This window comes from Geotrypetes seraphini, chromosome 9 (genome assembly GCF_902459505.1).
Source record: "Geotrypetes seraphini chromosome 9, aGeoSer1.1, whole genome shotgun sequence".
In the NCBI taxonomy this organism is placed as follows: Eukaryota; Metazoa; Chordata; class Amphibia; order Gymnophiona; family Dermophiidae; genus Geotrypetes; species Geotrypetes seraphini.
This window is the reverse complement of record NC_047092.1, coordinates 15375549-15891025: the sequence shown is the minus strand read 5'-3', so window position 1 is coordinate 15891025 and position 515477 is coordinate 15375549. Positions and strand designations below refer to the sequence as shown.

The 515477-nt window shown below is 44.9% G+C and overlaps 7 protein-coding genes across 10 annotated transcripts; 4 read left to right on the top strand and 3 right to left on the bottom strand.

The window, feature by feature from the left end:
• Nucleotides 1-57947: 57947 nt before the first annotated feature.
• On the bottom strand, nt 57948-105614 carry ZC3HC1 (zinc finger C3HC-type containing 1). Its single transcript, XM_033959588.1, has 10 exons — nt 105364-105614; nt 103209-103320; nt 101306-101456; nt 97420-97503; nt 95224-95351; nt 94801-94958; nt 94273-94504; nt 87777-87980; nt 71224-71433; nt 57948-58808 (listed from the first exon to the last, which is right to left on the bottom strand). Exons 1-10 carry the CDS (start codon nt 105486-105488, stop codon nt 58737-58739), a joined length of 1476 nt encoding a protein of 491 aa, XP_033815479.1. The 5' UTR covers nt 105489-105614; the 3' UTR covers nt 57948-58736.
• Nucleotides 105615-109854: 4240 nt separating this feature from the next.
• On the top strand, nt 109855-171350 carry KLHDC10 (kelch domain containing 10). 2 transcript variants are annotated; one of them, XM_033958597.1, is made up of 10 exons: nt 109855-110086; nt 129003-129095; nt 145193-145414; nt 153026-153180; nt 155972-156120; nt 159155-159239; nt 159380-159446; nt 160960-161007; nt 161481-161620; nt 169207-171350. In XM_033958597.1, the coding sequence occupies exons 1-10, from the start codon at nt 109966-109968 to the stop codon at nt 169414-169416; spliced, it is 1290 nt and encodes a 429-aa protein (XP_033814488.1). In that variant the 5' UTR covers nt 109855-109965; the 3' UTR covers nt 169417-171350. The 2 variants fall into 2 exon arrangements, with proteins under 2 accessions (XP_033814488.1, XP_033814489.1); XM_033958598.1 differs by lacking the exon at nt 129003-129095 and having other exon boundaries at nt 109858-110086.
• Nucleotides 171351-194955: 23605 nt separating this feature from the next.
• Nucleotides 194956-337242, bottom strand: LOC117367168 (putative cation exchanger C521.04c). Its single transcript, XM_033959498.1, has 20 exons — nt 337091-337242; nt 321613-321762; nt 315903-316033; nt 304123-304228; nt 303558-303674; nt 299491-299552; nt 292491-292649; nt 291429-291614; nt 283330-283432; nt 275469-275610; nt 268830-269013; nt 267987-268086; nt 263469-263587; nt 250317-250354; nt 231779-231891; nt 231373-231518; nt 230315-230409; nt 219389-219467; nt 199901-200009; nt 194956-195752 (listed from the first exon to the last, which is right to left on the bottom strand). Exons 1-20 carry the CDS (start codon nt 337143-337145, stop codon nt 195679-195681), a joined length of 2268 nt encoding a protein of 755 aa, XP_033815389.1. The 5' UTR covers nt 337146-337242; the 3' UTR covers nt 194956-195678.
• A 5500-nt stretch (nt 337243-342742) lies between these two features.
• TMEM209 (transmembrane protein 209) lies at nt 342743-402936 on the bottom strand. Of its 2 annotated transcripts, XM_033959089.1 has the most exons (14): nt 402252-402936; nt 391139-391197; nt 390098-390229; nt 388408-388652; nt 378716-378920; nt 371536-371711; nt 361995-362066; nt 358653-358749; nt 356000-356125; nt 352501-352598; nt 352219-352333; nt 350861-350958; nt 344874-344947; nt 342743-344041 (listed from the first exon to the last, which is right to left on the bottom strand). In XM_033959089.1, exons 1-14 carry the CDS (start codon nt 402389-402391, stop codon nt 343984-343986), a joined length of 1695 nt encoding a protein of 564 aa, XP_033814980.1. In that variant the 5' UTR covers nt 402392-402936; the 3' UTR covers nt 342743-343983. The 2 variants fall into 2 exon arrangements, with proteins under 2 accessions (XP_033814980.1, XP_033814981.1); XM_033959090.1 differs by lacking the exon at nt 391139-391197 and having other exon boundaries at nt 402252-402389.
• Nucleotides 402937-406700: 3764 nt separating this feature from the next.
• On the top strand, nt 406701-419828 carry LOC117366874. Its single transcript, XM_033958843.1, has 4 exons — nt 406701-406712; nt 407011-407151; nt 411454-411508; nt 419338-419828. Exons 1-4 carry the CDS (start codon nt 406701-406703, stop codon nt 419826-419828), a joined length of 699 nt encoding a protein of 232 aa, XP_033814734.1.
• A 1030-nt stretch (nt 419829-420858) lies between these two features.
• Nucleotides 420859-455180, top strand: LOC117366847 (carboxypeptidase A2-like). 2 transcript variants are annotated; one of them, XM_033958803.1, is made up of 11 exons: nt 420859-421685; nt 425372-425453; nt 426584-426718; nt 433104-433202; nt 435315-435416; nt 437951-438052; nt 442172-442282; nt 444392-444482; nt 447615-447814; nt 452588-452672; nt 454616-455180. In XM_033958803.1, the coding sequence occupies exons 1-11, from the start codon at nt 421486-421488 to the stop codon at nt 454801-454803; spliced, it is 1395 nt and encodes a 464-aa protein (XP_033814694.1). In that variant the 5' UTR covers nt 420859-421485; the 3' UTR covers nt 454804-455180. The 2 variants fall into 2 exon arrangements, with proteins under 2 accessions (XP_033814694.1, XP_033814696.1); XM_033958805.1 differs by lacking the exons at nt 435315-435416; nt 437951-438052.
• A 14750-nt stretch (nt 455181-469930) lies between these two features.
• LOC117366752 (carboxypeptidase A1-like) lies at nt 469931-507851 on the top strand. The gene is made up of 11 exons (XM_033958564.1): nt 469931-470022; nt 475364-475445; nt 479236-479370; nt 483265-483363; nt 486177-486278; nt 489465-489566; nt 494908-495018; nt 498109-498199; nt 501461-501660; nt 506750-506834; nt 507618-507851. The coding sequence occupies exons 1-11, from the start codon at nt 469934-469936 to the stop codon at nt 507803-507805; spliced, it is 1284 nt and encodes a 427-aa protein (XP_033814455.1). The 5' UTR covers nt 469931-469933; the 3' UTR covers nt 507806-507851.
• Nucleotides 507852-515477: the final 7626 nt, after the last annotated feature.

The following is a 515477-nucleotide window of genomic DNA, read 5'->3' as shown; positions in this document are numbered from 1 at the left end:
GAGTACCGCCAACAAGAAAGTCCATATAAAGATCAACAATGAAGAAATAGAAGTGGTTAACAGCTTTGTTTTCCTTGGATCCTTCAATGATCACAGTGGTGGTTTGATATAAGAACATAAGCAATGCCTCCGCTGGGTCAGACCTGAGGTCCATCGTGCCCAGCAGTCCACTCACGCGGCGGCCCAACAGGTCCAGAACCTGTGCAGTAATCCTCTATCTATACCCCTCAATCCCCTTTTCCAGCAGGAAATTGTCCAATCCTTTCTTGAACCCCAGTACTGTACTCTGCCCTATTACACCCTCTGGAAGCGCATTCCAGGTGTCCACCACAAGTTGGGTAAAGAAGAACTTCCTAGTATTTGTTTTGAATCTGTCCCCTTTCAACTTTTCCGAATACCCTCTTGTTCTCTTATTTTTCGAAAGTTTGAAGAATCTGTCCCTCTCTACTCTCTCTATGCCCTTCATGATCTTGTAAGTCTCTATTATATCCCCTCTAAGTCTCCTCTTCTCCAGGGAAAAGAGTCCCAGTTTCTCCAATCTCTCAGCATATGAAAGGTTTTCCATACCTTTTATCAGACATCTCGCTCTCCTCTGAACCCTCTCAAGTAACGCCATATCCAATATTGGACGCAGTACTCCAGATGCGGACGCACTATCGCCCGATACAACGACAGGATAACTTCTTTTGTTCTGGTACTAATACCCTTCTTGATTATACCTAGCATTCTATTCGCTCTCCTAGCAGCCGCTGCGCACTGTACTGTCTGTTTCATTGTCATGTCCACCATTACCCCCAAGTCCCTTTCTTGGGTACTCTCCTTCAATAACATTCCTCCCATTGTATAGCTGTACCTCGGGTTTCTGCTTCCCACATGTAGTACTTTACATTTCTCAACGTTGAACTTCATCTGCCATCTTGTCGCCCATTCCCCTAGTTTGTTCAAGTCCCTTTGCAGTTCTTCGCAGTCCTCTTTAGTCCGAGCTCCACTAAATAGTTTGGTGTCGTCCACAAATTTTATTTTATTATCAGCAGAGTTCAAGCGTTGATTAGTACTGGGGCATGCAGCCACAGTGAGCATGGATCAAATATGGAAGCACGAGGACATCTCAGTCACCATCAAAGACTAATCACTACCATGCATGCGTTCCACCTATTTTGCATTTTCTTGGCACCATTCCACCATGGATATTATTTGCATGCTATTATTTTTCAGTACTGTTCACTGCTCAGTTCTCGAGTGCTGTTCACTATGACGCTGTAAGATCGGTAGGGAGATGGGGTGGTAGAAAGTAGCAGATCTGTGAGATAAAAGTTGGAGAGTGGGTGAAAGGAACAAGTCGAGATAGTTAAGGAGATGGAAAATTAGAAAGAATAATTATAAGTAGGTCCACTGTGACATTTAAGTCAACAGTTCTATAGAATAAGGGTGGGGGGTGGGAAGAGTAGATGAGGTCCAAAAGACTTACCCAGGGTCACTACAGTTGGTAGCATATAGAAGTTGTCTCTTGAACTCACAGTTTATAGCTAAAGCCGATATCCCACCGTGTTGCTCCTTGTTAATTTTTAAATTGGGATACCCACCAAACTATATTACCATTCTTCTGCTCCATGACAATATGTAAACTCTAATTCTCAGTCATAGATTCTTTAGAAGATACTGCAGATGCATCAGTGTCAGACTACAAGCATTGATTGGGTGATGATCTTTCAGCACTGGTTTCACTGGTCTGGTATTTCATGGCAGATTCACAAAGCAATCTTAAGTCTTCCACTTCAATCATAGAAGGCTTTAGTTGCAAAAACAATAAAGATAATAACTATCCCTTCCCTCCCATCCAACAATTTGATCAAGAAATGAACCAGAAATATATCCCCCCACCCACCCACCCCGTCCTGGACATGTATAAAAATAAACAAAAGATTTGAAAACCAAGAAACTATGTTGAATTAACAAAGGATGTCAACCAAACCAAATTAAATGCTTTGCTATGCCCCAACATATCTGCATTCATCTTTTCGTATTTGTACCCTAAACATAACTGGCCCACCAAATTTTGAACTGGAAAAAAAAAACCAACACCCAGAAACACTGATTCTCTGATCAGTGAATCATGTCACCCTTCCCCCCCCCCTTTTTTAATTTGGCTTTTTTTGCAGATGAAATAGATCTGCAATAGAGTAGAAACCACAGAGGAAGTAGGCAAAATGAGAAGTGATCTACGCAGACTAGAAGACTAACCCAAATACTTGGCAGTTAACCTTTTAATTCAAAGAAGGGCAGAGTGATGCGTTTGGGATCTGTAGGCGATAAGAGGGGTGAAGCTGATATCAAGAAACGTGACACAAAGTGATGGCCAAAGCCTGAAGGATGCTAAGCTACACAGAGATAAGCATAATCAGCAGAAAGGAGATAATTCCTCTATACAGGTCACTGGGGCTAGATTCACAAAGCAAACCGATCATGTACTGATCGGTTTGTGACCCCTTTGCGACCAGATTTCCCTTGGGCCCCATTCACTAACCTCTCTTGCGATCCGATTCAAATCTGTGCTTGAAAATGAGGCGAAACACATGCAAAGTAGGCAGGGACGTGATTCACAACACAAAATTTCACATCTGACTGTGCTGGATGATCAACTGAAGAAGCGATTGCTGGGGACCAGTCGAAAATGTCTTTCCAACTCTGGAAGCCCTGCTCGCTGCCCTCTCCTTCTTGCTCGACCTGAATCACCGCCCCGATTTTCTCCTGCCCTTCTTTCCCGAGTCTCTCCTGCCTTTTCCTGATACTCCTGCCTGCCTGCTCGCTGCATCGGTTTTCTCCTGCCCTTCTTCCCCAAATCTCTCCTGCCCTTCCCCAAAACTCCTGCCTGCCTGCTCGCCACATTGCCGCCCCAGTTTTCTCCTGCCCTTCTTCCCCGAATCTCTCCTGCCCTTCCCCGCCCTGCGAGCCCGTGGTTTTAACCCGTGAATTTAAAGTGGGTTAAAACCACGGGCTCGCAAGGCTAAAAACTAATAATAAAAATTAAAGTTTTAAAAAAAAAAAGATTGCAGCTCCGATGGGCATGCACAAAACATCAGCAGATCACCCCCATCTGCATATTTTGGTTTGCTGAATTCATCGGACCTGCCCTGATCGGGCCCGATCAGGCAGGTTGGTGAATCTGGCCCACTGTGACCAAGATGATAAGAAGTTTCCATCAGAAGGAACATGAGAAGTGACTAGATGTGCTATACAGGTCTACCCTAGAGACGATGAGAGACAGAAGCGATAAGTTCATTAATATATTTCAGGTATTCAGATGAGGCATTTCCAAAGTAGAAGCACTAGAATTAGAACATATCATATGATATTATACAGAGGTAGAATAAAAAGCAACATCAGGATATATATTTTAATATTGCCCGCAGTGCAGTTTGAGGACTGAGTTGGAGATGTGTTTAGCAGATGAAAAGTCAATGTTAATGTATTACATTGAGACAAGGGTGATGACTTTTTCCATATATAGTGGTACCTTGGTTTAGGAGCATAATTCGTTCCAGAAGCATGCTTGTAATCCAAAGCACTCATATATCAAAGCAAATTTCCCCATAGGACATAATGGAAACTCAGACGATTCGTTTCACAACCCAAAAGGTTTGCTATAAGGTGCTATAAGGCAGTGGTTCCCAACCCTGTCCTGGAGGAACACCAGGCCAATCGGGTTTTCAGGCTAGCCCTAATGAATATGCATGAGAGAGATTTGCATATGATGGAAGTGATAGGCATGCAAATTTGCTTCATGCATATTCATTAGGGCTAGCCTGAAAACCCAATTGGCCTGGTGTTCCTCCAGGACAGGGTTGGGAATCACTGCTATAAGGAACTGGGAGGAAGTGGCGAGGGGTGGCCCAGGGGTTGGTACCTGCCTGGATGATGCCCGGGTGCCAAAGCCCCTTCAGCAGGGTGACTTCCTTCAGCAGTTTGTAGGTGGCCAGGCGCTGGAAACCCTCGGGGTCCCCGTACAGCTGCAGGCAGCGCCGCATGTCACTGCCCTCCCGAAGGACGCGCTTCAGGGCGATGCCTCTGCCGTTCACCAGCCCCCCCCTTTCCACACCACTTTGGAGAACTCCGAGCCCACGTAGCCGAGCACTGTCCCGCTAAACAATCACATACGTGTGCATTACCTATAAACACGTCGATGAGAGCGGCACAGAGCGCTCATCGACGTTGTGTGTGCTTATATGTAATGTGCCCCTATGCGCGCGTATATCGAGACAACGCTTGTTTTGCGAGTTAAAATTTGCTGCACTGTTTTGCTTGTCTTGCAAAACACTCACATCTTCATCTGCTGTCTATATTTTGCACTGGCAAGGAAGAAATGCATTTGTTTCTTTTTCTCTAGGGTCGTACTGCAGTGCCCGCAGAGTCTTGAATCATAGGGTTTCGTTTGTATATATTAGTACTTTTAGTTTTCGGTCCCGTATTTGCATAGGGGTTATCTGTATTCTGGAAGGGCATACAGCGTGCTTTGTGTAGCTTAATTTTGTGGTTAACCATTAAGTGTTGTTAATAAAATTATATTATGTGTATATACATGAAAAATGAATGGAAAAACTGGTGTTACAATTAGTATTATTATGGGGGCGGGGTCTGGGGCGGAGATTGGGCAGGGTCTGGCCCGCGACTTAGCCTGTGTTTTGGATTCCGGCCCCTTAGTGTGACTGAATTTGACACCCCTGGGCTAGAGTGTCCCCGAGGACTGGTTAGGAACCTCTGCTCTAGACCTCAGCCTCAGAGGAGGAAGGTCTACGGAGCCGAACCAATGCACTATACCTGTCTAGGTGCCACAGTCAAACCAGAGAGGAAAGCATTATTGCCCCCTTGTCCCCTCAGTTGCTGGTTCAAACCCTGGGTCCAAAGCAAACTAAAAACTGCCTCAGAGCAGGTTTAAGTGCTGGTGTTTCCATTTTATACAATTTGAGTGTATTTCCAAAAGGCTTATTTTGTACACTGTACTTTTAATTAGCATCAGGCTCCTTAGCGATTTCAGTTGCGATAACATTTCTGCTTTCTTGTGGTTAACTTATTGTTCTTACCCTTTAAAAATAGGCGTTTCTTTAAACCGTGCTCACACGCATCATGAAACACCACAGCAAAGTAGCAGTGTTTTTGTTCTGTCCACGTACAAGGCCCTGTACCAGGCAGCTAACAGAATTATAATGCTCTCTCCCCCAAAGAATATATAACGGCACACAAGGAGACTAAGTGACATTCTCAAGGTCACAGTGAGGGGTGCTTAAGGGTAATCCAGCCAAGACAACTGCCAGTCCAAACGTAATGACAACAGCAAAATTACCTTTTGGCCTGAAAGAACATACACGAATCAAAGTATATTGAAATGACAGCTGAGTTGATTTTGTACCTGAAACTTATCTTGGGTTCAAATCGGCAATGCTGGGAATATATGATAAAGCGAGGAAAAGGCTTTTAAAATCTGGGGAAAGCTATACACACTTTCTGTTGTGAAGCAGTATACAGTGAAACTTCAAACTACAAACTGTTATGAATAAAAGCAGACCTAAAAATAAGAACAAAGGAAGGACTTAAGAGCAGAAGCACTCCAGCTGTACAATCTAGACAGTGTGGCACCTTTTTGAGCAGGCAATGCTGTAATAAACTCAATCTGGGGCTTTGTGTGGACAAAGGTCACACAGGTAGGGCTTCTCATAAAGCGGCACGTCAAGCCAGCATCTTCAGAACATTAACCTGGCCAATTCTTAGGCCTAGATACACTAATAACCAGTAACCGAGTAACCAGCAACGGAAATTACTCCAACCCATGGAAAAACCCATCAGGGGTGCCCCAAGGCTCCCCTCTATCACCCACCTTATTCAACATCTACCTCGCATCCTTAGGTCACCTACTACAAAAATTAAACTTAAAGCACTATATATACGCAGACGATATATCCATCCTAATCCCCTTAAATGACATCACAAATGAAACTATAGATAAACTCTCACACACTATGATAGAAATCGAAAAATGGACCACCAGCTTCAAACTAAAACTAAACACAGAGAAAACAAAAGACTTTTTGGCAAGCCCCAACGACAAAATAACGAAAACATCGTTAAAAATAAACGGCCATGAATACCCAATCTCCAAAATCATAAAAATACTGGGTATCACTCTAGATACTCACTTAACTATGGCTGACCACACAAACCTACTGGTGAAGAAATGCTTTTACACGATGTGGAAGCTAAGGACTATTAAAAAATACTTTGACAAAACATCCTTTAGATTACTGGTGTAGTCGCTGATCCTATCTACCTAGGATTACTGCAACATCGCCTACCTGGGTATCCCCAAAAAAACAGTACAAAAATTAAGATTAGTGCAAAACACTGCAGTTCGCTTGATCTTCGGACTGAGAAAAAAAAGACCACATTAGCCCCTATTACAAAAAATTGCACTGGCTTCCAGTGGAGGCACGAATACTGTTCAAATTTGCATGTATCTGTTTCAAACAAGTCTGGGGCCTAGCACCTTCCTACCTGCAAACTCACTTCACTCTACACAACCCCACACGAACAACTAGAAACAAAAAGATCTTTGCACTAGTATTTTAGCCCGTTACATTATCGGGTGCTAGAATATATGTCTGTCTGTCTTTATTTCTGTCTCTCTCTCTGTCCCGCTGTCTTTCTTTCTGTCTGTCTCTCTCCCTGGCCCCCTTTGTCTGTCTGTCTTTCTGTGCCTCTCCCTGACCCTGTGTCTTTCTTCTTTTCTTTCTGTCTCCCTTCCTCCCGCTGGTGCTAGAATATATGTCTGTCTTTCTTTCTGTTTCTGTCTTTCTTTCTGCCTCTTTTCCTCCCGCTGTCTTTCTTTCTGTCTCTCTCCCTCCCTGGCCCCCTTTGCCTGTTTGTCTTTCTGTCTCTCTCCCTGCCCCTGTGTCTTTCTTCCTATCTCCTTCCTACTTTTACTGACTGGCTATCCATTAAAACTCTCCATAGGCGTCTTGTAAGTTAAAAAGAAACTTCGGCCCGGCCTGTAGATCAGGGGTTTCTCGGGCTGACTACCACCCGCTGCTGGTGGCTCCGTGCTCGCCCGCCTCGGCCTGCAGTCGCCAACAGCTGCCGCGGCCTGCAGTCGCCGGCAGCCGACAGCCGCCACGGCCTGCAGCCGCCGGCAGCCACCGCGGTCTGCAGCTACCGACAGCCGCCGCAGCCGACATCCGCCTCGGGGGAAGAGAGAAAGAGAGAGAGAGATTTGCGCGCATGCACACTCCTACCTGTGGTGCCCTACGTCGCACTGAAAACGGGAGCACGCAGGTGGGAGTGCGCATGTGCGGCTTAGGGTTTTATTATATTAGATACCCAAAGATCACAGGCTGCAAATACAAATCCTTCCTAGACAGAACCTTCATGTTCCAAGCAAACAGACAGCAATCCTGGCTGGGAAACCACGTAAATAAAGCCAGACAGACCTACAACACATTCCGAAAATCTATTAAAATCGCTCTATTTGACAAATTCCTTGCCTAATCAAATGACCTCTCCCAGGTATTCTTTCCCCATTTAACCCCAACGTATTATGTAACATCTTTCTCCTCTCATGTATTTTTTCCCCAGGTTCTCCAATTTAGTATGTAACTTCTTTCTTCATGCATTCTGTAATTCGCTGACTGTCCAGCCTTCTTTCTATGTGAACCGCCTAGAAGTCATTTTGACTATGGCGGTATAGAAAAATAAAGTTATTATTATTATAAAGTTATTATTAAACTCACCTTTGTTGGGCGATCCGTCGCTGAGTCTTCCCGGGCGACTGATTCACTGAGTCCTCATGCAAATTAATGCACTCGGAGGCACACCCCTCAGCGACCCCCCACGGATCGCTGCAGAGCAATCCTGACACATGCGCAGACCATCTTCTATGCTTGTAGATGCGGTCCGTGGATGTGCTTGCTCTCTACCCAAGCGAGGTGATATTAACAATGGGGGGTGGGGGTGGCTTTAATGGAACAGACCACGCTTTAGCTAGAGCTATATGGAACAGAATACACTGCAGCCAGGAACAGAAACACGATTTTAACCCACGGTTAAAACCACGGGCTCGTACTGCAGGGAAGGGCAGCAGAGAGCAGGAGAGTCGGCAGAGCTTGCATTCTTGTGCTTTTTGCACAAGGGAGATGTGTTTAAAATGTTTTATTTTGTTGCTTTTATTTTTGTTTTTATACTGGGATTTCAGGGCAGCAGAGAGCAGGACAGTCGGCAAGGACCTGAGTGACTGGTCCTCAGCAGTCGCTTCTTTATGGATCGGCTGGCCCAATCGGTGTTCCTTCTTCTGTTTAGTGAATCGCTGCCTTCCTACTTTGCATGCCATTTCCCCTCATTTGCATATGTGGATCAGATCGGGTGCGGATCGAAGCAGGCAGAAGGTTAGTGAATCGGGTCGGAGAAGGCTCGCAAACTGGTTGGAAAAGGCTCGCAAAGTTTAATGAATCTAAACTAAACTAAACCTTAGGTTTGTATACCGCGCCATCTCCACAAGCGTAGAGCTTGGCACGGTTTACAGGGTTAGGTTGAAAAGGAGCTACAATGAAGGGTTATAGGAAAGGAGCTAGGAAGATAGAGGGACAGGGTATCAAAGAGCGGGAGGTGTTAGATTTTTGAAAAGAGCCAAGTTTTCAGATGTTTGCGGAAGGATTGGAGGGAGCTAGAAATTATGAGCGGGAATGAGAGGTTGTTCCAGAGTTCTGTGGTTCTAAAGGGGAGGAATATTCCTAGTTTTCCTACGCGGGATATACCTTTTGCAGAGGGGAATGATAGTTTCAGTTTTTGGGAGGATCTAGTGGAATTAGGGTTAGAGGAGTTCCAGAAGAGTGGGATAACGGGAGGGAGGATGCCATGTAGGATCTTGAAAGCTAAACAGGCACATTTAAAGAGGACTCTGGAGTGAACTGGGAGCCAGTGAAGTTTGGACAGGATTGGGGAGACGTGGTCGAACTTGCCTTTAGCGAAAATAAGCTTGGCCGCGGCGTTCTGGATTAGCTGAAGTCTATGGAGTTTTTTTTTTAGTTAGGCTTAAATAGATGGAGTTGCAATAATCCAGTCTAGAGAGGATGGTGGATTGAACAAGGACGACGAAGTGAGAATGATGAAAGTACGATCTCACTTTCCTCAGCATATGAAGACTAAAGAAGCATTTTTTTACCAAGAAGTTGAGGTGGTCATTGAAGGAGAGAGAGGAGAATATGATGATGCCAAGGACTTTGCTTGAAAACTCAAGCTGAAGAGTGGAGCTGGAAGATAATGGGATGGAGATGGGTAAATGACCTAATATTGGGCCGAGCCAAAGTAATTTTGTTTTGGACTCGTTCAATTTCATTTGTACAGAATGTGCCCAGGATTGGAGGTTCATTATACATGCGGATATGTTCTCAGCGAAGTTAGTGAGGTTCGAGTCGGTCTCAAGGAGGATGAGGATATCATCAGCATAGGTGTAGAGAGTTTCCAGGGGGGATAGATGAAGGAGTTTCAGAGAGGACATGTAAATGTTGAAAAGGATAGGAGAGAGGGGTGAGCCTTGCAGGACTCCACATATCGGCTTCCAGGGAGGGGATGAGATACCATTTATGTTAATGGTGTAGGAGCATAAGCGTAGGAATTTCGAGAACCAGTCTAGGACTGTGGAACTTATGCCTATTTCAGAGAGTTGGAAGATTAGGATATCATGATGGACGACGTCGAAAGCTGCAGAGAGGTCGAATTGTCCCCAAGGATTCTCATTTTTTTATCATCACCGTAACCACAAAAGAGGAGGACTAGCTACAATCTTTCGAGAACCTCTATTAATACACACTGATGCCTCCCCAGCAAACTCCACAATCAAGTTCCTACAGTTTTCTTTATTAACCAAGCCAAAAATTGAAATACTTTTAATTTATGTACCGCCACCAATAACTTCTGATAATATTACACAACTTCAATGATTACTGTTTGATTTTGGTAGTTCCAGTTTAAATCCCTTAATTTTGGGTGATTTTAACATTCATTTCGATGATCTTAACGACAACTATTCAAAAACTATTCTCTCATATATAAACCAATTAGATTTATACCCATTAATAAATCTTCCAACACATCAGGCGGGCCATACAATTGACATGGCTTTAGCATCTATAGTTGCAAAGAAAAATCTGATATTAAATGATTGTCTACCCGTCCCCTGGTCTGATCATTTTCTAGTCTCATTAACATACACTACCTTTGATAACCCAAAACATATAAAACAGCGAGCGGTCAACTTTAGAAATTATAACAACCTTTCTTTAGATTTAATTCAGTCTTCATTTAATTTGGACTTTACCAACAGGGACAGATTTTTCAAATTATGGGGCACCACAAGTACAAGGGGGCACTCAGAGAAACTGAAAGGGGACAGGTTTAGAACAAACGCTAGGAAGTTCTTTTTCACTCAGAGGGTGGTGGATACATGGAATGCGCTTCCAGAGGCTGTTGTAGACAAGAAAACATTAAATGGTTTCAAAGAAGGTTTGGATAGATTCCTAGAAGAAAAAGGGATTGAAGGGTATAGATAGGTATAGACCACTACTCAGGCAATGGGCCTGATGGGCCGCCGCGGGAGCGGACCGCTGGGCAAGATGGACCTATGGTCTGCCTCAGCGGAGGCAACTTCTTATGTTCTTATGTTCTTATGTTATGTTCTAGATGAGTTACTTTCACTATGGAATACAGCCATAGAATCGCTATTGGATAAATTGGCACCAGTACAAACTAAGATTATCCCCGCACGTAAAATTCAGAATCCTTGGTTTACAGCTGAACTTTCCCTTATTAAAAAACAAGTAAGATCATTAGAGCGCAAGTGGAGAAAAAATAAAACACAAAATAATTTACAAATGTTCAATGAACTGTCTAAACTTTACAAAACAAAAATAAATCAAGCAAAAAAAGAAATATCACTCAGATAAAATATTTAAAGCCAAAAAAAACCCATCGGTTCTATATACCATATTAAACACAATAACAACCTCACATTCCCAACAACAACCTGAAGTGGTTAACATTATCCCCACTGCTCAGGAATTGGCAAATCATTTCATTGAAAAAATTGATAATATTAGAAAGACATTTACAATAAACCCATCTTTAGCAAATGATCATGAACAATCCGTTACTGAAACATTAACTTCTAGATGCTCTAAATTTAAATTACCAAGCCTAAAAGAAATCGAGTCTATTATCAAATGTGGTAATATTAAAGGATCTAAAGCCGATTTAATTCCTCCGTTCATATTAAAACATTACTTTGAAATTTTTGGCCAATTCATCCACACATTGGTTACTGAAAGTCTGATTCAAAATACAGTACCATTGTTATGGAAAAAATCAATTATTCGTCCCATTATTAAAGATAAAAACGTTAACCCTGATGACCTTTCAAATTATAGACCAATTGCTAATATTCCCTTTTTGGCAAAGCTGACTGAAAAGGTAGTTTTCAATCAAATTTCTGATTTTGTGGAAAAGACTAATGTATTGCATCCCAACCAAACTGGCTTTAGACATTATCACAGTACCGAACTCTCATTAATTGGAATGACCACCTCCATTCAATACTTTCTCGATCATCACCAGTCAACACTACTAATCTCTATTGACCTTTCCGTGGCTTTCGACACAATTGACCATCAACTGCTTCTTAACAGACTTAAATCTATTGGTATCTCAGGCCAAGTTCTTTCCTGGTTTGAATCGTATTTAACAGATCGTACATCTACTGTTTTCTTTAAAGATGCAATATCAAAATCTTCATTTTCTACTCACGGGGTGCCTCAAGGGTCTATTCTCTCTCCTTTACTATTTAATATTTTCCTGGCTCCCTTAATCACTTTATGTCAATCTGTGGGATTTCAGATTTATGCATATGCAGATGATATCCAGCTCCTGCACCCAATAGACACTAATAAAACATCTGATATCCAAGATATTAACGAGAAACTGGATCTAGTTTACCACTGGTTGAACATGAATAAATTGGCACTTAATATTAAAAAAACAAAGATCGTGTTATTTCCATGGAAAGACAGTTCCGTGCTTCCCGCTTCAATCTCTATTAAAAACACCCCACTACAATCAGTCAATAACATAAAAATTTTAGGGGTGATTTTCGATAACAAACTAAATTTTCACAATCACATTAGCAATATCGTTAAAACATCATTCTATAGATTATGTAAAATTCGTTCAATCTCCAAATTTTTATGTCCAACATCACTAAATATTCTAATTCATTCTTTGGTAATCTCTAAAATAGATTACTGTAACGCACTCTTTAAGGGAATAGCATTAAATGAAATTAAACGCCTTCAGATAATTCAAAATGTTTCCATCAAACTTATTACCAATTCTCGAAAGTTTGACCATGTTACACCCCTTTTAAAAGATGCACACTGGCTTCCGGTTATCCACAGGATAACATATAAACTCTGTTTGCTTACCTTCAAATCCCTTCTCAATAAAACACTAGCATTCATATATAAGTGCCTAATACCATATAATCCTGTGAGAACTTTAAGATCAAATGAACAAAACTTATTAACTATCCCTTCACTTAAGATCATAAATACAAGACGCCAATTTATTTTTTCAGTGACCGCCCCACAGACCTGGAACGCCCTTCCAATTTACTTACGAAGGGAGCAGGACCTGGGAAAATTCAAAAGTAATTTAAAAACCTTCCTCTTTAAAGATGCTGTTGATATTTAATTTTTTTAATACCCAGGTCATTGATTTTATTTTATTAATATGCTTTTATTTCTTTGTTCCCTTATGTACCTTTCCTTTTTTGTTCTACTTTCCTATATTAAATTGTATTTCATTACCCCTTTTTTACCTTATGTTATGAATTTGATGAATTAATTTTTAACCAATTGTTTTGTCTGAAGTTTGTATTGTATTGTTTTGTAATGTTCCCCTTAAATGTATTTTAATTAATTTGTTCATCGCTTAGAACTATGATTAAGCGATTAATCAAAAGAATTAATAAACTTGAAACTTGAAGAACAGCGAATTTGTTGCGAGAATGAATTTGTTGTACCTTAGAGATTAATGAGGCTAACAGGGATTCAGTGCTGAAGTTGGGTCTGAAGGCGAATTGGTGGGGTAGGAGAATAGAGAATCTTTCTAGGTAGGATGAGAGTTGAGTGGATATGATGGATTCTAACATCTTGGTTAGGAGAGGGATATTTGGGCAGGAGGAGACAAGATGGCGACGGGAGTGGACGTGCGAGTTTAAGCTCCCGCTCCAGCATTAACATTTTACCTGCTGTAACATTTTCCTCAGTTCGCTTTGATGCCTAAGAGAAGGGGACGGCAGAGGGATATCCCTCTTCCCTTAGCCGCGACTTCGACTCCGCGTCAAACTGCGATTACAGCATACGCAGTTCTGATGGCGTTGGGCGGATCCGCAGCCGAGCTCCAGGAGCAGCTCAGCTTGGACGGCGACGCGTCGCTGAGCCCTCTGGGACCTGACCCCCCTCCTCCCCCGAGCAGCACAACGGAGATGTTATTTCCTGTAGAGGGATTTCGGCAACAGCCGACTCAGGAGACAACCCTGTTGCAGGCAAACTCGGAGAGAAGAACCGGAGAAGGTGGAGGAGCACTGCAGGCAAGCGGTGGTGAGAGTGGGGGAGGTGAAACCCGGGAAGGAGAGCGGGAACCCGGGTTACCTCATCTCAAGCCGCTTGTGAAACCGGCGGTGGTTACACTGGATTCACTGTGGGGAGCAATTGAAAATCTTCAAACAGTATGTATTGGATTTATTTCCTTGATGGCTGAAGTTTCTACTAAAGTTAACAAACTGGAAACTGTTTCTAGTGAGCAAGCGAAACAAGTAGGAGATATTGAAAAATCTATAATTGAGATTAAAACTTTAAATAACCAGCATGCAAAGGATAAAGTTTTCCTTCTTCGTAAAATTGAAAACTTGGAAAATCAAAATAGGAGTTTAAATTTGAGGATCTTAAATTTTCCTATGTCTAAATTTAAAACTCCTAGGGAATTATTTAAGGATTTCCTGGTTTCCATATTAAAAATTGTGGAAATGAACATACCACCTTTGCAAAAGATTTATTATCTAAAAAGGACAATAAAAGAGCCTGATACAACTACCGAACAAGATTTAACAACTTTCCTGGAATCATCAAATCTTGAATTGTCCGGACGAGCTACACTGATAGTATCCCTGGTATTTCATCAGGATAAAGAAATGATTTTGAAATTGTATTATGGTTTAAAACAAGTTTCTTTTTTGGGAGAAAGAATATACATATATCCAGATGTTTCAAAATGGACTCAGACCAGAAGGAAAGAATTTCTTACATATCGGGAAAAAGTTCTATCACTAGGAGCTTCTTTTCAGTTAAGATTTCCTTGTAAATGTTTTGTTGTATTTCAAAACAATAGATATATTTTTTATGATTCGCAGCAGCTACGTTTCTTTCTAGAGGGAAAAGGAGTTTCATTTGCACCATAGTGATTTTCGGTATAACTCAAGTCTATCATTATTATTAAACCATCAGTTTTCACTCAATTTCCTTTAAATTCTTAATATGTGATCTTTCCTGGAAGAATTTCTTTCTCTTTGTCTCCTTCTTCCTTTAATTGAGGACTATGTTAAAAAGTATGGGTTACCTCTTTTTTGTTAATATATTGATCCAATAATGAAAATTGATTTATTTTTGTATTATTTTTTTTGAATTATTATGACTATCAAAAGAAATATTGGATGTATTAATACCGTATATTGCCTGTTAAGCACAATTGTTGTTTATTTGAAAATTTAAATAAAGAATTACAAAAAAAAAAAAAAAAAAAAAAGGAGAGGGATATTTGCTATTGGACGGTAATTGGAGGGAATAGAGGGGTCAAGGTCGGTCTTTTTCAGTAGAGGGGTTAGTGCAATATGTCCCATTTCAGAGGAGAAAAGGCCCGATGTTAGAGCAGCGTTTATAAGTTTGGTGAGGGAAGCGATGGCCTGTGTAGAGATATTCTCGAATAGGTAGGAGGGGAAAGGATCCAAGGTACATTTGCAAGTTTCTAGCCTTTAGTTCTTCTGTTTCCTCCTTTGGCTATTTTCTAAAGTCTTCTTTGTGCCATTTGTCAATAATTATTCAGGGCTGGATTCAGATAGGATAAGGGGTGCAGGCAAGAGCCCCTAAGCCAGGTCTGACAGAGGAAAAGGAGGTAGAGTTTCCTAGTTTCTTAAAAAATCTGTTATACTGCTTATCACAATTCTAAGCGGTGTACAGACTTCATAAAAATAGGGTCATGCATACAATTATAATCAGTTGGACGTATAAGAGACTAACTGACGTACAAGAAACAAGAGGGTAGGGGGAGAACTCCATTAAATCAATAGGACAGTAAGACAGTTAGGCATAGAACAGGAGGAAATGGGATTGGGAATCCTGTCTGAGATCGTCCGTTAGAGAAAAGCTGACAGCATGTGCAGATCAGAATGCCGAAAGCATGAGGTAAGTGATCCCCTCAGAATAGCCCACAGCCTTTCCTGCATATATTAATACTGCTACCAACCTTCCAGGCTGCAACTACAGCTTTCAATTTACATTCAACAAAAACCGGTTAGACAGTTTGAGCCAGGGCATCCTGGAGGCTCCTTGCCGCTGTAGCTTGTGGATCCCCCGCTGCTGCATTCCGATGAGGATGGCTGCTGGAGGAAGATTCTCGGGCCTCACTTCTCTTCATGAAGTCTCTCAGTGCCCTCTTCCTTACAATGCGACACGTGGTGACATGTGCGCACAATGCAAGCAACACGGAAACTTTGAGCGCCGGATCCAATCAGTGGGCGCACAATTCATGAGAATCCAGTGTATTCATCCTTCTCCTGCATCCCAGTCGTTTCTTTAGATGATTCAGGCATCTTCAAGGAGATGAGTAGAAAAGTTGTAATGGAGAGCTGTAGAATATCCGACCGATGGGAACGGGCGGAAACTAAAGACTGGGGATTAGGGGGAAGCAGGGGGAAATGGGTAGGGCTCGGGCATGCCCAGTGGGGCCCGGGCACTGCACGTGCTCAGAGAAAAAAAATATATATATATCTCTGAGCTATTGGAGAGCTTATCCGCAAATTGGGAGCTGTTGGGACAACACCCATATGTGGCTGACTATCCTGCTTGAATTACGCTCGTTCTTGAATTACGCTCGTTATTGTCAACATGTAAACACTCTCTTAGTGTGTTTCACATTAATAGCCATCAAAAATTTTCCTGGAGTCATTTCTACAGGAGATAATATTGCAGATGCTGCACACTTTACCCCTTCCATCGATAGGCATGCATTCTTTCACCAAAATGCCAAAGCCCTGGTGAAAATGTTAAAAATTCCTTTAAATCAAGTTACAACACTAGTTCAATCCTGCTCCCATATGCTCACAGCTGCATTCTGCTGCTGAGTACGGTAAAAACCAGGAGACTTACAGTAAATTAAGTGTGGCAAATAGATGTCACGCAAAATCCCCCTTTCTGGAAATGGAAATATCTGCACGTTACTATTGACACCTATTCTGGTTATCTTTGGGTAACATCACAAACAGGAGAAACAACGAATCAAGTACTTAATCATATGTTCCAATGCATTGCAGTTATGGGAAAGCCACAAACTTTAAAAAGCAGACCATGGCTCTGCATATTCCTCCAATGCTTTTTCTGAGTTTTGCCTATAGTGGGATATCCAGCTTATTCACAGTTTGCCATATTTTAGCACAGCAAACCATATATTAATATCTTCTTTATTAAAACCGAAACCAGTGAAATATGCCAATCCTAATTTGAGACAGGTTCAAAGTCTTTGTTCACTATTTTGTTCACTATTAACCATTTGAACTATCTTTCAGAGTACTGTCTCCTAATCCTGTCTGGCATGCACCTGCTTCCTTCATAACCTACGTTACAGGTAAGTACCGTATTTGCCGGCGTATAGGACGACTGGGCGTATAAGACGACCCCCCAACTTTCAGTTAAAAAATAGAGTTTTGTGTTATACTCGCCGTATAAGACGACCCCTTCTTCCGCACACCTTCTCTACCGCCCCGGGTGCAGCACAGCCGGCCAGGTTCCCTTACTTTTGTGGCACTTCCCCGACCGACCGACAACAGCCCCGGTCCGACAAACCTCCCTGCCCTTAACCGCGAATCTAAATTACCTTCTTACAGCTGCTGTAAGAAGGTATTTAGATTCGCGGCTACAGGGCAGGGAGGATTGTCGGACCCGGGCTGTTATCGGTCGGTCGGGGAAGTGCCACAAAAGTAAGGGAACCTGGCCGGCTGTGCTGCAAACGGGGCGGGGCGGCCGCCCCTCTCTCTTGGTAGCCACTCGAACCGCGAGGCTACTCTCCTTCTCCTTACCTGCCATGCCTGCAGCACAGAGCCGAACAGAAGTCTTCCCGACGTCAGCGCTGACGTCGGAGGGAGGGAGGGCTTTGTTTAAGCTTTGTTTAAGCCCTCCCTCCCCTCCGACGTCAGCGCTGACGTCGGGAAGACTTCCGTTCGGCTCTGTGCTGCAAGCAGAGAAGGTAGGGAGAAGAAGAGCCGCGCGACTGAGTACATCCAGCCCCGCAAGTAAGGGCATGTAAACTGTACCCGGCGTATAAGACGACCCCCGACTTTGGGGAGGATTTTAAGGTACTGAAAAGTCGTCTTATACGCCGGCAAATACGGTAACTACACTTTTTCAATTTACAGGCAACAAAAACCAGTTAGACAGTTTGCCATATTGGCACAATATTGCGAGTATGAACTGTGTCCCACCAGACACGAAGACAATAAGGAGACAGGTAAAAGCATATATTTACGCCTCTCTTAACTCACACAAAAGCGATGGCAGCATGTTCAGAAATGTTTGAGACACTTGGTTTTACGCTTGTACCATTTGGTAAAAGGAAGCCAGGATGGTGTGATCTTCGGGATGAAGAAGCTATGACTATGTGACTCCTTCTTTCCGACTCCTACATTGGCTGCCGATGGAGGCACGTGTGAAGTTTAAGTTCGGATGTTTTTGCTTTAAGGTACTGTTTGCTTTAGCCCCTAAATATATAACTGACCTTTTCTCCTTCCCAACCAACAGACATAAGAGAAGCTCACACCTGAACTTTGTATCTCCAGCGGCTAGAGGATGTAAATTCAAAAGTCATCATCAACATCTTCTCGCATATCAAGCAGCATTATGGGTAAAGACCTGGAACAATGACTTATGCTTGCTAATACTTATGGGGAATTCAGGAGACACCTAAAAACATATCTGTTCCTGAAATACTTAGGCAGTTGATTTGTACAATCTTTCCCACAATCTCTAGAGCCGCTATTCACTAGTTTTAACCTGCCAGTTGTACTCAATTTGCAGCATTTTTAATCATTATAAACCGCATAGAACTTCACAGTCCTGCGGTATATAAACTGTTTATTATTATTATCACGGAAAAAAAGATATTTTGGTGTCCTGCCTTAAAAGATTCCATTGCTTCCAGCCTTGAACCCAACAATTCTGCTTTCTGCTTTGACAGTGACAAGTCTCTAACCAGATCAATAAGATCTTGAGTTAGCAGGTGAGGTTGTTTTTCATCCACTTCAGGTTCATTCAACCCCCCTCCAGAGCAGCAGACACACATTCTTCATCTGAACTTTCGGCACATTGTGCTGCAGATGTGGAAGGAGCAGGGCCGGATTTTCCTATAGGCTAACTAGGCTTCAGCCTAGGGCCTCAAGATCAAGAGGGGCCTACATTCAAATTGTTAGCAAAATTAAAATTACACTATTCTAAAAACAGTGAACACTAAAACACTGAACCGAAAATAAGGAGAAATTCTATGCTTCGGGATCGGAACCGGCTCCGGCCGCAACGGGGCGCCGACTCGGCTTCTCCCTTTCTTTTTCTCCCCCTGGGAGGAGGATCGGGGAGGGAAAGACGTCAGTCCGGAAACAGCTGGGCAAAGCCCAGCCCCGCGGGGGAGAGAGGCAAAACGTGATCCGTCAGGACAGGGTGGCCCAAACTCGCATCGGGGGGGGGGGGGATTTCAGTGGAAGGGGGATGGGAGGCAGGTAGGCTGGCATCGGAGGGGGGGTGGGGGGGTTTAATGGAAGGCAGGCAGGATGGCATGGGGGGTGTTCAATGGAAGGGGGATGGGAGGCAGGCGGGCATCGGAGGGAGGTGAGGTGAGGAAGGATGCACTAGGGGCACTATGGACATAGGAAGGGGCAATGTTGTGTGTTCTGTTTGATTAGTTATTGTTACAAGTACTATATATGGTGCTGAGAATAAATGTCCAAATAAGTGTTCTCGACTTTTTTTTATTTATTATCCGTGTCACATTTTTTATAAAGGTTAGTACCAATAACAACATGTTTCATTTAACATATTGATATATATCACAGTAATGATGTATTTTATTATCTCTCATGTAATTTACAAACTTAAAAATGGGAGGTGACAAAGAACACTACAGGATCATTGTTCAATCCCTGGTACTAGGACTTGTGGACTACTGCAATATCCTATATCTACCATGTCCTACAAAAATGATCAAAAAACTACAGACCATTCAGAACACGGCTCTCAGACTAATCTATTCCCTCGGAAAATATGACCACATAACTAACGCCTACCTAGACTCACATTGGCTACCGATCAGAGCCAGAATCCAATTCAAACTATACTGTCTAATCTTCAAAGTACTCAACGGTACGGCACCTGCCTATCTAATCGATCGCCTACACCGTAACCTTCCACCCAGAATAAGAAGAACACTGACACCATTCTCATACCCACCACTCAACGGCACTCATCGTAAAAAGCTTTACGATAACTTCATAGCAACGCATGCAGCAAAACTCGAACCCTCCATAACCAGATTGTTAACCTCAACATCTGACTTCAAAGCATTCCGCAAAGAACTCAAAACGCTACTTTTCAAAAAGCATATTCAAAACACCTAATCTCCTCTTCCACATACACCGACCAGGTTACCCACTCCCTGACACCATATCTTCAACCGACCAAAAAAAAAACCACCTAATTCTTCCTACCGATTCATATTACCTACCAACGCCTGGAAAAAGATTTGATATGTAATGTAATATAACTGCTTTCATCCAATGTTACCAAGTCTATACTCATTCTGTAACTATGTCTTAACCCTAAATGTCACGTACCCTCCTGGAAATGTCCAGCTTCTTCTTATGTAATCCGCTTTGAACCGCAAGGTACAAGCGGAATAGAAATCACTAATGTAATGTAATGTAATGTAATGAAAAGGCCTCATAAGTGGAATAGCCTAGGGCCTCTTTTCATCTAAATCCGGCCCTGGGAAGGAGGAATTGGAACTGGATTCTCCGAGTCATGAGGAATGGGTTTAATTGCTGACGGGCAATCGGGATACACAATTTTTGATTTATTCCTCTTTTTGAATCCAGCAATTTTTGTCATGCAAAAATAGTCTGAGTACACCAAGGGTACAGCGAAAAGCATCTTCTTCTTCCGTTTCCCATTCAACCACTGGAATAGCAGACAGTGCAGCTCACATGAGGCGCCCATGCTTTATCTTGGTCGCCAGTTTTACAGCCAAAATAATGCTTGTATGCACTTTGAAGACTGCTGGACAGATTCTTTCGCTGACCTTGTGCAGTAAATTGTCCACAGACATAACAGAAATTATTAGGATGGTTAACGCAACCTCGTCTGTTCATAATAATTATAATATCTTAGACAAAACCAAACAAAATATAAAAGTTCACAGGTAGAAAAAGCAACACAATCACTTTTTAGTATAAACTTTCAAATTACTGGTATATGTGATCAATGAGCTGTCCTAAAATGCAATATTGTGTTACAGAAACAGCAAAATATCGACGCTTCGCAGTAGCGTTATTGATGAAAATTATATAAACATAAATTGATGCATAACTTAAAAACAGGATGTGATAGACGAAAACTGTTTTCAGATTTAGAGTCTGCATGTGGCCCTCGTTAAGGTACAGGTGACAGAACTCCAGAAGCAAAATTCTTGTTGACCAGTGACAGTAATTGATTAGCACACGGGCCCTTACCACCTGCAAAATAAGTATTGATCACATTTTTTAATGGCCGCGTGCTAATGGCACAATTAGTGCATGGCCATTAATTCAGAAAATGGGAACATATGCCATTTTCCATCAGTGGCACTAGTGGCCTTAGCACGTGGGAAAGATCCACAACAGGGGCACCCTAAGGCCACTGTTGTCATAGCTTTAGTAAAAGGGCCCCATGGTGTGCCACCAAAATGAATCATTTGGACTATTGGCATTCTAAACCTTCTTTAAACCCAGCTATGCTAACTGCTTTACCATATTCTCTGGCAACAAGTTCCAGAGGTTAACCATTCAGCGCATAAAAAAGTATGTTCTCCTATTTGTTCTAAAAGTGTTAAATATTGAATCATTAATATTGTATTGCTTTTATTTTCTTTGATTTCTTGATTGTCCAATTAATGTATTTGGTTCTTTCTTGAAGAAAAGGGATATTAATGATTGATATGGGAGAGGTACTAGATTATCTCACAGTCCTTTCTGATCCCCTCACTCACTGCTCTCCTCCTCCTCTATTCCCTTACCCACCTCCCTGTGTCTTCTCTCCCTCCAATTCTTTTCCTCCAGGACTCTCACTCGTCCTTCCTCTCTTCCTCTTCATCTTGATTTTAGGAAAAAGACAGCAACTGGCCAGGAGTGGGATAACATGGGACACCATAATGATGTGCAGGTGAAAGCGTCACTCCATTCTGGACAACAAACGGGGTCCTCCCAAAACGCTGGAATCAGTATCAGATGGGCTGAGCTCATGCCACAGACACTCTTGCCACTGATGTTGCTTCAGTCCCTGGTCTCCCACAGGAATTCTGGGAAGGGCCAGAACCCCTTCCTGAAATTGTAGAGATCGAAGACCCTTGTCTAGTTGCACTGATGATGGTAGATAATATTCACTATGTCCAGAACAGAATTTTTGTGCAAGCTGGATCATCTTTTCCTACTGTTTATAGTACTCTATATGATTATACTTCCATGCAGTAATACTACAGGGTTATTGTATTTTCTTCTGCAAAACCCCGGACACATGATCGCACCTCATTCTGCCTCCAGCCACACTACATTGTGACCCAGCTCCACTCCCACACAGATGCATCTGGAGGGCCTGGAGCATGTGCGGATGTGTGTGAGATCATCCGCACCAGCTCAGAGGCCCTCCAGATATGGCCGGAGCTCGTAGGGGCTTTCCAAAACCCAAACTGCTGGGTTTTGGAAAGTTAATCCAGGAACCTGGACTGTCCTCTATAAAGAGGACATGTCTGGTTTTTCCCAGACGTCTGGTATCCCTAGTAATACAAAGCCTGGGCCTGCAACACAAAGCAAAGAACGGGATTGATAATCACACACATACTCAGTGGCTTCCTCCAAAGCAAGGCAAATCATAGGTTGCATACGCAGGAGTTTCGTCAGCCGTAAACCTGAAGTCATTATGCCGTTGTATAGATCCAGGGTGAGACCGCACCTGGAGTCCTGTGTGCAATTCTGGAGGCCTCATTACCGTAAGGATGTGCTGAGCCTGGAATCGGTCCAGAGAATGGCCACCCGGATGGTCTCGGGACTCAAGGATCTCCCATACGAGGAGCGGCTAGGGATGTTACAGCTCTACTCACTCGAGGAACGTAGAGAGAGGGGAGATATGATCGAGACATTCAAGTATCTCAAGGGCCGCATCGAGGTAGAAGAAGATATCTTCTTTTTCAAGGGTCCCGCGGCAACAAGGGGGCATCCGTGGAAAATCAGGGGCGGGAAACTGCACGGTGACACTAGGAAGTTCTTCTTCACTGAAAGGGTGGTTGATCGCTGGAACAGTCTTCCACTTCAGGTCATTGAGGCCAGCAGCATACCAGATTTTAAGGCCAAATGGGATAGACATGTGGGATCTATTCGCAGAGTCAGGTAGGGAGGGTCATTGGGGTGGGCAAACTAGATGGGCCGTGGCCCTTATCTGCCGTCCATTTCTATGTTTCTATGTTACCTAGCTACCCAGAGTGAATCGCCCCCTCCTCCGTGCATACGCTGTTGGCTCTGCCAGTCCCCTGCCCCGGAACAGGAAGTTGATGTCAGAGGGCACAGGGACTGGCAGAACCAACGGCTGCACTCATGGAAACTGTGTCTCCCTCCCCCCCCCCCGACCGCTTAATGAACCCTCTTACTGCCTGCACCCAGTGTGGACCATAACCATTGCCCCCACACTCCGTACTCCATTGCACATACTCCATCCCATTACAGAAAGAGTCAGGATTTGTGACACTTCATAGTGCCTTAAAATTAATAATTTGTCTAGTCAGTTTCATACCACACGTTGTTGATTTTGTTTCGACACAGACAGCCAGCTATTTTTCCTATGCCAACATTTTTTTTCCGATGTCCTTGAGCAACTGGTACAAAGTGTTATATATATACTGAGTTACACTGTTGACATGGAATTAAAACATTCTTGAAACAGATACATAGAGAGTTGCACCTGGAGAATTACACAGTTGGGGAAAAGACATGGGAGGGGTGTTGGTGTTAAGAGAATCTATAGACTCATATACTTACCCAAATGCTAGAGAACCAGAGAGAAAGGGCTAGATTCACTAAGCAAACCGATCGTGTAACGATCGGTTTGTGACCCGATTTTACTCCAGCCCGATTCACTTACCTCTCGACCGACTATCCTCTGATCCGTGCATGCAAATGAGGGGAACGGCATGCAAAGTAGTCAGGGACGCGATTCACTAACCAAATCCCTGCAACACCGACTGGGCCAATCACAAACAAGCGACTGCTGAGTACCAGTCGCTGAGGTCCTTTCCGACTGCCCTGCCTTCTGCTCTCTGCCCTGCTTCTCTGCTCTCAGCCCCGATCTCGTGCTCTCTCCAGCCTGCCCCAAATCTCCATTCTTCGGCCTGTCGTTCTTCTCCTGCCTGCCCCAAATCTTTCCTGCCACCCCGCTCTCGCCCTGAATCTCTCCTGCCCTTCCCCGTACTACGAGCCCGTGGTTTTTAACCCGCGGGTTAAAACCACTGGCTCCAAAAAAGTGAAAAAAAATAAAATAAAATTCTCTTCTGGGCCCAGCATATGCGCTGGGATGGCTATAGAGCGATCCGGGAAGGCAGTTGGGGGCGTGATTCCGATCGCCCTCATTTGCATGAGGGTGGTTCGTGAATCAGCCCCCCAGACACGGATCGGATCCGATCCGTGCCCTTAGTGAATCTAGTCCATAGACAGCTGGGCAGACCCAATGGCTTAGTTCAGTGTCTCTCAAACTTTTTTAGCTCCGGCACATTAAAGCGGAGTAAAAATGTTTTTTTGCAGCACATTTTAATCACTAATAATAAAACCCTAAGTGCGCATGTGCACTCCTACCTGCATGTTCCCTGCCTCCATGATCTGTAACTCCGTGGCAGAGAAATGTTAAAGCGCATACGTTCGACATGTTCGGCGTGTGCGCGCATGGCGGTTTCTTCTATCCTGTGGCGGTTACTGTGCGCCGGTTGCCCTTCACTGTATAAACGTGATTTAAAAAAAGGTAGGTGGGAGAAGGGGCACGAAAAACAGACAGGCAGTGGGCAGACAGCGTCGGCGGCAGCGGTTCATGCTGGTGGGCCAGAAGAGACTAGGAAGCCGGGATGGAGGGAGGGTAGGAATGGCGGTTTGGGAGCAGGTATTAGGGAGCAGGGAAGAGGTATTGCTGGATAGGGGGGAAGATAAAACGAAGGGAGAAGGGCTGCTGCTGGACAGGGGGAACAGTGAAGGGGTGCTCCTGGACAGGTATTGATGGACAGGGGGAGCAGGGAAGAGGTGCTGCTGGACAGGAGTGAGGTAAAATGAAGGGGGAAGGGCTGCTGCTGGACAAGGGGAGCAGGAAAGGGGAGCTGCTGGACAGGGGGGAGGTAAAAGGAAGGTAGAAGGGCTACTGCTGGACAGGGGGAGCAGGGAAGGGGTGCTGCTGGACACAGGTGAGGTAAAAGGAAGGGAGAAAGGCTACTGCTGGACAGGGAGAGCAGGGAAGGGGTACTGCTGGACACAGGTAAGGTAAAAGGAAGGGAGAAAGGCTACTGCTGGGCAGGGGGAGCAGGGAAGGGGTGCTGCTGGACAGGAGGGAGGTAAAAGGAAGGAGAAGGGCTACTGCTGGACAGGGAGAGCAGTCAAGGGGTGGTGGTGGACAGCCAAGGAAAGAGAGAGACAGAAAGAAAGAAAGACAGACAGACAGTGGCCAAGGATAGAGAGAGAAAAAGTCGGGCCTTACCCAACATGCATCTCCTTATTGGTAAGGTCTGACTTTAGTGCAGGAAGAGGTGGTCAGAGCATACAGTGAGTGATTTCCTTCACTTGCCGGCACTCCGGCTGCTCTCTCCCCCAGCCCTCTCCTGTCTCCCCCATGAAAAACTGTATTTGCAGTTTTTTAAGATTCGTGGGGGTTCCTAGAGCGGAACCCCCGCGAATATCGGGGGAGTACTGTACTGGAGTCTCCATCAAAGCTCACTCCAGCCCATCTTAACCATTCCAGCCATCGAAACCCTCCCCAGCCCATCCTCAACTGAATGTCCATATACGGGACACAGGTCATGAAAGCCTGCCCAGTACCGGCCTTAGTTTCTTCGATGTATACCCTTTATTTTCTGATTATAGATCCTCTGTGTTCATCCTACGTTTGTTTGAACTCTGTCACCATTTTCATACATTCCACATAGACACCATCAGAAAAATAAAGGGCAGGGGATCTCAGGTTGTGGGCTAATCAGTCTTGTACTAACGATCATCTGAATAACTTCCACAGTATTATCCGGATAGTGTCTCTGAAAACTATTACAGACCCTCTGCGCTATGTGGATAGTGCTAGATCAGAACCAGGGTGGTCCCAGAACTTATCTGGATAGTGTCTCTGAAAATCCTGGTGACCTGTCAAAAGCGCGCCGGACTTTGGCGCGTGCCGACAATCCCGCGGTGACATTTGCACGCAGGACATATGTGCGCAACCGCTTTTATGCCTTTCCATTAGCGCTGTGAGGGGGTAGAGGCACCCCCCCCCCCACTGTATTCACAAGTCCTTCCACTCCCATTTGGGAGGAACACTGAAAACTCCCGAACAGCGAAAACGGAAAGGAAAATGGGAGTTTTCAGTGTACTTGGGGGATTCCCCCCCCCAACAGGAGTGCGAGGACTTGTAAATGTAGTGTGGGGGTTCCCCCTCACACACCCCTACCCCACAGCGCTAATGGAAAGCCTTAACAGCAGTGGAAGCAGCAGCGCGCATATGTCCTGCACACATATGTCACCGTGGGATTGTCGGCGCACCAAAGTCTGGCGTGCTTTTAACAGTGTACCAAAATCCTTACAGACCTTCCTGTGTTATGTGGATAGTGTTGGAGTGAAACTCAAGAAAGCTTTGGAAAGTCCATAGGATCTCTAAAGGATAGGAAGGGATAGTAGATGGCATGGATAAGCCATATGGTTAGGGTTCCCAGATTTTCCTTTTGGAAAATCTAGACCCCCCCCTAGCCCCGCCCCCAGGCCTGCCTAGTTATGCCCATCCCCACCCTAATCCACCCTCCCCCCCCCCCCCGCTGCCTGCTCTTGTAGGGCAAGAAATCCGCGCATGCATGGACGCTGTGTGATGTCATCGCGTGATGGCTGCACACGTGCGGACTTCTTCCCCGCCCGACACAGCTTTTCAAAACCTGGACAAAGTGTCGGGTTTTGAAAAGCTGTACAGAACCCCTGGACATGTCCTCAAAAGGGAAATCCAGAGGTGTGGTAACCCTACAAACGGTCATTATTGGCCTTTGATTTTCTGTTTCTATTAGGCTACCATTTTTCAGGCCGCAACAATCTGGACATATGGCCCTGCCCCCACCTCCAGCCCTGCCCCCATTTTGCCCCCACCCCAGCCCCTCCCAGTTCAGCCTCCAGTCTACCCCCACCAACCTCCTCTCTTCTTCTCCGACAAGCTCCGGCCACTTCTGGAGGGCCTGGAGCACCCAGGGATGTATGTGACATCATCCACACATGCTCAGATGCCCTCCAGATGCGGCTGGCGCTTGTCTGGGCTTTCCAAAATCTGGACAAACTGTCAGGTTTTGGAAAGTCCGTCTAGGACTCTAAAAAGAGGACATCTCCGGGTTTTCCCAGATGTCTGGAAACCCTATATTAGGCACATGTTAACACCTAATGCAGGTTTTAGTTTTGTAAAAGGGCCCCTACATTTGCACCCGAGGCACTGAAGGGTTAAGAGATAATAGTCAGCTTTGAACTGAGCTTCACGGGTTCATAGCCGGCTTTAACCATTAGGCTGTTCCACCACTCTTATTATAATTTTACTCTGTTTATTGCTAGCTTAATAACTAGGGTTACTAGCACTTTGTCCAGGTTTTGGAAGGTTCTGGCTCTGCCAGAACTCAGGGCCACATCTGGAGGGGCCTCTGAGCACGTAGGGATGTGACGTGATGATGCTGCATGCATATGATGTCATCGCGTTGAATCCACGCATGCTCAGAGACCTTCCAGATGCGGGCCCGAGCTCAGGGAAGAGGAGGAGACGAGGTTTGTGTGGGGGCAGGGCTGGGGGCAGAGTGGGACAGGGGCCACGTGTCCTCCTTTTTTCCTTAAAATAAATATGGTAACCCTATTAATAACGTAACATTGATTAGGTTTCAGTCGAACTATAAAGAAATGCATGCCCTTGTAAAAGAAATGCATGCCCTTGACTGTTGGATAGCAAAAGGTTTGGTGTATCTATAATTACTTCCAGAAGAGCCAACTTTTCAAAATGATTGTGGGTGCTAAACCCAATATAAATGGTACACCAACAAATCCGCGCAGGACAATTCCGCTCCGACAAATGCACCCCGTCAATTCTGCGCAGGACAATTGCGGCCCATGAAGGCTATCTGGAAGGCCCTGATTTGCTGAGACTCCTCAGGCCCCATCCCTTGGGAGGGGCTTGAGGCACCTCAAGCCCCTCCCAAGGGACGGGGCCTGCGCAGTCTCAGCAAATCAGGGCCTTCCAGATATCCACTAAAGGGGTTCCCATAATCATGCTGTAAACTTAAGTGTAGGGGGGGGGAATCCACCCCTCCCTCAAAAAAGAGGGTTACTTTGTAACCCTCAAAAAGACAAAATAAAATCCTGTCGGGGCAGACCTCCCATTCAGCGCGCGCATTTGTCGTACACGCAAATGTCGGTGCGTTTTTGTCCTGCTCGCATTTGACAGGTCACCATATGAATTACTTCTCCCTGGACATGGTAGAGCTTGTTCAATGCCGAGACTCAAGCACCCACACTGCTAGGTCCTATGGTTACTTCAGGTCAGGAAGTGGCTTGATTAGGCCTGCTCCAATTAAATCAACTGTGTAATTGAACTGCGCAAGTATAATTAAATTTGGTGCCCAGGTTACACCCATTGAACAATAACTGAAGCATCATCATTAGCTGTCAACATTCCTGGCTAACTCCAAGATTAGCTTGTTCAGGGAACTCCTTTGGCCTCACCTGAGTCAATACCACTGGAACAATTACCTTAATGCTCTTGGATTCCCCAACTCTGACAGAGGTCAGTTAATATGAGGTCACGATTAGAGAATGACACGAGGACAAATTTGTCCCCGTGCCCGCAGGAACTCAATTTCCCTGTCCTATCCCTGCGAGTTTTGGCGCACAAGCCTCTAACACTTATGAGGCTTGGGCAGATGAGAACAGAGCTTAAGCATTGGTGGAATAAGTCATTATGACATCACAATCTGAGCTCTAGAATTTTGCTACTTATGATTTTAAAGCGTTTGAGGCTCACGCAGATGAGGACGGAGCTTAGGCATTTGTGGAATGAGGCATTATGACATCACATTCTGAGCTCTAGAATGTTGCTACTTAGGATTTTAAAGCGTTTGAGGCTCGCGCAGATGAGGACGGAGCTTAGGCATTGGTGGAGTGAGGCATTATGACATCACAATCTGAGCTCTAGAATGTTGCTACTTAGGATTTTAAAGCGTTTGAGGCTCGCGCAGATGAGGACGGAGCTTAGGCATTGGTGGAATGAGGCATTATGACATCACAATCTGAGCTCTAGAATGTTCCTACTTAGGATTTTAAAGCGTTTGAGGCTTGTGCAGATGAGAACGGAGCTCGCAGGAATGGGGCAGGGACAGGAAAAGAACCTTCGGGGACGGGACAGGAAAATGAGTTCCCGCGGGGACGGGGAAAAATCTGTCCCCGTGTCATTCTCTAGTCATGATCAAACCCTTCCTGATTTGAAATGTTTATGAGTTTCTTGATACACTGCCTTACTACTCCACCCAAACAGTAGTAAGGGGGGGGGGGGGTCCGCCCCGGGCGCCTTCTTGCTAGAGGTGCCTATACCCTTCTTCCTCTCCTTCCCCGCGTGCCCCTGTGCCTTTTTTACTTCTCCGGCGCGAGCAAGATTGCTGCCCGCAATGGCATCGGCGCTCTCTCTGACATCACTTCTGGGTCCCGTGCCGAGGAAGTGACATCAAAGGGCGAGCTGACACTGACGCGGGCATGCAGCTCACGTCGAAGTTAAAAAGGTACAAGGAATGTGAAGGGGCAGGTGCAGTGTGGGGAGGTGGGCCCCCCCCCCTCCGCCCCGGGCGCCTCTTACCCTCACACAGGTGCTTTCTCTGTCCTTAGAGAGCTCACAACCTACGATTTTGTACCTGGAGGGTCATGTGACTTGCCCAGGATTACAAGGAGCTAGAGTGGGAATCCAACCCAGTTCTTACTGGTCCTCACAGCCACTGCTATTCCTCCACTCTCTCTTATAGGAACTGGGTGGACGGGTATGGAGCTGCTCATCTCTGGTTTGAATATGACTCAGGTGACCTGGTTTCTCTGGTCTTACAGTTTGTTATTTCTTCAGCTCCTGCCACAGATCAGTAGAGCCGTGTGGATTTTCTTTCACGCTTTACACAAGAAGTCATTGTAAACCTCAGAAAGCATATAAAAAGCCAATATACAAGGTACTAGAGGCCACCGGGTCTATGGAGCAGGACAGAAATTGCTGTTCACCTGCCTGAAAGAGAGAAATCAGCCACAGAGGTGCCATTTTATGGATAATAACGCCCTGCCATGGAAATGTACACTGCACAGCGCAAACTGAATATATACGGCTGAGGCTGAGAAGGGGCAGGCAGAGTGCTGGTGTTGGCAAGAGCCGCGAGACCAAAAGAGGGTACGGATCACAATAGGGAGAAGAGAAATGGGAAAAAAAGAGTTCAGAGTGAAGAGGAATGGCAGGAGGGATGGGTGAAGGGAGTGAGGGGAGGAGATGAGGCAAGGGAAAGAAAGAGAACAGAGAAGATAAAACAGAGGGAGAGGGATATAGGGTACAGGTGAGGGGTATTTATTTATTCATTCAATTTTCTGTACTGTTCTCCCCGGGGAGCTCAGAACAGTTTACATGAATTTATTCAGGTCCTCAAGCATTTTTCCCTGTCTGTCCTGGGGGGCTCACAATCTAGCTAATGTACCTGGGGCCATGGGGGGATTAAGTGATTTGCCCAAGGTCACAAGGAGCAGCGTGGGTTTGAACCCACAACCTCAGGGTGCTGAGGCTGTAGCTTTAACCACTGCACCGCTCTAGAAATCAAAATGTAGTAAAAGTGAGCCAAGAGTAGGACAATCAAGCCATTGTGACATCACAGATGAGGTTGACTCTTATTGGTGGAATGAGGCATTATGATGTCACAATAGCAGCTCTGGTTACCAGAGGCTGAAACTTTTCACATTATGTATTTATTACTGTTCTCCCAGGGGAGCTCAGAACAGTTTACATGAATTTATTCAGGTACTCAAGCATTTTTCCCTGTCTGTCCCGGTGGGCTCACAATCTATCTAATGTACCTGGGGCAATGGGGGGGGATTAAGTGACTTGCCCAGGGTCACAAGGAGCAGCGTGGGTTTGAACCCACAACCTCAGGGTGCTGAGGCTGTAGCTTTAACCATTTCACCACTCTAGAAATCAAAATATAGTAAAAGTGAGCCAAGAGTAGGACAATCAAGCCATTGTGACTGATGAGGTTGGCTCTCATTGGTGGAATGAGGCATTATGACATCACGGTACCAGCTCTGGCTATCAGAGGCTGAAACTTTTCACATTATGTATTTATTACTGTTCTCCCAGGGGAGCTCAGAACAGTTTACATGAATTTATTTAGGTACTCAAGCATTTTTTCCTGTCTGTCCTGGTGGGCTCACAATCTATCTAATGTACCTGGGGCAATGGGGGGATTAAGTGACTTGCCCAGGGTCACAGAGGGAAGGCCCCGGCAGGGAAAGCCATAAGGCACCCCCCGTTCAGAGCGCTGCCACTGCCGCTGTTTTTGGAGGGGTCGGTGGGGTTCTGCTGCACAGGGAGATGGGAGGGAGGAATAGAAAGATGCTGCACAAGGGAATGGGTGAGAGGGGAGGAAAGATGCTTCACATGGGGGGAGGGGGGACAATGGAAAAAGAAAGAATTGGGGTGGTGGAGAGGAAGGGAGAGATGATTGTTGTACATGAAAGAAAAAAAAATAAGACATCCCCCGAAAATAAGCCCTAATGTATTTTTTGGGCCCAAAATTAATATGACACAGTCTTATTTGGGGGGAAACACGGTATGTTTCATGATAAGAGTGGTGGGAAGGCACTGAAGAACACCTGTTAATTGCAGAACCAAAGGAGTCCAACAGGGACTGATGCTAGAGTTTTTGATACCTCAAAGATGCTTTTTTAAAAGAATAATAATAATGTATTAGGATATTTACCACCAGATATGGAGTAGAGGAGGAGCCTAGCGGTTAGAGCAGAAGTCTGTGAACGAGACCAGGGTTTGAATCCCACTGACCTTCCCTGTGCCTCTGTGGGAGTCACTGAACCCTCTGTCTCAGATACCAACTTACTGTAAACCTGTTCTCTCAGGGTTTCCGCAGCTGGCTTCGTGCTTGTTGCAGGTTTCCGGGTGTTGCCGTGTCGTGTCGAGCAGAAACCTAACAAGATGCAGCGAGGCCCAGAAACCTGTAACAATTACTGTACACCCTCCAAGGACAGGAAATACCTACAGTACCTGAATATGACTCATCTAGAACGACAGCTGGCAAGGCATGAGCTGAATACAAATATTTTGAGCAATCATAATGTGAAGGACAAAGGTGTTAACCTAATGTCATCCTAAACAAGAACCAGGCTAGCAAGAGATGCGGTTAAACAGGACTCTCAAAAAGCAGGAAGTAGGGTGAGCTGCAACCATACAGCAAAATATGTGTGTTTGACATTCAAAGTAAAACAGGATTGCCCTGTCCAAATAATCTAGTGGAGATCTGATTTCAGTTTCTAGAACAGGTTTCTGAGTGTTGAGCCATTATTAGTATTTATTTAATTAATTAATTAATTAATTAAAAGATTTATCAGCCGCTTATTCCTAAGCGGCATTACAAAAATTAATAAAACAAATATCTTACATTACAGATGAATAATTATGGGCTCCTTTTACGAAGCCGCATTTGCGGCTTTATCGCATGCACCTTTTTAGTGTGCGCTAGCCCCGGCAAATTAACGGGCACTATTACACGCGTTAAACCGTTAACGCGGCTTCGTAAAAGGAGCCCTACATCTTAAAACCCAGATTTCATAAATCTTCACAATCTCACTTATCCTAAAATTAGCAGGCAACAACGTATCTTCTACTGAAACGCTTCTAGAAATAATGCAGTTTCAAGTATTTTACGTTCAAATCTGTTTTATTAGTATTATAAATGCAAAACGACAAAGAACAAAGACATCAAAGTCAAAGGAAAGATCTTCCAACAATACAAAAGTTATCGCGTTGCTTTGGTGAAACAAAAGTGGAACCCCCCCCCCCCCCGTCCTCCAAATCCCACCCAAGCAGCAATAACCACCCATACAAGATCCCCCCCCATGTCCCATGAAGCAAACAGAAGTCAAGCAACAAAATTCCAAAGGCCCGTGTTCTGGTGGCCCCTGGCAGTCACAAGCGGAAAGCCCTCCCCCCAACAGACAAGTCAACAAAACAAAAGGAAAAAAAAAAAAGTGCCTGCGGTGACCGTTCGCAGTTTCAAGTATTTTTTAAACTTCTGGATGTCAGATAAGGCCCTCGGTGGTCCAGTTAATTTGTACCACAGCGCTACTCCCATGATGGAAAGGGACGAATTTCTTGTGTTCTCTTAGTGCTTTTTTGAGAAGTCCGACAATGACAAACGTATTGCACCTTCAGAACGCAAGGTTCTGAGCCGTCGATAGATTGCCATGATTTGCGACAGGTACCAGGGAATCCCATGGTAGATGACTTTGAACGCCAACGCTAAAGTTTTGAAAATAACGTGTGATCGCACAGGTAAACCAGTGCGGTTTCTTTAACCATGGTTTCAAGTTTCAAGTTTATTTAGTTTCTTTGATGACCTCGCATAGTCCAAATCCAATGCGATTTACACAAGTTCCAAAATTAGGTAAAATATTAAAAACCAACAAACATAACATTCATTACTAATACAATAGTACATGTAAGGAGGGAAGCGGTTAACAACAATTAACATAAATACAATTCTAAAAAAAACTAAAAGTAAAAATAAAACCAGGGGAGGGTTAAGCCACAGAAGGTTGGGGAACAAATACCCGCTTGATTCTATTAGATTGTCTTCCTGAAACCATTATAGGTTATGACAGATCTATTGGAACGCGTCCTTGAATAGCCAGCTCTTTAGGAGACTTTTAAACTTGCTAAGTGATTTTTCTTCTCTTATATTTACTTGAGCTCCACAAAGAAAACCATCAGGAGACTTAGGATGATCCAGAACACTGCCGTCCGCCTCATATTTGACCTGAAAAAATGGGACCACATCACCCCTTTCTACCACAAACTCCACTGGCTCCCACTAGAATCCAGAATCATATTCAAATTCGCCTGTTTTTGCTACAAAACAATATTTAGTTTATCCCCAAGCTACATCACCCCTCACTTCACCCTAAACCACAACTATAAGAACTCCCGCAAAATTCAACTCTTCGCCTTCCCCTCCCTAAAACTATGCCACTCAAAAAAATTCCTCGACAAAACCTACGCCTTCCAAGCTGCCAAACTAAACCCTTGGCTGGCCCAAATGGTCCTCAAAGCCCACAACTACCTTGACTTCAGAAAAGTACTTAAAACTCACCTATTCCGAGACCAAGACCCCTAATGCCCCTCCTTCAATCCTCCTCCTCCCCCCTACCGAAACTTCCTCCCTCCCCCGTCTCCCTCCTCTCCCCCCTTCTTCCTCCTTGCTGTTCACAATTCTATGATCAATTTTGGTATGTACCCACTCGTATCTTTTTTCTCCTTGCTGTTTGCAACTCTATGATCAATTTGGTATGTAACCACTTGTAACTTTGTCTAACTAATGTGAACCGCCTGAAACTCTTCTGGGTATGGCGGTATACAAAAATTAAGTTATTATTATTATTATTATTATATTGAGTAGAAGTGAATTCCAAATTTGTGGAGCTGTGGCGGAAAAGATCATATCTCTCCTAGAATATATAACTTTTAAGGAAGGTACTACTAGCAGGGCTTTATCTTCAGATCTTAAGGATTTTATGGGGGAGTATGGTGTTAGATATCTTTCTAAAAATATGGGAGCTTTATTTATAAGTATTTAATGTGTGAGAAAGCTATTTTGTAAGTGATTCTGTAGTTTACTGGTAGCCAGTGTTCTTCCTTTAGAAGCGGTGTAACGTGATCAAATTTTTTCTTTTTCTTAATTAGTTTTAAAGCAGTGTTTTGAATAATTTGTATTCTGCATATCTCTTTTAAAGCAGCCCCTTTATAAAGGGCATTGCAATAGTCGATTTTTGATATTACTATGGTGTTATGTGGTCAAATTTCTTAACTCCACAAATTAACCTCGCAGACGCATTTTGGATCATTTCTAATGCTTTGCACTGTACTGTTGGAACCCCTAAATAAAGGGCATTACAGTAGTCCAACTTTGATAGGAATCCCAAAGTAGGTGTGTGGTTTGGAGGGGGGGGGAGAGGGTAGGGTTGCCAGATGTCCAGGAAAACCTGGACATATTCTCTTTTTAGAGGACTGTCCTGGTGCTCGGAGGGATTTACATAAGAACATAAGAAGTGCCGGTGTCAGGTCAAAAGCGCGCCGGGACAAAGGCGCGCCCAGATAATTGAGCGCAGCCCACGCTGCCGCGCCACTCTAAATTACTGTTTTTACGGCTCCGATGGGGGGCGTGGGGGGAACCCCCCCACTTTACTTAATAGACATCGCGCCGTGTTGTGGGGGCATTGTGGGGGGTGTGGGGGGTTGTAACCCTCCACATTTTACTGAAAACTTCATTTTTTCCCTGTTTTTAGGGAAAAAGTTCAGTTTACAGTAAAATGTGGAGGGTTACAACCCCCCAAACCCCCCACAATGCCCCCACAACACGGCGCAATGTCTATTAAGTAAAGTGGGGGGGGTTCCCCAACAAAACCCCCCCCGTCGGAGCCCCTAAAAACTGTAACTTAGAGCGGCGCGGCAGCGCGCGCTGCGCTCAATTGTCGGCACGCGCTTTTGTCTTTCGCACCGTTGTCTATGAACCAAAGTGCCATCTCTGGATCAGACCTTTGGTCCATCTAGTCCGGCGATCCACACACGCGGAGGCCCAGCCAGGTGTACACCTGGCGTAATTTTAGTCACCCTTATCCTTCTATGCCTCTCGTAAGGTGATGTGCATCTAGTTTGCTTTTGAATCCTAGAATGGTGGATTCCGTAATAACCTCCTCTGGGAGAGCATTCCAGGTGTCCACCACTCATTGTGTGAAGCAGAACTTTCTGATATTTGTCTTGGACTTGTCCCCCCCTTAGCTTCATTCTGTGTCCTCTTGTCCATGTCAAATTGGACAATGTAAATAATTTTTTCTGCTCTATTTTGTCGATTCCTTTCAGTATTTTGAAGGTCTCGATCATATCCCCTTGCAGTCTCCTTTTCTCAAGGGAGAACAATCCCAGTCTCTTAAGTAGTTCCTCATATTCCAGTTTCTCCATACCTTTTACTAGTTTTGTTGCTCGTCTCTGCACCCTCTCCAGCAGTTTGTCCGGGTTTTGGAAGTCCCCAAGCTCGGAGCCGGGTCTGGAGGCCCTCTGTGCGTGTGCGGACATTGACACAATGTCATGCACGCACGCATGTGTGTAACGTCATCGCGTCGACGTCTGCGCGTGTGCGCAGAAGCCCTCCAGACCTTGGGGAAGGAGGCAGGAGGTTCGGCTGGGGGCGAGGCTGAGGGCAGAATGGGGTGGAGCTGGAAGCGGAATGGGGCAGGGATAGAAGCAGAATGGGGCGTGGCCAGGTGTCCTGTTTTTAAAGAGGAAATCCCAAGCAGTTACTCCAGGCTCAGGGTACATGCATAGTGAACTCTGATGAGAGCCTGGGTCCTGATTGTCAGAGCCAGTTTTCATCCTAGCTTAGGTGACTATATTTATCACACACAAACCCCATCCCCAACATATGTGTAAACTCACTTCTTCCCCGTCCCCTTCCAAACGACTGTCAGCAGCAGATCTCTGACTACCTGGGCTGTGAGCCACATAGAAGCCCTGCAATCTCTAGTGCTAGCTTCCTGCTTGTAAGGGAAGCCCTGTGAAGGACTGTCCCTGACCCATTTCTGTAAACTCTGCCTTAACTGCACAAGCCTTGAACACTTATGATTTTAAAGCGTTTGAGGCTTGTGCAGATGAGGACGGAGCTTAGGCATTGGTGGAATGAAGCATTATGACATCACAATCTGAGCTCTAGAATGTTGCTACTTAGGATTTTAAAGTGTTTGAAGCTTGGGCAGATGAGGACAGAGCTTGCAAGAATGGGTCAGGGACAGGAAAAAAACTCACTGGGACGGGACAGGAAAATTAATTCCTGCGGGGACAGGAAAAAATTTGTCCCCGTGGCATTCTCTACTATGAAGTCAATACAAAAAAAATTTGACTTTGACTCCTCTATTGTTCTACTCTCCAACATAAGAATAGTCATACTGGGTCAGACCAATGATCTATCTAGCCAAGGGTTACCATATTTGTGAAGTTAAAAAAAAAAAAAAAGACGTTCAAATACTTGAAGGGTATTAACGCAGAACAAAATCTTTTCCAGAGAAAGGAAAATGGTAAAACCAGAGGACATAATTTGAGGTTGAGGGGTGGTAGATTCAGGGGCAATGTTAGGAAATTCTACTTTACGGAGAGGGTGGTGGATGCTTGGAATGCGCTCCCGAGAGAGGTGGTGGAGAGTAAAACTGTGACTGAATTCAAAGAATTGTGGGATGAACTCAGAGGATTTAGAATCAGAAAATAATATTAAATATTGAACTAAGGCCAGTACTGGGCAGACTTGCACGGTCTGTGTCTGTATATGGCACTTTGGTGGAGGATGGGCTGGGGAGGGCTTCAATGGCTGGGAGGGTGTAGATGGGCTGGAGTAAGTCGTAACAGAGATTTCGGCATTGGAACCCAAGCACAGTACCGGGAAAAGCTTTGGATTCTTGCCCAGAAATAGCTAAGAAGAAAAAATAAAAAAATTTAAATTGAATCAGGTTGGGCAGACTGGATGGACCATTCGGGTCTTTATCTGCCGTCATCTACTATGTTACTATGTTACTAAGTCCCACCTCACCCTGGGCCTGTCTCCCACCAGTCTCACCCCTGCCCCGCCCCAACTTTTACCCATTTCTTAGTTCCCCGTCCCATCGTCTTAAATTCAATTATTTTATCAAAATTTTGTAAATAAACATACAGCAAAGATGAACATATATTGCTTGGTACAAAATGGTTCAAAAATTGTGGTATGAAAAGGAATATAGAAAAATTCTTCTTCAACATAAAACCTTTAGTAAAATGACGTGCTTTCAGTGCTTTCCAGTGTTCTGCACCGGCTGTCATATGTATGACTACCTCCCCTCGGGGAGACAGTCATATGTATGCGGTCGGTGTCAGGAGCTGGAAAGCTTGAAGAAGGAAGTCAAGCGACTAGAGGACAAGATACAGGAACTAGAAGGACTTTACACCACGGAAGACCCAGTCAGGACAGCTGAAGATTTCACGAGCGAGAGACACATCGAGGAGGAAGTCAGGGAACTTGAGAAATTCATTGAAGAAGCATACAAGAGGAGGGTGGAAGAGAACGAGCTTCAGATGATAGAAGAAGCTACACCTACATCGAAGGGAGAACAAGAAGCAGAAGACCTCAAAGAAGACACCCACAAAGAGAAATTGACCAGTCGATGCCCAGAAGAAGAGAGAGCGAAGCACACCGAGGACATTGACCTGAGACCGAAGCGAACATTGAAGAAGGGAAAATCAGCGATCCTAGTGGGGGACTCGATCCTGAGGCATGTGGACAGCCACATAGCAGGAGGGAGGGAGGACCGACTGGTGACCTGCCTCCCAGGAGCAAGAACCAAGGACATCGTGGACAAAATTGGAAAGATCCTGGAAGGTGCGGAGACGGAAGAGACCGCAGTAATGATCCACATTGGGACGAATGATGTCAGCAGGAGAGACTACAAAAGAAGTTCGCTGATAGAACAGTTCAAGATTCTGGGAAGGAAGCTGAAGATGAGGACCCAGAAGATAGCATTCTCAGAGATCCTACCGGTACCGAGGGCAGATGTGAAAAGGTAGGATGAACTACAATCAATAAATGCGTGGATGAGGAGATGGTGTGAGGAAGAAGGATTCCACTTCGTGAGGAACTGGACGACGTTCTGGGGCAAGAGCAAGCTCTACAGGAGAGATGGATTGCACCTGAGCACAGCGGGAACTAGACTTCTAGCAAACAATGTCAAGAGAGGAATAGAACAGGCTTTAAACTAAGAAGAAGGGAAAAGCCGACAGTCGACCAAGCGTCGATGTTTCGGAAAAAGGTATCCCGTGAAGATACTGAGGGGAAAAAAGGCTGGGAAGAAACAATGGACAAATTACAGGAGTCGACTAACCAAGAAGAGAAGGTTAGAAAGATTGTAGCCAAAGAGAAGTATCTAAAGACCGAAGCACAGGGAAAGGAATTAAAGGCAGCAAAATTCCAGGAGCTAAATTGCATATATACTAATGCAAGGAGCCTAAGAAACAAAATGGGGGAATTAGAAGCCATGATCATTGCAGAAGACATAGACATCATTGGAATCTCTGAAACATGGTGGAATGAGGAAAGCAAATGGGATACAGCACTGCCGGGGTACAAGCTCTATCGCCAGGACAGGTAAGGACAGAAAGGAGGTGGAATAGCACTATACATAAAAGAAAGCATACAATCGACAAGAATGGACACAGCGGAGACGACCAACAAGCTAGAATCACTATGGGTTAAAATACCAGGAAGGAAAGGGCCTGAAATAAAGATAGGCCTATACTATCGTCCACCCGGACAAACCGGAAACATCGAGGAAGAAATGGAAGCCGAGATGAAGCGAGAATGCAAAGGCGGTAACACGGTTATTATGGGAGACTTCAACTACCCTGGGATAGACTGGAGTCTCGGAAGCTCAAGATGCGCTAGGGAGACAGAATTTCTGAAGGCTGTACAAGATTGCTTCATGGAACAGCTTGTTAGAGAACCGACAAGAGAAAATGCCACTCTGGATCTAATCCTAAATGGGCTAAGGGGACCTGCAAAGGAAGTGGAAGTAGTGGGACCGTTGGGAAACAGCGATCATAATATGATCAAGTTCAAGATGGAAGTAGGAATACTGAAAGGAAAGAGAACCATAGCGACAACTTTTAACTTCAGGAAGGGTAACTACGAAGCAATGAGGGGAATGGTAAAGAAGAAACTTAGGAACACTTCCCAAAAATGGCAGACGGTAGAACATGCCTGGTCCTTTTTCAAGGACACGGTGAGCGAGGCGCAAAATCTATATATCCCCAAATTCAGAAAAGGGTGCAACAAGAGTCGAATAAAAGACCCGGCGTGGATAACTAAAATAGTGAAGGAAGTGATAAGCAATAAGAAAAATTCATTCAGAAAATGGAAAAGGGACAAAACTGAGGTAAACTGGAGAGAGCACAGGAAGTATCAAAAAGAATGTCACCTTGTGGTAAGAAAAGCCAAAAGAGAGTATGAAGAGAGACTAGCCAGGGAAGCACGAAATTTCAAACCGTTCTTTAGATATGTTAAAGGGAAACAGCCGGCTAGGGAGGAGGTGGGACCACTGGATGACGGAGACAGGAAGGGAGCGGTGAAGGAAGAGAAAGAGGTCGCAGAAAGACTTAACATGTTCTTTTCATCTGTATTCACAAACGAAGACACAACCAACATACCGGAACCTGAGCAATTCTTCAATGGAAATCAAGCACAAAAGTTAACATCCATAGAAGTGAGCCTTGATGATGTGCGCAGACAGATAGAAAAACTAAAAACTGACAAATCCCCGGGTCCGGATGGAATCCATCCAAGGGTGCTGAAGGAACTAAAGGAGGAAATAGCGGAACTACTACAGCAAATTTGCAACCTGTCTCTGAAAACAGGTGTGATTCTGGAGGATTGGAAGATAGCCAACGTTACGCCCATCTTTAAAAAGGGATCAAGAGGAGACCCGGGAAACTACAGACCGGTGAGTCTGACCTCTGTTCCGGGGAAAATGGCGGAAGCACTAATAAAAGAAAAAATTGATGAACATTTTGAAAAACACGAACTTCTGATAACCAGCCAACATGGTTTCTGCAGGGGGAGATCGTGTCTGACCAACTTATTGCACTTCTTCGAGGGAATTAACAAACAGATGGACAAAGGAGACCCCATAGACATCATATACCTAGATTTCCAGAAAGCCTTTGACAAGGTGCGTCATGAACGTCTACTCCGGAAACTGAAGAACCATGGGGTGGACGGAGCCGTGCATAGATGGATCAGAAACTGGTTAGCGGGTAGGAAACAGAGGGTAGGGGTGAAGGGACACTACTCAGACTGGAGGAAAGTCACGAGTGGTGTCCCGCAGGGCTCAGTGCTCGGGCCACTGCTATTTAATATATTCATAAATGATCTAGAAACAGGAACAAAGAGTGAGATAATAAAATTAGCGGACGACACCAAACTATTTAGTGGAGCTCGGACAAAGGAGGACTGTGAAAAATTGCAAAGGGACTTGGACAAATTGGGAGAATGGGCAGAGAGATGGCAGATGAAGTTCAATGTTGAGAAATGTAAAGTATTGCATGTGGGAATCAGAAACCCGAGGCACAGCTATACGATGGGAGGGATGTTATTGAATGAGAGTACCCAAGAAAGGGACTTGGGGGTAATGGTGGACATGACAATGAAGCCGATGGCACAGTGCGCAGCGGCCGCCAAGAGAGCGAATAAAATGCTGGGGATAATCAAGAAGGGTATTACAACAAGAACGAAAGAAGTTATCCTGCCGCTGTACCGGGCAATCTTGAGTACTGCGTCCAGTATTGGTCACCATACCTTAAGAAGGATATGGTGTTACTCGAGAGAGTTCAGAGGAGAGCGACACGACTGATTAAAGGGATGGAAAACCTTTCATACGCTGAGAGATTGGAGAAACTGGGTCTCTTTTCCCTGGAGAAGAGAAGACTTAGAGGGGATATGATAGAGACTTACAAGATCATGAAGGGCATAGAGAGAGTAGAGAGGGACAGATTCTTCAAACTTTCAGAACATAAAAAAACAAGAGGGCATTCGGAAAAGTTAAAAGGGGACAGATTCAAAACGAATGCTAGGAAGTTCTTCTTTACCCAACGTGTGGTGGACACCTGGAATGCGCTTCCAGAGGAAGTTATAGGGCAGCGAACGGTACTGGGGTTTAAGAAAGGATTGGACAATTTCCTGCTGGAAAAGGGGATAGAGGGGTATAGATAAAAGATTACTGCACAGGTCCTGGACCTGATGGGCCGCCGCGTGAGCGGACTGCTGGGCGCGATGGACCTCAGGTCTGACCCAGCAGAGGCGTTTCTTATGTTCTTATGTTCTCTCTCTCTCTCTCTCTTTCCACAACCCCCCTCTGCTGTGGGTTCTTCTCTCTCTCCCTCCCTTCAACTCCCCTCCCCCCATCCCACAGGATGGTGCTTTTCTCTCCCCCATTCCCTACCTCCGGTTCCTCTGAAATGTAAATTTTGGGCTGGCTAGCTGCAGCAACGAGGTGAGCCTGCTGCTGTTGGCCTGCCCCGGAAGCTATCTGTCTGGAGCAACTTCCTGTTCCCGCATAGGTGGGATGCTCCAGAGAGGCAACTTCTGGGGCAGGCTGACAGCAGCAAGCTCAGCTCACTGCTGCAATCGGCTGGCCCAAAAATGATATTTCAGCGGAGCCGGAGCTAGATAGGGGACAGGAAAGAAGACCTGTACAGGGATGGAAGCCGTCTGGACATCCAGACAGTCCTCTTAAAAGAAGACATGTCTGGGTAAATCCAGACATCTGGTAATCCCAATCTAGCCCAGTATCCTGTTTCCAGCAGTGGCCAGCTTTCCCACCTGCTGGTCCCTCCACAGCTGCAGTGGGTCGCTACTCGCGGCAGAGAGGGTGTGATGAAAGCTGCATAGCTGCTTTTCCTATGCCACATCCCGCCCACAGGAAGTTACATCAGAGAGGTGGCAGCCCCTACCATTAGGCGGCCCTAGGCATTTTGCTAGGCTCACTTAATGGTAGCTATACCCTAGTATCTAATATAATAAAACACTAGGCCGCGCATGCGCACTCCCATCGCGTGGGTCCGTTTTCCTTGAGCTGTAGCGACCCATAGGAAGTGCGCATGCGCGGCTTACGGTTCTTTGAAAGACGCAGCGGTGGCTACTCTCACGATCCCCGCCTGCGTCGGACTTTCGACGCAGGTGGGGATCATGAGAGGAGCCATCGCCGCGTTTTTCAACTAAAAAAAAAAAATACGGCAAGGCGGATGTTGGCCGCGGTGGCTGTCGGCGGCTGCAGGCCGCGGCAGCTGTAGCCCACCGCGGCCGAGCACGGAGACGGGCTGAAGTTTGTAAAAACTTCTCAAAGACGCTGCAGCGGCTGCTCTCACGAGCCGTTCCTGTGTCAGAGAAGGCGGCGATCATGAGAGGAGCTGCCGGGAAGTTCCACTGCTGGGGGCTCGAGCTGTTAGGTCCGTGCAGGCTCCTCTCGCGGTAAATAGAGGGAGAGGGAATGCTGCGGCTGCTGGACAGGGAAGTAGGGAAGGAGATAGGAAGAAAGACACAGGGACAGGGGCAGGGAGAGAGACAGAGAGACAGACAGACAAAGGAGGCCAGGGAGGGAGAGAGACAGAAAGAAAGACAGCGGGAGGAAGAGAGACAGAAAGAAAAAGACAGGGGTATGGAGAGAAACAGAAAGAAAGACAGACATATATTCTACCACCAGGGGGAGGAAGGGAGACAGAAAGAAAAGAAGAAAGACACAGGGACAGGGAGAGACACAGAAAGACAGACAGACAAAGGGGGCCAGGGACAGAGACAAACAGAAAGAAAGACAGCAGGACAGAGAGAGAAAGAGACGGAAATAAAGACAGACAGACAGACAGACATATATTCTAGCACCCGTTAATGTAACGGGCTAAAATACTAGTATATATCATAAAGTTGTGAGTTTTTATTTTGAATCCCGAGTCAGTACATTTTTACTGACTCCGACACCACCTCAGACTATATGCACAGTTTGATAACTTTATGTAGCATGTGTAATTCTTTGTAACACGTTTAACGCTATAGAGAATTCTATGTAGCATTAGGCTGCTTGTAACCCACCTAGAACTCTAATTAATGAGGATTTGGCAGGATGTAAGATTGCACACAGCACAACATTGTTCATAATTAAATATTTATACTGGGTTTTATTAAATGGCGCTAGAGGTTTTTAGCACGGGCTGTCACGCAAATAGGAATTCTATGAACATCGGAGCATTTTCCTCGCCGGTCTGTACTAAAAACCTCTAGCGCCGTGTAATAAAAGGAGACTTTAAGATTTTAGTTTTGTTCAGCTGTGGATTTGGTGTTCAGTGTGTCATTTGTCAGGTGTGTCACAACAGAAGAAAGGTTGGGAACTGCTGGTTTAGAGATATGTTTATAAATGGAGTATTTTATAAGTTCTGTTTTGGTAGTGAATAGATCTTTTGTTTAAGGATTAGGAAACATATATTAATTCTATTGGGAGTTTACTGATATTTATCTTTGGTATTTGGAGTTTAAGTTTGTTGGGTGAGGAACAGGGTGGAAGAGATTTGGAATGCATATATTGTTCAGTAATTGTCAGTATATTTCCTCAATAAAAAAATGGTTTCACAAAAATAATAAATAAATAAAAGAGAATATGGTGATGGGGGCAGCCCTGGATTAACCATTAAACAAAATAAGCAGTGCTTAGGGTATCAAGCGAAGGAGGGCACCACAATTCTTTCACTGCCATCTAACATACCCATTATCTATATATATATAAAATCAGATGTATCTGGATGTGTGTGTATGTTCCAGCATAACTCTGAAACGCATGGAGAGATTTCAACCAAACTTGGTATACATATCACTTACTATCTGGGGAAAAAAAATACTGTGGGGTGGGAAGGGATTGACATGTGTTTTATATAGAGATTATATATATATATATATATAAAGAGAGAGAGAGAGAGCTGCATTGACCAATTGTGTGAAGCTTGGGGAATGATGTCACACAGCCATTCAACAGTATATAAGGAAGTGCTGTGGAAGATTGGGAGACATAAATATCTGGGCAACGCCGGGTGATCAGCTAGTACAACATAAATTTCAGTGTTTTTATAACCATTAGAAATAAGTGTGGCGCAGTGGTTAAAATAAACTTATCCTCAAAGTGTTAAGTCAATGACCATTGACCCTTACATTGTAATGTATAAGGGTCATTAGGCAGTGGTTAAAATTACAGCCTCAGCACCGAGGTTGTGGGTTCAAACCCACGCTACTCCTTGTGACCCTGGGCAAGTCACTTAATTCCCCCCCCCCCCATTGCCCCAGGCACATTAGATAGATTGTGAGCTCGCCGAGACAGACAGGGAAAATTGCTTGAGGACCTGAATAAATGAATGTAAACTGTTCTGAGCTCCTCTGACAGAACGGTATATAAAATATATGATATTTTGTTTCATAAAATAATGACATTTCTCAGCACTTATTGAGACGTGAATGTCTTTTCAGTTATGCAATGGAAAGGCTGAGCAGCACCATTGTTGGACTGTGCTTAGGGCATCAGCCGGACAGGGTGAGGTCTTGTGAAGATGCAAAACAGATCTCTTAGCTTCCACCACCCAAGGGAAATGTCTGGCTCCAATATTAGCAAAGCTCACTAATTCTGAGGTACCTGATGCTCAGATGTCAGATCTTAGGCCCCTCCCTATGCATCACATGGGATACAGAGGGAGGAGCCTTGGGCGTCTGAGCCAATCAAGGCCTTAGGTTCCTCCTCCGGCATCACATGGTGCACCGGAGAGGGGAAGGCCCATCATTTTCCATGTGCGGACCTCAGAGCTGGAGGGATCATGCTTCCCCTCTAGCTCCCAACGTCTATCAAAGGTATAGGATGGAAGGGGGTGTTTGGGGGAGCATCCAGTGGCAGGAGGGAGAGGCAACCCTCTTGCCTTTTGTGGGGGAGGAGGGAGGAAGGGGGAGGGTAGGGGATGGTTGGAGGGGTTGGTGGTGCAGGGATCCAGGACCTGGTGGGGGCATGACGTGGGGGTATTTGGCTAGGCAGGAGGGAGTAAGCATCCCTCCTGCAATTTTCACTGCCTTGGAAGGGTCACGGTACTGGTTCATGGGGGGTGTCATTGAGGAGGGCTGTTTCGGTGGTGGGGGACTTTTTTCATTTTTTTTTTAATGGGACAGATATTTTGTGTGTTACACACACAAAATATCTGTGCCATTGAAAAAATATTTTTAAAAAACCAGGCAGACCTGTCAGTAACACAGTTACCGACAAGTCTAGACCTGGCATTTTTTTTACCGATAGCTAAAACCCCTTGTTTGTCTTTTGTATAGCCAAATGATGTTAGTGCATCAATCGCTTGGCTACTTTGCATGGGTTTTTTTTTTTTTAGCTAATTTGCATGGCTGGATCGTAAAATAGGTAATCGAGGGGAAAAACACACGGTGAGCCGTTTTGTGCATTGGGTCAGTAAAAGCGATCATTGCTACAGCTGTGAAATCAGATTTAACAATGATCGCTGACTTTAGTGCATATAACCCTAAGTCACCAAAAAGGCGCTCTACCTGACCAACTGACCACTATAAATATATAGGCATGTCTCCCCCCCCTTAATTCCCCAGTGGTCACACCCATCAGAACCCACAGTTGAAGCACGCACATCTTCCGCTGAGCGTGGCTGAATGTAATAAAAGCGTCACGCTCAATTTGCCCACAGTTCAAGCGCTCACAGCATACAGTATTTTGTATTAAAGTTTTTGGGTTGTGGAACAAATCGTCTGAGTTTCCATTATTTCCTATGAGGAAATTTGCTTTGATATACGAGTGCTTTGGATTACAAGCATGCTTCCGGAACAAATTATGCTTGCAAACCAAGGTTTTACTGTACTTTATTTGCATACACTGCCTCCATTCTATGCAAATTTTCTTTCATGCATATTTATTATGGATATCCTGAAAACCTGTCTGGCAAGGGGGTACTCCCGGACTGAGTTGACAAACACTGCTCTAGACCAAGGGTAGGCAATTCCGGTCCTCGAGAGCCAGAGCCAGGTCAGGTTTTCAGGATATCTACAATGAGATGGATTTGCATGCACTGCCTCCTTGAGATGCAAATCTATCTCATGCATATTTATTGTGGATATCCTGAAAACATGACCTGGCTCCGGCTCTCGAGGACCGGAATTGCCTAACCCTACTAGACCATGTTGGTAGCTCTTTTCTGGATGTTTATTCCCCTTGAGGTTGCTCCCTCCAGGATTGCAGGTAAAGTCGAATGATTTTAACACAGGTATGTCTTACTTCTATTTTTTTTTTTTTTTCTGGTTATTCATACCTCTCCCAGTGCACCTGGGGATTGCTCTGGCTTGACACACTTGTTTGGTGGCCCTGGAGCATCAGATTGCATATGCCCCAGAATTCTCTTGTTTGGTGACTGTTGGTGCCACATTCTCCATCAGATTCTGCTCCCGTGGAACAATTTATTGAATCTGAACTGTCCCACAATTCAATTCTCGGGCAGTTCTAGATTCTTCTATTCAAACCATAGAAACCAAAAAACTGGTCAGCAAAATATTGTCTTGTTAGTCCTTAAACAGGATTTGAAATGGCCTGCTAGTGTGATGCTGTATGTCACTTTGCAGAAATGCCAGTAAGAATCTTGGGCAAGGGTGGAACAGAAAACTTTTTTTTCTTTTCAATGCTACTGACCAACCAGAATCAGCTCTAAAGGAAGCTGTAGCTTGTTCTGTTTCCCACTTTGTATGTTGCAGAGGAGGGTAAGAGACCATAGGCTGAGGGAGTGCATAAAGAGAGAGAACCCGGCAGAAAAGCTCCCTTCTCGAACAGTGTATGGCAAACTGTGAGCCTCCTGAGATTGTAGGTGGGCCGTGACACACTGGCGAGGAGGAGAGTCATCCACACCGGCTGACTGCCTACAAGACGTGCCTCTCGTGGCGAGAGGAAGTCAGCCAGCGCGGTTGACTCTCCTGGTTGGTGTCTCTCCTCCTCTCCCCGCACCTCCCGGATTCCTCCACTGACACAGGTCGCGGCCAGATGGGCACTGGATGTAGTGTGCCACCATTGGAAAGTTTGTGAGACACTGTTCTAGAAGAATATATGACATATTCTATGATCTTATCCACACCCCCCTCCAGATAACATTTAGTCCTACTTCCTGGATCCTACACTACTCTGGATACTTGGCTTTTGCTTTGGCTACTTCCGTTTAGGGTCCCATGCCAAATTTCCCTTTTTGTCTTACTACATTGAATTTAGTTCTGTGTTTACTCCCCTGCACTAAATGGCAAGCCTAAAGGGATAGTGCCAGTGCAGTCACTGGTTAATCCATATGTTCAGTGCCAGTCAAGTGACAATGTCAGCTGAAAATCTGGCCTGTTGTGTTGAGAAGATTTAGTCCCGTCCCCCCAGTTGCCTCAGATTTAAAATATGCATGTGTCTGTGACACTGCTAGAGGTGTGCTGATTCATGCAAATTCAGATCAGTGGCTGTGTCTAGGCCAGGGACAATAGCCAGCCTTCCCAATTCTGGAGGTGCCCAGGGGTGGAGGGAAGATCAGCATATTCCTTTTCCCCTCCCTCCCAGGCACTAAAGATACCTTTGCTGGGAGGAGGCTGATGCTCTGCCAGCTGGTTCCAAAGCTGAACCACTCCTCTCCTCTTGATGCCACTTCTTTACTGCATTAGTTGGTAGTTTGCCTCCAGGACTTCTCTTGCACGCTCGGCACCACCACTGAGTGGGCAGAGGCCCACCCAGCTTTGCTTCAGGCCTATCCAGTGGTGGAGCACATTGTTGGTGTAGCTGACAGAGATCCCCAGACCCTACCAGCTGAAGCGTCCTCTTTGGAGTCACCCTGAGCATCTTATCCAGCAGCTGACGCTGCTACTGTCCTGCTCCCCCCCCCCCTTCCCCACATGATCAGTTCAATCAGCATCCCCCTCCCCCCAACTGAACTGAGTGCTGGTGTCAGCAGCAGGAAATGTGTTGCTGACGGCCTAGGGTTAACATATTTAAGGGCGGGAAAACCTGGACGCATGGTCCGTCCCCATTCTGCCCCAGCCCCTCCCCCCAAAAGCCTTGTCTCTTCTTTGCCGCCCTCCAGGCTGCATCTGCACGCGCGAATGTGTCTGACATCATCTGCGCATTCTTGTTGAAGGCCCTCCAGACGTGGCTGGAGCTCGGGGCTTTCCAAACCCGGACAAACTGCCGGGTTATGGAAAGTCCATCCGGGAACCCAGATAGTCTTTGTTTGTTGATTTATTCCCTGCCCTTATCCGGGGCGAGTTACGCATTTACATACAAAATATTACATTTCATTTAACATATTACACACTTACATATAGAATGTAAAATTACATGTACCATACAAGTCGCCTCAACAACAAACATATTATAACCAATAAAAATAGCCCAGACCATGGAATACATCAGTGACCAGCACCCTGCACTCGACATAGAAACATAGATGATGGCAGATAAGGGCCATAGCCCATCAGGTCTGCCCACTCTACTGACCCACCCCCAAGTCTACTATCCTAGGGATCCCACTCCTGGTGACAGGTTCCCTTAGCTTAACCCTCTAAGGCAGGGGTGTCAAAGTCCCTCCTCGAGGGCCGTAATCCAGTCGGGTTTTCAGGATTTCCCCAATGAATATGCATTGAAAGCAGTGCATGCACATAGATCTCATGCATATTCATTGGGAAAATCCTGAAAACCCGACTGGATTCCGGCCCTCGAGGACCGACTTTGACACCTGTGCTCTAAGGGATCCCACATGGGCATCCCATTTGCTCTTAAATTCTTGCACGCTATTTGCCTCGATCACCTGCACCGGGAGCTCGTTCCAAGGATCGACAGTCCCCGCTCCTCCTCCCTAGACCAAAAAGAGGGGCATATCCAGGTTTTCCCGTACATCTGGTAACCCTAAAACTACTGTGGGGATGAGATGGGAAGGGGGGGGGCATTCCAGAGTTGAAGGGGCCCAGGGATTTCCACCAACCAAGGTATTAATTTTACTGCTTTAGGAACGGGGAGCAGTGGGCAGAAAGGAAATATGTGGCTCATGCCCACCCAAAAATGGAGGTTCTGGGTCCTCTTCATTTTCCCAAGCAAAAGCGGGCCTGCACCTTTTGCAATGCATTGGGATGTGAGAAACAAAACTAGGGATGATCCAAGAGCTTTAGTATCTAGGCTACTGTTGCTCTGTCTCAGGTGCCTAGGAGACGCAAACAAAACCCAAAATGCCAAGTTACCCAGTTCCATGCTGGAGAGTTTTGGCTAGTCCTGGTTTTGAATTTATATCCCATTCCAAAGTGTGATGTGGGATTTGTAGTGCCTGGTCTTGCCCATTTAAAATCAGTACTTCAAGTCTTATAATTCAACAGGACCGGATAGTCTGACATCCAGGACTAATCCAACAGCTTCAGCCTGGAACTGGGTAACTCGGCATTACTGCAAACAACCAAAACTAAAGCAAGAGTAGAGAATGACGTGGGGACAAATTTGTCCCCATTCCCGCAGGAACTCAATTTCCCCGTGAGTTCTGGCACTGTCCCTGCCCCCATTCCTGTACGCTCCGCCTTAACCGCACAAACCTCAAACACATGATTTTAAAGTGTTTGAGACTTGTTCAGATGAGGACAGAGCTTAGGCATTGGTGGAATGAAGCATTATGACATCACAATCTGAGCTCTAGAATCTACTTAGGATTTTCAAGTGTTTCAGGCTTTTGCAGATGAGGACAGAGCTTAGGCATTGGTGGAATGAAGCATTATGACATCACAATCTGAGCTCTAGAATGTTACTACTTATGATTTTAAAGTGTTTGAGGCTTATGTAGATGATAGAGCTTGCAGGGACAGGAAAAGAACTCACGGGGATGGGGATGGGGAAAAATTTGTGCTCATGTCATTCTCTAACCAAGAGCCCTTGTAAACTATATCTTAATTGGTAGAAAAATGAACATGGCCAGAGAGCAGCCACTGGCACAAAGCTCAAACTTCAGGCTGTGTGATTCTGGACTGCCCCCCCCCCCAATCCCCTTTCTATGTGTAAGGTGTGTATGCAAAAAGTCTGGACTCAGCCCTTCTACATGGCCCCCTTGAGAATCAGCTGCCTCTTAAGGGCAGGTCTTTCCTCTCCGCACCAGAGCTCCTCTGTTCCAGTCCTTTCCCTGATTTCCAGTGACCTTTCCCCTGGTTTCTGGGAATAGGAACAAAGACTCCTTGCAGCCGGAAGAGGAGATGGATTCACGCTCTGTGGCCTTTTTCCTTTGATTTAGGAATTGCATTAGGAACAGAGAAGGAGGTTGTCACTAAATTATTACAGACAAACTGAAAGAAGCCGGGCTGTGTCCCACCTTTAATCTGCTGGAGAATGGGACGTTGTATAACTGCTGATCTTGTAATAGCAGAGGACTGGGGGCGCGTCTACTCTCTTTGGAATCAAATACCATCATCCATTTGATCCTTAGAAGGAATACTGAAATTCAGAAAAACAGTAAAAACTTACCTTTCTATATGAATACGACTGCAAAGGTTATTTAACTGTCAAATGGATAACTAAAGTTGTCAAATTCTGTAACCAAAAATTAACGTTATCCTATATAAGTGTACCAGTCTGTCCTACCCGGTTGCTTAATTATAGTATGTGTGTTTATATGGAACCTATTCTGGGCTCTCTTAAGATAAAAAATAAATTCTATCATCAGAGAGGCAAAAAGTTCAATAGCATATTTAATCCAACTGGATTCAAAGCGGTTTACAACAAGTTAAATTAAGAACAAAGAGTGAATAAGGGCAAAAAATCCTAGAAATTAAAGACAGCGTTATAAGGAATCGTGTTGAGCAAGGCCCATTTCACAGAGAAGTAGGTTTTCAGCACTTTGCAAACAGAGCAGGAAGTAGGTATAGATCTAATTTCATCCGGTAGATCATTCCAGATTTCAGCTCCCAGATAAAGGTGAGCTCATGATGTCTTTTATATTTTACATTTTTTTAAAAAAGTTGGATATAATAAGACTTCACTCTTGTTGAGTCTCAAGGAGCCTGTGCTAGAAAAGATTCAAAGAAGAGCGACCAAGACGGTAAAGGGGATGGAACTTCTCTCGTATGAGGAAAGATTAAAATGGTTAGGGCTCTTCAGCTTGGAAAAGAGATGACTGAGGGAAGATAGGATTGAAGTCTACAAAATCCTGAGTGGAGTAGAATGGGTACAAGTGGATCGATTTTTCACTCTGTCAAAAATGACAAAGACTAGGGGACATGCAATGAAGTTACAGGGAAATACTTTTAAAACCAATAGGAGGAGATTTTTTTTCAATCAGAGAATAGTTAAGCTCTGGAAAGCATTGCCAGAGGATGTGGTAAGAGCGGATAGCGTAGCTGGTTTTAAGAAAGGTTTGGACAAGTTCCTGGAGGAAAAGTCCATAGTCTGTTATTGAGAAAGACATGGGGGAAGTCACTGCTTGCCCTGTATTGGTAGTATGGAATATTGCTACACCTTGGGTTTTGGCCAGGTACTAGTGACCTGGATTGGCCACTACTGGGCTTGATGGACCATGGGTCTGACCCAGTAAGGCTATTCTTATGTTCATATCATGCACATGAGCACATTGAGAGGGTGGATGCCTTGATTAGAGAAGACCAACGGATAACAATGTCTCAACTGGTTGCAAATTTGGATATCAGCTATGGATCTGCATTTGCCATAATGCTTGATGACTTGGGATACAGGAAAGTCTGCACACAATGGGTTCCCAAACAGCTTACTGATCTGCACAAGTAACAGCATGTGGAGGTTGCGACCCAGTTCCTGAGACGGTATGAAGAAGATCAACAATTATTCTGGAGAGAACTTTAACTGGCAACAAGATATGAGTGAATCACTGCGACCCGGAGAGCAAAAGACAAAGCATGATGAAGTAAAGGCTTTGAGAGCAGCCGAAAATCTCCTCTGCAGGAATGCAGAAGAAAGTTGAACGATAAAACAAATACGTTGTCTTGCACGGGGACTATATGGAAAAGTGATATGTTCAATTGATCAGAGTTGCTTCTATTAAAGCTGTTAAATGTATTTTGCCTTTACTTTTTGATTTACCCTTAAACATATATATATATATAATCTGCTCTTCTGGGAGAGGGAGGAAAAAGCTTTAATTCAATACTATGAACAAGTTCAAACAGGCTAGCTGACAAGCGTGACTCTTGCTTGGTCTATTCTGGTGAAAACAGAGCAAGGCACACAATGATTTTCTACCTCCTGGTCTTACCAATCAGACAGTTCTTTCAGTCTTGCTGAGTAGTAATTGAGATTAGAAGGCATTAAGATAAACAGATTATAGTGCCTGTTAGGTTTTTCTTATGCCCTGCCCTCTGGGTCACCAGGGAGGGATACTGTTGGCTAAGTTTTCCAATGCTGTAGGGGCCAGAAGAAATTGTATGAAACCTAATAGCTGAATCCTTCTGCAAAAAACGGTGCAGCTGTTTGGTATTTCGGTTTCAAAAATTTCTCACATCCTTAAACTGAAGTCTCGGTCTCAAATCAATCCAGTTGCATAGGTATCTTTAGGACAATATAGAAATAGAGAATGTGATGGCAGATACGGCCCATCCAGTCTGCCCATCCACACCTCCCCCATCCCTATTTGCATTGGTTTTTTGATTGTTAGATTACTGCAACTCTCTTTTTATTTGTCTGAGTAAGAGCAATTTAAGGAGGTTACAGTTGATCCAAAACATGGCAGCCAAACTGATTTTTAGAAAGAGGAAATATGATCACGTGTCTCCTCTTTTGAGGGCATTTCACTGGCTTCCAGTTTATTTCAGTATCCAGTTTAAATGTGCAAGTGTAGTATTTAAAATTATATATGGAATATTTTTTACTTTTGGTCTCCATTTCTTTTAACTCTTTACGAACTATGAGATCAAGAACTTCTCAATTGTATAAATTTCTTTTCCTTCATTTAAGAGACTAAAGGTACCAGGTTATATTTCTCATTCCTTTATATACACCTTCACTTCAATCTGGAATGAGCTTCCTGTAGAGATCAGATTGATGTCTTCTCTTTATACTTTTAGAAAATCTCTAAAAACAATACTTTTCCAAAAAACATTGTATAAATAGTTCTACTAGAAGATTTAGGATTGTACTCCATTATTATTTATGTAAACCGAGTCGAGCTTTTTAAGAGGATGACCCAGTATGAAAACTAAAGGATTGAATTGAATTGGATTGTATAATAAAGTTTTTATGTTTTGATATGATTTTATTGCTTTCAATTTTTATTGCTTTTAATGTGTATTGAATTTTATTCATTGTTTTAGAATCATTGGACTTGTATACGTGCTCATACTGCAAGACAACATTCATTTATCGAGATAAAATTTAATAAAATATTTTACTCATCTTGCAAAACACTCACAAACGTTACTCGTTATCCAAGGTTTGACTGTATAATAATAATAATAATTTATTGTTTATATACCGCCAAAGCCAAAGTAGTTCGAGGTGGTTTACAATAAAGAAGAGCTGAACATACAGCGAAAAAACAATGAAGTCTTTGAGTACATGAATATTTGTACAGAGTATGGTAACATTCTAGATGCGGGTTTACAATAAAAAGTAAGTCGAGGCGATTTACATTAGGAAGAGCGGGTCATACAGTGTGGGAATAAGCAGTGAAGACTTTAGGAATTCTTGGTCAATAGGAAGTAGACCGAGGCGATTTACATTAGGAAGAGCGGCTCATACAGTGTGGGAATAAGCAGTGAAGACTTTAGGAATTCTTGGTCAATAGGAAGTAGACCGAGGCGATTTACAATAAGAAGGGATAGGTCATACAGTGAGGGAAAGCAGTGAAGACTTTAGGAATTCTTGGTCAATAGGAAGTAGACCGAGGCGATTTACAATAAGAAGGGATAGGTCATACAGTGAGGGAAAGCAGTGAAGACTTTAGGAATTCTTGGTCAATAGGAAGTAGACCGAGGCGATTTACAATAAGAAGGGATAGGTGAGGGAAAGCAGTGAAGACTTTAGGAATTCTTGGTCAATAGGAAGTAGATCGAGGCAATTTACAATAAGAAGGGATAGGTCATACAGTGAGGGAAAGCAGTGAAGACTTTAGGAATTCTTGGTCACAAATCGGTTGAACAGGTTGGTTTTAATAAGTTTTCTGAAGTTGAGGTAGGATGAGGAGTGCATGATGATGCTACTTAACCAGTCGTTCTGTAGACTTGCTTGGAAGGCCTATTCATGGTGGATATTCTGAAAACCTGACTGGCAAGGGGGTACCTCCAGGACCGGGTTGAGAAACACTGGGCTCGCGTCACAAGGGGACACTTTGACTTTGCTTTCTGTCTCCATTTCAGCAGTGTCCCACCTTTCCTGTATATTGTTGATGTTCCTTTCTGTTTTCCTATCGACTCGTTATGTACATCGCTTTGCTTGCTTGTTGTGAAAGGCGTTATATCAAATAATATCAATAAACAAAAACACTAGACAATGACACCGGGTCAAAGTTTGTCCCCATCCCCACAGACTCAGACTCCACTGCACTCCTTCATTTTCAATAAGACAATCTCTCACTTTTTGTACAAATGAGATTTTGTACTGTTGCGGGAATGGAATTCGAGTTTATGGGGATGAGGTGGGGACAAACTCTCTCCCCCTGTCATTCTCTAGGGCAGTGTTTTTCAACCTTTTTACACCTATGGACTGGCAGAAATAAAAGAATTATTCTGTGGACCAGCATCGGTCCGTGGACTGGCGGTTGAAGAACACGGGGCTAAGTCGTGGGCCAGACCCCGCCCATCTCTACCTAATATCCACCCCAGAACCCACCCCCATAATAGTACTAATTGCACCTTGCACGTCCCGTGCCTCATCTGGAAGCCTTCCCTCTGACGTTGCAACGTCAGAGAAAAGGCTTCCGGTTCAGGCGCAGGATGCCCGTAGGAGCCACTGCCCATGGCTTTGTGCACTGAATCAGTAAGGAAGAGGGAGCTGGGTCGAAGATAACGCCGCATCGATTGCACCGTGGACCGGCGGTTGAAGAACACTGTGTTGGGCCTGATGCACACGCTGGCCCTGTGGACCAGCAGGAAATTTCTGTGGACCGGCACTGGTCCGTGGACCGGTGGTTGAAGAACACTGCTCTAGGGGACACCTAAAAATGCATCCTTTAGAGCAGTGGTTCCCAACCCTGTCCTGGAGGACCACCAGGCCAATCGGGTTTTCAGGCTAGCCCTAATGCATATGCATGAGAGAGATTTGCATATAATGGAAGTGAGAGGCATGCAAATCTGCTCCATGCATATTCATTAGGGCTAGCCTGAAAACCCGATTGGCTTGGTGGTTCTCCAGGATTGGGTTGGGAACCACTGATTTAGAGAGCAGGGAGGGGATAGGCTACTCCATCTGACAAGTGTGAGTTTCCAAAGAGCGCCCACAGAAAGATCGGCAGCCACGGAACCATTCCTACACTGCCCTGCCGATGTACTTCATCCCCGATTTGAGCCAGGAGAGACTAATTCAAGGTGTGTCCAGTCAGTCCTTCATTTTTCTACTGCCACCTTCAAGGTTTGATCATTTTTTTTTTTTTTTTTAGTTCAGATGTTTTATATAACACCAACCCATTTGCATTTTATTTATAAAGATTTCATGCCATCCACGAAGAGGCAAAAATGACTTCACTCAAACCAAAAGTGGGATCTGAGGCATCAACATCTATTAACCACACTGTTAAAATCAGACATCTCGGCAGCTTTATTTCTGGAGTAGGCGGAGGAACCTTTTGCTCTGTTAACCTGTGTTTTTCAGAGTGGTCATAACTTTGCAGTGTACAAGAGTGTAGTAGAGGCCCTCACTCGACTCTTACGTGGAGAAAGGAGACACACTCAGCTCCTTCTTACTTGATAGAATTTTCTCGACGTGCTAAGGCCCTTTTGACTTTTCCATCGGCGAAAGGCTGTAAATTAAAAAGATATCATGATCGGACGCTTTCATATCAGGCTGCTATCTGGGACAAGGAGCTGAAATATTTATTATCGATGTCTGTATCTTATCTACGCTTTAGGAGACAACTTAAGACTTACTTATTCTCAAAGGTCTTGGGTCCCTAGTTTTTAACTCTAATCTATTGTGTATTCCTAGCTAATCTTGTGTAAACCGCATAGAACTTAAAAGGTAATGTGGTCTAGAAATGGATTTTTATGTCATGTTATCTTACAATTGTCCAGTTTCCTACTTCCAAGACAGTACTGCTCAGTGTCCTAGACCCAAGACTCTTAGGTCACTTCCTAGGTTTAGAAAGACCCGAGGACTATGAATTCTGCTTGTGTATAACTGTTCCCCAACCAGGATCTTTGCAAACAGGACACAACCAACCTGAAAATAACTAGAAATGAAATTTTAAGGGCGAGATCACAGAAGTCACCAGCTTTTCTTTTCTACTACTACTAATTATTTCTATAGCGCTATTAGACATATGCAGGGCTATACAGAGTCACAAAGAGGAAAACAGTCCCTGCTGAAAAGAGCTTACAATCTAAACAGGCTAGACAGACAAACAGGATGGCATGGATACAGTTAAGGGGAATGGTTAATCAGCTGGCTGGGTTGGAGGGCAGAGGGGAGTACAGGACAATCAAGCCATTGTGACATCACTGATGAGGTTGGCTCTTATTGGTGGAATGAGGCATTATGACATCATAATCTCAGCTCTGCTTCCCAAAGACTGAAACTCTTCACACTACCACTACTACTATGAATTATTTCTATAGCACTACCAGACGCACGCAGAACTGCACAGAGCCACAAAGAAGACAGTTCCTGCTCGAAAGAGCTTACAATCTAAACAGCCAAGACAGAGAAACAGGATGTCATTGATACAGTTAAGGGGAAGGGTTAATCAGCTGGCTGGGTTGGAGGGCAGAGGAGTAGGGTTAAGGTGGGCTTTCAGTCTGCTTTTAAACAAGGGAATGTTCCCCCTCTCCCACTCTTGCCGCCAGTAATTTCCCAATAGTCAAGGCACACTCATGATAGATTAGAATCAGTCGCAGGCAAAGAGTCAACTCACGACCGGCTCATTGTGAATGGATATGACTGCTGAAAGAGGGGAAGAGAGAAAATAGGAAAATGGAACACAGTAAAGGGGTTTTGCTGTTAATGGCTGTTTTGGCAGGAAGAACTATTTATTTTACAATCAACATACATAATAAAAATACAGAAAGTCACCAACAAACAAATATCGATATATATAAAACTTTTCATCCTGCCTAGTTCCTGCTCCTTTAACTGATAAGATTTTAAGATGCCTAGCTGAATTGTCTGTTTTATTTACAGCTGTTTAATAAAAACAATAAAAAAACAAAATATACAGACTGTAGGTTTACTTTCACACACAACAGTGTGAATATAGTGCTACATAGATGCACAGACTCACAAAGATTCTATATTGATTCATGTATTTATATAAACCCAAATCCACACGCAAGATCTCACAAATCCTGTGTACACACCTTGACATTCACAAGCAAAGATACACAATGTCACATAGATACACTGTAAATACACCTTTAGTGTCACACACACGTGCCGTAAACAGGTTTAATTTTTACCAAGTGAATCCTTTCAAAAACTGAAATCTAAGTTGCCCATTAATGTGGAACATCTGGCCGCACACTCTTGTGTACTAAACATTGATCACACTGAATAAACGGAAGCTGCCGATCCCTTCCATATATCTCCTCATTTAAATTCTCTCCCTTCCCCTAAACCCACACACTAGCCAAAGGCATGGTTGCATTCTCTGTCCTTAAGCCCCTCCAGTCCATGGGTCCAACACCTGTACAGCATAGTTATTGTGAAACCAGCACATTTGTCATTCGCACTGGCATTCTGCGATCCACACAGTACCAAAGGAGATGGAACACCTCTGCCCAGGGCCAGCAGATCTTTAGGAAGAGCACACGGCCTCCTGCCACTGCCGGAAAATCTGGAACACCTTGCGGGATTTCTCGGGAACACTCTGCAACATTCGGGAGAGAAGACATTTCAGTTTTACATACTGTCAGTGTTACAGAAAGTCACTTCCAACCCCCATCCAACATCCTTCAGCTATGCTCTTCAGCAAGGAATGTGGAAAGATGGTGGGCCTGTATCTCCTCTCATCCCTTGATTGTCCAGGGTAGTCTTCCACTAAAAGTCATGCCCCTCATATCTCCTCAGAACCTAAATGAATTAATAGGCAGTGCTGTAGTGAGTCGACTGTGGAAAAAAGGCATTTCGTCCACTCCAAGCCTTATAATGCCCTGTCCACTCTGCAGGGAGACAGGCAGAACCCACAGAGCTAGCCCCTATCAAATGGAGGACTTAGCATTTAAATCACTACAACGTCATCTCAGCCTTCCAGCATCTGACCTCAAACTTGATCTACAAAGTCAGTCCCCTAATTAATATTTAAACAACTTTTATTGTACAACGCTTTGAATTTTATGTTAAACGTTTCATTGAATTTTAATAAATTATGAACACCCTTTTCTCACAGATGGGATCCCCTTTCTTTACGTGTTAACCTTTATTGTCTTATTGTCCTATAATTCGATGCAGTTCCACCTCGTTCCTGTTTGTTTCAGTTTCTCCGTTCCATTAATTCTTATGTAATACTCTTTTGGTATTTTTTTTGCTCTCGCTTTTTAATTATATGTACTCCGCTTAGAAGTACGATACGTGGACTAACAGATTTTAAATAAACTTGAAAACTCTTCTCCTTGGGGGACATTAGTGATATGCTGGAAGGGCTACCTAAGAGAGACCTTTGTAAAATTATTATTTTATGGAAAGAAAAAAGGTCTCTCCCAAAAGGATCAGAGCTAACAGCACATAACTAATGAACACAGATACAGCAGAGAACAACCGCCAGAATACTCTCTAAAGACTTCATTCTCCCAGATCGGGGGAGGGGATGCCTACCCCCCCATCTTTCATATAGGTAGAGACAAATCCACCCCATCCTGTGTTTATTAACGTGTTACACAAACTCCCAGTGTGCCATAGCTGTGACAGCAGCTGAGATGGTGATAGTCACATCTGACTGCTCAGAGATAAATTGGAACAGAGTAATACAGCTTGAGGGGAGGGAGCTAAATTCTAAAAAGAAATAACATATACCAGTGGTCCCCAACCCTATCCTGGAAGACCACCAGTCCAATCAGGTTTGCAGGCTAGCCCTAATGAATATGCATGGAGTAGATTTGCATGCCTGTCACTTCTATTATATGCAAATCTCTCTCATGCATATTCATTAGGGCTAGCCTGAAAACCTGATTGGCCTGGTGGTCCTCCAGGATAGGGTTGGGGGCCACTGACATATAAAGATAGATATAGCTTTCTAGAAAGTTACCTCACAACTGCCCTAGGAGATGCAAGACCTGGGGCAAATGTGTCAAATAGAGTCTACTTCAAATGTGCCTGCCTCACTTTCAAGATCTTACACGGTATCCTCCCTCCCTTCATTCCTCTTTCTTGGAACTCCTCTAACCCCCAATTCTGCCAGATCCACCCAAAAACTGAAACTTTCCTTTCCCTCTCTAAAAGGCGTTTCACTTGTAGGAAAACTAGGTTCTTCCCTCCCTTTCAGAGTCACTCAGCTCTGGAACAACCTTACCTCCCCTCTTAAGAATCTGAGCTCCCTACAACTCTTCTGTAAACATCTGAAAACCTGGTTATTCTCAAAAATGTAACTCCTCCTCCCTCTCTGGTTATTCTAGTCCTCTAAATTTTCTCTTCATTTTGCCTCTTCCCTCCACTGGAGTTCCTTTCTACCCTAACTCTTGTTAACCGTGTCGAGCTTTACGAATGTAGAGATGATAAGGTATACAAACCTAAGGTTTAGATTAGATTAGATTAGTGGCCAGTCAAAGTAGAGGCTGGTGGCAAAATATAAGCTCCTGACTGAAAGAGGCTGCCACACACATTCTCTGTTAGTGCTTTCTGTGTCTGAATGGAGACCAGACCAACCTACTCTCACTTTGGCCCTCGTTTAAAAAGCCCTAATTGCAGTGGAAAACCTAGTACCTATGTATATTTGACACCCAGGGCCGATCATTTTTAACACCATTGGGTCTTTGGCTATTCCCTAGAGAATGACATGGGGACAGAGTTTGTCCCCACCCCTGTAAACTCAAATTCCATTCCCACCCCATCCCTGCAACAGTACAAAAAGCACAGTTACTTACCGTAACAGGTGTTATCCAGGGACAGCAGGCAGATATTCTTAACACATGGGTGACGTCACCGACGGAGCCCTCGGTACGGACCTTTTTAACTAGAAGTTTCTAGTTGGCCGCACCGCGCGTGCGCGAGTGCCTTCCCGCCCGACGGAGGAGTGCGTGGTCCCCAGTTAGTATAAGCCAGCTAAGAAGCCAACCCGGGGAGGTGGGTGGGACGTAAGAATATCTGCCTGCTGTCCCTGGATAACACCTGTTACGGTAAGTAACTGTGCTTTATCCCAGGACAAGCAGGCAGCATATTCTTAACACATGGGTGACCTCCAAGCTAACAAAGAGGGAGGTGGGATGGTTGGCCATTAGGAAAATAAATTTTGTAACACAGATTGGCCGAAGTGTCCATCCCGTCTGGAGAACGCATCCAGACAGTAGTGAGTAGTGAACGTGTGAACTGAGGACCAAGTGGCCGCCTTGCAGATTTCCTCGATGGGCGTGGAACGGAGGAAAGCTACAGAAGCAGCCATAGCTCGGACTCTGTGGGCCGTGACAGTTCCTTCCAGTGAGAGACCGGCCCGAGCATAGCAGAATGCAATACAGGCAGCAAGCCAATTTGAAAGTGTCCGTTTGGAGACAGGACGACCCAAACGGTTGGGATCGAAAGATAAAAATAGCTGAGGTGATGTTCGGTGAGCTCTGGTACGATCAAGGTAGTAAGCAAGGGCACGCTTACAATCCAGCGTGTGCAACGCCTGTTCCCCAGGATGCGAGTGAGGCTTAGGGAAGAAGACGGGCAACACAATGGACTGGTTGAGGTGAAAAGCCGAGACCACCTTGGGGAGGAATTTAGGGTGGGTACGCAGAACAACCTTGTCATGGTGAAAAACAGTGAACGGTGGGTCGGCAACCAGTGCATGCAGTTCGCTAACCCTCCTGGCAGAGGTGATGGCAATCAGGAAAAGCACCTTCCAGGTAAGGAGTCTAAGTGAAGTTGTGGCAAGAGGCTCGAATGGAGGTTTCATGAGAGCTGAGAGTACCACATTCAGGTCCCAGACGACAGGAGGAGGCTTGAGAGGTGGTTTGATATTGAAGAGGCCTCTCATAAATCTGGAAACCAGAGGATGAGCCGTGAGGGGTTTTCCGAGAATAGGCTCATGAAACGCAGTGATGGCACTGAGGTGGACTCTGATGGAGGTAGTTTTGAGGCCAGCATTGGACAGCGAGAGCAAATATTCCAATACAGTTTCCACCGCTAAGGAGGTGGGTTCCTGATGATGCCGGAGACACCACGAGGAGAATCTGGTCCATTTCTGATGGTAACATTGAAGGGTGGCCGGCTTCCTGGAGGCATCCAAGATGAGGCGGACCGGCTGAGATAGGTTCTCTGGAGAGGTCAGCCCGAGAGAAACCAAGCTGTCAGGTGGAGCGAAGACAGATTGGGATGCAGTAGAGACTGATGTTGCTGCGTAAGTAGAGTAGGAAACACAGGAAGGAGAATGGGTTCCCTGGAGCTGAGTTGGAGCAGGAGTGAGAACCAGTGTTGGCGAGGCCACCGAGGTGCGATAAGAATCATGGTGGCGTTGTCCTTGCGGAGTTTGGACAAGGTCCGCAACATCAGAGGAAGTGGAGGGAAGGCATACAGGAACCGATCCCTCCAGTCGAGCAGGAATGCATCCGGAGCCAGACGGTGAGGAGAGAAGAGTCTGGAACAGAATTGGGGCAGCTGATGGTTGTGAGGTGCTGCAAAGAGGTCCACCTGCGGAGTGCCCCATCGAGCAAAGATGGAGAGCAGAGTCGGAGGGTCCAACGTCCACTCGTGAGGTTGAAGGATGCGGCTGAGATTGTCGGCCAGAGAGTTCTGTTCGCCCTGGATATAGACCGCCCTGAGAAAGAGATTGCGGTCCGTGGCCCAGGTCCAGATGCGCAGAGCCTCCAAACAAAGGGGGCGAGATCCGGTGCCGCCTTGCTTGTTTATGTAGTACATGGCGACTTGATTGTCTGTGCACAGGAGGAGGACTTGAGGGCAGAGAAGATGTTGGAAAGCCTTGAGGGCGTAGAACATGGCTCTGAGTTCCAGGAAATTTATGTGATGACGACGCTCCTGTGGGGTCCAAAGTCCCTGGGTGCGGAGATCTCCTAGGTGAGCTCCCCACGCATAGGGGGACGCATCCGTGGTGATGATCATAGAGTGAGGGGGTAGATGAAAAAGTAGACCCCTGGAAAGATTTGAGGAGTTCAACCACCATTGGAGAGATTGCTGAAGAGATGATGTCACAGAGATGGGATGAGAAAGAAGATCTGTCGTCTGTGACCATTGGTTGGCGAGAGTCCACTGAGGTGTACGAAGGTGGAGACGTGCCAGAGGAAGGACGTGCACCGTCGAGGCCATGTGACCCAGGAGGACCATCATCTGTCGGGCAGGAATGGAGGGATGCATGAGTACCTGACGGCAGAGATGGAGCAGGGTCCGGTGGCGATCGGAGGGAAGAAAGGCCCTCATCAGCGTGGTGTCCAGAACTGCTCCAATGAATTGAAGTCGCTGGGTGGGAAGCAGATGCGACTTGGGGTAGTTGATCTCGAACCCCAGGAGGTGGAGGAGAGAGATGGTGTGATGAGTAGCCTGTAGCACAAGTTGAGACGTAGGTGCTTTCACCAACCAATCGTCCAAGTAGGGGAACACCTGGAGGTTGTGAGACCTGAGGAAGGCCGCCACCACTATAAGGCACTTGGTGAAGACTCTGGGGGAGGAAGCGAGGCCAAACGGTAGCACTTTGTACTGATAGTGGTGGTGTAGCACCTGGAACCGCAGGTAGCGGCGAGAATTCTGATTGATGGAGATGTGAGTGTAGGCCTCTTTGAGGTCCAGGGAACATAGCCAGTCGTGTTGAGAAAGAAGAGGGTAAAGCGTGGCAAGGGAGAGCATTCTGAACTTTTCCTTGACCAGACACTTGTTGAGGTCCCTGAGATCGAGAATGGGACGGAGGTCTCCCGTCTTTTTGGGAACCAGGAAGTAGCGGGAGTAGAATCCCTGACCCCTTTGATCTGGAGGTACTTCTTCGATGGCATTGAGAAGGAGGAGGGATTGAACCTCCCTCAGTAGGAGGGGGGTTTGAGATGAGTGTGAAGCAGACTCTACGGGAAGTTGTCCGGTGGACGAGTCTGGAAGTTGAGAGAGTAGCCGTGGCGGATGATGTTGAGGACCCACTGGTCCGACGTGATGAGTTCCCAACGGCTGGAGAAAATGGTGAGACGACCCCCGATAGGCTGTGGAAGAGGCAGCGAGGGTGGATGACTGGCTATGCCCTGGAGAGAAGAGTCAAAAGGGCTGAGACTGCTTAGCAGGCTGAGGTGGCTTAGAGGATTGAGTGGCCTGAGATCGAGCCTGGGCGTGGTGCTGCTGTTGGCGAGGTCGCCGAGATTGTTGGGGAGGCGGATTGAGTGGCCTGGCTGAGAACCTCCGCTGGTAAGATGATTGAGGCCGATAGGGTCGGGCAGGCGGAGCCTTCTTCTTCGGCTTGATCAGGGTGTCCCACCTGGTTTCATGGGCCGAGAGTTTCTGGGTGGTGGAATCCAGTGACTCTCCAAAGAGTTCATCCCCGAGACAGGGGGGCGTTGGCCAAACGATCCTGGTGGTTGATGTCCAGGTCGGAAACTCTGAGCCAGGCTAGGCGACGCATGGCTACGGCCATGGCAGAGGCCCGAGAGGTGAGCTCGAAGGAGTCGTAAATAGAGCGGACCATATATTTGCGCATTTGGAGAAGGCCAGAGATGTGTTGTTGGAACAGCGGGACCTTGCGCTCAGGAAGATACTTCTGGAGGGCAGACAGTTGTTGGACCAAGTGTTTTAGGTAGAAAGAAAAATGGAAGGAATAGTTGTTTGCCCTGTTGGCAAGCATGGCATTCTGGTAAAGCCTCTTGCCAAACTTGTCCATGGTCTTACCTTCTCTGCCAGGAGGGGTAGAGGCATAGACACTGGAGCCCTGAGTCTTCTTTAAAGTGGATTCCACCAGAAGGGACTCATGGGGCAATTGAGATTTGTCGAACCCCGGAATAGGGATGACTCGATAAAGGTTGTCCAGCTTACGTGGAGCCCCCGGTACCGTAAGGGGGTTCTCTAAGTTTTTGTAAAAGGTCTCCCGTAGGATGTCATGAACGGGGAGCTTGAGAAACTCTTTAGGAGGCTGTTCGAAATCTAAAGCCTCCAGGAAGGCTTGAGACTTCTTTGAGTCAGATTCTAAGGGAAGGGACAGGGCTGCAGACATTTCCCTCAGAAACTTAGAAAATGAGGACTGTTCTGGTTTAGATGTGGCATCGGGTGCCGATGGTTCCTCATCAGATGAGGAGGGATCCTCCTCGGTACCGAGAGGAGTCTCCTCCCATAAATCAGGGTCCCTGATCTCTGGTGCATGTCGAGACACCGGGGTGGAGGGCGCGGTGTGGCGAGTCTTGGACAAAGATTTACCAGAGCGGACGGAAACGGCACCAGGGGAGGACGATCGGCGTCGATCTCGGTCCCGAGAAGCATGCCGTGCCGCCTGGTGCCGAGAAGGATCCAATGTGGCCTGGGAATGAACCACCGGATCGCCATGAAGTTGCTGGGCCGAAAGGATCGGCATAGAGGTGTCCACCGGTACCGTAGGAGTGGACACCGGGGGCTCGGTGCGGGGCTCGGGCCGGTCTGGTACCGGAAGGAGCGGTGCCAAGATAGAGGGTAACAGTTGTTCAAGTTGTTTCTTCAACTGCTCCTTGAGCTGAGCTTGTAGGATGGCCGAGATACGGTCATCCAGGGGTGGCATCGGAACCGCTTTCTTTTTCTTCGGTTCCTTTGATGCCGCTCCACGCCCCGGCGATGAGGAGGCCGATGACGAGGCACTCACCGAGATCGGGGCGGAGCGTTTGCGGGACCGGTGCGATGCCGGTAGGGACGGTGTCGCCACCGTAGCTGGAGGGCGCTCGAGGGAAGAGGAAGGCTTCTTAGCCGGCTTACCTGGCGCCTGCGACGCCGATGCGGGGTCGGTCGGCGTCGAGGATGACGGTGCCGATTTTGGAGGTACCGCCGTTGAAGAAGAGGAGTCCATCGCCGACTCGGTGCCGAAGAGAAGGGTTTGTTGGATTCTTCGGTTTTTAAGAGTTCGTTTTTGCAGAGTGGCACAGCGGGTGCAGGAGTCCGCCCGATGCTCCGGACCCAGGACACTGCAAACACCAATTGTGTGGGTCAGTTATGGAGATCGGGCGTGCACACCGCTGGCACTTCTTAAAACCGACCTGCGGGGGCATGAAGGGGAAGATAGCCTCCGCAAAATCGAAGTCCGAGGCCTGTATAATGGCAACAGGCCCCGCCGGGGCAAAAACGAAAGAAAGGGAAAAATCAAAGTATTTTTTTTTTTTTTTTTTGCAAATTAAAGAAAATTAAACCCGAAGGTAAGGAAAGAAAAATTCAGGAAAAAAGCGCGAGCGGGAAGGCAGAAAAGTGATTCAACGGTCGTTGAAAAAATACACGCGTCTTCTTCGCTCCGCGGAAACGAAGAAACTGGGGACCACGCACTCCTCCGTCGGGCGGGAAGGCACTCGCGCACGCGCGGTGCGGCCAACTAGAAACTTCTAGTTAAAAAGGTCCGTACCGAGGGCTCCGTCGGTGACGTCACCCATGTGTTAAGAATATGCTGCCTGCTTGTCCTGGGATAATCTCATTCATACAAAAAGTGAGAGATTGTCTTAATGAAAAAGATGGAACTTGTGAAGTGGAGTCTGAGTTGGGGGGGATGGGGACAAACTCTGACCCCGTGTCATTCTCTAGTGTGTGGGGGGGGGTTATAATCCACAAGCCACACAACAAGGGTGCACCTAGGAAAAGGCAGCATCATAAACACTGCAATGAGCACTTGAACATCAATACACCCAGATCGCACACAGGTAGGGCTTGTCTCAGTTAGGGCGATGGTCTTTGACCTGAGGGCTGCTGCGTGAACGCACTGCTGGGCACGATGGACCACTGGTCTGACCCAGCAGCAGTAATTCTTATGTTCACCCATTGTAAACCTAAACAAGCAAATATCCTGTAACATCAACTGGATATTTTGGTGTGCGGCTGTCTCAAGAACACCTCTGGCATGCATATTTTCATTATACGTAATCTTTAACAGCAAGTCCTCATGTCTGTTTTACAGACAAGTGCAGCGGACTTGCAAAGCCTCAAGATCCGTCTCGTGATCTATGACCCGCTCCTCAGATTCGTTAAGTTGGGCACCTGTGACTTCCATTAACCTCCAAATTTGCTCCACATCAGTACGCAGATTTTGCTGAATTGTTAACACTGCAGATTTAAGATCCTCCATCTAAGTGTGCAATTCACGAGGCAAGTTGAGAGCCATCGTCAAGCAGAAAAGGCCTTGTTCCCACCTCATTATCAACATCCCGGTCTTGTGTCAATGGAACTAATGAATGCTCTGCCATATCCACTGGCTGGTAAGCAAAAGATTTTAAATCCATCCTGCCTTTCTTGAGTCATCATATTGGCTATACTTTCTGCTCCACTGACACCAAAAAGTAGCCCAATTCAACTTCCGTTTGCTCGCTAATTTCAGCAAATTATTGTAGGGTTAATTAGACCGAATGGTATGAAGAATAATCTATTGCTATAACACACTGGCGTAATGTTTGAACTCCATAAATGTTATTATTTTGATGTTTCGATTGTTCAACTGCAATGGTTAACATATTTGGTAGCAAACTACAGGTAAGATCATCTTGAAATAGGGACATTGGATCATCTGTTGTTCTATTGTCCTTTAATACTTAATTTTTGGAAATCGATAGACAGATTAATACCATATTGGAGTTATCGATTCCACTGACATATGATGTAGTCATATGTGGGACGTTATTAAATCTTAAACCCCCCTTTGGACCGATATAAAAGCAGACTGCTCCTTATTATGACTGGGATAGCCATGCAGATGGTCACTCGCAATTGGAAAAATTATGATCGCCTTAATTTTCCTTTCTGGTGGACAAATTTATGCTTATGCTATAGATACGAGAATATAAATGCTGATATGTTTAAATTTAAATTGGTTTGGGGCCCATTGACATCTTTTATCACTTCATCATAATTGTCTCTTATCTTTACTTTTTGTAAACTTCCACACACATCCAGGGTAGGGTGGGGAGGGTTATTTCTTTGTTGTACTCCTTGTTTATATATATATATATATACAGTGGTGCCTCGCATAACGAACGCCTCGCACAACGAACGCTGCACACAACGAACTTCATGTCTTGATTCACACAACGAACTTCACACAACGAACTTCGTTTCACACAACGAACTTCGTTTCACACAACGAACTTCGTTTCACACAACGAAGTCGCCCGAGCTGCCGATGTATTGCATCCTTCCGCGCAGGCACTGCAGGCAGTCGTTAGTCACTGCGCTTAACTGCCCTCTCTCACTGTATACAGTCGTCCTTTTAAGATAAACTCAATATTTTTTATATATCATGGCTTCTAAAAAAAGCAGGAAGGTGATTTCTGTTGAATATGAAACGGGAAATAATTAGAAGGAGTGAATGTGGGGTAAATCAGCTGTGACCTCGTCAAAGAGTTTGGCCTCAGCAAGACCACCATTTTCACAAATTTATCTTTTTTTATGTCATCTTAGCATATTTTATGCTGCAGAACGAATTATTTTTTTTAACATATATTGTTTATGGGAAAACGCGTTTCACATAACGAACTTTTCGCATAACAAACTTGCTCCTGGAACGAATTAAGTTCGTTGTGTGAGTCACCACTGTATATATATATATATATATATATATATATATATATATATATAAATAAAAGTAATAGTAGGAGGGGTTTATTCTTTATGTAATTTTATTGATTGATAATAAGTGCTTAATGTATGTATAGTGTTCTGCACATTTTACTGATTTGAAAATTAATAAAGTTTTAAAACAACAGAAAGGCTTTAATTTGGCAAATTTTGTTCTAAAATAATGGTGAAACTTGATATCACTGACCCACATGTTTTAATCCTACTTCTAAGACCTGTCTAAAATGGGGCTGTTTATGTTTTTTAATTCCAAAACGTGCTAATATTCAACTGGGAAGACACAACAGACTAATTCACAAACTCGCAACCCAGTAAAAGTCTTATATTATTTCATAAGTTTATCACATTAATCCTACTTTCATTAAATAAATAACAGTGCTTTTCTGTAGAATCCTCAGTTGTATAAAGTTCATATAAGAAGAAAACGAGCCATTTTCTTCACCGATCTTTTTTTTAATATATATATATTTTTTTTCTTTTAAATTATTAGTGTAAACATACCACCAATAAATATTTATAAGAACTTATATAAGAAAGACTTATCTTAGAAAAAGTCACGGGAGCGCCTCCACGCCATGTTTCATTTTTTCTTCAGGGTCGAGGCTCCCAATTTAAAAATTAGCAGGAGATTCTTCTTTTGTGCTTCACCAACTCTCATGGTCAATTCCTCATGACAGTTGGTGGAGCACGAAAGAAGAATCTCCTGCTAATTCTTAATTTGGGAGCCTCGACCCTGAAGAAAAAATGAAACATGGCGTGGAGGCACTCCTGTGACTTATACTAACATAAGTCTTTCTTATATAAGTTCTTACAAATATTTATTGGTGGTATGTTTGCACAAATAATTTAAAAGAAAAAACTACTGTATATACACCGGGATTTTTGGGTCAAAAAATTGGCCCAAAAATGGGGGTCCTGGTATTATATTTGGGTCAATGCCCCCTCCCAGAATTTTTTTTAAGGCCACCGCTGCCAGGCTCTGCCCCTGCCTCCCTCCCTGCCCTAGCCTCATACGGTACCCTCAATTTTGGCGATCCGCGGTGGAAGTGCAGTGAGCAGGAGCGAACTTTCCAAGTTCCTGCCCTACTGCAGTGAATTCCTTCGGCTGCTGAGCAACACGAGCGCTATTTGGCGCTGCCGCTTGGTACTGAGAGACATTTTTACTGGCTCCCACAAATTCTCATGAGAATTCACGGGAGCCAGTAAAGATGCCTCTCAGTACCAAGCAGCAGCGCCAAATCGCACTCCTGCTTGTGTCACTCAGCGGCCGAAGGAACTCGCGGCAGCCAATTAGCAGCAGGCAGGAACTTGGAAAGTTCGCTCCTGCCTGCTGCACCCTCCACCGCGGATCGCGAAGATGAGGTACTGTATGAGGCTAGGGCAGGGAGGGAGGCAGGGGAAGAGCCTGGGAGGGAGGGAGGGATGGTGCCGAGTCTGATGGGGAAAGGAAGGAAGGGGGCTGGGTGCAGAGTCTGACAGGGGAGGGGGGAAGGAAGGAAGGAAGAGGGCTGGTGCAATGCCTGACAGGGGAGGGGGGAAGGAAGGAAGGAAGGGGGCTGGGGTGCAGAGCCTGATGGGGCAGGAAACTTGAATATTAAGCCGCTCACTTATATTCGAGTCAACCATTTTTTTCCTCCTTTTGGGGGAGGGTCTCGACTTATATTTGAATACATACGGTGTATTTTAAAAAAAGGATCCGGTGAGAAAATGGCTCGTTTTCTCCTTATATGAACTTTATACAAAAAGGATGAATAGCCAACTGAGGATTCTACAGAAAAGCACTGTTATTTATTTAATGAAAGTAGGATTAATGTGATAAGTTTATGAAATAATATAAGACTTTTTACTGGGTTGCGAGTGTTTTTTTAATCAGCAGCAGATATGGGGCTCAGAGTTAACTGCCCCACTCACTGCTAATGAAGGGCATGCAGTTCAAATAAAGAGTTGTATCTGATGATGACAGCGTCCCAACATAATGATCCAGACCTACATCCCACCCCCCCAGTATAACTGACAGATTGATCCTGGAGACAAATGGTATAGACACAAATGCATGGCAAGGCATTCTCATCTCCTGGCTGTATTAATATGTGTCAGCAGCTGCTGTGCTTTATCAGATCTATGCACAAAGTCTCCTGTATGCTGGGTCTGTGATGGACAGCTACCAGGTTTAAAAAAACGCATTGTTTCACAGTAACCTCTGCTCATGAGGCATCCATGTGAAAACCCTCCCACTCAAATTCTAGTCTCCCACTGACCCCAGTCCTGCCCAATAAAACCCCCACAAAAACATTCAGGCATGTACAGAATTCAGGAGTCCCTGGTCTGGGGTAGAAGTGAATGAACAGGGTGCAGTGTAAGAATGGGTTTCTATGACTCACCACAGATGCAGTGTCTGAAGAGTTGGATTTACTCATTGCTAGAAAGACTTTCAGCACTGCTCTCCACCCTGGCTCTGCCACCTGGTCTGCAGACGACTTGTCATCTTTGATCTGACTCCTGCTCATGACTTCCTTTGTCACATTGACCCAAGGGCACCAATCTCTGTGCTGGGCAAGTGGATCGAAGCAAACTCTGGGAGAAGTGTTGTCCTTGGAGGCAAAAAAATAAAATAAATGATTGTCATTATGTAACTACCATTTTCTCCCAGCTCCTGCAAGATTTCCCTCCTGCCCACTGTATCTCGACCACAGTGAAAGCTAGCTCTCCTCCCTTCTGTTTTGTCATCCGGTTGGAAGTGAACTCCTAATGTTCTTCCTTTAGGACCTCTTAAATCCGACTAGGTCAGGGGTAGGCAATTCCGGTCCTCGAGAGCCGGAGCCAGTCAGGTTTTCAGGATATCCACAATGAATATGTATGAGATGGATTTGCATGCACTGCCTCCTTGAGATGCAAATCTATCTCATGCATATTTATTGTGGATATCCTGAAAACCTGACCTGGCTCCGGCTCTCGAGGACCAGAATTGCCTACCCCTGGACTAGGTAGTCCCTTCATTCTACTTAACAACTGATCGAACCCTCTCTGCAGAATGGAGCAGAGGGACAGCAGCACAGATGTGTAACTTAGCTGGGGGAGAGAATTCTCCTCTTCAATGAAAACAGAATACAGTGTTCCCCCGGTTGTTCGCTGTCCCGGTCATTTGCGGATTTTACAACTGCGAATGACCGGGCAGGAGAGGACAGCCGCAGCGGCAGGAGACCAGCCGGAATGCCGGCGAGTGAAGGAAATCACTTGCGGTATGCTCCGCCCGCCTCTTCCTGCACTAAAGTCGGGCCTCACCAATCAGGAGTTGCATATCAAAGCAATTTCTGATTGGTGAGGCCCGACTTTAGTGCAGGAAGAGGCGGGCGGAGCATACCACGAGTGATTTCCTTCACTCGCTGGCGTTCCGGCTGCTCTCTCCTGCCTCTCTGGGTGCCCTCTCCTATCTCCCCCGCAAAAAACCGTATTTGTGGTTTTTCAGCATTCGTGGGGTTCCTAGAACGGAACCCCCGTGAATATCAGGGGAGTACTGTATCACCAATCACACAATCCACCATACAGTGTACATTTTCAGAGTCCCAGCCCCTACTCTTACTTCATTCCACAAAGAATTACAAATTTACCTTATTGAAACTCCTCAGTTACCCTGGAGTCTGGACTGTTATTACCCAGGCTACTAGTACAATTATCTTCTGCTAGGGGGATCCCAACTACAACCCCTCCCCAAACTCTACACTGAAAGTCAGCAATGTCAACTGGTTGGGTGCAGACCAATGTTACCCCTAAGGACTGAGATGACCTGAGAAAAACTTTTTCTTCTTGAGCAAAGAACTGAGTTGAAGTGAGCAAGATAAACCTACTGGAAATCTAAACAAAGCAGATTAGAACAGATTGATTGTGCTGTCAACTTTCACATACGCAGAACACAGACCTTCACCAATATAGAATACGTAACCACAAAATAAAAATTAAACTGAGGGAGGGGGCGTGGCTTGGACACGCATGAGGAAGGTCGGCTAATAAGAGAGCTCCGGAGAAAAGACCTTGAAAGTCTTTAAAAAAGTCTTAATAATAGAAAAAAAAAGGTTTTATGGTAATATAAGAAGATAAGAAAAGAGGATGGCATCAGGAAAACAAAACAAAATGACTTTGCAATGTCTGGCAGCAGTAAAAGAGCGAAACCGGAACAGGAGACAGGATTAAGATGGCAGATATAGAAGTAATAAAAGAATTGAAGGAATTAAAGAAATGCTATCAGTTTTAACTAAAAAAGTTACGGATATATCGGAGGAAGTTTCAACGTTAAACAAAAAAATGGACCTACTGGAATTAAAATCAAATAATTTAGAAGAAAGAATGATGATTGTAGAAGAGGAAATATGTTATAGTCAAACGGATAGGAAAAAAATAGAACTACTTACTAAGGAGCTGGAAGATTACTCTAATCGTGAAAGAAGAAGTAATGTCCGTTTGATTGGATTACCGGAAGGAGCAGAAAAGGGAAATCCGGTTGTCTTTATGAAAATTTACTACCCAAACTGCTTCCGATAAAAACAAAATATCCCATAGAGGTAGAAAGGGCACATAGAGTGCCGATAAAAAGAGGAGAAAATCAGCATGGACCGAGACCATTCATATTCAAACTATTGCGCCACCAGCAGGTCATAGAAGTATTTCAATTAGCAAAGCAAAATAAAGGGCTGAAGTATCAGGATGCTTATATTCACTTTGTTCAGATTTTGCAAAAAGCACAGCGATAAAAAGGAAGTTACTGGAATTAGGCCAAAATTCGAGAGGTTGGGTGCAAAGTTTGGTTTAGTGTACCCGCAATATGAAGGTTACTATCGGAAATAAAACTTTAACCTTTGATGATGCAGAGAAACTGGAGAGATTTATTCAAAATCAAGAAATGCCTATGTCCTCCTAATATTTATTTGATATATCTTTAAACTTCTTACTTAGCAATGTTGGAATATTATACTATACTATACTATTCATATATTATTCATATAGAAAAGAAAATGTGGTTTTATTTTGTTTTAATGTGGGGAAATTACTGTATTTTAAAAGGCAACGATTTAGAATGTTTTTGACTTATCTTCAAATATATTCTATTTCAACGATCTTCTTACATTAGAATTAGAATGGAATAGACATTCTAAAATGCAAATGTAAAATGTTAAATGGCTTAATACAATTTATATATTTAAGAGTTTAATCGAAAATGGAATATAATATATAAATGGGGAAAAAAAGGAAGATGATAGCTATTTGGATGTATGTTTTTGCAGGACTGTCAATTTATATTCCACAACCTGTTCTGAAATTTTGATAACTGGCAGTATAGTTGTAATGGGTAATATGAGAAATATTAATTTAATGATTAGGAACGAGTGTTTTTTCGGGTAGAGGTTTTCTTTTCCTGTGGAGGGATTGCTGCGGAATTATATACTAGCCATGTTTGTAGGATTGTTAGAATTTTTTTCTCTCTCCCAAAAGTCTTAAAAGAGAGAACGGAAAAGGTTCAAAAATCTTTCTGAACTCAGGAGACTTACATTCCCGAAAGTCTGTGCGGGAGGATGTACGAGAAATGGATTTTTTTTTACATCTACCGGAAACATAAAGTGAACGTATTACAGAGAATACAAGAAGAAAGAAGAGGAAATGGAAATCAGAAAATTGTTTACAAGAACATTGGACGATCGAAATGAATTCTATAGTCCGTTCTCTCTTTAAAAGAAAGAAGAAGAAAGAAGAAAAGAAAAGATGAAGAAAAAGAAAAAGAAAAGAGAGAAAATAAAAAGGGAAGAAAGAGAAAGGAAAAAGCAAACAAGGAAGAAAATGATATGTATGGCTGGTGTGTGATTGGCAGTGATCTCTTCTGTAGGGAGGGAATCTTTGCTCGTGGATTCATTGTTTATATATCATTATGTTCCCATACTAATATTATTAAGTTGATAATATATAGAGAAAGGGGGGGGGGAAAAAAAAAGGGGGGGAGCGCTTTAATGATTTAAGATGCTATTAAAGATGAATACTTTATTTATTTATTTTTTTTTAAATATTTAATATAACATATAACAGGAAGGAGGGGAGAAAAAAAAAAATGAATAGTATTCTTTTCTATATTTTATATTCATTCCATGATTTAAATTGGTATATCGGTGGAATGAAGAGATATTAATGAATTAATGATACTGGATACAGAATTTCAAGATATCTTTAGAAATGTATATGAGGTTGATTTAATTCATCAATAATATAGTATATATATTATTATTTATACCTGAATATCACTTTAAATATTCAGTGACTTAATTTGAATTTGGAATGTGAAAAGGTCTTCTTGGAGTGTGCTATTGCCGATCTTGATATGCGTGAGGCCAAGTTTACACACTTTTAGCTTAATGAGGAGGGTGGGGAGGGGGAAGGGAGAAGGGGGATGGAAATGGGTAACGAAAGTTCTATAAGTAAGGGTTTAATAATAAGAAAAGGAATAAGTGTTAAACATGTGTGGATGTCTGATCAAATTTATTATTATATGAGATTTATGTCAAATATTACTTGTTAATTTAGATGGCGCTTAAAATTTATTCTCTTAATGTCAATGGTCTAAAACCACCCAATCAAAAGAAAGAAAATACTGGATTTTCTTCATAGCAGAACGCTGACATTTTATTTCATGCAAGAGACACATCTGTCAGGAATTGAATCTAATAAGCTAATAGGGGGTTGGGTATCCAATGTATTTTGCACCTGCTATTGGTAAAAAAGCGGGGAGTAGCTATTCTTATAAATAAGAAGTGTATTGCGGATTTCAAGTTAATAAAATTTGATTCTTTAGGAAGATGGGTACATATTAAAATGGGTTCTGAGAAATACAACCACTGGATTTATTTAATTTATATGCACCTAACTCAAATCAAATGGAGTTTTTCAAACAAATCCAACAGATATTACTACCACTGGCTGCTTCTAATTTAGTAGTAGCTGGAGATTTCAATGCTGTAATGGATCCTATTTTGGATAAAAAACCAAGTAAAATTATGAAATCGTTAGGCTTAGACAATTTGATACAATCTTGTGATTTAGTTGATATTTGGCGTATTCTTCATTTTAATGATCAGGAATAATCTTTTTGTTCTCAGGTCCATAAATCCTTTTCAAGAATTGATTATATATTTGTTTCTAATAATATAGCACAAAGAGTGATGAAAAGCAATTATTGATCCTATTATTATTTTCAGATCATGCTGGTGTGTGATTGATCTGCAGAATGATATACCAATATATATCTAACCAATTTGGAGATTTGACAATACTTTGCTTGGAGATATGAACTTTATAGAAGATTTTAAAGTAAAAATGAATGAATTTTTTCAAATTAATAATTCAGAGAATATAAATATTGAAATTTTATGGGATGCTTATAAAGCAACAATGAGAGGAAATATTATATCATACTCTGCATATATGAAAAAACAACTTAAAAAACAATATATAGAATTGGAGCAAGAAATTAAACTATTAGAACAAAAATTAATTGTTAAATGGGAACATGATATATTGCAGAATTATTAAAAACAAATTTAAATATAATGAGATTTCTTCTCAATTTGTAAGGAAAGATATGTTCTATCGGCAGGTGTAGTATTATGGAAATTCAAATAAGGCTGGAAGATTATTAGCAAATTTTTCTTTAAAGCAAAAAAAAGAAAATCCAAGATTATTGCAATTAAAGATAAATGGGCAATACACACACTAACATTAAGGATATTATAAAACAATTTCTTGATTTTTATAAGGATTTATATTCTTCTGATACTTATGAAATAAAGAACAGGATGGGTTAGAGTTTTTAAAATCATTTGTTGGACCAAATATATTGGATCATATAAAAAGAAGTTTAGAAGAACATATATCTTTAAAAGAAGTAGAATCAGCATTGAAAGCTCTTAGAGTTGGATCCGCTCCAGGTGGAGATGGCTATACTGTTGAATTTTATAAAACATTTCAAAATATTATATTACCATATCTATTAAATTTATATCAGTATCAGATAAATAATGGAAATATATATCAGGTACTATGGCTGATTCTGTCATTATTGTCTTGCCAAAACCAAACAGGGATCTGACAATGGTATCAAATTACAGGCCTATATCTTTGTTGAACGTAGATGCTAACTTGATTGCTAAAGTGCTAGCATTAAGATTAGCAAAAGCTCTTCCTTTTATTATTGATGTACACCAAACAGGATTTGTTGCTAAAAGACACTCTTCACATAACACTAGATTGGCATTTCATTCTTTAAATTTAGCAAAAAATATGAATGATCCAGCATTTCTAATATCGTTAGATGCAGAAAAAGCATTTGATAGAGTGGAATGGAATTTTATGTATCAAGCTCTAGAATGGTTTGGCATAGGACCTGTTTTATTAAAATGATTCAAACATTGTATAGCTCCCCTGGAGCACGATTAAATATAAACAATAATTTATCGAATAGATTTTGACTTGCTAAGGGAGTTAGACAAGGCTGTCCTTATCTCCCTTACTTTTTGATATCGTTCTTGAACCCTTATTAATTGCAATCAATCAAACTAAGGAAATAAAGGGGAATCACATTTTCTAATTGGGAATTTAAACTATCTGCATATGCTGATGATATTTTACTATATTTAAGAGAACCAGGGGACACCATTCCATGTTTACTTAACTTAATAGAAAAGTTTGGAAAATTTTCTGGATATAAAATCAATTGGGAAAAATCTGAAGTTCTTCCAATTAATGTCCATTGTACCAAAGGATTATTTGACTCATATTCATTTAAATGGAAAGAGGAAGGACTAAAATATTTAGGAATTCTTATAAAAAATACAATTGATGACACAGTAAAAGAGAATGAAAAACTTTTATTAAAAAAAATAACAGAAATGTGTGAGCAATGGAATCCTTTACATCTTTCTTGGTGGGGAAGAGTCCAAACAATTAAAATGATGATTTTGCCTGTGGGTTTGTTATCAAATGAGTATGATCCCAACATTTTTTTCAGGGGTCATTTTATAAAAGTTCAACAGTGTACTTACAAAATTTGTCTGGTTTGGGAAAAGACCCAGAATTGCTTTAGCATCATTACAAAAAACAATCAAGAAGGGAGGGGTAAATTTTCCAAATTTCTATAGGTACCATCAATCCTATATTTTAAGACAGGGTATGTATTGGATCCTCCCAGATCTCATGGAAAATGTACCTGACTGGTTATACTTAGAATGGCGGCTCATGTTCCCTCTACATCTAGAACATCTAATTAGTATAACAATGCCTAGGAGATATAAAGACAACAGAATTCTACTAGATACATGGAAAACACTAAGATTTATTAGCAATATATCACCAGATCCATTGGCTAAATCATTTAAATCAATCCATTTGGGTAAATTCCAGGATCAAAGTTGGTGGATTCAAAATAGTATGGAAGCAATGGATAATTGCAGGTATACGATCTCTAAATGATGTTATAGCAAATGGATCACTGCTTAGTTTTTCACAATTTGCAACATAAATTTGGATTGGACAAGACACAATATTTTAAATGGATGCAATTGAAGCAGGCTATTCAGGAAGGGTTCCCTGAATGGAAGAATCTTAACAATCAGTATAGTTTGCAAGTCCTTTGCTTTCAGGCGGATTTTTAGGACACCAAGCCGCTAAATGGTATAAGATTTTATATGGATTTTTAAACAAAAAAAAGAGAACAGGACTTAGGGGACATTTGGAGTATGAGATAGGACAGATAATTTCTCCATCTCAATGGCAAAAATTTTGGTCCTGGAGAATACATACTACAAGGTCAGCATCTATGAGCCAAACATGGATGTTTTTGTTACACAGAGTTTTTATGGACCCCTACACGGTTACAAAAAGTAGATAGTATAATTCTAATAGATGCTGGCATTGTAAGATAGAAGTGGGACATTAGATCATTTACTTTTCTTTTGTCCTTGTATTAATACTTTTTGGAAATCAATTTGGCCCCAAATTAATAATTTATTAGAAAATCATGTTGGACTCTCATATGATACAATATTATTTGGAACAGCAATGAGAACTCAAAGTCGATATCTGCAAACAATAATAAACTTTTGTTAATATTGACAGGGGTCGCCCATTCAGCAAATTACTCAGAATTGGAAAGATTACACTAAATTAAATTACACTTTCTGGTGGAATTCAATTTGTCATATATATAAAATGGAAAAAGTCATGGCATTACAACAGGGGTATATTCATAAGTTTAATAAAATTGGAGACCATTGACTAATTTCTCTAATGATCAGATATCATAGCACATGTATAGAGCATATAGGGGGTGGGTGGGAAGGGAAAACTTTTGTAAGTTTATTCTGATATAAAATTCTGATAAAGGGATTTCTTTACTTATACATTATAAGAATATTTATTAGTAATTTCAAGTGTTTATTACAACTGTTTGTATTACATATATTTCACTTGATGTAAGAAATAAAAAAGAATAAAGAATTTATATAAAAAAAAAAAAAATTAAACTGAGCCCCTAAGAAGCAGACTATTCATACAGTACAACCACCAGAGAAATGCAATGCGTGTCCACTGTGCAGAATATAAAATAGTAGACGTAAATGTCCAAAATCCGACATACTCTAACCACTACATTACAAATGAACAAGTGCAAACAAAATAAAAAATGATACCCTTTTATTGGACAAAATATATTTTTCAATTAGTTTTCAGAAGCCCAGAGCTCCTTTACTCAGGTTAGGACTGTATTATGGTATCCTGTCCTGACATGAAGAAGGAGGTTTTAGTCTCTAAAGATAATCAAAAAGGTATTAAAATTAATCCAATAAGATAGCACCTTATTTCCATTTGTTATTTTTACTTATTAACATTTATTAACACGGCTACCACACTACCTTAAGCTAAAAATAAAATTATTTTTTCTATCTTTGTTGTCTGGCTTTTTATTTTTCTCAGTTGTGTTGGTTGGTTTCTGCTTTCTTCGTCTTGCCAGGATTTCCTGCTCATTGTCAGTTTTTTCTTCCTTTCCTTTCAGCTTTCTTTTTTATCGTGTTTACCTAAAGTTTGACACCTCTTTCGCACACCCTGGCTCTCCTATTTCATTTCCTCTTATTCTCAACCTCTATCCTCTTCCCCCCCATCCAGCATATGCCCTCTCTCCCCCCTCTTCCATCCAGTGTCTACCCCCTGTCTTCCCTGCTTCCTTCCAGCATCTGCCCCCTGTCCTCCTTATTTCCATTAAGCATTTGCCCCCTCTTCCCACATCCATCATCTCCCCTTTTTCTCCTCCCTATTCCCATCCATCATCTTCCCTCCCTCTCCTCCCCACTTCCACCCAGCATGTGTCTTCTCTTACCCATTTCCACCCAGCATATACCCCACTATCCTCTCCACTTTCATTTAATGTGCCCTCTTACCTTCCCCAATTCCTTCCAACATTTACCCCCTGTTCTACTTCCTTCACCATGTGCCCCTCTACCCTCCCCATTTTCATCTAAATGTACCCCATATCCTATCAACATGTGCCCCCTATTCTCCCCACTTCCATCTGATGTGCATCATTTTCCCTACTTCCCTGACACCACACCTCTGCTGCTGCTTCTGTTTCTCCAAATTAGCAGCAAAACAAAATTGTCATGGGGCCGTACTGGAACTACTCAATGACAATAAAGATGAAAGCGAGGTAATTCAAATCTTTGATAAAGTAAAACTCCACCTCACTTTATGAGAAAAGGGAGAAATTTTCTTCTTCTTTTAACACTTGCTGAGTTCTATCATCTTCCAATCTATCCAGAAGTAAGACAAACTAGCATCGACTGATAATTCAATCATTTATTCTGAAGGCAGAAATTGCTGAGCACATCCCAACGGGACCCGTTTCGCCCTAAACCGGGCTTTCTCAAGGGTTCACAATATGGCGCTCTGCATAATAACAAAAATGTTTTTTACAACTTATCCTATTTTTCAATAAATCATTTTAAAAATAACACAATTTATTAAATCTGAATCTAACCAAATCTCCAAAGTAAATCCAGTCTTTGGAGATTTGGTTAATTCAGAATTTAATATATTGTGTTATTTTAAAAATGATTTATGAAAAATAGGATAAGTTGTAAAAAACATTTTTGTTATTATGCAGAGCGGCCTATTGTGAACCTTGAGAAAGCCCGGTTAGGGCGAAACGGGTCCCGTCTGGATGTGCTCAGCAATTCTGCCTTCAGAATAAATGATTGAATTATCAGTCGATGCTGGTTTGTCTTACTTCTGGATAGATTGGAAGATGATAGAACTCAGCAAGTGTAAAAGAAAGAAGAAAATTTCTTCCCTTTTCTCATAAAGTGAGGAGGAGTTTTGCTTTACCGACACTGGAATTAATCCATGGCTGTGGCTGCTGGCTCTGCCCTGGAACAAGAAATGCCTCCAGAAGGGGTGGGGTCAGCAGCCGAGGATAGTACAATTCAAGTTTCTTTATTTTTGATATATCGTTTATTCAGTCAGGTATCTAAATGGTTTATATTAAAAAAAAATAATATCTCTGATGTTTTTCATTTTAAATTCTTTATTCATTTTAAAACTTACAACAAGTGCACAAAAGAACAACATGAAATATATTCATACAACACTATGAAATTCTTTCAATAATATCATAAATATGAATAGATCAGACATATTAATATACTGATTAAAGGGAAATAGACAGTAATGGAATGATAAGAAGAAGGAAGCAGGATGGACTGATTACAGACACTGCATTTGTGTAAGAGGGATGAATGGCAGATAATTAAAAAAAAAATAAGAAGAAAGAACTAGGGGAAATTGTTGAAAGTGATCTTAATTTATGCAATATGACTATTAAAATTAAGAACATTGCTAAAGGCAATGAATGACAGCGGAGTCATGTTTTCCAAATGGAATAGGGTTTGAAGGAGAGTGGAAGAAGAGCACGTATGGAAACGTGTGAAGAAAGACAATACAAATACAGCATGAAGGTTTATGAATGTTGCATGGGTGGTAGGTAATTTCTGGATGCATACAGAAGTAAAGAGAGAAATAAAAATATAAAGAAAATAGATATACAATAGAAATTCATAGAGAGTTATATGCAGAGAATGCTTATTTGATTATTTTTAAGTTTCAGATATAAAAAATGGTACTTTTGTAAAAGAGAGATTGTTCTTTTTGTTGCTTATAGTATAGCTTCAAATGGATTGGATTTATATTGGAATCCTAGAATTTTAATAACATGGTAATTATATTATATGGAGGAAATATAGGGATAAAAAAAAAAGAATTAATTAATATTAATGATTTAGGTTAAATATGAATGTGTGATATAGTAGTGGATGATCGTGATATTCTTAATACCTGGAAAGAAGGGTGCTTGTTTTTTAATTGAAAATGATAGTAGGTGGAGTGGATAAATAAAATAAAAATTGAAAATTTTAGATATTATATTTACAATAATTATTCTTGAGCATGAATTATAATTTAATTTTTCTTAAAAAAAATAAAATAAATAAAATTAGTTTCCCTTCCCCTACCCATCACCTTTATTTCCATTAAACATACCATACATTTATTATAAAACTCAATATTAAATCAACTTTTCCCCACCATCCTCCCTCCCCCCTATAAATATGCATACTGTCAGAGGAAAATGATGCCTATTCATTACAATATTTAACCAATGGCCCCCAGATCTTTATAAAATTGTTATAACTACCTTTCTGTAAAGCAATAACTCTTTCCATCTTATAAATATGACATAAGGAATTCCACCAAAATGTATAATTAAGATTAGTATAATTTTTCCAGTTGTTAGTAATATGTTGAATAGCAACTCCCGACATGATCATTAAAAGTTTTATTGTTATGTGCTGATATTTGACTTTTTTCCTCAGATATACAGTATCGTACTATAGTGCAACATGGTTTTCTAATAAGCAGTTTATTTGAGACCAATTGAATTCCAAAAATTCCTAATGCAGGGGCAATAAAAAAATTAGATGATCCAATGTCCCCGCTTCTAGATTACAGTGCCAGCATCTATTAGACTAGAGCTATCCAACTTCTGTAAACGAACTGGGGTCCAAAAGCTCTATGTAATAAAAAGAACCAAGTTTGTCTCATAGATGCCGACACTGTACATCTCATTTCTCCAAGAATAAATTCGTAGCCATTGAGAAGCAGAAAATTTGATGCTTAATCTCAATGCTCCAAATGTCTCTAAGACCAGTTTTCCGGTTTTTTATAAGAAATTCAGATAATAATTTATACCACTGTGCGGCTTGGTGTCCCAGGAAGTCTGCCTGGAAACATAGGAACTCCAAACTATATTGATTATTAAGATTTTTCCATTCAGGGAACCCCACCTGAATAGCCCTGCTTCAATTGCAACCATTTAAAACTTTGTGATTCATTAAGACCAAATCTATTTTGCAACTGTGAAGAATCAAGCAGTTTACCTTCTGAAATAGCATCATTTAAAGTTCTTATGCCAGCAATAATCCAGTGCTTCCATAAGGTTTGAGATCCACCAATTTGAATCTTGGAGGCTTATCCATAAAGATTGATTTGTTGATTTATTTATTGGAATAGGTGTTAAATTACTAATGTATCTCAAAGTTTTCCATGTATCAATCAAAATTCTGTTCTGTTTATATTTCCTAGCCATTTTTTTTTAATTTTTAATTTTTTTAAATTCTTTATTCATATTTTAAACTTTCATCAAGTGTACAATATTTATAATAAACACTATTAATTAGACCACTTGAACAACTTATCAGTGTATCTTATAATAATAAATGCAACCCTCCCCCACCCTCCCTAAGCCCATTATTCATTATAAGATCATAAACCCTCCAATTGAAACCCTCCCCCACCCAACACTAAGTGGTGTATAATTAATAGAAAAATGGCATTTTTTATACTAACAACATGAACTAAATTTAAAGGAAACAGGAGATGCCACTCCAAGTATAACCAATCAGAAGCATTATCCATGAGTTCTGGGAGGATCCAGATACATACCCTGGCGTAAAATTATAGGTTTGATGATATAAAAATCTGGAAACTTTACCCCCACCCTCCTCAATTGGCTTTTGTAGAGATACTAAAGCAATTCTAGGTCTTTTACCCAGCCAAACAAATTTTGTAAGAATACCATTAAGTTTTTTATAAAAGGACCCTTGAAAAAAAATCGGTATCATACTCATTTGATAACAAACTACAGGCAAAATCATCATTTTAATAGCATGGACTCTCCCCTCACCAAGAAAGATGTAAAGGATTCCATTGTTCACACATTTCTGTTACTTTTTTTAATAAAAGTTTTTCATTCTCTTTCAAAGTGTCTTCCAGAGTATTTTTTATCATAATACCTAAATATTTTAAGCCATCATCTTTCCAAGTAAATGAGAAAGAATCAAATAAACCTTTAGTACAATGCACATTAAGAGGAAGAATTTCTGACTTACTCCAATTTATTTTATAACCTGAAAACTTTCCAAATGTATCAATCAATTCTAATAAACATGGAATGGTAGTTTCTGGATTTCTCAAATAAAGCGAATATCATCTGCATATGCCGAAACTTTGTATTCTCTATCAGAAAAAAGAATACCCTGTATCCCCTTTGCTTGTTGAATGGCTAATAAAAAGGGTTCTAACACAATATCAAAAAGCAAAGGAGACAGAGGACAACCCTGTCTAACCCCCTCTGCAAAGTAAAACGATCAGAGAAATTATTATTAATATACAATCTTGCAGGAGGAGTGTGTGGCACAGTGGTTGGATCTACAGCCTCAGCACCCTGGGGTTGTAAGTTCAAACCCTGCGCTGCTCCTTGTGACCCTAGGCAAGTCACTCAGTCCTCCATAGCCCCAGGTACGTTAGATAGATTGTGAGCCCACCGGGACAGATAGGGAAAATCCTTGAGTACCCGATTGTAAAAACTGCTTAGATAACCTTTGATAGGCGGTATATAAAATCCTAATAAAAAAATTCCGAACCTATACCAAACCATTCCAATGCTTGATACATGAAAGACCATTCAACTCTATCAAAAGCTTTTTCCGCATCTAAAGATATAGAGAAAACCGGATCAACAATTTCTTTAGATAAATTTAACATATGAAAGGCCAATCTAGTATTGTTAGAGGAATGTCTCTTCACAACGAATCCAGTTTGATGTATATCAATAATAAAAGGGAGAGCCTTGGCCAGCGTAAAGCCAATATCTTAGCCAAAAGTTTACCATCAACATTTATTAATGAAATAGGCCTGTAATCTGAAACCAAAGAGGGATCTCTGTTTGGCTTTGGCAAAACAATTGTTAATGATTCAGCCATAGTACCTGTAATGCATCCCTTAGATAATTGGGACTGAAATAAATTTAGCAAATGAGGCAAAATGGAATTTTGAAATGATTTATAAAATTTTACAGTAAAACCATCACCACCTGGAGCGGATCCAACTCTAAAAGACTTCAACGCTGTTTCTAATTCTTTTAGTGATATAGGCTCATCTAAACTTCTTTTTATATGATCAGGTATCTTCGGACCAATAATTAAATTCAAAAATCCAAACCATCTTTTTCCCTATCATCATAAGATTCAGAAGAGTATAGGTCTTTATAAAAATTTACTTAAAATATTACCAATTTGGTTATGCATAACTCCTTTCTCATCTTTTATTGCAATAATTTTTGTTCTTCTTTTCTTTGCTTTAAGGTAATTTGCCAATAACCTTCCCGCCTTATTTGAGTTTCCATAATACAAAGTTTGCTGAGAAAAAATATCTTTCCTTATCAATTTCGAAGCTAATTCATTATATTTACCTTTTGCTTTTAAAAGATTTTGTAAAGTGCCATGCTCCCATTTATCAATCAATTTAGATTCCAATTTTTTAATTTCTTTTTCCAAATTAAAATATTGATTTTTCATTTGTTTTGTAATATAAGCAGAGTATGAAATAATGTTACCTCTTATAGTAGCCTTAAAAGCATCCCAAACATTTTCCATAGAAATTTCATCTGATAAATTATATTGAAAAAATTCAATAATTTTTATTTGTAATTCATCTAAGAATTTTGTATCAACAAGCAATGTATTATCAAATCTCCAAATAAATCTACTATACTCTTGCTGATCCATTTGAAGTTCGATCCATACACCCGCATGATCAGATAAAATAATTGGGTCTATAGAAGCTTTGATCACTTGTTGAACTAATTGAGTTGAGACAAGAATATAATCAATTCTAGAAAAAGAATATAATCAACATATTACTAATCAATTCTAGAACATGTGAACAAAAGGAAAATTCCTGATCATTAAAATGAAGTATACGCCAAATATCTTTTAAATCACATGAATGTACCAAATTATCTAACCCTAATGATTTTATATTTCTACAAGGTTTTTTTTATCCAATAATGGATCCATAACAGCATTAAAATCTCCAGCTACAACTAATTTAGAAGCAGCCAGTGGGAGTAACAATTATAATGTTTTAAAAAACTAATTTTGATTCGAATTAGGGGCATACACATTAAACAAAGCCAGGGCATTATTTCCCATATTCATATCCACATGCACCCATCTATCCTTCGGATCTGAACCTATTAATTTAAAATTGGCTGAACACTTTTTATTAAAAAGAATAACTACCCCTGCTTTTTTTCTCCAACTGCAGGGGCGAAAAAACATTTTTTCACCCAATTCCCTTCCAATTTTTTTGACTCTTATTATAGACAGATGAGTCTCTTGAATAAAGTAGATATCCGTATTCTGTTTTTTCAAAAAAGCTAATGTTTTTTTTCCTTTTAATCTGATGGTTGAGGTCAGAGTTTTAAAACCTACATCGGCATTTCCTGCGGCCTATACAAAGGGGTGGCCTATACATGGGGAAATACGGTATTAGAGAGTGCTGGGATTAGAGGTTGTAGGCATCCTTGAATAGAAAAGTCTTGCAGCCTCTATTTTCTTTTTGCTACTGCTGATTTGGGGAAGCAGCGGCAGCGGCAATGAGAAAGCAGAAAGAGCAGCATCTATGGTGGGTAGGCTGTGCAGAGACCCAGAACAGCTGCATGGCCTCTTATCAGAAGGTGAACAGCCGCACAGCTTAAAATTGGTGCAGACTGTCAACTTCCCTCCCTCCCCCAAAAAAAGACCATTTTGTAACAAACTGCGAAACTTTGGCATGAAGGACTGAATATAGCTATCATCAAAAAACTGTCTCTGTCTTGTAGTGATCTCTTCATCTTATAAATTCTAGCATCATTAGGACTGGGACTGTAAGAACGAGGACATGCTGAATCTCTGCTCCGCTACCCCCCTCCCAAAACCCAATCATTCTGTCCAGCGTGTTCTGCTTTGCCTTCTGCCCTACTCCAAATAGAACTAATAGCATGAGTTAAGGGGCAGCTGGCAAGTGCCAAGGAATCCAATATGCTAATCTTAGGACTTGATAACAATGCCCCTGAATTCAGATCACAGGAGCACCCCCTCCCCCTACTAGATTCATACTGCATGGCTGATGGAGCACACGGAGTCTTAAGAAATAGAAATTAAAGGGGGAAAGTCAAAGCCTCTGGCACCCTAACCAGATCCAAGTTTTCATCTATTTATCCTTTTTCTCTGTCTTCTACCCCTGCCTTTGCTTTCTCAATTTCTTGGCCTCAACTTGTCCTTTCCATGTTACATTCCTTAATTCCTTTTCGTCATTTCCACCCCTTCTAGCAATTCTCTCTAGCTCCCTTCATCTCTCAAACTCCTCTTTCCTATAAGTGCTGCAATACTACTCTCCCCAAAGCCCAGTGGTAACCAGCCTCTGCCCCTTGAGACAGCCTGGACAAATGCTGCTACGTCCCCCAGCCAGAGGAACTTACGGAGCTGCTGGAGGAACACAGTCTTGCCCGCTTGGGTCTCTTGTGTGGGCTGGATGACACCTCACTTCCTAAGGTAGAGTCTCCTTGTCCCATACTGCGAGTCACAGGTCGACTTCTCACTGCCTCTGCTTCAGAGTGCTCCGTCGGGCTGGAGACCTCTCCACTCCGTGTCCGTGTGGGTGCAGGGGACTGGCACAACTCATGCTGCTCACAGTGGAAAAGGAAAGGACACAATTATCAAACGTGAAGGTGAGATAAGTAGTAGGAGATGAGACACAGGAGAAAGGAGCGTGTGCTACATAATAACAGACCCTTGGAACACTATAGTCCAAATCTAAGATGGTGTGTTTTACAGATTTCCCCAATGTTTCTGCACTTTGCTGGTCTCTGGAATATTTCTGTGGACAAATTTTCTCTTTGCCTGCTTCTCTGGCTGTTTCTTGGGGTTACACTACAGACCCTCAAGGCGGGAAGATCAAGGGACACTAAGGCCCTGATTCTCCAAAGTGCATCCCAATTTTAGGCGTCCTACAGCTGTCTAATCAGCCAATCGGGATGCATGTTTTTTTTTAAAAAATGCTCCCCAGGCAAACCTGAAGGCGCCTCCGGGAGCCTAGGGAGACCTGCAAGATGCCTAAGCTCGATTAAGGGCCTTAGGCGGGCCTTAGGCTGAACCTAGGCGGCCCTACGCGTCTCCCTAGTAGAGAAGCTTAAAATGTAGGCCAGCAAAATGCTGGCCTACATTGTAAGTAGATGCGGCCGCTATACTTATCGCGGCAAGGGATCTCTCTGCCGCTATAAGTGTAGCGGGCCGCGGCCCCCTGACCAGGAGGGTGCCCAAACCCTCTGCCCGAAGACGCACCCCCCCCCGACACTACCGACCGCCCCCCCCCGACATTACCGATCTCCCCCCGACAATATCGATAGCTGGCAGGAGGGTGCCCAATCCCTCCTGCCCGAAGACGCACCCCCCCCGACACTACCGACCGCCCCACCCCGACATTACCGATCTCCCCCCCGACAATATCGATAGCTGGCAGGAGGGTGCCCAATCCCTCCTGCCCGAAGATGCACCCCCCCCGACACTACCGACCGCCCCCCCCCGACATTACCGATCTCCCCCCGACAATATCGATAGCTGGCAGGAGGGTGCCCAATCCCTCCTGCCCAAAGACGCACCCCCCCCGGCGCTAACAACCCCCAAACCACTCCACCTAACCTGTTCTTAGATGGGTCTTGCACGTCTTGAGCCGGCAGGCACGCCTCGTCGAAATGAAGCGGGCCCGCCCCTTCCCGGCCCATCCCGCCGAAGCCTAAGGCCTGATTGGCCCCTGTCATTTAAGGACATTTAACTCGAGTGTTTCTCAACAAGCACTCTCTATTACCTTTTTACTCAAAATGGTGCAATGATTGATTCTACAAAAAACGCTTTTTAGGGGTTTGTACCCCAAATTGAAGTTTTTTTTTCCCATCTTGGATTCTGAGCACCTTTACTCGTTTAAAAAGGTATTTAAAGTAGTCTGTTCCTTTATTAGTTGTTTGCTTGCTCATAAATATTACAGGCATTGACAAATTAAATATAACATAGGGTTTTATGTATGGTATTTGGAACTTATCAAACTGCACATCCAATGTGCACAAACAGGCTGTATTCGTGTCAATTTAATTAGATCAAGTAGATGTGTAACTGAGGAGGGATTTGCATTTATGACCATACTAGCTTTATAGGCCTTTACATTACATTAACGGGTGCTAGAATATATGTGTGTGTCTGTCTTTATTTCTTTCTCTCTCTGTCTCCTTAGCCGCTTTCTGTATTTCTTTCTTTCTTTTGGCTGTCCACCACCACCCTTTGCGTATTCCCCCTGTCCATTCTCCCTTCTTTTTACCTCCCCTATGTCCACCACCACCCCTTCACTGCTCCCCTTATCCAGCAGCAGTCCTTCTCCCTTTGTTTTACCTCCCCCCTGTCCATCAGCACCTCTTCCTGCTCCCCCTGTCCAGTAGTAGGCCTCCCTTCCTTTTTCCCCCCCCTGTCCATCAGCACCTCTTCCTGCTCCCCCTGTCCAGCAGTAGGCCTCCCTTCCTTTCCCCCCCGTCCTTCAACACCTCTTCCTGCTCCCTCTCCCTCTGTCCAGCAGTAGGCCTCCCTTCATATCCCCCCCTGTCCATCAGCACCTCTTCCTGCTCCCCCTGTCCACGGGAGTTAGTACAGGCCCGGTCTCTGCCGTTCTCCCCGGAGTTTGTTCTTTACTCGGATAGAGAGTCCTTGCCGCCCCCCCCCCTTCACTTCCCGCGGGCCCGACTACGAACCTGGTGATTCCAGCAGCGTGTGCAGCAGTCTTCACACTCTGCTTCGGGTCCTTCTACTGCCCTGATTTACTCTGGCACGTCCCTGATGACATCATCAGAGATGCAGCAGAGCAAATCAGGGAAATAGAAGGGCCCGAAGCAGCGTGTGAAGACTGCTGCACACGCTGCTTGAATCGCCAGGTTCGTAGTCGGGTCCGCGGGAAGGGAAGGGGGGGGCGGCAAAGGACTCGGACTCCTCTGGTGTGTCGCGGAGGCTGGCCCGGCTCCATTTCTCGGTTCATCCCGGAGAGGGGAGGAGGGGGAGGCAGGAGGCGCTCTAAGTATAAGGGAGCCTGGAGAGGAGCCACCGCCGCCGCTGTGAACTTTAAAATAAGGGAGCCAGAGCCGGCAAGACCGCATATCATCTTGCGGTCTGCGAGAGAGGGAGCGTTAGCCTCGGACCTACGGATTACGCAGGTATGAGTGCGCATGCACGGCTAGTGTTTTATTATATAGGATGTTACAATACACACATACACACATAAATTAACCTGGGAGGTTTGTGTGTGACAAATTCCTTGGGGCAATCTTCTAAATGAACAGGTGCAATGATACTGCCATTGTATAAGTCTCTAGTGAGGCCCCATTTGGAATACTGTGTGCAATTCTGGAGACAGCAGCTTCAGAAAGATATAAATAGGATGGAGTCGGAAGAGAGGGCCGCTACAGAATTGGTTAGTGGTCTTTGTCATAAATCGTATGGGGACAGAGTTAGAGACCTTAAAATGTATACTCCCTTGGCCAAGGGAGTTAATTCTCTCAAATTGGTGGGACTACGATACTGACTTTACTCTCTATACATACATATTTATATATACATATATAGTTTCATTGATTATTGTACATATATACTTGTATCTGATATTGTGTTCCACTTCTCAATTTATATTTATTCAGTGAGGATTTCCTTTTTTAAAATGTTCTTTTTTCCTCTCTACAATTTTGTTTGGGTTTTTTTTTTTAGTTCTAGCTCTCTGTTTCTATAACCATAAAGCTCTATGACCTTATAATGCAAGTATTAAGAACCTTAGCCTATAGGGAGAGGAGGAGATAGTGGATGCTGTGGATGGGCCATTTAGCCATCATATTTCCATGTTTTGTTTTGAAAATTTGCCAGTTGTTGCACAGGGAAACACACATCTGTCCCATTAATGCATGTACTCAGTTATAAAATTCCCCTTTAATCCACAAAAATATTTGGTATTATTATATAACAATATTTATTGGTACTGCAAGCCACATTCAGGACATATGGTACCGCAGTGTTGATAAGCTGAATCTAGATTTTGTAGACGTAGAAGGTACTTGGTATTTATAGACAAAAATCTTTCAGCAGTGATCATAATTATTTGAATATGCCAAACTCTTCTGCAGCAATGGCTGTAAAAGAGCCTCACACAAATTCAATATCAGGGGACTGCTAATTTTCCATGCATCCCATGGGGTTATCACAACATACCAAGGAAGCTCTTGGTCACCGCCTTCCTTGTTCTGCTAATGAATGTCTCAGTCATACTGACATTACTTTTTGTCTGTATTTCTCAGATCTCAGCTCCAAATATCTGTTTCAGGCATCCTGTCTGTGACTTGCTACCAGCTCCTATGTTCATGTCTCACGCTAATCCAAACGTAGGCTGCCTCAACTTTTACTGCTCCTCTTATGTGGCTTCACCATGTATCATAATAAATCTCCTCACTTGCTCCCAAAGCTTACACTTCCAAACTGCTGGAGCTTTCTCCCCACCTTACCAGTTCCCAGTTTTTGCTTCCAAATGCTGAAGCCACCCATTCAGGGGCATAGACAGATCTACCATTTTGGATGGGCCCAGATTTAATCTGGGTGGGCCCTTCTTACCCCCACCACCATACATTCATGCAATTTTTAAAATCTTTCCCTCAACCCCTGCATCCATCACTCCTCTCTCTCTTCCCTTTCATCTCCTATGCTCCTCCATAGGCCCGGCATCTTTCCATCTCTTTCTAAGGCCCACCCTCAGGGACTCCTACAGGCAACCTGCACCAGCTCTGCAGACTTCTCTTTACCACATCCCCACCTATGAAGAGACAGGAAATCATCGAGGGTGGGTATGCAGAATCCTGCAGAACCAGCGCTGGTTGCCTAAAGATGTTGCCGGCAGTGATTCCTATGAAGTAGACCAGGGGCTCAGAAACAGAAAGATGCCATGCCACAGATGGCGAAGAGGGAGAGAGGGGAGTGAAGTACCACCCCTGAGGTGTTTTGGAGCCTTATGGGCCTGAAGCAATAATGTGTGGGATTGGGCCCACCCGTGGCTACAGAGGGTTGTGTTTATGAGGAGCTAGTTGTGATGGGGCTGGATGCTGTACATCCGAGGGTGCTGAAGGAACTTAGGGAAGCTTTGATGGCTCTACTGACTGACATTTTCAATGCTTCTCTAGAGTCAGGAGTGGTACCGGAGGACTAGAGAAGGGCAGATGTGCAGTAGGGAATTACAGGCTAGAGAATGACACGGTGACAAAATTCATCACCGTTCCCATCCCCGCAGATAACCGCGGGAAACCATCTTCATGTCATTCTTTAAGGAGAGAGGGAAGAATCAGAGTATGAATGGCCACAACCACTGACCCAAAAGCTTTGCTTTGAAGAATGCTGGTATAGAAAGACTGAGGTTGAAATAGACACTAGAAAATGACATGGGATTATTTCCAGCGGCTATCCGCGGGGACGGGAATGGTGATGAATTTTGTCACCATGTCATTCTCTATTACAGGCCAGTAAGTCCGACTTCTGTGGTAAGCAAATCAATGGAAACACTTTTAAAACAGAGAATGATGAAGTTTCTGGAATCTTTTGGATTACAGGACCAGAGGCAACATGGATTGACTAGAGGTAGGTCTTCTCAGACAAATCTGATCAATTTCTTTGACTGTGTGACCAGAGAACTGGGTAGAGGGAGTAAGCTAGATGTGGTGTATTTAGATTTTAGCGAAGTCTTTGACAGTGTTCCACACAGACATCTAATAAATAAACTGAGTGCCCTCAGGATGGGCCCCAAAGTGACGGGCTGGGTAAAGAACTGATTGAGTGGAAGACAACAGAGGCTATTGGTTAATGGAGATCGCTCTGAGGAAAGGCATATTACCAGTGGTGCGCCTCAAGGTTCTATTCTGTTCTTTTTAACATTTTTATAAGCAATATTGCTGAAGGGCTGTCAGGTAAGATTTTCCTCTTTGCGGATGATACTAAAATCTGCAACAGAGTAGACACCCCGGATGGTGTGAATAACATGACCTAGCAAAGCTTGAAGAATGGTCTGAAATTTGACAGCTAAAATTTAATGCTAAGAAATACAAGGTCATGCATTTGGGCTGCCTAAAATTGAAGGAACGGTACAGTTTAGGGGGTGAAGAACTTATGTACACGACAGAAGAGCGGGACTTGGGTGTGATTTTATGTGATGATCTTAAGGCGGCCAAACAGGTTGAAAAGGTGACAGCGAAAGCTAGAAGGATGCTAGGTTGCATACGGGAGAGGTATGGCCAGTAGAAAAAAGGAGGTATTGTTGCCCCTGTATAAGACTTTGGTGAGACCTCATTTAGAATATTTTGTACAATTCTGGAGGCCACACCTTCAAAAAGATATAAAAAGGATGGAGTTGGTCCAGAGGAAGGCTACTAAAATGGTGTGTGGTCTTTGTGATATGGGGACAGACTTAAAGATCTTAATCTGTATACTCTGGAGGAAAGGCGGGAGAGGGGAGATATGATAAAGGCATTTAAATACCTATAAGGCGTAAATGCGAATGAGCGGAGTCTCTTTCATTTGAAAAGAAGCTCTAGAATGAGGGCATAGGGTGAAGTTAAGAAGTAATAGGCTCAGGAGTAATCTAAGGAAATACTTTTTTTACAGAAAGGGTGGTAGATGCGTGGAACAGTCTCCCAGAAGAGGTGGTGGAGACAAAGACTATCTGAATTCAAGAGAGCCTGGGATAGGCACATGGGGTCTCTTAGAGAGAGGAAGAGATAATGGTTACTGTGGATGGGCAGACTAGATGGGCCATTTGGCCTTTATCTGCCATCATGTTTCTATCTGCTCCCACCTATCCCTGAACACTGAAGCTCCCCACTCTTCTGCTTCTGAGCCCTAATGATACCAGAACCTTACCTGCTCACTGCTCTGTGGCAAGCCCGTATCTCGGCTTCGAGTGGTCATCCTGTGTGGGGACAGGTGAAACAGAGTACTTCGTTCATTTGTCACAGGGGTGACGGGCAACCCAAGGGTTATGTCTGTGTCCCCGGTTCCAGTAAATTCAATTTGCTGGAAGGCCCAAAGTCCCACTTTCCTCATGCAGTAGGAGCATGTGATGATGGAGAGATGCAGAGAACCCAAGCAAGGGCTAAATATGTCCATTCGGAAAGAGAAAAAAAATGGAGAGTGAGTGTACATTTAACTTCCCTTATACGCTCATTCTGTTACTGAGGGCCCTACAGTATCATTCTGCTAAATAACAAGAGATGCCCCTGGCCCATTCGCCTCATTAAAGTATCTTCTGTACATTCACTTGTCAGCAAGGACCCTCACACTGCTCCTCCTCTCCTTGTGTACTCACTGGTGGGATACAACTTTCATATGCTGACTTCAATGAGGGCCCAGGGAAGTTACCTGTTCCATAGAATTCTCTTTCCTGCTTACCTGCTAGTCCAACCACAGAGGGCTAGAACACAGGATGCTATGTGCACCTGGAGATTGTCAGAGCCAAATTTAAGGGTAGCTTTGCCACCTTCTCCTCTCTGTTGCAGCTCATCTTCAATCAGATGTAAGAGAAGGCCAATTGTGTCTTCTGACAGTGCCTGGGCAAAAAAGAAATCGTACAACCTCTCTCATTTAGTTCAGTCGCAAAGGGCTGAGTACAGGCTATGGGCTATGTTCACTAAAAGAAAGACAGTTACTGATCAGGCAGCTGCAGATTTTATACTTAGGCTTAAACAACCCCTTGAGGCCAAAGCACCAAGCACCTGATTCTGAATTTCAGGAACCTTGATCCTTTCTCATCACTTCTCCTTGCCCAACCCCTGGCTGCATCCTAGCTCAGGAATATTATTATAGAGTACTCACCATATTTTTTAGGTCATCTGGTTTTAGGGAAGGCAGCTGAAGCTCCAGCTGACACAGGCTCTGGAATCGGGCCAAAAAGTCACCAAAAAGTACAGAAGGTTCATTCACAAGCAAAAGCCAAAAGCGATCTGGGGAAAAGAACATCCCAACTCTTTGTATTTTTTTAAAGACATAATGCCACCCCCCCAATTGAGTTTTATCAAACTGCTATTATTCTTAATTTTCCCAAAATCTAAATCTGGTTACTCAGAGGAAAAATTATTGAAAAGATATAACAGATGTTTATAAAATGGAGAACAATTATTTATGCCTTCAAACTGTATCATGTAATGATACTCAATGAAACTAACAGGAAGCAGATTTTTTTTTATTTTTTTAAGTTTTTTATTGATTTTTTCATTTAACAACAAGTGTCATAAATTTTCATACAATTATCTTAACAATACACTTGATATTTCTATAATGTATTTTATACATAACATTTCTTATCTTATTTTTCTTATGATTTTATATATCATATAACTGTAATTATTTTTCTTATAAAGTCATACAACATATATATTGTAATGATTTTATCAATTATTTTTAAATTTTTTTTTTTGAACCTTTTTCTTCTCCCTTTATTATATTGTTTTCATGTAAGAATATCATCTATTAATAATATTTTATTTATATTTATAATAAAGAGAATAAATCCCCCTCCCATATCCCTCCCTCCCTTCCTTCTTTAACTATTTTCTTACTATGGGAAAATGAAATTCAATTATTGCAATATTTTGTTAATGGTCCCCAAATCTTTTTGAATTTATCCATATATCCTTTTTGTGTTGCAAATGTATGTTCCATTTTATATATATGGCAAACTGAGTTCCACCAAAAATTATAGTTCAATCTGTCATAATTTTTCCAATTATATGTAATTTGCTGTACTGCTACTCCAGTCATTATAAATAAAAGTTTGTTATTATTTGATGAAATTTGACTTCGAGCTCTCATTGCAGTACCAAATAGAATTGTATCGTATGTCAAGGCTACAGGATTTTCTAACATCCTATTGATTTGAGGCCAAATTGATTTCCAAAATGTTAATATGAATGGACAATAGAATAAAAGGAAGCAGATTAAAACATAGAAAAGGTGTGTGCATGGGTGGTGTTGGTGGGGGGGGGGTGCCCAGAAGGTTCACTCCATGAACAGTTAGAGAGTGCAAAGTACTCTATTGCCAATGATTTCATCAAGACATCTCGCATACCATATCAAAGCATGGCCATGATTAAAAGGGGTTTGAATGGACTATATATGTTTAATGTTGAAGTTGACAGTGCACAAATTTGGGACACTTATATTGTGTGGAGAACTGGGGAACATTGAATGGGTTTTGGGAAATGCTTTATTGTTGCACTTTTCTAGAATCCAGCTAGGCTTGGTCTGACAGGGCTGATGGTGAGGGGTTCTAGGGGATATTTTGTTATTCGGACACTACACGTATAAATGCTTGCAGATGGTTTTTGAATTTAGCTTGTTTATCTCCCCTTCTCACTGTGCTGTTGGGGATATTTTAGCTTGGTGTGCTGTGATGTTTGTATTTGGTAATAAAATGAAAAATAAAACATTAAAAAAAGGGGGGGTTTTGAACAAACTTTTAGAGGAAAGGTCCATAAATAATTAGTAGAAAGATAACCTTAGGGCAGGGGTAGGGAATTCCGGTCCTCGAGAGCTGGAGCCAGGTCAGATTTTCAGTATATCCACAATGAATATGTATGAGATGGATTTGCATGCACTGCCTCCTTGAGATGCAAACCTATCTCATGCATATTGTGGATATCCTGAAAACCTGACCTGGCTCTGGTTCTCGAGGACCGGAATTCCCTACCACTGCCTTAGGAAAAGCTACCACTCATACCTGAAGTGATCTGCAAGGAACAGCTCTTTGCTTTGGGATCTGTCCACCAGGCACTTCCCACTGACCTAGATTGGACTCTGTCAGCCACGGGATGCCAAACTCGATGGATCTCTGGTCTGACTCAGCATGGCACATCTTATGTGTTTAAATCAATATAGCTTAGTGAATTACAGCAGGTGTGTCTGTACCGCTTCCAAAAGTGTGAAGAATGTGACAGGTTTGTAATCAAGTTGATTACAGGTAGGAATCGGGCCACCATCTTACAACGGGAGCATTACCATCCTGCGACTTACCTGGACAAGGACTGTCCGGCCAGAAGCAGAAATTTTCATGTGCTGTTCTCAAGGCTTTCAGCAGCTCTGCGCACCTTTCCTTATCTGAAACCAACAATTAAGAAACCTTCATATCTGCACAAGGAGGCCACCACAAATCAGATAATAAAATTTCACTTTGTTACCACTAAGATGCAACGGGGGGGGGGGGGGGGGGGGGGGGGGGAGAGACAGAGACTCGCCTGACTCATAATTTGGACTTTCAATAAAAATGATACAACTCCTCTCCACCAGCCACTACCATCACCAATTTCACCAAAAATATTTCCTTATGATTATGACATCTGAAACATAGCACTTTAGTCTGACTACATAGAAACATGATGGCAGATAAAGGCCAAATGGCCCATCCAATCTGCCCATCTGCAACATTCACTATATCCTCCTCTCCCTATTGGCTAAGTCTCTTAACATTTGCATCTCCTCCTCCTATAGGCTAAGGCTCTTAACACCTGCATTGTGAGGTCATAGAGCTTTATGGTTATAGAAACATAAACATGATGGCAGATAAAAGCCAAATGGTCCATTCAGTCTGCCCATCTGCAAAAACCATTATCTCTTTCTCTTTCTGAGAGATCCCACGTACCTATTCCAGACCCTTTTGAATTCAGACACAGGGCTAGATTCACAAAGCAACCCGATTGTGTACCGATCGGTTTGCAACCCCTTTATGATCAAATTTCCCTCTGGCCCCATTCACTAACCTCTCCAGCGATCCGCTTTAAATCCGTGCATGCAAATTGGACAGCGACGTGATTTATCAACCAAAAACTTAAAACCAACTGGGCTAGCCGATCAACTGAAGAAGCGATTGCTGGAGACCAGTCGAAAACGTCTTTCCAACTCTCCAGCTCCATAGAAGCTCCAGCTCCCCAGCCCGACCATATACAGGTCACAGACCATGCAAGTCTGCCCAGTACTGGCCTTAGTTACTTCAATGTAGGAGGAGTGTGTGGCGCAGTGGTTGGATCTACAGCCTCAGCACCCTGGGGTTGTGGGTTCAAACCCCGCGCTACTCCTTGTGACCCTGGGCAAGTCACTCAGTCCTCCATAGCCCCAGGTACATTAGCTAGATTGTGAGCCCACCGGGACAGAGAGGGAAAATGCTTGAGTACCTGATTGTAAAACCGCTTAGATAACCTCGATAGGCGGTATATAAAATCCTAATAAACTTGAAACTTGAATGTACAGTATTCCTCCGATATTCGTGGGGGTTCCGTTTCAGGAACCCCTGCGAATGTCGAAAAACCACAAATATGGTTTTTAGGCAGGGGAGACAGAAGAGGGCAGCTGGAGAGGCAGGAGAGGGCAGTCGGAGCGCCGACGCGTGAAGGAAATCACTCGCCGTATGCTCAGACTGCCTCTTCCTGTATTAAAGTCAGGCCTCACCAACCAGGAGCTGCTTTGACACGGAGCTCCCGATTGGTGAGGCCCAACTTTAGTACAGGAAGAGGCGGTCGGAGCATACCGCAAGTGATTGCCTTTACTCGCCGGCGCTCCAGCTACCCTCTCTTACCTCCCCTTCGCGGTCGGAAAATACCACGAATGACCGGGACCGCGAACAGAAAGCACTATATACCCATTATTTTCCGATTAGAGATCCTGTGTTTATCCCATGCTTGTTTGAACTCTGTCACCGTTTTCTTCTCCACCACCTTCCTCGGGAGCGCATTCCACGCATTAACCACCCTCTCCGTAAAGAAGAATTTCCTAACATTACTCTTGAATCTACCACCCCTCAACCTCAAATTATGCTCTCTGGTTTTACCATTTTCCTTTCTCTGGAATAGATTTTGTTCTACATTATTACCTTCCAAGTATTTGAACGTCTAAATCACATCTCCCCTGTCCCTCCTTTCCCCTAGGGCATAGATGTCAAATGTCTGTCCTCGAGGGCCGCAATCCAGTCAGATTTTCAAGATTTCCCCAATGAATATGCATGAGATCTATTAGCATACAATGAAAGCACTGCAGGCAAATAGATCTCATGCATATTCTTTGGGGGAAATTCTGAAAACCCGACTGGATTGCGGCCATCGAGGACTGACATTTGACACCCCTGCTCTAGGGTATACATATTCAGGGGTTCCAGTCTCTCCTCATACATCTTCTGGCGCAAACCTCCTACCATTTTCATAGCCTTCAGCAGGACTTGCTTATCCTCTCCTACCCTAACCGACATCCTATCTGTGCAACATTCTTGAAGCTAGTCTTATTCTCTATCGCATCTGTCTAAATGCTCTACTTTGCTGTCTGTGCTATTAAGGTGTTTTATTGTGTACTTTGCTAACTTTGTAAGAAGCACACTATACCATGTTTCGTACTGTTATTTGAGTATTTTTTTAATGCTGACCTATTGCCTGTGTTCAGACTGGTCTTGCTGTGCACCACTTTGGTTAAATTTCCTCAAACAAGGTGGTAAATAAATCCTAATACATTCAAAAATAAAACTAAAATATTGTATTTATTTATTTATTTTATTTTCTATACCGTTCTTCCAGGGGAGCTCAGAACAGTCTATATGAATTTATTCAGGTACTCAAGCATTTTTCCCTGTCTGTCCTGGTGGGCTCACAATCTATCTAATGTACCTGGGGCAATGGGGGGATTAAGTGACTTGCCCAGGGTTACAAGGAGCAGCGTAGGTTTGAACCCACAGCCTCAGGGTGCTGAGGCTGTAGCTTTAACCACTGCGCCACACACTCCCCATTTCAATCTCATTATTATTAAATCAAAATGATCATTTAGGAGAGCAGATTTTCATAATAAAATCTTGTTTTAAAATTATTCCAAATCATCATTATTTTATTTCTATCCTATCCTACAACATTTCTGCACCTGAATAAGTGATAAATAGTGTAGTAGTAGTAGTAGAACTCTTCATCACATACCTCTCCCCCAGGACTTCCTCCTAATCAACACAAACACCAAGGCAGAGGATGGAGGCTGCTCCTTCTTTGGCCACCAGATGTCACCACAAGACCTGTGCTTGTCTCTTCTTCTTCAATAGACACTACAGTACCCCCTCCGTACCAACAGATTCGGTTGTTTGCGATCTTTTTTTTTTTTTTTAAAGATATGCTGCATCCCGGACCTTACCTGGTGGTCTAGTGGCGACACGGGAAAGGATCGATCATCCTACGCTCCTGCCCCTTGCAGAGCCGGCTCTGCATGGGGCAGGAACATAGGACAATCGATCCTGCCCCACGTCTTCGCTAGACCAGGTAAGGTTTGGGGAAGTCCGGGATGCAGGAGGGAGGCGGCCCCGAAAATTGTCCGCAATATTTCAATATTCATGGGCCGGCTCTGCCCCTAACCCCCGCGAATATTGAGGGTCTGCTGTACAAGTCATTTTCAGCCCCTCTGATTGGCAGGGTGATGAAACTAAACCTGCATCCCTCCCAGTCCATCCCCTACCTCCAGGATAAAGTGTGTTTTGATGAAACGCAGATACCTTGACCCCTGAACATTACTTTTCTAAAACCATGATATTTGGATTACCTTTAAGTGTTCTTAATTTAAGAAGACACACTATAGGCCAGGTATGTTCCCAAGAGGTATGCATTAGTGACCCTCGTGTTCTGCCCCTGCCATTTCAAATTTTGTAGTTCTACCCCCTTCCTCTACTGTCACTGTCTAGATAAGTACATGCACCCTGTCTAATAGCCTTTAAGCCACTTATACATTGCTATGATAGGTGGGATATTAAGTCCCTGAATAAACTTGGATTATTTTGAAATACAATTTGTGACTGAACTGTATCGATTTCATAAAATTAATGACAGAGCTCCTTGATCCACCTGCAGTGAAAACATTCACAAGAAGGAGATCTTAAAGAGATACGTACATTTTTGAAAATTGAAGGCAGGCTGCATCGTGGCACAGAGGAAGGTCTGACAGCTGGAACACTTCAGCAAGTCAAATTCTACATTGATCCAGCCATACTGTGCACAGACCAGCGGTGACAGCTCAGGGGGCTTCCCAGCCCATTTCAACGAGTTCCATTGTCAAGAACAATACATCACTCAGCTTGGTAAGACTGCACATTTTCCAAACTCATAAAATATAAGATTTGGTTCCATTGCTGCCACGGAGGCAGGGCTGTGGAGTTGGAGTCAGAGACAATTTTGGGTACCTGGAGTCGGAGTCGTGGGTACCTGAAACTGAGGAGTCGGAATCGAAGGATTTATCTACTGACTCCATAGCCCTGTACAGAGGCTTGCAAGAAAATGTCAATCAGATCTTACCTGATATTTACAAGAAAAAATTGAAGGCAGTATCACCTTTAAACTACGGTAATCTCTGTGAGTGACACAGGGTGGCTATTGGTACTTTAGTATAGCATAGTTCAGAGTGAACCTCTCTATCATTTTTAATCCCTTTCAGTTCACTCCAATAATCCAAAATATTTTAACAAACAGAAAATCCCTACTCCACAGATGAGAACTGATTTCCATTTCCCTTTATTTCTTCATATACCACCCTCATCACAAAAGCATCACAATCGTATACAATAAAAACCAGAGTTAATTAACACGGAAGACCTTACTGGTTCTGCTATTTTCTGATTGTTTTGTTGCTGTGTTTTGTATGCAACTCATCAAAAACCTTAATAAAAAATTACACACACACAAAAAAAAACAACTGAGAGTTATGTGATGTAAAAGAGACATGACTGGAAGACCCAACTGAGTCACAGAAAATTAAGTTGCCCCTTTATACAAACTTCCATCTTATAAAAAGGGTCATCTGGAATCAGGTCATTTCTTAACCACAATTAATATTAGGGTCTCACATATCTCACTTCATCTTTTCACTTTTTGGTTTTCAAACATTGCTTTCCTGCCTCTCTGAATATATTCCTCAGCATATAATGGTTCATGAAGCATCAAGGAGACAGCTCAGAGAGGGAGGGAAGTGTTCATTAAATACACATGTGTTAGAACAGGGGGAGCCAAAGGTGCCATGACAAGTCCCCCCACCTTTCCCACTCTCCCCACACAATGTTTAGTACCTTACCTTCCTCCCCTGGGGTGGAGATACTCAAACTGGCACAGTACCAAAAGAATCAATCAACAGTTCTTGAACATATAGGACCCCTATATACAGAATCTTTCCCTGAAAATACATAGCTTGGTATTCAATAAATCAGTAAGTATTACATCATGAAACAGAATACCAACATAGGGAGGGGGGATATAGTAGTTAGGTGAAAGTATTGGATAAATGGAACATGACAGAGAACAAAAATCTTCCATAGGTTGATGGAACTATTAGGGTGAATATAGGGGAGGGACGGAAAATGTGAGATACCATGTTCTTCTATAAGAAGGGAAGGATTTGAAGATCTATCTATCCATCTATCTTGTTTGTATTCTTTGGACAGTTTGGGGCTGATTCTACAAACGGGCATCCTACTGCAGTCTCAAAGCCAATCGAGAAGCATGTTTTTTTTTTTTAAACGCAGGCAGGGAAGGACGCCTACATTGTAGACGCATGTTGCGCACCTACAGAGACACTTACAGATGCCCAAGGCGTGGCATGGGGTGTTCTCCACCAGAAATGGCCTTGGGCATCCATAAGCATCCCTACGTGTCTCCTTAGGTGAGAGACAGATGCCTTAAATGTAGGCCTGTAAAATGCTGGTCTGTTAATAAAAGATGTTTTTGTGTGTGCTAGGTGCTTGTTAAAGCTTAACACATTTTAGCATTCATACCCCTAACCATAAAGAGGCAAAGACTAAAGGATATAGTAAACGTCTCCACTCTGCTGAAGAAAGCTTCTCTGCTGACCGACTCACAAGGAGGTGTATCGGCTTCTAAGGATCCATTCGTGGGTCCTGGGGAGGCAGCCAAGTCCTTGCTGAAACACACATCCAAAACAGGGTTCAAGTGACATATCTAAGAGCATGTACTGATCAGAATAACATTCCAGGCACTTACAGTGCTTAACATAGCCCATATTCTCGCCCAAGCTAAGTGAAAAATGCTGTTTAAATTATGCTTTAAAACTGATTTTCAAGGCGCCTGAAAAAAAAACGGTGCCAGAATCACACTGAATGCCACTGTAAGCGTGGCTAACACTGAAACCGTAAAGTGCCTAAGGAGGCGCAATTCACATCAAAAGTAGGCGCTGGAAATACAGGCTTTGAAAGCTTTGGCCTACATTTACAGAACCTACCTTTGCCAGAGGAATGATTCTCTAAATGGCGCTGTTGCTTGACTGACATGTGATCGGCAGCAGAGAATGACACAGGGACAAATTTGAGTTTTGTTGTTCTCTCTGTCCCATTCCTGTAAGCTCTGCCTTAACTGCACAAGCCTCGAACACTTATGATTTCGAAGTGTTTGAGGCTTGTGCAGATGAAGATAGAGCTTGTAGGGATGGGGCAGGGACAAGAAAAGAACTCGCAGGGACAGGATAAAATTTGTCCCCATGTCATTCTCTAATCGGCGGTTGCTTTTAAATAGCTGCCGACAATGGTGCCGTTTAGAGAATCCAGGACTGTGTGTATAGTTTACACTTTTCCCTCTGTATCCACGGGGGCTAGGGGCAGAGCTAGCCCGCAAATAATATTTGGGCCAGCTCTGATCCATCCCCTGCTTCCCCCCAGCATCCCTTACGCTTTACCTGGTGGTCTAGCGGGTTTTTGGGGCAGGAGCGATCTTCCTACGCTCCTGCCCTGTGCAAATCACTCATAGGAAATGGCTGCCATGAGCTCCCATAGTCGCTCTCATTTCCTATGAGTGATCTGCATGGGGCAGGAGTGTAGGAAGATCGCTCCTGCCCTGAAAACCTGCTAGACCACCAGGTAAGGCTTAAGGGGGGTCTAAGAAGGCTTAAAAATAGCCTGAAAAATTAAAATGGATCAAAAAAAAAAATATTGCGGATGCTGAAACGGTGGATTCGGAAGGATAAGTGTATATTGTATTTAAAATTAACTATACCACCTTTGCTAACTTGCAGATCAAGATGGTTTACAATCTAATATCATAATAAGAAAGGAACTACAAAATATGAATATGAAAGAACATTACATTCACTCAAAGATATTCAGGCCTACAGCGGGGTAAAGGGAGGCAAGTTGTTGTTAGGGAAAAGTAGGCAAAGTAGGGAGACATGGATTTAAAATGTGGTAAGAATTGCAACAAGCCTAAGTGGAGTCAACCTGGGTGTACAGAGCTTGGGTAATCCTGCATTGCTCAGGGTACAAAATAAGTACCTATATATACAGTACATGTAAACCGCTTAGAGCAGGGGTGTCAAAGTACCTCCTCGTGGGCCACAATCCAGTTGGGTTTTCAGGATTTCCCCAATGAATATGCATGAGATCTATTAGCATACAATGAAAGCACTGCATGCAAATAGATCTCATGCATATTCATTGGGGAAATCCTGAAACCCCAACTGGATTGCAGCCCTCAAGGAGGGACTTTGATACCCCAGCCTTAACTGCTGGCTGGCTCCAGGTTCTTTGCCCGAGTTAGTGCTGCTTCTAGCCCACACTTTTCTAGAGCAGTGGTTCCCAGCCCTGTCCTGGTGATCCACCAGTCCAATCGGGTTTTAAAGATAGCCCTAATGAATATGCATGGAGCAGATTTGCATGCCTGTCACTTCCATTATATGCAAATCTCTCTCATGCATATTCATTAGGGCTAGCTTGAAAACTCGATTGACCTGGTGGTCCACCAGGACAGGGTTGGGAACCACTGTTCTAGAGAACGACCCGGAGACAAAGGTCGTCTCCAAGCCCACCCTGGCCTCATCTGCAGCGGGACGGGGGTGCAGTGTGTCCCCCGTGGCACTCTCTAGAAGTGCGGGGGTGGGCCGAGCCCGCCCAGCGGGGCCTTCGTCAACCGAGAGGTTTAGAAACGAACAAAAATCCCATCCGGCGCCGGCTCTTACCCTTCCGTCATGCCCACGATGCCCTCGTTTATCAGCTCGCGCACCTTCTGCGGAGTCCCGGCCGTTGGTTTGATTCTAGAAGTGGAATTCTCACCGTCCACCGCATCGCTGTTGGGCGCCGCCATCGTGGTCCCTCAGCAAATTAGTTCCCCCCGGACGTGGGGGAAACAAAAACCTCGCCGCATCCGTTCCGAGCTGTCTTTTGCAACCGGGGAGTATGAAGACGCGCAAACACGTAGAGAGTGACGGCACACACACAAAAAGAGGACACGGTCGTGAGGCTTAAATCTCCCTTTTAATGTAGTTAAAAAAAATAGTTTAGCTATGAAGGGGAGTATGTGGCGCAGTGGTTAGAGCTACAGCCTCAGCACCCTGAGGTTGTGGGCTCAAATCCCTCACTGCTCCTTGCGAACTTGGCCAAGTCACTTAATCCCCCCCCCCCCCCCCATTGTCCCAGGTACATTACATTACATTACTGATTTCTATTCCGCCTCAACCTTGCAGTTCTGGGCGGATTACAAAAGAGACATCTGGACATTTCCAGGATGATTACAAAGAGACTTCTGGACTTTTCCAGAAGAGTTACAAGAAGAAGAACATTTCCAGAGGAGTTACAAGAAGAATGGTGTAGTATAGTTTAGGGAATGGGATATGGCAAGGAGGATTGGGCTATTCCAGTGGATATACCATTCGGGATGCTGTACAGATAGGATATAGTGCAGTTTCAGAATATATGCAGTTAGGGAAGCAGTTGACAAGCTTGGGCTTTGAGGGGAAGGGTAACTGGTGAAGAAGGGAGGATGGGAGAGTCACACTGAGGGGAATCCAGGTTGGAGTTATGACATCTGTATAAATTTTTTGAATAGATGGGTTTTGATTTCTTTGCGAAGATATTTTGAGCCCACAGGGACAGACAAAGTACCTGAATGTAAAACCACTAAAATAGCTGAAGGGGAATTGAGAAAAAGAGGATGATTCACTCTCTGCCTAATCCAAGGAGGACCCAAAACCCTCAATAAGGTTGAATTATAGGAGTGATCTCCTCCCTCCCATATCTTTATTCATTTTAAAAAACCAACATCAAGTGCAACATATTATCAAATCGTGTACAAAATAAACAGCACTTAAATACCATCAAATGATATAATAAATATATATCCCTTCCACCCCCACCCTTCCATATAGCATAATACAAGTAATCAAAATAAACAAAATTGCAAATAAATAATATATTAAAGACATATCCCCTCCCCCTCCTGGATGTGTATAATCAAAGAGCTAAAACCAATAATCACTCTTTACAAAATTTTGTCAATGGGTCCCAAACATCCTTAAATTTCTTATAATGTTCAAAATTTATAAGTTTGGCACAAGGATTCCCACCAAAACTATAGTTTAACTAACCTGTCCCAGTTTTTCCAATTTTTCATGTACTGCAGTTGTATGGGGGAAAAAAAAGTGGAACAGTGATCTGTTTTAAGATGGGTCTTCCAGAAATGCCAACTCACCCAGTAGTTAGAAAGAACATGTGAGTCGACCCCTGGCACCTCCTTCACTTGTAGGGCTGCTTTTAAATGTCAGAAGCAGGGCTACAAAATGCAAAATACACTGAAACATACAATGGGCATAGAAATTAGGCACTATGGTCTAGAATTGTTCTTGTAACAAGACAGATGGGGCACATTGAAATTAATAGGGCATTTCAAAATTTTAAAGCATATTTATCTGTTTTTCAGCTGATATCTTTTCAGTAGTAGTAGTTCAAGGCGAGTTTCCACTCTGGTCTGTTCCTCATAGAGTAGCATAGAAAAATTCTTAAATGTACACTAAGTATTTTCCTTGCCCTCAGAGGGCTTAAGTTACAATCTAACCTCTGCCCCCCCCTTTTTTTTTATAATCAGGTTGTGCTAAAGCAGTGATTCTCAACCCTATCCTAGGGACCCCCCAGCCAGTTGGGTTTTCAAGATATCCCTAATGAATATGCATGAGAGAGATTTGCATACCTATCACTCCCATTATATGCAGATCTCTCTCATGCATATTCATGAGGGCTATCCTGAAAACCCGACTGGTCCTCCAGGAGAGGGTTGGGTACCACCGCTCTAGCGCATCTTGATCAAAGGGGCCCTAAGTTTGTATCCGAGGCAATGGAGGGTAAGAGACTTGCCCAAGATCACAAAGAATGACAGTAAGAATTCAGAATCTTAGGCCTCCTTTTATAAAGGCGCACTAGCAGCTACCGCCTCCTCTTGAGCAGGCGGTAGTTTTTCGGGTAGTGCGTGCTATTCCGGTGCGTGCGCTAAAAACACTAGCGCACCTTTGTAAAAGGAACCCTTGATATCCAGTCCATCACTAGACTACCTTACCATTTTCTTGAAAAGTCCAAGTATTTAATAGCTCAGCATCTTTGCTGTTTTAGTGCTGTAAATACTTTAAAATAACTTCCAAGCTGTGCTCAGGATCTGCTAATTGTAGCCAGCATTATCTTTAGGCAGAAGAAGCTCCATCAGATACCCAAGGCAATTATAACATAAAAATTGACTTTTGGACCACATATCCTTGCAGATCTATGCGGTTTAAAAAGATTGCCTCTGCTTACAACCGAGTGATCATCTTGGAATTTAATTACCCAAAAAATGTAGAAAATGAGTAAGTTTTCAAACGTTTTCTAAATTCCAGATATGAGAAAGACATAAGAGCTAATTGTCTGAATTATTTGTCCCAACTGGCAGCCTGATATGAAAGAATACATTCATGAAATCTTTTGAACTTACAATTATGCTGCACAGACATAAAATTGACACTATGATGTGTGTGTAACTTGATCAGGTGTGTGCAAGCTCATCTTCTCCGTACACCATCTCTCTTCCAAAGCAAAGTATTGGATTTGACCAAACTAGGAAGAATTTCCAAGCATTTCCTTGCTTCCATATAATAATGTTTTTATTTAATTTTTCTCATTTCTATCTCAACTATTTGTGTTATATTTATATATATTGTTTCGTAGAGGATGCTTTATTTATTCAGATTACATTGATGTATGACATTTTTGTTATCTTACTTTGATTCATACTTGCTAATACTTCTTCTGGATGTTAATATTAGATATAAGGTGCACTCCTACTTTGTTTATACGATGTTTACTGATGGAATATCATATCACCATCTAAATATGCACTTGCTCATTTTACTGTTGGATTGTACCTCTCATTCACTGTGTTTTGTTATATGCATCCATATTTTGTATCTTGAAAAAATTTCAATAAACAAACCTTGACAAAAAAAAAAGATGCATATAATAAATTGATTTTTTCAAAATAAAAAAAAAATAAAAAAAGAATTTCCAAGCAGCACCACTACTGTTGATCATTATCTGTAGAACTCAAAGGCTTACGCAGCACTGTACATTTAACATAAGACATTTAACAAAGACAGCTCAGGAGAGCTTACAATCTAATTTGGGCACATCTTGATTTGTTACCTATTTGTATGAACACTAACCCCCTCTTCTACGAAACCGCGCTAGCGTTTTTTTTTAGTGCAGATAGCCGCACTGTTCCCAACACTCAGTGAGTTCTTATGAGCATCGGAAGCTGCGCGGGCCATTCAGCGCGGCTCTCTGCGCTAAAAAAACGCTAGCGCGGTTTCGTAGAAGAGGGGGAAAAAGGAAGGTCTCTGGCACAATTCACTCTAGTTTCATTATTGTTATGGTATATGCAAAAGTTATCTTATTTGGCAATATTACCCCCAAAGAAAATTGCATGGGCCAATTGTGCACTTGGATGCTAAGAGGGCATGTTGTTAGCAGGAATGATTTCTATTAAGAACTTGTTAGGATTTGGATTGCCTTTCTCAGATATAGCTGAATTAGAAAGATAAGTGAAGAAAACGATCAAATGGATGGAACTTCTCTCATATGAGGAAAGGCTAAGGAGGTTAGGGCTCATCAGCTTGGAAAAGAGACGGCAGAAAGGGTAAATGATTGAGTTCTACAAAATCCTGAATGGTGTAGGACTGGTCAATGTGAATCAATCTTTTACTCATTCATAACGTACAAAGACTAGGGGACACTCAATGAAATTACATGGAAATACTTTTAAAATAAATTATTAAAACAGCGCGATTCTAGCTGAAATCCGCTACCAGGTATGGTACAATTTACTCGTTCACGAAAACCTCGATAACCGGCATTTCCGGCAACCCCCCGTGAACGAAACACGAGCGAACGGGCTCCAGGCTTCGCCTTTGACGCATTCGGTAATCCATTAATCTCGCCTGAGCGCGGAGCAAACCCCCCCCCCCCACCCGATCGTCGCAATCGGGAGCGGATTGCTTTCTCCACGTTTGCGCTTTCTCTCTTATTTCTGCATCACAACCCCTCTCGGGCCGGTTAGTACGCGGGTTCTGATTGGCTGCCGGGGTTGAGAGGCCATTGTTGGTTGGGCCGCCCGTTTCTTTTCTACCCCCCCCCCATCCTCTCCGTCTACTGCGCAGGTGCGGTGGCTTTTGATGGTCGGTTCTGTCTGTGGAGGTTTTTCGCCGCGGGGATGAAGCGGCTCTGAGAGGCTGTTTTTTTTTTTTCTCCGGGCCTGGAGGGGCGGCATGTCGGCAGAAGACAGCTGGGGCGAGTGCCGGCGAGATGGCAGCGGGGACGGGGCGGCGGCCGAGGGCTGGCTCGTGCGCTTTGTCAAACTGTCGGGGAGGCCTCACCTGGGCCCTTCAGGTCAGTGCCGGGCTGTCGGGCCTTCCGGGGGAGGCGGACGCGTCGGGGAGGGGGGGGCTGGAGCCTGTCAGAAAGTCAGGGCGCTTGGGTGGGGTGACCACGTGACCTCCAGAGAGGCTGAATTGAGAGATCCGGGTTTTACCATATATCTGCATTGGAAGTAAAACCCGGATGTCTCAATCCGGCCTCCTGTTTCTGGACTCGGTCAAAAGGATGCAGGGAAAAAAAATACATGACCCTTATTGCAGGTAACAAATGTATTCAATGGGCTCCACACTTTATTAAATGAATTACTAACCCCCCAAACATTCCACATTCATTCTCATATTTATATGTGGTGCACACATCTGCCCACCAAAATGCGTAATTTATTCTGTCGTGGCTCTTCCAGTTACGTGTGACCATTTGGATAGCTATTTCCGTCATGATCAAGAAAAGACGGCTTTTATATTTGTCCAAAGTAGGCTTAACGTGTAGTAACATACCACAAATTATGGCTTCATAAGTTAAGGGAATAGATGACTCAAGAATAAGATTTATTTGTCCCCAAATTGACCTCCAGAAATCCTTTTCTTAGATTTCCTTACACATCCAGGGTGGGGGGGGGAGGGAAGTGTATTTTGAGGATTAAAATTACTTAATTATAATATTGTAGTCACATAATATGTTTTATTGTATTAATAATTGGGAGGAGGGTGGAAGAAAATGATTGTTTTATGTATTACTTGTGTAATTAATAGTGCATTTTATGTTCAATTAATTGTATTGCACTGTCAAAGTTTGAAAATCAATAAAGATTAAAAAAAAGAAAATAAATACCAGCAGGTATATAAAAAGGGAGTGAAAAATTAAATATATGTCAAAAGAACCCATCCCTCAAATATAAAGAACACTCTTGAATTAAAGCTTTATATTAGCTCGGCGACACAGAGGGGTATTCAGAGGAAAAAAATCCCCCCAACCACCTCACCATCAACCATTGCTTATAAAAATAGCTAAAAAGTGCGAAGGACAAAGCAATGGTTGGGGGATTTTTTTCCTCCGACTACCCCTCTGTGTCTCTGAGTTAATACTACCTTATCTAAAGCTTTATTTCAGTAGTGCTCTTTATATATTTGAGGGATGTCTCCTGTTTCTGGAGCCATATAGTGAATGACGCTAGTTGAGAAGAGTGAACCTTATAGAGAAAAAAAAGGTGGGGTTTTTGTGTTGCGTTGCTTTGGGGGGTTTGGTTGTAATTGTGATAGGCAAAATATGTGTTAATATCTTTGTTTATATTTATATTTTATTTTTGTTTTTTTACCGAGGCTTCTTGGACTGCTTGAGCTCTTTTGAGTTGTGAGTTGTTCTTAGTTATTTCTCTACATGGGAAATGATTCCCTACCCCCCCTTTTTTACAAAGCCACATTAGGCTGTTTTTTATCACCGGTTGTGACGGTATTGGCTCCGATGCTCTTAGAATTCCAGTGAGTGTCGCAGCTAGTACCACCACGGATGGTGATTAAACCCCCCCCAAAAACTAAAGCGGCTTCGTAAATGGGGGTGGGATGGTATATGTGGTTATATTGCATTAGGGCAGTATTCATGGATAAAAAATAGGAGTTATATTCCAGAGGTAATCCCAAAATAGCCATCTAAAAACACCTCTAGTGAAAAATGTTTTCCAGATGTTAGTTACCGTTCACAATGTAATGTGTTTTGTTGAATACGTGTTTGAAGATGAACCAGAAACACAAGTTAGCTTGACTTTGTCTCCTAACAATGGCTTGTAATATAATCATTGCTCATGAATCTTTCTGTTTGTTATTTTTTTTTCTTTTCTATTTGTGCTTCAGCAGTAAATATGAAAGTATGTAACTGGTATGTCCTATACTATGTATGTAATAGTGTAACCCGTTCTGGGCTCTTTTGGGAGGAAGGGCTAAAAAACTGCGCGCTTAGAGTTTTGTGATCCCTGCCACCGTGCTGTGTGCCTCCGTGCTGAATTCGATTGGAGGTGCGTGGGGCGGCTTGTGGTGCATGCAGCGATTTCAGCGGCGGTGGCGGTTTGACTCCTGCGCTGCCGGGACACCTCTTCTCACCCCCCGGACCAGCCACGGGGCATTTGCTAGGTCGGCTCACTTCGATAATGCGAGGTGGGCCGGCCTAGCAAAAGTCCTGAGGCTGTCTGGGCTAGCAGATGCTGGACAGGGGGATCAGGGAAAGGAGAAGCCTACTGCTGGACAGGGGGATCAGGTAAGAGGTGCTGCTGGACAGGGGGGGCTGCAAAAGGAAGGGAGAAGGGCTACTGCTGGATATGGGGAGCAGGCAAGGGGTGCTGCTGGACAGCTGAAGAAAGAGAGAGACAGAAAGAAAGACAGACAGCGGCCAAGGAGAGAGAAAGAAAGAAAGACAGACACACACATCTATTCTAGCACCCATTAATGTAATGGGCTTAAAGACTAGTGAATAAATAAATTATTTAACAAATTTGTATGAGTAAGGGGGAAGAACAGGGGAATTGGGGTCTTTTTCCATAGATCTGCAAAAACCAGATCTATGGAATCTTGATACACAATGCTCTGGGTGTGCAACCATGGTGAGCATGAACCAAATATGGAAGTGCAAAGACGTCTCAGTAACCATCAAAGACTGATCACTGCCATTGTTCCAGTCGTGACATATGGTTGTAAGACATATACACTCACGAAAGCTGATTCTAACGCCTTTTAGCTGTGGTGCTGGAGAAGACTTCTACGAATCCCATGGACAGCTAGGATCACCAACAAAGATGTTCTTGATCATATAAATCCAGAGTTGTCTCTGGAAGACAAGAGTACCAGACAGAAACTGACCTATTTTGGACATGTGATGAGGACAAATTCACTAGAAAAGGAGGTTAGTGGTAAAAGGAAGCAGGGGAGACCAAAGACCCATTGGCTGGATACCATCAAGAATGACATGGAATGAACATCAAGCAATTGAAAGAAGCTGTGGAAAACAGAGAAGCATGGCGAGGACTGGCCTACAGAGTATCCAAGGGTCAGACACGACTGATGGATAATAGTAGTAATGCAGCTTGGTAAAAAAGTAGAAATTAGGGAGCACAACTCATCTTAAAATGCTGTGTACTAACTGGTTAGTGCATGGATAGGGTGAGAGCAGAGTTGGTGTGTTTTTATTTATTTATTTATTTTTTGGGGAGGGGGCCACAGCTCCATGTGTCCCCATGAGCTGGGATATCATTCTCTTTTCTCCACCCTGTTCCAACGCCCTGTATACCTTTTCAAATGCAAAAGGGTCATCAGTGCAGCAGCATTTCTTTAGCTTATTTATTTCACTTCACCAATGAGATCTTTCATATATCTTTCAGTCATCTATTTTCCAAGCTGAAGGAACATATAATCTCTTAGCCTTTCCTCATTATGTTCCCTTTATTATTCTGGTCACACCTTTTTGTACTCTTCTGGTTCTACTAAATCTGGCTGAGATGTGGTGACCAGAATCGCATACAATACTCAAAGGATGGTTTTCAATATGGAATGATGGAGGCATTATAATATTCTCTTATCATTCATTTGAAAACTGTTGCCCTTTCAAACTCTTTTTAAGGTTTGGAAATAGAAAATAGATGGAGCAAGATCTGATGAGTAGTACCCTATGCATTGAAAACCCCATATCCATGGTTTTTGCCAGCCTTGTGAGAAGGTGCATTGTCTTGCAAAAAGAGAACTTCTCCTTTCCACATCTTCCCTCTCCTTTTTTTCTTTCAATGCATCCTTTTAATTGGCACAGTAAGTTACAGTAGCATTCTTCATTAACTGTTTAACCCCTTGGAAGATAGGAAGGCAGTGTAATGACAGACTGATCCCAAAACACTGACCATGACCTTTCCAGCTGGTCTTGAATTTCTTTGGCCTTGGAGAATCTGAGTGCCACCATTGCATGGACTGTTATGTCTCAGGATCATAGTAGTGTAACCATATTTCATCAATGGTAACAATCTCCTCCTGCCCCCTTCCACCTCTCTTTTTCCCAACCTACCCACCCCCTCCCCCCCTAACCTACCCCCCCCCTCTCTCTCCTAACTTCATTCTACCTCCTTGCTCCTAATATTGTTCAATTGTTTTCGAACCACTTGTTATTTATTGCTTGCTTCTAATTAGTGTTCAATTGTTTTTAAACCACTTGTAATTTTTTGTTAATCTAATGTAAACCGCCTAGAACTCCTTGGGTATGGCGGTATACAAAAATAAAGTTATTATTATTATTATTATTATTAGTCTTCCCAAAAAGTTGGTACTAGCTCACTAAAAATGCTGCAACATCAACTTGGGAAGTGTCCACTCAACATCGTTTCTCGGCAGCATTCAAATATTTGGGCACGCACTTGACTGACAGCTTCTTCATACCCAGCTGCTTGTGGATTATACACCCAACGCGTACCCTGGATATCTGTAGTGTCTCAGCAATTGTTTTAGCCGATATTCGTTGGCAAAATTAGGTCATTGACATGGTCAGCAATTTTAGGAATTGACACCGTTTGAGGCCTCTCAGACCTTGCTGCATCTTCAGTCTCAATCTCCATGCTGAAAGTTTGCACACTACTTCTTCATTGTGGAGTCTGATGGGCATTTGTCACTTAATGATTGCATCATACATCCATAGATTTCCTTTGGTGTTTTCTACTTCATGATGGCTCGGAGTTCCACACTTTGAGAATTGCACATTTTTCATTGACATGGTTCAATCTATGATCTGAAAACAATGTTAAAACATAGCATTGCGATTCTGCAAATTTGCACTTTGCAAAATAACACACTCTTCAGTTACAGTTGGCAAAATAACACTCAATTTAGGAAGTTGGTTGGGCTGAGAACTTTTCAGCACCCCCTTGTATTAGTTAAAGATGTGCCATTTGATCCTGTGATCTTAAAATAAATTTGATCTTGTCCATTTTTGGAAGGTTAACAGTCTCCATATATCTTCCTTTCTTTGTTTTGTTGCTTTTTTGTAAATTGAAGAAATTTTCCCTAAACCTATGTGCATATCAAGAGAATAGTGAGGAAGAGTCAAAACAATACCACCCCACTAAGGTAGTACTAGAAGATTACTTAAATTGGATATTTTTCACCTTGCACTGGACCAGGGGTTGGCAATTCTGGTCCTCAAGAGCCAGAGCCAGGTCAGGTTTTCAGGATATCCACAAGAGCCAGAGCCAGGTCAGGTTTTCAGGATATCCACAATGAATATGTACAAGATGGATTTGCATGCACTGACTGCCTCCTTGAGATGCAAATCTATCTCATGCATATTTATTGTGGAGATCCTGAAAACCTGATCTGACTCCGGCTCTCGAGGACCAAAATTGCCTACCCCTGCACTAGACCAGGGGTGGGCAATTCCGGTCCTCGAGGGCCAGAATCCAGTCGGGTTTTCCTGATTTCCCCCACTTTCAATGCATATTCATTGGGGAAATCAGGATAGAAAAAGGATTATTCTTTCATATAGGAGACATCACAGAAAAAGCTTTTTAAATGCATGCACAAGAATTTAGATCATTGTGTGACTAGGCATTTATTCAGCAAATAAAGGGCTCCTTTTTCAAAGCCACTGTAGAGGTTTCTGCTTCGGGTCGGTAAAGTAAATAGTCTGACACAGAAACCTCTAATGTGGCTTTGTAAAAGTAAAAAAATGTTTTAAGACCTTATCTTTAAATTTTATCATATTGTTCAGGCCTTGACAGTTTCTTGGCTTGTTTTTATCTTTTGCTGTTCCCTCCTCCCCACCATTGCAAACAAAACTGGGGGATGGGGGGAAGGGAAACGCATCCCCTCCAAGGTTTGCCACAGCCCGTTAAGACCTGATTTCACTAGGGCTGTTTTTCCCCATTCTGTAAGCAAAAGAGAGTTTGGTAAATTGGGGCTCTTATTTCAGCCAGCACTGAGTAGTGGCACATTTGAAAGGCTTGCTCCCCATGAAGCAAACTGTTAAAGTACAGTCAGTACCTGTTGTTCTGGCCTTGGCCACACCACTCTCATATGTCCCCTTCCTCCTAACTTTTGTACTTGCCCAGTCTTTCTCCCACATCTTGGTTGCTCCTACTTTGCTCACTTATCTGTAGTCTAGGATGTAAATTCAGCTGCTGAAATAAGTACCTGTAATCTTTTTATACTTCGTTTATCATTGCTAATGCTGTCAGGATACCTCTGCTGCAGAAAGGGCTTTCCTGTCTCCTACATTTCATCTCGTGGGTCTTGGTTAGTTAGAGCCGCATGGTGCTGGAAGAGCTTGCTGGTCTTATGAGATATGAACCTGATCAGGATGTTTTCTTCACTCTGCAGTTCTAACTCAAGGAGCCCTGAGCTACATAGAGCAGGAAAGCCATTTTCTGCAAAGGAGGCAGCCAGGGTTGTAAGTGTGGGCTTCTGACCTTAAACATTTCAGGTAATATAAATATCCGTTTTAACTGGCTGCGCTCTAATATGAGGCTAAAGTTACTTAATCTAGCTGGTATTACTTTTTTGCCACCTTTTGGGCAAATGTCACTCTATTCTAGAGCCAAGTTTATCACTGTCCGGGTTAAGTGCCAATCATTCATTCAAGTAGTAAAACTTTTCTCATCCATAGCCCGCCCATGACGCCAAAATATATAGTGGCTTAGAAGTCCTGCTAGATGTCCAGAAAATTGGCACTTGGAAATGTCCAGGTACCAACTTATGCTGGTTTTTGGACATCCAAGAGGTTTGATTATGTCCCTGATAGTCAAGTTTTAAATATGTTACAGGAAGTAACTTATCCCCCTCCTTTTTTTTAAAAAAAGCCGTGCTAGTGTCTGCCACAGTCCAGCAGCCCTTTAAATCCCTTTAAACAGTCCAGAAGCCCTTTAAATCCCTATGGGCTTCATGGCAGTTACTGCAGTGGCCTGTGCTAAACGGCTTTGTGAAAGAGGCCCTTAATATTCCTGGTGACACTACTTGTGGCCTTGGGTTGGGGTAGGGAAGAGGTTCAGTATTATAACTTAAGGGTTTTGGGGGAATATAAGAGTACAGACCCCAGATCTGGATTGGACATTTATGGTAACTGTAAATTTTAATATCGGAAACAGGTTTGTTCATTTTCTGTCATGAACAATATACAGTGGTGCCTCGCATAACGGACGCCTCGCACAGCGAACGCTGCGCATAACGAACTTTTTGTCTTGCTCCCTATAACGAACTTCGTTTCACACAACGAAGTCGCCCGAGGGGCCCGGGGGGGGGGGGGCGGAACTACTCTCGCCGCTTCCTAATGTGAGCTGGGAACAGCAGCACCCTCACCTTACCTCGGATGCCGAGTTTTCCGGCTTTCTTTTTCGGCCAGCCACACGCTTTCAGGGAGCAGCACATGCGCGCATGCTCTGTTGTTCAATCTTCTCCTCTGACGCAACTGGAAACCGGAAGTTGCAGAGAGGAGAACATTGATCAACTCCAGCAGCTGCGCGTGCACAGCTTTTTGAGATCGTGCCGGGAGCCAGACCCGCTGATGCACAGCAGCAGTGAATATTGTGCAGACAAACTAACCTGCTGGTACAGCCGAAGAGGGAGGAAGGAAAACTGTTGAATTTCTTGGGGGAAAGATGAGGAGTTCTGGCCAGCAGGGGAGGGAAAGCTGGACAGTACGGGGGAGGAGCAGTAGGGAAGGCAAGAGATCACTGCCCTCTCCAGCCAAAATTTTCCTTTTCAGAGGGACCCCGACATGGCAGCCATTCTCACAAACTGCCTGCGGCTGCCCCGAAGTTTTCCCTCTGCTGCAACTTCCCGTTTCTGATAGGGCAGATCGCCGCAAAGGGAAAGCTTCGGGGCAGCTACCGGCAGTTTATGAGAACAGCTGCCATGTCGGGGTCCCTCTGAAAAGGAAAATTTAGGTGTTTAATAAAGAAGTTTGGATCGCAGGGCCCCTTAGATCTATGCTCCCCCCTCTTACGCCAGCCCTGGGACCCTTCTGACAGTTTCGGGCCCTAGGCAAGTGCAGAGCTGCACTCAAGTGGCTAAAGAGCCACATGCGGCTCGCGAGCCGCGGTTTGCCGACCACTGACCTAGGACAACTGGAGGGTCAGGTGATTTGCCTAGAGTCACATGGAGCTGCAGTGGGAACTGACCCAGTTCCCGAAGTTCTTAGCCTCCTGCAGATCGTGCGGCTGGGTGAGGGAGAAGGCTGGCAGGCTCTGCATGTGAGGTGAGGTGGAGGGAGGGAAATGTAGGGCTGCAGAACGAATTATTTTGTTTTACAGGTATTCTTATGGGACAACAGGGCTGCAGAACGAATTATTTTGTTTTACATGTATTCTTATGGGAAAACGCGTTTCACACAACGAACGTTTCACATAACAAACTTGCTCCTGGAACGGATTAAGTTCGTTGTGTGAGGCACCACTGTATATAAACTAGTCTTTAAGCCTGTTACATTAACAGGTGCTAGAGTAGATGTCTGTCTGTCTGGGTTTTTTTTTTCTTTGTCTCTCTCTCCTTGCACGCTGCCTGTCGGTCATTTTTTCTGTCTGTGTCTCTCCCTATGTCCTTAGTGCCCTCAATGCCTCCTTCCTATGTCCTTAATGCCCCTTCTTATGTCCATAGTGTCCTTAGTGCCTCCTTCCCATGTCCTTAGTACCTCTTCCTATGTCCTTAGTGCCCCCATTACCTCTTTCCTGTGTCCATAATGCCCCCAGTGCCTTCTTCCCATGTCCTTAATGCCCCCAGTGCCTCTGTACTGTGTCCTTAGTGTGCCAGCGTACTGTGTCCTTAGTGCCCCCAGTGCCTCTGTCCTGCTTAGTGCCCTCAGTGCATCCTGTGTCCTTAGTGCCCCCAGTGCCCATTTCTATGTCCTTAGTGCCCCCAGTGCCTCCTTATGTCCTCATTATCTTCCAGACTTTGTTCCACCCTCATCCCCGATGCCAGCCTGCCTGCCTCCCATCCCCCTGAGCAGCATGTTTCCATTGAAACCCCCCCCCCCCGATGCCTGCCTCCCATCCCCCTGAGCAGCATGTTTGCATTGAAACCCCCCACCCTCCTCCGATGCCTGCCTGCCTTCCATCCCCCTTCCATTGAACACTCCACCCCCATGCCAGCCTGCCTGCCTCCCATCCCCCTGAGCAGCATGTTTCCATGGAAACCCCCCCCTCGATGCCAGCCTGCCTGCCTTCCATTGAAACCCCACCACCCCCCATGCCAGTCTGCCTGCATACCTCCCATCCCCCTGAGTAGCATGTTTTTAAACCCTACCCTACCCGGCACACCAGAAACCCCCGTTGACCCTCCCAGCCGACCCTCCCAGCGCTACACGGCCGACAAACCTCGCAGCTCCAGCAGCGTCCCAGGCACAGTAAACACGCTGCTTTGGCTCTTCTTATGACGTAATTTCCTCTGCTGTGTCCCTGATGACGTCATTGGCCTTTTGGGCACCTCTGATCTACGCCATGACTTTACCTAGTTAACTTTTTTTCATCAGGTTAAATGTTTGCTTTCATTTTTTTTCTCATTGAATTGTGCCTTGACCCCCTTCATTATCCTTGGACTGTTAGAATAGATTAAGAGGTGCTAAATTGGATGGCACACTGATGAATTTCCCCTCTAAGTGCTTTGTTTTCCTATTGACATTCATCCCCCCCACCACCATTTTTTATCTATTTCTGTAACAACTTTCTTGGATGTAAATTCTATAAAAGGATGAAAACACATTTTAGGAAAGGGGCTAAATTTAAACATGGATTTATCATGACGGAAGCTGACATAGGTTTTTTTTTTCCCCTTATAAATCTATAAACCAAAATCATGAACTTGTGGAGAATTTGATCTGTTTGTTATTCAGTGAGTGTTTTGTTGTTTTTTTTAAACTAGGGAGAGCGAGACTTGGATTCTTTGATCCTGTAGTAGGTCAGATGGTACAACTGTGAATAAGTGCTTTCATAGGGTGTTTTTTTCTGGTTATGTTTACACAGCTGAGTAGCAGAATACTTGGCAATTTGTGGATGTAATGCAGTGTCTCAAACTTTTTTAGCTTTGGCACACTAAACGGAACAAATGCTTTTTGCAGCACATTATAATTGAAATTATAAAATTGCAAAACCAATAAAAATTAAACTTGAGTTATTTAAAGTTCTCTAAGTTCTGTAGGGATAATTGTAACAACAATGAAACTAAAGTAGATGGAATTGAATTGCTAATCAATGTGATGGATGTGCTTGGTTTTTGAGTGCAAATTAACGCAAAATGCAGCATTTCATCATCCACCATCTGCAGTCTTTCTCTTTTTTTTTCTCTTTAATTTCTGTCAGAGCTGAAAATCCAAGTTTGCAAAGATAAGAACATTCAAACAGTAACAAAGCCTTAATTGCTTTGTTGCTCAGGTAGGATAACTACTGCATAAAAAATAAAATTATTTGCCATTAGTTTTCAAGGACCAATCATGTCGATGAATGATGCTTGTCTGGGCGGTTGTATCCTTGCACACTGATGCTCATAACATTGACAGACTCTTGCTTATGCAACTTATGTCATCTATTCTAGTGTATACTTATAAAGGGAATTTTTTTAAATAAAGTAAAATTCTGCAATCTCTTGTGGCACACGTGGAATTTCTTTGTGGCACACAGTTTGAGAGACACTGATGTAATGAGACCACATGGGGTCAGATTCTTTTAATATTGCTGGTAAAATTTGTCAGATTGCTATAGTGCCGGCAGATTGTCTGATTTCAAAATGGCAATCGATGTTGAAACAATTTCACATACAAATGAGTTTCAAAGAGAACCACCATAATCCCATCCAATCAGTTGCTGGAAAAGCAACCGACAAATGTGCAGAGCCGGCAGGGGAAGCCTGAACAGCTGAGTGGCAGCAGAAGCCCAGAAGCAGCCTCCTGCTGCTCAACTGTTCGGGACAGGAATATTTTTTTTTCTCTTCATTTTTTAATTGGCACAGATGTGCATGTGTTAAATACAAACAATATCTGTCCTCGTTTAAAAAAAAAATAAGTCATGCCACTACCCCCTTTCTGATGATGGACCCCACACAAAAAAAATCAAAGGCCACTTGGAAAGCATCCCCCCTCCGTGAATATCAGAAGGACGGATGCCACTGCCTAGGCGGCCACCCAGACTCCCCCCTCCCACCCATGAAGATCTGCAGGAGGGATGCCCACTCTCTCCTGCCACAGGGCTGTGGAGTTGGAGTCAAGGAGTCGGAGACAATTTTGGGTATCTGGAGTCAGGAGTTGTGGGTACCAGAAACTGAGGAGTCGGAGTCAAAGAATTTATCTACTGATTCTACAGCCCTGTCCTGCCTATTCAGAATTGTGGACCTTCCCCTTTCCAGTGCATCCTGGATGCACTGGGAGGGGCCTAAGGCTCTGATTGGCCAAGGCTAAGTTTTGAAAGCATCTTTGAATAGGGATGTTTTAAGTTTGGATTTGAATTTCACCAGAGGGACAATTCTTGTCTAAGGTTCGGGGGCATTGCGTTCCAAAGATCACTTTGCGAGTTGAATCATTAACTATTTCACGGATGGAGGGAAATACTAATGAATTCAAAACATTCCGTAAAGAAATCATAACCCTGCTTTTCAAAAAATTCATCCAAATATCTTAAACCCTCTTCACCTACCTCCAGCTAATTTCACCTACTTCCAGATAATTCACCTACCTCCATAGAATTCACCCTCCGCCAGATAATTCTCCCCCAAATATCTCACCTAAACACCTTTCAAGTAAACAGACCCCTAAAATAGATTGTAATCTTGCCTACTCTAACTGTATTCCATTTGCTAATATCACACAGTTCGGCACTGTCAGTTTACCATCCAACCCGTAAGATCCCCTAGAATTATTTCCAGCTACCCCCCTAAAAAAAAAAAAAAAAAAAAAAATGTATCCTCACTGGAAAATGTCCAATAAAATCCTCTGTAATATGTTCATCACTGGAAATGTCCAGTCAATTCTTTTGTAATCCGCCTTGAACTGCAAGGTATAGGCGGAATAGAAATCCGTAATGTAATGTAATTCTGGGTGTTTGATCTAAGCATTTTTGATGAAGTATATGGGGTAAGGAATTTGTCGATGAAAGCTGGGGTGTAACTTCCATCCCATGATCCTCATCTTTCATCTTTTTCCTCTAGTTGTCCATCTCCATTTTGGCCTTCATCCATATAACCCCTCAATTCTCATTCCCTTATTATTAATAGCTCTTTCTTTCCCCAGTATCTTCTCTGTTATCTTTTCACCCTTCTTTCCTTCCTCATCTGTTGTATCTCCTTCTCCCAACAAATGACTACTGCCTCTTCTATCCCCTTCCTCCTTTTGAGTCCCAGCATCTGTTTTGACCACTTGGAGAAAGAGAAATAATATATTTCCTTGTATCTTTGTGTTCTTTGTGAAAGTGCTTTTCTTATATTAAGTTGACATTATAATGGCTAAAAACTGGCAGGGTAGAGTTTCTAAACAAGTGTGTGGCTGTGCAGCTTAAAGGGGATACTACTTTTTTGGCAGGAAAGTGTACAGATGGAACTTTGACTTTTTTATACTGACTTATTTCTTGGTAATTTTTTTTTTCTATATGTATAAATGCTGAGTGATGAAGGTCAAGGGGTAGACAGCCTTTGTTAAAATAAATCTTCACTCATCAGGAAAAAAAATCTGTTAAGTTTCTTTTAATTCTAACTCACTACGTGTCCAAGAAAAGCCATATTTATAACGGCATGGTTCTTCATGTGTGTTAAGATCTTACATATTTGCCCTGCAAAGTTGGATCTTCTTCTTAAAATGGATGATATCTATTTAATGTCTAAACTGACCGCTTTGCAGACAGATACGTGTGGTTCTTTTCACCGTGTATGGAGTGCTTATGGTAAATGGAGGGGCCTAGTAAAGATGACTAGCTGTGGCCATGTTTTGAGATGACACAACACCTGGTTGGGGTGTGGTGGGGGGAGGGGGGATTATTTCTGCTGGGGAATATTTTATTGTAATTGCAGTTGGCATTCTGCCTGTGTGTGCCTCTTGTTTTGCTTAATAAAAAACTGAAAATTTTTTTTTTTTAAAGATCTTACATATGTGGTCTGTGTAGTAAAGTTCAGACATGAATCAACAATTGATACCTTTCTTAAATCAATATTAATTTTGCAAAATTACTGGGATTTAAAAAAAGAGAGTAATGGATTCCTGAGAGATTAGTTCTCTTTGTACATATGCATTTATATAAGAACATAATAACCATACTGGGTCAGACTAGTGGTCCATCTATCCCAGTGTCCTGCTTCCAATAGTGGCCAATCGGGTCACAAGTACCTGGCTGAAACCTGAATAGTAGCAGCATTTATGTAGGTAAGAAAATGTTTGTCTTGTACTGCTTCTGTTTGCTCTTTTCCCTTCGGAAGCTGGCTGTACAATGTCTTTTTTTTTGTTTTGTTTCTTTGACTAGCCTCCATGTTTGTCAATAGTTCACTGCTCCCACCACTTAAAAATCTGGGTTATACTTTCTGCATTGACCTTTTCAGTGGCCTGGCGGAAGGGTAGTATGGTTGTACTGAGCACTGGATTGAAGCCGATATGTTCAAAATCTCTACAAACTCGTAGGTCTGTGAAACCATACTGCCCCAACTGTATTTCAGAAAACAGCACCCGATGGAAATGGTGGTCAGCAAAGAGAGACAAGTGGAGGCAAAGGGTGGGGATGGCTAAGGTCATAAAATCCATACTTTTTCAGAAGTAATGCTCCTGAAATTTAAATGTTTTGTCCGTGCTGTAGATCTCTGTGGTTTTTGATTTGTAGCTGGCTTTTAATGTCCCTATACATGTTGTCATAAGTTATTGCTGTCTTCTGTAATGAACAGATCCATATGTATTGGCATCTGTTGGAATACAGTTAAGCATCATACGGTTCCTTTGCAATTCAGTCAGTTTGTGCCAGTGTTATTCACAAGAAGCTCTTTATTGGATGGGGTATTCCTGCTTGAATAAAAGGTTATTTAAAACATGCTAGCCAGTTGACTCGCATTGCTAGTGCTACATAATATAGATATTGTGTTGTCCTAGAAATTTTTTAATTTAAGGATAAGTGCATATTTTAACATGGGTCAGCAGGTATAGTCTAGTTTAACTTTTTTTAGCATTTTTATTTATTTATTTATTTTTTTACAGAAGTGTAAACTGTTAACAAGAAATAGTGGCATTTCAAGTATTGCAAGGATTAGGCTAATTATAATACTTATATGTTATATTGACAGTGGTGGAATCTGTTCATATGTTTCTTTATAGTATCATTTTGGGCCTTCTCTTTTAGAGGTTCTAAAATATTTATAGTGGCTCATGCAGTCAGGTCAAAATGTTCCATCTTCAGCTTACATACTTTAGAAATTACTTTTGACTTACTGTCAACGGACCTTTTCCATTAAAGAACTCTCAAAAGCTAATACAGTATTCCCATTTTTTGAGGAGGTAACTTTTTGATTTCTTATTTTCTTAGCCAGTTGCACTGTCACAAGTGCAATTTCATTTGATTAGAACCAAAGTAAGCCTTCACATAATTATGTGTTAAACATGTACTATAATTAGAGGTAGTTACTGTCATGAGATGCCAGTCAGCTTCCATTTTGTAATGACTCCATATCACTGAGTAGCACCAACAGGCTCTCCTTCTGATTTCACCTTGCAGAATTTTAAACAGTAGGATAGTTGAGCATGTATGCCACCTAAATATTTTTTGAACATTTCTAAAGTATAGACCGAGCTTAACAAACTCAAAGGATTATTTTTTTGGGGGGGGAGGCTGTGAGGAAAATAACATTCTTTGTCAGCAGCAGATGAATCCAGAGACTTGTGGGTTATGACCTTCTACCAGTAGGTGGAGATAGAGAATACTGGATGGCCAAGGAGCATGACATCATGTGTGACAGAGTTCAATTTAATGCTCTATCTTTAGCAGGCAGATGGATGATCTCTCATGGGCTCCTAGTCTTCCTTGGCACAACTCCATCTCTGAATGGAGAGCAGGACTCCATCTCTGAATGGAGAGCATGAATCTGCCTTGGTATAGCGCACAGCTCCCAGCTTGGAATGTGGAGCACAACTAGGGCACAGCTGCTTCTTGGGATGTAGTTCATAATGCCATATTGGGATGTCACATGCAATTCAATCTCTGGATGACGTTTATATCTCAATATCCTTCAGGATGTTGAGTGCTTTTCTGGCTCTGAATGTGGAGCGCTCCTCCATCTCGGAATGTAGAACACAACCCCATTGCTGTGGGAAGAATGCCACCACATTTTGTGTGTGGTGCTCGGCTTCATCTCTGCATGTTCAGCAATGCCTTTCTGTTTGCTTAAAGCACCATTTATTTGGATTTATATCCTGTCCTCCCAGAAGAGCTCAGTGCGGGTTACAAGTTTACATATATAATAAAGCATAACGGGGTACACATATTTGATAAAATCTAAAAATGCACTTTTTTGCTAGCTAGAGGGCTGATGTAAGTGATAGCACCTTAATGTAAGCATATTTTGGACCAAATTCTATATATAGAACCAAAAATTCAGTGCGAAGAGCTAGAGAATAACATCTAGTGCCGGGGTCCATAACTAACTTTTTAGATGCAAGGGTTTACACCAGCTTAAACCTAGTATAAATCCATGCACCCAAATTAGGCCCAGATCAGGTGTATTCTGTAGTAATGCACACAAGCTACTCACATGGCCACACTCCCTTTACTTTCTCTCTACATGTAGAGCACAGTGTTAGTTTTGTGAGGGGAGCGCATTCCTCTTGGTTTGGTTTATTGATATCGACTACATACAAAAATACAAAATAACAAACAATAAAACATCGGTGACCAGCACCTTCCTGTCAGCAATCTCTATTCTTCCTTATTAGCATAGCTGCTGCTTGTAGGTGGAGTAAAGAGGTATTCCTCCTTGCACATGGCGACAATCAGGATGTTGCCTCAAATCCTTCTGTTTAATACAGTCATACTTCTAGTTCCTACACTGAAGCTTTTGGGTGTCACTTTGACTCTAAATTTAATGTTTTAACCTCAAATTACCTCCATTACTCAATGCTGCTACTATAAACTGCAAATGATCTGCTCTATTCTCATCTCGACTCTTCAGCACTTTTTTAGTACACACACTTGTAATCTTATACAATGACTACTGTAAGTCACTATATCAGGGCACCCGTTCTAAAGATCTTACCCACCTGCAATTAGTTCAAAATACTGCCATCAAACATATCACTGGAAAGTCAAAATTTGATCACATCATCCCTCTCTTGAAGTCTCTGCCCACTGGCTGCCAGTTCATCACGTCTCACTTTTATAATACAATTCAAATTCCTTTTACTGATCTACAAATCAACTCACTATGCTGCCCCTCACTATCTCTCTTCATTGTAAGTTTTTCTGAGGTAGGAACCATCTATTAAATATCAAAATGTACAGCCCTGCATACGCCTTTCTGCTATATACGTGATTAAATAGTAGTAGTAATATAATCCTATTACTTGTCTTTAAAGTTTGTCAGTCACGATTGCTACCATACCTAGACAGACAAACTCCTCATTCCCTTCCGACTTGAACAAAAGTGCCTTGTTATCCCCTCATTCTATACCTCCTCATACCTATGACATGACCCGTAACAGTATTTTCTCAGTGGTGGATCCCAGTTTATGGAATTTGCTCCTTAGATGAATTGCACACGAAATCCCCCCAGACTGTTTCAAGACATTGCTTAAAATGTTCCTGTTCCATGATGCTTCTCCCCTTCTCTCTTGGTCCTATTCAAGGGGGGGAGGGGTCCTGTACTTAGGCACAGACTAATCTATGTTCTAATTCTCTATACTATTTCTGTACTGTCAACATTTGTAGTTCTATATCCCTTTTCCTTTTCCCTTGTGCTCTCTCACCAGTTCCTACCCTCCTTATGGTCTTTTTTTCTTTTTTAACTTTTTTTTAGCACTATGTTGAACTGCATTGTTACTATGTCAATTTGCGGTATATCAAGATATCTAATAAACTTAAAACTTTGTTTTGTGGATATCTGCTTCATCTCATGCTCAGCCTTTCTTGGCCTATTGTGCACACCTTCATATCTATCTATGTGCAGTCTGTGGCCTCTGTAGGCAAAGTGCAGCTTTGCCTCTGTCTATGGAACATAGTTTCATGGTTACCTGAGCAGCATAGCTTCGTCTCTGGGGAGCGTAGCTTCAGTCAGTGTGTTGAGCATGACTCCATGTTGAAGGATTGGCATGGCTCCAGGAGCTTTATCCTTATGGGGATCTCAGCTCTTTCTGTGATACTTTAGCATAGCTCCATTTTTAATGTTGGGCGAAGCATCTTCTTGCTCAGACCTTATGACTTCTCCCAGGTCCATAGTCCTCTTTCAGCTCTGCCTCTGATGGAAGGGCATGTGTTCAGACCTGGTGTGGGGTTCAGCTCAGAATATAAAACAGAATTCTGGTTCAGACTGTAAAGCGCACCTCAGCTCTGCATGGGAACATGATTCCATTGCTGAGAATAAGCCAAGCCTCCTCTACAGGTCCACCCTGTTTCTAGGAATAGTATCTGCCCCTTTGGAACAGTTCGACTCCTTTTCATCTTAGCATAGGTCCGCTGCTTCAGCTTTTAGTTCAGCTTAGCTACTTGCAATATTTGGTTTTGAATTTCAAATTCATAGCAATTGGTGGCTCATGCCTCCTCGCTTGAGTATGGGCTTCACTTCATTGCTCAGTTGCGGTTCTCCTGTCCCCCTCTATAGCTGCCACATTGCTATGTGGCTGGGCTGGTCTTTGCAGTTAGGCTGGTAACTCATTACTATGTGGTGGCTGTTTTGGTTGGTGACAGCAAACAGCTTCTTTCTAACCTTTAGTGGATAAAAGATATCGTCATAAAATGCTGTCTGTTTTACTGGTTCTTAACCTCCGCATGGCAGCTAGCTCTCTAGCCTGCTTTGTGACATTGGCTTCCCTGCATAACTTTCACTATCCCACCCTAATGAAAACTGCTTTGCTATATCCCACAAGTCTCTAGAATCGTCTGCTGCTAATGGCAAAGAAGGAAACAATTTTTCCTGATGATTTTCTTTTCTTTAGTCACAGCAAATGAATCCAGAGCCCCTCCCTTATTTCCTTTTCTTACTTAGGTGTGTGGCCTTCTGGTGTCGTTGAGTTTTGATTGTTGTCAGATCTAGTGGCTGTGAGGAAGGAGTTTTACTTATATCATTTTTTATTTTACCAATTGTCCTTTTACTTTGTTTTGAGAAATTCTGGCTGACCAAGGAGCAGGACATCTTGTGTGACAGCTCAGTTTAATGTGCTCTATCGCCACCCACTGGTAGATGGTCATAACCCACAAGTCTCTGGATTCATCTGCTGTGACTAAGGGAAAGAAAATTATTAGGTAAAACATTTTTTCTAAAACACTGGCATGACAGAAGCATTGTAAATTCCTTTGACTCGCTTAGTTCCCTTTCATAAATATATGTAGCGGAGATAGAGAATGGATATATAAAATATTAGTTGACTTTTATATGGCAAAATTCATGCTTATAAGGCATCTTGAAAGCTTTTTTCTTTCAGTTTTACATAGTTAAGTATTTGGTTAGTCCGAAAGAACATTGGAGGCTGATAGAGTTCAATCTTTGTCTGACTGCATAGCTAGTTATCTCTCATGAACCAGGGGGAAGATGATACCCCCTTTTTGTTCCCCAACACGCACAATCTGTAATGGGGGGAGGGCAATCCCACCTGACCCTAAATTTGGCTGCTTCCAAGTCGAAAGTTAGCACTTTTTGCCCAGCCCCAGTATTGTCAAAGATGTTCTTGTTTTGATGATGCTTAATGTGTCGTTTTGTAAATATGTATTTAATGCCATGTATTGTGTATATGTTTGACTCATTGCTGGTAATTGTGGTAACAGGCTCTAAGAAGAAAGTACGATGGTTTCCAGTTAGGAGATTCTTCACTCAGTCCTGTCCCAGCCTAAGGATTCCTAGCAGGTTTTTAAGAGAAGGTGGGTAATGATTACCTGCAAAAAAAAAAAAAAAAATCCTACATCTTTTCCTTTGTGGAGTAGTGGAAATTTCCTCTATAGGTCTTTCCTCTTCCGAACTTGATAGCTATGGAGTAACTCAGAAGAGTCCTATATCTTTACCTCCCTCTTGCTTCCTTTTTTAATTCAGTGTTTCAGATACAGTACTTGGTTAAGACTAAAAAAAATTGTAGGTTGATAAAATTTTTAAAATCAAGTTTACTAAAAATGTTATCAGAATAATAATGGATCACTTGCATAGTTTTGCACAATTGGGCATCCATGTAATACACATCTGAGCCAAGACTGGATTTCCCATTAGGCATATGTCTTGGGGCTCTTGGGTCATGCAGATTACTACTGATATTATCCTCTCTCTCTAGCAGGAGAGCAACCAGCATCTGCCACCACCTCTTCCAAATTCTGTCTGGGACCTGTTGGTACTGGTTCAGACTTCAGATTTGAAGCTGGCAGAGGAGGCAGTTGACATAGATTGACACTGGTTTTACCAGTACAAGGACTGGGGAAAGAATACGGAGGTAGGGAAGGAGCATATTGGGAATTAGAGTACACAAACTGTATTTCATCTCTGGTGTGACTATTTTCTTAATACACTACAGTGTTCTCCCCAGAAATTTTTTCCAGCCGGATGGCATGAAAAAATAGCCGGGTGGGGCGGGATGAGGAAATTTGGTGGTGGGGAAAATTAACCCCCTCTTTTACTAAGGTGCGCTAGCATTTTTAGCGCGCTCAAACCCCTGCGCTACGTGGGAAAACTAGCGCCAACTCAATGTTGGCGTTAGCATCTAGCACACATGGCAATTCCTCCGCGCGCTAAGCGCACACTAAAACCACTATCATAACTTAGTAAAAGGAGCCCTAAATGTATACTATTTTTATTAGTTAATTATTATTATTATTTTCCAATGCTCAATATGACTTCCTTTTTTAAGGTTTGACACTTGTGCCAGAATATTTTTACTAAATTTCAGAAGTATTTGCCCTCTTTCAAATGGTATAGAGGTTTAAAAAAGGGAAAGGCATTAATGAAGTCATTAGGTTCAATCTAGCCATTTATTTCTGCATGAATTTAAACAACTAAAAAAAAAAATAAATATAGCTCATCCAGTCATACATGAAATGGCTCTACAGCAGGGGTGCCCACACTTTTTGGGCTTGCGAGCCACTTTTAAAATGACCAAGTCAAAATGATCTACCAACAATAAAAATTTAAAAAAAACACAAAGCACACTGTACGCAGAGAAAATGTTAATTATCATTTATATTCCGCGGGTTTTCAAAGAGGTCAAGGCAGACGATTCTATGCAATGTCACCTCAGGAACAACTATACAAAAATAGACAAATATACCCCCTCCCTTTTTACTAAATCGCAATACTGGTTTTTAGAGCAGGGAGATGCACTGAATGCGCTGCTCTCGATGCTCATAGGCTCCCTGCGCTAAAAACCGCTATTACGGTTTAGTAAAAGGGGGCCATAGTGCAAAATATAGACAGCAGATATAAATTCTTAAAACAGACACATTTTGATCACTAAACTGAAAATAAAATCAGTTTTCCTTTTTGTCTGGTGATTTCATGAGTCTCTGTTTGCATTTCCTTCTTCTGACTATAAATCCAATATTTTTTTCTTTCTGTCTCTCTTTCTTTCTCTCTCCCCCTGCCCCCCAACCATCGCGCCAATTTCTCCACTTCCCCGATTCATTCCCTACCCCCTAATGCCGATTTTTCCCTGCTCCACGAGCCAGACCAGGAATGTACAAGCACCGGACTCACAAGACTTCACCTCTGATGTCAATTCTTACGTTGGAGAGGAAGTTCCAGGCCAGCCAGGCAGCGATTGGCTGGCCCAGAACTTCCTCTCTGACATCAGAATTGACGTCGGAGGTGAAGTCTTGTGAGTCCGGCGCTTGTACGCGCCTGGCCTGGCTCAGGGAGGCAGGAAGAAAAAGATTGCCAAGGCAACGCGATCGACTCACATTGCCTTTGCGATCTACTGGTCGATCGCGCTCGACCATTTGGGCACCCCTGCTGTTATGGTATCCTGTCCTGACCTGACCTGAGGAAAGGGGTTTAGTCCCCCCAAAACTGCCTTATTTATATTTCCTATTTATAAACTTTAATCAATAGATACAATACTACTTGATTCTACGTAAAGCAACAAAAAAATGTTTTTCTACCTTTTGTCATTTCTGCTTTAATCATCTTGTCTTCACTCTTCTTTCTAGCCAGCATCTGTCCGCTCTGTCTTCCATGCAGCATCAGCCCCTTCCATCCACTGTTCACCCTCTCCCCGTTCCATATGGCATCTTCCCTCTTTTTATGCTCCTTCAATAAACTGTCTATCCTGTGCCCCTTCTCTTCTCCTTTGTACATGATTGATTTCAGCTCTGCCACCTCTCCATTTTTCTCTCTCTGTCAACACCCCATCCCCTATGCTCTGGCAACTCTCTCTTCTCCTTTCTTTCATTCACACCCCACAGTCTGGTATCTTCCCTTCCCTGATTCTCTGGCATCTCATGTCTTTCCTTTTCTTCCATCTCTCCCTCCCCCTCCATGCTCTGACATCTTCTTCTTCCTTTCCCCCTTCCTTTTCCCTTGGTCTGGCATACTTTCTTCCTTCCCTCCAATCCCTGGCATCTCGTTTCATTCCCTCCCTCATCTTCTTTCTCCCTCCAGTTGAGTGCAGCAAGTCTCTCCCCCTCTGCTCCCTTTCCTCCTTCTGTCACCCAAGGCCTGGCGTCATGAACTTCTTCAGGCAGCAGCACTCACAATTCGCTGCTGTTGCCAACTTCGGGCCTTCTTCTCTATCGGGTCCTGCCTTAATAGAAACAGAAGTAGGCAGGACCCGGCAGAGAAGAAGGCCTGAAGCTGGCAACAGCAATGAATTGTAAATGCTGTTGCTAGCCGAAGAAGTTCATGACGCCAGGCCGAGCACCCGGGCAAACTGCTACTCTCCCCCCTCACAACCCTCCTATCTCTCCCTTCCTACTATAATGAGACTCTAAACAGTCCTGCTCTACTCTAAACAGGCTGCTTCAGGGCTTTCTCCTGCCGTGATTCCCTCTGGCACGTCACCAATGAGGGAAAGAGGGAGAGATAGGAGAGTCGGATCGGGTTTTGGGGGGGCGTCTGGGATGATGATGAGGCTGCTGCTGCTGCCAGGGAATCCAGCAAGGGTGAGGCCCCAAAGCACAGCACTGGTGGGCCCCCCCTGACCATTTCAGGCCCTAGGCCTGTGCCTACTGGGCCTATCCTTTAATCCGGCCCTGCTTCCCCCCCATATGCCCTGACATCTCTCTCTTCCACTCCATGGTATGGTATCTCCTTTCCCTCCCTCCCATGGTCTTTGCATCTCTTTCCTCCTTTTCCTGATCTTCCTTCTCCCTCCTTCCCTCTCTCCCCAATTGGGTGCAGCAGCATTTCTCTTCCCCTCCCCCCATTGGGTACAGCAGTATCATCAGCATTTCTCTTTCCTCCCCCCAATTTGGTACAGCAGAAGCAGCATTTCTCTTCACCCTCCCCCCTAATTGGGTGCAGCAGCATGACTCTTCCCCCTCCCCCTATTGGATACAGTAGCAGCATTTCTCTTAACCCCCCCCCAATTGGGTACAGCAGAAGCACCAGCATTTCTCTTCCCCCTCCCCCTCTAATTGGGTACAGCAGCATTTCTCCTCCCATTCACTCCCCCCCCCCCGTCTCATGCACCCGGCAGATTCGCTACAGACAAAGGCAAGTTGCAAGTTTCCCTTTGTCGCTGACCTATCTCCCAAACTTCAGCGACAGAGGGAAGCTTACAACTTGCTGCTCTTGCTTACTTCGGGCCTTTCTCGTTGCCGGGTCCTGCCTTCGCGGAAACAGAAAGTAGGCAGGACATGGCAGCGAGAAAGGCCCGAAGTAAGCAAGAGCAAGTAAGCTTCCCTCCGTGGCTGGCCTATCTCCCGCATGCTCCAGGGCTCTAATGGTCCGTGCCAGCTTCTCTTACCTACCCCCCCCCCCCCCCCCGACGTAACTTCCGGTTTCGGAGGGAAGCCAGGTTCGAGTCGCTTGCTGGGTTTTGTTTTGTTTAAAGTCCGGTGGGAGTCTTTCGGCGGCTCTTCAGGCTCGCGTTAAGCAGTGATGGCAGCAGATTTCGGCAGATGACAGCCGGGCGGTAATGTAAATTTGCTGGGCGGAGCGCCCGGCTGAAAAGCGCTGGGGAGAACACTGCACTAGTTCCCATCACTAATCAAGAAGCTTTTTAGATGAGTGAAGTCTTTGTGTATTTTTTTTAAGCAAGCTGAAATGTAGAATGATGAGATTAAAAATCACCTTGAATTTTATGAGTATTGTAAAAAATGAACTACAATAACATACACAAAAGGAAACCACCAGCCCGAAGTGTGTTGATGCATTGTTACAATACACTGCAAGCACGTGGTGGTGAAAGGGGTTACACTACAATATAAGCCAGTTGTGCATAACTAAATTATCGGACTCCTTTGGTCTTTATGAATCCATAATAATTAGATAACATTGATTTTTGTATTCTTTTCCTTGGATACCACAAATGTATAAAAAAATCACATTAGTTAACTTGATAAATAGAAAAAAAAATCAATTTGTCATTAAACTGATAGATACCAATAAGTTAGCGTTTTTGCAGGTCTTGGATGAGGTATCTTTCCTTCATAGTAAATACAAGCTTTAAATTTTCTTTTCATTTGGCATATGATAAAGTACTATAATTTTACCCCATGACCTGAGCATCCTTAAAACTAGTGCCTCTCATAAGTTAATGCAGACTGAAGTTATACATTTTTAGGATGTAGAAGACAGAGAAGCAGTATTGATGCCCACAGAGCAGAGAAGAAAGACCTTTAGAGCAGGGTTTTCAACCTGCAATCCTAGAGGACTCAGCACTAGTCTTGAGAATATACCTAATGAATATGCAGATATCCTTAATAGTTAGTATTGAAAGGGATCTTGAAAACTAGAGTGGTGTGTGGCCTTCCAGGATTGCAGTTTGATACCCCTTGAAGTGTAGTACAACAAGATGGTGGCCAGAACTGGAGAAATAGTAAAATGCATAGGTAGTCATAAACATAAAATAAAAAAAACATAAAATAAGTTTGCCATTGTACAAGTTGTTGGTGCATCCTCACCTAGAGTACTTCTCCAGTTCTTGTAACCATACCCCTGGAAGGATTTATACAGGATGGAAGTGCCTAAACAGGGCTATAAAAATGGTGCAACATAAGAGATGAGATGAGACTCAAGGAGAGATGGGGAGATATGAAAACCATTCAAATACATCAAAGGTTCCACAAGTAAGTATGTCTCTCGCTATAGCATGATTGGTTATGGTATGAAGCTTCTGACAGGGGAAGGCTTGAAATATGTTATTTTTTGTTCACCAAAAGGATGATGAATATGTATTGCCCTTCTGGAGCAGGTGATGAAGGCTAAAACAAAACATTCCCTCCCCCCCAAAAAAAAGCATTGTTCATCCTTTCCTTGAATAAAAATGAAGCAAAAGCAGAGGCACAACCTAGAAACACATTTGATATACCCTACTAAATTAATACTAAATTCTGTTATGAGTGTTGGAGCTGCCATAGTGAAAAGCAAAAAGATAATATGCTAGAAGTTGTAGCAGGCAACATTCATACTGCAGTGATAGGATGATCTAGCATTAGTTGGTTCTGATAGATTGCAAGTGCAGTAAGAACTTCTATAGAAGCCCTGGTGTAGGTTACTGAGTTCTTTCTGGCTGCAGAGATCTTTGAAAGAAGAGACTTTCAGGCCATCTCTTGGCACCAAACACAGGTTCAGTTGCCAGTATTGATCACCTTGATACTGAACTGGTCCTTGAAATTTTTAGCCCTTGCACTGAGCAGCTCTGTGCTGAAGGTGATTATTTGGCATTAAGATGCCACACCATCCCTGTCTGCACAAAGGTTGAGATGAACACCAGCATAGATGAAGACATGACCAATTGCTTAACATTTGGCCCTGCAGGCCAAAGTCAGATCCTTAGGCCCTTCAGGGTCATGATTCTAAGGTCTAGGCTTCGGCTCCATTTTTTGATTTTGTGTTCTGAATCCGAGTAATCTTGAGTCTAGTCATGGATCTAGAGAATTGAAATCTGAAGAAGAGTATTCTCTTAAGAACATAAGAAATGCCTTCACCGGATCAGACCCTAGGTCCATCTAGTCCGGCGACTGTCTCCTCCAGAAAGATCTCCTCTTCCGAGCCTCCATTCAATGAATGGCTTGGGTCATTTCCTTTTTAAATGTAGAGGATGAGCTTAGGGTATGTACATCTTCTCAAAATTCTCAGTACCTAAAGAACTTAAAATCCATTCTGAGATGAACCAAGGTACATTGAGTTCAGCATCCTGTTTTAACAGTGGCCAGTCTCTTAGTAAGTACCTAACAGAGGTTATCTACCATCTTCAGAACATAAAGAAAAGGATGCGGGAGACTCGCTGTTCCAATGAAAAAAAGAACACTGTTGTGTATATGACCAGCTTCCTTATTCAACCAGCCCTGATTAGTGTGGCAGTCTGTGGTATTTCAATCCCCATCAGAAGAAAAGGTTGAGAGTAAAATCTCATTTCTTGGTACATCCGGACGGACGAAGTTATTTCAGAATGCTGTGCTAACTCTCAGCATCCTATTGGATCTTCCTGGTTGAATATATGCTCTTCTGAAAGGGTCAAGAAATTTCTGAACATATTCTAAAGAGATGCAAGAAGTTGTCTGAACTTGGGAAACAGGTGAAAAGCATCTTGTCTGTTCAACCTGTTATGCTTTTCAAGAGAGCATCTGTCATTAGTAGTCTGTAGACTCCTTTTCTTAGTACAGGCGATCACAGCCATCACTGGAAGGGGAGATCCTGGCTACTGGCTCTCCATGTTGCACCAAAGTGATGCTGTCCTTCCAGGTGACCTTTATGTCTTCCAAAACAGCATAGAATCTGCCAGACTGGAGGTGAAACCTCTCTACTATCTATATAGTTTAATGTCTGTTTTCAGCTCCTCCAAGTCTGCTACTCTAGCCTCCAGAGATCAATCATTCTCAGAGCACCAGGAGCTGTTTTCATCAAGTGGACACATATGATCTCTCACCAACTGGGAGATTATATACATGTGGCACCTGCTACATAAGACTAGATAGCTTCCATGTCACCATATGGACTTCTGTGTACATCTTGGTATTTTGTGAGTTTGGTTATTTAAAATTGTTAAGGGAGTAGAGTATGGATGCTTAGACTAATATAAAGTCTCAAATTTATTAGGTTGTATTTTATTTCTACATTTTGTTTGCTTCTCATTGACCTTCAAAAGTCCTAGAATGGATGGGCCATGCTGGTCTTTATCTAATGTCATCTATCTTAGTATGGGTTAGTTAACTTGCTGCTGAAAATCCCCAGTTAAGCCCTGTGGTGAAAAATGTCCTTCTTTAATCGCTTGAAAACCTATAATTCAAAGAATAAGCCTGGGGTAGGATAGAACCAAAACACAAATACTACTTTTTTTCTAACTTTGTTTATTAAATTTATTAAATTTTGACAAGAAATAACAGCCAAAGACAATACAGCAAACTGACTCAAAAGCAAAAAACAAAGTAAACAGCATAGCATCCCTCAGCTTAACAAATGAAGCAAGAATCACAAATAATATTTTTTAAAAAGTTTTATCGGTTATACTCTTATTTATTTTTCTTCTTCAAGTTTTTTAAGACAAAATTTCCCAGCAGGTGAATGTTCACATGCAACTTCTTGCCTTGCCAGTAGCAAGTCCCGTCTCAGCACTCCTCCTTTATGTGTAATACATAAGAGCCTTGTATGACAGTGGTTGGAAACACTACACGTCTAGAAAAAGAAGCTAAGTTTTTCTAGATGACTAGAAACATTCTGCACTGTCTGCTTCAGATGTCATCCACTTGGGTGGTTGATTATCCTGTTTGTAGTTCACATGACAAATGAGCCAATGTATTTATAATCTGCATGCTTTCTGCTGGCATCTAGTGGAAAGTGCTTCCATAAGGCACTGGAATGAGCATGTTAAGAGCTCTAGGTGGCAAATGGTAAACAAGTTTGCTGTCAAGTCATCTGTTAATTTTCAAAGAGTATAATCATCTAGGTTTTTGTATCTAGCAGCTTTGTTACCTTTATTTTAATATGTCCTGGTTCCTTTTGATTTTAAGTTTGAAGATACTTGGACCTTGTGCAAGACACTGTAAACACACCTTGATACCTTGTACAGATGGTCATCCCCTTACAAAAAATATCTGCTCTGTACTTTTTATGGTTCGTAAATATAACAAAATATCTTTGATGAAGAAATTAGAGCAGAGGTGTCACTCAGCTCCATGGTGAGCCACAATAGGAAAGTGTTATACAAGGTTTCTAACACACTCTCAATTAACCAGAAAAACAATTATCCGGTATCCACCAATCCCCGTGGGTGCTGGATAACTCAGATTCTACTGTAATTCTTCAAATAACCAAAAGATAAAACAAGGATTTGTACATGTTTCACGTCACTGGGAAAATTCAGGATAGGGTTTGCAGAGCTGGAACAGGGCTTTTGTTACAAATATGTTCTCTACTTCCAAGCCAAAAAGAAGATTTCTAGCATATTTGGGGCTAGTTCTCAACTCCCCCCCCCCCAAAAAAAAAAAAAAGACTGGGATATGTGTGTAGTTCAACCTCCTTCCATCTTGTTTACCATACATCTGTTTATTGTTTTCATCAGTTGCTGTTATGTTTGTCCTTAAAAGATTACATGTACTTCCCGTTTTTTAACTGTATATCGCCTAGATACTATGATAGGTGATTAATCAAAATTTTAATAAACTTGAAACTTGATATCGCAGTGCAGCATGCAACGATTGCTGCCTGTTAACAGGATTTCTGTGCTAAAGGTTACTCCTAAATAGATTTCAGAGCACAGCATGATAAAATGCGTGCTAAAAGAGTCATTTAGCTACCCAGCAGCAATGCAGGGCTGCGCATTGATATCTACTTCAGGGGCTCAATGCCAAAAATCTACTGCAAGGCTTGTGACAGCATTGTCTCCATCTCTTTCCCTTTAAAATGTCTCTCCAATCCCCAGTCATGACTGATGGCTTTCTCGCATCTCCTGACATAATTGCCATTATCCACCCTCCCCTTCTGACTTAAAAAAAAATTACTCTGGTGCCTAATGAAGGGGGAGGGGACTCCAACCCTAACTTAAATGAAACTGAAGTAGTGCCCACTCACTTCTGCCTCCAGGCCTTCATCTCTAAAATTATGGCACCCTGCGCATTTAATCCTGGGATGCTCTGAGCAGGTCAAGTCTGCCATATAAGGGCACCATTATTTTGGAAATAACCTTCCTAAAACAGGAGCAAGTGGGTGTCCATTCTGCCTTGCTTGAGGTGTAGGAGTGGTTGGGGAGGTCCATACTAGATGCCAGGGCAATCTAGGAGGGAAGATGGTCAGTCCAGTTGGCAGGGGTGTAATGTTGCTAGTCACATTATAGAGGGAGAGGGATTCTAGGCAGAAAAATTTATTTTTTTTAACAATGGGAGTTGGGGGCTGGAGGGAGCAGGGTCAGATAGGAGGGGTAGGAGATCAGGGGCTGATGCAGACCATTGACAACTTTTTAATGTAATTTTGTTGTCAGTTACTGAGCCAATTGTGGCTCAGGGGTTGATATGGTGACATTTCACAATGAGTTGCAGATTACTGCTGCAATTTTTAGTGTGGAACTAATGCACACTCATTGCTTATAGCATGCAGTGAGTGGTATTTTTTGGAGCAATAATTTTGGGGTAGAGCCCTGAGCTGAACCAGCTGTACTGCAAGACTTTCAAAAACAGCAGAGGTACCAATGCAGAAAGGGTCAGACCACTACTTATGTTTTTGGTCTTGACTAATTTTTAATTCAGGACCACTTTGAATCCAAATGAGGTTGTAGGGCCATGACATGAGGTGTTCTCAAGGAGTGGGCATTTCCAAATATCTTGTGACTGTTTTGCCCCATACATTTCCTGCTTTCTGTTAAGAGTGTGAGAAGAGAAGCAGAATGTAATGAAGAAAATATAGGATGATCAAGGCTGCCCCTTGTATGGCTGACGCAACCTCTTGCAGTACCATGAGTTCCACGAGAGTTCACAACAGCCTTTTTTTCAAGGAAGCTGCAAGGGGCAGGAGTACATGGCCTTTGCTCCAGCCCCCCCCTCCCCCCGTCACAGCCCCCACAAAGCACCAGTGACGTTAGGTAGGCCTGGAAGAGGGTCATTCTAGAGGAGATAGGCTGGGGGAGGAAGGGGTCTCTAAATGAAATGGATTGAATTCTACTTCTCTTTGGTTGGCTTAATGAAGAGCCTAATAAGGATGTAACCTCCCATTAAAGATCTCACTTTTGTCGTCCATGGTCAGTGTGTGTGTGCGCACGCACACCAAGTTGATAAACCAGTTGTAATTCAGTTACCTGACCTGGGAGTCTTTGAGGTCAATTCTTCCAAAGGGAAAAGGCAGCTGGTATCATAAATCCACTGTCTGTACATGAAGTAAATATCTAACTGCTACACAACTTTCTGTAGAGAACTGGGAACCATACATTATCTGTACAACAATGATTATCAGCTGCTATGGACAGCTTGTTTTTCACTTTAGGACCATCTTTGCCAACCTGTGTATTGTTAGATCTGATCAGGTGTGCATTATGGAAGTCACTACAGCCTACATCTACTTTGAGGGCTCAGTGCCAGAAACCTACCATGAGGCCTGAGGCAGCATAGAACCCCTCCCCCCCCCCCCCCAGTGAGGCTTAGGTTGAGAACAGAACAGAATGAACCTTCAGCAATAAAAGGCATCAGTGGTGGCTCTTATTTGTGGAGGAGCTCCTTCCTGAACACTTGTAGTCATTGCATGCCTCTCAGAGCTTTGCATGTAGATTTGACCTGATGATGCCGCAAGTATTTCTGAGGTAATACCCAACTCACTATCACCAGGAACATTTTAAGCTTTTGACAGGGTTGCTTTAAAAACGTTTTTTCTTGTATTAATAGTAATATTTCTCTGCACCATGATGACCACTTGACAGACAGGATTTAGCTATTGTATGACTTGACTGAGTTATGTTTTAGAAATGATCCAATCTCCAGAGAAGAGCATCTGAATAATTGCACTACTGGTTCCTCTTTTCTCCCTTTAGTTCAGTTTTTAAGAAGAATATTCCTTGTTTTGCTTAGATTTGTAAAATTGTGAGTGGTGTGGAACAAAGTAAATAGGGACTGATTTAGCCTTTGAGATAGCCCTTCTTAGTTCCAATTCTAGTTCTATCTTTTGGTTTGCGGAAGAGTGCAATCATAGTGACTGTCTTGGGCTTTTTTCTTTGAAAGGCCCTGTATGGTAAGAGCAGTTTTCTGGTTTTATTGTTGTACTGTAGATTTATGCACTGCTATGAGCGTTAAGGTGGTTATATACATTTTTAACAAGTATTTGTTTCCTGTATTGGAATAGTGACAATTAGAAAGTCATGGGATAGGAGGTAATGCCCTATTATGAAAAGAACTGGACCTTTAGGCACCTGGGCCAATCAGAATCTTAGGCCCCTCCCAGTGCATCCCAGGATGCACCGGGGAGGCCCATCATTTTGAAAAGGCTGCCAGGAAGGAATGGGTATCTTTCCTGCCGATCTTCAATTTAGAGGTATTGGTGGGGGGGAGTCAGGGGTTCGCAGCAGGTTGGGTATGGGAATCCCTCCTGCAGATCTTAAATTTAGAGGTGTGTGGGAAGGTTTGGGGGTTTGTGGCGGGGCCCTTGCAGCAGGAGGGAGTGGGCATACTTCCTGCCGATCTTCAATTTCTGGGGTGTAGGGGTGTCTGGGTGGATGAGGCAGGAAGGAGTGGGCTTCTCTTCTGCCAATATTAAAAAATAAATAAAAAAAATTGGGGGGTTGTGGGCTGTTGGGGAGGGAGTTTCCTGGTACAACCTTTTGTTGTTGTTATTTTAATGGGTACAACTTCTGTGTCCGTTAAAAAATTTAAAAAGCTGCTGTTCAGGGCGCATCACTACCAGCACCTCCAGACCTATTGGAGATTTGTAGCAACCGGTTCTTCATTTTGTGCATCATCTGGGCATCTACCTGAGTGCTCATTTTAATATTGATGAGCTCTTAATATTTACATATGATTATAGGAGGCTGCTAAAGACTGCGATTAGCCATTTTGATCATCGATAGCTGAAATACTTTGACGCTTAACAGGTTAAAACTGGTTTAGCATCGATTTGTTAAAGACACAGTGAATTTTGAACATATGGGCCTATGTGTTTATAATGTCTGTGCTACAGAATCTGCACAAATCATGGCTAAATTATAGCCCAAGATTGGATTAAAGCATAGGCAAACTAGGTATCTATCTACCTAGTGTCCAAAATGTACTCTGGGGGGATGCCAGTTGTCTGGATTTGTTTGTCTTGAAACAATTTTATTACAAACTCAAAAAGATAAACTTGACTTTTACGGTGTATTTAAAATTCAACATGGCTGTTCTTTTCTGTAAAGCTGGACCTTGAATCCTGCCAGTTTCAGGTGTGGGGTCTTCTGCCTGCTGCTTTCTTCAGGCTGAGCTGATTGCAGGGGAATCCCTGATCAGCTGAGCTATTTCAGGGCTTCCCCTACCAGTTAAGCTGTTTGGAGCTTCCCCTGTCGGCCCTCACTCCTACCCAATGGGGCCATTTTTTGGCACGTGGAGCAGACAAGTAGAAAAAAAGGGGGGGGGGTTCCATACTGCGGGAACAAAGCTTTTTACTGCTCCTGCTGGCGGTGAAAAGTTTTGTTCTGTGTCCACGGGGAATTGGGCTTTTCCGTGTTTGGTGTTTGGTCACCGTGTCAATCTCTAGTTCCCAGTTCTGTTCATTGAAACGAGTGCTGTAGGTCTCATAATGCGTCAGGATATGAATGTTAGAAATTCGGGCTTAGTCTCCTCCTTGGAACTGGAGAACATGGTGTGAAAAGGCCACAGTTTGATCTTATTGCTCTTTTATATAAAAGTATTAAAAGCATGGTTTTTTTAAACAAGACTATGGAGTTTTACTGGAAGTTAGTTGCCTTTTTTGGTGAGTATGACTTCCCCCCCCCCTTGCAATTTTGCTGGAATTATCGTGCTAAGTCTCAGTATTTGTGATTTTGTTTTTGGGGACAGGTTTTTGTATTTTTTTTTTTTTCTGTGAATTGTTTGTTTTTTAATTGATATACTTTTCTATATGGCTGTTTTTCCTTGGGTGGCTGGGAGAAGAGACTGACTCTCCTATTTTATTATATTATATTTCCTAATTATTCTTTTGATTTTTAACATTGTAAACTGCTTATATTCCTTTTTAAGTGAGAAAGCGATAAAATCAATAAACTTGTAATTTACACTTGCCTTGGCACATAATAGAAAACTAGTACATATGCCAAATTTTTTCAAATGGGAGAAAGATGACTTATTGGATATGGGGAGGTGAGAAGAAGCATAAGGAAGGTTTGTTTTTTCACAGTTTCAGCAAGAGCTTCTGAAAGAATTTCCTCTGGCTACTACTATTACTATTACCTACATCTGACGAATGGGGGCCCTGTTCTACCTTCGGTGTCCCTCCCTCCTCTCCATTCTGTGCCTTCCTCTGGCGGGTGTTTACCTTCTGGCTGGCTCCCTCCTCCTTCCTGCCACAGTCGTTTCTCTGCACAATGCTACAAGCGGCGGCTCCTCCCATGTCAGAGGGAAGGCTTCTGGCTCAGCCACCACCTGCAGTTATGTGCAGAGAAATGACTGTAGCAGGAAGGAGGAGGGAGCAGGACAGAAGATTAACATCCACTGGACAAAGGCATGTACTTGAGGCACGGAAAGGAGGGAGGGAGAGGAATGGGTTGGGACTCGGGAGGGAGCACAAACTTCGGACAAATGATGGAAGTAAGGAGGGAGGGGGCATGAACTTGGGACGCAGAAGGGAGGGGAGCATGAGCCATAGGATGGAGGGAGGGAATAGAAAGGGAGAATTGGGTGTCTGAGAGAGGGAAAGAGAGATGGAGCACATGGGGAGATGAAGAAAGAGGAGAATTGTTGGGCATAGGGAGGGAGAGAGAATTATTGGATATGGTGGTGAGAGATGAGAGGGATGGATGGAAAGGGATGCCAGAGGGGCCTCAAGGAAGGTGGGATGAATATTAGGATCCGAGTTACATACAAATTCAACTTAAGAACGGTTTAAAAATTGGAACCTGTTCTTAAACCGAGGACTGCCTATACTACTATTACTAATTTCTATAGCGCTGCTAGAAGTGCTTCCAAGAATTATGTAATTTCTGACTTGCTCTGAAGTTTCCATATCTCATTTGCATACAGAAATGTAATGCCCGTCATACTTTCCCTCTTTTCTCTATCATACCTTTAACTCTGCTTTCCACCCAGACCTCCTAAAAATGGGAAACATTTGCTTTTTTTTCCTAAAATTGTGGTAGTAGACTTCAGTTATGTCAAATGAAATATCTTACCCCTTTCTAAAGTATAAATAAAATTTGACAACACATACTAACCTTTAACTGAAATTTTTCTATAGGTGTAAAACAGTAGGGACAGTATCGCATATGCATAGATTGAAAGCAGTATGTTCCCCTCTACCGTACTAATAGACTTGCTCATCTGAAAGTTGGAACCTGCAGGGTTCAAATATTGAAGCACAATTCTGCATTTTTCCCACTTGGTGAACATGGTATTATGTGCAAGCTATGCCTAAGAAGTAAGCTACTGCAATATGGCTCAACCAGAGGAGCTGCGTTTTCATTTTATGCATTTATGTGGTGGGCATAATTTATTGTACATTTTGCAAACGCAGGGATTACCACCTATGTTCCCTTTTAAACCAAGCATGTGAGCAATCGCTCATACATTCTAGGAACTTTGCTCATAGATATTACGTGATTGCTCACAAAAATACTTACAAATCTGGAAAATTGTTGGTTTTAAGAACTTGTTGCTCACACAAAAAACATTTTAGAACTTATCGCTCACATGAAAAAAAAAAAATTGCATGCACCCAACTAATCCTTAGAGGGAGCATTGATTACCACACTCTTGCTCATGATAGATGCCTAACCAAAACATAGTCCAAAATGACATGAGATGCAGAATAACATTGAGCTATATTTATTGGGTTATTGGGTTATATTTTTGTGATGGATGATTATGATGATATAATTCTTGTATGCCACTAAATCCCAGCTAATGAAGGTACAAAGCGGTTAACAAAAGAAGAAAAGCAAAATTGTCTTGTAAAAAGTATTTCTTGAATAGACAAGTTTTCAAGTTCTTATGAAAAATGGCATAAGATGGTATTGTTTGCAGTTCAGGAGGAAAAGAGAGATGCGAACAGCCTGATGACTAAATGTTGCCAAGGGTTTTTTTCTTAAAGCTTATCCCTGAAAAGGAGAGAAAAGACAAAGGAGGGATCTCTAGCCATAGACTCTCTCTTCGATTTTAGAAAGGCATATGAGTAGGCCTAAAAGATATTTTGGGGTGGATCAATCATCTTAAATATTATCCATGATAGTTTAAAGAAAATTTAGGCCTTGGTAGGGAGCCAGTGAAGACTACGCTGGAGATGACTTATCATGCTTCTTCAGATTGTGGTTATGATTATCAGAAGCTTGTTTTTCTGTTTATCTGGGTACTTGTTAAAAGAAAGGATTCTCGTCTGAGTAGTTGAGGAAGCTGTGTTGTGTCCCTTCTACCCTCTTTACCATTCTCTATCCCACACATACATGCCTGACTGGGAGGGTTCCATATGGGTTGCTTTATTTTGGACTCTGTTTACAGTTGGAGATTCTGTTGTTATATATTTGTTTTCTAACATTTGAGCTTCTAAGATCACTTCTGCTGCTGAAGTTGGAGAGTCCTGTCTACTTCTATCTTGATTATTCTGTTCTCTTTTTTTTCTTCTCTCATCCTGTCATATACACTCTAGCCAAAAGTCCTTTGCTGATGGACCTTTTGTTCCATCACAAGCAGACCATCTTAGAATGATTCTCATCTTGTTCTAGGTCGCAGATCACCTCCAGCAAGGAGTGGGCATCGGTGTGTAGCGGATAACACCAATTTATATGTATTTGGAGGGTATAATCCAGATTATGATGAGTCTGGAGGGCCAGAAAATGAGGACTACCCCCTCTTCAGGGAACTTTGGAGATACCACTTTGCAACCGGAACATGGCATCAGATGGGCACCGATGGCTATATGCCTAGAGAGCTGGCCTCCATGTCCTGTGAGTACAGGGTTTCAGCAGTACTGGGGTGTTGGGTAAGCATTAAAGAATTTGTTTAATAAATGTATCTGTCTAAATTCCTTAAAGTAAAGGAAGGTATTCATTGGTTTGTGTAGAGAATGCTACCTGTACACTAAACTTAGTATTGAGGTATGATACTAAAAAGAGGCAAAAAATTGATATTAAACTATATTTGTGCTTTTCTTACTTAAAGTTGGACTGCCCATCTATAATGGCTCTAGGCAAAGAGCAAATATAATGTAATTTTCCTCAGCAACAGCAGCAGATGAATCCAGAGACTAGTGGGATAGCACACATCTACCAGCAGGCGGAGATAGAGAACTGATTAACAGGTGGGCCTGATGGTTGACACTCCCCCTGTATCTTCAGTATTCTCTGCCTCCCAGCAGGTGATTGTTGCTGTTCCACGAGCTCCTGGATTCTGGCTGGTTTTAGGTTTATTCTACTGTTGAGAATTTTTCTCTTCAGTTAGATTGGGGTGCTTGGCTGAGCAGTGCCAACTTTGGGGGGTCACACCTGGGCCCCCCCAGGTCCCTGTTCCACCCTCCTCTCCGGTGGATTGAGGTTTCTTCTTTCCCTGAAACAAGGCTTACAAAAAAAAAAAAAAAAAAAAAAAGACCAGTGTGCTGCGGTTGGACGGTGCTTTGCTATCAGTCCCAGACTGCAACTACCAGCCTTACCAAAAGGTGGACTTGGGTGAGAGTGATTTTCTTTCTGTTGCTTGTGCTGGTTTTCTTGGGTCTGCCGTTTGGTCATTGGGGTTGTTGTGCCGCGGGGTTTCTTTTGGATAGTTGCTCAGTAGTTATAATGGCGGCAGAGGCGGTTAAGAGGTGTTCCGCTGTGGGAGGCGGCGAACACCGTTGGGCTTATGTTCAGCGGGTTGCACAGACGCTGTAGGAGAGGACGCCTGATTCGCCGGTAGTTTCCTGCGCTGTTGAAGTTGGGCCTGCTTCTCCCGCACTCGGGCTGCTGCTGTTCCGCTTCAGTGCACATTGGCAGCCGCGCCGGCGGTCAGCTGCTTTGCTTCCTATGTGTGGCAGATTTTGGGGCAGGAGAAAACTTTTGCTCTGAAGGCTCCATCAAATCCGGTGGTGTTTTCCCTGGAATTTGTAATATTAATGCACAAGGCTTTTTTAATGCAAAGCTCTCAGCCTGCTCAGCGTCTGGACTGTTTTTTGGACCAGGGGTCGGTCCTTCAGGCCGGTGGTCCTCCTCTGGAGTCTCAGGCCGCTAAGAGACACAGGGTAATGCCGATGGACGGCGGTGACCCTCTTTCAGACTTCGCCTTATCTTTGTCTTGACCAGAATCTCTGGAAGATGGGGGAGGTGGTGGATTTGGAGCTTGAAGATGCGCTGGCTAGGGAAGTGGATGATCCTACCATGCTCCGTCTCTTTCATAGAGAGGAATTGCCCTCCTTTATTTCCAAGGCACTGCAGGGCCTTAATATTTCTCAGCAGGAGGCTCCCGCGTCGGGCTCAGCTAATACTCTTATGGCGGACACTAGAAAACCTGCGAAAGCGTTTCCAGTGCACAAAGCGATGCTGGAGCTTATTTCGGCACAGTGGGACACGCCGGAGGCTGGTCTAAGGGTGGCGAAGGCTATGCACCAGTTGTATCCCGTCTCTCAGGATGAGCTTGACAGATTTAAGAACCCCAGGGTGGACACTTTGGTGGCTGCGTTTACCAAGAAGACTACCTTGCCGGTTGAGGGAGGTATAGCCCTCAAAGACATTCAGGATAGAAAAATTGAATCTTCTCTCAAGCTGTCCTTTGATGTTGCGGTGGTTACCTTGCAAGCGGTGGTGTGCAGTTCCTATGCGGCATGGGCTTGCCTACATTGGGTTCAAGGTATGGCAGATAAGATGATGGAGACCGGGGTGCCTGTGCCGTCCGATTTTCCGGATGTGGAAACGGGTCTAGCATATATGGCGGACGCCCTCTATGATATTATTAGGGCTTTGGCAAAACAAATGGCTCTGTCTGTTGTTTCTCGACATTCCTTGTGGCTCTGTCACTGGGCAGCGGATGCGGCTTCCAAGCTTGGACTCGTGCGGCTTCCTTTTAAGGGTTGCTTGTTATTCGGGGATGATCTAGATAAATTGGTGAAAGATTTTGGGGATAGCAAAATGCAGCGGTTGCCGGAAGATAAACCTAAAGCCCCTTTGAAGGCGTTGTCTGCCAGGAATAGTTTCCGGGATGTCAAGAGATATCGGCCTGGTAAGCCGTTCTTTCCGCCTTCGTACGGTTCTTCCTATAATTCTAGGCCTAGGTTTTCACAAAAGAATTCTTTTTGTCCTTCAAAATCCCAACCTGCTGGTTCTGCAGTTAAGCATGCAATAGTGGAGGCTTCTCAGCTGACCTGGTAGAAAATGCATACACTTCCCCCCTCCATATTCGTGAATTCCGTATCTACGGATTCGCTTATTTTTTGACCAAAAAATACATTTTCATTTTTTGGGGCTTTTTTTAGCCCTGTAAGCCCCCCTCCTTAAGCCTTACCTGGTGGTCTAGTGGGTTTTCAGGCAGGAGCGATCTTCCCACGCTCCTGCTCTGTGCAGATTGCTTACAGGAAATAGCTCGAGAGACTACGGGAGCTCAAGGCAGCCATTTCTTGTGAGCGATCTGCACGGGGCAGGAGCATGGGAAGATCGCTCCTGCCTGAAAACCTGCTAGACCACCAGGTAAGGCTTAAGGGGGGGCTTACAGGGCTAAAAATAGCCGGGGATAAGGGCAGAACCGGCCTGAATATTATTTGCAGTTTTTCCATATTCGCAGGCTGGCTCTGCCCCTAACGCCCGGGAATACAGAGGGGGAAGTGTATTATGTTTTGGAATACATAGGTCATTGTCCAGTGATTGCTGGAGTGAGTGTGGGCAGAAGGGTCACTTTTTACATACAGACATTTTGGCAGGAATTTGCTGACCTCTTCTCCAACATGTGGAACTGAGATCCCTATGGAGCATTTGAGTCCTTTTTATTTTTTTTGCACAGTATGCCCAAAGATACATAGACGGTCAACTACTGGCAAATTGTGCCACTTCAGTGTATTTGGCAATTACTCTAGCGTGGAGTCACATTCATTAATTGGCGTTTTATTTTTATTTTACTTGAGGCTGTAGCAAACTGACTTCTGATCAGTAGATTGGCTTCTGAATGTTAAGTTTCTGTTGGTTGTATATCACAAAGTAAGATGTCAATATGCTAGGCAACCTGGTGCCACTGGGGAACTTCAGGGTTTGTTGATTAGTAAGCTATGAAATGTTTCCCACAGGAACCCAGCAGATATCGAGGAATGTTTATATTAGAGGATGTTGTGTTACTAGTTTTATTTGAAGCAAAACCACAAATGCACAATTTTTTGATGTCAGCTATTTGGTTTTAGCTAACAGTAAGGTATGGACAATATGAGATCTGTACATGGCTATTTAGACAACACAGTTGTCACACAGATGTTAGTAGTCCCAGCATGATTTTCTATGGAGTAAGCTAAATGCTAATAGCTTGAACATTTCTGGTTTTGTATCATCCCCGACCCTGATAAAGAATGAAACGCGTCGGTGGGGAATGAGACAGTAATGGTTCAAAGCTAAGTCTCACTTTATTTATTTATTGGTGTATTTCAGCAAAAATTTTTTATAAGTATAAGCACTGGCACTCTAATAATGAATCTAATCTAATCTAAACCTTAGGTTTGTATACCGCATCATCTCTACATTCATAAAGCTCGACATGGTTAACAAGAGTTAGGGTAGAAAGGAACTCCAGTGGAGGGAAGAGGCAAAATGAAGAGAAAATTTAGAGGACTAGAATAACCAGAGAGGGAGGAGGAGTTACATTTTTGAGAATAACCAGGTTTTCAGATGTTTACAGAAGAGTTGTAGGGAGCTCAGATTCCTAAGAGGGGAGGTAAGGTTGCTCCAGAGCTGAGTGACTCTGAAAGGGAGGGAAGAACCTAGTTTTCCTACAAGTGAAACGCCTTTTAGAGAGGGAAAGGAAAGTTTCAGTTTTTGGGTGGATCTGGCAGAATTGGGGGTTAGAGGAGTTCCAAGAAAGAGGAATGAAGGGAGGGAGGATACCGTGTAAGATCTTGAAAGTGAGGCAGGCACATTTGAAGTGGACTCTGGAGATAATCGGAAGCCAGTGGAGCTTGGATAAAAGCGGTGAGACGTGGTCGAATTTGCTTTTTGCGAAGATGAAAAACTTAAACTCAAAAAAATAAAAAAAAATTATTAAAAAATATATAAAAGCATAAAAAGCACAAAAATATATAATAGATACAACACCAGATTGAAAAGTTCCGATGAGGAAGGCCACCACACACATCTGCTATTCTATACGTGGAGTGTGGTATACTGAGGAACCTCGGTGTGGAAGTCAACTATTTTAGTTTGTGTAATAAGGATGTGCAGACTAAAGAATTATCTAGGGCAGGGGTAGGCAATTCTGGTCCTCGAGAGCCAGAGCCAGGTCAGGTTTTCAGGATCTCCACAATTAATATGCATGAGATAGATTTGCATCTCAAGGAGGCAGAGCATGCAAATCCATCTCATACATATTCATGGTGGAGATCCTGAAAACCTGACCTGGCTCTGGCTCTCGAGGACCGGAATTGCCTACCCCTGCTCTAGACCGAGGTAGGCTGAGGCAGTCACAGGCCTGGGTGCGTCTGCCATGTGGTGGGGCAGTGGTCTCCAACATGCGGCCCTCAAACAATTGTCTGAAATGCTTTTCAGATCCTGCTTGATAATAGTAACTGCAAACGATCTCAAGTGTATTTACTTAGGTGTCTCATTTATGGAATTTGCTACTGTTGACAATTTAAAGTAGTGAGTTTTTAGAATATTTCCTTGACGTGTTGTAGAATCAATATTAGTTTAATTTTTAATATTTTTCCAGTCTGAGCAAACAGGTCAAGGAAGCTTACCAAATTTTGTAGTATGTGTAAGCTTGAAGTCTTTTTTTTGTGTGTGTATGTGGCTCTCGGAGCTTTCTCATATGCAATCTGTGGCTTGTTACATGAAAAAGTTTGGTAACCACTGTCTTAACTGTTAAGATTCTTTTCTTTAGTCAGTGAGTGTTATCCCTTCCTACCAGCAGGTAGATGTGGAGAAAACTGAAGTCTGCCAGTGACTTACATCAGCATAGCTTACAGTACCATCTGGAATAATCCAGTATGCATCTATCTAGGGTTACCAGATTTTACTTTAAGTAAAATCCGGACCCCTAGATCCACCCCATGAGTAAATCAAGGAAAATTTGTGCTGTTTACTTGCAATAACATCACTTTCTTTTCCAGAGATAAATTAAAAAAAAAGATTTGACATCAATATGTGAATATTTCTTAACAAAGAACTGAATATTTCATGGGGTGTCCTAATTTTTTCACATGACTGTATATATGTATAAAAGATTCATATACCTTACAAAAATAGATTCCCAAAGCTTGAATTCAAATAAGAAACCACAGCTTGTTCAAAATTTGAAGCAGAAGGCTTTGTTTCTTATAGTCTCCTACCTTATTACATCCAAGCCCATTATCCCCTCACCTCCATGTTGTCCCTCTTCCCTTTACCACCCCCCATCACCCAAATCTACCCAAACATAGTAAATCTCCAAACCAAAAGAGACATAAACTCTATCCTAACATTTCAGTGTATCTCTACTAATTATTAAACATGGCATCTATTCAAAATTAAGCTCCTTGCTCTCAAAGACGGAATGAATATATGTAGAGCAAATAGCCAAAAAATATTGCCTGTGCTTAGTGGTAAGATTTGTTTCTTTAGCTTCTCGTATCATAAAGTTATGTAACTGATTCCGCCAATGGCAAAATGAGGGGCTTTCAGTATGCACCCATTGTTGGAGGATAAGCTTTTCCCCCCTCCAGAGTCGCCTTTTGAACAAATAGTTTATGGACCTTAACACTCACTCCCCAAATCTCCCCTGCCCCCCCCCCCACCAGCCACCACCACTGTCTTAAAAGTAGCCTGAATATGAGACCAGCAGAGAGTTCAGGTAATCAAAAAAAACTCATGCCAAAAATCCTGAATTTTAAGACAAGCACAAAAGGCATGGAGAGTTTTAAATGCTGGAAAGAGACCTGGGAGTGATGGTAGACACGACATTGAAGGCGTCGGCACAGTGCGCCACAGCCTCGAGGAAAGCAAACCAAATGTTAGGTATCATTAAGAAGGGTATCTTGACCAGAACGAAGGAAGTCATCCTGCCACTGTACCGGGCTATGGTGCGCCCGCATCTGGAATACTGTGTACAGTACTGGTCACCGTACCTCAAAAAGGACATGGCAATGCTTGAGGGAGTCCAGAGAAGAGCAACTAAACTGATTAAGGGTATGGAAAACCTTACATACACTGACAGACTGAAGAAGCTGGGGCTGTTCTCCCTGGAAAAGCGGAGACTCAGAGGAGATATGATAGAGACCTTCAAGATCCTGAGGGGCATCGAAAAGGTTGACAAGGACAGATTTTTCAATTTGAAAGAAACCACAATAACAAGGGGTCACTCGATGAAATTGAAGGGGGACAGGTTTAGAACAAACGCAAGGAAATTCTTTTTCACACAGAGGGTGGTGAACACATGGAACACCCTTCCGGAGGCCGTGATAGGAAATAGCACAGTACAGGGTTTCAAGGAAGACATGGATAGGTTCCTGGAGGACAATGGGATTGAGGGGTACAGATAAGAGCAGTGGAAGGTTTAGAGATAAGTGTAGAGGTAGGTATAAAATTAGTCAGGGACCGCTGCTCAGGCAATATGCCTGATGGGCCGCCGCGTGAGCAGACCGCTGGGCGGGATGGACCTCTGGTCTGCCCCGGCGGAGGCAACTACTTATGTACTTATGTACTTGTGAAAAATAAGCTCTATGTAATATTCTGTATTGATATTCTCAAAGTCTGCTTTATGGGCTACCATCTCGGTTGATGGTCTACTTCTCGGTCCCAAGCTCACTGTATTAATTCAGATTTTTTCAAATTATTGAGAGACTGATATGACTAATGCCTTGACCTACTTTTTCAGACAGGGCATTAAACATTAATACTAATATTGATTCTACACTTCAAGGATATATTTTAAAAACTCATTATCAACAGTAGCAAATTCCATAAATGAGACACCTGAGTAACACAAAAGATTATTTGTCGTTACAATATCAAGTGGGCAAGATTAAAATTAACACATATTTTACAATATTTCAAGAGCATTTCAGCCAGCTGTTTGAGGGTTGCAATGGAGGACTTTGCACTGGACATGCGGGGACATGGGAAACATGCACTGGAAACCACTGAGGTAAGACATGAATTTCTCCTCCTTATATGGGCCTAGGCTTTACACTCCCTTACTGTCTCACAAGATTCAGTAAAATGAACATTGGGATGCTATTTACACTGACTTAAGAAAAGAAGAGATTGAATGTGTTACAAAATGCCAGTAGTAGGCAAAAAGGTTACTAGTGTCCCCATATTTCTGAACTGCTACAGAATTTTACTTTCAAATGAATCTGGTCTTATTGAGGTTGAATTTCAGTGGTAAAATGGTGATCTCTTGGTAATCTAGTTATTCTCTTCTAGTGGTGTTGCATGGTTATAACCTCCTGGTATTTGGGGGCACTGGAATCCCATTTGGTGAGAGCAATGGCAATGATGTCCACGTCTGTAATGTGAAATATAAGCGCTGGGCTTTACTTAATTGTCGGGGAAAGAAACCAAATCGCATCTATGGGCAGGTAGGTATGCACTTGACAACATAACATTCTCGTTTGTTTTTTCTTTGAACATTTTGAGGGGATAGGCTCACCTACAACACTAAATTTTACATGCACTAATTTAGCAAAGATCACATGGGAAAATCGTATCAGGATGGTAAGAAGGATCTGCCCTTTAGCTGTCTGTTAAGTATAATTGCTGGGTGAAGCTGGAGGGCCTGAAGACACACATGCCATTCTCACCTCTTGAGAATATTGCTAATCTTTCTGTTGGATTGGATAGTACCATATAGTTGGGCGTTTGTTTGGTTTTTTTTTTTGCTGTACTATTCCTAGCTTGGGGATGGGGAGAGAAAAAGCAATCACCTCAGGGGGCAGTGTTCTTCATTGAAGAGCAGATGCACAGGCTGTCTTTGCAGACTCTATGGGTGTAGCACTATCTTTTTAAGCTGCCTTCAGTGTTGGCAAGTCTAGAAAGTAGTCCTGTGCACATTTGCAACCACTTCAGAGTGGCTTGCTGACATGCTGGTCCCTGAGATCTCAGGATTTCAAGGCCAGAGTGCCCCTTCAAGTAGTTTGGAGGAACCTCATTTGGAAGGCTCATACAGATCATCTGAAAGGGGTTCCCTTGATTCCTTAAATGGATTGTGGTGACTGCATATGTCAACCACAGGGACTGGGGTGGGGGACTCCTTTCAGTATGCAAGTAGCACAGGGGTGATGACCTAGGTGAATCAGGCTTTTGTTCCTAGAGTTCCTTTCCATTCTGCAAGGCAGAGCAGTGTGGGTGATGGCATACATCAACGAGCAGGGAGGCATGAGGAGCCAAGCTGTAGCACAGGAGGCAGCAACTCTGTGCTAATGGAAGGAAAACCACCTTGTGCTATTGGCACTTCACATTGTGGGTCAAGAAAAATATTCAAACCATTTCATCAGCTAGTCTACCCTGGATCGAGGGGAGTAGGATAGTGAGACCAGTGGCCTTCCAACTGATGGTGGACAGATAGAGGAGGCCAGTGTTTGGTTTGATGGCCTTGAGTTACCACACTAAGTCAGCTCACTTCTTCTGTTGCAGAAAAGAGACTGGCTCAAACTGATGCTAGAATGGCCCCTAGCAGGAACCACTCCTTGGCCCCTTTTTATAGGGAGGGTTCTACTCAGAGTGGCCAGCACCTTTCTATGATCCTCTGATGGCCCCAGACTGATCATGGCAGCCTTGGTATATGGATATGGTTCACCTACTAGCAGGTGCTCCCTGGCTGTTCCCAAGGATTGATGTCTCCGGCAGGGGCTGGTGGAGATGAAGGATCTAAATTTCTTCTGACTTACAGTTTGGCCTTTTGAGAAGCAAGATCTCTTAATGTGGAGATTTTCCTCCATTTTAATGGCCAGTAAGTTGTTCACATCCTTGGCCTATATTCAGGTCTGGAAGGTGAATGCTGGTACGCTAGCTTTCTCAGGGTTGGCCTTCAACTGTGGAAATTCAGGTAGCTGCACTCACTGGTTAGAGAGATATAAATAGTGGCCTTTCTTTTGAAGCCAGCCCTGTAAGACTGCAGCCTGGGGACTCTCGGGGCTCTATGCTTTTCTCAGAGTGTATATATAGCTCAGGATAGAGGCTAATTGTTGAATGTGATATGCTTCCGTCACAGATGGAGCTTTGGAGTAGCTCACAAGATCTTAATGATGCTTTGGCAGTGGCATACTGGAGAGTGGTAGGAGAGCAACAGCCTATATTCTGGTGATGTCACTGGAAGTCTCAGCTCATCTGCTGGTAGGAAAGGGAACACAATTCCACTTGTTCAGACTGGTGCGGTTGGGCTAAAGGAAAGAGAAATAAACAAAAATCTAGATTTCACCTTTTAATGTAGATCTGAATAACAATTGATGTTAGGTCTTTTGGTATTAATATGCTTGAAAGTTTGAGCTGTCAAAAGTGCTTCATGCAACAATAAATACGGTATGTTCATTTCATTCTTTCCAACCCCACTAGAATATAGGAAAGACATTTTTTTATTACTAAGAGGCTGACTGAATTTCAGATTCAACACTGAAATAAGCCAAAATCCAGATTTGGGTTTTGATTGAAAATGGCTGTGCATTTTTGACTGAAGTTCTAAACTTGCTCCCCTCACTCATTACTGCCTCCAATGCAATGACTGCGGCAGGAAGTCCTGGCAGCTGTTACAATAGAGCAGCAGCATGAAGCAGGAATGAGTGAGATTTGTTCCTGCCCCCCAAAATGACCTTCCTAAGGTAGGTCTAGGGAGGGTCTGTGGAGAGAGAGTGGCTGCTGCTGGGTGGCGTGGGAGGATTTTTACCTATATTTGGTTTCAGTAGTAACCAAAGATCCTGGGTTTAGTTGGGCACCCATCTCTAAGAATCAATCTTGCACAGACATTTTTGACACCCATAACTCGCCAAAAACAGTTCAATAGGATCAGGTTTGGTGTTTGGTAAAGTAAGAACCAGGGGAAAAGATACACATTAAATTTGGCAATGGGCTGGATCGGATGGGGCATTCTGAGAGCATCTGCTGATGCTAATTGCTAAGTACAGTCACACTTGGGTTGGGGGATCAGTAGCATGGAGTGTTGCTACTCTTTAGGTTTTGGCCAGATACTAGTGACCTGGATTGGCCACCATGAGAACGGGCTACTGGGCTTGATGGACCATTGGTCTAACCCAGTAAGGCTATTCTTATGTTCTTATTAAACCAATGGATTGCTAAAAAGAAAAATATACATGGGACTCCGACGCTCCATGAGCATGTCCTACTTGTTTAACTTCTCTTTCTTTGTCTTCACTCCAGGCCATGACTATCATAAATGGATTCTTGTACGTGTTTGGAGGAACAACTGGATATATTTACAGCACTGATCTGCACAGGTTAGATCTTAACACTAGAGAATGGACCCAGCTGAAGCCGAATAACCCACGCTCTGATCTTCCAGAGGAGAGGTGAGGACAGCAATGGGAGGGAGCTTAGCTCTTACACACACAGATCAGTGGTGGAAAGGTTTCCTATGGGTGTCCACCATTGGAAATATGCTGCTTTGGAAACATGGGGATTTGGAACAGTTGGTGGCTGGGGCTAGGAAGATATTATTTTCCCTCAGTACTGTTTTTTTTCCCCTTCTTTTGCAATGGGAGATGCTATAAGAGGCAGACAATGATTTCATTCTAAGCTGCTGTGCATGCCTGGAACAGGATAGTGCTAGACAATTAATCCGATTTCTCATGGGATACATTCCAATAAGAATTTGAACATTCCTAATGTGGTAATACAACAGGAGCCACTAACATTTGTTCAAAATTAACGCGAAAAACCCAGCAGGAGGAGCCCACTTTGTTAATTCAGTTTCTGTTCCTGAGCAAAGGTTTTATGCCATAATGACCTCATATAATGGACATATCACCTTAGAATTATATGGTTCTGAAGTAAAGATCCTTTAGTAGATCTGTCTGTATTTAGGTACTTGTTTGCTTAATCAGGTTAAGGTCAAGATTGAGTAAGAACATAAGAATAGCCGTACTGGATCAGACCAATGGTCTGTCTAGACCAGTATCCTATCTTCATGGAGGCCAATCCAAGTCACCACCGTGTTTCCCCGAAAATAAGCCCTAGCTTGATTTTTGGGGTAGGTCTTAATTTAAGCCCTACCCCTGAAAATAAGCCCTAGTTGCCAGCAGCAGCATTTCTCCCCGCCTCCCCCCTCCACCGCACACCACTAACCCCACCCCTGACCCTTTCATCTCCCCTGTCAACCGTGAGACCAAAATACTTTGTAACAAATGGCAGCATCGGCAGCAAGCTGCTTCGGGGCCTTCTCTCGCTGGGGTGATCGTGTGCCACGTTGCTGATTACATTACATTAGTGATTTTTATTCTGCCATTACCTTGCGGTTCAAGGCAGATTACAGAAGAGGGTTTCAGAATTACAGAAGAGGATTTCTAGACATGTCCAGACGTGTTACAGAGTAGAGCAGATTGCTTCAGAGGATTGAAATGTTTCATACAGTGTTAGTTAGTCTTCATGGATTTTTTGAATAGCAGGGTTTTTATTTCTTTTTTGGAAGTTTTGTAGTTTGGGGTTGTAATTAGTAGATTGGAGAGTAGGTGATCTAGTTTTGCTGCCTGTTTGGCTAGAAGGCCATCGTACAGTTTTTTTGTTTGATGTCTATGATTGAAGGATATGTGAATGGAGTCTGGGTATTCCTGTGTCTGGTTGTGGTAGTTTGGATTAGGCGGTTGTTCAATTAGGCTTGGCTGTCACCATTTATGGATTTAAATAATAGACAGTAGAATTTGAATAGTGATGTGGCAGAAGAACGCCCGGGTGGGAAAAAGCCGCGAAGCAGCCTGTCTAGATTGCTGCTGACGTTGCCGTTTGTTACAAGGTATTTCGGTCTCGCAGTTGGCAGGGGAGAGATGGAAAAATCGGGGGGGGGGGGAGTGTGGGATAGAAGCTGCAAGGGTTCTGCTGCACAAAGGATGGGGGGAGGGAGGGATAGAATCTGCAAGAGTTCTGCTGCACAAGGGATGGGGGGAGGGATAGAAGCTGCAAGGGTTCTGCTATACAAGGGATGGGGGGAGGGATAGAAGCTGCAAGGGTTCTATTGCACAAGAGATGGGAGGGAGGGATAGAAGTTGCAAGGATTCTGCTGCACAAAGGATGGGAGGGAGGGATAGAAGCTGTAAAGGTTCTGCTGCACAAGGGGAGGGAGGGATAGAAGCTACAAGGGTTCTGCTGCACAAGTTATGGGAGGGAGGGGAGGAAAGATGCTACATGGGTGGGAGAGAGAAAGGAAATAGGAAGAACTGGTGTGGAGGAGAAGAAGAGAGAGATTATCATTGTACATGAAAAATATAAGACCTACTCCGAAAATAAGACCTAGTGCCTTTTTTGGGCCCCAAATTAATATGACAGTGTCTTATTTTCGGGGAAACACGGTAGTACCGTTCAAAAACCCAAATAGCATCAGTCCATGCCACCGATCCAGGACAAGCAGTACATATTTGCTTAAAAATTAAACCTCAAATCAGCTGGCACATATAGCTGTCAGAAACTAGTGGACACTTTGTTTAGGAAGGGGGTGCAGGGGTTTCATTGATCAGTTAAAAAGGAATGTAGGAAATGAAGAAGATTAAGAATTGCTATTCTGAGTAAATCATCACAATAGAAACATAGACAAGTGATGGCAGAAAAGGGCCAAGGCCCATCAAGTCTGCCCACTCTATTGATCCACCCACCCTCGTAGCTACCCTTTGAGAGATCACACTCTGATGTCCCATTCCCTCTTAGAGATCCGACATGAGCATCCCATCTGTTCTTAAAATCTGGCACGCTACTGGCCTCGATCACCTGTGCTGGAAGCTCATTCCAATTGTCAACCACTCTTTCAGTGAAGAAATACTTCCTGGTGTCGCCATGAAACTTCCCGCGCTTTATTTTCAGCGGGTGCCCTCTTGTGGCCGAGGGTCCTCTAAGAAAGAAAATATCATCTTCTACCTCAATACGACCAGTGATATACTTAAACGTCTCAATCATGTCTCCCCTCTCCCTACGTTCTTCTAGAGTATAGCCGCAATTTGTTTAACTTGGATTCATTCCATTTTCTATACCGTTCTCCCAGGGAAGAGCTCAGAATGGTTTACATGAATTTATTCAGGTACTCGAGCATTTTTTCCTGTCTGTCCCGGCAGTCTCACAATCTATCTATCACAATTAAGTAATTGGATTCTTGGGGGAAAGGCTGAAAATGTTGCATGGTTTGGTAAGGGGGAGACAGCCCAGGTGGTAGCTCACTGCAGCTCTTTAGGCTGATAATGAGGTGGTGAAAGATGCCATTCGGTTTGGTTAATATCAGCCAGGACTGTAGAATGTAGATGTTTCACAGCATGTTCATAGTTCTCATTGGCTGTAACTTCAACTACACAGAGTATATCTATTGGTTTTAATTAAGAGTGGAAGTTTTTGACTTGTTTGTTTCAGGTACAGACATGAAATAGCACATGATGGCCAAAGAATATATGTTCTAGGAGGTGGTACTTCCTGGACAGCGTATTCCTTGGATAAGGTAAAAAAAAAAAAAAAAAAAAAAAAAGTCTTGCAATAAAACACTGTATAATCGATTGGCATTGCCAGGATATTTTTATTTAGAATTCTATAAGTGTACATAATTTAATTGATGTGATTTATTTTGTTTTTATTCCCAAGATCCATGCTTACAATCTGGAAACAAATGCATGGGAAGACATTGCAACCAAACCTCATGAAAAGATTGGTGAGCTTCATCCTGAACTCCTGCTTGTTGATAAGCCAGAATTTCTCCATGCCCTTCACTTATTAAATATAGCCAACAGCAAGAAAAAACCTGAGAAAACTAAGACAAATTGATCAAATTCAAACTGATAATTGAATCTGAGGGTACAAATAAAAACAAGTGCCTGATAGTGTCTAGGACAGGAGGTGCCTAGGTGTGGTTTTAGTTTTGGCAATTGCATGTAAGCCAAGGAGGGGTGGAGTTTGTGGTGGTCTCAGTATTGGAGGCCACTATCTCCTGCCTTTGTCTTGGGAGGCAGAAGAGGAGAAAATCTTGAAAAAGGATCCAAGATCTAAATAAAGATAAAGGAGGCATAGTGGTTTGTGAAGGCATAAGATTACAATTCAAGTTTTCACACCAGCATAGGTCACTTGAATATTTATTTATTTTTTATAATGTCTGAATTACATTACATTAGTGACTTCTATTCCGCCAATACCTTGCAGAATTAATGTGTCGGATAATATATGTGCTTGAGACAAGTAAAGCAAAACCAGATTTACTGATACCACTTAGAAACGGAACCTGTGAATTTCAAACACCCAGACACCCAAACTGGCAGAGATGCCTTATGGAGTATGAATCTCGTCGTAAATTCGCAGAGAACCTATATCGGGCTTATTAACTGAAAAATGCTGGGAGAATAAAAATACTCAGAGAATATAGCAACAAGATAGGAAGGAAGAAACATTGTACAACTGGCACAACTTCCCAACCACCTTATTGTAGCATAATAATTCTTAGGGACAATGTTCACAGAAATATCAGTAAATCTGGTTTTGCTTTACTTGTCTCAGAGCACATATATTTTCCAGACCAGAGTTGAGCAAGTAATTGTTTGAGAATTAATGCGCCAACAATTCAGATTAAATCGGCTATGTTTGCTAAGGACTGATTAGAGCATGCCACCTTACAAAGCTTGTAGCTATCTCTGACACTAATTTCCCTAAATCCCAAACTATATGCTTTATTTAAAAAAATGTGCTTAATGAATATGCATGGAATGTTTGCTTACATCAGCTTTAATGAATAGATTGATGTAGGCAGGTTCTTCCTCCCCCACCCCCATTCCTTATGTGGTTGAGCTGGGTTCTCTATTTTCACTGCCCTCTTCCCCACAGTCATGTTTGGGTTCAGCTTTGGGCCAACTTCATGTTATTTTGTCATGTTTTTTTTCCTGGTATGTCGGGCAGTGAAAAGAGCCAAAAAAATCAGGATTATAGGTTTAATTCATCCTATTCTCATTGCACCAGCTATGCTATCCCTGGAGGAGGGCATTTCCCATAGAGTTAAGTTTTTTTTTTTTGGGGGGGGGTGCAGTAATCTCTCTTCCTTTTTAGCTGACATGCTTGAACACATTGTAATTTCCCCAAATCTCCTTTTTTGTATACAGCTCTCATGGTTAGTAGCGTTGCATCTTTGCATGATTAATAGTTATAGGCTGATAGTGTGTTCCATTCTGCTGCATTTGCAGGTTTCCCTGCGGCTAGAAGATGCCACAGTTCTGTACAGATAAAGAATGGTGAGGATAATTTTAAACAGTGTTATTGGATGTTATTGTGTTAACATCTGTAGTATTAGTGACACTTCCAGCACATCTGATCCTGCTTGCAAAGCATGGGTTAAGGGGCTCCTTCCAGAATCTTGAAGTTATGTGCCCTGAATCTAGTTACAACTGTCGCCCTTAAGCAGCAACTATGATGCACTCCTTCTGCAAGGACCTTGCTTAGGGCCAGCCCTGCTCTTTATATTTAGAGAAACTGGGAGACCATGATATTTGGGGGACTGGGTTGATATGTTGTTGTAGTTTTTTTTTTAAGATTTTGAGCAGCAGAATTTTAGTTACACTGAATATATTGGCATTCAGGAAGACTAGATGAGAAGCATAAGACTTGGAAGATGGTGGAAGCAGGCTGGATGACTTAGATGAGGAAGGCAGCTTTATTGGGATGTAAGAAATGATTAGATTTCACAGCTTTTGCTGCTTGATCTTAGATGTATTTATCTGTGGTGGATACAATGGCGAAATGATCCTGGGAGATCTTTGGAAGCTTAACCTGCAGACGTTCCAGTGGACAAAGCTCCCAGCTGAAATGCCAGAACCAGTTTATTTCCACTGTGCTGCAGTGACACCCGTAAGATTCATTTTCCTTTTAATTCAGCTTGGTTCACCAAGCCTTTTATGTCCATAAGATGACATTTTATCGTAAATGTCTGCATTATCTTGGGCCCTGTCAGTGCTACTGCTTGTTGAATCATAATCCCAGGAAGATATGAAAATTCTTGTCTATCTCTGCATATAATACATATAAAGCATTCAGAGACAATTATTGAAATATCTCTGGGATGGATATTCTTACATTAATAATAGTTTCTCATTTTAATGGCAAAATATATTTTGAAAATAAATCTTCTTTGGATACAGATATCTTACTGCAAGAGTAATGTAATAGGCATTATTCCATTAGTTATCAAGCTCATGGGAAATACTGTATTTCCCCATGTATAGGCAGCAGGAAATACCAATTTAGGTTTTAAAATTCTTAGATAAGCAGCCCCATGTTACTAGCCGCGGCTTATCTAAGAGTTTTAAAACTTAAATCGGCCTATATAATGGGGTGGCCTATACATCCCTTCCACCCCCCCCCCCCCCTCAGTAAATACCTCCACCGGCTGCCTCCTGCAATTTCATGGCCAGCGATGCAGGGCAGGAGCAATTTTTTTTCAGCATCTAGCCTGGCCCTGTGCTGCTGCTTCAATGCCTGCAGTCAGTTCTCACGAGACTCGCGATAAATGACGCAGGCATTGAGGAAGCAGCGCAGGGCTGGCTGGATGCTGAAAAGATCACTCCTGCTCTGCATTGTTGGCTGCAACATTGCAGGAGGCAGCCGTCCAGGAGGGAGATACAGATACGGGGGACTCTGCGGCTAGTCTACTAATGGGGCGGCTTATCTACGATGTCTTTAGATAGGCCGCCCCATATAAGGAAGCTGCACCTACTGCAGGAGATTGTAAAACCCATGGATAGGCCAAGGCCTATACCTGGGGAAATAAGGTAGATTAGGCAGGCCTTGGTTTTATATATAATTTTTTGTGTGTTTTTTTTGTTCTTCCTTGGCTTGGTTTTTCTTGCTTTCCTTTATTATGTATGGGACCTGGACAAGCTGGAAGACTGGGAAACAAATGGCAAATGCGCTTTAACGTGGAAAAATGCAAGGTCATGCATATAGGGAAAAATAACCAGTTGTTCAACTACAAATGGGGGGGGGCATTGCTGGGAGACAGCAGTCTAGAGAGAGACTTGGGTGTGCTGGTGGATGCATCACTGAAGCCATCTGCGCAGTGCGCAGCAGCCTCAAAAAAAGCCAACAGGATGCTGGGCATCATAAAGAGGGGCATAACAACCAGGACGTGGGAAGTCATCATGCCATTGTATCAAGCGATGGTGCGTCTGCATCTGGAATACTGCGTTCAATATTGGTCGCCGTACCTCAAGAAGGACATGGCAGTACTTGAGAGAGTCCAAAGGAGAGCAACGAAACTGGTAAGAGGGCTGGAACACTGCCCATACGCCGAGAGGTTGGATAGGCTGGGGCTCTTCTCTCTGGAAAAAAGGAGGCTCAGGGGAGATATGATAGAAACCTTCAGGATCATGAGGGGCATAGAGAGGGTGGATAGGGACAGATTCTTCAGGCTGAAGGGGACAACAGGTACGAGGGGGCATTCGGAGAAACTGAAGGGAGATAGGTTCAAAACAAACGCAAGGAAGTTTTTTTTCACACAAAGGGTCGTGGACACCTGGAATGCGCTACCGGAGGAAGTGATCAGGCAGAGTACGGTACAGGGATTCAAACAGGGATTGGACGGATTCCTGAGGGATAAAGGGATCGTGGGATACTGAGAGAAGTGCTGGGATGTAACACAGGTATAGAAAGCTAACCAGGTAATAAGTATAGAAACCCAACCAGGTAGTGCATGTGCAAGACCGGAGGGTTAGGACTTCGATGGGAAGATAGGACTCAATGGGAAACCAAGGTGGCAAGGGGGCCCCTTCTGGTGATTCAGACAGGTCGTGACCTGTTTGGGCCGCCGCGGGAGCAGACTGCTGGGCAGGATGGACCTATGGTCTAACCCGGCGGAGGCACTGCTTATGTTCTTATGTTTTGTATTCTGCTGATTTTAGATATACAAATAATCATTTGGCTTATGCTTTTTCTCTGTTTGGTCTGTATTTTGCTGTTTAATTTCACACACCACAAAGAAATCTATTTGATTTGTAAACAGCTTTAGTGTATTATGAAAAGTGCAGTATCAGACAATTTAATTGAACTGGTTTCACCTACTTCAGTAAGGTAATATATAGAAATAAAATAAAACATAAAGGAAATATTTTTTATTGAACATGCAATAGGTGTGTCATTCTGGATAGTAAGGTATTTTCTCCATACTCGTGAGCGGAATCCATTCCAGGTTTTTAACTCCTCCATTTTCTAAGGGCTCTGCTGCCCCTTTCAGTTTTTCCTTCAGCACATGAGCTGGATCTGCTCTATATATTTCTTTATTATTTTAGGTATTTTTTGTGATTTTTGCAGTTATCGGTGCACCAGAGCCCCCCCAGTGAGGGGACAACTCTACCTGCATGGAGAAGAAGCAGACTTGGCAGGCAGAGTTAATCCCTTTCTGGAGCTTGGGGTCCATATCCCTAATAGCTTAGCTTGCCTACTGAATTTCAGGGGCTTGGGCGCAGGCTATTAGTTTTCCGCAGGAGGCTTGGTTGGACTCTTCAGGATGCAGGCTGCAATTTCACCTCCCCTCCTTCGTGTGCACAGTGAGGATCAGTCCGACCGGCAGCATGAAGATCTCAGCATTTGGAGGACTGGCTGATTGAGGCAGGGATTTTTCTCTCAGATCCAGCTGCTTCTTAGAGCTGAAGCAGACTGCAGCTCCTTCAAAGCAACTGTCACAGTGAGTAAGGATATTATAGCCTATAGGCAAAATTGGGAGGTTTCTGCCACATCCTCTAAGGTCCCCCACCTCCTAAAATCCTATTTCTGAGAGGGGGTTTTCCCAGCTGTTTTGGCGCCAAAACGCTGCTGCGGTGGCCATTTTGGATTTCCCTCCTCCCCCCCCCAACAAAGTTCTCCAGATAGAGCACCCTTGTGCCATATGCCACACAGCACATGAAGGGGGGCAGGAGTGTCAGGCTTAGCTGATCCTTTGACCTCTAGGGCTGAGGAACCTCTGGAGGAGCCTGTCCTATGGTGAGAAAATCCCTTCTGGAGTCCCAGAACAGCAGTGTACCTAAGCGTAACAGTTGGAAGCCGCATAGCCCAAGAGACGCAAGGTGGAGTTACCTAAATGGGACTCTGATGGCTAATAAGGCCTTTTTCTCCTGAATTTAATTTGATGTGGAGAGTGTATTTGGATAGCTGGGATCCTCATATGAGGTCTGGCAGCAAGCCAGGGGCTGTGCAAGGGGGCTTGGCTCCCAGAGCGCATCAGAGTCATTGGCTGACCAGGATCCTGTGGACCACTTCTGACAGAAGGCAAGGGATCAGTCTTGTATGCCTTTGCTGTCACAGAGCGAGTCTTCCCTGCTGGGCGATATAGCGTCACAAACAGGAGCAAGTATGTTGGAAGCAGTGGTGGCCCTTGACCAAGGGGAAGATCCCACAATAATGCCAGTTGTTCAAGCCTTCGGCGCTATTAGAGCTCATTATTGACTCCCAGCAGCCCATGACTTTTTTGTGGCATCTTGATATAAGTGTGTTAGTCACAGAGCACTGAGATGCTCCTGAGAGGGCTCTTTACAGGTAGTTAAAACAATGTCTAGGCTGAATTCTAAAGTGCAGGAGGGTCAACAGATGTTCGCTCAGCCTAGGGTAGATTCCTTGATTGCTCAGGTAACCAAGTGCATATCCCTGCCAAATGAGGGAGATGTAGTATTAAAGGATACACAGGTTTGCAGAGTGTATGTGGTCCTAAAGAAGCAGTTTGAAGCTTTGATCTTAGGGATCAAAGCAGCTTCAGTAGCCCCAAGATGTGTGGGCTCATCCTGGCAGAGGACAAGCTTTTGTCCCAGCTTATTCTAGCAGGGGTGAATAATGTTATAGAAAGATCAGCTACATCAGTCAAGATCAAAGTCTTGGCTTATTCTGTATCAGCCCGCAGAATGCTCTGGATCACAGGTGTCGAAGTCGGTCCTCGAGGGCCGCAATCCAGTCGGGTTTTCAGAATTTCCCCAATGAATATGCATTGAAAGCAGTGCATGCACATAGATCTCATGCATATTCATTGGGGAAATCTTGAAAACCCGACTGGATTGCGGCCCTCGAGGACCGACTTCGACACCCCTGCTCTGGATCAAGCAATGGGTGGGAGATTCCACTTCCAAGGTTATTCTCAGCAGATTCCCTTTCAAGGGACAGATGATGATTGGAAAGGGTGTAGATGATCTGATGGCCAGCGTGACAGATCAGTGTTCAAAATTTCTGCCGGACAGCAGACTATGAACCCTTAGAGGTTCTGGGAGGTCTAATTTTTGTAGTTGCAGGTGCTTTTGACAGTACTGCAGGAGAACCCTCATCTCAGAGATCCTATCAGGGATCAAGACAGAGAGAAAGAGGATCTAGGTGAAGCCAAGCCTCCAGTCCTTGTCCCTCTTCAACCTCCAAGAAGGCACATTGATGCTGGGGCTGAACTTTTCCCCCTAAGGATAGGAGGAAGGCTCTCAGCATATGCGGAGGTCTGGGAGCAGATCTCTTCAGACCACAGGGTGCTGGAGATCATTCGGGGAGAGTACAAGCTTGAGTTTGCACATCCCCTATCACAGTGATTCTCAACCTTTTCAAGCCAAGTACTTCCTAAGCCTAACAAATATCAACCAAGTACCCCTGCCCAAACTCTGCCCCAAACCCCACCCAAGACCCACCCAAACTCTGCTCCATAATAATAATACTAATTGTAATGCAATTTCTTCCATCTATTTTTCATATACACACAATATAATCTTATTAATACATAGTAACATAGTAGATGACCCGAATGGTCCATCCAGTCTGCCCAACCTGATTCAATTTAAATTTTTTTATTTTATTTTATTTTTTTAAAATTTTTCTTCTTAGCTATTTCTGGGCAAGAATCCAAAGCTTTACCCGGTACTGTGCTTGGGTTCCAACTGCCAAAATCTCTGTTAAGACTTACTCCAGCCCATCTACACCCTCCCAGCCATTGAAGCCTTCCCCTGCCCATCCTCCACCAAACGGCCATACACAGACACAGACCGTACAAGTCTGCCCAGTAACTGGCCTAGTTCAATATTTAATATTATTTTCTGATTCTAAATCTTCTGTGTTCATCCCATGCTTCTTTGAACTCAGTCACAGTTTTACTCTCCACCACCTCTCTCGGGAGCGCATTCCAGGCATCCACTACCCTCTCCGTAAAGTAGAATTTCCTAACATTGCCCCTGAATCTACCACCCCTCAACCTCAAATTATGTCCTCTGGTTTTACCATTTTCCTTTCTCTGGAAAAGATTTTGTTCTACGTCAAATACATAATGGTAACCACAAAATAAAAAAAACGCAAAGCACACTGTATGCACAGAAAATGCTAATTATTTATATTCAGGGGTTTTTCAAAGATGTCAAGGCAGATGACTTTAAAATATGCAATGTCACCTCAGTAACAACTATAGAAAAATAGACAAAGTGCAAAATATAGACAGCAAATATAAATTCTCAAAACTGACACGTTTTGGTCACCAAATTGAAAATAAAATCATTTTTCTTACCTTTTCTGTCTGGTAATTTCATGAGTCTCTGGTTGCATTTCCTTCTGACTGTGCATCCAGTCTTTCTTTCTTTCTGCCTCCTGCATGCTTCCTCCATTCCCCAACTAACATCTCTCTCTGTCCCTCCATGAGTCCAACTTTTCTTCCTCTCTCATCCCCCAGATCATTTTTCACCATGGCCCACCAGCCCCAAGCCCATTTTTCCGTCTATCACCTCTCTCCAACACCATGCTGCATTCCCTTCATACTATCCCTCTGTTCCCTCTCCACCACCATATCCAACATTTCTCCCTCTCATCCTTCTATTCCCCAAGAATCTCTACCTCACTCCTCTCTATGCCCAATTTTCCTCTTTCTTTTTCCCCATGTGCACCATCTCTGTCCCTTTCTATTCAGGCCCAACAATTGTCCCTTTCTATTCCCTCCCTCCCTCCTTCCTGTGTCCCAAGTTACTGCCCCATTCCTCCCTTCCTATGTCCCGAGTTCATGCCCCCTCCTTGCCTTCCAGCCTTTGTCCTTTCTCCCTGCTGCGCCGAAGCCTGCCTACCCGCTGGCGATTCCTCCTCCCGCCGTTGCTCGCCCACTGCTGCCGCAACTCAGGGAAGGGCCAGGCGCCTTCCCCCGATGTCAATTCTGATGTCGGAGAGAAGGTCTGGGTTTTATGTAAGTCAACGAGGCCCGGTTCCACACTTTTGCATAGAAACCGTTCAGTCATCACAGTAGTAGCTCTGTGGGAATATCTAGCTTCCCTAGACTTGACGAAAGCCTACCTACACATTCCCATATTTCCAGAACACAGGAGATTCTATGTGCTGGAGAGATGACATCAGTTCTCGGCACTTCCCTTTGGATTGGCAACAGCATCCCATACGTTCGACCAAGGTACTTGGGACCTGGGTTGGCCACTGTTGGAAACAGGATACTGGGCTTGATGGACCTTCGGTCTGTCTCGGTATGGCAATTATGTTCTTAAGGTGATGGTGGTAGTTCATCTCTGTAGAGTAGGATTACAAGAACATCCATATCTGGATGAGTGGCTAATCAGAGCTTGGTCATTATTGGAAGGGGAACAAGTAGTGACTCAAGTGGTCCAGATCTTGCGGAGCCTAGGCTAGTTAGTGAATTTTCGAAAGAGCCAATTGATTCCATCCCAATCCCTGAAGTACCTGGGAATACTATTCAACATGGCAGAAGGCCAAGTTTATCTTCCAGAGGCACATAGACAGAAGCTCTGCATTCAGATAATGGACATGATGGCCAGCTCTGCATAGCACTATCTTCAAGTATTAGGCTGTAGATTTGGTCCCTTAGGCGAAGGCTTTTATGCATCCTCTCTAGAATGAACTACTGTCCAGTGGTCCCCACAGAAAGACTCCTTTCAAATGACTCTCCACGAAGAACTGACGGGGCGGGTTCCAGAATGACATACCTATCTACTAGAAAAGATATATTAGCAAGGTTAGAACCTAATCTCCTTTATATTTTACTCTCAAAAGAAATTTTGTAACAATCTGTTTCAAAACTTTAGACAAAGCTATATTTTCCCCCCTTTTCCACAGAATAGGTAGAAGGGGGAGATCAGAGTAGAACAGATGCACTCCAAGGGTGTCAGGAGTCTTCTAATTTCTGCTCGGGTTCAAAATCAGAGCTTTCACCTACCTCAGATTACCATTGTGGCTGCCACCAATTAACAGAAGTTTGGGCTGCTTAAATTCTGGTCGGTTTACATAGTGAATAAACCATCAAGATATGTTCAAATTCAGGCTTTTTTTCCCCCCCAGTGGGTGTTTAGTGCAATTCAGCAACTACAGCCAAGGAATAGGCAGCTAACACCATGGGAGAGAGGGGAGGGGCTGGACCATTTGTACTGCTCACCTGATGTAGAAGGTTGTCCACCACTAATTAGTGCCCTTTGCTTCTTTTTCAGGCTGGTTGCATGTACATTCATGGAGGTGTGGTCAGTATCCAGGAAAACAAACGGACTGGATCCTTATTTAAAATTTGGCTGGTAGTGCCCAGTCTTCTGGAACTCTGTTGGGAAAAAGTACACAAATACTTTCCTCATTTAGCACATCTGCCCACACGACAGCTCCTACAGCTGGGACTCTCACAGGGACTCATTGAGAGGTTAAAATAAGCTTCTGCTACATCTGTGGAGACTTAAAAATACTAGCGTAGAGATTGCGGATGAACGCTGCTCAAGATCAAAGGCCTTACTCAACAAACACATGGCTTGCCTTTCTGTCACTTATATTTTACTGTGAAGGTGATGGAGACTGTCGTTTGGTTTTAAATATTCTTATAAGTTTTTGACTTTTCAGGAGCCATTTTTGTTGCGTTTTGACTCTTTAAATTACTATACTGTTGTCCTTTTTGGGTCCTTGTCACTGAAGCCATTTGCCCCTGTTTCACATGCTGGGATTGTCCCCTTACTTCCTCCCAGTATGATTGAGGAAGGCTTCAGAGCTGGTGTTCAGGGCATTTAACTGTCATATGGGGGGGAAAACAGGTGCTACAGTAAGGGGCGGGAGGAGAGAGACAGTCTAACTAGAAATTAAGAGTTAAAAACAAGAGAAAAGGTCCCATTTTTAAGGAGTATTTCTAAGTTATTATTTCTCCTCCAACACAAACTACATTATGAATCAAGTTTTACGTAGATTAATTTTGAATGAAATTCCAAATAATGAAAATAGTTCAGCATTTGCTGATCGCATAAGGTACCCCATCTGTAAGCATTTGCTCTTATTTTTTTTGCTTCTCCGATGTATTTTAACTGAGTAGAAGTGACTGTCTGCAGATGGTGTGCTGAGCCCTTCCCATGCATGGGTCATTGGCCCCCGTCCTTAATACCAGTTGAATACTGGCATGGTCAGCTTCCTCTTGCCTTGCATGAACATGGTCCTTTTTGAACTCTTCCGGCTAAAGGAAGCAGAGGAGTAGCCAGCCAGACCATTCATCCAGCTTTTAATTGATGCTCCTCCTGCCTGCGGTGTGGATGGGAGCTGAACTGGTTCTTCATTTATGCACTTGGATGTGTGAATTACTTGACATATAGGAGCTGGCACCATGTCCTAACTAACCTCTTCTGTGCCAAGCTTCTGAAGTCCTCTTGCTGGAAATATCTTCATCCAGAGGAACGACTTGAATGGAATGCAGATGCCTCTGATTACAGCAGGCATCGTGCACATTTCACTTCCGCTTTCTAGAAATTGGAATCTGTGCCAATGTATGTATTTATCGCCTATGCATTTGTCTGGTTTATTTCTGTGTCTTTTCTTCCCTCCCCTACTTACCTTATGAAGCCTGTCAGAACTTTAAAGGAATCATCTAAGTTCATAATTAAGCCTTTGGGTTGTCTACCTTAGTGAATTGTTGGTTAGACTCACTTATTGATTGGTTTGAATCAGATTTTTTTTTTTAACAAGTGTTTTTAGTTGATCATTTGCCTGACTGTAGCTCAGGGAAAGTATATAATCACGCTGTGTTCACAGCAGTGTAAGAACCTAACTTTAAAAAACAAGCAAAAAAACCAACCATTTTAAGTAGTCTGCCAGCAAGGCACACCTTACCCTCCCCCCCCCCCCCGACTTTTGCAGAAATTTAACACTAAAACAGCAGCAACATTATTTTAACCAAAATTTCCAGTTAGTGCAAATATTGTCAGAGGGCTTCTGTCAAATTGCAGGATGTTATGCTTCAGTCTCAATCCCTTATTGTCTGTGTTTTAAGTCCCTTAGCATTTTAGCAGTGTTTAAATAAGAGTTCACCCATGTGTGTGCATACTGGAGAGGTCTTGATCATTTTCTTCAGCTGTGAGCCTAAAGCTAAGCTTCCCAAAGACAGCTAGCTTTTCAGGGTATCCATAGTGTGAATACACATGCTGCATATATTAGAACCTAGTATTTTCAAACTTTTCATACCTGTTCTTTGTACATGTTCTGAAAACACAAGCAGTTGTTTGGTTACCAGGGTAGATTTGGGAAGCCTTGCGCTTTGGTACAGCTGTGTTCATCAACATGGTTCAAAAGAATTTTAAAAGGTCTTAACCATTAAACACAAGTTAGTCTACTTGTTCAAGACTCCTTTCTGCTTTGAAAATGTACTTCTATTTGCCATCTTAGAATATACTCCCCTACTAGGCTATTTGAAAATGCCAAGTCACAGCACTTCAGGTTTTTTTTGTTAAAAAATAAAATGTTTGTCGTTTGGAAAAGGGAAACCTGCCATTCTGGTGTCAGGAGGAGATTAGATCAGTTTGCACAGCTGCTTTTTTAATTTTTTTTAATGGATCATTAAATATTTGGCTACAGTGCTGGGTAAGCAGCTAGAGAATGACACGGGGACAAATTTTTCCCTGTCCCCTGGGGAACTCATTTTCCTGCCCCATTCCTGCAAGCTCTGTCCTCATCTGCACAAGCCTCAAACACTTTAAAATCAGAAGTGTTCAAGGCTTGTGCGGTTAAGGCAGAGCTTATAGGAATTGTTCAGGGACAGCGACAAACCTGTGGGGATGGGGAAATTGAGTTCCTGCAGGGACGGGCCAAAATTTGTCCCTGTGTCATTCTCTATAAGCGGCCTCTGGATTTGATCAAAATTGGGCTTTGTTTTTAATCAATGGGATACTTCATAACTATAATGACAAGTTAGCTACACCTGGTGGACAGTTTCAGTGTACTGAGCAAACTTCCACTTAAGTCCTGCTGAGTACTGCTTCAGTCAAAAGGCTGTGCTAATTTTATAGGTCTGAATATTGTTTCTACCCAGATAGTGCCAGGATCTAGGTCTGGCCTAGTGTTAAACAAGTCCGTTATGGAGAGGCTGTGCTGGCTGCTGTTTAAATACTACCTGCCCTGCACTGAATATTGACACATGTGGGCAGAATTCAACTTCTGCATGATGTTTACTGGCTGTTCTAGAAAAGGGGCTGTCAAGTTCCTTTTTTAGGCTATCCCCCTCCCTCCCCCCAAAAAAAAAAAATACAGAAACCCAGTTTGTTATTGTAAAAATTATTTTTTTAAATGTTAAGGTAATGAAAAAGAATCCTTTTTATTTAACCCAAGTAGTAGGCCACAAGCAGCGTGTCAAGTCTTCAGGCTTTCCCACAAGGAATAGGTCTGCATTATCTCTAAATCTGTTTTAATGCTTCTTCATAGACAGCCTAAAAACTTGCCAGACTGGGTTGACACCCTCCTCTTGTTCTAGGAAGAGTAAATCTGCTGCATTGTTTATAATCATTCTCTGCTGGTGAAGCTCTTGTTTGTAAGTCAGCTAACCTAAACAAGATTTTTTGTTTGTTTACCAGGCCTTATTATAAGTATATTTAATAGTTTGTCAGTTGAGTGAAAGTTCAAACAGGCAGGGCTTCTACCCCTTGTGCTGGTGATCAAGCCCTTGCAGTCAGTCCTGGAAAGGAATGTCTAGGAACTTGTAGATGAAAAATGTGTGTAGGGCAGCAGCCAATATCCAATTCCATCACTTCAAAATACCAACGTGATCACCCTAGCTTCCGAGACATGAGAGAAGCGATAGTCCCACCTCACAATCTCATATGGGAGATAATGGAAGAGTGGCAGGGTAGGCATACTAGATTCTTGCCTTCACTCCTTCCTGTGCATCAGGCACCAGTCCAGTTGTATTTCTATACAGAGGGGTTTCGAAACACATACACACATTTCAGTAGTGGCTATCTGTACTAGTGCTGCCCGATTCAGGAAAAAAAATTTTGATTCGATTTTCCTTCCTTATTGGGTGTTTTTTTCAAACATCCTTGTGAGTTTATTTTATAGCCTCTTCACCCCCTTTGCCTTCTAACCACACTGGCACTGTGGTGTAAACAAAATCAACAAACAAAAAAGACTTTTCATCTCTCTGTTAAATCCTAGCTCACGTTTGCGGTCTAACACCAGCTCTGGCAGGATACACATTTCAAATCTGACAAATTGTAATCACAAAACAGAAAATAAAATTATTTTTCCTACCTTTTGTTGCCTGGTCATTATTCAAATCTTGTTGGTCCCAGGCTCTGGTTGTCTTCTGATAGTTTGCTTGCCAGGGTCTCCTTCTTTCTTCTTTCTCTGTGCAAACCATCCACTTGCCATCTCTGTCCTCTGGCATCTTTCCTTTTTTTTGTCTCCCTCCACAGATCCACCTTTTCTTAACTACCTTTTCATCCAGCATCTCTCCCTTTCTTTTCTCAACTACCCTCCTATCCAGTATCTATCCCCCCTTCACACCATCCCTTGTGTCCAACTTCTCTCCTTTTTTGTTCCTTCCCTCCCTAAATCCCATTGTCCATCATCTCTCTTCTTCTCTATTTTTAGACCCATTATTTCTTCCCCCCAAAGTCCAGCATATACACGTCTCTTTGAACCCCCCTTCCCTCCCTCCCTCTGTGTACTTCTACACCAGGGCCCCCTCTCCCCGAAGGCCTGCCTGCCTGTCCCCCGTGAAGGCCTGTCCCACCCCCCACACCGAAGGACTTCTCACCCCCCCCCCCACGGAAGGCCTGTGAGTTCCCCCTGACCTCCCACTGGTGTCCGGTTCCCCCTGACCTTCCCGCACAGTTTACCTTTGAAGAGCAGCCTGCACAGAAGATCGTGGTGTTAGCGATGTTTGCAAACATCGCTAACACCGCGATCTTCTGTGCAAGCTGCTCTTCAAAGGTAAACCGTGGGGGGAACCGGACGCCGGGGGGGGGGAACTGGACAGCAGCACTTCACGACTGACCCTCCCCCCTCGCCCTCTAAAGCAGGTTTGGCAGCGGCTGGCCAACAAGAGCAGCACTGCCGCTCCTGCTTGAGGGGGGAGGGTCAGCCGAATTGGGAAGCCGTTTTTTTAAAAAAAATAATTTTAACACGATTCAATTTTTTTATAATTTTAAATCAATTCAGCTTTAGTGAATTGGTGAACTGATTCGAATTGTGAATCGGGCAGCACTAATCTGTACCTTTAATGTATAGTCTCTAAAGATGGCAGTAGTTGCATGATTGCTAAGGTCACCATGTGGGTGGCAGAAGAGTCAAAGTTTTTATGCAGATATTGTTCATGTTGAAGTGTATACATTATTTGGGCCCCTGTGTCTATGTTAGTTGGCACAGTGGAGGAATAGGTAATTGTTATTTTAAATAGGAACTTGAGGGCTGGGCTTCTTATCCCAATGTATCTAAATAGCTACTTGATAGCTTTGAAAAAAGAGGTACTCTGTTAAAAGAATCTATTCCATACCACTATCCTGTCCTGCTAGTAGCCTTTCTCCAGCACAGATAGCTGTTAGTACGCTGCAGAGGAGGAATAGCTACACAATGAAAGTTTGCCATACAATGCGATGGAGTCATGGCAGCCAAGAAGACTGGACTGAACACTCAAAGACAATATTCAAAATTATCTTTATCCCAGGACAAGCAGGCAGCATATTCTTGACTGATGGGTGACGGCACCGACGGAGCCCCGGTACGGACAATTTTAGAGTGATTGCACTCTAAGAACTTGGAAAGTTCTAGCAGGCCGCACCGCGCACGCGCGAGTGCCTTCCCGCCCGACGGAGGCGCGCGGTCCTCAGTTTCTTAGTTTCCGCGGAGCTAAGAAGACGCGTTTCTTTCAACGGCCGTTGAAAGAGTTTTTTGTAATCGCCCTTCCCGCTCGCGTAAACCCCTTTTGGAAATAAAGTTTTCTTTATTTCTTTTCTTTTCTTTAGTTAAAAAAAAAAAAAAAATTCGTTTTTTTTCTTCATTTCTTTCGCTTCGCCCCGACAGGGCCTGTTGCCATCATCGAAGCCTCGGCCTTCGATTTGGCAGAAGCCGTTTTCACTTTCATGCCCCCTCAACCCGGGTTTAAAAAGTGCCAGCGGTGCGCTCGACCAATTTCACTGACAGACCCGCACAACTGGTGTCTGCAGTGTCTTGGTCCTGACCATCGAGCGCCCACCTGCACCCGCTGTGCGACTTTAAAGAAGAGAACTCTAAAAAATCGCCAGATCCAACAGCGGTTGTTATTCGGCGCCGAGATGTCTGATTCCGCAGCACCGGCACCGACATCGGCCCCATCTCAGTTGGCACCTACTTCGTCGACACCGCGTGATACTGCGCCAGCGTCGCACCCTGCAGGTAAGCCGGCTAAGAAGCCTTCCCCGTTGGAGCGTCCTCCGGTCTCAGTAACAGCGAGTCCAATCCTGCCGACCTCGAGGCGTCCACGGAAGCGCTCCGCTCCTATTGAGGTGAGCCCCTCGACATCGGGGTCCTCATCCTCGGAGCGTAGAGCGGCACCACAGGTACCGCAGAAGAAAAAGGCGGTACCGGTGCATTCGCTGGACGAGCGGATTGCTGCTGTCCTGCAAGTGCAACTTAAGGAGCAGTTGCAACAACTCCTTCCTGCACTTTTGACACCGAGCCTTCCAGTCCCGGTCCGGTCTGAGCCACCGGTATCGACAGTGGAGCGCCCTCTTTTATCGGCATCCACTTTGTCGGTACCGGGTCACACTGCTTCCTCGACTTCGATGCCAATCTTAGCACCGGAACCGAGAGCTCAACACCAGGCGGTGCAGACTTCGGTACCAACGCAGCAAGTCACATCTCCTGGTACCGTATCTGTGAGGTCGGGTAAGTCGGTGTGCAAAACCCGACACCTGGAACCCTCCACTCCGGAGTCTCGAGACCGTGGCTCTCAGATTCGGGACCCTGATTTGTGGGGTGATTCTGAAGAGCCCTTTCTGTCTGAGGGTGAGTGTTCCTCTGATGAAGAGGATCAACTTGTTGCTGATCCCTCTTCTAAACATGATTCCACATCTTTTACTTCTTTCTTAAAAGAGATGTGTGAATCTCTTTCTATTCCCTTGGAGGCTGAGTCGAAGAAATCCAAAGCATTCCTTGATGCTCTGGACTTTGACCAGCCTCCAAGGGAATTTCTCAAACTTCCTCTCCATGACATCTTACGAGAGACTTTCTATAAAAATTTAGAGACTCCCCTAACTGTACCAGGAGCTCCTCGTAAATTGGACTCCTTATACAAGGTTATCCCTATCCCTGGTTTTGACAAACCTCAGCTCCCGCATGAGTCTCTTTTGGTAGAATCCACACTTAAGAAATCAGCGGGAGCTAGTGTATATGCCTCAGTCCCTCCTGGCAGAGAAGGAAAAGCCATGGACAAATTTGGCAAACGTTTATATCAGAATGCCATGTTAGCCAATAGGTCAGGGAACTACGCTTTCCATTTTTCATTTTATTTAAAGCACCTTATTCAAAACATGGCTGCTTTTGAAAAGTACCTCCCTGACTGCAAGAAATCTGCTTTTCATGCCTGTTCTTCCTCTCTTCTCCAGTTATGTAAATTCCTAGTTAGGTCAATTTATGACACTTTTGAATTGACTTCTAGGGCCACGGCTATGTCTGTTGCCATGCGTCAGTTGGCATGTCTCAGAGCTCGATGTAAATCATCAGGACCGCCTAGCAAATGCTCCCTGCTTGGGTGATGAGCTCTTCGGAGAGTCCATGGATTCCACTACACAAAAGCTGTCTGCCCATGAGACTCTGTGGGATACTCTCCTGAAGACTAAGAAAAAGACTCCACCTGCTCGGCCTTTTCGCCAACAATCTGCCTACCAGCGCTGTTATGCTGCCCGTCCCTTGCCACCGGCTACTCAACATCCTAGACGTCAGCGCCAACAATAGCGACAACCACCTAGGCCAGCCCAGCAGCAACAGGTGAAGCCTCCTCCACCACAAAAGTCTACCCAACCCTTTTGACGTGGTTCTCCAAAGCATAGCCAGTATTCCACCATCTGCCCATCTCCCTCGACCCATAGGAGGACGTCTTTCTTGTTACACCAGCCGTTGAGAGAACATCACATCGGATCAGTGGGTCCTCAACATCATCCGCCACGGCTACTCTCTCAACTTTCAGACACGTCCTGCACAAAGTCTGCCAAGAGAGTCTGCTTTGAACACCTCTCAGTCTTCTCTCCTTCTTCAGGAGGTTCAATCCCTCCTCCTCCTGAACGCCATAGAGGAAGTTCCTCTAGATCAGAAGGGGCAGGGATTCTACTCCCGTTATTTTCTGGTCCCCAAAAAAACAGGGGATCTCAGACCCATCCTAGATCTTCGCGATCTCAACAAATGTTTGGTCAAAGAGAAATTCAAGATGCTTTCTCTGGCAACTCTTTATCCTCTTCTCCATCAAAGCGACTGGCTATGCTCCCTCGATCTCAAAGAGGCATACACTCACATTCCGGTCAATCTGGCCTCCAGACAGTACCTCCGCTTCATGATCAATCATTGTCATTACCAATACAAGGTGCTGCCCTTCGGTCTTGCCTCCTCTCCAAGAGTGTTCACCAAATGTCTGATTGTGGTGGCTGCCTTTCTACGCTCTCACCACCTTCAAGTCTTTCCTTATCTGGACGATTGGTTAATCAAGGCCAATTCATCTCAAACAGTGCTCCTGGCCACCAACCAAACCATCCTGTTTCTACAGCTTCTGGGGTTCGAGATCAATCTACCCAAATCTCATCTCATCCCCACTCAGAGACTTCAATTCATTGGAGCGGTGCTGGACACAGTCCTCATGAGAGCATTCCTGCCATCCAACTGTCTTCAAACTCTTCAATCTCTATGTCAGCAGGTGCTTCCACAACGTTCCATTTCTGCCAAGCAAATGATGATACTCTTGGGTCACATGGCCTCCACAGTTCATGTCACACCCCTCGAACATCTTCACCTGCGCACTCCTCAATGGACCCTAGCTACCCAGTGGTCCCAAGCGACGGATCCTTGCTCACGACACATCTCTGTGACATCATCTCTTCGTCAATCTCTACAATGGTGGTTGATATCCTCAAATCTTTCCAGAGGTCTTCTGTTTCATCTACCTCCTCATCAACTTGTCATCACCACCGACGCCTCCCCTTATGCCTGGGGAGCTCATTTGAACAAATTCCAAACTCAAGGACTTTGGACAGCCCAGGAGATGAAACATCACATCAATTTCCTGGAACTCAGAGCGATGTTTTATGACCTCAAGGCCTTCCAACATCTTCTCTTTCCTCAGGTCCTCCTACTGTGCACAGACAATCAAGTTGCAATGTACTACATCAACAAGCAGGGTGGGACAGGCTCTCGCCTCTTGTGCCAGGAAGCCCAGAAGATTTGGGCTTGGGCCACAGATCACCAACTATTCCTGAAAGCTATCTACATTCAGGGAGAACAGAATTCCTTAGCGGACAAGCTCAGCAGAATTCTCCAACCTCACGAGTGGACACTCGATCCTGTAACTCTACAGTCCATCTTCGCTCAGTGGGGCACTCCTCAGATAGACCTCTTTGCAGCTCCTCACAATCACCAGCTGCCCCTATTCTGCTCCAGACTCTACTCTCCTCACCGTCTGGCAGCGATGCATTTCTCCTCGATTGGTCCAATCTGTTCCTGTACGCTTTCCCTCCTCTGCCTCTCATGTTACAAACCTTGTTCAAGCTCAAGAGGGAACGAGCCACCATGATTCTGATTGCTCCACGGTGGCCCAGACAACATTGGTTCTCCCTTCTACTTCAACTCAGTTCCAGGGAGCCTTTTCTTCTTCCACTGTTTCCTTCTCTGCTTACGCAACATCAGGAGACCCTTCCGCATCCCAACCTTCCGTCTCTGCACCTGACAGCTTTGTTTCTCTCGGGCTGACTTCTCATGATACTCTTTTGTCTCAGCCCATTCGTTCCATTCTTGATGCCTCCAGGAAACCGGCCACTCTGCAATGTTACCATCAGAAGTGGACACGGTTTTCTTCTTGGTGTCTTCTTCATCATCATGATCCCACTACCCTTGCAGTGGAGACCTTATTAGATTATCTTCTTTCTTTGTCTGACTCTGGCCTCAAGTCTACTTCCATCAGAGTCCACCTCAGTGCTATTGCTGCTTTTCATGAGCCAGTTCATGGAAAACTTCTCTCGGCTCATCCCTTGGTGTCCAGATTCATGCGGGGTCTTTTCAATGTGAAACCACCTCTCAAAGCCCCTCCTGTAATCTGGGATCTCAATGTGGTTCTTTCCGCCTTAATGAAGCCTCCTTTTGAACCTTTGGCTACCGCTCCTTTCAAGTTTCTCACTTGGAAGGTACTTTTCCTTATTGCTCTTACCTCTGCCTCAGGAGAGTCAGTGAGCTACATGCACTAGTTGCAGATCCACCTTTTACAGTCTTTCATCATGACAAGGTGGTTCTGCGTACACATCCAAAGTTTCTCCCTAAGGTTGTCTTTGAATTCCATCTCAACCAATCCATTGTTCTGCCTGTCTTCTTTCTGAAACCTCACTCTCATTCTGGAGAACAGGCTCTGCATACTTTGGACTGTAAGCGGGCTCTAGCTTACTATTTAGAGCGTACTAAGCCCCACAGATCAACTCCCCAACTCTTTCTGTCCTTTGATCCGAATAAATTGGGACATCCTGTTTCTAAACGTACGTTGTCAAATTGGCTTGCAGCGTGCATTTCATTCTGTTATGCTCAGACCGGACTGACACTGGAAGGTTCTGTCACGGCCCATAGAGTTCGAGCTATGGCAGCATCTGTAGCTTTCCTCCGTTCCACTCCTATTAGGAAATCTGCAAAGCTGCTACTTGGTCCTCAGTTCATACTTTTACATCTCACTATTGTCTGGATGCTTTCTCCAGACGGGATGGACACTTCGGCCAATCTGTTTTGCAAAATTTGTTTTCCTATTGGCCAACCTTCCCTCCATCCCTCTTTTTGTTAGCTTGGAGGTTAAGAATATGCTGCCTGCTTGTCCTGGGATAAAGCACAGTTACTTACCGTAACAGGTGTTATCCAGGGATAGCAGGCAGATATTCTTGCGTCCCACCCTCCTCCCCGGGTTGGCTTCTTAGCTGGCTTATCCTAACTGGGGACCGCGCGCCTCCGTCGGGCGAGAAGGCACTCGCGCATGCGCGGTGCGGCCTGCTAGAACTTTCCAAGTTCTTAGAGTGCAATCACTCTAAAATTGTCCGTACCAGGGCTCCGTCGGTGCCGTCACCCATCAGTCAAGAATATCTGCCTGCTGTCCCTGGATAACACCTGTTACGGTAACTGTGCTTTAAGTGTTCAGAAATGACTCCTGGACAGAATTGATACTTGGCTAGCTCAATATCAATATTTTGCATGTAACTGGCCCATGCATGTGCCTAAATAAGACTGCATAAAAGTCAGTATTAAGCGAGTGAGGGTTACTTAAGTGCTCAATCTCCTATTTAATAAGCAATATGCTAGCTGTCTTTGTTACCAAAGCCTGCACAGGACTGGAAATAATGCTGTTGGTAGGCAGCAAACACTGAGTGCTGCCAGCTGAAGATCATGTCCTTGGTGCTCATGTGTATGGTCAGAGCAGACCCAAGACATGATGAAACTGAGTTCACAGACTAAGCTATTTGTTGATGTTCTGATGCACTCAGCACGAGGGATGCTTCAACTTCCAAACAAGTGGGCTAAGGAGGAGTAACTTCTACTTACTGCACCTTTGTGGAGGTGGTAATTAAACTCTGGAATTCATTGCTGGTGAATGTAGTGAAAGCAGTTAGCTTAGCAAGGTTAAAAAAAAAAAAAGGGTTAAGAGAAGTCCATAAGCCCTTATTAGGGCTTGGGGAAATCATTGCTTATTCCTATGCTAAACAGCATAAAATCTGTTATTCTCCTTTGGACATGGGTTGGCCTCTGTTAGAAACATGATACCAGATTTGATGGACCATTGCTTTTGCCTGGCCTGCAACGCTTATGTCTTGAGGGTAGATATTTTGCTGATGAGGCTCTCCAACTGGAAGAAGAAATGCAGATTATCTCAGCACTTAAATAATCTGATATCTACCATTATAGACAATGCCTTAAACATGATCCCAATTTATAACAAAGATGCTATAGCCATGACCTTGCAGCACATAACATTTTCAATGTCATGACAGATCCTTTATGCTCAAGGCAAAACAAGGTCTTTTGCATGTAATGTTCCCAGCCAGAACTGTTATTCAAAAAGTGATGCCTGATAGTAAAGTGAAGCTTGCACCTAAAATGTTATTGGGAAAGCTGTCCCACATTCTTACAGTGGAATACAAGAGAGCCTATGTCAGGGGTGTCCAATGTCGGTCCTCGAGGGCCGCAGTCCAGTTGGATTTTCAGGATTTCCCCAATGAATATACATGAGGTCTATTTGCATGCACTGCTTTCATTGTATGCTAATAGATCTCATGCATATTCATTGGGGAAATCCTGAAAACCCGACTGGATTGCGGCCCTCGAGGACCGACATTGGACACCCCTGGCCTATGTTATGATAGACAGTTGCTTAGGGCATTGAATGATAGTGACAGAGGATCCTAATTAAGCTTGATAGTTATTAGGGCTTAGCAACCTAAGGATCATTGCAGCACTAACTCTTGACTAGAGATCAGTGGTGGAAAATTAGCAGAATGAGACAGGTCAGTGGAGCTATGGTCGCCCCACACTTATCCTGCCTAAGCATTAACTGGAGAGGTTGAGGATGTTTGGTTGTTGGATGCAAACATTATTCACTTAAATTCAGTACCAAGATTGAAAAACAGATGTTTAGACAAATTCTTTAAGGGCATTAAACATTTAAAGATACCATTTGTGTGGCCTACTAGCAAACAGACAAGGTGTGTATTCTGAAATAGTGCTGATCCATCCATTCCCTGTCTTATCAACATTTGTCCCTTGTAATTATACTTTTATTACATATTATATGTAACACTATAAACAATTATTTTTTAAATCCTCTGTCAAATACTTGCTACCACTCAAAATAATAGAAAAAAAAAATTATGGTATCTGCCTATTCAACAGTTGGAATTCTACACTAGCCAGATGTTAAAGACTAAACAATTTTCCCCTTTTGTCTATTCCATTTTTTGTTGTTTGTATGTACTTCAATTATTTAATAAACTATGTATGCCTAAACTTGGTTTCTATGTGTACATAAGCACATGAATGAAAATATGAAAAGAATACATAACCCAAACTAACTGAAGGTCATTAAGCATTTTTATTCCAAATCATGAATATTTATTATTACAGGTATCCTGAAAACCTGACTGGTTGGGATTGCCCCAGGACAGGTTTGGGAACAGCTGCTCTAGAGCAACTAACTGTGGCTAAGGATCCAGCCAATGGGAAGGCTATTATAATAGGAGGAAGGCGTGAGTGCCACTACAATAGTAATGAAAGCTGATTTATCCCACAAGGGTGATAGAAGAAAAATGGGAACAGTAGTTCAAACAGCTACAGCCTGTAACAGCATCTATGAATTGTACCTTTTAAGTAGTCTACCCCTTATTTTCTGTTCAGAGCTAGACTAAATAGGAACATAAGAACATAAGAACATAAGAAGCGCCATCTCCGGATCAGACCTTCGGTCCATCAAGTCCGGCGATCCGCACACGCGGAGGCCCTGCTAGGTATTCACCTGGCTTATTTTATAGCCAACCATATCTTTATATGCCTATCTCAAGGAGATATGCATCTAGTTTGCTTTTGAAACCTAGGACTGTCGATTCCGCAATAATCTCCCCTGGGAGAGTATTCCAGATGTCAACCACTCTCTGTGTGAAGCAGAACTTCCTGACATTAGTCCTGAACTTGCCCCCCCTTAGCTTCATTTCATGTCCTCTTGTCCGTGTCAAATTGGACATTGTAAATAATCTTCTCTGCTCTATTTTGTCAATTCCTTTCAGTATTTTGAAGGTCTCGATCATATCCCCACGCAGTCTCCTTTTCTCAAGGGAGAACAATCCCAGTGTTTTAAGTCGATCCTCATATTCCAGTTTCTCCATACCCTTCACTAGTTTAGTTGCTCGTCTCTGCACCCTCTCCAGCAGTTTTATATCCTTCTTTAGGTAGGGAGACCAATGTTGGACGCAGTATTCCAAGTGGGGTCTGACCATTGCCCTATAAAGCGGCATTATAACTTTCTCCGATCTACTCGAGATTCCTTTCTTTATCATGCCCAACATTCTATTTGCCTTATTTGCCGCTGCCACGCATTGTGCCGACGGCTTCAGGGTCCTATCTATCAGTACACCCAGATCTCTTTCTTGTTCACTTTTCCCCAGAGTTGCACCTGACATTCTGTACTCGTATTCCTTATTTTTACTGCCTAAATGCATTACCTTGCATTTCTCCACGTTGAACTTCATCTGCCATTTCTCCGCCCATTTTTCTAACCGACACAAATCGCTCTGGAGTTCCTCACTGTCCTCCTGCGATCTGATTGCCCGGCAGAGTTTTGTGTCGTCTGCAAACTTGATGATCTCACTGGATGTTCCGTTTTCCAGGTCATTGATATAAATATTAAAAAGGATCGGCCCAAGTACCGAGCCCTGGGGCACACCACTAGTCACTCTCTCCCAGTCGGAGAACTTCCCATTTATGCCCACTCTCTGCTTTCGGTTTTCCAGCCATTTGCCTATCCATCTTTGTATATCTCCCTCTATGCCATGGCTTTGTAGCTTCCTGAGAAGTCTTTCGTGTGGAACTTTGTCAAATGCTTTCTGGAAGTCCAAGTATATTATGTCCACCGGCTTTCCACTATCAATTTGCTCGTTCACGGTCTCAAAGAATTGGAGTAAATTCGTCAGACACGATTTCCCTTTCCTGAATCCATGTTGACTGGGTTTCATCAAGTCGTGTGTGTCCAAGTGCTGAACTATGCTATCCTTGATCAGTGATTCAATCATCTTGCCGGGGACAGACGTAAGACTCACAGGTCTATAGTTGCCCGGTTCTCCTCTCGATCCTTTTTTGAAAATTGGCGTGACGTTCGCTTTCCTCCAGTCGTCTGGTATCTGACCAGTTCTGATTGACAGGTTTGCAAGTTTTTGCAATAACTCTCCAATTTCAATCTTCAATTCCTTCAAGACTCTCGGGTGAATTTCATCCGGTCCAGGTGATTTGTCACTTTTAAGTTTGTCGATCTGATAGTATATCTGGGCTAAGTCCACTTCAACTGTGGTGAGGCTGTCTTCTATTTCTCCTGCAAACACTTTCTCCGCTTCAGGTATTGTTGAGGTGTCCTCCTTCGTAAAAACGGACGCAAAGAAGGAATTTAGTTTGTCTGCGATTTGTTTATCTTCCTTGATGTACCCTTTTCTTCCCTTGTCGTCCAGGGGTCCCACTGCCTCTTTTGCAGGTTTTTTCCCTTTCACGTATCTAAAGAAGGGCTTGAAGTTTTTGGCCTCCCGGGCTATTTTTTCCTCATAGTCCTGTTTTGCTTCCCTCACCGCCTTGTGACATTTCTTCTGTTCATCTTTATGTTTGTTCCAGGCTTCGGTTGTCTTCGTGCATTTCCATTTTTTGAAAGAGTCCTTCTTTACCTTTATGGCTTCCTTCACCTGTATGGTAAGCCATGCCGGTTCTCTTTTGCCTTTAGTTCTCCGATCTTTGGAAATCCTCGGAATGTAGAGATCTTGTGCTTCTGCAATAGTATTTTTCAATAGGCACCATGCCTGATCTACTGTTTCAAGTTTGTCCACCATCTTCTCGAGTCGTTTTGTTACCATGGCTCTCATGCAATCGTATTTACCCTTTTTAAAGTTTAAGGTGGTGGTTAAGGTTTTGACATGTTTCCCTTTCCCGATGTCAAGTTTAAAGTTGATTACATTGTGATCACTCGTTCCCAGTGGAACCATGACTTCTACTTCTGTTATCGGTCCAGTGAGACCATTTAGGACCAAGTCCAAGGTGGCGTCGCCTCTTGTTGGCTCTTTTACCATTTGCTCCAGGAAGCAATCCCCTAGCACCTCCAGGAACTTGGCCTCCTTGCCGCAGTTGGAGGCTCCTAGTTTCCAGTCTATTCCTGGGAAATTGAAGTCTCCCAATATAACTACATTGCCTGTCTTGCATACTTGTTTGATTTCCTCCATCATTTCTGAGTCAGTGACTTCCGCCTGTCCTGGGGGACGATAGTAAAGGCCAATTTTTATATCTGCGCCATTGCGACCAGGAATTTTGATCCAGAGGGACTCCAGCTTCTCTTTCCTGTCTGTTGTACTCATTCCAACAGAATCTATTTCTTCCTTAACATATAGGGCAATACCTCCACCTTTCTGCCCTTCTCGATCTCTTCTATATAGTTTGTATCCCTGTAGTACTGTGTCCCATTTGTTTTCTTCATTCCACCATGTTTCTGTTATGCCAATGATATCCATGTTCTCATGTCTTGCTATCGTCTCTAGTTCTCCCATTTTGTTTCCTAGACTTCTAGCATTTGTATACATACATCTAAGTTCCCTTCGTGTTACCTTTTTGGACCTTCTACTCTTGGCTGTCCTTACAGTTTCATTTACGGTATCCTTTACTGCTCCTGTGTTATCTCCCATGTTTGCTGTGTGGTCATCCCCTCCTGTGTCTGAGTTGTCCTTTCCTGCTTGTTCTCCTTTGTTGGCTGTGAGGTCGACCTCTCTTGTGTATGAGTAGTGGTCCTTTGTTCCTACGTCGGGGCATCCTGTTGTCCGTGCCATCGACCGGTTGTCGACTGTCGGCTTTCCCCTGTCCTTCAGTTTAAAGCCTTCTCTATTGCTTTCTTCATGTTGCCTGCCAAAACTCTTGCTCCTTCCTTGTTGAGGTGTAGTCCATCCCTTCTGTAGTACTTGCTTTTTCCCCAGAACGCCGTCCAGTTGCGCACGAAGTCGAAGCCTTCGTCTTCGCACCATCGTCTCATCCAGGCGTTGATCACTTGCAATTCCCCTTGTCTCTTTCCATCTGCTCTTGGTACAGGGAGGATTTCAGAGAAGGCCACCTTCACCTCCCTGATCTTCAATTGTCTTCCGAGTGAGCGGAGCTGGCCCTTCATCTCTTCCCTGTCATACTTCCGCCCGCTCACATCATTTGTTCCCACGTGGATAAGCACAGCGGTGTCCACTCCCCGTGCGCCATCTATGATCCTGGAGATCCTGCTGGTCACATCCTTTACTCTTGCTCCAGGCAGACAGGTGACGACTCTGTCCTCTCTTCCTCCTGCGGTGTGGCTGTCCACGTGTCGTATAATGGAGTCGCCTACGATGATCCCCATCTTCTTTATTCGGGAGTTCCTTGGGGGGCGTAGGTCCACGTCCTTGGAGTAGGGCCAGTCATCTTCCTCCAATGATACTCTTGAAATTGTTTCCTGTTCTTTGGGTGGGGGGACATCTTCCTGTGCTCTCACTATTCCTCCTGTTGTGCGGTTGTCTCCTATCTCGTCTTCGTTTTCTTCTGTGTTTGCATGGATGTCTTCTCTCCTCACATGTGTTTCCTGAGTACAGTTTTCCAGCCCTGGGAACTCTACGTGGTGCTGATGGGCTTCCTCTATGAACGTTTCTAGATCCTTGACCTCGTCGTTTGGGCTGTACTCCACTAGAATCTTCCCTTGTGCTCGGATTCTGTCTTCGAGTTCCATCACTGTTCCCTCCAATAGTCTTACCTGACATTTCAAGCTATCCATCTCCATGCATCGATCGCAAATGTATGCCTGGATCCCCGAAGGGAGGTAGTCATACATATTGCAGTCGATGCAGAAGACAGGAAAGCTCATCTTCTGACTTCCTTGGGCTTCCATTTCGTGCTTCACTCGTGGGTTGTCTGAGTGATTTGTTGTGACCTACTGCTGCTCTTTTTCCTACTGATCCTACCTCCCCCTTACCTTCTGACTTCCTGACTGCAAGCTTCCTATTTGAGTGAGTCTGTTTGTGTTACAGTGCCTGTGCCTTTGTGTGCTTGTGTCCCTTGCCTGCTGCTTCCTTGTGTTGCTTGCCTTGTTGTCTCTCTCGTGTGTGCTGTCTCTGCTCTACCTCACCTTGATTGTATGTGCGGGTTGGTTTCTTTTGTGTCTGTCTCTTCCTTACCTTCTGTGGTTGTCGGTTCCTTACCGGTCTGTTCTCCTCTGGTGTTCTTGAGAGTAGCGCTCGTCCCTTGCAAGGCCCTTCGCAAAGGCGCTCTCGCTAAGGCGAGCGCCTTTACCGCACGCCTTCGCCGCGCGCCGAACGGCTGGGCGCCGTTGGCTCCTCCCCTTTTCAAGGGGGAGTCCGGCGCTGCCTGTGACGCTTGGGGGGGGCGGAGCGAACTCTCGCCGCTACCCCGAGCCTACTGTCTTCCTCCTCCTGCTTGCTTCGGTGCCCGGCACCAACGCTGCCTGTCTCCTCTGCTTCCTGCTTCCCTTCTCTCCTCTCTCTTCGGCACCGCGTGTGCCGCGCTGGCTCCTCCCCTTTTCAAGGGGGAGTCCGGCGCTGCCTGTGACGCTTGGGGGGGGGCGGAGCGAACTCTCGCCGCTACCCCGAGCCTACTGTCTTCCTCCTCCTGCTTGCTTCGGTGCCCGGCACCAACGCTGCCTGTCTCCTCTGCTTCCTGCTTCCCTTCTCTCCTCTCTCTTCGGCACCGCGTGTGCCGCGCTGGCTCCTCCCCTTTTCAAGGGGGAGTCCGGCGCTGCCTGTGACGCTTGGGGGGGGCGGAGCGAACTCTCGCCGCTACCCCGAGCCTACTGTCTTCCTCCTCCTGCTTGCTTCGGTGCCCGGCACCAACGCTGCCTGTCTCCTCTGCTTCCTGCTTCCCTTCTCTCCTCTCTCTTCGGCACCGCGTGTGCCGCGCTGGCTCCTCCCCTTTTCAAGGGGGAGTCCGGCGCTGCCTGTGACGCTTGGGGGGGGCGGAGCGAACTCTCGCCGCTACCCCGAGCCTACTGTCTTCCTCCTCCTGCTTGCTTCGGTGCCCGGCACCAACGCTGCCTGGCACCGAAGCAACCTGGCCAGAGGTTGTGGTAAGAGCCGATAGCATAGCTGGTTTTAAGAAAGGTTTGGAAAAGTCCATAGGCTGTTATTGAGAAAGACAGGGGAAGCCACTGCTTGCCCTGTATTGGTAGCATAGAATATTGCTACACCTTGGGTTTTGGCCAGGTACTAGTGACCTGGATTGGCAACCGTGAGAACGGGCTACTGGGCTTGATGGACGATTGGTCTGACCCAGTAAGGCTATTCATATGTTCAATAGCTATAAATAAACATAGGAAAACATCAATATTCAGAAAATAGACTATGCTCCACTAGGAATCTGGGTCTAGAACTTCCTGAGCAGCCTTCCTAACTGCAGTACTAGGCCCAATGTTTGCACCCAGAGAAACACTCCCATGAGGCATGAAGTCCAGTCTGACATTTTCAGTGGCTCTACCTACCCGCAGGGGAAATAACCCACTTATTTGGTCTGGTATGGCATGGGCAGACACCACCTTATGCATACAAGGGCTGAAAAGAATAAAATAAACCATGCTCCAATTGTTTCCCCTACTTGTTTATGTTAAATAGTGCCTATGTGGAAAGTGTGTAGGACAAAGATGTCAATACCACAGTAATTTTAAAAACAAAAGTCTGGAAGCTTCATTGGCCTTTGTATAGCAGAGCTAACATGATTAATACACTAACACTGATCACTATCCCAAACACTTAAGATCATATAAATCAACTTCTGCAACTAATTTTTTCCTAGTTTGTAGGTACTTTTGAAGAAATGGTCCCTGAAGCAGTTAATAGCAAAACAGTGATGTGGATATGAAAATCTGGTCAAGCAAAAGCTTCCACCATAGGGAGGTTTGACATTTATGTATGTTTTCTGGATGCACTGTCCAAACACACCAAGGGCCATCACTTAAACCTTTAGAGAGACCTGAGAGCTAGGTCTTTCTGAATGCCTGGCTGAAGAAAGGAGTGAGTGAGCTCTTTCCAAACACAACTTCAAAATGGCATATGCCACATAAGTAGGACACTTCCATGCTTGAAGCTAGTTCATAATGATAGCCCTTGAAAGGTTGCATTTAAAAGGCAAATGCTAGTCAGGTTCTAAGACCAAGGCTTCCTCTATCAGAATATGGCCTTAATGTTAACAGCCCTGATACTGGATAGCTTGACAAATTCATCCACTAGGAGGCAGATCAGATCCTTAACCTAGGGCCTCCAATGCAAATGTGGTACAACCTGGATCACCAGCTGCATCAAATTTTGCAAAGGAGGTAGCCCCCTAATCAGTCAAGAAAGGATGATGCAAAGACCCAGTGAGCTGCACCAGTCACATTTTGGCAAGCAGTAGCATTTGACAAATTCTATAAGAGCTGGTGCTGGGTTGTAACAGCTACAGCCAAGACATGCAATAAATTGTGAAAAAAAAGTCTACCATCACTTGACCTGCTTCTAAGCTGATTGTAAACCCAGCCAACATAACAGATTAACATTTATGCTGATATCCAGAAGTGTAGTGTGTTTAATTCTGGTCACCATCTCAAAAAAGATATAGCAGAATTAGAAAAGGTTCAAAGGAGCAACCAAAATGATAAAGGAGATGGAACTCCTCATGTATTAGGAAAGACTAACAAGATTAGAAATGGCTGAGGGGAGATATGATTGAAGTCTACAAAATCTAGTCATGTAGAACAGGTAGAAGATTGATTTTTTTTTTTTTTTACTCCGTCAAAAATTACAAAAACTAGGGGACACAAAGTTACAAGGAAGTACCTTTAAAACCAATAGGAGGAAATATTTTTTCATTCAGAATAGTTAAGCTCTGGAACACACTACCAGAGGATGTGGTAAGAGCAATTAACATAGCTGGTTTAAAAAAATATTTGGACAAGTTCCTGGAGGAAAAGTCCATAGCCTGCTATTGAGACAGACATGGGGGAAACCACTGCTTGCTCTGGATCGGAAGCATGGAATGTTGTTATTTGGGTTTCTGCCAGGTACTAGTGACCTGAATTGGCTACCATGAAGATAGGCTACTGGGCTAGATGGACCCGGTAAGGCTCTTGCTTGTTGATACATCTCTGTTTACATAGTATTGATTGGTGGATATTTACTAATTTTCAATTAAATGTCTAGAACTTAGATTTTGTTTTATCTGGATATTCTTCTAGTGATATTCATATGCTCAGTGCTGTTTCCATTGCCTTAGTAACAGTTTGGGTGTGGTTTTGGATTCTATACTGAATGACACATCTACCAGGACACCTCAATTTTAAGAAAACAAGATTAACAATTTTGTAAACTTGATAACTTTAGGTTAGTAGTGCAGAGCATTGTAGTCCTATGCTTTGATTACTGTAATGGCCTCCTGCTTGGTATCTCTAAGATTGTCTCTCAAACTTTTATAGTTCTGGCACACTAAACACAGCAAATGTTTTTATGTGCCATATTATAATTGAAATTATTAAATTGCAAAACCAACAAAAAATTAAATTTGAGAGTTATTTATTTAAAGTTCTTTATGTATGGGTAATTGTAACAATGGTAAAACTAAAGTAGATAGACTAGAGGACCTCACAAAGATGGAGCCTGCAAAGCCTGATCAGAAAGGTCTGGAAAAGAGCAGTCCTCAGCTTCTCCCAAAACTAGAGGATCCAAATGGACCCCTCTGCCACAGAGGGATTGCCTAAAGAGAGGATGACGAACCACTGTCCCTGCTTTATTAAAATGCTTGATGCATTAAATGTACAAATTCAGGGGTAAAACACAATTGTCTGAGTAATCCCAAGTTCTGCTGTGGTATTGTGGGCAAAATAGCATCAGTTGTCTGCATAGGAAGAGGCAGGTCTGAAATTCCTAGTGATTATCTTGAAGTTGTGCTGAAAACTGGCTCCATAGTACCTGAGAACTACACATTGAATATGCAGGGAAAATAAGACCTAGGAATATTGCTGATAAGCTTGCTAAAATACCCTCCCCAGGTGATCTATTCAAGTCCCAATGTCTGTTACAGGAAGAGGCTGAAAGGCAAGTCTTGCATTGATTTCAGCAGGAGCTGCCATGTGTCAATATCCAGATGGGAACCAAAATGCAGAGTGGGTGAAGCCCTTATGAACACAGCAATAACTGCCCAGCAGGAGAGGAAGGTTGCAAAATATGTGCTGTTAATGGCACTCACACATCATGCCACACGAGAGACTTACCAATACTGGGTTACTTAGGCCTAGATTCACTAAACTCACCGATCTGGATCATTGTTGGGTGATTCTTGGCCGAGTTTTACCGAGCGACTGATTCACAACAGATTCTGCATGGAAATGAGCTGATCAGACATGCCCTACAGCGATCGAGACGCATGCAGAGATTATCTGTGTTAGTTACAGATGCAATTTGCACATGCGCTTGCTCTTCACACAAGCAAGCTCAAAATAAAGGGGGGGGGGGTTGCAGTTTACTTGCTGGGCCTATGAGTGGACATTTTAAAAGGAATGATTTCAATTTTTGTGCAGCCAGATTATGGAACAGAACACGGCTTAAACTCACAGGTTCACACTGCACTTTTTGCAGAATATATAAAAAGGGAATACATATGTATAGATATTTTACAGTTTTATTTCTTATTTTTGATGTTTTATATGGGGTTGTAACCTCGATACAGGGTGGAAGAGAGCAGGAGAGTTGGCAAGGACAATAAGCGACTGGTCCTCAGCAGTCACTTCATTTCGAATTGGTAAACCCAATCGGTGTTTTTTCTGCTGCTTAGTGAATCGATGGCTTCCTACTTATGCATGCCATTTCCCCTCATTTGCATGGGTGGATCAGGTAGGAGATTGATCGCACAGCAGTTTAGTGAATCGGGTCAGGAAACCATCGCAAAACCATCAGTACAGGATCAGCAAGTTTAGTGAATCTAGGCCTTACTCCCTTAATGCTGCACTCACACTTGGGTGAGAGAAATCAGATTCATTAAGGTTGACCACTCTCCTCACTGTTATACTCTGCTCCACATAGGCTGCTGTTTTGAGATTTTTTTTTTTTTTTTTAATTCAAGGATGACAGTTGCTACCAACCCAGGCAGGAAGAAAAAAAACCAGGGAGAACAGTAACTTAGAGCCTGCTAGCTGTGTCTCAGGTAGAAATGATACGCCCCTTGCTCTATTGGAAGCCAGTAAACTAAGGGGGGGAGGAACTCAGCCTAACCCCAGAACATGCAGAGCTGCTGCAAAGCACATCTATCATCTGGTAGAAATAGATTGAGATGAGATTTACCCAAGGCTTACACAGCTTACTATTAGAGAGCATCTTTCACACTACAGTTCTGCCATTGGCAGAGAATATAAGGTATAAACGAGGACAGCATTTTAGCAGCTAGACTGAAACAATGTCTTGATCTAAAGAGCAGCTGGCTTTCACAGATCACATGTTGCAAATCTGAATTTTTGTTTTTACTGCCTTGAGCTGGTCCTACTGGTGAAGCAGAATAAAATCTCTACAATTAAAAATGCTACCTTTCAACAAAATCAAGGAAAAACAATTTTACATTTTTGTGTTTAACTACAGCTTGAAGTGGCCTATGAGAATCAATATTAAATAGTTTTAAGCACCCCAAAGCATATAATTAATCAGCCTAGAAATATTTTTGCATAACCCAAGTTGCTTCCAGGAGCTAAAAAAATGGCTGTGTGCATTATGTTACAGTTTTCAAGAGAAACACATTTTGAAAATTAGCAATTGTAAAAAAATGTACGCTAAATACAGTCCCATTCTTAGCATCATATTTGTGTAGAGCATAGTTCTTCAACCGCTGGTCCGCAGAAAATTCCTGCCGGTCTGCGCAGGGCCGGCAAGATGAACGCTGTTAAATTTCCTGCCCTGGTGGTGTTCGCGGAAATCTTCTGTCCTCCCAGCCTCGGGCGATCAAGACAGGCTACCGACGTCGGCCATTCCCTCTGTGAGTCTCGCCTATGCGGAAACAGGAAGTTTAAACAAAATAGGCGGGACTCAGAGAGGGAATGTCCCGACGTTGGCAGCCTGTCTTGATCGCTGCCCTTGCCGAGTCGCCGAAGAGGGCCGCGGGGAAAGTGCAGGCAGAGAGGAGATGGTCAGCGTGCGCGGGGAGGTCAGCGTGTCGATTGGGGCCATCAGCAGCGTTTGTGCTGAGAGTCTGCCCACGTGCAGGATGCGGCGGGTAGGGGCCTCTGGCTCGTCTTGGGCGGCAGGGCCTGCGGTGCAAAGCTGTTTTTGCCGGCTTGGGGGGAGGGGTCGCAAATGTGCAGGGCACAGCAGGAGTAAGATCATGGAGAGCCTTCGACAGTGGCTGTCTCCTCTCCTAGCAGCTCTGTACTTACCAGGGCAGTGATTCACTTTGGCAACTTCCCCTTTCCTCAGAGGAGGCAATGGACCCAAGGCTGCCTAAGGAAATCACTGCTGCAGGCAAGTACTGAGAGCTGCTGGAAGGAGAGGAAGCCACTGTTGGAGGCTGGGAAGCTGATGGATAAAGGGAGAGCTGCTACTGCACCTGGAGGGAGGTAGAAAGAGAGATGCTGCTGGGAGGGGAAGAGGGAAAGGGATGGGAAGAGAGCTACTGTTGGATGGGGGGAGGAGGGAAAGGAGAAGGAAAAAAGGAAGGAAACAGCTGGCAGGGAGATTAGAGGAGGGAAAGGGAAGAGACAGGAATGAGAAAGTACAGAGAGATTGATGCTGGAAAGGGGGTCAACAGAGAAATGAGAGAGGGATAAAGATGCTAGATCTGGGGTAGGAGAGATAAAAATGAAAAAAGCAGTGAAGCTGGAATGAATGATGTAAAAAGGAGAGAGGAGGCACAGGCTGGATGGAAAGGGGAGAGGGGCATAGAAATAAGTCAGATACATATGGAAGGGGGAGAGGCCAGACAGTGGATGGAACGGGCAGACGCTGGAAGGAAGATGAAAGCAGAGACCACAAAAGGTAGAAAAAAATCATTTTATTTCTATTTTGTCATTACAATATATCAGATTTGAAATATATATCCTGCTAGAGACATAACTGTGGACTGCAAAGCCTAACACTATTCCTATCATGTGTGACTGCAGTATTCTGTTAGCATGATATTTCTGTGTAGCATTCTGTAATAATTTGGCTTGTTCAGTTTTCTTGATAATAGAGGGGATATATGTGAAGGGGAGGGGAGACAGGGGTTTTGTTGGTCCTTGCTCTGAATATTTATATTTATAAAATGACAATTGTACAGAATATTGTTTCTTTTTATACTTTAATAAAATACATTCAATATAAAATCATAACTGAGGCTTGTGTAGATGGGATCAGATGGTTTGTGGGGACCGAGCTTGCAGAGACGGGGCGAAAATGTGTTTTTTTATTTTGATCTTAGTAGTTTGCCAGTCCACAAAATAATTTTTATTTTCTGCCGGTCCACGGGAGTAAAAAGGTTGAAGAACACTGGTGTAGAGGATAACACCTTTGAAAAACAAAAGTGCACACTTTACACCCCTGCTTGAACACTCACAGGAGCTCCTCCAATCTGGGTAAGAGTCCAACAGAAATCCATGTATAATTTTCAGCCAGGCACAGAGCTTTAAGCAGCATTCAACATTAGAAGTTCTGGTGTATGATAAGGGTTCTGAAATCCAGTCCTTGATATCCACAATCCAGCCTGGTTTTTAGGATTTCCACAATATGAAACCTATTTACCTTCACTGCTCCCACTGTGTGCAAATAAATTGTACACATTTATTGTGGAAATCCTGAAAACCAGGCCAGGTTGTGGATCTTGAGGACTCCTGGTCTCAAGCTACAAAACTACATAGTTTTCCTTCTCATAACAAATGCATATTGGGGTACTTGCTGTCACTGGTTTAACCATTATCCCACACAGGTTTTTGTGGGCCATGTGTTTTGGGTTTGTTTGTTTTTTTACTTGGTTCTTTAAAAAGTAAGACACCTGTAAGACTATTCTACATTTTTACTGTTGGTCCTTTATTACAGTACCACACACATGATTATGTTAACATTAAAATATGATTTTTCTTCCACTGATGTTAGATAAGGCTATGCTTACCACTTGCCCAGTTTAGAATACTTCCAAGCTGATTTACATCAAGATTATGTCACCAAAAGCATCCACTGAAAGTGCTATTTTAAAAACAAAAACACCACAGCCCAGGAACGTTTACCCATAGGTAGAGATGTACACATTTTATTCTTGAGCTGTCAACAAAATTCCTGTTTTAGTTTCACCCATCATGATATGGCCCAAATGGAATTCACAATTATTTCCTGAAGCCAAGGAGTTAGGTTTACAATAAGGAAGGAATAAGCGGGACTGATATGCCTCGGTTACTTCAGTAAAAGCTTTGGTGTCAGAGAAAGTGAACTATTAAAAGGCTTGCTTGCTTCAGATACAAGACCTTCTCTAGTGCCTGTGTACACAGAAGCAGGGTTTGCAACAGATCCCAAGATGCAGCCCTGCCAAAGGAATTCAAATCAGTTGTAGAGGTCAAAGGTCAGTTTAAGCTGATGCATTTGGTTCATGTAAAACAAAAATTCCCTCCTGTGAACTGCAGGGTATGTTATGAACCAAAGCAGGATTTCTGCAGTCTGGCTGCAGCTCTTCTAGAATAAGTGAGCTTGTTAATTTATAGAAACTGCCCGTGTGCCTTTAGTGCCACATAAGTCTTAACATCCAGCTGGAGATGGGGCATAGAAATACATGGCCAGAAGGATTAGATACACCATCACAAGAACAGTGCCTACAAGAAAAAGGGAGAAGAAAAAACCTTTAGAGCCTGGTCAGTTATGTGAATTTTGAAACCTGATTTTTTTTTTCTCCTTTTCAAGCTAGTTACTTAAAAGAGACTTATTTTGAAAATCATACCCCAAATTATTATTTTTTTTTTTTTTACATTTTTAAAATGCTAACAAGTGGGATCATATCCTACATGTGCTAATGAACTGCTGTGCAGATATTCCTACCTGCTCCCAGAGCCATATTTATTCAAGTAAGTTTTCAGGATGAACATGGAGAGACTGTATTTGAATACAATGTCTCCAACATATACAAAATTTTCAAGCATGTTCACAATAGCTGTGGGTCCCAAACCTGTGGGCCGATACTCACCTCTGGTCCTGTATGGAATGAATGAAAACAAATGATCCCTGATCCAAAAATCATGAAAAATTGTAACAGGAAACATCTATTGCCAATTTACAAAATATGCTCAGACTCGAAGCCCTTCTAGGGATACAATCCCTGTTGTATGAGGAATTCTCAATTCATAATTTTTAAATTAATGTCCATCAATTATCTTCATTTACAAAACTGACTTATAAGTATGAACAAAACAGGAGCACTGAATGGAATAGCGCAAGAAATACCGTGAGAACTTTGCAGCAAAATAACTCAACACTAATAGCATGCAAGTTAGCAATGGGCAGTAAAGATGGAGGAATGTGCCTGCAAGTTCAGCTCTTGTGTGCCCGTGCTAAGCTAACCAGAAGGTGAAGCCCAAACTGGCATCTTTCTTCTGCACTTGTAAAAGCTTTCCATTTTAACTCTTGAAGGCTTATATTTAAGCTAGAAACAGGTGCCAATGTGTGCTTTCAATTTCAGAGTTCCTCTGCAAAGGCACTTTAATGCATTCGCTTGGTAGTGCTTCATAGTCAAGGAGTTCAAAAAGCTCAGAGTGAGGTTCCTCCTCAGTTTCCATTTTGATGGGCAAAGCTTGACTTATCTGCCTGAGAAAGGCAGTAAAAGATATATTTTCTAGTGTTGTCTTGTGCTATTGAGATGGAAGAGAAGAATCAGAAGGTATACCACAGTATTCTTCTGTTGAATATTCTGGCAAATCCTCATCTGAAAGGGTGGAAATATCCGAGTCAGACTCTTTGAAGTACTTCCTGGTAGGTGAATTAGGAAGTGTGCATCAAGAGGAGCATCGACTGTGCAGACCCAAAAGAAATTCATCTGCTGATGACAATGCATGTGTCGAGTGACTGCTGGTACAGAAAAGACATCGGCTTGGAAGCAGTCTGCTGTACTGATGTCGAGGCAAACCTATGAGGAGACATCAGCTAGATGGATGAAGAGTTGTCTTCAGTGTCTATGCTTACTATGTGTCAAGTAAACACTTAGGAGGACACAGTGCCATGCATAGAAGGGGAAGAATTTGTGCTTCTTAGCTTTCTTACGTGCCGTGCTCAAGGCATAGATGAAGATGTAGAATTCTGCCACTATAAGGAGCTTGATGCTCTGGATGCGGTGTCTATGTACTCAGCGCTGATGTCAATGCTTGCATCATAGGAAGTTGAGTGTCAGTTTCCGAGTCCCCTACCATGCTTGATGCAGTACCAAAACGTTTGTTGAACTGAAGTTTAGGCTTTGTGACCGCTTTTGCATGTGGGAGCAGAGGCAGCAAGTGTCCCGATGTTCAGGACCCAGACACTGGGCACACCAATTAGATGGGCCAGAGCCTGAAATGGTCCGATTACATCAAGAACATTTCTTAAAGCCACTCTGTATCCTCTTTGACATGGAGGGAAAGTGGCCGACACTAAGTCAAAGGGCTCAGTGGACTGGGGAATGATGAAAACAGTCAACGCTCCGAGAAGGAAAAAAAGGCTCAGAGTAGTGCGAAGGAAAAAAAAAGTTGACAAAAATGAGCCACACTTGGGTAAGAAATGAACACCTAGTAATGTCTACCAAGAACTTTCAAGACTCAAAGTAGACAAAGCCATGGGACCAGACAATCTACACCCCAGGGTACTCAGAGAGCTGAGTGAAGTTTTGGCTGAACCACTATCCGTACTCTTCAATCTTTCCATGCGCACGGGAAAAGTACCCCTAGACTGGAAAACAGCTAGCGTAATTCCACTCCACAAAAAGGGCTGCAGAACGGAGACAGGAAATTACAGACCGGTGAGTCTTACATCCATAGTGTGCAAACTCATGGAAACACTGATCAAACAGGAACTTGACAAAATTCTAGACGAAGAAAATTTACGCGATCCACATCAACACGGATTTACCAAGGGAAGGTCCTGCCAATCTAATCTGATTGACTTCTTTGATTGGGTGACCAGTCATCTGGATGCCGGTGAGTCCCTTGACGTGATATATTTGGACTTCAGCAAAGCTTTTGATAGCGCCCCACACCGCAGGCTGTTGAACAAACTAAAATCGATGGGATTAGGGGATACATTCACAACATGGGTAAGGGATTGGCTAGATGGTAGGCTTCAAAGGGTGATGGTAAACGGTACCCCCTCCAAAACGTCAGCAGTGATGAGTGGAGTACCTCAGGGCTCCGTCTTAGGGCCGATTCTATTCAATTTATTCATAGGAGATTTGACCCAAGGACTTAGAGGAAAAGTATCACTGTTTGCCGACGATGCCAAACTATGCAACATAGTTGGCAAAAGCAGTGTGCCTGACTTTATGACGCAGGACCTAAGACAGCTTGAACAGTGGTCTTCAACTTGGCAGCTGGGCTTCAATGCTAAAAAATGTAAAGTAATGCACCTAGGCAAAAAAAATCCGCACAGAACTTACACACTAAATGGTGAAACCTTGTCCAGGACCACGGTGGAACGTGATTTAGGAGTGATCATTAGCGACGATATGAAGGCTGCCAATCAAGTAGAGAAGGCTTCATCCAAGGCAAGACAAATGATGGGATGTATTCGTAGGGGTTTTGTCAGCAGAAAGCCTGAAGTCATAATGCCACTGTACAGATCCATGGTGAGACCTCATCTCGAGTATTGTGTTCAATTCTGGAGACCACACTACCGAAAAGATGTGTTGAGAATTGAGTCGGTTCAGCGAATGGCTACCAGGATGGTTTTGGGGCTCGGGGAACTCACGTATGAAGAAAGGTTGAGGAAACTGCGGATGTACTCACTGGAGGAGCGAAGAGAGAGAGGGGACATGATTGAGACCTTTAAGTATATTACTGGGCGTATAGAGGTGAAAGATGATATCTTCAGTCTTACAGGGCCCTCGGTAACCAGAGGACACTCGCTGAAAATCAGGGGAGGGAAATTTCAGGGTGATGCTAGGAAGTACTTCTTCACTGAAAGGGTGGTAGATCATTGGAACGAGCTGCCTCAGCGGGTGATTGAGGCCAGCAGCGTGTTAGATTTCAAGAGAAAATGGGATATTCATGTGGGATCTCTAGGAGAGTAAGAATCAGGGAGTGGGTCATTGGTATGGGCAGACTCGATGGGCTATGGCCCTTTTCTGCCGTCAGTTTCTATGTTTCTAAATGAGGAAAACAATGAAAAATAAGTATAGGAAGGCATCAAAGAACAGTAAAGGCTTGACACACTGAAGAGAATACTGAAAACAACTTAGCTCCACAGAAAATGAAAAACTGATGGTCCTGTGAACTGAAATCAGGAGCGAAAAGCACTGGCATGCACGCAGTATGGGTACTGCCTAAAGATTTTTGGTAGGATCCGTACCAGGTTTGATGATGACATCACCCACATGCAAGAACATTATGCCTGCTTATCCTCCGAGAATTGGTTTTATTTTGAAAATACATTGCCCTTCAACCACACCTCGCCAATTCCAATAATGATCATTTCAGTTATGTGGTTTCAGAGTAGCCAACTCACATGTTAGTAATAGCTGTTTACAAAATATGACATTCTGACCACTAGCCCAGGAACATTAAAAAAAAAAAAAAAAAGGCCAAACAGTACCTAAACCTCTTCAAGTCACTTTCTGCTAGAGATCCAATGAAGACAGAAGTAGAGGAACATAGGGGTAAATAAGTCCTCTGCTTCCTAATTTCTCTTCTACAAACAAGGAGAATATCATGGGAAGAATTTAATCGAGTATCTAAGAACAGCAAGTCTTAGGAGCCCCCCATAACCCATCAGGAATAACTGGACTCACCTTGGAAGTAGTCGCATTTGCCATCCATGAAAATATAGTTCATTAAAATGACACTGAAAATACTGGCCCAGACATGGAGGTCACTGAAGAGCAAGGTAAAGCCTGTAGGCTGAAGAGAAAAATAATAAAAAGAAACACAAAACAGTACCAAATGCAGCCCTAAGTAAGAACAAAAGGAAAAGGGTGTAATGGGCCAGGCTGAAAGCTTTGGATGGAGGGGGAGAACCCACACATACTACCAGATCTGATGGGACAATCTACATGAAAAATAAGACCAACATTCATAGTGACCACATCATAAACACAAATCCAATGTTTTTCTTTAATAGGAACTCAGATCACATCAGTGCAACTTCTCCAGGGTCAAAGTCAAAAGGTTAAAACACAAAAGAAGAACAGACTGTGGAAAGCAATGATCTTGATGAGTCGTTTATTATGACAAGATAATCTCCACTTTATGAATAACTGACGTGTAGTGTGATACGGACCCTATATGGTCCGTGTTTCGGCAAAAAGCCTTCTTCAGGGGTCCAGGTCATTATTCACTCAATGGTACAAAAATAAATAAAACTGTTATTTCATTACACATCTTCACGGACAACCATCACCAAGGGGGTACTACCAAGAGAGGTTCTACTTTGTTTAAGAAATTCTTGTCCTAGCCAGACACTCTACTGCGAACATAACTTCCACACCTTATCCTGAATTTCTTCCTCACACTAGGTATCCACATTCCCTGTCTGCTAAAATTCCCTCTTCATAATTGTATCCTGATATTTGCTGGTGTCTGACTATTTTCAATTGTAAGATGTAAAATAGTTAATTTCTTATAATTCAACCTATGTATAAAGCACAGTTACTTACCGTAACAGGTGTTATCCAGGGACAGCAGGCAGATATTCTTGACTGATGGGTGACGGCACTGACGGAGCCCCGGTACGGACAATTTTAGAGTGATTGCACTCTAAGAACTTGGAAAGTTCTAGTAGGCCGCACCGCGCACGCGCGAGTGCCTTCCCGCCCGACAGAGGCACGCGGTCCCCAGTTAGTATAAGCCAGCTAAGAAGCCAACCCGGGGAGGAGGGTGGGACGCAAGAATATCTGCCTGCTGTCCCTGGATAACACCTGTTACGGTAAGTAACTGTGCTTTATCCCAGGACAAGCAGGCAGCATATTCTTGACTGATGGGTGACCTCCAAGCTAACAAAAAGAGGGATGGAGGGAAGGTTGGCCATTAGGAAAACAAATTTTGCAAAACAGATTGGCCGAAGTGTCCATTAGAGAGTTGCGCGGGGACAGAAATCCCACCTGTCCCCGCCAAAGTCCCACCCGTCCCCGCGAGGAATCCCTCCTTCCCCACCCGTCCCCGTGAGGAATCCCCTCCGTCCCCGCCAGGAATCCCCTACGTCCCCGCCTGTCCCTAAAAACTACAGAAATAGTTATTTCATTTAATTATACTACTGAATTAAAGGCTCTGGTAGAAACCCATTTAAAAATAAGCAAAAAGACTTTATTAATTTGGAAATATTAATTGGGAAGAATACATACTTTGTAAACGGGTTTCTACCAGAGCCTCTAATGTTTATAAATTTTTATCAACACAACTAATATACTACTTTATCCTTAAGCAAAAAAAAAAAAAAAAGAATTTTTTTCCTACCTTTATTGCCTGGTTTCTGCTTTCTTCATGTTCTCATTCAATTCCTTCCATCCACTGCCTCTCTTCTCTCTGTGTCTTCCATTTGCTCTGTTACTGTGCCTCTCCCTTTCTCCCCCCTCCCAAATTGGTCTGGCACCCATCTTTTTCCCTCCGCTCCCCCCATAGTCTGGCACCTCTGTCTTCTTCCCTGCCAGCGTCTTCTTCCCATTCCCTCTTCCCCATTTCCTTTCAGTGTCCTTCTACCCCACCATCTTCCCCATGTCCTGTCAGGCAGCATCCTTCCCCCCCCTCTGCCTTCCCCATGTCCTTTCAGCGTCCTTCTCCCCCCTCTGTCTTCCCCATGTCCTTTCAGCGGCCTTCTCCCCCCTCTGTCTTCCCCATGTCCTTTCAGCGTCCTTCTCCCCCCTCTGTCTTCCCCATGTCCTTTCAGCGGCCTTCTCCCCCCTCTGTCTTCCCCATGTCCTTTCAGCGGCCTTCTCCACCCCTGTTTTCCCCATGTCCTTTCAGCGTCCTTCCCCCCCTCTGTCTTCCCCATGTCCTTTCAGCGGCCTTCTCCACCCCTGTTTTCCCCATGTCCTTTCAGTGGCATTCTCCACCCCTTTGTCTTCCCCAGTGCTTTCAGGGTCCTTCCCCCCCCTTCCTCCCGTTTACCCCATGCCCTTTCAGCGTTCTTTTCCACCCCTTTGTCTTCCCCAGTGCTTTCAGCGGCCTTCTCCCCACTTAAGCGTCTTTTCTTCTCCACTCCACCTTTCCTCCCTCCCTGCCTCCACCTTTGTGGCGCTTTTGCACCCGACCGACAACAGAACAGGCCCGTTCGGACAAATCTCCCTGTCCTGTAGCCGCGAATCTAAATTACCTTCTTACAGCAGCTGGATTTGTCGGCCGGCCTGTTGTCGGTCGATCGGGGGACCTGACCGGCTGTGCACATTCTCCCCCTCCCCCCTCTTTCGTACGCCATTGCCTTCTCTCAACCTGCCCTGCCGCACACAGCCGACCGGAAGCCTTCCTGATGTCAGCGCTGACGTAGGAGGAAGGGAGGGCTTTGCTTAAGCCCTCCCTCCGACGTCAGCGCTGACATTGGGAAGATTTCCGTTCGGCTGTGTGCTGCGACAGGGCAGGTAAGGAGAAGGGGCAGGTAAGGAGAAGGAGACTACCCTCGCGGCTCGAGTGCACTGCGATCCAACCCCGCGACCCTCGGAGGCGTCCCCACGGGATCCCTGCGACCCTAGGGGGCGTCCCCACGGGATCCCCGTGACCCAAAGGGGGAACCCGCGGGATCCCCGCGGGATTCCTGTCATCCCCGTTCCCGTGCAGCTCTCTAGTGTCCATCCCGTCTGGAGAACGCATCCAGACAATAATGAGATGTAAAAGTATGAACTGAGGACCAAGTAGCAGCCTTGCAGCTTTCCTCAATAGGAGTAGAACGGAGGAAAGCTACAGATGCTGCCATCGCTCGAACTCTATGGGCCGTGACAGAACCTTCCAGTGTCAGTCCGGTCTGAGCATAACAGAATGAAATGCACGCTGCTAGCCAATTAGACAACGTACGTTTAGAAACAGGACGTCCTAATTTATTCGGATCAAAGGACAAAAAGAGTTGGGAAGCTGATCTGTGGGGTTTCGTACGCTCTAGATAGTAAGCTAGAGCCCTCTTACAGTCCAAAGTATGCAGAGCCTGTTCCCCAGAATGAGAGTGAGGTTTCGGAAAGAAGACAGGCAAAACAATGGATTGGTTGAGATGGAATTCAGAGACAACCTTAGGGAGAAACTTTGGATGCGTACGCAGAACCACCTTGTCATGATGAAAGACCGTAAAAGGTGGATCTGCAACTAGTGCATGTAGCTCACTGACCCTCCTGGCAGAGGTAAGAGCAATAAGGAAAAGTACTTTCCAAGTGAGAAACTTGAAAGGAGTGGTAGCCAAAGGTTCAAATGGAGGCTTCATTAAGGCGGAAAGAACCACATTGAGATCCCAGATTACAGGAGGGGCTTTAAGAGGTGGTTTCACATTGAAAAGACCCCGCATGAACCTGGACACCAGGGGATGAGCTGAGAGAAGTTTTCCATGAACCGGCTCATGAAAAGCAGCAATGGCACTGAGGTGGACTCTGATAGAGGTAGACTTAAGGCCAGAGTCAGACAAAGAAAGCAGATAATCCAACAATGGCTCCACTGCCAGGGAAGTGGGATCAAGATGATGAAGAAGACACCAGGAAGAAAATCGTGTCCACTTCTGATGGTAATATTGCAGAGTGGTTGGTTTCCTGGAGGCATCTAGAATGGAACGAACGGGCTGAGACAAAAGAGTATCATGAGAAGTCAGCCCGAGAGATACCAAGCTGTCAGGTGCAGAGACTGGAGGTTGGGATGTAGAAGGGTCTCCTGATGCTGTGTAAGCAGAGAAGGAAACAATGGAAGAAGAAAAGGTTCCCTGGAACTGAGTTGAAGTAGAAGGGAGAACCAATGTTGCCTGGGCCACCTCGGAGCAATCAGAATCATGGTGGCTCCCTCCCTCTTGAGCTTGAACAAGATTCGTAACATGAGAGGCAGAGGAGGGAAAGCGTACAGGAACAGATTGGACCAATCGAGGAGAAATGCATCCGCTGCCAGACGGTGAGGAGAGTAGAGTCTGGAGCAGAATAGAGGCAGCTGGTGATTGTGAGGAGCTGCAAAGAGGTCTATCTGAGGAGTGCCCCACTGAGCGAAGATGGACTGTAGAGTTACAGGATCGAGTGTCCACTCGTGAGGCTGGAGAATTCTGCTCTCCCTGAATGTAGATAGCTTTCATGAATAGGTGGTGATCTGTGGTCCAAGCCCAAATCTTCTGGGCTTCCTGGCACAAGATGCGAGAGCCTGTCCCACCCTGCTTGTTGATGTAGTACATTGCAACTTGATTGTCTGTGCACAGCAGGAGAACCTGAGGAAAGAGAAGATGTTGGAAGGCCTTGAGGGCATAAAACATCGCTCTGAGTTCCAGGAAATTGATGTGATGTTTCATCTCCTTGGCTGTCCAAAGTCCTTGAGTTTGGAATTTGTTCAAATGAGCTCCCCAGGCATAAGGGGAGGCGTCGGTGGTGATGACCAGTTGATGAGGAGGTAGATGGAACAGAAGACCTCTGGAGAGATTTGAGGATATCAACCACCATTGTAGAGACTGACGAAGAGATGATGTCACAGATATGTGTCGTGAGCAAGGATCCGTTGCTTGGGACCACTGGGTAGCTAGGGTCCATTGAGGAGTGCGCAGGTGAAGGGTGCGAAGGGTGTAACATGAACTATGGAGGCCATGTGACCCAAGAGTATCATCATTTGCTTGGCAGAGATGGAACGTTGTGGAAGTACCTGCTGACATAGAGATTGAAGAGTGTGAAGACGGTTGGACGGCAGGAACGCTCTCATGAGGACTGTGTCCAGCACCGCTCCAATGAATTGAAGTCTTTGAGTGGGGATGAGATGAGATTTGGGTAGATTGATCTCGAACCCCAGAAGTTGGAGAAACAGGATGGTCTGGTTGGTGGCCAGGAGTACTGTCTGAGATGAATTGGCCTTTATCAACCAATCGTCCAGGTAAGGAAAGACCTGAAGGTGGTGAGAGCGTATATAGGCAGCCACCACAATCAGACATTTGGTGAACACTCTTGGAGAGGAGGCAAGGCCGAAGGGCAGCACCTGTATTGGTAATGACAGTGATTGATCATGAAACGGAGGTACTGTCTGGAGGTCAGATTGACCGGTATGTGAGTGTATGCGTCTTTGAGATCGAGGGAGCATAGCCAATCGTTTTGATTGAGAAGAGGGTAAAGAGTGGCTAAAGAAAGCATCTTGAATTTTTCTTTGAATAAGCATTTGTTGAGATCGCGAAGATCTAGAATTGGCCTGAGATCTCCTGGTTTTTATTGGGGACTAGAAAGTAACGGGAGTAGAATCCCTGTCCCTTTTGATCTAGAGGAACTTCCTCTATGGCGTTCAAAAGGAGGAGGGATTGAACCTCCTGGAGAAGGAGAGAAGACTGAGGAGTGTTCAAAGCAGACTCTCTTGGCAGACTTAGGGTAGGAAGTGTCTGAAAGTTGAGAGAGTAGCCGTGGCGAATGATGTTGAGGACCCATTGGTCCGAAGTGATAACTTCCCACCGGCTGAGGAAAAAAGTGAGACGGCCACCTATAGGTTGAGGTAGGTGGGTAGATGTGGTGACGCTGGCTATGCCCTGGAGAATTAAGTCAAAAGGACTGCGTAGATTTCTGCTATGGAGGCGGCTTCACAGGTTGTTGCTGCGGTGGTCTAGGAGTCTGTCGTTGTTGTTGACGTTGACACCTAGGTTGCTGGGGAGCTGATGGCAATGGACGAGCCACATAACGGCGTTGGTAGGCCGACTGCTGTCTGAAAGGCCGTGCCGGTGGAGTCTTCTTTTTTGTTTTGAGGAGAGTATCCCAGCGTGTCTTATGGGCGGAGAGCTTCTGGGTGGTCGAGTCCATGGATTCCCCAAAGAGCTCATCCCCCAGGCATGGAGCATTATCCAACCGATCTTGATGGTTGACATCAAGCTCGGATACTCTCAGCCAGGCAAGGCGGCGCATGGCCACAGACATGGCCGTCGCTCTGGAGGTAAGTTCGAAGGTATCGTAAAATGGATCTTACCATAAATTTACGGAGCTGGAAAAGAGAAGACGAACAGTGGTGAAAAGCCTGTCGTTTCCGCTCAGGAAGGTACTTTTCAAAGGAAGCCATGGTGGTAAGGAGATACTTGAGATAAAAAGAAAAATGAAAAGCATAATTACCAGATCTGTTAGCGAGCATAGCATTCTGGTATAATCGCTTACCGAATTTGTCCATGGCTTTACCTTCTCTGCCAGGAGGGACAGAACCATATACACTAGTCCCCGCAGACTTTTTAAGCGTAGATTCCACAAGCAGAGATTCATGGGGAAGCTGTGGCTTATCAAACCCAGGAATAGGGATTACTTTGTATAATGAATCCAATTTGCGGGGAGCTCCTGGAATAGTTAAAGGAGTCTCTAGGTTTTTATAGAAAGTTTCTCTCAAGATGTCATGAAGAGGGAGTTTCAAAAATTCCTTTGGAGGCTGGTCAAAGTCAAGGGCATCAAGAAAGGCCTTGGATTTTTTAGACTCAGCCTCCAAAGGAATGGAAAGAGATTTGCACATGTTCTTCAAGAAAGAAGTGAAAGATGTGGAATCATGTTTGGAGGATGGAGCGGGAATAGCAGGATCATCCTCATCCGAAGAACACTCACCCTCAGAAAGAAAAGGCTCTTCGGAGTCACCCCACAGATCAGGGTCCCTAATATGGGAGCCGCGGTCCCGAGACTCCGGAGTAGAGGGTTCTAGGTGTCGGGATTTGCGTGCCGACTTACCCGACCTCATAGATACGGTACCAGGAGATGTTACCGACTGCAACGGTGCCGAAGTCTGCACCGACTGATGCTGGGCTCTCGGCTCCGGTGCAAGGACTGGCATTGATACCGATGATGCCGAGTGAACTGGTACCGAAACAGTGGATGCTGACAGTAGGGGCTGCTCCACTGCCGGTACCGGTGGCTCAGACCGGACCGGGACTGGAAGGTTCGGTGCCAAGAGAGCAGGAAGGAATTGTTGTAACTGCTCCTCAAGCTGCACTTGTAGGATAGCTGCAATGCGCTCATCCAAAGAAGGCACCGGTACCACCTTTTTCTTTTGTGGTACCTGCGGTGCCGCTCGACGCCCCGAAGATGAGGAGCCCGAGGTCAAGGGACTCACCTCGATAGGGGCGGAGCGCTTCCGCGGGCGCCTCACGGTCGGCAGGACTGGGCTCGCTGCAATCAAGACCGGAGGACGCTCCAGCGGGGAAGGCTTCTTAGCCGGCTTACCTGGGTGTTGCGACGCCGGCGCGGTGTCGACGAAGTGGGTGCCGACTGCAATGGAGCCGAAGCCGGTGTCGATGACGCGGGATCGGACATTTCGGCACCGAAAAGTAATCGCTGTTGTATCTGGCGATTTTTTAAGGTACGTTTTTTTAACGTGGCACAGCGGGTGCAGGTGGAAGCCTGATGTTCAGGACCTAGGCACTGTAAGCACCAGTTGTGCGGGTCCGTGAGGGATATAGGCCGTGCACACCGCTGGCACTTCTTGAACCCTGGCTGGGAGGGCATGAAAGTAAAAACGGCTTCTGCCAAATCGAAGGCCGAGGCCTCGATGGTGGCAGAAGGCCCCGCCGGGGCAAAACCGAAATGACGAGAAAAATAAAAAGTAAACGTTCGGTTTTTTTTTGTTTTTTTTTAAATAAAGAAAAGAAATGAAGGGAAAAAAACTTCCAAAAAGGTTTCGCGAGCGGGAAGGCGTTAAGGAAAAAATTTCAACAGCCGTTGAAAAAAGCGACTTCTTAGCTTCGCGGAAACTAAGAAACTGGAGACTGCGCGCCTCTGTCAGGCGGGAAGGCACTTGCGCGTGCGCGGTGCGGCCTACTAGAACTTTCCAAGTTCTTAGAGTGCAATCACTCTAAAATTGTCCGTACCGGGGCTCCGTCGGTGCCGTCACCCATCGGTCAAGAATATGCTGCCTGCTTGTCCTGGGATAATTTTCCTTTCAACCACCTTGTATTCATCTACTGTAATTCGCTGATTGTACAGCTCTTCTTCTTTTTGAACCGCCTAGAAGTCGCAAGATTGTGGCAGTATAGAAAAATAAAGTTATTATTATTATTTAATCATACAGTGGAGATTATCTCGTCATAATAAACACCTCATCAAGATCATTGCTTTCCAGTCTGTTCTTCTTTTGTGTTTTAGACTTCCATTCTTTGACTGTGGAACATCTGGGCTTGTGCTTTGTTTTCTTCTAAAGCCAAAAGGCTAACATTTTTCAGTATTTAAAATTGACCAACCCTGTGATGTTGCAGAGTGAGTAGCTATTTAGCCATGTTTGCCAGTTATCGGATACATTCTCTACTACTATACATTAAATCATTCAAGAGAAAGCCCCTGCTCAGTAGAGCTTATAATCTAATCAAACAGACAAACAGGACAAGTAGGGGGTTAGGGAGTTTCTCAGGCATTGGTACTTTACAAGCTTCTGTGCACATACTATTACTATTGCTTTCTATAGCGTTAAAAAGCATACACAGTGCTGTACAATCAACATGCAATTCAGTCCCTGCTCAGCTTACAATCTTAATTGGACTGACAGGACATATAGGGGTTGGGGAGTTTCTTGCAGAAAGAATGATAGGATGGACAAAGGTAATTTTATGGTGAGTGGGAACTATGTTGAAGGCAGCATCGAAAAAGTGGGCTTTTAGCTTGGATTTGAATACTGCAACAGAATGTGCCTGAAGTAATGACTCAGGCAGCTTATTCCATGCATATAGAGCAGCAAGATAAAGGGAAAGGGACTTATATATTGTTTTTTTTGTGATTGTACAACCACACTCAAAGCAGTTTACATACAGGTACTTCAAGTATTTTCCCTATCTGTCCCGGTGGTCTTACAATCTAATGTACCTGGGGCAGTAGAAGATGGAGAAATTAGGTTCTTACCTGCTAATTTTCTTTCTTTTAGGCTCTCCAGACCGGTATAGTCTTACTGATGGGTAAAATAGCTCACTTTGACCAGAAAACTTTGGTTGTTATATTAATAGCTGTAGCTCCCTCTAGCAAATCAATCTGCCGAATAGCCAAGCAGAACTAAGAGGTGCTAATATTTAACAGTAACAACACTCTGAAAAGGAGTAATAAACTAAACATATAGGAATACTGTTGGAAAGTGCATAGAACAAGTCCCTGTAGTAAAAGGTCCCCACAGCTTGCCAGCTGAGCCATAGCCGCTGTTCTTTGATCTCCCTGGCCCTAGAAAAATACTAGAACCCACAGAAAAAGCAAAATCTTCACGCAAAAAAAACGCAAGAACAGAAAGATAGGGTGGGGTGCTGTACCAGTCTGGAGAGTCTAAAAGAGAGAAAATTAGCAGGTAATAACCTAATTTCTTCTTCTTTATTACCTCTCCAGACTGGTATAGCCTCACTAATGGGACGTACCAAAGCAGTAGCCATCATGAGTGAGATCCTCGTTGGGCTACCACCAGAACACGCTCACTGAACACTGCATCCCGACACGCCTGAACGTCCACATGGTAATGCCGCACAAAGGAATGCAGAGAAGACCAAACCACGGTCTTACAGATATCCACTGGAGGCACCAGAGAAGACTCAGCCCAAGAAGCTGTCTGACCCCGAGTGGAATGAGCCTTGAGAAATTTCGGAACAGGCTTTGACTGAAGAAGATATGCAGAAGCGATAGTCTCCTAGATCCAGTGCGCTATGGTAGCCTTGGAAGCGCCGTCCCCTTTACGAGGACCCGCCAAGAGGACAAATGATGATCTGACTTCCAGAACACCTGGGTCTGCTAAACATAAGAGTGAAGGACCCTACAGACATCCAACTTACGCAACTGCCTCTGTTCTGAGGAACCCTCCCAACTACCCAAGACCAGGAGGGACCACGAACTGCTTGTCATGAAAAGGAGAAACTACCTTGGTAGAAAGAAACAGACCACAGCACAACCCACTCCCTAGAAAACTCCAGGAAGGGAGGCCTACAAGAGAAAGCCTGTAACTCAGAAACTTGTCTCACAGAAGTAATGGTCATTAGGAACCCTGCCTTGAGAGTAAGATCCTCTAATGAGAAGGAACCCAGGGGCTCAAAAGAAGGGCACATGAGCACGGACAGGACCACATTGAGATCCCATGCCAGACCCGAAGGCCAAATCAATTTGGCCACCCGCAAAAAGTGAACTATGTTCAAGAAATAAAGTTAAACACTTACCGTGCAGCAAAACGCAGACAAAGCCGCCAGCTGAACCCAGAGAGAAGACTAGGCCATCTGCGAGAACCTAAACAGACTTGCCAGTCAACATCTGGAACACTAGCTGGATGGTCTGCAGAACATTGATCGACCAAGAAGCCTCCTCCTGAGGCCAGCAGCCCTGAGCTGAGTGACTGAGACACTGAGCTCCCCAACTGAGGAAACTGGTGTCCGTAATAAGAGTTGTTCACTGGAGCTGATCCAGACTCACCCCCTGCACCAGATTGGAAGACTGGAGCCACCAACGGAGACTGCGACGAACTAACCCATGAAAAGGAACGGGAGAGACCAACTCGTGCATCTGTGGCGACCACTGCTGAAGCACAGCATGTTGCTCGGGCCTACCGAACCACATCCAGCGAGGCCGCCATCGACCACAAGACCTGGAAAAAACCCTGAGCCCAAGGACACGGGGATGCCATCAGAAGGTGAATCTGCGACTGCAACTTGACCATGTGGGCCTCTGGCAGAAAGACCTTCCCTAAGCTGGTGTCGAAAATAACCACAAGGTACTTCAGGTGCTGAAAAGGAGCCAACTGGCTCTTGGACAGGTTGACTACCCACCCCAGCGACTGCAGGAATTCCACACTCCGAGCCATAACCTGGGAATTTTCCTGAAAAGACTTCGCTCTGATCAATCAGCCGTCCAGATAGGGCTGAAACAGAATGCCCTCCTTGTGTAATGCCGCTGCCACTACCACCATGATCTTGGTGAATGTCAGCGGAGCCGTGGCCAGACCAAAGGAGAGAGCACAAAACTGGTAGTGCCAACCCAAGATCGCAAAGCAAAGGAACAGCTGATGGGAGGCAAGAATTAGAACATGCAAGTAGGCCTCTTTTCAGATCGAGAGAGGTCAGAAATTTCCCTGGCTGAACCGCCAGAATGACAGATCTCAGGGTTTCAATACGAAAAGGCGGAACATACAGAGCCCTGTTGACCCAAAAAGTGCCCTCTTTCTTGGGCACCACAAAGTAAATTGAATATCTGCCTGTGCCACACTCCTACAGAGACACTGGCACCACCACCTGGAGATCTAGCAACCGTTGTAGAGTCTGGCAAAAAGATCGCTTCTTCCATGCCACCTGACAAGGAGAAGCGAGAAAGCAATCTGGCAAGGAGTGAGAAATTCTAGAGCATATCTGTCCCAAATCACCTCCAGGACTCACTGATCCGTCATGACTGCGGCCCACCCTTGGCAAAAAATCTCACAACCGAGTGCCCACCAGAACCAAAGGAGGTGTTGGCAAGGAGTCACTGGGCTGGATGGTGGCGGGGAAACCATAGAGGAATCGCATCTCCCCCCAACGGGCCCCCTGAATGGACTGCATATGCTGAAAGAAATGACCCCAGAATGACCAAGAGGCCGGGAAGGAAGCAGCCCCTTGACCAGGGCGATATCTGCAGAAATCACGCAAACGACCCCAAGCAATGCCACCCCGTATTGGACACGCTTGGCCTACCAGACCACCACAAATCACCACCTGAATTGCTAAGGCAGAGACATCAAAATTCTGCTTAAGAGATTATAACCTACGCTTTTCAGAGTCCCTTAAGGCTGAGCCGCCCTCAATGGGCACAGTATGCCGCTTTGTGATGGCGGAGACCACCACAGGTGACTTCAAGGTATCCCTATCCTCCTCTGGGATGGGATACAGGCGGGCCATAGAACGTGCAAAACGAAAGGGCGCCTCCAGCACTTTCACTGCTCAAGAACAATATCCTGAATATCCTGATGCATAGAAAAAGAGCAGGATGCAGAGTGAATCCCCTAAGCAAAGAGTCCACCACACATGGGGGCTCCTTCGCGTCTTCCTCAAACACAACACCGAGGAGCCCTGAAGGATAAGCTCCTGGAGTTCTTCCCGCTGAAAAATGCACACCACGGACGCATCCTCGCCAGCTGGCAGAACCACAATGCCACTGCTAACGGTATCTGTCCCTCCGTGAGGATCCTGGAGGTCTCCCATAAGGTCCAGGTCCTCATCAAAAGAAAACTGCTCCTCATATGCAAAATCGTCATCGCAAGAAACATTTGGCCGCTTGGACGAGAGAGGAGACAAGGACACAATCAGCGCTGAGGGGGACCGAACCAGAGTGGTAGTCGAGGGAAAATTCCCCCCTCCCCCCCACTGGGGCGGAAACAGAACTCCCGGCCACCTGAAAATAAGCCTTACATAAGGCAAACACAAAATGTAAAAATAAGGAGAAATTAGGTTCTTACCTGCTAATTTACTTTCTTTTAGCTTCTCCAGACCAGTAGAGGTTAACTTTACGAATGGGTATATATCTAATCATGACCAGCAGGTGGAGACTGAAAACAAAACTTTGGGACAGTATATCCTAGCCCCTCCTCTCTATTTCCCTCAGTCTGCCGAATAGCCAAGCAGAACCAAGAACTGGAAAACAACAGAGAGAAAAAAACAATACTCCGAAAGGAGTAACAAATAACATACCCAAAATGCTGTTGGAAAATGCAGAGGAGAAATTCCCGAAGGAAGAATGTCCCCACAGCTCGCCAGCTAAGCCAGCCGAGCCACAGCCGCTGTTCTTCACTTCTCCCCGGCCCTAGAAAAATACTAGAACCCGCAGCAAAAACCAAAAACTGCCCGAGCAACAGCCCCAACAACAACAACAACAGACAGGGTGGGGACCTCTACTGGTCTGGAGAAGCTAAAAGAAAGTAAATTAGCAGGTAAGAACCTAATTTCTCCTTCTTTAGCACTCTCCAGACCAGTAGAGGTTAACTTTACGAATGGGACGTACCAAAGCAGTCCCTCTCACGGGCGGGACCCCCGAAGGGCCGATACCAGTACACGCTCACCGAACACCGCGTCCCGACGCGCCTGCACATCAACCCGATAATGACGAACAAAGGAATGCAAGGAGGACCAAACCGCAGCCTTACAAATATCCACTGGAGGCACGAGCGACGACTCAGCCCAAGAAGCCGCCTGACCCCGAGTGGAATGAGCCTTGAGAAACTCCGGAACAGGCTGCTGTTTCAGAAGATAAGCGGAAGCAATCGTCTCCTTGATCCAGCGCGCAATAGTAGCCTTAGAAGCGCCAGCTCCCCGACGAGGACCCGCCAGGAGGACAAAGAGATGATCGGACTTCCGGAATTCCTGGGTCCGCTGCCCATAAGAGCGAAGGACCCGACCGACATCCAACTTGCGCAGCTGCCGTTGCTCAGAAGAGCCCTCCCGACCACCCAAGACCGGGAGAACCACCGATTGATTGACATGAAAAGGAGAAACAACCTTCGGCAGAAAGGAAGGAACAGGCCGCAAGACGACCCGCTCCCTAGAAAACTCCAAGAAGGGAGCCCTACAAGAGAAAGCCTGCAGCTCAGAAACACGCCTAGCAGAAGTAATGGCCACCAAAAAGACCGCCTTCAAAGTAAGGTCCTTCAAAGAACAGTCGTCCAAGGGCTCGAAAGGCGGACGCACCAAAACAGAGAGAACCAGATTAAGATCCCAAGAGGGAACCGAGGGCCGTAGGGGAGGCCTAAGCAACTTGGCCGCCCGCAAAAACCGAATCACATCAGGAAGAGCCGATAAACGCTGACCTGACACCAACCCTCGAAAAGCCGACAGGGCCGCAAGATGAACCCGGAGAGAAGACCAAGCCAGGCCTCTATCCAGGCCATCCTGCAAGAACTCCAGAATGTTAGGCAGAGAAGCGCGAAAAGAGGTCACTCCCCGCGCCCGACACCATTCCTCAAAGAGACGCCAAACCCGCACATAAGCCCGAGAGGTAGAAAGCCTCCGGGACCCCAACAGTGTAGAGATCACCTTGTCTGAATATCCCTTCTTGCTAAGGCGACCCCTTTCAAGAGCCACGCCGTAAGACAGAAGGGAGACGGGTCGAACATGGGAATGGGACCCTGCATCAGAAGGTCGTCCGAGAGAGGCAGAGGAAGAGGATCCGCTACCAGGTGCCTCACCAGATCCGCATACCACGGACGGCGAGGCCAATCCGGCGCCACCAGCACCACCAAACCCGGATGGTGAACAATGCGAAGAAGCACCCTGCCCACCAGCGGCCAAGGAGGGAACACATACAACAGCCCCTCCATTGGCCACTGCTGGACCAGAGCATCCAGACCCTCGGCCAGACCGTCCCTGCGACGACTGAAGAAGCGGGGCACTTTGGCGTTGCCACCCGTGGCCATCAGGTCCATCAGGGGCTGCCCCCAAGCCTGCACTATCAACTGAAACGCCTCGGCGCCGAGACACCACTCTCCTGGATCTAGGAAGTGACGACTGAGGAAGTCTGCCTGAACATTTTCTACCCCGGCTATATGAGAGGCCGAGAGGTCCAGCAGATGGGATTCCGCCCAAACCATGAGCAGAGCCGCCTCCTGCGCCACCTGAGTGCTCTTGGTGCCCCCCTGACGATTGACATAAGCCACCGCCGTGGCATTGTCCGACAGCACTCTGACCGACTTGCCCAGCAACAGGGAGTGGAAAGCCAACAGCGCCAGACGGACCGCTCTGGTCTCCAACACGTTGATCGACCAGGCGGCCTCCTCCGCGGACCAGGTGCCCTGAGCTGAGTGACCCAAACACTGAGCCCCCCAACCCAGGAGACTCGCATCCGTCAGGAGCACCGTCCACTGCGGGAGATCCAGACCCACCCCCTGAACTAGGTGAGGGGTCTGGAGCCACCAACGCAGACTGCAGCGCGCCAAGCCTCGCAGGGGAACCGGAACATCCATCCCGTGCCTCTGGGGAGACCACCTCCGGAGCAGAGCATACTGGAGAGGACGCATGTGGGCCCGCGCCCACCTCACCACGTCCAGGGACGCCGCCATCGACCCCAAGACCTGGAGGAAATCTCGCGCCCGAGGACACCGGGACGCCAAAAGCAGGCGAATCTGAGATTGCAATTTGCTCACCCGGCCCTCTGGGAGGAAGACCTTCCCCAAGGAGGTGTCGAACAGCACCCCTAGGTACTCCAGACGCTGAGCCGGGACCAACCGACTCTTGGAAAGGTTGACCACCCAGCCCAGCGACCGGAGAAACTCCACCACCCGAGCAGTAACCCGGGAGCTTTCCTGCAACGACTTTGCCCGAATTAACCAGTCGTCCAGGTAGGGGTGTACCAGGATACCCTCCGACCGCAAGGCTGCCGCGACGACCACCATCACCTTGGTGAACGTCCGAGGAGCCGTGGCCAGCCCAAAGGGAAGCGCACAGAACTGAAAGTGCCGACCCAAGATCGCAAAGCGCAGGAAACGCTGATGAGAGGCCCGAATGGGAACATGCAAGTAGGCCTCCGTCAGATCGAGAGAAGTGAGAAACTCCCCCGGCTGAACCGCCAGAATGACCGACCGCAGAGTTTCCATACGGAAAGAGGGAATCTTGAGAGCCCTGTTGACCCCTTTTAAATCGAGGATGGGCCGAAAAGTCCCCTCCTTTTTGGGCACCACAAAGTAAATGGAGTACCTGCCCGTGCCCCACTCCGGAGGGGGCACCGGAACAACTGCCCTGAGATCTAGCAAGCGCTGAAGGGTCTGGCGAAAAGCCTGCGTCTTCCCCGGAGTCTGACACGGAGAAGCGAGGAAAAAATCCGGCAGAGAGCGGGCGAACTCCAGGGCATAACCGTCCCGCACCACCTCCAGGACCTACCAAGAGAGATGGGTACAGATCACATCAACACCTGCTGGAGACTGAAAGAAGACTGAGGGAAATAGAGAGGAGGGGCTAGGATATACTGTCCCAAAGTTTTGTTTTCAGTCTCCACCTGCTGGTCATGATTAGATATATACCCATTCGTAAAGTTAACCTCTACTGGTCTGGAGAGTGCTAAAGAAATACATTTATTTTAGAATTTATATACCACTTATAGCCTAAGTGGTTTACATTCAGGTACTCAAGCATTTTTCCCTCTCTGTCCTGGTGGGCTCACACTCTATCCAATTTACCTGGGGCAAAGGGGGATTAAGTGACTTGCCCAGGGTCACAAGGAGCAACATGGGATTTGAACCCACAACTTCAGGGTGCTGAGGCTGTAGCTCTAACCCTTGGCGGCCCAATGGGACTTCCTGCCACAGCAGGGGACCCAGCAGAAACCTGCCAAAAATGGAATCCCCAAGGCCTGTAGCGGCTGAGAGGCCTGAATCGCCCCAGCCACTAAAGCAGGCAAGCCAGCAGCAGCAGTAAGGGAGTCCCCAGCACCATTGGCAGTTAGGGAAACTATTTCCCTGATCGTCGGTAGCTAGGGGAATCCCTGTGTGGGCGGCAAGGAAAGCCCGGGCTTCCTCGCTGTCAGCACGCAAGTCACTCGCGAAGGGGATCCCTAGATGCTGGCACTCGATGCAAATAAGGATTCCCCTTCGCAGCGGCCTGCATACCATGTCTGTTTCGCATCTGGAGCACAATGAGCACTTTTTCCCTTTAAAAGTGCTCACTGCGCAAAACGTGACCTAGCTGTAAGAAAAGTGCCGGTTAACAAAAGAAAAATCAAATACAAAGCATTTAAGGATCCCTTCAGACCGGCACTGCCTTAGGATTTTTTTTCCCCAGAACAGACTCCACTGGTTCTCTAAGCTATATGACTTGCCGGTATCAGTGGCAAGGCTTACAGCTGAGGCACCTCTACAAAAATATGGGGAGGTGGAAAAAAGGGGGGGGGAGGGACTTCTGTGACCCATCGAGTGTTGACACCCTCGAGGTCAGGCGGTCCCCCAAATAGGGTCCCCTCAGCTCATTCCAGCACAAAAACGGGGACAAGGAGCGCTAAATAAATTCCAACAGGCCTAAGTAAGGGGAGATTGGAACAGCTCACCTTCACCTGCTGAGAGACTGAGCAAAGACCGGTTTGCTAGAGGGAGCTATGGCTATTAATACTACAATCAAAGTTTGGTCTCAGTCTCCACCTGCTGGTCAAATTGAGCTATCACCCATTGAGGCTGTACTGATCTGGGGAGTTGATAAAGAATAAGCGATTTGCCCAGGGTCACAAGGAGCAGCACAGGGTTTGAACCCACAACCTCAGGGTGCTGAGGCTGTAGCTCTAACCACTATACCACACTCTCCTCAATAATAGGGACGGAATCTAGAGGTGGCAGTGGAGAAGGGTACGGATAGCGAAGTTGCTTATATGTAACGTGGGTGCTCCGTAGACAACAGGGGAATGCCGCCACACTTTCCCTCCCTACTTCCCCTCTTTTTCTATGTATATAGTTCTTCAGATAGGGACATAACTGATTTCACAAGGGAGGAGCTGTGAGAGGCGGGAGACCCTTCACATGCTCAGTAAGTGAAATCTTACTTTAGCTAGGGGAGAGCACTGACACACAGGATCAGTCTAGGACAGAGTTTCTCAATACATAGTATGCATACCCTTACGGGTACATGAGCCACTTGTTGGGGATATGCAATACTACAGGGGGGTCTCCTGCCCCCTTCCTTCTTAATGGCTGCTGCCGGGGATCCCATGCCCTCCTTCCTGTATTCCCCTCTCAGCTGAAGCAGACCCGGAAGGCTTCTCTCCGATGTCATAGCTGACATCAGAGGGAAGCCTTCTGGGTTCATAGGGGATCCCAGTTACCTCCTTCAGGGCCGTCCAGCTGGGCTGTTCCTCAGGCCTTCAGCCACATGTAGGCAGCAGCTCTTACACACTGCACGTGGGTGACCCGGAAAACTTCTCTCCAATGTCGGCTCTAGAACTGGTAGTGCAGGCTGGCCAAGCAAGTGCCCTGCAAAGCAGGCTGCCTCTTGGCTACAGTCTACAGTCCTCAGAGTCTGTGTTTTCTTGCAGCCAGAGATGTCCCAGAACTGGGATCCTTTGCAGGACTAAAAAGCTATGCTGCCATCACCCCTCTCAATTCACTTCACTGGCTCCCTGTCCATTTCTGCATACAGTTCAAACTCTTATTGACTTACAAGTGCATTCACCCTGCAGCTCCCTCAGCATCTCTCCTCTCTTACCTCTCACTACACTCCTTCCCAGAACTCCATTCATCGGGCTAGTCTCTCTTATCCGTACTCTTCTCTTCTACTGCCAACTCCAGACTACGCGCTCCTTTCTTGCTTCACCATATGCTTGGAACAGATAGCCTGAATCACATTGTCAAGCTCTACCCCGGTAGAAGTCAAAATCCACTTTTAACTTCTAACCCCCATTCGCTTGTAAAGTACCCATGCCTGAGAAGCTCTCTAATCCCCTACTTGTCTTGTTTGTCTGATTGAATAGATTGTAAGCTCTACTGAGCAGGGACTGTCTCTTGAATGTTATCATGCATAGCACTGCGTACATCTAGCAGCACTATAGACAAGTAGTAGTAGTAGTAGTATGTGGAAGCAACTACAGACTTCCAGCCAGCTTTGGATTACTGCAATATTATTTACTTAGGAGCCTCCAAGAAACTATTAAGAAAATTGAGGATAATTCAGAATAAGGCAGTCCAATTGATTTTTGGCTTGAAGAAGAATGATCATATTAGTTCTTATTATCGTTTGTTGCACTGGTTGCCGGTAGAGGCACGAGTCTTATTCAAGTTTTCTTGTATCTGTTTTAAATTGATTTTGGGACTTTCTCCAACCTATCTCCTTTCACATTTTGTGTTATATAGTCGATGAGGAAAACTAGAAGCTTACATTTATTTGCTTATCCGAAAACTAATGGTTGTAGATACAAGACTTTTCAAGCAGGTAAACAGTAGTCTTGGCTGTATCTGTCAAGCCATGGCGTCCTACTGTACCTTTCTAAAAGTAATTAAGACGATGTTGTTTGATAGATTCATTTCCTAATGTGAATTATCATCATTAATGAATTGTATTTTAAATAAAAAGTTATGTCTTACTTTTAATGAAATATTTTGTACTTTTTAAACTCTTTTGTATTTCACTGATTGTCCAGTTTTCTTCAGCGTAAACCGCCTAGAAATCATCCGGTTATGGCGGTATAGAAGAATATAGTTATGTTATGTTATGTTTGGTGAAAGAACCAATACTTTTAAAATCAGATACTTACATAGAACAGGTTGAAAAGCACCAGAATGGGTATCTGAAGCATGCAGACCTGAATGGCAATACTGCTTCCAATCTCAAGGCTAGAAGAATTAAGTCAGACCATCATATTAAATCCTAGTCCTCTCAGAAATAAGAATAGATCAACATGTGTTGAGTTAACTTTCTCTTCATATAGAAAATATTTCAAAAATATAACTTATAGTAAGCTTGATCAAACAGTATTTCTTTGTCCTTAGCTCTTTCTAAAACTGTAGTATATCTGGGTGCAGTCTATCAAATGCCTTCATATTCTTGAGTTCCATCTCAGGAGTATCTCTTTTAGACAGGATCATTGATCTCTTCATGAAAAAGTGGTTAATAAATCTAAATAAATAATGAAATAAAAATAATCTGTGATAAGGACATCTGAGATCATGAATTGTAGTAACAGAGATGGTCCGAGAAGCCATAGACTGCACCACAAGTCTGACCACCCAATATGTTCAAGGACGCTTTTGAAAAATAGACAACACAATTTTACAAATCACCAAACTTCTTAGATCTAAATTAGATTTCTGTATAGATTATAGATTCATCTTTTTTTCCTTTTTTATGTCACCTACCAAATGTGTTCCCCGCTAAATGTTTTCTTTCTCTCTTTAAAGATTGTAATTCACCCCTTTCACCCTCCGTACCAGTTATGTATTAGAATGGATAGAATTTTATTATAATTATGTAAAAGTTTTGTTCTACCCCCCATTTTTAAAATGTTATACGATTTGAAGCTTTTGATATTGCGTACATAACAAAAATTTAATAAACTTGAAACTTGCTTTCTAAATATATGCTAACCAAGTTAAACAGGAGCCAAAGGTGTGCAGAACATAACTTGATAGTTTTAGGTGAATAAAGGCATGTACCGTTTCAGCTGTACATTTAGAGAACGTATCATTGCTGGGGGAATGCTCTTCTCTGACCTGTGACTTCTCTCATAGTCTAGCAATAACATGCATTTCTAGAGCATCTGTCTAGTGCTGACCACAATAGCTGCTGGGCCATAACCATAGATGTTACCAAATAGGTTGCAAGCATGTGTTGTAATCACCACAGAAAGCTGCTTGACCCACTCAGAAAAAGGTCTGCTTCAGGAGCAACTCAACCTATCTGAGGCACCTAGAATAGAATTAACTACCATTTAGAGGACCAACAAAAAAGCCCACCCACTGGTAGAGGCTAGATGCTGCTGGACTGAAGTGCCTTTCTCTTAGTTACTGTTGCTTTCCCCCTATCGTTTAGCATCTATCCTTGTACCCCTTGAAGTTCCCCAACTTACAGTGGGTCACCAGCAATAATACATTAATTCATTCAACTTTCAATATCATTTTCCCAGGGGAGCTCAGAAAGCACAGTTACTTACAATAACAGGTGTTATCCAGGGACAGCAGGCAGATATTCTCAACATGTGGGTGACGTCACTGACGGAGCCCCCTAGTGGACGTTTTCGCAAGCAAACTTGTTTGAAGACTTTCAAGCTTGCGATTGGCCTGCGCGTGCACCTCCCGCCCAACCTAGGGCATGTGTCTCCTCAGCATGGCCTCAGTTCAGATAGTTAGCAAAGAAGCCAACTAAGGGGAGGTGGGTGGGTTGCGAGAATATCTGCCTGCTGTCCCTGGATGACACCTGTTACGGTAAGTAACAGTACTTTATCCCAGGACAAGCAGGCAGCATATTCTCTACATGTGGGAGACCTCCAAGCTAACCAGAATGGGATGGAAGGAGAGTTGGCAATTTAGGAGAACAGGTTTTGCAAAACAGACTTGCCAAAATGGCCGTCACGCCTGGAGAAAGCATCCAGACAGTAGTGCGAGGTAAACGTATGAACCGAGGACCAAGTGGCAGCCTTACAGATTTCCTTGATGGGAGTCGAGTGGAGGAAAGCAACAGATGCCACCATTGCTCTGACCTTGTGGCCTGTGACTCGACCTGGCAGGGAGAGAGACCAGCCTGAGCATAACAGAAAGAGATACAAGCGGCCAACCAGTTAGAAATGGTCCGCTTAGAAACAGAGCGACCCAAGCGATTAGGATCGAAGGAGAGGAACAGCTGGGGAGCAGAACGGTGAGGAGTGGTGCACTTCAAGTAGAAGGCCAGCACCCGCTTACAATCAAGAGAATGCAGAGCCGCTTCTCCAGGGTGAGAATGCGGCTTCGGGAAAAACACAGGAAGAACAATGGATTGTTTGATGTGAAACTCAGAAACAACCTTAGGCAAGAATTTAGGATGGGTACGGACAACCACATTATCATGATGGAAAACAGTGACGGGTGGGTCCGCCACCAAGCTTGAAGCTCACTGACCTGACGGGCAGAAGTGAAAGCAATAAGAAACACAACCTTCCAAGTAAGATACTCCAAGTGAGCCCGCGCTAGTGGCTCGAACGGGGGTTTCATCAAACGAGCAAGGACCATGTTAAGATCCCAAACCACAGGAGGAGGTTTAAGGGGCGGATGAATGTGGAAAAGGCCTTTTATGAAGCGGGAAACCACAGGATGAACAGAGATAGGCTTCCCGTCAATCAGCTGATGAAAAGCAGCAATGGCACCAAGGTGGACTCGAACCGAAGAGGACAAGTCCAGCGCCAGATAAGTGTAACAGATAATCCAAGACAGCAGATAAGGAGGCAGACAGCGGCTCCAGTTGTCGAGTAGCACGCCAGGAAGAAAAGTGGGTCCACTTCTGATGGTAACATTGGTGAGTGGACTCCTTCCGAGACGCCTCTAGGATGTCCAGCACAGGCTGTGAGAAGTGGAATCAGGGCATTAAGTCTCGAGGAACTAAGCCCTTAAGTGTAGAGACTGAAGATTGGGATGAAGTAGAGAACCTCGACTCTGCGTAAGCAGAGAAGGAAAAACAGGCAGAAGAAGAGGCTCCCTGGAACTCAGTTGCAACAGAAGGGAGAACCACAGCTGGCGGGGCCACCGAGGAGCTATCAGAATCATGGTGGCAGTTGTGGACTTGAGCCTGACAAGAGTCTTCAGAATTAGAGGGAATGGAGGGAACGCATACAGAAACAGGTTCGTCCAGTCCAGCAGAAAAGCATCTGCCTCGAGCCTGAGAGGGGTGTAAACCCTGGAGCAGAAGCGGGGCAACTTGTGATTTAGGGGGAACGCGAACAGATCGATGTCCGGAGTTCCCCAACGAGCAAACACTTGACGCAGGGTCAAGGAATGTATGGACCACTCGTGAGGCTGCAGAAGATAATTCAGCCTGTCTGCCAGACAACTGTGCTGGCCCTGAATGTAGACCGCTTGAAGGAATATGTTGCAACGGATGGCCCAATCCCAGAGCCACATCACTCTTGGGACAGGGACCCCATGCCCCCTTGATTGTTGATATAATACATGGCGACCTGGTTGTCTGTGCGGATCAGCACCACTCGGTCGTGAAGCAGGTGACAAAAAGTCTTCAGGGCGAGGAAAATCGCTCGAAGCTCCAGCAGATTGATGCGACAAAGGCGGTCGGCACTGGACCAAAGACCCTGAGTGCGAAGACTGTCCAGATGAGCCCCCCAAGCATAGGTCGACGAGTCCGTCATGAGGACCTTCTGTGGAGGGGTGGGGCATGAAACAGAAAACCTCTGGAAAGATTGGAAGAGAGCATCCACCAACAGAGAGACTTCTTCAACAAAGGAGTCACGACAATGAGTCGAGAGACAGGATCTCGATCCTGGTTCCATTGGGACGCAAGAGTCCACTGTGAAATACGGAGGTGAAGTCTGGCAAAAGGAGTCACGTGAACCATAGAGGCCATGTGACCTAGGAGGACCATCAGGAGCTGAGCTGGGTCCGAGGACAGATGGGCCACCCTCTGGCATAAACAAGGGCCTCTTGATGAGGCCGAGGCAAGAAGGAGCGGAGACAAACCGTGTCCAGGACCGCTCCGATGAATTCCAGAGACTGGAACAGACAGAGGTGGGACTTGGGGAAGTTCACCTCGAAGCCGAGACCTGAAGAGCAAGATGGTCTGATTCGTCGCTCACAGAACTTTGTGATACGAGGACACTTTGATCAACCAGTCGTCGAGGTAGGGAAACACCTTCAGGCCATGGAGATGCAGGGCTGCAGCTACCACAACTAGACATTTCATGAAAACCCTCGGAGAGGCCGCCAGGTCAAAGGGAAGAACACGATATTGGAGGTGGAGATCCCCCACCCGGAATCTCAGATACCGGCGAGAAGCCGGGTGTATCGGAATGTGCGTGTATGCCTCCTTGAGGTCTAGTGAGCACAGCCAGTCCCCCTCATCCAAGAGGAGGTACAAGGTAGGAAGGGTGAGCATTCTGAACCGTTCACTGACCAGAAACTTGTTCAGAGCATGGAGGTCCAGGATCAGACGCAGATCCCGTCTTCTTGGGTACCAGAAAGTACCGGGAATAAAATCCCTTATTCCACTGGTCCGGAAGAACCTCCTCGACCGCCCGAAGGTGAAGAAGGGCCCAAGCTTCCCGCAGAAGAAGAGGCAGCTGGGACTGGGCAGAAGGAAATTCTTGGAGGAAGGTCCAGGGGTACATGATTGAAGTGAAGGGAGTACTCCTCCTGGATGATAGAAAGCACCCAACTGTCGGTGGTAAGACTTTCTGTGTATAGAAATGATGGAGATGACCCCCGATGGGGAGGGGGGAAGGCCTCAGAAGGAAGGGAGCCCGAAAGCTCAGACCAGAATTGTCAAAAAGATGGTCCAGGCTTAGTCGGAGCCGGCGGCTGGGCCTTAGCTTGCCGCTGCTGCTGTTGTTGCGGCTGCTTCAAAGGAGGCCGAGAGAACGCAGGAGTAGATTTCTGCAGATACCTCCGGAGGGGAATTTTGTATTGCTGAGCCGGAGGGGTCTTCGGTTTAAGTGTCACCAGAGAAGCGAAGGAACGTTTGTGTTCCGAGAGGCGCTTAGTGGCTGCCTTTATGGAATCATCAAATAGCTCATTACCCACACAAGAGAGATTGGCAAGACGATCCTGGAGATTCGGATCCATGTCCACAATCCTGAGCCAAGCGAGGCGATGCATGGCGATCGCAAACATCGTGACCCTCGAGGACAACTCGAAGGCATCAAAGGCCACCTGAAACATATAGAGGCGAAGCTGGGAGAGAGTCTCCTCTAGGAGACGAAACTCGTGACGATGAGAATCCAGCACTTCCGCCCGGAACGAGTAGAGGGCTTCCACACAGAACTGGAGATAGGACGTGAAGAAAAAGTTATAGTTGAGGACACGGTTCGCCATCATTGAGTTTTGATAAAGACGGCGACCAAACTTGTCCATCATACGGCCCTCCCGACCCAGAGGGACGGCTGCGTACACCTTCGAGGGGTTGGATTTCTTCAAGGAAGATTCAACCACCAAGGATTGGTGAGAAAGCTGAGAACTTTCGAACCCCTTGACTGGGATCGTCCGGTTAACGGGACTCCAATTTGGAGGGAATAGCCAGGACCGCATAAGGGGTCTCCAGGTTCCGGAGAAATGTTTGCCGGAGAACCTGGTGCAATGGCAAGCGCAGTGCCTCACGGGGCGGATGAGCAACACCCATTTCTGCCAAGAATTCCTGGGTATAATGGGACTCAGACTGGAGGTCCAGGTTCAAGGCCCTGCCCATGTCAGAATTGAAATGAGTGAAGGAGGAGTTTCGAGAAGAAGACTCATCCTCCTGAGGAGACCCTGAGCAAGATCTGGGGGCAGCAGAGAAAGAGGGAGAAATTTTCCTCGAATAGCATGCCGGAGCCTCGGAGTCCCGCGGATGGGAGATTGAGGAGGCTCGACTAAATTGCCTCGGGGGTGTCGAGAAACGACCTCGCATAGGGTCCGAGAGACCATCTTGTGGAGCCTCGAAGAAGATGGGGCAAAGGAAAACTCCTCCACCGGTTTTGAAGACTGCATAGTAGAGTCCAACTCGAGGACAAGGGTGTGCCTGGAAGGTTCCGTGGTTGGAGACCTGCCCCAAAGGGGCGAAGACCACAGCTTTTTAGAAGGGGCAAACCTCAGCAAAGTAGCGGGCAAAAAGCGGGTCCCTGTCATTGGTCCCCAAAAAGTCACAGGCCCCGATTCCGGAGACAAAGAATCGCTCGAGGGAACCCTGCGAGTCTTGCGGGCACGGCCCTGAGACACAAGAGAAGGACGTTCAGGCTGGTCAGACCAGGGCTGGGTCGAGACCGAGGTCAGAGAAGTTGAGGTCGGGACCAGTTGGCTCACCACCGAGGAAAGCTGTGATGTAAGGATAGCCTTAAGCATGTCCTCGAACATAGGCACCGAGACCAAAGGATGCTGGATCACAGGTGCAGCAGTGCGCTCCTTCGGGGATGACCTCGAGGAAGAGTATTTTCTACGTGATGAGGCACGCTTAGAATGAGATCTCGAAGATGCCGACGAGGCGGCACTCGCATGAGACTCAGAGGTAGGCTTCTTTGCCGGCACACCTGAGGAGGAAAGAGGAGACTTACCCGAGGCTGGAGTAGCAGGAGGAGCCAAAGCCGGAGCCTTGGAGGACGAGGGGGACTTCGAGGCCGAGGCACCCAACACCGGTGCCGAGGCCGAGTTCGAGGCCTGTCCCTAAGGATCCATCGGGCCAAAAAGTTGAAGAATCTTGTCCACCCTCCTATGAAGAACCCGCGGTTGCAGAGTCGCACAATGCAGACACGACTCAGCGCGATGCTCCACACCCAGGCACTCCACACACCAACGATGAGGATCAGTGATGGAGATAACCCGGTTGTACTTAGTGCAGTTCTTGAACCTGGTGCGAGGCCAGGCAGCCAGAGCAAGACCGGAGACCCGGTCAAAAAGACACGAAAGAAAAGAATAACAAAGACGCGAGCATAGCGACTCAAACGAAAACAAAGGAAGCCGTGGTGCAAGAGGGACGAGATCGCGCGCAGCAAGGGAGCAGTGCTTCTGGCTCCGCGGAAAACACAGAACTGAGGCCACGCTAAGGAGATGCATGCCCTAGGTTGGGCGGGAGGGGCACGTGCGCATGCGCGGGCCAATTGCAAGCTTGAAGGTCTTCAAGCAAGTTTGCTTGCGAAAACGTCCGCTAGGGGGCTCCGTCGGTGACATCACCCACATGTAGAGAATATGCTGCCTGCTTTCCTGGGATAATGGTTTAAATGAATTTAGTCAGGTACTCAAGCATTTTTCCCTGTCTGTTCTGGCAGGTTCACAATCTAATGTACCTTGGAGAGACTTTCCCTCTGTTTTCCCGACTCCAATAGTGCAACTTCTTGTGGGTGAGATACAGAAGAAGGAAGGTCTCCAGGGTCTGCCAGAAGCAGATTATCACTACTACTGCTGCTGCTGCCGCCACCACCACCATCAACTCACTAAGGGCTAGATTCACTAAGCAAACCGATCATGTACCGATCGGTTTACAACCCGATTTCCCTCACCTCTGCCCGATCATCCTCCGATCCGCGCATGCAAATGAGGGGGAACGGCATTGAAATGTAGATAGGCAGCGATTCACTAACAAAAAACCCTGCAACACCGAATGGCTGGCCGATCACAAACAAGCAACTGCTGGGGACCAGTCATTCACTGCTTTCTGTCTGCCATCTCTTGCTCTCTGCCTACTGTCTAACCTGACTTTCCAGCTCTCTGCCCCCGACTCTCCTGCTCTCTGCCGCAATTTTCTCCTGCCGGCCTGCTCTGCCCCAAATCTCTTTTCATGCTCCCTGCCCCAACTCTCTGCCAATTTGCTCCTGCTGGCCTACTCTACCCCGACTCTCTTGCTTTCAGCCCCAAGTACTGCCCTGGCCTTCCCCTGCAGTGCGAGCCCGTGGTTTTATCCCGTGGGTTTAAAGTGTGTTAAAACCAGAGGCTCGCTGGACTAAAGTTTAAAAAGTCACTGCTCTTCGACACATGCACTGACCATCTACAGATGGTCTGTGCATACGTCGGGATCACTACAGAGTGATCCGGGTGCTCGGTTGGGGTGTGTGATTCCGATCGCCCTCATTTGCATGACTCATGAATTGCATGATTCATGAATCAGCCCCGCATACATGGATTGGATCCCTCATGGATCGGATCCGATCCGTGCCCTTAGTGAATCTAGCCCTATGTTTGGAAGACTGCAAGGAGCAGGAGAGAGAGAAATGCTGAAAATGGAGTGGAAGAGAGGCTGCACAGCATAGGCTAGGAGTGGGAGGAAGAGAGGAAGCAATCTTGAACATGGGAGGATAGGAATGCAGAGGGAAGATGAGGAGTACAAAGAGAAGAAATATCAGATGAATAAGAGATCCTGGAATGAATTAGTTAAAAAGAAAGGCATGAGACACAGTGAGACTAAATCAAATTGAAAAAGTTGCTCAAAAAGATAGACGCGGCTGGACTCAATTGTGTCCTACTCCCCCGGAGAAGGGCACAATTGCTCCATACGCGACCTAGCTATAAAAAAAAAAAAAAAATACAGTAAAATACAGTTTTCTTAAAGGGAAACAACCCTTCAGACCAGCACTACCTCAGGATTTTTTTTTTTTTTTTACAGAACAGACTCCACAGGCTCTCGAAGCAATATGCCTTGCTTGACTTAGGGGGCAAGGCTTACTGCTGAGGCTCCTCTAAAAAAATGTGGGGAGGTGGAGGAAGTGGGGGGAGGGACCCCGCTCGTGACCCGCCGGGTTTGACACCCCCGAGGTCGGACGGACCCCCAAACAGGGCCCGACCAAGCTCCGTCCGGCCAAAAACAGGGACAATAAACCCCTAAACAAATTCCAACAGCCCTACCAAGAGAGATGGGTACAGATCACTCAACACCTGCTGGAGACTGAAAGAAGACTGAGGGAAATAGAGAAGGGAGGATAGTATATACTGTCCCAAAGTTTTGTTTTCAGTCTCCACCTGCTGGTCATGATTAGATATATACCCATTCGTAAAGTTAACCTCTACTGGTCTGGAGAGTGCTAAAGAAATGCCAATTATTATAATCCCACATTTCAGTTTGCATATATAATAAAACTAATGAGAGAGGTGCTGGGATGTAACACAAGTATAGAAAGCTAACCAGGTAATAAGAATAGAAAGCCAACCAGGTCGTGCATGTGCAAGACTGGAGGGTTAGGACTTTGATGAGAAGATAGGACTTCAATGAGAAACCAAGGTGGCAAGGGGGCCCCTTCTGGTGATTCAGACAGGTCGTGACCTGTTTGGGCCGCCGCGGGAGCGGACTGCTGGGCAGGATGGACCTATAGTCTGACCCGGCGGAGGCACTGCTTATGTTCTTATGTTCTAGAACTTCTTCTAAGCTTCAAGCCTTCATCTCTTACTGATCTGTGGTCCCTTTTCCATATTGTTAAGGAGTATTTTATACATGTGACAAAGGTGTGATATTCTGTTGGCTTGTAGTTTGTGTAGAGATCTGTAGTAATCCCATTTACTCTGTTTCCTCACTAGGGGCTAGATTCACTAACCCCTGATTCTGTGTCCGATTGCAGGGCAACAAATTCACAAAAGGCCTGCATGCAAATGGGGATGATCATTGACACGCCCAAACCCACCCATCGCTAGAGAGTAATCCCAATGCATGCGTAAACATCCCAGCTAGCCCGTGGGTTTAATCCGCGGGTTAAAACCATGGGCTCACAGTATGGGGAAGGGCAGAAGATTAGGACTGAGACAGGGCAGAGAGAAGATTGGGGCAGAGAAGCAGGGCAGCAGAAGGCAGGGCAGTCAGAAAGGATCTCAGCAACTGGTCACCAGCAGTCGCTTACTTTGGATCGGCCAGCCCAGTCGGTGTTGCTTTTTTTATTTTAGTGAATCACTTCCTGTCTGCATTTGAATGACGTTCCCCCTCATTTGCATGCATGGATCAGAGGATGATTGGGACAGAGATTAGTGAATTGGGTCGGAGGGAAATCGGGTCGCAAAGGGCTTGCAAACCAATCGGTACACGATCAGTTTGCTTAGTGAATCTAGCCCTAGGTGGAGTATTGGTATTCTAGGGCCTCAGTATAACATTTACAGTGCTGCCTTTTCATAGCCAAGGTCATTGCTCAGAGTTCTAGGGACTTAGTGCTATTCTGTTTCTCTGGCGTTGAACTGCATTCAGACTTCTTGGACTTAATACTTGTCATTAGTTGTTTATTCTATATTTGAGGCTCTATCTGTATTCCACAGGAGCAACAGAAGCAAAGTTTTGTGCTAGTGTTTAATCTGTGTCGGTATCTAGCAGCACTGACTTGCTCTATATTTCCAGAAGGTATCATCTTTTTGGACTTAGGATTGTTGCTATTTGAGTTCTGGTGATTAATACTACTTTGATAGGTTTTCTATATACACCTGGAATGTGTTTGTCTTTTGCAAAGCTTGATTGTCCAGTTTTCTTCAGTGTAAACCGCCTAGAAATCATCTGGTTATGGCGGTATAGAAGAATAAAGTTATGTTAAGAATAAAGATATCCACAATGAATATGCTTGAGAAAGATTTGCCTGCACTGCCTTCTTGGTATGCAGTTATCTCTCATGCATATTCATTGTGGATATCCTAAAAACCTGGCCTGCCAGTAGATCTCGAGAACCAGACTTGGGCAGCCCTGGTCTAGAGCCTGAAGTAGGTAAAGTCTGCCAAGTGCCTTTATATGCCGTCCCATCTCAGGAGTATCCCTTTTAGACAGGATCATGAGATGATCTTGGACAGTTTATGTTGATCTAATGCATTTTTTTTGTATTGCTCCTTCCCTCAGGAATGTTCTATTAAAGTCACTTTAAAAACGATTGTTCAAGGCAAAAATCAGCTCTGAAGACCTATTTATTCCAGGAGGCTTTTGGGGAAAGGTTGGGATGAGACATTTCTGCCAGGATGACCACTTATATGGCCTGTTGTACTGTGTGGATAGTTAGCTACTCTCTCAATCTTTCAAGAAGGTGTGCATAACGTAACTTGATAGTTTTAGGTAAAGTTAGTGGCCTCACCTTAAGCTGATGTTGTTCTGTAGGGCAAACTGGATCCCATTCACAATCTCGGGTAGCTCTGGTAGCATGGCCAGTACTGTTACTCCAATAAAATACTGCAAAGAAACAGGTGTTACAAATCAGCAAAAGTCAATGGGAAAAGCAAGTTGATAGTATTTGCATGGGAGTCAAGCAAATGGTTAGTATCCAGCAAGAAACTAGATGCATGAAAACCATTCATAAAGACTAGACTGGATGAAAATTCACAACTTCTGAGTGGAAGATGAGAGCTGCAAGCCAGGCGTTAGTCTTAAGAGTAGTCTTAAGAGTCAGGAGTGACATCAAGCCATCAGAACCATATAAAATCAGTTATAATTACTGTCTCTATGAAACATAAAAGACCTTCACATCAACATATACCTGCATGCTATCTTAAATTCTCAAGTACTATGGGGTACTCTGAACAGTCACACTTGGTTTTATCTTCCTTTAATCTGGTATGCAGATTAGAACAGCCTTCTCTAGCTTATGTTTTCACAACCAGTGCAATGTGCTGTATTCTTCCCAGCTTGGTGATGTATTGTCAGTCAATCTTTTCTTCTGTGCTGCTTTTCAGATGCATTAGCCTTCTCACAGTTTGAGGGACAATTTCTTCCCTTTTATTGCCTTAATGGAACTGAAGCCACAAAATGCCAACCTGAATGGGCTTTTTCAGGTATACTTCCCCCTCGCGATTCACAGTTTTAGGACTCGCGATTTTGATTATTCACGATTTCCTAGAACCAGAATCGCCCCCACCTCCTGGACCTTACCTGGTGGTCTAGCAGTCTTTCGGGGCAGGAGCGATCTTCCTACATTCCTGCCCCGTGCAGATCACTCATCCAAAATGGCTGCTGTGAGTTCCTGTCATAATCTCGAGAGATGGCTAATTCTCATACTACTGTAGAAAGCTGCAGTTCTTTCGCCCCTATCAGTTTTTCATGCAATGGAGTCTAGAACTGAACTTGACAGTTGACCCTGACACTTCAAGAAAATGGTGTTGTGTGAAAGACCATTATCCAAAAAATTGATATGTTTACCTGCGACACACTAGAGTGAGACAGAATTGGATTAATGTGCTCCGTTGCCAAGTCTGCACAGGCCGACATGCACAAAGTAGATAGTATGAGGATAACCATCGATCTGCAGCGGGACCAGTGAACGATAGCATTGTGATGACCCAGCACTAAAACAGATGACAATATTAGATCACAACCTAACCTCAAGATTGCCAGAAACACTCCCACCGCTAAAAATTGAAATCGGTCCACCCTTAGTATTTCCATATCCACCCAAACATCTCAGATTCAGTTAAATAAATCTAGATAGCAAAGGGTAACTAATAGTAAAAGGGGGGAGGGGGAGAGTGCGAGGCAGAATCTGCATAATATGATATAATTTTAAAAAACACAATAAAGGTGTTAAATAGAGTTCACACCAGCTTACCTTGGCAATCACTGATATGAATATCATAGATGTGTGAATGGGTCTTCAGTGTGAAGATAAGCCCTATGATATAAGCTGTAGGAAGCAGAGCTGACACTGTATATACCAGAGGCCTAGCAAGAAAGTTTGGTTAGATTGTGTCAGTAGAAATAGCAGAGAAAGACATGTACAAAGTTCTCCAACACAGCTCCCCACTCTAAAACAAAGTAAGGAAAATGTATGTCTTACCTGAGAATTTTCTTTCCTTTAGTCACAGCAGATGAATCCAGAGATGCATGGGTTAAGACCATCAATAAGCAGGCAGAGACAGAGAACACAAAAGCTGAGTTCTGTCATATAAAGGATGGGAAGCTTCTTGATAAGCCAGTATTCCTCACAACAAAGCAACAGAACAAACATGAACTCTCTCCTCATAGTTCTGCTAGCTGACAACCAGTCTAATCAAGTCAGCCTATAGGACCAATCCTGAGCGCAAAAAAGGAGAGCATAAAGAAAAAAATCCAAATATAAAAGGGCAGGAGACTCTGGATTCATTTGCTGTGACCAAAGGAAAGATTATCATCAAGACAATTTTTTTTTTCCTTGTCATCAGCAGCAGATGAATCAAGAGATGAGTGGGATGTAGCAAAGCAGCCCTCAGTAGGGTGGAACAGTGAACATAACATAGAAAGGAGATACCAAGCTAAGCAGTCCACCATCCCACAAGGAACTGAAAGATGGGGCAAAGTAGAACCATTGTCTCCAAGAAACACAAGAACCTCCAACTGAAGGATCTTTACCCCAGACAGAACTATATGCCCCACCAAAGGAATGACCAGAAACTGCACACCAGGCCTCCAAAAGAACTAAACTGCTAAGACAAATTTACCAAAAGTTCAGTGTTTAACAAACTGAACCTGAGCCACCAGAGCACTAGGAGACAAGGGAGTGCACTCCATGAAGCAAAAGGACAAGCAGTGTTCAAAGCCTAGGTGGACATCAGAGAAGCAACACACATGTCCCCCTAGGGATGTTGCTGCACCAAGGATATACATTTGACAGCCAAGACAGACATTTTGCTTGGCAACCAGCAAAGAATGTGCAACTTAGATGGGGCAGTGCCCAACAGCCAGACAAGGGGTTGTACTCAATGCTGGAAACAGAGCTGTGCATGGCAGTCTGAAACAGGGCAGCATACGACAGCCAGCAACAGAGCTGTGCTTTATGATGGAGCCGCACAGTCTCAAGTGATGGATCATCGCATGACAGAAATGGAGTAGTGCACAGAAAGCAGCAGTGAAGCCACTGCCAAATGGATCCACACTCAACATCGAGATGGAGCTGAGCCAAATAGGTAGACACACTCTACAACCAAAGATGGAACCATACTGAACAGTCAAGTGAAGCCATGCTCTACTTCCAGAGATGGAACCATGCCAAACATGCAGAAGCAGCTGTGTCCAATATACATAGATAGAACCTCATGGGATCTCTTAGAGAGGAAGAGATAATGGTTACTGTGGATGGACAGACTGGATGGGCCATTTGGCCTTTATCTTCCATCATGTTTTTAAGTTTCATGCTGTAAAGTCAAGTAGAGCTGCATTGCACCCCTAGAGAAGGAGTCATGCTGAACAGCCTAGAAGAGTTTCTTCCTACATCCAGAGGTGAATCCATGTGGAATAGCTAAGCAGGATCATGCTCTATATCTAAAGCTGTACCGAACAGCCAAGTGAAGCTGCACTCTACATGTAGAGACAGCCATACGGTTCTGCTAGGTAGCCCTATGCTGTACGTTCAGAGACAGAGCCATGCCAAACAGACAAGTGGTGCCACAATCTACATCCAGAGATGGAGTGAAGCCATACTGCTGGGTGCAGTTGCACACCACAACCAGAGATGGGGTCAAGCTGTACTGCCAACTGGAGCCATGTGCCTCATCTAGATGTGGAACCCTGCAATACATCCAGGAGAAGTTGAGATCTATTGGATACTGGCAAGAGGCATCTTTAAGGGTGACTAGACAAAAAGACTAGTTGTAGCCATTCTTGTCCTAGGTCATCATAAATGGAAAATGAAAGGAAAAGCTGCAAAGCAACATGGAAGTGTGGTTCCTGTTGAAAAGAGTAATGTTATAGGCAAAAACAGGAAAGAAAAGCCGTGACTACCGATGGGAGAATGTAGAAGAAGTTGGAATGAAAAACTAGCTGACTGGGGTGAGGCTATATGTCGGTAGTGATACCCCCAAGGTTCCCTAAGGTTGTCTTGTAAAGTAAAGAGAGCCTGCGCTTGAGGATTACTGAGTAGAAACAGTACTTTTCAAGAAAGCTGCTGGAAAACAGGAGATTAGCGAAAGAAGGAACAGTTGGGAAGGTAGAAGTTACCGAAGAAATAGTGACTGAAGGATGGAAGTCCAGTAATGCTCCAAGGAAAGGAAGACCAGGGAGAGGAATATGGCTGAAAAGCAATATTGGAGGTGAATTTATGTGAAGCATCCAGCCTCAGGTTCTACTGAGATACTGAGTTAGAAAACTAGGCTCAGAATCCTGAAGACTAAGCAAGAGCAATGAGACAATTTCCTAGTAAACCAAAAAATAGCAGGAAAGGCGCAAAGAAGGCGGCAACCATGAACCTGAGTGCGATTGGTGGAGGATTATTTTAAGGAGGAATTGTACACCAAAGGAAGCTAATTCCAGAATGACCGGATGGCTTTTTGAAGTAGGTATGAAAGGAGAAAGGGGCCATCTCTGGATGTGAAAGAAAAGTATATGTACTTATAAGGAGTGACCTGGGATTTGAACCTTGGACCTTTGTACTAAATACTAGGATTTTACCTCTGAGCCAACAGTTCTCAACTGAAGACAATATGAAACCGAAGACCGGAAGCTCAGGAGAACTAGAATGGAAACGGGCATATGTTCCTGTGAGTTAGAGTTGTTTCTTAGGTCTTTGTTTAGAAGCGAGAAACAAGGTTAGGGCCAATAGAAGAAATGTTGGTTAGGTAGCAGAAGAATGTGAGAAACAATAGTGCAACCAGAGATTTAAAATTATGGTTAATAAAGAGACAATTTGGGTTATCCAAATTGGAGGAAACATGACGGTAAGAGGAATATCACAAAAGCAGAAGATAAAAAAAAATTGGTGGTGGGAACCGAAAGTCCACTAGGCCAGTAGGAAGTAAGTGGCAACTTGTTAAGAAAAGCATTCGGTGCGCCTTGTAGGAATACAGGTAGAAGAAGCAAGGGGAGAGTGCAACTTGCTTGAGATATGTGGCCGGATGATACAGTGGATGAAACTAGAAAATACGTAGTGTGGTAATAAAACATAATATTGTAATATTATGTTTTATTACCACACTACGTATTTTCTAGTTTCATCCACTGTATCATCCGGCCACATATCTCAAGCAAGTTGCACTCTCCCCTTGCTTCTTCTACCTGTATTCCTACAAGGCGCACCGAATGCTTTTCTTAACAAGTTGCCACTTACTTCCTACTGGCCTAGTGGACTTTCGGTTCCCACCACCAATTTTTTTTTATCTTCTGCTTTTGTGATATTCCTCTTACCGTCATGTTTCCTCCAATTTGGATAACCCAAATTGTCTCTTTATTAACCATAATTTTAAATCTCTGGTTGCACTATTGTTTCTCACATTCCAACTGTATGTTCCCTCATTAAAAATCATTGGTACTCGCCATAAACCAAAATCCAAAAAAGCAGTTGTTGGAACTTTGAGTAAGGAGAGCATAGTATTTACTGCGTACATGTAGGTCCTAATGTATGAAGGAGGTCGTACACATATCATAACGAATGGAGCATGAAAGCTATAGGGTAGTAAACAAAGGAAGTAATGAATAAATATAACTCATTACATGGGTAGGAACATGCAATCAAGTAGGCTCGAGCTGTTGTTAAGGTAATAGGGTATATTTTTTTACTCCTTAGAGAGTAGCAAAAAAATGCTGGCTATATTTCAAGGTATTATATAGCAGGATATAAAAGTATTACCACTCGAATTAGAGCTTAAAAAAAAAGAATTATATGAGAATTTAATAGATGAACGCCTCGGTTCAAAGCACTGGTATCAATCAGCAATACTGGATAGTTAATATATTGCCAAAGAATAAGAGATGCGTGTATCTAATAAATGGACAGGCAGAGACCTGTAAGAAGTGTACCATAGATGAAAACAGGTTAGATTGGAAAGAGATAAGATCATTAATAAGATGTGAAGTGGCCTCTTCCTCCCCTACAGCCACTCCTAGTCCTCCACGCTCTTTAGAATAAAGAAGTAGTTGGATAGAAGTCTGAGCTTGACTTCAAATAAAGTGTGTGTTTATTTATTTATTTATTTATTTACCATCTCAACAGGTGGTCACATAGGGTGAGATATTCTGAACTACAGAAGCCTCAAGAAAGCAGTCATATCCTCTGGGTCTGATTGACAAGGTCATCAGCATTGATGGTACAGTGGTAGATGTTCTATGGTTGTAGAACCTGATTGATTCTGGGAAGAATGTGGGCAAACTTGTTTATGTCAAGGGAAAAACACGTTGCACGTATGTGGACCCTTGGAAGTTTCACAAGGCAACCATGAACATTAATGTCAAGGTCATAGGTAGATGAGATGGATGTCTGAAGAATCTAGACTCAGGTGGTTCTTACTGAGTAGTATGCATCCCGCATCTCCCTCCCTGTGGAAGTTTGCGCTGTTCTCCAAGGTGCTCGGAGGCGCTGTAGTGTTGTCTCTAGGCCATGGAGACGTTCTGGAGGTGTGTAGAACAAGTAGAACAGCAGAAGTAAAGGCGATCCAACTGTATGTTCCCTCATTAAAAATCATTGGTACTCGCCGTGACCTGATCTTTTCAGTTACTGCCCCATCTATTTGGAACTCACTCCCTCTATATTTACTGCTTGAACAAGATTTGAAAAAATTCAAGAATAGTTTAAAATGTCTTCTTTTCAAAGAAGCTTTTAACTAAAAGTTTAATTTTATGATTAATTCCAAATTTCTTCTTTCTTCATCAAATTCAGATTATTTTCTCCTTCTTTTTAGTTCTTCTTGTTCTCAAAAAAAAAAAAAAAAAAAAGATTATTAATTTTTTTTTTTCTCCTTTCTCTCCTTCTCTTCATACTTTCCCTATGTACTAACCAAACCCGATTCCTTTTTTTTTTTTTTTTTTTTACAAATTGTATTTTTTTTTCTTTCTTCCTCCTTTCCCATTGTCTCGTGTGGATTGTTTACCCCAGTTTGTTTTTAATTTAAAATAGTTAATTTTAATTCTAATGTATTTGTGATTTTAGAAATTTAATTTTATTTCTTTGTAAAACGCTTTGTATTTTGAAAAGCGTTTAATCAAATAATATAATAAACTTGAAACTTGTAAAGGCTCTATACCCATAGTGAATCCCTTTGGTTAAAAATAGTGTTTCCATATAAGTCGAAGGCAAATGTCCCATGAGATTATTTGAAGTAGAAGAGGTGATCCAAACTTGATGGGTTCTACACCCAGGGTGGATCCCTGATCTTTCCTCTATTTAGTATATTGTTCTTGCTGATGGGTAGAAGTGATCCATCTTTTAGCAGGTTTTATGCCCATGATGGATTCCTCTATGGAACAGCTCTGGCAGTAAGAAATAGAAGAGGTGTTTCATCTTTAATAGGCTCTACACCCCCCATGATGAAACCCTCTGATTTACCGATCTGGTTGTGATAAGAAGGAGGACATCCAACTTTAGAAAGGCTGTATAGCCCTAGTGGACTACTCCAATTCTTTGCAATAGTGCTCTCAATGCAAGTTTGTGCAGTGGAGAACGACCAGAAACTTTGGATGGCATCCTCAATTTTGTTCCTAAATAGTCCTTCACGAAGATAGGGAATATTTGGTAAACGATCCTGAACATGAATATCCATCTCAGAGACTTGCAGCCATGCAAGACATCTCATAGCAAAAGATGCTCTGGATTTCACACCAATGTATCAAAAGTTGATCTTGCCATAAACTTTCTGGTTTGGAGTAGGCTATGAGTAGTTTTCTGAAAACTCTGGAAGTCACCCTGGCTATGCTCTCTAGAACATGTCAAAGAGACTGAGCTAATTTTTTTTTTTTTTTAAGCGCTGAAGTCTGAGATTTCAGAAGTTTCTGTGTGGATCCGATTTTCACAGGAGGAAATTGTTAAAGTCACATGCATCGAGGATTTTTGGTACTGGAAAGATGGATTTCACTAGTCGTGGTCTGTCGGTGCTGGTAGGTAGATCGATGACTGGTACTGCAGTGATGTAATATGCTGAGGATAGGCCGGTACCGAGGGAGTCAGTGGAGGCACCGATGCCGGTCGATGTAGTCGAGTCACAGATATAGCAATAGTACAGAAGTAAAAATCAGAATCGGTACCGCGCCTTGATGGAGTTCAAAGAACACAGAGCAAGGATAGAATGGTACCATAAAGCCTCTGAAGCTATTTAAGCTGGGCCGGTACTGAGTAGAGAGAGAGGGCATTGAGGTCAACTTCGTTGCATTTGCATGGCTAGCCCTATAGTTATGACTGCATACGGTGAAGTGGATGCACTGGTACCATATGCCATGCAGGCAGTACTGTAAGTGTAGCAGGATGTTGAAGCTTTAGTAACACCAAGAGGTACACTTCAGAAATGACTGCCTGCATCGATGAATGATAGCATTTATAAGAAGCATGCATAAAGTGACTCGATGCTGGTAATGCCTACGACGCTGTGATGATAATCTATGATGATATCGATGCCACCAGTACCACATAGAAGTCCAAGTTGCTGGGTACCTGACACCAGGCCTAAGATCTTCGAAAGGGAAATATGAAGGAACAGAAACAAAACTTTGTTTGTTTGTTTTTTTTAGCCCTAGAACATCAGAAACAGATCCAGCCAGAAAGGAAAAAATACAGAGTACCATAGATCAAGAAAAAAAAGTAGGCCGAAAAACTTGACTGGATGAAGTCCAGATACATCATCTTCATTCTGCAGAAAATGAAAACCTGATGACCTCATGAGATGTCTTTGGGCAGGAAGGCACTTGCGCATGCAGGCAGTCTCAAAGCTTTTTAACACTTAAAGTGACAGTACACTTTAGCACTGTCTGTACTGGGCTCAATGGATGACATCACCCATCTGTGAGAATATGCTGTCTCCTTGTCTTGAGATAACCAATGTTATTTAATTTACCATGCTGATCAGTATATATATATATATATATATATATATACACATATATATATATACATATATATATATATATATATACATACACACACATTATATATACAGTGGTGCCTCACACAACGAACTTAATTGGTTCCAGGAGCAAGTTTGTTATGCGAAAAGTTCGTTATGTGAAACGCGTTTTCCCATAACAATACATGTAAAAAAAAATAATTCGTTCTGTAGCATAAAATATGCTAAGATGACATAAAAAAAGATAAATTTTTTGTTATTATTTTTATTTAGATACATCTAAAAACATAATTGTTTTTTAAAACAACACACATTTTTTAAATTTAAAGACAGACTAAGTAGAGTCTAATTTTACAGTGAGAGAGGGCAGTTAAGCGCAGTGCCATCAGTTATCCTGCCCCTCTCAGTGAATTGCCTGGGATGGAGGGAGGGAGAGATGAAGGCAGATGATGGAAGTGGGAAGAACTTGTGCCGTCAGCATCAGGCACAAGCGGGAAAGCAGCAGCGGTGAGGGGCTAGAAGTTATCTTCCTTTCATTCATGTCCTTGCCACCCCCGTCCCTTGGTCGGTCCCACAATTTCACAATTTCCTGCATATCTCCTCCCTCCATTCTTGTAGCCCATAATCTCCTCTCCTGACATCTCCCTGTCCTTTTACTTCCACTATCTTCCTATCCCATCTCTATTCCCTTTTGTCCCTCTCCCCATGATCAATCATCTCACCACCTCTCTCTTCCCTCACCCTCAGGGTTCAAGATTGCTTCCACTCTTTTTCCTGTTGTTCTCTCTGCCTGTCACCCTATGATTTAGCATCCCTTCTGCCCTTGTCCAATATTTCCCCTTCTCTCCCTCCCTCTCATCCCCTGCTCCAACATACCGTATTTCGACTGCCCTTCCATCCCCAGGCCTGCCAACTTCCACTCATTTACTGCTTTCTCCCACCTCTGCCAAAGCCCGCCCCCTCCCCGCAGTGATCGGCAACACCAGGCACCCCCCCTCAATCGGTGAAACAGGGCCCCCCCTCGATCGGCGAAACAGGGCCGGCGACTGCTTTCTCCCGCTGCTGTTGAAGTCTGTAAACAACTTTAACACAAGCCATGGGGCTCTAACAGTGCGTATGCTGCCAACGGCTTCCTTCCTCCTTCCTCTCCCCTCATGATGTAACTTCCCATTTGGTTGATGGAGGAGGAGGAGGGTAACCGGTAGCGTCACGCACACTGCGCGGAAGGATGCAGCTCGGGCGACTTCGTTGTGTGAAACGAAGTTCGTTGTGGGAAGCAAGACCTGAAGTTCGTTGTGCGCAGCGTTCACTGTGCGAGGCGTCCGTTATGCAAGGCACCACTGTATATATATATATATATATATACACACACACACATTATATATATATATATATATACATATATATATATATATACACATATATATATATATATATATATATATATATATATATATATATATATATATATATATATATATATATATACAGCACAGTTACTTACCGTAACAGGTGTTATCCAGGGACAGCAGGCAGATATTCTTTACGCATGGGTGACGTCACCGACGGAGCCCACGGTACGGACCTTTTTACTAGAAAGTTCTAGTTGGCCGCACCGCGCGTGCGCGAGTGCCTTCCCGCCCGACGGAGGAGAGCGTGGTCCCCAGTTAGTATAAGCCAGCTAAGAAGCCAACCCGGGGAGGAGGGTGGGACGTAAGAATATCTGCCTGCTGTCCCTGGATAACACCTGTTACGGTAAGTAACTGTGCTTTATCCCAGGACAAGCAGGCAGCATATTCTTTACGCATGGAGCCAGAATACGAGATGTGACCACCTGTCTTGATAGACTTCTCAGGCCCCAGGACCATTTCCCCATGCTGCTCATCCACATCGGAACGAATGACACTGCAAAGAACACCCTGGAGGACATAACCAGTGACTTCAGAGCTCTGGGAAAGAGGCTGAAGCAGACAGGAGCACAGGTAGTATTCTCTTCAATTCTTCCTGTTAGGGGCAGAGGAAGGGACAGGGAAGAACGTATCCTGAAGACGAATGAGTGGCTACAGCGATGGTGCCGGGAAATGAACTTCGGATTCCTGAATCACGGAGAGGCACTACAGGGACTACAAGGACCAGACGGACTCCACCTGACCAACAGAGGCAAGAACGTCTTTGGACACCGACTAGCCCACCTACTTCGAAGGGCTTTAAACTAGGTAAGTCGGGGGTGGGTACCCACTTTTACACCGGAGCAGTAAGTAACAATCCTGATGTGGCAAACCAAAACTTCGATTCAAAGTATAAGGTAAGTACCCTTACTGCAAAAGAATCGCTAGGGGACACTTTAACTCAAATGGGTTGCTCTCTACACGAGCTAAATAAACAAAAAGAGTGGAGAGCTATGTATGTTAATGCACGCAGCCTGGGGAACAAATTTCTAGAACTGGAAACAGAAATAGTTAATGCAGACCTAGACATAGTAGCGATTTCCGAAACATGGTTCACAGACTCTCACGGGTGGGATATAACTATACCAGGATACAACCTGATTCGGCAAGACAGAGAGGGTAAGTTAGGAGGAGGGGTAGCACTTTACCTCAAAGAAAATATCAAAACAACCAGGATCACGGATGTCAAGTATACTGGGGAATCCATCTGGGTAAACCTGGCCAGAGGCGGAGAAAAATGCCTGTACCTTGGTGTAGTGTACAGACCTCCAAGACAATCGGAGCTCAAGGACGCTGATTTAATTGATGACATTGAAAATATCACCTTACGGGGGGACGTTGTTCTATTGGGGGACTTCAACATGCCTGATGTAGACTGGAACACACTCTCAGCGACAACTTGTGATAGCAGGAGGATATTGACGTCCATAAGGGGAGTACGGCTCAAACAATTGGTACTAGAGCCCACTAGAGCCCAGGCCATCCTGGACCTGGTACTTACGAACGGGGAAAGTGTCTCAGAGATCTCGGTGGGAGAACCGCTAGCCACCAGTGACCATAACATGGTTTGGATTAACCTTAGGAAAGGCTTTCCTAGATCACAAACAAAAACAAGGGTACTCAACTTCCGGGGTGCTGACTTCGCACAAATGGCAGACTTCGTCCATCAGACGCTTCAGGTTCAAGAAAGAACGGATAATGTGGAGGTTATGTGGTCAACCTTGAAATCGACCCTTCAGGAGGCAACTATCCGCTACATAAAATCAGTAACTAAACAACAAAGAAGAAAGAAACCCCAATGGTTCACTGATAGGGTCTCGCGCCTCGTCAAGGAGAAGAAAAGAGCATTTCTCTCATACAAACGCACCGGGGAAAAAGAAGCAAACATTGAATACAGGACAAAGTCTGCAGCAGTCAAAACGGCAGTTAGGGAGGCCAAACTTCGAAGGGAAGAAACTCTAGCGAAGAACATCAAGAAAGGGGACAAATCATTCTTCAGGTACATTAGTGACAGGAAAAAGAACGCAAACGGGATAGTACGCCTTAGAACGTCAGACGGGAATTATGTGGAAACAGATTCTGAAAAAGCCAAACTACTGAATGATTACTTCTGCTCGGTCTTTACCTGCGAGGCACCAGGACACGGGCCACAGCTGGAAGCAATGCAAAACAAGGAAGACCCATTTCAGAATTTTGAGTTCACACCAGCTGATGTTTACAGAGAACTGTCAGGACTCAAGGTGAACAAAGCCATGGGACCGGACGAGTTGCATCCAAGAGTGCTCAGGGAACTAGGCGATGTTCTGGCAAAACCGTTAGCCATGCTCTTCAATCTCTCCCTAAGTACAGGGAGAGTACCCCTGGACTGGAAAACAGCAAACGTCGTTCCTCTGCACAAAAAGGGTTGCAGAGCAGAGGCAGCGAACTACAGACCTGTGAGTCTCACATCAATAGTGTGTAAACTCATGGAAACTCTACTCAAAGGTAAATTAGACTCGATATTGGATGAAGGGAATCTAAGGGATCCCTGTCAACATGGATTCACAAGAGGCAGGTCATGCCAATCTAATCTTATAAGCTTCTTTGATTGGGTGACAGGAAAACTAGACTCAGGAGAGGCTCTGGACATAGTATACTTGGATTTCAGTAAAGCTTTCGACAGTGTCCCACACCGTAGACTATTAAACAAGATGAAATCAATGGGGTTGGGTGAGAAACTAACTGCATGGGTCAATGATTGGCTGAGTGGAAGACTTCAGAGGGTGGTGGTCAACGGCACCCTCTCTGAGACTTCGGAGGTGACTAGCGGAGTGCCGCAGGGCTCAGTCCTGGGACCATCCCTTTTTAACATATTCATAAGAGACCTAACCCGGGGGCTTCAGGGTAAAGTATCACTGTTTGCCGATGATGCCAAACTGTGTAACATAGTAAGTGAAAGCAACCTCAAGGACAGTATGACGCAGGATCTGATCACGCTGGAAAACTGGTCCTCGACATGGCAGCTGGGCTTCAACGCTAATAAATGTAAGGTCATGCATCTCGGCAGCGGAAATCCATGTAGAACATACTCCTTGAATGGAGAAACGCTAGCTAGAACGTCAGAGGAACGGGACTTGGGGGTAATCATCAGTGCAGACATGAAAGCTGCTAAACAAGTAGAGAAGGCCTCATCTAAGGCAAGGCAAATGATTGGATGTATCAATCGAAGCTTTGTCAGCCGCAAACCTGAAGTCATAATGCCACTCTACAGAACCATGGTGAGACCTCATCTGGAATACTGTGTGCAATTCTGGAGGCCACATTACCGGAAAGACGTGCTTCGAGCTGAATCGGTCCAGCGGATGGCCACCAGGATGGTCGCCGGACTCAAGGGTCTCTCATACGAAGAAAGACTGGGCAAACTGCAGCTCTATACCCTGGAGGAGCGCAGAGAACGGGGCGACATGATTGAGACATTTAAGTACGTCACTGGTCGCGTCGAGATGGAAAACGATATATTCTTTCCCAAGGGACCCTCGGTCACAAGGGGGCACCCCCTCAAACTCAGAGGGGGGAAATTTAGTGGTGACACAAGGAAGTATTTCTTCACGGAAAGGGTGGTAGATCACTGGAACAAACTTCCGGTGCAGGTGATCAAGGCCACCAGCGTGCTTGATTTTAAGAATAAATGGGACATACACGTGGGATCCCTACAAGGGCCAAGTTAAGGAACAGGGTCACTAGCACTCAATGGGGTGGGTCAATAGAGTGGGCAGACTTGATGGGCTGTGGCCCTTTTCTGCCGTCATCTTTCTATGTTTCTATGTTTCTATGTTTCATGGGTGACCTCCAAGCTAACAAAGAGGGAGGGGGGATGGTTGGCCATTAGGAAAATAAATTCTGAAGTACAGATTGGCCGAAGTGCCCATCCCGTCTGGAGAAAGCATCCAGACAGTAGTGAGTAGTGAATGTGTGAACTGAGGACCAGGTGGCCGCCTTGCAGATTTCCTCAATGGGTGTGGAACGGAGGAAAGCAACAGAAGCGGCCATAGCTCTTACCCTGTGGGCCGTGACAGCGCCGTCTAGTGACAGACCGGCCCGAGCGTAACAGAACGCGATGCAAGCTGCAAGCCAGTTGGATAGCGTCCGTTTAGAGACCGGTCGACCCAAACGATTTGGGTCGAAGGTCAGGAAGAGCTGAGGGGACAAGCGGTGAGCCCTTGTACGATCAAGATAGTAAGCCAGGGCACGCTTGCAGTCAAGACTGTGCAATGCCTGTTCTCCGGGATGTGAATGAGGTTTCGGAAAGAAAACAGGCAACACAATGGACTGGTTGAGGTGAAAAGCTGAGACCACCTTTGGAAGGAACTTTGGATGGGTGCGCAGAACCACCTTGTCATGGTGAAAAATAGTGAACGGTGGATCGGCAACCAGTGCATGAAGCTCACTAACCCTCCTGGCAGAGGTGATGGCAATGAGGAAAAGAACCTTCCATGTCAGAAATTTGAGCGAAGTTGTGGCAAGCGGCTCAAAGGGAGGTTTCATGAGGGCAGATAAAACCACATTCAGGTCCCAGACGACCGGAGGAGGCTTCAGAGGTGGTTTGATGTTGAAGAGGCCCCTCATGAATCGGGAAACCAGAGGGTGAGCCGTGAGAGGTTTTCCTAAGACAGGTTCATGAAAAGCCGTGATGGCACTGAGATGGACTCTAATAGAGGTAGACTTGAGGCCTGCGTTGGACAGGGAGAGCAAGTAGTCCAGAACAGTTTCCACCGCTAAAGAGGTGGGATTGTGATGATGACGGAGGCACCAAGAGGAGAACCTGGTCCACTTCTGATGGTAACATTGGAGGGTGGTCGGTTTCCTGGAGGCGTCCAAAATGAGACGGACAGGCTGAGACAGATTTCCTGAAGAGGTCAGCCCGAGAGAAACCAAGCTGTCAGGTGGAGCGAAGACAGATTGGGATGTAGTAGAGACTGATGTTGCTGTGTAAGTAGAGTAGGAAACACAGGCAGAGGAATGGGATCCCTGGAGCTGAGCTGAAGCAGGAGGGAGAACCAGTGTTGACGAGGCCACCGGGGAGCTATGAGGATCATGGTGGCTCCGTCCCTGCGGAGTTTGGATAAAGTCCGCAACATCAGAGGTAGAGGAGGAAAGGCATAGAGGAACCGATCCGTCCAGTCGAGAAGGAATGCATCCGGGGCCAGACGATGAGGAGAGAAGAGTCTGGAGCAGAACTGGGGCAGCTGATGGTTGTGAGGAGCTGCAAATAGGTCCACCTGCGGAGTGCCCCAGCGAGTAAAGATGGAGTGGAGCGTGGGAGGGTCCAAAGTCCACTCGTGAGGTTGAAGGATGCGGCTGAGATTGTCGGCCAGGGAGTTCTGTTCGCCCTGGATGTAGACAGCCTTGAGGAAGAGACTGCGGGCCGTGGCCCAGGTCCAAATGCGAAGAGCCTCCTGACAAAGGAGGCGAGATCCGGTGCCGCCCTGTTTGTTGATGTAGTACATGGCAACTTGGTTGTCCGTGCACAGGAGCAGAACCTGAGGGCAAAGAAGGTGCTGGAAGGCCTTCAGAGCATAGAACATGGCTCGTAGTTCCAGGAAATTGATGTGATGAAGACGCTCCTGCGGGGTCCAAAGACCTTGGGTGCGTAGGTCTCCCAGGTGAGCTCCCCATGCATAAGGGGAGGCATCCGTGGTGATGGTCATGGAATGCGGGGGCAGATGAAAAAGAAGGCCCCTGGAAAGATTTGAGGAGTTCAACCACCATTGTAGAGATTGCTGAAGAGACGATGTCACAGAGATGGGATGAGAAAGAAGGTTCGAGGTCTGCGACCATTGGTTGGCCAGAGTCCATTGAGGTGTCCTGAGGTGGAGTCGTGCCAGGGGAAGCACATGCACCGTCGAGGCCATGTGGCCCAGGAGGACCATCATCTGTCTGGCAGAAATGGAGTGATGAAGGAGCACCTGACGACACAGGCGGAGCAGGTTCCGCTGACGGTCGGAGGGGAGAAACGCCCTCATTAGTGTGGTGTCGAGAACTGCTCCAATGAACTGAAGGCGCTGCGTGGGAAGCAGATGCGACTTGGGGTAGTTGATCTCGAACCCCAGGAGGTGGAGGAGAGAGATGGTCTGATGAGTGGCTTGTAGCACAAGCGGAGACGTAGGTGCTTTCACCAACCAATCGTCCAAGTAGGGAAACACCTGGAGGTTGTGAGACCTGAGGAAGGCCGCCGCCACAATGAGGCATTTGGTGAACACCCTGGGTGATGAAGCGAGGCCAAAAGGTAGCACTTTGTACTGATAATGGCGATGGTGCACCTGGAATCTTAGGTAGCGACGTGAAGCTGGATTGATTGGTATGTGAGTGTAGGCCTCTTTGAGGTCCAGGGAACATAGCCAGTCGTTCTGAGAGAGATGAGGGTAAAGCGTGGCAAGGGAGAGCATTCTGAACTTCTCCTTGACAAGACATTTGTTGAGGTCCCTGAGATCGAGAATGGGACGTAGGTCTCCTGTCTTTTTTGGAACCAGAAAGTAACGGGAGTAGAATCCCCGGCCCCTTTGTTCCAGAGGTACTTCTTCGATGGCATTGAGGAGAAGGAGGGATTGGACCTCCCTCAGGAGGAGGGGGGTTTGAGTTGAAAGAGAAGCAGACTCTACGGGAGGATTGTCTGGTGGAAGAGTCTGGAAGTTGAGAGAGTAGCCGTGGCGGATGATGTTGAGGACCCACTGGTCCGATGTGATGACCTCCCAACGGCTGAGAAAAATGTGGAGCCTGCCCCCGATTGGTTGAGGGAGAGGCAATGAGGGTGGAAGACTGGCTAAGCCCTGGAGAGAGGAGTCAAAAGGGCTGAGAAGGTTTGGCAGGAGGAAGAGGCTTGGCAGGTTGATTAGACTGTGCACGAGCCTGGTTGTGGTGTTGTTGGCGAGCCCGCCTAGGTTGCTGTGAAGGCGGGTTAAGCGGCCTAGCGGAGAACCTGCGCTGGTAAGAAGACTGTGGTTTGTAAGGCCGAGCAGGAGGGGCCTTCTTCTTTGGTTTAATGAGAGTATCCCATCTGGTCTCATGGGCGGAGAGTTTTTGTGTGGTGGTATCCAGAGACTCTCCGAACAATTCGTCTCCCATACATGGGGCGTTGGCTAGTCGGTCCTGATGGTTGACATCCAGATCAGAGACCCTGAGCCAGGCCAGGCGGCGCATGGCCACAGCGATGGCAGATGCACGAGAGGTGAGCTCAAAGGAGTCATAGATGGAGCGTACCATAAATTTTCTAAGTTGAAGCAGGCTGGAGATGTGCTGCTGGAATAGTGGGACCTTGTGCTCCGGCATGTACTTTTGCATGGCGGAGAGTTGCATTACCAGATGTTTCAGGTAGAATGAAAAGTGGAAAGAGTAATTGTTTGCCCTGTTGGCAAGCATGGCATTCTGGTAGAGCCGCTTGCCAAACTTGTCCATAGTTTTGCCCTCCCTGCCAGGAGGGGTAGAGGCATAGACACTGGAGCCTTGAGTCTTTTTTAAAGTGGACTCAACCAGGAGAGATTCATGGGGCAGCTGGGGTTTATCAAATCCCGGGATTGGAATAACCCTGTAAAGGCTATCCAGTTTACGGGGTGCCCCAGGGACAGTTAATGGATTTTCCCAATTTTTATAAAAAGTTTCCCGTAGGATGTCATGCACGGGTAACTTCAGGAACTCCTTAGGGGGTTGATCGAAATCTAATGCCTCCAGGAAAGCTTGTGATTTCTTGGAATCAGATTCCAGAGGCAAAGATAAGGCCCCCGATAACTCCCTGAGGAATTTCGAAAAGGAAGATTGCTCAGGTTTAGATGTGGTATCGGGGGCCGAGGGCTCTTCGTCCGACGACGATGCATCCTCTTCGGTACCGAGGGGAGATTCCTCCCAGAGGTCCGGGTCTCTGACATCGGTGTGTGCGTGCCGAGAGACTGGAGTGGAAGGCTCGGTATGATGAGCTTTAGACCGAGACTTGCCTGAGCGTACCGAGACGGTACCGGGGGATGAAGACCTGTGTCTGTCTCGGTCCCGGGAAGAACGGTGCCGGTCAGGTTCGCGGGAAGACCGGTGTTCCGCTCGGTCCCGAGGAGGATCGGATGTCGTCAGAGCGACGGCCTCGGCATGGGCATGGATATGCGGTGCCGAGAGAATGGGCATGGATGGGTCCATAGGTACCGATGGCGTGGATACCGGTTGGACGGTGTGGGGCTCGGGCCGGTCTGGTACCGAAAGCAGCGGTGCCAGGATAGAGGGCAAGAGCTGTTTAAGTTGCGTTTGGAGTTGTTCCTGCAACTTATCCTGGAGGATGGCCGCAATGCGGTCATCCAGGGGTGGCACCGGAACCACTTTTTTCTGCTTTGGTTCCATGGGTGCCGCTCTACGCTCCGGCGATGAGGAGGCCGATGACGAGGCACTCACCGATATCGGAGCGGAGCGCTTTTTAGTTCGGCGTGGAGCCGAAAGAGCCGGTGTCGCCACCGAGGTGGGAGGGCGCTCAAGGGTGGAAGGCTTCTTAGCCGGCTTACCTGGCGCCGGTGGCGCCGATGTGATGTCAGGCGGTGTCGAGGTGGTCGGTGCCGACTTCGATGGTGCCGCAGTTGAAGAAGTCGAGTCCATAGTCGGGCCGGTGCCGAACAGCAGATTTTGCTGGATTTGGCGATTCTTCAAAGTGCGTTTTTTAAGAGTGGCACAGCGGGTGCACGAGTCCGCCCGATGCTCCGGTCCCAAACACTGTAAACACCAATTGTGTGGGTCAGTGAGGGAGATCGGGCGTGCACACCGCTGGCACTTCTTAAAACCGGGCTGCGGGGGCATGAATGGAAACACGGCCTCCGCAAAATCAAACCCCGAGGCCTGGATCGTGACAACAGGCCCCGCCGGGGCAAAGACAAAAAACGAAACAAAAAGAAAATATTTTTTTTTTTTTTTTTTTTTGGAAATGAAATAAAAAAGCAACCCGAAGGTAAATAAACGAAAAAAGAACGCGAGCGGGAAGGCAAAAAGAGGTTTTCAATCGGAGTTGAAAAACGCACGTCTTCTTCGCTCCGCGGAAACGAAGAAACTGGGGACCACGCTCTCCTCCGTCGGGCGGGAAGGCACTCGCGCACGCGCGGTGCGGCCAACTAGAACTTTCTAGTAAAAAGGTCCGTACCGTGGGCTCCGTCGGTGACGTCACCCATGCGTAAAGAATATGCTGCCTGCTTGTCCTGGGATAAACACATATACACATACATATACACATACATACACACACACACATATATATACACATACATACACACACATATATATATTCACCCATTGTGCGATTCATTTATTTGTGCATCTTTTATAATCTGTTCAACCATTCCTGGTTGAGTTTTTCCCCACTGTGCTGTGTCTTCCCTCTTTTTCAGTGGGATTTTTTTGGCCCCCTTTTTATTGTGACTGTTAAAATTTCTTCTAAACATTCAGAAACTTGAGCCTCATGTGCTTCGTTATGGCGAAATCTTCACAGGAGCACTCCAGCCCCTAATGGCCAGTCACCTTCTCTCAGTATACAAGTATTGATCCAGCAAGCTCTGGGATAGAGGGGTGGAGTACAGATGATCAAAAATCAAACCCCAAATTCATTCTTGGCAATGAGAAACAGTTCATTTTTGAAACAAAACCAAAGGGTGAGACTACAAAATTAAGAGACTGTTTTCAATTCTGCCATTGTATTATTCAAAGACTAACCAGCATATCTAAAATAAAACATTGTTTAAATGCAATTAACTCTGCAAATGCATATAGTAAAATTAGAACCCTCTAGTCCTGCAAAGCACAAGAATGCTGAAGTGCCACCATTAGGTGAAGATCCCATTTAGTGAATTAATGTTGGTATGACATTAGTGCCTCAAACGCTAGACAACTTATTCTGCTACGGGACACTTACACCACCTCCTTGTAGAACAAGGTGCCATTTGTTCCCACCTGCAAAAACAAAATAAGTCAACTGCCAGTTTACAAGGAATGTTAAGAGAAGCACACACACTTTCCCACTAAATTCTGAGACTTCTCCCCAACTTTTTTTTTGCAAAAAGAGAAGAGATTGGGCATGATTTACTGGCAGACAATCTGTTCCAAACTCTAGAATTTATAGCTCAGAAAGTTTCACTATTAAACAATACACATGCCTCCTTCTCAGCTAATTTCCAAGTAATTTTCTCTAGTTTAGTAGTTCTTTAATTAAGTCTTTAGGATCAACCAGCACGTTTTTCAGGATATTCGCAATGGATATTCATAAAAATCTGGACACAGATTTATCATATACATATTCATTGTGGATATCTGGAAAGCCAGACTAGCCATGGCAGTTTCTTCAGAATTTGCTTTCATCATGACAGGAAACTGCCAGCTTCTAATGACTTGCCACCAATCTCTTCTCCAACCTCCAGCTATATTATGTACTGACCTTATGCTCCTCCTCAGAGGATGATTGCTCAATAGCCTGGAGGGGATGAAAGGAGGGAAGACTATGGAGGAGGGAAATGCAAAAGGTAGGACTAAAGGCAAAACAAAGGAAGAAAACAAATGAAAAAAATTAAAGACTAAAAGGCTAGAATAAAATCAAAGTCCTTGGGAGAAAGTTGCAAATAACTACAGTCAAACCTTGGTTTACGAGTAACCCGGTTTGCGAGTGTTTTGCAAGACGAGCAAAACACTCAGCAAACTTTTGATTTGTAAACCGAGCATTGACTCAATTTGCGAGCCCCCACCTGACCTGACCTGACCGCGGGAACCAACAGTATTGCTCCCCCCGAGGCCACCGGCACTTCTATCACCTCTTCCCCCCCTCCCCAACTGGCCCCGTCCTTACCCCTGCACCGCCGGTGATAAAAGTGCCTGCTGCCGGTCTGCTGCTGAGCCTTGAGCATGCTCAGGCCTTCTGATCTCACCCTCTCCGAGATTCTCATGAGAATCTCGGAGAGGGTGAGATCAGAAGGCCTGAGCATGCGCAGATGCTCAAGGCTCAGCAGCAGACCGGCGGCAGGCACTTTTATCATCGGCGGTGCAGGGGTAAGGACAGGACCAGTCGGGGAGGGGGGGGGGGGAAGAGGCGATAACAGTGCCGGTGGCCTCGGGTGGAGCATGGGAGTTGGGGTGCGTCCGGCAGGAGTGAGCCAGCACTTGAGAGTCCAAGCAGAGGGGGAAGTGGCATCCGTGGGGAGGGGTGTAGCATCCAGGAGCGGCAGAGCCAACAGTGTCCAGTCGGGCTCTGTGGCGGCGTTTGCTTAGCGAGCACCACTCGCAGTGAGAGGCAGTGAATAGCAGCAGAGGAGGAGAATTGGAGGAGCCGCGTGGATGGCAGAGGCAGCGGTGGAGGCGTCCCTAATGGTAATTAAGTTTTTGGGGATGTGGAACGAATTGTTCAAGTTTACACTAACTCTTATGGGAAAATTTGCTTTGATATACGAGTGTTTTGGTTTAAGAGCATGCTTCTGGAACAAATTATGCTCATAAACCAAGGTACCACTGTATATCCCAACATGGTACAGAATCTATCTAGAGCTTTTCCTTAGATCTTACATTCACCTGTTGCTCTCCATTAACTCAGTTCTGGTAAGTTTCCAAACCATGCTAGACTCTAACTTTGAAGGCCTGCTATACAAGATCAGTGCAATTGACCCATAAGCTTTGAAGGTGTTTGCCCAGTGCTACCACTATACAGGCAGAAGGTATTGAAAGATTAGCTTCTTACCTGAATAATAATCTCTGTTAATACCAGGAGTCTGTCTATACATTAGGTGATCAATCTGTGCTTGCAGACTGTTGCAGAAGGAAAGATGTCAAATCACATCTTTCAGCTCCTTCTCCTTCACCAATGCAGTACTGTGTAGTGCCCTCTTATTTGTACCAAAGCAATTGATCTCCGCTTAACAGAAGAAAAGAGAAGAGGGACACAGGGAACTAGCCTTGTAAAAAAGACAGACTCCTCAAATTTTATATTATTTGTGTCTGTGGTAACAATGCTTGACTTTATGATGGCTTTTGGGTAACTCTGGGGTCAAGTCTTAACCCCATCCTCCCATGTTGCCCAAAGATAGTGTACATAAACAAAAACAAAAGGAAGACTCCCAGATGGAGTGAGTGGGGGTGGAGTGAGTGAGGGATGCATAGGATGTGTCTGGTGGATTTTTTCTTTTCTTTTACGTGAGGGAAATAGGTGATGGATGCTTATTTTGTTTCCTTATATTACACAAATGTGCAGTGATGACAAAGAAAGGACTTTCAGGGTTTTCTTTCTACTCATTTGTACTTTAATGTAGTCATTTTATATAGCAACTTTAATGAAAGATTTTACTTCTAGATGTTTTTTTCCAGTGGGAATGTATTTGTTTTCATCAGGGTTTCCTGCTTATGTTAACAGTTTTATTTCTTGCTGTGATGGTACTGGTTTTGCACTAATAAAAATAATATCAAAAAATATTAATAATGATTAGTAGTAGTAGTAATAGAAGAATGAAAATTGCCTCTGCCTTCCTTGGCAGGTCACTGATATCTGCTATCTGGCAAAGATTTAGGGTGGCAAAACCACTACGCCAGTCAGGTTTTCAGGATATCCCCAACGAACATGCATGAAAGAAGTTTGTATATAGTGGGAGCAGTGTATGCACATCAAGAAATGGTATGCGCCGACATCTTGCTCATGACTCTGTTGTTATATAATCCACCCACTCCAGCTTGAGGCAGACGGTCTCCTCTCCAGCAGGATTCTGCCTTAACTTGGTGTGGCAGGCACATGCCACAAACAATGCTGCCACTGTAGCTTTGATCCCCAAAGTTAGCACTTTAAATTGCCTCTTAAGAACCACATTTATTCATTTTTCTTTAGCCCATCTTCCCAAAGGAGCTCAGAAAGGGGTTACAAGTCAGGTACTCAAGCATTTTCTCTATCTGTCCTGGTGGGCTCAAAGTCTATTTAATGTATCTGGGGCAGTGGAGGATTAAGTGACTTGCCCTAGGTCATCACAGTCTATTTTAATGTATCCGGGGCAGTAGAGGATTAAGTGACTTGCCCAGGGTCATAAGGAGCAGGATTTGAACCCACAACCTCAGAGTACTGAAGCTGTAGTAGCTCTAACTACTATGTCACATTCGCCTCACGTCCATCTTACAATCTTGTGCATCTTTTAACATCGCTCCTCCCTCACTAGGAAGGGAAGTATATTTAGTTACTTGAGCCACCGTGAAATCCATCTTAGGCTGACTAAACAAATGAAATTCTGGAGCCATAGGATAAAGTCTGGATATAGTTTTTGCCACCTTTAGGGAGTCTCCCATTGCTCAGTGACCAGCAAGGTGATATCCAGATGAGCAGGAAAAAATGTGTTCTGAGCATCTGTGCCGGTCATGACCATGCACTGTGAGATGGATGGCTGTCGAGGCTCCAACTTCAACTCGCTAAGCACATCTGTAACAACATGTGGGACGGTAGCTGACTTGAAAAACCACACCGATGGATCTTCTCCCTGGTTGAGTGCAATTATCGCCTCTTGACTCCAAGTCCCTGACAGGGAACCGGAATCCTCTACAAAAGCAGCTAAGCTCTGGGACAATAAAGGCATGACCTTAAATCATCTCAGTCCTGTTCCGCTTGGTCACTTAGGCTGGGAGTCAGTTTTCTCTGTGGCAAGGAGACTTCCATAAGAGTTTAGTTTTTAGTTTATTTCTAGTCTGCCTTTATCCAAAGCAGATTACAAGAGCATACATAATAAAACAATACAAACTACACTAACAAATGACAGAAATCTACTCTCCTTTAAAGCCTAACCTTACCAAATAGCATATTTCATGTTACAGAGCAAAGGTTATTACATATAGCACAGTTACTTACCGTAACAGGTGTTATCCAGGGAGAGCAGGCAGATATTCTTAACGTATGGGTGACGTCACCGACAGAGCCCCGGTACGGACACTTTTAACTAGAAAGTTCTAGTTGGCCGCACCGCGCATGCGCGGGTGCCTTCCCGCTTGACAGAGGAGAGCGTGGTCCCCAGTTAAGATAAGCCAGCTAAGAAGCCAACCCGGGGAGGTGGGTGGGTCGTAAGAATATCTGCCTGCTGTCCCTGGATAACACCTGTTACGGTAAGTAACTGTGCTTTATCCCAGGACAAGCAGGCAGCATATTCTTAACGTATGGGTGACCTCCAAGCTAACAGAGAGGGAGGAGGGATGGTTGGCCATTAGGAAAATAAATTTTGTAACACAGATTGGCCGAAGTGCCCATCCCGTCTGGAGAAGGCATCCAGACAGTAGTGAGTAGTGAATGTGTGAACTGAGGACCAAGTGGCAGCTTTGCAGATCTCCTCGATGGGCGTGGAGCGGAGGAAAGCCACAGAAGCAGCCATAGCTCTGACCCTGTGGGCCGTGACAGCACCTTCCAGTGAGAGACCGGCCCAAGTATAACAGAACGCAATGCAGGCAGCAAGCCAGTTGGAAAGCGTTCGTCTAGAGACAGGACGACCTAAACGGTTAGGGTCGAAGGACAGAAAGAGCTGAGGTGACGTGCGGTGAGCTCTGGTACGGTCAAGGTAGTATGCCAGGGCACGCTTACAGTCCAGCGTGTGTAACGCCTGTTCCCCAGGATGAGAGTGGGGTTTAGGGAAAAAGACAGGCAATACAATGGACTGGTTGAGGTGGAAGTCCGAGACCACCTTGGGAAGAAATTTAGGATGGGTACGCAGAACCACCTTGTCATGGTGAAAAACCGTGAAAGGTGGGTCAGCAACCAGTGCATGCAGCTCACTAACCCTCCTGGCAGAGGTGATGGCAATGAGGAAAAGCACCTTCCATGTCAGAAATTTGAGTGAAGTTGTGGCAAGAGGCTCAAATGGAGGTTTCATGAGGGCTGAGAGAACCACATTCAGGTCCCAGACGACTGGAGGAGGCTTCAGAGGTGGTTTGACATTGAAGAGGCCTCTCATGAACCGGGAAACCAGGGGATGAGCCGTGAGAGGTTTTCTGAGGATAGGCTCATGAAACGCAGTGATGGCACTGAGGTGGACTCTGATTGAGGTAGACTTGAGGCCAGCGTCGGAGAGAGAAAGCAAATAGTCCAGTACAGTTTCCACCTCCAATGAGGTGGGATCGTGATGATGAAGTAGACACCAAGAGGAGAACCGGGTCCACTTCTGATGGTAACATTGGAGGGTGGCCGGTTTCCTGGAGGCATCCAAAATACGACGGACAGGCTGAGACAGATTCTCTGGAGAGGTCAGCCCGAGAGAAACCAAGCTGTCAGGTGGAGCGAGGACAGATTGGGATGTAGTAGAGACTGATGCTGCTGTGTAAGTAGAGTAGGAAATACAGGAAGAGGAATGGGCTCCCTGGAGCTGAGCTGGAGCAGGAGGGAGAACCAGTGTTGGCGAGGCCACCGAGGGGCGATGAGCATCATGGTGGCTCTGTACCTGCGGAGTTTGGACAATGTCCGCAACAACAGAGGTAGTGGAGGAAAGGCATAGAGGAACCGATCCGTCCAGTCGAGCAGGAATGCATCCGGGGCCAGACGGTGAGGAGAGAAGAGTCTGGAATAGAACTGGGGCAGCTGATGGTTGTGAGGAGCTGCAAAGAGGTCCACCTGCGGAGTGCCACAGCGAGCAAAGATGGAGCGGAGCGTGGGAGGATCCAGAGTCCACTCGTGAGGTTGAAGGATGCGACTGAGATTGTCGGCCAGGGAGTTCTGTTCGCCCTGGATATAGACAGCCTTGAGGAAGAGACTGTGGGCCGTGGCCCAGGTCCAGATGCGGATGGCCTCCTGACAGAGGAGGGGAGATCCGGTGCCGCCTTGCTTGTTTATGTAGTACATGGCGACCTGGTTGTCTGTGCACAGGAGAAGGACCTGAGGGTAGAGAAGGTGCTGAAAGGCTTTGAGAGCATAGAACATGGCTCCGAGTTCCAGGAAATTGATGTGATGTTGACGCTCCTGAGGGGTCCAGAGACCCTGGGTGCGAAGATCTCCTAGGTGAGCTCCCCACGCATAAGGGGAGGCATCTGTGGTTATGATCATGGACTGAGGGGGTAGATGAAATAGTAGACCCCTGGAAAGATTGGAGGAGTTCAACCACCAGTGAAGAGATTGCTGAAGAGACGATGTCACAGAGATGGGATGAGAAAGAGGATCCGTAGTCTGTGACCATTGGTTGGTCAGCGTCCATTGAGGTGTCCTGAGGTGGAGTCGCGCCAGAGGAAGTACATGGACTGTCGAGGCCATGTGGCCCAGGAGGACCATCATTTGCCGAGCTGGAATGGAGCGATGAAGCAGAGGTGATGGCAGAGGTGGAGCAGGGTCCGTTGGCGGTCTGAGGGGAGAAACGCCCTCATCAGAGTGGTGTCGAGGACGCTCCAATAAACTGAAGTCGCTGTGTGGGAAGCAGATGCGACTTGGGGTAGTTGATCTCGAACCCCAGAAGGTGGAGGAAGAAGATGGTGTGCTGAGTGGCTAGTAGCACAAGAGGAGACGTAGGTGCTTTCACTAACCAATCGTCCAAGTAGGGGAACACCTGAAGGTCATGAGACCTGAGGAAGGCCGCCACCACAATAAGGCATTTGGTGAACACTCTGGATGATGAGGCGAGGACAAAGGGTAGCACTTTGTACTGATAGTGATGGTGCTGTATCTGAAACCGTAGATAGCGACGTGAAGTCGGATGGATTGGGATGTGAGTGTAGGCCTCCTTGAGGTCTAGGGAGCATAGCCAGTCGTGGGGAGAGAGAAGAGGGTAAAGCGTGGCCAGGGAGAGCATTCTGAACTTCTCTTTGACCAGACACTTGTTGAGGTCCCTGAGATCGAGGATGGGATGAAGGTCTCCTGTTTTTTTGGGAACCAGGAAGTAGCGGGAGTAGAATCCCTGACCCCTTTGGTCCGGAGGTACCTCTTCGATGGCATTGAGGAGAAGGAGGGATTGGACCTCCCTCAGGAGGAGGGGGGTTTGGGAGAAGTGAGAAGCAGACTCTACGGGAGGATGGTCTGGTGGAAGAGTCTGGAAGTTGAGAGAGTAGCTGTGGCGAATGATGTTGAGGACCCATTGGTCTGATGTGATGACCTCCCAACGGCTGAGGAAGAGTTGAAGGCGTCCTCCGATCGGCTGAGGAAGAGGCGATGAAGGTGGGAGACTGGCTATGCTCTGGAGAAAGGAGTCAAAAGGGTTGAGACGGTTTTGATGAAGGAAGAGGCTTGGCAGGTTGAGTCTGTGGGCGAGCCTGAGGCTGATGGCGAGGACGGCGAGACTGTTGTGGAGGCGGGTTGAGAGGTCTGGCCGAGAACCTGCGTTGGTAAGAAGACTGTTGCCTGTAGGGGCGAGCAGGTGGAGTCTTCTTTTTAGGTTTGATCAGAGTGTCCCACCTGGTCTCGTGCGCTGAGAGCTTCTGGGTGGTCGAGTCCAGGGATTCTCCAAAGAGTTCATCACCCAGACTAGGTGCGTTAGCCAGGCGGTCCTGGTGGTTAATGTCTAGGTCAGAGACTCTCAGCCATGCCAAACGGCGCATAGCCACCGCCATGGCAGATGCGCGGGAGGTCAGCTCGAACGAGTCGTAGATGGAGCGAACCATGAATTTCCTGAGTTGGAGGAGGCTGGAAATTTGTTGCTGGAAGAGAGGGACCTTATGTTCAGGAAGATACTTCTGTAAGGATGAGAGCTGTTGCACCAGATGCTTCATATAGAAGGAGAAGTGGAAGGTGTAGTTGTTGGCTCTATTGGCTAGCATGGCATTTTGGAAAAGGCGCTTACCAAATTTATCCATAGTTTTTCCCTCTCTGCCAGGAGGGGTGGAGGCATATACACTGGAACCCTGAGACTTTTTCAAAGTAGATTCCACCAGGAGGGATTCGTGGGGCAATTGAGGTTTGTCAAACCCTGGGATTGGAATAACCCGGTACAAGCTATCCAATTTGCAAGGGGCCCCGGGAACAGTGAGGGGAGTCTCCCAGTTTTATAGAAAGTTTCCCGTAAGATGTCGTGGACGGGCAACTTTAGAAATTCCTTGGGAGGTTGCTCAAAGTCTAGGGCATCGAGGAAAGCCTGAGACTTTTTAAGAGTCGGAGACTTTTTAGAGTCGGACTCTAAGGGGATGGAAAGAGCTGCTGCCATCTCCCTAAGGAATTTAGAAAAAGAGGATTGTTCTGGTTTTGAGGCGGAATCGGTCATGGAGGGTTCTTCGTCGGTTGACGAAGCGTCCTCTTCGGTACCGTGCGGGAAGTCTTCCCACAAGTCTGGGTCTCTAACGTCAGGGTGTGCACGTTTGGACATCGGTGTGGAAGGCTCGGCATGGCGGGTCTTTGAGAGAGATTTGCCTGAGCGCACCAAGGCGGTACCGGGAGAGGAAGAACGATGTCGTTCCTGGGACCGGGAAGGGTCGACAGCAGTACGGGTATGCACTGTAGGTGTTTCAGCCAAGAGCACCGGCATGGAAGTATTAATTGGTACTGAGGGGGTCGACATCGATGGGACAGTGCGAGGCTCGGACCGGTCCCGTACCGGAAGGTGCGGTGCCAGCAACGCCGGCAACAGTTGTTGGAGTTGTTGCTGGAGCTGCTCCTGTAATTGGTTTTGGAGTATGGCAGCGATGTGGTCATCCAGGGGGGGCACCGGTACCGCTTTTTTCTTCTTCGGTACCATAGGTGCCGCTCTACGCTCCGGCGATGAGGAGGCCGATGATGAGGCACTCACCGATATCAGAGCGGAGCGTTTGCGGGGTCGGTGCGGTGCCAGAAGGGCCGGTGTCGCAACCGTGGCAGGTGGGCGCTCAAGGGAAGTGGAAGGCTTCTTAGCCGGCTTACCTGGGCCCAAAGACCCCGAAGAAGGGTCTGGTGGTGTTGACGTCGTGGGTGCCGACTTTTGTGGTGCCGTCGACGTCGCAGCAGGTTCCATGGCAGATCCGATACCGAATAAAAGATTTTGCTGGATCTGCCTGTTTTTTAATGTGCGCTTTTTAAGCGTAGCACAGCGGGTGCAAGTGTCAGCCCGATGCTCTGGACCCAGGCACTGCAGGCACCAATTGTGCGGGTCGGTGAGAGAGATCGGGCGTGCACACTGCTGGCACTTCTTAAAGCCCGGTTGAGGGGGCATGAAGGGAAACACGGCCTCCGCAAAATCGATTCCGGAGGCCTGTATGGGGTCGGCCTGAAAAAATAAAGAAAACTGGACGAGTTTTTTTTTTTTTGTAAGTAAAAATAGGGAATCCGAAAGGAAAAATTAGAAGAAAAACGAAAAATTACGCGAGCGGGAAGGCAGAAACTAGCTTTTCAACGGCCGTTGAAAGCACATGCGTCTTCTTTGCTTTGCGGAAACGAAGAAACTGGGGACCACGCTCTCCTCCGTCGAGTGGGAAGGCACCCGCGCATGCGCAATGCGGCCAACTAGAACTTTCTAGTTAAAAGTGTCCGTACCGGGGCTCCGTCGGTGACGTCACCCATACGTTAAGAATATGCTGCCTGCTTGTCCTGGGATAACACCGAGTACCATATTTCATGACGCAGAACAAGCTTCTTTAAGAGGCATCTCCCCTTGATCAAATGCCAGCACGCCCCTGGGCAGCGAAGTGCACCCTGTACCTGTTAGATACGCTTACCACAGGAGATTCACAAACTCAGGGGTAAATCCTTGAACAGGTGGCTCCACAGATCCATGCAGGACTTCAGACTGGCTTCTCTTGGGCTCCACAGTGTCCACACACTTGGGTTTTGCGTCTTTGCTGTTTGTGGGCTTTGGAATGTATTTTCTTCCTATCATTCAGACCCCCTGCCCCTCCCTGACATGCACAAAATTGGTATGATATAGGGGCAGAACAGTCTGAGGAGTTCACTCAGTCGATTTTGAGTCAAAATCGAGGAGTTTTGGGGCAGATTGAGGCTTTAGAAAAAAATAAAAAATCATTTAAAATCTAAGATGGCCACTGCCAGCGAATTCATACAAACAAATGGTTCATGGAGGCTCACCTGAAGTTCAAACAATTTAGGGAAAGGGATTTTGGAGGAAAGGGACCCTAGCTTTGGCCCTAGAAACCCTTAAAAATGATTGAACTGTCCCCCCCCCCCAACACACACAATTTTCCTTTGCTTTAGACTGAGTGGAGAATACTTTCTGCCTCAAATCTTTGTTGGAATCAATCCACAAATGGAGATTGTTGGGCTGCTAGTCCGACGGACATCGATGGAGGACTCCACCCCCAACAGATCCTCGCATTGCTACAGATAGATATTAAAAGGCAGCTGGCTAATATTTATACGAAATTTATGATTAAAATATTTGTGGGATGGGTGGGTGGGGAGGGAATAAATTTATGTATTTAAGATAATAATTGAAAGAAATTCAAGTGATGTGTATACATTTAAATGATGTAATATTGTGTACTTGATGTAAGATGAAAAATGAATAAAGACTTTGGGGAAAAAAAAAGCAGCTGGCTCCCTTAACCCAATTCACACAGGGGTCCCACCACCTGCGCTCAGGCATCTAATAAATCAGAAGGTGAACTGGTTCCCAGGGGAACAGACCCCAAGCTTTGAAAAAGCACAAAGCAAGCTGGCTTATCAGATACACCTGAGGGTTGCCCTGCAAGCTGCAGCCCACCCTTGTGGAGCCTGCATCATCTCCCAGGCAGAGTAACCCCAAATATGGGGTCCTTTTGACACTGAAGCCTCAAAAAACCCCAAAAACAACTAAGCACTAAAACAAAACACTCCTGGAAATAATACAAATCAAACAGAGCAGATCATAACACACTTTCTCATTTCGCTTGCAGAAAGAAAAACTTAAGGCGGTACTATACTTCATTGGTGAAGGAGCTGAAAGAAGTGATTGATCACCTACTGTGTTTCCCCCCCCAAAATAAGACAGTGTCTTATATTAATTTGGGGCCCAAAATATGCATTAGGGCTTATTTTCGGGGTAGAGCTTATTTTTTTCATGTACACGATTATCTCTCCCTTCCTCTCCTTCACCCCAATTCTTCCTCTCTCCCACATGTGCAGCATCTTTCCTCCTCTCTCACCCATCCCCTTGTGCCTTCCCTCTGCAGTATCTTTCTATCCCTCCATATCTCCCTCCCTGGTGCAACAGAACCCTTGCACAGCTTCTATTCCTCCCTTCTGTGCAGCAGAACCCTTGAGCAGCCCCCCGCCCCAGCTGCCGAACCCCCGCTGACCCTCCCATCCTTCCATCTCTCCCTCCCATCTAAACCCCACTGACTGCGAGACCTACATACCTCCCTCCAAAGAGCAGTGTCAGCAGCACTCTAAACAAGCTGCTTTACGGCCTTCTCCCGCTGGGGTCTTCCTTGTGCCGTGTTACTGATGACATCATCAGTGATGTGGCAGAGGAAATGCCCTGGCTTGAGAAGGCCACAAAGCAGCCTAATTAGAGTGCTGCCGATGCTGCTCTTTGTAGGTCTCATGGTTGGTGGGTCGGCGGGGGTCGGACAGAAAGGAGAGATGGAAAGGTCAGCAAGGGATTGGCTGCATGGGGGGAGGGGCCAGGGCTGCTGCCAGCGAATACAAGGACATTTGGGTTAGGCTTCCAGGGACTAGGGCTTATATTAAGACCTACCCCGAAAATCATGTTAGGTCTTATTTTTGGGGAAACACAGTAATATAGACTCCTTTGTCTATGTAATAGAAAGCAAGATTGTGGCTATGAAGCACAAAAAAGCCTGTATGTAGGAACATGTTTCCTTAGGAGGGTAAGGACAGCTTAACCACTAGGCAGACTAGGTTGTTACAACGGCAGCAAGGAGTAGCTGTAGTCAAAGCAGAGACATGATTCTTTTAAGTCTGGCTGTCAGTGCATATCAGTCCATACCTTTACCTACAGAAGGGAGGGCAGTTACCAAATAGCCTGTTTAACAGGGTAAATTACTTAATTGGACCTCATACTTTAGGATATTCTAGGAAGGGAGATATTGAGATAAGTGTGGACTTTTATAAGGGGGGGTCTGTTAGTTAATTGGGGAACAAAGCTGAAGTTTTCCCTATGATACCCAATACCTTTGCTCCTTCCACAAGTGTGGGATTCCATCAGGAGGGTGATGCAAAAAAATTTAGAAATTAAATCCTGCTTATTTATAGAAACACAAGATAAAATCTCACTCCGTTTACAAATAAGAACAAGCTTCACTTTGCAAACTAAATCAAATTCCTCTCAAATAATGTTAACATTCTTTCTTTTTCATAAGGAGTGGACTTTTGGAAAGTGGGAATAACCAAATGATATCTATATATTGCTCTTTCCCCAAGCCCATTGTCCAAAGTTGGAAACTTCTGCCCCAGTGAAGACAGATAGAAAATGGATTATATTCTTAATGCCTGGAAGCCTATTTCTGAGATAGGTTTCAGTATCAATTTAGATTACAGCTTTTATGAAGAAAAATTTTTCCTATGGTAGTGTACAGAAGCAATATTGTATAATGACTGTTAGCGTAACACCACCATTAGAACTGTGAGGTAACCTTGGAAATAGCCAAATAGCAGTAACTGATAAACTGGTATTGACATTAAAATAGCACAATGCAATAGTCATTGCGATGGAGGCTCGGGGGGGAGGGGAGGGAATTCCTAGCCTCCCTAGATCTAACGGAGGTGTATCTCCATATTCCCATTTTCCCAGACCACAGGAAATATTTGAGATTCAGTGTCCTTCAAGGGCATTTCCAGTTTGTGACTCTACCTTTTGTGTTGACATCAGACCCACACACCTTCACCAAGGTGATGGTGGTGCTTGCAGCTCACCTCTGAGGGATGAGGACACAAATACACCCATAAGGAGAAAACTAGGGCAATATCACAGACAGCAGGTCATTTTCAATCTCAGTTAAACAAGAATGGCCCCTTGCAGGTGATTCACAAAACATGTCATAAGCCCTCTCATGTTTTCAGAAGGGTTAAGGTTAGGGATTCTTGATATCACCTTAGATATTCCCCAAACAAGTTACAAAGAGACAAGTGAAATAAAAATGGAAATGGAGATTGAAAGCTTTTACAGTAAAAGACAAGAATTTTTACAGGTAGTTGCTCTAAAAGGGCAGCTAGTATCAACTGGAGATTTTCACCCACCGTTTCTGGACGACAGCTCTGGCAAAGAAAGAGCTGCGAGGAGTTCTGGTCCATATGCCAGCAGTCACCACAGACAAGATTCCCGTAGACTTTGGAGAACATAGTTGGAGCAAATATACCTGATGACAATGGATTAGATTTATTGCATTTGATATACCACTTGAACATAGGTATTAAGCTGTTTACAATACTAAATATAGGAATTGAACTAATCTCTCTGTCCTGAACAGGCTCACAATCTAATTAAGCATATAAGAGAAGACATCACTAACATTATGGAGATATATAATAAGAGTGAGTAAAAGAAAATACGGTATCACATGGAAAGTACATTGAAGGAAGGCAAAGGGAAAAAACCCAACTCCTCAAAATCCAAGAAAATGAGTATTATAGTTACATGACAAGGAAAGATAGAATAGTTAAACTAACAGTCTAAATTTATAAATATCAATACCAGGAAGCTAACCAAATACTACAACAGACATTGCACTCGCCTTTTCTGCATTATCTATGAGTATATACACTTTTAGCATGCTGGTTCATCTGTGATGGTCATTTCCACTGATTTTTGTGCTCCTCAGAATCATGTGGAGTAGACAGTTTTTCTTCCTCTTCTTTGGGCTTCTATTTTCATGCCTTAAATGTACACTTACACGTACGGGTGGAATTATAAATTTAAAGGCTAGCCAATACACCTGGGATGGGATAACCAGACGTGTCACAAAGGACAATGTAATACAATGTAACAAACCAAAGAAAGCCCTCAGTGTTTCTTAATTCAAATACAATGTAGCATTTTTTTTGAGTGCTCAGAAAAAATTTGTAAGAGACCAGACTTCAAGCAGAGCTCCAGCAGCAGGAAAACTATCCTTTTTTCAATCACAGCACATACCATGGCTTTGCATTTGATAAATTTTCAACATCTTGCCAATTAAATCTTGCATAAACTTAAAAAACAAAAAACAAAACCTTATCTGTGCTGGAGCGGAGCAAAGGCTTAGGTGGAGTTTTTCTGCTGTTGGAGCTCAGGCTCTTAAGTCTGGTCTCTTCTGAGCACTCAAAAAAAACAAGCTACATTGTATTTGAATTAAGAAACACTGAGAGCTTTCTTTGGTTTGTTACATTATAAATTTAAATACATAAATAGCACTTACTTTTTTAGGTGGCCTGTTATATAGAATGAAGGTTGTTTTTGGGGTTTTTTTTAATGTATGCTTATTTTCATTGGCTATACTTTCCTTTCTAACCAAACACCAGGATAGTTTGCAAATAGAAACATAAAAACAAAAGGACATAGAATGCCATCAATTAGATAGGAAAACGGGAAGAGCACAGAGGAGATGCAGTAGAGAACAATCTAGAGCAGTGTTTCTCAACTCAGTCCTGGAGTACCCCCTTGCCAGTCAGGTTTTCAAGATATCAACAATGAATATGCATGAAAGAAATTTGCATATAATGGAGGCAGTGTATGCAAATCAAGTTTATGCAAATTCAATGTGGATATCCTGAAAACCTGACTGGCAAGGGGGTACTCCTGGACCGAGTTGAGAAACACTGGTCTAGAGGACAGTCAAACTATATATTCATAATAAAGGTACACATAGGACAGAATGCTAAGCTATTACTTCAAATGTTTTTAAGCAAGGTACACCAAGTGGCCTTCATCATACACCCCCCCCAAATAAAAAAGGAGAACTTGAGCTTATGAACATGCAGTATTACTAGAGTCACTACCTACCCAAGTCACACACTTCAAACACAGAAGATTAAGCCATCCCAGAGGAAATCAGCAAAAGCCCCAGAAAGCAATCTCTATTAGAAAAGATGGCTTTTAGATTAGAGCAGGGGTGTCAAAGTCCTTCCTCAAGGGCTGCAAACCAGTCGGGTTTTCAGGATTTCCCCAATGAATATGCATGAGATCTATTAGCATACAATGAAAGCAGTGTATGCAAATAGATCTTATGCATATTCATTGGGGGAATCCTGAAAACCCAACTGGACTGCGGCCCTCAAGGAGGGACTTTGACACCCCTGGATTAGAAAAACCTGGCAAAGTGACTTATTAGCATTAAACAATACAAAGCGTGTTGGGGGAGGAGTGTAGACAGAAAGGAATTTGTATCTCCATTTCCATTAGGGCTGGAACAAGCATTGGAACTTAATTTGGTGGGAAAATTACATTACATTAATGACTTTTATTCCATTACTTTGCGGTTCAAGGCGGATTACATAAAAGGTTATCTGGATAATTTCAGAAGAGTTACATAGTTGAGCAGATTACTTTGTGTGGATTGAAATGCTTCCTGCGGAGTTAGTTTATCTTGATTGATTTCTTTTCTGAAAGTTTTGTAGTCTGATGTCGTGATCAGTAGATTGGATAGTTGGTGGTCAAGTTTCGCTGTCTGCGTGGCCAGTAGTCCATTGTACATTTTTTTGCGTTCAATGCCTCTGATTGGGGGATAAGTGAATGGTGTCTGGGTTCTCCTTAGCCTGGTTGTGGCAGGTTGGATAAGGCGGTTGTTCAAGTAGGTTGGGCTGTCTCCATTCATTGTTTTAAATAGTAGACAGTAGAAATTGAATTGTATTCTTGCTTGTATTGGGAGCCAGTGAGAGTCAATGTATGCGGCGGTGATGTTGTCGTATTTCTTCAGCGAATAGATCAGTCTCAGGGCTGTGTTTTGTACTGTTTGTAGTTGTTTTATCATGACTTTGGGGCAGGGGAGCTAGAGGATGTTGCAGTAGTCTAGAAGTCCTAGGACTAGGGATTGGACCACAAGCTGGAATTGTTTTCTGTCAAAGAATTTTCGGATTTGCCTTAAGTTTTGCATGACCACGAATGATTTCTGTATTGTTTTGTTGATTTGTGGTTGCATGGTACAGCTTCTATCTATCATGATTCCCAGAAGTCTTAGGGTGGAGTTGAATGGGGTATGTGATTGAGTTTATTACTGTTTGTTATGGTTGGGGTTTTATTTTTTTCAAGAAGTATAAATTTTGTTTTGTCTGGGTTCAGTTTTAGTTTGTGTTCTTTCATCCATGTAGTCACTGTTTCTAGTTACATAGTAACATAGTAGATGATGGCAGATAAAGACCCGAATGATCCATCCAGTCTGCCCAACCTGATTCAAAATTTAAATTTTTTAATTTTTTCTTCTTAGCTATTTCTGGACAAGAATCCAAAGCTTTACACTGTACTGTGCTTGGGTTCCAACTGCCGAAATCTCTGTTAAGATTTACTCCAGCCCATCTACACCCTCCTAGCCATTGAAGCCCTCCCCAGCCCATCGTCCACCAAACGGCCATATACAGACACAGACCGTGCAAGTCTGCCCAGTACTGGTCTTAATTCAATATTTAATCTTATTTTCTGATTCTAGATCCTTTGTGTTCATCCCACGCTTCTTTGAAATCAGTCACAGTTTTACTCTCCACCACCTCTCTCGGGAGCGCATTCCAAGCATCCACCACCCTCTCCGTAAAGTAGAATTTCCTAACATTGCCTTTGAATCTACCACCCCTCAACCTCAAATGTCCTCTGGTTTTACCATTTTCCTTTCTCTGAAAAAGATTTTGTTCTACGTTAATACCCTTCAAGTATTTGAACGTCTGAATCATATCTCCCCTGTCTCTCCTTTCCTCTAGGGTATACATATTCAGGGCTTCCAGTCTCTTCACATACGTCTTTTGGCGCAAACCTCCTATCATTTTCGTCGCCCTCCTCTGGACCGCCTCAAGTGTTCTTGCGTCCTTCGCCAGATACGGTCTCCAAAATTGAACACAATACTCCAAGTGGGGCCTTACCAATGACCTGTACAGGGGCATCAACACCTTCTTCCTTCTACTGACTACGCCTCTCTTTATACAGCCCAGCATCCTTCTGGCAGCAGCCACTGCCTTGTCACACTGTTTTTTCTCCTTTAGATCTTCGGACACTATCACCCCAAGGTCCCTCTCCCCGTTCGTGCATATCAGCTTCTCTCCTCCCAGCATATACGGTTCCTTCCTATTATTAATCCCCAAATGCATTACTCTGCATTTCTTTGCATTGAATTTTAGTTGCCAGGCATTAGACCATTCCTCTAACTTTTGCAGATCCTTTTTCATATTTTCCACTCCCTCTTCGGTGTTCTATGTAGTTTGTCTGTCATGGAGTGTGTTGGCTCGATATCTGGTGTCCTAATTTTATACTAGCTTAGTTAATTAGCTTAGTTATTTTGTACTGCTTTTGTAAGAAAATATTTTTTCAGCCTGGGTTAGGGTCCTCATTTTATACTACTGCATGTATGGTCTACAGATGCAATGGCAAACAATCAGGAAAGACTTAACCTGTTCCAATATGCAGCTCATATCCAACTACAGTCCAGGATATAGATTAGTGATTGGAGAAAAACTTGAGGTACAATAGTATGCAAAAGGCTTCAGTCCCCTTTTCTGAAAGGAAGGAATACAGCAAATAATAATTTTCAGATAGGTTTGGGGGATGGCTAGTTGACTAGTCTCATCTTTTTTCCAGCTTACCTCCCACAGAGATGAACAACAGAGCAGAACTGACCCCAGCAGACCTGCTGTTGAACCTCTGCTCCTGATGTTTGATGCCTCCTATCACCATGCACAGGCCCTGAGGAAAAACCCAATCAAAAGGGAATGAGACCCTTAACAGACTTAATCTCAGTTTTGCATCTCAGGCCATGAACTGGGCACCAAGCATAGGGAAAGAATCAGGCAGTCTGAGAATCTCTAGGTGTGTACAACTGTCCTGCCCTACTATGCATTGAAAACTGTTTTAAGTATTTCAACCACTGCTGTGATATACCAAGGTGGGAACACCTTCAAATTCACGAAAGGCAATAAAGAAAATCTAACATAACATTAGAAGCAATTTTAGGATTACAAGAGACTTTACACATTTTCTTTTCTAGAATTTTAATTCTGACCACGTTCCCTTATTCAAGGATACAGATCTAGCTAAAATTCAAGTTCAACGTAGCCTAGAAAATATTTTTTCTGATGTATGTACGTACCATTTGCTCATAAGTGGAAGAGCAGCAGTGACAGCTGACCTTCTCCCAGTTTACTCCTCCCACCCCACTAGACACAGGTGTCAAAGTCGGTCCTCGAGGGCCGCATCCAGTCGGGTTTTCAGGATTTCCCCAATGAGTAAGCATGAGATCTATTAGCATACAATGAAAGCAGTGCATGCAAATAGATCTCATGCATATTCATTGGGGAAATCCTGAAAACCCAACTGGAATGCGGCCCTTGAGGAAGGACTTTGACATCCTTAACAGATCATTACTGTTCCTGTTCTAAGGTAGAAAAGGCACAACCTGAAGAGAAGAACATGGTTTCAGCAAAACTCACAGGGACAAAGAGGACACAGCCCAGCACGGTACCCGTCAGAGCAGACTTCACCACCTCCTCATAGCATAAATTCCCCTCTCGGGCACCCTTGATCAGTGCAGTGATGTAGAATGTCAGTTCAATAATGGATCCAAATGTCGCATTCACCACAGCGCCCAGTGCAAAGCTACTCTGTGCTGAGATACTGCAAGGTACAAGAACAAGAGAATAATAAAATAATGTGGAAGAACCTCTCCCCCAACCAGAGTACTCAAATTTTAAGCTACAAGACTAGGTCAAGAATCTTCAGAATAATCAATGTGGTAGCTTCTCTGTTGTACAACCCAGTTCCTAGATCTCCTTTTTTTTGGTAAAAGGAAAAGAAATGCTGCACTTAGCCACTATTCTATAAGCTGGGCACTAAATGCTATAGCCACAGCGACAAAGGGAGTATGGATATGGGTATCAGGGTGTGTCTTGCAGTTGCATGACTAAGTTATAGAATACATGCATGCGACTACTAACTTTAAGCACAACCACACTCACTTATATTCTATTCTATAATGACCATGTTGCATGCAGTTGCCATTATAAGATTGGTGCCCATATTTTTTATGCCTAATTTCTGGCATACTTTCTTGAATCCACACCATAGGTACTCCCTTTTAAGAGCATACTACTAACATTCATTGGAAACAAAATAAAAATCCCAAACAAAAATGATACTTGTGTGACCATCCCTACTAAATATCATGGAGTATGAGTAAATTATCAATTTTATTGACTATTGTTTAATGAGATTTGTAACATGTGCACACACTGCCTCTGCTCTTCTCCACCCTGTAAAAGAGGAAATGCCCTAAAAGATGTTCGTGGGGATGGATCTGTCTTCAGGTCTCATGGTATGTTTTAGCCATGGACAAATGTGTATGAGTGTCCACCTATAAATTAATGTTAAGAAAATTAACACGTATATACTTTTATCGCCACACCACACAGCTAAGGACTTCCTGAGTGTACAGTTGCCACCATGGTAAATGTGTCTGCAAAGAGGGAACTTGCAAAAAACTTATCAGGGAGGTTGAACCAGAACCACATACAGATTCAAGTCCCAAGGAGGAATCACCCTATGTTGTGGCAATTTTACACCTCTTAGGAAATGACCTTCCATCTAGATGTGGTACAACACATTGCCTTGAACCAAACTCCACAAGGAAACCAATGCTTCCACCTAAGTCTTAAAAAGGAGGCCAGAACAAACCCTCTATGCAGCCCATCCTGGAAATAAAACCCTAAAAAAAATAAAATAGAATAAATAAAAAAAAGTGTCATTGTTGACTTAAGACTCACTGATGCTCGCGACACCAAACTTCAAATATCGCCACACTCTGACATACTCCAGGGAGGTGGACTTGTCTTCTACAGCACAGCACAGCACAGTGGCTGATTCCTTCCCAGAATATCTTTTTCCGAGCCTCAACCTTTTAAATGCCAAGTCATAAGAAAATATGGAGATAGGTCAAGCATCTGTACTAAGCCTTGCCTCAATTGGTTTCTTGTGGCTAGAAGGCTCAGTAGCACATCTACTACCAGCCACCCTGGTCCAGTGCAGGGCCACTATCACTACAGGAAATCATGCTGCTGGATAACATTACCCAGCAAGAGCCATGGAAGGCAACCAAAAAAAAACCATAAGAAAGTTATGGTTGCAGTGCATCAATCCCTTCCAATCTCTGTTCTCTTCTGTAGCTGAAAAACCTGGGAATCTTGATGTTTGCTGCCTTTGCCATCAGACCCATTACTAGTTTTCTCCAATGTATTCTAAGGTGGCGCTCTGCTCCATGCTCCTGGATCTAATGTGATTCTGCCCAGAAAATTGACTTGACCTGGACATTTGCCAAGCTAGCTATATGTGCCACAGAAAGGTCAAGTAGGTGACCCAGCCCATTTCATTAACAATGCTGCTTCCTTTGCTACCAAGAGGCTCTCCGTACCACCTTGCTGATTCACATAGGGTGGCCTGGAGACCAGAGCAATTCATCTGCTGCTGTAGGTGTTCTTCCATTAGTCCACAGCAGAGCAGTTTATCTTGTCATAAAATGCAACAAGAGGTGACTAGCATCTTGTTTGCTATTTTGGCCACCGCTGCACATTGTGCAGAAGGTTTTATCTTATTGTCTACATTGAAACCCAGATCCCTTTCTTGGGTGCTAACCCCCAAGGTGGATCCTAGCATCCGGTAACTGTGATTTAAGTTATTCTTCTCCAATATGCATCACTTTGCATATGTCCACATTAAAATTCATCTGTCACTTGGATGCCACCATTGACCCTAGCACCTGCCAGGCCATGCAGATTGGAAAATCCAAGATCTCCATGTCGAACCACACTCCCAGATATTCCAAGCACCAAGTCAGATGAAGATAACTCTTTTGAAAGTTGACTATTTAACTATTCTGCAGGAGGCTCACCACCCGCTGAACCACATGCTCGCCATCCCCCAGAGAGGTGACCCTGATCAGCCAATTGCCTAGTTAAGGATGTACCTGGACTCCTATTCTGTGCAGGTGAGCCACTAAAACATTTTTTTTTTTCTGTTTTTAATTCTTTATTCATTTTTGCATATTACAAGTGTAGTAGATAAAATCATATGAATTTATAAATACACACTTGATTAACTCTCATATAACACTTTAAGTACAACATTTCATTACAAATTCATATTCTATAGTATTTTGAATATTATGTAATACACCTAATATTTAAACTATTCTTATTAAATAGAAAATCCTCCCATCACAGTATTACATACAAGTACCATTACAATGAAACTATTGATATACATTACATTAGGGATTTCTATTCCGCCATTACCTTGCGGTTCAAGGCGGCTTACAAAAGATTAATAAAATGGGGGTTACAATGGGAGAACTATTGATTAACTAGAGAGGTAAGTAGTAGATCTTTTAACATTTCTCGGGTTTTTAAGGGTAAGGCGGCTTACAAAAGAATTAAAAGGGGGTAACAATGGAAGCACAATAGTTGTTACTATTGAAGTAAAGAATGGATCAATATATATTCATATATTATGAGATAATAAAAAATAAATAAATAAAAACCACCCAATTCCCCTCTAATCAAATATCTTACCTTGGGAAAAATTTATCATTCATTACAAAAATCTGTTAATGGTCCCCAGATCTTCTGAAATTTACCAAAATAACCTTTATGTGTTGCTACTGTACGTTCCATTTTGTATATATGACATACAGAATTCCACCAAAAGTTGTAATTTAGCCTGTCATAATTTTTCCAATTGTATGTTATTTGCTGTATTGCTACTCCAGTCAAAATAAATAAGTTTGTTATTATTTGATGAGATTTGACTCCTTGCTCTCATTGTTGTTCCAAATAAGATAGTATCATATGTGAAGGCTACCGGATTTTCCAACATCCTATTTATTTGAGGCCAAATTGATTTCCAAAATATTAAAATTAATGGACAATAGAATAAAAGATGATCTAATGTCCCAGCTTCAAGATGACAATGCCAACATCTATTAGACTTAGAGCTATCTATTTTTTGTAAACGAACAGGGGTCCAAAAAGCTCTATGCAAAAGAAAAAACCATGTTTGTCTCATAGATGCTGACACTGTACATCTTAACCTCCAAGACCAAAGTCGTGGCCATTGAGATCATTAATTTGATGCTTAATCTCAATGCTCCAAATGTCTCTAGATCATTTTTTGTTTTTTTTAATTTACAAATCCAGATATTAATTTATACCACTAAAACATACCATCACCTTAGCAAAGGTGTGGGGAGTCTAAACCTAAAGGGAGAACCCCAAGCTGGAAGTGTTGCTGTAGAACGTGAAAAACTCAGATATTTCCTGTGATCCGGGAAGATAAGGACGTGCAGATATGCCTCTGTAAAATTCAGAAAGGCAAGGAATTATTCCAGAGCCACCGTTGCTATGACAAGAACAGACCATCTCCACGCAAAAGCAGGGGATCTTTAGGGTCTCATTTACCGACGACAGATCCAGAATGGGCCTTCAATCTTCGGTGCCTCTCTTGAGCACAATGAAGTATAAACTGTATCTGCTTGACTCTTCTTTGGGAACTGGTTCTATAGGAAAAATGTTCTATTGCACTGTCGTTTGGACTCTGACCTCCTTCTCTGGCCGGGGAGTCAAGGAACAGATCTGGAGGAGGTAGACAGAGAAAACTCAATCTTGTACCTCTTCCGAACAACATCCAGAACCCAATGGTCGAACAAAATCAGTTCCCATTCCTTCCAGAAAGTAGACAGCCACCTGCCGATATGAAGAGCGGTTGTCGTCGTCCTGGCATCATTGATGCTTCTTGGGGGCCGAGCCACCACAGAAGCCTGCAGACTGCTGGTGCGTGTAACTGCCAAATCTCTGTCTGGAACCCTGAAAGGGCCTCCGAGATGAGTAACTGGAGGAAAATTAGTGGGATATCCTAAATGCATGAAAAGTGCCTCTGTTGCCTCCGAAAGTACAACAGCACCTGTTTTCCAGGATGGATTTGGGAGGGCAATCTGCCACACTGGCCATGAGGTCATCCAGTCCCTTGCCAAACAGCATCTGCCCCTTGAAAGGAAACCTACTGAGAGTGGCTTTGGAAGCTGAGTCGCCTGCCCATTGTCTGATGTAGAGTATCCAGTGGGCAGAAATGGAGTAAATCAAAACTTCACTCAGGACTATGATGTCATAAAGAGCATCAGCCACATAATCCACTCTTTCCTTAAACATGAGGGGCAAGAATCCCCAAGCTCCGAACAGCTAATCCACAGTCATAGAAACATAGAAGATGACGGCAGAAAAGGGCTACAGCCCATCAAGTCTGCCCACTCTGCTTACCCACCCCCTGTCTATACCCTAATGACCCAATTTCCTTATCTTGACCCTCGTAGGGTATGATAGGCCCATGCCAAGGAGGCAGCAAATGCTGCAGCTTTGATACCTAAAGCTAGCATTTCAAACTGTTTTTTAAGGACCACATCCATCTTACAGTCCTGTGTGTCCTTCAGCATCACAACATCCTCACTAGAAAGGGAGGGGTGCTTGGTCACTTGCCCTACTGTACAAACAGCTGCTGGTAGTCTGGAGTCATAGGACAGAGCTTATACATAACTCTAGCCACCTTCAGGTGACTCCCGTTGGTCAGTGACTAAGGAGATGATGTCCTGATGAGCAGGAAAAACGTTTGTCTGTGCATTAGTGCTACTCATAATGAAACACAGAGGTGTGGAAAGCTGCTGGGCACTGACCTTCAACATAGAAAGGCACCGCACAGAGATCATTGCTGTGATCCCCGCCAATCCTGTACCCTGTCAAGGATCCAAAATCATCCACAGACGCAGGAGAGTCATGTGATAATAAAGACAGAGTCTGCAAGGTTGTCATGGGAACTTGCAGCAGTCATTTTGAACAGAGTCTGTACAGGGCAAGAGAGTAGGCACATCGTTCCTGCCCCAGTTCACCTCTGGACTACCAGGGTGTACAAGGTAGGCTGTGGATGGGGATGGGGTGGAGCAGAGCATAGCAGGCCAGGCCAGGATGTAGGAGGGTCTGCTCCTGTCCCGACTCATCACTTGACCACCATGGCTTAAGGCAGACCTGCAATGGCTGTCGATGCGAGGCTGGGGCAAGCCAGGCCAGGCCACTTCAAGGAAGGTAAGATTATTGGGTTTTAGGGGGGGGAGGAGGGAGAAAGAGCATTACTGTACTTGGATTTAAATCCTTTGTTTATATTTCGAGTCAACCTTTTTTCCCTTTTTTTTTTTTTTGGAGGGGGGAATATTAGCTCGGTTTATATTTGGGCACTGAGAAGTCTAAGGGGGGCATTTTGTGTCCAAGTCATATTGAGGGGGCGTTGATGACCAGCCGCTGCCCCCTTGAGCAATTGACGAATCCAATGGCCACTGATGGCAGCACTGTCATCTTTGTTTTGATTCTTCAACTTTTGACGCTTCAACTTTTTGCCACCACGACAACATTCTCATCAAGTCCCGTGCGACTGCCCCAAAGCTTCTCCTTTGACGCAAGTCGCTCAGGCGGAAACAGGAAGTGTGTCAGAGGAGAAGCTTTAGGGCAGTCGCGCAGAACTTGATGAGAACATTGTCACGTCCGGACATCTCAGAAAGAGAAATCTATGAAGAGCGCCTGCGAAGGTGAGGGGAAGGGAGGAAGGTGGCCCAATGAGGGGAAGAGGCCGAGTAGCATGAAGGGAAGTGGAGGAAGGGGGGAAGGGGGGAAGGGTAACAGACGCTGAAGGGAAGTGAGGAGAGAGAAGAAAGCAGACACTGAAGGGAAGTGGAAAGAGAGGAAGGAGCAGACACTGAATGGAAGTTTCATCACATCAAGCTCAGCTCTCTCACTAATATTATATTCAATTTTTTAATAACTTAATAAAATCATACTGTGAGCAATACACCAATATTGTTATCTTCCAAGAAATTAATTTTAAAAATTTGTCCTTGTTTTTCAATATATAGTATACCCATTCACTCAAAAAGTAGGCTCTGATTTAAAAAAGGTTGGGAATTTATGATAAATGGTAATAGGATTATCCATCCTATCTACAGTCATGGTATTACCCAACCTATCTACAGTCAAGTCTAGCCTCACCTAGCAATAGCCATGCCAATGCAGTAAGAAAGAGGCATAATAGAGACCAATGAGAGGGTGAATTTGGCAGAAGAGCTGGAGTACCGGTTCTGACTGTCAGAGTATCCCAGACCTAGTGTGACAATTACCAGAAGCATCAAGTCTGTGCAAAAAGCAGGTTAAGGAAAAAAAAAAAAAGGTTAAAGACACAAAGTAGTCTAATTTTTTGGGCAGAGTGGGCAAATATGTTATTTTTAAACATAAAATTTTATATCCACAAACAGAAAAAAAATCAAACGAATATAATACACTCCAACAAGCTCTCAAACCAGTCTCTCTTCATACTAACCACCACTCAGTAAACACTGAAAATCTACTGTCGATGGCCTGGGTTCTTTTGGTCAATGACTACTGAAAGACCAAAAGAAAAATTCACATCCCCACCTCCTCCCCCCAGAAATGAAGAGATCAATTACTAGGTCTCTAATCTAGCCATATTACAATTCATTTAAAAATAAGACTCCTCCCCTTCGTTAACATGGTTTGTAAATAACTATCCCAAACTGATAGAAAGCATTTCCTATGTTTGAGGAAACAGAGCATGTCACACCTCCCAAACAATTTGATATATGTGATTCTTCCATTTCCAGCATACGGTGGGGGAGGGGGGGAACAGCCAAGTACCAAAGGTATTGAACGCTCACTCAAGTAAGGCTCAGGCTTCTTCCTGGGCTTAACAGTCTCTTATTCCTCCACAGGATATCTGCTGGGTTGGTTGTTACTTCATTCCTTTTTGAAGAATTACAAGCTGTATGTCCAGTGATGTACCTCTTAAGGCTTCAGTGTCCCACTTTTATTGAGTACTGCTTAGGTACTTCCCACTCGTCGGGAACAGTCTAGAGCAGATAAGGAAAGAGAAATTAGATCTTGCCTGCTAATTTACTTTCCTTGATCTCTCCAGAACAGACTGGTTGATTCCCAGCAAGTGAGTATATACACTCCTACTAACAGAGGGAGACTGAGAACTACTGACTAATGTCACTGTATAAGGTCCTGTGCAACCCATATCCATTCAGTATGTCTACTGATAGAGCAAGGGTAGACCACCAGTCCTAAAACTTGAACAACAAGAACAGAGCCCCTAGTCATCCCAATGGAAGAAAGCAACCAAACATAACCAAAAAGAAAATAGCTGATTGACAGAAACAGACCATCTCCAGACCTTCCATCTCAAATCAATACAACAGAACAGCTTTCCTGGTGGGATTTGGGATCATCTGGAGAGGCTCAAGGAAAATAAATTTATCAGGCAAGATCTAATTTCTCTTTCCTCGTCTGCTTCAGACCGTTCCTGACGAGTGGGAAGTACCAAAGCAATATTCAGTGAGGGCAGGACACTGAAGCCCCAAGAGTAGGGTTACCATATAGCTCCAGAAAAAAAATAAATAAATAAAAAGCATACATTGATACATCCAGGTTTTATTTATATTGCTTTCAATAGAAGTAAAACCCAGATGTCTCAATCTGTCTTCCTTTTTCTGGAGTCATATGGTAACCCTACCCAAGAGGCATATCGCTGGACATCCAGCTTGTAATGCTTCAAAAAGGAATGAAGTAACAACCAATTCACCACCCTGCAGATATCCTGTGGCGGAATAAGAGAAATGTTAAACTGAGGAAGCCAGAGCCCTAGTTGAGTGAGCTCTCAACACCTCTAGTACCAGGCTGCTACTGAGCAAGTATGCTAAACAAATGGCCAATCAACTCATTCTGGCTGAGAAAAGCATCATCTACTCAATATCCTTATTTAATCCATAAGGTTCCATAGCTTTCAATCTAAAACTCAAGAATTGCTCTCTATAATTGTTTTTGTATATCGTTTTTGATTGATCAAGGAGTTCATATGGAGTTCGGCTCTGTAGAAGGCAGAGAGGAGGCAGAGAAGCGAGAGGAGAAGAACAGGGAAGGAAAACTAACAAAACCGGAGGAGAAAGCAGGAGCAGAGGAGGAAGGATCGACTGGGGCAGCGGCGAGAGTTAGCTCCGCCCACCCCCGACGTCATCCGAGTAGCGTCCCCTTAAAAGGGGCGGAGCCAACGGCGCCCAGCCGTTCGGCTCTGTAGAAGGCAGAGAGGAGGCAGAGAAGCGAGAGGAGAAGAACAGGGAAGGAAAACTAACAAAACCGGAGGAGAAAGCAGGAGCAGAGGAGGAAGGATCGACTGGGGCAGCGGCGAGAGTTAGCTCCGCCCACCCCCGACGTCATCCGAGTAGCGTCCCCTTAAAAGGGGCGGAGCCAACGGCGCCCAGCCGTTCGGCGCGCGGCGAAGGCGAGCGGTAAAGGCGCTCGCCTTAGCGAGAGCGCCTTTGCGAAGGGACTTGCAAGGGACGAGTATCTACTATCAAGAACACCGAGGAGGACTGAACGGTAAGGAAGCGACAAACACAGAAGGTAAGGAAGAGACAGACGCCAAAGGAACAAACCCACACATACAATCAAGGTGAAGTAGAGCGGAGACAGCACACACAAAAGAGACAACAAGGCAAGCAACATAAGGAAGCAGCAGGCAAGGGACACAAGCACACACGAGGGAAGCAAGAAATGGAAGCCCAAGGAAGTCAGAAGGTGAGCTTTCCAGTCTTCTGTATCGGCTGCAATATGTATGACTACCTCCCTTCGGGGATCCAGGCATACATTTGCAATCGATGCATGGAGATGGATAACTTGAAATACCAGGTAAGACTACTGGAAGGAACAGTGATGGAACTCGAAGACAGAATCCGAGCACAGGAGAAGATTCTAGTGGAGTACAGCCCAAACGACGAGGTCAAGGAACTAGAAATGTTCATAGAGGAAGCTCATCAGCACCACGTAGAGATCCCAGGGCTGGAAAACTGTACTCAGGAAACCGATGTGAGGAGAGAAGACACCCATGCAAACACAGAAGAAACTGAAGACGAGGTAGGAGACAACCGCACACCAGGAGGAATAGTGAGAGCACAGGAAGACATCGCCCCACCCAAAGAACAGGAAACAATTTCAAGAGTATCATTGGAGGAAGAAGACTGGCCCTACTCCAAGGACGTGGACCTACGCCCCCCAAGGAACTCCCGAATAAAGAAGATGGGGATCATCGTAGGCGACTCCATCATACGACATGTGGACAGCCACACCGCAGGAGGAAGAGAGGACAGAGTTGTCACCTGTCTGCCTGGAGCAAGAGTGAAGGATGTGACCAACAGGATCTCCAGGATCATAGATGGAGCAGGGGGAGAGGACACCGCTGTACTTATCCACGTGGGAACAAATGATGTGAGCGGGCGGAAGTATGACAGGGAAGAGCTGAAGGGCCAGCTCCGCTCACTTGGAAGACAACTGAAGATCAGGGAGGTGAAGGTGGCCTTCTCTGAGATCCTCCCAGTACCAAGAGCGGATGGAAAGAGACAAGGGGAATTGCAAGTAATCAACGCCTGGATGAGACGATGGTGCGAAGAAGAAGGCTTCGACTTCGTGCGCAACTGGACGGCGTTCTGGGGAAAAAGCAAGTACTACAGAAGGGACGGACTACACCTCAACAAGGAAGGAGCAAGAGTTTTGGCAGGCAACATGAAGAAGGCAATCGAGAAGGCTTTAAACTGAAAGATAGGGGAAAGCCGACAGTCGACCACCGGTCGATGGTACGGATAGCAGGATGCCCCGACGAAGAAGCCAAGGACAACTACACCTACACAAGAGAAGACGACCTCACAGCCAATAAGGGAGAAAAAGCAGGAAGGGACAACTCAGACACAGGAGGGGACGACCACACAGCAAACAAGGGTGATAACACAGGAGCAGTAAATGATACCGTAATTGAAACTACAGGGACAGCCAAGAGTAGAAGGTCCAAAAAGGTAACACGAAGGGAACTTAGATGTATGTATACGAATGCTAGAAGTCTGGGTAACAAAATGGGGGAACTAGAGACAATAGCAAGACATGACATATTGGATATCATTGGCATAACAGAAACATGGTGGAATGAAGAAAACAAATGGGACACAGTACTACAGGGATACAAACTGTATAGAAGAGATCGAGTAGGGCAGAAAGGTGGAGGTATTGCTCTATATGTTAAGGAGGGAATAGATTCTGTTGAAATGGTTACAACAGAAATGAAAGAGAAGCTTGAGTCACTCTGGATCAAAATTCCTGGTCAATATGGCGCAGATACGAAAATTGGCATTTACTATCGTCCACCAGGACAGGCGGAGGAAACTGACTCAGAAATGATGGAGGAAATCAAACAAGAATGCAAGACAGGCAATGTAATTATATTGGGAGACTTCAATTTCCCAGGGATAGACTGGAAACTAGCAACCTCCGACTGCGGCAAGGAAGCCAAGTTCCTGGAGGTGCTAGGGGATTGCTTCCTGGAACAAATGGTAAAAGAGCCGACAAGAGGCAACGCCACCTTGGACTTGGTCCTAAATGGCCTCACGGGACCGATAACAGAAGTAGAAGTCATGGTTCCACTGGGAACGAGTGATCACAATGTAATCAACTTTAAACTTGACATCGGGAAAGGGAAACATGCCAAAACCTTAACCACCACCTTGAACTTTAAAAAGGGTAAATACGATAGCATGAGAGCCATGGTAGAAAAACGACTCGAGAAGATGGTGGACAAACTTGAAACGGTTGATCAGGCATGGACCCTACTGAAAAATACTATCACAGAAGCACAAGTTCTCTACATTCCGAGGATTTCCAAAGATCAGAGAACAAAGAGCAAAAGAGAACCGGCATGGCTTACCATACAGGTGAAGGAAGCCATAAAAGAAAAGAAGGACTCTTTCAAAAAATGGAAATGCATAAAGACAACCGAAGCCTGGAACAAACATAAAGATGATCAGAAGAAATGTCACAAGGCGGTGAGGGATGCAAAACAGGAATATGAGGAAAAAATAGCCCAGGAGGCCAAAAACTTCAAGCCCTTCTTTAGATACGTGAAAGGGAAAAAACCTGCAAAAGAGGCAGTGGGACCCCTGGACGACCAGGGAAGAAAAGGGTACATCAAGGAAGATAAACAAATCGCAGACAAACTAAATTCCTTCTTTGCGTCCGTCTTTACGAAGGAGGACACCTCAACAATACCTGAAGCGGAGAAAGTGTTTGCAGGAGAAATAGAAGACAGCCTCACCACAGTTGAAGTGGACTTAGACCAGATATACTATCAGATCGACAAACTTAAAAGTGACAAATCCCCTGGACCGGATGGGATTCATCCGAGAGTCTTAAAGGAATTGAAGGTTGAAATCGGAGAGTTATTGCAAAAACTTGCAAACCTGACAATCAGAACTGGACAGATACCGGACGACTGGAGGATAGCGAACGTCACCCCAATTTTCAAAAAAGGATCGAGAGGGGAACCGAGCAACTATAGACCTGTGAGTCTTACGTCTGTCCCTGGCAAGATGGTTGAAGCACTGATCAAGGATAGCATAGTCCGGCACTTGGACGCACATGACTTGATGAAACCCAGTCAACATGGATTCAGGAAAGGGAAATCATGTTTGACGATTTTACTCCAATTTTTTGAGACCGTGAACGAGCAAATTGATAGTGGGAAGCCGGTGGACATAATATACTTGGACTTCCAGAAAGCGTTCGACAAAGTTCCACACGAAAGACTTCTCAGGAAACTACAAAGCCATGGCATAGAGGGGGATATACAAAGGTGGATAGGCAAATGGCTGGAAAACCGAAAGCAGAGAGTGGGCATAAATGGGAAGTTCTCCGACTGGGAGAAAGTGACTAGTGGTGTACCCCAGGGCTCGGTACTTGGGCCGATCCTTTTTAATATTTATATCAATGACCTGGAGGAAGGAACATCCAGTGAGATCATCAAGTTTGCAGACGATACAAAACTATGCCGGGCGATCAGATCGCAGGATGATAGAGAGAAACTCCAGAGCGACTTGTGTCGGTTAGAAACATGGGCGGAGAAATGGCAGATGAAGTTCAATGTGGAGAAATGCAAGGTAATGCATTTAGGCAATAAAAATAAGGAATACGAGTATACAATGTCAGGTGCAACTCTGGGGAAGAGTGAACAAGAAAAGGACCTGGGTGTACTGATAGATAGGACCCTGAAGCCGTCGGCGCAATGCGCGGCAGCGGCAAAGAAGGCAAATAGAATGTTGGGCATGATAAAGAAAGGAATCTCGAGTAGATCGGAGAAAGTTATAATGCCGCTTTATAGGGCAATGGTCAGACCACACTTGGAATACTGCATCCAACATTGGTCTCCCTACCTAAAGAAGGATATAAAACTGCTGGAGAGGGTGCAGAGACGAGCAACAAAACTGGTGAAGGGTATGGAGAAACTGGAATACGAGGACAGACTTATAACACTAGGATTGTTCTCCCTTGAGAAAAGGAGACTGCGTGGGGATATGATCGAGACCTTCAAAATACTGAAAGGAATCGACAAAATAGAGCAGAGAAGATTATTTACATTGTCCAATTTGACACGGACTAGAGGACATGTAATGAAGCTAAGGGGGGACAGGTTCAGGACTAATGTCAGGAAGTTCTGCTTCACTCAGAGAGTGGTTGACACCTGGAATGCCCTCCCAGAGGCATATAAGGATATGGTGGACTATAAATTAAGCCAGGTGTACACCTGGCAGGGCCTCCGCGTGTGCGGATCGCCGGACTTGATGGACCGAAGGTCTGATCCGGAGAAGGCAGTTCTTATGTTCTTATGATGTTTGGGAAGTCTTTAAAAAAAAAAAAAAAAAATGCCGCGGCCATACTGCAATTTGAGTATTTTGTAAGTTAACCTCTGTGGTAGCTCTATCAGTTACATATGGAATTGTTTTTACAAATATTTAGCTAATGTCCAAATATTTAGTGGTTTCTTTCTGAATTTAATACAGTTTTGCATTTCTTTAGGGGGGACTGCTTTGAAACAGCCTGGTTTGGAACAAGCGCACTTGAACAGTGCCATTATTGCACCTATACACCTCCTCAGTGCCTAGCTACCAGCCTCCGGTCACTGACAGCCAGAACTCACTGCCCTGAAAGATAAAGATTGGTACAATTCACCCAGCAAAATGCTTGGTTAACAACTTAGCTTTACTTTAAAAACACATCTTGATTTCTCCATATACCATAAGGGGAGGCAATCAAGGAACCCCTCCCCAAGGTGACTGGCTGATAGGGCTAAAACATAGCACATTCTGGACTGAGGGCAGGAAAGGGACCCAACAGACCCAAGTGCACACCCCCTGGAGTGGAATGACCATGAAGGCCAAGACCCCTCTTTTCTCTGTTAGTATTTTATTTTGCTGTTGTCCTCAAACAAAAGAAAAAGAAAAGTTCTCTGCGACACTTAAGTTAAACGAAGTCAACACATCCAAAACCAAACCAAGGAAGCAAGGTTGCACAGTAACTCACCTACGTCTGCTGGGAAATTGAGAACTATGGGTCAGGGTTGCACAGGATCCTATACAGTGACAGCCAGTAGTTCTGTTTCCCTCTGCTGGTAGGAGCGCATATACCCATTCACTGGGAATGGTCTAGAGCAGGCAAAAAGGAAACTAACTGTTGTGCACACTGCATGGTGCTCTTAGGCACGCCAACTTAACACCAGCAATTGAGCTGCTGTTAAGTGAACATACCTACATTTCAGTGTATCAACACAGCTTTGTACTAGTATTCTATAATGACTCGGGCACACTTCTGTGCCATGCTCCCATTGTGGCACCTACATCTCGGTACCAAGTTATAGAATTACAGTACTACTATTTCCATAGTGCTGTGCAGTTGCTCCCTATATGGCCTATCCAATCTGCCCATTCATACCATAAATGCTGAAGGGCTCTCTATAAAAGGATACTGACAGCAAACACACTGATGCCATCTACAGTATATTTGTAGTAATAGATATTTGAGGCCTGATAGCAACACAGTATCACCTCCGTATCATATCCAACATCTGTCTGAAAATACAAAATTAAAAAGAAAATGCTGAAAGAATGCTTTTTAGACACTTTATATCATTTCATAACCAGTGGCACAGAGGGGAGCCATGTTTGCCAGAAAGAACATCACCAAATTTACTGGGGTGTACATCTTAAGCTCTCATGTGCTTGAATTAAAATATGCTGAGGATTTCAAACCAGCAACAATGGTGCCTGTATGCACTTGCGCCAAGATAATGTGCTACCAGCTGAGTCAGTGATACACATATGTTAGAACCATGATCTGCAGGGTCAAAGCACTTGTTTTAAGCAGAGGAAAAATAAAATAGGAAGCAAACAAATTCCTTCAGCATAAATAATTATTTGCTAATTAGTAGAATTGGGGATAATTACAGGGGGGCTCAACATATTATGTTGAGTAACTGACCAAACCTCAAAACTCCAAAGCTTCAAGTGACTAAAGCCAATATAGAAAAGTGCAATGCCTACTTTTATCTACTAAACAAAGCAGGGGGGGAGGGAAACCCAACCTCCTCACCAGTGGAAAAAAAATCAACTCTTAAAAAAAAAATAAAAAAATAATAATGGTATAGACCAGTGTGTGTCAAACTTTTTTAGCTCTGGCACACTAAACAGAGCAAATGTTTTTCATGGCACATTATAATTGAAAATATAAAATTGCAAAACCAACAAAAAATTAAATTTGAGAGTTATTAAGGAGAAATTAGGTTCTTACCTGCTAATTTACTTTCTTTTAGCTTCTCCAGACCAGTAGAGGTTAACTTTACGATTGGGTATATATCTAATCATGACCAGCAGGTGGAGACTGAAAACAAAACTTTGGGACAGTATATCCTAGCCCCTCCTCTCTATTTCCCTCAGTCTGCCGAATAGCCAAGCAGAACCAAGAACTGGAAACAACAGAGAGAAAAAACAATACTCCGAAAGGAGTAACAAATAACATACCCAAAAAATGCTGTTGGAAAATGCAGAGGAGAAATTCCCGAAGGAAGAAGGTCCCCACAGCTCGCCAGCTAAGCCAGCCGAGCCACAGCCGCTGTTCTTCAATTCTCCCCGGCCCTAGAAAAATACTAGAACCCGCAGCAAAAACCAAAAACTGCCCGCGCAACAGCCCCAACAACAACAACAACAGACAGGGTGGGGACCTCTACTGGTCTGGAGAAGCTAAAAGAAAGTAAATTAGCAGGTAAGAACCTAATTTCTCCTTCTTTAGCACTCTCCAGACCAGTAGAGGTTAACTTTACGATTGGGACGTACCAAAGCAGTCCCTCTCACGGGCGGGACCCCCGAAGGGCCGATACCAGAACACGCTCACCGAACACCGCGTCCCGACGCGCCTGAACATCTACCCGATAATGCCGAACAAATGAATGCAAGGAGGACCAAACCGCAGCCTTACAAATATCCACCGGAGGCACGAGCGACGACTCAGCCCAAGAAGCCGCCTGACCCCTAGTGGAATGAGCCTTGAGAAACTCCGGAACCGGCTTCTGACTCAGAAGATAAGCGGAAGCGATCGTCTCCTTGATCCAGCGCGCAATAGTAGCCTTAGAAGCGCCAGCCCCCCGACGAGGACCCGCCAGAAGCACAAAGAGATGATCGGAGCTCCGAAAATCCCGGGTCCGCTGCACATAAGCATGGAGGACCCGACCGACATCCAACTTGCGCAGCTGTCGTTGCTCAGAAGAACCCTCCCGACTACCCAAGACCGGGAGGACCACCGATTGATTGACATGAAAAGGAGAAACTACCTTCGGCAGAAAGGAAGGAACAGGCCGCAAAACAACCCGCTCCTTTGAAAACTCCAGGAAGGGAGCCCTACAAGAGAAAGCCTGTAGCTCCGACACCCGTCTAGCGGAAGTAATGGCCACCAAAAAGACCGACTTCAGCGTAAGGTCCTTCAACGAACAGCCATCCAACGGCTCGAAAGGAGAGCGCACTAGAACAGAGAGAACCAGATTGAGATCCCAAGAGGGAATCGAGGGCCTTATGGGAGGCCTGAGCAACTTGGCCGCCCTAAGAAAGCGAATCACATCAGGAATGGCTGACAAACGCTGACCTGTCACCAGCCCCCGAAAAGCCGACAGGGCCGCCAGATGAACCCGAAGAGAAGACCAGGCCAGGCCCCTATCCAGGCCATCCTGCAAAAACTCCAGAATGTTAGGCAGAGAAGCGCGAAAGGAGACCACTCCCCGCGCTCGGCACCATTCCTCAAACAGACGCCAAACCCGTACATAAGCCCGAGAGGTAGAAAGCCTCCGGGACCCCAAAAGTGTAGAGATCACCTTGTCGGAATATCCCTTCTTACTCAGGCGGCCCCTTTCAAGAGCCAAGCCGTAAGACAAAAGGGAGACGGGTCGAACATGGGAATGGGACCCTGCGTCAGAAGATCGCACTCGAGAGGCAGAGGAAGAGGATCCGCCACCAGATGCCTCACCAGATCCGCATACCACGGACGACGAGGCCAATCCGGAGCCACCAAGACCACCAGCCCCGGATGGCGAACAATGCGAAGCAGTACTCTGCCTACTAATGGCCAAGGAGGGAACACATACAACAGCCCCTCCGTTGGCCACGGTTGGACCAGAGCATCCAGACCCTCGGCCAGACCGTCCCTGCGACGACTGAAGAAGCGGGGTACTTTGGCGTTGCCACTTGTAGCCATCAGATCCATCAGGGGCTGCCCCCAAGCACGCACTAGCAACTGAAACGCCTCGGCGCCGAGACACCACTCTCCCGGATCCAAGAAGTGACGACTGAGGAAGTCCGCCTGAACGTTTTCTACCCCGGCAATGTGAGAGGCCGAGAGGTCCAGAAGATGCGACTCCGCCCAAACCATGAGCCGAGCCGCCTCCTGCGCCACCAGAGTGCTCTTGGTGCCCCCCTGACGATTGACATAAGCCACTGCCGTGGCATTGTCCGACAGGACTCTGACCGACTTGCCCAACAAAAGGGAGTGGAAAGCCAACAGCGCCAGCCGGACCGCCCTGGTCTCCAACACGTTGATCGACCAGGAGGCCTCCTCCGTGGACCAGGTTCCCTGAGCAGAGTGACCCAGACACTGGGCCCCCCAACCCAGGAGACTCGCATCCGTAAGGAGCACCGTCCACTGCGGAAGATCCAGACCCACCCCCTGAACTAGGTGAGGGGTCCGGAGCCACCAACGCAGACTGCAGCGCGCCAAGCCTCGCAGGGGAACCGGAACATCCATCCCGTGCCTCTGGGGAGACCACCTCCGGAGCAGAGCATACTGAAGAGGACGCATGTGGGCCCGCGCCCACCTCACCACGTCCAGGGACGCCGCCATCGACCCCAGGACCTGGAGGAAATCTCGCGCCCGAGGACACCGGGACGCCAAAAGCAGGCGAATCTGAGACTGCAATTTGCTCACCCGGGCCTCTGGGAGGAAGACCTTCCCCAAGGAGGTGTCGAACAGCACCCCGAGGTACTCCAGACGCTGAGCCGGAACCAACCGACTCTTGGAAAGGTTGACCACCCAGCCCAGCGACCGGAGAAACTCCACCACCCGAGCCGTAACCCGGTAGCTTTCCTGCAACGACTTGGCCCGAATTAACCAGTCGTCCAGGTAGGGGTGTACCAGAATGCCCTCCGACCGCAAGGCTGCCGCGACGACCACCATCACCTTGGTGAACGTCCGGGGAGCCGTGGCCAGCCCAAAGGGAAGCGCACAGAACTGATAGTGCCGACCCAAGATCGCAAAGCGCAGGAAACGCTGATGAGAGGTCCGAATAGGAACATGCAAGTAGGCCTCCGTCAGATCGAGAGAAGTGAGAAACTCCCCCGGTTGAACCGCCAGAATGACCGACCGCAGCGTTTCCATACGGAAAGAGGGAACCTTGAGAGCCCTGTTGACCCCTTTCAAATCGAGGATGGGCCGAAAAGTCCCCTCCTTCTTGGGCACCACAAAGTAAATGGAGTACCTGCCCGTGCCCCACTCCGGGGGGGGCACCGGAACTACTGCCCTGAGATCTAGCAAGCGCTGAAGGGTCTGGCGAAAAGCCTGCTTCTTCCCCGGAGTCTGACACGGAGAAGCGAGGAAAAAATCCGGCAGAGAGCGGGCGAACTCCAGGGCATAACCGTCCCGCACCACCTCCAGGACCCACTGATCGGACGTGATCTCGGCCCATTTGGGAAAAAAGTCGCGCAGCCGGGCCCCCACCGGAACCAAGGGGGGCGCCGGCAAGGCGTCATTGTGCAGGACGGGAAGCGGGGGAACCGGCGGAGGGGTTCCCTGCCCCCCGACGGGCCCCCCGAAAGGGCTGCATGCGCTGGAAGAACCGACCCCGGGAAAACCCCGGAGACTGGAAAGAAGCAGCCCCACGCCCAGGGCGATACTTGCGAAATTCCCGCAAACGCCCCCGGGCCGCACCCCCCCGAGACGCCGGGCGGGCACGGTCCTCCGGCAAACGGGGAACTTTCGAGTCCGACAGAGTCTGAATTAACTTATCCAAGTCCTCTCCAAATAAAAACGACCCCCGAAAGGGAAATTTAGTAAGCTTAGCTTTGGACGCAGCATCCGCCGCCCAAGCGCGCAGCCACAACACACGCCTTGCGGCCACGCCAAAAGCCATGGACTTAGCCGAGATCCGCACCAAGTCATACAGAGCATCCGAGAGGAATGAGGCAGCCATCTCAATCTTTGCTACCTCCTGATCCACCAGAGACCAGTCGTCAGACTCTCGATCCAAGACCCGCTCCGCCCACCGAAACACGGCGCGAGCGACCAGTCCCCCACAAATAGCCGCCTGGACCCCAAAAGCAGAGACTTGAAAATTTTGCTTAAGGATGTTCTCCAATTTGCGCTCCTCAGAGTCCCGCAAGGCAGAACCGCCCTCAACAGGCACGGTATGCCGCTTGGAAATAGCCGAGACCACCGCATCCACGACTGGCGAAGCTAACGTAGCCCGATCCCCTTCAGGAATGGGATACAGGCGAGCCATGCTGCGCGCCAGCCGAAACGGCGTCTCCGGCGTTTTCCACTGCTCAAGAATAATATCCCGAATATCCTGATGCATAGGAAAAGAGCGGGAAACGGAACGGATCCCTCGTAACAGAGGGTCCCCCACACGCGGAGTCTCCGGCGGCGCGTCCTCAAAACGCAAAGCCGAAGAAACCTGTTGAATAAGGTCAGGCAGCTCATCTCTCTGAAAAAGGCGCACCACGGACGCCTCGTCACTGGAGAACGGGAAACCCGACAACCCGCCGCCAGCTTCCGTCCCCTCCAGAGGGTCCTGGAATTCCTCAGAAGGGTCCAGGTCCTCCTCCATACCGACACGTTCCTCCGACCACAAATCCTCGTCCCACGACACCCGCGGACGCTTGGACAAGAGAGGCGGCGGAGGGGACGTCACGTCAGACGAGAGAGGCAAAGCCGCAGGGAGCGCGGAGGAAACCCCACCCCCCGAGACCCCCTGGGCGCAACCGGGACCCCCAGCCGCCTGAAAATAGGCTTTGCATAATGAAAAGAAAAAATCAGGGGAAAAACCCCCCGAGGGTCCCAAGGGACTCCCTGCCACAGCAGGGGACCCAGCAGAAACCTGCCCCTGCTTAGACAAAACAGGGGGAAGGTCACCTGAGGTGGAAGACAAAATGGAGGGGCCAGACAGAGAAGATGGCGTCTTTCCCGCCAAAACAGCTCCCTCCACAGCCTGAAGCGGCTGAGAGACCTGAATAGTCTCAGCCGCTAAAACAGGCAAGCCGGCATCAGCTGTCAAAATATCAGCTGAGAGGGAATCCTCTAAAACCCGACCGTCGGCGGCTCGGGGAATCCCTCCGTGGGCGGACGGAGAAGACCGGGCTTCTCCACCGTTCCCTGCCGACTCGCGAGGCACCATCGGCGGGGAGCTCTGGGCGCCTGCAGCCGCTGCCGACGGAGCTCCTCCACCGCACCGGCCTGAACACCGCTTGCACAGGCCGGCCGCGAGTGCCTCGCGTCTGGAGCACAATGAGCACTTTTTCCCTTTAGAAGTGCTCATTGCTCCATACGCGACCTAGCTGTAAAAAAAGTGCCGGTTAGTTGAAAAAATACAGTAAAATACAGTTTTCTTAAAGGGATACAACCCTCCAGACCAGCACTACCTCAGGATTTTTTTTTTTTTTTTTTTTTTTTTTTACAGAACAGACTCCACAGGCTCTCGAAGCAATATGCCTTGCTTGATTTAGGGGGCAAGGCTTACTGCTGAGGCTCCTCTAAAAAAATATGGGGAGGTGGAGGAAGTGGGGGGAGGGACCCCGCTCGTGACCCGCCGGGTTTGACACCCCCGAGGTCGGACGAACCCCCAAACAGAGTCCGTCCAAGCTCCGTCCGGCTAAAAACAGGGACAATAAACCTCTAAACAAATTCCAACAGCCCTACCAAGGGAGATGGGTACAGATCACTCAACACCTGCTGGAGACTGAAAGAAGACTGAGGGAAATAGAGAGGAGGGGCTAGGATATACTGTCCCAAAGTTTTGTTTTCAGTCTCCACCTGCTGGTCATGATTAGATATATACCCAATCGTAAAGTTAACCTCTACTGGTCTGGAGAGTGCTAAAGAATTTGAAGTTCTTTAAGCTATATATGGGTAATTGTAAAAAGGTGAAACCAAATTAAATAAAATAGAATTGCTAATCAATGCGATGTGTTTGTTTTTGAATGGAAATTAAATCAAAACATAGCTTGATAATTGACAAGCAAACATGCATTTCATAATCCACCATCTGCAGTTGTTCTCTTTTTTAAAAAAAATTTATTTAATTTGTCAGAGCTGAAAATCCAAGTTCACAAAGATAAGATCCAAACAGTAACAAAGCCTTGATTGCTTTGTTGCTCAAGTTAGATAACTACTGCATAACAAAGTAAATAAAATTACTTGCCGTTAGTTTTCAAGGGCCAACTATGTTGAAGAATGATATATGTCTGGGCGGTTGTATCCTTACATACAACACTGACAGGACTTGCGTATGCAATGTACATGTTATTTATTCTACTTATGAAGGGAATTTAAAAATAAAGTAAAATTCTGGAATCTCTTATGGCATACCTGCAATCTTTTCAGGGCACACCACAGTTTTGAGAGATTCTGGCATAGAGTCAAGAGCACTGTAAAAATCTACAATTACAAAGAATCTAAATTCCAATGACGTGCCACTTATTTGGCAAAGATGCTGCTTCAGAAGGTGGGGCTGGAGTTACTGGAATTGGTAAAATAAACTTCATACTTCAGTGCTCTTGGAATCATGTTACATGAGACACAGTTAGAAGTAATTTCTTGATACTTGGGATTATTACTTACAGTCTTTGTCGCATAAGGAGCATAGTAGGGTATTTAATGTAGTAGGAGTGCGATGACCTTACTTGGAATGTCTTGGATTACCTTTTCACCCTGTATGGTGGGGGTTGGTTTATTTTAGGGGGGAGGAGGGGTGGGGTGAGTTAAACAGAGAGATGTTACTTTAACTTGAAGACCACCATACTACACATGCATGAGTGCCTTTCCATCCACCGTCTTATCACAGGATCATCAGTTCGGTAAAAAAAGTTAAGAAGCCAACTAGGAGAGGAGGGAGGGTTGTAAGAATATCTTCCTGCCATCTCTGGATAATACCTATTTATAGGTAAAGTAAGCAACTGTGCTTTATCCCAGGACAAGCAGGCAGCATATTCTTACATGTGGGACTTCTTAGCTGAACCCAAATGGGCTGGAGGGAAGTTGGTTTTTAAATGGAAAATAAAGTTCTCAGAACTGTTTGGCCAAACCGACTACCTTGTCTGGAATATGCTGCCTGCTTGTCCTGGGATAAATTTAAGCTGTGGATATTTTCTCCTTAAATTGTGTTAGATCACACTTTAAAAAGTTGTGGATTTGAATACTAGTCTTCAGTTTTTCCTTTTTAGATTTACAATACGACTCATGTGTTGATTTATTGTTTAATCAAGACATTCTTGAATTAAAGTTCAAATAGACAGAAAATCCAGTGCAGATAAATACCTTCCTCATCTGCTGTATATGCACATGCTCTGGAGGCATGAGGAGAACAGTTGTTACAGTCCTGGCATTCATTTTGGCAATGGGAATGAAGAACACCAGGATCCAGGAGAAAAAGCACACAAGGCTATGGATGATAGCAAGAAGAGGAAATCCCAGCAACAGCCAGACATATGTGCTGATGCGACACTGAAAGTGAAAAATGTACACCCTCCATTAACAGGATAAAATGGAAACTGACCACAGGCCACAGTGAAAAGGAACCTTAGGCTCTAATGATATCCTATGCCAGAAAAGGCAATACATTTCAGAAAGGGGTGGATAAGTATAATGAGACAATGTCACTATTAGCATATACCACAACAAACCTATGTCTATGGATACAGACAGACCTGTTCCCTATAAGTACTACTGCTACAGTAAATACACTTAATATACAAGTTAGAACAGGACAGCTGAATGTTTCAACTGCGCTGTCAATAACAATAACTTTATTTTTATATACCGCAATACCATAAGCAGTTCAAAGTGGTTCACAGTAATAGAGACAAATGACAGACAGCGAAGTTACAAACAGCAATTGAAATACAGCAGCATAATTATAATTAAACAAATTTATCAAAAAGATATTGTCTTTACTGTTCTTCTGAAAGATTAGTAGGAAAAAGTTTTCAAAATAGATCCCCTTAACCAGTCATTCAGTTTACCAGTTAAAAAATGAGAGATAGTCCTATCCAGGAACCTCTTCATAAACACAACCTTTCAAAGTAGGAAAGGTAAACAAATGAAAATCTACAGGTACATCTAGTAATGCCAGCAAGATCAAAATGGGATAAAAGATAGTTAGGAGCCAAACAAGTTAAAGTTTTAAAGTTTTGAATCGCATACAAGCAGACTTGAAAACAATTCTAGCCTCCACTGGTAACCAGTGATTTGGATGAAGATGTGACAAGTTATTTTACTCATAATAGGGTTGAAAACAGCTTTTCTACATTTTTCTATTTCTACCCTTCTTCACAAATAGGGTAGAGAGTTTAACCAAGAGACAAAGATCTGATTACTTACCCAGTACCTGACTCCACAGGATGTCGAAGAGCCTTTCTGAAGGTTGTAAGCATTCTCAGGGTTGGCAATGAGAGGAGTCTTCTCTCTTAATTCATCTGCTTCTGGGATAGCCTCACATTTATTAAACTTCACACAGCACCTTCTATGAGCCACCCTGCTCTAAAGAAAAGTTTGTATAGCAAAGAAGTCTAATTATGGAATAAAAGGAGAAATTAGGTTCTTACCTGCTAATTTACTTTCTTTTAGCTTCTCCAGACCAGTAGAGGTTAACTTTACGAATGGGTATATATCTAATCATGACCAGCAGGTGGAGACTGAAAACAAAACTTTGGGACAGTATATCCTAGCCCCTCCTCTCTATTTCCCTCAGTCTGCCGAATAGCCAAGCAGAACCAAGAACTGGAAAACAACAGAGAGAAAAAACAATACTCCGAAAGGAGTAACAAATAACATACCCAAAATGCTGTTGGAAAATGCAGAGGAGAAATTCCCGAAGGAAGAATGTCCCCACAGCTCGCCAGCTAAGCCAGCCGAGCCACAGCCGCTGTTCTTCACTTCTCCCCGGCCCTAGAAAAATACTAGAACCCGCAGCAAAAACCAAAAACTGCCCGCGCAACAGCCCCAACAACAACAACAACAGACAGGGTGGGGACCTCTACTGGTCTGGAGAAGCTAAAAGAAAGTAAATTAGCAGGTAAGAACCTAATTTCTCCTTCTTTAGCACTCTCCAGACCAGTAGAGGTTAACTTTACGAATGGGACGTACCAAAGCAGTCCCTCTCACGGGCGGGACCCCCGAAGGGCCGATACCAGTACACGCTCACCGAACACCGCGTCCCGACGCGCCTGCACATCAACCCGATAATGACGAACAAAGGAATGCAAGGAGGACCAAACCGCAGCCTTACAAATATCCACTGGAGGCACGAGCGACGACTCAGCCCAAGAAGCCGCCTGACCCCGAGTGGAATGAGCCTTGAGAAACTCCGGAACAGGCTGCTGTTTCAGAAGATAAGCGGAAGCAATCGTCTCCTTGATCCAGCGCGCAATAGTAGCCTTAGAAGCGCCAGCTCCCCGACGAGGACCCGCCAGGAGGACAAAGAGATGATCGGACTTCCGGAATTCCTGGGTCCGCTGCACATAAGAGCGAAGGACCCGACCGACATCCAACTTGCGCAGCTGCCGTTGCTCAGAAGAGCCCTCCCGACCACCCAAGACCGGGAGAACCACCGATTGATTGACATGAAAAGGAGAAACAACCTTCGGCAGAAAGGAAGGAACAGGCCGCAAGACGACCCGCTCCCTAGAAAACTCCAAGAAGGGAGCCCTACAAGAGAAAGCCTGCAGCTCAGAAACACGCCTAGCAGAAGTAATGGCCACCAAAAAGACCGCCTTCAAAGTAAGGTCCTTCAAAGAACAGTCGTCCAAGGGCTCGAAAGGCGGACGCACCAAAACAGAGAGAACCAGATTAAGATCCCAAGAGGGAACCGAGGGCCGTAGGGGAGGCCTAAGCAACTTGGCCGCCCGCAAAAACCGAATCACATCAGGAAGAGCCGATAAACGCTGACCTGACACCAATCCTCGAAAGGCCGACAGGGCCGCAAGATGAACCCGGAGAGAAGACCAAGCCAGGCCTCTATCCAGGCCATCCTGCAAGAACTCCAGAATGTTAGGCAGAGAAGCGCGAAAAGAGGTCACTCCCCGCGCCCGACACCATTCCTCAAAGAGACGCCAAACCCGCACATAAGCCCGAGAGGTAGAAAGCCTCCGGGACCCCAACAGTGTAGAGATCACCTTGTCTGAATATCCCTTCTTGCTAAGGCGACCCCTTTCAAGAGCCACGCCGTAAGACAGAAGGGAGACGGGTCGAACATGGGAATGGGACCCTGCATCAGAAGGTCGTCCGAGAGAGGCAGAGGAAGAGGATCCGCTACCAGGTGCCTCACCAGATCCGCATACCACGGACGGCGAGGCCAATCCGGCGCCACCAGCACCACCAAACCCGGATGGTGAACAATGCGAAGAAGCACCCTGCCCACCAGCGGCCAAGGAGGGAACACATACAACAGCCCCTCCATTGGCCACTGCTGGACCAGAGCATCCAGACCCTCGGCCAGACCGTCCCTGCAACGACTGAAGAAGCGGGGCACTTTGGCGTTGCCACCCGTGGCCATCAGGTCCATCAGGGGCTGCCCCCAAGCCTGCACTATCAACTGAAACGCCTCGGCGCCGAGACACCACTCTCCTGGATCTAGGAAGTGACGACTGAGGAAGTCTGCCTGAACATTTTCTACCCCGGCTATATGAGAGGCCGAGAGGTCCAGCAGATGGGATTCCGCCCAAACCATGAGCAGAGCCGCCTCCTGCGCCACCTGAGTGCTCTTGGTGCCCCCCTGACGATTGACATAAGCCACCGCCGTGGCATTGTCCGACAGCACTCTGACCGACTTGCCCAGCAACAGGGAGTGGAAAGCCAACAGCGCCAGACGGACCGCTCTGGTCTCCAACACGTTGATCGACCAGGCGGCCTCCTCCGCGGACCAGGTGCCCTGAGCTGAGTGACCCAAACACTGAGCCCCCCAACCCAGGAGACTCGCATCCGTCAGGAGCACCGTCCACTGCGGGAGATCCAGACCCACCCCCTGAACTAGGTGAGGGGTCTGGAGCCACCAACGCAGACTGCAGCGCGCCAAGCCTCGCAGGGGAACCGGAACATCCATCCCGTGCCTCTGGGGAGACCACCTCCGGAGCAGAGCATACTGGAGAGGACGCATGTGGGCCCGCGCCCACCTCACCACGTCCAGGGACGCCGCCATCGACCCCAAGACCTGGAGGAAATCTCGCGCCCAAGGACACCGGGACGCCAAAAGCAGGCGAATCTGAGATTGCAATTTGCTCACCCGGCCCTCTGGGAGGAAGACCTTCCCCAAGGAGGTGTCGAACAGCACCCCTAGGTACTCCAGACGCTGAGCCGGGACCAACCGACTCTTGGAAAGGTTGACCACCCAGCCCAGCGACCGGAGAAACTCCACCACCCGAGCAGTAACCCGGGAGCTTTCCTGCAACGACTTTGCCCGAATTAACCAGTCGTCCAGGTAGGGGTGTACCAGGATACCCTCCGACCGCAAGGCTGCCGCGACGACCACCATCACCTTGGTGAACGTCCGAGGAGCCGTGGCCAGCCCAAAGGGAAGCGCACAGAACTGAAAGTGCCGACCCAAGATCGCAAAGCGCAGGAAACGCTGATGAGAGGCCCGAATGGGAACATGCAAGTAGGCCTCCGTCAGATCGAGAGAAGTGAGAAACTCCCCCGGCTGAACCGCCAGAATGACCGACCGCAGAGTTTCCATACGGAAAGAGGGAATCTTGAGAGCCCTGTTGACCCCTTTTAAATCGAGGATGGGCCGAAAAGTCCCCTCCTTTTTGGGCACCACAAAGTAAATGGAGTACCTGCCCGTGCCCCACTCCGGAGGGGGCACCGGAACAACTGCCCTGAGATCTAGCAAGCGCTGAAGGGTCTGGCGAAAAGCCTGCGTCTTCCCCGGAGTCTGACACGGAGAAGCGAGGAAAAAATCCGGCAGAGAGCGGGCGAACTCCAGGGCATAACCGTCCCGCACCACCTCCAGGACCCACTGATCGGACGTGATCTCGGCCCATTTGGGGAAAAATTCGCGCAGCCGAGCCCCCACCGGAACCAAAGGGGGCGCCGGCAAGGCGTCATTGTGCAGGACGGGAAGCGGGGGAACCGGCGGAGGGATTCCCTGCCCCCCGACGGGCCCCCCGAAAGGGCTGCATGCGCTGGAAGAACCGACCCCGGGAAAATCCCGGAGACTGGAAAGAAGCAGCCCCACGCCCAGGGCGATACTTGCGAAAATCCCGCAAACGCCCCCGGGCCGCACCCCCCCGAGACGCCGGGCGGGCACGGTCCTCCGGCAGACGGGGAACTTTCGAGTCCGACAGAGTCTGAATCAACTTATCCAAGTCCTCTCCAAACAAAAACGACCCCCGAAAGGGAAATTTAGTAAGCTTAGCTTTGGACGCAGCATCCGCCGCCCAAGCGCGCAGCCACAACACACGCCTTGCGGCCACGCCAAAAGCCATAGACTTAGCCGATATCCGCACCAAGTCATATAGAGCATCTGAGAGGAATGAGGCCGCCATCTCAATCTTCGCAACCTCCTGATCCACCAGAGACCAGTCGTCAGACTCTCGATCCAAGACCCGCTCCGCCCACCGAAACACGGCGCGAGCGACCAGTCCCCCACAAATAGCCGCCTGGACCCCAAAGGCAGAGACCTGAAAATTTTGCTTAAGGATGCTCTCCAATTTGCGCTCCTCAGGGTCCCGCAAGGCAGAACCGCCCTCAACAGGCACGGTATGCCGCTTGGAAATTGCCGAGACCACCGCATCCACGACTGGCGAAGCTAACGTAGCCCGATCCCCTTCAGGAATGGGATACAGGCGAGCCATGCTGCGCGCCAGCCGAAACGGCGCCTCCGGCGTTTTCCACTGCTCCAGAATAATATCCCGAATATCCTGATGCATAGGAAAAGAGCGGGAAACGGAACGGATCCCCGTAACAGGGGGTCCCCCACACGCGGAGTCTCCTGCGGCGCGTCCTCAAAACGCAAAACCGTAGAAACCTGTTGAATAAGGTCAGGCAGCTCATCTTTCTGAAAAAGGCGCACCACGGACGCCTCGTCACTGGAGAACGGGAAATCCGACAACCCGCCGCCAGCTTCCGTCCCCTCCAGAGAGTCCTGGAACTCCTCAGAAGGGTCCAGGTCCTCCTCCAGACCGACCCGTTCCTCCGACCACAAATTCTCGTCCCACGACACCCGCGGACGCTTGGACAAGGGAGGCGGCGGAGGGGACGTCACGCCAGACGAAAGAGGCAAAGCCGCAGGGAGCGCGGAGGAAAACCCACCCCCCGAAATCCCCTGGGCGCAACCGGGACCCCCAGCCGCCTGAAAATAGGCTCTGCATAAAGAAAAGAAAAATTCAGGAGAAAAACCCCCCCGAGGGTCCCAAGGGACTCCCTGCCACAGCAGGGGACCCAGCAGAACCTTGCCCCTGCATAGTCAAAACAGGGGGAAGGTCACCTGAGGTGGAAGACAAAATGGAGGGGCCAGACAGAGAAGATGGCGGTTTTCCCGCCAAAAAAGCTCCCTCCATAGCCTGAAGCGGCTGAGAAACCTGAATAGTCTCAGCCGCTAAAGCAGGCAAGCCGGCATCAGCTGTCAAAAAATCAGCTGAGAGGGAATCCTTCGGGAAATCCCTCCGTGGGCGGTTGTGGAAGACCGGGCTTCCCCACTGCTCCAAGCCGACTCGCGAGGCACCATCGGCGGGGAGCTCTGGGCGCCTGCAGCCGCTGCCGACGGAGCTCCACCACCTCACCGACCCAAACCGCCGAGTTCAGGCCGGCCGCGAGTGCCTCGCGGCTGGACTAAAATTGTGGCCTACTCCCCCGGAGAAGGGCACAATTGCTCCATACGCGACCTAGCTATAAAAAAGTGCTGGTTACATGAAAAAATACAGTAAAATACAGTTTTCTTAAAGGGAAACAACCCTTCAGACCAGCACTACCTCAGGATTTTTTTTTTATTTTTTACAGAACAGACTCCACAGGCTCTCGAAGCAATATGCCTTGCTTGATTTAGGGGGCAAGGCTTACTGCTGAGGCTCCTCTAAAAAAATGTGGGGAGGTGGAGGAAGTGGGGGGAGGGACCCCGCTCGTGACCCGCCGGGTTTGACACCCCCGAGGTCGGACGAACCCCCAAACAGAGTCCGCCCAAGCTCCGTCCGGCTAAAAACAGGGACAATAAACCCCCTAAACAAATTCCAACAGCCCTACCAAGAGAGATGGGTACAGATCACTCAACACCTGCTGGAGACTGAAAGAAGACTGAGGGAAATAGAGAGGAGGGGCTAGGATATACTGTCCCAAAGTTTTGTTTTCAGTCTCCACCTGCTGGTCATGATTAGATATATACCCATTCGTAAAGTTAACCTCTACTGGTCTGGAGAGTGCTAAAGAAATACTGTTTTCAAAGGCCAAGCTTTGCCCACCCTCACTATTCACTGAACTAAAATGCTAACTTTCACTGCTACATTCAATCTGTATACAATTTCAGTATGCATCACAAGTTAGGCAACAGATTTTGTGTATACTGATACACAAATTGTGAAGATTAGTAGGACAACATATCATGCAAAATCAGTCCATGGAGAAAGGCCCTGTAACAAATGCACAGACTGACAGATGAACCGACAATACATGCTCAGTGACGGATACCCTTGAAAAAGCCACTTAGTTACTTCAGGGTGTGTATCAAATTTCAGCTTTCTGAAACAAGATCTGTTCAAGGTCTTATCTACTAAGCTTAAGCTTCCAAGGGCAAGATGCACAAAGCTCCAGCAACCTGATAAAAAAAAAAAAAAAAAAAAAAAAATCCGGTTGGGAGCGATTTTGTTTTGCTAGGCTACGTTCAGCACAAATAGCAGAACAGCAGATTGGTAGGCAGATTCAGTACAACTCCCAATTGCCCGAGCTTGTGAGCAAGTTTTTTATTTTTTTAGTTGCCTAGGATGAAACCCACAATCTCAAGCTGTTGAGGCAGGAGCTCTAACCACTGAGCCACTCTCCACACTTGTATACAACTGTGCTGAGCTCTGACAAGCAGCAAAGAAAAAAACTGAGGCTGGAAGTTTTTGTGTGCGTTTGCTGCTGCTCATCAGAGTTCACAACTGTGCACAACTGTGGAAAGTGTCTTAAGTGGTTATAGAGCTCCTACCTCAGGAGTCTGATGATGTGGGTTTGATCTTGGGCACGTTTTACTGTGATTTTGGACACTAAAGCCAGTCCTACTTGCACAGCAGGCTTTTGAGCACTGGGGCCCAAAGTTCCTTAATAGTCAAAGAGTAAGTGTGTGTATTTGTGTTTTGGGAGGGAGCCTTTACCATGTCCCAAACAAGTTATATGGCTTGTACTCAAGTTTTACCTTCTGAATCACTTTCCCAAAGGGCCAAAGGAAATAGCATGCAAGCTTCCAGCACAGCTTCCCTGTTATAAAGAAACACACACATTTGTGATTCACAACTTAAGACAACCTAAAAATCTAGTTTCAATACTAGAGATGAAGCACCAATCTATAAGTCTTGCTGAGCTCTGAAAATTACAGAGGATGAAGGCAAATACTTGGGGAACCCTGGCTTTTAAGACTAATCAAACTAGCTAGGCATCTTGTGAATACTCTTGGAGATGAAGAGAGGCTGAATGGTAGAACTTTGTATTGAAAATGACGATAGCTTAAACAAAAACGAAGAAACGTTCTGTGGACTGGATGGATGGGAATGTATGTGTAGGCCTAGAGAGCACAGCTAATCATTTTGTTTTAAAAGTGGGTATAGAGACTACAGGGAAACTTCTCTGACTAAATATTTGTTGAGAGTTGAATGGGACAAAGACCTCTCATCTTCTGAAAAAGCAATGATTGACCATGAGAGAAAAAGGCCCGAAGGCTAGTGCTTGCCTGATTCAGGAAAAAAAAAAATTTCTATTTGATTTAGCCCACCAAACCGATTTTTCGATTCGATTTTCCTGCCCAGTTGGGTGTTTTTTTCAAACATCCTGGTGGGTTTATTTTATAGCCTCTTCACCCCCTTTGTCCTCTCCTACCCACACAGGTGTTGTGGTGTAAACAAAATAAACAAACAAAAAAGACATTTCCTCTCTCTGTTAAATCCTAACTCACGTTTGCAGTCTAACACCAGCTCTGGCAGGATACACATTTCAAATCTGACATATTGTAATCACAAAACAGAAAATAAAATTATTTTTCTACCTTTTGCTGTCTGGTCATTATTCAAATAATGTTGGTCCCAGGCTCTGGTTGTCTTCTGATCAGGGTCTCCTTCTTTTTCTGTTCTAACCATTCATCTCTGTCCTCCCCTTCCGTTTCCCTTCCCTCCCCCGGAGGTCTGGCATCTTTCCTTTTTTTCATCTCCATCCCCCCCATCTGCAGCGATGAACCCCACCATCCCCAGATCCACCATCTCTCCTTTTCTCAACTACCCTTCATCCAGTATCTCTTCCTTCTTCCCCACCACCCCAGGGCCCACCAGCTCTCCGTTTCTCTTCCCAACTACCCTCCTTATCCAGTATCTCTATCCCCCCCCTTCACACCATCTCTTGTGTCCAACTTCTCTCCCTTTCTGTTCCTTCCTTCCCTAAATCCCAATGTCCACCATCTCTCTCTCCTCCGTTTTTAGACCCATTATTTCTCCCCCCCCCACATTATATGCACATCTCTTTGAACCCCCTCTTTAAGCAAATTTCAGAGTTTGTTGAGCAAACAAATGTGTTACATCCTAATCAAACCGGTTTTAGACAACACCATAGTACAGAACATTCACTAATTGGTATGACAACTTCAATTCAATATTTCTTGGATCATCATCAATCGGTGCTTTTAACATCTCTTGATCTCTCAGCAGCGTTTGATACGATTGATCACGAATTACTCCTTGCTAGACTTCAATCTATTGGGGTTACAGATGATGTTCTAGCATGGTTTACATCTTACTTCAGTAATCGCACATCTACAGTAATCTTCAATGATTCTTCTTCTTCTATTTCACAAATATCATATGGGGTTCCTCAGGGATCAATTCTTTCACCTTTACTTTTTAATATATTTTTGGCACCTCTGTTGACATTATGTCAATCTATAGGATTTCATGTTTTTGCCTATGCTGATGATATTCAATTATTGTACCCTCTAAATAATAACAATATAAATGAAATTCTGACAATTAATGAGAAACTGGAGCAAATTCATCATTGGCTGGACAAAAACAGGTTGGCTCTCAATATTAAAAAAACAAACATCATGCTGTTTCCTTGGAAGGAAAACTTTTCTTTAGTTACTCCTATTATGATTCAAAATATTCCTCTTCAATTAGTTAAAAATACTAAAATTCTAGGAGTAATTTTTGATAATAAACTCAATTATCATGATCACATTAGTAGTATTGTTAAAACCACCTTCTATAGATTGCGGAAAATTCGATCCATTTCTAAATTCCTTTGTCCTAGAGCACTTAATATTCTTATCCACTCTCTGGTGATGTCTAAAATCGATTACTGCAATTCATTATTTACAGGAATTACGTTACAAGAAATTAAACGTTTACAAATTATTCAAAATGCTTCTATTAAATTAATAACAAAATCTAAAAAATTCGATCATATGACACCTCTCCTTAAAAAGGCTCATTGGCTTCCAGTCATACACAGAATTACACATAAATTATGTACTATTATCTTTAAAACATTAGAAAATAAGACTCCAGCATTTTTATTCAGACTACTTATTCCATACTCTGTTAAAAGAACTTTAAGATCTAGTGAACGGAATCTTTTATCAATTCCTACGTTAAAAGTAATAGGCACAAGAAGACAATTTATCTTCTCATGTACAGCTCCCCAGATCTGGAATGCGCTTCCTATGTTTTTACGGGAGGAGAAAGTGTTTGGGAAATTTAAAAGCGAATTAAAAACCTTTTTGTTTAAAGACGCATTTTTAAATTAATTAAATTTTATTATACAGTGTTACTCTAGTTAATTATTTTTCACTCATTTTTTAATTTCCTTATGTGTTTTCCCTGTATGTTCTTTCTTTACTATAAAAAATGTATTTCTCCCTCTCTTTCCCTTTGTTTTTGTTATAATTGATAAATTGTATGTAATGTTTTCGTTTTCATATGTGTATATTTTATTGTAAATCGCTTAGAAATTTGATTAAGCGATTCAACAAACAACCTAATAAACTTGAAACTTGAAACTTCCCTCCCTGTGTACTTCTATACCAGGGCCACCCTCCCCAGAAGGCCTGCATGTTCCTCTATCTTCCCCTGAAGGCCTGCCCCCCAAAGACCTGCATGTTTCCCCAGCTTCTCCTGAAGGCCTGCCCCCCCAAAGACCTGCATGTTCCCCCAGCTTCCCCTGAAGGTCTGGCCTGCCCCCCTCAGAAGGTCTGCATATTTGGCCCCGATCTTACCTTAACATAATACGGCAGCCTGCAGGATCGCTGGTGCTATAGCGATCCTTGCAGCTGCAGTCGTCATCAGCAGCATGCTCCCTTTGCCGCAATCCTGCCCCTGACGTCAGAGGGGCAGGATCACGGCAGCGGGAACGTCCCACTGATGACGACAGCAGCTGCAAGGATTGTTACAGTACTGATGATCCTACAGACTGCCGTATTATGTTAAGGTAAAATTGGGAAAGCTGGCCGAATATGCAGGCCTTCAGAGGGGGAGGGGGATGCAGGCCTTCCTGACTGATTCGCCCCTCTTGCCCTCTAAAGCAGCAGTGGACAACCAGCAAGAGGCAGCGCTGCCGCTTTTGCTTTAAGAAAGCACGGGGAGGAGGGTTGGTCACCAAATCAGGAAGCCAATTTTTTTTTTTAATTAAAGCAAATGGATTCGAATTGATTCACCTGATTCAAATTGGTGAATCGGGCAGCACTACCGAAGGCCCAACAGAGGAAAGAAAAATAATGAGGAAATTCTCTTTTTTTTTTTTAGAAATAAAGTTACAGAAGAAAGGATTACTTAAATAGATTGAAAAGAAAAGAAAACCAAGCCAAAAAGCAAAAAGTACATTGACTGGGAAGGCAATTTGATTTGGACAAAGTCCAAAAAACTTCTTCGCACTGTGAAAACCGTGAGGAACTGTGAGCCGACGTTGGGGAGGGAAGGCATTCACTCATGTGTGGTACAGGCAGTCTTGAAGCTTCTTAAGACATTAGAATGACAGTACACTTTTAGCACTGGCTCCGTGGATGATATCACCCACATGAGAATATGTGCTTGCTTGTCCAAGGATAATAGGAGATCTTTAGCTGCTCTTGCCCAGACAGCATACTATTTTTTCAAAAAGGAAATTGAACAGTTTTGTTTACTGCTGCAGCCACAAACTATCCCATTTGTTGCTTAGGTTACGCCTCCCTTCAAATAGTAGGAAACTAGCAAAATAGCAACAAGTACATAAGAGGAATCTACTTACCATACTGCGTTCCCAGTATGGAGATAAACATCAGCAGTGAAACCAAGAAATAGAAGAAGGAAAGCCACCACCCAAACATCAGTAGATAAAGAACATTTCCACATGTAAAGGTGGACCCTGAAAAACAAGACAAACATGAGTACAAGATAACAGACTTCTCTTTCTGAAGAATCTGTCCATATTCATTTACCCTTCTGCGGAAGGTGCTTGATATGCCTACCAAGAATTCTCTCATATGCCTCAAAAAGCAGCACATTTTTTAATTTGGCTCCAGACAAAGAGTCAAGTCTGCTGAATTATCCTACAACTATGTATGTTCTTTCAATGAAAAAACATAGATAACTATATCATACATCTGGAGGGGGGGGAAGGAAAAGACAAGATTACAGAGTTCTACAAGAAGGACACAGAAAAGGGAAGTGCAGGAACAAGAAGTCAACCACACCACACTCAACAGAAGGAAATACAATACTATGCAAGGTATTAATTCAATGAACAACAGAGGAAGCGTCAGAACTTAACTTTGTGTTCCAACTCTGCTCATTGCAGCTGCTTGAGTTCTTACCGGAGCCCTTTAGGACATTCAGATCAGAGTATAACTCTTTCACAATTTCTGACCTGTCTTCCCAAGGCCTCTCAGTCACGTGACTTTTCCATTTCTTAAAACCAAACTGAAACAAAACAAAAAAATTGTTACTGTATACTAACACTACTATTAAAGAGTACAGTCTCTAAAGAGTTAGTGTAAGAGCTAAGAATAAAACTGAAGGCCATATTTAAGACATGGGCAAACTATGCACATGCATAGAGCCCCAATTGTTTAGGAGTTCCCTGTACAGAGTGCTAATTTAAACAGTTCCCAACTAGAGCAGAAGCTTGTGTGTGCAAATAGTTTAAAAGCTTGAGTGATGAGTAGTTACACATAGATCTGGCCTAGTGGCAGTGTGTACTGCCGTGTAGAATAAAAAAAGATTTCCCAATTGTGAAGCAATGTCAGATCTACTCCACAATCAGAAAGGAAAAGTCTTATGAACTATTTTATATCCTATCCTTTTCAACCTACACAGATATATTGCAAAAACATCTGCAGGGGACCCACAATTGCTGTGTTTCAGAACTAGCCCTGGTGCATGTCCCCAATAACCTAGGACTATTGCTATCGTGACTCAAGCTAAAAGTTAATTGGGAGGGGGGGGAGAGATGAAATAGGGGAAAAATTAATTGTAACCAGAGAATGCTATATTCCAGCCCTAGTTCTGATAAAAACTGGAATATCAAGAGGAGAAAATTGCTAGCCACTGAACCTTCATTTGTCCCTCTAATGAAAGTAGCATTTTTTCTCTGGTAGGGAAGGATACATGAAACAGGCTTAATGCATATATAGTTGCATAGGACACAGGGAGCAGAATGGGCCAGCTTTTTGACTTGTACATCATCAGATACCCTTTTTTTCAGGGGGGGGAAGAGAGAGAGAAGAGGCTACAGTGGAATAGGTGGATATAACAGTTGTTACTCTGACCTCCTTCATCCATTCTTGAACTCACCAGCACCTCTGACAGAAAATAAAATGAAATTCTGGTTAAATTTATTTGGCTGGGTAAAATTGCAAGAGTTGCTCTAGTGTCTCTACAAAGGCCAATTAAGGAGGGTGGGGTAAATTTCCCCAATTTTTATAAGTATCGCCAATCCTATATCATGCGCCAAGGTATGTATTGGGTCCTCCCAGAGCTTTTGGAACAACTGCCAGACTGGTTATGGGTTGAGAGGTCGTTTATATTCCCACTTAGACTTGATCTTCTGCTCAGTATAAAGATGCCTAGAGTACGTAAGGACAATAGAGTATTAATGGATACTTGGAAAACATTAAGATTTGTAGACAAATTAACTCCTGAGTCTATTGGAAAATCTACACATCAATCTATTTGGGTAAACTCCAAGATACAAATAGGCGGGTTTAAGGTTGTCTGGAAAGATTGGATTAAAGCAGATATAAGATCCTTAAATGAAGTTATTCATAATAGTAAACTGCTTGATTTTTCACAATTGCAACATAAATATGGTCTAAATAAAAAACAAAGTTATAAATGGTTGCAGTTGAAGCAGGTTATTCAGGTAGGGTTCCCTGAATGGAAATCTTTAAATAATCATTATAGCTTAGAATTCCTATGTTTCCAGGCAGATTTTCTGGGACACCAGGCCGCAAAGTGGTATAAAATTTTATCTACCGTATTTTCTCACATATAACGCGCGCGTTATATGTGGTTTTTATGTACTGCGCATATCCTTGCGCGTTGTACTAAAATTTGTTTACATAGTTCCCCCCCGACGTCTGATTCACCCCCACCCTGAAGGACCGCTCGCACGCAGGCGGGGCCTGAGGCACATGGGCCCAACCCGACCATGTGCCCAAAGCCCCGCCCCCAGGAGGGACCTAAGGCTCCCGGGCCTATTCTGATTGGCCCAGGCGCCTTAGGCCCCACCAGTAGGCGGAGCTTTGGGACGGATGGGCCAATCCGGCCTCATTCCGTCGTTGGCTGCCTGCCGGAGAGGCGGGTTTGGCTCCCGTCTATCCGGCCAACTACACAAAGGTACGGGGAAGGGGGGTGGGGGGTCGGCCAGGGGGGTCGCGGGTTGGCTGGGGGGGCGGTCGTAGGATCTTGGGAGGGGCGGTCGTTGGGGGGAGGGGGGTTTGCGTCGAGGGCAGGAGGGCCTGGGATCCCTCCTGCCCATAATGTAGTGCAGGGTGGGGGTAGGGGGTCGCCGTGGCCAGGAGGGTTTGGGCTCCCTCCTGGCCCGAACAACTAGCGGGGAGGAGGGGGGGGGGTCGCCAGGGCCAGGAGGACTTGGGCTCCCTCCTGGCCCGATATTGTCGGGGAGTTGGGGAATCGGCAGGGCAAGAGGGCTTGGGCTCCCTTTTGCCCCGATCGTGTCGGGGGTGCCACGGTTGGCTGGGGCAAGAGGGCTTGAGCTCCCTCTTGCCCCGATCGTGTCGGGGAGTCGGGACCGCCAAGAGGAAGCAGCAGGACACCGGTAGGAGCTTCTACATGATGGGGGGGTCGGGAGGCTGTGGGGGTGCGAGCGGTCCTTCAGGGTGGGGGTGGGGGTGGGAGTGCGTGCGAGCGGTCTTTCGGGTGCGTGCGAGCGGTCCTTCGGGGTGGGGGTGCGAGCGGTCCTGCGGGGGGGGGGGGGGGGAATCGGACGTCGGGGGGCATCAGGCTTTCAGGGTGGGGACAGGACTTCAAGGGGGAGAGGAGAGTCAGGGCGGGCGAAAGGAGAGTCGGGGTGGCCAGAGGAGAGTTGGGGCGGGCGAAAGGAGAGTCGGGCAGCATGCGCGGTATACGGGTGTGCGCGGTATATAAAAATTTCTGTACATAAATTTGTGGTTTTCACGCGCTATACCCGTGTGCGCGTTTTACACGGGTGCGCGTTATCTACGTGAAAATACGGTAATTATTTGAATAAAACCTAAAAATGGATTAAGAGATATTTGGAGCATTGAGATTAAGCACCAGATTAATGCATCTCAATGGTCACGTATTTGGTCTTGGAGAATTAAAGGTACGATGTCGGCATCTATTAGACAAACATGGTTTTTCTTGTTGCATAGAGCATTCTGGACCCCTACTAGATTACAAAAGTTAGATTGCTCTAAGTCTATTAGGTGCTGGCATTGTAAAATTGAAATTGGAACTTTAGATCATCTTTTATTTTATTGTCCATGTATTCAGGCATTTTGGTTATCAATCTGGGATCAAGTTAATTTTTTAATGGAAAATCATGTGGTATTGTCATATGATACAGTTCTATTTGGAATGTGTATGAGATCTAAAAGCCAAATATCTGCAGCAAATAATAAGCTTCTGATGATCCTTTCAGGTGTGGGGATACAACAAATAACACTTAATTGGAAGAATTGTTCTAGACTAAATTACAGCTTCTGGTGGAACTCAGTGTGTCATCTGTACAAAATGGAAAGGTTAATTGCAGTACAAAATGGTTATTTTAATAGATTTCAGGATGTGTGTGGGCCAATAATAAAATATTATAATGATTAATGTTAATTTATTATTCTTTTTCCTTATGTGATAATTGAAGGAAGGGAGGGGTGGGGGAATTAGGGAAAATTGCATATATATATATATATTGCATATTTTTAAATGATTAATATACATATGAATTTTATTATTTGTGTATGGATATGAGAGGGGGGTGGGATATAAAGCTTTTAGATACACATTGTGATTGAATTTTCAAGTGATAATGTATTATGATAGTTTGTATTTAATGTACACTTGATATATGTATTAAAATGAATAAAGATTTGGAAAAAAAACAACAAAAATTTTAAATGGAGGAGACAAACAATTTTGGAGAAGACAGACATTGGGGAGGATTTGGTATAGGACAGAGAACAAAAAAGGATAAAACAATAGGAGTTATATTAGATCAGTGCTTGCCTACTTCAAATTGCAATGGTAACTAAGCTACAAAGGCAAATTAAACTTTTGAGGGTCTTTTCTTCTCTTACTGGAGCTGGTAATAAGTTCCAAGTTTGGGGAGTACAGAGAAAAATGTTACATCTAGTGTTTATAATTCGTAGAGATGGAGTAGTAAGTAGGTTTTTGTCCTCAGAATCATACTCCGCGATACGAGGTTCTGGTGATGGTGAACATTGAAATGATCGACAAGGTTATGAAGAAGTGTGTCGAGCTGTGCTTCAAGACACTTGATGATAATGTGATGGAGATCTAGAGCAATGGTTCCCAACCCTGTCCTGGAGGACCACCACACCAATCGGGTTTTCAGACTAGCCCTAATAAATATGCATGGAGCAGATTTGCATACCTATCACTTCCATTATATGCAAATCTCTCTCATGCAGATTCATTAGGGTTAGCCTGAAAACCTGACTGGCCTGGTGGTCCTTCAGGACAGGGTTGGGCTTGGGAACCACTGATCTAGAGGAAGCACTTTGACATCCAATGTCTCTCTCCTCGATCTGGTTCTCGATGTCTGCTTTGAGAACTGTTTGGGCTAGGCTGGTACAGATTGTGTAGCTGCAGTTATTTGACCTGCCTGAGACTGTATCATGCCAACTCCCTTTCCACATATTTCCCTGATCTGATCTTAAAGCGAGGCAATGATACTGCAATTATTAGTGCAAATGGCGCTGGGTGTCTAGGCTTTGGCGACGTTGATCGAGGCACGCCTTCTGGGAGACACTACCAGTAAATATGGTGACCTCAATGCCAAACATTCATGTTTTGAATGTGTCAACTATGTGGAGGCCTGGGATGACGCCGATGTCTACTTAGAGGGGAAGCATGCCTATACTTCTTAGTCTTTTTACTGGAATCTCCTGATGGCTGCAGCAGTGATGTTGGCACTGGCTTTGATGCCGAAGACAGTGCCTGCGTGTTGATATTGGAAGTGAGAGACATTCCCAATGCTGACCGAAACAACATTTCGAACTGAAGCTGCCTAACATTTAGTGACCCTTTTTGAAGTATGGAGCAGCGCTGACAACTGTCTAAACATTGAGCAGGACCAAGACACTGAATGCACCATTATGTGGATCAGTGACTAAAATGGCCCTGTTGCACAATGCGCACCGTTAAAGCCAATAGAAGGCTTTGACATGGAGAGAAAGACTGCTGATGCAAGATTGAAGGATTCAATGGTCTGAGAGGGTCAAGTTACATTGAACCCGAAAAATGCTAGATGCCTTCGGCATTTGAAAAGGCTTGGAGAGGCCCAAAGGCCTGAAAGATGGAGCGTCAAAAAAGGAGAAATTAGGTTCTTACCTGCTAATTTACTTTCTTTTAGCTTCTCCAGACCAGTAGAGGTTAACTTTACGAATGGGTATATATCTAATCATGACCAGCAGGTGGAGACTGAAAACAAAACTTTGGGACAGTATATCCTAGCCCCTCCTCTCTATTTCCCTCAGTCTGCCGAATAGCCAAGCAGAACCAAGAACTGGAAAACAACAGAGAGAAAAAAACAATACTCCGAAAGGAGTAACAAATAACATACCCAAAATGCTGTTGGAAAATGCAGAGGAGAAATTCCCGAAGGAAGAATGTCCCCACAGCTCGCCAGCTAAGCCAGCCGAGCCACAGCCGCTGTTCTTCAATTCTCCCCGGCCCTAGAAAAATACTAGAACCCGCAGCAAAAACCAAAAACTGCCCGCGCAACAGCCCCAACAACAACAACAACAGACAGGGTGGGGACCTCTACTGGTCTGGAGAAGCTAAAAGAAAGTAAATTAGCAGGTAAGAACCTAATTTCTCCTTCTTTAGCACTCTCCAGACCAGTAGAGGTTAACTTTACGAATGGGACGTACCAAAGCAGTCCCTCTCACGGGCGGGACCCCCGAAGGGCCGATACCAGTACACGCTCACCGAACACCGCGTCCCGACGCGCCTGCACATCAACCCGATAATGACGAACAAAGGAATGCAAGGAGGACCAAACCGCAGCCTTACAAATATCCACTGGAGGCACGAGCGACGACTCAGCCCAAGAAGCCGCCTGACCCCGAGTGGAATGAGCCTTGAGAAACTCCGGAACAGGCTGCTGTTTCAGAAGATAAGCGGAAGCAATCGTCTCCTTGATCCAGCGCGCAATAGTAGCCTTAGAAGCGCCAGCTCCCCGACGAGGACCCGCCAGGAGGACAAAGAGATGATCGGACTTCCGGAATTCCTGGGTCCGCTGCACATAAGAGCGAAGGACCCGACCGACATCCAACTTGCGCAGCTGCCGTTGCTCAGAAGAGCCCTCCCGACCACCCAAGACCGGGAGAACCACCGATTGATTGACATGAAAAGGAGAAACAACCTTCGGCAGAAAGGAAGGAACAGGCCGCAAGACGACCCGCTCCCTAGAAAACTCCAAGAAGGGAGCCCTACAAGAGAAAGCCTGCAGCTCAGAAACACGCCTAGCAGAAGTAATGGCCACCAAAAAGACCGCCTTCAAAGTAAGGTCCTTCAAAGAACAGTCGTCCAAGGGCTCGAAAGGCGGACGCACCAAAACAGAGAGAACCAGATTAAGATCCCAAGAGGGAACCGAGGGCCGTAGGGGAGGCCTAAGCAACTTGGCCGCCCGCAAAAACCGAATCACATCAGGAAGAGCCGATAAACGCTGACCTGACACCAACCCTCGAAAAGCCGACAGGGCCGCAAGATGAACCCGGAGAGAAGACCAAGCCAGGCCTCTATCCAGGCCATCCTGCAAGAACTCCAGAATGTTAGGCAGAGAAGCGCGAAAAGAGGTCACTCCCCGCGCCCGACACCATTCCTCAAAGAGACGCCAAACCCGCACATAAGCCCGAGAGGTAGAAAGCCTCCGGGACCCCAACAGTGTAGAGATCACCTTGTCTGAATATCCCTTCTTGCTAAGGCGACCCCTTTCAAGAGCCACGCCGTAAGACAGAAGGGAGACGGGTCGAACATGGGAATGGGACCCTGCATCAGAAGGTCGTCCGAGAGAGGCAGAGGAAGAGGATCCGCTACCAGGTGCCTCACCAGATCCGCATACCACGGACGGCGAGGCCAATCCGGCGCCACCAGCACCACCAAACCCGGATGGTGAACAATGCGAAGAAGCACTCTGCCCACCAGCGGCCAAGGAGGGAACACATACAACAGCCCCTCCGTTGGCCACTGCTGGACCAGAGCATCCAGACCCTCGGCCAGACCGTCCCTGCGACGACTGAAGAAGCGGGGCACTTTGGCGTTGCCACCCGTGGCCATCAGGTCCATCAGGGGCTGCCCCCAAGCCTGCACTATCAACTGAAACGCCTCGGCGCCGAGACACCACTCTCCTGGATCTAGGAAGTGACGACTGAGGAAGTCTGCCTGAACATTTTCTACTCCGGCTATATGAGAGGCCGAGAGGTCCAGCAGATGGGATTCCGCCCAAACCATGAGCAGAGCCGCCTCCTGCGCCACCTGAGTGCTCTTGGTGCCCCCCTGACGATTGACATAAGCCACCGCCGTGGCATTGTCCGACAGCACTCTGACCGACTTGCCCAGCAACAGGGAGTGGAAAGCCAACAGCGCCAGACGGACCGCTCTGGTCTCCAACACGTTGATCGACCAGGCGGCCTCCTCCGCGGACCAGGTGCCCTGAGCTGAGTGACCCAAACACTGAGCCCCCCAACCCAGGAGACTCGCATCCGTCAGGAGCACCGTCCACTGCGGGAGATCCAGACCCACCCCCTGAACTAGGTGAGGGTTCTGGAGCCACCAACGCAGACTGCAGCGCGCCAAGCCTCGCAGGGGAACCGGAACATCCATCCCGTGCCTCTGGGGAGACCACCTCCGGAGCAGAGCATACTGGAGAGGACGCATGTGGGCCCGCGCCCACCTCACCACGTCCAGGGACGCCGCCATCGACCCCAAGACCTGGAGGAAATCTCGCGCCCGAGGACACCGGGACGCCAAAAGCAGGCGAATCTGAGATTGCAATTTGCTCACCCGGCCCTCTGGGAGGAAGACCTTCCCCAAGGAGGTGTCGAACAGCACCCCTAGGTACTCCAGACGCTGAGCCGGGACCAACCGACTCTTGGAAAGGTTGACCACCCAGCCCAGCGACCGGAGAAACTCCACCACCCGAGCAGTAACCCGGGAGCTTTCCTGCAACGACTTTGCCCGAATTAACCAGTCGTCCAGGTAGGGGTGTACCAGGATGCCCTCCGACCGCAAGGCTGCCGCGACGACCACCATCACCTTGGTGAACGTCCGAGGAGCCGTGGCCAGCCCAAAGGGAAGCGCACAGAACTGAAAGTGCCGACCCAAGATCGCAAAGCGCAGGAAACGCTGATGAGAGGCCCGAATGGGAACATGCAAGTAGGCCTCCGTCAGATCGAGAGAAGTGAGAAACTCCCCCGGCTGAACCGCCAGAATGACCGACCGCAGAGTTTCCATACGGAAAGAGGGAATCTTGAGAGCCCTGTTGACCCCTTTTAAATCGAGGATGGGCCGAAAGGTCCCCTCCTTTTTGGGCACCACAAAGTAAATGGAGTACCTGCCCGTGCCCCACTCCGGCGGGGGCACCGGAACAACTGCCCTGAGATCTAGCAAGCGCTGAAGGGTCTGGCGAAAAGCCTGCGTCTTCCCCGGAGTCTGACACGGAGAAGCGAGGAAAAAATCCGGCAGAGAGCGGGCGAACTCCAGGGCATAACCGTCCCGCACCACCTCCAGGACCCACTGATCGGACGTGATCTCGGCCCATTTGGGGAAAAATTCGCGCAGCCGAGCCCCCACCGGAACCAAAGGGGGCGCCGGCAAGGCGTCATTGTGCAGGACGGGAAGCGGGGGAACCGGCGGAGGGATTCCCTGCCCCCCGACGGGCCCCCCGAAAGGGCTGCATGCGCTGGAAGAACCGACCCCGGGAAAATCCCGGAGACTGGAAAGAAGCAGCCCCACGCCCAGGGCGATACTTGCGAAAATCCCGCAAACGCCCCCGGGCCGCACCCCCCCGAGACGCCGGGCGGGCACGGTCCTCCGGCAGACGGGGAACTTTCGAGTCCGACAGAGTCTGAATGAACTTATCCAAGTCCTCTCCAAACAAAAACGACCCCCGAAAGGGAAATTTAGTAAGCTTAGCTTTGGACGCAGCATCCGCCGCCCAAGCGCGCAGCCACAACACACGCCTTGCGGCCACGCCAAAAGCCATAGACTTAGCCGAGATCCGCACCAAGTCATATAGAGCATCTGAGAGGAATGAGGCCGCCATCTCAATCTTCGCAACCTCCTGATCCACCAGAGACCAGTCGTCAGACTCTCGATCCAAGACCCGCTCCGCCCACCGAAACACGGCGCGAGCGACCAGTCCCCCACAAATAGCCGCCTGGACCCCAAAGGCAGAGACCTGAAAATTTTGCTTAAGGATGCTCTCCAATTTGCGCTCCTCAGGGTCCCGCAAGGCAGAACTGCCCTCAACAGGCACGGTATGCCGCTTGGAAATTGCCGAGACCACCGCATCCACGACTGGCGAAGCTAACGTAGCCCGATCCCCTTCAGGAATGGGATACAGGCGAGCCATGCTGCGCGCCAGCCGAAACGGCGTCTCCGGCGTTTTCCACTGCTCCAGAATAATATCCCGAATATCCTGATGCATAGGAAAAGAGCGGGAAACGGAACGGATCCCCCGTAACAGGGGGTCCCCCACACGCGGAGTCTCCGGCGGCGCGTCCTCAAAACGCAAAACCGAAGAAACCTGCTGAATAAGGTCAGGCAGCTCATCTTTCTGAAAAAAGCGCACCACGGACGCCTCGTCACTGGAGAACGGGAAATCCGACAACCCGCCGCCAGCTTCCGTCCCCTCCAGAGAGTCCTGGAACTCCTCAGAAGGGTCCAGGTCCTCCTCCAGACCGACCCGTTCCTCCGACCACAAATTCTCGTCCCACGACACCCGCGGACGCTTGGACAAGGGAGGCGGCGGAGGGGACGTCACGCCAGACGAAAGAGGCAAAGCCGCAGGGAGCGCGGAGGAAAACCCACCCCCCGAAACCCCCTGGGCGCAACCGGGACCCCCAGCCGCCTGAAAATAGGCTCTGCATAAAGAAAAGAAAAATTCAGGAGAAAAACCCCCCGAGGGTCCCAAGGGACTCCCTGCCACAGCAGGGGACCCAGCAGAACCTTGCCCCTGCATAGTCAAAACAGGGGGAAGGTCACCTGAGGTGGAAGACAAAATGGAGGGGCCAGACAGAGAAGATGGCGGTTTTCCCGCCAAAAAAACTCCCTCCATAGCCTGAAGCGGCTGAGAAACCTGAATAGTCTCAGCCGCTAAAGCAGGCAAGCCGGCATCAGCTGTCAAAAAATCAGCTGAGAGGGAATCCTCTAAAACCCGACCGTCGGCGGTTTGGGGAATCCCTCCGTGGGCGGACGGAGAAGACCGGTCTCCCCCACCGTTCCCTGCCGACTCGCGAGGCACCATCGGCGGGGAGCTCTGGGCGCCTGCAGCCGCTGCCGACGGAGCTCCTCCACCGCACCGGCCTGAACACCGCTTGCACAGGCCGGCCGCGAGTGCCTCGCGTCTGGAGCACAATGAGCACTTTTTCCCTTTAGAAGTGCTCATTGCTCCATACGCGACCTAGCTGCAAAAAAGTGCCGGTTAGTTGAAAAAATACAGTAAAATACAGTTTTCTTAAAGGGATACAACCCTCCAGACCAGCACTACCTCAGGATTTTTTTTTTTTTTTTTTTTTACAGAACAGACTCCACAGGCTCTCGAAGCAATATGCCTTGCTTGATTTAGGGGGCAAGGCTTACTGCTGAGGCTCCTCTAAAAAAATGTGGGGAGGTGGAGGAAGTGGGGGGAGGGACCCCGCTCGTGACCCGCCGGGTTTGACACCCCCGAGGTCGGACGAACCCCCAAACAGAGTCCGCCCAAGCTCCGTCCGGCTAAAAACAGGGACAATAAACCCCCTAAACAAATTCCAACAGCCCTACCAAGGGAGATGGGTACAGATCACTCAACACCTGCTGGAGACTGAAAGAAGACTGAGGGAAATAGAGAGGAGGGGCTAGGATATACTGTCCCAAAGTTTTGTTTTCAGTCTCCACCTGCTGGTCATGATTAGATATATACCCATTCGTAAAGTTAACCTCTACTGGTCTGGAGAGTGCTAAAGAATGAAAATTTTAAAATAATAATAAAAAAATGATTAGAAATGAAATAAAAGGGTAAAACTACAATGAAATATATATCATGAAGGCAGAAAATATGTTTGAGGTGCTTTGAAAGAACTGCAAATAACAGCTTCTTAGCTCTGCAGAAAACTAAGAATTGATGGTCCCACGAACAGACGTCAGGTGGGAAGGTACTGGCGCATGTGCAGTACGAGCAGTCTTGAGACTTGCAAAATGTTTAAGTGACAATACACTTTTGCACTGTCCATACCGGTATCCTTGATTTTTGCACATTTCTGGGCTCTGTGGATGACATCACCCACCCATACTGCCTCCTTGTCCTGGGATAACAAACTTTTATTTGCTCATAAAATAACTAAAGCCCAGGCCAGCAAGAACACTGGTGCCCACCCAGCCCTCTGAGATGGGAACTTGTTAAATAAATGAGCAGTTGAATGACATTAAAACAGCACACACACACGCAATATCTGTATTTGTGATACCCACTTTGTCATTAAGTAATTTGATTTTTTACTTCATTTATGCCATTTGTGGTACAATGTTTGCCTTGTTTCAAAATATTAAACAGGTGTACAACTTACATCTATGGCAATGTATTGCAGCCTGGCTGCACACCTTCATTTGCACTATCAACTATCTGCCACATAAAAAATACCAAAACATAATAAAGTCAGCAATAACAGACCTTATAGTTGTTTGAGAGCTTGTGAGCCTCCACCTCATTCTCTGCAGTGATGGTAGTCTTTGTCAGACAGCCTTCGCACATGGGCACTTCTTCTGAGTGGTGTGGGCAGCGAGTAGGGGTTGAGGATGTCACTGTGTGATAAGGAGGGACAGAATATATTTTTACCTTACTGTTTAAGTAAACAAGCCACTTCAAGCAGGTTTCCATTTACAAACATTAATATAGTTAAATTTAAAAATTCATTTGCTAGACACAAAAGGCCAGATTCTACAAACAGCATCAATATTGGTGGCCGCCTAAAAACAGCTGCCGCTCATGTGTCAATCATGCCATGGTGTCATTTGTAGAATCACAGCTACCTCAAACATAGGCACCGGAAATGTAGACCAGGGTTTTGAAGGCCTACATTTCTGGCACCTATGTCTGATATGACTAGCGTCTACAGAGGCGCCTAAGGTTTCCTGAATTAACTATACCTACATCAACCTTAGGAGTTCTAAAAGGTGCCTCCGTTTTAACAGCTTTGACAATTAAGTTAGGCGCCCAACTGTTTATAGAATATGCCTCAAAGTGCAGGAGAAAAGAGGAGTGGAACTGAAACTATTGATTCTTGGTCTTGCTAGATTATGAGATTGGATACTGCAAGTTAAAAGCCTTTCTCCCAATCCACAGAAAAGGTACAAGTCCAAAAATGTCAGTCATCTAAAGCTTCAGTTCTAGCCAGATTTCTCAGATCAACCACTGCATGGTTCTCAGCTTTATCACCTTTCTTTGCACAGTGCTTCAAGGTTTCCCCTTAGTCCCAATACTTTTTTGCATTGTTTAAAATAAGAACTGAGCATTTCTTATAGCCATGCCCGTTTTTAATCATGTAGAGCAGTGTCTCAAACTTTTTCGAGCCGGGGCACACTAAAGGTAGTGGCCACAGCTTGAAGCACCCAGAAATGCGTGGATGTCACTATGATGACATCAAGCTGACATCCACGCATCCGCAGAGGCCCTCCAGGCAGGCCCTGAAATGCCAGTAGGGCATGCCAGCAGGGAAGTCTAACAAATATCAAATGAGTATCCCCAACCACAGACTTTCCAAACTCCACCCTAGACCCACCCAAGCTCTTCCCCAGATCCCGCCCCCCTTTACTAACTGTAATGCAATTTTTCCATTCATTTTTCATATGCACACAATATACACAGCAGATATAAATTCTCAAAACTGACACATTTCAATCACTATATTGAAAATAAAATCATTTTTCCTACCTTTGTTGTCTGGTGACTTTATTTTTCTGTGCTTTTAACTGTTCCAGGGCATTCTTATTCATTGACTGTTTCTCTCTATCTTCGGCATTAATTTAACATTCAATATTTCCATTTTTCTGCTTTCTTCTCAAAATCTACTCTCTCTCTATCCTTCCCTCCCTATTTCCATGGTCTGACATCTCTCTCCTTCCCTCCTAGTGGTCCGATGACATCTCTCTCTTTCTTTTCCCTCCTTCCCAGTCTGGCACCTCTTTCCTCTCCTTCCCATAATCTGGCATCTCTCTTTACAACTACTACTATTATTATTTCTATAGCGCTACCAGACTTCCCTCCTTCCCTTCTTTTCCCTGGTCTGATATCTCTCCCTTCCTTTAGTCATCTCTCCTCCCCCCCCCCCCAGTGTAACATCTCTTTTTCCCTTCCTCCTTTCTGCCCCCTGCAGTCCATCTCCCTTCCCTTCATCCTTTCTGGCCTCCCTCCCAGTCCAACATTTCTTCCTCCTTTCCACCAGTCCAACATTTTTTCTCTCTTCCACCTGCATGCTTCTCCTCTGGTCCTCCTTCCATCCCCCAATCTAACATGCTCTCTTCCCCATGCACCATCTCATCCTCCCCTCCAGTGTGTAGAACATTTCCTTTCCCTCCCTTTCTGCCAGGTCCAGCAGCACTTCTCCCTTCCTTTTACCTCCCCCTATCCAGCAGTACCCCTTCCCTCTGTCCAGAATTACCACTTCTCCCTTCCCTCCTCCCCCCCTGACCAGCAGTACCCCTTCTCTCTCCTGTTCAGCATTACCACTTCTCCCTGCCCTCTTCCCCCCTGTCCAGCAGTACTACTTCCCCCTTGCTCCCCATGTTCAGCAGTACCCCTTTTCCCTTACCTATCCAGCAATACTTTTCCTGTCACTGCTAGTGGCAGCTCACTGTGTGCTTTTAAACTTTGGCACACAGCTACCGCTAGCATTAGTTTAGCCCGGTTTTATAAGGCAGCCTCAGGGCCTTTGCTAGGCTGGCCCGCTTCGATGTGATGCTAGCTGGCCTAGCAAAGGTCCCGAGGCTGCCTGATGAAACCGGGCTAAACTACTGCTAGTGGCAGCTGTGTGCCAAAGTTAAAAGCACACAGTGATCTGCCACTAGCAGTGACAGGAGAGGTATTGCTGGACAGGTAAGGGAAAAGGGGTACTGCTGAACATGGGGAGCAGGGAAGGGGAAGTAGTATTGCTGGACAGGGGGGAAGAGGGCAGGGAGAAGTGGTAATGCTGGACAGGAGAGGGAAGGGAGAAGGGGTACTGCTGGTCAGGGGGGAGGAGGGAAGGGAGAAGTGGTAATTCTGGACAGGGGGAAGAGGGAAGGGGTACTGCTGGACAGGGGGGAGGTAAAAGGAAGGGAGAAGTGCTGCTGATCCAGGGGCACAGAGATGAGGAAGGCAGAAATCACGTAAATCTCAGACCCATCGCGGTAGGAGAAGTCAGCTGAGCTTCTCTTCCTGCCCTGTGAGCCGTGGCACACTTTAAATCTCAAAAGGCACACAGTTTGCGATACACTTTTTTTTTTTTTTTTTCGGTGAAAATTTGCTAAATTTGCATGTGCCTTACACTGATGTAGAGAAACACAGAGCATGGCTCATGGAATTCTAATACCTCTACACATGTGCAAACATCTGAATCTGAACTAGGTGTAGGAAGAGGGATGTATTAATGAAGTAGTGGTCTGGAAAGAACAAAATGAAATTAAAGTGTAAAAATATAATCAAACTATTAGAGGTCAAAAGGTATGAGGATCTAACAGTTCAGATTTCACAGCAGAAGAAAATAAAATTGACTTCTAATCACTAAGCAAAAATCAGGTATCAAGGTATAACAGCACGTGAGAAGGGGGTAAGAACAGCATATGGTGAGGGAAAGCATACTGAATGTGTTCAACTGGATGAGTAGAAACTGAGAGGTCAAAAGAAGCAACTCCTTTGCTATCTTTCATCAAGTTTCTATGTTGCAAATCTGAACAGCTTTTGCCTTAGAGATATATTGGGAGCTTTTATTTTGGTTCATACTTCCTATCCAGTGGCAAAAGGAGTGATGAACACCGTGGCTTAGTTTTGAGGATTTGAAGGTAGAATATGGGCTGATGGATGAATTTCAAATGATACACAAATTCTCAGTGAGAGCTGGGTACAGTTGCAGGAAGATGGGCAAATGAAGTGTATAGAAAAAAACAGCCATTACCAGGGACAGCAAGCAGATATTCTCACATGTGGGTAATGTCATCCACGGAGCTCAGTATGGACAGTGCAAAAAGTGTAGCGTCACTTTAAATCTTTTCAAAGTCTAAAGACTACTCGCACCACACATGTGCCAGTGCCTTCCCACCCGAAGTCGGCTACAGGAGGTGAGATGCTTGCGAGAATATCTGCCTGCTGTCCCTGGATAACACTACAGGCAATTGTGCTTTATTCCAGGACAAGCAGGCGGTATATTCTCACATGTGCGATTCCCTAGCTGTGAAGAAAAAAAAAAATGGTATGGAGGGAAGTTGGCTGCCATATAGAGAATAAATTCTGAAGATCTGCTTGGCCAAATTGACTAACCCATCTGGAACTATTCTCCAAATAAGAAGTGGGATTTGAAGGTATGAATTGAGGACCAAGTGGCTGCTTTACAGATGTCCTCAATAGGAGTGTATCATAGCCCGAGCATAAACTAAACTAAACTAAACTAAGCCTTAAGTTTATATACCGCATCATCTCCACGGAAGCGGAGCTCGACACGGTTTACAAAGCTTAAAAATACAAGAAGAGAGGGGAGAGAGAGTTTACAAGGGCATATGAAAAGAGGGGAAGTAAGAAGGAGATGTTATATATTAGAGAAAAGCCAGGTTTTCAGTTGTTTCCGGAACAGTTGGAGGGAGCCCAGGTTCCGCAGCGGGATAGTGATGCGGGATAGTTCCGCATAAGAGAAAGCGATGTTGTCCGCCAGCCATGTGGAAATGGTTCTCTTAGAAACAGGGAGTGCAAAGTCTGTTAGGATCAAATGACAAAAAAATAGTGGATTTTCTATGAGGTTTTGTCCAATCTAAGTAATAAGCAGTAGCACGTTTACAGTCCAATGTGTGGAGTGCTGCTTCTCCAGGGTGAGAATGAGGTCTTGGAAAGAAGACAAAGCAATGGACTGGTTCCAGTGAAATTATGATAAAACCTTTGGCAGGAACTTAGGCTGAGCTCAGAGAACTACTCTGTCGTGGTAGAAGGTTATATATGGAGGGTCAGATAGTGAGGTGTTTTGGAGATGAAGATACCAATGATTCAAAGGGGTTGAAAGTATATAAGATCCCAAGCAAATTGGAGGAGGTTTCATTGGTAGTTTAGTATGAAAAAGGCCTTTCATGAATCTAGAAACCAAAGGATGGGCAGATGATGGGTTTTTTATCCAGAGTAATATGATAAGCACTTATAACCCCGAGATATACACTGACTGAAGTAGTTTTAGGACCACAGTTGGAAAAGTGGAGGAGATAGGCCAGAACTCGATAATGTTACAGGGAAATACTTTTAAAACCAATAGGAGGAATAGTTAAGCTCTGGAATGCATTGCCAGAGGCTGTGGTAAGAGCAGATAGCATAGTTGGTTTTAAGAAAGGGTTGGACAAGTTCCTGGAGGAAAAGTCCATAGGACTTCTCAACTCCGCAAAAATTGAGAACCGATGATCCCACGGACAAGTTCCTGGAGGAATAGTTCATAGGACTTCTCAGTTCTCAGCTCTGAAAAACTGAGAACTGATGACCCCACAAGCTGATGTTGGGTGATACGGGCAGTCTCAAGACTTTGAAAAGATTTAACGTGACAGTACACTTTTTGTACTCTCCGTATCAGGCTCCGTGGATGACATCATCCACATGTGAGAATATACTTCATGCTTGTCCTGGGATAAAAGCTATTACCCGCAAGGTCTTTATGATATTGCATTGTTTTAACTTGTCAGCAAAAAAAAAACAACCTTGATCAAATATGGATGTTCCTATATCCTCCTGTAATGTTGGCTCATTATAGTTCATGTTTGCTGGTCTGTGAATTAAATAAAGAGTTACAAAAACACATTTGAAATACCATTACTATTTCAAAAAACATCTTTCAACATAATGTGTATTAAATTATGTTCCCTCATTCAACCCCAGACAGGATAACTAGGTTAACTGCATGGCACCACACTAATCAAAGATGAAAACAACATCTCTGAGATTTCTTGATCATTCTTTTTCCGCTATAAGGCATCACTCAGAGCCATATAGCCTCACAAGTGCCTCAGTGGTATCACCTTGCAACATGCCTAAGCCCCATATGACAGGTAACTTAAAACCAAATTTCTTCACCATAGTATTCAGGTTTTTAGAATGTTCTCATTTAGTCATTTCTATTACGACATGTTTACTCAGGATGATTATGGTTTTGATTTTCCCTAACCTGGCAGCAGTCTAGGCATCAGTAAGCTATGCAGATGGGATCCTGAATGCATGTCCAAATCCATGGGCATATTGACAGCACAGTTCTTGTCACAGAGTGAACCTCTCCGATGATAAGCCTCAGCTCGATGCTCAAACTCCTTAGGAAAATCTGAAATAGATAAAATTAAAGTTCCAATTATGAATAGTAAATAGTACTTTTTTCACACATGGTAAAGAGTTCACAAAAACCAGTAAATGGTTGTAGATTCTAACAACCAACAAAAAAAAAAAATAAATAAATAAAAGCTTGTCAACAATCTTACTATTTGATGAGATAAGTTCAAGTACAAACACTCTCAGAGTCACAGGAGAGTGTGGCATGGTGGTTAGACCTACAGCCTCAGCACCCTGAGGCTGTAGGTTCAAACCCTGTGCTGATCCTTGTGAATCTGGGCAAGTCACTTAATCCCCCCATTGCCCCAGGCAGATTAGATAGACTGTAAGCCCACTGGGACAGATAGGTACTCAAGCATTTTCCCTGATTTGTAACCCGTTCTGAGTTCCTTTGGGAGGACTTGCTAAAAAACTGAATAAAAAATTTCATTGTTATTATGCCATAACTGCTATATAATGAGAAAAAAAAATTAGTCAGTAAATTAGACTGAAGCAGCAACCCAAAAATTTTACTTTATACCAACAGTAGTCATATTTACATAGTTCAGATCAGCAAATGAAAGGTCCAAGTACAGAGTAGGAATTTTAAAAAATGGCACATTAGAACAGCTGATAGTGTATAACCTGGTCTTCCAACAAAACTCAGTCACAAGGTCAAATGATATGTTTATTGGAAAAAAACAGCCGAGACCAATGTGGCACCATGTTTTAGAGGTCTAAAAATAACTAATTTTTAATTCCTAATACAATATGTTTTAGAAAAACAAACATGAAATGAACGCAGGTGAATTCAGAATATACAAATAAAAATACTTAATACATATACATGCACTAAAAATAGTAAGTATATAAAAGATTTTACATATGCCTATATTTACTTCTATAGGTGAAACTTTGATAAAGTACTAATACATTATATTATAAAAACCATCAATTAAAATGAAACCCAAAGGCTAAAATTAAGATACCATAAAGCAGACCATCCAGACCTAATGCACTGTCTCTAATAGCTGAAGAGCTGTTGAACCTGAGCACTGTGTCTTGTCGTCAACCCCCACTTCGAGACTACGATCATGGAGAGTTGCCATCCAGCAAATTTCTGCTGAGGAAATCTGCCTGAGTATTCAATTCTCCCATGACATGACCTGCCAAAATGAGGGACACATGAGTTTCTACTCACTGAAACAAGTGGTCTTTCTGGCCAGAGGAGCACTTCATGCCTGTTGACATAGGACTACAACCGTCACATTGCTGAACAAAATTCTTACCAGTTTCCCTAGAAGTACCTGTTGAAAGGACAGTAATGCCTTGCAGAGTGCTCTGAGCTACAGGTAGTTTAAAATTGACCATGAAGTTCGTCACCGACCAACATACCTGGGCTACATGAGGAAGGCAATAAGCCCCAACCTCCAACCTATCAGGCCAGCACATGTGGTAACCACATCCAATTTGGTGATGCTAGAGAAGATCCTTTGGGAGGCTGGTTGGAGAAAACTACCAATGTGGGACACTGCCTCAACTGAAAAGTCCAAGGAAGACGCATACTGTAGTCCATAAACACAAGAGACCAGCAAGGAGTGACAACTAGTTCGGCTTCATATGCATCCTGGGCATGAAATAACATCCAGTGTGGATGCCATGGTCCCCAAAACTTGAACATAATCCAAAGTCCTTGAGAGATGGCCAAGGAAAGCCTGAACTTGAACTAGAATCTTGAGCCAATGCAAGGAAGAGAGAGAAATATTTTCCCTTCCATGGTGTTGAAGAGAACCCCCCAAATATTCCAGAGACTTAAGTGGGAGTAAGCTGGCTCTTGAACAAGTATGACAGCAGAAAGAATGAAGTAGAGCTGAAGGTTTACCTGATGGCTCTGATCAATCATCCAGATAAGAATGAATGCTATTAGCATTATGCTAACACTGCCACCTCAGAAAGGCCATTATCTCTACACATCTCTACATTATCTCCTTAGTGTTGCATACAGCCTGAAGGACATTGCTCAGAATTGATAGTGGCCTCCAAGAACTGAGAAATGAAGAAAATGTTGATGAGGTGGCCAAAAGAGAATAAGTAAGCAAGCTTCCTTAAGGTCTAAAAAAGTCAGAAATTCTCCTGGCTAAACCAAGCTTATCACAGAGTCCATTTGGAAGTGCTAAACCCTGAGGCTCCCACACCACAAACACTGTTTAGCCAATTCAACGACCTTGATCCCAGGCAGCACCACTCACCCCCTCACACCCAAAGCCAATGGGGCCAAAGTTTCACTCCTCCAGGCATCTGAAACAGCTGGTACAGGGAGGAGAGAGATACCCAACCAGGAGGTGAGGGAGGGAAGAGAGATACTCCACTGAGGAAGGAGACAGGGATGGAGACAGACCTGCATTAATGCATGTTAAAGTTTTTAAACAGACTTTAAACATTTAATGTGTTAATCGTGTTAATGCATTAAATGTGCAGCACTATTTTAAATGTATTTTTATAATAAGTGGTAAATCAAACAGAGCTTGACCTCAGATGAGACCAAGTACATTCTCACTTCTAGAAACCTTTCACACACAAAGCCTTGCTGACTGCATTGTGTTAACTCTCTCCTCCCCCCCAACCATACCCAAGAGTCTGACTAATTGCAAACTTCAGTGGAGATAGAAAAAGGGTGAACATTTAAGATACAAGTACTCTAAATCAAGAAAAGAAGCCCAAGGAGTTACCAAAAGTTAAGAGGAAAAAATGATACCCAACTTAAATACATTTTACTTACTAGCTTTTGGAGGCCAGAACCTTCTTCCTCAGATTTAAAGTCTTCAAAAGCAAGTCAAAAATAAATTAAATTAACCCCCAAAAAAGTATCTTATGTTTTGTTTTCTATTAACTTACCAATTGGTCTAACACAGCAACCACATTGCTATACTAAATGTTAAAAGCAGGACAGAATAAACCTTAGTGTCCAGAATGCTGAATCCTAATCAGGAGTGTTCAACAGCAGCAAGTTTACACAACCAGAATCAAGAAAAGTAGTATTTACCTACAACAAAAGCAGCAGCTCTACACAAATACCTCCCGGTAAACAGACTGTAGCAGTATTCATATCAGAGTTAATGTAGGAGGTACTAGTTTAACAATTCTGTGACTTTCTCAGTTCTTAAGATAGATATTGGTTCCTGCCCACGACAGTTAAAAAATACAAAAGGTTCAACATTTAAAATGAAAAAACTATTGGAAAAACCTGTTAGGAAAACAGTTTTCAGTAAATTTGAGATGCATTACTTAAAAGCATTTTTCAAGAAAAATTGGCCAACACTTTAGTTCTCCCAGAGAAAAAGTTTGAAATGAAAAGATCTAAACCAAGTAAACCCTTTTTAAATGATGGACATCAGTATGAGCCTTTCCAATAGCACACGGGGGTTTTCTTCGGCTCAGGCAGTAACTCATTGGTGACTAGCACCAGACATAAATCTAAATAAGAACTGCCTCATATATCATATTGTCCTGTTTTGTATATAGTCAAAAAAAATATATAATGTAAATCATTTCAAATGTTTACTCCAGGGGAACCCCCCCCCAAAAAAAAAAAAAAATAATAATAATAATAATCTCCCAAGTATGCCATGGGGACTGAATGGGGGTGGAGGAGATCCTGTTTCCCTGACCTGGATTTGATTCATTGTCTAAATCACTGTATCGCAAACTGTGTGCTGCTCGAGATTCCAGGTATGTCACAAGATGATGAGGAGGAGAGGTTCCAGCTGACTGCCTACAGGACGTGCTTCTTACGGTGAAAGGAACATCCTGTAAGCCAGGGGTGCCCAGTAGATTGCAAAGGCAGTGCGATAAGACTTGCATTGCCTTTGCGTTCTGTTCTCCCTGCTTCCCCGACATCAGGCCAGGTGTGTACAAGCGCCGGGCCCACAGCGTTCCCCCCCCCCCCCCAAAATCAATTCTGACGTCTGAGAGGATGTTCCAGGTCAGTCAATCGCTGGTACTTCCTCTCTGATGTCAGAATTTATGTCTGGGGGGAGGGGGAGGGGAGGCTGTGGGCCCAGCGCTTGCACAGGCCTGGTTTTTGTGGTTTCAGGGAAGCAGGCTTAAATCGGCAGGGAGAGAAAAAGACAAAGAGAGAAGGGGAGGGGAGGGGCAGGGAGAGAGGAAGAAAGAAAGGGGAAGGACAGGGAGAGAGGAAGAAAGAAAGGGGAGGGACAGGGAGAGAGGAAGAAAGAAAGGGGAAGGGCAGGGAGAGAGGAAGAAAAAGTTGGACTCATGGAAGGACAGAGAGAGATGTTGGCTGGGGAATGGAATGAGGTCTGGAGGAGAGGCAGAAAGAAAAATATTAGATTTATAGTCAGAAGAAGGAAGTGCAACCAGAGACTCATGAAATCACCAAACAGCAAAGGTAGGAAAAATGATTTCATTTTAAATTTAGTGATCAAAATGTGTCCAAATTTATATCTGCTATCAATATTTTGCACTATGGCCCCCTTTTACTAAATCGCGATAGCGTTTTTTAGTGCAGGGAACCTATGAGCGTCGGAAGCAGCATGGGACATTCAGCTCTGCTCCCTGTGCTAAAAACAGCTATCGCAGTTTAGTAAAAGGGGAGGGGCTATATGTCTATTTTTTATATAGTTGTTACTCAGGTGACATTGCATATTTTAAAGTCATTTGCCTTGACCTCTTTGAAATAAAAACCCCGACTATAAATGATAATTAACATTTTCTCTGCATACAGTGTGCTTTGTTTTTAAAAATTTTATTGTTGGTAGATCATTTTAAAAGTAGCTCGCAAGTCAAAAAAGTGTGGGCACCCCTGCTGTAAGCAATCAGTCGGCACCAGCGTCTCTCCTCCTCTCTGCGCGTCTTCCCTTCCAGCACCCCTGTTGGTAGCTCTGTTAGAGAACCTTCATGTAGACGCTGGTGTCATGTCGTCACAAAGATATCTGCGCACTTCTGGATGCTTTAAGCCATGGCCACCACATTTAGTGTGCCACGGCTTGGCAAAGTTTGCGAGACACTGGTCTAAATGCAAAATGGAGTCAGTTTAATCAAACCATGCTCATCAACTTTCTTAAAACACTACTGCTAATCCAAGGGTTTTTTTTCTCCCTCTTAACACATGTAAAGACCTAAATTTAGAAGACGCCTCTTAGCAACTGATTTCTTTGATTGGATGACCAAACAGTTGGATATGGAAGGAGTGCTAGATGTGGTGTACAGAAAAATTAGAAAATTATCAAAAGGTAAGAACTTTTCTTGTAAATAGGTGTGCCATTCTAGACAAGTGGGTAGTGAATCCAAACCCACATGCTGTTCAGAAGGTATCGATCACAGTTTTCAATTCTTCCTTCCCCAGTGGAGTGTGCTGCCCCTTCAGTTTGTACCAAAGAAGGCTATAGCCCTCATAACAGAATACAAGGAGGAGGGGCACAGGAACGCTCCCCGGTCTCTTCTGCAAGAAGTATACTAAACAATTTATGAACAATGTGAACCAATAAAAAGAGCAGTGTAAAATAACCACACGCTTAACATTTATAGAGCTCGTCTTTTTTTTTTTTTACAATTACATTAGATACTTATAAGTACTTTATTATGTTTCCCTTTTAGTATATAGTGCTCCTCGCAGTCAGTGATTCACAGTATTTTATGACCGCGAATGACCGGGCAGTAGAGGTCAGCTGAAGCACCGGCGAGTGAAGGAAATCACTCGCGGTATGCTCCGACCGCCTCTTCCTGCACTAAAGTCAGGCCTCACCAATCAGGAGCTGCTTTGATTCCACCAGAAAAAGGCACCCAGCAAACACACTAACACAAAGATTTTTTTTTTGTACCCTCAAACAATTTATGATTTATGAATACCTTAGCAGTTCTATTCATTATTCATTTTAAAACCAAGTTCTTTAAGCTTATTTTTTAAACCAGTTGTCAAATTAACAATTCAAAAAAAATCTTGTATTCCTAAATTGCTTTAAAATCTTCTTTGTGTATTCTGATCATGTTACTGATGACACCTTCATAGGAGCTCTTTCCAAGATCAAATCACACCACCTTTATATGCTTTGTGGTACCTAGTCTTCTTTACATCTAAGATTTGGATGAATTATGAGTTTATTTTTGGGGCTCCTTTTATCAAGCTGCGCTAGCGGTTTAACGAGCGTAATAGTGTGCGCTAAACCACGGGATGCGCTAGCTGCTACCGCCTCCTCTTGAGCAGGCGGTAGTTTTTGGCCAGCACGGGATTAATACATGATGAAAAGTCGTGCGTGGTAACCCCGCTAGCATGGCTTGATAAAAGGAGCCATTGGTATTATCTTTTATTTCTATTCAATGAAGTGGAATAACAGCAGTCACATTATTTTACACTAAAACCAGTAATCACAAGCAATCGGGATTCATTCCTTCTCAACAGACTATTCTTTAAAAAAAAAAAATAATAATTTTTATTGATAAAGCAGCCAATACCAAAAAAGAAAACATGAATCATGTTACAAGAAGTTCCAACAATGTGAACAGTCCAGGAAGCGTAACCACAAAGACTCAGTGATAAAATACCAGCAAATGCAAGGCCCACAAGAGAAAAGAGTATATCAGCAATCAGTTAACTAATTTGATATATAACCACCAATGAGACGGGCTAGAAAGCACAGTTACTTACCGTAACAGGTGTTATCCAGGGACAGCAGGCAGATATTCCCACACATGGGTGACGTCACCGACGGAGCCCCGCAGCGGACAGCCTCGAAAGCATCTTGCTTGAAGATCTCGAGCTTTCGATTGCTGCATCGCGCATGCGCGCGTGCCTTCCCGCCCAAACTAGGGGGCGCATCTCCTGAGAGGATCCTCAGTTCAGATACCAAGCTAAGAAGCCAACCAGGGGAGGTGGGAGGGTTGTGGGAATATCTGCCTGCTGTCCCTGGATAACACCTGTTACGGTAAGTAACTGTGCTTTATCCCAGGACAAGCAGGCAGCATATTCCCACACATGGGTGACCTCCAAGCTAAAACAAAAGGGAGGAGGGAAGTTGGCAATTTAAGAAAAAAGATTCTGTAAAACAGATTGGCCAAAATGGCCATCCCTCCTGGATAAAGTATCCAGACAATAATGAGAAGTAAAAGTGTGAACCGAGGACCAAGTGGCAGCTTTACAAATTTCCTCAATAGGAGTTGATCTGAGGAAAGCAACAGAAGCCGCCATAGCCCTGACTTTATGGCCCGTTACTCGACTCTGTAGAGGAAGACCAGCCTGAGCATAACAGAAAGAAATACACGCAGCCAACCAGTTGGAGATTGTACGCTTCGAAACGGGATGACCCAATCTATTTGGATCAAAAGAAATAAAAAGTTGAGGAGAACTTCTGTGAGGTTGAGTACGTTGAAGATAGAAAGCCAACGTACGTTTACAATCCAAAGTATGCAAAGCCGCCTCACCAGGGTGAGAATGTGGCTTAGGAAAAAATACGGGTAGAACAATAGATTGATTGATATGAAAATCAGACACTACCTTAGGTAAGAATTTGGGATGTGTACGGAGTACCACCTTGTCATGGTGAAAAACAGTAAAAGGTGGATCCGAAACCAAAGCTTGTAACTCACTAACTCGACGAGCTGAAGTGAGAGCAATCAAGAAAACAGTTTTCCAAGTAAGATATCGAAAATGAGCCAAGTCAATAGGTTCAAAAGGAGGTTTCATCAGTTGAGCCAAGACCACATTAAGATCCCATACCACAGGAGGAGGTTTGATCGGTGGATGGAGATTAAAAAGACCTTTCATAAAACGAGAAACTAGAGGATGTGCCGAAAGTGATTTCCCCTCTAAAGGCTGATGAAAAGCAGCAATTGCACTAAGATGAACTCTAATAGATGTGGATTGGAGACCCGACTGGGATAAATGAAGTAAATAATCCAAAACAGAAGCCAAAGAAGAAGAAGTTGGCTGAAGATTATGAGTGGAACACCAAGAAGAAAATCTGGTCCACTTTTGACTATAACATTGACGAGTGGACGGTTTTCTGGAAGCCAGAAAAACATCCTGAACAGACTGAGAAAATTCAGCAGAATCCATCAGGTGGAAAGGAACCATGCTGTCAAATGAAGAGACTGCAGGTTTGGATGAAGTAAGGATCCCTGACTCTGAGTGAGCAGAGAAGGAAAAACTGGCAGAAGAAGAGGTTCCTTGATGCTGAGTTGCAGAAGAAGAGAGAACCAATGTTGTCGGGGCCACCGAGGAGCTATGAGAATCATTGTGGCATGATCCGACTTCAACTTGACAAGAGTTTTGAGAATCAGAGGAAAAGGAGGAAAGGCGTAAAGGAACTGATTCCTCCAGTCTAGTAGAAAAGCATCCGCCTCGAGACGAAGAGGGGAGAAGATGCGGGAACAAAACAGAGGAAGTTTGAAGTTGTCGGGTGACGCAAAGAGATCCACCCGAGGAGTCCCCCATCGGTTGAATACTTGACGAAGTGTGGGGGAGTTGATCGTCCATTCGTGAGGTTGAAGCAGACGACTCAATTTGTCTGCAAGGCAATTCTGAATACCCTGAATATATACGGCTCGAAGAAAGATGTTGTGTGAAATCGCCCAATGCCACAACTTCAGAGCTTCCTGACACAGAGGAAGGGAACCCGTTCCCCCCTGTTTGTTGACATAATACATTGCTACTTGATTGTCCGTCCGAACAAGGACTACTTGGTCGTGAAGGATGTGAAGAAAAGCTTTGAGAGCCAGAAATATCGCTCTGAGTTCCAACAGATTGATATGACATCGACGATCTGTGGCCGTCCATAATCCTTGCGTACGGAGACCATCTACGTGGGCTCCCCATGCATACTCGGACGAATCTGTTGTGAGAACTTTCTGATGAGGAAGATGGTGAAACAGCAAACCTCTGGAAAGATTTGAAGAGAGCATCCACCAGCGGAGAGACTTCTTTAAAGAAGGCGTCACCGTTATATGGCGAGAAGGTGGATCTAGAGCTTGTTGCCATTGGGATGCCAGAGTCCACTGAGGGATGCGAAGATGTAGTCTTGCTAAAGGAGTCACATGTACTGTAGATGCCATGTGACCGAGAAGGACCATCATTTGACGCGCTCTGATAGTTGATAGGGAAGTTACATGATGACAAAGGTTTAAGAGAGTATTCTGTCGGTTGAGAGGAAGAAAAGCTCTCATGCGGACGGAATCCAACACCGCCCCAATAAATTGAATCGATCGAGTTGGAACTAACTGAGATTTTGGGAAGTTGATATGAAACCCCAGACTTTGAAGAAAAGAAATAGTCTGAAGGGTCGCTTGCGTAACCCCTGAAAGAGAAGGGGCTTTTATAAGCCAATCGTCGAGGTAAGGAAAAACTTGCAATCCCTGGGCTCGAAGAGCCGCGGCTACCACAACCAGACACTTGGTGAAGACCCGAGGAGAGGTTGCTAAGCCAAATGGAAGAACCTTGTATTGAAGGTGAAGGTTCCCCACCTTGAACCTGAGATATTTGCGAAAATTTGGATGAATAGGGATGTGAGTATAAGCCTCTTTGAGATCCAGTGAGCACATCCAATCCCCTTGATCCATGAGGGAGTACAGGATCGGGAGAGAAAGCATGCAAAATTTTTCTTTGACTAGAAATTTGTTGAGAGCTCGTAGATCCAGAATGGGTCGCAAATCCCCCGTCTTCTTTGGAACCAGGAAATATCTGGAATAAAACCCCTGGTTGTGTTCGGGAAGAGGAATTTCCTCCACTGCTCGAAGGTGAAGAAGAGCTCGAGCCTCCCGAAGAAGAAGAGGAAGTTGCGAGGAACTGGAAAGACACTCTCTTGGAGGGTGATCTGGAGGCACCTGAAGCAGGCGCAGAGAGTATCCCTCTCGGATGATCGTAAGGACCCAAAGGTCCGATGTAATGGTTTCCCAGACAGATGAAAAAAGGGAAAGACGACCTCCGATGGGTAGGGAGGAATTTGGATGCAAAGAGGTTGGAATGCTCATCACTGGACCGTCAAAAAGACGGAGCTGTTTTGGTTGGAGCAGGTGTCTGAGGTTTTTGAGGACGTTGTTGTTGTGGCCGTCTAGGTGGAGGCCTAGAAAAAGCCGGTGTGGACTTCATGGGGTAACGACGAGCTGGAGGTCTGTAAGCTCGAGTCACAGAAGGTTTTGGTTTCGGACGAAGCAGAGAGGCGAAGGAACGCTCATGCTCAGAAAGCCTTTTAGTAGCTGCTTCAATAGAGTCATCAAAGAGCTCAGAACCTTGACACGGCAGGTTTGCTAACCGATCTTGTAAATTGGGATCCATATCTACAATCCTGAGCCATGCAAGACGTCTCATAGCCACTGCAAATGCCGAGACTCTGGAGGATAGCTCAAAAGCATCGTAAGATGCCTGCAACATGAATAGACGTAACTGAGACAGAGATTGAATAATGTGTTTATATTCAGAAAGGCGTTCTTTGGGCCAGTCTGGGCAAAAAGATGACAACTGCTTCAAAAAATGATTAAAATATGAAGTAAAGACATAGTTATAATTCAAAATTCTATTTGTCATCATAGAATTTTGATAAAGTCTGCGCCCAAACTTGTCCATAGTTCGCCCTTCGCGTCCTGGTGGAACTGTTGCAGACACCTTAGATGGGTGAGCCTTCTTCAGGGAAGATTCCACCACTAGGGATTGATGAGAAAGTTGAGATTTCTCAAACCCTTTACATGGAACAGTACGATACCTAGACTCCAGCTTCGATGGAATAGCTGTCACAGAATAAGGAGTCTCCATGTTACGTAGAAACGTCTGCTTCAGCACCGGTGTCATGGGTAGACGTAAAGTCTCCTTAGGAGGATGAGAAAGTTCCATATCCGCCAGGTATTCAGGCGTGTATTTTGAATCAGAATGTAAATCAATATTAAGAGCCTGCCCCATGTCGAAGACAAATTTAGCAAAAGAAGCAGACTTCGAGGTCGAGGCTTCCTCAGGAGAAAGAGAACGAGAACGATGTGTCACTGAAAAAGATGGAGAAGCCTCGCGTGAATACTGAGATAGGGGCTCAGATTCAAGATGTAAAGTGATGGAAGATGTTCCACTGCCTGTCAGAGGAGGAGTGGCTGAATGTTTCCGCTTAAGGCTCCGAGTCGGAGAAGTACGCGGAGTACGAGGCTTAGTAAGAGGAGATTTTTCTCGAGACAAATGCCTCGAAGGTGGTGTCCTCGACCTCGAATGCCTCGACGATATTGAAGAGGCAATGGTAGTATGAGCTTTAGAAGTAATATCAGAATGCTTCGAGCTCTTTGTAGAGGTAAGCTTCGAAGATCGAGACCTGTGCTTGGATCGAGGTAATGCATGTTTAGCTCCATGTTCAGACGAGGAGTCTGACGAGGAAACCCTGGATCGAGACCTGCGACGAGGAGATCGCCGAGAGGGTGCCGATTTATGCTCAGGCTGGAGTTGCGCAGACAGAGTCGAGACCGGTACCAACTGAGCCACTATTGAGGAAATTTGCGTAGTCAGAATTGACTTCAGCATATCCTCAAACATGGGGACGGAGACCAAAGGACTCGGAGTCACAGGAGGTCTCGTGCGTTCCAAGGAGGGCGACCTCGATCGAGAGTATTCCCTAGACTTGGAAGCACGTTTTGAAGGTCTGGAAGACGGAGTCAAACCTGGGGCCCCAGGCTGAATGGAGGTAGACTCTGTCGGCTTCTTAGAGATGGTACCTGAAAAGGAAGCAGGAGACTTACCCCCCAATCCAGGCTTCGATGACATCGTCGAGGCCTTCGAGGCCGAGGACCCAGAGGTCTTCGAGGCCGAGGCCTGTCGAGGAGGCGAGGTCGAGGTTTTAGTACTCGAGGTTGGACCCGGAGTCGAGGATTTTACAGATGCCTCGACCGAGGCCACAGCTTTTTCAGGCTCCATACGAGGAAAAAGCTCCAAAAATCTGTCGCAGCGGCGCTTAAAAGCACGAGGTTGAAGAGTGAGGCAGCGAATACAATCTTCAGGGCGATGAGTCGACCCGAGACAGATCATACACCGACTATGTGGATCAGTGATGGAAATAGTTCTACCGCACTGATAACACCTTTTAAACCCGGTAACAGGCCGGGACATAGATAGGACAAAGTCCGTGTCGAGAACGGAGAAGAGAGGCCTAGGCCTCAATCTTCCAACCCGACGCTAAAGAAAAACAAAAAGATGTCTTTTTTTTTTTTTTTTTTTTTATAAAATAGAATTAGAAATAGAATTACGAACACAGCGACCGAAAACAATAAAGAGTACTCAGCCGCGGTGAAGAGAAGGCACAACGCTACGGGAACCAAGTCGACAAGTCTTCTCGGCTCCGCGGAAAACGTTGAACTGAGGATCCTCTCAGGAGATGCGCCCCCTAGTTTGGGCGGGAAGGCACGCACGCATGCGCGATGCAGCAATCGAAAGCTCGAGATCTTCAAGCAAGATGCTTTCGAGGCTGTCCGCTGCGGGGCTCCGTCGGTGACGTCACCCATGTGTGGGAATATGCTGCCTGCTTGTCCTGGGATAACTGGAGCACTGAGAAGTCACCATCCTAGAGAACTAGCCAGGGCTGCAATAACCTTTTTGTGAAATAGTGAACTCCATGCCCCACAACCATTCTAACAGACAACATCCATCAATGCATACCATACTATCCACATCATTTAGGCCCCTGACATACCCCAGACACACACCAATCATACCCTGAGAGTAGGCAAATAGTGTCGATCGAGCCCCTGAGATCCAGCAGAGCAGATTCACAGCTGGGCACTGGAGACAGCCGCTAGTTTGAACGCCTGCCACAAAGAAACAAAGTCATTTATCGCTAGAGGATGCATGCCTGAATGATGGGTTTGTATCTCAAAAGCATCAACAGACTATTCAAAGATACAGATCAACAGAGACCATAAACCAAGCCCTTGTGGGGAAAAGTATATGAAACATGACACAGAATTCTTTCCAAATCCTTGTGTGCATGCACATGTATTTATATCTTGAGTTTGCATATGTCCAACCTAGAGAGGAATAGGGTGGGGCAGAACCCAAAACATGCTATTGTTTTGGGATAAATAAAATTAAACCAAATTAATGCTATTCAGTCCATTACAGTTCACTGTCAGATTTCAAAGGATTGATTTTATAATTTAACCATACTGTCACTGTACAAGGCAACAAGTAGTGAGTGCTGTGCTTCACCACCAAAAGGCAGAACACACAGCAACCAGTAGCAAACAAGTCTTAATCTACAGGTGCCATCATTTGCAGCAACGTTATGATGATCAAAAGAAAGTTATATCTTTCTGTCACTGAGTTTCAAAGTAAATTTTACTACAACCAAAATGAAATACAAATCTATTCTGAACCATTAAAAGGCAGGATAGTGGGGTGGCCAGTGTACAACTCCCTAGACATTATGTTACATTGTGTATTCTAAATTGCTAAACTGTTTCTCCCATAGAAATGCACTAGGGCATTTTGGTCAAGTTTTATTTCTCTTGAATCCCCCTCCTCAAGGCTGATCTGGCTACTTTTTTTCCCCACACCACATCTTTTCACAGATTTTTGGGGAATAGTATTTGCCCCCAGTCACTTTTTGATCCCTTGCATATAATTTATTTTCCAAAATTCCTTTAGGTTGGAAAGAACATTTACTTTCTGCTTTTATCCAGACGAGGTTCGAGGCAGATTGTTTAGAATACAACCTTCAAACCATTTGACAATAGCATCAGAAGAATCCATTTGCTTCACAAAAGATGGAGAGGAAACATCATTAAGGAAGAATCAACAGTGAATTCTTGCCAGCAAACACAGGATTGATCAGAAATTATAAGTGCTTCCAAATTTTATTAAAAATGAAAAAGACCTTGCCTCTTTTAAGAAAATTTTAAAGACTTATTTATTTCAAGATGCTTTCGATGCATAAAAATTAATACTTCAGGTTTCCATATTCTTCTTCTTTTTAAAACCCGTTACTACCCAATGTTTTTTCCCATTGATGTTAAATTCTTAACTTAAAATTGTAACTTTCCACCTTCTATCCCACCTCTCATGTTTGTCCAATGTTATGTATAATTTGTTGAAAATTTTTTGTTACTTTAATTGTATAACCACACTCTGATGGTTTTTATATTGTTAATCGCTTAGATATTGTTATAAGCGATCCATCAAATGAATATTAAACTTGAAACTTGAACTTGATAATCTTAATCCTCTTATTTTTCTCTTCTTTCAAAAGATAATTAATATGAATCTGGGTCTTTTTACATTCTTCATGTTAAAAACCATTTACTTTTAAGTTGATTAATCATTCCTAACATTACCTCTTTCCTTGAATCATTTTAAAATAATTAAAGCTTTTTCTATCAATTAATTTTCTTTATATTTTTTCTTAATTGACCCTATCCTTGTGTACAAACCTTAAATGTTCCTTTCTTTTCTTTTTTTAATTTTATTTTATAAATTGTATAAATTGTATTTCTACCCTTTACCTACTTGTTCCAGTTTGTATTAATAGAACATAATGATTAGTCTGTATAATTTTGTCTCATTTGTATTTGTCATCCCTGGCGTTTATTGTACGTTACAATTATATAATACGCATTGAAATATTGGATATTGCATAAAATCAAAATTTAATAAACTTGAAACTTGAAGCGCAATAGAAGTATATGAACTAAGCAAAGATATTTTGCAAGCGATGACCATTTTGCAGTGTATAACGTAGACAGTTTTTTTTTTCTTTGCCAAATATAACTATAATGTAGCGAGGAGGGGCAGGGTTTTTTGTTTGCTTTATGGGGGTTAATTTAATATTATCGCTTTGCCTTTTTGTTGTACACCTATATAAAGTGTTCATAAAATTTCTTTTTTTAATCTTTATTGATTTTCAAACTTTGACAGTGCAATACAATGAATTGAACATAAACACTACATAAAACACACTATTAAAAACACAATTAATACATAAAACAATCATTTTCTCTCCCCCCTCCCAATTATTAAGACAAAAAGACGTACTATATTATTACAATATTATAATTAATTAATTTTAATAATCAAAATACATTTCCCTCCCCCCCCCCACATGTGTAAGGAAATCTAATAAAAATTTATTTGACTTAAAAAAAAAAGAAGCGCAATAGAAGGGAAAAAGACAACCAAACCCCTCAATATCTGCTTACATACAATTCAATTCTTTGGCCTACAATACACGTTTCGACTTTGCCCCGCAGAGATCAGAGCCGGGCCCTGTCCTGTGAAAAGGAGCCGTCAATGGTTAGGGGCCTTTGCTGGCGGAGGAGCGAGCCCAGACCGGCGGAAGGCCGCCGAGGTGGGGGGGGGGGGGGGGCAGAGCTCTTACCCAAGGCGTCCAGAGTGAACCTCCTGCGGCGGCTGTACTCTGCCTCGGCGGACATAGCGACCGGAAAGCGCCAGGGCTGCTCGCTGCCTTCTCAGTCACTGACGAGTTCGAAGCCCATCCGCGCGCCGGCACGAGGTAAAGTCGCCCGCCAAATTAAAGGAGTTTAAAAAAAAAAAAAAGAGCGGACTGCGCCTGCGCCTGCGCCTCGACGCTGGGCGGCGCGCGCTAGCACGCCGGGATGGTGCGTAATGCTTGTGGCCAGCGCGAGTCTGACTTTCCCGCCCTCGCCTGTCTTCAACGGACTAAACGGGACGTTTCGTTCGCTGCAATTGTTCTTTGGTGGTCTGTGAGAGAAAAACCGTCTTAGTAAAATAGGGACCAGAATTATTGACTTTAAACAGACATAAAAGGCTAATACAAAATATGAATGGTGATACCTTTGTAATGGCATAGATTCCCCCCCCCCAAGGGTGAACAATCCCCAAGAGTGGAGATACAACATGCCAAGGGTGAGGTTTTTCAGATGGTTACATCCAGTATACAAATCTAGAATGATTCAAGTTTTGCAAATGAATCAAGGCAGCGTTAAGTGATACTGACTTTTCTTTGGAGCCTCTGAACGAATTCAGAGAAATTGTGGAGCAATTTGGGTAAATTTGAGCTAAAAATTGCCTTCCACACAGCAGTTAAGATTGCTAGAAATGCTGTCAAACGAATGTACAAAGGGAAAAGGGACAGGGCAAGGGGAAGCAGGAAGGTGTACTCATATTTCTTCTCCAAGGCTTCCCTTTCATAAAAGTTATGATCAAGATCAGGGCTGGCTCAAGAGGGGTTCTTTTGCACTACACCCACCCCCCAAGAATATTTTCTTTTTTTGCCAGCTTTTGTCCCTCCAGCCTCCTTTTCCTTTGCTCCCCTCCAAATATTTTATTCATTTTTTCCCAGCTTTACTCCCACCCTCCCACCCCCATATTTTCCCTCCCCACAGCCAGTGACATAGTAAAGGGGGGGGGGGGGGACAGTCCATGCCAGGCATGGTCTTCCTCAGGGTGCTGGCATCCTTCCTCCTCTCCTGTACCTTTTAAACTTTGGCACGAGCAGCCACAAACTTGCTGCCTGCATCAACTTTAGTGCTCTCTCTGCCATCACTTCCGGGACTCAGACCTAGGAAGTGACATCAGAGAGAGCGCGGAAGCAGGCAGCAAGTTTGTGGGTGTTTGCGCTGAAGTTAAAAAGGTACAGGAAAGGGGCATATACATGCAATAGGAGGGGCACCACCACCCCAGCTGCCACTCACCCTTGCTACGCCACTGCCCACTGCCTTCACTCTTGATAGTTCCTGCCTATGCAGAAACAGGAAGTTATCACAGTGAAGACTGTGTGGAGGACTTCAACAAGTATGCTGTCAGCTGCCACTCCAAGCATTAAAAAATACTTTTATAAAGGTACATCCAGGGGCTGGGGCAAGGGAGACGCTGGACTGCAATGGAGAGGGAACTAGGAGAAGATCCAAATCCAGACCTTTTCCCCCCCTGCTTGTACATGTGCTTCTTCTGCCTTTAGGGTATCTGAGCCAGCTTAACCTATGGACTGTTACAGACTCAGGCATTTGACAGCCTTTGACCCTGGGCCACACCTTCACCTGATCCATATGTTAAGCCAGCCCTGATCAAGATCAGTGCACTGGTACTGACACTCTGGAGCTCAAAGAGCATAAGAATGAGAAAGCTTTCAAATGAGTATGACAAACTCCTAATAAGCAAGACTTTACATCTCTGTACTGAACTAACCCAGGAGTGGGAAACTCCGATCCTCAAGGTCCATAATCCAATTGGGTTTTCAGGATTTCCCCACTGAATATGCATTGAAAGCAGTGCATGCAAACAGATCTCATGCATATTCATTGAGGGAAATCCTGAAAACCTGACTGGATTCTGGCCAAGGATGGGAATTGCCCACCCCTGAACTAACCTAAGACTACTTATTAGGAATTTTTTTTTCCCATAAACACAAATAGTTTTTCTATCATGTTTAAGTCAGAACTTTGACTGGGCCAGTCCAAAATGTTAATTGTGTTTCTCCTCAGTCATTCCAATGTAGATTTGCTTTTGTGTTTTGGATCATTGTCTTGCTGCATAACTGAATTATGCTTCAGCTCACAGATGACTGGACATTTTCCTTATGGCTCATAAAATGCTGAATTCATGGGTCCTTTAATAATCACAAGTCTTCCAGGGCCAGAGGCAGCAATCTTTGGCATCACTCTGATGTTTTTACTGTGAAATGCTGTATGTACTTTGCACCAGACATAATGGGCTGATTCTATAGATTATGCCTAAAATTAGGCACCAGGATGAGCTGTACCAAATTAGTGCACTCCTCCCTCTGTATTCACGAGGTTAGGGGCAGAGCCAGCCCACAAATAACTTTTGGGCCAACTTTTACCCACCCCCGCCTCCCAGACCTTACCTGGTGGTCCAGTGGTGACACGGGGGGCAGGAGCAATCTTCCTACACTCCTGTCCCGTGCAGAGTTGTCATCAAAAATGGCTGCCATGAGACCACAAGAACTCACAGCAGCTATTTTTGATGACAGCTCTGCACGAGGCAGGAGTGTAGGAAGATTGCTCCTGCCCTGCGTCACCGCTAGACCACCAGGAAAGGTCCTGGGGAGATCAGGGATAGAGTGATTCACTAGGGAGGGTCCCGGGCCAAAAACCTGTGAATAACCAAATCCGCAGATACTAAAACTGCGAATACAGAGGGAGGAGTGTATTCTTAAAAAGGTGTGCCTTGCTGTGTGGAGAGTCCTTTATACCGTACTAGCTTAGTTCACATTTTGCACATAACTTTGAGCATGAACATTAACAAGGCAAGGCTGCTGTAAATGCTGGTACCCAACTGATGGCAGATAGGTGGACAAATGCAGCTATTCTATAATTTACACCTAATTTCTGGGAATATTCATGCCTCTCCCTTTGGATTTGCATACTATGAAATTTAGATATGCATGTACTGGAATGTACCATGGGTGTAGGGCAGATCCACTTGTAACTCCTAATTACTGCCAATTAAGTGTTTAACTTCAAGAACTGACTAAATCAATTTATGCAAAGATCTGGGATCCTCACCCAAATATGGGCAACCTCTGTTGAGCATACAGTTCTACTTTTAACCCATCTCTCCTTCTCTGTTCTGATCCAACAAACAGCCAAATCCTGTCGCTTCCTCCTCTATAATATTACCAAAATCCATCCTCTTCTCTCTGAACAAGTTTTAAGTTTATTAGGTTTTTATATACCGCCTATCAAGGTTGTCTAAGCGGTTTTACAATTAGGTACTCAAGTATTTTTCCCTCTCTGTCCCGGTGGGCTCACAATCTATCTAACACACTACCAAAACCCTTATCCACGCTCTCATCACCTCGCGCTTAGACTACTGCAATGTACTTTTCTCAGGCCTCCCGCGCACCCATCTCTCGCCTCTTTAATCCGTTCAAAATACTGCACGACTCATTCCGCGAGAGCTGCCATTCTCACATTACCCCTCTCAAGTCACTTCATTAGCTCCCCCATCCATTTCCGAATACAGTTGAAACTCCTATTGCTGACTTACCAGTGCATTCACTCCCAAGCCCCCCTAATATCTCTCCTTACTTATCTCCCCCTATGCTCCCCCCCATGATCTCTGCTAATCAGGCAAGCCCCTCTTATCTGTACCCTTCTCTTCCACTGCAAACTCCAGACTCTGGCCCTTCTTTCTTGCGGCACTACATGCCTGGAACAGGCTGCCTGAATCAATACATCGTGCTTCATCCCTGGCAGTGTTCAAATAAGCTAAAGGCCCACTTCTTTGAAAATGCTTTTAATTTCCACTCACTGCTGTCAGATATCTATACCCACTGCATCATTTTCTCTATCCTATAATCTTCCGAACCCTGTAATGTCCTGTCTAAATTAGATTGTAAGCTCTTCTGAGAAGGGACTGTCTATTGTATGTTAAAATTGAACAGTGCTGCGTATGCATTTTCAGCACTATAGAAATAGTAGTTGTAGTAAAATTTTAAAAAAAATTGCCAGCGAAGGCAAGGGGAAGGAAGGGAGGGAGATGTTTGGACTGCTCCCTGGCTGAGAATGGGGTGGTAAGTGAAGCAAAGTCTGCTTCCCAAATGAACGGCAAACCTGGAAACTGCAGGGCTTCCAAGCCATCGGAGAGTGCCTTGAGTAATGACTCTAAGATGTGCAATACAAATCCTCACTTAAATGCACTAAATGCAGACAGCATTTGCCTTAAAGATGACACTTGACGCTGAAGGGAAATGGGGAGGGGAGAAGACATCGAAGGGTCATGGGTAGGAAAGAGTGGATCAGACACTGAAGGGAACTGGATGGAAGGAGGGGATAAGAAAAAAAAAAAAAAGGCGCATGCTGGATTGGGGAGACAGATATCAGATCTGAGGGGAGGAAAGGAGAGAGATGCTAAAAACCACCTAGGGGGAGGGAAGGAAAGAAGACAGAGATGCAAGACTATGGGGGGAATGGAGGGAAGAAGATGGGTGCCAGACCAATGAGGGGAGGGAGAGATGGAAGGGAGAGGCACAGTAACAGGCAGAGAGAAAGCAGACAGTGGATGGAAGGAGTTGAATGAGGAGAAGATGAGGAAAGCAGAAACCAGATAACAAAAGGTAGAAAAAATAATTTATTTATTTTCTTTTTTTACTTTAGGATAAAGTAGTATATTAGTTGTGTTGATAAACATTTATAAACAAAGCCCTGCCAGCTGAAGATCTTTCTCTAGTTCAGCAGCCAGAACTTTGATTTATAAAATGACAATTGTACAGAATATTGTTTCTTTTTATACTTTAATAAAATAAATTCAGTATAAAACTATTTTGAGGCTTTTGTGGATGGGATCAGATGGTTTGCGTGGACAGGGAGTGAGCTCACGGGGATGGGGCAGAGACAGGGACAAATTTTTTCCCCGTGTCATTCTTTAAGCTGTAATTCACTTTGAGCTACTACTCACCAAGCTAAACTACAAAATATTAATGGAAGCTGGGGTTCCCACAAGTAGTAGGTTTTGAAGCCATGGTAAGGTTTTAAAACAGCACTGGGAGAAGGGAATGGAGGAGGAAAATAAGGTAGAGTGATATGGAATGGGAGAAAACTGTATGTAGTCTAAATACACGAAAAGCAGAGAACTAAGGATTTAAAGGAGTATGTGTAACAATTGACAGGGACAAGAGGAAAGCAGCTGAGAATACAAGTTGGAAGCTAAGCTTCCGTAAGAGCAAGCAAGGTCAGTACAAGAAGTCCCAAGTTCAGAGCAGAAGAGGAACTAGTAAAGAAAGTTAGGAAAAAGCATTAAAATAGTAACAATGTTAGACTGGTTTCAGACAATTGGAGTACAGTGCAGAGGGAAGATATAGGCATAAGAGTACAAGAAAATTAGAGACTTTGGCAAAGACCATAGAATCTGAACAGATTGCTTTGGTGCTCATTTGATAGAAAAGATTGAATGCTGTGCTTTTCTTAAATAGTTATATAAAACATTCATACAGTTATCTCATACCTGAGGCTTATTAAACAGACAATTACTATACACACAACATTATAGGGGCAGGAACAAAAGAAAATGGCAAAAGAAGAGATTATTAAAGGAAAAATGCTCATAAAAAATGTGCATCTATTTATTTTAAACCATACAAAAATATAACAATTCATCATTTAACATGGCAGGCAAAAGGCCAAGAAGACCAAATGTAGGAAACATCTTGAGGTATTAAGTTTAGTTTTAAAGGTAAACCCATACAATAATGATTACTTTTGTGCAGGCACAACCTGGAAGGAAACCTCAAAAGATAAAATGGCATTAAATTGTCTATATGAACTAAGCAGAAATTAGATTAACTGCATCCAAAAGATTAACCTTCACCTGTTTGTGTTGGAAGGGCTGTAATACAATTGTCAAATAGTTACAGATGCTTTGGCACTGTTCTCCCCCCCCCCCCACTCCTCCATATCTAGCTAACAAATTTTGAAGGTAGGTAGTAAAGTTTCAAATTCATAGGTCTCACCTTGAATTGACTTAATGGGTATCTATAATATAGATGCATCTGGCATGATATAATAATCCTTGCATAAAAGCACCGGAAAACTGTCAGTTATAAATGGAAGAGAACTGGATTTCTACTAATTCTTTATATAAAAGATACTAATTGGAAGAGCAAATTATAAATAATTTAATTAAGAAAATGCTCTGTTTAATGCTGATTGACCCAATGGAGAAAATGGGTATAGAATGATAACCAAGAAAACAATATGCATCTGAACTTGTCCGTTTGGTGATGGGGCATGTGTTTTTATTGACCCTCAAGTTTGCTATGTGCTTATAATTTTATGAACAGACCTAAAAACAAAACACAAAAGTTGCAAATAGGCAACAACAACTGACAAACTAAAGAGGGCTTGATAATTTTATACAGAAATTATATCTGGACAGAAATACTTTAAAATGCGTTTTACTTCAATGCTCCATTCCAACACCAAAAATGCAACTCTCATATACTTGTTAAAACCATCCAACCAGATGGGCTCTAGTGTTCATTGTCACGCTGTAAGAAATATTTTTCTTCACAGAAGAATGCACAAAGGGAAGATCCAAGGTTTACTGTAAGGCCAGGAAGAATAAGCTGCAGTTTAACAGATTGAGCAAGAAATCCCGTTTTACTGCTGAACTGGATACTTTTTCCTTGCAGGATATTACTTCAGGGAAAGAGAATATGGCTTCTTGTATCTACCACCATCTCTGAGGTCAAATATCAAATCAGTGCTTATAGTGATGTTCTCAGCAATCCAGTTCAAATCAGAGGAAGCAGCAGTTGTAGAAACCACTTTAATAGTCCCCAAAAATCCAAAGAATATTCACTCCAGATAAACCAAGATTTACTCTCCTACAAAACAAAAAGTTCAAATTACTACATAAAGCCAACCTAGGATATATCTTTTTTTAAAACAGACCAGACCATCTAACCCTTTGAAGGAAGAAATCCCTTCCCCTCTTATTTTACAAAACGCATTTAAAAATTAAGTTATAAATGATGCAAATCCCCCCCCCCACACACACACACCCTACTCACTCTCACAAACCTATCTAGAGGAGTCTAAAGATGCTAACTTGTCTAAGGGTTTTAACTCTTATCCACTATACTCAAGTCTCTGATGCATTGGGAGGGGGAAGGCCTGTTATTCTGAACATGTGGCACTATAGGCAGGAGGGAATGGACTTCCTTCCTGCTGATTTGTCATCCAGAGGTAAGGGGGTGTGAGGACGAATCAGGTGTCGGGGGGATTCCAGGAAGCTCTTTTTTTATTTGTTTAGATTGGAGGTGTACTAGAGGGGATCAGTGCCTCTGAGGGAGGGAGAGAGGAATATCCCTGCCAGTTCAGCTGATCCTGGCGGTGGAATCCCCATCAGCTGAGCCAGAAGGAATCCCCGAACCAGCTCAGCTGATGGGGATTCCTCTTCTGCAATCAGCTAATGGCAAGCCCTCAATGTACTGTTTTCCCCCCATCTTTGTGTGGTGGGAGGGGGGGGGTCGGTGACCACTTGGGGAGTAAAGAGGGGGGGGGTTTCATGCTTTAATCCCTCCAGTGGTTATCTGGTTAGTTTGGGCAGCTTTGGGGCACTTTGATGCAACTATAACAGGTTTAACTGCTGGCGTCTAAGTTCTGTCTAGGATGTCCTAGGAAAGCTTTGATTATTGACCACAGACTTCTACTTACCCCAGCATTCCAGATTCTTTTGTCTTGATAATATACAGGAACATTAGCAATGTGTGAAACAGATTGTTTCTACCCTACGCAAAGAAATCAAAATAATCATGAGTCTAGCAATACAGGTTACCTGGATGGCATATATGGGTACTATTTCTTAGGTTTTTAATAATAATAATAACTTTATTCGTATATACCGCCATACCCATCGAGTTCTAGGCGGTTTACAACAATTAACAAATGGTCTGCATTGACAAGCTTATTTACAACATGTTACAAGCAGATTTACAAACAAATTACCTGTAGATTTACAGTAAATTACAACAATTTACAATTTACAACAGACAGCAATGAAGTTACCACAATTTACAGTAGTCTGTAATGAAAGGGAGATGTATAATAGTTTAGCTGAAAATTGTGGATTAGATCGGACTAGACAAGGGAAGAGGAGAGAGGGTCAGATACCAGAAAATGAAAGCATAGATGTTTTGCAAACAGTGTATCCATGTACAGCAGACTCCCATAATCAGGCAGACTCCCATAATCAGACAGAATATGTCTCTCCAATCTTCCCCTTAAATCAAGGTAACCTGACCCAGTTCATCCAAATAAATCCAGCAAAGTTCAGACCTTATCAAATATCTAGCTTGCTTCACAATACATAGGTCAATTTTGTCACAGCAGCAATGTCCTAACCTGACCTCGTCAGACTTCAGTGCAGGGTCTTCGATATAATTAATGAACAATGGTGGATCTAAGTGTGCACCACATGTGTGACCAGCCTCTTGCGCTATATGGAAGCTGGTAATTATAAATATCCAGCAAACAAAACTGGAGAAAGGTTCAACAAGCAAACAAAATGTACCCCACTTCTGCCTCAACCCACCTCCAGAAAACATAGAAAGTGGCAGGACCACTGTATACTGGAAGTATGTACCACACTGCCCACAACCCCTTTACACAGCGGACTTGAGAGGGGAACAAAGATACTGAAGAATGTAAAATTACAGTGGTGCCTCACACAACGAACTTAATTCGTTCCAGGAGCAAGTTTGTTATGCGAAAAGTTCGTTATGTGAAACGCGTTTTCCCATAACAATACATGTTAAAAAAAATAATTTGTTCTGTAGCATAAAATATGCTAAGATGACATAAAAAAAGATAAATTTTTGGTTATTATTTTTATTTAGATACATCTAAAAACATAATTGTTTTTTAAAACAACACACATTTTTTAAATTTAAAGACAGACTAAGTAGAGTCTAATTTTACAGTGAGAGAGGGCAGAGTCTCAGCGGCAAAAACTGGGACTTAACTGTTCATTTTTTTTTTTTTTTCTACCGTGTTTCCCCGATGATAAGGCAGGGCCATCAAATAAGACAGCCCCCCCCCTTGCTAGAAAAAAAATGTAAAATAAGGCACCCCCCCGCAAATAAGCCACCCACCGATACCTGCGCTTACCCGAATCGGGTGGTACGGTGGGTGACTCCGTGTGGTCCCTGGCACCCCCGACACGATCGGGGCAAGAGGGAGCTCAAGCCCTCTTGCCCCCCGACTCCCCGACACGATCGGGGCAAGAGGGAGCTCAAGCCCTCTTGCCCCCCCGACTCCCCGACACGATCGGGGCAAGAGGGAGCTCAAGCCCTCTTGCCCCCCCGACTCCCCGACACGATCGGGGCAAAAGGGAGCCCAAGCCCTCTTGCCCCGCCGATTCCCCAACCCCCCGACAATATCGGGCCAGGAGGGAGCCCAAGTCCTCCTGGCCACGGCGACCCCCTAACCCCACCCTGCACTACATTACGGGCAGGAGGGATCCCAGGCCCTCCTGCCCTCGACGCAAACCCCCCCCCCCCCCAACGACCGCCCCCCCCCAAGAACCTCCGACCGCCCCCCCCAGCCGACCCGCGACCCCCCTGGCCGACCCCCACGACACCCCCAACCCCCTTCCCCGTACCTTTCTGTAGTTGGCCGGACAGACGGGAGCCAAACCCGCCTGTCCGGCAGGCAGCCAACGACGGAATGAGGCCGGATTGGCCCATCCGTCCCAAAGCTCCGCCTACTGGTGGGGCCTAAGGCGCCTGGGCCAATCAGAATAGGCCCGGGAGCCTTAGGTCCCTCCTGGGGGCAGGGCCTGAGGCACATGGTCGGGTTGGGCCCATGTGCCTCAGGCCCCGCCCCCAGGAGGGACCTAAGGCTCCCGGGCCTATTCTGATTGGCCCAGGCGCCTTAGGCCCCACCAGTAGGCGGAGCTTTGGGACGGATGGGCCAATCCGGCGTTCCATGTATCCACCACCCTCTGAGTGAAAAAGAACTTCCTAGCGTTTGTTCTAAACCTGTCCCCTTTCAATTTCTCCGAGTGCCCCCTTGTACTTGTGGCGCCCCTTAATTTGAAAAATCTGCCCCTGTCTATTTTTTCTATGCCCTTCAGGATCTTGAAGGTTTCTATCATGTCTCCTCTAAGTCTTCGCTTCTCCAGGGAGAAAAGTCCCAACTGCTTCAATCTGTCGGTATATGGGAGATTTTCCATTCCCTTTATCAGTTTGGTTGCTCTTCTTTGTACTCCCTCAAGTACCGCCATGTCTTTCTTGAGGTACGGCGACCAGTACTGGACACAGTACTCCAGATGCGGCCGTACCATTGCACGATACAGCGGCATGATGACTTCCTTCGTCCTGGTCGTAATACCCTTCTTAATGATACCCAGCATTCTGTTTGCTTTCCTAGAGGCTGTGGCGCATTGCGCCGATGCCTTCAGTGTTGCGTCTACCATCACTCCCAGGTCTCTCTCCAGGTTACTAACCCCTAGTGGTGCCCCCCCCAATTTGTATGTGAACATTGGGTTCTTTTTCCCCACGTGCATGACCTTGCATTTCCCCACGTTGAAGCTCATCTGCCACTTTTCGGCCCATTTTTCCAGCTGCGTTAGATCCTTTTGGAGATCCTCGCAGTCTTCCTTGGTTTGAGCCCTGCTGTATAGTTTGGTGTCATCTGCAAATTTAATGACTTCACACTTATGTATCATTTATGTAGATATGTATCATTTATGTAGATATTGAACAAGAGCGGTCCCAGCACCGACCCTTGCGGAACTCCGCTCGTGACCCCTTTCCAGTCTGAGTAGTGGCCCTTTACGCCAACCCTCTGCTTCCTGTTTGCCAGCCAGTTTTTGATCCATCGGTGGACCTCCCCTTGTACCCCGTGGTTCCATATCTTTTTAAGCAGTCTCTCGTGTGGCACCTTGTCGAAGGCTTTTTGGAAGTCAAGGTAAATGATGTCTATAGATTCCCCTTTATCCACCTGGCTGTTCACTCCCTCAAAGAAGTACAATAAGTTTGTGAGGCATGACCTACCCTTACAGAAGCCATGTTGACTCGGTTTTAGCTGCCCATTTTTTTCGATGTGTTCACAGATGCTGTCTTTAATCAGTGCCTCCATCATCTTTCCCGGGACTGAGGTCAGGCTCACCGGCCTGTAGTTTCCCGGGTCCCCCCTTGCGCCCTTCTTGAAGATGGGCGTGACATTTGCTATTTTCCAATCCTCCGGGATCTCTCCGGTTTTTAAGGATAGGTTGCATATCTGTCGAAGTGGCTCCGCTATTACGTCTTTTAGTTCCTTGAGTACCCTTGGGTGAATGCCATCTGGACACGGCGATTTGTCGCTCTTTAGTCTGTCAATCTGCTTGAGTACATCTTCTTGGCTTACCTCTAAATCGACCAGCTTATCGTCTTGTTCTCCTATTATGATCTCCTCGGGTTCTGGTATGGTGGTTATATTCTCCATCGTGAAGACTGATGTGAAGAACTCATTTAACCTGTCAGCTATCTCTTTCTCTTCTTTTACAACTCCCTTTCTGTCTCCATCGTCCAATGGTCCCACTTCCTCTCTCGCCGGTTGCTTCCCCTTGACGTATCTGAAGAACGACTTGAAGTTTGTTGCTTCCTTTGCCAGTCTCTCTTCGTATTCTCTTTTTGCTTTTCTAATCACTCGGTGACACTCTTTCTGGTGTTCTTTGTGCCCTTTTTGGTTCTCCTCTGTTTGGTCTTTTTTCCATTTTCTGAACGATGCTTTCTTGTCGCTTATCGCCTATTGTCGGGGAGTTGGGGAATCGGCGGGGCAAGAGGGCTTGGGCTCCTTTTTGCCCCGATCGTGTCGGGGAGTCGGGGGGGCAAGAGGGAGCCAGGCGGAGAGAGGGCAGTTAAGCGCAGTGCCTGCGCGGAAGGATGCAGCTCGGGCGACTTCGTTGTGTGAAACGAAGTTCGTTGTACGAATCAAGACATAAAGTTCGTTGTGCGCAGCGTGCGCTGTGCGAGGCGTCCGTTGTGTGAGGCACCACTGTATCTGAAAACTCAGTGCATGAGTTGAATGAATACGTCCATCCTCCAACACCACTGGGATACATTATGTGTTTAATCCCAGATGTCCAAGGGAAAGCTTTAGATTGGGATTCCAGCACTCAGTTCAACAAACATGATATACCTAACCCCCTACTCCAGCAAGCACTTGTGAGAGGAAAGAACTTCATGTGGACAGTTCGTGGCTGTCCCCACCCCTGCCCTGTGGTTAACTGCAGTTACTCTTCCCTATATCATTCTCCAAGTCAAAGCTCAACTGAAACCGGATCAGGAGCAGGGCTGTTAGCCTGTCATTCATCCGCTTGGGAGACACTGAATACCTTTCAAGGGGAGAGAAACGAGAATTATTTTTAGGCAGGAGAGCTCCCCCTTCTATGCTTCTAGCTGTGGATGCTGAGGGAGTAGTACGTTTTCATCTGGGTTCTATGCAGAATAGGGGTGGGAGAACAGTTCCTTATCATGTTACAAATTTCCTCAGACACATCGGGCCCAAATGAAAGTGAATGGAGTGTACTGATATCTTTTTAGCATGAGGCAGGGTGCCCCTATTTCCTCCTATTCTTTATCAAATCATTTACAGCCTATGTAATCCAGTTCTACATGTATAACCCATATCAGTGTTTCTCCATTTTGGTCAGGTTGAAATGAATTTGTCATTTCTAATATTAAATTATAAGAGAACAATCTGTATGCAGAGTGGTAAATCAATACACCACTAGTTATTGCTAACAATTACCCCTCATTATTCCCCTGCTTTTCTTCTCCAAATATCCATCTCAATCCAGTCTGAACTTCCTGGTTCAAACCAAACAAAAATGAAACCACTATGCAAACTACATTGAAAAGTTTTAGTAATATCAACCTTATAAGCTATTTATGCATGATCATAGCAAACATCCCATTGCTCTTCAACTGACAGAAAGCTATATTCATCAACAGTGACTCTTAGACTGTTTTAGCTCCGGCACACAAAACTGAGCAAATGTTTTTCACGGCACATTATAATTGAAATTATAAAACTGTAAAACAAACATAAAATTAAATTTAAGCATTATTTAAAGTTCTTTAAGCTATGTATGGATAATTGTAACAATGGGGAAACTAAAATAGAATTGCTAATCAATGCAATGGATGTGCTTGTTTTGAGAGCAAATTAACTTAAAACGCAACTCAATAGTCAACAAGCAAACACACATTTCATTATCCACCATCTGCAGTTGTAAAATTACTTGCTTTTAGTTTTCAAGGACCAATTGCGTCAAAGAATGATGCTTTCCTGAGGGTGGTATCCTTATGCACACAGATGCTCATAACATTGACAAACTTGCATACACAACATATTCTAGTGTATACTTATGGAGGGAATTTTTTAAATTAAAATAAAATTCTGGAATCTCTCGTGGTACACCCAGAATCTCTTCGAGGCATACCACTGTGCCTTGGCATACAATTTGAGGAGACTGTTCTACAACAAAAATGGAGGGTATATTGGAATTAATTTTAATTAAAAATGTAAACTGTACCACAACAGACATCAGTGGCAAGGTACTGACATTGTAGCCCCTATCACAGAAGCTTCTGGCTGTACAAGGCAGCTAGTATGTTTGGCGAGACAGATCCATTGAAGGGGCAACAGAATCATACCTTGGGAAGGTTGTACATGTGACGCTGGTATATAAGCTCGTAGTGTGGAGGATTGATGCTGCTCTGGTAAACGCAGAACACATTCTCCTTTGAAATGTCTATGGCAATTGATTTAAAAAGGAAATAGTAACATCAGACACAGAATCCATCAAACTATATATATAACTTAACGTTTTTGTTGACTTCACTCTTTCAATGAAACCTACATGTTGCTTCAACTGTTCCTTTTCTCACCTACATATACCCCCTCCAGACCAAAAGAGATGCAGCCAGCCCCACCGTATTGTAGCTCATCACTCCTAACTCCCTTTTCAGACCCAGATAAGAAGGCCTCTAGGTCACTTGCATTCACTCTGTCTGGACTGCCAATAGATCAGCTTTTCAGGATATCCCTAATAAATATGCAGGAGAGTGATTTGCATACAAATCTCTCTCATATGTATTTAATAGACCCTAAATACTAAAAAGATATTTATTCATATATGCTAATTTAGACATTGGTGATATGTATTCATTGCTGGTATTTTCTAGCAATGGGTAAACATTTCATGGATTTTTAATGGGGGATTTTTAACAGATGAACTGTGTGGGTTCTAGATTTGTGAATATAAGATAAGATATGTAATATGATGATTTTTGAAAGAAATTAATAAAATATTTTGTGAATGTTGAATAATAAATGTTATGAATTTATGAATAAATAGCTTTTTAGTATTAAGGGTCTATATATCTTTGTGATTGAAGCTATTGTTAGTTATTATAAGCAAGTTTCAAGTTTTATTTAAATTTGATAATCGCTTATATATAATTTACTAAGCGAGTTACAATAATATATAAAATAAACATACAATTTAACGTACAACTTAAAATGGGTTAGACGGACAGACATATAGACATACTTGAGAACATAAGGAAAAAAGGGAGAAAGTTACAAAGTTTTCATTTTTAAAAAAGATTGCCAAGATACAAATTTAATAGGAATACATGTGCATGCAAATATCTCTCATACATATTTAATAGGGATATCCTGAAAAGCCGACTTGTTGGTCGTCAGGGATTGGGAGTAGATACAATTGCTCTATGCAGACAGAAAGGAAGACCTATTAACTTCTCGCTGAGCTGATGAGACATCCTCGGCCAAAAATTACAGCTGTCTTTCCTGCACACAGGAACTTTTGCAGTGAGGGCATTACTTCCAGCCAGAGGTCGTCTCCTCCCCGGCCCACCCTCAGCACATGCTTACTTTGTACCTAGTAAAACATCACACAGATTTGAAAACCAGTTCTTACCAATGCTTGCCTTTTCCACATCCCTGCCATAGCCACATAAATCCAGTTAGAGTAGTTTAGAAATCATACCTGGTTTATCAGGAGTCTGAATAAAATGCTGAGAGGTAAATGTTTTTCCATCAGGATATTTTGGATGAGGTGGAAGCCTGGAGTCCAGATATGTGCAAAATATGTGCATTATGATCTTCAAAAAGAAAAAAAAAAAACTATTTGTAAAATCTACACTATGAATGAGCATCAATAGAAATCATCAAACATAGCTATCTGCTATAAATCTCTTATCTCCAGAAAGGGCAATCTGCTACACTCAGTCTGCAACTAGTAGAATGAGGAGAGGGAGAGAATACTTACTGCAGAGTCTGTGGGAAGGTCCGTATCCCATTTCCGTCCTTTGAATTCACCTCCAGCATGCCACCGGAAAGAACTCATGCACCCTCCATGGGAAAGCTCTGTGAGACGAGACGTTACATTAGATACTTTTTTTGTAGGCTTTCACTTAGGGGATTCTTCTCCTAAAGTGCATTAAGCAGTGATCAAGAGAGTTAGTGTGTGCTATTACCACATGACAGTGCAAACTTAATTTGAGCATTAAATGCATGCTGATAGGGAGCAGGAACTGCGAGAGTTATGGGCAGTAAATGGTATAAACTGCACACTACAGTTAGCACACACTGTTGCTTGTGCAGTTAGCAAAGGTACATTTATCACCTCCTCAAGAGAAGGCAGTAAGTGCATCGGTGCTGTTAGTAGTCTTAACATGGTAAAAAAAATATTTTCTCTGCGATAACTGCTGGGTATGTTTCTAACAGTTACCATGCAGCCTTTGTATTTACTGTGTGTGAATTTGTTGTTGTTTAAAGCACAGTTAAGTGCAAAAGGATAAAAAAATTATAAAAATAAAAACCTCACTGCATTTTAATAAAAGGGCCCCCTGGAGAATATAAAGGGACAAAAAAAAAGATTCCAAAATACAAGGAACTGAGATTATAAGTAAACAATTAAGGAGAAATAGCTTTCTCCCACCCACTCACCCCACAAACTAATCTTTACAGTTTTTAGAAGTGGATTTATTTTCATGTTGAATACTAAAGATACTTGGAGGTCTGTGCTAGTATTGGCAATACATTCAATTTTATGTTCAGTTATGATGCTAAAGCAATTGACTGCAGTAGTGGCCTAGTGTTTAAAGCAATCAAGCTAAGAACTTGTACACTAGAGATTAAATCCTACTTTTCCCACCACTGTTCTTTGTAACTGAACAAGTCCCTTAACTCTCCAATATTTCAGGCATAGCTTGGATTGTTAGCCCTGAGAAGGACTTAACTGTACCTGAAAGCTGCCTTGAGCAGAGATTTGGAAAAGCAAATAACTTAAACTTGAAAATTTACATTAAATTTGTTATGCCCCATTGCATTAGGATAGTATTACTCAGGAACAAGACCCCAAACTAGGAATCACTTTCAAATACCTGAAGGACATGCTTATTTTATGAAAAAAGGCTTCTTAATTGTCTTATCACTTCAGTGTTCAAAACAAGGTACAGCATAAATTCAAAATACCAGCAAACAAAAAATAAATCCAAACAAGACAGAGGGTACAACGATACAGAATATAAAATGTATCTCCTTCTGTTTCCTCTTACAACAGAAATCTTGGCATTACTGTGCCTATACTAGTGATATCTAGACTCATGCAGTCCTTTATTTCTAAGAGCATATTTCCAACTAAACTAGATAATCCAAAAGCCTAATTAGAATAAGCCATATTCAGAAATTATAGAGAGGAAGAGGACTGTTGCAAGACCTATGGCAAAGATTCTTCTTATATATCTGAATCTAAGTTCATCCCCAAAGTCAGCTTTAAAAAAACATCAAGTTCTTCTCTTCTAGCTCCGTCTATCCTAATGCAAGTCCCTGAAGTGGTCAGAGTATGCCTGGTTCTTACTGATCCAAGCACAAGATGAGTGAATAAAAACAAAGTGGTATTGTACTACACTGGGTCAGACCAATTGTCTATCCAGCTCAGCAGTCTGTTTGAGTGGCTAATCTGGGTTATTTGAACATCCAGAACAGATCCAGTCACTGTGCTCATTCTAAGCAGTAAGAGTTGGCAAACTCCTTGGATTTGACTAATAATTATCTGCCCAACTTATTTGCATATTAAGCTAAGTGAATTATGAAAGACATGTTACTGCAGAGTAGCAAATGCTAAGTCCTTGAAAATTAAGATGGCTACTTTGACGATCAAAAAGCCTGATCGTCCAAGTACCCATAATCAAAGCTGGTTTTAGACATATCTAAAACCAGCTTAGGCCTTTCCCCTGCCTCTAAACGCATAGAGCGAAGAGAGGCGTTTTTAGAGGCAGGGAAAGGGCGGGGGGTGGGCCGACCTACACCTAGGCGTACAACAGGTATAACCAAATGTTTTGACAGGTTGCCTAGTCAGCACTTGTACGTTTGACTTAGACCAAGTCAAAACATGTACAAGTGCTGAAAAAGGGGCCGCTGAGCTGATGGCGGCTGGTGCGATTAGCTCAGTGGCACTGCAACCTACCCACCCCCCACCGCAACCATTGGGGCAGGAGAGATGACTCATCTCCCCTACCACTTGGGATCGCTAAAGCGGCAGGAGAGATGACCCATCTCTCCTGCAGTGATCCACCCCTCCCCCTGATACGATCGGGCCAGGAGAGAGCCCAAGCCCTCCTGGCCCTGCCAACAATGATCGGGCAAGAGGGAGCCCAAGCCCTCTTGCCCCGTGATCCCCAAACTCCTTTTGGACATTTTTTTGATAATGGACATTTTCCCTGCTTCTACTTTAAACGTTTAAGGCCTTAGGCCAAAAGGGGACTTAAATGTTTTTTTTTTTATTATGCCCTTCAGAGTATATTTTTTTGTGACAGACAAGTTATCTGCCTACATAACTGAACTGGTTACAACATCCATACATTACTCTCCCAATATTTGTCCTGTTCAAGATACTACTACTATTTATTATTTCTATAGCGCTACCAGGCGGACGCAGTTCTGCAGTCCAAGTTCTATCCAATTCTTTGAATCTTTCCATTCTTCGTTTCAGGACAAAAGTAAATTTTAAAACTGAACAGATAAGAGAATTTGCTGTATTTAAAATGGATTTAAGGAATTTAAAATTGCAAGTCAATGGAAAAATTCCTATCACAAAAATACTAATGAATTCAAGTTAGAGGTGAAAAGCAAAAAAAAAAAATAAAAAAAAATCACATATTCTCCTTTTGCGATCATGTTGATAAAGTTCCTGTGACCTCTACCTCTGACTGGATTGTTATATTGAGGAGTCAAACTCTGCCGCCTTCAAAATAGCTTGTAGTCTTGTTTCTAAAAAAGTAGTTCCACAACTCTCAGAAGAGGCTTACCATTTTTTAAAAACAATTTATTCAAGAAACAAAGCGATGAGCAATACAAACAGATACATCATTTTCATTTAAAAGAATACATCAAAACCTAACAGATACAACAGAGGTTAAACAATCAGAATCCATGTTTGAGTTCTTATAACCCAGACTCGGCCAAATAAAACTACCCCATTGAAATCTCCCCGACCCCCAAAAAATAAACACAACAAAAACCCTCACTTGACTACAAGTAACAGGCAATAAGGATACTGCTGGCTTCTGCAGTCTGTTTACAATTTGACTCTTGATAGTAGGGGGTAGTGTGTCTAAATAAGACCAAACAGACAGAAAAATCTTACTCCGGTGTCTAGAAAACTGGGCCGACAGATTCCCCTATCATTAAAAGATGAAATTTATTTCGCCAATACCAGATTGTGGGTGGGAAGTCCTGTAACCAGCAATTCGAAATAGGCTTACCTTTAATCCTTTCAAACAGGTACTCCTGGTTGGGTGTAATGTCCAAGTACTGCACAATTGTACTAAGAGTAGGAATAAGAGGTGCTTTGACCAGGGCTGCTTGCTTTAAACTACTAATACTGGCTTCTGCAAGACAAAAACAAGGTAGTTGTCTAAAGGTAGAGCCTGGTGCTACAAAAATGCATCTTTCACTCAAACCCAAACAGAGCTGTGATTTTAGCTCTCCCAATACAGATGTCTTTTTTTTTTTTTAATTTCTTTATTAAGTTTTGCATATTACAACAAGTGTATCAGAAAAATTCATATAATCTTATAAATACACACTTGATGTTTTCTTATAGTTGCATTTGCTACTTCCTGGTTTTGTGCACACCACTGTAAAATATCCATGCAAGTATTTTTTAAAAAAAAACAAGCCTGTCATTCACCCAAGCTGGTTACAAAGTGTAAACTTTTGAAGAAAAAAAAAAAGTGGATCATACATCTTTTTAACAAGGTCTGAATTTGCTTTTTTTATTCTGTGCTAGCCTATGTATTGTGAAGGTCGGCCTAAAAGATTTCAATTTTAAAATTGTGTTTCTGACAACAATCAGCTCCAGTCACCAGGATGAAACTGGCATATCCACCCCCTTCCTCCCAAAGAGATCTGTTCCTTGCAGCCTTTCATGTTCCAATATTGCATCAAATAGGCAAGTTGCTGACTGCCCCATTTATGATGCTAATGTTTAATCATGAAGTGGAACCTGCCATCCAGCGCAAACCTGGTATGATACAGAGGTAGGAATGCCTGAGGGGTTTTGAGGCAGATGGAGGCTTTAGAGAGAAAGAAAGAAAAAAAAAAAAAAAGATTGTTTAAAATCCAAGATGGCTGTTGCCAGCAAAAATAACATAAAAAATGGCCTGTGAGGACAAAAAAAAAAAAAAATGCAGGGAATGGGGTTCAAAAGGCGGGGGATCTCAGCTCTGGCTGCAGAAACATTCAAATTTCATTTTTTTGAGAAGATACCCCCCCCCAAAAAAAAAAAATAAATAAAATTTAAAAATTCCTCATAAGCTAAGCCTTACTCACTGTGCCATACACCTATTGTGCATAATTCTGGAGGCTGCACCTTCAAAAAGATATAAAAAGGATGGAGTCGGTTTAGAGGAAGGCTACTAAAATGGTATGTGGTCTTCATCATAAGGCGTATGGGGAAAGACTTAAAGATCTCAATCTGTATACTTTGGAGGAAAGGCAGGAGAGATGATAGACGTTTAAATACCTATGTAATGTAAATGCACATGAGTTGAGTCTTATTTGAAAGGAAACTCTGCAATGAGAGGGCATAGGATGAAGTTAAGAGGTGATAGGCTCCGGAGTAATCTAAGGAAATACTTTTTTACAGAAAGGGTGGTAGATGCATGAACAGTCTCCAAGAAGAGATGGTGGAGACAGAAACTGTGTCTGAATTCAAAAGAGCCTAGGATAGGCACGTGGGATCTCTCTGAGAGAGATAATGGTTACTGCGGCTGGGCAGACTAGATGGGCCATTTGGCCTTTATCTGCCATCATGTTTCTATGTTTTTCAGCTGAGACAAATGAAGAAGAACTCTGCCTCACAGGTTTGATGGATGAACTTGGTCTTCAGGCTGCTAGTCGGCCCAAATGTCAGACTGAGCTTCAACTCCTGAAAAACCTCATGCCACGAAGTAGGGAAAGCCATGAAACTGGCTCACTATTATGCCCAGTCAAACTGGGACGGAGACAGCCTGCACTCAAGCTCCTGATACATCAGGGATGTGAGCAGCTATGCAGTATGTGGTTTAAGAGTCACTGCACTAAATGAAGACAATATTTCTCCTATTTGTTTTAAAAATATTACCATGTAACTTCATGAAGTATCCTTTAGGCCTTTCTGCTCTTTGAAAGAGTAATCGATCAATTCATGTTTAACTTTCTACTCAGGGTTTTGTAACCTGCTCCCTTTTTCTAGTTTCCTTTTTAGCAATGTTTCTAGCAGTCCTGAATGCTAGGGTTATGCATATGAACCTGCAAGTTGTTTGCAGAATGCTGTCAATCATCTTTCAGCTCCGCCTCCTTCTCAGTTTTTTTTCTGAAAGCAAGTTGTTCAGCTCTTTGATTTTATTATTTTTGGGTATTTTTTCTTAGTGTTCGGTTGGAAACTCTGTGCTCTGAGGTTCCCACTTGTTGGGACCTCTGTCTGGCAGAAGATTGAGACTTGCACTGCAGAAGTCTGCTTCTAGCAGCATCAGCCCTCGGTTACATCTAGCTAGCCTGCTTTATATGTTTGGGTCTCAGGGACTGTCCCCTGCATAGTTGCTCACATCCCTGATGTATCAGGAGCTTGAGCACAGGGATAAACACAGAGCATCTCTAAAAGGAGGAGCTACTAGGTAGTATGGATTGACATAATTTCATAGCAACACAGTGAATCCCTCTGGTATGCCCAATTACTCTTGTTCACACTGCTAAGAATATATTCCCAGCAGCTGATCAGTGTGAACAATTGTAGGCTATCACAGCTAATAGAGGACAGTTTCATGAATTTATCTAGTACCTTCTGTTCATAGCTGTCTTATTTTAAAAGACATCTTTACCAGTGATAGATACAATAATGATGGCTCAGTAAATGTTTCAAAGCCAAGTACACACCTCCTATCTGTAGTTCTGGACATCCCATTCTCCTCATCTGAGTGTTTACTGAATCCATCTCGTGGACCAAAGGCACCAATATGGTTTCACTAATCCACTACAAGATGAAGGAAAAAAAAAAAAAAAAAAAAGCAGAGCATTCAAGTTAAAGGCATATTAAAAAAAAACTATTAAAGGGCTTCAGCTTTGTAGTTATTATACTTCATTTCTCTTCAATGATCATAAAAATGTAAGAAACAATTAAAAAATGTGCACTGTTGAAAGCATCAGGAACCTTAGCATTATCAGTTATCTGGAAGTTATTTTACACAAGCAGAGACTATATAAACAGCCAAATCGTTTATTAATAATACACTAAGAAAAACAATGACTAGGATCAAACCCAGTCAAGCAATCATAATCTGAATAATTTGTCTACAAGTCACCTAAAGTTCTTTTTTTTTCCCCAAAATATCTTTATTCATTTTTACATCACACAAGTGTACAATAATAAAACAATTGATTCATATAGAACACTTGAAGATCTTTCTTATTTTCAACGTAAATGTATAATGTAAATGTATAACGTGAACTCGCAGGCCTTGAGCATGCGCAGATGCTCAAGGCCCAGCAGAAGAGGAGGCCGATCTTCGGGCACCGGCACCAAGCACAGGACATGCCGGTGCTCAGATGATGGTCAGAAGCGGCGGGAGGGGGGGTGCCGGATCGCAGGGGGGGGCCTTCGGGGGGAGCAATGCCGGTTCTCGTCGGGGGAGGGGAACGTATCAAAGCACTCGCTTTGATAAACGAGCATTTTGGATTACGAGCATGCTTCTGGAACAGATTATGCTCGTAATCCAAGGTACCACTGTATGGTAAAATTATGTTTTTACCTGTTAATTTTCTTTCCTTTAGAAGCAGCAGATGAATCCAGAGACAAGTGGGATAGCTCACATCGACCAGCAGGTGGAGATAGAGAAACTGATTAACAGTCGGTCTTATAGACTGGTATTCCTTCTGTCCATTCAGTTATGCTCCTTGCCCAAGCATCCAGAGATAGGAGAATGAGCATCAAAAAAAAAAAAAAAACTTCTTTCCAGTAGCGAATGTTGACACTAAATTCAAGAGTACAACTACCAACAATAACCCAACTGAAAAAATCCTACCTAACCCTTAGACAGACAGTCCACAGAAGGGGTGGGGCTCTGGATTCATCTGCTGCTTCTAAAGGAAAGAAAATTAACAGGTAAGAACATAATTTTACCTTCCTTAGCATAGCAGCAGATGAATCCAGAGACAAGTGGGATGTAGCAAAGCAAAACTCAAACCGGGTGGGAAGCTAATGCCGCCTCCGCAATCACTGAAGCACCAAAACTAGCCTCCGTACGGGCAGCCACATCTAATCGGTAATGCTTCGAAAAGGTATTTCCAGACGACCAAGTAGCCGCCCGGCAAATCTCCTCCAAAGAAAGACCTCCGGACTCCGCCCAAGACGTAGCTAATGCTCGAGTCGAATGAGCACGAAATTGCTCTGGCACCTGCTTCCCTGTTAACAAATAAGCTGAAGCAATCGTCTCTTTGACCCAACGAGCAATGGAAGCCTTAGACGCAGCCATACCCTTGTTTTTGCCCGCGAACAACACGAACAGATGATCCGACCGACGAAAGTCGTTAGTCACCCCCAAATAATGTAGAACAATCCGGCGCACATCCAGGAGACGCAACGACGAGTATCGCTCCCCCCAATCCTCCCTCCGAAAGGCCGGGAGGAATAAATACTGGTTCACATGAAAGGAAGAAACCACCTTAGGCAGGAAGGACGGCACCGTCCGAACCGACACCCCAGCATCCGAAATACGCAAAAAGGGATCCCTGCAAGATAGCGCCTGCAATTCCGACACTCGTCTTGCAGAAGCCATAGCTACCAAAAACACTGTTTTCAACGTGACATCTTTCAACGTAGCCGCAGACAAAGGCTCAAAAGGCGCCGCTCGCAACCTCCCATGGACAAGTTTAAGACTCCACGCGGGACAGGTTCGCTTTACTGGAGGCCGGATATGGTGAACCTCCTTGAGGAATTGGACCACGTCGGGCTGCGATGCGAGCGTCGAGCGAGAAACCCGGCCCCTGTAACAAGCAATGGCCGCCACCTGAACCTTCAGAGAATTATAGGCTAACCCTTTAGCTACGCCCTCCTGCAGAAAAGAAAGAATAGCCGACAGAGACGCCCGGAAGGGCGAAATACCCCACAGGAAGCAAGGTTATGGCTGGCAATTGTAACTGAGAGCCGACCAAAAAAGGCACAGCTCAGCATAGGCAGGCTCTTGCTTTTCTTTTTTTTTTTTAATACTGGAATGAAGAAAAAAAACCGCAGAGCCCAAGTAAACCCCTCAATCAACCGGATGAGAGGGTGGAGAAGGGACCTGGGAGGGCCCAGGTGTAGCTCCCAAAGCCGGCACCGCTCAGCCAGGCACCCCTGTCCTTCTGAAGAGAGCTAGTCTCAACAGAGGAATATAACTGAACACCAATTCACCCGGCACAGCCAGAATCCAGGAGCTAGAGTGATAGCTCCATCCCCTGCTGGGAGATAGAGCAAACTGAATGGACAGAAGGAATACCAGTCTATAAGACCGACTGTTAATCAGTTTCTCTATCTCCACCTGCTGGTCGATGTGAGCTATCCCACTTGTCTCTGGATTCATCTGCTGCTATGCTAAGGAAATATATATATTTTTTTGTGATCAATCTCCCTAGAAACTACCATGTTAGCTGCTGGGATGGGGGTGCTTGGAGTGGAAAAGTATATATCATATCAGGATGGGTGGGGGGCACAGTTCCAGGATTTAAAAAACCTTTAAAATCTTACAAACACAATCGCCTAACTCCTTACTTCTGCCCATTACTGATCTAGTCACAGACATAGGGAGAAAAATGACTTATACCACATTAATTATGATTTACCATAATCAGCTAGCGGTAGTGGAAACTGCAACAGTGATCTATCCACCAAAAGCAGTACAGAGCTACGAGGTCTGATCTGCTGTAGTTTCTTTATGGGCATGTTACTGCCCTTGATACAGTGAGCTTTGAAGCACTTTACATGACACAGCAATAACTAGTCAGTCCCAAAAGACAGAAAAAAAGTTTGCACTAATCAAAGAGTAAAAAAAGCCGAGAAAACAAAAGCTAGCAGGAGGGTGCATCAGCTCTCGGGCTACTCTAGAAGTCAATACATAGGCCAGCAGGAAAAAATAAAGATTAAGCATCTTTTTTTAAACTTGAAGGAGTTTCTTGGTGGATACAGAAGGAGAGTTCTGAAGAAAAGGGCTTTGTTCTCAAGAAGATCCACAGATTCACACTTACATTTCTGAATTTTGCAGTCCATGAGTCCATATGATCTAGCAGTTGCCTGTTCATTGTAACTCTTGCCCAAACCTATAAAACAGAGTGGTTTAGAAAATATACCTAGCAAATATCTAGGATTACCAAAATTATGCAAGATCTCAGAGCCAGATGATCCAATTCAGGGGATGGCAGATGACTGACCTCTGCAGATGTACTGAAGATCATAAAATCGGCAATGTTTCAGAAAGGAGAAATTAGGTTCTTACCTGCTAATTTACTTTCTTTTAGCTTCTCCAGACCAGTAGAGGTTAACTTTACGAATGGGGTATATATCTAATCATGACCAGCAGGTGGAGACTGAAAACAAAACTTTGGGACAGTATATCCTAGCCCCTCCTCTCTATTTCCCTCAGTCTGCCGAATAGCCAAGCAGAACCAAGAACTGGAAAACAACAGAGAGAAAAAACAATACTCCAAAAGGAGTAACAAATAACATACCCAAAATGCTGTTGGAAAATGCAGAGGAGAAATTCCCGAAGGAAGAATGTCCCCACAGCTCGCCAGCTAAGCCAGCCGAGCCACAGCCGCTGTTCTTCAATTCTCCCCGGCCCTAGAAAAATACTAGAACCCGCAGCAAAAACCAAAAACTGCCCGCGCAACAGCCCCAACAACAACAACAACAGACAGGGTGGGGACCTCTACTGGTCTGGAGAAGCTAAAAGAAAGTAAATTAGCAGGTAAGAACCTAATTTCTCCTTCTTTAGCACTCTCCAGACCAGTAGAGGTTAACTTTACGAATGGGACGTACCAAAGCAGTCCCTCTCACGGGCGGGACCCCCGAAGGGCCGATACCAGTACACGCTCACCGAACACCGCGTCCCGACGCGCCTGCACATCAACCCGATAATGACGAACAAAGGAATGCAAGGAGGACCAAACCGCAGCCTTACAAATATCCACTGGAGGCACGAGCGACGACTCAGCCCAAGAAGCCGCCTGACCCCGAGTGGAATGAGCCTTGAGAAACTCCGGAACAGGCTGCTGTTTCAGAAGATAAGTGGAAGCAATCGTCTCCTTGATCCAGCGCGCAATAGTAGCCTTAGAAGCGCCCGCTCCCCGACGAGGACCCGCCAGGAGGACAAAGAGATGATCGGACTTCCGGAATTCCTGGGTCCGCTGCACATAAGAGCGAAGGACCCGACCGACATCCAACTTGCGCAGCTGCCGTTGCTCAGAAGAGCCCTCCCGACCACCCAAGACCGGGAGAACCACCGATTGATTGACATGAAAAGGAGAAACAACCTTCGGCAGAAAGGAAGGAACAGGCCGCAAGACGACCCGCTCCCTAGAAAACTCCAAGAAGGGAGCCCTACAAGAGAAAGCCTGCAGCTCAGAAACACGCCTAGCAGAAGTAATGGCCACCAAAAAGACCGCCTTCAAAGTAAGGTCCTTCAAAGAACAGTCGTCCAAGGGCTCGAAAGGCGGACGCACCAAAACAGAGAGAACCAGATTAAGATCCCAAGAGGGAACCGAGGGCCGTAGGGGAGGCCTAAGCAACTTGGCCGCCCGCAAAAACCGAATCACATCAGGAAGAGCCGATAAACGCTGACCTGACACCAATCCTCGAAAAGCCGACAGGGCCGCAATATGAACCCGGAGAGAAGACCAAGCCAGGCCTCTATCCAGGCCATCCTGCAAGAACTCCAGAATGTTAGGCAGATAAGCGCGAAAAGAGGTCACTCCCCGCGCCCGACACCATTCCTCAAAGAGACGCCAAACCCGCACATAAGCCCGAGAGGTAGAAAGCCTCCGGGACCCCAACAGTGTAGAGATCACCTTGTCTGAATATCCCTTCTTGCTAAGGCGACCCCTTTCAAGAGCCACGCCGTAAGACAGAAGGGAGACGGGTCGAACATGGGAATGGGACCCTGCATCAGAAGGTCGTCCGAGAGAGGCAGAGGAAGAGGATCCGCTACCAGGTGCCTCACCAGATCCGCATACCACGGACGGCGAGGCCAATCCGGCGCCACCAGCACCACCAAACCCGGATGGTGAACAATGCGAAGAAGCACTCTGCCCACCAGCGGCCAAGGAGGGAACACATACAACAGCCCCTCTGTTGGCCACTGCTGGACCAGAGCATCCAGACCCTCGGCCAGACCGTCCCTGCGACGACTGAAGAAGCGGGGCACTTTGGCGTTGCCACCCGTGGCCATCAGGTCCATCAGGGGCTGCCCCCAAGCCTGCACTATCAACTGAAACGCCTCGGCGCCGAGACACCACTCTCCTGGATCTAGAAAGTGACGACTGAGGAAGTCTGCCTGAACATTTTCTACTCCGGCTATATGAGAGGCCGAGAGGTCCAGCAGATGGGATTCCGCCCAAACCATGAGCAGAGCCGCCTCCTGCGCCACCTGAGTGCTCTTGGTGCCCCCCTGACGATTGACCTAAGCCACCGCCGTGGCATTGTCCGACAGCACTCTGACCGACTTGCCCAGCAACAGGGAGTGGAAATCAACAGCGCCAGACGGACCGCTCTGGTCTCCAACACGTTGATCGACCAGGCGGCCTCCTCCGCGGACAAGGTGCCCTGAGCTGAGTGACCCAAACACTGAGCCCCCCAACCCAGGAGACTCGCATCCGTCAGGAGCACCGTCCACTGCGGGAGATCCAAACCCACCCCCTGAACTAGGTGAGGGGTCTGGAGCCACCAACGCAGACTGCAGCGCGCCAAGCCTCGCAGGAGGACCGGAACATCCATCCCGTGCCTCTGGGGAGACCACCTCCGGAGCAGAGCATACTGGAGAGGACGCATGTGGGCCCGCGCCCACCTCACCACGTCCAGGGACGCCGCCATCGACCCCAAGACCCGGAGGAAATCTCGCGCCCGAGGACACCGGGACGCCAAAAGCAGGCGAATCTGAGATTGCAATTTGCTCACCCGGCCCTCTGGGAGGAAGACCCTCCCCAAGGAGGTGTCGAACAGCACCCCTAGGTACTCCAGACGCTGAGCCGGGACCAACCGACTCTTGGAAAGGTTGACCACCCAGCCCAGCGACCGGAGAAACTCCACCACCCGAGCAGTAACCCGGGAGCTTTCCTGCAACGACTTTGCCCGAATTAACCAGTCGTCCAGGTAGGGGTGTACCAGGATGCCCTCCGACCGCAAGGCTGCCGCGACGACCACCATCACCTTGGTGAACGTCCGAGGAGCCGTGGCCAGCCCAAAGGGAAGCGCACAGAACTGAAAGTGCCGACCCAAGATCGCAAAGCGCAGGAAACGCTGATGAGAGGCCCGAATGGGAACATGCAAGTAGGCCTCCGTCAGATCGAGAGAAGTGAGAAACTCCCCCGGCTGAACCGCCAGAATGACCGACCGCAGAGTTTCCATACAGAAAGAGGGAATCTTGAGAGCCCTGTTGACCCCTTTCAAATCGAGGATGGGCCGAAAGGTCCCCTCCTTCTTGGGCACCACAAAGTAAATGGAGTACCTGCCCGTGCCCCACTCCGGAGGGGGCACCGGAACAACTGCCCTGAGATCTAGCAAGCGCTGAAGGGTCTGGCGAAAAGCCTGCGTCTTCCCCGGAGTCTGACATGGAGAAGCGAGGAAAAAATCCGGCAGAGAGCGGGCGAACTCCAGGGCATAACCGTCCCGCACCACCTCCAGGACCCACTGATCGGACGTGATCTCGGCCCATTTGGGGAAAAATTCGCGCAGCCGGGCCCCCACCGGAACCAAAGGGGGCGCCGGCAAGGCGTCATTGTGCAGGACGGGAATCGGGGGAACCGGCGGAGGGATTCCCTGCCCCCCGACGGGCCCCCCGAAAGGGCTGCATGCGCTGGAAGAACCGACCCCGGGAAAATCCCGGAGACTGGAAAGAAGCAGCCCCACGCCCAGGGCGATACTTGCGCAAATCCCGCAAACGCCCCCGGGCCGCACCCCCCCGAGACGCCGGACGGGCACGGTCCTCCGGCAGACGGGGAACTTTCGAGTCCGACAAAGTCTGAATCAACTTATCCAAGTCCTCTCCAAACAAAAACGACCCCCGAAAGGGAAATTTAGTAAGCTTAGCTTTGGACGCAGCATCCGCCGCCCAAGCGCGCAGCCACAACACACGCCTTGCGGCCACGCCAAAAGCCATAGACTTAGCCGAGATCCGCACCAAGTCATATAGAGCATCTGAGAGGAATGAGGCCGCCATCTCAATCTTCGCTACCTCCTGATCCACCAGAGACCAGTCGTCAGACTCTCGATCCAAGACCAGCTCCGCCCACCGAAACACGGCGCGAGCGACCAGTCCCCCACAAATAGCCGCCTGGACCCCAAAGGCAGAGACCTGAAAATTTTGCTTAAGGATGCTCTCCAATTTGCGCTCCTCAGAGTCCCGCAAGGCAGAACCGCCCTCAACAGGCACGGTATGCCGCTTGGAAATTGCCGAGACCACCGCATCCACGACTGGCGAAGCTAACGTAGCCCGATCCCCTTCCGGAATGGGATACAGGCGAGCCATGCTGCGCGCCAGCCGAAACGGCGTCTCCGGCGTTTTCCACTGCTCCAGAATAATATCCCGAATATCCTGATGCATAGGAAAAGAGCGGGAAACGGAACGGATCCCCCGTAACAGGGGGTCCCCCACACGCGGAGTCTCCGGCGGCGCGTCCTCAAAACGCAAAACCGAAGAAACCTGCTGAATAAGGTCAGGCAGCTCATCTTTCTGAAAAAGGCGCACCACGGACGCCTCGTCACTGGAGAACGGGAAATCCGACAACCGCCGCCAGCTTCCGTCCCCTCCAGAGAGTCCTGGAACTCCTCAGAAGGGTCCAGGTCCTCCTCCAGACCGACCCGTTCCTCCGACCACAAATTCTCGTCCCACGACACCCGCGGACGCTTGGACAAGGGAGGCGGCGGAGGGGACGTCACGCCAGACGAAAGAGGCAAAGCCGCAGGGAGCGCGGAGGAAAACCCACCCCCCGAAACCCCCTGGGCGCAACCGGGACCCCCAGCCGCCTGAAAATAGGCTCTGCATAAAGAAAAGAAAAATTCAGGAGAAAAACCCCCCGAGGGTCCCAAGGGACTCCCTGCCACAGCAGGGGACCCAGCAGAACCTTGCCCCTGCATAGTCAAAACAGGGGGAAGGTCACCTGAGGTGGAAGACAAAATGGAGGGGCCAGACAGAGAAGATGGCGGTTTTCCCGCCAAAAAAGCTCCCTCCATAGCCTGAAGCGGCTGAGAAACCTGAATAGTCTCAGCCGCTAAAGCAGGCAAGCCGGCATCAGCTGTCAAAAAATCAGCTGAGAGGGAATCCTTCGGGGAATCCCTCCGTGGGCGGTTGTGGAAGACCGGGCTTCCCCACTGCTCCAAGCCGACTCGCGAGGCACCATCGGCGGGGAGCTCTGGGCGCCTGCAGCCGCTGCCGACGGAGCTCCACCACCTCACCGACCCAAACCGCCGAGTTCAGGCCGGCCGCGAGTGCCTCGCGGCTGGACTAAAATTGTGTCCTACTCCCCCGGAGAAGGGCACAATTGCTCCATACGCGACCTAGCTATAAAAAAGTGCTGGTTACATGAAAAAATACAGTAAAATACAGTTTTCTTAAAGGGAAACAACCCTTCAGACCAGCACTACCTCAGGATTTTTTTTTTTTTTTTTACAGAACAGACTCCACAGGCTCTCGAAGCAATATGCCTTGCTTGACTTAGGGGGCAAGGCTTACTGCTGAGGCTCCTCTAAAAAAATGTGGGGAGGTGGAGGAAGTGGGGGGAGGGACCCCGCTCGTGACCCGCCGGGTTTAACACCCCCGAGGTCGGACGAACCCCCAAACAGAGTCCGCCCAAGCTCCGTCCGGCTAAAAACAGGGACAATAAACCCCCTAAACAAATTCCAACAGCCCTACCAAGGGAGATGGGTACAGATCACTCAACACCTGCTGGAGACTGAAAGAAGACTGAGGGAAATAGAGAGGAGGGGCTAGGATATACTGTCCCAAAGTTTTGTTTTCAGTCTCCACCTGCTGGTCATGATTAGATATATACCCCATTCGTAAAGTTAACCTCTACTGGTCTGGAGAGTGCTAAAGAATCAGAGTTTAAACAAAGAAAACGATGGCAGATAAATCCTATATGGTCCATCCATATCATCTGCTATGCTCTTCCTCCCCCTAAGAGATCCCACATACCTGTTCCATGTTTTCTGGAATTCAGATACAGTCCTTGTTTCCACCATGAGGTCAGTCCACACGTCCACCACCCTTACCATAAAGTTCTTCCTTAGATTATTCTTGAATCTACCCCCTTCAACTTTATCTTATGCCTCTTTGTACCAGAGCTTTCTTTCAGTTGAAAAAGACCTGCCTCCTGTGCATTTATGCAGTGGAGATTTTTTAAATGTCTCAATCATCTCCCCTCTGTCTTTCTTCCAAGGTATACAGTATAGAGCAGTGTCTCTCAAACTTTTTTAGCTATAGCACACTAAACAGAGCAAATGTTTTTCACGGCACATTATAATTGAAATTATAAAATTGCAAAACCAACAAAAAAATTATATTTGAGAGTTATTTAAAGTTCTTTAAGTTACTTATGGGTAACTGTAACAACGGTGAAACTAAACTAGATAGAATAGAATTGCTAATCAATGTGCTTGTTTACGAGTACAAATTAACTCAAGACATGGCTCGATAGTCGACAAGCAAACACATTTCATCATTCACCATCTGCAAACGTTATCTTTTATTTGATATAATTTCTATCAGAACTGAAAATCCAAGTTTGCAAAGATAAGAAGATCCAAACGATAACAAAGCCTAGATTGCTTTGTTGCTCAAGTTAGGATAACTATTGCATAAAAAATAAAACTAAAATTACTTGCTCTTAGTTTTCAAGGACCAATCACGTCAAAGAATGATGCTTGTCTGGACGATGGTATCCTTAAGCACATAACACTGACAGACTCTTGCATATGCAACATACAGTACATGTCATCTATTCTAGTGTATACTTATGAAGGAAAAATTTTAAAATAAAGTAAAATTCTGGAATCTCTAATCGCACACCGTTGTGCCTTGGCACACAATTTGAGACACAATGATATAGAGCAGAGGTGTCAAAGTCCCTCCTCGAGGGCCGCAATCCAGTTGGGTTTTCAGAATTTCTCCAATGAATATGCATGAGCTCTATTAACATACAATGAAAGCAGTGCATGCAAAAAGATCTCATGCATATTCATTGGGGAAATCTTGATAACCCAACTGGATTGCAGCCTTCAAGGAGGGACTTTGACACCCCTGGTTAAGAGGATAAGGATTGTCAAATACAAGGTTCTTCTAAGAATACTGCTACAGTCCCACCCCCGAAACAAAAAGTTTTGATTTGAAAATTTCTACGTAAGCCAGGTGCTCTAACATTAGAAAACCAACACTGAATCAGATCAGGGTTAATGAAGCCCAACATACAGTGGCCAGTCCAGCAAAACCCCAAAAGTGCATCATTTCAAGGTATGACTCTCTCTAAGTCTACCTAGCCAATGCATTTTAAGGATCTGAATCCTATGTTGGTTGCCTTGACCACATCCCAAGGCAACAGATTCCACATTTTAAATTAGGCACCTAAGTCAAAAACTATTCTGAGTTGTTTTCAATCTGCTAGTCATTCATTTCATGGAATACCCTCTTGTTTTATGTTTGTTAAATAGGGAGCAGTTTAACTTACCAATTTCACCCCATTTGTGATTTTATAAAATTTCTAATCACATCCCTTCTCAGTTTGTTCTCCAAGCTTAAGAACTCTAACCTGTAGGGTCTCTTCATAAGGAAACTGTTCTAGTCCCTTTATCATTTTTGTTACTTTTCTCTGAGCCTTTTCTAGTCATACTATATCTTTCTGGAGATGGGGTGAACAGAATGGCACACACAGGTAAGCGTACTAGGGACCAATATAGAGGCATATTAATCTTCTCAGGTTTTATTCTCCGTTCATTTTCAGGTAATCCAACAATCTGTTTACTGTTTTAGCAGTGTGCTGAAAATTTATTTATTTATTTTTTAAAATATTCTTTATTCATTTTTAAAACTTACAATAAGTGCAACAACATAACATCAATTTATGCTTAAATCAATGGAGGCTTAATATCCTATTAAATTCTAATTCAGATCCCATATCCTTCCCCCCATAATCAATAACTTTCATCAAACATAAGAAGACATATAACAACCCCCTCTCCACATTATTTGCATTCATAAGAAAACCAAAATACCCTTCCACCCTTCTCCCCACCACCTTGGATGTGCATATTTAAGGGAAAAAATGATATTCATTCATTACAGTAGTTTGTTAATGGCTCCCAGATATCTTGAAATTTCTTAAAATTCCCCTGCTGCATGGCAATTACCCTTTCCATTTTAAATATGTGTCAGAGTCCCACCAATGTATTCTGCACAATGACTAAGATCTTTCACTTGGGAATATTTTGCAGTATGTGGCATTTGTCCACATTAAATTCCATCTACCATTTAGATGCCTCGTTTCTTAAGATCCATCTGCAAATCTTCACAACCTCTTCTGTTTTAATAATGTTGAATAATTTTGGCAGATCATTAAAACATCCTTTCTATAGTCATCTTAAAATACCAGCCAACAAGTGAGTCACCTCAAAGAATCATGATCAAAACACCCCCCCCCCCCCCCCCAAGTATGACTTAGTACAGTGGGCTGAGAACCTGGAGTTCAATTCCCACTGCGGCTCCTTGTGACTCTGGATAAGTCACTGAACCTTTTTCACTGCCGACTAGACTGTGAGCCCACTAGGAACAGAGAAAATATCTAATATGTAAATCGCTTTAATTGTACTGAACCACAGAAAGGCAGTATATCAAACTCATGACCCCCTGTAGGATATTATCAGAACATTAGAATATTTTCAAGAACAATTATCCATCAGGAAAAACATATGGTCAACTGCTTAAGAAGAAAGGAAATCTGCAGCCAGAGAAAACAGGATCCAGATTATCAGAGCACAGCTGAAGAAGCCCAGATCGTATACAAAGAAAGCAGCTCTGTTAGTCGCCGTACATTCATAATTCTCTTAAGCTGTCCAGTCAAAACAGTTTCATTTCTAGGACATCAGTTCAGGTCAGCAAGGACTTAAAAGCTGGTGTCAGGCCAAGGGCCATAAACAGATGGATTGCAGTCTGGGCAGATTCCTTTGAACCTGTATTTTTCTGATCTACTGCACTCCCAGTCACTGATCTGTGACAAGAACAAGGTGGGGAGTGATACTGTGTGTGAAAATATCTGAGTGAGAGAGAGCCTTCAGGGGAATCTGAGTGAAAGTAAGTAGTAAATTAAAAGAGTTAATTAAAAGAATTCTTTTCCATCAAACCTTCCTCTAAACTGCATTATGGTTTGCTCTTCTTACTAGCCCCCAAGATGTCCATTGCTATCATACACTGATCCTCCCTTCCCCCCCCCCAACTGCACTCTTGGTACTTTACTGCGCTAAAAAAAATGTTAAGTCACTTTTTAAACTTAAAACACCTTGATAAAATTGAACCCATTTCTTTCATACCTCCTCTGCAGCCTGTTTTGAACTCAGATCAGCCTCATCCTTGTGGGCAGATGGAGCCTGGGAGCGGCAGGCTAATTGGTACTGGAACTTCTTTAGGGTTTGTGCATAATCTCCCATTGAGCGGCTGTAATTCCAGAAAGTTGGGCTGCTGGAAGGAGAGCCCGAGTCGGGACTTCCTGAAATTTAAGAACATTCAATATGTTTGACTTTTACTTAAGTGTTGTTCAGATTACTTTCAGATCTTAGTTTATGGGGGTTTTTTTAGCTCTGTTTCTGACATTCCTTTGGGGTTCTAGTTCATTTTGAAAACTGGTCTCAGCTGGAGTCACAGCACCATAAAGCACAGTTACTTACCGTAACAGTTGTTATCCAGGGACAGCAGGCAGATATTCTCAACAGTGGGTGACGTCACCGACGGAGCCCCGCAGCAGACAGCCTCGAAAGCAGACTTGCTTGAAGATCTTTGTAAGAGCTTCTGAGTGCTGCACTGCTCATGCGCGAGTGCCTTTCCGCCTGAGTTAGGGCGCGTGTCTCCTGTGAGGTACCTCAGTTCAGATACCTAGCTATAAAGCCAACCAGGGGAGGAGGGTGGGTTGTAAGAATATCTGCCTGCTGTCCTTCGATAACAACTGTTACGGTAAGTAACTGTGCTTTATCTCAGGACAAGCAGGCAGCATATTCTTAACAGTGGGTGACCTCCAAGCTAAGCATAATGAGATGGAGGGAGTGTGAGATTTTGCAAAACAGATTGGCCAAAATGGCCATCCCTTCTGGAGAAAATATCCAGACAGTAATGAGAGGTGAATGTATGAACCGAGGACCAAGTGGCAGCCTTGCAGATTTCCTCAATAGGAGTTGATCTGAGGAAAGCTACAGACGCCGCCATTGCTCGAACTCTGTGGCCCGTGACTCGACCCTGCAGAGGGAGACCAGCCTGAGCATAGCAGATAGAGATGCAAGCAGCCATCCAGTTGGATATGGTTTGCTTCAAGACAGGATGCCCCAACTTATTTGGATCAAAGGAGATGAAAAGTTGTGGGGCTGTTCTGTGAGGTTGAGTGCGTTGCACGTAGAAAGCCAAGACACGCTTACAGTCTAAAGCACACATGTCAAACACAAGGCCCGTGGGCCAAATCCGGCCCACCAGGCTTTGCAATGTGGCCCGCACCGCGCTGTCATCACTGCACGCCGCTGCGTTCCATCACAATGACGCGCGGTGACATAGGAGGCTTGTGATCTCGCCGGCCGTACTTGCTATCTATTACGCATGCGCATAGATAACAAGTCACGCGAGATTCAGGAGGCGTGACCTATAGTCCGGCATCTGATGTGGTTGTGCGGGTGGCAGAGGAGAGAGTGAGTGTGCGGGCATAAAAAATACACAGCAGAAGCTGCCAGTTCCTGGCATAAAGTGCAGGCATAAAAATCGCAACAGAATCTGCTATCTGTACCCAGCCAGGCATTTATTGACTGACTTTTTTTCCTTCACTCCATCTGCCAAATCAAGCTATCCCTGTGCAGTTTTCAACTTTTTCCTTCTAACACAGATTTCCAATAAACTACATCTTTTACTGCCAATATTGATCCCAAAATGTCCAGGAAAAGAAAAGTTGACGGTGAAGGCAGACAATTTAATGACAAATGGGAAAATGAGATAATCGAGCTTCAGTCTGACAGTGGCCTGAAATCAAGGTTTCAGGATGTTGAAATTGAGGACTTCTACCCTCTACTGCCCCCTGACTCAATGCCAGAGCTCAGACATCATGCTGCCCGTATTCTATCCATGTTCGGGAGCACCTATCTTTGTGAACAGATGTTTTCAATAATGAATCTGAACAAAAACAAGCACAGATCACGCATTACCGATGACAACCTCCATGCTGTTTTGCGTGTTGCTACAGCCCAAGAAATAAAACCGAACATTGATTCATTGATCCGGGGAAAACGGTATCAGACATCTAGGCAGAAAACAAAACAATGAGCATTTTAGGTACATTCCAATATTACTGTTTTGCTTGATACCAATATTACTGTTTTGCTTGATAGCATGTGAGTTGGTTAACAGCACTGTTAAGGAAAAGATTGTTCCACTCATTTTAAATTCACATTTCTGGTTAACATTGTCAGTTTATGACTGTTCAGTAAACCATTCGGCCCGCGATTTAGGCTGGATTTTAGATTTTGGCCCCTTCTCTGATTGAGTTCGACACCCCTGGTCTAAAGTATGGAGCGCCACTTCTCCAGGATGAGAATGGGGCTTTGGAAAAAATACTGGAAGAACAATAGATTGATTGATGTGAAATTCTGACAACTTTAGGCAAGAATTTGGGATGAGTACGGAGGACCACTTTGTCATGGTGGAAAACTGTGAAAGATGGATCCGCAACCAAAGCTTGTAACTCACTGACTCTTCGAGCAGACGTGAGGGCAATCAGGAAAACTACTTTCCAAGTAAGGTACTTGAGATGAGCCTGATCAATTGGTTCAAATGGAGGCTTCATCAATTGAGCCAAGACAACATTGAGATCCCAGACCAATGGAGGTGGTTTGAGCGGTGGATGAACATTAAAAAGTCCTTTCATAAAGCAGGAAACCACAGGGTGTGCAGACAGACGTTTCCCATCAAGAGGCTGATGAAAAGCAGCAATTGCACTGTGGACGGCTTTCTGGAAGCTACCAAAATATCCTGTACAGATTGAGAGAACTGTAGAGAGTCTGTTAGGTTGAAAGGTACCAAGCTGTTAAGTGTAGAGACTGCAGGTTGGGATGTAGCAAGGACCCTTGACTCTGAGTAAGCAGAGAGGGAAAAACTGGTAGAAGCAGAGGCACCCTGGTGCTGGGTTGAAGTAGAAGGGAGTACCACGGTTGTCTGGGCCACCGAGGAGCTATCAGAATCATGGTGGCATGTTCTGTCTTGAGTTTGACAAGAATCTTGAGAATCAGAGGGAATGGAGGGAAGGCAGAGAAACTGACCCGTCCAATCCAGGAGGAAAGCATCTGCCTCGAGACACTAGGGAGAGTATATGCGGGAGCAGAATTGAGGCAGCTTGTTGTTGAGGGGAGAGGCAAAGAGGTCTATTTGAGGAGATCCCCATTGAGCAAACACTTGACGTAGAGGCAAGAATCTGAGTGTCCATTCGTGTGGTTGCAGAAGACGACTCAATTTGTCCGCTAGACAGTTGTGCTGACCTTGAATGTAGACCGCTCTGAGAAAGATGTTGTGATGGACTGCCCAATTCCACAGCTTCAGAGCTTCTTGACAAAGGGAATGAGATCCCGTACCTCCCTGTTTGTTGACATAGTACATGGCGACTTGGTTGTCCATCCGGACAAGGACTACTTTGTCATGAAGAAGGTGTTGAAAAGCTTTGAGAGCATTGAAAATTGCTCTGAGTTCCAACAGATTGATGTGACAAAGGAAGTCCGCAGAAGACCAATGACCTTGGGTACGGAGACCGTCCAGATGGGCTCCCCATGTGTAGGTTGATGAGTCTGTTGTGAGACCCTTCTGATGAGGGAGAGTGTGGAATAGAAAACCTCTGGAAAGATTGGAAGAGAGCATCCACCAGTGGAGAGACTGCTTCAACAAAGGAGTTACTGTAATGTGTTAAGAAAGTGGATCGGTTGCTTGTTGCCACTGAGATGCCAGGATCTACTGAGGTATGCGAAGGAGAAGTCTGGCAAAAGGTGTCACGTGAACTGTAGAAGCCATGTGACCGAGCAGAACCATCATTTGTCTTGCTGAAATTGATGTGAGATAAGACACTTGATGGCAAAGGCGAATGAGGGTATCCCGACGTAGTGGAAGTAGAAATGCTCTGAGTTGGACAGTGTCCAGAGTGGCCCCAATGAACTGAAGAGACTGAGATGGGGTCAACTGGGATTTTGGAAAGTTGACTTCGAACCCCAGACTTTGGAGGAACATAATAGTCCGTTGGGTCGCTGCAATAACCTCTTGTTGAGTGGAAGCCTTGAAGAGCCAGTCATCCAGGTATGGAAAAACTTGAAGACCCTGGGTATGGAGGGCTGCAGCCACCACCACCAGACACTTTGTGAAGACTTTGGGAGATGAGGCGAGTCCGAAAGGAAGAACTCTGTATTGAAGGTTCCCCACCCGGAATCATAGATATTTGTGAGAGGCTGGATGAATCGGGATACGAGTGTAAGCCTCTTTGAGGTCCAGAGAGCATAGCCAAAACTTCTCTTTGACTAGAAATTTGTTGAGGGCTCTGAGGTCCAGAATGGGTTGCAAATCCCCCGTCTTCTTTGGGACTAAATAATAATGGGAATAAAAGCCCATGTCCCGTTGGTTTTAGGGAACTTCCTTGACAGCTCAAAGGTGAAGAAGAGCCTGAGCTTCCAGAAGAAGAAGGGGAAGTTGCGACAAATTTGAAGGACACTCTCTTGGAGGGCGATCTAGAGGCACCTGAAGAAAGTGAAGTGAGTATCCCTCCCGAAGGATGGTGAGAACCCAGAGATCTGAGGGGATCATCTCCCACTGGTGATAAAGACTTTCTTTAAAGAAGATTCCACAACCAAAGATTGGTGGGACAATTGAGATTTCTCAAAGCCTTTGCAAGGTACTGTGCGATACCTGGATTCCAGCTTGGATGGAATGGCATTAATGGAATAAGGAGTTTCCATATTCCCAAAGAAAGTTTGCTTTAATACTGGAGTCATAGGAAGCCTCAAGGTCTCCTTGGGTGGATGAGGCAGCTCCATGTCGGCCAAGTATTCAGGAGTGTACTTGGAATCAGAGTGGAGATCCAGCTGAAGAGCTTTCCCCATGTCAAAGACAAATCTGGCAAAAGAGGCAGACTTTGAGGTCGAGGCACTTTCAGAAGGAGTGCGAGACTTAGGAACCACCGAATAGGAAGGAGAAGCCTCCCTGGAATACTGAGAAGGAGACTCAGAATCCAGGCGCACAGTGATTGAAGAAGCTCCACTACCTGCAACAGGAGGAGTTAGAGAGTGCTTGCACGTCAAATACCTCGATGGTGAAGTTCCCGGGGTTCAAGGAACAGAGTGAGTCGAGGCAGGAGGAGAAGGTTCCTTCGGAGTCGGTCTCAATGGAGGAGTTTTCGACCTCGATGGACTGAGAGGAGAAGCAGCCAGTGTAATTGTCCTGCAAGACTTATGTTTAGATTTAGTAGAAGTCTCGGTAGCCTTTGATAAACGATGCATAGAAGACTCAGTATCCGGAGGAGGAGAGGGTTTCTGCTGTAGAAAAGTCTCCTGACTGAGCTTTGAAGTGAGATGCCTCGACTGCCTTGAGTGATGCCTCGATCGAGGTTGAGGAGACTGAGTCCGAAGAGTAGGCGAAGAGTCACTGGATGAGAAACGTCAAGACTTCCGAGGCTTGCCTCGAGGTGCTTCCACAGGGGTCTCAGACTGCTGCTCAGGCTGGCTCATAAGAAGCAGGGTCGAGGCCGGGAGGAGCTGAGCCACGACCGAGGAAATCTGAGTGGTCAGAATGGCTTTCAACATGTCCTCGAACATGGGCACCAAGACAAAAGGATCAGGTCTCAAAGGTGCAGCAGTGCGCTCCAAGGAGGGCGACCTCAAGGATGAGTATTCCCGATATTCGGAGGCACGCTTAGCTGGAGGTCTCAAAGAGGCTGGAAGGACCGTGGACATGGCCTGGGATGCCCGAGACTCTGGAGGCTTCTTAGGAGTGGTACCTGAAGGAGAGACAGGAGACTTACCCACCGAGGAAGACTTCTGAGGAACTGCCGACGAGGCCTTCGAGACCGGAGGTGTCGAGGTCTTGGTGGAGGCAGATGTGGGTGTCGAGGTCTTGGAAGTCGAGGCCATCCCTGAAGCCGAGGTAGAGACCCTCTCAGTAGATGGTTCCATGGTGCCAAATAGTTGAAGAAGCTTGGCATGTCGTCTGCGAAGGGCTCGAGGTTGAAGGGTAGCACAGGGTGAACAGGCGTTGGGGCAATGTTCGGGACCCAGGCAAGCAATACACCGACTATGAGGATCGGTTATTGAGATGGCCTTGCCGCACTGGCTACACTTTTTGAACCCGGTAAGAGGCCGGGACATAGAAAAAATAAAGGCTGACGTAACGAACGAGGGAAGCGGCCAGTCCTAGGCCAAAAGGCCCCTGGCCGGAAGAAAGTGAAAAAATAAGGTGTGTTTTTTTTTTTAAAGAAAAGAAAGATTAAAAGAAACGCGAATACAGCTACTAACTAAAATAAGAAAGCTGCGGTGAGAGAAGGCAACGAAGGCTGCAGAGCTGAAGTGAAGAGGACTTCTCGGCTCCGCGGAAAACTTTGAACTGAGGTACCTCACAGGAGATGCACGCCCTAACTCGGGCGGGAAGGCACTCGCACATGCGCAGTGCAGCACTCGGAAGCTCTTACAAAGATCTTCAAGCAAGTCTGCTTTCGAGGCTGTCCGCTACAGGGCTCCGTCGGCAAAGTCACCCACTGTTGAGAATATGCTGCCTTCTTGTCCTGGGATAAGCCTTTTATTTGCTCTCTGGTGCTCCCCAACACCTCCTCAGTCATTTCAACAATAGTCCTCTCTATGGAAAAGTCAGGCCATAACACCATGCATAGTCAATACATTTGCACTAGATTAGATTCACAGGTGTTGGGATTATCTAATGTTCACAGCTCTCAAAGGACAGAATTTTGACCATTATCTCTGCAACAACCACAGATTCTACTGAGCAGAATATTGCAGAACAAATGTGAGGTAAGATTCATACCCGTAATGTAAGAAACACACTAAAAACATTTGGGGGGGGGGGGGGGTCAATATTCAGTCCATTGTAGTCTGTCGATTGTAACGTGCAGACAGCCATAGTTAAATTAGACCCAGGAAAATGGAATTGAAGCAAAACAAATTACTTTCAAGCTTCAAAAAGGTATAGAGAGGTGTAACCTTCAATAAAACTGTAGCTACCTTATGTGTAACATGCACAGCATCTGTGCCCGTTAAAAAAAGCCATGTTAGAGCATCAATCGCTCTACTAGTTTACATTTCAATATTAATGAACTTATTTGCATGGTCGGATCATGGAATGAGCAATCGTGCAGAAAACTACACGGCGAGCCATTTTCTGCACTGGGTCAGTGAATGAGATTGCCACTAAAGCTGTTAAAACAGGTTTAGCGGCGATCGCTGGCTTTAGTGCATCTAGGCCTGATTCTCTCAACTTCTTCCTTACCCAGCTGAACACGACGCTGCTTCTCCTCTTCACTACGAAGGAAGCTGTCTAATGATTTCAGCTCTGTCATATAATCTTCTTTACCAGTGGGAGAGGCATATAAAGATGGTGATGTACGGTATCGTGATCTCAAACTACTGGTTTCTGCAGGACCAATACTGCAGGGGTGTGGAGTGGAGCCAGGAGATTGACTGTAGCTCGTTATCTGAGGAAAGGGAAATAGAAAGCATAAATAATTGCCCTATTGGGTCAGCCCAAAAGGTCCCTCTAGCCCAGTATCTAATTTCCACACGTGGCCAATTCATGTCACAAGTATCTGGCAAAATCCCTAACAGTGGCACAATTTTATGAAACTTCAAGGTAGACCCTGAGATCCTTGGGGTTAACAGTTAATAGACAACCTTCAGAAATTGCTCAAACTTGTTTTTTATTTTTAATACAGCTATACAGTATTATCTGCTTTTCTATATCGTCTATCAATGAGTTCTAGAGCTTATCCACACATTAAGTGAAAAAATAATATCTTATCGGTTGAAAATATATTACCATGTAATATCATTGTGTGTTCCCTAAGAACAGCCTTATTGGGTCAGACCACCCTTTATGCAGTCTAGTACATCTAGCCCAGTATCCCGTCTTCATGGAGGCCAATCCAGGTCTTGAATACCTGACAAAAACCTAACCAGCAACATTCCATGTTAGCGAGCCAAGGCAAGCGGCAGCTTTCCCCCATGTTTGTCTCAATAGCAGACTATGGACTTTTCCTCCAGAATTTGTGCAAACCTTTTTTTTTTTTTTTTTTTTTAAGCAGCTACGTTAACTATTCTTAACACATCTTCTGGCAATGTGTTTCAGAGCTTAACTATTCTCTAAACGAAAAAAAAAATATTTCCTCCTATTAGTTTTAAAAGTATTCCCCTGTAACTTCATCAAGTGTCCCCTAGTCTTTGTAATTTTTGATGAAGTAAAACATTGATCCACTTGTACCCTTCTACACCACTCAGGATTTTGTAGACTTCAATCATATCTCCCCTCAGTTTGTCTCTTTTCCAAGCTGAACAGCCCTAACCTCTTCATACGAGAGGGGTTCCATCCACTTTTATCATCTTGGTCGCTTCTTTGAACTTTTCCTAGTTCCACTATATCTTTAAGATAAGGTGACTAGAATTAAATGCAATACGAGGTCACACCATGGAGCGATAAAATTCTTAAGTTTTGTTTACCATTCCTTTTATAATAATCTCGTTTCTGGCTGCCACCACACATTGGGCAGAAGGTTTCAGCGTGTTGTCTACATTACACTCAGATCTTTTTTGGGCACTGACCCCCAAGGAGGACCCCAACATCTGGTAACTATGATTTGGGTTATTCTTCCCAATGTGCATCACTTTGCATTTGTCCACATTAAATTTCATCTGCCATTTGGACACCCAGTCTTCCAATTTCCTAAGGTCTGCCTGCAATTTTTCAGTCTACACATGTTTTAAATGACCCCAGTTTATTTATTTTTACTTTTCAAAGAGTAAGGAGAAATTAGGTTCTTACCTGCTAATTTACTTTCTTTTAGCTTCTCCAGACCAGTAGAGGTTAACTTTACGAATGGGTATATATCTAATCATGACCAGCAGGTGGAGACTGAAAACAAAACTTTGGGACAGTATATCCTAGCCCCTCCTCTCTATTTCCCTCAGTCTGCCGAATAGCCAAGCAGAACCAAGAACTGGAAAACAACAGAGAGAAAAAACAATACTCCGAAAGGAGTAACAAGTAACAAACCCAAAATGCTGTTGGAAAATGCAGAAGAGAAATTCCCGAAGGAAGAATGTCCCCACAGCTCGCCAGCTAAGCCAGCCGAGCCACAGCCGCTGTTCTTCAATTCTCCCCGGCCCTAGAAAAATACTAGAACCCGCAGCAAAAACCAAAAACTGCCCGCGCAACAGCCCCAACAACAACAACAACAGACAGGGTGGGGACCTCTACTGGTCTGGAGAAGCTAAAAGAAAGTAAATTAGCAGGTAAGAACCTAATTTCTCCTTCTTTAGCACTCTCCAGACCAGTAGAGGTTAACTTTACGAATGGGACGTACCAAAGCAGTCCCTCTCACGGGCGGGACCCCCGAAGGGCCGATACCAGCACACGCTCACCGAACACCGCGTCCCGACGCGCCTGCACATCAACCCGATAATGACGGACAAAGGAATGCAAGGAGGACCAAACCGCAGCCTTACAAATATCCACAGGGGGCACGAGCGACGACTCAGCCCAAGAAGCCGCCTGACCCCGTGTGGAATGAGCCTTGAGAAACTCCGGAACCGGCTGCTGTTTCAGAAGATAAGCGGAAGCAATCGTCTCCTTGATCCAGCGCGCAATAGTAGCCTTAGAAGCGCCAGCTCCCCGACGAGAACCCGCCAGGAGGACAAAGAGATGATCGGACTTCCGGAATTCCTGGGTCCGCTGCACATAAGAGCGAAGGACCCGACCGACATCCAACTTGCGCAGCTGCCGTTGCTCAGAAGAGCCCTCCCGACTACCCAAGACCGGGAGAACCACCGATTGATTGACATGAAAAGGAGAAACAACCTTAGGCAGAAAGGAAGGAACAGGCCGCAAGACGACCCGTTCCCTAGAAAACTCCAAGAAGGGAGTCCTACAAGAGAAAGCCTGCAGCTCAGAAACACGCCTAGCAGAAGTAATGGCCACCAAAAAGACCGCCTTCAAAGTAAGGTCCTTCAAAGAACAGTCGTCCAAGGGCTCGAAAGGCGGACGCACCAAAACAGAGAGAACCAGATTAAGATCCCAAGAGGGAACCGAGGGCCGAAGGGGAGGCCTAAGCAACTTGGCCGCCCGCAAAAACCGAGTCACATCAGGAAGCGCCGATAAACGCTGACCTGACACCAACCCTCGAAAAGCCGACAGGGCCGCAAGCTGAACCCGGAGAGAAGACCAAGCCAGGCCTCTATCCAGGCCATCCTGCAAAAACTCCAGAATGGAAGGCAGAGAAGCGCGAAAAGAGGTCACTCCCCGCGCCCGACACCATTCCTCAAAGAGACGCCAAACCCGCACATAAGCCCGAGAGGTAGAAAGCCTCCGGGACCCCAACAGTGTAGAAATCACCTTGTCTGAATATCCCTTCTTGCTAAGGCGACCCCTTTCAAGAGCCATGCCGTAAGACAGAAGGGAGACGGGTCGAACATGGGAATGGGACCCTGCCTCAGAAGGTCGTCCGAGAGAGGCAGAGGAAGAGGATCCGCTACCAGGTGCCTCACCAGATCCGCATACCACGGACGGCGAGGCCAATCCGGCGCCACCAGCACCACCAAACCCGGATGGTAAACAATGCGAAGAAGCACTCTGCCCACCAGCGGCCAAGGAGGGAACACATACAACAGCCCCTCCGTTGGCCACGGCTGGACCAGAGCATCCAGACCCTCGGCCAGACCGTCCCTGCGACGACTGAAGAAGCGGGGCACCTTGGCGTTGCCACCCGTGGCCATCAGGTCCATCAGGGGCTGCCCCCAAGCCTGCACTATCAACTGAAACGCCTCGGCGCCGAGACACCACTCTCCTGGATCTAGGAAGTGACGACTGAGGAAGTCTGCCTGAACGTTGTCTACTCCGGCTATATGAGAGGCCGAGAGGTCCAGCAGATGGGATTCCGCCCAAACCATGAGCAGAGCCGCCTCCTGCGCCACCCGAGTGCTCTTGGTGCCCCCCTGACGATTGACATAAGCCACCGCCGTGGCATTGTCCGACAGCACTCTGACTGACTTGCCCCGCAACAGGGAGTGGAAAGCCAACAGCGCCAGACGGACCGCTCTGGTCTCCAACACGTTGATCGACCAGGCGGCCTCCTCCGCGGACCAGGTGCCCTGAGCTGAGTGACCCAAACACTGAGCCCCCCAACCCAGGAGACTCGCATCCGTCAGGAGCACCGTCCACTGCGGGAGATCCAGACCCACCCCCTGAACTAGGTGAGGGGTCTGGAGCCACCAACGCAGACTGCAGCGCGCCAAGCCTCGTAGGGGAACCGGAACATCCATCCCGTGCCTCTGGGGAGACCACCTCCGGAGCAGAGCATACTGAAGAGGACGCATGTGGGCCCGCGCCCACCTCACCACGTCCAGGGACGCCGCCATCGACCCCAAGACCTGGAGGAAATCTCGCGCCCGAGGACACCGGGACGCCAAAAGCAGGCGAATCTGAGATTGCAATTTGCTCACCCGGCCCTCTGGGAGGAAGACCTTCCCCAAGGAGGTGTCGAACAGCACCCCTAGGTACTCCAGACGCTGAGCCGGGACCAACCGACTCTTGGCAAGGTTGACCACCCAGCCCAGCGACCGGAGAAACTCCACCACCCGAGCAGTAACCCGGGAACTTTCCTGCAACGACTTTGCCCGAATTAACCAGTCGTCCAGGTAGGGGTGTACCAGGATGCCCTCCGACCGCAAGGCTGCCGCGACGACCACCATCACCTTGGTGAACGTCCGCGGAGCCGTGGCCAGCCCAAAGGGAAGCGCACAGAACTGAAAGTGCCGACCCAAGATCGCAAAGCGCAGGAAACGCTGATGAGAGGCCCGAATGGGAACATGCAAGTAGGCCTCCGTCAGATCGAGAGAAGTGAGAAACTCCCCCGGCTGAACCGCCAGAATGACCGACCGCAGAGTTTCCATACGGAAAGAGGGAATCTTGAGAGCCCTGTTGACCCCTTTCAAATCGAGGATGGGCCGAAAAGTCCCCTCCTTCTTGGGCACCACAAAGTAAATGGAGTACCTGCCCGTGCCCCACTCTGGAGGGGGCACCGGAACAACTGCCCTGAGATCTATCAAGCGCTGAAGGGTCTGGCGAAAAGCCTGCGTCTTCACCGGAGTCTGACATGGAGAAGCGAGGAAAAAATCCGGCAGAGAGCGGGCGAACTCCAGGGCATAACCGTCCCGCACCACCTCCAGGACCCACTGATCGGACGTGATCTCGGCCCATTTGGGGAAAAAATCTCGCAGCCGGGCCCCCACCGGAACCAAAGGGGGCGCCGGCAAGGCGTCATTGTGCAGGACGGGAAGCGGGGGAACCGGCGGAGGGATTCCCTGCCCCCCGACGGGCCCCCCGAAAGGGCTGCGTGCGCTGGAAGAACCGACCCCGGGAAAAACCCGGAGACTGGAAAGAAGCAGCCCCACGCCCCGGGCGATACTTGCGAAAATCCCGCAAACGCCCCCGGGCCGCACCCCCCCGAGACGCCGGGCGGGCACGGTCCTCCGGCAGACGGGGAACTTTCGAGTCCGACAGAGTCTGAATCAACTTATCCAAGTCCTCTCCAAACAAAAACGACCCCCGAAAGGGAAATTTAGTAAGCTTAGCTTTGGACGCAGCATCCGCCGCCCAAGCGCGCAGCCACAACACACGCCTTGCGGCCACGCCAAAAGCCATAGACTTAGCCGAGCTCCGCACCAAGTCATAGAGAGCATCTGAGAGGAATGAGGCCGCCATCTCAATCTTCGCAACCTCCTGATCCACCAGAGACCAGTCGTCAGACTCTCGATCCAAGACCCGCTCCGCCCACCGAAACACGGCGCGAGCGACCAGTCCCCCACAAATAGCCGCCTGGACCCCAAGGGCCGAGACCTGAAAATTTTGCTTAAGGAGGCCCTCCAATTTGCGCTCCTCAGGGTCTCGCAAGGCAGAACCGCCCTCAACAGGCACGGTATGCCGCTTGGAAATCGCCGAGACCACCGCATCCACGACCGGCGAAGCTAACGTAGCCCGATCCCCTTCAGGAATGGGATACAGGCGAGCCATGCTGCGCGCCAGCCGAAACGGCGTCTCCGGCGTTTTCCACTGCTCCAGAATAATATCCCGAATATCCTGATGCATAGGAAAAGAGCGGGAAACGGAACGGATCCCCCGCAACAGGGGGTCCCCCACACGCGGAGTCTCCGGCGGCGCGTCCTCAAAACGCAAGACCGAAGAAACCTGCTGAATAAGGTCAGGCAGCTCATCTTTCTGAAAAAGACGCACCACAGACGCCTCGTCACTGGAGAACGGGAAATCCGACAACCCGCCGCCAGCTTCCGTCCCCTCCAGAGAGTCCTGGAATTCCTCAGAAGGGTCCAGGTCCTCCTCCAAACCGACCCGATCCTCCGACCACAAATTCTCGTCCCACGACACCCGCGGACGCTTGGACAAGGTAGGCGGCGGAGGGGACGTCACGCCAGACGAAAGAGGCAAAGCCGCAGGAAGCGCGGAGGAAAAACCACCCCCCGAGACCCCCTGGGCGCAACCGGGACCCCCAGCCGCCTGAAAATAGGCTCTGCATAAAGAAAAGAAAAAATCAGGAGAAAACCCCCCCGAGGGTCCCAAGGGACTCCCTGCCACAGCAGGGGACCCAGCAGAACCTTGCCCCTGCATAGTCAAAACAGGGGGAAGGTCACCTGAGGTGGAAGACAAAATGGAGGGGCCAGACAGAGAAGATGGCGGTTTTCCCGCCAAAAAAGCTCCCTCCATAGCCTGAAGCGGCTGAGAAACCTGAATAGTCTCAGCCGCTAAAGCAGGCAAGCCGGCATCAGCTGTCAAAAAATCAGCTGAGAGGGAATCCTCTACAACCCGACCGTCGGCGGTCTGGGGATTCCCTCCGTGGGCGGACGGAGAAGACCGGGCTTCGCCACCGTTCCCTGCCGACTCGCGAGGCACCATCGGCGGGGAGCTCTGGGCGCCTGCAGCCGCTGCCGACGGAGCTCCTCCACCGCCCCGGCCTGAACACCGCTTGCACAGGCCGGCCGCGAGTGCCTCGCGTCTGGAGCACAATGAGCACTTTTTCCCTTTAGAAGTGCTCATTGCTCCATACGCGACCTAGCTGTAAAAAAGTGCCGGTTAGTTGAAAAAATACAGTAAAATACAGTTTTCTTAAAGGGATACAACCCTCCAGACCAGCACTACCTCAGGATTTTTTTTTTTTTTTTTTTTTTTACAGAACAGACTCCACAGGCTCTCAAAGCAATAGTCTTGCTTGATTTAGGGGGCAAGGCTTATTGCTGAGGCTCCTCTAAAAAAATGTGGGGAGGTGGAGGAAGTGGGGGGAGGGACCCCGCTCGTGACCCGCCGGGTTTGACACCCCCGAGGTCGGACGAACCCCCAAACAGAGTCCGTCCAAGCTCCGTCCGGCTAAAAACAGGGACAAAAAACACCTTAAACAAATTCCAACAGCCCTACCAAGGGAGATGGGTACAGATCACTCAACACCTGCTGGAGACTGAAAGAAGACTGAGGGAAATAGAGAGGAGGGGCTAGGATATACTGTCCCAAAGTTTTGTTTTCAGTCTCCACCTGCTGGTCATGATTAGATATATACCCATTCGTAAAGTTAACCTCTACTGGTCTGGAGAGTGCTAAAGAAACTATTTTTGTTTGCCCACTGCAGTGCACTCAAGATTTTGTAGACCTCTATCATAAATCCCCCTTAGTTGTCTTCAAACTGAAGAGCCCTAAACTCTTTGTCTCTCCTCAGATGGAGAAATTGGGTCTTCCCTGTTAGCTTTCTTTTTTAGTCCAGGTGTTCAACCCAGTTCTTCAGAATGCAACTAGCCAGTCAGGTTTTCAGGATACCCATAATGAATATGCATGAGAAATTTCCATACAACGGAGGTAGTACCTGCAAATTTCTTTCATGTATATTTATTGTAGTTGTCCTGAAAACCTGACTGGCTGGGTGTGTCCTGAGGACTGGGTTGAGACCCCCTGTTTTAGCTCCAACAGATCAATCCAGGATCTCAAGATTATGTCCCTGAACCAGCACATGAAAACAGAACAAGTTGTGCTTCACTATACTAGAGCACCACGCAACTGAAGCTCTTCAGTATGTCAACAAGAAATCAATGGGAGGCATTGAGGCCCCGATTCTATAAAGGCCGCCTAATTGATAAGTAGGCTTAATCGGCACCAATATTGGCACGTACGTCTAAAACCAATTATGAGTAGTTAATTGAAAATTAGGTGCCCAAGTTGAAATACTGGATTCTATAAAAAATAGACAGAAGAGGAGCAGCTTAGTGTCTAAAAAACTGGATTGTGATTCAGACATCCTGGGACTCACCGATTCTGACCTTGATTGAATTGTTGTCCAGAAAAGCTAAATAAGTTTAAACACTTGAAGGAGCACCCAGATTCTTAGTTTTCTTACTTTAAGCCAGGTGTGTCAAAGTCCCTCCTCGAAGGCTGCAATCCAGTCGGGTTTTCAGGATTTCCCCAATGAATATGCATGAGATCTATTTGCATGCACTGCTTTCATTGTATGCTAATAGATCTCATGCATATTCATTGGGGAAATCCTGAAAACCCGACTAGATTGCAGCCCTCAAGGAGGAACTTTGACACCCCTGCTTTAAGCTATGCTACAAGTGAACTTTTTTTTTTTTTTTATTTAGCATAGTATAACATTTCTCAACATAATATTGTACTGCAGCCCCAAAAGTTTTTTATTCTTTTTGTTGGAATTTTTGGATTCTTTAGGATTCCAGGGTAAAGTATTCTCATGGTTTAAAGGACTCCTGGAATCAAGACTCTTATCAGGTTAAATTTAAGGATGCACTCTCGGTAATTTGGAAAAATCCATGTGGAGTCTCACAGAACTCCCCACTTTCTCCTACACTTTTTAAAGTGTACCTTTTTTCATTGGGTTATTGGATGAGTAAATTGGGCTTGAGGCTGTTCAGCTATGCTGACGATATTACAATAATCATCCCATGTTGTAATACGTTATTAAACAGTACTCAATTTATTGAGTCTGTGCTAAATACAATAGAATCCTGGATGCAGGAATTCAAGTTGAAATTAAAATCCGGAAAAAACAAAATTATTTTCTGTGTCATCACAAAAGATTATTCTTGAATCAATAATTAAGATCAATTCAGTATCATTTACAATAAGCCCTACAATGAAAATCTTGGGAGTTGTTTTTGATCAGTGCTTGACCATGAAAAATCAGACAGACGTACTGGTTCAAAAGGTTACTATACCTTATGGAAATTACGTACCATCAGATCCTACTTTAATGCTACTGCTTTTACAATCTTAGTTCAGACATTACTTCTGAGTATTCTAAATTACTTTAACATTGTACATTTGACAAGTACTAAGAAAAATTTGGCTAGATGACCTTGGTTCAGAACACAGCAGTGAGAATGATCTAAGGTATGAGGAAGTACGACCACATGACCCCTTATTATTGTGAGCTGCATTGGCTCCCGGCGGAGGCCTGGGTGATCTTTAAGTTGGGATGCTTATATTATAAAGTTGCTTTTGGCGTTGCCCCATTATATCTTGTTGCTAGATTCATTATCATGGCACATGAGAAGAGTAGAAAATCTCATGCCCTATTTATGTTCCCTTCGGCTGAGGGTTGTAAAAGTAAGAAACATCATGGGCATTGTCTTTCCTATCAAGCAGCTTATTACAACAAAGATTTCTGTCCATTATTGATTAGATCTACATCTTATGAACATTACAGAAAACATTTAAAGACTTTTCTTTTTTCAAAATTCTTGGTTAACTAAATTTTTGTATCATATTATTCCTGTATTTTCCCATAGCATATTTCTTTAACCGCACTGAAGTAAGGGTTATGCGGTCTAGAAATTTGCTATTATGTTATGTTATGGAAAGAAGAATTAACCAAGAGGATCACCAACTCATCGTGCTGCCTTTACCTTATTAAAGCTGCTGCCAGGTGAATAGTGTCCTGCAGTACTGAACGAGCAAGTGCCACCAGAAGACAGAGCCTGTAGTGGAGGGCTGTAACCAGTCATACAGCTGGAGGGAAACTTTGGGCTGGCACTGGGGGAACGGGATGGGCTGTAGCTCAGCACACTCTGGCCCTGGAGAGGAGGAGATGGGGTGGAGGATGGCACTTTGTTGGTAGTTAGCTCACATGGAGGAGTTGCAGGCACAGATGCTGCAGGAAAACCAAAACAAAAAAACACAGTACCTTGGATAAGTTTAACTCTTCAATTATAAATAAAGACTTAGAAAAACCTTTTTAATTAATTCATACAATATTAGATTTTGAAGGTAAGCACTTTCTTCCATTCGAATAGACAAGATGAAGGAAATGTTTGGTCCAAGTACATTTCTTGACTTTTGGAATATTTTGCCTGTTTGTACACCGATTTTCTGGTCTAACCTTGGCAGAGGGTAGTCCAGATAATTAAAAATCCGGATGATTGTACATTATTTCGAATTTTAAAAAATACCTTCATTGCACACACCCCCGGACAAGGAAAGGTAGCATTCCCCCTCCCTCCCTGAATAGGCACCAATCTCCTCCCGGACCCACAGGAAAGACCCCATGCCTACCTTGTTTCCCTGGTGATCCAGCGGCAGCGCTGGGATAGGAGCAATGCTACTCGCTCCCACCCATGCTCTGGAAGTCTCTGTTGCTATTTTTGTCACTGACAGAGCATGGGCGGGAGCGAGTAAGATTGTACCTGACCCAGCGCTGCCGTTGGATCACTAGGGAAACAAGGTAGGCATGGGGTCTTTCCTGTGGGTCCGGGAGGGGGTTGGTGCCTATTCAGGGAAGGAGGGGGAATGCTGCCTTTCTTGTCAGGTTAGAGTGGAGGGGGTGAGCTGAAGGTATTTTTAAAATAATAACATAAGAATAGCCTTACTGGGTCAGACCAATGGTCTATCAAGCCCAGTAGCCTGCTCTCACGGTGGCTAATTCAGGTCATTAGTACCTGGCTAAAACCCAAGGAGTAGCAATATTCCATGCTACCAATACAGGGCAAGCAGTGGCTTCCCTCATGTCTTTCTCAATAACAGACTATGGACTTTTCCTCCAGGAACTTGTCCAAACCTTTCTTAAAACCAACTACACTATCCGCTCTTATCACATCCTCTGGCAACATGTTCCAGAGATTAATTATTCTCAGAGTGAAAAAAAAAATTTCCTTCTATTGGTTTTAAAAGTATTTTCCTGTAATTTGATCGAGTGTCCCCTAGTCTTTGTAATTTTTGACAAAATGAAAAATCGATCCACTTGCACCCATTCTACTCCACTCAGGATTCAATCATATCTCCCCTTAGCTGTCTCTTTTCCAAGCTGAAGAGCCCTAACCGTTTTAGTCTTTCCTCATACAAGAGTTCCATCCCCTTTATCATCTTGGTCACTCTTCTTTGAACCTCTTCTAGTGCCACTATATCTTTTTTGAGATAAGACGACCAGAATTGAACGCAATACTGTCGCACCATGGAGCGAAACAGGGGAATAATAATATTCTTAGAAAAAGTTTAATATTCAATTATTGCAGGGGGTGTGCTGATGACAGTGGCGGCAGAAGCAGAGAAGGCGCATTAGTGGGAGGGAGAGTGATAGGAAAAGTTTGACTGGTTACTTACATGAGTCAGGCAACCCCAAAAGTAACTGTTGCGAGGGGCTCAAAACCATGCTAGTGGGAACAACTGTGTATTTGAAGTATCTCCAGAAATCAAACAAAGCATTCAGGCTGAACAGAGATGCAAGAGCCAATTCTGAAAAACATATAAGAAAAAAAATATATATATATATATACTGTACATTATTCAAATTAAATAAGCAAACCAGTTTTCCACTGAAACTTCATACGACTACTTTTGTAAATATTAGTAAAAAGAACCAAGAAAAGGAGAACTCTGCTATACAGTTTGTCTAGATATTCTACCTACTTTTTGCTGGGCTTTAGTAAACCACAAAAGAGAAGTTTCTTACAGCGGGCCAGCAAGGTGAATGCTCCTTGGAATTAAATGAGCATTGGAGCATTTACTTTCCGACTCACAGTAAGAAGCTCTTCCGCATTAGTTAGTAGGTAATACTGCCAGAAAACACGAGTATGTCATTCTTTTTCCTTTAGTTCTAAATGTTATTTTCTGGGGTTTTTTTTCCAAAACTGGTTCAAAAAGAGAGGCACTGAGGACAAACATCTAGGAAATGGCCATTTCTGGAAAAAAAAAATAAGACTTTTTCTGGTTTCAGAATGGTTATTTTCTCTACTGGATTTTTTGACATTTCCCTCAAATTGGATTTAGACATATTGAAAATCTTATTTTGGTATGCATCACACTAACAATTTTAAGTTTATTTAAAATTTGATATCCCACTTAATTAATATCTAAGCGGTGTACAATGAAAAATAAAAGTTTTAAAATTAGGGATATCAAATACTAATTCACAGACTAGGAGAAGACATTATTATACATATAGTAAGGGGGGAATACAATAATTAATAGGAAAGATTTACACAAAAGGAAAGTACATTAGGAGGGGGATGTATTCTTCATGTGAAATTGTAGATGATGGAAAAAGACTAATTCAGAATGTTATAAGCAGCACTAACATGACCAAATACTGTCAAAAATAATGCAAGTGAATCTGACATGGTTCAACATCAAAACAATACTCACCAATGTACCAGAGAGGCCAGTAAGTAATGTTATAGTATGTGCTTATCAGTTTACCAGTCCTATTTTAAAACAGAAGATATCAGGTATGAAAAAGAGTAGAAGGAAGTGCCAAAATATTTAAGAAATTAATTTAGTCCAGAATGAATGCCCAAGATATTCTTTGCATTCCTATCTGTGGATTCATTTACTTCCTAGTTCCCTTTAAAAAAGTAGAGGGTTCTCAACCCAGTCCTCGAGACAAAATTAGCCAATCAGGGTTTTCAGAATACTCATAATGAATATGTATGAACTAGATTTGCATACAGATCTCATGCTTGTTCATTGTGGGTATCCTGAAAATCTGATTGACTTGGTGTCTCTAGAGGACTGGGATGAGAATCCCTGCTTTAAAGGAACCAAACATCATTAAAGTGCTCAGGCTATTGTTTCATACAGAGTCCCCATGCAAAGATGCACATGCTAAACTTCATATACACAACAAAAGGGTTACCCGCCCCCACACACCTTTCGAGGGCAATTTGTGAATTACCCAGTTAGCCTGCTGGTCTACTATTTATTCATTTTTCTATACTGTTCTCCAGGAGAGCTCAGAACGGTTTTACATGAATTTATTTAGGTACTTGAGCATTTTTCCCTGTCTATCCTGGTGGGTTCACAATCTGTCTAATGTACCTGGGACAATGGTGGGATTAAATGATTCGCCATGGGTCACAAGGAGCAGCGTGGGTTTGAACCCACACCACCAGGGTACTGAGGCTATAACTTTAATCACAGTGCCAAAGTCTCCCCAGTGTTACCCCAGTCAGTCTTAGAGTACCCTCTTGCCAGTCAGGGTTTTAGGATTTCCACAATGAATATGCATGAAAGATTTGCAAACAATGGAGGCAGTGTATGCAAATCTATTTCATGCATATTCATTGTGGGTATCCTGAAAATCTGACTGGCAAGGGGGTCCTCCAGGATCGACTTTGAAAACACTGAACTACTGTATCTACAAGTTAATTCTCAAAACCAGCAAACACAACTGGTATAAAAGTGCATGCTGGACGTTTGAAATCCTTGGAATATTTTTTTCCCTTCCTAGGCCACCCTTTTATCCATGCTACAAAGTATCCACACATCAGAACAGCACAAGCACACTTACCAGCTGAAAGAGAGGGCAATTTTGAATTGTGGGGATTTACTCAAGTAAATCCTGTACTATCAGAGGATTTAATTTGAAAATTACAGTCCATATGAGAAAATAATTTACTCTATTTACCCTTACAAGCACCACTTTCTATAGCATTATAGAGAGAAAGCACAGTTACTTACCGTAACAGGTGTTATCCAGGGACAGCAGGCATATATTCTCACATGTGGGTGACGTCATCTACGGAGCCCCGATGCGGAAGCATTTTCAAGCAAACTTGATTGAAGATTTAAGTTTGCTCTGCTGCTCCACGCATGCGTGCCTTCCTGCTCCACTAGGGGGTGCATCCCCTCGTGGTCTCCAGTTCACTTAACTAGCCAAGAAGCCAACCTCGGGGAGGTGGGTGGGTTGTGAGAATATATGCCTGCTGTCCCTGGATAACACCTGTTACGGTAAGTAACTGTGCTTTATCCCAGGACAAGCAGGCATGATATTCTCACATGTGGGTGACCTCCAAGCTTACTGAAGAGGGATGGAGGGAAGTTGGCAATTTAAGCAAATAGATTTCGCAATACCGATTGGCCGAACCGGCCATCGCTTCTGGACAGGGAGTCCAGACAGTAGTGGGAGGTGAAGGTATGAACCGAAGACCACGTGGCAGCTTTGCAGATTTCCTCGATAGGTGTGGACCTGAGGAAGGCTACGGAGGCTGCCATCACTCGGACTTTGTGTCCCGTTACTCGACCATGCAGCGCGAGACCAGTCTGAGCGTAGCAAAAGGAGATGCAATCGGCCAACCAGTTGGATAAGGTGCGTTTGGAAACTGGGTGGCCTAACCGGTTTGGGTCGAAGGACAGAAACAGTTGTGGGACTTTCCGGTGTGGCTGAGTGCGTTGGAGGTAAAAGGCCAACGCTCTTTTGCAGTCAAGAGTGTGGAGCGCCACTTCTCCTGGGTGAGAGTGGGGCTTGGGAAAAAACACGGGTAAGACGATGGACTGATTTAGATGGAAATCAGACACTACTTTAGGTAGGAACTTTGGATGGGTGCGGAGTACCACCTTGTCGTGATGGAATACCGTGAAGGGTGGGTCCGCTACCAGCGCTTGTAGCTCACTAACCCGCCGTGCGGACGTGAGCGCGAGTAAGAAAATTACCTTCCAAGTGAGGAATTTTGGATGGCATTTGTCTAATGGCTCAAATGGAGGTTTCATTAGTTGAGCCAGAACCACGTTAAGGTCCCAAACCACCGGGGGAGGTTTGAGAGGGGGGTGGACGTTTAGCAGACCCTTCATGAAGCGAGTGACTAAGGGATGGAGCGAGAGGGCTTTCCCTTCCAGGGGCTGATGAAAGGCCACAATTGCACTGAGGTGTACTCGAATGGAGTTGGTCTTTAGGCCGGAATGAGATAGTTGAAGTAGATAGTCAAGGACCAGGGGGACGGGGACCGACACCGGGTCCTGGCTGTGGGAGGAGCACCAGGTTGAGAATCTGGTCCACTTTTGTGAGTAGCAGGTTCTCGTTGAGGTTTTTCTGGAGGCCTCCAATATCTCCTTGACTGATTGAGACACGGGGAGAGCAGTCAGGGGGAGAGAAACCAAGCATTCAGATGAAGAGACTGAAGATTGGGATGTAACAGTGAACCCTGACCCTGTGACAGTAGAGAGGGAAACAGGGGCAGAGGCAGTGGATCTCTGACACTGAGTTGAAGTAGCAGGGAAAACCACGGCTGGCGTGGCCAGCGAGGGGCAATCAGGATCAGGGTGGCTTGTACTGTTTTCAGGTGGACAAGTGTCCGCAGTATCAGAGGAAACGGCGGGAACGCGTACAAGAACCTTCCCTCCCAGTTGAGGAGGAAGGCGTCGGCCTCGAGCCGGTCCGGGGAGTATATCCGGGAGCAGAAGAGAGGTAGCTTGTGATTGTGAGGGGACGCGAACAGGTCTATTTGAGGTGTCCCCCACCGTTCGAACACTCCTCGTAGTGCCTGAGAGTGTAGTGACCACTCGTGTGGCTGGAGGAGGCGGCTGAGTCTGTCCGCCAGGCAGTTTTGTTCTCCTTGTATGTACACCGCCCGAAGGAAGGTGTTGTTGGAGATTGCCCATTTCCAGAGGCGCAGGGCTTCCCGACAAAGGGGCCAAGACCCTGTGCCCCCTTGTTTGTTTATGTAGTACATCGCTACCTGGTTGTCGGTTCGGATGAGAACCACTCGGTCGCGGAGCAGATGTTGAAAGGCTACAGTTGCGAGGTAGATGGCCCGAAGTTCTAGCACGTTGATGTGGCAGCGACGGTCTTGTGCTGACCACATTCCTTGGGTGCGTAGGCCGTCCAGATGGGCTCCCCAAGCGTACTCCGACGAGTCCGTGGTGAGTACCTTGCTGTGGGGTGGGGTGAGGAAGAGCAAACCTTTGGAAAGATTTGAAGAGTCGGCCCACCAGCGGAGCGATCGTTGCAATGAAGGAGTCACTGTCACGGAGCGGTCGATCGGGTCCCGGTCTTGACGCCATTGAGACGCCAGGGTCCATTGAGGGATTCTCAGATGGAGGCGGGCGAAGGGTGTGACATGGACGGTGGAGGCCATGTGGCCCAGGAGGGTCATCATCTGTCGAGCTGATACTGAGGTCAGCCGAGAGATCCTTCGGCTCAGACTTACTAACGCCTCCAGGCGCGGAGGGGGGAGGAAGGAACGGAGGCGAACCGTGTCCAGCGTGGCCCCGATGAACTGTAGGGACTGCGAGGGGCGTAGTTGAGATTTTGGGAAGTTTATTTCGAACCCCAGACTTTGTAGGTAGGTAATAGTCTGTTGGGTCGCTGAGATAACCCCTTCCTTGGACGGGGCTTTGATTAGCCAGTCGTCCAGGTAGAGGAATACCTGGAGGCCCTGGGAACGTAAGGTTGCTGCTACCACCACGAGGCACTTGGTGAAGACCCGAGGTGATGATGCTAGTCCGAAGGGGAGGACTCGGTATTGTAGGTGCCAGTCCCCTACCTGGAAACGCAAGAACTTGCGGTGAGCGGGGTGCACTGGGACATGTGTGTACGCCTCCTTGAGATCGAGGGAGCAGAGCCAGTCGCCCTCGTCGATCAGGGGGTAGAGTGTTGGTAGTGAGAGCATCCGAAACTTTTCCCGTACCAGGAATTTGTTGAGGCGTCTCAAGTCTAGTATTGGGCGTAGGTCTCCCGTTTTTTTCGGTACCAGGAAGTAACGGGAGTAGAAGCCCTTCCCCCGTTGGTCGGGGGGGACCTTCTCCACTGCTCTCAGGCGGAGCAGGTCTCGAGCCTCGGAGAGGAGTAGAGGTAGCTGAGTCCGGTTGGGAGGGCAATTCCTTGGTGGATTGTCTGGGGGAATGGCCCGAAAGTTGAGAGAGTACCCTGATGAGATCACGCCAAGGACCCATGCGTCCGACGTGATTTGTTCCCAGCGAGGGTAAAAGGCTTTGAGTCGACCCCCGATGGGAAGGAGGCCTGGGACTATGGCGGAGGGGGCCCGCCCCCTTCCGCGTGTCCCGTCAAAAGGACGGGGATGGTTTGGTGTTCGCGGGCGGTTGAGACTTGGGCATGGCCCTGTGGTGGGCTTGCGGACGTCTGGGTGGGGGCCGCGAGAAAGCAGGGGTGGACTTTTGTGGGTAGCGGCGCGGAGGGGCCCTGTATGGCCTGGACGCTGGCGGTTTGGGCTTTTGCCGGACAAGGGAGGCAAACGAGCGTTCATGTTCGGAGAGGCGTTTTGTCGCCGCCTCGATAGTGTCATCGAACAATTCCTTTCCCACGCAGGGGAGGTTAGCCAACCGGTCCTGTAAGTTGGGGTCCATGTCGACCAGGCGCAGCCAAGCTAGTCGGCGCATGGCGATAGCGAAGGCTGCTTCTCTGGAGGAGAGTTCGAAGCCATCGTAGGCCGCGTGGAATAGATGAAGGCGCAGGTTGGAGAGGGACTCTAAGAGCAGGCCGAACGTTCCCTGCCAGGAGGCCGGTAGGTCAATCTCAAAGGCTCTCAATAGTCCAATGAGGTGTTTGAGGTATGATGTGAAGGTGAAAGTGTAGCTTTGCACCCTAGAGGCCATCATTGCGTTTTGGTATAGCCTCCTGCCGAACTTGTCCAGGGTTCGGCCTTCTCGGCCTGGGGGGACCGCTGCTGAGACCCGGGACGGGTGAGCCTTTTTCAAGGAGGATTCTACTAGCAGCGATTGGTGGGAGAGCTGTGGTTGCTCGAATCCCGGGTAAGGTACTGTGCGGTACTTGGCCTCCATTTTGGAGGGTACGGCCGTGACCATGTAGGGGGTCTCCAGGTTCCTGAAGAAGACCTGTTGGAGTACCGGGTTAGGTGGTAAGCGAAGGGACTCTCTGGGCAGTGATGGCATATCCAGCTCCGCCAGGTATTCCTTAGAGTATCTGGAGTCGGACTGGAGGTCTAAGTCCAATGCGTGGCCCATGTCTTGGACAAAGCGAGTGAAGGATGGGCGAGATGTCCCCGGGGCCCCGTGCGGGGTCGGGGAACGAGACCTTCGTCGGTTGGAGAAGGATAAGGAGGCTTCCCTCGAGTATCGAGGTTCATGCTCTGATCCATGCTCCGAGACTGGGGAAGCACTGTGAGAGTGTTCCGGGGTTGTCGATCTTCGGCGTCTCGAGGAGCCCCTCGGAGACGATGCCGGGGTTAGGGGTACCGATCGATGTCGGATTGGTGACCTTGATCCAGACTCCCTCGGAGAATGCGTCCGAGGGGGAGTTCGGAGGATGTGCGGGTTGGAGAGTGATAACTCAGCCACCCTTAGTGGTCCCGTACGAGGTGTGGGAGAACGGCCTCGTAGAGTTGGTGAACCTCGTGCCCTCTTGGAGGTACGGCGGTTCGAGGTTTCTGTAGTTCTAACCCGACGTTTTGCCCCTCTGCGGTCTGCGGAGGGGGAACGTCTCGGCGAGGAGTCCGAGGAGGATGGGATGCGGCGAGGGTTGCGCACCTTTCCTCGAGGTTGTTCGGTGTGAGGCTCAGGCTGGTCTGGCACATTCGAGGCCGATTGAAACTGGGCCATTGCAGCGGACAGCTCCGACGTGATCATCGCTCGGAGTAGGTCCTGGAAGACGGGCACGGACAGCATCGAAGGCATGTCCACTGCCTCGGTGCGCTCCACCGGGGGCGACCTCGTATTAGAGTATTCCCGTGTGGTGGAGGCACGGCCCGAAGGCTTGGAGGGCTTAGACGGGGCTGTAAGCATGGGGCTTCCGCCATGCGTCGCCGCTGTCCCCGAGGTTGGCTTCTTCGCTGTTACAGAACCTGAAAAGGGAAGAGGGGACTTACCCGGAGCCGAGGCTTTTTGTTGTCCCGAGGACTTCGGGGTCGAGTCTCGAGGCGATGCTGAGGTTTCCGGGGCCGAGGCCGGGGCCGACCTCGAGGCCGAGGTGGAGGGTTGGTCCGGGGTGAAGAGATCCGCCATGCGGGCTTTTCTTCGGCGGAGGGCCCGGTTTTGGAAAATAGCGCACTGGGGGCAGGAGTCGGTTGGATGAGCCGCCCCCAGACAGAGGATGCACCGGCGATGCGGATCTGTGAGAGAAAGAAGCCGCTCGCACCGGGTGCACTTTTTAAATCCGGTCAGAGGCCGGGACATTAAATCGAAAGTAGCCGCGGGTCGATTAGCCACGCGGCCACGGGGACCCGGAAGCCTCCGGGTCGTCGAAAACGAAGCAGGAATCAAGTAAAGGAGTAAAGAATTCGCGCACAGCGACTTAATCGTGAAAAAACAAGAAAAAATCGCGGTGCTAGAAGGCAGTTGGGGCAGAGCCTGAAAAACACGTCTTCTAGGCTCGCGGAAAAATTTTGAACTGGAGACCACGAGGGGATGCACCCCCTAGTGGAGCAGGAAGGCACGCATGCGTGGAGCAGCAGAGCAAACTTAAATCTTCAATCAAGTTTGCTTGAAAATGCTTCCGCATCGGGGCTCCGTAGATGACGTCACCCACATGTGAGAATATCATGCCTGCTTGTCCTGGGATAACATGCAAAAGTATGAAGTTACATGAAAGTAGTTTGTGTAGAAAACTGCACAAACACTGCAACAGCCATCTTCAACATGCCAAACTTTCAACATTGTACATAATATCTTCAAAAGTGATTGTGGCAGCAGACATGTGGAATCTGCTATGTCCAAACAATCTTTATAAGAGACATTAATGAACTATTCTGCAAAAATTGTGTGAAACAGTTCAATGGGACAGGCAGGCGATAAGTAAAGGCTTTGGTAGTCTATTTTTAAACAAAAGGGAGCCACATTTCAAATATGTACAAGGGGGTGCTGAAAAATTCTCAGCCCAACCAAGAAGGAAATGACATGGAGCCTTGAAACTTACAAGTTATTCCACAAATTATTCTACATATTCACCCCTAAGTTCAACATACTTGGCACACTGTGTCCAAAGTTTCTGTAATCCTTCCAAAACATACTCTGCCATCTGCTCACTGAAATACTGCTCTGCTGCTGCAATCACTCCTGAATCACTTGAAAATTGTTGAACTTTCAATCTCTTTTTAAGGTTTGAAAACAGAAAATAGTTAGATGAGACAAGATCTGGTAAGTAGGGTGGATGGTCTATGCCAGCGTATCGCAAAGTGTGCTGCCCAAGATTCCAGGTGTGATGCGACACGCCGGGGAGAAGGAGAGGCCCCGGCTGTCTGCCCACAGGACGTGCCTCTCCTTCTCTCCGTGCGTCTTCCCTTCCAGCACTGGCAGCTCAGGACCCCATCTGAGGGCCCTCGTAAAGTGCAGATGTTGACATGATGATGTCACACATGCACGTGATGTCATCGCAATAATGTCCACACACTTCCAGATGCCTCGAGCCATGGCCACCACGTCTAGTGTGGTGCAGCTTGGCAAAGTTTGCGACACACTGGTCTATGCAATGAAAACCATACTGCATCAAAACATCCATCATTTTGCCAGCCTTGTAAGCAGGTGCATTGTTTTGCAAAAAGAACTCCTTTCTGCAGCTTCCCTCTCCTTTTTTCTTTCAATGCCTCCTTTAAATCATCACAGCAAGTTACAGCAATATTCTACATTAACTGGTCCATGGTCCCAAAACACTATAGCCATGACCTTTCCTGCTAACTTTTGGTTCTTGCACTTCCTTGGCCTTGGAGAACCTGAGTGCCATCATAGCATGGACTGTTTTGTCTCAGGATCATAGTAGTACAACCATGTTTCAGTAATTAGTTTTTCTAAAATGTTTTAGCACCAACTCGCTTGAAAATGCTACTTGGAAGCTTCTAGTTGACGCCGTTTCTCATCAGCATTCAAACATTTTGGCATCCACTTGGCTGATAGCTTCTGCATATCCAGCTGCTCATGGATTATACACTCTACATGTTCCTTGGATATCTGTAGTGTCTCGGCACTTGTTTTAGCCGATATTTGCCTATCTGCCAAAATCAGGTCATGAATATGGTCAACAATTTCACGAGTTGACACTGTTTGAGGTCTCCTAGACCTTGCTGCATCTTTGGTCTCAAAATCTCCATGCTGAAAGTTTGCACACCACTTCTTCACTGTAAAATATGATGGGCATTTGTCACTCAATGCTTGCATCATACATTCATGAATTTCCTTTGGAGGTTTCTTCTGCAGGAATAAGAACTTCATGACAGCTCAAAGTTTCACACTTGGAAAACTTCAAACTTTTCACTGACATAGTTCAATCAATGAAACTATGTCAAAACTTAGCATTGCGATTCTGCAAATGAGCACTTTTTAAAATAAAATAACACCCTTTTCAACTACAGTGCCAAAATAACACTCCAAATTTCTTTTCAGCACCCCTTCCTAGTTTGTTTGTTTTTTAAGTCTTGGGGCAGCAGCTCACATACAAGTTTTCTAGCTTAGTCTGCTGGATAGAAAACTAGCAATTGCACATTCAGTATGGAACAGGGGTCTCAAAGAACCCTCCTCGAGGGCCGGAATTCAGTTGGGTTTTCAGGATTTCCCCAATGAATATGCATGAGATCTATTAGCATACAATGAAAGCAGTGCATGCAAATAGATCTCATGCATATTCATTGGGGAAATCCTGAAAACCCGACTGGATTGTGGCCTTCCAGGAGGGACTTTGATACCCCTGGTATGGAACTACTGAAAACTAAACTAGGTTGCAGCCCATAAGAAGAAAGTTTAGGGGGTCCCCTGTGGTGCATCACGAAAATGCAGTGAAAGCTGCCTTTCTAGACGTCAGATTTTTGAGATTGCTCAGTACAAGTGAACTGTCAACATGTTAGCTATCATAGACCAGAAAAAAATGTAAACTAGGAAAGGAAAACTGTGAGTAACAGAAACAGAGTGGCGGTAAATGGAGTCCACTCAGGCAAAAGTAAGGTAAGCCGGCAGCCTTTTAAGCTCACATCCCATTCTCCTGCTAACATTACTTGTGACAGTGGGCAACTCGCACTACAAAATTAGAATAAACACAGTAATTACACTTCACAGGAACTACCTGATTTCATATGCAAGTATGTAATTTGTTATAGTGTGTCTTTGGAGTGTTTTGTACGATAAATGTAAATCTTTTATTTTGTATGTTAATATGTAACTCGCCCTGGATAAGGGCGGGTGAGAAATAAAACAAACAAACCTAAAGCAGGGGTGTCAAATGTCAGTTCTCGAGGGCCACAATCCAGTCAGGTTTTCCCCCCAATGAATAAGCATGAGATCTATTTGCACGCACTGCTTTCATTGTATGCCAATAGATCTCATGCATATTCATTTTGTGGGGGGGGGAAATCCTGAAAACCCAACTGGACTGCGGCCCTCGAGGACCGCCATTTGACATCCCTGCTTTAGGTTTGTTTGCTTTATTTCTGTTACATATTAACATACAAAATAAGATTTACATTTATATTACAAAACACTTCAAAGACATACTTGCATATCAAATCAGGTAGTTCCTATGAAGTGTAATTACTGTGTTTATTCTAATTTTGTAGTGTGAGTTGCCCACGGTCACAAGTAATGTCAGCAGAAGAATGGGATGTGAGCTTAAAAGGTTTATTTATTTATTAAAATTTTTATCCCGTCCTCCCAGTAGCTCAGAACGGTTTACAAGTAAACATTCACAATGAAGTGAATTGGACATACAAGATTATACAGTAGATTTAAATACTTGGACATACGAGACTGTGCAGCAGTGTAAATATAGGGACTATACAGCAAATTAAGAACAGTAGTTTAAATATAAGTAGTTTAGTTTAGATACAAGTTATTTGAGTATAGGCTGAGAGTGTACTACACAGAAATTTTAGAATGGAGAAAGTAGGGTAGAGGTGGGGTTTAAGGGGTTGGGTGTAGACTGAGGGTGACCTTTAGTTGAAGAGGAGGGTCTTTACCATTTTCCGGAATGTCATTATTGAGTTCTGTAGTCTGAGTTGAGGGGGGAGTTGGTTCCAGAGTTGGGGAATGAAATGGCTGTAGGAGCATTTGCAGGCGGTTTCTGAGAGGAGGGACCTTCCGTGGGGGGATGCATAGGCGTATCTCTGTTTCTGAGCGGAGGGTGCGGGTGGGGATGTAGATGGGTAGCTTGGATTTTATGTAGGAGGGGGTGGTGGCATAAATTATTTTGTGTGCTATTGCCAGGGCCTTGCATGCACAGCGTTGGCTAATTGGGAGCCAGTGTTCAGCGCGGAGTGCTGGGGAGATGGGATCATGGTGGTTGAGGCTGTGTAGGAGGCGGATAGCTGCATTTTGGACCCGTTGGAGGCGCTTGAGATCTTTTTTGGTTATTCCATTAAATAAGGAGTTGCAGTAATCCATTTTGGAGAGGACATATGCGTAGAGGAGTTGGGCTAGGTCAGGTGTGGAGATGTAGGGTTTGATCCTTCTCAGTTGGCGGAGGTAGAGACTACTTGGGATATGTCCGTCTAAGGTTGCCGGCTTATCTTACTTTTGCCTGAGTGGACTCCATTTGAACTCACCGCTCTAAGAAAACTTCATTAGCAGGAAGACCACTCAAGAAACTCACATCTCTGTATAAATCATGCCCGCTATGGAGACGTTGAGAAGGCCCCAAGCCAATACCACTTTCCTGGCTTCCGCTTCCTTCCTCATCTTTATAGTCTGGTCAACGAGCGACATGTTGGGGCTCTGCTCTCCCTTCAACATCTCTGCAGGTTGCAATTTTAAAAAAACAAACCACAAAACCCCGAGGAAATACTTATTCTTCGCGGACGCCAACGAACTTTCTTGTCTGCCTTCTCCAGCTCAAGGCGAGGTATCGAGGCCAGCTAAAAGTCAAGCCTCCGTTTCGCCTCAAAAGCGCGCGCGACCCTTCACCCCCGCCCCCCAGGTCCTGGAATTCTGTCAGGCTTTCATCCTCCCCTCAAGCCTCGCGGCAGGGCGCCAGGGAAAGCCACGCCCACGGCGCGTGGCCTTCCTCCCTCACACCCTTCCCCAGTCGCTTCCGCGCCGCGGAAGCTGCAAGAAGCGAATGAAAACGCAAAACACACCCACCTTAAACAACAACAACCGCTCCCCCCCCAAAAAAAAAAAAACACAACAACGTTAACGGGTATTAAACAAGTAGATGCGGAACCGCTTAACAAACGCCGTCTCCGGGCCCGCCGGAAACAGGAAGTCGAGGGGCGGGGTTCGCTGACCAGCTCGTCGCGCCCATTGGTCACGTTGGCCGCTGTTGGAAGCAATCACGTTCGCCGTGTCTGGGGAGGGGGAAATTTGAGTTGTTGGCTTTTAAGCGGGCACCAATGACTAAAGTCACTCGCTCTTTGCAGGGCGGGGAGTTGCGCGTGGTGGGAGGGGTGGTTAGCTGTTATAAATTCATACAGAAGGACGTTTTTGGTGCATAGTCTTGATTTCTTATTAGGCTGGTGGTTACTTTATGTTTACTTTCTAGCTCTATAACAGTGGTCTCAAATTCGCGGCCCGGGGGCCACATGCGGCCCGCCTCGGTATCTTACCAGTGTTCTGGAACATTGCTCGCCTCACTGCTTAACCTCATGCAAGCACTTTCCTGCATATCTGTACGTGATTGTGAGGTGGAGTGGAGAGGACAATCGCTTAGACATAGGAAAGCGCTTGCGTGGTTACAGCAGTGAGGTGGGCAACATTCCAGAACATGCAGAAAGTGGAAAACTATCTGAACTTCACTTTCTGTATGTTGAGCTGCTTTCAGCTGTGTATAGCTGAAATGATCAGAAGCAATTAAGGAAAGATTTATAAACTATAACGAGTTTTACCTCATGCAAAGTTGTCATTTCTTTTATAAGACATTAAGTATTTTTTTTCTGCAGCCCTCCAGGTACCTACAAATCCAAAATGTGGCCCTGCAAAGGGTTGGAGTTGGAGACCGCTGCTCTATAACATAAGAGTTGACATCCTGGGAGAGACCGAAGGTCCATCAAGCCCAGTGTCCTATATGAGGAAAGACTAAAACGGGTAGAATGTATCTGGATGTTTCCAGAGTTACCCCCAAAAAGAGGAAACAATTTCTCCTTTTAAGGCCTCAGGTCTTAAAACTTGGGGGTACTTTCATACTTAGGTTTCCATGCAAATGTTATGTTAAGTTCCAAGGAGTTAAATATATTTTCTTTAAGTCATCACAGCTTTCAAGGTTTATAATGGGTAAAGATGTGATTTCTGCAAGTACCCTCGCTAAATCTCAGGAGGAAGGCTCAAAAATTTAGAACTAGGTTAGCTATCAGGAACACTATTCAGTTTTCTTATGAAGATTTGATAATAATTATGATTTATCTTTTTTAATAATAATAATAACAACTTTATTTTTGTATACCGCTATACCACAAGCAGTTCAAAGGAAGAGACTCTACACAGAAAGCGAAGTTACAGAGAAAGAATTTCAGATTACATTAGTAAGTCGAGAGTAGCTGGGTGCTACCATAAGAGCTACAGAGGTACAATGAGTAAGGTGACCATTTATTTTTTTCATCAAAAGGGGACATCTATTAATTCTCAGTCCCGCCCAAAAAATCCCACCCTAGCCCCGTTCCAACCCTGCCCCCAATCCCGCCCCCAATTTCTTCCATTCATTTTTCATGTACACATAATATCTTCATATTAATTCATAATGGTAACCTTAAAATAAAAAAAAAACTACAAAGCACACTATACGCAGAGAAAATGTTAATTATCATTTATATTTGGGGGGTTTCAAAGATGTCAAGGCAAATGACTTTAAAATATGCAATGCCACCTCAGTAACTATAGAAAAATAGATAAATATAGTGCAAAATATAGACAGCAGATATAAATTCTCAAACCTGACACGTTTTGATCACTAAATTAAAAATAAAATCATTTTTCCTACCTTTGCTGTCTGGTGATTTCATGAGTCTCTGGTTGTGTTTCCTTCTGACTGTGTATCCTTTCTTTCATTTCTTTCTTTCTGCACTCAGGCCCAACAATTGTCCCTTTCTATTCCCTCCCTCCTTCTTTCCTATGTCCTTAGTGCCCCCAGTGCCTCCTTCCCATGTCCATAGTGCCCCAGTGCAAGGATCTCTCATAAGAGGAGAGGCTGAATATATTGCGGCTATACTCTCTCGAAGAACGTAGGGAGAGGGGAGACATGATTGAGACATTTAAATATATCACCGGTCGCATCAGGTGGAAGATGATATCTTCTTTCTCAAAGGTCCCTCGGCCACAAGAGGGCATCCGCTAAAACTTAGGGGCGGGAGATTTCATGGTGACACCAGGAAGTATTTTTTCACTGAAAGAGTGGTTGCTCATTGGAATGAGCTTCCAGTGCAGGTGATAGAGGCCAGCGGCGTTCCAGATTTTAAGAGTAAATGGGATGCCCATGTGGGATCTCTAAGAGGGCAGAGTTAAGGGGAAGGGTCATTAGGGGTGGGATCTCTAGGAGGGTAGAATTAGGGGGGTGGGTCAGTAGAGTGGGCAGACTTGATGGGCTTTGGCCCTTTTTGCCATCATTTTCTATGTTTCTATAGTGCCCCCAGTGCCTGTCCTGTGTCCCTAGTGCCCTCAGTGCCTCCTTCCCATGTCCATTGTGCTCCCAGTGCCTCCTTCCTATGTCTTCCCTTGCCTTTGTCCCTCCCCCGAAGCCAGCCTGCCTGCCTACCTCCTTCCCTCCCTCCATTGCCTGATTCAACCCCTCCCCCCCGCAGATTCAATATTGTATGCGGTTTAAGATCCTCTTACATGCCCAATCAGAAAATCTACTCATTGTCCCATCTGCCCCTTGTGCTCATTTCAATTTAGCTAGGAGTTCAATCTTGTTCTTCTTTTTCCATCTCTCTCGAGCTCTTCCAGTATCACCAATCTTAACACTTATTTTTTCCACCTTGGTTTATGGAACTGATCATTCTTGACAGCCATCTAGTCACAATTGGCAGGGGAACGTAGCAATTAGCATCGATGGTCTAATGTGGGTCTAGCTTCTTTGTTTGTTTTGTTGCTACTGTATATTTTTTCCTTTCCTGTCTTTAAGGAATTCTTCTAAATATTTATAGTTTTAAATGAGCTTTTGTAAACTACCTTGTTGCTTAAGTCTCTCACAAATTAGCCTAACCTACTCTCCTGTGATGTCCTAGACAGTGTTTCTCAACTCAGTCCTGGAGTACCCCTTTGCCAGTCAGATTTTCTGGATATCCATAATCAATTTGTATGAAAAATTAGCATATAATGGAGACAATGTATGCAAATCAAGTTTTTGCACATTCATTGTGGACATCCAGAAAACTGACTGGCAAGGGAGTACTCCAGGTCTGAGATGAGAAACACTGTCCTAGACTAGAGCAGTGGTCTCCAACCTTTTTCATGTAAAGAGCCACAGTGTGAATATGAGAAAGCTCTGAGAGCCACCAAAAGATTTCAAGCTTACACAAACTACTAAATTTTGTAAACCGCCTTGACCTGCTTGTTCAGACTGCATATTAAACATTAAAAATTAATACTGATTCTACACTTCAAAAATATATTTTAAAAACTCACTTTGTTTTGGATTGTCATCAGTAGCAAATTCCATAAATGAGTCACCTGAGAAACTCACATAAGAGATTGTTTGTAGTTACTGTATCAAGTGGACAAGATTGAAATGAATGCATTTGCAGGATTTATTCGGTTTTATAACCCATTCTCCCCAGAGAGCTCAAAACTCTCCCAAAACCTACTATACCCACCTGTCTACTACCCCAATAGTCCTTATGGCTGCAGGTGGCACTTCAGTATAGTAGGAGTTTGATGAATTTTGCTGGACTCACACTCTCATAAATGTAGTGGTTAGAATGTCCTATGGGCCTGTGTCCTCCTTTCTAAGGCTTATTAGCCCATCTACCAGGCTATTTAAGACACCTGTGTGATGCCCTACTAACCTTTCCCATACCAGATGCTGCTGTTCTAGAGACAGGTATGTACTGTTTTATTCATATTCTTGGGGGGGGGGAGTCATGCAGTGTTAATCAACCCCATAGATTGAGTCATGCAGGGGAGTGTGAGTCATGCAGGATTGGCTCAACCCCATAGAGTGAATCTAGATCTATTTATGGCAATCTTAATCCTAAACCTTCTCTGGTTGTACCAGGAGACTTTGTTTACAAGTGTCGTCATGGTTTATGGTCTGATGTCATTGCTCTAAGATGTCACAGTTGCACATTTCACCTAGGCAACCCACTGGCTATATAAAATAATATTCCCGCAGTCTATGAAATTAGGCATTGATGTTTTTATTGAGCATAGATGACTTGATTGCCCTTCCTTCTCTTGGGTATTCTTCTGCTTTTTTTCCCCAGGGGATGGATTATATGAATGTCCCTGCTGTTGACCTGGAAGACAGTAAGCTTACTTGGGAAAAGCAAGACTCGTGTGTGTTTGTGGGAAGCCTTCTGCTTCTCTACTGTGTCTGCACACTCCTCCATCATGCCTATCTCCAGGTAATGTGCTCTCTGGGAACTGAACTAAGAAGAAAAGGAGGATGGCTTAAGGGATAAAGACAAGGGATCAGACTGTCGAAAGATGTATGTAACTTCATTAACAATCCTTACCGACCTTTCTGTTGTTGCAGGAGGGAGAACTTTATGTGAGTTTCTAAGTGGAAAGGAAAGACTACAAAACAAATATATTAAAAAAACTGGAGAGCATTCGGAAAAAAACTGGGGAAGGAAGGGAGTCAGATCAAGATGAGTGATCAACCAGAGCAGTCATCTTTGGTGTTTGCTGCAACACAAACCCAGCACTAGGTTCACCTTTTCATAGTACACTATAAACTTTTCTTCCAGCCTGCAAGCATCACCATCTTCTCCTTTCCTTGGGCATCTCATCTTCCCAAGCTTCCCTCCCCAGCCCCTAGCATACCTTCCTTTCCCTCTCACTCTCTTTCCTGGCTTCACTGGTGAGAATAAGACTCAAGAGCAGACTGGGGGACACTACAGTATAGTAAAAACTTCCATATTTGTTGTTTATTTAGGTATGTGGGATCTCTTAGAGAGAGAAAGAGATAATGGTTACTGTGGATGGGCTGACTGGATGGACCATTTGGCCTTTATCTGCCATCATGTTTCTATTAAGCTCGCTGCTCAATAATGCCCAGATTCTGTTACACAATTACATACACAATAATGAATAAGCAAACAATAATGAACAGATCATACATTTAAAATAATATAATAACATAATTAACATAAAATATAAATCTTATACAAAACTAATGGTACCCTTGTCATCTTAGAAATTATAATAACCCTCTAAAAATCAATGAAACAAAAAGGTTTTAAGAAGTCTTCAAAACACCCTTTAAGGCCCCCCCTTTTTACAAAGCGGTGCAAGCAAGTGCCACGCAGCAAATGCTCCGACGTCCATTCAATCCCTGTGAGTGTCTAAGCATTTAACACGTCAGCCTGTGCTATCGGGCTTCATAAAAGAGGCCCTAAGTCATCAATCAATTTACAAGACACTGGAATTCTATTCTATCGAAGCACTATAGAACAAGTAAGCATGGGAGCGAGCACATTCAAGCCTCAGAGTTTTAACAGAGGGAAGAGAAAAATGTCTCTCACTCTGAGAAGGCATGACTCAATAAACTGACTCCCCCCCCCCCCCCCCAAATAGCTTGGTACCATCCCAGAAAAAAAATTTAAATGCTAGGACTAATAGTTGAAAAGAACAGTGCTTCTGAACTGGGAGCCAATGTAAGGAGAGAAGAATAAGTGTACTATGACTATACAGCCCTCAACTGGTCAAAAGCTGGGCAACTGCATTTTGTACATTTTAGAGTCTTATAACTTTTAGCCGGCAGATCTACAAACAGTGCGTTGCAATTTTTTTTTATATATAGGAGGAATGATATTCACATGCATCTTATACAGGGCCAACTTTGCTCCTGAGCTTCTTAGTGCTCTGTCTCAGTTCTTATCAGTCTGTGAACGCTCTCAATTATAATTTACAAGGATTCTTTCTGATACAAAGGACATACGAGTCTTGACAATAGGTGATATTCTCATACCCGCGAGTTGATTGCAGAAGGATGAAATTTACATTCTTCATCTCCACCTCCTCCAGTGCTGTAGTAGAGATCCCTTCAGTTTTTACCTTCTGCAAGCAAGTTGAGGTGTGATTCAGATCTTCTCTGATATTTTTATTATTTTTTGGGGGGGTTATCCTAGTTTGAGGCTTTTCAGTGCTGGAGAGGTCCCTGGTGACCCTGGGGCAGCGCTGCTTGGGAGAAGACCCAGACTCTAGGTCAGACATCTGTAGCTGGCAAAGTAACCCTCGGGGTTCCTGTCTGGCTGGCCTGAACTGGATCTTGTAGAGCTTGGGGTCTGTTCCTTTTGAAGCTGGTTCACATTCTGATTTCAGGTGCTTGAGCACAGGCTGTTTGGCCCTGGTTTCAGTCCAGCAGGGCTTAACAAGTGCCGGCTATTTATGTTATTCCTCCTGCTCGCATGTGGATCTGTAGGGGTTGAGGTCTCAATCAGGCTTTAATCTGACTGGCAGCCCAAAGATCCCAGCACGTGGACTGGTTTGCTGAGCAAAAGAAGCAGTATTTTCTCCATTTCCAGCTTCTGTGACAACTGCAGCAGATTAACTCAGTGTAGACAATGAGTAATGCCTATTGAAGTCTATGGGAAAATTGGGGGGGAGGTTCTGAATTTGCTGGTTTTGAGGATTTCTGGGGGTGTTTTTAGGGACTCCCATCTCCAATAACCCCTTCCTAGAATTTTTTGACCCTTAGGTGAGTTTTCCCAGGCTAATTGTAGCAGCCATGCTATCATGGTGGCCATCTTGGATTTCCACAATTTTGAATAAAAGCCTCCATCTGCCTTAAAAATTCCACCGAGTGGATGTGGTCCTCAAATGTCAGTTTGAAGCTTTGCCTTGGGATTTAAGGTGGCCTCAACAGCCTTTATTGTGGCCTGTCATACCAGAGTCCATCATACCACAAGCATGGATGACAAGGTGTACCCGCAGGTGTACCCACAATTAGTCATGGCAGGGATTGACTGTGTGCCCTATATGACATTATCAGAATTGAACAAGATCTCAACTTATTCCATCTCTGCCAGCAGAATACTTTGGATCCGACAATGGGCAGGAAATTCGGCCTTTAAAGCCACCTTAAGCAGTCTCCCCTTTAAGGGGCAGATGGTATCTGGAAAGGTCTGGACAATCATGGAGGTGTGATGTTATTGTGGGTGGAGATGAGGGCAATCCCTCATGAGATTTGTAGAGTAGCTACAAGGTCCACTCTCTATACATTTACGAACGTTTATAGGGTGGATGTAGCAGTGTGAGAGGATACCACATATGGGTTCTCGGTGTTAAGGGCAGGCTCACCTATCCTGCCCTAGACTCAGGAGATGGCTTTGGTACATAATCTATTGTCAGGAATCAAATGTCCTTTGCATCAGAAGGGAAGATTAGGTACTTACCTTGATAATCTTCTTTCTGGAAAAAGTACATGAGTCCTGACACCCTGTCCTGTCAGTCTGGGGTTCACTTGCCTACTGTTTAGACAAACATGTGTCCAGAGCTGGAGATTTTCTCTTGTCAGTTGGATTATTAAAACAAACAAAAAAAAAAAGTGATACGTGAGAATCTACAAGCTCCATAAGTTTAAAGCTGGTTGTATTTTGATGAGTGGTATCTGTTCATTCCACCCAAGTTGTGGGTCTAGGACAATTCAGCGTGGCCATTTCATTGTGGCCATTTTAGCGCTGAATCAGCTGCAATGCATGGTTCCTGTCCTGCAGATAGGCGGACGAATTGCAGGCAAAAGAGAGGTTCACTCTCCCTGTCCACCCGATGTCCATGCGATTCAGCATTTTATTTGGGAGGGGCGATGCCACACACCCCACACCCTCTCCTCCCTGTCCACATTCTACCCTTCCCTCTCCTTCAAAACATATTTTGTTTGGGGGGTGATTCCCTCATAGCCCCCCAAATTCTACTGAGCTGCACTATTGCCAGAATGGGACTGTTGCTCTACCCTCCCTATCTCCTCCAAAAAGTATTTTCTGCTGCTGCCAGAATAGGACAATTTGAACGTTGCCGCTGCCAGAGGGTCTAGGATGATTCATCATGACTGATTCAGCGCAGCTGCAATGAGATGGCCATGATGAATTATCACATTCCGCTAAGTTGTTTACAGTGTTGTTTAACCTCATTAATTATTTCATACAGAGCAGAACAGAAAGCTTTTAGCAGGGAGACTCCCTGTTCCCCCTCCATAGTCTGTTATTGAGAAAGACATAGGGGAAGCCACTGCTTGCCCTGTATCGGTAGCATGGAATATTGCTACTCCTTGGGTTTTGGCCAGGTACTAGTGACCTGGATTGGCCACTGTGAGAACGGGCTACTGGGCTTGAGGGACCATTGGTCTGACCCAATAAGGCTATTCTTATGTTCTTATTTATCTATTTTAGTGCTGTTCAATTGCTTTGGTACAAACTGAAGGGGGCTCTACAGCACTGGAGAAGGAGGCAGAGCAGAAGAATGTAAATTTCATCCTTCTGCAATCATCATGCGAGTATAGGAATACCACCTATTGTCAGGACTCATATATCCTTTTTCCATAAAGAAGATTATTGAGGTAAGTACCTAATCTTCTCTTCACTCAGGTGAGGTTGAAAGTTGTATACTTGATTAATTAATACTGCAAAATCATTGTCATATCCAACAGAAAATGTTTTCTAACATCTTGTGACTAATGTAATCCAGATATGGTTTTTGCTCCACAGATCTCAAAATATTTTCAAAATGTCATGAAAGAAAAAGAGAAGATATGCTTTGCAGGTAAGCGGCAGACTAGCCTGAGCCAAAGACCACTGAAGATAAGCGAGTGTGGCTAAAACATATGAAGGAGATGGAGAACTGATGCACCCTAAATAGGAAACGATTTGAGATTTTATTTGATTTATTACACTTTATATTCTGCCTCCATCACCAGTACTGAAGCAAGTTAAAAAATGTCATACAGAAATGCACACACAGGAACTAAGGGCCCCTTTTATAAATTTGTGGCAGCGAGTCCAAGAGTGGCAAATGCGACGCAACCCATAGGAATTGAATGAGCTGCATCTCATTTGACACGTGGGAATCACTACCATGGCTTTGTAAAAGGGGCCCTGAGTCAGTTACCAGCCAAAGATGAAAATGTTATAATGCCCATGTATCACTCTATGGTACGACCGCACCTCAATAAAAGATATAGCGGAATTAGTAAAGGTATAGGGAAGAGCAACGAAAATGATAAAATGGATGGACAACTTCCCTATGAGGAAAGGCTAAAGCAGCTACAGCTCTTCAGCTGGGAGAATAGATGGCTCCAGTGGCGTACCAAGGGGGGGGGGGCAGGAGGGGCGGTCCGCCCTGGGTGCCAGCCCTGAAGGGGTGCTCCCGGCCTGGCCGTTCAGTCCCCCCACACCCCCGAAGGACCGCTCGCCCCACTGACCTTCCTGCACCACCTGTGAAGCAGCAAGCAGCAGGATTGCGAGGTCAGCTATCCCTGAGCTGCTTGGGCGCTGCTTCCTGCGCCGCAGTCCCGCCCCCTCCTCTGACATCAGAGGAGGGGCGGGAACGCGGCGCAGGAAGCAGCGCCTAAGCAGCGCAGGGATAGCTGACGTCGCGATCCTGCTGTGGCTGCTTCATAGGTGGTGCAGGAAGGTCAGTGGGGCGAGCGGTCCTTCGGGGGTGGTGGTGGTGGTGGGGACTGAACGGCAAGGCCGGGAGCATAGGTAGTGCTGCTTCATAGGTGGTGCGGGGAGGCCAGGGGGACGAGCGGTCCTTCGGGGTGGGGCGAGTGGGCAGGCAGGCAGGCATTCAAGGGGGAGGGGGGTAACAGGCAGGCAGGCCTTCAAGGGGGGGGGACAGGCCTTCGGGGGGGGGGCAGGCAGGCCTTCAAGGGGGAACAGGTCTACAAGGGGGGACAGGTCTACAAGGGGGTGGGCAGGCCTACAAGGGGATGGGACAGGCCTTCAGGGGGGGTGCAGGACTTCGGGGGGGGTGCAGGCCTTCAAGGGGGGGACAGGCCTTCAAGGGGGGGACAGGCCTACAAGGGGGGGGGACAGGCCTTCAAGGGGGGACAGGTCTTCAGGGGGTGCAGCCTTCGGGGGGGGGACAGGCCTTCAAGGGGGGGACAGGCAGGCAGGTCTTCAAGGTGGGGGGGCAGGCCTACAAGGGGGAAGGACAGGCCTTCAAGGGGGGGACAGGCCTACAAGGGGGTGGGACAGGCCTTCAAGGGGGGTGCAGGCCTTCAAGGGGGGGACAGGCAGACCTTTAAGGGGGGACAGGCCTTTGGGGGGGACCCTGGTTTAGAAGTACACGGAGGGAAGGGGGTGTTCAAAGAGACGTGTATATGCCAAACTATGGGGGGGGGGGGGTGAAGAAATAATGGGTCTGAAAATAGAGGAGAGGGAGAGAAATGATGGACCATGGGATTTAGGGAGGGAAGGAACTGAAAGGGAGAGAAATTGGACACAAGGGATGGTGTGGAGGAGGGATAGAGATACTGGATAGGAGGGTAATTGGGAAAAGAAAGGGAGAGATGGTGGACTCTGGGGTGGTGGGGAAGGAGGGAGAGATGCCGAATGAAAGGGTAGTTAAGAAAAGGTGGATCTGTGGAGGGAGATGAAAAAAAGGAAAGATACCAGACTTCCTGGGGAGGGAAGGGAAATGGAAAGGGAGGACAGAGTTGGCAGATGGATGGTTAGCACGCAGAAAGAAGAAAGAAGGAGACCCTGGCAAGCAAGTTATCAGAAGAAAACCAGAGCCTTGGACCAACAAGATTTGAAATATAACCAGACAACAAAAGGTAGAAAAATTAATCTTATTTTCTGTTTTGTGATTATAATATGTCAGATTTGAAATGTGTATCCTGACAGAGCTGGTGTTGGACTGCAAACGTGAGCTAGGATTTAACAGAGAGAGGAAAAGTCCTTTTTGTTTCTTTATTTTATTTACACCACAGCGCCAGTGTGGTTAGGAGAAGCCAAAGGGGGTGAAAAAGCTATAAAACCCACCAGGAGTTTTGAAAAAAATCACCCAACTGGGCAGGAAAATCGAATTGAAAAACCAATTCAATAGGCTGAATCGAATCGAAATTTTTTTTCCTTAATCTGGCAGCATTAGTTTGCGCTACTGTCTTAGACTTTAGGACCTGGGATTGGGGAGAGATGGCATCCTCAGTACTTTATAATGCAAGTGAAACGAGGATTTGGTCAGACTTTTGAAGGGTCTGCAGAAAAAAAATATTGTATAGGCCGGGGACATGAAACAGCAGGAAATGGGAACTTTTCTTCCTTCTATTTTTGTGAATGGAAAGGCTGAGGATGTCAGAGAGTTCAGTTAAAATATGTGCTTTATAAGAAAATATATATAATGTGTTTTATAAAGTTTATAGCATAGCTGGCCTACCCAGTGAGGTGTTTCTAGTGGTGGTGGTGGCAGCGTGTCAATGTGTTGAGAGGAAGAGGTGGTCTGGGAAATTCTGCTGAGCAAACTCCGGGCCCATTTCCACCCCCCAGTTAGTCCACTCCACTCAACTGGTTCACACACTGAGTGGGTCTTTGGGTGTTGTGTTGGGATCTCTTCCAGTGGTTTATCAGTATCTCCTTCTGGTCCAAGGAAGGAAACTTTGTTATCTTTAGCATTGACCTACAGAATATGTTTGTAACAGCGCTGCTTGTGTGGCATTAGGCTATATAGTGATCGAAAGAAAAAAACAGACCTTTGCACATTTTTGCACTATATGGTGGGTGTATGAGGAGATTCACATTTCCTGCACAGCTAAGTCCATGTGAAGTTACCTTGTGCTGTATTTGACATCTAGCAAGGTCTCTGTTTGAAAGGAAAGATCTAAACTTAAAAATGAAGTGGCCAGAAGTTATGGTAAAAGCAGATAGTGTAGCTGGTTTTAAGAAAGATTTGGACAAATTCCTGGAGGAAAAGTCCATAATCTGTTATTAAGACATGAGGGAAGTGTCTGCTTGCCCTGGATCGGTAGCATGGAATGTTGCTACTCTTTGGGTTTTGACCAGGTATTAGTGTCCTGGATTGGCTACCATGAGAATGGGCTACTGGGCATGATGGACCATTGGTCTGACCCAGTTAGGCTATTCTTATGTTATGTTCTCATCTGTAGGGGCCTTTGTTTTCACTTCTTATTTTAATGTATTTTTTTTCTGGGAACTTATCAGTGTTTTTTATAATGGGAACAAAAATGGAAGAGAATTAATGTGTGTGGGATGAGGGGGTAACTAATTTCTTCAGCTAAATAATTCAATCCACTTCAAACAGACATAGGAGAACTCACGCACCATTCACACACCCTCCAACCAAAAACGTCAAAAGAAAAAAAACTGTTCGACAACCTCCTAGCCATTCGAGCTGCAACACTCGACCCCCAACCCTACAACCAATTGACATCGACCACATACTGCAAAACCTTCAAAAAGAAATAAAAACCCTTCTATTCAAAAAACACATAAAACCGAACTAACACAATCAGAACTGTCCCAAGCATCACCTGCAACTACTCCATATGTACTTCTCATGTCATGACAATTCAGACATAATTTATGTTATGTTATGTTTGGAATATAAGAAAATTTTCACTGCCTGTTTCTATTCTGACCATTTATTCCGTTTCATGGTCATTACAAAAAATATTTTTTTACATGGGGGGGGGGGGTGTCAAAAAATGATGGGCCCCGGGTGCCACATACCCTAGGTACGCTACTGGATGGCTCAGGGGTGATATGATAGAGATCTATAAAATACTGAGTGGAGTGGAAAGGGTAGATGTGAATCGTTTGTTTACTCTTTCCAAAAATACTAGGACTAGGAGGCGTGCAGTGAAGTTACTAAGTAGTAGATTTAAAACATACAGTTCTTTTTCTTGTCTTCAACAACTTTAGAATTGTACACCGCTTTGACCTGCAAGTTAGTAAAGGCAGTATAGCAAAACTTGAATAAACATAAATCTTGGAATGTCTACAGATTCTCTTTTGCAAGAGGCATTCAACAATTTACGTTATCCCTTCCTTCCAGGAAATGGACTAAAGGAGTCAAGATTTTTAGTCAATTTTTGATTTTTAAATTTTCTCAACTTTGGAATGATCTTCTGCTTCTTTTAAGGAGTTCTGGTTCACTTCAAATTTTTCATAAATCTTTAAAAACCACTTTATTTGCTAAACAATTTGAAAATTAATTTTCTTGAAATTGTGTCATTATTCCTTATGGTTTTTTTTTTTGTTAAGTTAACTATTGTAAACTGAGTCGAGCTTTCTTAGAATGATGACTCAGTATATAAAGCCAAGCCTTAGATTAGATTAGATTTAAAGATAGGATTGCTATTTATTTGACTCAATTTACTTATGCGGTGAGAAGCTGAATATTAGCACTTAACCTGACTCTGCCCTTCAATGCCTCAGATTTAGCTGCTTTTGAATTCATTTTCAGGACTGGGAATTTTAGGCCAGTCCTAGTTATGAACTTGCATCCCTTAGCAGTGTGGGATTTGTAGTTTCCTGATTCCATCTAGTAAAATCACTGCTGCGGGTCCCATAATGCATCAGAATAAGGCTTTCAGAAATCCAGGACTAACCTAAAACCTCCCTCTTGGAACTGGTACCTTGGTTGCTCTGCTCTTAATGGGTGGTCCCTGTGGTCCTATCCAAGTCTGCCGCTACTGTCCTGTCGTAAGCTTGTGACTCCTGCAGACCACAGCATGCTCTCTTTAAATTGCTCCAGTCTCCATAGGACTTCCCCTGATCCTAAACCACTATCTGCTGTCATCAGTTTCTGTCTGCACTTTTAAATAATAATAATAATCCTGCCCCAAGGGTATAAACCCACCCTGCATTCCTGTGATAGGAATAGCTCTGGTAATAATTAATTACCATTGTCTGCTATTCAAACCCCACAAAATGTAAGCCAAGGACCAATTTTGCATCTTTGATCCTTTTATTAATTCTTCTGGATGTCTGTCCCGTGAAAATCCTTTCATTTAGCCAGGAGGAATTTAGGGAACACACAGATAGGAACAACTTTTATTTGTAAGTCTAATATCAACAGTGCGCAGATAGACCTCTAGTTTGACTTGTAGATTGAATACACCTGTAAATGGTATTTCAGAAAGCCGCATTTACATGTGAGATCAGGATGCAGGAATTTCTAGAGAGCATGGCATAGGCAGGCCTTGAGTGGGCCAAATGTCTACACATATATTCCCCCCTTACATAGGAAACACAATCTATGTTTTCAATAATTTCCCCTTGGGGTTTTGCAGCAGCTTGGAGGTATGCACAGATTTTTTATTTAAAATGCTCATTTTTCCCAGGGCTTTACACAATGAGAAGTTAAAAATAGAAATTTCAGCTTGACTACTTAATTTATAACATTTTATTGAAGGAAATAATTAAATATAATATAATACAAATAGATTTCATTTCAAAAAGATTCACAATTAAAATATTTTCATACATATTTCTATCATTCCTCCAAAATATATTTCCATATGACCCATATCAACCCCCCTACTACCTCCACCTCCCTTCCCCCCCTTCCCTCACTTGACTACTTAATTGGCAGCACTTAGATATATTGGTTTGTAAAATGGGACCAGTGGCGTGTGTCGGCACTCAGATGTTACATGTGGAAAATGCTGAGGTGATCCACTCTTTACTGAGGCTAGGCCATTTGGTCTTTTTCTGCCCTCATGTTTTTATGTATTTTACAAAAGGCTCTGTCTTGGGCATAGCCTTTTGTAAAATACTGCTAGAACTGAGAATATCCTGACCTGGACTTCTGAATTCCAGTCTCCATGTTTTATGTAAATTGAGCTTTCATATGCAGATACTCTGTACCTTTTTCCTACAACCTGTAGCATATTCAAAGTCACACTACTTGTGGGGAAGAGAGAAATCAAATTAAGACCTCCAGGTCCTTAGGCTCTTTCTGTTCTAATCAGAAACAGTAAAGCATATATATATATATTTTTTTTAAATTCTTTATTCATTTTCAATATTTTCAATAAGTGCAAAACAAATTAAATACATTTTATATTTAAGACATCACTTAATATTCTTTCAAGAAACAAATCAATCTATATCCCTCCCCCTACTCTATCCCATAACTATTATAAATTTTTAATTTAATAATCAAATCTTCAAAAAGCTCATTATGATATACATTTCATATCCATAAGAGATAATAAGCACTAATAAATAATCCAATACATTAATTTTACAAGAATTCAGAGAATCATTTAAAAATAAATCCACCCTCCCTCCCTCCCTCCCCCTGGATGTGCACATAATATATCAATAAAAATCAAATCTACAATAGATCAACAAAAGACGTATATCATTTTAGAATCTAAAATCCCTTTATCTTATTTGTGGAACTGTGTTGCATATCAGGGATCCGTTAGATAAATATAAATAAAGGTCGATTGTTCCTAATTATGACAGGTACAGTTGATCATGCGTAACTGGAAAAATTGGGACCGTCTTAACTTTACATTCTGGTGGGCAAATTTATGCTTGATATACAGACCTCCCTCCACTTCAAAATCACTGAGCTCTGGAACAACCTTACCTCCCCTCTTCGGAACTTGAGCTCTCTCCAAGTTTTCCGCAAACATCTGAAAACCTGGCTTTTCTCAAAAAATGTAAGTCTCCCTCCAACTTAGGAATCAAGGAAACTCTTATCTTGGCATCCCAAGTCCTCTAAATTTTCTTCTCACTTCTACCTCTAACCCTCTGTTGTAGTTCCTTCCTATTTCTCCTACTGTAAACCGCGTCGAGCTCTACGAACGTGGAGATGATGCGGTCTACAAACCTAAGGATTAGATTAGATTAGATTAGATAGCGGATGCTGCGGATGGGCAGATTGGATAGGCCATTTGTCCTTTATCTGCCATCATGTTTCTCTTTTTCTATAACCATAAAGCTCTATGACATCACAATGCAGGTGGAAAGAGCCTTAGCCTATGGGAAGAGGAGATGCAAATGTTAAGAGCCTTAGCCAATAGGGAGAGGAGGAGATAGCACTTCTACCTCTAACCCTCTGTTGTAGTTCCTTCCTATTTCTCCTACTGTAAACCGCGTCGAGCTCTACGAACGTGGAGATAATGCGGTAGACAAACCTAAGGATTAGATTAGATATGAAAAAATGATTGCAGAATCGTTAGGGAATATAAAAATTTTCAAGCTAACATGGGGTCCATTAACAGTAAAGCATATTATATTGATGTTTACTATTGTGCTACTGTATTTTAAATTGTTTTAGTTTGACTTTAGTTTGATTTAGTTTGATTTTATTGTTTACATATTTAGGGGTCCTTTTAGCCATTTTAGCGCATGCTAAATGCTAACGCGTCCATAGACTATAATGGACGCGGTAGTGTTTAGTGCATGTTAATATTTAGCGCGCCTTAGTAACAGGACCCATTAATGTTTTTTTTAATTGTAGTGATGAATAAATATTTTAAAAGGCTTAATAAACAATCATTGCACTGTATAACGGCCCTTAGAGGCAGTATCAGTCCTAAGTGTCATTGCCTGAAACTAGTGATAACTTTCTTTCATGTTAATTTATATGTTTGATTTTGTCTTTCATAGTTCCCACCACTGAAACTTCCCCTGTTCTTGAGAAATGTGGGAACTGTGGTCCTGGGAGCTATGTTGAGAAGATTCTGATGAGACGAGAGAAGACCAGCACCCTTACAGCCCGTTCCACAGAGATGGCAACCCCTTCCAGTTCCCAGAGTAGCAGGAGGAGGAAGCGGCGATTGCGCTCCCGCAGACCCCAGGAAAGCACCTGGTACGGCAGCACCACTGATATCGACATGCAGGAGTCCGATTCGGGGAGCTCGCCGGGGACGGAGAGCGAGACAGAGCCTATTTCCAGCGCCATCAATCCTCGTAGGAGAAAACGGGCTTGGAAAAGAAGCAGCAGGCGAGGCAGGAAGCTCAAGGTCATGCCTTGCCTCGCCTATAAAACTAAGGTCATGGGACCGAGTGAGCGGCTGCCCCAGGGTCCCATGTGGCTCAGGCAGGGGCCCCGAGGCAGGCGGAAGAACTCAGAGGGAAGCAGCTCATCTGAAACCTGAGCGTGCAGACGCTCATCTGCAAAAAAAAAAAAGAAAATTGGGGAATATTCTTACACTCATCGTTCGCACAGGCAACTCATTTTAATAAAGCTCTATCATACAAAAGCATAATGCTTACAATATGGTAAAATATCTTATATGTGACATAGCAGCTTTGTATCATTAAAAGTTGTCATGATCTCTACCAGAAGGTACTGTGTAGCAGCTCTGGGGAAGGGGGGGTGTATTTGATCATGTGCTGAGGGTTTCTAAACTAGGCTGACTAGCTGGACCAATGTTTTCTTAGTATTAAACCGAGCAAATCTTGCTTTTGGCCTCTCTTTCAAAGAGATATTATAAAACTTTGTACTTGGAGTCCTGGTTATAACCACATATCATCCCCATCATATTTGGATGCCTGCAGGTTAGCATGGTGGATAGTTGAGCATATTTGAGTATTTAAGCATGGATGACTGGGGGCCACACGGAGTGGTGCAGCTCTGGCCACCTTGCTGGGTCTTTATTTGCTGTCATTTACTGTGTCACTGCTATTTAGTTCTTTTTACATAAGAGCAATGAAAGCACCGAGTTTCCAAGTTTATTAAGAATTTGTTACACCACCTTATCATATATTTCAAGGTGGCTGTACAATAAAATCAAGGATAGTACAAAGAGTTAGCCAAAATAAAAAAAATTTAAAATACGACAATCTGGACAACAAGCCAGATGAAACAAAATTCAACAAACTGGTACAAATGGGAACAGGGAGAACTACAATATTTAAGGAAAGAGGGGAGAACAGGAGGTCATAAAGGGGTTTATTATAAAATTAACCATTTACATAAGAGAGAAATATAGTTAAGATTTTTCTCTCTCTAAAATGAGGGATTTTGAAGTTGAGTTTTGGAAATTCTAATCTGATCATTAAAAAGAAAATTATTATTGCACTCATCTGCTTGAATACTTTTCATCCACAAACGCCTGTGCAAAATCACATGGACCTCAGACTGAACTCAAGGCTCTTTTCCTGGGAGCAGTGGTGTAGCCAGACAGCCAATTGGCTAAGCCCAAAGTAGGCGGATATCTCTCCCTTCCTTCCCCCCCCCAGCTTGTGCATCAGCCTCTCTCTTTTCCTCCCTTTCCACCCACCAACCCATGGTGCCCAACTTTATAGAATGAGGGGATAAATATGCACATCTGTGGTATGCTCAAGCAGCCCCTGCAGTATAGGGGGCCAACGCAAGGTGGACATCATAGAACATCTGGCTTTAGAGCTGTCTGGAAGTCTGCCTGCCTGCAAAGCGACCTCTGTTTTAAGTGAGAAATCATGGAGACGTCTAATACACTTTAACATGTATCACCCTGTTTATGTTAATTAAGATTTACTATTCCACCTTTGCTAACTGGCAGATCAAAGCGGTGGCAAAGGGAAGCAATTAGGCAGAAAAGGGGTTGGGGGCAGAAAAAGTGGTGATAATAACAGGAAAGCCATCTCAGGTGGAGCCAAAAGCATTTTGAAAGAGCCCGGTTTCCAAGGAGAATCTAAAGTTCTTGAATGACAATTCAGCATGGATTTGAAGAGGCCATGAAAAAAACCACTCTTCCTGTCTCAGTAGCCTTGTAGTTATGTGTGATCCTTAAACCACCCCGGTGGCCTCTATTTCTGGATCACCTTGAGATGGATATGGGTGTGTGGGAATGGGCCCATCTGTGCACCTGGATTCCTGACCTCCTCAATAGACAGCAAACTTGTTGCAACCCATATAAATACGTCTCCTGCTGCCCATTATTCGCCCACATCCACGCCATGACCATGGAGCTGCTTCTGTTATGTATTACCCTCATTGGGGCAGTCTGCTGCCGGGAAACCTTTTACGGGTGAGTCGCAAATGCTAACATGTTTTAAACAAAAAGGGATCACTGTAGCATTATTCATTGTTATATCTGACCCTGCAGTTTTTTCCTCCTCGCTTGGTCCAACAATTTCAGAACCAGATTGGGATTTAACTCCATGAGCCTCCATTTGCAACTGATGAGGATTCCCCCTCTTCTCCCCCCAATTTCATATCCCCTCCCAACATAGTGTGTGGTGAAAGTCTTTGACTGGGTCCACACTACAGGACCCCTTTCTGGGATCTTGCAAACATAGCCCTATACCAGTAGGTGTCAATGTTGCCTAATGATTAAGGCTCTCACCTCTTAGAGGCCTATGAAGGCTGCCTTTTGTGACATGCCATTTAATAAACAAAGCTTTTTATTATACATCAGATAAATTGTATGAGGTTTCCTAGTTATTTTGAAGTTCAGAAGGTGGCATATCACATGTTTTTATTCTACTGGGGGCTTCATCTTGTGATTATTTTGGGAGGGCAGAGCATGGTAGTAAATAACTGGGAGGAGACATACAGGGCTATAATGGTTGATGCTTCCTTTAAATTCTCTCTGCTGTGTATTGCTTATGCTATGAACAATATTCTTATTTATGGGATGTGTTGCCTCTAGGATATGAGAAAAGCCAATGAAATAATAGGGTAAATTGGTTTCTCTTTGGTAGAGGTATCATGAAACTTCATAGCGCCCTCCGCAGGAAGGGCAGAGTCCCCTAAGCGTAGGGGACATCTGTCCAAAGATATGCGCATGGGATATGGTGACAATGGCTTCTGGCAGATTCTGAGCCAGACAGAAGCGGCTGAGTTCTACTGCTATAGTGACAGAGGCGGTGGCTGGCAGCACGGTGTTCCTTCCCTGGGACTGGCATCCTGGGTGGCATCCCATCTTGCCTGTCTGTTTCAATGGTCCTGCTTCTTAGGACCTTTCCTTCCATTGCTCTGAGACATCTGAGGGTTACCATATGGCTCCAGAAAAAGGACGGATTGAGATATCCAGTTTTTACTTCCATTGCTTTCAGTAGGAATAAAACCCGGATGTCTCAATCCGTCCTCCTTTTTCTGGAGCCATATGGTAACCCTAATTGTTACACAATAGCAAATTATCAGCTCGGGCTAATTCAGTTGATTTATGGTATATATTGTAATATGTAACATAGTAAATGATGGCAGATAAAGACCTGAATGGTCCATCCAGTCTGCCATTAGTTATTCTCATTCACTGGTTATTTCTAGACTTGACTACTGTAACTCAAGCTAGTTGAATTATGAAGTTGTCTGTCTCTTGCATTTGGTAGCGCAAGAAGGAACAGTAGTAGTAATATGCACAGTTCATTCCTATGTAAGATTGCCAACTGTTTCCAGGATTGATCCAGTCCTGAGTTTGCCCCATTGCATGCAGGGACTTGTAGACTTGCTTTTCTTAGGGACTACAAATCTGCATGCACTGAGGTAAACCCAGGACCGGATAAATCTTTTTGGGCAAATCTGGATCCAGTTGGCAACTTTACACCTTCTGGACCAGGTAAAGTAAACCCAAGGCATAATGTCCATTTTAAATCACACTGGGACATTTAGGAGTTAAAAATGATAAGGCATCAGTCACAATGTGAATCTGAACTGGTTTATCCTATCTTTGCTTATTTAAATGTGTGTCTTTTGATACTGAAGACTGCTGCCACTGTTACTTTCCCCTAGAGGGGAGGACCTAGATCCCATGTGAGAGGCTGGTGGAGCTGCCCTGACTTGGTGGCAAGTAATGGCAGAAGCTGTCCAAGACAAATTATCAAAAAATGTACTGCATATTTAGTTTAGCAGAAGGACTTCATTCATATCACATCAAAAGACACAATGGACAAAAACTATAAATAATAAAACAGAGAAAACCAAACCTCATACACAGACAGCCGGGACTATACAAGTACCCTAAGCCACCTGAATCATCACTGGTTTGAAAAACTCTGTACATAAATATATAAATATCTTTTCATTCACTTCAAAGGCTTATTTTTCAAAATTAATTTTGTCTTATGCATCAAAGTATATAGAGAGAAATCCAATCTGTCTATGGGACTCCCGCGGAGAATCCCCCAGGTCTATGGTACTCCTGCGGAGATTCCCCCCAGGCTCACAGGACTCCCACAGGGATGGAACCGGGGTTCCTGAGGCCTTGAAAGAGAATTAGTAGAAGAAAGACTAGAGCAGAAACTGGGACCAAGATGATGGAAAAGCAAAATGTCCCACCAGCTACAACAAGGGAGATGTTCATTTTGAGGGGGGCTAAGCTCAAAGTGGGAGGCCCAGCCCCCTCTCATGGTTATGCCACCAGTTGTGCTTAGTACAAAATTAAGTACTTGCTGAGTTTGTTTTGGGGTTTCCAGTTCAGTTATGGCACATTTTTCTTATGCAGCCATTGTGCCTCTCTCAATTCTGCTTTAAATGATTTTGATGCTGTATTGTTTGATTCTTTACTCATTGCTGCATTACAAACCATTTGTGGATCTTGGAAGGACCTCTCACAAGTTACCTAGGCCAGATGGTGGAACCAGATTTGTTTGCTCTATGAGCTTTATATTGCCAAAAAAATCCAACTCATTTCTTTTAACAAGAAATGGTCGACCCTACAGTCTTACGTAGTCACATGACCTAATGTCTATTCTAATTATTTCCGGTGATGTATGCATCTCTTATTTCTGTTCACTGTGATTTGTTTATATTGTATTTTATTGTTGGTTTAAATAAACTAAGACTTATAAAAATATCAAAACTGTCAGAAGTAATTGCTGCTTTTTATGGAGAGACAGGCGGGGACAGAAAAGATTCCTCGTGGGATCGGGCGGGGACGGAGGGGATTCCTCACGGGGACGGAGGGGATTCTGGCTGAATTTCTGGTGGGGACAGGCGGGATTTCTGTCCCCGCACATCTTTCTATGAGGTACCGTCTTGTCCTCAGGAGGAAGCAAGAGAGACACTTCCTACTGATCTGAAAAACCTACCAGAAATCTCTGAATTAAAAAAACAGAGGCAACTGCATTCAGCAAAAAGAAACGCAGGTGTAATAATAACTTTTCAGTTACTGCTCCTTCACTTTGGAACTCTGCCCCAGCCCACCCTAAATCACTTCAAATCAAAGCAGAAAACCTTTCTGTTTCAAGATGCCTTCGGGCCATAACTGTCCTCTTAAGATTGTTTTCCCCCATCAATTCTTTCAGCTTGCAATTTTCGGTTTTCCCTTCCCTCTTGTACCTTCCCTTCTCCATTTTGTACTTTAATACATTGTAGTTCTCCCCCGGTTCCTATTGTTTTCTGTATGTTTTCCATCATTGTTGTTTGTCTCTGTATTAATTTGTATAAATGAATGCTTGGTTTTTAAGCTTTTTGTTATAATATGAATTATGTTATACCCTTTTGTTATTTTAATATTTTAATTATTAGATGTACACCGCCTTGAAGCCTGATTTGGTGGTATAACACATTTTTAATAAACTTGAAGTATAAATGAACGAAAAATAACAACGTGAGACGAGAGGGTTTCTTTGTGTGTGACTATAGTAATGGAATAGCCCATCAGGCCCTCTTATTTTCCTGACAAAGGATGAGGGGGAGGGGAGTAAAATTAAGAAAATGGAGCAAGCTGATTGGCTTCTAATTTTCTATTATTTTTGCGCCCTTCTATAGAGACCAGGTTCTCCGGATCAGGGCCAGCAACGAAGACCAACTCAAGAAGCTTCAGTTCTTAAAGACTCTAGAACACCTCAAGGTACATCACTGACCTCTTTGGCTCATGTGTGCTGATCAGACCGTAGCATAAATCCCAGCAAGCATGTAAAATAATGTGGTTTGGGCTTTACAGTCAAAGAAAGCGTAGCAGGTGAGGAGGGAAAAACAGTATAAGCACAACCAGCACTGAAACTTCAGGAGTTTTATTCCCAGCATCAAATGAATGTCTAGTAGTCACCTTTTTAATCCCATGAAAATTACATGACAGGTACCTGCTCAGGAGAGCTTACAATGTAAGTTAGGACCTGAGATGACAGAGGGGGTAGAGGCTTGCCCAACATGACAAGACGCATCAGTGGGTTGAAAGGGGATTTGAACTTTCCTCAACTTGCATGCACAGATGCGGTCCCGAGCTCAGAGGTTTGTAGGGGCAGAATGGGGTGGAGCTGGAGGCCAAATGGGGTGGGGCTGGGGGCTGAATGGGGCAGGTCTAGACGTCCTCTTTTTCATAGAGGAAATCTGGCAACTACTTCTCGTACTCACCAAAAATGTTTAAAATCAAGCAAAGAATGGAATAAATCGGCTCCCCCCAAAAAATTTCTCTTATTTTGTATATAAATCAGTGAGGGCTCCTTTTACTAAGCCACGTTAGGGCATTAAAGCGCGGAATAGTATGCACTAAATTGCCGCACGTGCTAGACACTAGTTCTAGCCACGTAGCGCGGGTTTAGCGCGCGCTAAAATGCTACATGCGCTAAAAACGCTAACGCAGCTTAGTAAAAGGAGCCCTGAATCTCATTATTATTTTGACGTTCATGGAAGAGAATAGGGCCAGGTTTGATCCAGGTAGACAGAAACTCATTGGCTCTGGAGTAGGATTACCATATGGCTCCAGAAAAAGGAGGACGGACTGAGACATCTGGGCTTTACTTCGATTGAAAGCAATGGAAGTAAAACCTGGAACTCTCAATCCGTCCTCCTTTTTCTGGAGCCATACGGTAACCCTGCTCTGGAGTATCTTTCAAAAATTAAAATGCTGCTGAAGTTTTTCTGGAACCTCCCAGAAGACACTTGAAAAAGAGAAGAGGAGAGAAAGGGAGCGTGCCTGAACCTTGACTGTGCCATTTGCTGCTCCGAGTTTCTTCTTGACGCCTGTTCTTTTCTCTGTAGCTTGATTTCTGGCTGCGCCCCTCGAACCCTGAGATCCCAGTGGACATCCGTGTCCCCTTCACAAGTCTCCAGGCTGTGAAAGTTTACCTGGAGTCACGAGGCATCGAGTATTCCATCATGATCAAAGACGTCCAGGTACATAGAAACTCATTGGCCCTGGAGTGGCTTTTGCAGATCTGCTCAGCTCTTTTGAATGCATGGGATCTTTATGTTTATTAAAATCTTTATATACCACGTTTAGCAAAAAAGGATCCAAGTGGTTTACAATATATATTTCAGAATAACTTTGAAAAGAACTCCATTCAACAATAGCAAGAAAAAAAGAAAATATGTAAACCAACATAAAATTCTATAACATTTCATGCGGGTTTGGTAAATTCCCCAATTTGTATCAAATGTGATAAGGATCTTTGCACATTATCTCATGCTTTTTGGTTGTGTCCTGTAATCAAGTCATTCTGGTCTGCCATCCTTTTATATTTGGGTTCTTTATGGGGTAGTCCTGTTGTGGGTTCTCCAAGGGGAGTAATTTTTGGTAAAGCAGCGGCTTGTGGGGTTTTTGGTAAAAAGAAGTGTCTTTTATTTCAGAAGGCGTGTATGATTGGGCATAAATGTATTATGCAATTTTGGTTATTGAAAGAATCTCCTAGTTTCTGGCACTGGAGGAACCAGTTTCATCGTTTACTGTTGTTTGAGACTTGGGAGGTTAGGCGTTCGTCTAGACCAGGGGTAGGGAACTCCGGTCCTTGAGAGCCGTATTCCACTCGGGTTTTCAGGATTTCCTCAATGAATATGCATGAGATCTATTTGCATGCACTGCTTTCAATGCATATTCATTGGGGAAATCCTGAAAACCCGACTGGAATACGGCTCTCGAGGACCGGAGTTCCCTACCCCTGGTCTAGAAAAACTCGTCTTTTTATGGAAGTTTGGGATCCGTATATTCAAAATCTTTCACCTAGAGCAGGGGTAGGGAACTCCGGTCCTCGAGAGCAGTATTCCAGTTGGGTTTTCAGGATTTCCCCAATGAATATGCATTGAAAGCAGTGCATGCAAATAGATCTCATGCATATTCATTGAGGAAAACCTGACTGGAATACGGCTCTCGAGGACCGGAGTTCCCTACCCCTGACCTAGAGCAAGAAGTTTAATTCGCAATGATTTACGCTGAAGCTGAGGGCTCCTTTTACGAAGCCGCGGTAGCGGTTTAACGCGCATAATAGCATGCGCTAAACCACCGCCCATGCTAGCCGCTACCGCCTCCTCTTGAGCAGGCGGTAGTTTTTGGCCAGCGCGGGGGTTAGCGCGTGATGAAAAGTCACGCGCGTTAACCCCGCTAGCGCGGGCTTTGTAAAGGGAGCCCTAAGGTTGTTTAAATTACATTCCAGTTATTTATTTTTGGCAGCTTTCATCCGGGGAGGGGGAATTGATTATGGGATGGAAGAGAGGAAATGGGGGAATGGATAGGGTGGGGGAGGATTATGGTTTATTATATAAAATGTTTGAAGGAATGATAGAAGTTTGTATAATATATGGATTATAATTTTAACATTTGTGAATTATTTATTATTTGTAAAGAATATCTTTCTGTATCATTTATATATATTTTGACTATATTCCTTTAAAAAAATGTTTGAACATAAAATTCTATAACAATCAAAATATCAATAATAAAAGTTAACTAAGTAATACAAACTGAAAATTTTATTAAAAAATCATAAATACAGATTGTAGTCCCAAACTCGTTTCTTCAATTAAAAAAAAGCCAATTGGAAAAAAATGAGCTTTTATATAGGATTCTTCTTTTCTCAGTTCTTTAGGCAAATTGTTCCATAACCGTGGAATTAATTTAAAAATTGCACAATCTCTGGTTGAGGCAAGATGGGCCTTTGAGATATGGGAAACGGCAATCTCCCGAAAGCAAATGCAGAGACTACAACTGATACAAAATGCAGCAGTCAGGCTGATTTTCGGGCTGAAGAAGTCCGATCACATAACCCCTTCCTACCGACTCCTGCACTGGCTGCCAATGGAGGCACGTACGAAGTTCAAGCTGGGATGTCTATGCTTCAAGGTATTATCTGGTCTAGCCCCTAAATACATAACAGCCCTCTTCTCATTCCCAACCAACAGACATGAAAGAAGTGCACACCTGAAATTCGTCTCCCCACTGGCTACTACAGGATGCAAATATAAGAGATACCATCAACAACTTCTATCGTATCAAGCAGCCTTATGGGGCAAAGACTTAGAAAAACTAATCACACTCACAAACAGTTATGGAGAATTTAGGAAACACCTGAAAACATTCCTGTTCTCGAAATACCTAGGTAACGAACAAGAACAATAGCCCCCTTCGCATCCCAAATCTGATCTTTTAAACTGCTAACCCCTAATCACTAACAATGAATGCTCCATTCAATTTATGGAATTTTTCTAATTCATTGTAAACCGCCTGGTACTTCATGGTCCTGCAGTATACAACCTGTTGTTATTATTGTTAATGCTGTTACTACCAGATGAACACTGCCATACTCTGTAAGTAGCTGTCTGTACAGTTTCTCTTTATTGTAAACCGCCTAGAAGTTGCAAGATTGTTGGCGGTATATAAGAATAAAGTTATTATTATTATTATTATTATCATTCAAAGATCATAATAAACGCCTAAATAACACCAAATTCGAAAGGTATAGGGCTCGTTTTATCAAAGGGCGCTACGGGGGTTAGCACTTCGGACATTTCATCACGCGCTAAACCCCGCGGCAAGCCAAAATACTAACGCCTCGTCAATGGAGACGTTAGCAGCTAGCGCGGCAGGCGGTTTAACGCGCGGTATTCCGCGCATTAAACCCCCTACCGCACCTTGATAAAAGGAGGCCATAGTGGTTGCAACTGACATAATGCTCGATGTGCCAACATCAAGATCTTCAATTTGATCCTAAATCCCATTGGCAACCAATGGAATGTCAGATACAAAGGTGTCACGTGATCACAAACATATGCATGGCCCTAACAACCCAATCGCAGCATTTTGTACTGTTTGTAGGAGCTATAACTGCATATACTAAATTACCATAATCTAATTTAGATCGTACAAAAGCATGAATTAGCGTATGTAAGGATTTCTCATCCAGAAAATCTCGAATGGCTCTAAGATGTCTTAGTGCCCCAAAATCTTTGGCAACCACGGATGAGACCTGTTCCTCAAAAGTTAAATGACAATCGATTATGATCCCCAAATACTTGAAACTATTTACTAGCTTATGCTATAGTTGTTTAAAGAGAGATCTTAATGTCAGCAGCCCACTGTTGTAAATCGGCTTTGGTAACAGCCGTTGCCGATCCGGCACGCCGCAGCCGCGGGAAAGCTCCCCGCTCCGACTCATCCTCAGACGCGCTGTCTCCCGACTCGCGCGCAGACACGCTGGAGTTCCTGCGCACATGGTGAAGGCCTCCCTTCTCTCCTCCACACTCCAGCTGTCTCCCCTCATCAATCTTCTTCCGGGACAGCATGCTTCAACCGCGCTCGGTGTCGCGCACCCCCGGCTCTCCAACTCTCTCAAGAAATGGGCAACCCGCGGTGGGAAAAGCGAGGCAATGTGCAGCTGGGAGTCAGAGCTAAGTCCCTAACCCTCCATCTTGGTCAGTGACGTCACCGGAAGCCTCATTTAAAGAGAGATCTAATTGATTCTACGAATGACGCCTAACTCCTAGGCGCGGTGGAGCGCAATTGGCAATCATCTACTAGGCGCCATTTATAGATTCATGCCTAGTGGCACCTATGAAGTCTTAAGCGCCGGTAGGCAGCAGCATAGTAAGGGGGGAGTGGGGGGGACGGCTCCCGGGTGCCATCTTGGCGAGGGCACAGGCACCCTCCTCTCTGCTCCCCGCTTCTTCCCCATCCCCTCCCACTGCCGCACGTACGTGCCGCTTCCCTTCCCCCATACCTCTAATGTTCCTGGTGCAAGCAGCAACCCCCAAACTGCTGTCATGCCATCTCTGATGTCACTTCCTGGACCTGCGCCTAGGAAGTGACATCGGAGGAAGAGCCGACGCTGGCGTCAGCAGCAGGTTGGGGGTTGCTGCTCGCGCCGTGAACGTCAAAGAGGTACAAAGGAAGGGAAGGGGTGTGCGCTTGTGGCAGTAGGGGGCGGGGAAGGAGTGTGTGGGGGTGGGAGCATCAATGCCCCAAGCGCCTCTCACCTTCGCTACACCACTGGCAGGAGCCTTTGTCCTTCCCTCTCTACTCTGTGACTGAAATGCATTATTTAAAACATTTATATACCGTTTAAAACTAAGCGGTTTACATAATTTACAGACAGAACATTTAAAATAGACAGCTGATAAACCAAGGGCTCCTTTTACAAAACCTCGCTAGCGGTTTCACGCACGTAATAGCGCGGGCTAAACCGCCGGCCGCGCTAGCCGCTACCGCCTCCTCTTGGGCAGGCGGTAGTTTTTCAGCCAGCGCGGGGGTCAGTGTGTGATGAAAAGTCGCGTGCGCTAAAGCTGCTAACGCGGCTTCGGAAAAGGAGCCCTAAATGCATAAATAAAATGGACCTATGACAAAATAAACATGCAAACAATCCTCAGAAAGCTACCGTAATTTGGATAGTAAAGACCGTGGATGGTTCATCAACTTTACTAGAAGCAGCTAGAGAAAGGCGTCTACAAATAACTACGTCTTAAGTCATTTTTTAAAACCTGCCCTTTTCACAGCAGTTTCGTATCTGACCCACCAAGGAGCTCCATAACTTAAAACTCCTGCGCCGCAGAAGTTCCTTTTACCAGTCTTAACAAGTCTTGGATTCACTGACGTCTTCAGTAAAGCTAAATGCTCAGAACGCAAAGATCTTTCTGGTGTATAACTGAGTATACACCGTGCTCAGTGTACTAGACTATTGCAATGTTATTTACTTGTGCTCCACAAAGAAAACCAGGAGGAGACTAAAATTGATCCAGAACACTGCCGTCCGCCTCATATTCGGCCTGAACAAATGGGACCACATCACGCCTTTCTACCACCAACTGCACTGGCTCCCTTTCGAATCCAGAGTCATATTCAAATTCGCCTGCTTCTGCTACAAAACAGTTTTTGGCTTATTACCGAGTTACCTCAATCACCATTTCACGCTGAATCTCACCAACAAGAAATCACGTAGAACCCAGCTGTTCGCCTTCCCACCCCTAAAATTATGCCACTTCAATAGATTTCTCAACAAAACCTTTGCTTACCAGGCGGCTAAGCTGAACCCTTGGCTTGCCCAAATAATATTCGAGGCCCCCTCTTACCTTAGTTTTAGAAAACTCCTCAAAACGCACCTCTTCCGTGAACAGGGATCTCAATCCCATTTGCCACCGGCTTCTCCCCCTTCCCACTCTCCCCCCCTCCACACTTGATCTCACACTCGCTAGCGCGTACCAACCCTTCCTTCTGTCTTACCACTACCCCTGCTAAATCTCAGCTATAGTTTTTTTCCTTCGCCCCCCCTCTTCATCGCTTGTAATTTTTTGTTACAATTCTGTAATTTTGTAGTTTTGACAGTTCTGTAACTTCGTTACAACTCTGTAAATTTGTAATTTTGTCAATATTGTGTAATTTGTGTAAATTTGTAATTTTGTCAATATATTGTAAATCCGTGTATCACCGCGGACTGTAATTAATGAATGTGAACCGCCTAGAACTTTTTGGGTATGGCGGTATACAAGAATAAAATTATTATTATTATTATTATTATATTAATTTTAAACAATTCAGGGCATATGGGAACCGCAGCAGCCCTGACAAACACAAGAATTCCGTGTGGTAGCACACAGCGTTGTCTCTTTGCCCTACACTGCACTGGCTCCTATAAAAAATATCTCTGTTCACATATTTTAGCTGAATATTATCAAACTGAAAATTTGAATAGCCCCATCTTATCCATCCAATAAAAGACTGGGTTTGGAGTGGAGAAAGGACTGAGGAGGAACGTGCTGAAGAGACGGCTCAGGAGTGATGTGATGTGATAAGAGGGCTATAAAATACTGAGTAGAGTGGAAAGGGTAGATGCGAATCGCTTGTTTACTCTTTCCAAAAATACTAGGACCAGGGGGGGCATGTGATGAAGCTACTAAGTAGTAGATTTAAAATAGACCAGACAAAATATTTCTTCACACAATGTGTAATTAAAATATGGAATTCGCTGCTGGAGAATGTGATGAAATCAGTTAGCTTAGCAGGGTTTAAAAAAGGTTTGGATAATTTCCTAAAAGTGAAGTCCTTAGGCCTTTATTGAGATGGCTTGGGGAAATCCACTACTTATTGCTAGGATAAGCAGCATAAAATCTGTTTTACTACTTGGGATCTACTAGGTACTTGGGACGTTGGTTGGCCACTGTTGGAAAAAGGATACTGGGTTGATGAACCTTCAGTCTGTCCCAGTATGGCAATTCTTATGTTTTTATGCCTAAAGTCATGCAGTTGCTGTATTGGCTGAAAATTGATGCCATCCATCATGGCTTCTGACCTCATTTCTAGGCTCTGCTAGATGAAGAGAGAGCTGAGATAGAGTTCAGCCGAAAGCTGGAACGCAATTCCAAGAGTTTCAACTTGGCCACGTATCACACACTGGATGAAGTAAGTATTGTTGAGCTGTGTGTAACGGTATCTGCACAGATCATCTTCACAAAAGTTTAGGAGGTTCTCTGTTATTTCATGTAGTCCATGTGGCAGTTTCCGATCTGTAATGTGCCCCCCCTCCCCCCCACAAAGAGTGAGAATCAGAACTAAACCGTAGAGCTTCATCTGCTGGACCAGTTAGAAACATAGAAACATAATGGCAGATAAAGGCCAAATGGCCCATCTAGTCTGCCCATCCGTAGTAACCATATAGAAACATAATGCTCCATTTGGATGATGGGATGAGCTGCTACATATAGACCAGAAGGTTGCTAGAACATTTTTATAGTTTAACCCAGTTCATTCCCATCCTATGTACCTCCATCTCAGTTGGAATAAGGGCTGGTAAGGGTGGGGTGGGGGGAATGGGACTTGTATACCTTAATGCTTTTATGTGGCTATACATTTAAAGCAGTTTACATGTACCGTATTTGCCGGCGTATAAGACGACCCCCCCAACTTTTACAGTTAAAATATAGAGTTTGTTATATACTCGCCGTATAAGACTACCCCTTCTTCCGCACACCTTCTGCACAACAAATAAAACTTAAAAGAACATCAGAATTTATTTCAACAATTTTAATTAATTCACTAAAGCTGAATAGAACAATAAACCCATGGGAGCTGCCATGCTATTTGTTTTCTAAACTGTTAACCAAACTGAAACTGTCAATGATAGAAGGAAGATAACACATAGAGGGAGAGAGCAAGTGCCGGGCAAGTCCCTAGCAAGTTTGCTGGCATGACAGTTTCCCTTTAAAAGCCTTCAAAAGCCTCCTGTTCGCCCCCGCAACTTCCTTAAGGGCTAGACTCCACACACGGCCGCATGTGCGAGAGACGTAGTAAAGAGAAAAGGGGTGGGGCCAGAGCGCCGCTGCTTCCCGCTGCGCAGGATGAAGGAGCTGGCACCCTTGTCACACTGATGTCCCGCCATGGCCCCGCTGATGTCCCGGCAGGTTTACTAGTACCGTAAGCACCGTAAGGAGGTAAGGAAGGAGATGTTAGGGCATGTAAAGTAAGGGCATGTAAACAGTACCCGGCGTATAAGACGACCCTCGACTTTGGGGAGGATTTTAAGGTACTGAAAAGTCGTCTTATACGCCGGCAAATACGATATGTATATAGGTACTTATTTTGTACCTGGGGTAATGGAGGATTAAGTGACTTGCCCAGATTCACAAGGAACAGTGGTGGGATTTGATTCCACAGCCTCAGGGTGCTGAGGCAACAGCTCTACCACTAGGCCACTCCATGAGCCTTCATTAATAACTACCAAGGGATTTCCCTTCAAATCTGTATCTCTCCTCCCCTAAACATACCTGATCTGATTATTGCAATTATTTATTTATTTTTAGTATTTATATACCACTTATAGGTACTCAAGCATTTTTTTCCTATCTGTCCCGGTAGGCTCACACCCTATCTAATGTACCTGGGACAATGGGGGGGGATTAAGTGACTTGCCCAGGGTCACAAGCAGCAGCATAGGATTTGAACCCACAACCTCAGGGTGCTGAGGCTGTAGCTCGAACCACTGTGCCACACAATGATGATTCTGCTTGGGAGGGGGGGGGAGGGAGGAGGAGGCAATCATAGGGTCTGAATCTGGCCACCAGGTGTTACCCGTAAGAATGATCATACCTCATAATTCTCTACCCATCTGCAACACCATCAGCTCCGGTCAGTTTGAGGAGTGGCAGACCTACCATGCAATTAAGCTTTATCTGGGCCCAGTTTGAATATCGACTGGCCCCGATAACCTCTGGTGGTCAGACAAGACACGTATATTCAGTGGTAGTGCCTGGATTCAGCCTGGAATTGCATATGTGACTCAAATTCTGCCTGTGGCGGACATCAGCACCTTAAAAATCTCTGACCACTGTGGGCTGAAAGTCAGGCCCTTTGATTCAATGTAAAATGGCAGCCCATTCCCACAATGCTCTCATTTTGATTCTATTGGCCACCGCTGACTTCTTTAAGTCAAGTATCTGCCACTATTCACTGGAAAAATCCGTAGCATAACACACCAGCTTTGTATGCCTCATCTTTGCTTCTTCCGTCCACAAACAGATTTACACAGAACTGGACACCCTGGTCAGCGAATACAGCGGCCTGGTCAGTAAGCAGCAGATCGGGACTTCTTATGAGGGTCGTCCATTGTATGTGCTGAAGGTAGGCTTCCTTTCCAAGGCATGGGCTTTGGATATAGTGGCAGTCCTTTGCTACACACTGGTACAAGAAGCAGCAGGCATCTAAGGTTCCTGGAATGTTTCATTTATAATGAAACGGTCTCTGACAGTTCCGGTCTCTTCCACCGCAGGGAAAGGATCCTCTGAAACTTAGAAAGAAGTTAAATAGTCTGTTAGCACTACATCAAATGGAAGAACACTGAAAATACTCTTGCCATCAAAATGACTCAAACGCCAAAGCTCAACACTTAATAACATGGTCCATCAAGCCCAGTAGCCCATTCTCATAGTGGCCAATCCAGGTCACTAGTATCTGGCAAAAACCCAAAGAGTAGCAACATTCCATGCAGACTCCCAAAGAATAGCACAATTCCGGAATCCCAAAGAGTAACAAGGTTCTAGAATCCCAAAGAATAGCAAAATTCCGGAATCCCAAAGAGTAACAAGATTCTAGAATCCCAAAGAGTAGCAACATTCCATGCAAACTCCCAAAGAATAGCACAATTCCAGAATCCCAAAGAGTAACAAGATTCTAGAATCCCAAAGAATAGCAAAATTCCGGAATCCCAAAGAGTAGCAACATTCCATGCAAACTCCCAAAGAATAGCAAAATTCCGGAATCCCAAAGAGTAACAAGATTCTAGAATCCCAAAGAGTAGCAACATTCCATGCAGACTCCCAAAGAATAGCACAATTCCGGAATCCCAAAGAGTAACAAGATTCTAGAATCCCAAAGAATAGCAAAATTCCAGAATCCCAAAGAGTAACAAGATTCTAGAATCCCAAAGAGTAGCAACATTCCATGCCACCCATCCAAGGCAAGCAGTGGCTTCCCCCATGTCTTTTTCAATAACAGACTATGGACTTTCCTCCATGGGTGCAAGTGGATCGATTTTTCACTCTGTCAAAAATGACAAAGACTAGGGGACACTCGATGAAGTTACAGAGAAATACTTTTAAAACCAATAGGAGAAATTTTTTTTTCACTCAGAGTCTAGTTAAACTCTGGAACGCATTGCCAGAGGTTGTGGTAAGAGCGGATAGCTTAGCTGGATTTAAGAAGGGTTTGGACAATTTCCTAGAGGAGAAGTCCTTAGTCTGTTATTGAGAGACATGGGCGAAGCCACTACTTGCCCTGGATTGGTAGCATGGAATCTTGCTACTCTTTGGGGATTCTGCATGGAACGTTGCTACTGTTTGGGGTTCCGGAATCTTGCTACTCTTTGGGACTCTAGAATCTTGTTACTCTTTGGGATTTCAGAATCTTGCTATTCTTTGGGATTCTATATGGAATGTTGGCCAGGTATTAGGGATCTGGATTGGCCACCATGAGAACAGGCTACTGGACTTGATGGACCGTTGGTCTGACCCATTAAGGCTATTCTTATGTTCTTATGGTTTATGGTTTATTAATCTTGTTATACCGCTCGTTCTTTTACTGGTCCAAGTGGTTTACATGAAACAATCAAATTAAAACAAAATAAAGAAAGGACTCCATTGTTAGATAGAATAGACCTAGCTCACACGACAACAAATATACAGGATAACATTCACTCCTAAATAAAATAATAATATTATATTAAGATGTCACAGGACTGCTGACTGAGGACCCCCAAATCATTTAAAAAACATGGGTTAGTTCAGATTGGATCGAATCTAGTTCCGAATGCTTCTTTAAAAACAAACTGTTTTTAACATAGTTTTTTAAAAAGATTTGAATTTTTCCTCTAATCTTAACTCTCGGGGCAAATGGATCCATAAGCTCGGACCTGCAAAGTAGAACGCCTTATTTCGTGCAGACTCCCACCTTGCTCTATTAACCAAAGGGAGAACTAGCCTGTTATCTTGAATAGATCTCAAAGTTCTTGAAGGTGAATAAGGAATTAGAAATGAAGGTAAGTAGTCAGGCTGTAGAGCACAGGTGTCAAAGTCGGTCCTCGAGGGCCGCAATCCAGTCGGGTTTTCAGAATTTTACCCAATGAATATGCATTGAAAGCAGTGCATGCACATAGATCTCATGCATATTCATTGGGGAAATCTTGAAAACCCGACTGGATTGCGGCCCTCGAGGATCGACTTTGACACCCCTGCTGTAGAGAATAAAAAAAAACTTGATGGGGATCCCCACTTCCCCTTCCTGAAGCTTGCCTAACTGCTGGTGCCGCTCCTCCCTTTCCCATGTGGTTCATTGATCTTCTGACTGATCAATGCCGTGTTCTGTACACATGGAGCCCTATACAATTCATAAAAGAGGACCGGTGAACCGTATGGGAGGTGGAGGAGTGACCTCAGCGGCTAGAAGGCTGCAGAGAAGTAAGATGAAGAGAGATCAGGGACAGGCCAGAGCAAATCAAGCACCAGGGCTTGCTGTGTCCGTAGGCCACACCTGGCTGCAAGCTGTAGTTTGGACACCCCCACCTTAGTAAATATGCAACCTTAGGAAAGGGTTCTAATATACTCTACTATATTCAGCATAAAGATAATTGAAATATTGTTTATGGTTTGATTATATCACAGTTCAGCACTGGAGGAATCAACCGACCTGCCATTTGGCTTGATAGTGGTATCCATTCCCGAGAATGGGTCACCCAGGCTACAGGTCTCTGGATCGCACATAAGGTAATTTCAGTATATGTGTGCCATGTTTTATCCAGAATACTGTTCAGTTTAGTAAACAAGATATCCGATTTGTACAACCTGGAGGGTAATTTAGCCATTGTCGCAAACGTGCCCTGAGATCATTCATGTCCACAAAAGTGGTTAGGACTTTGACTCCATTTCTGAATTACAACGGACGTTCTTTACCAACTCACCCGGGCTACTTGGCTTCAGCGCTCTCACGCATGCCAAAGTATGCAAGCTCTTAAGAGGGAGTTTGCTGAGACAGGGGAGAGAGAAACAGAGGGAAACTAGGACAATAGAAAAGGGACTGCAATTTTGAATGAAAACCGAAGTGTTCATTCAAAATAGAGAGAGATGAGACCTTTACTCCCTGAAATGGTGGGAGACCGCCTTGGGTGAATCTCTTCATAAAGGCGGTTAATAAACCCCAGTAGAGGAGGCGATGGAGTTAAAAAATGCATGGGCCAGGCACAAAGGATCCCTAAATAGAAAGAGGGAAAGGGACATTTTGTGGTTGCACTGGTTCAATCAATGATCTGAAACGATGTTAAAACATAGAATTTCGTTTCTGCAAATTGGCACTTAATGAAATAAGCTAACATTTTTCAGCTACAATGGCAAAATAACACTCAGAATTTAGGAAAGTTGGTTGGTTGGGCTGAGAACATTTTAGCATCCCCTGGTAGGTAGTAAAAGTTTATTCTTGGTTCTGTGGACTGTGTTTTGCACCCTGGTTTGTCTCTTGTGCTTGTGTTCGTTCTTTTCTGGTATGGACTTTGTACATCTTTACCTGGTCTTCATTTGAACTTATTTCCTTGCAATTTGAACTCTTTGATACTTTTTTATGTCGATGACTGCCTCTGTGATGTTTTGAACTGTTACACCATTTTCCATTTCAGCGTTGCATTTGTGTCGCTCTTTTTATATATATTTTTTCATAATTTTTGGATCATTTCGTTGGACTGTTTGGAAGATTGAAAACCTTCTGGTCTGTTCATATTTGACTTTACCATTATTTTTTCTGGGGGAATTTTTCTTTTGGGATCCCTTTTTCTTTTTTTCATGATCATGAAGCCTCTGTCTTTGTTGTATGGTTTGTCTTATATGTTTATATGTTATGGTATTAATCTAATTGATATTGTGATATTTTGATATGAATACAAGTTTTGATAATCTATATACCGTATTTGCCGGCGTATAAGACGACTGGGCGTATAAGACGACCCCCCAACTTTTACAGTTAAAATATAGAGTTTGTTATATACTCGCCGTATAAGACTACCCCTTCTTCCGCACACCTTCTGCACAACAAATAAAACTTAAAAGAACATCAGAATTTATTTCAACCGTGTTTCCCCGATGATAAGGCAGGGCCATCAAATAAGACAGCCCCCCCATTTTAGAAAAAAATGTAAAATAAGGCACCCCCCCGCAAATAAGCCACCCACCGATACCTGCGCTTACCCGAATCGGGTGGTACGGTGGGTGACTCCGTGTGGTCCCTGGCACCCCCGACACGATCGGGGCAAGAGGGAGCTCAAGCCCTCTTGCCCCCTCGACTCCCCGACACGATCGGGGCAAAAAGGAGCCCAAGCCCTCTTGCCCCGCCGATTCCCCAACTCCCCAACAATATCGGGCCAGGAGGGAGCCCAAGTCCTCCTGGCCACGGCGACCCCCTAACCCCACCCTGCACTACATTACGGGCAGGAGGGATCCCAGGCCCTCCTGCCCTCGACGCAAACCCCCCTCCCCCCAACGACCGCCCCCCCCAAGAACCTCCGACCGCTCCCCCAGCCAACCCGCGACCCCCCTGGCCGACCCCCACGACACCCCCAACCCCCTTCCCCGAACCTTTCTGTAGTTGGCCGGACAGACGGGAGCCAAACCCGTCTGTCCGGCAGGCAGCCAACGATGGAATGAGGCCGGATTGGCCCATCCGTCCCAAAGCTCCGCCTACTGGTGGGGCCTAAGGCGCCTGGGCCAATCAGAATAGGCCCGGGAGCCTTAGGTCCCTCCTGGGGGCGGGGCCTGAGGCACATGGGCCCAACCCGACCATGTGCCTCAGGCCCTGCCCCCAGGAGGGACCTAAGGCTCCCGGGCCTATTCTGATTGGCCCAGGCGCCTTAGGGCCCACCAGTAGGCGGAGCTTTGGGACGGATGGGCCAATCCGGCCTCATTCCGTCGTTGGCTGCCTGCCGGACAGGCGGGTTTGGCTCCCGTCTGTCCAGCCAACTACAGAAAGGTACGGGGAAGGGGGGTGGGGGTGTCGTGGGGGTCGGCCAGGGGGGTCGGGTCGGCTGGGGGGGCGGTCGGAGGTTCTTGGGGGGGGCGGTCGTTGGGGGGAGGGGGGTTTGCGTCGAGGGCAGGAGGGCCTGGAATCCCTCCTGCCCGTAATGTAGTGCGGGGCGGGGTTAGGGGGTCGCCGTGGCCAGGAGGATTTAGGCTCCCTCCTGGCCCGAACAACTAGGGGGGGGTCGCCAGGGCCAGGAGGACTTGGGCTCCCTCTTCTTCATGGGTAAATAAGACATCCCCCCGAAAATAAGCCCTAGAGCATATTTTGGCCTTCCAAAAAAAATAAGACAGTGTCTTACCATCGGGGAAACAGGGTAGTACCGTAAGCACCGTAAGGAGGTAAGGAAGGAGATGTTAGGGCATGTAAAGTAAGGGCATGTAAACAGTACCCGGCGTATAAGACGACCCCCGACTTTGGGGAGGATTTTAAGGTACTGAAAAGTCGTCTTATACGCCGGCAAATTCGGTATATAAAATCGGAGGTATGTATGTGTGTATGTGCCGCGATCACGCAAAAACGGCTTGCCCGATTTGAACGAAACTTGGTATGCAGATCCCTCACTACCTGGGATGATATGTTCTGGGGGTCTCGCGGCCCACCTGCACACGTGGGCGGAGCTACAAACAGAAAATCAGATTTCACCCATTCATGTCTATGGAAAAAAATGTAAAAAGCTGCCATTCTCACAGTAATTCAAAACCGGCTTGACCGATTTTAACGAAACTTGGTATGCAGATCCCTCACTACCTGGGGTGATATGTTCTGGGGGTCTCGCGGCCCACCTGCACACGTGGGCGGAGCTACAAACAGAAAATCAGATTTCACCCATTCATGTCTATGGAAAAAAATGTAAAAAGCTGCCATTCTCACAGTAATTAAAAAACGGCTTGACCTATTTGAACGAAACTTGGTATGCTGATCCCTCACTACCTGAGGTGATATGTTCCGAGGGTCTCGCGGCCCACCTGCACACGTGGGCGGAGCTACAAACAGAAAATCAGATTTCACCTATTCATGTCAATGGATAAAATGTAAAAAGCTGCCATTCTCACAGTAATTCAAAACCGGCTTGACCGATTTTAACGAAACTTGGTATGCAGATCCCTCACTACCTGGGGTGATATGTTCTGGGGGGTCTCTCGGCCCACAACTCTATGTTGCTTGCTCAAGGGTGGGTTCACCCAACAATTTATATGTTCTTGCTCCTGGAGGTGAAACTAAAAATGTTGTTTATAATCACGTTTTGCGTTAGTTGTATTGTATTCATTTTGTCAAATATTTCACATTATAATTTGAATATTGTACTTTTTATTACGCTGTAAAACAATAATTTCATTCCCCACTATAAAGTATCTTTATTTGAATCCATTTACAGTGTTATTGCTATAATTAAATACCCGTGCAACGCCGGGACATCAGCTAGTTATTTATAATCTTATCTAAATACGTTCATTATCAACGTTTGTTATATTTACACTGTTTATGTGATGATATGTGAGGGGTTCTTAGTTTGATTAGGTAGTAAAAGTAAGCCAAGTATAGGACAATCAAGCCATTGTGACATCACTGACGAGGTTGATTCTTATTGGTGGAAAGAGACATTTCAGCTCCAGTGGCAAAATAACGCTCAGAATTTAGGAAGTTGGTTGGTTGGACTGAGAACTTTTCAGCACCCCCCTCGTTTGGCCATTTACTCTCTTATATGTGCGTCTACGCTGGTGTTCTGGTCATTTACATACATTTACTGGTGCCTAAATCTTGGCAGCTCTTGACGTCTAAAGTATTCCAAACTCTGCTAACAGCGGTTCTGTCTCTGCTTTCAGCTCACTGCAGATTATGGAAAGGATTCTGCCATCACGTCTCTGCTGAACAACCTGGACATCTTTCTCCTGGTTGTGACAAACCCCGATGGATATGTGTTCACTCACACTAACGTGAGTATCGCAGTATCAAACACCAGCACCGACAATATCGCTCACAGTTCTATGAAAATCCCTCTTGTCATGCATGAGATAAATACGGTATCATTCATATCACCATGAGTATCCCACTATCATACACTGACATCTTTGTGTGTATTATATGATCACATATGCTGACAGACATAGCTGACCGTTACAGAACATAACATAAGACTAGCCTTACTGGGTCAGCCCAATGGTCCATCAAGCCCAGTCCATCCTCACGGTAGCCAATCCAGGTCACTAGTACACTTCCCCCTCCCCATTCGCGGTTTTGGCAATCGCGATTTCACATATTCGTGATTTTTTGGGGAGGGGGGAAAAAAAGAAACCTCTCCACAGTTTAGCCTTCCCCCCGGCGTCCCGGCCTTACCTGGTGGTCTAGCGGGCTTTCGGGGCAGGAGCGATCTTCCTACGCTCCTGCCCCGTGTAGATCGTCAATAGGAAATGGCTGTGGGGGTTCCCGTCGTAGTCTCGAGAGACTATGGGAACTCACGGCAGTTATTTCCTATTGGCGATCTGCACGGGGCAGGAGCGTAGGAAGATCGCTCCTGCCCCGAAAGCCCGCTAGACCACCAGGTAAGGCCGGGATGCCGGGGGGAAGGCAGGAGGGAGGCGGGGGTGGGTCAGAGCCGGACCAGAAGATATTTGTGGTATTTCACCATTTGCGGTCTGGCTCCGCCCCTATCCCCCACGAATTCGGAGGGAGAAGTGTACCTAGCCAAAACCCAAGGAATAGCAACATTCCATACAGAATCCCAAAGAATCGCAAGATTCCGGAATCCCAGAGAGTAACAAGATTCTAGAATCCCAAAGAGTAGCAATATTCCATGCTACCGATCCAGGGCAAGCAGTGGCTTCCCACATTTTTATATTTTCCAGCAGTGGTGTAGTGAGGGAGGTTGGCACCCGGGGCGGTGGCACTCGACATCGCCGCACCATGTGCTCACCCCACTCTTTTCCCACTTCCCCCCCAGTCTTCCCTGGTACTTTGGCGCACTCTCCCAACTCTTTTCCGCCACATGAGTGCCCTCCACCCTTCACATACCTCTTGAAATATTTGCCGGCGCGAGTAGCATTTTCCACCTGCTGCTCGTGCCGGCATCAGCTCCCTTCTGACATCACATCCTGATCCCACAACCAGGAAGTGACATCAGAAGGGAGCCAATTCCGGGAAGAACAGCAAGTAGAAGATGTTGCTCAAGCCGGGGAACATTTAAAGAGGTATGCGGGGGAGGGGGCGGAGGAGAGGTGCTAGCACCCCCTGCAAAGATGGCGCTTGGGGGCCATCTTGACCCCCCCTTACTATGCCACTGTTTCTGCATGCTATACACCTGAGGTACAGCATCACTCAAAGGCTGTGTGCCTTATGCACATCTCCAAGACTATCCCCCTAATTCGATAAAATTGGGTACCCAACACTTAGCATTCAAAGTTGGGGCACCCAATTTATAGACTAAGGTCAGTTGTGTGCTCAACTTAATGTAATAATTAGCCTGTAATTGGAGTAAACAACCAACTATTGGCTTAATTTGGTGTTAACTGGAGTCAGTTAGCACCAATTTGGCAGTTCCATGCGCAACTGACCTTAGTCACTGTTCTAGAACCAGAGCACACAATTTCTGTCATGTGCAACTTCTAGGGGACTTGGCCATGGAAGGGGCATAGGGATGTGCCTAGAAGTTACACGTGCAGTTATAGAATACTGGGGGTTATGCGCCTAACTGCCCACAGACATGAGCACTTATATCAGCCTTTGACATGGCGTAAGAAACTGCAAACCTACACTAGTATTCTATAAAGGCAGTTCCACGCAAAACTGCCATTACAGAATACATGCTCAGCCTACAACATCATCCCAGCACCTAGATTTCAGCGGTCTTTATTGAATTTATATCCATGTATGCTTCACTCCTGTTCTATAAATGTCCTCATTTCACACTCCCAAGCGTGTGCACCTTTCAGAACTCCTTGTGTGTCACTTTCCCTAGGAAAATACCTTTTCACCCTTCTCAACCAGAATCTAATTTTTACAGAATTGTCAATGCAGATACCTTGCACTCAACGTGCCTTTCTTTGTAGAACCGTTTGTGGCGAAAGACCCGTTCGAAAACTGCTGGAAGCAACTGCATTGGGGTTGACCCAAACAGAAACTGGAATGCAGGATTTGGAGGTAAAGCAGTGAAAGGTTGTACTGAAAATGTGTTGGCAAGAAGTGCCAGTCTTTCTTCCCAGGATGCACTTGGAAGGGGCCTAAGACCCTGATTGGCCCAGGTGCCTAGGGGCCACTCCTTTGGGAGGTCCCTTAGGCATCTGGGTCAATCAGAGTCTTAGGCCCCTCCCAGTACATCCCAGGATGCACTGGGAAGAGGAAGGCCCTCCATTTTGAAGAGGAAGGCCTGCCAGCAGGAAGGAGTGGGTATCTCTCCTGCCGGATTTTCATCTAAAAGGTACGGGGTTGTGTGAGGGGAGTTTGAGGTGGGGTATCAGGGGTTTGTAGAGGGTCCCAGCAGCAGGAGGGAGTGGGCATCCCTCCTGACAATTATTATTATTATTATTATTTTTTAAGTGCAGGGGTTTGGCCCATCATGAGGGGTCCTGGCACAACTTATTTTATTATTTTTAATGGGGACAAATATTGTGCGTGTATAACATACGCACATCTATGCCTATTAAAAAAATAAAAGATTGATTGATAACGAGAACGTCAAGATATGAGCATATCACATCTTATCTTCGACAGCTGCACTGGTTGCCAGTTGCTTTTAGAATTCAATATAAAGCAATTATGATTTGGCCATCAGTTTTTATACGGTACGATTCCTGAATTCTGTAAGAATAAAATGTCTAGTTACCAACCAGGAAGATCTTTGTGCTCTAAAAACTCTGTGCTGCTGACGACAAATGTGAATCCAAAAGATGTGGAAACCAATGCAATGACCTTTTCTTGTGCAGGAGTAAAACTGTGGAATTCTTTTGCAGGACAAGTCCAGAAATGCAGGGATAGGGGGGCATTTAGAAAGTTATTAAGAACATAAGAACATAAGAAGTTGCCTCCGCTGAGGCAGACCAGAGGTCCATCTCGCCCAGCGGTCCGCTCCCGCGGTGGCCCATCAGGCCCATTGCCTGAGCAATGGTCCCAGACTATCCCTATAACCTACCGCTACTCCTATCTGTACCCCTCAATTCCTTTATCCTCTAGGAACCTATCCAAACCTTCTTTGAAGCCTTGTAACGTGCTCCGGCCTATCACAGCCTCCGGAAGCGCGTTCCATGTGTCCACCACCCTCTGGGTGAAAAAGAACTTTCTGGCATTTGTTTTAAACCTGTCTCCTTTTAATTTTTCCGAGTGCCCCCTTGTACTTGTGGTTCCCCGTAATCTGAAAAATCTGTCCCTGTCTACTTTTTCTATACCCTTCAGGATCTTGAAGGTTTCTATCATGTCTCCTCTAAGTCTCCGCTTTTCCAGGGAGAACAGCCCCAGCTTTTTCAGTCTGTCAGTATATGAGAGGTTTTCCATACCCTTTATCAGTTTAGTTGCTCTTCTCTGGACTCCCTCAAGTACCGCCATGTCCTTTTTGAGGTACGGCGACCAATACTGGACACAGTACTCCAGATGCGGTCGCACCATTGCACGATACAGTGGCAGGATGACCTCCTTTGTCCTGGTCGTGATACCCTTCTTAATGATACCCAACATTTTGTTTGCTTTTCTTGAGGCTGTGGCGAAACACAATTATTTGTAAAATGCCTTCCTTTAAGCCAGTGGTTCCAAACCCTGTTCTGGAGGACCTCCAGGCCAGTCGGGTTTTCAGGATAGTCCTAATGAATATGCATGGAGCAGATTTGCATGCCTGGCACCTCCATTATATGCAGATCTTTCTCATGCATATTCATTAGGGCTATCTTGAAAACCAGACTGGCCTGGTGGTCCTCCAGGACGGGGTTGGGAACCACTGCTTTAAGCAACTGATTTTTCTTGTCTGCTGATTCCTAGAAAGAATTGAATTTTTCTGCGTGTATCTGTCTTGATCTGTGCTGAAAAATTGTTTTAAGGTTTTGGGCCTCTTCTATCAAACAGCGCAGGCGGCTCACTGCGCTACAAACTTCGAGTGCAGTTTGATAGAAGAGGCCCTTTATGTATGTAATAGTTTTATAAACCACTTTGGTCAAGAAATTTTTTAAATAAATAAATAAAACCTGCTGTTCAGTGCTTTTTTTTAAAAAATGCTACCAGCATCTCCAGACCTGTCTGAGATTTCGGAGCGTTAAAAACCAGTGCTTCATTTTATACATCATGTGGGCGTCCATCGGAGTGCTCATTTTAACGTTGATCAGTGCGTTGTAATGTATTTACGTTGGATTATCAGAGGCTGCTACAAACCACGGAAAAGACCTAGATTTGCCATTTAGGGCCTCGATAGATTCAATACTTTGTCGCTAAATTGGTTAAAACTGGTTTAGTGACGATCGTTAAACGCACAGTGAGTTTTGTGCATATGGGCCTCAGTCTAGAGGTCTGCATGGGAACGGGGATCGCGGGAATCTCCCCCTAACCCACGGGACTCCCACGGGGACCCCCCCTCTGGCCCACGGGACTCCCACGGGGACCCCCTCTGGCCCACAGGACTCCCACGGCGATGGAAGGCTTTGGAAGCAGGGTTCGTCCATATAATATAATGGACACGTCAGCCTTAGTAAAAGAGGGGGTTTATAAGTTAATTACCTGAACAGAAAACAAAAAAAGGGTTCCACCAAAGAGATTCCACGAGGAAAACAGCAAAAGAAACTGTGGAATTGATGATCCTGTCAGAAGTAATTGCTGCTTTTTATGGGGACGGGCGGGGATGGAGGTAATTCCTTGCGGGGATGGGTGGGGACGGAGAGGATCCTGGCGGGGACGGGCAGGGATGGGTGGGGTTGGAGAGGATCCTGGCGGGGATGGGTGGGGATGGAGAGGATCCTGGCGGGGATGGGTGGGGACGGAAAGGATCCTGGCGGGGACGGGTGGAGACGGAGAGGATCCTGGCGGGGACGGGTGGGGACGGAGAGGATCCTGACGGGGACGGGTGGGGACGGAGAAGATCCTGGCGGGGACGGGTGGAGACGGAGAGGATCCTGGCGGGGATGGGTGGGGACGGAGAGGATCCTGACGGGGACGGGTGGGGACGGAGAGGATCCTGGCGGGGACGGGTGGGGACGGAGAGGATCCTGGCGGGGATGGGTGGGATTTCTGTCCCCGTGCAACTCTCTATCTCAGTCCTTTTCCAGCTTCTCAGGTTTTCCTTAATTTTCCCACTCACAGGCCCTGGTGCCAGCAACAATCCCTGCTCAGAGTCATACCACGGGCCCCGGGCTGAATCTGAGGTGGAAGTGAAATCCGTGGTGAACTTTATCAAGGGGCATGGAAACATCAAAGCTTTTATCAGCATTCACAGCTACTCCCAACTCCTCATGTTCCCCTATGGTTACAAATGCACCAACATAGACGATTATTCTGAGCTGGTAAGTTCCTGCTGTGATTCAGGGAGTCTGTATTGCGGTTTCAGCGCTGACCGTGGCTAGTTCCTTTAGAAGATAAGTGTTGCCTTTTTTGTTTCAAGTATGGTAACGTCTCATGAAAGAAACCAATGTCTAAACAATATTTAGAGGTTTTGTTAAGGCTTTTTAACCAGGAACTCTTCAAAAATGGGATTAATGTTTCGATAGCACTTATAACTTATTTAAAAGGGAGGGAGGGAGGAGTGAGCATAAATGATTAAACAATGGAGCACAGGATGTTGACTTGGAATGATATCTTAATCATAGGATGTCCTATGATCTGAGATTTTGAACTTTATGATATGCTGATCTTCCATAGCACATTTGATGTTTAATGAGATTTTTTTCAGAAAATCAAAGTGAAGGAATATAAAGTTTCTTAGGTGATAAAATAGGGCCATTTGTCAGCAATTTTTGGGCGATCATTATAATTTTTGAAACAATGAAGATATGATACTTTTCATGATCATCTTATTACCCCTTTCTTCTAGTAACCTTTTGATATGGGTAGGATGTTAGTTTGAGAGCCTGCATCTGATTATTTTATATTTTGGTGCTTCAGTAAGCCAGCAACTTCCTGGTCTTGCCCCAACCGATCTCAACGAAATTACTCCTATAATATCACAGCAAAAGGATGTTCCTTTTTCTCACAGCTTTGTTCGCAGGGCTGGATCAAGCGTTAGGCAAGCCTAGGAAGACACCTAGGACGGCAGCTTCTTGAGGGAAGCAAAAAAAAAAAATCAGCTTTCCGGCAGGGATTGTCTCTTCATGGTTAATGTAATGTACACTTCTCCCTCCGTATTCGCGGGGGTTAGAGGATTAACATGACCGTGAATACTGGAAAACCGAGAATAACTTTTTCATATGTTATTTGCGGTTTTCTTTTAAAAACCCTCCTGCATTTGGTGAAACCGCAACTAACAATCTCGTGTTCCGGTAGCTCAACCTTATTCCAACTTTACTTCATCCCCGCTCCCCCTCTGACGCAACTACTTTCTCTGTGCCCCATTCCGCCTCCCCTCTTGACTCAACTTCCTGTTTCCGGAGGGGTGGGACGAGGTGAAGGGAAAGCTCCAGGGCCGCCACAGGCAACCCCATGTAAACTACCGTCGCTGCCGGCAACTCAGAATGGTTTACATGAGTTTATTCAGGTACTCAAGCATTTTTTCCCTCTCTGTCCTGGTGGGCTCACAGTCTATCTAATGTACCTGGGGCAATGGTGGGGATTAAGTAACTTTCCCAAGGTCACAAGGAGCAGCATGGGTTTGAACCCACAACCTCAGGGTACTGAGGCTATAGGTTTAACCATTGTGCCAGAAATAGCTCCTAGGTCAGTTAAATTGCCTGGTGAAGGCTAACCACTAATTTTCAGGGGCACTTAACTTATCAAGTTTTATTATTATTAGTGCTTGATAAATCGCTTATTGAATATCTAAGCGATGTACAATTCAAGTAAAATAGAAATACAAATACACTGACTTTAAATAAAAACATACTGGGTTAACATACATGAACCGTGAGGGTTAAGGGGGAAAGTTACAATATATTTGTAGAAGAAAATATACATTAAAGGGAAAAATAACTCAAGGAAGGGAGAAGAAAAAAAAAAAAAAAAAGTTGTGGGATGTCAAGCCTAGGGTCAAAAAAATTATAAGTCTGGGAGTCATATATTAAAAGCATCCTTGAAAAAATAAGTTTTTAAAGCTCTTTTAAAAGAAAAGAGGTCCTTTATGTCTCTAATGTACTGGGGCATAGAGTTCCACAAGGTAGGGGCAATAATTGAAAACATGTCTTGTCTTCTAGTTCCAATTATTTTTAGGGATGGAACTGTTAATAGATTGTTTGAAGCTGATCGGAGGGTCCGTGAAACGTTGTATGGAATGAGCATTCTAGTAATGAACTGGGGTTCATTATAGATCATAGATTTAAAAACTAGCAGTAATATTTTGAACGAAATTCGATGTGCAATAGGAAGCCAATGGGAGTCTATCAGCAGAGGGGTAACGTGGTCAAATTTTTTTGCATTGTAAATTAGTTTGATTGCAGTATTTTGGATGATTTGATGCCTCCTTTTTCCTTTTTGCGGTATATTAAAAAAAGGGAATTGCAGTAATCGATTTTGGAAATAATCAACGAGTGAATCAATATGTTGATAGACTTAGGTTTAAGGAACTTGGATATAGAACGTATCATACGTAATTTATAGAAACATGATTTAACTGTATTCCCTATGTTTTCGTGAAATGAAAGCTTGTCGTCCACGATGATACCTAAAATTTTTAACGAAGAAACGGAATCTAAGGGAACGTTGTCTAGGACAAAGGCAGTGTCCAATGAAATGTCCTTTTTCCAAGGGAATAGCATAGATTTTGTTTTGTTGATATTTAAGGCTAATTTGTTGGTGTTAAGCCATTTTTTTATTGAGTCTAATTTCTTGTTGATTATCAGTATTTCGTCTGGGTTTCCTGGATCAATGGGGTGCAATAGTTGGATGTCATCGGCGTAAGCGAAAGCAGTAAAACCGATAGATTGGCAGATATTTAAAAATGGGGACAAAAAATTTTGAAGAGAAGAGGTGAGAGAATGGAGCCTTGTGGAATTCCATATGAGGATGAGAAGGGTTTAGAATGTTCATTGTTGAAATAGATTGTTGAGAAGCGATTAGAGAGAAAAGATTCGAACCATTTCAGAACTTCGTCACTGATGCCAATTGATTCAAGACGTTCTAATAAGCCGCTGACAAATCAAGTGAAAACAGAACAACAGCTATTAAACTAATATATAACGCTAAGAAATATGACCACGTCACGCCATTATTGATCGATTCTCACTGGCTCCCTATCAATCATCGCATCCTTTTTAAGCTCATGCTGCTAATACTTAAAACCCTAACCTATAATGAACCTCAATTCATAGCCAGAATGTTAATACCCCATAAGACAATACGTCCACTCAGGTCATCCTTCCAAAATCTCTTATCTATACCCTCTTTGAAAACAGTAGCCACGAGAAGATCCGATATGTTCTCTGTAATGGGCCCCCAATGGTTGAATTAATTACCACATTATATTAAAAATGAAAAAGACCTCTCCTCCTTTAAAAAAATCGTTAAAATCTTATCTTTTTTAAAGATGCTTATAATACTTGAACTTTAGATTTGCTTAATATTTTTAAATTTTAACTATCCCATTTCCTTTTGTTCTTTTCCTTTTTTGTTTTTCTTCTAAATAGAATTGTAACTTTCCCCCCTTCCTCCCAACTCAAGTTTGTCTTGTCTCTAAGAATTTTGTCATTTGGTTTGTCCTTTTTGTTTTTTTCTTTATATTTTAAACATATTATCAAGAATAAACTTCTTGTACAGAATATGATTAAGTCAACATAGTAAAAACAAAAAAGGTAACACTTATATAACGGAATTACTATTTACTCAATCAAATTAAAGTCCCAAAATTAAGATCCAAGATGTTCCTGAGTGAGAAAACTATTTAAAAGAAAAGAGAAAGATTCAAGTTACAAATTAGGCGGTCAGATGAGAATGGACCAAGAGTAAATTTATACATTGAGATTTTCTATGTCCCCTTCAAGGCGCTTCCTGGAGAGAAATCCTGTCAATTGAGAGGGTTCAAAGAAAATATAATTGCAAGATTTATACTTTACAATGCATTTGCAAGGATATCGTAAAAGAAATGATGCCCCCATTGCAGTGACCCCAGGCTTAAGAAGCAAGAATTCCTTCCTTCGTTTCTGAGATTCCCTTGTCACGTCCGGAAATATTTGAACTTTATATCCAAGAAATTCTTTATGTCTATTCTTAAAATAAAGCTGTAATATCCAATTTTTATCTGGTGATAAAACCACCGTAGCCAATAGGGTAGCTGGAATAGCTACCTCCCTCATTGAAGATTCCAATAATGATGTTATGTCCATCTGTTCGCCCTGGGCTTGTTGTTCTTCCAAATTTTTTGATGTTGGCAAGTAATATATTTTAGAAAAAGGAGGAAAGGCATCATTAGAGACATTGGGAACTTCACAAAAGTACTTTTTCAAAACTTCTTTTGCTGATAAAGAAGGAATCTTTGGGAAGTTCAAAAATCTAAGATTATTCAACCGCATGTTATTTTCCATCATTTCCACCTTTCTCCTTAGGAGAAAGGTTTGTCCTTTTTGTAATTCACACTTTTCTTTTAATAATTTTGTACATCGCTTAGCAAACCGATTAAGCGATCCATCAAATTCTAATAAACTTGTAACTTGTAATAAATAGTTCACAAAGAAAGGAAGGTCTGGATTCTCTATAAGGCGCTGATATCGGTGACCACCTAAAAAGCAGCCGCCAATCACGTATCAATCGTGCGACGGCACCGTAAAGAGAGTCACGCTTCCAGGAAAGCTACGCGCTGGGGATGTAGGCCAGGGTTTTCAAGGCCTACATTTCCAGGACCCACCTTTGCCGTGAATTGCGCCTTCCTTAGGTGCTTTAAGGCGCCTAACGCCACTTCCGGCATTAGCCACGCCCACAGCAGCATTAGATGCCAGGAGGCGCCTCTGGAGGTGTGATTCCGGTGCCTTTTGTTTTGTTTAGGTGCTTGAAGTTTAATGTTGATTGCTGTTTCAAACGGCATTTCCCAATTAACGTAGGCGCTAATAGGGCGCCTACCAGCTCCGAAGTTTAGGCATCATATATAGAATTTCCCTCAAAGTGTCTACCTCACCTTTTTTATGTTTATGTCTCCTCAGGATGCCGTGGCAAAATCTGCTGCCAGTGCCCTGACCTCGGTGTACGGTACAGCCTACAAAGTGGGACCCATTTGTACCGTGATCTGTAAGTATAAGTATTCCCCTCAGTATAACAGGGTGCACCGTCACCAGCAAGCATCGCCCAACCTTTCACCACTAGCAAATTCCTTACGTTCAGAATTTGGAGTCCAAATATACAAAGAACCCCGCTGGTCAATGTTCAAAAACAATCTAAATGGCCAGAAATGGCCGCCGACTAATTATGATTGCAGTCTACAAAATCCTGAGTGGAGTAGAACGGGTACAAGTGGATCGATTTTTCACTCTGTCAAAAACGACAAAGACTAGTCCCTCTCTTCTACGAAACCACACTAGCAGTTTTTAGTCTCATATATTGTTAGAACTCTGGTGCTAACTGCAAAAATTTGTACCTCCTCATTATCCACTTTTTTGGAAGGGTTCAGCAGTGGCTTTTCGGTTCCCTGACGCAGTATCGAAACGTGCAAAGGAACCAGCGATTCTCTAAACCTAAGTTTTATTCTTTTTAGAGTTTCATACCCAAAATGATAAAGCTATAACTTGTTTGGTTTTGTGTAATCAACTAGAGAGAGATATACCATTCTTCTGATACTGTGTTGAACTATGCAATGATTGGGTGGTGAGGCGGTTTTCTAGCCTTCGTGTCTCTGAGCACAGTTCCTAAAAACAGTAAAGAAGAACATTTTTAGATTTTTTTCTGATTAATACATATGAAGTGACTTTATGTTTGTTTATGTTCTCTTCTGTCACTCAACAGCTTAGTACTGTGTGAGTTATATTGCCTCTCTTTTTGGTTTTCTGACTGATGTGGAATGAGCAGAAGGTCAGCAGTATTCTAGTAGAACAACTGAAGGCTCCAGCACAGCTCAACAGACAAAACCGTAGTGGCCTCTACACTAGTTAGAGTAAGGGCCCTTGTCTGAAGAGTCTTGCACTCAAGTGTCACCTCTCATTGGAGTAGGTTTACTGGATTTGTTTGTGCAAAAAAAAAGAGGACACGTGGCCCCGCCCCATTCTGCCCAAGCCCCATCCCCACACAAACCTTGTCTCTTCTTCCCCGAGTCCAGGCTGCATTTGGAGGGCCTTCAAACCTGTGTGGGTGTGACACGATGATGTCAGGCACATGCTTGTGACATCATCGCATTGCATCCGTGTATGCTCAGTGGCTCTCCAGACGTGACCCCCCAAGCTCGGGGCCTTCCAAAACCTGGACAAACTGCTGGGTTCTGGAAATCCATCCAGGTTCCCGGACAGTGCTCTAAAAACAGGACGTGTCCAGGTTTTCCCAGACATCTGGTAACCCTACATTAGAATGACTAAGTTACCCATTCCAGAAGAGAGACTTTTTGGCCAGTCCTGGATTTCTGCCAACCTCATCCTGGTGCATTATGGGACCTACAGCACTGATTTTTCAACAGATAGAATCGTGGACTGCAAATACTACACTGCTTCGGGATGTAATTTTAAAAACCAGGACTGGCCCAAATGTCTCCCTTCTGGAATGGGTAACCTGGTCACCCTACCTCTCATCTTCCTGATGAATTCCTCTCTGGGGCGTTTGACTTTCATAAAGCTTCATAAGGTGATGATGATTAGGATATAAACCAGGGATCTCAAAGTCCCTCCTTGAGGGCCGCAATCCAGTCGGATTTTCAGGATTTCCCCAATGAATATGCATTGAAAGCAGTGCATGCAAATAGATCTTATGCATATTCATTGGGGAAATCCTGAAAACCCGACTGGATTGTGGCCCTCAAGGAGGGCCTTTGAGACCCCTAATATAAACAGTCACTATGAACATGAACATTTCCCAAAAACCTGACCACCTGCTTGTCAGACAGTTTCTATGGGTCTTTCATGAGGACAGCCATTAAAACCATTTTTGTCAAGGTAGAAAAGGCTACAGGGTTTTGTGCTTTTGTCCCAGTACTACTGGATCCACCCTGCAAGCAGTTTCCCATGTAATACTTTGTCCCCTCTTTGGTTCAGATCAAGCAAGTGGAGGTAGCATTGACTGGTCCTATGATTATGGCATTAAATATTCCTTTGCCTTCGAGCTGCGGGACACAGGGTACCATGGGTTTCTCCTGCCAGCCAATCAGATCATCCCAACAGCTGAAGAGACCTGGCTGGCTCTGAAGACGATTTTTGAGCATGTGCAAGACAACCCTTATTAAATGGACCATATTTCACATCTGAGAGAGCTCTTGCTCTGTCACTTTCTATACTGGGCCTTCAGAAGATATCAAGGCCCAAACTGAGAGAACGTCAAGCAGAAATGAAAGGCTAGCCTATTCCACAACCAAGTTGTTCCAGTTCCAGAGCTTCTGCGGGAAGACTTTTGGCCATTCCTAGTAAGCAAGTTTATCCTGCCATTGCAGTATCCTGGTGCATGTGGTCTGTGTTTCTTTTGTTTGAAATCTGTTACCAGAATGCAACAGGACTGAGGCTGTCTGAAAAAAAAAGTCTGTTAAACTCTTCCTCCAGAAACAGGGTCACGTGGCACTGTCAGCTCTGTAACGTCATTTTTAAGAATTACTGTCTTTCTTGTATTAGGGGCATATTGTGCCACCAAATTCTGAAAATGTATAATGTCTCTGTAAGCAAAATTATATGTCTCAAATGGCAATAATCCCTTTGTGTCCTGTATGATTTGTAAGGCTAGTTGATTAATTTATATACAGTGATGCCTTAGAATCCGAACTTAATCCATTCCAGAACCCCGTTCGAATTCCAAGACAATTTTTCCCATTGAAAATAATAGAAACTGGATTAATCCGTTCCTGGGTCCCACAAACTCAAATTTTAACAGGAAATACACTAGATTTTAAGGTAAAATATTAACAAATATTCCAAAGCAGCATTCAGATTCTGAGGCAGAAACACACACATACAATGTGCAGGACATTCGGATTCCAAAGCAGATTCTGGGGCAAAATTTACTACAAAAAGAAGGTTTGGATTCCGAAACGTTCAAGTTCTGGGACGTTCGGATTCTGAGGTACCACTGTATTTCCATTACATCTGTTACTTTGCAGAAGTGAATGACACAGGGACAAATTTGTTCCCGTCCTCGCAGGAACTCAATTTCACCATCCCTGTGAGTTTTTGTCGCTGTCCCTGCCCCCGCCTCATTCCTGTAAGCTCTGCCTTAACCGCACAAGCCTCGAACACTTATGATTTTAAAGCGTTTGAGACTTGTGTAGATGAGCACAGAGCTTGCAGGAATGGGGCAGGGACAGGAAAGGAACTCGCTAGGACGGGAAAATGAGCTCCCGCAGGGACAGGGAAAAATTTGTCCCCGTGTCATTCTCTACTTTGCAGTGCACAGACAATGCAGGTGCAAAGAACCTTAGCCTATAGGAAGAGGAGATGCAAATGTTAAGAGCCTTAGCCAATAGGGAGAGGAGGAGATAGTGGATGTTGCAGATGGGCAGACTGGATGGGCCATTTGGCCTTTATCTGCCATCATGTTTCTAGGTTTCTATAACCATATAGCTCTATGACATCACAATGCAGGTGCAAAGAGCCTTAGCCTATAGGAAGAGGAGATGCAAATGTTAAGAGCCTTAGCCAATAGGGAGAGAAGGAGATAGTGGATGCTGCGGATGGGCCATTTGGCCTTTATCTGCCATCATGTTTCTAGGTTTCTATAACCATATAGCTCTATGACATCACAATGCAGGGGCAAAGAGCCTTAGCCTATAGGAAGAGGAGATGCAAATGTTAAGAGCCTTAGCCAATGCGCTTCCAGAGGGCGTAATAGGGCAGAGTACGGTACTGGGGTTCAAGAAAGGATTGGACAATTTCCTGCTGGAAAAGGGGATAGAGGGGTATAGATAGAGGATTACTGTGCAGGTCCTGGACCTGTTGGGCCGCCGCGTGAGCGGACTGCTGGGCACGATGGACCTCGGGTCTGACCCAGCGGAGGCATTGCTTATGTTCTTATGTTCTTAAGCCCAGGTCCATGTGATGGTGAAGCAGAAGAATTTCTGGCAGCTCCTCATCTACTTTTCCACAACTTAGGGGTCCATTTATCAAGCTGCGGTAGGGGGGTTTAACCCGCGTAATACCGTGCGTTAATCCGCCTGCCGCGTTAGCCGCTAACGCCTGCATTGGAGCAGGCGTTAATTTTTCACCTGGCCGCGGGGGTTAGTGCATGATGAAATGTCCGATGCGCTAACCCCGCTAGCGTGGCTTGATAAAAGGACCCCTTAGTAAATTTTGACCCCCTCCCCGCAGACCATATTATCAAAAATGTTCAAAGTTTAGCTGACAATTATGGTATTGTCTGAGCAACCCCCTGCAAATTCTATATAGTGTGTCTAAAGATGCGTGCGTACGTCGGTGTGCCTAGCCGATGTACGCACCCAACTTAATTGATTAATTGGCTTATTCAGAGTCAATAATAAAACACATTGAAATTGATGCTAATTGGGACCAATTAAAGTTTCATGAACAACTCAGAGGACACACAATTCTATAAAAAGCATGCGCTTTATCCAAACTGCGCACCTAAAAGCGGGTATAGTTGGGGCATGGGCGTGTTTTCGAGTTAGGCCTGTGGTTTTGACTTAGGCGCCGTCGTGCGCACCAATTAGGTAGAGGCATTTAGGCCACGAAAACCCTGGCATAAATAGGGTACACCTAAATGTTAGGAGACCCACAATGCATAGCTGCGCTTAAGCGGTGCTAAACACGATTCTATACAGTGCTTATAACTATTACAGAATCGTGCTTAGCGTCACAGTGGTTGGCGCTGATTTTATAGGCGCCATATATAGAATTTGGGCCTTAGTGGGCAAAGAAACTGTAAGTACAACTCAGGAGGATTCTAAAGCTTGGTGACATCATCAATCAATTGCAAGCCATTGTCCAATTGACCACTCTTAACAGGGTGGTCTTGATACACTTTATACTCAAATCCCTTAGTGAGAATAGTATTCACAATAATAAAGACCCCTAATTTCCCACTGAATATGAAAGAGTGCAAAAAATATCATTAACTAACTGGAAGGGCCTCAGTAATCGAGCCTACGCAAATCATAGACTCTGACCATACAAGTCTGTGTGCTTCCCCGGCTCCTTAGCTCTAATCATCGGCAACCTTCCAGTCCCTTACCTCAACTAAAAGGGTTTTAAATTTATTGTAAGTAAATTCCTAAAAATTTTTTATCTTTTTATTTAAATTTATTTCGAATAACTTATTCTAAAATATCGGCTTTCTAAAAACCTAAATTCTCTAAATAGATGCACTATTTCCTTATGAGAGACTTAATTTAAACATCCAATATCCATTGAAATTACTTAGCTTTCAAATAATATATCCCCAGCAAACTGCTTCAGACCATGCCAACGTGGCCATGCCATGCCAACGTGGCCAGCGTTTCATGGAAACTTATTTAAACCCACTGCTTCAGGGCCAGTTAGTCAAGCATGCTGCTGCGGAGCTGTCCGTCCGTCGCCCGGGAGCTCCGCGTCCGGCACCAGCCTCTGAGCCGAGGGGCTGGGGAAGCTGCGAAAAACACGGCAGCCGCTCGCTGGAGCCGACCGCCGCTAAGGGAGGTGGGCGCAATTCCTCACTACGCCGAAGAACGTAGGCAGGAGGAATTGCGCCCACCTCCCTTAGCGGCGGTCGGCTCCAGCGAGCGGCTGCCGTGTTTTTCGCAGCTTCCCCAGCCCCTCGGCTCAGAGGCTGGTGCCGGACGCGGAGCTCCCGGGCGACGGACGGACAGCTCCGCAGCAGCATGCTTGACTAACTGGCCCTGAAGCAGTGGGTTTAAATAAGTTTCCATGAAACGCTGGCCACGTTGGCATGGCATGGCCACGTTGGCATGGTCTGAAGCAGTTTGCTGGGGATATATTATTTGAAAGCTAAGTAATTTCAATGGATATTGGATGTTTAAATTAAGTCTCTCATAAGGAAATAGTGCATCTATTTAGAGAATTTAGGTTTTTAGAAAGCCGATATTTTAGAATAAGTTATTCGAAATAAATTTAAATAAAAAGATAAAAAATTTTTAGGAATTTACTTACAATAAATTTAAAACCCTTTTAGTTGAGGTAAGGGACTGGAAGGTTGCCGATGATTAGAGCTAAGGAGCCGGGGAAGCACACAGACTTGTATGGTCAGAGTCTATGATTTGCGTAGGCTCGATTACTGAGGCCCTTCCAGTTAGTTAATGATATTTTTTGCACTCTTTCATATTCAGTGGGAAATTAGGGGTCTTGATACACTTTAACCAGGCGATCGTCTAGACCAGTGTTTTTCAACCTTTTTACACCTATGGACCGGCAGAAATAAAAGAATTATTCTGTGGACCGGCATCGGTCCGTGGACCGGCGGTTGAAGAACACGGGGCTAAGTCGTGGGCCAGACCCCGCCCATCTCTACCCAATCTCCACCCCAGACCCCGCCCCCATAATAGTACTAATTGCACCATGCACATCCCGTGCCTCATCTGGAAGCCTTCCCTCTGACGCTGCAACATCAGAGAGAAGGCTTCTGGTTCAGGCGCAGGATGCGTGTAGGAGCCACTGCCCGTGGCTTTGTGCACCGAATCAGTTAGGAAGAGGGAGCTGGCTCAAAGATAACGCTGCATTGATCGCACTGTGGACCAGCGGTTGAAGAACACTGTTTTGGGCCTGATGCACATGCCGGCCCTGTGGACCGGCAGGAAATTTCTGTGGACCGGCACTGGTTCATGGACCGGTGGTTGAAGAACACTGGTGTAAAAGAACTCGTCTTTTTATGGAAGCTTGGGAATCCATATATTCAAAACCTTTCACCTAGAGCAAGAAGTTTAATTCTCAATGATTTACGTTGAAGCTAAGGTTGTTTAAATCAGTGGTTCCCAACCCTGTCCAATCGGGTTTTCAGGCTAGCCCTAATGAATATGCATGAGAGAGATTTGCATGCCTGTCACTTCCATTATATGCAAATCTCTCTCATGCATATTCATTAGGGCTAGCCTGAAAACCCGATTGGCCAGGTGGTCCTCCACGACAGGGTTGGGAACCACTAGTTTAAATTACATTCCAGTTCTTTATTTTTGTCAGCTTTCATCCGGGGAGAAGGGAATTGATTATGGGATGGAAGGGAGGAAATGGGGGAATGGATAGGGGGGAGATTATGGTTTATTATATAAAATGTTTGAAGGAATGATAGAATTTTATATAGTATATGGATTAGGAATTTTAACATTTGTGAATTATTTATTATTTGCAAAGAATATCTTTCTGTATAATTTATATGTATTTTTACTCTATTCCTTTAATAAAATGTTGGAATATAACCAGGCAGTAAGCAGAGATGCAAAAAACAAGCTTTTAGAACCAGTGAACTGGAGCAGAGCAAGGCTCAGCTGCCTCAGGCAAGCAACCTAAAGGTCTTAAGCCAGAGGTCTCAAAGTCCCTCCTTGAGGGCCGCAATCCAATCGGGTTTTCAGGATTTCCCCAATGAATATGCATGAGATCTATGTGCATGCACTGCTTTCAATGCATATTCATTGGGGAAATCCTGAAAACCCGACTGGATTGCGGCCCTTGAGGACTGGAGTTGCCCACCTCTGGGCTAGATCAGGTGTCTCAGAGTCCCTCCTTGAGGGCCGCAATCCAGTCGGGTTTTCAGGATTCCCCCAATGAGATCTATATGCATGCACTGCTTTCAATGCATATTCATTGGGGAAATCCTGAAAACCCGACTGGATTGTGGCCCTCAAGGAGGGACTTTGAGATCCCTGTCTTAAGCACTCTGCAGAAAAAAAATATGACCACAGAACAACTGTACAGGTGAGTATTTTAATATTAAGGAAGAGAGTGTGGCATAGTGGTTAGATCTACTGTGGGTTCAAATCCTGCATTGCTCTTTGTGACCCTCGGCAAGTCACATGGAGGCTCATTTTCAAAGCACTTAGACACACAAAGTACCTTAGGTTTCTATGGTACATTGTGTGTCTAACTGCTTTGAAAATGAGCCCACCGTGACCAATAGGAAAAATGCTTAAGTACCTGATTTGAAACCTTTTCTGAGCTCCTTTGGGAGGATGGGCTAAAAAAAAAAAAAATTAAATAAATAAATATCACTGTTTTCAATCCTTCACCTTCCAGGATATGCTGAAGAATACCAATTGGGTCTCCTCTGTCCTTCTTTGATTGCAAGTTTCAAGTTTATTAAAATATGATATAACGCTTAAAAGATTATCTAAGACAGGGGTGTCAAAGTCCCTCCTTGAGGGCCGCAGTCCAGTCGGGTTTTCAGGATATCCCCAATAAATATGCATGAAATCTATTAGCATACAATGAAAGCAGTGCATGCAAATAGATCTCATGCATATTCATTGGAGAAATCCTGAAAGCCCGACTGGATTGTGGCCCTCAAGGAGGGACTTTGACACCCGTGGTCTAAGAGGTGTACAATACATTAAAAAAAAAATAAAATTATACAAACTTTGGGGGGGCTATAATTGAGACAAAAAAACAACATGACTGCACTGGGAAGGCAGCAGACCCTGCACTCATTTTAAAGCAGTCCACACTGTTGATTCCCCAGATATAAACATGGATTAAAAATGCACGTTTGCCAAGTTTGGGAGAGCAAGTTACATCCAGGCCACCTAAGGAACGCAATCTTCAAATCTGGCAACTTACAACTCTCTGTTTTCTGGTGCTTCAGCTTTAGTAGAAACACAAATATACCTAAAATAATTCCTGGGGGGTCAATATTCAAGGGCAAACATCTCAATAAGTCTGCATTTAGCCGCATTTATCTCTTAATCAGATAAAGTTAGGACACAAACATTTCTGTTGTAGCATTGTCTAGTCCAGGGGTAGGCAATTCCGGTTCTCGAGAGCCGGAGCCAGGTCATGCTTTCAGGAAATCTACAATAAATATGCATGAGATAGATTTGCATCTCAAGGAGGCAGTGCATGCAAATCCATCTCATACATATTCATGGTGGAGATCCTGAAAACCTGACCTGGCTCCGGCTTTCGAGGACCGGAATTGCCTACCCCTGATCTAGTTAAGCGATGTTGGTCTGAATGTCGTCACTGTCCGGTGCTGAATATCTGGATTTTATTTAACTGCCACATTTGCTGTTAAAAAAAAATCGCTGACTGTCACAGCTGAGTACCAGACCATAACTTAACACAGGGCTGCCCAAGTCCGGTCCTCGATATCTACTGGCAGGCCAGGTTTTCAGGATATCCACAATGAATATGCATGAGAGAGATTTGCCTGCGCTGCCTTCTTGGTACACAAATCTCTCTCATGCATATTCATGTGGATATCCTGAAAACCTGGCCTGCCAGTAGATCTCGAGGACCGGACTTGGGCAGCCCTGACTTAACATAATACCGTATTTTCGCGGATATAACGCGCGCGTTATACGTGATTTTACGTACCGCGCATACCCCTCGCGCGTTATATGCCTGAGCGCGGTATACAAAAGTTTTTAAACATAGTTCCCACCCCGCCCGACGCCCGATTCACCCCCCCAGCAGGACCGCTCGCACCCCCACCCCGAACGACCGCTCGCACGCGCTCCCACCCGCACCCGCATCCACGATCGGAGCAAGAGGGAGCCCAAGCCCTCTTGCCCGGCCGACTCCCCGACGTCCGATACATCCCCCCCCCGGCAGGACCACTCGCACCCTCACCCCGAAGGACCGCCGACTCCCCAACAATATCGGGCCAGGAGGGAGCCCAAACCCTCCTGGCCACGGCGATCCCCTAACCCCACCCCGCACTACATTACGGGCAGGAGGGATCCCAGGCCCTCCTGCCCTCGACGCAAACCCCCTCCCCCCAACGACCGCCCCCCCCCCAAGAACCTCCGCCCGTCCCCCAGCCGACCCGCGACCCCCCTGGCCGACCCCCACGACACCCCCACCCGCCTTCCCCGTACTTTGTGTAGTTGGGCCAGAAGGGAGCCCAAACCCTCCTGGCCACGGCGACCCCCTAACCCCACCCCGCACTACATTACGGGCAGGAGGGATCCCAGGCCCTCCTGCCCTCGACGCAAACCCCCCTCCCTCCAACGACCGCCCCCCCCCAAGAACCTCCGACCGACCCGCGACCCCCCTGGCCGACCCCCCCACCCCCCTTCCCCGTACCTTTGGAAGTTGGCCGGACAGACGGGAGCCAAACCCGCCTGTCCGGCAGGCAGCCAACGAAGGAATGAGGCCGGATTGGCCCATCCGTCCTAAAGCTCCGCCTACTGGTGGGGCCTAAGGCGCGTGGGCCAATCAGAATAGGCCCTGGAGCCTTAGGTCCCACCTGGGGGCGCGGCCTGAGGCACATGGGCCAAACCCGACCATGTGTCTCAGGCCGCGCCCCCAGGTGGGACCTAAGGCTCCAGGGCCTATTCTGATTGGCCCACGCGCCTTAGGCCCCACCAGTAGGCGGAGCTTTAGGACGGATGGGCCAATCCGGCCTCATTCCTTCGTTGGCTGCCTGCCGGACAGGCGGGTTTGGCTCCCGTCTGTCCGGCCAACTTCCAAAGGTACGGGGAAGGGGGGTGGGGGGGTCGGCCAGGGGGGTCGCGGGTCGGTCGGAGGTTCTTGGGGGGGGCGGTCGTTGGAGGGAGGGGGGTTTGCGTCGAGGGCAGGAGGGCCTGGGATCCCTCCTGCCCGTAATGTAGTGCGGGGTGGGGTTAGGGGGTCGCCGTGGCCAGGAGGGTTTGGGCTCCCTTCTGGCCCAACTACACAAAGTACGGGGAAGGCGGGTGGGGGTGTCGTGGGGGTCGGCCAGGGGGGTCGCGGGTCAGCTGGGGGACGGGCGGAGGTTCTTGGGGGGGGGGCGGTCGTTGGGGGGAGGGGGTTTGCGTCGAGGGCAGGAGGGCCTGGGATCCCTCCTGCCCGTAATGTAGTGCGGGGTGGGGTTAGGGGGTCGCTGTGGCCAGGAAGATTTGGGCTCCCTCCTGGCCCAATATTGTCGGGGAGTCGGCGGTCCTTCGGGGTGGGGGTGCGAGTGGTCCTGCCGAGGGGGGAGAAGAATCGGACGTCGAGGGGGGGCATCAGGCTTTCAGGATGGGGACAGGACTTCAAGGGGGGACAGGCAGACCTTCAAGGGGGGACAGGCAGACCTTCAAGGGGGGACAGGACTTCAAGGGGGACAGGCACGGAGAGGCGGGGCAGTGCACCGAAAGTCAGGGCGGGTGAACGGTGAGTCGGGGCAACCAGAGGAGAGTCGGGGCAGTGCACCGAAAGTCAGGGTGAGTCGGGGCAACCAGAGGAGAGTCGGGGCAGTGCACCGAAAGTCAGGGTGAGTCGGGGCAACCAGATGAGAGTCGGGGAGAGCGAAAGGAGAGTCGGGGTGGCCAGAGGAGAGTCGGGCAGCATGCGCGTTATATGCCTGAGCGCGGTATAGAAAAGTTTTTGTACATATCATCGTGATTTCTGCGCGCTATACCCCTGTGCGCGTTTTACAATGGTGCGCGTTATATCCGCGAAAATACGGTAATCCACTTGTATACCGCTCTACCTCTCAGTTCTAAGCAGTTTACAAGAATCAAAGAAACTATACAAACACAATGAACAATGTCAACAATCACAGCTCTGAAAAATTAATTAAAATGTATAAATATGACAAATATTGTGTTTTGATTGTGAATAGCTCAGACCCTATAACCTGTGATTCAGTGATGACACCGAACTGAGGTTAGCTGGGGGACCATCATCGCCTTCACTGTCCCCTTTCCCATCCGATTCCAAGACCAACACAAAGTCAATAAATGAAGGTAAAAGCTAAAAAATGTATAACTTATCTGGAACGGATGGATTGATGACTGCTGCTAAACCTCAGAGGTGTTAACCCTTTCAGGACCAAGGGACATATTTGTCCCATAACTTTAAAATCCTATAAATTTTGATTGGGATAGTCTACAGTTCTAAATTTGATATGTACGGATTCCATATGATACTGCCTTTATGTAAACAAACTGGTTCCGACATTCATTCATTAGCGTCGTTGCCAGATTGACGAGAAGATTCACTTGCCACACTGTCCATAAGCCAGAAGTTTGATTTAAAAAAAAAAAAATAATGATATTTCACAAAAAAAATCAATTTTTTGGCATCTGCAAGCCCTTTTTACCATAAAAATGTCGTCAAAACCACAAAAATTGGCCTACGATCCTTATGGTCCTGAAAGGGTTAAAGTGACAAGTGCCTGTGAAAATCAGTCGGACATTTTCTTTATTGCACCATTCTGTTATCCCTGTCCCAACCCTGTCCTGGAAGACCATCAGGCCAATCGGGTTTTCAGGCTAGCCCTAATGAATATGCACGAGAGCGATTTGCATATAATGGAAGTGACAGGCATGCAAATCTGCTCCATGTATATTTATTAGGGCTAGCCTGAAAACCCGATTGGCCTGGTGGTCCTCCAGGACAGGGTTGGGAACCATTGACCTAAATAAAGTCCAGTGATTTAGCGAGATAAATGACCAGACTTTACCCATGTAATAGTTGAAAATGTACAGATAGCTGAGTTTGGCCATGTACCAGCAAATGCATTGCTGACTTTGGGGAGCCCTTGTACTAAAGCTTAGCTGTTCACTGAATGCTATCAGACCCATAGGTATAAAAAGGGTCTCATTGTATGTAGCATACACTATTTCCATTAGCATGTACTAAACTTTAGTAAAAGGGCCCCTTTGTATACTGTCCCCTTAAAAAGTGCATAACTGAGCTCTTGCACAATTAAGCCACATCTGATAAGATGCATTCTATGAGGGGGCGGCTGAAACGTTCTCAGCCCAACCAACAAGGGCCCAAATTCACTAAGCAAACCGATCGGTTTGCGACCCCTAAACGACCTCTCTTCTGACCATCTTCGATCCGCGCATGCAAACGAGGGCAACGGCATGCAAAGTAGGCAGGGGATGCGATTCACTAAAGAAAACCCTGCAACACCGACTGGGCTGGCCGATCAAAAAAAAAGCGACCGCTGAGGACCAGTGGCTGAAGCCCTTTCCGGCTGCCCTGCCTTCTGCCGCCCTGCTCTCACCCGTGTCAGCCCCTTTCCTGCAGCCCCGAACACGCTGCCTGCCTTCCTGCCCCAAACACGCTGCCCGCCTGCCTCCCTTCCCCGCACTGCAAGCCCGTGGGCTCCATTAAAACGATCGCCTTTAAAAAAAAAAAAAAAAAATCTATGCCAGCCCTGATGGTCTGCGCATGCGCGGGGATCACTATCGAGCGATCCGGGAAGGCAGATGGGGGCGTTCCTCCGATCGCCCCCATCTGCATATTGGGGCTTCGTGAATTCATCAGACCTGCCCGGATCAGGCCCGATTGGGCAGGTTCGTGAATCTAGTCCAAAGTCGGGGCGGTCTCCTTCAATATTGATAAAATGTGTCAGAGGGCCACACGAGGGGCGGCTGAAAAGTTCTCAGCCCCACCAACAAAGTCGGGGCAGCCTCCATCGAGGGCTATATGCTTAGTCCAGCGATTTCCCACTTTTTTCGCTCCGCCAGAAAAATATGGTACCAAAAAAGTGGAAAATCGCTGAACTAAGCGTATAGCCCTCGATGGAGGCTGCCCCGACTTTGTTGGTGGGGCTGAGACTCACACTGGCTACCGATACGAGCTCGAATCCAATTAAAATGTTATTGTATATTATTCAAAGCAATAAACGGAACAGCACCCACCTACCTCAACAACCGTCTAAATCATAACCGCATTTCCAGACTAAGAAGAACCAAGATCCTATTCTCCCACCCTCCACTTAAGGGAACGCAGTGCCAAAAAAAATGTACGACGGCCTCCTAGCGACGCAAGCAGCGAAGCTGGACCCCTCCATTACCAACCTGTTGACAACCTCAAGTGACTTTAAATCATTCCGAAAAGAAATCAAAACTTTGCTATTCAAAAAGACTATACAACCTTCACATCCCCCCCCCTCGCAACCTCCCCCCTCTACGCAAACTACCGCTGACCTCCTACCCCTCCACTAATATCTCCCCAATGACCATATCAAGTAACCAACCCTAAACTTCTTCCTCCCTTCTAGTAATCCTCAATTCTCCCCCTTCCTCAATCCTCAGTTTTCTCCCCTTCGCCTCCACTAGTTAACGCCCCCTAAATTGTAACTTCCTGGAAATGTCCAGCTATCTTATACTGTAATTTGTAACTTCCTGGAAATGTCCAGATATATTATACTGTGATCCGCTTAGAACTGCAAGGTACAGGCGGAATAGAAATCACCAATGTAATGTAATGAGAACTTTTCAGCCGCCCCTCGTGTGGCCCTCTGATACATTTTATCAATATTGAAGGCTAAGAAAGAACTCACTGCTGTTTCCCATCAGGAGCAAATCTATCTATCACGTTGTCCTCCAGCAGCTGCTGAAATCTCACATTATTCAAAGTCACAGGAAAAAAAAAAAGGGTAAATGATTAACAACAGCTTAAGGCCTGATTATTCAAGGTTTTTCCCACTAACACAAAATAATAATAATAATCTTAAGATATTGAATTTAGGGCTCCTTTTACGAAGCGGTTTAATGCGCACAATAGCTTGCGCTAAACTGCCAGCCGCTACCGCCTCCTCTTGAGCAGGCGGTAGTTTTTCGTCTAGCGTGGGGGTTAGCGCGTGATTAAAAGTTGCGCGTGTTAAAAAGAGCCCTTAATGAACCCATAAAGCATCAAATCCGTTTGAAAAAAAAAAAAAATAATAATAATACAATACGATGAATGCATTAAAAATACAAACTAAAAACAAACCTATCTCACCCCTTCTGCACCTCTCCAAGAGCCCCAGACAAATAAACCAAATACAGATAACAGTTTTATTACTTGAAATTTCAGCCTTCTTCATGCAAAAATAGCATAAACAAGCTCCCTCATGTATTCAGCCGGCAGCAGTCGGCATTTTTTTAAGCACTGTTCGCCACTGGTTTACTTATGCCCCAATATTCAGTGTCGGGCATAAGTGTGGGCGAGCTCCTCGCCCGGAACTTATGCAGGCCTGGCCGATATTGTGCCACTATTCATCCGGGAAAACCAAAAGGAATTGACCCTAAAATATCCACAAAGAAGAAAATCCAGAGGAGAAAAAAAAAACAAAACTCTGTGGAGTGACGATGTTCCTAAATGGATTTTATTTGAAAGTGTCAAAGTTCCAAAGGAATACTGAAATCATCCACATAAAATAATTCCATCCACATAAAAATAAATCATCCACATAAGAGCCTTAAAGGACTTAGTCCGCTAGGGATATAGGACCCAACATGGTCTGCGTTTCGACAAAAAGTCTTCTGTTTCCCACGTACTCACCTTTATAGGACCCCCCAGGGACCCCTGAAGAAGACTTTTTGTCGAAACGCGGACCGTGTTGGGTCCTATATCCCAAGCGGACTAGGTCCTTTAAGGCTCTTATGTGGATGATTTATTTTTATGTGGATGGAATTATTTTATGTGGATGATTTCAGTGTACCTTTTGGAACTCTGACACTTGCAAATAAAGTCCATTTAGGAACATCGTCACTCCACAGAGTTTTTTTTGGTTTACTATTCATCCGGGGCCACATACGTCTTATGCAACCCCGATTGAATATTGGGCCGAGACCTTTTTGTTAATACGTTCTAAAAAAGACACCCCTTACTCGTAGTGCGAGCCCGTGGTTTTAACCCACGGTTTTAAAGCGGGTTAAAACCACAGGCTCGCGAAGTTAAAAAAAAAACCCCAATAAAGTAAGGAAAAAAAGCTCTGCCGGGCACGAAGGGCCAGCGCATGCACAGACCATCTACAGTCAAGGAAAATGGTCTGTGCATGCTCAAGGATCGCTCTCCAGCGATCTGTGCGGTCGGTGGGAGGCTTGCCAACGATCACCCCATTTGCATGCTGGCTTTTAGTGAATTCATCGGCCTGTCTGCCATCGCCCACGGATCGGACACAGAAAGGACGGTAGTGAATCTAGGCCTAAGTACATGTATATGATATGCAAACTGATTTTGCTTGTAACCACAGAAAGGTGGTATATCAAGACCCATCCCTCTTTAGGCACCCTGATGTCACACGGTGGAAGCCTTTTCTATAACAGCACCCAGATTCCATTATAGAGTACTTGAGTAAACATGTTACGATTACCATATTTCTTCCCAAAAAAAAGAGGACACGTGGCCCCACCCCAGCCACGCCCCATTCTGCCCCCCCCAGCCATGTTCCCATGTGAACCTCTTCTCCTCTCCTTCCTAAGCTCAGGACTGTGTCTGGAGGGCCTCCGAGCATGTGCGGACATGACTTGATGATGTCACATGCATGCACGGACGCGACATGATGACATCACAAGCACGTGCTCCTAAACCTGGGCAGACTGGCGGCTTTTTGAAAAAAAAATGTCCAGGCAGCTGGACAGTCCTCTAAAAAGAGGCCATGTCTGGGTAAATCTGGACATATGGTAACGCTAAACCTGGTATTGATGCACCTTACATGTATGTGCCGAAAACTGCACTAGTCGTAGACTTGGTGTAAGTACAGGAACCAACATGTGGCACGAGTTCGGAAAACTTAGCTATTCTATAAGACTGCATGCATAAGAGGAGTTCTGTCCATGCTCTTCCCATGTGGGCATTATTGTATTAATTTGCTATGCCTCTTTTATGGCCAGTTTTGACACAGCCACTTTCACCTGCAAGTGTCCCCTCACAAGGAGCTGCAGTGGGAATTGAACCCAGCCCCCCCCCCAGGCCACTGTACTAACCACTGGGCTACACCCGCATGTATATAATGAACCCTTTCCTTCCTCAAATGGTTCATTTTAAGGCTTCTGCTTGCAGGATCCTGGAAAACCCACTGTCGAATGGCCCCCAATTGCTATAATGATTGGATTGGATGAGTAGGGGGGGGATGTTAAATCGGGGAAAATCTCCAAGCAGTTGTAATGAAAACTCAGGACATTGTAGCCCAAAAGAAGCTGATTCCAATTGAGCCTGAAGCACTAAAGACTCGGGGGAGGGTGGGGGTGGGGGGGGGGGGATGCCTGATAATAACCGAGAAACAAAACCCAGAATGAACTCTGGTCTCTCTGCCCTTCCTTCTCAACCAAGAGAGTAAAAGTCGAGTTGCCTTTTCCTCAGGGAGCATAATAACTTTATAACTATGGTTTGTGATTTGTTGAGAATGATTTAAACCTCTTCCTAAGCATATTGTACACATTATAATCAGACTAGGACAGAGAGAACAGTGTAATAGTGCTGCCCCTAGCGGTGAGAAGGGTGCACAGATATGACTAATAGCCTCTGATAGAGGAGTCCTTGAAATACCAGAAAACATTTGGCACATGGTATATAAGGGTACTGGAGATGGATTCTTGCATGATTGAAAACATGAAGGGACTCATGATCTTTGCTGTTCTCCTGGGGGCTGCCTTTGGCCACAAGCTCTTTGTGGGGTGAGTACAAAAACCAGATACTTTGAAGTGTCTTATCTATTATTGGACAAAAAAAATATTCTTTACATGGTTCTGCCCTATGTAAACCAGAGTCAGACAAGAGCCTAAGTCTTCCACTAGTAATCCAAAAACACCCCCACCTAAAAAAAAAGATTTAAAAAAAGAGAGGGAAAGAGAAAACATGGAAATGGGAGAACAAAAAAGTGCCCCCGAAACCTTTGGTACACCTTCATATGCAAGATACTTCAAAAGTACCGTATTTTCACACATATAACGCGCGCGTTATACGTGTTTTTACAAACCGTGCATAACCTTGCGCGAAAAAAAAATATTAAAAAAAAAGTGCCGTTAAATCCAAAATCTTTAATTTATAGCAGGTAAATGTGTCCAGCAGCTCCCCAACTCCCCCAGAAGGAATCAACGAAATGCCTTTTTCTTCATAGTGCATTTTCTCAGGAGGTTTCAGTGTTATTTAATTCAAGACTCTTGATCGTTCAACGTTGGGTTCTTCAGTTGTCCTTTTCTGGCCACTGGTGGACTGTCCTCTCTGCTTTTATGTTCGATAGACTGTGCAGAGAGTTTTATTCTTCTGGGGGTTTTGGGAGCTTTTTTTTTTCTGGCTAATAACTGAAACCCTAACATTTTGGCTTTTAGAACATAAGAATTGCCGCTGCTGGGTCAGACCAGTGGTCCATCCTGCCCAGCCGTCCGCTCACGCGGCGGCCCCCAGGTCAAAGACCAGTGCTCAAAATGAGTACAGCCTCACCTGCGTAAGTTTCAGTTTAGCAGGAACTTGTCCAACTTTGTCTTGAATCCCTGGAGGGTATTTTCCCCTATGACAGACTTTCTACCACTCTCTGGGTGAAGAAGAACTTCCTTATGTTTGTACGGAATCTATCCCCTTTCAGCTTTAGAGAGTGCCCTCTCGTTCTCTCTACCTTGGAGAGGGTGAACAATCTGTCTTTATCTGCTAAGTCTATCCCCTTCAGTATCTTGAATGTTTCGATCATGTCCCCTCTCAGTCTCCTCTTTTCAAGGGAGAAGAGGCCCGGTTTCTCCAGTCTCTCACTGTACGGCAACTCCTCCAGCCCCTTAACCATTGTAGTCGCTCTTCTCTAGACCCTTTCGAGTAGAACCGTGTCCTTCTTCATGTACAGCAACGAGTGCTGGACTCAGTACTCCAGGTGAGGGTGCACCATGGCCCCGGTACAGCAGCATGATAATCTTTTTTGAGTTGGGAGGGTAGAACATGAATGAGCCTCAAACAGAAACTAAGATGGAGTCACAGAGGAAGTCGCAGTCGCGGTCACATAGGAGACATGACAGCGAAAGATTACTTGTGTCATCCTGTCTCCCCAGTTACTTATGTCCACACTGCCAAGGATATATCCCAGTGGTGAGCTGTAAAGCCTGACTGTCTGAAGGATAACAGTTCTTCAGGGCAATATTTATATCTTTCTGCCAGATACACGGCTATTTTGTAATGAAACTTAGGCACCTGGGCTCCATCATAGAACAAGCTCCTAGTGTGAACTCTCCAGGTGTCTAATTTGGATGCATGTAGTTTACAGACTTGTGATAACCTCTAAAAAAGGGGCTGCTTCTAAATGGTACAAAATCTTACAGTTGAACTCATTTTCGCCCCCAAAGGGTACTGAAGAAGGAGGTAACTGAGCAATGTTGGGAACAGATTTGGACTTCCGTTCACTAAGACTTCAAATCGCTGGGGAGTGTGTGGTGCAGTGGTTAGAGCCACAACCTCAGCACCCACACTGCTCCTTGTGACCCTGAGCAAGTCACTTAATCCAACATTGCCCCAGGTACATTATGAGGAATTCAGGAAGCGTCTAAAAACATACCTGTTCCTAAAGTATCTAGACAACTGACTCATTCATCTCTTTCTCCTCAATAATGGTTTTCTTGTCCTATTAATCTCTTTCTCCTCAATAGTGGTTATCTTGTCCTATTAATCACTCTCTTCCACCTCTCTTATGTTCAATCAATTTGTTCCTTCGTTTAATCTTTTGTAAACCGCATAGAACTTCACGGTATTGCGGTATATAAACTGTTATTATTATTATTATTAGCTAGAGTGTGAGCCTACCGGGACAGATAGGGTTAAATGCTTGAGTACCTGAATGTAAACCACTTAGACTATAAGTGGTATATAAATTCTTAAATTACATAGAAACATAGAGTTTGACGGCAGAAAAGGGCCGGCGGCCCAACAAGTCTGCCCACACAATAACCATAAAGCCATTTGGACACCTTATAAATTATTGAAAATTAGTGGTGATAGCTCTGATAAGTGCTGGTCGTGCCAAAAAGAGGTTGGCACTCTAATCCATTTATTATATTCTTGCCATTGCATAAATGAGTATTGGCTACGCATATGGGATACCATCAGTACTTTGTTGAATATAAAGCAATCACTCACATTAAACATCATAGCACTGGCCCATTTTGGACTTAAACAAACAATATCTGATAATAAAGCAAAATTATTAAGAATTTTGATCAATTTGGCTATTAAAATCATATTGCAACACTGGATGGATGTGTCTAGGGTGGAATGCATAACTTGGTGGAACACAGTTTGTATAATTGCTAAGTATGAGCATGTTGCTGCAGAGAGAAATGTTGCTGCTCTAAAAATGTTTACTAAAATATGGGAGCCATTGGAGTCTTACAGCCATGCCATAACGATTGGTTTGATTAAGGTGTACATCCATACCGTCCTTTTTGATATATTTATGGACCTATTAATGATCATTAACAATTTTAAATGTTAATCTACTGTTTAATTCATGTTTGTTTTATCTTTTGTTCATACATATGATCTATATTGTATTGTGTTGAGATTTGCATATGTATGATTTTTTTTTCTTTAAATACCAATAAAAATGATTGAAATAGACTTGTCCCCATATTGTGAAAAAGGGATTGCATGCAAGCTAGCTGTGAGCAAAGCCTCAGGTAGACCCCAGCGCACAGAACATTGTAACCCATAGTAACGAAGGTTAGGGATTCAGTGCAAATTCACAGAAGTGCCCAGAAGACCTGAAGGCTGAGTGCAGGTTCTGTAATGCTTTAGCTCGTTCTGCTGTCAGCCCTAGTGAGGATTTTATGCCTCTTTCTTCTTTTTAATGTGAGCATATGGGATCCGCAACCGTCTTCCTTGAAGAGGAGGAAGTGTGCTGGACAAAGAAATGTTGGACTGTTCACAAAATTGGTTTTTGCAAAATGGCGTAACGCAGGGGTAGGAACGCCGGTCCTCGAGAGCCGTATTCCAGTCGGGTTTTCAGGATTTGAGATCTATTTGCATGCACTGCTTTCAATGCATATTCATTGGGGAAATCCTGAAAACCCGACTGGAATACGGCTCTCGAGGACCGGAGTTCCCTATCCCTGGCATAACGGAATGTTGACGTTTATGTGCTGTTCACTCATCTGTCCATGTGCTGGAATGCTATTCTGTGCACAGCTCAGAGCAGCAAAACCATATGTGCACTTGGAACTTTCTTGTGCATTGATATAGGTGCCATTAGTGCAGACCTGTGTGCACATGCATCATTTGCACAAGTCCGTGCACAACTTATTTGCATTCAATTTGCTTACTGTGTCAGGGAATAAGTTTTTCCTTTTATGCAGGCTTTTTTATAACAAGAAGGTAATCCATAGCCTTTGAAACAATAAAGTTCATCCACACTTTAATCAAAGAAGAGGACCCAACACGGTCCCTGTTTCGACCTTTAATGTCTTCCTCAGAGGTTCCGATCGATTTCTCCAAAGAATTGGTGGATATAAAGATCTACATCCAGCGTAGGTGAGTGTTTCAAAGGTTGTGGATTACCTTCTCGTTATAATAAAGCTTGCATTGGTAACATCAGATTTCACAGTCTTTTTTGTTTTGGACTTTTTATTCTTTTAACTGCATGGGTCAATGATTGGCTGAGTGGCAGACTTCAGAGGGTGGTGGTTAATGGTACCCTCTCTAAAACATCGGAGGTGACCAGTGGAGTGCTGCAGGGCTCGGTCCTGGGTCCACTCCTTTTCAACATATTCATAGGGGATCTGACTCAAGGGCTTCAAGGTAAAATAACACTATTCGCCGATGACGCCAAACTATGTAATATAGTAAGTGAATGCAGTTTACAGAATTATATGGCGCAGGACCTGCTTACATTGGAAAGTTGGTCCTCAACCTGGCAACTAGGCTTCAATGCTAAGAAATGTAAGGTCATGCACCTCGGAAGCGGAAATCCATGCAGGATGTACTTCTTGAACGGAGAAACTTTAACTAGGACTTCAGCAGAACGAGATTTAGGAGTAATCATCAGTGCAGACATGAAAACTGCCAATCAAGTGGAGAAGGCTTCATCTAAGGCAAGGCAGATATTGGGTTGTATCAATAGAAGTTTCGTCAGCCGAAAGCCTGAAGTCATAATGCCGTTGTACAGGGCCATGGTGAGACCTCATCTGGAGTACTGTGTGCAATTCTGGAGGCCACATTACAGTAAAGATGTGCGCAGAATTGAATCGGTTCAATGGACGGCCACCAGGATGATCTCGGGGCTCAAGGGTCTCTCGTACGAACAGAGACTGAACAAATTGCAGCTCTACACTCTTGAGGAACGTAGGAAGAGGGGAGACATGATCGAAACATTTAAGTACCTCACGGGACGTGTCGAAGTGGAAGATGATATTTTCTTTCTCAAGGGACCCTCGGCCACAAGAGGGCACCCGCTCAAACTCAGGGGCGGAAAATTTCATGGCGACACCAGAAAGTATTTCTTCACAGAGAGAGTGGTTGATCATTGGAACAAGCTTCCAGTGCAGGTGATCGAGGCAGACAGCGTGCCAGACTTTAAGAATAAATGGGATACCCAGTGGGATCCCTACGAGGGTCAAGATAAAGAAATTGGGTCATTAGGGCATAGACAGGGGGTGGGTAAGCAGAGTGGGCAGACTTGATGGGCTGTAGCCCTTTTCTGCCGTCATCTTCTATGTTTCTATGTTTCTGTGGATTCAAAGAGTCAACTTTTGGAACAAATTTTAAACATATATTTTTTTATACTGTAATATAATCTGCAGCCATGTCTTCTATGTTAGTTAACACTCTGTGCATTGCTTTGCCATTAATACATGTATACAACACTGAATCTAGGCTTGCCCCGCCAACGCTGCATCAACCTCTCAGTAGGAAAAGGAGAACTTGGGTCTCCTGCGTGGGCAGAGCACAGCACTGAATTGGCTTTCCCACCCTCTGCTCTTTCAAACTAAGCAACTGGTGATTGTCCCTGCCATCCGTGCTCACCCCAAGTGCTTCTTTTCTCCTCAGAGACCAGGTTCTGCGGGTCACAGCCAGAAATGAGGAGCAGGTCACCTTGCTGAGAGAGCTAGAAGGCTTGGAACACCTGCAGGTATCCCTCTCTGTCTCTGAAGTTCTATCGATGTTGATAACTACCCCAAGCATCACCTGCAACTACTCCTTATGTACTTCTAATACCATGACAATTCAGATGTAATCCTTTGCAACTTAAAGAAATGTACGAACTACTCCCAACACACTTCTAATGTTTTGACCATTCATTTGTAATCCGCCTTGAACCACAAGGTAATGGCGGAATAGAAATCACTAATGTAATGTAATAATACTGATACTACCGTTCAAATTTATGTTACTTACTTATTTACAAGAACTTAGGAACATAAGAGTAGACATAGTGGGTCAGATTGATGGTCCATCTAGCCCAGTATCCTGTTTCCAATAGTGGTCAATCCAGGTCAGAAATACTTGGCAGAAACCCAAAGAGCAGCAAGATTCCAAACCCCCAAAGACTAACAAGATTGCGGAATCCCCAAATAGTAGCAACATTCCAGAATCCCAAAGAGCAGCAAGATTCCAAACCCCCAAAGACTAACAAGATTCTGGAATCCCCAAATAGTAGCAACATTCCAGAATCCCAAAGAGCAGCAAGATTCCAAACCCCCCAAAGAGCAACAAGATTCCAAACCCCCAAAGACTAATAAGATTCCGGAATCCCCAAATAGTTAGCAACATTCCAGAATCCCAAAGAGCAGCAAGATTCCAAACCCCCAAAGACTAACAAGATTCCGGAATCCCCAAATAGTAGCAACATTCCAGAATCCCAAAGAGCAGCAAGATTCCAAACCCCCAAAGACTAACAAGATTGCGGAATCCCCAAATAGTAGCAACATTCCAGAATCCCAAAGAGCAGCAAGATTCCAAACCCCCAAAGACTAACAAGATTGCAGAATCCCCAAATAGTAGCAACATTCCAGAATCCCAAAGAGCAGCAAGATTCCAAACCCCCAAAGACTAACAAGATTCCGGAATCCCCAAATAGTAGCAACATTCCAGAATCCCAAAGAGCAGCAAGATTCCAAACCCCCAAAGACTAACAAGATTCCGGAATCCCCAAATAGTAGCAACATTCCAGAATCCCAAAGAGCAGCAAGATTCCAAACCCCCAAAGACTAACAAGATTCCGGAATCCCCAAATAGTAGCAACATTCCAGAATCCCAAAGAGCAGCAAGATTCCAAACCCCCAAAGACTAACAAGATTCTGGAATCCCCAAATAGTAGCAACATTCCAGAATCCCAAAGAGCAGCAAGATTCCAAACCCCCCAAAGACTAACAAGATTGCGGAATCCCCAAATAGTAGCAATATTCCAGAATCCCAAACAGCAGCAAGATTCCAAACCCCCAAAGACTAATAAGATTCCGGAATCCCTAAATAGTTAAACATTCCAGAATCCCAAAGAGCAGCAAGATTCCAAACCCCCAAAGACTAACAAGATTTCGGAATCCCCAAATAGTAGCAACATTCCAGAATCCCAAAGAGCAGCAAGATTCCAAACCCCCAAAGACTAACAAGATTGCGGAATCCCCAAATAGTAGCAACATTCCAGAATCCCAAAGAGCAGCAAGATTCCAAACCCCCAAAGACTAACAAGATTGCAGAATCCCCAAATAGTAGCAACATTCCAGAATCCCAAAGAGCAGCAAGATTCCAAACCCCCAAAGACTAACAAGATTCCGGAATCCCCAAATAGTAGCAACATTCCAGAATCCCAAAGAGCAGCAAGATTCCAAACCCCCAAAGACTAACAAGATTCTGGAATCCCCAAATAGTAGCAACATTCCAGAATCCCAAAGAGCAGCAAGATTCCAAACCCCCCAAAGACTAACAAGATTGCGGAATCCCCAAATAGTAGCAATATTCCAGAATCCCAAACAGCAGCAAGATTCCAAACCCCCAAAGACTAATAAGATTCCGGAATCCCCAAATAGTAGCAACATTCCAGAATCCCAAAGAGCAGCAAGATTCCAAACCCCCAAAGACTAACAAGATTGCAGAATCCCCAAATAGTAGCAACATTCCAGAATCCCAAAGAGCAGTAAGATTCCAAACCCCCAAAGACTAACAAGATTCCGGAATTCCAATTAGTAGCAACATTCCAATTTGATATGTCGCTAATCATAAAAATTGCAAAAATTCTATAAAGAGCACTAAAATTTGGTGCATAACTGGGCACATGGGTCATTAATATGCGTACCTAAATTAGCTAATTGACGCTAAATTGGCATCAAGTACCAATAATTGACATTTATTTATTTGGATTTCCAAAGCAGTTTGCAATACATGCACCAAATGGAACGAATTTATAGTTACACGGGTGCAAATAACTTACGCCCCTATTCTATAAACTTACACCTAATTTCTTTGGCACACAGCTCCAAGGGGGGGGGTGAATGTGGGAGAGGCATGGGCGGGGCATGGGCATAGCATGCAATTTGACACCAAGTTATAGAATGCTATCAGTATTTGACATGGCGTAAGTGCTCATGCCTAGAATTACAGCAAATATTTCAAAAATCCCCAAGTCCAGTATCCTCACGGACCTCAGCAACAAAAAGTAGTGAATATATTCGGCTGGCGACGAGTGATTCTGGGGAGGATCCTTGAAAAAGCCACGGGCGAAACATGTTGGATTAAGTCCTCCCAGATCGTGCTGAAAAACTCTTGAGGTACGTGCATTTTATTAAAAAGTTTATAAAATTATTTATGAAGGATAGTTAAAATTAAAATTAAAACCGAACCAAGACTGGGACCGATGACGAGAGGGCACATAAAGCTCTACCGCTACAAGCTTGTGTGAGCGGTGAGCGGTGTCGCTGAGGTCCATGAGGATATTGGACTTGGGGATTTTTGAAATATTTGTTGTGATTTATTGTCCTCAAGTACAGTACGAGTATTCCCTCGAAATTCGCAGGGGTTACGTTCCTGGAGCACCCACGAATTTTGACAAAACCGCAAATACTGTACTGTATTGGATGCGGGGATCGGAGGCGGGAAAGGGCTGCAGAATGGTGCATTCGCATCCAGGTTGGTAACGCTAGCAACCGCCGACCTCTCAAAAACCGAGCCGGAAACAATTTTGGCACACTTTTAGGTCTGTAATTGGCCTGTGTCTCCTTTAAGCCCCGGGACTTTCTCTGGAGTGAATGACTGAGTCCACGATATTGGAAATGTGAATTTGCGGGGGTATACTGTATATGTTCTATATCTTTACTATATCATCTTGGCATGCCTAGAATTAGGCACCAAAATGTGGACTTACAGTAGTATTCGATGACAGCAAACTGTGCGCAGCGTTGCTGTTATCGAATTGGGTTTAACACCTATATATTTGGTGCTTAGGTTTTAGTGTCCTTTACTGGACTCAGCCCTATTTGTCTCTACAAGATGCTCTCAACACAAGGTCATCTCAAGGTCAACTTTTGCATCTTTGCCGCCCTTCATCTCAAATCTCCCCTTCTCTAATGCTGGTGATAAATGGCACCGAAATCCTGAATCTCAGTTCAGTATGTCTCCCTCCCCACCTGCAGAGGGGAAGGAAGACATACTGGGACTGGGACTTTGGTGCCTTTTATCACTGACGCCTTGGACCAGGGCCTCACTTGGTCCTTAGGCTGAGCCGGCCCTATCTCAGTAATACCATTTTCTTTATAAGGTGTCTATAAGTATTTCTCTCTTTGCCCATCAGAGCCTATCTCTGCTCTGTCTACATGTGTCTTTATATGGTATTTGCATTTCTAGTTATCCATCCATATATCATTCCTATTTCTAAAGAATTTGATATAAGTATCACACAAGATAAAATGAACTTTGCTCCCAATCAGGTTGATTTTTGGCGCACACCAGCTAAGGTCAGCCTTCCCGTGGATATGCACGTTCCTTTCCAGAACCTCCAATCCATCAAGGCCTTCCTGGAATATAACGACATTCCATATTCCATTATGTTGGAGGATCTCCAGGTACAGAAAAGCTTTTTTCCCCCCAAATTGCTATAGAAATTACTGGAATTACTCAAACTGAGGTTCAGTAGATGCCAAAACAAATTGGAGTGTCTTAAAGTAATTCAAAAGGCTGAACAATGAACTTTATAACTGTAGGGAACTTATTTGTGTATAGTATAATAATTTGGTGAGTCCCTCTAGTGGTGATAAGAAAAAACTGCAGCAGAGGATGACTAAGAGTTTCTAGAACTTTTCCAATAGGTGTTCATGGATGGACTGATTGTGCAACAGCTGCTTTTAGACAAAAAGATTGCTAAATTTAATCCCAACTGAGATATATTTGCATACAACAGTAAATTGCTTGCAAATACAAAAGTTAATGTTCCCCTGCAGCTAGTCATGCTCTAATGGATTTAGGTAATACTAAACACTATACCAACACACTATACTCACAGCATGCATTATTAACACCTTCTATTTACTATTTCTGTTCCTATTAGGTATATCAGAAGGATCGTGTTACAATCAGAAACTATCAACTGTGTATGTAGGTTTGCCCCAAGTACACGTATAATTGAAGAATAATAGACCTGAAAAATTCCTTGAGACATAGAAACTTAGAAAATTAAAACAGAAAGACCAGTCTGCCCACCTCAACCAAATCTCCAAATCTGAAGAGGATAATACATAAGGAGGTGCAGGAGTAAGATCAGAGTCTCACTGAACACCATCTACCAAGCAGCTGTCTGGTCCTCTCCCCATACCTGCACTATGCTTTAGAATAGATGATCATGGAGCTGAAGGAACATCAGACGGCATCTTTAAAATATTAAGTCACAAAGATTGTAAATATCTTCAGAAGAAAAAAATGAGAATATTAAGGCAGTTGAAAAGATGCCAACGAGGAGAACTCATCTGCTGCTAGAGCCGGGGTAGGCAATTCCGGTCCTCGAGAGCCGGAGCCAGGTCAGGTTTTCAGGATCTCCACCATGAATATGTATGAGATGGATTTGCATGCACTGCCTCCTGGAGATGCATATTTATTGTGGATATCCTGAAAACCTGACCTGGCTCCGGCTCTCGAGGACCGGAATTGCCTACCCCTGTGCTAGAGTATTGGTGTATCAGGAGTAGGGTGTTGCATGGAGGACAGTCTGCCCTGAAGAAGCCATTCACAAAATTGAGTAGTTCCTTAGAAGAGATTCTTCTGGTTCTGCACTGATGTTACTGTGCAGAGACCGAGTCCAAGCGTCACATTTTAAGGGAAGGAGAATCGGTGCTAATTTGTCTGGGTTTGAACTAGGGGCCTGCACGGAAACGGGGATCGCGGGAATCCCGCAGTTCCCGCGGGGGTCCCACGGGAATCCCCCCCTAACCCACGGGACTCCCACGGGGATGGAAAGCTTTGGAAGCAGGGTTCGTCCATATAATATAATGGACACGTCAGCCTTAGTAAAAGAGGGGGTTTATAAGTTAATTACCTGAACAGAAAACAAAAAAAAGGGTTCCACCAAAGAGATTCCACAAGGAAAACAGCAGCGCAAACACAAAAGAAACTGTGGAATTGATGATCCGGTCAGAAGTAATTGCTGCTTTTTATGGGGACGGGCGGGGATGGAAATAATTCCTTGCGGGGATGGGTGGGGACGGAGAGGATCTTGACGGGGACGGAGAGGATCCTGATGGAGACGGGTGGGGACGGAGAGGATCCTGGCGGGGACGGGCAGGGATGGGTGGGATTTCTGTCCCCGCGCAACTCTCTAGTTTGAACAGCTCTTTGGCTGGACTTGATGCAAACTCTTCCTGATCAGGCAGCTACAAGTGGTCAAGAAGTGGGAGTGTGTGGTGCAATGGTTAGAGCTACAGCCTCAGCTCCCTGAGGTTGTGGGTTCAAATCCCACACTGCTCCTTGTGACCCTGGGCAAGTCACTTAATCCCCATTGCCCCAGGTACATTAGATAGAGTGGGAGCCCACAGGACAGTTAGGAAAAAATGCTCACGTACCTGAATAATTTGTAATCCACATAGAATTGTAGGATATGCAGAATATAAATGATTATTATTATTTTTGTTAAAGTCTCAAGGTCTTTGTCCTTTGGCTGCCTGGACTTTTAGGGTTACTGTACCTACCTTAATGGAAAATTCTCAGCTCACCAGCACAGGAGCAGATGGTTTCCGTGCAGAGGGAAACTTTTTGGGAGACTTTTCTAACACTTCCTTTGTGTTTAAATACCCTCTGAGTTCATTGGACATCTAGCGCTGCCGTGTTCAAAAATGTGCATTTTTCCACCTCCGATTTTGGACGTTTTGTGGGAAATGTCCAAATCGGACTTAGATTTTTTTTTTTTTTCCAAAAAAGGGCCCTCCACATAACTTAAAGACATCATATTCAACAGGCAAACATCTAGGTGCGAATCCCAGCACAAATAACCCTTCCCTGAAGAAAGTGAAGGGCTTGTTCAATACTAGAGGTGCTGAAGCACTATTTATGTTTATTTATTTATTTAAATATTTGTAGCCTGCATATCCAACAACATGACTTACATAATAACAATAAGTTACACACACTCAAACTCTCAAACCAACATACACATATTCTCTTGATTTTAGATTAACTCATCCTTCTTCCCATTTGTAAAGATATTCCACCCAAATTGTTTTCAACTGCACCCCAATCTCTGACTAGATACTTCCTTTTGATTCAAACCATCTTAGTTCTCTTCCATTTGCATTTTGTATCCCAGAAAGTACTTTTTCTGTTCCCCTTACATCTCATACACTCATTGTATGTATCTCGTTGTAAACATCTTTTACTTCTTGTTGTAAACAACTCTTACTCTCATTGTATGTAACTTGTTGTAAACCGCTTTGAACTTATGGTATAGTGGTATATAAGAAATAAAATTATTATTATTATTAACTTCAGAAAACTAGTCAAAACCAACCTGTTTAACCGATTTGTAACCAAGAATTCTCAATGACCCCCCCCTGTATTCCTACTTGTACTTGACATCCCTACAATGTGACTTTCACTCTGTTTCTCTTCCTCCCCACAAATATGCATGTATTCAAAGATATCACTGTTATTCTAAATATCCATTATATTCAAGGACTTCATTGTTATGTCTTCGCTGACTGTCCAGCTCTTCTTAATGTAAACTGCTTCGAACTACTTTGGCTTTGGCAGTATATAAAAAATAAAATTATTATTATTATTATTAATATACAACATGCACTCAAATATACAAAACAAAACAACATACACTCAAATATATACAACATACACATACAATATACATCATACACTCAAATATACAAAAGAAAACAAAATACACATATAACATACACTCAAAACAATAATATACACACACAATACACATACAATATACACATATACTCAAAACAACATACACATACAATATACAACATACACTCAAATATACAAAACAAAAACAAATGTGATAAGATCATCAAGATAAAATCTTCCCAAAACATGCCCACAAATTCTTTTGACTAAAAACACAAAAAGCAGTCATATCCCTCTTCTCCTCCCTTGCTTCTCACTTGACAAAGCAACGCTCAAAAAGGTCATTTTCAGACCTTTTCTAAATTGCAGCAAGGTAGACACCTGTCTTAATTCCAAAGGTAGGGCATTCCAACACACCGGGCCCTGCACAGAGAGCAGAGTTTTACGACTCCCCGAAAGCTTCACAACTTTCAACGAAGGCACTTCCAAACACATCCTGTCTGAAGAGCGTAGCGCACGCACAGGCTGATAAAACCACAAAACAGACAGAGAATTGTCCTGTAGCAATCTGAAAATGATGCACAAGACCGTGCTCCACTGTGTGTGTGTTGCCTGTTGTATTGCACATGCATTCTGTGATGTTTCACCATATGTTCCATTTCCAGCTGCTATTGGACCAGGAACAAGAAGAAATGAAGAGGTCCAGGACATTGGAACGGAATACCAACAGCTTCAGTTACTCCACTTATCACACACTGGATGAGGTGATGGTCATTCGAATCCTCTTCCTATCACTTTCAGCTGAACAGGCTGGCCTATAATTTCCTGAGCGTGTCATTATTTATTTTTCACGTAATCTCTGCTGCAAGATATTTCTTTCCCTTCTGATCAGTATGGCAGTTCTTATGTTCTTATACAGTGGTGCCTCACACAACGAACTTAATTGGTTCCAGGAGCAAGTTTGTTATGCGAAAAGTTCGTTATGTGAAACGCGTTTTCCCATAACAATACATGTTAAAAAAAATAATTCGTTCTGTAGCATAAAATATGCTAAGATGACATAAAAAAAGATAAATTTTTTGTTATTATTTTTATTTAGATACATCTAAAAACATAATTGTTTTTTAAAACAACACACATTTTTTAAATTTAAAGACAGACTAAGTAGAGTCTAATTTTACAGTGAGAGAGGGCAGAGTCTCAGCGGCAAAAACTGGGACTTAACTGTTCATTTTTTTTTTTTCTAGCATCGGGGAAGCGGCGAGAGTAGCTCCGCCCCCCCCAACGCATCAGCAGTAGGCGCCGGGCCCCTGCGAGCCGACGGTCTGCCACTGCACAGGGAGCCAGGCGGAGAGAGGGCAGTTAAGCGCAGTGCCTGCGCGGAATGATGCAGCTCGGGCGACTTCGTTGTGTGAAACGAAGTTCGTTGTAGGAAGCAAGACCTGAAGTTCGTTGTGCGCAGCGTTCGCTGTGCGAGGCGTTCGTTATGCGAGGCACCACTGTAATTCTCTCCCATCAATAGGAGTAGCGAATGACACAGAGACAATTTTTCCCCGTCCCCGCAGGAACTCAATTTCGCCGTCCCTTCCACGCGAGTTTTGTCGCTGTCCCCGTCCCTGCCCCATTCTTGTGAACTCTGCCTTCAATGCACAAGCCTCGAACACTTATGATTTGAAAGTGTTTGAGGCTTGTGCATATGAGCACGGAGCTTGCAGGAATGGGGCAGGAACAGGAAAAGAACTCGCGGGGATGGAACGGGAGAATGAGTTCCTGCGGGGACGGAGAAAAATTAGTCCCCCATGTCATTCTCTAAACAGGAGCCAATAAACCTCTGTCTGCTCTTTTACTGGCCACTAGGTGTCACTGTGAGAGCACAGCTTAGGGGATACTAGGGGTGTACTACAAATTAATGTGCTGTGTACAGAAGCGGGCTTTAAGCATACCAGTAAGGGCTCAACTTCAGGAAGATCACATATCAAGGATTCCCTGAGAGTATTCCCTAAGATAGAAAGCACCCTTTCTGAAGAATGAGCAGAGGGAGGGAGGGTCCCTTTTTTAAATGCTTTCTTATTAAATGTGTTTCCTACTTTTACATCTTGATTTGAAAGAAATGCATCTCTCCATATATTAATATAATCTATGCCACTAATTATTTATGTGAGAGGTTGTATAATCATTTTTACATTCCCCAGTGGAGATACAAGTAAATGTTGTTAAAGAGTCAGAAGTGCATCATGTGTGCATAGGGTTACGAGCAGGGACCGTCTATAATGTCAAAATGTACAGCGCTGTGTACACCTTTCAGCACTATATAAGTGATAAGTAGTAGTAGTTGTTGTAGTAAGTGTGATAAGTAGTAGCAATAGTAGTAATAGTAGTAGTAAACTCTTCCGAGAAGGGACCGTCTATAACTGTCAAAATGTACAGCACTGTGTACGCCTTTCAGCTCTATATAAGTGATAAGTAATAGTAGTAGTAGTTGTAGTTGTAGTAAGTGTGATAAGTAGTAGTAGTTGTAGTAAGCTCTTCCGAGCAGGGACCATCTATAAATGTCAAAATGTATAGTGCTGCATATGCCTTTCAGCACTATATAAGTGATAAGTAGTACTAGTAGTTGTAGTAAGTGTGATAAATAGTAGTAATAGTAGTAGTTGTAGTAAGCTCTTCTGAGAAGGGACCGTCTATAAATGTCAAAATGTACAGTGCTGTGTACGCCTTTCAGTGCTATATAAGTGATTAGTAGTAGTAGTAGTAGTAAGTGTGATAAGTAGTAGTAATAGTAGTAGTAGTTGTAGTAAGCTCTTCAGAGCAGGGACTGTCTATAAATGTCAAAATATACAGCGCTGCGTATGCCTTTCAGCGCTATATAAGTGATAAGTAGTAGTACCATATGGCTCCAGAAAAAGGAGGATGGATTGAGACATCCGGGTTTTACTTCCAGTGAAAGCAACGGAAGTAAGGAGGACAGATAGAGAGACAACTATTGAAAGCAATGGAAGTAAAACCCCAATGTCTCAATCCGTTCTCCTTTTTCTGGAGCCATATGGTAACCCTACATGTGCAAAAGAAACCAAACACTCTGTGGAGAATCGATGTCCAAGATGAAGACTTTGATTAAAAATACAACTTCATAATCCACATAAAAGCAACAAGGACCCAATCCCCTGGGAGATGTGGCCCAACATAGTCCGTGGTTCGACAATACTGTCTTCCTCGGGAGTACTTATGGGTTCTATGGAGAAACACGTGGATTATGAAAGAGTCCAAATGAGCGTGATACGACAAATGGCAGTGCTCATTTGGACTCGTTCATAATTCACGTTTCTCCATAGAACCCCTAGGGACCCCTGAGGAAGATAGTATTGTCGAAACACGGACCGTGTTGGATCCACATCTCTCCACAGAGTTTTTGGGTTCTTCTGGAATTTTTCTTCTGTGGAATCGACAGGGTCAATTCTTTGTTTCTGCTGTAACCCTACATGTGAAGACATATCACAGTTGTCTGACCCATCAACATCTTTTCTCATAACCAGTCCATGATGAGTTCATGCTGCTTCACTCAGTTTCTCCATTCCAGATCTACAACTGGGCAGATAGTCTGGTGGCCGAGCACCCAGACCTTGTCAGCAAAATTCAGATTGGCAGCACCTATGAAAACCGCCCGATGTATGTATTAAAGGTAGGTACAATCTGGCAGATCCCGAATGTATCACAAAATAACAAAATGCCACTGCGGGTGTACTACTCTCACACAACGCAAAAACCAAAACCACTCGTGCTGGTGTTTAGTGTCAGGGGACGAAAGACCTCAGAGACCTTTAAAGCCACAATGCTGCTTCAATTTGGCAAATGAAGCAGGTCATGTCTCAATCACTGGTCAAACCCCTCCCCCCCCAATGCTTTATTTATTTATTTATTCAATTTTCTATACCGTTCTCCCAGGGGAGCTCAGAATGGTTTACATGAGATTATTCAGGTACTCAAGCATTTTCCCTGTCTGTCCTGGCGGGCTCACAATCTATCTAATATATACCTGGAGCAATGGGGGGGATTAAGTGACTTGCCCAGGGTCACAAGAAGCAGCATGGGGTTTGAACCCACAACCTCAGGGTGCTGAGGCTGTAGCTTTAACCACTGCGCCTCTCTAGAAATCAAAATATAGTAAGAGTGAGCCAAGAATAGGACAATCAAGCCATTGTGACATCACTGATAAGGTTGGCTCTTATTGGCGGATGAGGCATTATGATGTCACAAGAGCAGCTCTGGTTATCAGAGGCTGAAACTTTTCACACTATGTATTCAATTTTCTATACCGTTCTCCCAGGGAAGCTCAGAAGGGTTTTACATGAGTTTATTCAGGCACTCAAGCAGAATTCCCTGACTGTCCCGGAGGGCTCTCAGTATATCTAATGTACCTGGGGCAATGAGGGAATTAAGTGACTTGCCCAGGGTCACAAGGAGCAGCGTGGGGTTTGAACCCACAACCTCAGGGGGCTGAGGCTCTAGCTTTAACCACTGCACCACTCTAGAAATCAAAATATAGTAAAAGTGAGCCAAGAATAGGACAATCAAGCCATTGTGACATCACTGATGAGGTTGGCTCTTATTGGTGGATGAGGCATTATGCTGTCACAATAGCAGCTCTGGTTATCAGAGGCTGAAACTTTTCACACTATTTATTTACTCAATTTTCTATACCGTTCTCCCAGGGAAGCTCAGAACGGTTTACATGAATTTATTCAGGTACTCAAGCATTTTTCCCTGTCTGTCCCGGTGGGCTCACAATCTAGCTAATGTACCTGGGGCAATGGGGGGAGGGGGGGAATTAAGTGACTTGACCAGGGTCACAAGGAGCAGCGTGGGTTTGAACTCACAACCTCAAGGTGCTAAGGCCGTAGCTTTAACCACTGCGCCACATACAAAGTGAACTGCCTTCTAAATAGACATTAAAGATCAAAAAGATAGTGCTGCTAATTTAAAAAGCGCACTTATCTTAGGCGAAGAACGCCACGATGAGACGCCATTTTTCTCAATGAAGTTTTGATTCTAAGTACGAAGCCTGGGTGTCCTGGTGGACCAGAGGCCCCGTAGGGCCTAAACGAGCAGCGCTGGCGTCTCATCGTGGCGCTCCTCGCCTAAGATAAGTGTGCTTTTTAAACTAGCAGCGCTATCTTTTTGATCTTTAATGTCTATTTAAAAGGCAGTTCACTTTGCACGAAACACTAAAGCATTTTGGGTTTTTTGACCAGTGATTGAGACATGACCTGCTTCATTTGGCAAATTGAAGCAGCCTTGTGGCCTTAAAGGTCTCTAAGGCCTTTCGTCCCCTGACGCTAAACACTAGTTTGAGCATTGACGTGGGTGGTTTTGCTTTTCACATTGTGTGAGTTCCCTAATGTATCCCCCCCCCCCCCCTCTGTTGTGCTGGAGCGAGTATCTGCCATTACTCTCTGTTCCAGTTTCCACACCAAAATTTGTCTGACAGCTGTTCTCTTTCAATATTACCAGGAGCTAGAGCAGTGTCTCTCAAACGTGTTTAGCTCTGGCACACTAAACGGAGCAAATGTTTTTTGCGGCACATTCAGGGCTGGATTTTCCTATAGGCTAACTAGACTTCAGCCTAGGGTCTCAAGATCAGGAGGGGGCCTACATTCAAATTGTTAGCAAAATTAAAATTACACTATTCTAAAAACAGTGAACACTAAAACACTGAACCGAAAATAAGGAGAAATTCTACGCTTCGGGATCGGAACCGGCTCCGGCCGCAACGGAGCACCGACTTGGCTTCTCCCTTTCTTTTTCTCGCCCTGGGAGGAGGATCGGGGAGGGAAAGACGTCAGTCCGGAAACAGCTGGGCAAAGCCCAGCCCCGTGGGGAGAGAGGCAAAATGTGGATCTGTCAGGACAGGGCGGCCCAGACTGGCATCGGGGGTGGGGGGTTTCAGTGGAAGGGGGATGGGAGGCAAGCAGGCTGGCATCGGAGGGGGGTGGGGGGGTTTAATGGAAGGCAGGCAGGATGGCATGGGGGGTGTTCAATGGAAGGGGGATGGGAGGCAGGCGGGCATCGGAGGGGGGGTGAGGTGAGGAAGGACGCACTGGGGGCACTATGGACATAGGAAGGGGCAATGTTGTGTGTTATGTTTGATTAGTTATTGTTACAAGTACTATATATGGTGCTGAGAATAAATGTCCAAATAAGTGTTCTCGACTTTTTTTTATTTATTATCCGTGTCACATTTTTTATAAAGGTTAGTACCAATAACAACATGTTTCATTTAACATATTGATATGTATCACAGTAATGATGTATTTTATTATCTCTCATGTAATTTACAAACTTAAAAATGGGAGGTGAAAGGGCCTCATACGTGGAATAGCCTAGGGCCTCTTTTCATCTAAATCCGGCCCTGGGCACATTATAATTTAAATTATATAATTGCAAACCCAACCAAACAATTAAATTTGAGAGTTATTATTTAAAGTTCTTTAAGCTATGTACGGGTAATTGTAACAACGGTGAAACTAAAGCAGATAGAATAGAATTGCTAATCAATGCGATGGATGTGCTTGTTTTTGAGGGCAAATTAACTCAAATCGCAGCTTGATAGTCGACATGCAAACATTCTATGCAAATTTCTTTCATGCATATTCATTGTGGATATCCCGAAAACCTGACTGGCAAGGGGGTGCTCCAGAACTGAGTTGAGAAACCCACTGATCTATGGCACAGTAGTTCATGCCTTTAAATCAGTGGGAAATCACTGGAAGTTGGGTAAGAACTGTGGGTCATACTTAAATCAAAAGGAATGGAATGTGCGGTCGTACAGCGTTTCCGTTTTCTGATAGTTTGCCGACTTCTCCTGCAGTTCAGCACAGGGGGCTCAAACCGTCCAGCCATCTGGATTGATAGCGGCATTCACTCACGCGAATGGATCACTCAAGCTACTGGCATCTGCACAGCCAAAAAGGTAAGGCGGGCAGCCCCATCACATTATTGTTTTGTCTAGTTTCCCACGTTGCTTATTGAATTTTCGTTTTTACTATCTAATATAATAAAACGCTAGGCCTCGCATGCGCACTCCCATCGCGTGGGTCTGTTTTCCGTGAGCTGTAGCGACCCATAGGAAGTGCGCATGCGCGGCTTACGGTTCTTTGAAAGACGCAGCGGTGGCTACTCTCACGATCCCCACCTGCGTCGGACTTTTGACGCAGGTGGGGATCATGAGAGGAGCCACCGCCGCGTCTTTCAACTAAAAAAAATAATACGGCAAGGCGAATGTCGGCCGCGGCGGCTGTCGGCGGCTGCAGGTCGCCGCAACTGTAGCCCGCCGCGGCCGAGCACGGAGACGGGCCAAAGTTTTTTTCAACTTCTCAAAGATGCTTCAGCGGCTCCTCTCAAGAGCCGCTCCTGTGTCGGAGAAGGTGGCGATCGTGAGAGGAGCCGCCGGGAAGTTACACTGTTGGGGGCTCGGGCTGATAGATCCGTGCAGGCTCCTCTCGCGGTAAATAGAGGGAGAGGGAATGCTGCGGCTGCTGGACAGGGAAGTAGGGAAGGAGATAGAAAGAAAGACACAGGGACAGGGAGAGAGACAGAAAGACAGCCAGACAAAGGGGGCCAGAGCGGGAGAGAGACAGAAAGAAAGACAGCGGGAGGAAGAGAGACAGAAAGAAAAAGACAGGGGTATGGAGAGAAACAGAAAGAAAGACAGATATATATTCTACCACCAGGGGGAGGAAGGGAGACAGAAAGAAAAGAAGAAAGACACAGGGACAGGGAGAGGCACAGAAAGACAGACAGACAAAGGGGGCCAGGGAGAGAGACAGACAGAAAAAGACAACAGGACAGAGAGAGAGAGAGAGACGGAAATAAAGACAGACAGACAGACATATATTCTAGCACCCATTAATGTAACGGGCTAAAATACTAGTTATTGTAATAAAATATTTATCTTTTGACGGCATAGTAACATAGTAACATAGTAGATGACGGCAGATAAAGACCCGAATTGTCCATCCAGTCTGCCCAACCTGATTAAATTTAAATTTTTTTTTTTTTTCTTCTTAGCTATTTCTGGGCGAGAATCCAAAGCTTTACCCGGTACTGTGCTTGGGTTCCAACTGCCGAAATCTCTGTTAAGACTTACTCCAGCCCATCTACACCCTCCCAGCCATTGAAGCTCTCCCCTGCCCATCCTCCTCCAAACGGCCATGCACAGACACAGACCGTACAAGTCTGCCCAGTAACTGGCCTAGTTCAATCTTTAATATTATTTTCTGATTTTAAATCTTCTGTGTTCATCCCACGCTTCTTTGAACTCAGTCACAGTTTTACTCTCCACCACCTCTCTCGGGAGCGCATTCCAGGCATCCACCACCCTCTCCGTAAAGTAGAATTTCCTAACATTGCCCCTGAATCTACCACCCCTCAACCTCAAATTATGTCCTCTGGTTTTACCATTTTCCTTTCTCTGGAAAAGATTTTGTTCTACGTTAATACCCTTTAAGTATTTGAACGTCTGAATCATATCTCCCCTGTCTCTCCTTTCCTCTAGGGTATACATATTCAGGGCTTCCAGTCTCTCCTCATACGTCTTCTGGCGCAAGCCTCCTATCATTTTCGTCGCCCTCCTCTGGACCGCCTCAAGTCTTCTTACGTCTTTCGCCAGATACGGTCTCCAAAACTGAACACAATACTCCAAGTGGGGCCTCACCAATGACCTGTACAGTGGCATCAACACCTTCTTCCTTCTACTGACTACGCCTCTCTTTATACAGCCCAGAATCCTTCTGGCAGCAGCCACTGCCTTGTCACACTGTTTTTTCGCCTTTAGATCTTCGGACACTATCACCCCAAGGTCCCTCTCCCCGTCCGTGCATATCAGCTTCTCTCCTCCCAGCATATACGGTTCCTTCCTATTATTAATCCCCAAATGCATTACTCTGCATTTCTTTGCATTGAATTTTAGTTGCCAGGCATTAGACCATTCCTCTAACTTTTGCAGATCCTTTTTCATATTTTCCACTCCCTCTTCGGTGTCTACTCTGTTACAAATCTTGGTATCATCTGCAAAAAGGCACACTTTTCCTTCTAACCCTTCAGCAATGTCACTTACATACATATTGAACAGGATTGGCCCCAGCACCGAACCCTGAGGGACTCCACTAGTCACCTTTCCTTCCTTCGAGCGACTTCCATTAACCACCACCCTCTGGCGTCTGTCCGACAGCCAGTTTCTGACCCAGTTCACCACTTTGGGTCCTAACTTCAGCCCTTCAAGTTTGTTCAACAGCCTCCTATGAGGAACTGTATCAAAGGCTTTGCTGAAATCCAAGTAAATTACATCTAGCATATGTCCTCGATCCAGTTCTCTGGTCACCCAATCAAAAAATTCAATCAGGTTCGTTTGGCACGGGTCATGTGAAAAGCTCCCTTTTCTTTAAAGGAATGTCCCCCAACTCCAGGGAAAAATCCCTTTGGTAGATTAGGATGTATCCTCCTTAGGAGAGCGCAGAGACAATGGGTGATGAGATTGAGACTCAAAAGGTTCAAGAGTCTCGTCCCAACCATTGCTCTCTCTCTCCAAAGAGGGGAATTGGGAGCCTCAGCATTCTGCTGAGAAAGAAGCTATAAATTCACTCACGAAAATATTATGTATATTTACCATTCTTGGACTTTTCCTATGTCTTTACTATTTCAATAGTTGTTACTCAGGTACTCGAGCTGGATTGTGAGCCTTCGGGACAGATAGGGAAGTTCTAAGTACCTAATTTTGTTTGTAACCGCTTAGATCTGTGATATGCTGGAGCGGGATATCAAATATTAATAAACATAAGAACATAAGAACATAAGAAGTTGCCTCCGCTGAGGCAGACCAGAGGTCTATCTCGCCCAGCGGTCCGCTCCTGCGGCGGCCCATCAGGCCCATTGCCTGAGCAGTGGTCCCTGACTAGCTCTATAACCTATCTCTACTCCTAGCCCTATAACTTACCTCTACTCCTATCCCTATAACCTACCTCTACATCTATCTATACCCCTCAATCCCTTTGTCCTCTAAGAACCTATCCAAACCTTCTTTGAAGCCCTGTAATGCTTTTACTACTGGTGAATATTACAGGGATTTGTAGAGATAAAACGTAGAAGCATGATGGCAGATAAAGACCAAATGGCCCATCCATTCTGCCCATCTGCCACATCTACTATCTCCTCCTCTCCCTATTGGCTAAGATTCTTTACACCTGCATTGTGAGGTCATAGAGCTCTATGGTTATAGAAACATGATGGCAGATAAAGGCCAAATGACCCATCCAGATTTCCCATCTGCAACATCCACTATCTCCTTCTCTTTCTGAGAGATCCCATGTGCCTGTCCCACACTTTCTTGAATTCAGACACAGTCTTCATCTCCAGCACCTCCTCTAGGAGACAATTCAAAGCATCTACCACCCTGTTTGTAAAGAAGTATTTTCTTACATTACTCCTCTTGACTTCATCCTATGCCCTCTCCTTCCGGAGTTTTCCTTCATTTGAAAAATATTCTCCTCCTCTAAACTAGCACCACTGAGATATTTAACTGTCTTTATCATATCCCCTCTCCCCCGTCTTTTTTTCCAGAGTATTCATATTAAGGTCTCTAAGTCTTTCCCCATACGATTTATGATATAGGCCCCTAACCAATTTTGTAGCAGACCTCTGGACCAACTCCATCCTCTTTATATCTTTTTGAAGGTGGGGTCTCCAAAATTGCACACAATATTCCAAATGGGACCTCACCAGAGACTTATACAACTGCATTATTACCTTCCTTTTCCTACTGGCCATTCCTCTCCTTATGCACCCAAGTACCTTCCTAGCAACTAGTTACTGGCATGCATGCTTCTTTTTCACTAACATGCCACTGTATCAGGCCATGGTGCACCCTCACCTGGAGTACTGCGTCCAGCACTGGTCGCTGTACATAAAGAAGAACACGGTACTGCTCGAAAGGGTCCAGAGAAGAGCGCTAAAATGGTTGAAGGGCTGGAGGAGTTGCCGTATAGTGAGAGATTGGAGAAACTGGGCCTATTGTCCCTTGAAAAGAGGAGACTGAGAGGGGACATGATCGAAACATTCAAGATAATGAAGGGAATAGACTTAGTAGATAAAGACAGATTGTTCACCCTCTCCAAGGTAGGGAAAACGAGAGGGCAATCTCTAAAGTTGAAAGGGGATAGATTCCGTACAAACATAAGGAAGTTCTTCTTCACCCAAAGAGTGGTAGAAAACTGGAACGCTCTCCCGGAATCTGTTATAGGGGAAAACACCCTCCAGGGATTCAAGACAAAGTTGGACAAGTTCCTGCTAAACTGGAATGTACGCAGGTGAGGCTGGACTTATTTAGAGCACTGGTCTTTGACCTAAGGGTCGCCGCATGAGTGGACTGCTGGGCACGATGGACCACTGATCTGACCCAGCAGCGGCAATTCTTATGTTCTTATGTTAGCCCCAAGCAAGGGGGGCTCTACAGCCCAGCATGCCTAGAGAGCCAGGCAGACCAATAGTAAAACATGAATATGGAGGCAGAATATAGAGGATTTATTTCATCTGTCATTGGAGTGTAGAAGATGCATTTTGGAAGTGAATGTTATTGTTAGGAGTGGTGGAATGGGATGTCCCTGGAATTGAGAATGGAGCTGGATATTAAGGTCTTTAGAAAGAAACTGAAGACATGGCTGTTCCCCCTTGAGCAGAATCATGGGAAAGGTTAGAGTAGTATTTTTGGTGAGGTGGTGTAGATGTTTCATTGTATTGAATATTTGTGTGCAGAACACATGTATATTTTTAAGAGCAGTATATAATCATCGGTGTACCTGGTGGGGTGGGAATCTGGGACCCCCCCCCCCCATGGTACTTGGAGGGTACGTGGAGTGGTCATGGTGCTACAAGTCTCCCGCCCCAGAACAGGGGGCAGGGCCCATAAAATCAATGACTGCGTGCAGCCCCGTGACCACTCCAGCATCCCCCAACTCCCTGCACCAAAGATGGATCGCCCCCACTGCCCTGACCTTGGTATGCTACTGTATATAATATTTCATACCTAACTAATTAGGTCATACTTGACCAAGCAAATTCATAGGCAACGGGCATGAGTACACTGACTGCTAATTCATTATTAAAAAAACCCCAAAAACCCAAACTTTCCCATCCCTGCCTTCCATCTCCCCTCTACCCCATGTCCTCCTACTTTCAGGAAAAACTGCTACCCTAAGTTGCAGTTTCAACTACCCGATTCTGAAAAGAAATCATGCAATCAATACTCTTTCTTTCTATAGATTGCCAGTGACTACGGTAAAGATGCCACCTTGACCTCCATTATGAACAATCTGGATATCTTTCTACTCATCGTCACCAACCCAGATGGGTTTGTTTATACCCACAGTACAGTAAGTGAATTTGGCGCTGCTCCTTTCCTGCGGTGCAGAAATAGGGGTTAGAACTCAAGAGGTCATGATATTTAGGATGTGACCTGTCAGGACAGGGGGGTCAAGGAACCTTTCAGATCACTGAAAGAGACAATGATTTTGCTGAGTGAGGAAGGGGGACCAAATTACCTCCTCCTATTGCTTGTTATACAGCCCCCTGCTCTAAAGACCCCAGGCACAGAGAGCAACTGTCTTGCTGCAACATTTCTCAGCTTTTCTCTTTCTCGCTTTTGTCGCGCTCTCCCCCCTCTTTCTCCAACTCCTTTTCTCCTTTCTCCCTCCTTGTTTCCAGCATTCTTCCTCTCTCTGCCCTTTATTCCTCATCTTTTCATTAAGGAAACATGACCACATCACAGCGGCATACTTCAACTCACACTGGCTCCCAATTCCAGCAAGAATACTATTCATTTACTATTTAAAACCATAAACGGCGACAGCCCAACCTACCTGAACAACCACCTCATCCAAACTACATCAACTAGACATAGGAAAACCCACACTCCATTCACGCACCCCCCAATTAAAGAAGTCAAATGGAAAAAACTATATGATGGCCTCCTAGCCACACAAGCAGTAAAACTCCAATCTACTAATTATGACACCAGACTACAAAACATTCAGAAAAGAAATAAAGACTCTATTTTTCAAGAAATTCCTGCAAACGACTTAACGCTAGCTCCTTCCCACCTCCCAATACCACTTCCCAATACCTTTCCGATTCCCCCAAACAACCTCATCTACTCATTATCTCCTCTAGAAATTACCAGATATCTTCTTCATGTAATTCGCTTTTTGTACTTCTTTTGTAATCCGCCTTGAACCGCAAGGCAATGGCGGAATAGAAATCTCTAATGTAATGTAATTCCTTCTGGTCCTGCATCTTCCCTACTTCTTTGCTCCTCCTTCTACCATCCAACACAGGGGTAGGCAACCTCAGTCTTCAAGGGTTGCAACCCAGTCGGATTTCAAGACTTCCCCATCCAACACAGGGGTAGGCAACCTCAGTCTTCAAGGGTTGCAACCCAGTCGGATTTCAAGACTTCCCCAATGAATATGTATGAGATCTATTTGCATGTACTGCCTCCATTGTATTCAAATAGATCTCATGCATATTTATTGATCTGTCCTGAAAACCTGACTGGATTGCAGCCCTCAAGGACCAAAATTGCCTATTCCTGGTCCAGCATATTCCTCCTCCATGAAGTCCTTCATCTTGTCTTTACCTCTAATAGTTTTATAAGTAGCAGAAGCTTTCAAACACTATCTCTTGTTGGTCCCACCCCCTCTGACTCAACTTCCTGTTTCCAGTGGAAGAGTAATAAAACACAGAGAAGACTCCAGAACCGGCCAGAGGTAGCTATTTCTGTTGCTGCTGTCACCACTCAAGGTGAAGGCTGGTTGAAAGACCATGGTGGAGATTTAGGAGTAATCATCAGTGCAGACATGAAAACTGCCAATCAAGTGGAGAAGGCTTCATCTAAGGCAAGGCAGATATTGGGTTGTATCAATAGAAGTTTCATCAGCCGAAAGCCTGAAGTCATAATGCTGTTGTACAGGGCCATGGTGAGACCTCATCTGGAGTACTGTGTGCAATTCTGGAGGCCACATTACAGTAAAGATGTGCGCATAATTGAATCGGTTCAGTGGACGGCCACCAGGATGATCTTGGGGCTCAAGGGTCTCTCATACGAAGAGAGACTGAACAAATTGCAGCTCTACACTCTCGAGGAACGTAGGGAGAGGGGAGACACGATCGAAACATTTAAGTACCTCACGGGACGTGTCGAAGTGAAAGATGATATTTTCTTTCTCAAGGGACCCTCGGCCACAAGAGGGCATCCGCTCAAACTCAGGGGCGGAAAATTTCATGGCGACACCAGAAAGTATTTCTTCACAGAGAGAGTGGTTCATCATTGGAACAAGCTTCCAGTGCAGGTGATCAAGGCAGACAGCGTGCCAGACTTTAAGAATAAATGGGATACCCATGTGAGATCCCAAGAGGGTCAAGATAAGGAAATTGGGTCATTAGGGCATAGACAGGGGGTGGGTAAGCAGAGTGGGCAGACTTGATGGGCTGTAGCTGTTTTCTGCCGTCATCTTCTATGTTTCTATGATAATGGACAATGGAAAAGAGGGGGGTGGGAGAGATATAACAATGGCAGTGGTACAGGTCAAAAGCAATTCAGCCTGTGAGCTCCAAGTGGGCCAAGAAGAAATGGTCCCATAGGCTGGTTCTGGACCACGAACTGTAGTTTGGGAACCTCTTTGTTAGGAAAAATGGGTTCTCTTGTGGCACTTGGATGCTTCCTGTGCAGGAAAGTTGATGTGGCCCCCTTTTAGTCTCTATGAGAATGTTGCTTATTGTGCTCTCCTCACTCCGCCCTCTTTCCCCTGGTGATCCCTGCCACCATTACTAAGGGACCTTCTTACATACTCATCTGTCACTTTTTAGTGAAGGGGCCTAGAAGGGTTGGATGCAGCCAGGCTTTGGGCTCTTGTGAGGTGAGCACTCACTTCATGCCGATAGCCATCAGGAGATCGGTATAGGGCAGTGAGGACTTCTTCCAGTTTATGGGTGCTCCTTCTTCCTCCCCAGCACCAGACCAAAGTATGTATGACCAACAGAGCTGCCAGCTATTGCTTATTGCAGAGAATAGTACCTTGGGTATAGACATTTCGGAGACACCTCCAGTCTTAGTATGTGAATTGTGAACTTCTAGACAACAAAGAAGACTGAAGCCAATACTGCACCATCCTTGATTTATTCCAACAGTCTCTAGCAAGAAATGTTTAATATTGCCTTTTCAACTAACTGCATAAAATTATTCCCTCATCTGAGGACCCTGGAGTAATTATCCCTAGGTAGTTACAGTTAATGATAACAAGTCTTCCACGTCATATAGCTACACCTACATATTGCTATGCTTATTTTGCTCTTGTTAGGATTAGTCTTTTCAAACCAATATATTATTGTAATCAAATAAAGAGGGATATTATCAGTAGTTCACCCCTTTTATGAATAAAAACACTTTGCTCTGTATCTGTTTTCAGAACCGCATGTGGCGTAAAACTCGGTCCATTAACGCTGGGTCGACGTGCATTGGAGTCGATCCCAACAGGAACTGGGATGCTGGCTTTGGAGGTACGCTGTGGTCAAAAGAGCTGCCCATTTCTACATAAGAACCTAAGAATTGCCGCTGCTGGGTCAGACCAGGGGTCCATCGTGCCCAGCCGTCCGCTCAGGCGGCAGCCCTCTGGTCAAAGACCAGCGCCCTAACTCAGACTAGCCCTACCTGAGTACGTCATATAGCTACACCTACATATCGCGACGTCTCCTGCTTTTCCAAATTCCAAACACAGGAGACATCGCTCCGGCCGACTTAAAGGGGGATTCCGTGATACAGCCATCTGGCGAAACGTAGCTCTATGTCAGAATATGTATCCCCAAGTCGCGTTTCTTGCACACTAAGATGAGTATTTATTCTATTAAATATATTTATAAAGATTGCACTGTAAGCATTTGCTAAAAAATCTGGACCGATGACGATTTTTGGTGTATAATATACTGTGTGTATTGAAACTTGATTTTCACACGGTTACACCGCTGAGGTCTATGAACTGCTATAATAGGCTATTCTAAGGTTTCTTTTGAAAAAATATGTTTGTTTACTGACTTTAGTAAAGATTACATTGGCTCATAGTCAGATGAGGGCAAGACATATGCGCGCTGACAAATGGGCGAAGACAAGTGAGCCGCAAGACGTCTGAGCGTAAAGACAAGTGAGCGTCAAGACAAGTGAGTGCAAGACAACTGAGCGCAAGACAACTGGGCAAACATGCGCGTGACCATTTACGTGAACCGTTTACATGTTAACCTTTTGTGGCGCGCTCCGCCATTTTGTGCTGCGCTCAATTGTCTTGTGCTGAATTGTCATAGCGCTCAGTTGTCTGCGCGCAATTGTCCGCGTGCATATGTCTTGCATGCATTTGACTCGCCACCGATTACATTAGCCTACTTATTGTTGCATTTAATACATGTGCCAGAATGTTATCAGGAAAGGGTTAACATAACATAAGAACATAAGCAGTGCCTCCGCTGGGTCAGACCAGAGGTCCATCGTGCCCAGCAGTCCGCACACGCGGTGGCCCAACAGGTCCAGGACCTGGACTGTAATCCTCTATCTATACCCCTCTATCCCCTTTTCCAACAGGAAATTGTCCTTTAGTCCCTTAAATCTCCCACCTTGAACTTGGCCACTTGGAGGCGTGGATTTAAGGTTCAGCCTCCTAAACGTGGAAGCATCTGAGCAGATCCAGCAGATTCCCAGGATGCAGGAAGAAGCATTTAGACCAGACCTAATAGGCCTCACAAAACAATAATCTGATGCTGAGGCAGGTAACCTAGGACCCAAACCGGAGTATACAGCAAATTCAAAAAGTGGAGAATAAAAAAAAAGACTTCACTTAAAGCCACTAAGATAAACGGCCAGATAATTTGTGTGATTGGATATTGAAATTGACTGTGTTTGAATTTTCTATCATTGAGGAGGAGACTCTGCAATTCTCGATGCTCAGGGAGGAGCGGACTGAAGTTTTGGAGTATTAAGATAAAGTAGAGTATTTTTCTTAGACTTATGACTGTTATGGGACCACTGTGTGTGCTTGCTTTACCAGTGGCTCCCTAGCCATGCTTCCTCTTCAAAGATGCTTACGAAAGCTGAGCTGGCCCTGTAACTGCTTTGGACAATTTGAACTCTGATCTCAACTCAACCCCTTCCTGTCTTTGCCTTCTACACAGTGGCGTACCAAGGGGGGGGGGGAAGTCTGCCCCGGGTGCAGCCTTAGGGAGGGTGCACAGCCGGACAGGTCCGGAAAATTCCTGGGCTGCGACGGCACTCAGCGGCATCAGCGCCCCCCCTGCCCCGCGACAGCACTCAAGTTCGGCCTCCTTCTCCCGGCATCAGCAGAACTTCAGATCGGCAACAGATGCTCAGTCAAAAGCTTCCCTGACTCAGCTTCCTGTTTCCGCCCAGGCAGTTAAGTCAGGGGAAGCTTTTGACTGAGCACCTGTTGCCGATCTGAAGTTCTGCTGATGCCGGGAGAAGGAGGCCAAACTTGAGTTCAGTCGCGGGGCAGGGGGGGCGCCGATGCCGCTGAGTGCCGTCACGGAGGGGGGGGCGCCGATGCTGCTGAGTGCCGTCACGGAGGGGGGGGGCGCTGATGCCGCTGAGTGCCGTCGCAGCCCAGGAACTTTCCGGACCTATCCGGCTGTGACCCCCCCCCCTAAAGCTGCACCCGGGGTGGACCTCCCCCCCCCTTGGTACGCCACTGCTTCTACTTCTGCTTTTGTTTTCAAATTGTAGTTTATTTATTTATTTAAAAATTTATATACCGCATACAACTATGCGGTTTCCATATAACATACATAGAATCTTGTTTCCCTCCAATTATCAAGTATAATATAGACATATCAAGACGTCGTTAATCGTCCCTGTTATAATAGGGATGGAGCACAAATTTGATCAGTTCAGAAGTACAAACAAGCTTTAAATCATACTTCGATGTCAGAAAAATTCTAGAAGGTGATTATCAACTGAAATACATCTTAGCATAAGAAGGCATTAGCAAACAATTGAGTTTTCAGCATTTTCTTAAAATTCATCCTCCTCACGCAAAACCGCAGGATACCAGGCAAGGCATTCCAAAGTTGCACGCCAGCCACTTTGCTCGTGTTTTATGTATGTCAAGTCTGTCCTGTTTTTCTAACTAGACTCATAAATGTTTCCCCCTTTTTTATTGTAAAACGCTTAGAATTTATGATTGGCGTTTTATCAACATTTTAATAAACTTGGAAACTTTTTTGAATTTGGTGTATACTCAGGATTGGGTCCTAGGTTACCTGCCTCAGCGTCAGAAGAGAGTAGATTATTGTTTTGCATTGCTCGATTTTCTATACTTTCTTACTTTTTTTACTTATTTATTCTACTTATTTGCTTATCCCAAAAATAATGGGTGTGCATGTAGATATAAGACCTTCTTAGATAGGACCCTAGCGTTTCAAGCTGGTAGGCAACAATCTTGGTTAGGTAAATGTATTCAGCAAGCTATGTTATCCTATTGCAGTTTTCGGAAATTAATTAAGACCACTTTGTTCGATAAGTTTATTACTTAGTGAGTTTTATTATTGAAATTCTATTTTACAAATATTTGTTTTTTTTACTGTATAATTGTATTTCGCTGATTGTCCAGCTCTTTTTAGTGTAAACCGCCTAGAACTTTTGGTTATAGTGGTATAAAAGAATAAATTTATTATTATTATATAGTTCTTATTATCAGACATCACCAACATATCAAACAGATTCAGGAGAAATATTGTCATGCTTTTATTTATTTTTTTAACTAGGTCCTGGTGCCAGTAAGAACCCCTGCTCAGAAACCTACCATGGAGCCTACCCTCACTCTGAGCCGGAGGTGAAAGCAATAGCGGACTTCATCCTGTCCCATGGGAATATGAAATCCCTGCTCACCATCCACAGCTATTCCCAGATGCTCCTCTTCCCTTATGGCTACACAAATGATCCCGCTCCTGATCACGAGGAACTGGTGAGAAATGCTCACTGCACGGGTTTCCTGCAGAATTTCCCTTAGTTGAATCTATGACTGGCACTCTCTAAAGTTGAAAGGGGGATAGATTCCGTACAAACGTAAGGAAGATCTTCACCCAGAGAGTGGTGGAAAACTGGAACGCTCTTCCGGAGTCTGTCGTAGAGGAAAACACCCTCCAGGGATTGAAGACAAAGTTAGACAAGTTCCTGCTGAACAAGAATGTAAGCAGGTAGGGCTAGTCTCAGTTAGGGCGCTGGTCTTTGATCAGAGGGCCGCCACGTGAGCGGAGTGCTGGGCACGATGGACCACTGGTCTGACCCAGCAGCGGCAATTCTTATGTTCTTATGTTCAGTGTACACTCTTTATTTGTTAATTAGAACAGAAGTTAGAAAGTAAGGGGACTAATTTGAAGAAGTTGCATATGAGGTCAGAATGGAACTTGGAAGTTATCTCAGCTAGGGTAGGAGAGGATGAACATGTCCTGCTATAAGACTATATTATGTGCAGCCAGTGTCACTCTTTGTGTGCGAGACTAGCAAGTTAGTTACTACTTCCATTAAAAGCCTGGTTGAAGAGCCTTCCTCTGGACCAGCTTCATCCTGTTTATATGGTTTATGGTTTATACTTTTTATTTATATCCCACTTTATACAAAGCGGGTTCCAAAAACACATATATAATAAAAACCACACATTGCAATACACATACATACAGGCATATCTTTTTGAAAGTAAGGTCTACAGAGTTGTACCACAATATTCTAAATGAAGTCTCACCAGAGTCTTATACAGGAGCATCAATACCTCCTTTTTCCTACTGACCATTTCTCTCCCTAGGCACCCAAACATCCTTCTAGCTTTCGCCGTTGCCTTTTCGACCAGAAGTTCTTTACCCCCTAAATTGTACCATTCTCTTGGGTTCCTGCCGCCCAAATGCATGACCTTGCATTTCTTGGCATTAAATCTTAGCTGCCAAATTTTAGACCATTCCTCAAGCTTCACTAGAGCCTTCCTTATGTTTTCCACACTATCAGGAGTGTCAACGCTATTGCATATTTTGCTATCATCCGCAAAGAGGCAGATCTAACCAGTCAGCCCTTCAGCAACATCGCTTACAAAAATGTTAAAAATAACCTTGAGACACATCACTGGTAGCATCCCTTTTCTCAGAGGAATCTCCATTGACCACTACCCTCTTTCGCCTTCCACTCAACCAGTTCCTCACCCAGTCCATCACTTTGGGGCCCATACCGAGGGCACTCAGTTTATTTATAAGACACCTGTGTGGAACGCTAAAATTTAAATATACCACATCTAGTGGTCACCCAGTCAAAGCAATTGATCAGATTTGTCTGACATGACCTACTTCTAAGGAATCCATGTTGCCTCAGGTCCAGAAACTTCACTATTCTCTGTTTAAAAAGCATTTCCATTCATTTGCTTACCACAGAAGTCAGACTTACCAGCCTGTAGCTTCCTACTTCATTTCTTCTACTTTTGTGTAGAGGGACCACATCCACCCTTCTCCAATCCACTAATACCACTCCTAACTCTAGAGAAGCATTGAAAAGGTCAGCCAGCAGAGCCACCCGAACTTTCCTAAGTTCCCTCAGTACCTTTGGATGTATACCATCTGGCCCCATCGCTTTATCCACCTTTAGTTTAGCAAGCTCCTCACAAACACAGTCTTCCTGAAAATTGATCAGGGTCTACCACACCTCCATCCCTATTTGCATTATGTCTTCTGTGATCCTGGAGGAAAAATCCATAGTCTGTTATTGAGAAAGACATGGCGGAAGCCACTGCTTGCCCTGTATCAGTAGCATGGAATATTGCTACTCCTTGGGTTTTGGCCAGGTACTAGTGACCTGGATTTGCCACCGTGAGAACGGGCTACTGGGCCATTGGTCTGACCCAGTAAGGCTATTCTTTATGTTCTTATGTTCCTTCTCCTGGCACTTCAGCTGTGAACACAGAACAGAAATATTTGTTAAGCAATTCAGCATTATCTTTATCAACTTTAACATATTTCTCCTCGTCGCCTTTGAGTCTCACAATGCCACTTTTGCACGTTTTCCTATCATTAATATATCTTTTTTTTAAAAAAGTCTGATCTCCCATTCTTGATGTTAGACATGTAGTCAGTTGCCTGTTGCCTGATAGGGCTGGATCCTTAGGTAGACTTCCTTGTTCTCTAACACATCTTTACATTACTAAGACTAATCTGAATATCTGTTATAATTATTGTTATTATTGTCATTTATTTAGCATAACCAGGCATATGCAGTACTTTTCAGAGGTGCATGAAAGACCGACCCAGCTCTGTGGTATACATGAGCTTTCAGGACTACTTTTCTCCTACATCTGTCTACATAGAATTCAATGTTGTCATTGTTTATTTTGTTTTAAAATTTAGGCCAATCCCAGACACTGAATCTCCCATCAAAATCACCTCATGGTTCTATGGCTTCAGCGCTCCTAGAACCTCATACCCCATCGGCTCATATCTTCAGAGGGTTGGAAGAGCACATGGTACTGGAGACCCAAGGAGACCATCTGCCATACAGAATGATGTCAATCAGCCCTTGATAGGATTTAACAATAACACTGGCTGTGGTCCTCCAGTACCATTTGGTATTCCTGCACTGGTGGGATGGGAATGACTCAAGAGCCAAAGAAGTCCATAGGAGAAAAAGGAGCAAAGTCCCAGTACACTCTCAGATCTAATTTTTGAAATGTTTTCACATACTGTTCACTAGGCATGAACTATTTTCAAATAGGACTACAAGGGTGGGCAGCCTTGGTCCTCGAAACTTGCCACCGAGTCAGGATTTCCTCAATGAATATGCATTACCATTCACACTAGGAATACACTTGAAAATCACTGCTTGTGTGTAAAAACTTTCCACCAAAAAATGGACTTGTGTTTTTCAATGAATATGCATGAGATATAGTTGCATACAACGGAGGTAGTGCGTGCCAAACAGATCTCATGCATATTCCTTGGGGAAATTCTGAAAACCCGACTGAGTTGTGGCCCTCGAGAACCAAGGTTGCCCACCCCTGTAAATCAAAGATAGAAACATAGAAACATAGAAAGATGACGGCAGAAAAGGGCTATAGCCCATCAAGTCTGCCCACTCTACTGACCCACCCCATTAAGTCTGAGTACTAATGACCTAGTTCCTTAACTTGACCCTCGTAAGGATCCTACTAGGGCATCCCATTTATTCTTAAAGTCAATAACGCTGGTGGCCTTGATCACCTGCTCTGGAAGTTTGTTCCAGTGATCTACCACCCTTTCTGTGAAGAAATACTTCCTTATGTCACTATCGAATTTCCCTCCTCTGAGTTTGAATGGATGCCCCCTTGTGACCGAGGGTCCCCTGAGAAAGAAGATGTCTTCTTCCACCTCGACACGTCCCGTGATGTATTTAAATGTCTCAATCATGTCCCCCCTCTCCCTGCGCTCCTCTAGAGTGTAGAGCTGCAATTTGTTCAGTCTTTCTTCGTACGAGAGACCCTTGAGCCCCGAGATCATCCTGGTGGCCATCCGCTGAACCGACTCAACTCTAAGCACGTCTTTACGGTAATGTGGCCTCCAGAATTGCACACAGTACTCCAGATGAGGTCTCACCATGGTTCTGTACAGTGGCATTATGACTTCAGATTTGCGGCTAACGAAGCTTCTATTGATACATCCCATAAGTTGCCTTGCTTTGGATGAGGCCTTCTCCACTTGTTTGGCGGCCTTCATGTCTGCACTGATGATTATTCCCAAGTCTCTTTCTTCTGAAGTCCTAGCTAGTGTTTCTCCATTTAAGGTGTAAGGTTTGCATGGATTTCTGCTACCGAGATGCATAACCTTACATTTCTTAGCGTTGAAGCCCAGCTGCCATGTCGAGGACCAGTTTTCCAACGTAAGCAGATCCTGCGTCATACTATCCTGCAGATTGCTTTCACTTACTATATTACATAGTTTGGCATCATCAGCGAACAGAGTTACTTTACCCTGAAGCCCTTGGGTCAAGTCTCTTATGAATATGTTAAAAAGGAGTGGACCCAGGACCGAGCCCTGTGGCACTCCGCTGGTCACCTCCGATGTCTCAGAGAGGGTGCCGTTGACCACCACCCTCTGATGTCTTCCACTCAGCCAATCCTTGACCCATGCAATTAGTATCTCACCTAACCCCATTGATTTCATCTTGTTTAATAGTCTACGGTGTGGGACGCTGTCGAAAGCTTTACTGAAGTCCAAGTACACTATGTCCAGAGACTCTCCCGAGTCCAGCTTTCCTGTTACCCAATCAAAGAAGCTGATAAGATTGGATTGGCATGACCTACCCCTAGTGAATCCATGTTGACTAGGATCCCTTAGATTCCCCTCATCCAAAATCGTGTCTAATTTACATTTAAGTAGTGTTTCCATGAGTTTACACACTATTGATGTGAGACTTACTGGTCTGTAATTTGCAGCCTCTGCTCTGCAACCCTTTTTGTGCAGTGGAACGACGTTAGCTGTTTTCCAGTCCAGGGGGACTCTCCCTGTACTTAGGGAGAGATTGAAGAGCATGGTTAATGGTTCCGCCAGGACATCGCACAGCTCCCTGAGTACTCGTGGGTGCAATTTGTCTGGTCCCATGGCTTTGTTTACCTTGAGTCTTGACAGTTCGCTGTAAACATCAGCTGGTGAGAATCCAAAATTCTGAAATGGATCTTCCTTGCTTGGCTTTGCTTCCAGCTGTGGCCCGTGTCCAGGTGCCTCGCAGGTAAAGACTGAGCAGAAGTAATCGTTCAGTAGTTTGGCTTTTTCGGAATCTGTTTCCACATAAATCCCATCTGCTGTTCTAAGACGTACTAAGACGTAGATGTCCAAGCTCGGCTCTCGCCAAGCCAGGTTTTCAGAAATTCCCAAATGATCTCATGCAAATTTGTTGGGGAAATCCTGAAAACCCGACTGTATTGCGGCCCTAGAGGACCGGCACTTGACAACCCTGCTGTAGATATTCTCAGTGGTGACAGTCTTTCCCGTCTGACATTGGCCACCTCTTCTTGGCTGACTTGCTAATACCAGGTTTTCTCTTTGCAGAATAATCTTGCCAGAGAAGCTCTGAGTGCTTTGACGTCATTACATGGAACCAAATACACATATGGAACTACTTTTGCCACCATCTGTAAGTGAAGGCTACTGGCATCTTCAACTCTATGTTTTATTCTAAATTACTGTACAAAATAATAGGATGTTCCAGAATATCCTTTTGTGGCAAAGCTTAGGTTAAATTTTGAGACGTGCACATCTGCTGCATATTTCCAGCCCAAAAATTCAATGCAAGCAAACCTTTCTGGCACATGATGAAACTTTCCCTAATCCCTAATTTTACATGTCAAAATCCTTAACTCTCTCATATTGGGACCCATCAGAACAAGACAACATCCCAATCAGTCTCCTTTCCTGACTTTGATTGAATCAACCTCTTAAATATCTCCGTCACTGTAGAGTTTTATTTCAACAATGCAAGGAAGTCACAGAAATCCTATTCCAGTGGTTTCATGCCCTAAGAATATAAGAGCAGAAGTCCCACTAAAAATTACCCATAATTATTCTATTTGGGGGGTTTCTTTGGCCTAACAGTTTCTTCCTGCTGTTTTGGGCCTACAACAAAATCAGCACTGGCCTCTACTGGGACTAGCGGGATTTAAAAAAAAGGTTTGGATAACTTCCTAAAACAAAAGTCTATAAGTTGTTGTTAAGATGGACTTGGGAATTTTGCCAGGTACTTGCGTACTTTTGGAAACAGGATACTGGGCTTTGTCCCAGTAATAGCGATTCTTATGTTCTAATTTATTCTAGGCACCAACAGCACAGAATAATTATCCCATGATTTCTAGGCATAGTAAAGGTTTGTTGTTTGACCATTTAAATCTGGTTTCCATTCTTTCTTGTGTATCTTTTTCAGACCCGGCCGACGGGACTACCATTGACTGGGCCTATAACAATGGGATCAAGTATTCCTACACCTTCGAGTTGCGTGACACTGGTCGCTATGGTTTCATTCTGCCAGCCAATCAGATCATCCCAACTGCAGAGGAAACATGGCTGGCCCTAATGAAAGTCTTTGAGCACGTGCAGAACAATCTCGACTAATCCCTCTGCTGGGCCTCTCTGCAGGGTCTGGCCATTAAGACACGGCCCGTATTTGAACGCTCGTCTTAATAAAGAATTCTATGGGACAAATGTGCCTCACTTTTTTGCTTCATTTGCACACACATGCTAATGAAAATGTGAAAGAGTTATGTAACATGAATTCAGAAGCAGGGAATACGATAGAGAAAAAGACCACCGTGTCCGTTCAGTCTGCTTTTTACCTTCCCCGTTCCACATTTTTACCACCACTTCCCTATTGCTAATGATCCTCTGCGTTTGTTTAAACCTGTTTATCGACCAACACTGTTCACTGTGCAATAATCCAGAAAGACTAAAGAACAGAAACTCAGCTGGTGCTTAGTTTCTTCTTCTACTAGCGCAGCGGTGTCGTAAGGGGTGTGACGGGACTACAGCGCGCCGGACGATCATGCGCCGACAAACCTGCTAAGACAAATGCGCGCAGTACGTCAGCGCGCCGGATACAAAGGTAAGTTTAAAGCGCTCCAAGGGGGGGTGTTTGTGGGGAACCCCCCACTTTACTTAGAACAATTGCCGCTGCCTTTGGGGATGGGGGTGGGGGTACCCCCCCACTTACAGAGGAAACTGTAATTTTTCACTAAAACACGGAAAAATTACACTTTCCTCTGTAATAGGGGGGAGCCCACAAACCCCTAAACGGCAGCGACAAGTGTTCTAAATAAACTGGGGGGTTTCCCCCCAAATCCCCCCTGGGAGCAATTTAAACTTACCTTTTTATCCAGCGCGCTGACGTTCTGCATGCATTTGTCTTATTGGGTTTGTCTGCGCGTGATTGTCCCACACACTTATCTATGACCCGTAAGGGGGGGTTGATGAAGTCCATCATGGGTGGTACACCGACAAATGCTTGCAGGACAATGGCGCTCCGTCAATCGCGCTAGTGTTGGGGTAAGGTTTAGGGTTCCCATAATCCTCATCTAAACCTTACCCTAACACTAGATACTAAGTGAATATTTTAAGTGTAGTTAGGGGGGGGGAGGGTCCCTCCATCCCCTCAAAAAAGAGGGTTACTTCATAACCCTCAAAAAAACAAAATCGAATCCGCTGTATGATGCATGATTGATGGGGCGCCATTGTCCTGTGCACATTCAACGGGTCACAGTCATGGGCACCACGTTGGGGGGGGGAGGCGCCAGCATTCCTCCTCCTCTCCGCCCCCTCTGCCTCTTCCAAAACCTCCCCTCGCCACACGCGCGCCCCCTTCCCCCGTACCTCTAGTGGTTCACTAACGCAAACAACGTCAACGTGTTCCATGCGACCGGGTCGGTTCTCCCGCTGATGTCACTTTCGGGCGCTGCGCCAGGGTCACGAGGAACACGTTGATGCTGTAACTCGTGGCGGTGAACCACGAGGTACAGGGGGCAGGTGGGGCGCATGCACATGTGGCAGGAGGGATTGGGGAAGGAGCAGGGGGTTGGAGACTAGGGTGGGGGTAGGGCACCTCTCACCCTCCCTACGCCACTGTACTAGTGCCAGCTAATTAACTGTATTCGTATGTAATAAACATTGCGAGAGCGAAGCGCTTCCCAACTTCCTCATCCCCACCCCCAAAAAAAAATTCTTAAAGAGGATAAAAGCAGGTTAGGAACAAAATTCACATGTATTCAGCTTTCCAATATTATACAAATATATAGAAAAGAAGGGAACGAAAAACGATAAGGTAACTAGTCCATAAAACCAAAATGAAATGGTTACAAAAGAATGAAAACGTTTCCAAAGGTTCACTACTACTACTGCTACTATTTATTATTTCTACAGCGCTGAAAAGGTGTACGCAGCGCTGTACATTTTAACATACAATAGACAGTCCCTGCTCAGAAGAGCTTACAATCTAATTTAGACAGGACATTTCAGGGTTGGGGAGGCTATAGTGGGTCTAGGAGGTATCTGACAGCAGTGAGGGGGAGTTAAGTTAACAGCAATTTCAAAAAAGTGGGCTTTTAGCTTGGATTTGAAGACTGCCAGGGATAGAGCATGACGCATTGATTCAGGCAACCTGTTCCAGGCACACGGCACCGCAAGAAAGAGGGGACGGAGTCTGGTGTTGGCAGTGGAAGAGAACGGTACAGATAAGAGGGGCTTACCCGATGAGCGGAGATCATGGGGGGGGGAGCATAGGGGGAGATGAGTGAGGAGAGATATCGGGGGGCTTCAGTGCGAATGCTCAGAACCTAACTCCAGCTTTAGAGCCGATTAGTGCTGGACTAATGCTGGCGTTAATCTGTGCAGAATGGCCAGAGGACCTTAGCGCAGGAAACAACGTGCATGCCAGAGATGGCTGCAAACTGTATTTAAATGTAGTCAAACAGATGTTAATGAGGTTATTTGCTGTTCTCTCCCAATGCCCAGAGAATGGCACACAAGCAAACACTGCTTGGAAAAATAATGCAAGCTCGGAGGACTGTCCGGGTGCACAGATTGATTTCTAAAACCCGGAAGTTTGTCCAGGGTTTGGGAGGCCCCGAGCTTGGTGCTGTATCTGGAGAGCCATCGACATGTGCTGATGCGACACAATGACATCAAATGCATGTGTGTGATATCATCGTGTTGCATCCATGGGGGGGGGGGGGAAAGACATGAGATTTGTATGTGTATTGGGGGGGGGACGACTGAGGGTAAAAAGGGGCAAAGTTGGGTGTGCAATGGGCTGGGGCTGTAACAGGGCAGGGCTAAAGATGGAACTAGATGCAACAAGAGAAACTAGAAACTTCTACTTATTTGCTTATCCCAAAATTAATGGGTGTAGATATAAGACCTTCTTAGATAGGACCCTTGCATTTCAAGCTGGTAGACAACAATCTTGGTTAGGTAAATGGATTCAGCAAGCTATGTTATCCTATTGCAGTTTTCGGAAATTAATTAAGACCACTTTGTTCGATAAGTTTATTACTTAGTAAGTTTTATTATTGAAATTCTATTTTACAAATATTTGCATTTTTGTGCTGTATTATTGTATTTCGCTGATGGTCCACCTAGAAATTGTGGTTATGGCGGTATAAAAGAATAAAGTTATTATTATTTTTGCACAAACAAATCCGGTAACCCTAGGGCAGTGGTCTCAAACTCGCGACCCACCATGTACTATTTTGAGGCCCTCGGTATGTTACTATTGTTCTGGTCCGTTGCCCACCTCACTGCTGTAACCTCACGCAAGCGCTTTCCTGCGTCTGTATGCGATTGTGAGGTGGAGTGGAGAGGACAATCGCGTAGAGATGCAGGAAAGCGCTTGCGTGAGATTACAGCAGTGAGGCGAGTAACGTTCCAGAACGTAAAGTAACCTTTGGAGGCAGTGCAGCTTGTGCGTGTGTACGTAATCTCATGAACTCTCGCAAAAACTCGGCACCTCTCCTGACGGTGACTGCTTGATATAAGATGGCGGTTGTGTCCGGTGCTGGAGCTGGTGAGAGCTGAAAGTGGTTGCAGACGTGACCACCAGACACTTAAGGCACAAGTTTTCCAGGCACAAGTCAGATATTGTTTCTGTACCCTCTGGAAACTGCGCACCATCAAACGCTACTTCGACCACCAAGCCTTCCGTCTACTCGTTCAATCTCTGGTATTAAGCATATTAGACTACTGCAACATTATTTACCTGGGATCCATCAAACGTCTTAGAACAGTCCAAAATGCGGCCGTCCGCCTCATCTATGATCTCAAAAAATACGACCATGTTAGCCCCTACTACACCAAACTCCATTGGCTTCCAGTTGAGGCAAGGATCATCTTTAAGTTCGCCTGCCTCTGTTTCAAAACTCTTACAGGATCTTCCCCAATCTACCTGTCTGAGCACCTTGAAATAGCAGGCCCCTCTCGCACACGAAACGCCCACCTATTCACCTTTCCCTCCCTAAAAGGCTGCCTCTACAAGAGATTCATTGATAGAACCCTAGCATTCCAAGCGGGCAAATGGAACAATTGCCTTACCGCCCTCATCTCCAACTCCCCGCCCTACCACCTGTTCAGGAAGTCACTAAAAACCTACCTCTTCGACAAATTCCGCTAACGCTGCCTTCCCTCCTTCCCTGCACCCTCCTGACCTCGACATGCCTCCATTCCCTCTGACTACGCCCCCCTCCCAAGCCACTATGGCCTCTCTTTCTCAATCTCTGTTTTATCTAATTGCCCTGCCTTTTCATTGCCTCACATTTAACATCACTGTAAATGTACCACCGCTATAACATGTAACATCGCTGTATACGTACAGTCTCTTCTTCAGTATTTGCCTTTTTATTACTGCTATTTATGTAACATCTCTGTAAATGTAACAACACTGTAATATGTATCATCGCTGTAAATGTACAGTCTCTTCTATTGTTAACCGCATTGAACTTCCATGGTATTGCGGTATACAAGAATAAAGTTATTATTATTATTATTATTATATTGGTTCTCCCCTCTACAAAAAAGCCTAGAGGACTACATCAAAATCTTGTCTCTTGCAGTTGATACTTTAGATTAGAATCTAAATCACAATATGTGACACTGTATGTGTTGGATTTCATTACAATTTCTTCACCAGCTTGATGATTTGGTCAGCTCTGCTTTTTTTACTTTCTCTGCTCATGCCTAACGTGACCATTTATTTTTTTCTTCAAAACGGTACATGACCCTCCCCCCTCGAACCCCCGTTAAATATAGTGCAAAATATAGACAGCAGATATAAATTCTCAAAACTGACACATTTTGATGACTAAATTGAAAATAAAATCATTTTTCCTACCTTTGTTGTCTGGTGATTTCATGAGTCTCTGGTTGCACTTCCTTCTGACTGTGCATCCTTTCTTTCTTTCTCTCTCCCTGCCCCCCTTTCTTTCTTTCTTTCTCCTGGCCTTCCCAAGCCGCCGCCCCCTATTTCTCCAAGCCACCGCCACACTAACAGATCATTTTTGTGCAGCAACTGCACAAGCCTTCTCCCCCCCCAAATGTCAATTCTGACGTCAGAGAGGAAGTTCCAAGCCAGCCAGAATTGACGTCGGAGGGGAGGAGGGGGGAGAAAGGCTTGTGCAGTCGCTGCATGAAGATGATCTGTTAGCATGACAGTGGCTTGGAGAAATACGTAGCTGCGGCGGCTTGGGCACAGATTCGGGATGCTCTTTCTGAAAACGGGTCATTTTGGCGTCCCAAATCTATGCATGGGACAACCGAACAGGCGAGCTGAAAACGAGACAGTCATAGATCACACAACAACTCAGCTTAGGGAAATGCGCACTAATACTACAATTCGACCTTAGCAGCGCCTTCGACCTGGTGGACCACAACATATTACTCAACCGGCTAGACACCATAGGTATCTCAGGCCACGTACTCAACTGGTTTAGAGATTTTCTAAAAAAAATGATCCTACCAAGTCACCAGCGAGCAAACCTACTCCCAGGTTTGGACTAACCCCTGTGGTGTCCCCCAAGGCTCCCCTTTATCCCCCACCCTATTTAACCTATATATGTCTTCCCTAGGCCAGGGACTATCCAAACTAAACCTCCAATCATACATCTATGCGGATGATATCACAATCATTGTTCCCATCTCTACACTGTCAACCAAAACTAGACAATTCATCTCATCAGTTATCAACCAAGTAAAACAATGGTCAACAAACTCCAAACTAAAGTTAAATCTAGAAAAGACCAAGATTTTCTTGGCCTCCCCAACAAACAACCCAACAGAATCGACTATCAACCTAAATGGAAGGAACTTCCCAATCAACGCTACCATCAAAATCCTAGGAGTCACCCTAGATCAGCAACTGACATTTGAAGCCCACACCAACATCCTAATTAAAAAATGCTTCCTCTTATTATGGAAACTACATACTCTAAAACCATACTTCGATTTCACATCATTCAGATTGGACACTGGACTATTGCAACATAATCTACCTAGGATCTCACAAAAACATCAATAAAATGAGACTCATCCAGAACACAGCCGTTCAACTAATCTTTGGCTTGAAAAAATCAGACCACATCACCCCGTACTACAAGAAACTTCACTGGCTACCTATTGAGGCCAGAATAATCTTCAAATTTGGGTGGCTCTGTTTCAAGACCCTCCTCGGCTCCGCCCCCACCTACCTCCTACAACACCTCACCCTACAGGACAAACTCCACCTCTCTCGCAGAACATTACTGTTCACATTTCCTTCTCCCAAAAGGATGCAAATTCAAAAGATTCCTCAACAGGACACATTCCTTTCAAGCAGGGATATAGAACAGCACGTTAAGTGACCTAATCCTGGACGCACTAACATACCACTCATTCAGAAAAATACTAAAAACCCACTTACTTGACACATTTATCTGACCCTTCAATTCTGCTCATCACCTACCTCGTCTTCCACGTTCCTAACTCCTTCCCTTTACAGCCCCATCACTCAACTGTCTTCCATTCCTTCCCAAATCTAACTGATGTAATGCCACCTTGCTGTCCTACAGCTCCTCTTGTTGTACACCATCTTGAACTGAAAAGGTATAAAGGGATATAAATAAAGCTATCATTATTATTATTATTACTCATGTCCTTTAGGAACACATGTTATAGAACAGGGAGTAGGGCAGATAGAAACATAGAACATAGAAAAATGACGGCAGAAAAGGGCCATAGCCCATCTAGTCTACCCACACTAAAGATCCCCTTCCCTAAATTTATTCTCCCAGATATCCTATATCTCATCAAGTCTGCCTATTCTGATGACTCTCCCCCATAATGTACGTAACTGCTAGGGTTACCAGATTTCATGGAGACAACAATCGAATATGTGGCCCTGCCCCCAGTTCTGCCCCAGCCCCTCCCCCTTCTGCCCCGGCCCTTCCCCCACTCAAACATCTTCGCCTCTCTTTCCTTGAGCCTGGGGCCATATCTGGAGGACCCCCAAGCATATGTGGATGAGACATGATGACATCACATGCAGGCTCGGAGGCATTCGATGCAGCCCCGAGCTCAACACTCTTTGAAAACCTGGACAAACTGATTTTTTTTTTTTTAAATCCATCTAGTCACCCGGACAGTCCTCCAAAAAGAGGACATGTCTGGGTTTCTCCGGACGTCTGGTAACCCTACTAATTACGTGCTTGTTAACTCCAATAATTGTTATGTTAGCACCTAATTGACTAAATTATGGGATCTGCACCCAAACCTGTAGGCCCAAATGTGGGCAATCTATGCAGAATCCAGTACCCGAGGTAGGGGAGGGTTAAGTGAGTTACTTTTTTTTTTTTTCCTGGCCTTTGAGTCAAACAAGGCCCATGTGTACTTGATTCTGGGAACAGGACCAGCTGCTCCCTTGAGAAAGGAGCGTATTGTTAGTTCAAGCCAGTCTAATATTTGCCCAACCGCCAGGCCTTGTGTCCTTGAAGCAGTGGGTGACTTCTGAAAACAGGCCATGGCTGTTGGTGACATGTCAGCATCGTCTGAGAACTCCAAAGGAAGGACTTGAGAACTGTGAGACACCAGACCCAGGGTTCTGTTTTCCTGGCTGAGAATAATTCAGTAATATTTAACCAATGGCTGCCACTTCATGCTGGAAGCCGGCTCAGTGTTGGCTGGAAGGTCTGGGACAAGGACTCAGGACTCTTTGCTACAGCTGTTCTATGTATGCCAGAGGCACAGTAGTTAGAGCTACAGCCTCTGCACCCTG

What these genes read in the sequence shown, in the direction of transcription:
- LOC117366874 (XM_033958843.1), top strand. An exon ending in TCCATCATGCCTATCTCCAG is followed by an intron (nt 407,152 to 411,453) that starts GTAATGTGCTCT and finishes TTTGCTCCACAG; the next exon opens with ATCTCAAAATATTTTCAAAA. An exon ending in AGAGAAGATATGCTTTGCAG is followed by an intron (nt 411,509 to 419,337) that starts GTAAGCGGCAGA and finishes TGTCTTTCATAG; the next exon opens with TTCCCACCACTGAAACTTCC.
- KLHDC10 (XM_033958597.1), top strand. Translation starts at nt 109,966, where the DNA reads ATGTCGGCAGAAGACAGCTGGGGCGAGTGCCGGCGAGATGGCAGCGGG. An exon ending in GCCTCACCTGGGCCCTTCAG is followed by an intron (nt 110,087 to 129,002) that starts GTCAGTGCCGGG and finishes TTGTGGTAACAG; the next exon opens with GCTCTAAGAAGAAAGTACGA. An exon ending in TTCTGTACAGATAAAGAATG is followed by an intron (nt 161,008 to 161,480) that starts GTGAGGATAATT and finishes GCTTGATCTTAG; the next exon opens with ATGTATTTATCTGTGGTGGA.
- LOC117367168 (XM_033959498.1), bottom strand. Translation starts at nt 337,145, where the DNA reads ATGTCCGCCGAGGCAGAGTACAGCCGCCGCAGGAGGTTCACTCTGGAC. An exon ending in CCTGTGGAGTCAGGTACTGG is followed by an intron (nt 291,615 to 292,490) that starts GTAAGTAATCAG and finishes TTTCACTTTCAG; the next exon opens with TGTCGCATCAGCACATATGT. An exon ending in ATTGGCATGGCTATTGCTAG is followed by an intron (nt 269,014 to 275,468) that starts GTGAGGCTAGAC and finishes TGTACCTTGCAG; the next exon opens with TATCTCAGCACAGAGTAGCT.
- LOC117366847 (XM_033958803.1), top strand. Translation starts at nt 421,486, where the DNA reads ATGGATATGGGTGTGTGGGAATGGGCCCATCTGTGCACCTGGATTCCT. An exon ending in TGCCGGGAAACCTTTTACGG is followed by an intron (nt 421,686 to 425,371) that starts GTGAGTCGCAAA and finishes GCCCTTCTATAG; the next exon opens with AGACCAGGTTCTCCGGATCA. An exon ending in GTCCATTGTATGTGCTGAAG is followed by an intron (nt 435,417 to 437,950) that starts GTAGGCTTCCTT and finishes ATTATATCACAG; the next exon opens with TTCAGCACTGGAGGAATCAA.
- LOC117366752 (XM_033958564.1), top strand. Translation starts at nt 469,934, where the DNA reads ATGGATTCTTGCATGATTGAAAACATGAAGGGACTCATGATCTTTGCT. An exon ending in GGCCACAAGCTCTTTGTGGG is followed by an intron (nt 470,023 to 475,363) that starts GTGAGTACAAAA and finishes TTTTCTCCTCAG; the next exon opens with AGACCAGGTTCTGCGGGTCA. An exon ending in CTGGGATGCTGGCTTTGGAG is followed by an intron (nt 498,200 to 501,460) that starts GTACGCTGTGGT and finishes TTTTTTAACTAG; the next exon opens with GTCCTGGTGCCAGTAAGAAC.
- TMEM209 (XM_033959089.1), bottom strand. Translation starts at nt 402,391, where the DNA reads ATGTTGAAGGGAGAGCAGAGCCCCAACATGTCGCTCGTTGACCAGACT. An exon ending in GGCATGATTTATACAGAGAT is followed by an intron (nt 391,198 to 402,251) that starts GTGAGTTTCTTG and finishes GTTTTAAAATAG; the next exon opens with GACTGGTAAACTGATAAGCA. An exon ending in TCCAGAACTACAGATAGGAG is followed by an intron (nt 356,126 to 358,652) that starts GTGTGTACTTGG and finishes TTTGTCTTGCAG; the next exon opens with AAGCCAGTATTAGTAGTTTA.
- ZC3HC1 (XM_033959588.1), bottom strand. Translation starts at nt 105,488, where the DNA reads ATGGCGGCGCCCAACAGCGATGCGGTGGACGGTGAGAATTCCACTTCT. An exon ending in ATCGTGGGCATGACGGAAGG is followed by an intron (nt 103,321 to 105,363) that starts GTAAGAGCCGGC and finishes TGTGTGTTTCAG; the next exon opens with CAAGGACTTGGCTGCCTCCC. An exon ending in GCCGGACAGTCCTTGTCCAG is followed by an intron (nt 95,352 to 97,419) that starts GTAAGTCGCAGG and finishes TCTTTTCCCCAG; the next exon opens with ATCGCTTTTGGCTTTTGCTT.